Source organism: Lepidochelys kempii, chromosome 6 (assembly GCF_965140285.1).
Source record: "Lepidochelys kempii isolate rLepKem1 chromosome 6, rLepKem1.hap1, whole genome shotgun sequence".
NCBI lineage: Eukaryota > Metazoa > Chordata > Testudines > Cheloniidae > Lepidochelys > Lepidochelys kempii.
Window position 1 is genome coordinate 37,545,111 of NC_136385.1, and position 576,716 is coordinate 38,121,826.

A 576,716-nucleotide genomic window follows, 5' to 3' on the forward strand; every position below is an offset into this window, starting at 1 on the left:
TCATGTCTGTATGTATGCTGATCTTTTAATCAATATACTCTCTCTTTTTAAATAAATTTTAGTTAATAAGAAATGGCTGTAAGCATGTATTTGGGTAAGATCTGAAATATTCATTAACCTTGGAGGTAATGTGTCTGATCTTTTGGGATTGGTAGAACTTTTTAATATGATGAATAAGATTTTCAGTAATCCTCATCATATTTGACTTGGATGCCAGGGTGGAGGCCTAAGGCTGGGTTACTTTAAGGGAACTGTGTTGTTGGCTTCTGGGTAACCAATAAAGTGTTATTAGAAGCTGTTTTGTGCTGGTTTGGTAAATCTAAGTATTGGAATATCCATCAGCTTTGGGGATTGTCTGCCCCATTCTTTGCAGTTCACCCTAATTGAGTGACCTCAGTGAGGCTCCCTGGGACTCCGGTCACATTTACCAGGAACATCCCACTGGGCGGAGGCCCCGAGGCCGACCCAGGACACGCTGGAGGGATTATATCTCCCACCTGGCCTGGGAACACTGAGTAATATCCCAGGAGGAGCTGGAACCTGTTGTGGAGGAAAGGGAGGCCTGGTTCTCCTAACTCTCCATGTGGCCACCAGGACCCTCAACCAGAGAAGCAGCATAAAGGAGAAAAGATGTTGTACCTATATGTGTGCCTGTATTTACCATCTCCTAGTCACTACAGAAGCCAAGTCTTCAGACTCACTCCTGCATCCTGTCCACTGCCCCTCACCAATTCAGTACTCAAGCAGCAGTGTGAAGCTTTTATACATAAGTGGAAGGACTCGGAAAACTCCTACACATTTACATTTTACTTTTCTGAGCTCAGCCTCTGTCATGTTACATATTTAATTACACTTTACTGCTCTGCCTCCAAAACATCAGGTGCAAATTAAGCAAAAAGGAATCAAATTACATCTGTACTTGCAACAGTGCCCCGAGCAACTAGCTGCCTATGTATGGTTACAAACAATGAGTAGTCAGTTATGTCATTACAGCAGCACGACTGAGAAGGATCAACTATTTCTCATATTTGGAGGGGATGGGGAACTAGCACAAATAGATTATCAGTTTGTTTAACTCTTAAATTAAGAAATATACTCCCCTCCTCATTCTAGGCTTATATCTCTTATTCTCTGATCTGTGTGTTTTCCCTTTTTCTGCAGATATAGTGGTTTTTCTTCCCCCCCCTCCCCGTCCGCCCCCAACCTGCAGTAATCTCCTGCTACTGTGGTAACAGATGCTTAGTCCTGCATATAGTAAGGTTAAATACTACTATGCTGAGATGACCCAAGCTGTGACAAATTTTAAAAAATGTAATATTAACACAAAGGGATACTTATGGATTTTAGATTAATATTTGTATCAAGTTAGGGAAAATATTTTAAAGGTCTCATTAAGCCAAAATTCATTGAAGTCAATGGGAGTCTTTCCACTAACTTAAGTGAGCTTTAGCTCAGTCCCTAAGGCAATAGTTCTTACATTGCTGTGAGTGGAGCTCCTAGGTGAAATACTGTGTCTGTCCAATTTCATGCAGAGATGTTTCCTGGTAGTTCAAGCCCAGATCTGGGCTTTCGTAGAATTTACCTTCATAATTTTAATCTGCCAATTGAAACAACCAATAAAAACCTAACAAATATCCCTACATACTGTGTGATTGAATCATGTCTTATTGGATGTAAATTCAACTGTGATAAAATTTGTAGACTGCTCCAAAACTGGAGTGTGTAGTAAACAAAAATGAAGACCAAACCAAACTGCAAAGTGATCTGGAGCTGCATATTGCAGGCCACAAACTGAGATTTAGTTTTAAGTAATTAATAAAAATCAAGCCCTACACTCAAGAAGAAGAAATAAATAAGCAAGAAGCCTCACCTGTCTGTGTTGTTCCCCTGGTGTTATCTGAACTGGTGATCTGCTAGGTCATGCCAGTCCTTGACTCTGGGAGCCAGCCTTACCCAGCTCTGCTGTGAGAATGCCCGCTCCCGTGCTGATCACGCACAGCCTCTAGCATGTAAGCTGCTCCCAGCTACATGAGTGAGCACTTTTGGCCAGCTGCTGCTCGGATTATGACACTAGCCAACATCTCCAGTCCCAGACACAACCCTAGGAATCTCCGTCTTGCATTGTCCAGTTATGTCCACTGTATGCTGCAAGTTTAGATGAGCTCATCAATTTAACAAAGAAATTGATATGTGCCAGGCTTGTTATCCCAAGGGGAATCTCTGACACACTTCAAACCAAATGCACTGCTTCAGGTAGAATAAACAAACAAATTGATTAACTACAAAAGATAGTTTTAAAGCACAACAAGTCAGATTTGGTCAAATGAAATATAAGCAAAACACATTCTAAGCTGATCTTAACACTTTCAGTGCCCTTAAAAACTTAGATACTTCTCACCACAGGCTGGCTGGTTACCTTTCAACCAGGCTCTCCCCTTTGATCAGCGCTTCAGTCACTCGGTGGTGGTATCTGTAGATGTAGGTGGAAGAGAGAGAGAGCATGGCAAACTTCTCTCCCTTTTATCATGTCCTTTCTTCCCTCTTGGCTTTGCCTTCAGAGTCTAGTGAGCATTACCTCATTGTAGTACCAAACTGACCAAGGGAAGGGGGCTGACTCACTCGAGAGTCCAACAGATCCTTTGTTGCTGCCTAGGCCAGTGTCCTTTGTTCCTGTAAGGCTGGGCTGGGTTTGTCCCATACATGCCCTGATGAGGTGTGAACTGTCACTCTCCTCCTGGAGAGTTTTGCCTGGGCCTCTGCTCCTGGCGAGTTTTTGGCTGGGCTTGTTTTAAGCCATGAGGACACATTTTCAGCCTCATAACAATATATATGAAATTACAACCTATAACATTACTATAACAACAATGCTCAGTGCATCATGAACCTTCCGAAGACACCCAACATGACAAACTTTGCATTGGATACCACACAATCATATTATAAGGATGAACACTGGGGTGCAGGGTGTTCCCCTGAGGTACCGAGCATCACACTATCATATTAAGCAAGTTTATTTTCATTAGGTCTCCTTAATACTGTCTGGGATGGTGGCAACGTTCACATGGCTTTCCCTGTTAAGTACGCTCTAATCTTGTATATGAACTAATGCAACTGCTTTGGAGACTGAAGATCATTCATCAACATCCAGGTCAAAATAGTAACATTTCCAAGAAAGGCTCTTTTCAAAGCCACACTAACTGACTAATAGGACCGTTGATCTGTCTATGACAACTTAATGTTGAGGGCCTTCCTCATTTGAAGCTGATATCATCATAAGGCTGCTGATGGGCAACATCATCATATCCTGGTGCTGCAAGAAACCACCTTTCAGAAGAAGACTCAGCATGCATCAATATGCCAGGATTCATCTTCTCTCTAACCAAAACATGGAATGATCACTTACACCAGGCCAAAAGACATAGCCAAAGCACTGTCAGCAATGGATGATGATTTTGTGATTGGTATCCAAGTTGGTGAGCTGATAGCATATGTGTATGAGCCAACCAATCAGCAGTGGCTGTACCAGCCCTACCAAAATCACAACACTCATCTGGCAATTTTAACAGCCACCATACAGTATGGGGCTCGTCAACAAACAATGTTGCAGGTGAACAGCTCGCTGAGTGGGTGTCAGCAAAGGATCAGTACTTGATGTTCACTGCAAAACATAAGGATACCTTCTGCTCAGCCCAATGGAAGAAAGAATACATACCTGACTTCTGTTGGAATCTGCAGAGACAAAACCATATATCACCACTCATTGCATCTCAAACTATCCTGGACCCTCTTCCTGCACAACCCAGTGGTGGTACACATTGGCCTCAAACTTCCGGTTATTATCAGCATACAGGTTCTATGCTGGAACCTGAGATGGGTGGATTGGCTGGGTTTCTCTGATGCTGTTAAAAAACCAAACCAAACTATGAACAGCATATTACAAAAGCCCCAAAACACTGACAGCTTCACAAAGCTTATTATTAAAGTTGCAAAGAACAATATCTCCCATGATTTATAGGAACTTCATTATGCCATGCTGGAGCCCAGAGAGCAAAATGCTCCTTAGGAAGCTACAGGTGACCCAATCTTAGCCACTGCTCTCCTGGAATCATTGGAGTCTACAAGATGACAATAGATGGAGACAGTGGAGGCTACAGACTTCACATAGGCTGTAAAGCATGAGCCGTTCTGTGGCATCTAGGTGGAGTGGCACCCTCATACACACAAACACCAGAAGTCACTGCTAACAGCATTTCCAGCCTCCTCCTAAGAAATTGAAATGAAAAGAGAGGTGAAAACAGTACTTAAGGAATCTTGTGTATGAAGTGCCCCTTTGCCAAGTCTCTGTCAATCCTTCACCAGAGTCTTGATAGACTCTGCCTTCTCTGCTTCCAAAGCAGGAAAATCAACTGCCATTGATGGCATCCTTCCAGACTTCCTTAAATATCTCCAGCTGAGAGGGTGCGGCTGGATTACAGCACTATTCACAGAAGGCATCTCTAGCAAACTCCCAGCAGCTTGGAGACTCTCAAAAGTTTGCCATTTTAAAACCTGGAAGGTTGCCCAATGATGCAAAAGCTACCACCGCATCTCTCTCCTCTGTACAATTTACAAATTACTAGAGTGGGAAGTCCGGATGAGGCTGACCCCTATCCTGGAGACTGCAGTCCTCTTGGAACAGGCAGTTTTTCAGGACAGGGTAAAGCTACTGTGACCAAGTGCTTGCACTGACTACACTTATATTGAGGCTGGCTTCCAGTAGAAGCTTAAAACAGCCGCAGCTTTTATCAACTTGTCATCATCCTATGATACGGTCTGGCACAAGGGCCTACAGCTAAAACTATCCAACCCACTTCAATACAACCAGACCTTTAGACTCATTAGGTCAGTTCTTTCAGACAGGACATTGGGTCCATCTCAGAAGTCAGGTTAGCAAAAAGTGGAATCCACATAATGGCCTCCCATGGGGATCAGTACTAGCGCCATCCCTTTAACTTGTATACAAGTGATGTGTCTGAAATGACATACTGCAAGCTCATTGTGCGGATGACCTGGCATTAACAATACAGGCTGCAACACTCCAGGAAATGGAAGACACCCTTAATGCGGATCTGAAGGGAATAGGAAATTACTGTCAGTACTGGTGGCTGAAACCCAATCCATCAAAAATGGTGGTGAAGGATGCTGAATGTAAACATCAGTGTGGAAAGGCAATTGCCCATGATTCTAACTTCCGTTACCAAGGAGTCACTCTTGATTGCAGCCTTATCTGTCATTATCAACAACTCCCAAAGCATGTGAGCTATAAAATGAAGTCCCATCAGTATCATCCAAAAGCTTGACAGTTCTAGCTGGGGTTGTGATGCTCAAGTGCTCTGAATGGCAATGCTGGCTTCAGTTCAGTTCATTCCGCATCCAAGTACTGCACACCTTCTTTGGGGAAGAATTTTGTACATGGATCTTGTCAAAATCTAACTAAATGTGGCTATGAGACTTTCAACTGGCAGCCTGAAGTCCACACTGCTGCCTTGGCTTCCAGTCCTCTCAAACGTCCCTCTGGCAAGAGATTGCACCAGTACAAGAAAACTCTCATCAACCAAAAGCTCCTGCTCCATGACAACCTTGTTCACCCCCAAACCCATGTCCAGGAGTGTGTGGGCCTGTATTACATCTCCCAGCAGGTACTATTGCAACCTATGGTCTGGGATGGTGTCTACATCACCTCCATACCTCTTGTGGTGGAATAGCAGGGTGTCGAGGAACAAGATAACATTCACAACAAATTCAAGTTCAGATGAAATTTATTCTGAAAACACAACACAGCCCTTAGCAGGTGAGAAGGCAGGTAGCCATTGCATTGAGCAGACACTGACTGGCACTCTTTAAGTTCTTGTATAGTTGCATGGGTGGCTTCTGGTGGGCAATGACCAATAGGGGGTAAACTATACTAATTCAATTACAAATCCTACATGGGCAGCATGATTTCCTTTCATTTACCCTCTCCTAAAGGGTGCCTTCCAGGCACCTGAGGTCTGGGCTTGGCAGGGTAGACTTGGTGAAAATACCTAATCTTATTAGGTGTGTGGATGTGACTGGCCTGCTTTCACAACTGGTCAGTTGGCCCATAAACCTCCTGGTTCACAAGGTACCTCCGTTTGCTGCAGACTAGCTTAGAGTCAAGGATCCATCATACAAGAAATCCTTGATACCCCTGGATGATAGTTGGCAGAGGTGGAGTCTTCACTCATCCGGGAAAGAGATTATCCATATATAGCTTTAACAGCAAAATGTGGAAGACCAGATGCACTCTCATGGAACTGAGCAGGAGCAGTTTGACCATGATTGGGTTCATTTGCAGGGTAATTTTAAATGGACCCAGCTACTGATCTAGTTTGTGAAGGTGAGGTTCTGTGATAACTGTAAATTGCCAGCAACAAAACAAGGGGCATCCTATCGGTGTTGATCCATACAATATTGTAGGCACTTTTGACTGAGGGGAGGAGTTTGCTCAGTTCCTTTTGGAAATGGTACAAATGCTGACCTGAGTTGGTGGCTGTAGTGACATGAGACACCTTCAGTAAGGATTGATGGAACTGCAGATGGAATCCATAGTTGGCTTAAAAGTGTCTGTGATGGGTTGAGACCTGGTCAGAGGTGTAGGCAAATTCAGTGAAAGGAAAGAGTGAGACCTAATTGTTCTGATGAAACAACTAAGGTATTGTTCAAGGATTTGGTTTAACCCATTTGGTCTGCTCATCACTCTGACGAATGGTAGGCAGAGAGAGAGTGTAGCTCAGTGTTCAGCAACTGACGTTCTTGCCACAAATGAGAAATGAATTATGGGCCCAGGTCATTGATGAGGCTAGATGGTAGCCCATGGAGTTTGAAGACGTGAGTGAAAAACAACTAGGCTGTCTCCTTAGCTGTGGGGACTCTGGGACATGGGATAAAAGGAACATTTTTGTAAGGTGATTGATGATGACTAAGATGGTTGTGTTGCCCTCCAAGCTGGGTAAGTCAACAATAAAAATCCAGGGTGACCAGGGCTGTGAGTTGATAGAGGCATGAGACCCTGAAGGGTTTCAAATGGTGTTCAAGAGCATATATCACAGTAGTCAACATATGACTTGATGAAGGGCTACATCTTCAGCCACCAAAAAATTTGAGAAACTAGTTTACTTGTTTTAAGGTGGCCAAAGTGTCCAGCCAGAGGAGACTCATGACAAAGCTTAAGTATTACAAGATCTGGGTTGACCTTGTGGAACATAAATATGGCCCTTAAAATAAAGGATCCCATCTCTGATCAGGAAGTCAGGGTTAGGAGGCTGGTCATGGATGGCACTCTGAGACAATATGACTTCCTCAGCAAATAGATCACTAAATAACAAGGACCTGATGAGGAGCAGCAAATCCCTATGTACTATAGCAATGGCAAAATTACAAGGACTGCAGAATTATCCTTAAGCTTTTTTTCCTACATATTTTCCCCCTTATGAGAGTGTGCATGAGACTTGCTGTTCTGGATGCCCGGATGGTAATCAAAACAATGTTAAAGCTGAAGAAGAATGAAGACCATGGGATTTGACATTGGTTTAGGGATTTTGCGGCACACAGATATTCTACATTTTTGTGATCTCTAAATACCTGGATTGGAAATCAGGCAGCTATGAGGTTGGGCCATTCTTCAAAGGCAGCTAGGGGCAAGTAGTTCTTTATTGCAGATGTTATAACTCTGGTCTGTGGGTGTGAGTTTACATAAGTAGAATACACATGGATGGGGAGCAGATTCCAGGATCCATGCCATTGTGATAGTTCAGCTCTGATTGCCACATTGGATGCATCTGCCTCATCTAGAAAAGATTTCACCAGATCTAGGTGTATCACAATAGGCACTGACATAAAATTCCTCCTTTAAGTGGTCAAAGATAGATTGAGCTTCTTGTGTTCAGGAAAATTGGGCATTCTTCCAGAGCAATGCAGTTATAGGGGACATCAGTCCTGAAAAATCCTTTGTAAAGCATTGGTAAAAAATTGCAAATCCAAGGCAACTTTGAACTTCGCATGTATTTCTTTGGGTTGCTCAAGTTCTGATCCCAGATATTTTTCTAGGGTCCATGCTGGTGCCACTGGGGAAGACTATATAATCTAGAAATTCCATGGATGACTCAATAAATTTGCAATTTTATAGTTTTGCATATAACCCACGCTCATGAAGATGTTCCAGTACTAGGCAAACATGCTAGTCACAGAGGAGTTGGTTTTCCCAAGAGAATAAGAATATTATCATTCAAGTAGATCACCATGAATTGATCTAAAGTGTCCGTAAAAATACATTAATGAAATGCTGAAAAGTGGCCGGGACATCTGAAAGGCAGTACCCGAAACTCAGAATGGCCTTACTGAGTCTGGAATACTGTCTTCCATTTATCATGTTCACAAATCTGAACCATATTATAAGCACTGCAAATGTCAAGCTTGGTGAACACGCTCATGGAGTGCAGTCTGTCAAATACTCTTTGCCCTTAATCAGCAAGTTGTCAGTTTTAATGGTGGTTCTATTCAAGGTTCAGTAATTGACACACAGAGGTAGCAAGCCATCTTTCTTTCTGACAAATAGGATGGGGTCACTAGCTAGGGTGGTTGACTGACAGATGACATTTTTTGCAAGATTTTCTTGGAGGTATTCATGAACATCATTGACCTCTGGTTCCAATAAGGCATAGAGATTCACCCAAATGGGATCTTGGCTCCTGGTTGGAGATCAATGTGACAATCAAAGTCAATGAGGGGATAGAATGTGAGTGTTCCTTTTATCGAATATGCCCTCTAGATCTCGTATTTTACTGGGACAAGTAGGATTGCATTGGGATTTTCAGGCTTCACTATTCTCATGACACAGACTGAATGGGCATTGGTTTGGAGTACCTTAGTTGTTATCATAATTATGCACATCAGAGGTGTCTGAAGCATCAGATCAGCGTTGGCTAGCAGAGGCTGGGAACAATGTGCAATAGACCTATCTGCATCACCTTCTGGGTTTTTGTACTCGGTCCCAAGAGGCATGACTGTTGACACTAAATTGACTTTAAATATGCACCACTTGCACCCCTAACAAAGTGTGGGATTTATGCAGCAACACCGAGAACAATCGGAAAATGCAGCAATTTGACTAATGAGCGACTTGACTAACTTGAGAATATCATGGTGATCTTGAATAATGATTTCAAGAAGGGCAGTCCCATGGGTAACTGGGCCCAAGGAAAGCAGGGTGCCATCAATGGACTCAAAGTACTCCTGATTATGTTATGTTGAATTGAGACCCTAAGCGTCTTCGCAAACTTTGAAATTACTGGAAGCACTGGAATCAACAAGTGTACCATCCAGAGGGCTAGTATCAGGCATAGTGGGGTGGGGAAGGCAAAGTGAAACTTGAAGGTGCAGATGGTTTTACCTCAAGGTAGGAAGACTACCTTGTGCCACTAGATGGGTGCTAGGTGTTTGAATTATGGTCAGTTGCTGTATCTCGCCCTGACTCTTTAATGGGATTGGATGTTCGAGTTTCTCAAGTTTATTTTAGGTTTGAATTTCAAAGAACAGGTAGTCACAATGTAGTCAGACCCACCACAACATAAACAAAGATAATTTACAACTGCTATCCTAAAATTTTATCTGACAACAGGACCTGAGGGTCCTGGAGGTTGAGAGGCTTGTGCCTCTCAGTATTCTGAGTATTCAGAGAGCAGTATTCTGTACCTGTAGGTGTGCCACTTGGTCCTGGAAACTTTGTATCAGGTTCAACTTATCAGTCACACATAGGCTATCATTTTCCATTCCTTGGTAGAAATCCTGAAGGTGTTTGATGCATTAGTCGGTGATCTGGTCAAACCGTCATGGAAAAAGAATACTCACAACAGACTCAAGTTCAGCTGAAGAAGAATCGTTCTGTTCCAAGAACACAACACAACACAGTGAGTGAGGATCCAGGCAGCTGTTGCGTTGAGCACATACTGACTGGCACTCACTGAGTTCTTATGTGGCCAGAATGGGTGGTTTCTGCTGGGCAATGACCAATAGGGGGTAAGCTATACTAATTCAGTTAAAGCCTTGCACAGGCTGCGTGAGTGCCCTAGACCGGGCCACTAGAGCCAGATAATTATGGGACATCCTCACCCATTTGCACTGCTGCCCTGGGCTGCACACTAGGAGGTGTAAGTGCCTCCCTGTACAGCCCGCACTCCGCAACTGCACATAAGTTGGAGCATAGTTGGTATGGCGGAACAACGCCCCACAGTGAGCAATGAAGATAAAACAAAACCTTGAACAGCTGCTCATTACAGGGGCACTCTTCATTCTATGCACTGAATGAAGCAGGGGATCCTTTGGAAAAAATAGTATGTGATCATGTAATTAAAGACTATCCTAATACATGCACACATACAAGGGGGGGTGTGAATTAATATTGCACAGATATTACTGGTGTTCTTAGGTGCTGCAATAATACAAATAATAATAAGGTGAAAAGAAAAGGAGGACTTGTGGCACCTTAAAGTGAGCTGTAGCTCACGAAAGCTCATGCTCAAATAAATTGGTTAGTCTCTAAGGTGCCACAAGTACTCCTTTTTTTTTTGCGAATACAGACTAACACGGCTGTTACTCTGAAACCAATAATAAGGTGGACACTATTATCTGGGACAGGAGGTTGGCCATACTTCTGATGTATTGATTTGGGTTGCTCAATTCCCTACAAGCAAATATATCTAATGGGTTTTTTCTATTTTGTTTGACTGCTTGAAAAGGTGAGCAGGGATGTTTTATTTTAATTCCCTGGAGCCAGAAATAAAAGCACAGCTTTGAATAGGGACTTGGATCATAGGACCTTTAGACAGATTGACCCAGTCCTTGTTGCTGCCATTGGACCCTGGTAGAAGAGTTACATATACATAATAGAGCAAGACAGGATGTAATTTTGTGCATCAAAGGGAAAAGAAGATTATAACCTGTGTGCAGTGAGTGACCTTAAAGTCATTATTTACAGTTACAACACAGAGAACCATTATCTCCCTCCTCAAAGGATGTAACTTTTCATATTTGCCCTGAATTTTAGTACATATTCGTATCTCACAATGAGCCTGGGCCAAAGTGAAACGATTGGCTTTGGTGGGCTTTGGATCAGTCCCTGGATGAGCAGCTATGCTAATGTCTCCAATTCCTCGAAGAAATACATTGATCATCTCCAACTGGAAAATCCATCCTCCGTGTTGTTCACTTTGAGCACGTTCTCTGCATTTTACCCCAACATGCAGTACCATTTGACATTATACAAACTGCTTGCAAAGTAGCCAAATTGGCATGGTAAAATATAAGAAGGGCCATTGTTCCCGTGGGAAGTAGTCAAGTGATGGCCTTGTTTGAGAATGAATCCCCAGATTCTTTTCTGTGAATTCTTGAAGCATTTTCTCGAGGCGTCGTTTGCAAGTCTTTATCTTTCTAATTCCAGTTGAAACAACTAACAGCATTTTAGCTCTCTCAAGCACATGGTTTTTGTTATGACAGTAAGTACAAGCTGTTAGCTCCATAAACATAGCTGTTGCTAAGTGGGCAGCAACCGAGTGCATGGTGTTCTTCACTGAATCTGGAAGTAATATTTCCTGAGACTGAGTCACATTTCTGTTGGAGACGATGTAGTTTCTAAAGCACCTCAAGATGGATGGAATACTCTCCTCCTTTCTATCTGTGATCTCTTTTGGTATGCATCGTATCCAAAAGACAATAGATCAGCAGGTCCCCTGCAGAAGTTTGTAGGTAGCTTAGGGATGTGGAACGGTGTTGAGTTGCTTAATCTTTGCTATCATTTGGGTCATTATTTTCTAGTAAAGAGTATCTCCAGCTAAGCTGACTTTCAGTTATTGCAATATTATGGTACACCATAATTGGGAACCTGCTTGTGTCTAAGTTGTTTCTATGGCTTTGAAGCTCTGCCTTGGGTCACATGGCAGCATGCACTCAGCAAAGGCAGAAGGTGTCACAGTGCAGCGAGATTCTTTAAGAATCTAAACCTAGAAGTGTAACATGGTGGGGAGAGGAGAAAGGGTACACGTTCACACGATAAAATAATTCTGATTTAGTACTGTTTTAGATGTGATTTGCTGAGGAGATTTTTAGAATCATGCTACGGTGCAAATAGTTTAAAATGAGACTGGCAGAAGTACATACAGAAGATACTATCAGTGAAGAAACATGAGCTACCAACAGCAATGCTGCATGTGTTTAGCTTACACAAAACTGCTCTAGCCTCACAGCATCAATTCAATGACTAGACTAAATAACAATTTTGCACCTTGTGCAGACTGCCCTGATGCTTCCTATCCTAATGACATCAGAAACTGGTTTGGTAAAACAATAGAGAAAATGATAAAAATTATGCACAGATTCTTACAACATATGAGGGCAGATAAAGTGTTGCCCTACAATAACCATATCTATGGGATGGTAACTATCTATTTTGGAAAAGGTTGCCCAGTTTTGATGGGTATTGTTCAGTCTCTGTTTTAAAAGCAAGTTTAAATTCTGATCTCAGAAACCTTTACTCAAAATCTATAGTTCAATGTCTTCATAAGTACAGTATTCTTCATACTAGATTTAGACTGGAAACCAGCTCAAGCCACAAAATGTGACTCTAGATCCAGTTCAGATCACCCTCAAACACTGGTGTGTTCAAAATCCCTGATACGAATTCTGCAGCTTGAGCTCATCTCTAGTCTTTATACAGTACTGGTATGAAGAATAGCTGCCCCACACAGCAGTTAAGTTTTATCATTGCTTAGATATACATTTTCTTGTATATCAATGAATTTGCCATGTCCTGCAAACCAAAATCAATGCATCACTTTATACATTGCCCCTAATGACCACACATTTTTCCTGTTGGGTAACGTTAGACAGCTGTAACTGTTCATTTGTCTCAGGACAGTATCCATCTTTACATGTGAAGTGTCTTCCATTTCTTTTCTCTGGATCAGCAGCCTGTGCATTGTACAAATTGCTGTGAATGCTCCCCTCACCGCCAGGCAATTCTCATTTCTGAGGCTAATTTTCCCAAGGAGCTGGGATGCAGCCATTGATAAATGGGATCGAGAGGGCCAACTAGCCTCTCCTTTTCACTCTACCCACCCCTCCCAATTCAAGGACAAGAGGACACTCAATCCAGTTAAAAGCTTGCAATGGACAAAAAGAAATACTTGTGGAAACAACTTATAATTAACCTGTGGAACTCACTGGCACAAGATTTTATTGAGGCAAATTGTTTAATAAAATTTAGAAAAGGATTTGACACATGATAAGAATAGAATCTGCAAAGACATTAAGATAAAAATGATAGGGACTGTCACTCTTCTTGCACTCATTGAGTTGGCTCAGGAAGAAATCATTCCACTCCCATAGGATAGTATTGCACAATTGTTCAGGTGCCTCGTGAAGGGGTTTTGCCTTCCTCTGAAACATCTGGTATTGTCTGCTATTGGAGACAAAATATTGGCATATGTGATCTATTGACTTGTATCAATGTGGTGGCTTGTATGTTATGAATGTGACCTTATCACTTCCCTTCTCACAGGTGCAGCAATTCCAGACTTCAGGCAGCTCAGCCACAGTCTTCTGCAATCGGCACAAGAAAGGTTGCAGATTAATAGCTGACTAAGTCCTGGTCTACACTAGGACTTTAGGTCGAATTTAGCAGCGTTAAATCGATGTAAACCTGCACCCGTCCACACAATGAAGCCCTTTATTTCGACTTAAAGGGCTCTTAAAATCGATTTCCTTACTCCACCCCTGACAAGTGGATTAGCGCTTAAATCGACCTTGCCGGCTCGAATTTGGGGTACTGTGGACACAATTCGATGGTATTGGCCTCCGGGAACTATCCCAGAGTGCTCCATTGTGACCGCTCTGGACAGCACTCTCAACTCAGATGCACTGGCCAGGTAGACAGGAAAAGAACCGTGAACTTTTGAATCTCATTTCCTGTTTGGCCAGCGTGGCAAGCTGCAGGTGACCATGCAGAGCTCATCAGCACAGGTGACCATGATGGAGTCCCAGAATCGCAAAAGAGCTCCAGCATGGACCGAACGGGAGGTACGGGATCTGATCGCTGTTTGGGGAGAGGAATCCGTGCTATCAGAACTCCGTTCCAGTTTTCGAAATGCCAAAACCTTTGTCAAAATCTCCCAGGGCATGAAGGACAGAGGCTATAACAGGGACCCGAAGCAGTGCCACGTGAAACTGAAGGAGCTGAGGCAAGCCTACCAGAAAACCAGAGAGGCGAACGGCCGCTCCGGGTCAGAGCCCCAAACATGCTGCTTCTATGATGAGCTGCATGCCATTTTAGGGGGTTCAGCCACCACTACCCCAGCCGTGTTGTTTGACTCCTTCAATGGAGATGGAGGCAATACGGAAGCAGGTTTTGGGGACGAAGAAGATGATGAGGAGGAGGAGGTTGTAGATAGCTCACAGCAAGCAAGCGGAGAAACCGGTTTTCCCGACAGCCAGGAACTTTTTCTCACCCTGGACCTGGAGCCAGTACCCCCCGAACCCACCCAAGGCTGCCTCCTGGACCCAGCAGGCGGAGAAGGGACCTCTGGTGAGTGTACCTTTTAAAATACTATACATGGTTTAAAAGCAAGCATGTGAAAGGATTACTTTGCCCTGGCATTCGCGGTTCTCCTAGATGTACTCCTAAAGCCTTTGCAAAAGGTTTCTGGGGAGGGCAGCCTTATTGTGTCCTTCATGGTAGGACACTTTACCACTCCAGGCCAGTAACACGTACTTGGGAATCATTGTAGAACAAAGCATTGCAGTGTATGTTTGCTGGCATTCAAACAACATCCATTCTTTATCTCTCTGTGTTATCCTCAGGAGAGTGAGATATAATTCATGGTCACCTGGTTGAAATAGGGTGCTTTTCTTCAGGGGACACTCAGAGGAGCCCATTCCTGCTGGGCTGTTTGCCTGTGGCTAAACAGAAATGTTCCCCGCTGTTAGCCACAGGGAGGGGAGAAGGTTGAGGGGGTAGCCACGCGGTGGGGGGAGGCAAAATGCGACCTTCTAACGAAAGCACATGTGCTATGTATGTAATGTTAACAGCAAGGATTACCCTGAAAGAGTGTAGCCACTGTTTTATAAAATGTGTCTTTTTAAATACCGCTGTCCCTTTTTTTTTCTCCACCAGCTGCATGTGTTTCAATGATCACAGGATCTTCTCCTTCCCAGAGGCTAGTGAAGCTTAGAAAGAAAAAAAACGCACTCGCGATGAAATGTTCTCCGAACTCATGCTGTCCTCCCACACTGACAGAGCACAGACGAATGCGTGGAGGCAAATAATATCAGAGTGCAGGAAAGCACAAAATGACCGGGAGGAGAGGTGGAGGGCTGAAGAGAGTAAGTGGCGGGCTGAAGACAGGGCTGAAGCTCAAATGTGGTGGCAGCGTGATGAGAGGAGGCAGGATTCAATGCTGATGCTGCTGCAGGACCAAACCAGTATGCTCCAGTGTATGGTTGAGCTGCAGCAAAGGCAGCTGGAGCACAGACTGCCACTGCAGCCCCTCTGTAACCAACTGCCCTCCTCCCCAAGTTCCATAGCCTCCACACCCAGATGCCCAAGAACGCGGTGGGGGGGCCTCCGGCCAACCAGCCACTCCACCACAGAGGATTGCCCAAAAAAAGAAGGCTGTCATTCAATAAATTTTAAAGTTGTAAACTTTTAAAGTGCTGTGCTTAAAGTGCTGTGTGGCATTTTCCTTCCCTCCTCCACCACCCCTCCTGGGCTACCTTGGTAGTCATCCCCCTATTTGTGTGATGAATGAATAAAGAATGCATGAATGTGAAGCAACAATTACTTTATTGCCTCTGCAAGCGGTGATTGAAGGGAGGAGGGGCGGGTGGTTAGCTTACAGGGAAGTAGAGTGAACCAAGGGGCGGGGGGTTTCATCAAGGAGAAACAAACAGAACTTTCACACCGTAGCCTGGCCAGTCATGAAACTGGTTTTCAAAGCTTCTCTGATGCGTACCACGCCCTCCTGTGCTCTTCTAACCGCCCTGGTGTCTGGCTGCACGTAACCAGCAGCCAGGCGATTTGCCTCAACCTCCCACCCCACCATAAACGTCTACCCCTTACTCTTACAGATATTGTGGAGCACACAGCAAGCAGTAATAACAGTGGGAATATTGGTTTTGCTGAGGTCTAAGCGAGTCAGTAAACTGCGCCAGCGCGCCTTTAAACGGCCAAATGCACATTCTACCACCATTCTGCACTTGCTCAGCATGTAGTTGAACAGCTCCTGACTACTGTCCAGGCTGCCTGTGTACGGCTTAATGAGCCATGGCATTAAGGGGTAGGCTGGGTCCCCAAGGATACATATAGGCATTTCAACATCCCCAACAGTTATTTTCTGGTCTGGGAATAAAGTCCCTTCCTGCAGCTTTTGAAACAGACCAGAGTTCCTGAAGATGCGAGCGTCATGCACCTTTCCCGGCCATCCCACGTTGATGTTGCTGAAACGACCCTTGTGATCCACCAGAGCTTGCAGCACTATCGAAAAGTACCCCTTGCGGTTTATGTACTCGGCGGCTTGGTGCTCCAGTGCCAAGATAGGGATATGGGTTCCGTGTATGGCCCCACCACAGTTAGGGAATTGCATTGCAGCAAAGCCATCCACTATGACCTGCACATTTCCCAGGGTCATTACCCCTGATATCAGCAGATCTTTGATTGAGTGGGCTACTTGCATCACAGCAGCCCCCACAGTAGATTTGCCCACTCCAAATTGATTCCCAACTGACTGGTAGCTGTCTGGCGTTGCAAGCTTCCACAGGGCTATCGCCACTCGCTTCTCAACTGTGAGGGCTGCTCTCATCTTGGTATTCATGCACCTCAGGGCAGGGGGAAGCAAGTCACAAAGTTCCATGAAAGTGCCCTTACGCATGCAAAAGTTTCGCAGCCACTGGGAATCATAGAATCATAGAATATCAGGGTTGGAAGGGACCCCTGAAGGTCATCTAGTCCAACCACCTGCTCGAAGCAGGACCAATTCCCCAGTTAAATCATCCCAGCCAGGGCTTTGTCAAGCCTGACCTTAAAAACCTCTAAGGAAGGAGATTCTACCACCTCCCTAGGTAACGCATTCCAGTGTTTCACCACCCTCTTAGTGAAAAAGTTTTTCCTAATATCCAATCTAAACCTCCCCCACTGCAACTTGAGACCATTACTCCTCGTTCTGTCATCTGCTACCATTGAGAACAGTCTAGAGCCATCCTCTTTGGAACCCCCTTTCAGGTAGTTGAAAGCAGCTATCAAATCCCCCCTCATTCTTCTCTTCTGCAGGCTAAACAATCCCAGCTCCCTCAGCCTCTCCTCATAAGTCATGTGTTCCAGACCCCTAATAATTTTTGTTGCCCTTCGCTGGACTCTCTCCAATTTATCCACATCCTTCTTGTAGTGTGGGGCCCAAAACTGGACACAGTACTCCTCGATCTGCTCGCTATGCCCCTACTTATACATCCCAAAATGCCATTGGCCTTCTTGGCAACAAGGGCACACTGCTGACTCATATCCAGCTTCTCATCCACTGTCACCCCTAGGTCCTTTTCCGCAGAACTGCTGCCTAGCCATTCGGTCCCTAGTCTGTAGTGGTGCATTGGATTCTTCCATCCTAAGTGCAGGACCCTGCACTTATCCTTATTGAACCTCATCAGATTTCTTTTGGCCCAATCCTCCAATTTGTCTAGGTCCCTCTGTATCCTATCCCTCCCCTCCAGCGTATCTACCACTCCTCCCAGTTTAGTATCACCCGCAAATTTGCTGAGAGTGCAATCCACACCATCCTCCAGATCATTTATGAAGATATTGAACAAAACCGGCCCCAGGACCGACCCTTGGGGCACTCCACTTGATACCGGCTGCCAACTAGACATGGAGCCATTGATCACTACCCGTTGAGCCCGACAATCTAGCCAGCTTTCTACACACCTTATAGTGCATTCATCCAGCCCATACTTCCTTAACTTGCTGACAAGAATACTGTGGGAGACCGTGTCAAAAGCTTTGCTAAAGTCAAGAAACAATACATCCACTGCTTTCCCTTCATCCACAGAACCAGTAATCTCATCATAAAACGCGATTAGATTAGTCAGGCATGACCTTCCCTTGGTGAATCCATGCTGGCTGTTCCTGATCACTTTCCTCTCATGCAAGTGCATCAGGATTGATTCTTTGAGGACCTGCTCCATGATTTTTCCAGGGACTGAGGTGAGGCTGACTGGCCTGTAGTTCCCAGGATCCTCCTTCTTCTCTTTTTTAAAGATTGGCACTACATTAGCCTTTTTCCAGTCATCCGGGACTTCCCCGGTTTGCCACGAGTTTTCAAAGATAATGGCCAATGGCTCTGCAATCACAGCCGCCAATTCCTTCAGCACTCTCGGATGCAACTCGTCCGGCCCCATGGACTTGTGCACGTCCAGCTTTTCTAAATAGTCCCTAACCACCTCTATCTCCACAGAGGGCTGGCCATCTCTTCCCCATTTTGTGATGCCCAGCGCAGCAGTCTGGGTGCTGACCTTGTTAGTGAAGACAGAAGCAAAAAAAGCATTGAGTACATTAGCTTTTCCCACATCCTCTGTCACTAGGTTGCCTCCCTCATTCAGTAAGGGGCCCACACTTTCCTTGGCTTTCTTCTTGTTGCCAACATACCTGAAGAAACCCTTCTTGTTACTCTTGACATCTCTCGCTAGCTGCAGCTCCAGGTGCGATTTGGCCCTCCTGATATCATTCCTACATGCCCGAGCAATATTTTTATACTCTTCCCTGGTCATATGTCCAACCTTACACTTCTTGTAAGCTTCTTTTTTATGTTTAAGATCCGCTAGGATTTCACCATTAAGCCAAGCTGGTCGCCTGCCATATTTACTATTCTTTCGACTCATTGGGATGGTTTGTCCCTGTAACCTCAACAGGGATTCCTTGAAATACAGCCAGCTCTCCTGGACTCCTTTCCCCTTCAAGTTAGTCCCCCAGGGGATCCTGGCCATCTGTTCCCTGAGGGAGTCGAAGTCTGCTTTCCTGAAGTCCAGGGTCCGTATCCTGCTGCTTACCTTTCTTCCCTGCATCAGGATCCTGAACTCAACCAACTCATGGTCACTGCCTCCCAGATTCCCATCCACTTTTGCTTCCCCCACTAATTCTACCCGGTTTGTGAGCAGCAGGTCAAGAAAAGCGCCCCCCCCCCAGTTGGCTCCTCTAGCACTTGCGCCAGGAAATTGTCCCCTACGCTTTCCAAAAACTTCCTGGATTGTCTATGCACCGCTGTATTGCTCTCCCAGCAGATATCAGGAAAATTAAAGTCACCCATGAGAATCAGGGCATGCGATCTAGTAGCTTCCGTGAGCTGCCGGAAGAAAGCCTCATCTACCTCATCCCCCTGATCCGGTGGTCTATAGCAGACTCCCACCACTACATCACTCTTGTTGACCAATCACCCCAGACCTGCAACACTATGCGGTCCCACCAGTCTGTGCTTGTTTCCCGAGCCCAGAATCGGCGTTCCACAGCATGAACCTGCCCCATTAGCACCATGATGCATGCATTGGCAGGGCCCGTGCTTTCAGAGAAATCTGTGTCCATGTCCTGATCACACACGTGACCGCGCTGACGTCGCCTCCTCGCCCGGTATCGCTTTGCCAGGTTCCAGTGCTGCATATACTGCTGGATAATGCGTGTGGTGTTTAATGTGCTCCTAATTGCCAAAGTGAGCTGAGTGGCCTCCATGCTTGCCTTGGTATGGCATCCGCACAGAAAAAAGGCGCGGAACGATTGTCTGCCGTTGCTCTGACGGAGGGAGGGGCGACTGACAACACGGCTTACAGGGTTGGCTTCAGGGAGCTAAAATCAACAAAGGGGGTGTCTTTACATCAAGGAGTATTTCAGGCAGGACTTCACGGAGGGTTCCAATAAGAAATGGTGCACCTAAGTTATTGATCTTATTGGAACAAGGAGGTTAGCCTGGCCTCTGATTGATACATGGCTAGATTTACCTCGCTGCACCTTCTCTGTGAGTGACTGCAGTGTGACCTAGAGGAATGAGTCCCCTAGACAGGGGAGGGGGGGAAGCAAATGAGTACAAAACAAATCTGGTCTATTTCTTGTTTTGATCCACTCCATCTATCTTTTACATCTTTGGCTGGCAGCAGACGGTGCAGAAGGACTGCATGCCATCCACATCTCATGTCTGCTCGGCAGAAGATGGTACAGTACGACTGCTAGCCATCCTCATCTCTTGCCTGCCCGGCAGAAGATGGTACAGTACGACTGCTAGCAATCCGTATTGCCTGCCTGCTCACCATAAGATGGTTCAATAGGACTGACTGCAGGACTAAAGAGAATGACCTGGTCAAGTCACTCTAAATTAAGTCCCTGCGCCCATGTCTGTCCAGGCGCTCTCAGCCGACGTGGCCAGGAGCACCTCGGACATGACGATGACGGCTACCAGTCATACTGTACCGTCTGCTGCCACAAGGCAAGGGGTTGCTGCTACTGTGTAGCAAAGCCGTACCGCGTCTGCCAGCACCCAGGAGACATAGGGTGACGGTTACCTGAGCGGGCTCCATGCTTGCCGTGGTATGGCGTCTGCACAGGTAACTCAGGAAAAAAGGCGCGAAACGATTGTCTGACCTTGCTTTCACAGAGGGAGGGAGGGAACGGGGGCCTGACGATATGTACCCAGAACCACCCGCGACAATGTTTTAGCTCCATCAGGCATTGGGATCTCAACCCAGAATTCCAATGGGCAGCGGAGACCGTGGGAACTGTGGGATAGCTATCCACAGTGCAACGCTCCGGAAGTCGACTCTAGCCTCGGTACTGTGGAAGCACTCCGCCGAGTTAATGCACTTAATGCACTTAGAGCATTTTCTGTGGGGACACACTCACTCGAATATATAAAACCGATTTCTAAAAAACCGACTTCTATAAATTCGACCTTATTCCGTAGTGTAGACATACCCTAAGAGTCTACTGGGAAAATGGAGGCATACACCCAAATATTTTCAGGACTGTAGGTCTGAAAGGGCTTGCTTAACCAACTTTGTCTTTTTGACTAACACCATATCGCTCCTGTAACTTTTATACTGAACTAGGAGGGCCAACTAGTCCAGAAAGATTTAATGCTTCACAGCTAGCAAACTAATACCTATTCTAAGCAAATATTTATAGTTTATAAACCAAGTAGATTGTCTAGCGGAAAATAGCAGTTATTCTTTCTGTCATAGTACTGGAGTCACCAGCACTGTAGTCAAATGTAGGTCAGAAGTAACTTTTCTGATTTATTACTCTCCCAAGTAATTGCTTTCTGTATCAAAATGCCTGCAGGCTACAGTCAAAATGTTTTCTTAAATAAACATAGGTATTTCATGTCAGGTCCTGGAAAGCTTTCATTAGAGACTGTGCATTTTTGAGCTAACAGCAGCTCAGTGAAAGGAAGCTCGGAAAAGGGTTGAGGGCAGCCTAGAAGGTAGCATTATGATCCACTGTGATAAGTGGGAGGACCAACATTCAGAGATCAGAGTTTCAGTCTATCGCTGTGAGCTGGTTCACATAAGTTTGAAGTCCATAGCAGTGGCAGGCAAAATTCCTGGGAAGGGATGGCTCTGCAATGGTTAGCTGACCAGTTGCAGCATTTATTGAACTCTGAAGAGGACTCAATCCAGGCACGACTGAAGGAGAGTCATAACAATGTGGTTTTACATGGTCATCACAGTGAAAATCTTTACATTTTCTCTCTGCATGTAATTAATTTTATCTGTGCTATGACTGTTCTGTAGCACTTTGGGGTAGAGGAAATCAAACCAAACAAAATAGTTTAAAGTGATTATCAATAGTCTTCTCCCGGTTCCTGGTTCTGAATCCCTATTAGGATTATAAGCGCTACACTTTGATTGACGATTCTGACAGGACTGTCATCTATAAGAGGGAAATGCACACGTTTTAAATTCTGACAGTATCGCAAAGCTGCCAACTCCAGTAATGTAGGGGGTTACACCTTGTCAATATTGCAACATTGCTGGACAGCCCTTGTACTCCAAGGCAATGAAGTCCATGTCTGTGATGCTGTAGGTCCTTTGTAATTACATAACTTGCTAGCTTTTCTCCTTTATCATTTATACATTTTTAAAGGGGAGGGAGAGAGATCTTCCTTATAAAATGAGTGAAAATTAAGACCCCGTCCCTGCTCACTATTGACCTGGGCTGACTCTTCCAACAGCTGCATTCTGGTGGGGATAGGGTGACCAGATGTCCCGATTTTATAGGGACAGTCCCGATATTTGGGTTTTTTTCTTATATAGGCTCCTATTACCCCCCACCCCTTGTCCCGATTTTTCATACTTGTTGTCTGGTCACCCTAGGTGGGAAACAGAGTACACTTAGATGCTTCCTGTCCTAATACCTGGCCAAGGCCTGGCACATTTTGTGTTTATCATAGGTCTTGTAACCTAGTTGGGTATGTTACCGGGTACCCCTCTGGGCTGATCCACAAAGGATATGAGTTGTTGCAGTTCTGAGCTTTAGCGCAAGGTGTAGCAGCTCATACTTTTAGATCTGGAAGTCCCCAGTTCCATCCCTGGAGTGTCAGCTATGAGGTGGCCATCACATAATCACTGAAAAACAATTAGGGTAGGAATGACTTCCCTTACAAATTCCCTAGGAGGCTAACAGGATATTTCAATTCCCAAGGCATCTGCCTGACACTCAGAACTTTGGTCTGTGTTATGCACGAGGTCACTATACATGATCACAACAGTCCCTTTTGGCCTTAAAACTTAGGTTCTATAAGATTGTGCCATTTCCTCAATACATTTGATGTATTTGGACCTTGTGTTAAATAATGACAGAGACACCTATCCAAAGCTCAAGACTCTAGGTGCCCTAACTCAGTGGTTCTCAACCAGGAGTATATGTACCCCTGGGGGTATGCAGAGGTCTTCCAGGGGGTTCAGCAACTCATCTAGATATTTGCCTAGGCTTTACAACAGGCTACATAAAAAGCACTAGCGAAGTCAGTACAAACTAAAATTTCATACAAACAATGACTTGTTTATACTGCTCTGTATACGATACACTGAAATGTAAGTACAATATTTATATTCCAATTGATTTATTTTATAATTATATGGTAAATGAGAACGTAAGCAATTTTTGTATTTTTATGTCTGATTTTGTAAGCAAGTAGTTTTTAAATGAGGTGAAACTTGGGGGTATGCAAGACAAATCAGACTCCTGAAAGGGGTTCAGTAGTCTGGAATGGTTGATAGCCACTGCCCTAACATATCATTAGCAATACAATTGCCATATGTGGGGCCAGGATGAAATTTTTCCTCAGGTTAGATTGGCAGTGACCGTGTGGCTTTTTTCACCTTCCTCCACAATATGGGTGCAGGTCACTCAGCAGGATCATCTGAGTATATCTTAATCAATTCCCTATCACTGCAGGGGCCTTGGGCATTGGTTCACCTCAGTCCCTCCCATTCTCTGCCTGTGGCACATAATAGTTTAGTGTCCTGTGGGCTGTAATACTTTGGTGGTCTCATTTCAGTTGTTGGGTTCAGTGTGTGGGTGCTGTTTGATGTTGGTGGCCTGTGGTATACAGGAGGTCAGGCTAGAGGATGTGGTGGTCTCTTCTGCCCTTAAACTCGTTTCAGTAACATTAAAATAATCAATCAAATAGGACTTCAGCCAACCAGCCACCTACAAAGACGTTCCACCCCATCATTGTCCAGGAAGCATACATAAGTATGCAGCTTAACTTATCTGCTTGGTGTGTATGAAAAATTGCCTGGCACATTAGATCAAGTGGTCTGTGATAGCCATAGTTTGCCCATATAGAGGAAATGCTGGTTCCCAAGTAAATGTGAAGCTGCCTGTGAATTGTATCGTTGTGGGGTTTGAGGGTTTTTGTTGTTTGGTTTAGGGTTTTTGTTTTTAAACAAAGGTCTGGCAGGAGAAATACCCAAGAGGGTGGTGTTTGATTTTATCTGTATCTGAAATTTAGTTAGAAAAACAATCCTCTGTGTACTTCCCTACTGGATAGTCTTCCTACTTGTTATACTGCAAATTTGGCAAGGGAGGGATGAAAGATGAAAAGGGTAAGGGGGAAAAAAGTAACTGGCATGACAGATCAAAGTGCATCGATTCAGAAAGCAAGCAAGCAGGAGATTTCTGAAGTGCTGAGCATCTAGCTAGAACCCTTGGGAAGTCCTAGCTGCTATGAATGTCCTTTAACATGTCAGATGATAATTCCAGATGGCAATGAGCCTGTCTCATAAGAAGGAAGAGATGAAATAATCATGCTAAAAGTTAGCTGAAATTAATTATGTATCTTAAAGGATAGGGCTTTTTTTTTTCTTTTTTCAAACAGCTGCACAAACATACCAGTTGTGGTCATAATCCAACCCTCTGTGTATTCGTTCCTGCTTTTCCCACTTATAGAATAACAAGACAGTGATTTAGTACAAGATCTTCTTCAGAACCCATAAGGGTTTTTTCCCCCTTGGGGGTGGGGAAGGGGAAATCTTTCAAATCTTTACAGTTATCAGGCAGCTGCCAATGTTTGGGGACCTTACGCACCAGTGCTCCTGTGTGCTGGAAACTGAAATTGATTTTCCTTATTTAATGTACATATCTAGTCCTCGTCTCTTACTTCATCCTCTGAGAGTGAGCAGAGGCAACAGAGCAAGGCACGGGTAGCAAGTGCAGGCAGCAGACTTGGTGGTGGTGTACTGTACATGAATGAGCTACAGACACAGCCTGTCTTTGTACTCTACATATTAGAGGCCTTTTCTTTAAAGGTGCTAAAATCAGCCATGTGTAGCCTGTGGTAAGAATTACATTGCATAGTTACCTTATTTAAAACATGGAATTTCCTCTTCCTACTCTGAATACCCAAATAGCATAGCAGAGCAGAACAGTCCTGTGTTTCCTCAAAACAGAAGAAGGGAGGAATCTGTAGTTATGAGACTGATGTCTTTTATTTATTCACACGACACCATTTAAATTTTTAGCTCCCTCCCTGGGTGCAGTGCACAGCAGCAGTTTATTCTCAGGCTTGCTTCTAGTCTGATTTGCATTCTCTCTCTCACTCTCACACACTACTCCTCTACTCATGGAGATGTTACCTCTTTCACTTTCTCTGACCGTGTTTTACAATTCCATCCTTGTCACCAGGATGCTTACGTTTTATATGCACAAAAAGCAACACAGCCTTTCAGTATAAATGATGAAGCAACAAACAAGATAGAGCATGAGTAAAGACTCCATCGGAGAGCTGTGTGTGTGTGCCTCACTGTTATAGCAAAAAGCCTGAGAACAAAATGGGAGAGAGCTAGAAATTTGAAGGGGCCATAGACAAAAAATAAAACCTCACAGTTTTATAGTGAAGATATATGGGCACCCTAGAACTCCCTTTTTATTTTTCAAGAGGTGCCCATAGAAAGAAGAGAAGGGTTTCCAGTGTTAGCACTTTAAAATATTGTTGCAGCTCCTAAAATGGCTCTGAATTTTTTCAAGTTTATGGGTAAATTTTCAAAAGCACCAAGTCCCATTTTCAATAGCAATTTAAGTTGTGGAATAGATATAGACCCTCATGCTTCAGAGCAAGCCTGCTCCTTACTGAACAGAATGAGGAAGGCCTTCGTCCTGTGGACAGGTTATTCCATCACTGCCAGGGGAGGGTGTCTTGCACCTTTCCCTCAAGCAGCTGCTAGTATCCACTATCAGAGACAGGATGGTCTTTGACATGTGGCATTTCTCTCGGCATTTCACTTTGAAAATGGGACTTGGGTGTTAGTCTCTTGATGCCCAATTTTCAAAGTCACTTGTGAAAATTTTATTCTATATCAAGAAAGATCCATTGTACCAGAAGCCTTGTGAAATGCACTATTGGCCAATTCCAAAACTGGAAAAAGACTAGGCAAATGGTACAGATTCCAAACCTATTAGCAGTTCATAGATTTTTAACTGGTGTTGGGACAGGATTTCTCTTGCATTGACCCAAAACAATGTATTTTTCCCTTCAAGTTTACAACATTCGTTTTAGGTACAAGTAACACCTTGGATAATAGCTCTCCAGTATGATGAGTTTTCTGATAAAATTCCTAGACAATTCGAAATGACGTTCAGAATGCTTTGTCTTCTTGCTTCCTTGAGCCAAAGCATAGGGTGGTTGGTTTGGGTGGGGTTGTTTTTTGCTTTGTTTGTTTGTTTAAGTCAAGTTACAGATTTATATGAGGCTTTTGCAGGGCATCAGGAAAAAATAATAAATCTGCAGTACAACTGAAGAGCAAATGTAAATCACACTTCTATGGTGTTAGAGGGTTTTTTCTTATGTGAACATTCTGCAGATTCTCTGTTTCAAACACATCCCGATTTAAGAGTCTGAATGGCTCAGTGGTGATCCCTTCTGTACGTGGAATGGATGGTAAATTCCTAGCGTTAATATGCCCTTTGAGAGTCTTCCCTTGTGTCATTCCCTACCCAGATGGATATTTTTTCATCTTGAACTCTGATCTCGGAAGATGTTGCTACACCAGTGCACAAAGACATCAAAAGAGGAAAACTTGTTTAGCCTATTAGCAATCAATGCTAAAAGCCAACTAAAACAAAATTCTCTAGTGAAGTTTCCTAAATGTCTGTAGGGAGACCTAACTTAAGGATTACGTAGTCTTCACTAATAGATGGGAGTGCTGGCGGAGCCATCTTAGCATAGATAAATAAGACTCTTCCAGTAAGATGCAGGCTTTTTCAATAATATATTCTTCCAGGAATAGTGCATTATCCTCTTAAGGATGAAAAAGCACAATCAAAAATGCAATTATCATCTAAAAGCTTTGTAATAGTTATATTTTCCAGGCTTTGTGACTGTCAGCCAGGAACAGACGCAAGATTCCTTTCCCCATCTTCCTGAGTCTGTTTTAGGACAGATAGTGCAGGCAACCATACTCAGTCAGAGTGCTGACTTCAACGTGGGCAGAACTGCAGAGGGGGGAAGAGCACCAAGGAGATGTTCTGACTCTCTCCAGTGGCTGGGCTACCTTGCATTTTAAAGATGCCCTTTCCCAGTGGAACCCAGGTAGAGTGGCATTATGACCACTGCTAGACCTCAGCAAGGGGTGAATATCCCCTGAAGAATAACTGTCCAAATTACACTTCAGCCTGCTTGAGCTGGTGGAGGTAAATCAGGCCCCTTGCTTGTAAATTACAGTCCTTGGGTTGAAGGTGCTATATAAGCACCGATAAGTTACTGATCCCATTTTGCAGAAGTGGGAACAGGTAGAGACAGGATACAGGACATACTGAATCAGTGGACGTGCTTCTTCAACTATGATAAAAGTCGATATGATCATGTTTGCATCTGAGGAAACATTATCCCAGAGAAGATCTAAAGGAGAAACGGCTAGGCACGGACAAGGACTGGGTAATGTGCTTTGGACTCTTGACAACATTCCTCCTAAAAGTCCCTTGCTGAGGGCTCACCCTCTCCCAGAGAATTTCCTGTGCTCCCATATGCCCACTTCACTCTGGCTCTAGTGGACAGTGACCAACAGGCAACTGTGAATTGGGCCTATTTAATTCAAGAACCTACTACCATTATCTTCAATGGAAACAGGAGCCAAACCCATAGTTTAACATTACTTGAGAAGACCATGGAGAAGTGAATAGTGCTATGCAGTGCAAGCAGAAGAGGGATGCAGGAACCTTTTAGTTGGTTTGAAATCTGAAATAGCCTATCTTATTTCCTTTAGCAATTCCTTCTGAATTGATCATTGCTCCTACCAAAATAAAAAAAAAAAAATAAAAAGCCTGGTGGGAGGATCGTAGTTTATCATACTCACTCTGGGGATATCGATTCTTAGCTTTCTTTTAGCAACAACAAACTTGTCTAAATTGGATCCAACAGCAAAGATTGCTGTTACAGTGTCATGATCCTTCAGACTCTTCAAATCAGAACTGGATTGGATACCTTTTCTGGAAGATATGCTTTAGCCAAACACAAATTGAGCTTAGTACAGTGGTAACTAAATGTAACGGTCTGTGATATTCAGGAGGTCAGACTAGATAATCCAATTTTCCCTTCTGACCTTAAACTCTATGATTCCGTGAATAATCCCTTCATGCTCAGAGTCAGTTTCCCAGATCAGCATCAGTTGCCAAGGGACAGTTGTACTTCAACTGCCAAAGTGTCATTTGACGTTCCCTCTTTTTTGGTCAAGTCACTGTTCAGCCAAGTCCAGTCATTTTTAATAAAATGTTTACAGAGCTGTGCAAAAACTGGAATTTCCATTTTGTGTGAAGTTCTGCTATTTGCAGAAAAAGAAACAGTCTGAATTGCAACAAAATTTTGACATTTTTGAGATTTCCCACAATTAATTTTTTGAAAAAATGGAGTATTGGATCAATTGAAACTTTTTTTTATTTTGACATGTTTAATTTAACTTTCTATAATAAAGACATTTTAAACCAAAAATGTCATTTCCAAACAAAAATGGAAACTTTGCATTTTGGAAGTATTTTTTCTCAATATTCTTCTTAATGAAATTTGGTTAAAATCAACATATTCCCACAGGAATTTTCAGTTTTGACAAAATAGATTTTTTTTTCAGATGGAAAAGTTTCAGCCTGCTCTCTTTATTATTCAAAGGAATAATTTTTTGGAAAAGTGAATATTGTAGATTTTATGGATATACCCGCCCACAATAACTCTGTTCACACTTATTCTTCAGACTCTATACAATAGGTTAACTACTTTGTGGAAAGGCGACAATTTCTGCTTAAGACCCCTTCAAGTTGTTATTTAAAATACTAACTTTGCAACTGGAGTTACACAGACTTATCACTGAAAGCAGAAAAAAATTGCTTGCCCCATGCGTTCCTTTAAAGCTGAACCCCGCTGGCTGTTTTCAGAACATTTTCAGACAAAGAAGGCTACCCCTCTTCACAGTTAATTTAAATGAGAAATTCCCATGCCACCAGCACTAGCAACCAATCCATTCTACAGTGCTCCTTATTTAATGGAGAATAGGACAGAAACAGCTTTCTAGTCTATTGAATACGAGGTCATGCACATCTTTCTCTCATATTGGATCAGAGAGCATTTGAGATCTGATCAGACAATGCATTAAAAACAACACTAACAAAATTGAGACAATTAAATGAGCTTGAAGAAATGATTGAGTTAGTCCCTGATCAAATCAATTGAAAGATTTCCATTGGCTTCAATGAGAGTTTAATCAAACCCTTAAATACTAAAAGAAAACTGGATTCCTGCAATATTCTCAATGTACTGAATAAGAACATGGAGAAGAAACTTTGGTAGAAAAGTGATTTTTCTATTAGGATCTCTGCAGGAGAGTTTAGCAACTACCTGAGACTGGTCCTCATTATCAATGTGTCTCCATATACCTTTGTAAAATCAGGGTTCTATATAGTTTGTACTATTGGTTAGCAAACTACAGATGAAAGATGTTCTATAAAGTGCAAGAACCATATATCTATAATACAGAGACAAGTACAGCATGAAGATATTGGTCTTTTGTCCCTTAAAAAAATCCTAACATTAAAAAATTTATATATTTAACAACCTTAATCTTTTTCTAAAAAAATTGTTTTTAAATAAAATCCTACTTCCTTCACCGTAAAAGCATCTTGTGACAAAAAGTAATGTTTGGAATGAATCTCCTTTTATAAGGGCCCTTTTGTATTTGGGGCTTCAGATTTTCCATAGAGAACTGTATAAACAATATTACATTTCTCTAGGCAGAAAGGTATTTTCTGACAGTCCTGAGGATGCAGGGCCAAGTCCTGTGCTGGTGACCAGAACACATGGGATAAAGTTAGGTTTACATTTGTGCTTGGAGCAATTCCCCATTTGGTCTGTACCTACTTTGTATTTCTACCTGTAAATGAGCCACTAGTGTTTGTCTAAAACAGAACTTGTTTTGGAATTTGTGTCAAAGGAAGACAACACAGTACCCTCATAAACACATTATTTATAACTTGAACTAACAAAGATTCAGGGAAGAAGGATATTTCTGAGATTGAGGCATGGGAGTGGGTGTCTGATCTGACTCTTATATTCCTCTCTTTTTGGGAGACTTCATGAGTAACCCTGGGCAATTACTTTCCCAGTCAGTGCCTCATTCTTACACCACCACCACCACCACCCTGCATCTGTAATACAGAGAATTCGCTGCCTTGCAGAGGTATCTTGGTGATCAGTTCATTGTTATTGGTAAAACACTTTGAGATCTTCTAATACAGGGATTCTCAAACTGGGGGTTGGGACCCCTCAGGGGGTCGCGAGGTTATTACATGGGGGGTCGCGAGCTATCAGCCTCCACCCAAATCCCGCTTTGCATCCAGCATTTATAATGGTGTTAAATATATTACAAAGTGTTGTTAATTTATAAGAGGGGTCACACTCAGAGGCTTGTTATTTGAAAGGGTTAACCAGTACAAAAGTTTGAGAACCACTGTTCTAATAGAAAGGTGCTGCAGAAATACTAGGCTAGATCCTCAAGTGGGTTAAATCACTGTAGCTCCTTGGATTAGAGTGGAGCTGCTTTGGTTTTCACCCACTGAGGACCTGGCACTCAAAGTAGTATTGTTAATATGCTCAGTATGCTTTTTCCAGAATAATGGGAGTACAGGTCCTTTGCCTTTACACACTACTTGCGAAGTAGAAAGCACACCTCTTTTGGACTCAAAACACCACACAGGGCCTGATCTTCGGGGTGCTGAGAACCAACAGCCCCCATCAACAGCAGTTGGAGATTTGTAACTTAGCCCCTCTGAAGATCAGGCCTATCCTAACTATTCATGGGGTACCTCCATTTTCTAAACACCAAGCTGGATGATCTTCTCTCCCCTCTGCCATGGAGACAACACACGGAGCACAGAAACACCTGGAAGCACTAGCCAAAGTAAACTAAGGCCTGGTCTATACTGGGGGGGGGGGGTCAATCTAAGTTACGCAACTTCAGCTACGTGAATAACATAGCTAAAGTCGACGTACTTAGACCTACTCACCATGGTGTCGTCATTGCAGTGAGTTGACAGCTGCCACTCCCCCGTCGACTCCACCTGCGCCTCTCATGGTGCTGGAGTACAGGAATCGACGGGAGAGCGCTCAGGGGTCGATTTATCATGTCTAGACTAGACGTGATAAATTGACCCTTGCTGGATAGATTGCTGCCCTCCGAGCCGGCAGGTAGTATAGACATACCCTAAGAAACATGAAAGGAGGGGCATAGTGTTTACTCTGCATATTCCCCGTCAGCCTCTGAGGGGCAACTACATGTTCAGACATTTGTGGGTGTGTGAGAAGGCAGATGCGGAATCAAGCTCTTCTGAACCAAAAACTCATTGCAACATTCTCCCACAGCAAGTGCCTACATATTTTATTCTGTTCCTTGCTGCTGCATGGAACATCCTATTGCCCAGACTGCTGTTGGCATCAGAGACACTAGCGCTGAAGGAAGAGGGCACAAACACTCTACATGCATCCTTCCAAGCTGCGTGGGAAGCCATGGTTTTGAAGCCATGGCCCCTGCCCAGTCTGCATCATTGCTACTAATCCTCCCTCCCAAGGGTATAATGTAACTCATTTTCCATGCAGTCGTTCCAGCAAATTTGTTTACTTTTCTTTCCCACTCCTCAGAAGAGAAGAGCTTTTCCCACATTTGTTTTCCTTTCTGGAAACCTACGTGACTTTCAGGGGATACAATGGGGGAGGGAGGGAAATAATCTTGCAAATTCCAGAAACATGATTTAGAATGAATTGTGCCTAGAGTTTTGTAAGGATTCTTTTAATGCTATTCTGCCTTTAAGTCATCCACCAATACAATATACATTTCAGTCTTCCTCTTGGAATAAACTACAACCATGACTATACAGGTCAAAAAAATACCAATAGAAAGCTGATACCTTCCTGGGCTACAGCATAGTATGTCTCATTTCCATCTTCATGAGTGATTGTCTGCCTGTCTATGTACTTCCATCACTGTAATTTCTGAGCATTCATCCCCAAGTGCTACCTGTGTGTTTGTTGTTAACACCAAAGGTAAATAAAATCCTATCTTTCAAACTTGGCCTGCTCATATCTTAATAATTTTGGGAATGAAGCATGCAAGAGATTCATCAACTTTCACTTAAGAACAGCAGTAAAGAGTAGAGGATGCCATTTGTTTATTAAAACAGTAAATTGAAGGAGAATAGGCTATTTGTTTTGTGCCATGTCTCAGATGAAAATAATTGGCTCATTAATCACAGTTTCAGCTTGGTCATTTTTGGAAGGTCAACCTCAAGAATGAGTCAAAATAGGGCACATCATTTTAAAATGTAAATCCTGGCACTAGGACTGTGGGTGTCTGAAAGTTTCTATGAAGTACTTAGTTTCTGTGGGTTATGTACCAAAAAACTTAAGAGGAATTTACTCTGTGCCATTTTTTTTCAAGCTCAATTCCACATTTTTAAACAGCATAAAAATAACAGATGTCAGGATAGGCTTCTACTGGCACAACATTCTGAAGATTCAGAGCAGGCTGCGCAGCAGGAACAGAAGGATAGTGAAGAAATTTGGCAGCATGTGACCTCCAGAAGAAGAAAGGGGAGTGTCCATGTACCAGCAATGCAGATACAGGTAAACAACCATTTTCATGTTCTCTCCACAGGTACTAATGCGGAGAGTGGACTAGATGATACATCTGAGGGAAGGGAGCAGAAGGAGACTCTGCCGATTGGAAGGCATGAGATGCACTGTCTTAGGGAAGGGAGTTCCAAGACCACCACTCCCAAGAGAAGGAGGCAGGTGGTGGTGGTCAGGGACTACCTCCTCAGGGGGACTGAGTCATCTATCTGCCGCCCTGACCTGGAAAACCGAGAAGTCTGCTGCTTGCCAGGAGCTAGGATTCACGATGTGACAGAGAGACTGCCGAGACTCATCAAGCCCTCGGATCGCTACCCCTTCCTACTTCTCCATGTGGGCATCAATGATATTGCCAAGAATGACCTTGAGCGAATCACTGCAGACTATGTGGCTCTGGGAAGAAGGATAAAGGAGTTTGAGGCGCAAGTGGAGTTCTCATCCATCCTCCCTGTGGAAGGGAAAGGCCCGGGTAGAAACCATTGAATCATGGAAGTCAACGAATGGCTACACAGGTGGTGTCGGAGAGAAGACTTTGGATTCTTTGACCATGGGATGGTGTTCCAAGAAGGAGGAGTGCTAGGCAGAGATGGGCTCCATCTAACGAAGAGAGGGAAGAGCATCTTCGCAAGCAGGCTGGCTAATCTAGTGAGGAGGGCTTTAAACTAGGTTCACTGGGGGAAGGAGACCAAAGCCCTGAGGGAAGTGGGGAAGTGGGATACCGAGAGGAAGCATGAGCAGGAGAGTGCAAGAGGGGAGGGCTCCTGCCTCATACTGAGAAAGCCGGACGATCAGCAAGTTATCTTAAGTGCCCATACACAAATGCAAGAAGCCTGGGAAACAAGCAGGGAGAACTGGAAGTCCTGGCACAGTCAAGGAATTATGATGTGATTGGAATAACAGAGACTTGGTGGGATAACTCACGTGACTGGAGTACTGTCATGGATGGAAGGACAGGCAGGGCAGAAAAGGTGGGGGAGTTGCATTGTATGTAAGAGAGCAGTATGACTGCTCAGAGCTCCGACATGAAACTGCAGAAAAACCTGAGAGTCTCTAGATTAAGTTTAGAAGTGTGAGCAACAAGGGTGATGTCATGGTGGGAGTCTGCTATAGACCACCAGACCAGGGGGATGAGGTGGATGAGGCTTTCTTCCAGCAACTAACAGAAGTTACTAGATCGCAGGCCCTGGTTCTCATGGGAGATTTCAATCACCCTGATATCTGCTGGGAGAGCAATACAGCGGTGCATAGACAATCCAAGAAGTTTTTGGAAAGTGTAGGGGACAATTTCCTGGTACAAGTGCTGGAGGAACCATCTAGGGGCAGAGCTCTTCTTGACCTGCTGCTCACAAACCAGGAAGAATTAGTAGGGGAAGCAAAAGTGGATGGGAACCTGGGTGGCAGTGACCATGAGATGGTCGAGTTCAGGATCCTGACACAAGGAAGAAAGAAGAGCAGCAGAATACGGACCCTGGATTTCAGAAAAGCAGACTTTGACTCCCTCAGGGAACTGATAGGCAGGATCCCCTAGGAGAATAACATGAGGGGAAAAGGAGTCCAGGAGAACTGGCTGTATTTTAAAGAATCCTTATGAAGGTTACAGGAACAAACCATCCCGATGTGTAGAAAGAATAGTAAATATGGCAGGCGACCAGCTTGGCTTAACAGTGAAATCCTTGCTGATCTTAAACACAAAAAAGAAGCTGACAAGAAGTGGAAGACTGGACAAATGACCAGGGAGGAGTATAAAGATATTGCTCAGGCATGCAGGAGTGAAATCAGGAAGGCCAAATCACACTTGGCGTTGCAGCTAGCAAGAGATGTTAAGAGTAACAAGAAGGGTTTCTTCAGGTATGTTAGCAACAAGAAGAAAGTCAAGGAAAGTGTGGGCCCCTTACTGAATGAGGGAGGAAACCTAGTGACAGAGGATGTGGAAAAAGCTAATGTACTCAATGCTTTTTTTGACTCTGTCTTCACGAACAAGGTCAGTTCCCAGACTACTGCACTGGGCAGTACAGCATGGGGAGGAGGCGACCAGCCCTCTGTGGAGAAAGAAGTGGTTCAGGACTATTTAGAAAAGCTGGATGAGCACAAGTCCATGGGGCCAGATGCGCTGCATCCGAGGGTGCTAAACAAGTTGGTGGATGTGATTGCAGAGCCATTGGCCATTATCTTTGAAAACTCATGGTGATCGGTGGAGAGCCCAGATGACTGGAAAAAGGCTAATGTAGTGCTCATCTTTAAAAAAGGGAAGAAGGAGGATTCAGGGAACTACAGGCCAGTCAGCCTCACCTCAGTCCCTGGAAAAATCATGGAGCAGGTCCTCAAGGAATCAATTCTGAAGCACTTAGAGGAGAGGAAAGTGATCAGGAACAGTCAACATGGATTCACCAAGGGCAAGTCATGCCTGACTAATCTAATTGCCTTCTGTGATGAGATAACTGGCTCTGTGGATGAGGGGAAAGCAGTGGACTTGTTATTCCTTGACTTCAGCAAAGCTTTTGATATGGTTTCCCACAATATTCTTGCCAGCAAGTTAAAGAAGTATGGGCTGGATGAATGGACTATAAGGTGGACAGAAAGCTGGCTAGATCATCGGGCTCAACAGGTAATGATCAATGGCTCCATGTCTAGTTGGCAGTCGGTATCAAGAGGAGTGCCCCAAGGGTCGGTCCTGGGGGTGGTTTTGTTCAATATCTTCATTAATGATCCAGAAGATGGCATTGACTGCACCCTCAGCAAGTTTGCAGATGACACTAAACTGGGAGGAGTGGTAGATACGCTGGAGGGTAGGAATAGAATCATAGAATCATAGAATATCAGGGTTGGAAGCGACCTCAGGAGGTCATCTAGTCCAACCCCCTGCTCAAAGCAGGACCGATCCCCAATTAAATCATCCCAGCCAGGGCTTTGTCAAGCCTGACCTTAAAAACTTATAAGGAAGGAGATTCCCTCCCTAGGTAACGCATTCCAGTGTTTCACCACCCTCTTAGTGAAAAAGTTTTTCCTAATATCCAACCTAAATCTCCCCTACTGCAACTTGAGACCATTACTTCTTGTTCTGTCATCAGCTACCACTGAGAACAGTCTAGATCCATCCTTTTTGGAACCCCTTTTCAGGTAGTTGAAAGCAGCTATCAAATCCCCCCTCATTCTTCTCTTCCGTAGACTAAACATCCCCAGTTCCCTCAGCCTCTCCTCATAACTCATGTGTTCCAGTCCCCTAATCATTTTTGTTGCCCTCCACTGGACACTTTCCAATTTTTCCACATCCTTCTTATAGTGTGGGGCCCAAAACTGGACACAGTACTCCAGATGAGGCCTCACCAGTGTCAAATAGAGGGAAACGATCACGTCCCTCGATCTGCTGGCAATGCCTCTACTTATACGTCCCAAAATGCTATTGGCCTTCTTGGCAACAAGAGCACACTGTTGACTCATATCCAGCTTCTCGTCCACTGTCACCCCTAGGTCCTTTTCTGCAGAACTGCTGCCTAGCCATTCGGTCCCTAGTCTGTAGCGGTGCATGGGATTCTTCCGTCCTAAGTGCAGGACTCTGCACTTGTCCTTGCTGAACCTCATCAGATTTCTTTTGGCCCAATCCTCCAATTTGTCTAGGTCCCTCTGTATCCTATCCCTACCCTCCAGCGTATCTACCTCTCCTCCCAGTTTAGTGTCATCTGCAAACTTGCTGAGGGTATAATCCACACCATCCTCCAGCGTTCCTCAGACGTTCTTGTCAACTGCTGGAAATGGCCCACCTTGATTATCACTACAAAAGGCTCCCTCCCCCCGGCTCTTCTGCTGGTAATAGCTCACCTTCCCTGATCACTCTCCTTACAGTGTGTATGGTAACATCCATTGTTTCATGTTCTCTGTGTATATAAATCTCCCCACTGTATTTTTCACTGAATGCATCCGTTGAGGTGAGCTGTAGCTCACAAAAGCTTATGCTCAAATAAATTTGTTAGTCTCTAAGGTGCCACAAGTACTCCTTTTCTTTTTGCAGATACAGACTAACACGGCTGCTACTCTGAAACCTGTCATTATAGTACACGTTAGTTTTACGTACGAGGGATATTTTGCAAAATTTCAGGGTTATGAATGTTTTAAGCACAGTGTTAATTAGAACTTCTCAAACCAGGTTAGAAGACATGGAAATTAGGACTGGGATTTGGGTGCCTAACTTCCTTCGGTCCTTTTGAAAATCCCAGCCTAAAATGCTGTTTACTGGTCCCAAGTGTTGCTGGCAATAGCAAAGCACTAGCAATGGCAGGAAATGTGTGCAAATTTCCCTAGCATAGGCAAAGCTATGGACAGATATTTAAATATCGTCTCAATCACTGTGTGTTCTTCTGAGTGTAAATGATGGGGCCAGATCCTGCTCCCCTTTACATGGGTGTAATTTTCTGAAGTAACCAACTCTCATCCGTTTATTCCTAGTATAACTCCATTAAACTAGCATAATTGCAATAGCTCCCAAGTGAAAGGGCAATACTACAGCCTCAAGTCTAATTATGTTTTGGAAACAGACTCTTGGCATTAGAATATTTTAAGAGCTCAATTGTTAAAATGGGGCCTAATTCCAGAGGGTTATATTTTTCTGGATGCTCACCTTTGGGCACCTTACTTTTCAGGGGCGTTCCATTCCAGGGCCTTCAGCACTGAAAAGTTAGGTGCAGCAGATAGAGGCCCATAGAGACATCTTTGATTCATTCATTCATCTTTGATTCATTTTATTCATGGGGGCCAAACCCAGCAGTTGTTATGTGGAGGCAAAACTCCATTGTAGTAAGATTCTGAGTGTGAACCTGAAATGACAACATCATTGTCTAATGACTTTTTTCATTGCGCTTTGAACGGACATTGTCATGATGTGGTATTTAGAAACAAATGGGCTCAACCAATCACAGGCAAGTTTTGATCTCAGTTTTCCATATGATTCTCTGAATGACTTCAGTGGGAGTTGTGCATGAGAAAGCAAAGGCAGAATCTAGCCCTCTGAATACCCCTTGGGACTTCACGCCTGAGGAATAGAACACCAGAAACAAAATGTGACTGGTTAATATGAAGTCTTTGTTTTGCCATTAGAGTGCATGGACTTGATTTCTTTTACCAAAGCAGTAACTGAAAGTTGTGTCTAAAGTATATTTGGTAATGTGAGTTGATTCCAGACGTATTCATTTTTCCGAGCTTCTCATGGGTTTATTAGTCTATATTCCAGCTAGACACAAAAAAATTATATGATAGAGGGAATTTAAAGTAAATTGCAACATTTATCATTTGCATGTCTTATGGCTAATCCTCTGAAAGGAATTCTTTAGTCTAGATTTACAGTATGGTGGTGAAGTGGAGGATAAAATAAAAGCTTGTTGTCCCAGCATGGAGCAATTTGTCAAATATGATACACTCCCAGGAGACCAGTAGAGGGAGCTGTCAAAAGTCCCTGAACTTTAGCAACGTGTGCTGCATACCTCAACTTGCCCAACTAAGACTTTAAAGTGAAAGACAAAAAAAAGTTCCTGGATGTACCTTAGCTGCCTGTTATTATTTCTACTGCGGTAGCACCTTGAGCTCCCAGGCTGGGGACCAGGGCTTCATTGTGCTAGGTGCGCTACATAGATATAGTAATAAGACAGTCCCTCCTAATGTGCATCTGCACATATGATGAGAAAGCAGGAGGTGGATAGAATTAAAAAACTGGGGAGTGAGGACAAGGTGAGACTGTTCTGATGAGTGAATAAACCGATGTGCCAGCCTGGCTACTGGGCCCTTTTAACACATATTGCTAAAGCTGTGGTGACATTGGCAATTTCCGTTGCAAGTTCAGCTTGAGTAGGTGTGGAAGTACCAAGAGTCACTGTTCACCTCTGTCAAGGTTCCTCCCCCACTCTGAACTCTAGGGTACAGATGTGGGGACCTGCATGAAAAACCTCCTAAGCTTATCTTTACCAGCTTAGGTCAAAACTTCCCCAAGGTACAAAATATTCCACCCTTTGTCATTGGATTGGCCGCTACCACCACCAAACTTAATACTGGTTACTGGGGAAGAGCTGTTTGGACACGTCTTTCCCCCCAAAATACTTTCCAAAACCTTGCACCCCACTTCCTGGACAAGGTTTGGTAAAAAGCCTCACCAATTTGCCTAGGTGACTACAGACCCAGACCCTTGGATCTTAAGAACAATGAACAATCCTCCCAACACTTGCACCCCCCCTTTCCTGGGAAATGTTGGATAAAAAGCCTCACCAATTTGCATAGGTGACCACAGACCCAAACCCTTGGATCTGTGAACAATGAAAAAGCATTCAGTTTTCTTACAAGAAGGCTTTTAATAAAAAATAGAAGTAAATAGAAATAAAGAAATCCCCCCTGTAAAATCAGGATGGTAGATACCTTACAGGGTAATTAGATTCAAAACATAGAGAACCCCTCTAGGCAAAACCTTAAGTTACAAAAAAGATACACAGACAGAAATAGTTATTCTATTCAGCACAGTTCTTTTCTCAGCCATTTAAAGAAATCTTAATCTAACACGTACCTAGCTAGATTACTTACTAAAAGTTCTAAGACTCCATTCCTGGTCTATCCCCGGCAAAGACAGAATATAAACAGACACACAGACCCTTTGTTTCTCTCCCTCCTCCCAGCTTTTGAAAGTATCTTGTCTCCTCATTGGTCATTTTGGTCAGGTGCCAGCGAGGTTACCTTTAGCTTCTTAACCCTTTACAGGTGAGAGGAGCTTTCCCCTGGCCAGGAGGGATTTCAAAGGGGTTTACCCTTCCCTTTATATTTATGACAACCTCGCATCGGTGGTGCCCTGGGTAACAAAGGCTGGCGGCATATCCATGCGTGATTATTTTCACAATGCTAGCCAGCCTCTGCAATGAGCACTGGAGTGATTATTCTCTCCTGGCAAGAGGCACGAGCAGAGTATGTGGCAGCACCGTACCCCCTGGTTTCACAGCACAAGAGCAAGCACGCTGTAGGCTGCCTGGGGGAGGGGGCAGAAGAAGGGAGGCAGTGTCAACTAGTGTAAACCAGCCAGAACAAGAAATATTCATGGTGGGTGGCAGAGCCAGCACAAGGCTCAGGCATCCCTTAAATTCCGCTTATTCTCAGAGGGCTCAGTGGGAGGAGTCAGGTGCTCAGCACTCTAGAAAATCATGCCACTTACTTAGGTGCCAAAATACGGATTAAGGGGCCTAACTTCAGGCCCTATTTTTGAAGCTCTTGGTTGCTGTTCTTATAGCGAAAGCTACATTATACCTGACCTTGGCTTGAGATGTTTATTTCAAGGCATGTTTAACCCCCATGGAGGAAAGATGAAAAGGAGCGAGAGAAAGAAAAGGTAAAAGAAAAATGAAAGAATGAAAAATGAAGGAAGGAAAGAGTAAGTAAGAAAGAAAAGATAATCCTTGTATATATGGAACTAAGGGGGAAAGAAGTATCATTCGCTGAATCACTCTTATGTACATTCAAGCGCATTTGTTCTGCACTGTATTGTCTTGTTAATAGGGGCAGTAGACTTGCATTCTGACATACTGATTCTTGACCATTAGAGCGCACAGTGAAATTAGATCAGAGCTACTAGAATATTATAAATAGATGTTGCCATTTTAAGTAGAATCGCTTAAAACAACCACTTAATATTCTGTAGCTATGACTATCTACCGCAGCAGTGAATCTAGCCCACTGTGTTTAAAATTACCTAATAGCAGGAGTAATTGGTTGGAAAAGTAGAGGGAAAAAAAATCCCACAAGTCTTCAACTTGCAAGTAGAGCGCCTACTGGAACTGAAATATTGTTAATCTTTCTTTTCCGAGATAGTTCACAGTGAGTGTCTCCATCTGCAGCTGCTTGAAAACCTAGAGTTCCTGTAACTGCACTCTCACTCTGGAAAAAAAAATGTACGTGTATACAGTAGAAACCTGGGTTCATTATTGAAGCTGGTTTCAATGACTGTGGCTTAAAACTAGAAGTGTCAGTGTCAGATTTATTGAAATCGTCTTTGATTCAAAAACTAATATTGCTGAAAGAAGCTAGTTTTAGGGAACAGGATGGTGGATCTGAATCCTCAACAACCCTTTTCTAAGGAATCTGAATGCTAGAGAAAAGTGATACATATCAAAACAAAGTATCCATGTGTGACAGAGCTCATGCAGTAAGATTTGTCCTGCGTTTAGCACCTTCAAAACATTATCAGGAAATATAAGGATGCCAGACCATGGTTAAATAAACATTTCCTCCGCTTAATTAATCCAGAACAGAACCATTCATCACAGACTCTGCAAGGTCCCTTCCACCTTGTCCAGGAATCTTTTTGCACTTTGATAGCAAAAACTTTGATACTGTTGTTTGCAATCCCCAGTCTCAGCTCTCTGTTTGACTCCATGGCCTCTCTTGATTCACCTATAAATCACAGTCTAAAACCTACCTTCTATCCTTTAGAAAACACAGCTCCCCTCTAGAGCTGTTTGAAGCTTCATAATACAGAGCTATTGATTCACATACAGATATCCCCCAGGCTTGAGCACTGTACCTTTCTCTAGATCAGTCTTCCTTTAGCTTTTGTCTTGTGATTACAGCATCTTCAAAATACAACTGCTGGACTAATCACATAGTCAGAATGGATGGACTACTCACATATGAAGGTTTCACACCACTTTCTTGCTATGCAGTCTTCTATTTTGAGATTCCCCAGCTGGTGTAAATTGGCATAGCTCCATGACCTGACCCCTAGTTTTCAGGGTTAGATTCTGATATCCTAAATCCCACAGATCAACACCTTAATCCAGGGGTCCCGAACGCGGCGGTGGCATTTCAGTGGCGGGGTGTCCGGCGCCCACCACTGTCTTCTGGGGAATAACAATATGCTATTCCCCACAAGAAACCTTGGGGACCACTGCCTTAATCCATAAATGGTCCCGTTGATTTCAAATAAGGAGTAACATACAATTCCACATGGTAAGAGTATCAGAATCTGCTCTTAATGTTTTCTCTTGGGTTTTGAGGTGAAGGAGGAGAGTTCCACTGTGCTAAATTAATGTGATTTATTTTTTTAAACGACTTGATCTAGGGAGATAGTGTTGTGTAGCTCTTGCCATATAACATTCATGAAGTCTATTAATTTGAATTAGAATGTTCTGACCCATGAGTACTCAGGTTTGGCTAGGTGGATCTTTAGGAATACAGCACCTCCTTTCCAGGAACTGAATGGATAGTCTCTTCATGCTTTTGAAATCTTGATTCTTCTCCAGTGTGGATCCTCTAGATCATTAGCCATTTCAAACAATACTTACGATTTCTAATCAAGTACAAAACTGTGAGTTTATTTTTCAATATGTATAGATAGCAATATGTGTAACATTTAGATGCATCTCATTGAATTTTACACTATATATTTATGGTACAAAATGGACATGATCAATAAATGTTACTCTTAAAGCACTGTGTGTGTTTTTGAGTAAAGTCTTTTATGCAGGAGAGATTGTGATTTAAATGGAGTTGCCTTTTGTAGTTCAAAAAGAAAAACTGAGACTTGAACTGAACACTTACCAGAATTGCAATGAAGTTATTTAGTAGCAAACAAAACACCTAGCATTGTTTGCATTTACAGACTCAACAATGAGTGGCTTTCAGATGAAGCCTTCTAAAAACAATTGGTATACCAGGACTGCAATTCTTTTACTCGATGCTCTTGTTACTACTGTTGCTGGAGAAATCCAAGGGAAAGCCCCCGCCTCAACATCCTCGAATGCTGTGGCAATACCCCGAGAAAATGTTGGTGGTGGGCACAACTATCCGTACAGAAACTGAGTTTCATTATTTCAAAACTATCATACAAGTAGATGCCCTTCTACCATGTATTGAAGAATTGATAAATACTCTGACTCTGCTAAAGCCGGTACTTTTCTTTGCTCAGGCCTCAGGATTATCTCATCTTTCTCCACAGCACCTGTATGGTGAAATCTTGGCCCCAAAGTCAATGGCAAAATTCCTGTTGACTTCAGTACAGTTTCACCCTTAGTTTCCCACTGTATTAGACAACAAATCCTGCAGGTTGGCAGGGGGTTAGACTAGATGACCATAGTGGTCCCTTCTAATCCTATGGTTCTATGAGTCTATGAAAAGTAAGGTTCCTAGTGCTGTTGAAAAGCCTTTCATAGTGTCTGATCCCTCCTTCAATAGAAAAGGCTTCTCTGGACTTCCCTGGTCTTTGGGGCTCTCTTCCCTCTAAAATAGACAAGTCTTATTAATACAGTTGAAATATATATTTTTCAACTGTGCCTGGCTGTAGTCATCCTCCATGAGTAGTTGTCACCATTTGGATATGTGTCAAATCTGACCAACGCTATGAAACTTATTATTCTTTAGAAAAACTCTCATCTAACTGAAAAAATGTGTTTCCATAAAAGGAGTAGAAGGGTGTGGACCTGCTAGAGATGCAAGAACATGTTTGTGCAAAACAGAAAGGGGTAGCAATGAGACGTGAAGGAGGGCCAGGAAATAGGGCTGTGCAGGTGTCTCTGCCCCTTCCTGCACCCAAACCCCTAATCCCTGACCCCATCCCAGATCCCGTACCCCTGTCCCACACCCCACCCCCCTGCCTCAACCCAGAGCCCCCTCCAACACTCCGAACCCCTTGGCCCCACCCCCCAGCCTGTACCCCAAACCCCTCATCATGGCCCCACCCCAGAGCCCACACCCCCAGCCGGACCGGTCACCCTCTCTAAGCCTCTGACCCAGCCCAGTGAAAATGATCAAGTGAGGGACAGAGGGAGGGAGAATAGCATGAGCAGGGGGTGGGGCGTTATGGAAGGGGCAGGGCCGGGGGCCCGTCGGGGTGTTCGGTTTTCTGCAATTAGAAAGTTGGCAACTGCACCAGGAAACCTATGTGATTCTGAAAGTAGTAGCAGGAGCAGCTGCTCCATTTGTCAAAAAGGAATAGTGTAGATACAGGTTTGTGTAGGAAGACAAAGAGAGATGAGATCCAGAAAAGGAGAGAGAAATGAACAGCACTGCCAATGCCAGCATTCAAAAAAAAAAAGAAGTTTTGCCAAAAAAAGTCATGAGGTTGTTTTATAAATATTTCATTATTTTAACTCAATAAATGTCGGCTTTTTAAAGATTTGTATTCTGGTTTCATAGTCTTTAGGGTTCATCCAGTTCACATATTCAAGCATTCCTTTGCAATCACAATGTCCAACAACCTAAACTTTTTTCCACATAAAACCTGAGATTCTCATGCCATCTTATGATTCCAGCTGCTGGGCATTTAAGAAACCTACCAGTATTGTAAGACTTAAGAAAATGAAGAGACTTGGCAAAAGTGGATGAGATGCATTGGGGTGGGGGTGGGGGCGGGAAGAAGAGAAGGGCCCTGAGATCTCCCTCTCATTTCTCACAACTTTATTGGGAGTATCTTGTGTCCTCAGAGTGGAAAATAGAGCCCATTAACAGCTGGAGAGAACACACTGACAAACAAACCTAAAGAAAGGGGCAGGACTCAAAGAGCATTTACCCTGTCAGAGGCTGAGAATGTTTTAATTTTCGTTATCATAGAATCATAGAATATCAGGGTTGGAAGGGACCTCAGGAGGTCAACTAGTCCAACCCCCAGCTCAAAGCAGGACCAATCCCAAGCTAAATCATCCCAGCCAGGACTTTGTCAAGCCTGACCTTAAAAACCTCAAAGGAAGGAGATTCCACCACCTCCCTAGGTAACACATTCCAGTGCTTCATCACCCTCCTAGTGAAAAAGTTTTTCCTAATATCCAACCTAAACCTCCTTCACTGCAACTTGAGACCATTACTCCTTGTTCTGTCATCTACTACCACTGAGAACAGTCTAGATCCATCCTTTTGGAACCCCCTTTCAGGTAGTTGAAAGCAGCTATCAAATCCCCCCTCATTCTTCTCTTCCGTAGACTAAACATCGCCAGTTCCCTCAGCCTCTCCTCATAACTCATGTGTTCCAGTCCCCTAATCATTTTTGTTGCCCTCCGCTGGACGCTTTCCAATTTTTCCACATCCTTCTTGTAGTGTGGGGCCCAAAACTGGGCACAATACTCCAGATGAGGCCTCACCAATGTTTGTCTAGGTCCCCCTGTATCCTGTATCCCAGTTTTGTTCAATACCTTCATAAATGACCAATGTTCCTCTCCTCACTGTATTTTCCACTGAATGCATCCGATGAAGTGATCTGTAGCTCACGAAAGCTTATGCTCAAATAAATTTGTTAGTCTTTAAGGTGCCACAAGTCCTCCTTTTCTTTTTGTGTACTATAATGTTTTTCCCAGAGCAGCACAATTATTCATTTGTAAAGAGGTTTGTTTGAATTTAGGATTTAACGTCAATTACCCTTGCATTTTTCTACTTTGGATAACTTTGCTAACAAGAAAAGTCATAAATTGTTGTGCCAAAATCTCATTCTTGGTGGAGAGAAGTTTGTTATTTCATGCTGCTGAGCTGTAATCTATATAGTGGCACTGTAAATGTTTTTCAAAGGGGGAAAAAATCTGGTTATCTTCCTTCATAAATAAAATAGTCTTCCTGGAGCTGTTTATTGCTGGTGAGTTCATCATATGTTTGTGTCCTTCCAAAATCTTCCATATGTGAAACTTCACTTTAAAAAAACCAATCACTAGTATTTATGTTTAAGACAGCATAGGAAGGGGAAAAAATGCCAGAGAAGCTTTCATTCCCAGTTGATGGCCATAAACAGAAAAACTAGTTTTTGAACAGCAGTTTCCTGTAGTTGCTTCAGAAATGGAAATGAAGGGTTTTATTAGTTGGTTACCATTGGGATGCCTGGCTCTAAGACTTAAATCCTTTAACTCCATTTTCTCAGCTACAAAAATTCCAATGAATGCCCATGAACTCTGAAATTCGCATGTGGAGTTCTGCAGCAATTTTATCTCATTAGCACTTAGAAATGTAAGGTGAAGGGGAAAAAATAGGGCTGTCAATCACAGTTAACTCAAGCAATTAACTCAAAACAAATTAACTTGATTAATTGCAGTCTTAATCGCACTGTTAAATAATAGAATACCAATTTAAATGTATTATAAATATTTTTGGATTTTTTTCTACATTTTCAAATATACTGATTTCAGTTACAACACAGAATACAAAGTGTACAGTGCTCACTTTATATTATTATTTTTAATACAAATATTTGCACTGTAAAAAAAAAGAAATACTATTTTTCAACTCACCTCATACAAGGACTGTAGTACAACCTCTTTATTGTGAAAGTGCAACTTGCAAATGTTGTTTTGTTTTTGTTACATAACTGCACTCAAAAACAAAACAATTGAAAAGTTTAGAGCTTACAAGTCTACTCAGTCCTACTTCTTGTTCAGCCAATCGCTAAGAGAAACAAGGTTGGTTACAATTTGCAGGCGATAATGCTGCCTGCTTCTTGTTGACAATGTCAATTGAAGTGAGAACAGATGTTCGCTTGGCACTTTTATAGCCAGCATTGGAAGATATTTACGTGCCAGATGTGCTAAATATTCGTATGCCCCTTCATGCTTCACCAGCATTCCAGAGGACATTCTTCCATGCTGATGATGCGCATTTAAAAATAATGCATTAATTACATTTGTGACTGAACTCCTTGAGAGAGAATTGTATGTCCCCGGCTCTGTGGTTTTACCCACATTCTGCCATATATTTCATGTTATAGCAGTCTCGGATGATGACCCCGCACATGTTGTTCAATTTAAGAACACTTTCACTGCAGATTTTACAAAACGCAAAGAAGGTACCAATGTGAGGTTTCTAAAAATAGCTACAGCACTCAACCCAAGTTTAAGAATCTGAAGTGCCTTCCAAAATCTGAGAGGGACGAGGTGTGGAACATGCTGTCAGAAACCTTAAAAGAGCAACACTCTGATGCAGAAACTACAGAATCTGAAGTACAAAAAAAGAAAATCAATCTTCTGTTGGTGGCATCAGACTCAGATGATGAAAATGAATGTGTGTCAGTATGCTCTGTTTCGGATCATTATTGAGCAACACCTGACTGTGACGGGTTCACTCATAGAGACTCCCTTGGAGTCACCTGACGTGCTGGAATTACCTCTCAGCCCGTTTTTCCTGTCAGCTTGGGACTTCAGAACCTTGCCTTGTTGAGCCAGACATGGTAGCTTGCTTCAACACAGACCCAGGTCTGATCCATGCCCCAAATCTGCAGACTTTAACCAAAAACTGCTCAGCAAGTCACTTATCTCCAGCACCCAGACACCCAGTTCCCAGTGGGCTCTCTGTGACTGAACCCATCACAGTGGCATAGTCGAGCAGGATCCGTGCACAGCTGTTTGCTTTGAGACACTAGTAGTGATTTTAAGTGAATTTTAAGTGTGGTGGTCAGGGAACAGACAAAGTGTTTACTGGTTTGTTATTTTCTGTTTGTTTATTTCAGGTGAGGAAAATAAGCACAAGAAAGCAGGAAAATGACTACAAAACTAGAGCTGGCCAGACTGGAAGCAGAAGAGAAGGCAAAGGACCGCTAGTTTCAAATGAGGCAGGCAGAAATGAGGCTCAAAGAAGCAGCTGCGGCCAGGGAAACCATGGAGGCCCAGAAACAGGCTCAAATTGAAGCACAAAAAGCTGCCCACCAGCAAGCCCTGGAGTTAAAAGGCAAACAAAATGAGGCCCAGAAAGCTGCCCAGGAGGAGAAGGAAAGCGAGAGGCACTAGCCCTGGAGTTAAGAGACAAAGAAACTGAGGCCCAGATTGCAGCCCTGAAGCATGAACTGGCTGTAATGGAGTGGAAGAGAAAAAACCCTTCAGCAGCTGGCTCCACTTCCCCAAAAATCCACAAATGGGAAAGGTTATACCCGCAGTATGATGAATCCAGTGATATTGCCAAATATTTCATCACCTTTGAGAGACTGTGCACTCTCCGTGCAATTACTGAAGATCAAAAAATGACTGCTTTGGTTGCAAAATTGACTAGGAGAGCTCTGGACATATTCAATAAGATGCCTTTTGATGATGCTTCAAACTATGGTAAATTTAAGGACTTGGCTTTGAAACCGTGTCCAATAACACCTGAAACCTACAGGGTTAAATTCAGGAGCCTTAAAAGGGGATCTGGATTGAGTAATGTGGCTTATGTAAATGAAATGAGGGATCTGTTAGATAAGTGGATGAGGGGAAAGGGCATTACGAGCTTTGAAGAACTGTGTGATTTGGTTACTCAGGAACAGTTCCTGAATATGTGCAGTGATGATGTAAAATAGTATTTGTGGGACAAAGAGGTGGATGCAGTGGGTGAATTAGCTGGGTTTGCAGACTCTTATGAGCAATCACAGGCTGCAATTAAACATAAACCCTTGGCAGTGGGGTACAGGGTGGGGGGAAAGCAGAATCACGGTCTTACCCCTGGGGAAAAGGAGTCTGGGTGTTCACCTCCCCATTCCCCTGTTACTCGTCCCAAGTCTCCTGTACAAGTGGAGGAGCCCAGAAGGTGCTCTCATTGCAAGTCCACCAAGCACCTGAGGAATAAATGTCCTTAGCTGAGTGGAAAGAAGCAGCAGGTAACACATGAAGCTGCTGCTTGTCAGAGCACAGGGGTGTCCTAGGCAACTGCCTCTTACCACACAGGATTTGTAAAGGTTGCTTCTGCACAACCAAGCAGTGAGCATGTGCATGCTGCTCGGCTTAATGGCACAGTGCTCCAAGGCTGGAGGGATACTGGTGCAGAGATCTCTGTGGTCAGGAGGGACCTGATCCAGGAGAAGGATTTGTTACCAGGAAAAATGGCAGAATTAGAATTGGTGGGAGGTTACAAAGTCCTTGCACTTTTAGCTAAGGTACACATGGAAACTGGTGACTTGCAGGTTGAACTGACTGCTGCAGCAGTGCCACACAATTTTGCACCGTTTCTACTGGGGATTTGTTTTTTTGACGTGCCAGAATCCGTCCCAGGGTTTCTCAGCAGCAAGAAGGAACCTTGTGCTGAAAACCCCAGAGGGGAGGGTAAAGTCACATGTGCTGCTGGGGAAATAGGAGAATGTCTGTCATAAATATAAAGGGAAGGGTAAACCCCTTTGAAATCCCTCCTGGCCAGGGGAAAGCTCCTCTCACCTGTAAAGGGTTAAGAAGCTAAAGGTAACCTCGCTGGCACCTGACCAAAATGACCAATGAGGAGACAAGATACTTTCAAAAGCTGGGAGGAGGGAGAGAAACAAAAGGTCTGTGTGTCTGTCTATATGCTGGTCTTTACCGGGGATAGACCAGGGATGGAGTCTTAGAACTTTTAGTAAGTAATCTAGCTAGGCATGTGTTAGATTATGATTTCTTTAAATGGCTGAGAAAAGAACTGTGCTGAATAGAATAACTATTTCTGTCTGTGTATCTTTTTTGTAACTTAAGGTTTTGCCTAGAGGGGTTCTCTATGTTTTTGAAGCTAATTACCCTGTAAGATATCTACCATCCTGATTTTACAGGGGGGATTTCTTTATTTCTATTTACTTCTATTTTTATTAAAAGTCTTCTTGTAAGAAAACTGAATGCTTTTTCATTGTTCTCAGATCCAAGGGTTTGGGTCTGTGGTCACCTATGCAAATTGGTGAGGCTTTTTATCCAACATTTCCCAGGAAAGGGGGGGTGCAAGTGTTGGGAGGATTGTTCATTGTTCTTAAGATCCAAGGATCTGGGTCTGTAGTCACCTAGGCAAATTGGTGAGGCTTTTTACCAAACCTTGTCCAGGAAGTGGGGTGCAAGGTTTTAGGAAGTATTTTGGGGGGAAGGACGCGTCCAAACAGCTCTTCCCCAGTAACCAGTATTAGTTTGGTGGTGGTAGCGGCCAGTCCAAGGACAACGGGTGGAATATTTTGTACCTTGGGGAAGTTTTGACCTAAGCTGGTAAAGATAAGCTTAGGAGGTTTTTCATGCAGGTCCCCACATCTGTACCCTAGAGTTCAGAGTGGGGGAGGAACCTTGACAATGTCTCTTTAATTCCTTGGTAGCAGTGGAAAATGGGCCATGTAGCCCTGGGGCTCAAGGCAGGTACCTGCAGGAAGGGCTGGATAGAGCCAGCTCCTGTCCTGTGATCATCTCCCTGGGGGAGGGGGATGTTCCACCTTGTAACAGGGAGGCCTTCCCAGCTGCTAACTGCCAGGACGTTGCGGGTCAGCAGGGGACAGGTCCTGCCCTGGGGTGCACAGAGACATGTATCCTGAAGATGGAAGTTGGGGTCCTGACAACCAAGGACTCTGTAACTGGAAACAAGCCTGAGAGAAAGCAGGGGAGGGGTGATTTTGGTGGCCAGTGAAGGGTCTGTCATAGCTGGTACCTGTGAGCCCACAGCTGGATCAGGGTCACCTTCCCTTTTGAGGGACACAGGAATGTTTGACAGGAAGGTCTGCCCACCTGTTGTAGAAAGACTTTTTCCCAGGAGGAGGGTGAAGGATCTGCATCTGAAATGCCAGACCCTTCACCTGTGGATCAGGTTTTAAGGGAAGACCGGGGGTCAGATCTCCTGGAAGGGCGAGTCCACCTAGCTGAGCTTTTGGGAACAAAGAGTGGGATGACCGAGGGGATCTTACCAATCCAAAGCACACCATTAAAAGATGTTGTTCCTGCCATGCTTGTAAGAGATACAACTGTCTCTTCAAGGCAGAAGGAAGAAAAACTTTGCATTTGGGAAACTTCACAAGCGGGTGGGGTCCAGCACAAAGAGATTCCAGAGAGAGGGGCCAAGGGCAGGCATGGTTGCAGTGCATCCTTTCCTTGCTGAAACCTCAAACACATGCCTGAATTGAGAGCCTTCTCCAAAGAGGCAAGAGAATCTGTGTCTGAGCGCCTACCATGGTACACAAACGGATTAGGAAATGCAGTGGACACTGGGCAAGCCAGGTTATGTGAACAAAGTCTGTCCACCATAAATTGACTGTTAATCTTGTGTCTTTTCCTACTCCACCTATGGGTCAAAACAGGGGAGTTAATACTAATGGTAAACCCTTTGAAGATGTGGGACATACCCGATTTTTGGAAAAAACTTTTGTACATTCTAGGGATGGTGACAAGACAGTCCCACAAGAAGATTGCTTTTTAGCTTATACCTGTAAACAGGCTGGAAGCTTGGCACAGCAGCAAAAGCATAACAGGCCTACACTGGTGTGTGGAAGGAGAAACTGAGGCACACTGCCTCATGGCATTGGTGGCTAAATGCCAAGACACCTACACTTTAACAGATATTGCTAGACACATTCTGTTAGCAATACTACACCCCAACATGTTTCCAGGCACCCGCGGACCAAGAACCCCAAACTTTGCTAGAACACCTATGAATGACATCATAGGGTTTAGAGGTACTGGGAGGGTGTGTAACCATAGACAAACAGGGATTTTACATGTACTGCCTCCATCATGGACTCTGGCAGTAAGTTCAGGAGGAGGGTGTGACTTTGCACTCCATATGTTTTATAGAAATATGCTAATGAGTGTGACTTTAATGTAACTGGAATATGCTTCATGCAAAAGGTCTCTTGTGAGGTATCATTACAAAGTTATCATCTACTGAGTGTGTTCATCCTATTTGTATGTATGTATCATTCTTGTATCGAAAGCTAGAAATATAAAGTATAACTCTGAGGTACTATTGTAATTATGCAAAGTGTGGGCCACTGATGATGGTTTAGAATCTTGATGACTCCCATTGAGTAGGACAATTGGTTGTAAATGTCTCTGTTTACTTGCAGGCCTTCCTGTGTTTGTGAAAGCCAGCTCAGGGAGAATGGAGGCTGGGGATCTCACAGGACATGTGACCATGTCACATGATGCTGAAATCCATCTTAAATCTGGTACTTTTCCATTTAGAAGGAGGGGTGGCGACCCAGAGAGACAAAAGATTCCCGCTATAAAAGGGGGTGGAACAGAACAAAGGGGGCGGCCAGTCATGAGAAATCACATAGTTACCACCTGAGCTAGAACTAACAAGGACTGTACCAGGGAAAGGATTGGGCCCAGACTAGGAAGGAGAGTAGTCTGTGAAAGAAGTTTATTAAACCATCTCTGAAGGTGAGATTTACCTGTATTCAGTTTCTTAATGTATTAGGCTTAGACATATGTGTTTTGCTTTATTTTGCTTGGTAACTTACTTTGTTCTGTCTGTTATTACTTGAAACCACTTAAATCCTACTTTTTATACTCAATAAAATCACTTTTGTTAATTATTAAACCCAGAGTAAGTGATTAATACCTTGGGGAGCAAAGAGCTGTGCATATCTATCAATGTTATAGAGGGTGGACAATTTATGAGTTTATCTTGTATAAGCTTTGTACAGAGTAAAATGGATTTATTTGGGGTTTGGATCCCATTGGGAGCTGGGTATCTGGGTGCTGGAGATAGGTGACCTGCTGAGCAGTTTTTGGTTGAAGTCTGCAGCTTTCGGGGCGTGGACCAGACCTGGGTCTGTGTTGCAGCAGACTAGCATGTCTGGCTCAACAAGGCAAAGTTCTGGAGTCCCAAGCTGGCAGGGAAAATGGGCTCAGAGGTAATTCCAGCATGTCGGGTGACAGTCCCAAGGGGGACCAGACCCATCACACTGTCATCAGCATGGAAGCATGTCCTCTGGAATGGTGGCTGTAGCATGAAGGGGCACACAAATGTTTAGCATATCTGGCATGTAAATATCTGGTAACGCCGGCTACAACAGTGCCATGCGAATACCTGTTCTCACTTTCAGGTGACATTGTAAACCAGAAGCGGGCAGCATTATCTCCTGCAAATGTCAACAAACTTGTTTCTCTTGGTGACTGGCTGAACAAGAAGTAGGACTGAATAGATTTGTACTGGAGTGTTGGATCATTTTTTATGATGCGGGTGCTGACAGCCATTGAACCAAACTGAAAACCCTGTATATAATGGGATCTACCTCAAGCCGGGGAGGAGGTAGCACCCTTAGTCCCAGCACCTTTGGACTTGTAGGCTCTAAAGTTTTACATTGTTTTATTTTTAAGTGCAGTTATGTAAAAACATAATAATTCTACATTTGTAAGTTGTACTTTCACAATAAAGAGATTGCAAGACAGTACTGGTATGAGGTAAATTGGAAAATACTGTTTCTTTAATTTATCTTTTTGACAGTGTAAATATTTTGTAATCAGAAATAATATAAAGTGAGCACTGTACACTTCGTATTCTGTGTTGTAATTGAAATCAATATATTTGAAAATGTAGAAAAACATCAAAATATTTAAAGAAATGGTATTCTGTTATTGTTTAACAGCTTGATTAAAACTGATTAATTGTGATTAACTTTTTAAAATAATTTGACAGCCCTAAAAAAATCAAAATATGAATCATAAGACAAAAAAATTAAAAAAAAAAAAACGACCCTGCAATTTGAACTATTTGCTCCTGGCTGATACAAATGGAGGCAAACTGTAAGAAGAAAGACCATACTGAAGGCCCAGACCTTCAACCTTTACATGAATAGGCCTATTGACTTTGATACTTATCTAGGGATACCAGGATTGAGCTCTAAATGAACAGATTTTTATCACACTTAAATCTATTGAAGTTATTGAGTAATTCTGTGCCTAAGCTAAAGCCCATTGAAATCAATAAAAGACTTTCCATTGACATCAATAAGATTCAGATTAGGCCTTTAGGCCTATCGAGTTCTTACTCTTTTCTCTCGTGACAGGTATTTAGATACCAAAGTGATATGCCCGTTAAGCGTATTGGGCCAGACCCCCCAGCTGGTGTAAATCCATGTATCTTTACTTGCTTCAAAGGAGCTGGTCGATTTACACCAGCTGAGGTTCTGGCATGATTTCAGATCACATTATATTACAAATAGGCTTTTCAGTGAGATGGCAGATGACGTTTATAAAACATACCATTAGTCATAAATAATTAACTAAAGAGGCTGAGGGGCAGCTGGTGTAAATCAGCATAGTTCTATTGGTATCTATGGGGCTTCAGAGATTTACACCAGGTGATAATTTGGCCCAGATATTTTTGTACACATTTAGATAAGTGTGTTACTAGAACTTATGATTATGTAGAAGTTTACATGTTCATTAGGGTACAGGGTTACTTGTGCCTACAAAACAACATTTCTGATATTGTGGGTAGGAACTTGTGTATAAGGTAAATTGTAGGTGTAAGAAAATAGTTTGTATATTAATAATTTTCATATGTTTCTTCTTAGTATGAGTTTCTTCACATGTTCTTAGAGTTTCCATGTTTAATGTAACCTAATCTTATAAGTAATGGTAAAGATACGATTACAAAACCCAGCTAATTCTGTCAGCCAGTTCCTCAACTTGTCTAAAAATTATCGTAGATCCATGGAAGTCAATGGAGCTGTGACAATTACACCAGTTAAGGATCTGGCCCTTTTACTGCTTTGTGTCTTGAGCTTTCCTTGGAAACAATTCTGCCGTGCAGCACAAGTGTCGTATTTTACATTCCTTTTTATCTTATTGTTAGAAATAGACCCAGACCAGAACATTGGTTCTGGGCACCTCCTGGAATTTTGGATCTGTCCAATTTTCAAATCTCACAGCTGGCCTCTCCAGTATCTCTATAATGGGCATGTCCCAAATAACCCTAAACATTCACCAAGTTTGGATCCAGGTCCATATTTGAACTTTGTAGCTTGAGTAAAGCATCTCTACAAACCTCGCTCATGTGAGCATCACTACTCATATGGGTATTGTTCTTGACTTCAGTAGACCTACTCAAGTAATTAAAGGCTGCTCATACAAAAAAGGATTGGCAGAATCAGGCCCTTAGTGTATTATTCCTTACATTATTTAGTCTCTACCGTATGTGTAATGTGGCAGAGTTGACATTTTAGAAGTAACTTTAATAATTCTTGGAGTTTTCTGACTTCTGAGTGCTTATTTCTCAACCTTACTGTTGCTAGTGTTTGCATGAAATTTTAAATAAGACTTTTTTTTGACCTTGGCTTACACCCTGAAAGGATCTGTTTGCAACAGTTTCCTGTATGTTAACCAGACAGGCCAATATATCTCTTTGAGACCCCTTAGGATTTATTCTTAGACTTCAATATTTCTGTTTGCAAAGGAATATTCAGGTACAGAAAAGCTGTCTCTGTTCCTGGTGCAATAGATTTTCCCAGCATGTTGCACTGCAGTTCAGGGATGTTCCTCTATGCCCCTTTTCAGTCAGGGGATCTGGACATTTAACACAGCCATCCTGACATGGTCTCTGCAGATATAGTAGGTCAGTCCTCCTTTTTTCTCATCTGTTGTGAGGTCCAGTCCAGCAGCTATTACTTAAGCAAAACTTCCATTGACTTTGGTGGGGGTTTTATTTTTGCCTGAGTAACCACTGGAAGAATGGCTTCAGGTGGTTTTAATTCAGCACATTCTGCTTCTGTTCTACCTCCCTTCTCTCAGCAATTCATGTCAGTCTCACAGAGCTATATAAGAAGTGCCCGATTCCTGGATCTGTCTGAGCTATGTACCTACATGAACTCCTACCTTGGAACACCTTCTATGCCAAAGGGAGGGAGAAGACCAGGTGGTGTGGCACCTGCCTCAATGTCATCTTACCTGGGGATTTCCCTTCATCAGGGGAATCCTTAGCTGTGCCTTTCTGGCAGGTTTCCAGCTGCTTTGATCTATCTAAGCAGAACAAAGAAACACAACAAAGGCCTTAAAGTCATGATTTTCCTTTGTACCTTTGTTCCATGAATGATTCATCTCTCCCTGCTGGCTGACCTTTGACAAGACTAGTTTTCCAGTTCTTTTTATCAGCAAAACATAGTGAATCACTGGAAATATTTATTATTATGTACTGTATTATTTAACATTTGTATTGCAGTTGTGCCTAGAGGCCTCTACTAGGTCAGGGCTCCCTGTGTTAAGCAATGTAAAATTAGTTAGTAAATTCTAGTCCTTGCCCTGAAGAGCTTACAATGTAAATGGCAAGACATTTACAGGTGGATGAGACAATTTGGCAGGGATGGGAGATAGGGCAAAGAAATCATAGGCTGTTTTAGTCTTAAAATTTCACTTTTTTTTTTTTTTGCTGTTTTAGTGGTATTTTACAATGATGAAGTCATGATGAAATTTCACCCCCTCACCCAACAGCCTTCATCAGTCATTTGTCCACATTCAGAGAGCTACCAGGTCTAGAGTAACTTGATGCACTGGAGACATTAAAAGGATATGGACACATATTTTAAAAAATCACACTTCGATCTGAAAATATCCCACCTAGCAGATGGGCAAGTTACATTTATGATTTCTATAACTGAATGGCTGTAGAGAAAAAATACTTTGTGCATTTGACAATGCTTTTCTGTACAGGCAGTGTTTCCCCTTTATAGTCAGATATTTAATCAGTTTCCCCTCTTGTTTGTGTGGTTCTTTTACATAGCAACATGGAACACAGAAACTATCTTTTAAAGTAGGAAATATGAATGTAAAATTACAGAAACTGACAGGGAAACTCATGGTCAGGTGCAGTACCCAAAACTACTTCTAACTCTCTCTCTCTCTCTCTCTCTCTCTTCCTTTTTAAATGACTAGATTTCAAGTTGGCAGTATGTTCTTTTCCCTGATGGTAAACAGTAGTTTGAACTATGGTGGGCTGATGCAAAATCTCATCAAAAGCAGTTAGCACCTGTCCCATACCATGCATGCAATTTATAAATACACTCTCCTTTGGAGGATTTTAGTGTTTTATAGGTTTACTGTTGTATTCACATTATTGACATTTGTATTAATAGTTAAGAATACAGTCAGTTAAAAAAAGCAAGGCCGTCATAGTTCAGCTCTGCTAACCAGAGTTCTTTAGAATAAAAACCTTGGCTACCTTGTGACTATAGGGAGCTTGTTAAGCTTCCATGTGTATACCGCAGCTCACTGTGGAAAAGTTGTAGTTCAATGATCAATAGCTCTAATTATGAATGAGATTCCCATTTCCCACCATGAAAGAAGACAGCCAGAGTAAATAAATTCTCTGTAAAAATGTACTTGTAAATCCCAGATAGCCCAGCTTTGAACAGACTGAGTCAGCCTGATGACTGCTGATAACCGTAATTATTTTAAGAATTTAGATTTTGCAGATAGAGAGAATAAATTGCAATTTTGCGGATGAAAAGGATTCTTAGAAGAAGTGGTGATAACCTGGAGATTATGCTACTAGGGAACGGAGTACTCAGCAGACAATAAAGAGCTAATTCCATAGGGGAGATTGCCATCAGCCCAAAACAATTAAAGAGAATAAAAAATGAAAGCATTTAATTGATACTGTATGTATTCACTATCCATATACTCTATCCCTACCCATCCCCAGACTTCTCTCACATCTGTACCCTTAAAGGCAGTAGACCATGTTAGAAGCAAAAGAGCTGCATGTTGTGGTGTTGTATAGGCTTTGGGAATGAGTAGAATATGAGTTTGTTACACCATCTAGCTAAAGGCCGTGGTCCTAACTCAAGCTGTTGAGGCTCATGCTTTTAGCTCTGGAGGGCCCCAGTTTAATCCCTACAGGTAACCAAGCTGGTAATCATTTCACAAACTCTTTAGAAATATTAATGAATACATTTGTGCAGCAGGGTAGCGAGGTATTTTCATCTCAGTTTAACAGACATGGAAACTGAGGCACAGAAAGGTGAAGTAACTCAACCCATGTCTCCTCTAGTATTTAGTTTATCATTCCTATGACTAAAAAAGCCTGCTTGTCATTCTAACCAGATGGAGGAAAGCACCATTGTGGGAGGTTTTTCAGACAAAAACTTAAACAGACTGGGAGTGAAGCTCTTCGGCCTACATGAGACCAAGCTGGGAAATGGTGGGGGGTGGAAAGAGATCAAGAAAAGACACCATCCAAAGCCTGAGGGCTTGTCAGACTGCAAACAAAAGAGAATCTGAAGCCCATAGCCATATCTGTATGTGCTCCTAATGTGAAATTCCTATCCTGTAGCTGTTGTCTGGCAGTGCAAAACAGCATAATAAATGTGGATGTGCAGTGTTTGTAGATTCTGCCTCTTTGCCTTCCTGCGACAGGCAATAGCAGAGAACATGAAAAATAAAGACCAGAAACCTATTTCATCGCATAATTTCTAATTTTTAGTGTTGGGATCCAAGTTTAGATTTAGGTGCACAAAACGGGGTCACGGCACAGCGCTCTGACTGTGTTCTGTACAAGCAGTGCTCTTTGAAACATAAATGAAACAGAAACCCCACACAAACAGTAATAGTATTGATCATACAACCTCTCCTATGTTGTAAAGATGGGGGCGGGGTGCGCGCATGTGTGTGTGTATTACAGAAAAATCTAACTAAATAGTCTGTTATTGCCTCAGATATGAGGTATAGGATCATACTTTATACCCTCTGTTTAATAAAAGCTCTGATTTCCTGGTTCTAAACGGTAACCATCATGGGATGGTTGCAGAAAAGGTTCACGTTAACTTGAACAAATCTAACAAGGAGTTCTTGTGGCACCTTAGAGACTAACAAATATATTTGGGCATAAGCTTTTGTGGGCTAAAACCAGCCTTCATCAAATGCCTGGACTGGAAAATACAGTAGGCAGGTATAAATATACAGCACACAAAAAGATGGGAGTTGCCTTACCAAGTATGGGGGGAGGGGGTCAGTGTTAACGACCCGATTCAATTAGGGTGGATGTGGCCCATTCCCAACAGTGGACAATAAGGGGTGAATATCAACAGAGGGAAAATTACTTTCTGTAGTGCTAACAAGCCCAATTCAATGAAAGTGGATGTGGCCCATTCCCAGCCGTTGACAAGAATGTGTATCAACAGAGGGAAAATTATTTTTTGTCGTGACCCAGCCACTGAGTCACTGATGAAGTGGATTATATCCCACGAAAGCTTATGCCCAAATACATTCATTAGTCTCTCAGGTGCCACAAGGACTCCTCGTTTTTACTGATACAGACTAACATGGCTACCCCTCTGAAATCTAGAACAAATCTAATTTCCTGGAACACAGATGTGACAAGTGAAATGCTACTGTTATTATTGCTTAATTAGAACCTCCCGTACCACTCTGTGACATGCTGATCTTGGTTTATTATTTAGGATGTTCATGCAACATTAAGGTAGTACAGTTAAGAGTACAAACAGTTATGGTTATGGTTGCAACAGCAATAATAACTCAGCCATGTTGCATATCTAGGATATTTAATGACATAACCCTTTTTTCAGAAACAGTGATGTATTAAGATACATTTAGGGGCTATTACACCAACTCAGAATCATCAGAGCATGTGTTACTCTGACCATGCCTTCTTTTTCCCCTCCCACTATGTTTTCTATGCCAGACGTGGTATGCAGCCAGCATGCCAGCCAGGTATCTCCCCCTGCTGGGGGAATACTGAGTTATCCATGTATGGTTTCTGGCCCTTTGAGCTATTAGAATGGCACAAATGGGCTGTAGCATGGATCAGCTTTGGCGCTAAATCTTTTATTATAGCCTTTTCCTCTTTGCATGTCTGAGCCCTTTTTTAGGATGATCCTAAACCCATGACAGTCTCTCCCTGCTTCAGAACATCAACCAACCTCTTCTTCTTCTTCTTCTTCATGCCTCAAACTTGCTTCTTTCTGAGTTTTAGTTCCCTAATCATCCACCTGTGTCCTTATACCTTATTCATTTCATCCTCATTCATAACAATTTTACATTCAACAACAGATGCTTTGCCCAATCCATGGGAACAACCACGGGTACTAGGATGGCTCCCCAATGTGCCAACCTTTTCATGGACTATCTTGCAGAAGAATATCTGGACAAATGCACCACAAAACCAATGATTTAACTCTCCCTAGAACATTCCTGCACCAGCATCAACTTCCTGGACACAAAAATAAGCTTCAGCAATGGAACCCTACAAAAAACTATATACAAGAAACCCATAGTTACTTTGATATATACTATAGCCATTCCAAATACACCAAAAAAATCTGTTGTCTACAGCCACATCCTGAGATACCACAAAATATGCTCCAAGGAGAAAGTCTGAGATACACACCTTAACACATTTAAAACCACCTTCACCAAACAAGGACATTACACCAGAGTAGTAGATCACATCACGTAACAGGTCATCCAAATATCTCAAACAGAATCTGCTCCAATACAGAAAAAATCCCTCCTCCGACTGCACACGTAGTTGTCACCTACCACCCCACCCTGAAACCCATACGGGATATCATTAAATTGTTACAATCAATACTTAATGGGGACCACATCTTGAAAGAAATCTTTTCCAAGCCCCCTCTTCTGGCCTTCAAACAACCCCCAACCTCACCAAGCTCATCATCAGAAGCAAACTCCCCACAGATCCAGACCAACCAGCTCAAAGAGACACCAGACCATACCAGAATAACAGATGCAAAACCAGAATAACAGATGCTGACATATCTCCACTGCTACACAGATGATTGTCCCCATGTCCCCAACACACCTTTCAAGATCCATGGGTCCCACGCACGTCTATTACAATGTGTGGTGTACCAATGAACTACATGCCCCAATAACAACTATTTGAGTGAAACCAGACAGTCACTACACTCTTGAATGAACTAGGACAAAAAAATGATGAAAGACAAAAACACCATATCCAAGTGTGAGCAGACTTTTTTTTTTTTTTTTCACAAAATGCTCACTCCCAGTCCCCATCCTCAATGGAAACCTTCAAAAGATGAGCCTGGGAGTTTAAATTCATAACTTTGGTAGACACTAAAAATCATGGTTTTAATAAAGACACTGGATTTATGGCTTATTACAGCAATCTGTAACCCACTAACTCCCCATTTGTTCCTATGATTGCAGGGGTGTTAAAGAGCTGCTTCATCTTGCATAGTGCCTTAGAACAGTGGTTCTCAGCCAGGGGTACATAGAGGTCTTCCAAGGGGTATATCAACTCATCTAGATATTTGTCTAGTTTTACATGGGTTACATAAAAAGCACTAGCAAAGTAAGTACAAACTAAAATTTTATACAGACAATGACTTGTTTATACTGCTCTATTTACTATACACTGAAATGTAATTACAATATTGCTATTCCAATTGATTTATAATTATACTGCAAAAATGAGACAATAAGCAATGTTTCAGTAATGGTGTGCTGTGACACTTTTGTATTTTTATGTCTGATTTTGTAAGCAAGTCGTTTTTAAGTGAGGTGAAGCTTGGGGGCTACACAAGACAAATCAGACTCCTGAAAGGATTACAGTAGTCTGGAAATGTTGAGAACCACTGCCTTATAGTATATGTTAACTACTTATGCTAAACAATATGTTCGACCTTGTATTGAACTGTGGCACTCTGAGTTCCTTTCCCAGCCCTGAAGAAGAGCTCTGTGTAAGCTCAAAAGCTTGTCTCTCTCACCAACAGAAGTTGGTCCAATAAAATATGACAGGTTTCAGAGTAACAGCCGTGTTAGTCTGTATTCGCAAAAAGAAAAGGCGTACTTGTGGCACCTTAGAGACTAACCAATTTATTTGAGCATGAGCTTTCGTGAGCTACAGCTCACTTCATCGGATGCATACCGTGGAAACTGCAGCAGATTTTATATACACACAGAGATCATGAAACAATACCTCCTCCCACCCCACTGTCCTGCTGGTAATAGCTTATCTAAAGTGATCATCAAGTTGGGCCATTTCCAGCACAAATCCAGGTTTTTTCACCCTCCACCCCCCCACAAATCCAGGTTTTCTCACCCTCCACCCCCCCACACACACACAAATTCACTCTCCTGCTGGTAACAGCCCATCCAAAGTGACAACTCTGTACACAATGTGCATGATAATCAAGGTGGGCCATTTCCAGCACAAATCCAGGTTTTCTCACCCCCCCCCACCCCCATACACACACAAACTCACTCTCCTGCTGGTAATAGCTCATCCAAAACCTGGATTTGTGCTGGAAATGGCCCAACTTGATGATCACTTTAGATAAGTTATTACCAGCAGGACAGTGGGGTGGGAGGAGGTATTGTTTCATGATCTCTGTGTGTATATAAAGTCTGCTGCAGTTTCCACGGTATGCATCCGATGAAGTGAGCTGTAGCTCACGAAAGCTCATGCTCAAATAAATTGGTTAGTCTCTAAGGTGCCACAAGTACTCCTTTTCTTTTTGCCAATAAAATATATTACTTCACCCACCTTGTCTTCTTATGCCTTAGATGTTTGCCAGTGTAGGTGCTCCATCACTTTGCTTTTACCTTGCAGCTCTTTCTCCCCAACCTATCCTTTGTATTTGGTCACTTTATTTGGTACACTCTGGTGTAGGAGCCTTAGGCCAGATCTTTAACTGGCATAAATCACTACAGCTGTACTGGCATTCACCCAGCTACATCATTTTAGCTCAGATGAGGATCTGGAACCTTGTCATCTTCTCTGGAAAACATCATGTGACCAGTATAAATCTTATAAATAGCAAAAAGAATGTTTGAATTAGTAATAAAGTTTCTTTCCTTTCCCACCTAGCTCTCTTTTCCCCAATGCCCTGTTCCTGCTCTGCCCTCTAGATTTAGGAGAATTTTAATTATAGTTAATCTAACTTCTCTCTTTTTCTTCATACTTGTCATCCTATTTCATCAAGCGTATATTCTATTTTCATCAAAGGGTTTGCCCTGAGCAAAATTGCCCTTGATCATGCAGATAGTCTCTAAGCCACACAGCCTATTTTAATGCTAGGTCGGGCTCTGAATTTGAATCCAGTCTCTGAAGGTGAAGGCTCATGTGCTAACGCTTCTAAATTCTCGTGTTTGATTGGTTGACTGGTATTATTAGCTATTACTGTACTAGTCCTACATGAAATCAAGTTGGTTGATCCTGCAGTTTTGGTAAGTGTATCTTAACTATTGTGCCTAATTGATTTTCCATAACTGTCACCCTTGCTGTCTTCCAAACTCATGGAATGTCCTTCCAAAGCTGATATATCAATCTACAAGACTGTCACCAACGAAATCCATCTACTCACTTAACACCTATAAGAAATGAGGCAATAACTGTGTAGCAGGGCAAATTGGGATCGTCACACCCATACACACAAAGTGGAACTACCTGTGCCAACCATCACCCTTCGCTTTGCGTGCATGTTGTATTCCTTTCTTTCATCATTCACGTTGCAAAGCCTTTAGAGCTGGAGTGGTCACCTAACACCTTGTGCGAGCTATCGCAATACTATTTATTATTTATAATTATCTCTCCATTGCATCTAGCTCCCTCAAAGTAGGAAGTAAAATGGGTCACACCCCGTTGCTATCAACTGAAGGTACCGGAGCTTTCTGATGTACTGGATTTCTTAGTACTATGCCTACCAGTGCTTTCACTTTGATCCCCATCAAAGCGGGATGTGGAACCAATTACATTCAGTTACCATGAGTCAAAATAGCACTAGTTTGTAATGCAGTTATCATAAATATAAAGGGAAGGGTAAACACCTTTAAATCCCTCCTGGCCAAAGGAAAAACCCTTTCACCTGTAAAGGGTTAAGAAGCTAAGATAACTTCGCTGGCACCTGACCAAAATGACCAATGAGGAGACAAGATACTTTCAAAGCTGGAGTGGGGGGGAAACAAAGGCTTCTCTCTGGCTGTGTGATGCTTTTGCCGGGACCAGAGCAGGAATGCAGGTCAGAACTCCTGTAAAAAGTCAGTAAGCAATCTAGTTAGATATGCATTAGATTCTGTTCTGTTTAAATGGCTGATAAAATAAGTTGTGCTCAATGGAATGTATATTCCTGTTTTTGTGTCTTTTTGTAACTTAAGGTTTTGCCTAGAGGGATTCTCTATGTTTTGAATATGATTACCCTCTAAGGTATTTACCATCCTGATTTTACAGAAGTGATTCTTTTACTTTTTCTTCTATTAAAATTCTTCTTTTAAGAACCTGATTGCTTTTCATTGTTCTTAAGATCCAAGCGTTTGGGTCTGTGTTCACCTATGCAAATTGGTGAGGATTTTTATCAAGCCTTCCCCAGGAAAGGGGATGTAGTGCTTGGGGGAGATATTTTGGGTGGGAGACATTTCCAAGTGGGCACTTCCCCTGTTCTTTGTGTAACACTTTGGTGGTGGCAGTGTTTAATCTAAGCTGGTAAGAATAAGCTTAGGGGGTCTTTCATGCAGGTCCCCACATCTGTACCTTAGAGTTCAGAGTGGGGAAGGAACCTTGACATCAGTGAATGTCCTAGATGAAGATCAGGCAGACTTCTGGCTGGCTACAATAAAAATCCAGGCCAAATTCCTACACTGTCCTTATGCAGTCATCATAATTGCTTTAATCTACAGTACTACTTGTTCTCGGATAGGAAAAGTCTAAAGTGCTGTACAAGAAATAGCCCACGACATAACTTTGTGATTTTTCCCCCTATAATTTTTACTCTAAAATTGCAGCTGCCTCCTGATGTGACAAGGATGAGAAATCAGCTGCTGCTTTTTTTCCCAAGTGCTTTTCCCCCCATTTTTAATGTCACTTGCACATTTACGATACTCTGTAGATCTTCCATATTTGTCAATTCTCAAAGAGGAAAATACCAAACTTTACTGCGGTGTCTTGGTCAGTCATACCCCCAGCAGCGAACAACACAAATGTGATATAGTGTAAGTGCAATCGCAGATAACAGCTGCTTTCTTAATGAAATCTCAGGAGACTGGCGTGTCTTATACTTTTACCTGTTTGCTTACAAAGAGTTTTCTATATACTGTATATAAAGGGTATGTACAGTTGAGTATTCAGATGTCACATTTGTCACTCATCCATTCATTTTACAACTAAGAGTGAGCCTGTGGCTTTCCTCACGTAGATTAATCTCAACGCCAAACAGTTGTTTGGGAATGTTAAGGAATTAGAGCATGACCTTGCAAGTCACTCAGCCAGGGGCTCCCAATTTTTTTAAATCCAGGATCAGCTGTTAACTTGCTGAGTAGTTTGAACTAGTCACTTAACTTCTGTGGGTCTCATTTTACCCATCTGTAAGATGGAAATAAAGTAGTTTCTTGCCTGCTTCTCTGAAGTATTGTAAGGGTTAATAAATTATTCGTGCAGCACTTTGAAGCACTATATGGAGAAAGTGCTAATCATTATTGGCAGAGATAGTGAAAGGCACAAATAGCAGCTAGGTGCCTAGCACTGCTATGAGTTTGAACATCTTCCCTGTGGTTATTATGGACTCTGCCACTGAGGGTGGGATCCACAAAGGTACTCAGGTGGCTAAACTCCAGACCAAGGGCAGGCCTACACTGAAAGCATAGGGTGACTCAGCTACATCGTTCAGCAGTGTGAAAAACCCACACACCCCGAGAAGAGTAGTTAAACCGACCTAACCCCTAGTGTAGACAGCTCTGGGTTGATGGAAGAATCCTTCCATGGACCTAGCTATTTCTTCTCAGGGTGGTAGATTACCTATACCAAAAGGCGAACCCCTCCCACATAGGTAGTGTCTACATTGAAGCGCAATAGCAGCACCGCTGTAGAGTTTCAAGTGTAGACAAGCCCTTAGGTGCATAGGTCTCAGATTTTGTGTGGAGCAAGACAGAAGCCTAACTCATTCCCACAAGAAATGGCTTAGGCACCTAAGCCACCTGACACCAGGTGGCAGGTTCCCATGCATGGATCACTAAGCAGAGCTAGGCACCTCCCTGTGATCAGACTTAGGTGCCTATCTCCATGTGAGGCGTTGAGCTTAAGATACATCTTTCTCACTGGCATCTCCTATTGTTTAGCTTAGGCAGCTCCCTTCCTAGCATGTTGGATTCTGTGGATCGCCTTCTTAGGCCTCTATCTTTCTCCATTCACTGTTTAGGGACCCTAGGTCCCTAACTCAGTTTGGCGGATGAAGTGTATTCCTGTGATCTTTCTAAGTGCCCAACAGGTGCCATGAGGTGTTGCAATGCTGTGCATAAGTCCCTTCATGGATCCCACCCTGACTCACTATTACATGGAGACCTAGGGAAAATCACTTAACTTTTCTCTGCGTCAGTCTGTCTATCTGCCAAATGGGTATAGTAAGATTATATAGCTCAAAAGAGGTTTAATTAATCTGTGAGAACCTTGGGCTACATAAATACAACATACTGTTTTGAGTCAATGGAGAATTCTCAACAATGTTTCACTGTACTCTCTCAGCAACATAGGTGCAGTACAGATCCCCTCTATGCCATAAATCTATTTGTTATTCATTTAATGGCATGTCCCAGGATGTGCTCTGACATGGTTTTACCAAAGCTCAGTGGTATCATGGAAGATCTGAGCTAGACATGCCAGTCTCAGATAGACTGTTGATGATTTGTTGTTCATCACAGTCTCTCTTGTGTGATGTATAGGAAGGAAGTGATGAGGTAAAGCATTCAGCTATTGATGTGCTAGGAATCCTGGAAGGTGAAATCTTGATGGAGATGATGTAATGACTTAATAATCTAGAGTCATTTGTTCATTATCTGTACATCCAAAGATAGACATCCAAAATGTTGACTATGCTCATGAAAATGACAATAGCCAATAATTTTGTTTGACAAAAATTTGGAATTTTCACAAAACTGGTAAATATTTTATGAAATTGAAAGCCGTTCTTCAAAAGCGGAGAAAAATTCATTAAAATGCTCAGAAGTCCCATAAAGGTATCACAGAGATCAGAATTTGGCCAAATGTTTCCCCTGGGCCAAAATTATATTTTGTGAAAGGAAAATATGAGAACTTGACACAATTCTGGAACAGTACTCCATTTGCTGGCTCAGTAGTAGCATTTAATTAGCAACATTATTCACAGAATAGCAATAGTGTTGGTGAACGGATGTTTTGATGTGATAACAGTGATGTGCTGCAAATACTCCAAAAAGTAGCTCTTATGAAATACTCTCCCCTTAGCCTGTGATAAAACTCTGTACCTGAGACGTGTGGGCTTGCAGAGAGCTTTTCAGAAGTTCCCAGAAGCCTAACTCCCATTGATTTGAATGGGTATTAGGTACCTAGGTGCTTATGAAAATCCCACTAGGCACCTATCTTCATCTTTAGGCCCTAAAATAGCCCTAAAAATCTGGCCTAAAATGCTAATTTAGCTTGCATAATCTTTATTGTTTTGGGTGCATGAGAACCCCATCTTAGCCAGCGAAACCACCTACAAGCTTCTTCCAGTTTGGTGGTAGCATTTTAACAAGTGGCTCCAGGGATCCTGAGAAAGCCCACCCAGCACATCAGTGAATAAAACTATAGTCTTCTTGATCCTGCATTACTTGCTCTGGACAAACTCCAGCTGAGGTAAACAATTGCTTGAACAGGGTAAGGAGTGCAGACTCAGGCCCCATATAAGTTGAGGTTGTCGATGAATTAAACAAAAACCCTCTAGGGTGCTGCTTCATTTAAAACACAGAAAGAACAACATTAGTTCCCAACAGAAAATGCCCAATTTAGTTGCTATCCTGCATATTTAATCTTCATCTAAGAAGAGTGATGATCGAGCTAGTCAGGAAATTTCTTGTTTTTGTCAAAATGTCTCACAAGAACAAAAATTTTCATCAATAAGTTTCTTCAAAAGTTTCCAGGTTTCCCTCAAAAGTCTGAAAACTTTAAGCCCAAACCTGACATTTTTAATTACCAAAAACTGAAAAAAAAGTTGGTATTCAGTTTTCAATGAGAACCTGAAAAATGGAGTTGAAAATGGACACTTACTGTTGACATTGACATTTTGATGGGGAAAGGCATTTTAATTGCAAAAAAATGTTTCAAACAATAGCATTTCAACTAGCTTTATATGACAAGCCCTGAAGACACAATCAAAACACTGGCTTTAAAACAGATTCTGTCTGAAACTTAAACTGGGAGGTCTGCTTAGACAAACTCTTCCAAAGGTCTTCAGAAACCATATATGATACTTGCTCTATATCAGCTGAGGCTCAACTTTGGCACTTTTTTTCTTCTGGCTAATTACTTCCATAAAATCATTTCACCTGCAGGTAGAAATCCATTGCTGTGTGGCCTCTTCTTTATTCTGTGGTGAATGTAAACCCTTCAATAAAATGCCATCAAAATTACATTCACCATTTCTCTGGAATTTACAACTTTATCAAAACTAATAGGCAATTAAAAGACATCAGTGATGATATAGAATTTATTGTGAATAGCTATAGCACTCAATTAAAGACCTTTAGCATGATGTACCTGTATTAGGGACCAAATCCTCAAGTCCAGTGGATTATCATGTGTGTATAAGGCAAGCAGAGTTTAGCCTTTTTTTGGTTAATACATTGCTCTAATTCAACAATGAATGAAATGTGTTCACATTGGTTGAATTGATCCTAATGCTTCACTTCAGATAAATAGTTGAAAGCAAATAATGTTAAATATTTTGTAATCACAGCTGACAGGAAAGCATCTGTAAAGTGCACTTGATTCAGAGAGTTTTGGTATAATTAATCTAGCAAGTCATTGGGAGTTTTGCCTGAGTAAGGACTGAGTATAAACAGAGTAAGGAATTCATTATCGGGCCACTAGTGCCCAATACTTAGGCTGCTGGTGGAAAAGAAGGGTCTGTTGAGTCATATAATGCGTACACATTGGATTAATTATATTAATCATTCATTGCATCAAGTGCACTTTACAAATGCTGAACTGTGATTACTAACAGAATTAGATATCTCTCTCTTCAGACGGCTCTCTGGAGTAATTCATTAGGGTCATTTCCACCAGTGAACATCTCATTTCATTCTCTAGGCATCCGATGCTGAATTGGAGCATCATGTTTGCCAAAGATGCTATAAAGGAAAATAAGAAATGAATCCGGCTGCCTTCTCGTCACAAGGAGTCACAATGCAGTCAGTGACACTGCCTGTGTGCATAAGGAGCTCAAGGTTGGCCCTAAATGAATAAACTGTCAGAATGGTTTTCTGTGCTGTGTATGATGCTACTCATTATTAGTAACAGATGTGAAAGTCAGAGCCATGCTGTGTGTAACTAGTGGCTAGGGTCCATCTAATAGATAAGCGGGAAAATGTGAAAGCCCTTCTGAGTGGGGTGTGAGAAAGCAGAACAGACGGAAGCAGCAGACTGGACAAGCAGCATTTTCTAATCTATTAGAGCTAACGTACTTCCTGCCAAGTGGGTAGCCTTAGGAGCACAATTCCTAAATCCTTGCATTTGGGACCCTGCAAGGATTAATAATATCCAGCCAGGCATGTGCTAGCCAGTATTCCCAGAGACTAGCTTTGGGCAAACATGTTATGTTTTTACAACACTTTGCAGAATCACCTCCGCTGAACATAAGCCAGTTCCAAACACAGCACTGTAAAGAGCATTTTGTAGATGTCTCAAACCATATATATATAGCCACTGCCTGCGTGTAATGCCAGTCACCGCAACACCGCAGCTGGTTGAAATTTTACAACCTTAGTTATTCTAGAGGTCAGACTGGATGGTCTAATGGCCTGTTCTGGCTTTAAAAATCTATGAAACCCAATGTGCACCAAGCGGCCATGCCATGTCCCCATTGCAGGGGGTTCCACTTCAGGGGGCAGAGTCTCTACTCCATTCAATTCCCTTTGCATCACTCAGGCATAAAAGGAGTGTGGGCTGGCCACAAATCATTTGCTGGGGGTTCCTTGTTGAGTCACCAATAGGCACAAAGTAGCATAGCTTGCTCCTTCTCAAACTTCCTGGCATGGGAGGTTGTCGGATGGAGAAGATGTGTGACCAGAGCACAATATGCTCTGACTACCCCTAGCTGGTGGATAGCCTCTCATGGACCATTGCCAACTGGAGCACAACAGAGCAGCCCTTAAGTTACTGTAACCGATGCCTGGGGGGCAGGGACCAGCTTCTTACAATCTGCAGTGCCTAGAATCTGACATGAGGATCCATATAGCCACCTATTTCTACTTCAAACTTTGCCACGAGCAGTTACAATTGACTCGGTTCTGAGCTTGGATCATGTTGCGCGAACATATTCAGCCTTTTTAGCTGTATGACCGAGGGTATATCACCTCCCAGGGCCACATCACTGCAGCCTGAGATTGAAACATGCCATTGTCAGGACAGAAGTGTAACGACTGTTTCAAACCAAATCAGCTGCTGTAGAAACAGAGGCTGTTAGAAAACAAAAACGAATTGCAAACAACGACCCTTGAAATGAAAATACCTAAATCATCTGTTTGTTCGGATCTTGTGAGCTGGGAGACCATTTCTGAGCTCAGCGATAGACCATTGAAACTATGTGTGAGAAGAACAGACTCAAGGTACCTATTACATGGAAGGGAGGGTTGTTTTGTTTTTTATTTTGATTGGGGGGGTTGTTTTGGTTGGTTGATTTTTGCTACCAAGTTGACCTCTATTATTTTTATCTTGGTAGCTTTTGAATTCCATGCTTTGAACAGTTCCTCTGTGTTTCTCGGTGTGTGGGAGACGGGGAATCATAGCATCCAAGCTTAAGTACTAATTAGGACTGTTAGTGTTCTGAACTGAGACAGGCATCTGCCTTAAACTTTTTGTATAGATTTAAAATATATGGTCAGGAGTCACAGTTGAAGAACGTTGCGCTTTTATGAAGCAAACCTTTACTTAACCAAACATAAACGAAGACTTTAGTACTCTGTGGACAAGACAGACTTGTGTATCATAACAAAAATACTTACAAGCTGTTGTTAGGGCAACTATTGCAGTCTCTTTATCTGCATCTCTGCTGTGCTTTTATTGTCAAATAAATAAATAAAATAGATTTTTGCTAGGCCTTATGGAAATATGCTTATGAATGTATATATATGACATAACCGGAAAATGCGCCATGTAACATATCTCTGTAGAGGTTATGATCTACTGAATCTATTAATCCTATTTGTATGCATGTATCATTTTTGTATTCGAAGTCATGAATATTGGCTGTATACTCATCTGATTTTAAATAACCTGAGTAAGCCATTTGGTCAGCTTCTTTAGAAAGGAATTTGCAAAGTTAAGTGCCCAGTCAAGAAGCATATAATGAACAATGGATGTTGGAAGGCTCCAATCCACATAAGAAGTCTTCCTGGAGACATTCACGATACCATGTGGGCAATGGCTGCTGCCTATAAAAAGCTGGGTCATGCATGGACATGTGACTTGCCCAGGTGACTTCAAAACTCCATCAGGGAGCTGGACTTTGCATAGGAAAGAGGAGGGGGTCTCCACCCACAAGAAAGTCTATTTAAACCCCTGGGAGACCCCATCCATTTTTTCTTCAGCTGGCTAAAGAGAGAGCCTCTCCACCCTCCAGGATACCTGGAAGAAAGTGGAACAAAGGACAGTAACTACAGGGAAGGTGAGTGATTGCTGGACCCAGACTAGAAGAAGACTAGTCTGTAAAAGGAAGTTTACTGGGTGAGGATTTTATCTGTATTCAGTTTTATTACTGTACTAGACTTAGACTTGAGTGTTTTATTTTATTTTGCTTGGTAATTGACTTTGTGCTGTCTGTCACTACTTGGAACCACTTAAATCCTACTTTCTGTATTTAATAAAATCACTTTTTACTTATTAATTAACCCAGAGTATGTATTGATACCTAGTGGGGGGGGGGGCAAACAGCTGTGCATCTCTCTCTGTCAGTGATATAAAAGGTGAACAATTTATGAGTTTACCATATATAAGCTTTATACAGGGTAAAACAGATTGATTTGGGGTTTGGACCCCATTGGGAGTTGGGCATGTGAGTGTTAAAGACAGGAAAACTTTTGTAAGCTGCTCTCAGTTAAGCTTGCAGTTTGTGGGACGTGGTTCAGACCTGGGTCTGGGTTTGTGGCCGGCAAGCACGTCTGGCACAGCCGGGCAGGGTTCTGGAGTCCCAGGCTAGCAAGGAGGGCAGGGGCAGAAGTAGTCTTGGCACATCAGTTGGCAACCCTCAGGGGGTTTCTGTGATTCAACCCATCTCAGAGGTTTAGTTCTTGTAACGAAGAACCAGAGGTGTAATCCCATGCCCGCTGAAGGAAGTGGGAGCCATTCAGGCACTGGGTTAGGCTCTGGATGCCAAAATTAGAAACCATGGTCTGTTCTATCTGTGGAGATAGAAACTAAGACATTAAATCTGGTACGTTCCTCACAGCTGATTAACAGTCTTTGTTCTTGTTACAGGTTCATGTAGGTAGATTAAACAAGTATCATAATCTCAATCCAAAGAGACGGTAATGGAGATGAAGCTGCACTGCAGTTAAAGTATCTGTGAAATAAAGCATTAAATGAAACATCAACATGCCTAATTAATAAGAGCAAAATGTATTTGAACCTACTTATGTGTTTTTGGATCACGTGCTGTAACTATGGTTGGTGTCACTGGTAGAGTAGCTGTTAATGTACAACTAAAATGTTTGTTCATTTAAAAACCTTGGTCTTCATCTGAGCCCCTCTCTTGATCTCTTTAAACAAATCTCCCATAGTGAGAGCATTTTATAGTACAGTACAGAGGGAAGCAATGAAGGCTACCCACACAAAATTGAAAGCCATTCTTAAGAAACCTCCTACTTGGTTAAAGAAACCACTTCTTCTGGTTCAGTACATCCTTCTGATCCAGCTCAGTTTGCCTCTAATGGGAATTGCAGCTTCACACCTGTGGCAGGAAATCAGAACGAGAACAAAAACAAAAACAAAAAAATTAAGCTGATGATGTATAAGGGACGGTGAAGATTGCATGTGTGTTCAGTGTAATCACATACAGGTATGCATGCAGGATCAGAGCACTATTTTCCAAACCCTCAGTGCCCACCAAGTCAAACTGAAAGTGAATGTATACCTAGTCATGTACGAACTGAGTTATATACCGGCCCCAAAAGCCAGGAGTGCAGCAGAAAGGATATTTGCACAAGGATAGACATGTAGCAAACAGCTTGGTTCTCACCCCAAGAGTAGCAACAATTTAAGACACATGAACACCAGCACTGGATTAATTAGCTAATGACAACAATGAGGCATGAAGGCATCTTAAGTAGTGGCTGACTGGCTGATTCCAGTAGTGTCTCCAGTTATTGTCTTGAAGGTGTTTGTGGCTAGAAATCTCAGGCAATAATGAGCTTGTGCACTGCTAGAATTGCATGACTCTGCTTTGTTGGACTCCCCAAGTCAGTCAGTCAGTCAATCCAATTTATTTATACTGTGTTCATCATTACAATATCTGTCCCTCAGAGGTTCACTTTCCAAACCTATCTCTTTGAATCACTTTCTCTCCTATCCACTGATTCATACCTAGCAAACTTATGGTGTCTGTCCAGGCTTCTCTTCTGTTTCACTTCTCTCATTGCTCATTTGCCTTTGTGCAAATAAGTTGGCCATTTCTCTCTGCAGGTTGGGATACTAGCCTCTTGTTTCCTAAATGCATCTGATGCCTCTCAGGGTAGCTCCTAACAGTCTTTTGAAGTGGGACTGCACACAATTGGCATCTGACCTCATTGCTATTTGCCCATAAATGTCACAGCTAGGAAATGGCCTGTAAGCTGGTCACTAGGCATGAGTGCTGCTCTGAAGCTCCATGGAACATGCCAAATGAAGGCTCTGTTTGCATGACATACAGTTGGTTTTTGTGTACACATCCTTATGGAGATCTGGCACTAAATGAATGAGTCGGATTATGGAGAAGACAACACTGGGGACATTGCAAAGCCACGCTGCATAAGGAGGAACTTTGAGAATCACTATAAGTCAGGTGGACATAGCACCTCCTGGAGGTCCCACACACAAAGGCATGGCATGTCTTCAATATCACCATCCTTTATAGAGTGCAGCGTGCTCTTCCCTCATGTTCAGTGAGCACAACTGGTCAATTTATATGGGGGAGGAGCAGGTGCATAGCTCTGCCTTCTTCATGTCCCCCTTTGTGGTGGCTAGTACCACAGGGATCTCGACAGGGAATAGTTTGCTCTCAGAAGAACACTAGGGCTTCTGTTGTGGTCCTTGTATCCTCTCAATACCCTTGCACAGCTGCAATGTGGCCATCCATCTTTTATTTAAAGTTATGGTTAATTCTACAGTTGATTGAAAGACCAGGAGGATGGGGCTGTGCATAAACAAGGACATTCTCTCTCTCTCTCTCTCATTAGGTCTTTGTTTTTTGTCTTCTACACTATGGGAATGGTGCTGAGTGCTGCTGCACAAAAATTTAGTCCACCCCAGTCAATCATTTTCATGCAGTTTCTTTGATTTCCCAACATCCAACTCAAAACTTTAAAAAGGTCTGGGCAGGTGTTTGGTGCCCAAGGAGTTGCATAAAAGTGAATTTTGGACATGGAAAAAAACATTATTTCTTAAGCCCCTAAGCTCCCATAGCGGGAAAAAATAGTAAAGGGAAGTGATGAGGAGAAGAAATATAGCACAGCCAGCTTAACTATACTGTCGACCTTCTAAGGACTGTGCCTGTGGGTATTTACCTGTGAGTGGCAACTGCAGGGACCTAAGTCGGTCAGATATGAATGGTCAATGAGATTAAAAAGAATTAAGAGGGGGGAGGGATAGCTCAGTGGTTTGAGCATTGGCCTGCTAAACCCAGGGTTGTGAGTTCAATCCTTGAGGGGGCCATTTAGGGATCTGGGGCAAAAATTGGGGATTGGTCCTGCTTTGAACAGGGGGTTGGACTAGATGACCTCCTGAGGTCCCTTCCAACCCTGATATTCTATGACAAAGACCCTGGTGATGAGGCTCTGCAAACTTTATTTGTGATGGTATTGCTGTATGGGGAAAAAGGAGATTCCCAGGTCACGCTTTATAGGAAAGATACATTTACATAACGTTTCTGAAGTGTTAATATATTATTTATAGATGTTACAAGCATGTTACAGACATGGGTAGTGCATGTCATAGATGGTTATAAGAATGTCACTAAAAAGTGTTATCAGGGTTATAAACAACCTGCTGAATTCTGTAAAAATTGACAAACCATTTATTAAAGCTTCTATTAACCTTTATCTATGTATTAACCCTTTATAAACTACTTATAAATGTATCCTTTATATGAAAGTGTGACTCCATTGGGATTTAGCAGATAAGTGAAGGGAGGAGTATGAAAGTGGAGATGTAGAATTAATGTTGTAATATATGAGACACGTATTTTGCATTCAAATGGAAATATATTGGAACTGTAGATGTACCAAAAGCTCTTAAGATCTACCTAAGGTCTACTTCTGGGTCTGCCAAAGAGCTTATACCACATTAAACATGGTTTATTTCAAATATATTTCTTTATATTACACAAACCTTTGCAATTGGCTCTTAAATAATTTGGGATCCAAACACCCTTTCGTTTCTCCCACCAGATCCACTTTAAATATCCATCATTTTTTGTGGCTCTTCTCATCCAAAATTTGAAAACCTGCAGTGTGGGTTTCTGTAAAGGGCCCTGATGTTAATGTTGGTTGATGTAGCCAAAACTCTGTGTCTTTTTATTTGCAAAAGAATATAGCATTTATCCTTTACTGAGAGACTAGATTTGTGAGGCTTCAAGACAGACATCCAGGAATAATCACACTACTGCTTGTTTATAACTAAGATAGGCATTCTCAGAAGCTATGCTGATATTCACTCTGTGTATTCTTTCTTGAAGGATGTGTGTTACACCTACTCTTTGAAGGATGTGTGTTACACTCTACAAAAATTAGGTTTGTGTGTTTATGCCTGCTTGTAATTTATACACCGTTTCATAACTGTGGTACGTAACCTGTCATTTAAATCAGCTTCTGTACCAGATGACTGGATGATAGATAATGTGACACCAATTTTTTTTAAAAAGCTCCAGAGGCGATCCTGTCAATTACAGGCCAGTAAACCTAACTTCAGTACCTGGCAAACTGGTTGAAACTATAGTAAAGAACAGAATTATCTGACACAGAGATGAACACAATTTGTTGGGGGAAAGTCAACACAGCTTTTGTAAAGGGAATTAGTGCCTCACCAATCTATTAGAATTCTTTGTGGGAGCAAGAAATGTGGACAAGGTTGATCCAGGGGTATAATGTACTTGGACTTTCAGAAAACCTTTGACAAGGTCCCTCACCGAAGGCTTATTAGCACAGTAGGTAGTCATGGGCAGGGCCGGCTCTAGGCACCAGCAAACCAAGCATGTGCTTCAGGCGGCCCTTTTCAATGCGCGGCAATCTAGACCTTTTTTTTTTTTTTTTTTTGCTTCGGCGGCACTCCAGCCCTTTTTTTTGTTCTTGCTTCAGCGGCATTCTGCTTGGGGTGGCAAAAAAACCTAGAGCTGGCCCTGGTCATGGGTAAGAGGGAAGGTCCTCTCATGGATCAGTAAAAGACAAGAAATGAAGGGTAGAAATAAAAGGTCAGTTTTCAGAATGGAGAGAGGTAAATAGTCATGTGCTGCAGGGATCTATACTGGGACCAGTGCTGTTCAACATATTTGTACATGATCTGGAAAAAGGGGTAAACAGTGAGGTGGCAAAATTTGCAGATGATACAAAATTACTCAAGATAGTTAAGTCCAAAGCAGACTGTGAAGGGTTACAAAAGAGATCTCACAGAACTGGGTGACTGGGCAGCAAATTGGCAGATGAAATTCAAGGTTGATAGGTGTAAAGTAGAGCACATTGAAAATGTAATCCCAATTCTACATACAAAATGATGGGATCTAAATTAGCTGTTATCACTCAAGAAAGAGAACCGGGAGTCATTGTGGATAGTTCTCTCAAAACATCCACTCAATATGCTGTAGCAGTTTTAAAAAAAAGAAAAGAAAAAAAAAGTTAACCGAATGTTAGGGACCATTAGGAAAGGGATAGATAATAAGACAGAAAATATCATAATGCCTCTATATAAATCCATGGTTTGTCTACACCTTGAATACAGCATGTAGTTGTGGTCATCCCATCTCAAAAAGATATATTAGAATTGGAAAAGGGACAGAGAAAGGCAACAAAAATGATAAAGGGTAAGGAGAGGTTTTTCTGTATGAATTTCTGTATGAGGAGAGGTTAAAAAGACTGGGACTTTTCAGTTTGGAAAAAGGATTAAGAGGGGATATGATAAGAGGGCTATAAAATCGTGAATGCTGTGGAGAAAGTGAACAAGAAAGAGTTATTTACTCCTTTACATAACACAAAATCAGGGGTCACCCAATGAAATTAATAGGCAGCAAGTTTAAAACAAACAAAAGGAAGTACTTCCTCACACAATGCACAGTCAGCCTGTGGAACTCATTGCCAGGGGATGTTGTGAAGGCCAACAAGGGGTTCAAAAAAGAATTAAATAAGTTAATGGAGGACAGGTCTGGTTGTCCCTAGCCCCTGACTGCCGGAAGCTGCGTCTGGATGATAGGGAATGGGTCACTTTATGATTGCCTGTTCTATTGGTATTGAAACACCTGGTATTGGCTACTGTTGGAAGACAGGATACAGAGCTAGATGGACCATTGGTCTGACCCAGTATGGCCATTCTTATGTTGCTTGTTTGGCTTCAAGTTTGAGCCAAACCATTCCCTTCCTGTAGTTATTTTTAGTTTTACTTGATTGTTTTTATGGTTGTCTTTTGGTCTATATTAGTTTTTTTAGTATATGGTCAGCACATTGATAGGTGGGAAAGGAGCTCTATAAATCAATAAAGAATACTATTGCTGTGTCACACGGGACTGCTAGCACACACAGTGCCTGAGGGATTTCTACTCAGGTTTAAAAGCCAGCATAACACAAACACTGTTTCTGAGTTAAACACTTGACAGTTGTAAGATTAAATGTGTTGGGGCAGCCCATGAGAACATCCACATTGCAACAAATTCCTAGTTCCATTGTCAGGTGTTCATAGTTGGGTGACTGGAAGGCAGAAAGTCAAATTATCTGATTATGAATATTGAACAGGTCAATGAATATATTGCATCGGAATTTGTGCTGCCATTAAGTCAGACAATAGCCCAGCTTAGAGAAGTGGAGGTTGACTGGCTCCTTTTCCTCTTGCTGGCTTACTGCTTCTTCTCTGTCCAGTTTTGCAGTCTTATGTCTAACCTTCTGATCGGGTTTTCTCTCTCTATTTAGTACTGGTCCCCCTGAACAGGTGGTAGGGCAAATCCTGAGACATTCCAAGCTTACACCTTGCCTCTTCCTCTTCATCTGTGGTCTCTCTTTTCTGACACCAGAAATTGTGTCAGCAGAAGAACGTATTTCTTTGCCCGCTATGACTCTGAAGACTTGTCTCTGCATAGCTATAAAAGTGGTGGACACATATTCAGAGATGAATCCAGAGGTGTGTTATCACTCCTCATAAAGATGGTAGAAATAATGACTATTGCGGTTTATTTTCTCTCTTTCCACATCCCACAAGCCAGCTAGTCTTTTCTGTCTTTTTGATCAGGCAAGTAGCTCTTCTGTATAATGTCTACATTTATAAGATCCAGGGGTTTTGAGAGTTAAGGACCAGTTTCTGCTGTCAGTAGCTTATGCAATCCAACTAAAGCCAAGGGGGTTACCTGGATGTAATGGAGGGGAACAAATTGGCTCTGTATATTTGATCGTAATCTGTGACCACAATTTCCTTTTCCCTTCATAGTGTATTACCATTTCCTTTCTTTGCTTTTTAGGCCCAGCCATGGCTAAATAAGTAGAACACTCAGATAACATCAAGGAAACCAGAGATGTCCTAATACTGATCATATGTTGGAGATGTGTATATTCACTTCTCTGGCATAGTGAAAAAGTCGGACAGTGTGTAGAACAGTTGTCACTGTTGTGAAAGAAAATGGAGGCATAGGTTAGCTTCCATTGTAGAAGGTGGGGCTCTGGACTGCAGGGGACTGATCAAGCTGTGGCAGGCTGTAATTTCAAACAGGCTGTGATCTGTGTTGTGTAATGCGTGAATAAAAATAATATAATTGTTAAATACAAGCTGGTGTTGCTCTGATGGAAGGAACACCACAGACAGTGTGAGACAGACGTTTGACTGATGCCAGTATGACAGCTGCGTAAATTCTCTGGAAAGGATAACAGGGTAAGGGAATTGGAAAACAGAGAATTCAGTGGCACTTGATGTTGTGTGATCCAAATGGGGATCCAAACAGCAGCTTTAGTTGCATCTGGGATTCTGTAAGAATCCCTCCAGTGAAGTCTGCCTGAGGAATGATCTGAATTAGTAACATGTCCCAGGGCCCCTATTGTGGCTCTGTTGCCACCTTAGCCAGTGCCACCCACTTCTGGAGCACCAGTACCTGGCTTCAGGCCCGCAGGCACAAGGGAAGGTTGCAGGCAGCTTTTCCTGCTGCAGCTGCATCCCTGAGAGACCCAGCAGCCAACACAATCCAAAGGTGAATCAGGACCTGGATATCTGATAGAGTTATTGTAAGTGGAAGGAGAGACTTATCAAAGAATCAGTTACTTTTGATGGGCCACACAGTAATAATACAAATTAGCAGTTGTTTTTACATTGTTCATAATTATGCCAGGCTCTTTTTACAGAGCAAATAGAAAGGCATGGGCCCCATCCCAAGATTATATGATTGGATTAATTATTAAGGGCCCAATTTTGATGTCCTTGCTTTGCTTGTGTAGCACCTTACTCTGCAATTAATCCTATTGAAATCAACATGCATTACTCAATCTGGACCTAGTTAATTAATGAATTAATACCTACCTAGTGTTTTTCATACAAGGGTGTTAAAACACTTTTCCAAACAGCGACTAAGAGCTTCTGCACCCCCATCCAAAGCCTGAATGAATAAATCAGGCAGACTCTGAAACCAGATCTGCAAACCTTCTTGACTTCCATGAGTTTATATGCAGCCAGAAGGCCACAGATCTTTTCGGATGAATAAAGCTCTGTGATTTAATATCATCCAGGAAACTTCAGTCAAGGGTTTAATACCTAAAAGCAACACTCTTAAGAACAAAAAGAAAAGGAGTACTTGTGGTCATTTAAGTCTGCCATGCTAGATGCTATTTACTGATTGTGAGACCATGTAGATGGAGTCATACCGAAGAGCAGTACAGGGTTTAAATATAAACTAATTAAATCCGGAGGCATCATCTGGAGTGTCCCTATCAAAAACTGCTGTATATTTATGCTAATGAAGAAATGACTAGGGATCTGATAATGTTTCATTTTCCTTCCCCGCAGTTTTTGACTTTTTAAAGTACATAGAAATCAAAATAGCACATATGATCACTTCTGCATGAAGTGTACAAATATCCTTATCCAGGAAGAATCAAAGAAGAGAATACATTGCATCAAGCTGCACAAAAGACATGTTGGATAGTTCAAAATAGGATTAAGATCAAAATAGGATTAATCTGAGACTTGTGTCTTTTTGGCGTCTGGAGAGTGAGAGAGCGATAGTAACATCTGTAGCTCACGAAAGCTCATGCTCAAATAAATTGGTTAGTCGCTAAGGTGCCACAAGTCCTCCTGTTCTTTTTGTAAAATCATTACTGATTTTCTGATGTGTAGCCACATGAGAAGTGAGAAGATACAAATGTAGATACCACTCTGAAGAGGGACAGCAACTAGCAGGGGGATTGGCCATGGTTATGTTGGATAGGGAAGACCTTCTGCATCTCCCCAGTCAAACTAGATGTCTTGAAATGGCTATCAGATCTGTTTAGGTACAGTTAGTGAAAGATCTGCTTTGGAAGGTTGTTGTCCCCATGAGAATAATAATCCCATGAACATGTTGTCTTGAGGTTCCATTTCAGTAGGATACATTCTTTCACTGCCAGTTTAGCTAATAGGATCATTTTTTTGCTTAGGTTAACAGTGCATATGTGGGAGCTCAATGTTACTCCGACTCATATAATGGTGTTTATGGAATTCAGGAAAAACATGCACGTTTGGGGGTGGGCTTTGTTTCATTGGTTGGGTTTTTGTTGTTGTTGTTTTTTTAAGGGGCTTAGGCCAGTTCCTCAGCTGCTATAAATTGACATAGCACTGCTGAAGTCAATAGAGCTATGCCAACATGAATTAGCCTAGGATGTGTCCCCTTGCAACTGGTAGCATCTGTTCAGAATATTGAATAGTTTCACAATTCTGTTGCAAATATTTCCAGCCATCTTACAATATGAGTTCACCATAATATATTTGGCTCTGAGTCTGGGAATTCTTAAGCAGTGTTTAGGCTTTGTGGAAAGCTACCTGCAAAGAGTCTGCCATTTGAGCAGCTGGCATTGACTATTCAGGGTACCCCACAGAAGCATACTGGTCTTTTTTGATATTGCCATATTATCTCTTTTAAATTAGAAGCATTTCCAGAGCAGGCAGCAAGTTGTTGAAAGAGAATTGCTTCTTACTATGTGTCCAAATGGTGTATATACACATATATTTAACAATAACAGGTTTCTGGCTTTTCCACAGGCTTCTGGTGTGATTTGACCAAATTAATATCTTCATGCCTAAAAATGTGACTAATGATACTTACCCATCCATCCCAAAGGTGTTGTGAGGTTAATGTTTCTTCATATTATGTAAGCAGCTTTGAGATCCTTGGATTTTATTATTGTCTAATATTTGTGGATGGAATTTTCAAATCTGTCTAAGGGAGTCAAGTGCCCGAATGCCAGTGACATCTGATGGGATTTGGGTACTTGACTCCTTTAAGTACTTTTGAAAATCCCACCTTGTTTTGGAGTAACGCCCAAGGACTCCAATAAGGAGCAACAGAAACAAAAGAAAATATTAACATTGCTCCTGAGAGAAGCTTACTGTCTTTTTTAAAAGGGCTATAAGTGCAACATACAAGCAGACTGATCAGAGTGATGTGATATGAATGCCAGGTATCTACATATTTGTTTATACATTTATATTACAGACAATGTTTTGGGGAAGCACTTGGGGATGAAGTTGGGGAGAAGAAGGGAGTGAGCCAAGAGAGTGGCTGAGGAGGTGGGAGGTAGCAGGAGAAAAGCGAGAAGAGTAACACGCTAGGAAAGTGTGGAGAACATTATGGTATATGTTGTATTGATATTATTTTAGGTATGATGTGGGTGGAAGTAAGATAATGGTTGAAACCCAAGGACTCTGTGAGGGCCCCCTGGGGTGCTAGGTGCCACCCTGGAATGTTATTTCAAAAGTCAGCAGTGGGAGGATCATTGGCGAAGGGAGTGTGGAGACTTGCCACCTGGAGGTGGTTTGGTTCATGGTTACTGAAGAAAGGTCTCTCCAGACTCCAGAGACTGGTCCATCAGGTCTGGGCTGCCAAGGGGGTGCCAGGCAGATCAGATTGGGAGAACAATGGACTCTGCGGCTTATGGAAAGGAAACACACACATTACTTTCTCAACCCATCTAATACATTTCTATAAACCCAATGTGTCACCTACCTAGAGAGGAGAGGTTACCACTCTCAAGTGAGTCTTTACCGATCACCTTCCTCAAATACCCCTTCTCCAGGCAGGTTAGCAATTCTCTATGAATCTTTCAGGATGTTTAATCTCCTACTTTGATCTTCTCAGTATCAGCTTTTCATTAACATCTGAGTTGTTCTCTCGTTCCTCGACAGTTTCTCCTCTGTGCGTTGATAAAGGATCAGTCCGATGGAAAATGCTGGAGTTCACATCGACTGTCAGTTTGTTGGGACTTTATGGGATTACTCATAAATCCCTTTGATTACATCGAAATGTGTTCCCCTGGTCTGTCTGGATTACATAAAACCGTGGATGCAGCTGTTCTTTAATGGTACCTCTCTGACCCCAAGTATTAGAATGTGCCTGGAATCACACCTCTATCACCTGGGTTAACAGATGGGAGATCAGGGGCCCTTTTGTCAAAATAATATTTCTGCTCCCACTTCTGATTTTCTTTCATCTTCCCTATGGTTTCATTGTTAGGAGCTTTCAGCACGTTATCCGTAATTGGCAAATTAGATCTGGTCTTTCTTCCCATTAACAGCTACGCTGGAGAAAAGCCATTCTCCAGGGGTATACTTTGGTAAACCAATAAAGCTTTAAACAAATCACCCCCGCTGTCAAAAGTCTTTTTCAGAAGAGTCTTTACTGACTGTATAGACCTTTCCACATTTGATTGCGGCGGGGGGGTGGGGGTGATAATTTGGACTTGATGTTTTGTCATGAAAATCCCAGTCGAGGGCAAATTGCCTAAAATCTACACTGAACAATTGTGGCCCATTATTGCCAAAGACTTCATCTGGAATCCCATGTCTGGAGAAGATTCCCTTCCTGCTGGCTATCACTGACTTACTCTTACTATTGTGCAGTGTGCACATTTCTGGATACAGAGAATAATATTCTGTGACTATTAAATAGTGCTTTGATCGTCAGGTAAATAAGTCACTGCTGTCCTTTTCATAAGGCTTTTGTGGAACTGGATGAGGTCTCAGTGGCTGTGCTTGCTGGAATGGCTTGTATTTCAAGCAGGAAAAGCAGTCTCCTACCACATTAGCAATGTCGTGATTGATCCACGGCCAATACAGCACCGCTCATGCTCTTTGTTAGCACTTCTCAATTCCTAAATGACCCTCATGGATCTTCTGTGGCATTTCTGTTCAGAGGCTCATTGAAATTACAACCTTTCCACCCTTGAAAATCACCCCATCTATCACAGTAAGTTCATTTCTGTAGCTCCAATAGTCTCTTATACTTGGACAGGCCACTCTTTCATTATTGCTTCTTTAAGGATTCCCAATGATTCGTCTGTCTCCATTTTCTCTCTTATTTGTTGCAGTTTCCTGTTAACTATGGGAATTATCTTTGGAATCAAATCTACCTAGGCTTGCATCTCTCTCTCTAAAGTTTTCCCTAGTTTCATGGAATCCACTATTCTGGAAAGTGCATCTGCAGTTAACATGAGTTTACCGGGCATGTAGGTCACAACCAAATCATTATCGTTCTTTGAATCCTTAAGGTACAGTCATTTAGCAGTTTACTACATAATACCATCAGTAGCTTGTGGTCCATTTCAGCTTCCACTGTCTGTCCATAAATATATTGATTGAATCTGTCACAGGCAAACAATATTCCTAAAAGCTCCTTTTTGATCTGTGCATATCTGGTTTCTGCCTTAGTCGGTGATTTGCATACATATGCCACTGGTTGCCAACAATCCTCATGCTTCTGTAAAATCATTGCGCCTAACCCAGTCTGTGAAGCATCTGCTGAGATTTTAATAAGCTTTCTTGGTGCATAAAACTTCAATACTGGTGATTCTATCAGTTGTTGTTTTAAACCTTCCCATGATTCCCTCTGTTCTGCACCCCAATGCCATTCATTTTTATTCCCTATAAGTTTTCTCAAAGCTGCTGCTTTTGTAGATAGATTAGATATGAATTTTCCAAGATAATTAACCATTCCTAGGAACAATTGGACATCTTTCTTTGACTGGGGACATGAAATCATTTCAACGACTGAAATCTTGCTCTTATCAGGTTTTACACCTTTGTTGGAAATAATGTCCCCAACAAAAGTCATTTCTGTAACTCCTAAAACAAATTTCTCCCTATTTAGTTTGAGGTTTGCAGCTCTAGTTGCATCCAGGTCTATGATCATGCTCCTCTTTCATTGAGCCCCAGATGATCGTGTTGTCCATTGAAGTGTCAACACAATTATATGTTCATAAACCATATGTATGGATTGGTGGTACAGTTCAGGTGCTGAAGCTATGCTGAAGGGTAAGCGTAAGAATCTATTTCTGCTCAATGGGATATTAAATGTGCATAGCTTTGAGCTTTCTTCAGTTAATTTTAGTTGAAACCTGAGGATACATCCAATTTACTGAAATATTGAGTATTTGCAAATTGAGCCATAAATTTCTTCTCTGGTTGGTACTTTGAAATGTTCTCTTTTTATAGCCTTGTTGAGGTCTCTGGGATCTAAGCATATGCATAGGTAGCCATTACTTTTCTCCATGATGACTAGGGAGCTCACCCATTCTGTTGGCTCCTCAATTTTTTGTATGACTTGTATTGCTGCCATCCTTGCAAGCTCAGCCTTGAGTTTATCAGAGTACAAATGGCACTTTTCTACATGGATGGATAACTGGAGAGAACCGCTTGTTTATCCGCATTGTATGGTCACACTGCAAGCAACCCAACCCTTGAAATATTCCCAAAAGAGTGCCTCATAGCCAGGTTCCATATGATCTTGTAGTGAGAGCACCTGCTTTACCAGATTGAGTTTCTCATATGCGGTCAGACCTAAAATTGGTGTCACCGCCTTTGGCACTACAATGAAAGGGAGCATGTACGTGGTATTTTTATGGTTGATGCACCTCCCTTCACTAGTATATTTGTTCCAGAACAACCAGTTACTTTTGTTTTTGTTGATCCCAGTTTTGGTCTTTTCAGTCTCTCATAATCTTCTTCAGACAGAATATTAACCTGAGCTCCTGTGTCCAGTTTCAGTGGAATAACTGTTTCATTCACTGTCATAGGCAGTATCCAGTCCCTCTCATCAGGCTTGCTAGATCCCAGTACGTCTATGAAAAACTCCTCAACTTGATTGTCTTTATCTGAATACACTTGACTTTTCTGCATTTGAAATCTGCAGCATTTTGCAAAATGATTATTTTCCCACCTCTATGACAGAGTTTCCCAAAGGCAACACACTGTTTGGAGCCAGGCTGTGATCAACACTCTCGATGTGACCATCTGTACCCAGTCTTCCCCCTAGCAGTGGTGTTCTTTTATGGCTTATTCTGTCTTGATTTGACCTCTCTTTGATTTGACCTATTCTGGCTATGTTCTTTTGTACTTAGTTCATGGATAACACCTTCTGGTGGATCAGCACTTTGGCTTGTGCTTTCACAGTTTCTGCTGCCCTGCATATTGGGAGAGCTTTTTCTAAAGTTAAGTCTCCCTCACAGAGCAGTCTCTCTCTTAATATTTTGTCTTTAATGCCACAAATGATTCTATCTCTGACCAGAGATTCTCAGCTCACCAAAGTCACAGGTTTTACTGATAGGTTTCAGAGTAGCAGCCGTGTTAGTCTGTATTCGCAAAAAGAAAAGGAGTACTTGTGGCACCTTATAGACTAACAAATTTATTTGAACATAAGCTTTTGTGAGCTACAGCTCACTTCATCAGTTTTACTGAGTTTCCTTAATTCTGTTCCATAATTCTATTGCTCTATGGTGTCATCAGTTTTTTGCATGTATGTAAAAATTTCTCTCTCTCAAAGGTTTCATTCCTTTTTGGCATGCAATGTTCCTCAAATTTAGTCCATATTTTATTTAACTTCATGCTTTCACCTTCTTCAAACTTAAAGTTGTTATAAAAAACAATGCTTCCTTCCCAACCACATGCAAAAGATTGATGATTTCACTTTATTGTTTTTCTCCTCTGCCCCTGTGGCTGCTAAATACAATTCAAATCTCTGTCAGAATTTTTTCCAGTGCTCTGGAACATTGCCTCAAAATTGAAGACTGGATGGAAGTTGCAACACATCCCTTTTTGGCTCCTCTCCCCCCACCCCTTCTTAAACTAGTCAAGCTATTATTGTGCTCACCAAATACTTGCAAAAGCCTCTGTGCCTGGTGCTCCATATGCTTCTCTGCTTTCAGTTGCAAGCCACAGGAGTTAACTTCAAAATCATTGCAGTTTCCTTCTCAATCAGCACTTCGGACACCATGCAAGAATCTTGGGGTTCACCGAATAACAAACCAGTGAATGAGAAAGGAATGAAACTTTAATAAAACAAACTGGAGATCGTCTCTGATGAACTGCTGCACACAGTCATGTGGTGTTCCCAACCCCCGCCTCCAGGGCACATCTCTGAATTCCACACTCACAACACAGTCCTTTATGAGGAAGCGTCTCCAAATCACAATTTTTCATAAATATCTCTCTACAATGACAATTTTAGGTTTGTCACCTTTGTAGGTAGGTATGTCCAACATGTGTCTGTCTTCATTGCACACTCCAGCTCCAAGCGGAAAGCCTCCATTGCCAACGTTGGTACTGTGCCTGTTCTGAGGATTGGAATCGGGACCAGATTTTCATCTTGGTGATACTAATGTAAAAACTCTGCGGATTTGTATGCCTAGACAATGATTATTTGTATTGCAGTGGTGCTCAGTGGCCCCAACCAAGTTTGGGTCCTGTTATGCTGTGTGCTGTACATACCCATAGTGAGAAGCAATACTTGTCCAGCATAGCTTGCAAGCTAAATAGGCTAATCAAGTATTAGCCTCATTCTGCTGATGGGGAACTGGGGCACTGACCGATTGTGACCTTGCTCACAGTGAAGCAGGGCCGGGAATGGAACCATCATATTCTGAGCTCTAGTCAGGTACCTTAACATCATGACCAGCCTTCTCCTCCCAAGCTGGCTGAGGAGCTGGCCTCTGTGTGCTGGGCTGGTAATTTGGCACCCTTCACTGTATGCGTGTGACTTTTCGTCTTAAATTAGGAAGTTCTGTCCTATCATGCTCACTTCAACTGAAAATTATTCAGTGGAAATAAAAACACAAACTACAATGGAAAAACTGTATTCTTATGGCATGAAAAGAGCTCTTCAGAAGCTTTATCATAGTAAATTCTGTGTGAGATCATGCATAATGAGTCTGAATGCAGAAAACATTGCTGTCACTCATAGCTCACAATGTAAAATTAATTTGTCAATAAAAAGAACAGGAGAACTCGGGGCACCTTAGAGACTAACAAATTTATTTGAGCATAAGCTTTCGTGATGCATCCGATGAAGTGAGCTGTAGCTCACGAAAGCTTATGCGCAAATAAATTTGTTAGTCTCTAAGGTGCCACAAGTCCTCCTTTTCTTTTTGTGAATACAGACTAACATGGCTGCTACTCTGCAATTTGTCAATAAATACATTCCTTTGCCATTTCCAAATGGCTGTGAGACACCCTTCCAAGTATCGTTCCACACACTTTTATGTATCTTAGTGACAAAAGGGTGTGTGTGGGGGGGAACCAACGCATGAGACACCATTGAGCAAATCCTGACAAAAAATATTGTAATGCAGCATCTTAGTGCCAGCCTCCTATGCTACAGTTGATTTCTACATAAGCACAAAAGAACGGCCACACTGAGTCAGACCAGTGGTCCATCTAGCCCAGTATCTGGTCTCCAAAAGTGGCCAGTGTCAGGTGTTTCAGAGGGAGAGAACAGAACAGGGCAATTTGAGTGATCCAGCCCCTATCATCCAGGCTGAGCTTCTAGCAAGCAGCAGTTTAGGGACACCCAGAGCATGGGGTTGCATCCCTGACCATGTTGGCTAATGGCCTATCCTCCGTGAACTTACCCAAGTCTTTTTTGACCCTATCTGATGGTCACATGTGGCATGCATTTGGGATGTTATTCTGCCTTTTCCTTGCTGACATCACCATTAAGGCTTTGCATTAGAGTGCAAATTTTAGGCAGATCTGTATTGCTTTTTGGCATCCAGTGGTGTGCATTATTGACAGCATTATAAAAGCGAAAAGGAATTAAGTCTTTCCCTTTTTAACTTTGTATTTCCATGTGTTTAAGGTATTGGCTGGATGAGGTGTATCCTGGTGCAACCTTAACAGTCAGTAAACAAAGCTTCTGTTTGTGTTATATAGAGTCCTAGCACATTCTATTACAAAACACCTTCTGAGATCCTGACATTTCATTTGCTGTATATCTCTGGAGTAGCTGGTTCGAGCCAGTCCAAAATGACATGTGACATCTATTGGGTTTATTATAGCTTGAAACATGTTGCTCTTGATCATTGTGCCAGTTTAGCTGAAGAAGTTCAGATAAAAGGTGATGTGTTGAATGAGAACCCCTTTTCTGCCCAGGCACAGGAGGTATAAAATTGGCACTGGAAATCCAGAACCCTCATGTCAAAGGGTTAATGATGGCTTAAAGATGAATTAGTGGACTGTTGACTTGCCAAAATATGATTTCAGAATTCTTTGCTTCTCCCTTAACAATGGATGGCAACGCTAACACCAGTATTAGGTAGGGCAGAGGTGGGCAAACATTTTGGCCCAAGGGCCACATCTGGGTATGGAAATTATATGGCGGGCCATGAATGCTCACAAAATTGGGGGCTGGGGCGCGGGGGGGGGCAGTGAGGGTGCGGGCTCTGGGGTGAGGCCAGAAATGAGGAGTTCAGTGTGCGGGAGGGGGCTCAGGGATAGGGTAGAGGTTTGGGGTGTGGGTGGGGGGTGAGGGCTCCGGCTCGGGGGTGCGGGCTTTGGGGTGCAGGAGGGTGAGATCTAGGGGTTCAGAGGGTGGGATGGGGATCAGGGGTGGGCCAGGGGGTTGGGGCACTGGAGAGGGTCAGGGTGCAGGTTCTGGGCAGTGCTTACCTCAAGCAGGTCCCGTATGCAGTGGCATGTCCCCCCTCTGGCTCCTACGTGGAGCCAAGCGGCTCTACACGCTGCCCATCTGCAGGCACCACCCCCACAGCTCCCAATGGCCATGGTTTCTGGCCACTGGGAGCTGCGGGGGAAGTGCTTGTGTCGGGGGCAGAATGCAGAGCCCCCCTGGCTGCCCCTACACATAGGAGCTGGAGGAGGGACACGCGCCTGCTTCTGGGAGCCACGCGGAGCCATGGCACACATGGAATTGGGCAAGCCCTGGACCCCACTCCACAGCAGGAGCTTGAGGGCCAAATTAACACATCTGAAGGGCTGGATGTGGCCCCCGGGCCATAGTTTGCCCACTCCTGAGGTCGGGGGATGCATTCTGAGCAACTCAGTCCCAGAAAGAGGATGACAAATAGGAGGGAACTCAGAAGAAACAGTGGGAGTCAGCGGGAATTTGCCAAAGTAAGGATTGAGGACCAGATATCCCTTTGGTGGAGAAAAATCCATGGAAGGCCTAGTTCAGGTCAAATTGTAGAGTTTTGTCCTGGGAGTGATCCCCTCAGGGTACGTGTGTGCACACACACAAGCAGGGAGCTGGCCCTCCAAGCCCATGAATGGTGCCATATTTGTGGTGAAATTCTGCATTTCTTGCGCATCTTTGGAGCGCTAGGCATTTGCACAGAGGATAGGATACTCCATGCTAACTGAATGCAGACCAACTCCAGCTACGCTACCACAGGATCCCCAACAGTGGCCAGTACCAGTCAGCCTTTGCCTAAAGGATGTGAAGAGGTTTCCCTCAAAAAGTCATGCTGACATGGTCAGCATTAATCCCCAGGCCCATTTCCCTGTATATCTGAAGGGGAATGATGATGTAATAACAAATGGCTAATCTCTTGTAGCCACATCCCCAGCACCTAACTTTGTGCAGAGATATCAGGAGTGGCAAGAGAGGTGGAAGTGATGTAACCTAGGCTCAGCAGTTCCTCCACCCCTCAGTGGGCCATTTGCTCAGCTTTTTTACGCTCTCTCTGTCTGTCTCTCACAAAAATGATTTAGCCTTGAAAATGAACTGTAAGTGATGGCCTAATATGTATAAATGGTGGAATGCTAATTGAGGCAAAGCAGGTTGGGGGCTAACATTAGCTGTCTACAAGTTCCTGAAGAGGAATAAACACAAAAGAAGAGCAGGAATTGTTTTGACAACTTATGACTAGGAGCAATGGTTAAAACACAAACAAATAACAACCACCTCAGCAAAAGATAATTTTGGTTAAATTTCCTAAGAGTCAGATGTGTTTTATGAAATGCACTTCCCAGTGGATTGGTGGAAGCACCATCAATTGTGTTATTTGACACTAGACTAGACAAAGCACTCAAAATGCTATGGTGCACAATTCTGCACTGGCAAGGAGTGGAACAAGCTGATCTCACTGGCTTTTTCTATTTTTGATTTCTGTAAATTCATGACTTGGCAGGTAAGCAAAGGATGGATGAATTTTAACTGGTTCACAGACACTTTGTGGTGTGTCAGTTGTTCTCTCATAAATGTAGTCTCTCTCTTTTTTTTTTTTTATAGTTTCTATTCATCTTGATAAAGGCAATTTTAGGGATGCCTGAGTTTACTTAGGCAGACCACTCGGCGATGTTCTGTAACACTGCAATGGGTGTAATTTTTCTTCCATATGTCTTAAATACATGTATTGTTTAGTAGCTATGCGGAAGGAAATGCTTTACCCATCACCAGCCCTCTGTGTAATTAAAAACTAAAAGTATCATAAAGAGATGTCTGTGATTTAGAGTTAATGCCTGTGTCTAGCAGAGGATGTCTATACACTGTAGTTATCCTAATCCGATGAAGTGAGCTGTAGCTCACGAAAGCTTATGCTCAAATAAATTGGTTAGTCTCTAAGGTGCCACAAGTACTCCTTTTCTTTTTGCGAATACAGACTAACACGGCTGTTACTCTGAAACCTAATCCTGTTCTGTGTCTCTCCCAAGAAAATAGGCTCATGGAAGAAAATCTGTTGTTGATCTGATGGCCTAAAGGGCCTGATTCAGCAGAGTACTTAGGAATGTGCTTAACTTAAAGTATATGAGTAGCCCCATTATCTATTTGCTATTTGATGTGGGGTGGGGGGGAGGGTTGGGGTTTTTTTTTTTTTTTTGGTCATTAGTATTTATTTGTATTACTGTAGGGCGTAGGAGCTCTAGTCATGGACTAAAACCTCATTGTGCCCCAAACCACGAAAGCGAAGTACAGGCTTAAGTGTTTTACTGAATCCAGGCCTATTTGTAGAACTTAGCCTGGAGGAAAAATAATTTGTTAGTATCAGGAGTAGGCACAGGTACTGTGTCGTGTATAAAGGTGTGGTTATAAGTCACCTCCATACCATCTTGTTGTAAATTCCGCAGGACAGGGACTGTGTCTGCCTAGGTGTGGCGAGCACTTAGCACAGTGAGGGCCCCAATCTGGATGGGGTTTTGGGTGCTACCATAATACAAGTAAAGACTAATAATGCTGTTGCTCCTTTCCTATAAGCCATTATATTAAAATATGTAAGTGTTTGACAAAAAGTAAAACGTACCCTGTGGGTTGTGTGTAGGCTTTTTGAAAATAAAGCTTAAAAGAGTACGTTAAAAAGTGTAGTTTCAAGCCTAGATTTATGATTTTAAAAAAAGAAATGTTGCACGATCTAAATTTAATCTTGGTATAATCCCATTAACTACTGGGCTCTTGCCCTGGATGGATGAGGTTAGCCTGGTATCTGTTCAATTTTAGAGCTGTTGGGCCAAATTCTGCTCTCAGTCCTACAGATACAAGCCCTCTGGGAATCAATGGGCACTGCAGCCATGCAGATGAGAGCAGAATTAATTTCAGGGGGAGTAGGGGCTGCACAACCAAATTTGGCTTGTTTACTGCTTGGGGGAGAGGAAACACTTGGCTCTGCTAAGTGTTTTCTCTGATCCCTGAACATAGTAGTGGCAGTGTGGTTAGGATTCAGACTAAGGTGTCTTGTGGACTGGTCCAGGTAAAGAAATTGCCCATACTGTGTGGCGAGCCATTTAAACCGGTATGAAATAAAACAGGTTGTTGTTCTTCTCTCTCCTTTCAACTTTTGCCAAGTTCTCACCATCTCTCGCCCTTCACACCATACGAGTGCTCATTAAACTCCCACAAAGTAGCTATTGTGAGGGACAATTACATCTGTGAGTGTAAGAGAAAAGCAAAATCTGTTTTGCCCTTTACAGTTGCATCCCCAGTGAATGGACTGTACCGTATGGCATGCTTAGCATTTCTGCCAGGCTGGAGACGCCTATTTTGTGTTATATGACTGTGTTCCAGTTAAGCATCATTCTCCCACTGAACATGAACAGTTTCTTCAACATCTGTCTGGCCTCCAGGAGGTTTCATTAATTTGTACATGACCAACAAGAGACAGGTGAGTCAGCTGCTGTTGATGATGATGTATTCTTTCAGAAACCTAAATCTTGCCCCCCTGGGGCAAGTTCAGAAAATGCTGACAAACCTGCAGTGAGTCCCTGACTCAATTCAGGGCCTCTCTCTTCCATACACACATTGATACACAGGTGTGATGTTTACTCAGCTTGTTCCAGTGCCATACAGTGTGGAGTTCAAGCTGCTTTCTGTTGACATGGAGTGTTAATAACTTAAGCACCTTGGAAAATAAGGATGTCTTCTCCCAAATCATAGCTCTATGTAGCGGATGTTGCAGGCTTCCCTATTCTCCTGTTTCACAGGAAATCATTATCCATATTCCCCTAACCTCCTAGCAAATACACATACCACGTTAAGGCTTATTTTCACTCTATTGGGCTGAATCTATCCTCAACAGCAGGTATAATTTAGGATTTTGGGACAAAGGAAGTTGGGGGAGAAGGTTGCTAGCTGAAGCCAGGGCATTTAGTCAAACGTGTGTTGCAGGAGGTCCGTTTGCAGGAGGAGATTTGCTTGAACAGGCAAATGTTTCTAAACACACTGACTTCCACAGCTTTTCCTTTAAGGATGCAGCATTTTGCATTAAAATATGGTGTTAGGAATTCAGGGACGAGGGGCTAAACCCTTCTGCAGTTGCCCTTAATTGTGTGAAACTTGTAGCTATTCCACAAGGAATTTTGCTTGATTCATGCCCACAGGATAATATTAAGCCAAATAATAATAATAATTAAGCCATGTAAAGGGAAAAGAAGCTTCATTCAAGGGCAGATACTTTCTTATGTCTTGTGTCAGGCTTCACTCAGGCAAATATCCATTGACTTAAATGGAGGTTTTGACCCAATAAAGACTAAGGACCTCAGAACTTGGCCCACAGAATATAGGGGGTATAGTCAACCTTCACCAATTGTTATCATAGGTATCAGCGGTACCTTCACCTGTCCCTGTACTTAGAAGAAAGTTTCTGCAGCTTGCCTAGCCACCACTCTGTGGTAACTATGTATAGCAGAGGGATACGCTCACATAATTAAACTGCTGAGACTTATTAAACAGCTATTAAGAAGAATGATACTAGAATAGTGTGGCCCTGAACGTGAAGTCAGTCTGTAGGAGGCAGTTTAGCACATTATAGTCTCCAGGAGAGGTTTTGGTTGCCACTTAAAGTAGCAAACACTATAATAAAAAGGGAGCAAATAGAATAATAAAGGAGAGGTAATTCACCTCTATAGAAAACCAAAAGCAAACAAAAAGATTAGTAATCACTCAGTGAGTTCCCAACTAATGCCAACAAATAGCCCCTTCCTCTGCTTCCCCCACACAACATGGATGTGAATGCCCAATTGCTACAGGCGGAAGGACACTTCACACCTCACTTAGGTGAATGCAGTAAGAAAAAGGCAAATTCACACTTTCTGTGGGGGGGAGACATTTTCTGGAAAGACAGGTTAGCGAGAGAGCAGCACGTTTATCAAAAAGCAATTGATAAGGGCAGCAGTTATTGGGAAGGTAGAAAGCAACTGGCATTTTTTGTAAGGTCACTCCCTTCTCTTCATGTGTAATAACGCCTGCATCTGTAATTTTCACTCCATGCATCTGAAGAAGTGGGTTTTTTACCCACGAAAGCTTATGCCCCAATAAATCTGTTAGTCTTTAAGGTGCCACCGGACTCCTCCTTGTTTTTGTGGCTACAGAGTAACACGGCTACCCCCTGATACTTGCCATTTTTGGGTGTATTACGCTGTGTGTCAGTTAGCGATATTCTTCCAATTCCTTATTATTTGATTTTTGTTGTTTCTCCCTCCACCCAGGCCCAAAGGCTATTTGCCATTTTTGAATTCAGCAGTTTTCCTGTTGTTGGTGAGAAACGTGTCTTAATGCTGCAAAAGTGTATATTTTTCATGCTGATAACAGAAAAGGGGTTGCAGGTACTTCCTCACACCTCCTTTCCATCAACTGGAAAAAAATTAACATCTGAGCTGAGACAAAAGAATCAGTGAAAGAAGCAGATTTTTTAAAAAAGAAAACGATGCGCATTTTAAAAAAAGGTTATCCTGAAACTATTGGTGTTACAGTGAACTGTAGTGGCTGCTTCCAAGTGACTGGCTGTGATATTATTTTGTGGCTATATTGGACAACATCTCAGTGCTGCAGAGGATGCTGCTGGCCACAGAAAGATGCCTCACATTGGACTAAGGAGATATACTCAGGACTGTGCTTTAGTGGCCATTTAGAAGAGTATTAGCATGCCCCACAGGGGAAGGAGCTGCCCAATGGTGGTACCGGTTAGTATGTTGCTATAGTCTTACTTCTGCCGTGTCTCTAAAGAAACCAGCGTGGGGGCAATGTGGGTACCTCTGGCACAGCAGAGGCTGCAGGGGGCAGTAGTGGTGCTAGAGATTCTCTTCAGCGCTCCACACAGGTAACCTGCAAAAACAGCAGCAGCAGCATAAATGGAAATCTTGGCTGCTAGAGTCTTGCCATTGACAACGGTGGCCAAATTTTGCTTCCATGACTTTCCAAATTCACGGAGTCATTGACAGCATTACGAAGAGTGCCCTGGCATCTGGTCCCATGTCTAAACGCTGGTCTACTCTGCCCACGTGTCAAGGAGGGGTAAGGCGAGGTAGGAAGTAAAACCAAACTACACTCTAAGGGGAAAACAGTGTAAAAAGACAAACTCTATATTAAAAGAGTTCTTATTTCCCACTGCTGCTGCTACTTTGCCATTACCCAAAATCATCACCCCCATGTGGTCTGAATAACTTGTCTTAGGGGAGGGAGAAGTGGGAGAGGAAAATCCATCCCATTGGCTAGAGTGCAGCTGCTATGGCAGTCTCAGTGCTGAAGAGGACTCCATGGGCCATAGACACTGTCTATGTCTGGGACGGAACAAAGGATCCAGGTTGCTGACCCTCCAGCACTGTCCCTTCCGCTCCCCTGGTGCATCCTTCCTTCCCCAACCTTTCCCTGTGTAACTCCTGCAGGGAGCTTCCAACCAGTGGCATTTCACAGGGTTTTCAAGAGTGGTCAGTGCAGGCCTGCATCTGCTCCCATTGAATCTGACGGGGAAACTCCCACGGGAAGCGGAGTTAGGTCAATGCTGAATGCTTTGAAAATTCCATCCTCCCTCTCCAGCCTTCCCAACTCCTTTTGCACTGTAGAATTGCACCAGTTTGCATGCGCTCTCAGATGAGGAGGCCACATTATCTCTGCATTATTTTGAACCATGTTAACAAGACGGGAACATGAATTGATCCCTGTTGTGACTCTGCCTTCTCTTGCAGCACTTTAAGTCTTTCTTCTAGTGCTTTGCCCCACCATCCTTCCTAAGAAAAAACAGAGCCTCCCTGAAGGAGCAAGAAAATTACAGATGTCACAAGCAGCAGCTTAGCTTTAAATGTACTGTTTGACTCGCAGTCCAGTTTATAGTAATCCCATAAGTCTCCAGCCATTACTTCATTTACCCAGAGAAACCCTAAGGCATAATCATTAATGTTTATGACACTGGTGCCACCTTAGTAGTGATGTACATTTTGAATAGAGAACAACATGTCTCCTTCCCTGCCACCCTGTTGCAGTGCAAAAGTATCATCTGACTTTTAAATTAAAATGAACACTTTGATGCAAGGCTGCTTTTCGTTTTTATAAAGTCGATTTCATAAGAATGCAGGGAAGCAAATATTACCGATTACTATAGAATGGGTGTAACCCAGCTTCACTTGCTTCAGAACCACTGGATGGTGCCTGACTGCATTCACCTGTGACCTTGACAGGATCTGATTCAGTGTGACACTGAGAATCCTTCACTCTCAAGAAGTCATTAGGGGTGAAATCCCAGCCCCATTGGCAAAGCACCCATTGACTTCAGTGGGGCCAGGATTTCATCCTTGGAGTTGAGGGTGCTCAGCCTCTTGCCAGGATGAGGCCCTAACCAATGAAAACCTTCAGACTGACTTGTTTTCAAACCGATCCCCAAAAGAGACAGAGGCAGTGGAATTGGTTTTTTTTTAAATCAATAAAATTTTATTGTCAGAGTTATAAATATTCTCCATTTGTTCCCTATTTACATTTGCAAAATATTTTAGGATAACCTACCATCACCCGTCATTCAGCATCTCTAGAAACGCCATGAAAATGTCATTATGAAAAAAGTCTGTATCTTCAGCCCACAAACCTGATTTCCACACACTCGCAAAAAAGAATCAAAGGGGGGAAAGAAAAGATACAGTACAGCAGGCAACATTGCAACATTTGCTACACAGTAGCAAAAGGACTGTGTTAAGAGTTTCTTAGAATCAGTTATGATGACAAGCTTTTCAGGACATTTGTTATAGACCAGCGTTGGCCAGTGCATTTCTGAAGGACCAGCTGAAATCCAAATTCGTTGTCACTGTTTTCCTGTAACTCCAGGCAACGCTTGGATTTTCTGTTCTGGATTGGACCTCCCTGTTTAAAAATAAATAAATAAATAAATAAAACCAGTTTTGATTAATGCCAAGTCTTTAATGTGTGATATTTCATGTTAGACTAGCAACCAAGAGTCCATCTTTGAATGATTATTTACTGTGGAAGAGGCCAGACTGAGGTGCACTGTAGTCTTAGATTGGGGAGAGAAGGTGGCTTTAAATCACCTTTACGGATCCTTCATCCTGGGGCGAGCCAGGGGCTAGTTCAGCCCTTGAAGCAATTCAGGGCACGTCTTCACTAGCAACGTTAAAGCGCTTTAACGTGGCTGCGTAGTCGCGGCATAGCATGGGGAGAGAGCAAGGGGCGCGGCTCCCAGTGCTGGGGCACTAGCTACACTGATGCTTTACAGCGCTGAAACTTGCAGCACTCAGGGGGGTGTTTTTTCACTCCCCTGAGCAAGAAAGTTGCAACGCTGTAAAGTGCCAGCGTGGACAAGCCCTTAGAGCAGCCCCAAGCTGTTCCAGGAGGTGGGGAGGGAGTACAGCTGCATTCTGGCCATTCCCCATAAACTGGATGCTGGAGAGCCAGCAAGATGGATCTGTACTACTCAGCCCCGCCCCGTTCAGGCTTCATCGCTCTTTTGTGTTACTGGAGCAGCAGGTAGCTGCTCTAACACAGCCAAGGATCTGACCCAGCACGTCCTGCATTTGCCAGATCTCAAGGCCTAGAATGTTGTTTATAAATGATGGCTAGGCTATCTAGTGATGTCATAATTAATCACATGTAGTTTACATGCAGTGTCAATTCTGTATTCAGTTTGCAGCCTGTATATGCCAAATTAAAGGCCTAATTCTGCTCTCTTTGACTTCACTGGGAGCAGGATCAGACCCTAAATTGCTAGGGTTAGAGTTACCAGGGGATTAATTGTTGATAGATGACAAATTACTAGTTTTCCTTCAATTCAGGGTGCAATTTGTTCTTCTCCTTGGTTTAACAATGATAATTGCTATGTATCAATGCCATTCTTCCAAGGTTTACAAGGTAATTAGCACAGTGACCTGGAGAAAAAGTTTCTCTCATACACGCCCACGAGCTACCAGTGGTGGTGTCTTAAAATCAAAGATTGGAGTGTAAGCCATTAGCCCCAGATTAATGCAGCTAAGGTACAGAAACTGCTCCTAGACATGTCAGTTATTTGTTTACAATAGAGGGCAAAAATCTAGTGAGATTTTTTTTTTTTAAAACCCTCACATTTAGTTTTCTCTCATTAATTTTGCTGAAAGCCTGTGTTGGGCTTCACATTATAAAGTTGCAGTATCACAGATGTGCGCCATAATAACCTCCAGGATTTTAACTTAAATGTGATAGAAATGCTGAGATGTGTTACCCAGGAAGGGCTCTTCAGCAATAACATATGCCATTTGGAACATGACTCTACACCATTCAGGCAGGTGCCGGGATGTATCCGTATAACCGCTGCTCACTCCAGTCATACATAATAAGCACTTTTTTTTTTCTGAGAAATGAACATCAGTTAAAACCCTTTTCTTGGTACATAATTAGGTTTGACAACCCTGAGGTTTAAATATGGTTAGGCTTGAATAAGGGAGACCATTTTTAGTATAATCTACTAAATTCAAATCAGGAGCTCCCACAAATCCTTTCTGAAAGGCTTAGATGGGAAGTTCAGATTCAATTTTCACCGATTGCTGTGCTTGGCATTCAGCCTTAATATGCCTCCACTGCTGCGCAAGGGAGATTTCCATTAATAGGAATAATGGAAGTTCCAGGTGGCTGTCCCCTGAGAGATCAGAGCTCCCTTAGCACTACAACTGTTTGAAAGTCGTCATGGTTGTTGTACGAAATGGCACATGCAACTGGTCCATGTTTAATTTTGTGCCATTTGCGCCTCTCTCCCACCCCAATTGTCACTTTGGCCCCAATCCAAAGCTGAATGAAATCGACAAGAGTCTTTGTATTGAATGTAATGGGGTTTGGATCAGGCCCTTCACGAAGGGCTTCAATTAAATGGCCATTTTCACATTAAAAAAGTGGGCCTATTCTGACACGGGGAAGCTCACTATCTTCAACGTCTAAGATAAGGAGCGGACGTTACAATACAAATAAAAAGGATGTATGGAATGACTTAGTCCTGAGGGGCCCAATCCTGCAGGGCACCGAAGCTCAGATTTTCCATGGGATTTGGCTGCCTAAATACCTTTGAGAATCCGGGCCTGAGTGCCTCCGAATGCAGTGGTTCCCAACCAGGGGTACCTGTTTCCCAACCACGGGTATGCAGAGGTTTTCTGGGGGTACATCAAATAATCTAGCTAGTTGTCTAGTTTTACAACAGGCTACATAAAAAGCACTAGCGAAGTCAGTACCAACTAAAAGTTCATACAGACAATGACTTATTGGTCTACGTACTACACACTGAGATATAAGTACAATATTTATATCCCAATTGATTTATTTTATAATTATATGGTAAGAATGAGAAAGTAAGCAATTTTCCAGTAATAGTGTGCTGTGACAGTGTTGTATTTTTATGTCTGATTTTTGTAAGCAATTAATTTTTAAGTGAGGTGAAATGTGGAGATATGCAAGACAAATCAGAATCCTCAAAGGGGTACAGTAATCTGGAAAGGTTGAGAGCTACTGTATTACAGGGTGTCCACTATGTATGTTAAATGAGTATGGAACTCAGGTTTGTGCATAGAAAACCCACATGAACAGTTTCTAAAAGGACAGATTTCACAGGGACAGCTGTGCTTTAATGCCATGTCACCAGTGTGTGGATTACAGATGAAAATCATTAAGAAGTTAGTGCCATTGGAGAGAAGTTAGTGTCTGCTCCCCACTCAAAAGATGCTCTGCACCTTACTGGAGCATCAGGCCTCAACCCCACCATTTTCAGTATGTTTTTATTCATACAGTGAAGGCTAGATTTATTGATTCCCCAACTATTTCTATTCCCTTTTCAACTACTTCTTGCCCTCAAATTATCTTTATTCCAATTCTAGGTATTTGGACAGCAAGTCTGTCATCTTCCTCTGCAGTAACTCTCCCCAGCCTCGAGCAACGTAGCGTCTTTTTCACATGTGAAACTAAGGAACTATTAGCTTCGGTGCTGGAGTTTTTGCCTCTGAATTGGCGAGATTGGAGGAGCAGTTGCAGGCTGAAATGTACATTGAATTTAGGCGACAATTTGCCCTCCTTCAGCTGGAGACTGTAATGCAACCTTTTGTGGAGCCATGACTGTTTCATAGCCTTTTTGTTGTCGTTGTAAACGTCCTATGGATATAATAAAATGGCACCTTTGCTTGCATTTGGCTTTAGTGTTCCAAACAGTAATGGAGATGACAGCTTGCAAAAGTCATTCATTAGTGATATGACTTGGAAATACATTTGCTACTAGGACCTGGGTTTGGCTTCCTTCTCTCATTGGTTTTCAGCATGTCCTCACAGGAGTTATTTAGTTCATCTGTTTTTATTAATTATACAGCTCCGTCTATTCCAGGCCTTGCACCATATGGTATGTGCATTGTCACTACCATTAAGACAATACACTGACCACTCCTTTAGACACATACAAAAATCAATTAGATTATTTCACTAGGGCACTTTAGTTAAGACAAAGCCTGCTCTTGCCCCTATTGTGCTTCAGAGTCATTTTCTTCCATATTCCTGCTCAATAGGGCCAGACCTGTGTGGTTGCTGTCCCTCTGAGATTAAGCCATTGTCCTCTGCCTACGTGCCCTAGGGCTCAGAAGCAGAGCTGTTTTGTTTCTAACAAGACTTGAACCCTCATGTTTCTATTTTGTAGAAAAACTCATCTCGCTAAAAGCATCTGTGCTGTCTGGAACAGCTCAATTCCCTCATATTAACCACCACTTCAGTGTGGTTTTTTTTTTTTTAATGTTTCAGCCAGCAAGCTCCAGTACTACCCATAAGGGGGATATTTACTAGTAACTGCAGCATGCTGTGCAACCTATCAAGCAGAGCTCCCTAGCCTTTTTCTCTCCAATGGCACTTAAATGGAGGTCAAATTTTACATCAGAGCAAATTGGGAAAAGAGAATGTTTCTAAAAAGAATGTATTACTCTGTTTTTGTTCATCATCAATGCCTATATTAAAGCAGTTATTGTGTAAGTATTGCTGTAGCCTTTGGGTACCTTTTACATGGTTTAGATCTCACATAAATATATTTCTGCCAAGTTCTGTCCGCATCCTCCCCTCCCATCACAATCTTCATCAGGAGCTGAGCACACCCCAGCACCACCTGTTAGAACAGTGGCTCTCAACCTTTCCAGACTACTGTACCCCCTTCAGGAGTCTGATTTCTCTTGTGTACCCCCAAGTTTCACCTCACTTAAAAATGACTTGCTTACAAAATCAGACATAAAAATACAATAGTGTCACAGCACTAGTTTCAACATATAATTATAAAATAAATCAACTGGAATATAAATATTGTACTTCTATGCCAGGGTATAGTACATAGAGCAGTATAAAAAAGTTACTGTATGAAATTTTAGTTTGTACTGACTTTGCTAGTGCTTTTTATGTAGCCTGGTGTAAAACTAAGCAAACACCTAGATGAGTTAATGTACCCCCTGGAAGACCTCTGTGAACCCCCAGGGGTACATGTACCCCGGGTTGGGAACAACTGCTGTAATATAGTCTTCCTTTAGAGTTTACATTTACTGTATGCCATCTGTACATAATAGGTTTCTCTTTTAGCTTTTCTATAGTGAGAGGCTTGTGTTGTAACATCAGAGAGTCATTTTATATACTCTGCAAACCCCACACGCCAGCGGTGTGGCCTAGGCCTAGGGCGGCAAATTTATAATAGCAGCCAGAGGCTGCTCCCCCCGGCGCTGGTTCGTGCCCTCTGCCACCGGCCACGCCCCAACTCCACCCCTTCCCCGCCCCCTTTCCCTGCTCCTATTGGTCCCCTTCCCCAGGGGAACAGATTATTCCAGATTCTGATTCCTGTTGGTCATGTTCATCTACAGCAACTGACTTTTATCATTGCAGAGATCTGCAGTACCTTCTGTTTCTACATGGACTTTACCTATGTCCCACACATTCATGGGTTCATTCTCATGGAATGTAAATACTAAACCTTTACCAACTTCAAAAGTGGCTACTACCACTGATGCTGATTAGTCAGTGAGACATTTAGAGCTCAATCCTGCTGTCACCGAATTAAACTGCAAAACTCCCATTTATTTTGATAGTGCAGTAAGCACAACCCTCCATTTCTAATGCTATCGCTTTGGAAAAAGCTCTCTGCCTTGTTCAGCTGCAGTTTCTTGCTGTAATGATGTTGTCTGCCTCATTACAGCAACGAACTGCAGCTAAACAAGGCAGCTAGCTTTAGTCTAACACAGAGCTGAATTCAGATCCAGATCTCTAATAACCCAAAGGTGAGGAGAATTTGGACTTAGAATTTTGGTTCGGCTCATTAACAACAAGTTGTCCAGTTGCCAAGTTTGGAGTCACATTTCAAAGGCTGCCAAAATTCTGAGGTATTAGGATCCAGGTTTTTGTTCAAGTCCTTCTTAAGTCTAAATCAACTAACCAGGGTTGCCAATTCTTTGGTCTAGCAGTTAACAGGAGCTCTACTGGCAGTAGAGCAAATGAAGCACAGGGTTTAAATTATTCCTTTGAGAAACAGTCTAGGGTCCTTGGAATCAAACTTTCATAATGAATTGTAATTCATGTGAACAACAAATTTCCTCAATAAAGCATTTGATTAAATTGCCACTCTCCATGAAAGTGCTTAATCTCTCAGTACTGATTTTAGTGGTATTAGTAATCCAGATACATTTCACTCCCATTAGTGCTGCATGTAATATTTCATATGCATGTTCTGTATTTAGCTAGATGAGGGTATGAGAGTGGCACTATACGTGAAAGATTTCAAAAAAATCTTCAACGAATTAAACAGTATCATAGAATCTTATGGATAGAAATTCCATAGCTGAATAATAAGAGTATAGCAGAAGGAATATACTACTGACCAGGATGGTGGGGAATGATTGTGAAATGCTCAGGTAGAATAGAGAGGTCACACACACAGAAAACACAATAATAATGGGGATTTTCAACTATCCTTATATTGCCTGGGAATATGGCATCTCACAATGGGATGCAGAGATAAATTTTCTAGACACCATTAATGATTGCTTCTTGGAGCAGCTAATCCTGGAATCCACAAGGAGAGAGAGAATTCTTGATTTAGTCCTAAGTGGTTCACAGAATCTGGTCCAAGAGGTGCATATAGCTGAACCACTTGGTAACAGCACCCACAATGTAATTAAATTTAACATCCTTGTGTGTGTGTGTGTGTGTGTGTGTGTTGGGGGGGGGAATACCAAAGAAACCCAACACAGTAGTATTTAACTTCAAAAAACAGAACTACACAAAAACGAGAAAGTGAAATACCTCCAAGCATCATGAAAACTAAATAAAAATACCATAATAGAGGCTCAAACTATCTGTTTCTGTTTCCTGTCTTTTACTGATCCATGAGAGGACCTTTCCTCTTACCTATGACTACCTGCTTTGCTTCAGTGAAGGACCTTATCAAAGGTTTTCTGAAAGTCCAAGTACACTATATCCACTGGACCAACCTTGTCCAAGTTTGTTGATCCCACAGAGGATTCTAATAGATTGGTGAGGCATGATTTCCTTTTCCAAAACCATGTTGACTCTTCCCCACCATATCATGTTCATCTACATGTCTGATAATTTTGTTTTTTATTATAATTTCAACCAGTTTGCCGGTACTGAAGTGAGGCTTTACTAGCCTGTAATTGCCAGGAACACCTCTGAAACCTTTTTAAAAAATCAGCACATATTAGCTATCTGCCAGTCATCTGGTACAGAGATGGATTTAAGCGACAGATTACATACTACAGTTAGTAGTTCTGCAATTTTATATCTGAGTTCTTTCAGAACTCTAGGGTGAATATCATCTGGTCCCAGTGACTTAATACTATTTAATTAATAAATTTGTTCCAAAATCTCCTCCACTGCCACCTCAATCTGGGACAGTTCCTCAGATTTGTCACCTGAAAAGAATGGCTCAGGTATGGGAATCTCACTCATGTCCTCTCCAGTGAAGAATGGAGGGAGGGAGGCAAATAGTGGTGTCCCCCAGGGGATCTGTACTGGGACCAGTGCTATTCAACATATTCATAAATGATCTGGAAAAAGGGGTAAACAGTGAGGTGGCAAAAATTGCAGATGATACAAAATTACTCAGGATAGTTAAGTCCAAAGTAAACCACAAAGGAACCTCACAGAACTGGGTGACTGGGCAGCAAATTGGCAGATGAAATTCAAGGTTGATAAATGCAAAGTAATGCACATTGGAAAACATAATCCGAATTCTACATACAAAATGATGGGATCTAAATTATCTGTTACCTCCCAAGAAAGAGATCTTGAAGTCATCATAAATAGTTCTCTGAAAACATCTGCTCAATGTGCAGCAGCAGTCAAAAAGGCTAATCGAATGTTAGGAACCATGAGAAAGATAAGAAGACAGAAAATATCAATTCACTATATAAATCCATGGTTTTCCCACACCTTGAATACTGCATGCAGTTCTTGTCACCCCATCTCAAGAAAGATATATTTAGAATTGGGAAAGTACAGAGAAGGGCAACAAAAATGATTAGGGGTATGGAACAGCTTCCGTATGAGGAGAGATTTAAAAGATTGGGGCTGTTCAGGTTGGAAAAGGGACACTGGGAGGTGTGTATGATAGAGGTTTATAAAATCACGAATGGTGTGTTATTTACTCCTTCACATAACACACAAACTAGAGTCACCACATGAAATTAATAGGCAGCAGTTTTAAAACAACCATAAGGAAGTACTTCGACCCATAATGCACAGTCACGCTGTGGAACTTGTCAGGAGATGCTGTAAAGGCCAAAAGTATAACTAGGTTCAAAAAAGAACTAGATAAGTTCATGAAGAATAGGTTCAGCAAGGGCTAGTAGCTAAGGTGGTCAGGGATGCAACCCCATGTTCTGGGTGTCCCCAATCCTCTGACTGCTAGAAGCTGGGCAACAAGGGTTGCGATCACTTGATAAATTGCCCTGTTCTGCTCACTCCCTCTGAAACCTCTGGCACAGGCCACTGTCGGAAGATAGGATATTGGGCTACATGGGCCAACTGGTCTGGCCCAGTATGGCCATACTTATGTTCTTGGGGTCTAACCAACTACACAAACTTGGTATTTACAGATAGGCAGGTAAATGGGGTCTCTTTATCAGGCTCTGTTTCTGAATGTGAGTGTTAACTATTTTCTGACACTGATCTAAATGAATCGCTGGTATAATGGCACTGACTTCATTAGAGCTACAAAATGGATAAATCTGGCCCACAGTACCTGTTAGAAATGGACTAAACTAAATTTGGGGCTCTACTATGCCAGCCAACCTTCATGATAAGGCAGCCTGTCTTTCATTTGCCCACATAGTCTATGGCCTTGTACAAATGAAACTTCCTCTCCAAATCAAAGTAGATATCATTTCAGCAATTGTTATACTCTTCCTATATCCCATTTTTAAAAAGACACCATTCCATCACTGCAATTTGAATTACTATTTGGAAATATGATTTTTACTGACTTCTCATTATTACACCATCCAGTATGTTTACACTGATGCAGTATCTGTACTATAACAATTGCAATAAGTCAGATGATATAGTTTTATTAGCACATTCAAAAACTGTTTTAAAAACAAATTGGGTGCACACTCATTAACTGTTTTGTTTAATCCAGATATTTTATTTGCATGCAGAATAGTCTAGGTTCTAAACACAGCCATTTAAATTATTTGTGTAATACTTAAAGCTACAGGATCTGGAAATACACAAAACTGTTAATTAAAGTATTTAAATAAAGATAATTAAACCTGGCAGGAGAAATGCAATAGCATACAGAGAACTTAATTAGAATGGAAATCAAATTATATAGAGAAAAGACAAAAACTGAAAACCAAATGTATGACTAACTAACAATAATATCTTGGATTGATGTAGCAAACTTTATCCCAGAGGATTACAAAGCACTGTTATTTAATAGCAGTAATACAGGATATTCCCAACTCACAGTGGAATCAATTCAACCCACCACTGAAAGACACCTTAACTACGGCAAAAACAAAAATGGTAAAGATTCACTAAAGTATTTGGCACCTAATTCCCATTTATTTCAAGTTTATTGATTTTACAGTTAGGTGCCTACATACCTTTGTAAATCTGACCCAGAAGCTCTTTAAGAGCTCACAGAAAAAGGAGCATGTTACTACCAGGAATGGTGAAAAACCACGTAACTGCATTGGAAGTTTAGGATGGGAGAAATTATCCAAATTGGAAATCACCCAGATCATTGAGACTAACACTTCTTTTTCAAAAGACGTCATTTGTCTTCATTAGATCACTAGTGGACAGGAACTCGGTTTGACAAGTTATAAAAAATACCGACAACAGTACACTCCACCCTTAGAATTTGTTCTGTATTGATTCAAAGAGAAGAATGGTTAGTGACTTATCAGCACCACTTCTGATAGCAGCCTGGAGTTTTCATTGCAGATCTTCAACCCAAATATAGACCTGGCATTCACACTCAAACTGAAGATTACAATGTAAGTAACCTTTTCTTTCTGGCAGCCACTTACCTGCTGATTTTCTTAAGTACACCCTCTATAAAAGCTAGGCTCTACCCCCATCCTAGTTGTCTCAATAGCAAGAGACAGTGTCCAAGAGTCAAATCCAGGTCTCCCCTGTGCACTTGGTAATGACTAGCATCTATCTTCTGACCATAGGTGGTGTTCTGAATGACATATTTTAGCCTTTGCTATATGAATGAACCTGTTAGGTACAGTGAATTGTATTGCATTTTTTGACAGCATTACATCCATGTATGTTACAACACAGCAGAGATTTTAGGAGTGAAAATAAGAATGCTCTACAGTATATATGATGACATTTCTCTCAATTTGTTCCTTATTACTGAAGAGGATTGTGACTGTAGTCAACTTCCTACATTCTGCTTAAAAATTCACCTCCTATCATCCTAAATGTAGTAGCGAACAGGAGGTACATGTAGAAATCCTGTTATCAAGTGATGGGATGTGTGTGTATTTTGGCCACACACTGCTTTACAGATGTAACCTGAAATCCCTATACTCTGAAGTCGAATGTAGAAGCCAGGGTATATTTACGGTACGCAATTTTACATGATTTTTGTTAATAGGACACTGGTGCATGCTAAAAGACTGTGCATATGCCTTGGGATTTAGCATAACTGGCCAAAGAACGAGAGTTTCAAGACAGTGCCCCCATACCCAGGTCTCCTACCAGGGCAAATCAGTCTGTTTTGTGAAGAGACATTTTTGGATGTGAAAAATCTGTGTGGAGAGAAAATTCTACCCTCAGGAACCACACTGGCAAATTAGTTGCTAGTGTAGAGAAGCAGGAGTATAATACATACCAAAAGGCTGGGATTGCTTTATGCATTTTGTGAAAAACCCAGAAGAAAATTTTTTTCAATTCTAAAATTATGTATAACTGACTCCTGTAAATAGCTCAGCAGTAAGGTTGGATATAAAATACTGAACCAGGCTAGGGCTGGTCCTAAGATATCACAAAAAGCAGAGAATTGAAAGATGTATAGTACCAGGAGCAGAGAATTAAGAGGTCCAGAGAAGGGCAACAAAGATGATTAGAAGTTTGGTTGGATACACTGATAAGGGATTACAAAAAATTAAGATCTATTAGCCTGGAAATTAAAAGCAGGGGGATCTGACTGAGATCATCAGAACTATGAAGGAATAGTGAAACCTGGCGAGTCTCTCCTCTGTATCCTGTCCTATAACAGTAGAACAAACACACCTGATGAAGTTAAGGGGCTGTAAATTTAGAACAACTACTGTACTTTATGCATTATTTAGTAAACCCATCAAATTCACTGTTATGCAAGGTCACTGAGTCAGTAACTGTGACTGGATTTTAAAAAAACGCTGGATTAATTTTATGAGCACCGATAAAATGTGTAGCTGTGTGCACATTAAGATAATGATATGGGTAATCAGATCTCATGCTTCAAGATATAAGCTGAGCACCTCAAGGTTGAAAAAGGGAATTTCCTCCCATGGGATTACAATGCACAGGTGTTTATTGATGGGCTTCATATCTCCCTGAAACATCAACCATTGCACTGCTAGAGGCAGGATGCCAGACAAGACAAATTATGGATCTGATCTATGGGGTGATGAATCACATGCTCCTAGGCTTCGGGCAGAGTTTGGTTTTATAGTAGATCGTGCATTTATGGGGGTTCCCACCTTGGTCTTTTCCTGCCATCCAAAACTCTTACTGTTGCCAGGGTTGGGTAAGCAGAGAATGCAGGATTGCGGCTTTCATGTAAATCTTTTGCTCTAGCTGTAGGCAAAGAGCAAAAGGCACAGTACTAGCCCGTTTTCAAGATGATCAAAATACTGACATACCAATACACATGAAGAAAACTACTGTAAAGAATCTACAGTGGCATGAAAAGTCTAGAGTTTCCAAAGTGAGATATTTCAACCATCCCACATCTGGTGAGTAACTAATTGGTCTTCACCAGTCTGACAAAAAGCAAGCACTTCTTGTTTTAACACCATTTAAAAAAAAATCCAGCCAAGTTACAAGTCCTTTCTTTTCCTTACAGAACATGCTCATTACTTTATAAAATGGCAAGACCTCTCAAAAATACTCCCAAGATGCAGTTGTTATGGGTAGAAAAAATATTTCTACTTCTTTGTTAGACTTACTAGAAACTACTTTATAGCTCCATTGGAAAACACTGTTATTCAAGATTTGTTTTTCCCTTCTTTGTTAGATTTAATTAGTCTGCATCTTCCAACCTGAATGTTTGATATAAGGTCTGCATAAGTAATATGACTCATTTTAACCCAGAAAACGAACTATTTGGAACGTCATATATGCGGCTAACAAACCAGTTCCTACAGACAAAGATACAAATTGATGCTATCTGAACAAAAAGGACAAGGATTTAGACCAACATCACAAACCAGCTGTGCACTCTAGCATGGGCAATTACACTAACCACTTTAGGATAACTAGATATCATGGTCAAAAATCCCAAACTTTTGTTTCCAGTCACCATAGAAAACTATACACCGACAGGCAATAATGTCAGGAAAGGAATTTTCTCCTAATCTCAGTGTAAACCTAGTACCATTTACTAAATGAATTATGGGAATTTCCACTTTTCTCTGATATGTTATATATTGGCCACTGTCAGAAGCAGGACATGAGACTTGATGGTCCAATTGTCTGGTTCGTTAAGGGAAATCCTGTGTTGCTAAAGTATACATTATCCTTTAATCTCACCTGAACTGTCTGTAGAGTCCAGGATTTAATTTAACCTGTATTCTAAAGTACTGTCAGGTAAAAATGAGGCTGTGACACATTCACTTGCCAAACCGTGGTTATACATTATAGGTCAATCTTGCTTTGACTAAAGTCAATGTCGTAACCTTCACTAACTTTAACAGAAGTATGATTTGGCTCTGATTTTGCTTGTGAGGGCAGAATACTTAATAATAATAATTGCCACTTAAATAGTGCTGTCCATCCACAGATCTTAAAGTGCTTGAAAGAATGGGTAGGCAGTATCTCCATTTTGAAGATAGGGAAATGGAGGCACAAAGGTGACTTGCTCAAGTCACACAGCAAGTCAACAGACACACCAGGAATAGAAAGTAGGCCTTCTGAATCCCAGTCCAATGCCCTCTCCACTGGAATTGGCTACGTGTTATAAATCAGTACGTTAAATAAAGCCATCATATTATGGCTCTTAGATTCTAAGGCCAGAAGAGAACACTGTGATCATCTAGTCTGACCTCCCATATCATACAGGCCAAAGAACTTCCCCAAAATAGTTCCTAGAGCATATTTTTTAGAAAAACATCTAATCTTGATTTTAAAATTATAAATGATGGAGAATCCACCATGACCCTTGGTAAATTGTTCCAATGGTTAATTATTCTTGATGTTCAAAATGTACATCTTATTTCCGGTCTGAATTTGTCTAGATTCAATCTCCAGTCATTGGGTCTTGTTCTACCTTTCTCTGCTAGACTGAAGAGCCCATTATTAAATATTTGTTCCCCATGTAGGTATTTATAGACTGTAATCAAGACATCCCTTGACCGTCTCTTTGTTAAGTGAAATAGATCAAGCTCCTTGAGTCTATCACTATAAGGCATGTTTTCTAATCATTCTCATGGCTCTTCTCTGAACCCACTGCCATTTATCCACATCCTTCTTGAATTGTGGGCTCCAGAACTGGACACAGAATTCCAGCAGTTGTCGCACCAGTGCCAAATAAAGAGGTAAAATAACCTCTCTACTACTACTTTAGATTCCCTTGTTTATGTACCCCAGGACTGCATTAGCTCTTTTGGCCACAGGGTCAAGGGGGAAGCTCATTTCAGCTGATTATCCCTCCCTCCCTTGCAAAATTGGGTTACCAATTTTTGGTTGGACGTATTCCTAGCGGTTTCATTACATGATAATCTTTAATTAAAGATTAATCTTTAATTCCTAGATGGTTGGCAACCTTACCCCTAAATCTTTTTCAGAATCACTTCTTTCCTGTAAGTGTGGCCTACATTCTTTGTTCCCAGCTGTATGCATTTACATTAAGCGGTATTAAAATGCGTATTGTTTGCTTTCATCCAGTTTACCAACTGATCTAGATCGCTCTGAATCAGTGACCTGTCCTCTTTATTATTTACCACTCTCCCAATTTTTGTGTCATCTGCAAACCTTTATCAGTGATAATTTTATGTTTTCTTCCATTGATAAATAGCATAAATAGCTAGGGCAGATAAATAGCCATTGATAAATAGCATAGGGCAGATAACCAAACCCTGCAGGATCCCATTAGAAACAGACCTGCTTAATGACAATTCCGATCTTGTACAGTACACAACACCTTACCCTCATAAAAAAAATTTTCATATGTAATTTCAGAGTGATCCTATCTGGACCTCAGAAAATCAGAGTTAGTCTATCAAAAATTAAGAGCATCGTGAGGTTAGAACACACATTTTCTTTGTAAAACTAAAAGTGGTATAGAAAATTATATGCTAAAATATGCAAACAGAATATCTGCTTTGTAGGAAAAGCAGAGGAATGCACTGAATTCCTTTTAAATTAATTCAACATGAGTATCTTTGGAGCTTAAACACAGTCCTCAGGAGAATAAATGCTGCATAATGTGAAATGCTGGAAAAGACTTGAAATGCACCAACTAAAAGTGCTTTTTACTGCAGCATTTGACCAAGAACTTTCTAGATGGTAAGTTCTGCATGTAATTTGTGAAAATTAAAACTTGTTACTAGAAAATTACTCCAAGTACAAGACTTAAATTATTTAAGATGTCATTTGGTTGCCATCATGAAAAGTTTTTACCAAACAGGGACTGCATAGATTTCAGGCCACTTACCATAAATATTGATTTTTTTCATTAAGCAAAAATATTGTACACATTCATACTTTCATACTGAGATGTGTGACGTGAAGAGTACATGGAATAGAGATTCTGAACACTTGATGATTTACAAATATTTCTAAGTAATTCACTTTAGTACAACTCGTCAAAGAAGCGATCACAGGTACTTAATGAGACATATGCTAAGAAGACTGAAATTGCAAATACTTTAAGCTACCTATTTTAAGGTCAAGTATTCAATGTAAAAGGAATACTGTGTGAGTTGCACACACAATAAGGGGAGGCATACGCTCAGCTAAGACGAGAGTGTCATTAAATACCACTTTCTCATCTGCAAGTAGTACAGTGGGTAAAATTTCTTGCCTCCAACTAGAACAGCTAGTGCAGTGATCCTATTAGTTCCAAGGATAAGTAGGGTCCAGTTGGGTTAGTATTTGGATCAGAGACAGGCAAAGAACTGCTAGGGGCAGCAGAAAGAGGTGGTGATGATTCAGAAGGCAGCACTCTTTCCACCTAAATCAACACGATGTCCGGGGGCACTTGTGGTTCTGGAGGTGCTGTCTTGTGGTTGAGATTTAAAACTAGAGTCCTGGCCATTTGCAGTCATTAAAAAAACAACACCTCAGCCTTTTTGCAGGTATCAGCTGGCCGAATTCCACTTTGGGTAATTATGTTCTGCCTGTCTATACTCCTCCTGCAGTTTCAAATGAATGCAGTATTCTCCTTCCCTTCCTGAACTGAGCAGTTGTTCAGTGTTGCTGAGGGTAGTTGTGTAGCTGCTGTATTTCACATCAGCAGCAGATGATATGATCCCATTCCCTAAATAGATTTTGAGAGTGTGGGATCATTTTGAGCTAAAGGGACAGCACAAATCCAAATTCTTAACAAGTAATAATACAATAATGTATCTAGTGACTTTTATTCTGAAAGATTCCAAAAAGTCCTGCAAGTTGCAGGGCAAATTCTTCCCCCAGATGCATGCTGAACGCAGCTCCACTGAAATCATGTGCAGGCATTCCGGGGCAGGATTTGGACCTACATACAGTACATACTGCACAGGAATTACTCCACCGAGTAGAGGAATGGTTCTCAGATAGAAACAGGCAACTGTTTAGCAGGGCACAGCAACACTTCACAATGGTCTGGGATAAGAATGGTGAAATTCACCCACGTAAGAGTGAGTTTAAGCCCAGTAACAGAGCTCCAAGGGCTGGTGGATGCAGTGGCCTTAACACCTCAGAAAAGTGAAATGCAGGAGTTAAGGTTCCTGTTCCAGCTCACAGGCTGGAGTAGTAACAATGTGGGCTTTAGCCATGTAAGGATCAGTGAATAAGGGTATCTCAGAAGCACTGTTTTACAAAGGAGTAAATCTGTAGCAGCAGTGAGGTATGAATGCTTCCTAATTTTTTTAAGTCTATTCTAGCCATTAAAAGAGACAGGAACTAACCAAACAGAATACTTCTTATTTAAATAAAATATACATATACCTACTACTTCGTATCAACCAAAGAGCATGAGTAATTTCCTCTCCCTTTGCACGCCCCCCCCCCTAAAAAAAAAACTAAATTCCCAGTGTGGTACTTGGGGAATTAAGCATGTGACAGTTGCATTTGTAAGCAGATTGTGTGTTCAGCTTTGCTCCCAAGACAGCACAAAAGATAATTCAATACTTAGTTATTTTCTTTAAAGTCTGGAAAGCTTGCTGTGACAAAGAACTTTGTGCCCACACAGTCATGCCCCAAAGCAGCAATGCTAACCATCAGACAGAGCGTTTCAATAAAGCACAGTGCATATCAAAGCATTCAATCAGGAAATGACAGAATTCTGATGTGCTTATAAAACAGAGGGCTTTCAAAAACGAAACAAAAACAAACAAAAAAAAAACTACCACTGAAGTTAACTTTACAAGTTGTTGCTATTCTCATGTATTTTCTTTAAAAGCTTAATACCAATTGCTCACAAAGCTTCCTTTGCATCTTCTCCTAGGTCAAGGGGGTCATGTTCTTCCTTGATCAGACTCCCATTACATTCTGCTATTTTTTCTTCTTCTACTCAGTGGAAAAGGATTATTTATTCTAAATATTAGTCATATAAAGTCTTAAATGTGAGAGACAATGATCAAAGTGCTGCAGCAGTAGTTTCAGTAAAGTAAGATTACCAACTGCTGAGATTTTAAACATAGGGAATAATCCCAAAATGCTACACCCAGCAAATCCCTTTCCATTCAGATGGACTACACCGTACAGCACAGTAATATTAGTTTTCCTCTAATGAAATCTACTGTAGCTGCAAAATTCAATCTATAGCTGGAGAATGCATAAGCCTTAATCGTTATTTATTAGTATGCACTAGTTTCCATGCTATATCTTCTTTTTGCACCTGAGGAACAAAGCAATTCATTACAATAAACTCCAGCTATGCAAAATATAGCCATGGGAAAGATATAGAATATAAACTCCAACCCTCTGCTTCCTCTAATAACACTATATTTTCATTGTGGTGTTAAAGCAGGGAGAGAACAACAGTATTTCACTCTGGCAGCACTTTCCGAGGGAACAATTATGAGCTATAGAGAAACATGGTGAAAAATGCTAAAATATTTAAGAACGGAACTTCATTTGCCTGCTCACTTAACTGCAGCAGTATTTTACAATGGTTTTAATTTCACATCACTTGCTCTTAACAGTGCTGATGGTAGTGTTTGGACCTCCTCTCACTTCTCCAAAAGAAGTGACAAGCTTCACAGTATTCCCATGATCAGTACAAACACCATAGATGGGTGGGATGGATGCCACACTGTGAGCATGCATGGAACAGTGCTGTGACATTAACTCTAGATACCAGCATCATGGTGCTGTTCTGGGCATGTGCGCTGCTGAGCCCCTCCCCTTGTGATGCTAATATCGAGTGTTGATCTTACCAGGTAGGGACTCTTCCTGCCCTATGGTCTCACCTATGCTGACAGAGCAAAGATAACAATAGAACGTGATGTTTCAACATGGAACACCTTCAAAAATGCTCAACCCTCGGTTGGCAATTCACAGTTATTCTTTGAGTAAAATACTTCCTCCATTTCCCCCAGTGCATTAATCCTTTACCCCTTCCCTCCTGCAAAATACTGTTTCATACTTGCCCCCTCCCAAATCCAGCAACCTTTTCGTCCTCAACCTTGGTCCAAGTACCTCTTGACTCCCCACTAGGCACCTCTAGGTAGCTCCCCTTTCTGGCAACTGTTTCTCACAGCAGTATCTGTGCTGATAGGCAGGTTGCCCTGCCCTTTCTGGCTGGCTGTAGGAGGATTGAGTGGGTTGGAGCAGGTACTTTCCCCAGTGGTGAGCTCAGTAATTATTTGGGGAATGGGTCTTCCTTAGTTCTTGAGGCTGGCAGGTTCCCCGAACTGCTGGAGGTCTTGCTTAGCTGGTCTGTCTCTGGGTTTTGGGGTGGGAGGAGGAGGGCATCTTGCCCTTATTGGTGGGTGAGGGCACAGGGGTCCCACACACTCCCATAAACAGCTTTTTGGATTCTGGGCTGGGTGGATGGACACCATCGGGTATAGGAATACAGGGCTGTGGCTGAGGGACTACTAATAGTGTAACAGCAGCACCACAGTCCCGCTTTCTCTCCTGGTCCTTGGGCACTGCTGGAACAGCTGGCCAGGCAGAAGGAGAGAGAGTTGCAAGGCACCTGTGGTATGTCCTCTATGTGCCTCTGCATAAATGAGATAAATAAATCTGCTGTTTGTTTCCACAGCGCACTTTCTAAGGGTATGTCTACATTACAAACCTAAGTTGACTAATACTAGTAGTAATTACTGCGGTGGTGCATATCCACACTACCCTCCTTGGGTAGGTGGTGAGCGTTCTCACCAGGAGCACTTCCAGTGACCTAAGAGGGTTAGTGTGGGGAGCTGAGAGCCTGCTGGGAACTCCCTGCCACGAGCCTGTCTGCCTCACAAGCTCCTGGGCTCCCCGTGGGCTCCCCCGGCCTTGTGCCATGTTCCCCAGGGGAAGCCGCCCAGGGCTTCTCACCACCGGGAAGCAGGGTCCAGCCGCTCTTCTGGCCACCCCACCCCCGGCTCCCTGCCTGGCTCTCGGCAGGGAGCAGGTGAGGGGCTGCTCAGGCTTCTCACCCTGGGCTCCCAGCTGGGAGTCAGGTCCAAAGCCATCCCAGCTTCTGGCCTGGCTCCCAGTTGGAAGCGAGGTCTGAAGCTCAGCTCCCAGCTGGGAGTGGGGGGGAAGACCCCCGGATTTCTCACCCCAGCTCGGAGCAGGGTCCAGCTGCCCAGCTCTCCAGGGCAGCGGGGGGCTTTGTTATCAATTTCACAGCTCCTGCCGTGAAATTGACAAGACCGCTGATGTAAGCAACACAGTGTCTACAGACACTGCATCGCCCTAACTACACCAATATAAGCCTTACGCCTCTTGTGGAGGTGGAGTTATCATATCGTCATAGTAGGGCACTTATGTCAGTGGGAGGAAGGCTGTAGTGTAGATGCTGATATAATTAGGTTGACAAACTATTTTATGTTGACCTAACTGTGTAGTGTAGACCAGCCCTTAATTTCTTCCAGCCATAAATGGTGGGAGCTTAAGTGATGCATGGAGCCTCTGTGCAGAGGTGACTTTCACCCACAGGAAGGGTGTTCACTTGCCATATAAAACTGTCCCCGGGTGTGTCTGAATGCAAGGAACTTGGGAAGTCTCACTGGAGGTTGAGGAAGTAATGAACAATTTACCATAAGAGCTATTCTGGTGTTTCAAATCTGCATTAAAAAAGAGGGACATACGTGAGAGGGTATGTTCAGCATAATGTATCCAGGAGCTTGTGGGAATGCTCACCTGAACAGTACAAACTTCCATAGTGCTTTTAGAAAGCTTTCAATTTGGAATTAATAGCTATGTGAAATGCTGCTCCTGCACATACTGAATAAATAACGTAGATATAACGTGTGGTGCCACTTCAGAAGGGTAAGTCCTGCTTTCAGCTGTTCCCAGACAGCCCACTGAACTCAACAGGAACCCCACTCCACCCTAAAATTATCTCCCAGGGCCTGATGCAAAGCCCATTGAAGCCAATGGAAAAAATCCCACTGACTTCAGTAAGAGATTGGGTCCTAACAGAACAATTCAGGGAGGTTGAATAAAGGTGAAAATTAAAAGATGGCAGCTTCCACAATCCTGTCACCACTGTATTAGTGCTCCTGGTGCTAACATGGTGTTAGCTGTTCCTCCTCCTAATGACACCCCTTGAGCCTGGCACTGGTCCTGCCTAAAACATTAGATAAGCTGGAGGGGCAGAATTAACAGTATGGCATGGCCTCTTTATGGCCTTTATATATGGAGTGAGGAATTTAATTTCTCTCTTCAGACAAGTTGTTCTTATTTATTGGTTTTATTTATTTTAAATGATGGGAAATGTTTCTCTTTTCAATTCCTGAAGGATTTGGATTTTCATTTTAGTTTCAGAATAAGAAAAGCTGAAACCTACTAATTAAGAAGCTTTTAAAAGGGTCCTTTAAACATATAAACATATATATATATATATACACACACACACACACCCCTTAAATACATCCCTTGTTTATCAGCAGTACTAAGATGTAGTGCTGGCTCTAGTAAGCCACTTCCACAAGACTTTGGGAAAGAATATGCAAAGAGTAGGCTTCATTTCTGCTGCAGAAGGCTGGGGCAAGGTGAAGCTCCCCCAACACTTTTCATGTCAAATGAATCCATTACAGAGGGTATCTCCAAGAATCACCTAATTGACTGTCTACACAGTTGTCAGTCTGACACCATGCACAATGGTGTGATAATCATAGAATCAGAGGACTGGAAGGGATCTCCAGAGATCATCTGGTCCAGTCCCCTACACTCATGGCAGGACTAAGTATTATCTAGACCATCCCTGACAGGTGTTTGCCAAACCTGCTCTTAAAAATCTCCAATGATGGAGATTCCACAACCTCCCTAGGTAATTTATTCCAATGCTTAAGCACCCTGAGAGTTAGGAAGTTTTTCCTAATGTTTTTCCTAACCTTAACCGCCCTCGCTGCAATTTAAACCCATTGCTTCTTGTCCTGTTCTCAGAGGTTAAGAAGAACACTTTTTCTCCCTCCTCCTTGTAACAACCTTTTATGTACTTGAAAACTGTTGTGTCCCCTCTCAGTCTTCTCTTCTCCAAACTAAACAAACCCAATGTTTTCAATCTTCCCTCATCGGTCATGTTTTCTAGACCTTTAATCATTTTTGTTGCTCTTCTCTGGACTTTCCCCAATTTGTCCACATCCTTCCTGAAATGTGGCGCCCAGAACTGGACACAATACTCCAGTTGAGGCCTAATCAGTTTAGAGTAGGGCGTAAGAATTACTTCTCATGTCTTGCTTACTACACTCCTGCTAATACATCCCAGAATAATGTTTGCTTTTTTTGAAATAGTGTTACACTGTTGACTAATATTTAGCTTGTGGTCCACTATGACCCCCAGATCCCTTTCCGCAGTATTCCTTCCTAGGCAGTCATTTCCCATTTTGTATGTGTGCAACTGATTGTTCCTTCCTAAGTGGAGTACTTTGCATTTGTCCTTATTGAATTTCATCCTATTTACTTCAGACCATTTCTCCAGTTTGTCCAGATCATTTTGAATTATAATCCTATCCTCCAAAACACTTGCAACCCCTCCCAGTTTGGTATCCTCCGCAAATGGTGGACAACAATTGGTTATAATGGGGATTAGTCGTCCTTCACTGAAGAAGGTGGTTAGATTTGCATGACTCCTGATCATTGTCTGAGGCTGGTGGTTGCCTCATACAGTGGTCTGAATGGGGCTCTGACCTTGGTTAGGCATTGGAAGGGCTGTGATAATCCAAGCTAAATAGGCCTGGGAAATATTAGAATACTTTGGATTTGAGTGTTGAAAAGGAAGGTCGTCGGTGACAGCTTGATGCTATATAGCTTTCCCCTTTGTTCACTGCTGCCAGGACAGGTTGCTTTTAGTAGATATTTTGTTTAAAATAATGGTTTAATAAAGTTGCTTCCACCTTGCTACATGAGCATTCTTGTCTCTGTCCTCCCACTCCTTACCATTTGCAGTAATAGCTAATTGCTCTTCTAGAGGGCCCTATTTATTTCTGATTAAGTGAAAAGTGACGATACGTATTTAAAAGTCTGACAGCAGCTCACCTCTTTCAGTGAGAGACACAAGGTGGCTGAGTCCAATAAAGGTGTTGATCCAGTAAAAGATATTCCCTCACCCACATCATCTCTCCCATATCTTGGATGCAGCACAGCTACAAAAACTATTTCAGTTCAAGACAGCAGTGCTTTCAGAAAAATATTTGCCTAGAAGAACACCTAACAGACACTCTAAGCAATAAACTTAGTGAACATTACGCACTTGTGTGAGTCTTTTCAGTGCTAATTTACATAATTTGACATAATTGCAGATATAAACACTCGAAGAAGCCTTGGGAGCAAGAGTGTCACTGACGCCTACACTTCATCAGCTCACACTGCATTTAGCTCATTTATAAAGCTGAGGACTAGTATGGAAATCAGCTGAAGGTCAGATCAGCTGGATCATGATTAAATACCCATCATATAAGAGTTTGAATGACTTGAGTGCTCCAGGAACTTTTGTCTTGCAACAAAAACAAAACAAAAAAAGCCCACACCAATTTTCCTAATGTTTATATCCAATCACTTTCACATATAGGACCACATGTTAAAATGATTTTTAGATACAGATTTTCCTATCACGTCACATCAGTTCTATACCAATCTAAGTCAATTCAGTGTAGTGACTTTTGATTTACACTGGGGTGAGACAGACAAGAATCAGGCTCAGCCCCTTACATTTGTGAGGCCCATGCTGTATATTTAAGATACTTAGCATCTATGAAATGATGAGAAGCCAAAAGGTTTTGCCTATATTTAGAGGAAACTTTGAATATTTGGTACACAGGCTCAACCAGAATAAAATCTGGTAGCTGACTTTCTATGGAGAGGCAGAGGGAGCAATTTTGCTATCAGTTACATTCATGTAAAACCAGAATAACTCCACTGACTTCACTAAATCCACTAATTACATCCTTCTAATTGAGATAATAATTTGGTTGATAACAAAGCCATCATAAATTACATTTTAAAAATGGTATATCTTAAAATATTTTACTGTGGACATATCATGGGCCAAGATTTTCAAAACTGACTAGTGATTTGGGGTGTCTTACTTGTTGAGTGCCAAAAACCAGACACTTTAAACAGGTCACAATTCCAGAGGGTGAATGATGCTCATCACTTCCTGAAAATCGGTTTCTTAAATGTGTTGAAAACTGAGGCACCCAAAAATCACTAGGCACTTTTGAAAATCTTAGTCACGTGTTTAAAAATATTAATGCATTATTATGTTAACGATAAAAATCACCTTTGGAGAATTTCTTGACACTGTGAATAATTTGAAACTCTTACGTTCCAACTAAACCTGAAACTTCCCAATACACATATCAATAGAAAATTAATACTGTATAATAAAAATCAAATTACTCCTTATACTACCTACACTTGTGAAAGTTAATACATTTGTATGTGTTACTATAGTTTCTTCTTGACCACTCCTTTTATCCCTTATATTCTTAGAAATTGGACTGCTCATGAAAGAGGCCAGATTGACAGAACTTTCTCGGGGCAGTGCAAGACTGGGAAATCAGCTCCTCCAGGAGCTAAAGAACATCACAAACCTCATCATCTTCCACTCCAAGTGCTTGGCACATTTCTTTGATCTTGCCTTCTCTAACATAAATACATAGCAACTGGTACACTAAAACACAACAAAAAACAAACAGCCCCCTGAAAACCCTACCAAACCAAGACATTCCACTGCATATGCTTCTCTCCATGGGGAGAGAACAATATGACAGATGTCTGGTCACCTTACATAATGAAATACAGGAAAGCGCTCAGATACAACACTGATGTGTGGTATAATAACTTATATGGAACAGAACAGAATAAAATAGCCCTGGAAAATGAAGCCCCCAGTTGTTCACAGGAGAAGTGAGGCATAGCCAATGGCAGTGTAACCTTCCCCAAGCTGTGTCTTCAATGTATCTTAAACCTGACCTGGTAGGACCTCCTCAGAGTGAGAGGGTAGAGCAACTTTTCTGTTGAGATGGCCACAAGACAGCTATCATTTACTAAGCAACAACATCAACTATGCACTAACCTGGGTCTACTTCACACCAGTACTTAGAGGAAGAGATAGGTTCAAGTCACCACATTCAGTTCCACATCTTAACACACTTAATTCAGGACTGTTTGGAGGATCCAGGGTTCTGGTTTAGACCATGATAAAGATAGCAACCATTTGAAAAATGAGGATCTAGAATCAGCTTTGCATCTCAAACCACTCAATGTTTCTGCCTGTGTTTGATTTGGGCCCATTTCTGTTTAGATGTAAATGACTCCATGTCCTAGAACCAATTCCCTGTGTCATCCAGTCCATTGTTTTCTTGATTTCAAATATTATTGAAGTTTGGGATGGAGAGTTAATTTCTGCATCTTCCCTTCTAAATGAACAACTAATCATTGCTGGATTTCCATTTGCCCTGCCTTTACTTCTTTTCACACTCTACAGTACATTAAAATAATGGCAAGGGAAATAAATGAGCTCAATCCCCTTGTTATAAAAGGAAGGAGGTTGCTGGCAGAAAATTTTCCATAAAGGCCCCTTTCCTTTGTAACGATCTGCCCCTCAGGGCTGAAATAGCCCAAATTTGTTGATCTTCCAGGCATATTACAAAGGCCATCTTTTTGAGTGGGATTTTGATGGAATGCTGAGGCAATTGAGGGCAAGATTTCTATCTACTGGAAAAGTGCAACAGGGAGTTTTAAGCCATATTAGTCACATAATTGGAGATCAAATGATGTGTGGTAGGAAGAAATGCTGCTGCTGGGATTGATTTACTTTGCGCTTCCTATGTTCTTGTGTTTCTAAATGGCATGTCAAGGGTTTAAATGACACGTCAAGCATTTTGGATGGGCAACTTTGGGTGGGGAGTTTGCATGAGACAAAAGTTAACTAAATAAAACTTAATTAAACAGATAGGACATTAGTTTGAATTCTACACATTGGCCCTAATCTTGCAAAGACTTACATACATGTTTAACATTAAGCATGTGAGTAGTGCTAGAATGGTCTCACAGGATCAGGTAGGTCACTGTTAGCTGAGTATGAAATTTATCTTTTAATTTTGTTGTATTATTTAAATAATAATAATTATTATTATTAACCACATTTTCCATCATTAAACTAACATAATGAAATCATTCCACTAACTGCAAATGGAGAAAACGGGGAATGCTACCTAACTGGTACTTTTTGCAGTTTTACCCACATGAGTCTATCAATTTTCACAGAAACTTAAAATGTAGCGGTAGGACTGAAGATGCATTTCGATGTCCTTGCTGTACTATGGATCAGGGTTTTGCCTCTGAAAATGTAAGGTGTGTTTTGCAGGAAGTGATATATGTTCCCTCATTTCAATTCCAAGACATAGGCCTGGAACCCCAGACACGTGAATTACTTTGCATGATTCTGGGAAAGCCAGTTCAATCTGTCTGTCCTCCTATCAGTTTGCAAAACCCACTTCCTTCATGAGGCAATTCTTCCCCCTCCCATTTTTTATTACCTGCATTATCAGAGTTCCCTGTGGGGATCATTGCCATGTCTCAGAATCTACAGAAGTGTGAGCACATGCTTGAAGTCATTAGGTGGGGCTATGAAATCTGATGATCAGAAGCCAAAAACTACATTTAAAAAATATATTAATATTTGAACAGCTCCAGGTCTAAAAGTGCTACGTGAACATCAACACCTACAGTCCCTGTGCAGTAGTCCTGATCACTGTGTAACATAAAAAAGTAAAGGCAGGAGCTTTCAAAATGTAGTAAAAGAAACAACAATGCTTTTCAGATTTTTTAAGATAGCTTCTAATGTGTTCGGAGAAGTCTACTCATTTTACCAGATTAAATGTGAGCAACTAGAACACAATGCATCAATTTATTTTGGCAATCCTCGATTACTCTCATTAGTTTTCTCATAGCTTACAGCATGCAAAACCTACTTTGCATCACATTATGTGTGTAGAAACTATAACTCTTTAATCATTCTGGGTACTAACAAAACAATCCTTTCTGAACAGCATGCCTTTAATTATTCCGTTTGCCTCTTAATTCATCATAAAGAGACAAAAAAAGTAGTTCCCACTTCTCTTAAGAGGAAGTTAGGTTGTGGGAATTAACACTGGACTCCTTGGAATATTTATAGCACAGTACTGTGCTTCCCCTACAGAATGGAAATATAGAAGGGAAAAGGCGGCACAAATTCCTAACAAGGTGGTTAAGAGATTTTTGAAGTTTATGTTTTGTTTTGGATTGTTGAGGATGTGGAGAGGAGGGTTAATTAAAACTATTAATTCAGTTAATTCACTTTTTACCCTAACAGCAAACATATGGGCCCACAAAATCAATTCTAACATATATAAATCAATCATGCCAAATTCATCAGTTTTTTGGAGCAGAGGCGATGGATTCTTTGGCACCAAAGGGTCAGGTCATCTGGATCAAGGACCATACAGTTGGATGTTAATCAGTAACATGACTGTTTTTTTAACTAGAGTTTGAATAAATCTGTTACTACAACCCATTAAAAGAATGTCCCAAAACTAAGCAAGCAGAACACTACAATGGAGAGCCTCTTGAAGCTTGGTAGAATGAGGATAATCAATTGGACAATGTAATACCAGGGTACAAAATATATAGGAATGACAGAGTAAGTCATGCTGGTGGGAGAGTGGCAATATATGTTTAAAAAAGCAAAGAGTCAAATAAGGTGAAAATCTTAAAAGAATCAAACTGTACAATAGAATCTCCAAGGACAGAAGTTTCATGCTTGCATAATAAGAGGAAAGCAGTAGGAATATACTACAGACTTCTGCCCAGGATGGTGACAGTGACTGTGAAATGCTAAGAGAGGTTAGAGAGGCTACAAAAATAAAAAAAGGCAATAATAATGGGTGACTTCAACTATCCTCATATTGACTGGGTAAATGTCACCTTATGGCATGATGCAGAGAAAAAATGTCCAGATACCATAAATAACCATTTCTTGGAGCAGCTAGTCCTGGATCCCACAAGGGGAAAGGCACTTGATTTAGTCCTAAGTGGAGCACAAGTTCTGGTCCAATAGGTAACCACAGCTGAACTATTCAGTAATAGGGCCATCATATAATTAAATTTAGCATCCTTATAAGGGGGAAAATACCAAAAACCAAACAAAACCAAAAAAACACCACAGTTACATTTAACTGTAAAAAAAGGGGAACTACACAAGAATGATGATGCGAGGTAGATGGAAATTAACAAGAGCAGTCACAAGGTTAAAATGCCTGAAGCAGCATGGAGGCTACTTAAAAACACTGTAATAGAGGCTAAGACTAAATGTATACCCCCAAAGAAGAAAAGACAGTTAGAAGACCAGAAGAATGCCACTATGGCTAAACAGCAGAGTAATCACAGCATGATAGAACCATACGGTTAGGAGGGACCGCAAGGGTCATCTAGTCTAACCCCCTGCCAACATGCAGGGTTTGTTGTGTCTAGACCATCCAAGAAACATGGCTATCCAGCCTCCTTTTGAAAACCTCCAGTGAAGCAGCTTCCGCAACCTCCCTGGGCAGTCTGTTCCATTGTCCTACTGTTGTTAAAGTTAGGGATTTTTTCCTGAGCTTTAGTCTCAATCTGCTGTGCTGTAGTTTGAACTCACTGCCTCTTGTGCTGCCCTCTGCGGCAAGAAAGAACAACCATTCTCCATCCTTTTTATGGCAGCCTTTCAAGTATTTGAAGACCGCTCTCATGTCCCTCCTCAATCTCCTCTTTTCCAAACTAGACACACCCAGTTCCTTCAGCCTTTGCTCATATGGCTAGCATTCCATCCCTTCGATCATCTTTGTCGCTCGCCTCTGGATCCTTTCCAGTTTCTCTACATCCTTTCTATATATTGGTGACCAAACCTGGACACAGTACTCCAGCTGAGGCCTAACCAGCACCAAGGAGAGCTAACAAGGTCAGCTCCCAGACTGCTGCGCTGGGCATCACAAAATGCGGAAGAGATGGCCAGCCCTCTGTGGAGATAGAGGTGGTTAGGGACTATTTAGAAAAGCTGGACGTGCACAAGTCCATGGGGCCGGACGAGTTGCATCCGAGAGTGCTGAAGGAATTGGCGGCTGTGATTGCAGAGCCACTGGCCATTATCTTTGAAAACTCGTGGCGAACCGGGGAAGTCCCGGATGACTGGAAAAAGGCTAATGTAGTGCCAATCTTTAAAAAAGGGAAGAAGGAAGATCCTGGGAACTACAGGCCAGTCAGCCTCACCTCAGTCCCTGGAAAAATCATGGAGCAGGTCCTCAAAGAATCAATCCTGAAGCACTTGCATGAGAGGAAAGTGATCAGGAACAGCCAGCATGGATTCACCAAGGGAAGGTCATGCCTGACTAATCTAATCGCCTTTTATGATGAGATTACTGGTTCTGTGGATGAAGGGAAAGCAGTGGATGTATTGTTTCTTGACTTTAGCAAAGCTTTTGACACGGTCTCCCATAGTATTCTTGTCAGCAAGTTAAGGAAGTATGGGCTGGATGAATGCACTATAAGGTGGGTAGAAAGCTGGCTAGATTGTCGGGCTCAACGGGTAGTGATCAATGGCTCCATGTCTAGTTGGCAGCCGGTATCAAGTGGAGTGCCCCAAGGGTCGGTCCTGGGGCCGGTTTTATTCAATATCTTCATAAATGATCTGGAGGATGGTGTGGATTGCACTCTCAGCAAATTTGCGGATGATACTAAACTGGGAGGAGTGGTAGATACACTGGAGGGGAGGGATAGGATACAGAAGGACCTAGACCAATTGGAAGATTGGGCCAAAAGGAATCTGATGAGGTTCAATAAGGATAAGTGCAGGGTCCTGCACTCAGGACGGAAGAACCCAATGCACAGCTACAGACTAGGGACCGAATGGCTAGGCAGCAGTTCTGCGGAAAAGGACCTAGGGGTGACAGTGGACGAGAAGCTGGATATGAGTCAGCAGTGTGCCCTTGTTGCCAAGAAGGCCAATGGCATTTTGGGATGTATAAGTAGGGGCATAGCGAGCAGATCGAGGGACGTGATCGTTCCCCTCTATTTGACATTGGTGAGGCCTCATCTGGAGTACTGTGTCCAGTTTTGGGCCCCACACTTCAAGAAGGATGTGGATAAATTGGAGAGAGTCCAGCGAAGGGCAACAAAAATGATTAGGGGACTGGAACACATGAGTTATGAGGAGAGGCTGAGGGAGCTGGGATTGTTTAGCCTGCAGAAGAGAAGAATGAGGGGGGATTTGATAGCTGCTTTCAACTACCTGAAAGGGGGTTCCAAAGAGGATGGCTCTAGACTGTTCTCAATGGTAGCAGATGACAGAACGAGGAGTAATGGTCTCAAGTTGCAGTGGGGGAGGTTTAGATTGGATATTAGGAAAAACTTTTTCACTAAGAGGGTGGTGAAACACTGGAATGCGTTACCTAGGGAGGTGGTAGAATCTCCTTCCTTAGAGGTTTTTAAGGTCAGGCTTGACAAAGCCCTGGCTGGGATGATTTAACTGGGAATTGGTCCTGCTTCGAGCAGGGGGTTGGACTAGATGACCTTCAGGGGTCCCTTCCAACCCTGATATTCTATGATTCTATGATACTATCACCTCCCACAACTTGCATGCCATGCCTCGGTTAATGCAACCCCTAAAATGGCATTTGCTTTTTTTGCAACAGCATAATGGGAGCTTCAGAGGCAAAAAAGGCATTCTTTAAAATAGGGAAGTCAAATCCTACTGAGGAAAAATATGAAGCAGCATAAACTCTGGCAAGTAAAATGTAAAAGTATAATATGACAGGCCAACAAACAATTTGAGAAGCAACTTGATAAAGATGCAAAAACTAACAGTAAAACATTTTTTAAAGTACATCTTGAGCAGGAAGTCTGCCAATCAGGCAGAGAGTCCACCAGACAACAAAGGTGTTAAAAGAGCATTCAAGGAAGACATGGCCATTGCAGAGAAGCTAGATGAATTATTTGCACCATATTCACTGCAGAGAATGTGAGGGAGATACCTGCATCACAGCTATTCATTTGGGCAATAAATTTGAAGTACTGTCTCAAACTGATGTGTCAATAGAAGAGGTTTTAGAACGAATTGATAACAAAAGTAATAAGTCACCAGGACCAGATGGTATTCACCCAAGAGTTCTAAAGGAATTCAAATATGACATTTCAGAACTACTAACTGTAGTACAAAACCTATAACTAAAATCAACCTCTGAACAAGATGCCTGGAAGATAGTTAATATAACACTGATTTTTAAAAAGGGCTCCAGAGAAGATCCTGACAATTACAGGCCAGTGAGCCTAACTTCATTACAAAGCAAATTGTTAAAAACTATAGTAAAGAACAGAATGATCAGACACAGATAAATACAGTTTTTTGAGGAAGAGTCAACATGGCTTTTGTAAAGGTAAGTCATGCCTCACCAATCTATTAGAATTCTCTGAGGGTGTCCAAAAACATGTGGATAAGGGTGATCCAGTTGATAAGGTATACCTGGATTTTCAGAAACCCTTTGACAAGGTACATCACCAAAGGCCCTTAAGCAAACTGAGTAGCCATGGGATAAGAGGGGAGATCCTCTCATGGATCAGTAACTGGTTGAAAGACAGAAAAAGTGTAGGAATAAATGGTCAGTTTTCACAATGGAGAAAGATAAACAGCGGAGTCCCCAAGGATCTGTACTGGGATCTGTGCTGTTCAAAATATTCGTTAGTGAACTGAAAAATTTGCAGATGAGGAGTTACAGAGAGATCTTATAGAACTGGGTGACTAGACAACAAGATGGCAGATGAAATTCAGCATTGGTAAATGTAAAATAATGCACACTGAAAAAAATAATCCCAACTATACATTAGGTTCTAAATTAGTTATTACCACCCAAGAAAGAGATCTTGGAGTCATCATGGATAGTTCTCTGAAAAATTATGCTTAATGCACAACACTGATCAAAAAAGGCTAACAGTATATTAGGAACTATGAGGAAAGGGATAGAAAATAAGACAGAAAATATCATAATGCCATTATTTAAATCCATAATATGCCCACACCGTGAATACTGTGTCCCATTCCAGTTGCCCCATCTCAGAAAAAGATATAGTGGAAGCAGTTCAGAGAAGCTAATCAATGGCTTTCATACTAGGAGAAATTAAAAATATTCGGACTGCTCAGCTGAGTAAAGAGACAACTCAGGGGGATAGAATAGAGGTCTGTAAAATCACAAATGGCACAGAAAAAATGAACAGAGAAATCTTACCCTTTCACAGAATACAAAACCCAGGGGTTACCAGGAAGCAATTAATAGGCAGCAAGTTAAAAACAAACAAGAAGTACTTTTTCACACAACACACAGCTAAACTTTGGAACTCCTTGCCAGGGGATGTTGTGAAGGCCAAAAGTACAACTGGGTTCCAAAAAGAACCAGATAAGTTCATGGAGGATAGATCCTTCAATGGCTGTTAGCCAAGAGGGTCAGAGACACAATTCCATGCTTGGGGTGACTTTAAACCTCTTACTAGAAGCTGGGAGTAGAAGACAGGGGTGGATCATTCCATATTTTCCCTGTTCTGTACACTCCCCCATACACTTTGGTACTGGTCACTAGCGGGGACAGGATACTGGACAAGATGGACCATGGTCTGACCCGGTATGATAGCTCTTATGTTCTTATATTCATATTAAAATATTGTTAAATATTATGTTACAGGCCAAACTTAAATCCACAACAGTAAGGACATTGTAAGTGAAGGCTATGATACCAGTTTCCTGCCAGCCTAGACATTTGAGGACTGCCACTCGAGTACTATCCTTTAAAAACGAACATGGCTTCCTATTAATTATAATAAAAAATTCATTAATATATGTTAGTGACCATAAAGTCCAAATGAGCATTGCACTAATTAGTCACTCCAGTTAATTGCAGGACATTTCTACTGCAGTTATTACTGAAGTTTCAATAGCTGGTTAAATGTAAGATGAAACTAATGAGCGGGCAGCAAAAGTGCTCTGCAAATCCACGTAAAGTGGACTAGAAGAGACCACGAGTCACAGCTGAGGTTATGCACTTAGGGTGAAATTCACCCTGATGCAGAAGGCCAGCTCACAGGTCTATGCACCACTTAAGTTCTCCAAACAAGCCCTTGGTAGGACTTAAGTGATGCACAGGCCTTGAGCTGGCCTCCCTGCACAGGGGTAAATTTCACCCTAGGTTCTGAAGGCCAATACTGATTCTTGTGGAAAGCCTCAGCAAGCTGTTTTTGCAGAGGGCAATTCTCTGCAGAAGATCCTTGATGAGAAGGGAGCCTCAAAATCTCCACTGCACAATGACACACAGAGAGAGCTGCTGAAGAGCACTGCTTCACAGCCCACATTCTACAGCTCCTCTCGTGGTGGATTCTGGAAAGGGGAATCTCCAAATGTGATAGGCTGTTCAAGGAGGGCACCCCACCAATGTCTGGAATTTGACATTCTGCTATTACTTTTTTGACAGGTGAGGATTGCTACCAGTGTTTCACAGGAGTGGGTAGCACACCCATGCTTGAGAGAGCTGCACGGTGCAGTAAATTATGTTTAATAAACTTTGAAGAATATCACCCAAGAGCCTTATAACTCCCAGGATCAGATATAAGTATGGCTCTCTAGCATGCTGTACAGAAACCAAGCATGCACCCAATTCAGTTCTGCTGGAAAACAGAGAATTCATGTTTCAGGTACAGAAACAAAACTGATCCCCATTGAACCTTCTGAAATGTGTTTTAAGGAAGAATTACCTGAGTAAATTGCCAGTAAAGCTTCATCCTCTTTGCTTTGGCATAATTGCATTCAATGAGCCTGGGCCTGCTGTTCACGTCCACCAGGCATCTGTTGTCATCATCATCAATAGTGGGACTCAGAACACCCACATGGATCTGCTGATTACTTGTGTAATAAACATTCTGCAAGAGAAAGCACAAAACAAGACTCATTGCCTGAAGACGGAGGAGCTATTTCTGTCAAAGCTAATAAAGGCAAAAGTTAATATATTGACTAGAACTGACCTATCATCTTGTCCCCTGTTGGCTTGTAAATCATTTTGTATGTAGGAAGTAGCGTAATACATGTAAAGGTAGTTTTAAACTATCTATAATTGTCAGGTACCTGGCGAATTGGGGGTTATGTGAGTATTATAAAGCATTTGCTGATGACATTTTTTCTAGCTTCTCTGGTGGTTCAGATTTGGGCTCAGAAACAGCAAGTTGCTATAAGTGGTAAATTTTCCAGCAGGAAGTGGGGTCAGTTTGGGAACTGCCATCATTTTTTATTAGAATATCTAATCTGAGGATAATACCAAGATGCACATTTGGGAGATGGGGGAGGGAGGGGAACAGGGGAGGAATAATACAATTGAGTTCAGAGGGATCTGGATCTTTTATATGACAAAGACAGTAAATAAAAAATGAAGCTTAGTGCAGATAAATGAAAATCAGTACATTTGGGGCAGCTCCCCAAAATGCAATGTACATGTTCAATGGATATCAGTTAACTCATTCAGCAGCCTGTGAAGGACTGAGTTATGCATATTTCAGGACACCTGGACTCACTTTATTGAATATATACATACAGGGCTGAATCCTTTGCTCTGGATTCACAGCAGAGCACTGGTCTCACAGACCCTAATGATTTTTCTGCTGTCCAAACAGTCAAGAGACTATTTATTATCTAGCCTATTTATTTTGCCCTTTTTGTCCACTAAAAATGAGAGTGGTGTGTTTGTTTCGTTTGTTTCCCCAGAGGAAGGAGGGGAAGTGAAAAATGGATGGCAGAGGTTCTATGGTGTTCCCTCTCAAAGGTATAAAGTTATATAAAATGTTGGCAAGGCAATATAAATCCACAATTTGGGATTGTCCTGTGAAAGCTCCAATTCAGAATTAATTTTAAGGAGACTGGACCTTTCCCTTGACAGCATTATGGAAAAGGATAAAATTGCTCTTACCTTTGGCTCTACTAATTCTTTACATAGTGGGGAAAGTGTTAAAACTGAGAAGTATAATGGCAAGAAAAAGTCTGTAGGGGAGAGGCTCTCTGAGTAGCCATGCCTGGGCAGAAGAGCTAAACTGACATTTGTGTTGTCTTACTGTTGTTAATTAGTAAAGCTAAATCCCAGAAAAGGCGGGAGCTGGACTTTATGTACTGTATGGTTGGAAAACGTGCCTGTTCCCAGGGCTCGATGGTACTATATCCTGGTATCTATTTATTAATGATGTTATATATAATTGATAGCTTGTTTTGTATGTACAGTGTGTACTTTGTTGTAAAAATCAAATATTAATTACAAAAAGAACAGAGTACAAATTAAACAGAACAGCCATGAACCATACAGACGTAGGAAGGGATTTGGGGGCTTATTGTAGAAAGTTCTTTGAATACATTATACCAGTGTATAGAAGGCAGGCAGGATATTGGGATGAATCAACAAAAAGATAAAATACAGACCTTGCGTCTTGTTTGTGTGCAAGGCATACTCTTTGCCCTCACCTAGCTTTTCTGAGTCAGATCCTCAGTTGATGCAAATCAGCATAGTTCCATTGACGTCAATGAAGTTATGTTGATTTACATCAACCAAGGATTTGGCCCTCTGTTTACTTTTGGTTCCTTTTTTTTCCATATCAAGGATAATGGAGAGAAACCTTTGCTGACAGAACCAGTATGATTCCAGGTGTTAAGAATCTTTGCTATAGAGAAAGATTGAAAAGGTCAGTCTCATTTTCACAGGAGAAGAGAAGAGTGAAATGATTTAGCAGATTCATTCAAATGTCTGAACAGGGTGACTGAAACTGAATGACAAACTATAAATACTGCTGAAGGGTCCACAAAAAAGAGAAAGATCCATAAATTAGGAAATTAAGATTGGGCAAAATTAAGATTGCTATAATTAGAACTGATGCATTAGAAGAGCAATAAAAATAAGCTTCCCAGACAGATCAGGAGTTTAAGAAGTAGCCAGGCACTTTTACGGAGAGGATTGAAGGATTCATTGATAAAGCAGGGAGGCAGGACTGAGATAATCTTTAAAAAGGATGGTTAGGCCATATAGCATTTTATGGTCCAGTATTTCTTTATGGCCCTAATGCCTATTCTCCAAACTCATTACAGGCGGAAGGGAGGAAAGCTTCAGTCCTGGTTTGTGATTGCTACTGATAGGAAGCTATTTGTTAATATCATTATTCAGTATGTTGTCACCAATGTCAACAAGACAAAAGAGAAAAAATATGGATAAGCAATTTTTTTAAAAAGCTGCAATAAGTCACTTAAACACATAGGCCTAGATCCTTGGATATAGCTGAGGGCTGCACTGCACAGCTAAAGTGATGTGTGCACGCAAAGGGAACTTTAAACCGTTGTGTGTGCACCCTCATTCCAAAGCCCTCTTTATTGATCAGGTCTCCCAAGCATTACTTAGAACAGCTCGAAGGCTCACAACAATCACACCTTCTCACTACTTGCTGAAGAGGGACAAATTCACAGTGTAACTGCAAAGACCATTTGGAAATTATACCAATAATAAATTAGGCTTTGTATGTCTCTGGATAGGAGTAGAATGGTTGTAGAGTACTCAGTAATTGAACCTGGAACTGGTAAAGCTCCACAGATACAGATTCCAAGGCCAGAGGGACCACTGTGATCACTAATCTGACCTCCTGTATAACACAGGCCATAGATTTCAGAGTAGCAGCCGTGTTAGTCTGTATTCGCAAAAAGAAAAGGAGTACTTGTGGCACCTTAGAGACTAACAAATTTATCTGAGCATAAGCTTTCGTGAGCTACAGCTCACTTCATCGGATGCCATAGAGCTTCCTCAAAGTAATTCCCTTTGAGCTACAGCATATCTTGATTTAAAAATTGTCAATGAGGAAGGCTCTACCACAGCACTTGGTAAATTGATCCAATATTAATTAACCTCACTGTTAAAAATTTACACTTTATTTCCAGGCTGAATTGGCTAGTTCAGCTTCCAGCCATTCAATCTTCTTACACCTTTCTCTGCTAGATCAAAGAGCCTGTTATCAAATATCTGTTCCCGGTGTAGGTATTTATAGACTGTGATCAAGTTACCCCTTAAACTTCTCTTGGTTAAGCTAAATAGACTGAGACTCTTTTGAGTCTATCACTATAAGGCATGTGTTCCAGTCTTTTAATTATTTTCATGGTTCTTTGTTGAACCTTCTCCAATTTATCAGCATCCTTCTTGAACTGTGGACACAGAACTGGACACTGTATTCCAGCAGTGGTTGCACCAGTACGAAATGCAGAGGTAAAAATAACCTCTGTATTTGATAGCATTAGCCTCACAGCATCACACAGGGAGCTCTTGCTCAGTTGATTACCTGCTGTGACCCCCAAATCCACTGTGACCCCCATCTTGTATGTATGCCCTACAGTCTTTGTCCCTAGACACATGGACAAGAAGTATATGTATGTATCTTTAATAAAGATGAGCTAACAGGGTGTTGACACGCAGCCTCAGAGAGCTCCCCCCATATGCTGATATCATTCCACTTTTCAATCCGGTGTAGACCAGTTTAACAAATGGGCACATAAGAATGGTTAAACTTTGCGATCTGAGCTATAGTGGAACTTGGGTTGGAGACTTGGGTTGGACAAAAAACAAGAATTCCATTTTATAAAAAATGTTGAGGTTTCAAGAAAGAAAGGGACCATCACAGAATAATGATTAGGCGAGTAGTTAGCATACTCACCTGGGCTGTGGGAGACCAAGGTTCAGGTCCAAAATTAGGCAGAGAAGGAACCTGAGCCTGGATCTCCCACATCCCAGGTGAGTACCCTAATCACTGAACTATTCTATCCTGGACCTGAGAAACTTCTTGATGACATTTTAATGGAAACCAATTCATTTCTGCAAAAAGTTACTGTTTCCACAGCTTAGCAGCATTTTTTGACCAAAAAAGAAAAAAAAATTGTCAGAAAGTTCCAGACCAGCTGTAGTAGATGCACCTTTCAGCTTCTTAAAATCACTCAGGGTAAGACCCAAGATATGCAGACTGATATGCAGCAGAGATTCCAGTCATATTTGGTCTTTTCTGATGCTGATCTGCTAGCTGCCTACATGACAGTTTCTTTTTGTTTGAGTATTGAACACACCAAGCACCACCTGACAATCTGATTCCAGTGTAACTTCTCCAATGGTGAACCAACAACTGCTTACAGCCTGTATAGCATTTGTTATCAATGGAAAGATACAGAAACTATGGGTTTATGTTGTCCTTGGGCAAGATGTTTTTCTTAATACCTATGTATGAAAACAATACATGCACCTATATTCCACAGTGATGGGTACCCCAGAAAGATGACAGACACTCAGCTGGCTAGATTAAATAGACAGATAAGGTAAATATTGGCACTGCTGACAAATTCCTTCCACTTATCTAACATTCTGGGATTTAAAACTGCTAATAGCTAAATCCTGGTTGCACTTCCATAAACATTCTCGGATAGAAAGAAGATAACGTTTAATTGCTATTATTACCCACTTTAAAGGGGTAATAAACATAAAAGCCATTCATTTAAGTCTGTCTGCCTGGTTTTTTGCTTATTCAAAAATATTGGTTATGAGGACTCTTTAAAAGAGATGGGGAATAAAACCTGATAATTTTAGATTAGGCTTTAAGAGAGGACTGAACTGAATTACCACAACTGTCTCAACTAATTTATATTTTGCTTTTTTGCTTGTTACATTTTTATTTTGTTATTGCTTTACTGCTTGTTTGAAATTAAACTGCAGACAAAACGAAATCTTACAGGTTAAAACAGTGTTCCTATTTTCTCACAAAATATAAAAAAACAAACGAATGTTCATAGCAACACTTATGATACTGGATCGCTTCTCTTCTTCAAGTGGATGCTTTTCACAAGCATCAATAAGCATGACAGCTACAATGCATTCCACATCGGCACAAGACAGACTACTGAGCTGCTTTTTTGAAAGCACTGCAGATCATTCAGTAGAAACACAATTTACTGGCACATATGTTTCTATGATATTACCACACTACATTTTCAGCTTGTAACCTAAAGACAGACTGTAGAATTTTCAAAAGCATCTAAGTGATTTAGGAACCTAGGTCCCACTGTCAAAAGTGACACATGCAGTTAGCAAATTAAATGCCGATTGAAAGTTGGACTTAGGCACTTTTAAAAATTTGACCCATACTTAGGAATCATAGGAAATTAAATGTCCTGGCATTTCCTATGTCATGGCAAATGTCGCAGTAGGCAATGTTGTATAAGCACAATAAGGATAAGGGGCCAGATTCTCAGCTGGTATAAATTGGGAGAGCGCCACTGAACTCACTGGAGTTACTGTACTCTGAATTACACCAACTGAGGATCTAGCACAGAATGTCTTTACTCATCATATCAGAGCATTAGTGAAAAGCAATAATAAAATTCTCACATTACCACCACAGAAATGAATGGGCACCAAAGTGCCACTGAATTTCCGAGGGCATGTGTCTTAGTCTGATGTTGGCACACAAGCAGATGACAAAAAACAACTCCATATTCCATAAGATTGTAACTGAATATGCTTAAGAGATTTTCATTGCTCTAACACACAGCACTGCTGTTTCTCTTAAAATACTAATCATATTGAATGAAATATGAGTACAGCTATGAGCTCTTCAAATTCCATTTGTACTACAGTGAGGGAGTGTCTTTTGTTCAGGAAAACAAAGCAGTTCCATTACACACACCCTGCAGGTGGAATTGCAAGAATCCAGGACTACTGTCAGTTAAATCTACTTTGGAAAATCTTTACTATTTGCACAGGAATAACCAAAGGAAGTGTGCGTGGGGAGGGGTGTCATGGTCTGAGGGCGAGCAGGGCCTGAGACCCCTTTGCAGTCCCTTTTGAGTGCATTCTCAGGCTACCCGCTTTGTTTCCTTCACCTAGGTGGAACCCCGCGGTTCACCCATTCTCAAACTGGAACTTGGGGTTGCAAGCCTGCTGTTTGCAATCATGTAAACACAACAGGCCCAACTGTATTTGGCACCTGCAAGAAACTTCCCTCTGGGAGCCTGTGACCAGGGACTGACTAAAGTGACTCAACACAGCTTCTTCAAAACAAACATATTGTTTGTTCACCTAAAGGTACACAACAATCAGAGAACAGCCTGAGTCATACCTAATGCTTATCATTTCCCTCAAAGGTTGGGCAAACTTAGCTGCCTCAGAGGGTATGTCCACTCTGCAATGAAAAACCCACAACTGGCCCGTTAGCTGACCTGGGCTCAGACTCAGGGGCTATTTGGTTGCAGTGTAGACTTTTGGGCTCAGGCTGGAGCTGGGCTCTAGGACCCTCAGACCAAGCATCAACAGTGCAATTAAACAGCCCCTTAGCCTGAGTACCTGGCTTGGGCCAGCCAAAGGGTTTTAATTGCAGCGTAGACATATCCAGATTCATCCTGTGAGCCTGTGTCTCAGCCTGTCTGCTCTCTGTGAACACCCCTCCCACTCTACAGCGAGAGGCTTTAACTGTCCACTATTCTTTTGATCTAAGCCTTGGCAAACCATCTATTTAATTTCGCCTGGTGCTTTGGACATAGTATCTTCCCAATTAACTGCCATCAAGTTGTTTTCCCAGAGGTGTCTTATTGCTGGCCATTGTTCCCTTTGCTTGTTCTTCCTAACAGCTCCTTTTCATTTAACTCCACCTAGTCAGACAGAACAGTATCAAACAGGTAAACTGAAGTACATATAATTTTCATAAAACATAATACGGATCTCTCCTTAGTTCTTCACTAGGGAGAAAGCTAGTCACTGAATGTTTGGGAGCGCTGGCCCTTTTTCTAAAAGAACCTTAAAATGAACAAAGGCTATGAATGGCTGGGAGGTGGAGAAGGGCACTGCTCAGGTTCCTCGAAAAACTCTTTACAATTCTTTTCCTTGTGGGTGATGACTATTAAACCATGAAGAAAACCTGGTGCACTAGCACTTTCCCACCCTGTATTCCAAATCTCAGGCAAGTTTGTTCCTGGTGATTCTTTCTTCTTTGATCCCCCAAGTTTCACCTTCTTTCAAGATAGAATGTGACGCGGAGGCCATCATGAACATTCAGAATATCATATTACCATTAAAACACAGGGGCAGCCTACTCTATTATTAGTCAGTCTAACTTTTCAAATTCCTCTTGCACAAAGAAGATCCAGAATAAAAGGAGCGGGTTAAAGCTTTAGCATGTAAATGAGTTGAACCAGCTCACGTCCTTCCACACTTCCTTGGGATGCAAGGACTCTCTCCCCACTTAGCATAAGCCCTTGGAGTGAGAGTTCATAGCCAGAGTCCTGGGCTGTTCTATATATTAATTATTAAAATGGTAACAAATGCTTTTTTTGCTGACAGGTTTCAGAGTAGCAGCCGTGTTAGTCTGTATTCGCAAAAAGAAAAGGAGTACTTGTGGCACCTTAGAGACTAACCAATTTATTTGAGCATGAGCTTTCGTGAGCTACAGCTCACTTCATCGGATGCCCGATGAAGTGAGCTGTAGCTCACGAAAGCTCATGCTCAAATAAATTGGTTAGTCTCTAAGGTGCCACAAGTACTCCTTTTCTTTTTGCTGACGTCTACCTATTCTCTGAGTATCCACTAGGGGCCAAGTTCTAGCTTCAGTTATATCCTTGCAAGCCCACTGAATTCCAATTCATCTGACTATGGAGACAGCAATCTACCTATTAAAGAGTTCTTCTTGCGTCAAGTTGCTGGCGTCAAGTTAAATAGCAAGTATATGTATATGTACACAGCATATATATGTGTATATATGTATACGTATATGTATACATATATATGTATACAGTATATATATATGTGTACACAGTATGTGTACACAGCATGTGTGAGTGCAGAGAGCAGAAAGTGGACATAGCTAAGAGGAAGAGCAGCAGATCTTGGAAAGAATTCTGTGCCTTAGCAGGGTGGCTAATCAGGAGAAAATGAGAGTTATTTTACAAGAGATTAGAGTTGGGATAATTTGCTGCTGAGATCCACAGGAACCTAGCAGATTTCCACTCCTACCTTGTGTTTGGATTAATCTGACAAGGTTTAGTTTAATCTTTATTGGCAATAGCTGGGCAGCTGAGCTTAGCGAAGCATGTGATTCTTATATACACCCACCTGAGAATGATGCAGAATTTCTATCCAGGAGAGAACTTCATCCTGAAAGGCCAAGTCAATCTTTATCCCACTAAAGTCAGTGGTGAAATTCCATTGATTTCAATGGGATCAAGATTTATCCCCATGTTAATAATAAACCTTGAAAAGCCATTTGAGCTGATAAAGACTTTGCTGGCTGAAGATGGTTGCCAATCTTTGTAAATAATTCATTGGAGCTGGTTTGTCATGCAGCAAAACGTTACATGTAAGATGTCCAATTTAACACAGGATGATTATCTGAAAGATGAATTACTGGCTCCCCACTGAAAGTTTAAAACAGAATACACCAATGTTTAGGCTGAAAGCTATTCCTAATGCTTATGGCAGCTTTCCCAGACGAAATCTCATTGGAGGCTGGTATATGGCTGTGCATTTTTAATGAATGACCATTATATTCACCAACAATGGTGCATGATTTCTATTCTGCTTGTTTTACAACAACAGAAGAAAGTGAGACAATGGGCATGATTCACCATAGCTTTACTGCAGTTTTACACTGTTTTTGCTTTACTGAAATCTATGACATTAAACTGGCATAAACCTGGAACAACACAGTTATGCAGGTTCATTTGAGAGCACTACTTCACTAGACTATTCTTGAACTGGGATCTAGTAAGTCCAACCTTGGTTAAGTTTTAATAAATTTACTGGCAGAAATTGGTAGCTGGAAATGAATTTTAAGTGGCTAACCAACTCCTGGCTGCTACTCTCCAAAAGGCCATCCAAGCCTGGCTGGAGCCCAGGTGATTTCAACGGGAGATCAACTGAGAGTTAAAGGGCTTGGGTAAAATCTGAGTAAATCGCTCAGGATTTCACCCAAATAGCTTGAATTTAAAGTTTAATATTATTTGAACTGTATTTTTTAAAATGTTAATTCTCCCTAAAACAATAAGAAGTTTGAAATGTAACAGATACTCAACAATTTACCAGATGCATCTTTCTGATTTTTATAGAAGACCTTGGGTTCTGTGGTTTCCCTTATCAGTTGCTTGGTTACTTGTATTAGGCACACTGTTTATTTCAGTGTCCCTTGTCACTTCGGGTGCATTCATGAAGCACCTGAGGTGCCTAAAGTTCTGACATAAGCACCTGAGTCTCTGTACATAGCACCATTGTGATCCACAAACCTCACATATTTATCCACAGTGGAACAGTCCTTGGGCCAGGTTGGGAAAGAGAAGGAATGACACTAGTTCAGTGGTTCAGGCACCCACCTGGGAAGTGGGAGACCAGGTCCAGTCCCCTTACTCCAGTCACTCTCATTATTTATTCATAATGGAACAGCTTCAACAGGAGAGACTGAGTGAGTATCCTATAGCTTGGTGATTAGAGCATTCTGCTGAGAGGTGGGAGACACCTGTTCAAATCCTTTCCCCCCGTCTGGGAGTGAGAGGAGAATTAAACCTGGATCTCCTACATTCTAGATGAATTCTCTATCCACTGCACTAACGTGTATAAAATGGCGACCACCACCACCTCCTCCTCCAGCCATTTTCTGTGGAATGAGGTAGGCACCTAAGCTACCTGACTCCAGGCGGCAGGTTCCCATTTACAAACCACAAGCCAAGGTAGATGCCTAAATCCAAGCTGCAGAAAGGCGCCTACCTCTGTGAGAGGGGCAGGGCTCAGCACACACCCTCTTGTTGGCACCCCCCATTGGTTAGTTAGGCAGCACTGCAGCTGGCATGCTGGCTTTTGTGGACTGCATTCTAGGACACCTATCTCTCTCCTTTTACTGTATAGAGAGCCTAGGCCCCTAACTCAGGCTTTTTGGATCACAGTGTTAATCCTATGATTTTCTAGATGCCCAAGAGTTAGTTGCCACTCAGCTTTGCAATACTTAAGTCCCTTCATGGATCCCACCCTTAATCACATTTGAGTGAGTGAATATACCTGTCCTGTTGAGAAAATTATCTCCAAAGGGATGAAAGAATAGATCATTAGTATAAAAATCAAGTGAAGTTTTCATATGTATACTGATTCATAGATCATAAGGCTAGAAGGAACCATTGTGATGATCTATTCTGTCCTATATAACACAGGTAATAAGACTTCCTGAATTCTTCTGTTTGAACTAGCATATATATTAGGGGGGAAAAAATCCAATCTTGATTTAAGAAGTTCCAGTGATAGAAAAGCCACCACAATCCTTGGTAAGTTCTTCCAAAGGTTAATTATCCTTACTTTGAAAAAAATTGCATCTTATTTCCAGTCTGAGTTTGTCTAGCCAATGGATCTTGTCATACCTTTGTCTGCTAGAGTAAAGAGCCCTCTCTCATCAAATGTCTATTCCCCACGTAGGTACTTATACACTGTGACTATGTCACCCCTTAACTTTCTCTATGTGAAAATAAGCCCATTGAGCTCCTTGATAAGGCATATTTTCCAATCCTTTAATCCTTCTTGTGGTGCTTCTCTGAACCTTCTCCACCCAGTGGTGTTTTCCTTGCTGAAACCTCATATCAACAAATCATTGTGCAAAAGCATCCATCAGGAAGTGCTATTTCTACAAGTCCGATCATTCATACAAAACAGATGTCACGCTGTCTGGAATGGCTCATGACCGTGACCGCCTGCCTCAGGGCAAACTGTCAAAAACAGGGCAGACACCCCAGACTGGGGGTATGTTCTATAATTACATTTCACCAAACCCGTAACAAATGTGAACTCCTGGATCACTGTAACAGTCTTACCAAGGAGTCACAGACAGTCCCCTTAGACTCTTCAGTCTATCTTGCTACCCTGGCAAGCTGGACTGTGTGATAAACAGGACCCTATCAAATTCATGGTCCATTCATGGTCCAATTTCACAGCCATAGGATTTTAAAAATTGTCAGTTTCATGATTTCAGCTATTTAAATCTGAAATTTCAGAGAGTGTTGTAATTGTAGAGGCCCGGACCCAAAAAGGAGTTGTGGGGGGGAGGTCACAAGGTTATTGTAGGGGCAGGGGTTGCGGTATTGCTACCCTTACTTCTGTACTTCTGCTGGTGGTGGCATTGCTTTAATAGCTGGGCAGCTGGAGAATGGCGACTGCTATCTGGGAGCCCAGCTCTGGAGGCAGAACTACCGCCAGCAGCAGCGCAGAAGTAAGGATGGCATGGTATGGTATGCCACTCTCACTTCTGCGCTGCTTCCTGCAGAACTGGACCCTCAGTCAGCAGCCGCCACTCTCCAGCTGCTCAGTTCTGAAGGTGGCAGCACAGAACTAAGGGTGGCATGGTATGGTATTGCCACCCTTACTTCTGCATTGCTGCTGGCGGGGCGCTGCTTTCAGAGCTGAGTGCCTGGCCAACAGACGCCGCTCTCCAGCCACCCAGCTATGCAAGCAGCACAGAAGTAAGGGTGGCAATACTGTGACACCCCCCCCACACACAAATAACCTTGCAATCCCCCTGCAATTCCATTTTGAGCAGGACCCCCAATTTGAGAAACTCTGGTCTCCCCTGTGAAATCCGTATAGTATAGGGTAAAAAGCACACAAAAGACCAAATTTCACAGGGGGAAACCAGATTTCATGGTCCGTGACACATTTTTCATGGTCGTGAATTTGGTAGGACCCTAGTGATAAATGGTCACTTACACCAAAAATCACAACAGATTCAGGTTACACCCAGTCCCAAGAGCCCAGTCACTCACCAAGGTCAATTTGCAGCCTATATTTCACACCAACAACAATGCTGGTAGTCACTTCTATAGTAAACTAACTAAAGGTTTATTGGGTAAGAAGGAGGAATGAGACCTATTGAGAGCTTAAAACGGTTAAAAAAAATATATGTACAGATGAGTCATTGTCTATAATTCCAAATGGTAGCAGAGGTGTAGTAATCTGCCAGTTTCCCCAAAGCCTCTCAGGGTTAGCCAGAGTAACTTTGGGGATCTGTGTGTTCTCGTTTGGTTATTCTGCCCTGTTAGAATCCAAACTGTCCAGAGATGAAGAATTTTTTCTTGTGTTCGTTCTTATAGCTTCTTCTCACCAAAAATAAGCTGACAGGGTCACTATCCATGTGAGCTCTTTCTTTGAGGATGGAGAGAGAGGAATGCATTTAGAGTCGCTTATATCCATTCATCACACTTGCTTTGAAATGCACAAGAATTAGCACTTCCCTGTTAAAGTTCTTCATTTGCATTACACAAGGTTTCTATCTTGTTTGAAGGGTTATTTAGTTACAGGGGTAAATACAATGTAAATATTTGCTATTACATTATAACGAGATACAGGTAAGTGGAAACAATGCATGCAGCATCCCATTAGTTTTCATTAATTTTAAACACCAAACACATTCTTATACATTTAACAATCACTTTGATCTATACTAATACATAAGTGAATTGGCCTGGCTTCCAGCTGTGAGTTTATCAGTTCTCAGCTGACTTGTAGGCCTTGGACAGAACTGGTACTTGGTCTGCCAGGATCACTCTTTTTAGGCACAATTAGTTCACTGTAATCAATGCAAAGATGTGCTGTAACCTCACATACATTGAAATATCATCCTGAGCTAGCCTTGCTCTCCTCCTTACTGGGCGAGTCTAATGGATGCTCTCATTCTTTCCAGTTTATTCTGTTTATTTTCTTGAATACACAATGATCCTCATATTTTAAGCAAACTACTCCACATATGCATATGTAATGCTGCCCTGGTCACAAATGGTCCTAAAATTATCCCTCATGATTTACTCCTAGTGAGACATAAGGCTGGGAACACAGATTAAAAATTATAGGAAGGGTCCGAGATTTCTCCCTTAACCAAAAAACCCACCTTTAGAGGGGTCAAAAATGATTTTTTCTGTGAAAATCCAGTGATAAAAGTTAAACACACTGAGGTCTATACGCACCCGGTGTAAAGTGGCATAGCTGCTACAGTGGTTTACTCATCAGTTGACAAAGCTAGTGGACTAAGGATGACCAGAGAACATCCTAGATCTTCCTGAATTACAAATGCTGTAGGAAAATAGCTGGTAACCAGTTTACCATGACTCCCTAGAGAGGGTTGTTGGTTTTTTGGGGGATTCTATCTGAGCTATAGCACCAGAATGATCAATTATCAATTTTCTTTTGTGGTCTAATTAACCTTTCAGGCTGTGTTCCTGTAAATACAGGTCAAAACCTAGTAAAATATTCACAAAAAACAGTATTTCTAAGGAAAAATAAAAACAGGAAATGAATCCCAGAATGTTGCATCCACCGCTGCCTTATAGTTCCTTTAGCTCCGTTCTTGATTCCCCCTTTAGTTACCACTGCTTTTGCCTACTCTAATATTCTATCTTAGCTTTCAAGAAAGAAAAAAAGATCACTTAGGGCAAATTGCTGCTCTCATTCAGACTGGCTGCATCTGTGTAACTTAAAATAAAGTCAGGCAATCACTGTCTTTGTCTACTTACTTGTGATGCCAATTTCTGTAGCCCTCACTCCGGGGAAATTAGGATCCATAGAATTAACGAATAACTAAAGACATGCGTAAATTAAAGTAAGAAGTGTCTTTATCAAAAGACATGGTGATAGGTCTCTGCGTCAAGAAAATATACCACTTTGAACAGCAGATTAACTGTTTCAATTGAAATTTATTTTCTGATTTAAATTTTTGGTAGATTTGAATAATTTTAGTGTTTATAATTATGAGGGACTGAAACACTGAGGAAAGTTGCAAGCAACTGTCATGCAAGCTTAACATGGACAAGGCAGATAATGGAGAGAGATTGGGATGGATTTTAAGCACCAGGCTTCAACAGTATTAAACTTAACATGGAAGGAGCAGGGGTTACAGGACTCCTACCACATAACCCATAACTCAGGTTAGACTCTCCTATGGTGGATTCAGCTACCCCTAGGACTCAGCTCATGCTTCTGAGTCCTATCACCCCCCAGCCCACAAAGGGAACAGAGGTTATTAAAGCGGGGGGACTCAGCCCATGAAGGCCACAAGGTCTCCCCGCCATCCCCTGAGAACAGCACTCATCAGCAAAATTCCAGGTCTTATTTCTGGAAACCATTCCCTTTAGCCCTTTAACCGCACGGGAAACCAGCCACAAGCTGTGATAAATTAACATCCCTGGCAAGTACTACCACAAAATACTATCTTTCATTCCTAATTAACCTACTGTGCCTCCAAGATACTGTGGGGAAGATGAAAAAACACTAGACCACTATCCTTTTGGCCCCAACAGGAAGAAAAATTCCTTCCTGACGCCCAAGAGGTGGTTAGTCAGACCCACAGCATTTGTAAGACACAGCTCCAAAACTACCATTACAGGGGTGGGGTGGGAGCTGCTGAAATAGAGCAAAATGAGCTTCCACATGGCCCAGGTTGGGTTTAAATTAATGTAAGTGGAGGGCAAAGGACCAAACAGCTTTCTTGCTCCCCTAGTGGGTGGATGGGGCCTCTGGAGAGGAAGACACCCCCCCAGCGAGTGCTTTCCTCTCCCTTTCTACTGGGGCTGTTCCAATCACTCTGGTCTCATCAAGTTTTCCACCCACTGAGGTGAATGAGTGGCCTTCCTTCAGAGCTCTATTAATGCATATCAATCTTGACCTGTTATATTCCTGCTATTCTAGTCCTGTGCATAGTCTGAAGCCTGAACACAAACGGAAAAAAGCCATTTAGAGGCTGACTAAAAGAAGGAAACCGAAGATCCTCTAAGAATTCAGAGCATATGTGGTGAAAAGTTCTTCAAAGCAAATACTAAGCTCTTTAAAAATCAACCCAGCCTTTATTGTAAGCCAATATCACTATCTCAATGAGAGGGTAATGTATCCTTTGCACTTAGAACAGTTTAACAGACAAGCTGCTAAATACTCTGAAGCTAGATGAGGCTCTAAACAGAATATTTAGGGGCAAGTCAGAACGCGTTCAAATAATTGTGTGAATTAAAGTTTCAGCAACAACCTAACAACCACCAACTGCCTAGCATGGCCCATAAACAGGGTGGTTCGATCAGTGGGATGGGAGTTGGGATTTCTGGGTCCTATTCTCAGATCTCCTACTGAATTTCTGTCATGTTGTCTTCCCTAGAAAAAAAGATACGTTTTCGTCATGTGCTAGCTAACACATGATAACTAACATGAGGTAAAATCTTAGTGAAGATAAAGCAGTTGTAGTTTTAAGGGGTGTTAGCAAGTTGAGGTAAACAATAGCCTCCCCCATGATATGTACTCTCTGTGATATGCAACTCAAAGACATAAGGTGTATCTGAAACTAAGTTTATTTCAGTTTCAGTCTGTTGCAGGATAGCTTCAGGTGATGTGCTACTGCAAAGTGCAGGTTTATTGTGTATTTCTTTATAGACAGTTTTCCAGTGCTGTGTTTCCGGGTATATTTGGCTCTGTTACTTGAGCTGCTCATTAAATACATTTTAAGTGTTTTCCCAGTTTAACATAAACTACTATGTGGTAGACATTGTTGAGGGTGAAATCCTGGCTCCATTGCCCCAGGATTTCACCCAGAAATAATTGTACCCTCATTATATATGTTGTGTAACTATAGTTCTATATGCACAAAGATTATGTGTTGTGCTTAACAGCCTGTGATGCCTTTTGCAAATGAACTAAATTATTGCAACCACGCTTTTAGTGTTTTAAAACATTGTCAGTGCTTCCCAGAAGTCAATAAACAATATTCTTCCTGACAACTGATGGCAACACTATGGTTTCCTTAGGGAATTAAGTGATTTACCACAATCAAGCTCCCTTTACAGCAGCATCTCAGGGATTAACAGGAGTCATCTTGAATACAACTGGTAAAATTATACACAGCACGATATGCTAATGATAGAAAAAGGAGGAAGAACTGAGGGTACCCGCACTCTTGTTGTTCATCATGTAGCTGACTTCTCCTTTTGCAGCTGAGTTTGCCTTCAACCATAAAGTCAAATCTCCTTTTACATACAGTGCCTCAAGCACTTAAAATGTTACTTCAGTGAAGTTTTCTTGCTGGCACTGTTCTTGATACTCCTGATGCATATATAAAGGGTGTCTTATATAACTGAGAAGGAGTTCCCTATCCAGTAGAACATAAATCACCACCAAGGTAGCTGCTTCTCTTACATTTCAGTACAGTGCCTTTATTATACATGTGCTCTTTCATGATAAATATCGAGCATAACCTCTTAGAGGTACACAAACTTGCAATATATTAGGGAAACATTGTGTAGGGTATGATCCCCCCCCTCAAAAAAACTAAACAAACACACATTTCAAGTTACTCTATTGGCTTAGCTCTCAATAGGAATCAAGGTTTGGGGAAGTTACTGAGGACAAAGGAAGCCTAATATTAATAATATGATGCAACAGGTTCAAAAATGAAAGCAAAAGAGGAGGAATATTTAGATCAATATGGTGACCAAGTAGAAAATAGTCTATGAAGGATCCAAGTTCAGTCCCAAACCTGCAGGGGCTTGAAACATTGGCGAGATAGGGTACCTCAGGGATGGGCAACCTTTCAGAAGTGGTGTGCTGAGTCTTCATTTATTCACTCTAATTTAAGGTTTCGCGTGCCAGTCATTTTAACATTTTTAGAAGGTCTCTTTCTATAAGCCTTTAATATATAACTAAACTATTTTTGTATGTAAAGTAAATAAGGTTTTTAAAATGTGTAAGAAGCTTCATTTAAAATTAAATTAAAATGCAGAGCCCCCCGGACTGGTGGCCAGGACCCGGGCAGTGTAAGTGTCACTGAAAATCAGCTCACGTGCCGCCTTTGGCACCCGTGCCATAGGTTGCCTACCCCTGGGCTACATCTACCCTATAAGTTGGGAGTGTGATCCCACCTCCCATAGACATACTTGGGTTAGCTCTCATCTGAGATAGCACAAGAACATCTACTCCAGCTGGGAATCACACCCCTAGCTCATAGTGCAGCCATAGTCCTAGAATACTCAGCCTGTTGGGGACAAAGCATCCCATGTTATTGTTGAAGATCAGTTCTGGTCTAGCACTGATGGGCTTCAACTGGAGTTATATCTGGTACTCCTTCACCTCCATTCAGCAAAGCACTTAAGCACATGAAACAAAATCTTGGCCCTGCTGATGTCAGTGGAAAATCTTCCACTGATTTCAATGCGGCCAGGATTTTTCCCATGCTTCACTTTAAGCCCATGTTTAAGTGCTTTAATAAATTAGCGTCTTTGAGTGGGTTGCCCTGTGGATGAGGTGGGGTGGAATGGGGGAGATTGTGGAGAATCAAACCCTCGATAAAGCGGTAAAGCAAGGGGTAATTGCTCAGTTTTCTGTTGCCTGATGGTATTCCTATTCTAGCGCATCTATAGTATTTGCCCATTTGCTCAAACCATGCTAAACCTGTGCAACTAATAGAGGAAGTTCTGATTTTTTTTTCCAATGGAGAACATCAAGTTTATGCTGATCCCCACATACAACATTCCGTAGGGAAAATATGGCACAGCTATAGAAATATTTCAAGAACTACCGTCCATTTTTTTTAAGTGGTTTGTTAAACTTTACTATCAAATTGCTGATAACATGTAGTGACTGCCAGCAGTTCATAAAATTTTACCAGCCCTGGTTGTACCTTTAAAATAAGTTTCTTTACTGCTACAAAAGACAGTTACAGAATCATATGGATTTTAACAAAAATAAATGTATGCTTTTATTACACACACACACACACTCAATTTTTCCACAATGGCACTTTTCCTGCCAACAGAATGCCTTCAAGAAGTAGCTCAAGTGTTCAGAGGGAAACAAGAAGTGACAGTGAGTGAGAAAGATGACAGCATCCAGAATATAAATGAAGTGCCTGTATACTAAGACCTCATGCAACAAATTGTACCATTGATCCTGGCTGTGCTCATGAATGCCAGGTTCGTGAAAGCTCAGCCATATATATATAACATGTCTCAAGCTGGAATATTCACACCCCAAGTGCTCCTCCTTCATTCCATTTCTATTCTCCTTAGAAAAGGACAGAGGGAAACAATGAAAAATGAGCCACTAGCCTTCAAATTTCTGCTCCTTTATGTATTTTTAAGCAGTACAATTTAATCTTTTTTTAAAAAAAATATTGCAACAAAAAGACATCAGAAGAAACCCCACCCACCAAACTATTATGAAATCAATCATTAATTCAGCTATTCTCAGGAGACATTCAAATGGTGTTCTGGAGTGAAAAAAAGCCAACACTATACATGAACTACAAATCATTTTTATGACAACTGAACAGAGGTAGGAGAATGTTGATTCAAATGTCCAAATTGTGTTCAGAGTTTTATTGTGTTTTGTTTAGTGAACTTCATTCCCTCTACCACTGAATAGCAAGTACCTGCCTCACAGTATGCCCCCGTACACACATGCTACGAAACTGTAAATACTGTAATGTGCAAAGCCACACTGATCAGCTGGCTACTAGTGGGGTTGCCAACAGTCCCTTATTACAAGGGACATCACTTATTTTCTCATCTGTGTACAAGAAGGTCAGGAGTTGCTGAGTGCTGCAAAAAGCAGCAAGAAATATCCCTGGCAAATGTAGGTGAGTGCTGCTGTTCATTATCATTAATATCAGGAGAAGGGGTGGGGCCGGGGTGCTAAGAAAAGAGTCCCTTATTTTTGAAATACAATGTTGGCAACCCTAACTGCTAGAATACTAAGATATATCTCCCTCTGCTCTCATTCATTATGGCTTGATTTCTGGGGCTTTCAATCGTCCTGGGAACGAATGAACGAACACACACACACACACACTTAGGCTTTCCAGGCCTCTGTAGGCCAGGTAAGAGAGGATGAAGTTTTTAGAGTAATTGCTCCATGGGGGGCAGGAGACAGCAAAATAAAATCAATAACCCTAGAAGTTGATTGTTTACATGATCTTCCAGTATAACAAATGAACCAGTAAATGATAGCTGAAATGGCTAGGCGATGCTACAAGCTGCTGAGGTATCATACTGGTCTCTGATGATGAGCAGCCTTTATTACAAAAGGCAGATTAGATCACAGATTAAAAATATCCTCAGGTCCTTTCCCCCTTCCTTTTTGGCCTCTATTGATTTTTGCCATCTTCAGGAGATAGAAGAGGTGATCTTATAAAGGCTTTTGCAAGACACAGCTATAAAGAGTGGAATAAGCAAGACTCCTGCCTCACTGCTTAGAATCATGTATATTTGTTGCACGAATCTTATAGATCTTTCAGTACTTTATGGGCCACCGAACACGCACAGCCTGACCACTCCACAGATGCTATTACAGGGCTAGATTGTCTCTAAAATACAGTAAGGGGTGGCATGTAGCTTGATCCACCCAGGAACATCCCAGGGAAAGAACTATGGCTCAGGGATCAATGATTACCTCCATGCTCTCCCTCTTCCTCCAAGAGTTCAATAAATTCCTGTATTAGTGGTGAATTCTAATTCTCTTTCCCTTCGCTAGCTCATCCGTGCTTGCCAGAGTAGAGGATGTGGAGCCTAGGCTCCCTACATTCTTCACCCCCTGCCCACCTACCTGCTCCAGGGAGTAAGTGGGTGAGTGGCCCTGCTTACTCCAAGGCCCGAAGGTTCAGAGAGCCAATGCATATCACAATCTAGCCCACAGTCCAGAAATTGTAAAAGTGACAGCAGCCTGGTGCACACACCCTGTCACCCAGCAGGGCTCAAAGCCAGCCCATTAATGTAGTTCACTGAATCACCAGCTGTGCTCTCCCATAGTCCTCTTGGCATTCCCGTGGCAAAGGTAATTGCAGATACTAGTCCTACAACACAGAGGGTCTTCTGTGTGACTTTTCTCCAGCCTGGGCACCCTCTGCATGAGAACCACAGCAGCTCCATTCTGATGTGAGCCTTTTGTGGTCTCATAGCATATGGGAGCATTTCTCTTACAGCAAACTTCTGCTTATAGTGAGATTTTTATGTGGGGGAAAAATATTTTTCTATGAGCACATTCCTCTGTGCTGTATAAGATGTGTGGGGCTGAATCATGACATAAGTAGATTCATGAATTAAACATAGCAAACAGACAAAAGCATTCACAGAGCTAAATTTAACTTTCAAACCACATTAATAACACTAAACCATCTCTCAGGGTAGATGCAGACTGGAATAAAATGTCAAGAGTTTCATTCAGTCAGCATGGATTCACCAAGGGCAAGTCATGCCTGGCTACCCTAATTACCTTCTATGACGAGATAACTGGCTCTGTGGATGAGGGGAAAGCAGTGGATGTGTTATTACTTGACTTTAGCAAAGCTTTTGACATGGTCTCCCACAGTATTCTTGCCAGCAAGTTAAAGAAGTATGGGGTGGATGAATGGACTACAAGGTGGATAGAAAGTTGGCTAGATTGTCGGGCTCAATGGGTAGTGATCAATGGCTCCACATCTAGTTGGCAGCCGGTATCAAGCGGAGTGACCCAAGGGTCAGTCCTGGGGCTGGTTTTGTTCAATATCTTCATTAATGATCTGGAGGATGGTGCGGATTGTACCCTCAGCAAGTTTCCAGAAGACACTAAAATGGGACGAGTGGTAGATATGCTGGAGGGGAGGGATAAGATACAGAGGGACCTAGACAAATTAGAGGATTGGGTCAACAGAAATCTGATGAGTTTCAACAAGGACAAGTGCAGAGTCCTGCACTTAGGATGGAAGAATCCCATGCACTGCTACAGACTAGGGACCAAATGGCTAGGCAGCAGTTCTGCAGAAAAGGACCTAGGGGTTACAGTGGATGAGAAGCTGGATATGAGTCAACAGTGTGCCCTTGATGCCAAGAAGGCTAACGGCATTTTGGGCTGTATAAGTAGGGGCATTGCCAGCAGATCGAGGGACGTGATCGTTCCCCTCTATTCGACATTGGTGAGGCCTCATCTGGAGTACTGTGTCCAGTTTTGGGCCCCACACTACAAGAAGGATGTGAAAAAATTGGAAAGAGTCCAGCGGAGGGCAACAAAATGATTAGGGGGTGGGAGCACATGACTTATGAGGAGAGGCTGAGGGAACTTGGATTGTTTAGTCTGCAGAAGAGAAGAATGAGGGGGGATTTGATAGCTGCTTTCAACTACCTGAAAGGAGGTTCCAAAGAGGATGGATCTAGACTGTTCTCAGTGGTTTCAGAAGGTAAAACAAGGAGTAATGGTCTCAAGTTGCAGTGGGGGAGGTTTAGGTTGGATGTTAGGAAAAACTTTGTCACTAGGAGGGTGGTGAAGCACTGGAATGGGTTACCTAGGGATGTGGTGGAATCTCCTTCCTTAGAGGTTTTTAAGGTCAGGCTTGACAAAGATCTGGCTGGGATGATTTAGTTGGGGATTGGTCCTGCTTTGAGCAGGCGGTTGGACTAGATGACCTTCTCAGGTCCCTTCCAACCCTGATATTCTATGATTCACCAAGCTGCTTGTTCAGTTCCAATCCTGGGATGAACGTTAAGAACAGAACCGCATTTTTGTTCCCCTTCTAAATTACAGAGTTGGCTTCTCTCTCTCTTTTCCTTTAAAAAAGAACTGTTGCAGTTATCACAAGTAGAACCACGGGTTGTCAGAGACTGACTCTGCTTACTCCGTGTCTTTCACTTATCAGACTCACAATGAAGAGGAAACCTAAAGAGTTAAATATTGTGCCACTGCAATTTCCTGAAAGCTCAGATGATCCCAGGGCCTGACCCAGCACCCAGTGAAGTCATCAGCGTCCTTTCATTGGGAACTGGATCAGTTCCACGTGCAGAAGCCAATGGGATGGCTGAAAACAACTGGTCACTGCAGCAGGAATTCATTCAAAGCTGAATTTGGGAGGTGGATGGGGAAGAAGTAGGTGATAGCTACTGCTTGAATATCTGAGGGATACTGAGACCAACAAACAGGCCCAATCCTGGCATTTTGCCTGTATAAAGAAAGTAGAATTTAGTCCTTTAAGATTTGGTCTTGGAGATTTTGCTTTCATTTCATGCTGGTGGCCACTAAAGGAAAAGTAAGAGAAAGAAAAACCTTGTGAAGGAAGGCAAGCAATAAAACAAGCTGAGCAGTCAGGAAGCATGAGAGCTATGTGTTGTCAGAAGCCGAGGTAAGGACGGTCAGGCCTATTGGTTGGATTAGTGGCAGTTATGCCTCGTGGTCGGAGTGGTGGCAATTGGGCCTGGAGGTTAGAGCCAAGAGTCAGAGCTGGAATCAGGAGTCAAGATGAGAGTTGGAACGAGGCAAGAGTACGGCTGGGAGTTAGTCTGGAGCAGAACTAGGGACAAGACAGGAACAAGAGCAGAACTGGAGCCGGCAGAGGCCTCTGGAGTCTGTCACCACCATCAGGCAGAGAAGAGTTCCAACTCATGAAGCAACATTGAACAGACTGAGTGGCTATGTGTTTTGTGAGGTTTATATACCTGCTCTGAGAGTCAGACGACCAGCTTCTGGCTTGTGGACTGACTGGGGCCTAACAGGTGTGTCATTATACCCCATATTCTTCATAGAAATATGGTTATGATATGAATATGACATAACTAAGATATATTTAATGCAAGTTGGCTCATGTAAGGTGTCATTGGAAAGGTTCTGATTTACTGAATGTGATTATCCAATTTGTATGCATGTATCATTTCTGTATCTGAAGTTAGGAATATTGACTATGTAACAATTACAACTGTGTGTGTACTTGGGAAAACGCCCACCAGACAGTAGGCAATAATCCTCGATGAGCCATTTAAGAAGGACAATAGTACTCTGAAGATACTAATCTCCCACCTTCCTGAGGAGTTTCCTGGGATGCGACATTGACACCACAAGGTCAGGTGATAATGTCACCTAATGCAAAATACCACCTTGGGCACTGCTGGTATTTTTCCTCTGTAGGGGGGATGGGGATCAAACAATGGTTTCCTGCCTTAGGTAAATCCTTTTTAAGGTTGGGGAGGGGGTTAATCTGGACTCTCCTCCGTTACCTACCCAAGAAGAAAGACTGCTGAAAGTACCTGAGGGGAAAGTCAGGGGTGAGTCCAGACTGAGACAGGAGTCCACTCTATAAGAAGAGATAATTGGAACTCTAAGCTACAGAAACTTCAATACTGCCTAATTCAACATTTAGGGTGAGAAATTACATTCTGTAACCTGTTTCTTTAGTGAATCAAGCTTAGTTTGCCTGTTTTGTTTTATTTGCTTAGTAATCTGCTTTGTTCTGTTTGCTATCCCTTATAATCACTCAATAACTGTCTTTTGTGGTGAATAAACTTATTTCTTGTTTATAACATAACCCAATTTGTGCAATCTTTATCTGGGGGGGGGGCAAGAAGCTGTGCATATCTCTCTTCACATTGAGGGAGAGGGTGAATTCTTATGAGCTTGCACTGTGCAGATCTTTCTATACAGTACAAGACAATATACTTTTGGATCTGCACTCCAAGAGAGGTGGGCACCTGAGTGCTGGGGCAAATTCCTTAAAATGAGTCTTCCCAGAGCTGATCTCCTTGCCTGTCTTTCTGCAGCTGGGTGTGGCCCTTCCTGTGTGTGTGCTAGGGGAGGCTTAACAGCTTGGCACAGCAAGACAGGGTAAAGGAGGCCCAGGCTGGCGGAACAGGCAGGCTCAATGATATCCCAGTAAACATACTGTTTAAATATGAATATATAGTATTATAGTAAATGAAACAATGAATCCACACAACTGTGACTCTTTTGGGTAATGTTGATCACTAATCACTAATTTGGCACAAATCACTAATTTGGCTCCTGAACCACTGAGGTCTGAGTATCACTGATCTAAAGCATGGACCAAAATAAGCATATTACACCAGTATTCCAATCACTGCATTTCCTTCCAGTTACCATCTGTATGGATTTGAAGATTGCACTTCTTACAGTTACAGGGTGAGTGGTGCCTTACACTCCTTTGCTGTTCCTCTTGAGTGCAGCCCTCAGGTGACAGCTTGTGCTATCTTTACTATTCTGTACGTGGAACCCCAAGGTTCACCCACTCCTAGATTGGTTTCCTGAGTTGCAGACCCTCTTTTTTCCAACCATGTGAACATGACAGGTTCAGCTATATTTGGCACCTGCAAAAAACTTCCTTCCTGAAGCCTGTGACCAATGGCTGATTAAAGTGACTTAAAACAGCTTCTTCAAAATAAACATGTTATTTATTCACCCAAAGGTACCCTGCAATCTGAGAAAAGAATTAAACAATAAATGCCTATACAGCTCTGATCTTACCTCAACTTTATCGCCCCCCGCCACCATGTTTAAGTAGGATTACACTTCACCCAGTTACACCCCACCGCCTCAGGATACGAGGCACAGACTGGCCTGCTACAGTTTCTGCCTCTCCATCAAAGTCTCCCCTCAAGCATCTGCTGAAAATTCACCCCCTCCGTTTCTCCAAGGGGGGTGTGTGTGTGTGTCTTTTTAACCATGTAGCATCCTTCTGATCTCTAGGCTCCCAGTCTCAACAACAGTTGTGTAGCTTGTGTTGGAGCCTAGAAGTTGAATTCTCACAAGCCAATAGCTCAGCTATTTTCTTTCGAGGTGTTGTTCCTTATCTAGGCTATTGTGCTGACATCTTGCTGGTTTCCCCAACAACCCACCATTAAACTGAACCAATACATCCACGTATGCTAACAACCCAATGCTGCTATGCACTGACTATCTTAATCGATAGTTCCCATATTCCTAAAATTATTACAGATCAATCCCATGCTTTCCACAGCAATGTACGGACCAGATTTGTAACTTACTTCCATCAGAATACATCAATTGACCTCACTGGAGTAACTATGGGGATTTAGGCCCTGGTTCACAGCCTAGTGAAGTCAACAGGAATCTTTCCATTGATTTCAGTGGGCGTTTGATTAAGTCCTTGCACCATTGTCTATAAAACCCCAGTTTGCCAAAGCTCCTCTTTTACTCTCAATCTTTAGGTTCCTTAAGCTTCTCTTTATCTAAATGCAAAGTAGCTGGCTGATCAATCCTAAAAATGAAAGTATTTTGTATGTTATCTCATTTGCTTAATATACACCAAAACTTTGAAATAGGCTGTCCATGGGTAGCAGGAACATTAGTGCCACTAACTCTGCATTTAACCTGAAAAGATGATAACAGTCAGAGTTAGCTTATTTTATTCTGTAAAGCTCTGTGTAGCCCAGCTGCAGCAGGAGGCACTGGGTGGGGGGAGGCACAGGTGGCTTTTTGACAACTGGCTGTGGATTTGTTTAGTCACTGGGCAACTTAAAGCAGCCTCAGCCAAGGAGGTTCTTGTTCATCAGGAGATCACTGGTGTGCAGCCACACTCTAGCCATGCCCCTGACCTCACTATTCTGGGGTTATCAGGTAGGGGGTGGCATAGAGCTGGTTATGCTGGCTCAACACCATTCAAAAATTTCACTATGCAAGGAATCCCCAATTGGCTGTTAGGGTGTATTTCTACCTACTTTGTTCTGTCAGAGCAACATAAAGCAGAGAGAATGAGAGTTATAATCTGGCTAAACAGTCTATTGCATTATACTGCAAAACACTCACCTGCCCAGCAATGTAAAAATGCACACAATGGGGTAGTAAAAAGTCTGGGGAAATGGAAGAAGAAAAAGAGATAGTGTTGGATATGGCTCAGTAGATAAAAATATACATTTATTTTTAGACCAAAAGGTTTGTAGGGAGTCAAGGAAATCAAAGAGAACCAAAGATCAACTCTGCCTCTTGTCTGAATGAAAGACTATCTGCTCTTTTTTTTTTTTTTTTAAACTCTATGGCTGTTACTACACTGTAATCATCCCAGACTATATTTCTCAGATGGGAATTTTCCTTCACATGATTTATGTTCAGTCATAAATGGAGTCTGTAGTGGTCAGACTCAGCTTTATTTGGAAACTGGCTTGTGTATGATCTACAAAAATGCGATTTGGGAGCCTAAAGTGTGCATTCTATGACAAGCAGATAATTAATGGGTGTTCCATGTGGACTTCCCTGAAATTAGGAGTTTAACAACTCCTTCAGTGTCCCGTCCATGTATATCATCCATCTGGCAAAGTGATTCCCATCTCACTTGACAATCCTCTCAGGTTATTTGAATTCGCCTTGAGTGCTCACTGTGGTCACGACTCTCCAAACCTACCCTTCTTCACACAGTAATTCTCTCTCACATGAATAATGCCATTAAATTAAAAACAAACCTAACATAAGCCAATTTGGGAAAAAGCAGATTTAGCTACAAAAGCATCTTCAAAAGCACCACAGGGCCAACGTCAGGATTAGTGATGGAAGAGTGCGTAATTTGATGAATGGTGTAAATGATGCCACTTGAGTGGTGCAAGAAAGGGTGGGAAGCAGCACCACCGGCACTGTGACACAGTAGTGTTTCAGCAGCAATATGAGTTGCAATCTGATCTCTCAAGGGCATTTTTGCTCTGTACACTCTGACACCAACAAAAACACATTTTTGAAGCTGTGTGCCAATGACAAACTGAAAGTGGTCAGTGTCTGCAAAATTACAACATGTCCTGAAAATACATTTCATAGTTTTAATACTATACCAAAGACACATTTTTAATTACACCATGCTGTGCCAACCCTGCTAAGAGTTCCCTAGTGCATACTGATGTTTGAAACAGGACTACAACAACACACCCTAAGGAACTTTTATTGTGTGCCAGCACGGTCCACAAGGCAACATGCAACACGCTGGTGTGCACTAGAATGCACACTCCAGCTGGTGCGCAGAAATGCACCATGCAGACAAGTCCTAAAGGAGCTTTCTTTGCATGTCCCTATGTTCAGGGACTTCTGCCATAACTAAACACAATGCAGCAGGATCCAGATGACATTTCAGCTTTAACTCCGTAAATTGCCTTGGTTTGCTCAGTGTAAGCAAAACCTTTATTCTATTTTAGCAAAGCCTGTGTGTTGATGTGTTTATGACACTGCACTCCATATTTTTATAAAAATATGTTTATAAGTGGATATGATGTTAACTGGAATATGCTTTATGCAAAAGGTCTCTTGTAATGTATCATTACAAAGCTTATAATCTATTGAGTGTGGTCATCCTATTTGTATTAATGTACCATTCTTGTACCTGAAACTAGGAATATGAAATATAACTCTGAGGTCCTATTGTAAATATTCAGAGTGTGGCCATTAATGGTGGTTTGGAATCTTGATGGCTCCCATTATCCAGGACAATTGGTTGTAAATGGCTCTGTTTACTTGTAAGACTTCCTGTATATGTGTGCCAGCAAGTGGGTAATGAAGGACATGTGATCATGTCACCTGAACTGGAATTCATCTTGAACCTGGTGTTTTTCCATCTAGAAGGAGGGGTGGGAACCCAGAGAGAGACAAAGGATTCCCGCCTTGTGCCAAAGCTATTAAAGGGGGTAGAAAAGAACATGTTGAATCCCCTGCTTTTCACCTAAGATGCCTGGTGGAACTAACAAGGTCTGTGCCGGGGAAAGGATTGGGCCGAGACTAGGAAGCAGTCTAGTCTGTGAAAGAGGCTTATTGGAACATCTCTAAGGATGAGATTTACCTGTATTCAGTTTCTTAATGTATTAAGTTAGCCTTGCATATTTTGCTTTATTTTACTTCGTAACTTACTTTGTTCTATTACTTGAAACCACTTAAATCCTACTTTTTATACTTAATAAAATCACTTTTGTTTATTATTAAAGCCAGAGTAAGTGATTAATACCTGGGGGAGCAAACAGCTGCGCATATCTCTCTATCAGTGTTACAGAGGACAGACGATTCATGAGTTTACCCTGTATAAGCTTTATGCAGAGTAAAACGGATTCTTTTGGGGTTTGGATCCCCTTGGGAGCAGGATGTCTTGGTGCTGGAGACAGGAGCACTTCTTAAGCTGTTTTCAGTTAAGTCTGCAGTTTTGGGGATGTGGTTCAGACCCTGGGTCTGTGTTGCAGCAGGCTTGCGTGTCTGGCTCAACAAGGCAGGGTCCTGGAGCCCCAAACTGGCAGGGAAAACAGGCTCAAAGGTAGTCTCAGCACATCAGGTGACAGTCCCAAGGGCGTCTGTGTGACTGAACCCGTCACAATGTTGTTTTTTCTCCCAAATCAGCAGTTGTTAACAAAAAAAGTCATGAAAACCTCACAATTTACTAAGCTAATTGCAGAGTTTGGAAGTGCTAGGAATACATCATGTGAAATACATTGCTGAAGATATAGAGATTTGATTCAGGATGCAACAACATGGCTTGCAATCAGTACTGTTCCCTGCTGAACAAATAGACGGTTAATATTGTAGCAACATCTGCATGACTTAAATGCATTTATCAGCTTTTTCATTGGACTGCTGTAAGCTTCTATGGATAGCCAACTGATACCTGTCATGCAAAACCTATCACAGTGCTGTTTGTTTATTGTAATACTGCAAAGAAGCGGAAATTAGAGTAATTTATAACAGAATAAAAAAAATTGCTACTGGTTTAAATGATGAAGTAAAATAAAAAATCCAAAACATTCTTCTTCCATATTAACAATTTATCTCATTTATATGTACCGTAAATGGAATCAAAATTAGATAAATAAATCCAAAATTATTGTAATTTAGTTAATAGATTAATAGGCCAAAAGGGATCATGGAATCATCAAGTCTGACCTCCCATATGACACTGGCCATAGAATTTTACCCAGTTACTCCTGTGTTGGGTTAATTAACTTGTGTTTGACTAAAGCATATCTTCCAGAAAGGCATCCAGTCCTTATTTGGAGACTTTTATCTTAGGGCTAGTCTCTACTGGCAGCGCTTTAACGTGGCTGTGTAGTCGTGGCGCAGCGCTGGGAGAGAGCTCTTCCAGTGCTTTAAATAAACCACCTCCACGAGGGGCGTATCTACCTAGCACTGCAGCTGGAGGACACAAGCTAAAAAAGAAGAGCTTGTCACAGGAAGGGGCAGCAACTAGGAGGAGAGTGGCTATGCCTCAGAAATAGCTGACTCTTGCCACAGCGCTGCTGAGAAAGAAAGAGTTGACCAGCCTCCACTGCTCACAAGGACTTAACAGACCCAGGACAAGCTGATCATCATGGGGCAGGGATCAAAGATAAATCCTGACCTGGGGCCCTGCTGTGCCATACTCTTATAAAAAACCAGACCTTTATAGGAAACTCAGAGACTGAATGCCTCCTCAAGCAGAAGACCCCCCTACACCTGAAAACATGGAAAGGCTGGAGTTAGGTTCCAAGGAGGGAAAGGACTTTGGAAGGAGAAGAGACACTGAAACTGCCTGGGTGTGATCTCAGAGAAAGGCCCAGCCTATCACACCCCCATTTCTGTGGTATCAGAGTGCCTCACAGTCTTTAATGTATTTGTCCTTACAACACCTCTGTGAAGTAGGGAAGTGCTATAATCCCATTTTACAGATAAGGAACTGAAGCACAGAGAGACTAAGCAACTTCTCCAAAGCCACACAGGAAGTCTGTGATGGAGCAGAGAATTAAACTTGAGTCTCCCAACTCTCAGGCTAGCACCCTGATCACCAGGTTATCTTTCCTTTCTTCAAGAAATGAAGAAGCCATAACTTCCAGCCATTGGTCTTATGGTCCCTTTCTCTACTAGATTAAAGTGCTCTTTTTTTTTCCCCTGCAAAGGTACTGTACGACCAATTGGAGCCATGGACTGAATTCAGCTCTTGCTAAGGGCTATTTGGAATGTGACTTGCAAATAAATTGTCTGACAAATGTAGCTCTTTCTTCAGTTTGCAAATCAGACCTGACTTCCGCAAAGTTAGTAATTAGCATTCAGTGAATAATTCATGTGAAGAAATTTGAACCTCTGGGTTGTTTGTGCTCTAATAAGTTTGGCTATCTGTGGTGCATGATTGGTTACCTAAGTTGTGTGATACTGTTTCTACTCCATGGCTGGATGACTGACGTTTTAGAACTAGGAAAATACTTTTATTTGCATGCACATACAGGTATCTGTATGAGAAAAAAAATAATTCCCCAAACATTCGTGTGAATAAAAACTGCCTTGCAACTAGTGAAAAATAAAGGACAGAAACTAGTTCAAATTGAACTGCTGATCAGAATTTGAATGAATGCTGACAAACTAGCACAGCTCCAACTGACTACAATGGGAGTTGCATTCGTTTTCAATGGGGCTGAATTTGGTCCATGAATTCTAAATGAGCCAGCAGTTGACTTCAATTTAGTAGAAGGACATATTAGAATCAAAAGATTTATTAAGTAGGCCCTTTGCCTCCTGTATTCTATTCAAGCTACAGCACCACTGTCAAAGAGTTTGAGAAACAAAAATCTGACCTCCAGGACTTTAACATTTGATAAAGTAACAAATGAAATAATATCACATCAGTCAACAGAATGTTTAAACTGACAACCAAACCATGGCTACTACAATATCAAACTCCAAGTGCAACATATGCATTCCAATAACTATGTTGGTTGTATGCTAAATTTATACTGTAAGCAACTATTGATCTTGAAAACTGCCAATTAAAATGCCAAATTGGGAAGAGATGAGAGATTTTTAAAATATCACTAACTCTAGTAATTGCTGCATAATATGCAGGCCTACAACTCTGATCTATTTCAAATTAATGCACGTACCAAAAATGTGAAATGCTTTGGATAGTTTTAAATTGCTACATGTGGCACATGCATAGAACTGCTATTTTAGTTCTCTAATGGTTTTTAATTAAAAGTATTTTCACTCTAAGCCAAGGAAAGGCTTGTCTACAACATAACAATCCATCCCTCAGTTTATTCACACAAAATGTTATTTAGATGAAAATCAGCTGGGCCATGAAGCTTATTTTGACCTATTCCATAGGGCATCTTGCAAAGAGAGAGAACCATAGGGAAGTGGAAACTTCATTATAATGCTATAATATATATTTTTTTCATTTTTAAAAGCTCAGTGTTAGATTAGTGCCTTCAGCATTAATGTACAGTAGGTGTGTTGCCTCAGTGTGGGAAGCTATTGGGCCTCTATCACAAACTTTTAGACCCTTTCCAGGCACTCAAGAACTCATGGTAATATGCATGACATAAAAATCAAAAAAATAAAATAGATCATGGTGTCCATCGTGCCTCTATTTTTGTCCTTCTCATAGAACTATGCCTCCTCACCACATCCTGCCCTTTTGTGTGTGGATGTAACTGGCAGCTTAGGGATTGCGAAGATGTTGACAACAATAAAATGTTCAAGTGTAGACAAGGCCTAAGAGGTGTAACCATGCCTCACCAACAAAAAGGTGTCCTTTTGAGCAGAGTAAACCAAACACACATGGAGAAGAAAAAAAAAAAAGTATATTATGCCTAAATTCTGTTTCCAGATCACCAGTGATTATGGATTGTGTAAAGTATAGCTGAATGTAAGCCCACATTGCATATTTTAGGTATTTCTGCTCCAAGTCTATCTATCTATTGAACTTTCACATCACTGTAATATCTGAGTGCCTCTCAATCTTTTCGTGTATTTATCCAGCCCTGTGGGTTAGCAAAGTGCTATTATCTCCATTTTACAGTTGGGGAACCAAGGCACAGAGATGCTAAGTGACTTGTTCCAGGTCACACAGGAAGTCTTCAACCCACGTCCTTTAAGTCCTAGGCTAGAGCCCTAACCACTCAATCATCTACCAAGTCACATCCATCTCTGCATGATAAAACTACAGCTCGCTTCAAGCACCGAGACATAGAATCTTTGTAAACCTGTTAGCATAATGGTTGATAGATATACGTGAAAATCATAAGTTCCTCTTAATGGATGATGGGTGTGTTATCACTTTGCCTCCAAGTATGTTCTGTCCCTTTGTGGCAATGTCCCCCATTACTCCTCAGCATGCTCAATTCACATTGTGAGGAAATGTCACTGGCTGCTCCATGCTGGAGATGATCTGCCAAATGCCTGACTGGCAGCTCTGAGTGGGAGAACTTTGGTTCCCAGATCAGGATTAGACTGCACATCAGCCGAGCTTGCAGAGCCCTACAGAAGCGTTGACATCACAACAGCAGAATTTCTTTAGGTCTACTGAGTACCTGTTGTTACCACGTCACTGGCTATATTTAACAGATTAATGGAACTCTACAAACCTAAACCAAACCCTGTATGTAAGGAAGTGTCACCTTAATCAGCTTAGTGTTCAGTCTGAAAAGCATAGAGTTTGAGTCCAAAATCATGTGTCAGCCTTATCATCTCGGAGCTCAACATATTTTACCTTCCAGGTTTTGAGTATTTCAAAGTTTTAACATGCTGAAATCCTTATTAGGCCAAAAGTACTGACACAATAAGCCATACTCTAAATCAAATGGAAAAGAATGCCTGACAAGCATATATGCATTGTGAACATCCAGATGAGAACAGCATCGAATCGCTGTATAATATCCAGTCAGCACCTCTAAACTCTTCCAAATTAAGCACTGTATAAGAACCCTGAAATGCTCTGGTAATTTTAAATTGATATGCATTGCTCATGCTCAGAAACAGCTTGTTTGTTTTTATTACATTTTTAATTAAACTTTTTTTTAGCATTATTTACTTCTGGGCAAAATATATTTAATGAATATAAATAGGGGATAAAAATCTTGAAGCACACGGCCACCAGAGTTTAGTTACTAAGGATTGAGAGAAGAGAGAAGAAATGATAAGAATAGCAGATGGGCTGGTATTCAGGACCAGTTTTGGGTTATGTACAATATGAAACTAGCCCTAAAAAAGTTCCTCTGACATCCAGTTATCAATCTTTTGGTCTAGCCTGTGTCAGCCTCAGCTGAGTTGACTAGAAGTCTTGAAGAGAACTGTCTCCAGTTAGATGACAAAGGCAGCAAAATTATGAATTTACTGCTCCCCAGCTTATTCAGCTAGGAGCTATTCAAAAGTTTCTATTTTTCTTGAAAAAAAACAAACAAGGAATTTAAATAGAAAAAACCTCAATGTTAAACCAACATTAAGGTTTCACATTTAGGGTGGGAGTTTCCTACGTGCTTGGGGTTGGCCTAATTTTCATCCCACAGAAATTACTGAGAGTTATTCCATTGACTTCAATAGGGTCAAAGCTGATTACGTTTGAAACTCCCATTCCTAAAATGTGCAAAGTAGGAAAATGCAGATATCAGGACTCAACAGCAATTTGAACTTATATATAGGATTCATAACATGAACATTATTCTATACATTTAACAATGCAACAGAAATATGTAAAACTACACAACAAGAAAAAAGAGAAGGGAAAATACTTAATGTATAAGCATGGGCACGTAAATCTTATGTGAATCCTTACTTTTTTAGTTCTTAATGTCTACACATATAGAAAGTCACAAAAGTGATGATGCCACAGTGTCAGTTAGCTAATTTATAGTAGAAAGGAAACCAAATTCAAGATGAAGTTCATGCAATTCTTTACAGAGAAATATCATAATGTGACCAGGCCCACAAAAATTTAAATGGGAATATACTGTACAAAATTTCAAGGAGGAAGAAAAACAAAACATTTTTGAGAAGAACTTCCGTAATGCACAGTAATATCACCTAAGTTTTTAATATTTTTAATGCTCTTCTATTTGGAAAAATGCAGGCCTGCTTGTTATAGAACACTTCACAGACTTTTAAGCTGGACAACGAAAGTGCCATTTGCCCAAAGGATTTTTCCCGAATTGTTTTCACTCACTGGTATTCTCTGTCTATGGTCTCCAAGGTACTTCTTTATTTTCTCAGATAGTTTGCTTCCTTTACCATACTGTTTCCCATTTCAAGTTTCTATTATTTCTAAGAAAAATCTGCTTTAGTAGGCAAAATCTTTCTCACTGAAAATCTTTAAATCAAACAATATATTTTCCTAAGTGCCCTATACTGTTAATTCTGATCAGAATTTGCAATATTTTCCCAATTAGTAAGATCAAGGTTATTTTATTTTTATATATATATTGTGACAAAGTTCCTCCTCTACCTTGGTGGGTCTTGCGCTTATTGGAGGATTTGCTCACCTCGGAGATTCACGGCAGCCCTCAGTTTGGCCGTTTTTGTGAACCCACAGTCCAGGTCAATTCCTCCTGTGTCTGGACCAGGAGTTGGAAGGTTTGGGGGGAACCCGGGCCCGCTCTCTACTCCGGGTTCCAGCCCAGGGCTCTGTGGAATGCAGCTGCCTAGAGTGCCTCCTGGAACAGCTGTGTGACAGCTACAACTCCTTGGGCTACTTCCCCATGGCCTCCTCCCAACACCTTCTTTATCCTCACCATAGGACCTTCCTCCTGGTGTCTGATAATGCTTGTACTCCTCAGTTTTCCAGCAGTATGCATTCTCACTCTCAGCTCCTAGTGCCTCTTGCTCCCACACATGCACCACAAACTGAAGTGAGCTCCTTTTTAAACCCAGGTGCCCTGATTAGCCTGCCTTAATTGAGACTCACAGCTTCTTGATTGGCTGCAGGTGTTCTAATCAGCCTGTGCCTTAATTGTTCCGAGAAAGTTCCTGATTGTTCTGGAACCTTCCCTGTTACCTTACCCAGGGAAAAGGGACCTACTTAACCTGAGGCTAATCTATCTGCATTCTATCACTCTCCTGTAGCCATCTGGTCCGACCCTGCCACTATATATATATATATTCCAGTTTTTCTTCCAATCGCTTCTTAAGACAGATATGACATTACAGCAGTTTCTCATAGTGTAGACAATTAAGTATTGCTACTGGCTTAAACCATCCCCTCGAGCCTTTTCTCCTTACACCTAAGTCTCCCTTCCTTTTAGAAGAAAGGTCGAACTTGTGGGTCTGATACATTATGGGAAGCCACGAAACTAATATTTTGTTCCCGGCTCTTTTTAACAGACATTCTGTGTGACCTTGGCCAAGTCACTTCTTAGCTCTCTGCTCTAGTTTCCATATCTATAAAAAGGGAGGCAATTATTTGCCCATCCATTTAGCGCCTATATGTTCCTGAAGTAGACCTTAAAGCTTCCTAAAATACACTCTTAGTGTATGTCTACACAGCCGACGTTAAAGTGCTGCCATGGCAGCACTTTAATGTGGCTGTTTAGTTGCGGCTCCACCACAGGGAGAGAGCTCTCCTAGCATTGTAAAAAATCCAACTCCACAAGGGGAGTAGCTCCCGGCACTGGGATCGCGGCTCCCAGCGCTAGTGCACTGTCTACACTGCCATTTTATAGCACTGAAACTTGCATCGCTCAGGGTGGTGTTTTATCACACCCCTGAGGAAAGTTTCAGTGCTGTAAGTGGCAGTGGAGACAAGCCCTTATTTGCCTCAAGTTTTCAGCCCTGCATTCAAGTTCCTAATCTGCCTCCTTCTGGTCCTAAACATTGACAGCACTTCTGAGAAAACCAACCTTTGAATTCTTGCTCTTAAGCTTCATGTTAGCTCCTGGAACCTGAACGTCAGGACTCCTAATATAGCCTCTGTCAGGTGATTGGTTGCAGCAAATAGCCTGTGATGGTATTTTCTATCTCCACCACTCTATATCACCTTCAGTAATAATCCAGTATAACAGAAAAGAATACAGATTACTTAGACATATAGGCAAATTTTAAGTGTGTTTTAAAATCCATGATCTATTCACTAAACTAAATCTATTTACTAAACTAAGTGGAAGTTCTGCAGCAGAACTGTCTTCGAAAGGAAATAAATTGGAGTCTGTTGAAATAAATAATACATAAATATTGTGCATCCCCAAATGAGAAAATCAATGTCCCTCTCGAAGAAGAAATTACTGTTTTTCAACAATTTTATCTCACTAGTAACTGAGTTTCCGTTCAAAATGATCAGTTCTTCTGCCGTCACAGGCATGCATAATATCACACCACCACATATTTTCAAACATGGAAAAAACAGTTTCCATTCAATTATTTCAGAACTGAGGGTTGAATAGAGTTCTTCTGATCCAGAATAATACAGTTTTATAGCTTATGTTCTCAGTGGAGCAGAACAGAGAAAATGACCTGCTCTAATATCATGTCAGAAGCTAGGAGAAGGGTTCTTTGTTTATGCTTTTTTGAGTTGAAGTCCCTTTACACTGTGAATTAATAATATCTAACTCCCATGTTTGATACAGTTCCTAAAACAAACTGGAGGCAAGATAACACTTAGCCCTACTACTAGGAAGTCCCAAGTTCCATTCAAAACCCCTAGCTTCTCACTCCCATGTCAATATATGCTGTGGACAATGGATATTATTTTTGGCTCCATCATTTATACCTATGAAGCTAAAAAACCTTTGTTCAAAAAGACCAGCTCCAAAACAACACCAGAGGAAGCACATGCAGCCCCCAGAGAGATGTGCTTCATGTCATTCCCCATCAAATCCTGTGGCTGAGTGAGGAGCAGCACTGACATATTTTTAGGGGCAAATTGCCCAAACAAGGTTGATGTGATTTGGCACCTTGCATTATGAGAGGTGAGCACTGGGTGTGACGGGCTGCCCCCCTTTAAGGTGCCACAGATGTACTGGGATACCACTGAGCCCACCTGTTCCACCAGCATAGCACTCCTTTACCCTGCCTTGCTGAACCAGGCTCTTAAACCTCCTCTAGTGCACATACACAGGTAGGACCACACCCAGCTGCAGAAAGACACAGACAAGGAGGTCAGCTCTGGAAGACTCATCTTAAGGGACTTGCCTCAGCACTCAGGTGCCCACCTCCCTTGGAGTGCAGACCCAAAGGTATATTGTCTTGTGCTTTACAGGAAGATCTGCACAGCACAAGCTCATAAGAATTTGCTCTCTCCCTCAATGTGAAGAGAGATATGCACAGCTTCTTGCCCCCCCAGATAAAGATTGCACAAATTGGGTTATATTATAAACAAGAAATAAGTTTATTCACCACAAAAGACAGTTATTGAGTGATTATCAGGGATAGCAAACAGAACAAAGCAGATTACTAAGCGAATAAAACAAAACATTCACACTACGCTTAAAATCTTAAAGAGACTGGTTTCAAGAATTAATTTCTCACCCTAAATGTTGTTTTAGGCAAGTTGCTGAGTTTATGTGGCTTAGAGTTCCAGTTATTTCTTCTTATAGACAGGACCTCTCTGTCTCACTCTGGATTCACCCCTGCCTTTCCCCTCAGGTACTTTCAGCAGTCTTTCTTCTTGGGTAGGCAATGGAGAAGAGTCCAGATTAACCCCCTCCCCAGCCTTAAAAAGAATTTACCTGAGGCGGGAAACCTTTGTTTGATCCCCATCCCCCTACAGAGGAAAAGTACCAGTGTCCAAGGTGATATTTTGTATCAGGTGATCTTAAAACCTGACCTTGCAGTGCCAAAGCAACTATGAAACCAGGTTTATTTGTAATGTCCACAGGAAGGAACTCCAGGCAGATGGGAGATCCACATCTTCAAAGACTCATTGTCTTTTTCTAATGGCCCATTAAGGCTGATTGCTTACTGTCTGGTTGGCGTTTCCCCAAGTACACACACAGTTGTAATTGTTAGATAGTCAAGATTCCTAACTTCAGATACAGAAATGATACATGCATACAAATTGGATAATCACATTCAGTAAATCAGAACCTTTCCAATGATATCTTATATGAGCCACCTTGCATAAAGTATATCTTAGTTATGCCATATTCATATCATAACCATATTTCTATGAAGAATATGGGATGTAATGTCACACTAGGGGTGAAGTGAAGTTGACACACCCACCAGAGACACACCCAAAAACCGCATGCTGGGTACATTTATTTGAGAACCAGTGGAAATAAACAACAACATTAAATGTCTTGAATCCAGCCAATCCCCTGGGAAGAAATTCCAGAGAGCTCACTTGGCCCAAGTAGGATCAATAATCTTGCAGTCCTCATCTGGCACTGAGGTCTTTGCCTGAGTTACAGTATGGACTTCAGCACAACACTCAATCTGTTTTTGTTATAAAATCAAGTTTAAAGAAGAAAACAGCTTCAAAAAATGTTGCAGCGAAGTTACACACTATGTGAGATCAAACACATGATGATTATAGTCTTTTCCATGTTGATCCACTAAAAGGTCTAGTTCAGATGTCTTTACATCTGAATATATTACCTAGATGCTAATCTTGCCTACTGCATAACACAGGCCAAAGAACTTCCCCCAAAATAATTCCTAGAGCATATATCTTTTAGAAAAATATCCAATCCTGATTTAAAAGTTGTCAGTGATGGAATACCTATCAGGACCCTTGATAAGTAGTTCCAGTGGTTAATTACATGCACTGTTAAATTTTTATGCCTTATTTCCAGTCTAAATTTGTCTAGCTTCAACTTCCAGCCATTGGATCCTGTTATAACTTCCTCTGCTAGATTAAAAAGCCCAATAGTAAATATTTGTTCCCCATGTAGATAATTATAGACTGTAATCAACTCACTCCAAACAGACTGAGCTCTTTGAGCCTATCACTATAAGAAATGTTTTCTAATCCTTTATTTATTCTCATAGCTCTTCTCTGAACCCTCTTCAATTTATCAACATCCTTCTTGAATTGTGGCCACCAGAACTGGACAACATATTCTAGTAGCAGTCGCACCAGTACTGTATACAGAAGTAAAATAACCTCTTGAGATTCCCGTTTATGCATCCCACGATCACATTAGCTCTTTTGGCCACAGTGTTGCACGAGGAGCTCACATTCAGCTGATTATCCATCACAACCCCTAGTTCTTTTTCAAAGTCACTGCTTCCCAGGATGGAATCTCCCATTCTATAAAGTATGGCCTAAGTTCTTTGCTCCCAAATGTATACATTTACATTTGGACATATTAAAAAACACAGTTTGCTTGCACACAGTTTACCAAGCATTCCAGATCTCTCTGAAACAGTGACCTGTCCTCTTCATTATTTACCACTCTCAATTTTTGTGTCATCTGCAACCTTTATCAGTGATGATTTTATGTTTTCTTCTAGGTCATGGATAAGAATGTTAAATAGCATAAGACCAAGAACTGACCCCATTGGAGAGACATTCACTTGATGATGATTCCCCATTTACAATTAAATTCTGTGACCTATCAGTTAGCCAGTTTTTAATCCATCTACTGTGTGCCATGTTAATTTTATACCATTCTACTTTTTTCACCAAAATATCATCTGGTACTAAGTCAAGTACCTTAGAGAAGTCTAACTATATTACATCAGCACTATTACCTTTATCAACCAAACTTGTAATCTCATTTAAATAATATATAATATTAGCTTGTCAGGATTTATTTTCCATAAATCCATGTTGATTTGCCTTTATTTCTTGATTAATTAAGTCTTGTATCAGTCATCCCATTATCTTGCCTAGGATCCACGTAAGGATGACAGGCCTATAATTACTCAGGTCATCTCATTTACCCTTTTAAAAATTGGCATAATATTGGCCTTCTTTCTGTCCTCTGGAACTTCCCCTAGTGCTCCAAAACTTATTGAAAGTAAACAGTAACAGTCCAGCTAGCTCCTTAGCCAGTTCTTTTAAAACTCCTGGATGCAAGTTATCTAGCCATGCTGATTTGAAAATATCTAACTTTAGTTGCTTAACATCCTCCAGAGATACCAGTGGAATGGAAAGATTGTTTTCATCACCACATGCTGAAACTATATCATCTGTTTTACCCACAAATGCAGAACAGAAATATTGATTGAACACTTCTGTCTTTTCTGCATTACTAGTGATAATTTTACTATTTCTATCTAGTAATGGTCCAGTACCATTGTCAGGATTCTTTTTGTTCCTAATACATTTTAAAAACTCCTTATTTTACTTAATTCAGTGGGCCATAAATTTCTCCTTGTGTGTCTCTGCTTCCCTTATGAATATTCTACAATTCCTAACTTCAGATTTATATTCATTACTGTCAACTTCCCTTTCTTTCAATTGTTATATATTTATTATAATAAATCAAAAAGTTATCCAGATATGCCCTCCAAACTACTCCACCCTCCCCCCAACCTGGGAATTTGCTCAGGTAAAATGAATATATAAACAAAGAACTCAAAGTCATAGTAAAAGAGAAACTATATAAATTAACCATAATTACGAAACTGCATGCCCTTCCTCACACTGGATAATTAAGAAATGTTATATGGGATCATAATAAGATACCAAAACCTGATGGCATAATGAATTAATCATATTTTAGCTACTTGCTATTTTAAGGCTCCATTCAGTAAAAGCTTTTGCAGAGATTTTACCTTCTTTTTTTCCCAGCTTGACAGCTACAGTGCAGAGCCTACAGTGATTTAAAATTAATTTCTGCCTACAATGTACACCCACCTGCTCCCTATACTTGGCTCATGCTTCTCTCCTATCAGTGTTCTTTGTCTTTTGTCTACTCCAGAATCTAGGGACTAGATCCTTAGCTGCTGTAAATCTGCATTGGTCCTTTGAAGTCCATGGACCTAAGCTGATTTTTACGAGCTGAGGATTTGGCATCATACCTATTGTTGTTGTTATTTATATTATTGCCTATTTTGTTAGGCACTGTTAAAAAACCCATAGTAAGAAACAGTCCTTGCATCAAAGAACTTGCATGCACTTGGAGCAGCCTCCCAGTCAATGCCTGTGCCAAACTCTCTTCCTGTCCTCTTTAATGAGCTGCTAAAATCCTTTTCATTTCATGAAGCATTCCAACTATAACGGCCATGCAGTAGCCTTTGCTTTCTCTGTATTATAATGTTTTAGTACTCATTGTGCCTTGAGACCAGACGTTCTTTGGAACAGGGACTGGTTAATTTTTTAGTACTGTAAAGCAGTCGGTATATTGAGGGAACTATGTAACTTCATAAATAAAATAAAAATAGTAATAAATCATATTTTCCAACAGCAAACTCAAGAAACTCACTCTCTAGGTTTTGACATCTCTTAAGAGCATGGAGCCAGTCACACACACATTTCAATTTACAATTTGAAACTCATTTTACAGCGATGTAGCACTGACCGTTGTTATAAAGTTGCTCTGTCTTCTGCACATTCTTTTTGGGCAGAATTCTCACAATTAAAAAGTTGGGCTGTGCTTATTTTTTCAAAACAATGTGTAACACCATGTTCAAGAGAGAGGATATTGCATAGGGTCTGTGTGTAATCAATCACTCATATGTGCAAAAGACAAAAATATTTATCATTTTCCTTGAAAACAAGTCAACTCCTTTCATAAACATCAGCTCTTAGTTCACAGGTGACTGACAGCTATGAATCCAGCTGTTGTGCCTTATATAATTCCTTAGAAAATTTTTGTGAGAGGTTTCACTAGGCATGTCTCATCCATAGGGAACTGATACTTCAATACTGAACATTTGAAGGTTAGTCTTTAATACAGATCTGCAGGTTTCCATATGTTCTTCAATCTGGTTTTACTCCCACTGAAATCAGTGGCCAAACAAGTACTAACTTCAGAGGTAGCAGAAGCAGGCCCTCTGTTAGGAAAATTCCTCACATGATGTAGGTTTGTAATGCTTACAGGTTTTGTCTTGAAGCCGAGTGTTGTGTTAGGAACTTGGTCCTATTTGTGAACCAGAAGAGACCTCATGATTTCTAAAAATATACATCAGTGCTGTTTCCCACAGGAGCTCTTTACTGCCCTTGTGCTAAAGAAATTTACAGGCACTCAGTAATTTTTCAGATAGAGGAGAAAGGAATGCATGTTCTTCTAGAAGTCAGTCAGGGATCTAAACCATCAAAGCTATAGGCTTTTCTTAAATATTAATAATTCTCTGCCTCTAAAACTTGCCCTGACAGCAATACCCTAGCATTCTGTGGGCAGCAAAGGAAAGAATCCCAGGGAAAATGAGTTGTGTGTTCAGCTTAGCTTAATATTTCCACGTTTTGATACTAACTGAAAGGTACCATGAAAGGTCTGAACTGAAATGAAGGACACAATTACAATTCATGTATTAGTAATATATAAAATGGTCCCCTCAATCCATGTAAACTGGTATGCAACAACAGGACCTGGAGAGGATGAGCTACTTAAGGATTTATACTGCTTGGAAGTGACAATTTACGGAGATGAGAATATTTTCAACAGTATCCAAAAAGAGCTTGGCAATAGCCATTCTAGAAGATACACTTGGAAAAGAAAACTAACAGATTCATAATTAATTGTTCCTGTATTGTTCCTCTAACTTCATTACAAATGGTTATCCATGAATTGCTTGGTTGATGGAACATTTATTTCCTGCACTCGCTAGATGATATCACGACTCTTGAAAGGATCTGAGTGTTTTAGAGATGAGAAAGAGCCCAAAACAAAGTGCCACATCCAATCATCCACTGGGGGGTCGAGGTAGAAAAAAAGAGCATGATCAAAACAGAAGAACATAAGATCTAGATCCCAATTTTTCAACTGAGCCTCTCTCTAGAACAGGTCAAACCAAAATCCTGGATGCGAAAAGCCAGAAGTTTAAAATTGGGATCTGAATATTGCTGCTAGGGCCCATCTCTAATTCTATCCAGTGGGTCAGCTTATTGATTCTTATGAAGAAGCATGGTCTTACACTTCAGTCTTTCCTCCAAATGGAACCAAACCCAGACTTTTCTTTACGAGCATATATTAGTTCACTTAAAGCAGACCTTTCTCCCAGGTTGTGTAATAGTGCTGGCAGGAACAAGTTGCATACAGAGCTAATAGTGGGTACAATGGAGGTAAGCACTTCATTCTTGATGACTTGGAAGTGACTTAGATTAGAGCAGTTTAAAATATTTAGACCCAAAACATTTTCCATCAAAATATTTAATGAAAACAGATAGGATTTCAATAAAGCTTTAGATTTTTTTTATTTTAAAAAATTCTAACGGAAACAAAATGAAAATGTTCACTGCATTTTTAACTCAAATTTTCATTTTTCAAAAAACCAAAATGTAATTTGAAACAAAATGAATTTTTTTTCATTAAAAATCTAAAACGTCTACAAAATTGTGAGTGAAATCATTTTCATTGTTTGACCAGCTCTAATGTAGTCAGCACAAGTTCCAGGTAGAATGCCTTGCAGAACACCTACATGCAGACGCACAATTCCTGCATAATGACCATTGTTTTATTTTAAATTAACTTCTAACATATGTTAATATTGAAAAGCCCCAATGAGGGGCTAACTGTGAACGTTAAATCAAGATGTGTAAAATCCTTGTCAGCCCTTCCTGTTCTGGTGGGATGGAAGTGGAGGGCAGGGACTATGAAGAAAACAAACCATCCCCTTATTGCTGAGGATTTTCACTCACTATTTTTCTTTTTTCAAAAAGAAAAGGAGTACTTGTGGCACCTTAGAGACTAACCAATTTATTAGAGCATAAGCTTTCGTGAGCTACAGCTCACTTCTTCAGATGCATATCGTGGAAACTGCAGCAGGTCCTCTCTCTGGAAGTGACATCCATCCAATCCTGACACCCCATCATGGTGTAGCGTAGGCAGGATCAAGGAGCAGTGAAGTGATCAAGTTAGTTCTACTTCTTCTATCATAAACTCTTTGGGCTAGAATAGAGCCACACCAATTTACTCCAGCTGAGGATCTGGCCCTTTACTGTGTATCTACACTCTAATTTAAACCCACTGCACTGCATCTCAGAGCTCAGGTCTACAGAGTCGGGCTTGCGGAGCTCATGCCATGGTGCTAAAAAACAGCTGGGTAGATATTGCAACTGGGGCTGGAGCTTGGGCTCTGAAGCCTACCCTCCCCCCCTCCCCCCCCCGGACTTCAGGGCCAGAACGCCAGTCTGAGCTGCAATGTTTTACATTGCTGCTTTTGGAGCCAAAGCACGAGCCCTGCGAGCCCAACTCTGTAGACCCAACCTCTGAAACTCGCTCCTATGGGTTTTAAAATATAGTGTGGCCCCAAACTAGCATCTTTCTCTCTTCTGTTTGACTGGTCAGCTTTCTCTCATTCCTCCTTGCCTCAGTCTCCCTCATCTATGGCTTCTAAATCCTCCTTCCATTCAAGATGCATTGCAGCATACAGTTGTCCCTCTGCTGCATCTTGGTGCCTTTACTTCATCCCACATTCTGGGAACTTATGAAGCCCCATGGTGTAGAAAAAATGAATGTACAGTTGGAGGAGTCCAACTAGGACTATGCCTTTATTAATATTCAAAGGAGCAAATTGGTGGGAACATAAATATTTATAGATACTTGGATAATAGCCACAAAATTATTTTACAAAGCTGAAAAAACTCTTTGCCTCTGGATACATTCCATTGTTAGGAAGAACAAACTGGGTAGGATTTATGCTTCCAAACATAACAGAAAGGAACATTTTCATCTGGAGTCCAATGAATAATTACATTGATTGAAAAGAATGAGAAGTTACTGAGTATTTTGTGTTGTGTAAAGTACACACCAACTCCCATACCCACTCGCAAAGTTTATGACAACTTTAAACATGTGCATTTAAATCACATATGTACGTAAAAAGCCAATTTTCACCTTTCTTCATTGTAACATATCCTGCTCTGCATATGTAAGTGTGCATTTTTTCTCCTTTTCTCCATTGTTTCTATTTTAAAAAACAATTATGAGCCAAATTCTCTGCTGCTGCAAATTAGTGCAGTTCTGTTGAACTTAATGGAGCTATAGCAATTTACACCAACAGAGAATTTGGCCTCAAAATACTAAGCTGAAAATAAAGACAGGAAGCAAAGACTAGGAGTCCTGGTGGGATGGAGAGAGCTAGAGGCTGGGACAAATGACAAATTGGCCAGTTGCAAAGGCTGAACAACAGAAGACAAGATATGGGTCACACGTAGTAGAAATTGGGTGGAGATGGTCATGTTGGCCTGGTAGCTCTTGTTAGTGGACAGAACAGGGGAATAAGAGTCAAGATTCTCTGAATTCTATTCTCCATTCCACCACTGCCTCACTGTGTGACCACAGAAAAACTGTGCCTCAGTTTTCCTATCTGTATAATGGTGACAATAATATACTCACAGGCATATTCATTCATTCATTCATTCACATACTCTGAGATTCTTGTATGGAAGGGCTAATAATACATATTAATTCTTTATAAGTAGTACAGCAATCATGTGAAGGGAGTTGGTGAAAGTTTGGTTAACCTCAAACATTTTAGGCTCACTCATTATTAATTCTAATGCCTCTTAAAAACAGCTGTTGTTTTGTGCAGTGAGACAATCTCTGGTTATTCAATTATGCAGTCTGAGAGCAGTTCTTTGGCACTTTTGAAAGCATTATTAATTACAAAGGGATGTTTGACATACTTGCCACTGGCCACAAAACAGTGCTATGCACTCTTATATTTTAACTTCACAATTCCCTTTTCAAAGAGTGTAATCATCCCATGTGTGTGAATCATGCTAAAAGAAAAGAGTACCCATTTACACATTCCACAGCTATGCAATTTCAAGAGCTGGTGTCAAATAGCTTGACTAAGTGATGAGTAAAAGGGGAACTAGATCAGAGTCTTCAAAGATTTGAAAGGGGTTAGCACAGAGCAAGAAATTATTCATGATGGAAAAAGAGGCTATAGCTAGAAGTAATGAGAAGAAAGGAAAAATTTAGGCTGCATATCAGGGAAAACTTCCTGACAGGCTGTAGAATAGTCCCCCGAGGGAAATAGAGGAAGCTCTTTAGCCTGGAATATTTAAAACTAGAATGGAGAAAATATAGGAACAAATACTAGTAGCTTAGGGAAAAATCCTGAATTGTCAAGCAGATGGGCTAATGACCTAATGGGTCTTTTCCATTTTTAACTTGTTTTTTATGATCATATGAATTCATCCTCCTACATATTTCTAAGGGTTCTATTTAAGTCCACAAACACATCCTTTATTAAAATGCATTCTACCCCTGACTTATTTGCAATTAAATCGATCAAATATATGAATGCTCTATGAAAACCAAAGTACTGAAATGCATGACAAGCCCTGAATTCTTCTCTTGGTCCGGTGCATCTTATGCTATTACCCTATAATGATTTTTCTGGAGTGTGCTTATGCACATTTTATTTATTTATTTATTTTACTGTGACTCTTCTCCTTGTAGGATACAGGCACTGGCCTTGTGGTAATCAGCTATAAGAAGCTCTCTAGTCAGCATATCGGTGCACTTTGAAATGCATAGGGTCCTATAAGGAAAATGAAAGATTATCTCCAGTGAGCACTTTATACTGGTTTAAGAAGGAAGAAACCAATTTCTAAGAGAGGAAAGGATTAAGGAAGTTGTAAAAATTGCATCACGGACCAGGGTAGAACATTGTTTAAACCACACAGTTTCCTGCACATTACCTCCTCTCCCTAATATTAGAATGGTCTTGGAAGAGCCAAAACGCCTGTCAGGCTGCGTCTACACTATGAGCTAGGGGTGTGATTCCCCTGCTTGTGTACCTTGCGTGAGTATAAACAGCAGGGTAAGCTGCAGTAGCACAGGCCATGGCAGCAGAGTCATGGCTTAGCTGCACTGAGTATTCAGCACGCTCAAGCCATGCTTCTGATGCCACTACCCATGCTCGCGGTGTAGACGTAGCTTAAGAAACGAATGAACCTCAGACATGAGGCGTATGGGATTTTTCTAGCCAAGGCCTCATATTGCAACGCCTGTTCACACCAGTAGTCCTGGCCCCTGCTACGAGTCCCACTGACTAGTCTCACTGGGACTGCTCACATGAGTTGGGGATTCAGGACTGGGCCAGTATTCCTCATTAAACAGGGTTACTGCTTTCCAACTATTTTTTTCTTCTTCAACAAACTTAACACTAAGTAAAAAGAAAAGGAGGACTTGTGGCACCTTAGAGACTAACCAATTTATTTGAGCATGAGCTTTCGTGAGCTACAGCTCACTTCATCGGATGCATACTGTGTTAGGTCTATGGCCACAGGTGTGAGCTGCCAGATTACACAAAGGGACCTTGAACCAACCACTCCCTCTGTGCCAGTTGCTGGGAAGAGGCTTGGGTCTATGCCATAAATACGGGGATTCCCTCTACACAGAGGAAATCTTCCAGATGCCTATTCAGTAAAATGTATGGGTCCTTTGTGCTACTGTAGTGGCACACAATTTGGCCAAGTACATGTCCCTGAATGGGGAAACAGCAAGTTCCTCTTTAAAGAGAGATCTCACGCATTTTCTAATCCCAGGCAGAGTCAGACAGTATCATAGCTTTTAAAAAAACCCCTGAAATCATGTTAATGGGTGAGGAGATGCAAACAACACTGTAATTATGAAAGGAGCATGCTCCCATCAAGAGGGTTCTTCTTTCTCTCCCCCATCCCCATATTTTTGTTACCCATATCTCATTTATGCAGAGCTTTGACTGGCATTCAAAAATAGTTTACAGTGAATGCTGAACGGTGCTAACTAAGGGGGCTTTTTTTTTGCCACTTAACTATAATTAAAATTTCCAATTTTAATTTACAACAGTGTATGTAGACTGTTATCAAGATGATATGCCAGAAGAGAATTATTGCACCTTCCCAGAAGGTGAAGAATAATGACTCCAGCAAACTTGTGATTTACATCAGAGGTAGGTAGTTACTTAGCTAACAATGAGGACCAGCTTAAAAAGCTCCTGGAGGCAACACACTAGTTATCAGCATACTTATGTGAAAAATAAGCCGCAGTCTATGCAGTGGATGCATGTGATAAATGGGACTCTCTGATATTTTTCTCTTCATCATTCATAATTTACTCAAGCAGGACCTCTCTAGGGATCAATATTAAAAGCTCTCAGTAAAGGAAATCAGTGCAGAGCTGAAAATGCAGAACACATAACTTTGCAAGGTATTATATAACCAACACCAACAATTTCATCAGGTTTAAGTTTCCAACTAAGTTACCCATAGATGGAAGATCAATGTTACCTTTTCAATGTGCACTTGTTTATGTCTTAGCTAGCTAGTGTTATGATCCTCCTTTGCTGTGTAATCAAATCAAGTAATTGATGGTTCTATGAACAGCACCACATCCCACACATTTATATAAATGAAGAGTATCAAGGTCCTTTTGTACAATGCTTGCATAAAAACAACCAGAGCAAAATTTTCTGCTGATTATTACTAGGCACTAGCAAAGGAAGGGAGTAAATGCTTTCAATCACCCTCATGTATTCTAAAACGCAGGGGTATTTTGCTCTACAACATGTAATCAAAATATGACTATTTTTCTTCTATAGATTTTTGTTTAAGTGATCTTCCAATATCAACTACTTTGCACGGTCTGTCTCTGACAGGCAAGTTCTGGACCACGCAGGTGGTAGTTTAAGTAGCTGCATGAGAATGCTTTTACATGTGTCCAGATCGTTAGTCACTCAAGAAGAGGCTACATGTTCAAACTCTTATTTGTCAGTTATTAAATCCAGCTGTTTCAGTAAATGCAAGGGCTTTGATAATTTGAGTCTGACCCATTCTGAACAAAATGAGCGTGTGTTAGGGAATGTAAAAAGGGCCTGGAATAAAGGGCTTTTGCAGGTATTAATTTATTTTTTGTACATGTCTGTAATGCACTTTGAAGTAGGGTGCTGTACTTTTCAAATTCCCAGAACAAAGACAGTAAATACAGCAGCCCAAAACAGAAAATTTTGCTATAAATACAATTATATCTTCTTTAGAGCTTACTGTTGCATTCATATCAGGGACACAGTTAAAAGAGATAAATAACAAAAGCTTATGCCAACAATTCCTGCTAAATGTAGCACTAATTCATGCCTCTTGTTGCTTATAGTCTTCCAAAATGAATAAATAAGCTTCCTTGTCAAAGCACTAATTAATACACAAGTGATTCTCAACATTATGGCACAAGTAATGTTCCAATTTTCTATAAAATCTCTAACAAACAGCCTAAGGAGGTACTGTAGCAGGAAAAAAACATTGATGGTTACAATATGGTTCCTCCTACACAGCCTACTAAAAGCAGCAGCCATATATGAGATCATTAGTCATACTAACCTGTGGTGTCATTCCATGGCAGATATACATGATTGGAATATTTTCTGTGTCTGGCCCCTGATCAAGGCACAAATCACTTTTCAGGGAATTCTGCAGCTAGAATAGACAGAGAGAAAAAGAAACCAAATGTGTGTTAGAATGGACTATATTTAATCATTTCAATTTCTTTGCAAGAAAATCATATTTACCTGAGAGAAGGAAACATTCATAATAAAGACACTTGTCTGTGTGAGGTTAAGAGTGCATTTGGAGAGAAAACAGCTGGATCAAATTCTTCCCTGAATTAAACATATGCTGTATGCTCTTGTTGTTTGTAGATTAAATCCTGAACTTCTTACTCAGTTTCTATTATATCAATGGGAGTTGAGGGCCCATGAAACTCCCTAAAAGTGCCCAGGACCACTTAGCATCAGTCCCAAATGGACTAAAACATAATGCCAGATTCTGATACCATTACTAATGATGTACCCTGTCCCACAAGCAGTCCCAACAGCATCAGTGGGCCAGATCCTCAGCTGGCGTAGACTGGCATAGCTCCATCGACTCACAATCCACATTGCTACAAAGAATGAAGGATTTATTGAGCAATTTATCTAAGAGCACACCACTCAGTTTCTGAAAGAGCTTTTCCTCCCAATAAAGATGAAAGGCTCTGCAAGGAGTCTCATAAGAAATTTACATTCTGAAGGACTTCTGATCACCTTGAGCCTCTGGGATGGAGAATGAAATAAGTAAGTGAGAATTTAGGTACCACAGGATTATATGTGTAATTTATATGCATGGGACTCAAAGGGGCCCTCCTAGAAGGAGCACATATCTTATGAAACCAAAGTCTCAATATCCTGTATAGACAAACTATTCATCTCAGAACATAGAAAAGCAACGAGGTGAAATATTTATCATTTAGTTTACTTTATACACATTTCCAATGGAGTAATTTTATGTACCTACAGCATTTCCATCTAAATTACTTAACCATAATAAACCTAATATTTCGCTGTTGTTCTGACACATTGGACCAAATTGGGCATATTGCCCAATGCTAGTGTGATGCAGAGTTGCACCAAAACAGGGACAGCTCAGGGGACACTATTAATATTAACATTTCAGCAACGGCCTCAACTGAGATCAGATCCCTATTGTGCTAGTCAGTGCACATACATGTACACGTAATGAGACAGTCTGTACCCTGAAAAGCTCACAGAGATACAGTAAGTGTGGGAGAAAGGAAGTATTATCCACATGTTACAGATAGAAAACTGTAGCATAGAGAGATGAGTGACTTGCCCAGTGTCAGACAGATCGTCTGTGGCTGAGCTGAGAATTACATTCAGATTTCCTGAGTGCCTTAACTATAAAACCATCCTTCCCTTTATTATTATTGACATTAATGACATAGTGCTGCCATTTTATTCCATTGTCACTATGGTTACTTGCACCTTCCTCTCTCGATTCAAGATCATCACTATTCTTGTTATGCTTCTTACGCTGTTTGAATGAGTAAACCTCTGCCATCTTCTTGACGTACTTCACTCTTTCCATGCTCATTTCTGCTATAGGCCTTCTCTCCTTTTTAGTGCCAGCATGGATATGAACTAGATGAATCAGTTCAATGAGTCTACACACTACTGGCCCAAAGTGGACTGGTGGCCTTTTGAATTCTCTCAGAATCCACTGCCTCTGGGAGATGTCAGATAGGTACTCGAGGATATTTCAAATGAGATGGTTTAGAACAACACTAGTGTGGATGCTGGGCAAAAGCACAAGAAAGACTTAATATAGTTAGCGCGCACACCTGACCAACTGCACATAATCCAGTGCTATCACACACTGCTTAGTTTCCAAGTGCACACATAGCCTAAATTACAATCTTACAGTGGAGACTGGCAACATCTGAGTCTCCAGCTGATCAAATAATGAAAAAATGTATTGATTCCAATTTCCTTTTGTAATAATGCAGCATTTTTGTTAATTTTTTTCATTACTGACAACAAAATCTCCATCCCAGAAAATCAGATATCTTTGGTAAGTGCAGAGCAGTGATCCAAGCAGGTAAGCACTTCAATATTTAAAATCTAAATTAGCAGCTGATTTGCATTTCCATGGCACTTCTTCCTTCATTACAAGCTTAGCAAACAAGTGGAAAAGAAGAATTGAAGAACGAACAGAAGAGGGAACCAAACCCTCTATGAAGATCAGGTGACAGTGTGTTTTTATTTCCTAATGCAGTGTCTCTTGCAAGCCTCTGTAACTCTAGAGCTCTAGAGTTCTCTCTAATGCTTTGTCATATGGTCCATTATTTTCAGGCATTTTTCAGAAGTACACAGTTAGTGGAATAAGACTTCCCACTACAGCTCCCAGCTAAATTATGAGGCCATTAATGTACTGACATGCTGCGGTCAATAGATTATATCAGGCCCCGTGTTGTGGCACACTCATAATATATATGTATTGACCAGAGATGCCCTGAGGACTTATATATTGGGCTCTTTGGTTCTGCATCACATAACAGTGTGATGTATGAACACTCACTCTTGCTGTATACCAAGCTTATTTGGTATTGCCAGCATCCTTCTGTGGATGCTGAGACAGGCTCAAGAGAGTCAAAATCTTAGAAGGCCTGTTCCGTGCTTTTCATCTGTACCTGTCAAATAAATGTTGAATTAGTCCAAGAAGGATGTGTCAAGTAACTCAGTTATTCCACCTGTGTGTTTCCTTTTTCACTCATTTCCTATTCATATCTGTGATCAAAAATGCTCCAGGCTTCTATGCCTGGCAGGAGAAATATGAACCCATTTACTAGGAAGTCTAATCTATCCTTAAAAGAATCTGGGCCAAATTCAGTTCTAGTATAACTGAGCACAATTCCAGTGAAGTCAATATCCTCACATCGAGGCCTGTCATATTTGCCTTATAACTTTTTGGATGGGTTCTTCTTGTCTATTTGACTTGCATGAAAAGCCAGCCCTATAATTTCAATTGACCATCCAAAGCAGTCAAATAATTATAAAATACCTCTCAAGTACAGAGCCATTCTATTCGCTAAAATGTGCTACTGCCCTACAGGATCCTACTAGGGTTGCCAACTTTCTAACTGTACAAAACTAGCCCTGCCCCTTTCCCAAGCTGCGCCCCCCCCCCCATTCACTACATTCTCCCTCCCACAATGGTTCGTTCTCCCGCACCCTCACTCACTTTCACTGGGCTGCGGGGGGGGGGGGGGGGAGGACTCTAACTGGGGGTGTGGGCTCCAGGGTGGAGCCAGAAATGAGGAGTTCAAGATGCAGGAGGGGGCTCTGGGCTGGGGCAGGGAGCTGGGGTGCAGGAGGGGGTGAGGGCTCCGGCTGGGGGTGCAAACTCTGGGGTGGGGCCGGGGATGAAGGGTTTGGGGTGCAGGAGGGAGCTCCAGGCCTGGGGGGGTGGGGCCAAGGGATTCAGAGTGCAGGAGGGGGCTTCAGGTTGAGGCAGGGGGTTGGGGTGTGGAAGAGCTCTGGGGTGAAGCTGGGATGCAGGAGGGGGCTCTGGGTTGGGGGGGGCTCAGGGCTGGGGTAGGGGACACAGGCTTACCTCATGTAGCTCCCGGTCAGCAGCGCAGGTACGGCTCCTAGGTGGGGGGAGGGGGCGGGGCCGAAGCCTCTGTGCTCGCCCACAGGCACCACCCTCCCCAGCTCCCATTGGCTGTGGCTCCCAGCCAGTGGGAGTGTGGAGCCAGTGCTCGGGGCGGGGGCAGCATGCAGAGCCCTGTGCTCCCCCCGCCTAGGAGCTGGCTGCTTCCAGGGCGCAGCGTGGTGCCAGGACAGGTAGGGACTAACCTGTCTTAGCCCTACAGCACCATGAACAGGACTTTTAATGGCCTGATCAGCCCGGTTGAAAATCGAGCACCTGGCAAACCTAGATCCAACCGGATCTCCACGGCTGACAAACTGCAGAACTCAGAGAACCCAGTGCAGGATAATGGATGAGGCACTGGACTAGGAGTCAGGATAGGGGTTCTTTTTCTGGTTCTGTCACTAACCTGCTTTGTGCCCAAGGGCAAATCACTTTACCTCTCTGCGCTCATTTCCCCTACTATTCATGGTCTGTTTTTTCCATTTAGGTTGTAAATTCTTTGGGGCAGGTACTGTTTCTTACTATGTTTTAGTACACTGGCCTAGCGTAATCAGGCCCTGATTTCAACTGTGGCCTGTTGGAGCTACTGTAACATAAATAGTATGCAATGATAATAATAATCCTTAGGAGCATACATGTCTGTATGAACCTCTATATACATGATTTGATATTATATTAAGGGGCTTATATGTGAAAAACTAAGTGAATTCACACAAACTACATGTATTCACCACAATTTCCAGCCAACAGCTCTGTAGCTTCTAATAAATTATACCCCAGAAATCTTTCACTTTAACAAAATCTGTGAAAAGAACAGGCAAAAAAGATAATACACAGGAATGTATTGGCATGAAGTATTATAGCACAACAGTCTTTTTCAACTAACCAGTCAGTCCACCAATTTAACTAGTGACTCCCAGTTTGATCTGGCTCTTATCTGGAACTACGCAGTGTCTGCATGAATTACTTCCACTATTATTCTTTTTTCTATGATCAAGGTAAACAGGATCCTTACCACCCCATAGGCGATCGTGTCTGAGTACATTCTCATTTCTGGATACACACTGACAAGATACCACCTAAAGGTCTTGCACTGCAGTTTTTTCCTCAGGGCCTTCCTCTCAGAAATATCACCAATGTCAATTCCAGAATCCTGTGCACATAAAAGGGTCAGAAAAACAGAAAACGTATCAGTGACATAAAAGCAATTCTTGCTCGTATAAAACTGTCTCTCTACTGCCATGCCCACTCCAGCGAGGAACAGTAACACAAGAGTTGATCTCTCCACTGGATCAACAACACTGGTGTAAAGTGATTCTGATGTCAATGGACGTTTCATAAATCCTCTGTTTAAAGAGGATGTGTACCATAGTATTATAAACACAGTTCAGATTCTTAGGGCCTCATTCAAATCCCACTGTGGTCCATGGAAAGAGTCTCGTTGACTTATATGAGTTTTGGATCTGGATTTTAGTGAATGCCACTGTAATTCTCCAGTCCTTTTTGATTTTCAGATCCAGAAATAATTGGCATAAGGTAGTAAGTTGCCCAGGAAACAACCTTATTGTTGACATTCAACTGTGGCCTATTTATTAACGTATTCCTTTTTCTGCCTATTTCTGAAGTCTGGCCTTGTTGTTCCATTGTGAAGATTAGAATTCCTGCTCACCTTTTTGAAATCTCAGCCAATCTATTTTATACTGACATTAAAATTTCAGTTGATGTTTTTGTTAAAAGCATTTGCAGAATATCTCCCTCCCCTCCTTTTATTATCGGTTACTTTTATGGCTAACCCTCGGCTGGTGTGACACAATTTTGTGGAGTCCATGAAACATGAGTTTCATAAAAAGCCTGTAAGTGGAGCTCAATAATTTATCCCTTTAAAATCATGCAACTGAGATTTTTAGAGAGGGATCTAAATGCAAATCCATGGCCACTTTCTGACAGGAAGTAAAATTAGACATTTTACTGTAAATTATGTTCTCACATACAGCTCAATATAACAGAACAAAACTTCTTATAAATAAACTTTAGAGAGAACTCGGACAATCTGTTTGGTTAAACAACAGGTCTTGCTTGAGTCATAAATGCCCGAAGTGTCTTCATTGTCTGCTGACATCAGGATTTTAAAATGATGTTAGGAAATGCTGAATTCTCTTTCATTGGTATATCAAAAGGATAGCTTTATAGGAGCCTGATTTTATAGTCTGAAGCACAGGCTGGTCTTTGCATCACAGAGTGTCTCTGTCAGGGGTCTGCAACCTTTCAGAAGTGGTATGCCGAGTCTTCATTTAGTCACTCTAATTTAAGGTTTCACGTGCCAGTAATACATTTTAACATTTTTAGAAGGTCTCTTTCTGTAAGTCTTTAATATATAACTAAACTATTGTCATATGTAAAGTAAATAAGGTTTTTAAAATGTTTAAGAAGCTTCAATTAAAATTAAATTAAAATGCAGAGCCCCCCCGACTGGCGGCCAGGACCCGGGCAGTGTGAGTGCCACTGAAAATCAGCTCACGTGCCGCCTTTGGCACATTTGCCTACCCCGGTCTATGTAATTAATATTATCCGGAGCAAGAATCTTTTACAATGCAGGCACTTCCTGACTGGCTCTAAAGTAAATTTGGCTTCTATACTGGCAAAGTCTATTAAAAATACCTTGCACCAAATTCAGGCCTGATGCAAATAGGTGCAACTCAAACTATGCCTGGCAGAAATCATTCATCTATCTTCATATAAAACTGCCTCTTAATTAACTAATTGATCTCTCTCCCCTGGTCAGGAATGTGACTGGCTAGAGCCGTGGTTCTCACCTGGTGGGACCCCGGCCCACAAGGCCACCCTTCAGCACACAGCTGAGTTGGGCCGCAGCTGTGTGCTAATTGGGCCGCATGCGGCCTGTGAGCTGCGGGTTGAGAACTGCTGGGCTACAGCATCAGGTGCCCCTGAGGCTTCAGCTCAAGCACTCAATATCTTACAAGTCAGTCTGAATCTTACCAGCAAAAACCTCCTATACACAATAGCTCACTACTACAGCAGGTATACAGAACTTGCATTTGAATGCTTTTCTGAATTTCCAAAACTATCGCTGCTCCTCTCAGCCTGTTCATTTCCTCTTTGTCAGATTACAGCTCTCTCTCTAGGTCACTGGTTCCCTCTTGACAGCTGCCTTTGTGCCTGTGGCCTCCGATGACTCCTTTATCTACCCTGAGCTCTGTAAATTTACAATGTATAGTGATGCTCAGCTGCCCCTCTATTGGGTTCCAGTGCATCCCCATTCCTTTCTCATGCAACACAGTATCCTGCAGTGCTTATTGCTCCTGAGACTGATGAGCACTCTAAGGAGCCAGATCCCTGTAAAGATGCAACCGGATCCTGACATGCAGTTGGAAAGGAAACCAGCTTGCACACAGTACATTGTTTGGGTATAGCAGAGGCCAGCTTGTATGTAATGGGAAGCTGAGAATTGAATGTCACTGGAGGCATGGGAAAAAGCCACGGTCAAGACAGAGCAGATTGATAGAGCAGATTGATAGTTAATCATAATAATACCACCTAGATCTGCTGCAGTGCTTCTCATTAGTAGATTTAGTCTCCTATGCGCTGTAAAACTGCAGTCTCTTTACAGGTGCTGGATGGTGTTGGTGGCCTGTGCTATACAGGAGGTCAGGCTAGGTGATCTAGTGGCTCCTTCTGGCCTTAAATTCTATCATTCTGTGAGACAAAGGGTGGGTTTTTAGTTAAACAGCCTGAGTTAAAACTGACTCAAGGTCTTCTTTCTGATAAACCCAAGAGGCAGGACCCCTGGTCCTTAGGGAAGGGTTGGAAGGTCTTTGGCCCACTGAGGCCCTGTAAGACTGGGGAGCCTGTTCTGAGCTGATGGTGAGATGAACTTGTGAAAACAAGAAAAAAAAACCCATGTGTGGGGTCTGAAGGACTAATCACCAAAATATCAATTTATTTACATATAGTTGTTACCATAACAAGTCATAATTTACCATTGGTTACCACAGCCTGATTCTCAGATCTTCTGTATTTCCCCTCTTTACAGGAAACCCATGACAACACCTTGAATAACTACTGGTAAATGTTGAGATTTACTGGTTACTACTATAAAGAAAAGGAGTACTTGTGGCACCTCAGAGACTAACAAATTACTCATTTTCTTTTTGTGAATACAGACTAACACAGCTGCTACTCTGAAACCTGGTTACTACTATAGAACACATAGGTTGAAATGACTTTCACCGACGACTGACTGGTCACTATGTTAAAAAGTAGCCCGGAGGTGACAATCTCATTCTGTTAGCGATTCTATGAACCCACAAATCCCTAATCTCACAATCCCCTCCTACCTACCCCATTTTAAACATACTTCTGTTTCATTTGCTAGCTCAGAGGATGACTTCTTCTGAGTGATCCCTTCACTTGGCACTTCCCAAGTTTTGTTTCCATTTTAACATGCTTATTGAGTCTATTTAGCTTGGTATTTTACGCTACACTCCTCATCATGGTATCAGAGTGCTTGAGGAAAGCTTTCAGTGCTTCAAATACAAAGATCCCAAGATAGTAGCCACTGCTTCCTGCCACACAGGACAAGCTCCCTCCTTTTAGCCTTTGATGCTCTGAAATCTTTGGACATGTTTGATTGAGGAGTGCTCCCCAGTTCTGGGAATTATTCCATGAAAAAGTAGGTTCTACTGGGTATTTGCTACTTTGGAACAGCATAGAATCATAGAATACTAAGGTTGGAAGAGACCTCAGGAGGTCATCTAGTCCAACCCCCTGCACAAAGCAGGACCAGCACAAACTAAATCATACCAGCCAAGGCTTTGTCAAGCTGGGCCTTAAAAACCTCTAAGGATGGAGATTCCATCACCTCCCTAAGTAACCCATTTCAGGGCTTCACCAACCTCCTAGTGAAGTAGTAGCTCCTAATATCCACCTAGACCACCCCCACTGCAACTTGAGACCACTGCTGCTTGTTCTGTCATCTGCCACCACTGAGAACAGCCTAGTTCCATCCTCCTTGGAGCCCCCCTTCAGGTAGTTGAAGGCTGCTATCAAATCCTCCCTCACTCTTCTCTTCTGCAGACTAAATAACCGCAGTTCCCTCAGCCTCTCCTCGTAAGTCATGTGCCTCAGCCCCCTAATAATTTCCACTGCCCTCCGCTGGACTCTCTCCAATTTGTCCACATCCCTTCTGTAGTGGCGGGACCAAAACTGGACGCAATACTCCAGGTGTGGCCTCACCAGTGCCGAATAGAGGGGAATAATCATTTCCCTTGATCTGCTGGCAATGCTCCTACTAATACAGCCCAATATGCCGTTGGCCGTCTTGGCAAAGAGGGCACACTGCTGACTCATATCCAGCTTCTCATCACTGTAATACATGCATACTGCATGAAAAGCCGTGGCTGATACAGGTGAACAAACAAATCCACTATAAGGGTTCCAATCCCTCTATTTTGCATGAATGTTTAATTTCTGTCCAAACACATAATTAAACATTTATACAAGTGCAACAATAATCAACAATATCTGACCAGCCAATTTGCCTTTTCTTCCACACACCCACTTTGTGCATCTGCATTATCTTCTTTTGTCTCTTTCTGAAACTAGCTATGGCTTGAAGAGTGTCCATAGTTTATATTCCACCCTTAATGAAGTCTTAGGATGAAGAAAGGTGCAATGGAGCTAATGCCACTCAGTAGGATATAGGACTTTGACATAATCAGTCCAATACTTTCCTTGCTCTTCATCCCTTTAGCCCTGTGCCCTACTACACTCCTGGTAATCTGCAGCATGGATGTTCCACGTGCTGTGTCAAAGTTATTTTTTGAATTGCTTCTTAAACCAACTCAAAAACATAGACGTTCTTTCTTTCTCTTCTCTGACACTTTTTCTGTACAAACAGCAGATTGCATAACTTCTGCCCTTTCGAAAGAGAAAAAACCTCCCACACTAATGATGTTGGTTTACTTTTCAGACTGATTTGGTGCGTGCCGATAAGTGGAAGCCTGTAACATATCTTCCACTTCCCCTCACCAACAATACTTGTGAAAGATCAGATGGTGATTTCATTAGCTTCTTTACTCCTACTGGATTAAGCTTCCTGATTCTTGAGGCCAGCCCTGATCCCAGTGAAACATCAAACTGCTGCTAGGTGCTTTAAATTATTCAATTCCCCTAGTGGACTCTAAGCCAGTGCCAGATTGCCACAATGGAGCCAAACTCCACCATGCTCCATGCCTAATCCCAATATGTCCCCTATGCCAGGATTGGGACGTTGGAGGAGCAGGGCCCAGCCTGGCACATCTATACAAGAATATAGTTCCTCACTGTTAGAGGGATTTTCTGTTAGCTCATTGAGGGCCCATATCTCCTCTGACATTTTTCGTATTAACTTTGCAGCTAATACCAAATCACTGCCAGGCTCAGGTTTCATAGATTTTTAACCATATGAAAACTAGAACATCTTCTACCTTGAAGATACCATTTTTATACTACTGTGGCACCTAGAGGCTCCAACTGAGACATGCTAGGTACATAGTAAGAGACAGAGTCCCTGCCCGCAAAGGTAGGAGAAAGAAAGGAGTTTTATCCCCTTTTACATATGGGGAACAGAGGCACAGAGAAATTAAATGGCCTGGCCAAGGTTTTACAGAAAGTTTGTGGCCAAACTGGGATTTGAACTCCAATCAGCTGCCCTGGTCCTGACTCTTAGTCACTACACCACCCTTCCCCTGATGTTCCTCTTGGTCATTTTCACTCTGTGCTGAGGAGAAACCCTTATACATAAAAATGCCTGTCACCTCAAGGAGTCTGTTGTGCTGCCTACAGCAGGCTTCACTTTCTCATTCATCTCCACAGTGGGACATTACACATATGAACCGCTGACACCATAGTCATCTAACATTCTACTGGGTCCGATCCTCTTTGCCCTTTTGTTTGCCACTGAGGAATTACTCAGCACAAGCATTACTAGGCAGTCTTAAGAGAAAGAAGTTTGAAACTTAAGGGATACAATGGAGATGTGGCTGCTGCTTCCATGCCAGTTACTGCCTTCCTCCTCCTCCCACCATCACCCAATTTCCAGAGGAAATTTTGCTTTGGGGTAAAGCATTCTGTACTAGTTTTAGCTAATGTGATTTATTTTCTTCTGGTAGTGGCATTATATCTCCTCTCTCCTTCCTTCCCCAGATCTTCTGCTCATAAGTGCAAGCACATTATCAATAGTAATCAAACCAACCCCCCACCCCCCCTTGACCCAGCCAGATATGTAGGACCTCTAAATTTCTGTGTAGTTCCACAAGAGACGAACTGGAAACAGTCCATTACTGAACTGGGGGAAAAAACGGTCTTTTCCTAGCTAAAATAACTTTTTTTCCTCAGGTGTGGTGAAACTAACTTAGGCAAAGTTCATTGTTTTACTTTTAGCACAAAAAATAGTAACAGGACAAATTATGCCAGTTTCACTGCAGCTGAAAAATTGTTCAGAAAGAGATTTGAGAGAGATCTTTTATTAATTTTAAAAAATTAAATTAAATAAATTGCTTGAGTTCATTTATTTGTTTTGTGCTATATTCTTCAGCAAGAGACAGCTGGAGGGAGTTGCAACTGCAAAGCAAACAGATTCATTTAAAGGACTCAAAACTAAAATGAGAGGCCAAATTCTGCCCTTGGTTATGCTAGGGTAAATTCAGAATAACTTCAATAAATTCTAGGAAGTTATAACCATATTTACATGAGTAGAACTGAGAACAAAATTTGGTCCTAAGATTACTCATCTGAGCAAAGATCACTTAATTGAATAAGTGTTTGTTGGATCTGGCCCCTGATGTATTTCTACAGATCAGTATGGGAGTGTGTCTATAGTCTGTATTTTTAAGGGGATGAACTAATTGACCTAATAATAAATAATATCATATATTCAATTTCTAACATTTTAAAATCTTTTTCTTTATTGTTTATTTAGTAAATATAAACAGCACAGCATGTAGTGAGGACTTTGACACACACATGCATTAAAGGCTATGTAGCATAGCTATAAAATCAAGAGTCTGCTTTTACTAATTTTGGCTTCCCGTGTTGCGGCTGCTGTTTTACTTTAAAAAAAAAAAAAAAAAAAAGCAGTGTTACTCACAGTAACATAAGTGGGAATATGCTATCCATATAGAGACCTAGAGCCATGAAATGCCACTTGTTCTGTAAGGGGATTTCCACCCCTACTAGGTGAGTCCCATTGAGTAACACTGGGTTCTTGGAAAAGAAAAATACACCCCTTCCAGCATGACTGGTAGAAATTTAATACTCCCATATTGCACGACAGGGCTTCACTCTAACACAGGTAAAAAGTATACTAGATAGACACATGAATTTGAAGCTGAAGAGCACCTCCATGTAAGCTTGAAAGCTTGTCTCTCTCTCCAGCAGAAGTTGGATCAATAAAAGATATTACCTCACCCATCTTCTCTCTCTAATAACCTGGCACCAACATGGCTACAAAAACACTGCATGTAAGCTTCATCTCTGGCATTCCTGCAGGTACTAACTTCAAAGAGCCTTGCAGGGTCAACAATGAATAAGAAAAAAGCAACACGGCAAGAAAGTCATTTTTAAATAAACTGCAGACCATTAAACGGCTCACAGAGTAAGGTGCTACTCCATATGAATAAGTGTGGCTAAATGTAGTCCTAAACTAGAGCTCATATTTTGGGCCCAGAGCTAAGGCTATCGAAGCATGCCGGTAATCTTTGCAACCTACCTCTTGGGGTATATTCCATGCCATGTAAACATGGCTTTTAAATTCATCCATCCAGACTTCGGCCACTCTTAGAGCATTCCTTCGGACATGAGCAGTGAGGTCTTCTGTGTACGGCTTATGGGCTCTTTCAATATGGGCAATCCTGGAGCAAGGCAGCACCTCAACACTACCTCCACATTGCCATACCTAGAAAAAATGTACAGTACTAGTTGAAGTCAGTAAACTTAGCCTACTATACAGTAGTGCAGTGTCTTATCACTTTCAACAGATATGTCTAAAACCAAAAGCGTTTCAACGTAATACTGATGTTAAGAGGAAACACAACCAACTCATATTGGGCTGTCCAAAAATTACGTTAGAACAAAGCTGATACTCCTTTAACAATTTTTACAGTATCACCTAAGCAGTTACTTCCAGAGACATCCTCCCTTAGCCAATGTGCCCAGCCTCATGGCAGTGGTGGTAGTAGTAAAAATAAATAAATAAATAAAGCCTACTTATTTAGCATTTATCAGTAGCTCACAAAACACTTTACAATCTTTAACGTATTTATCCTCCCAACACCTATGTAAGGAAGGGCAGTGCTATTATTCCCATTTTACAAATGGGAACTGATGTACAGAAGGGCTAAGTGACTTGCCCAAGGTCACAAAGGATGTCCATAGTGGAGCAGGAAATTATACCCGGGTCTCCTATGCCCTAGCCCAGTGTGCTGACCACTGATCCCAGCAGTATCTGGGTGCATTGTACAAGGCATATAAATAACTGCAAACTTTTCCCTCAGAGAGGTCACATGTAGTCCTTCATACGCACACCCCACTGCTCAGAACTAGGTAACTTTAGAGGTGGGAAAACCAAGCCACTGAACTGCATGTCAGAAGATCCCAGAAAATCCAGATTCCAAGAGGCATGGAAAATAGATGCATCTTACATCTTGCTTTAAACACAGCCCAGATAGCAGTCAGATGTATTTCTTTTGAGACTGAATTCAGAAACCAGGGTTCACTACTGAGAATGACCTATCCACAAGTTTCATACCTTGCAAATGATAGTCAATCCATTTATCACATTAGCTGGATGTTTCTATTAAAGTGTGCGTTGGTGTCGAGTAACACAATAGTGAATGGCTAATGCTTAGAAAGTGGTATTGCTGGTTGAGAATGTTGTCTTGGCTTATGATTTCCTTGCTTTTAAGTGTTTAGTGTGTCTGAGGAAATCCACTTGATCCTTAGTTCTTTGTTTGTTTTGCAGGGGAATGATATCTCTACACCTTATATAATGGGAGCTTTATATTATAACATAATAGAATCAAGGCATCAAATTCAATATAAGAGACATAATGGCATAGTGAATGCTCTTCAGGCAGAAACTCAAATGTGCAGGAACTAGCCCCATTAGAGTCTGCTGAACTGAACCCAAAAGTTTTTGACATCAATTTGGCAGAAGAGGCAGTTACTCACCTTGTGCAGTAACGATGGTTCTTCGAGATGTGTGTCCCTATGGGTGCTCCACTTTAGGTGTCTGGGTGCCCCTGCACCTCTAATCGGAGATTTTTGGTAGCAGTGTCCCATTGAGCCCGCACATGTGCTCTCCCTCCCTCGTGGTCTGCCTCGAGGCTATTTAGCACTGCACAGGTGAACCCCCCTCACTTCCTTCTGTACCACAGAATCCTATAGAGAACTCTGAAGTAGAGGGGAAGAGGGCGGGTTGTGGAGCACCCATAGGGACAAACATCTTGAAGAACCATCATTACTGCACAAGGTGAGTAATTGCCTCTTCTTCGTCAAGTAGTGTCCCTATGGGTGCTCCACTTTAGGTGACTCCGGAGCAGTACCCACCACTGGAGGCTGGCACTTCAGAGAGGAGTCTTACACTACAGAGAGTACTGTGGAGTCGAAGATGGTGTCAGAGACCAAATCTTCAGTTATTGCATAATGTTCTGCGAAAGTATGGACAGAGGCCCCAATCACTGCTCTATAGATTGGGGAGATAGGGGAATCCCCATGGAATGTGACTGAGGTAGGAATTGATCTCATGGAGTGCATACGGACAGAAGCAAGTTGCTAAGTGATTAATGCAACTAGAGACTCATTTGGATAGTCTTTGAGGAGATATCACAGAGCTTTTGGATCTTTCTGTGGACGAAAGGAAGAGTTTAGGGGATTTCCTGAAGTCCTTAGTCCTGTCCAAGTAGAATGCTAATGTCCTTCTAATATCTAGCATATGCACAATTATTTTCCAGTTGTCACAATGTGGTTTTGGGAAAAAAACAGGGAGATAGATCTGTTGATTCATATGGAAAGTACAGAAAAAGTAGGGAGAAACTTGGGATATGGCCCTAGATTTATTATTATTGTTATTATTTTTAAAGACAAAGGCCTTGAATATTGGGTGTGCCATCAGGGCCGCTATTTCTCCTATGTGCCTAGCTGAGGTGAAGGCAATTAGAAATGCTGTCGCCATGGACAGGTGTAAGAGAGAACAAGTTGCCCTGGACTCGGAGGGAGGTCTAGTCCAAGCTCTGATAACTAGAGTCAAGTCCCAGGCTGGAGCGGGTGGTGTCACATGGGGGAAGAGAGTCCCAATGCCCTTAAAGAGTCTACGCAGTAGTGGCTGAGCAAACTCCAAGTGGGAAGCCATTTTCGCCATGAGCTGTACCTTAAGGGAGCTGAGTGAGAGTTTAAAATGTCATGCAAAATCAGAGGGAGGAAAGAAGAGGTTGGGTCTATCCATTTGGAATGGTACAAATTTGGAGTCGTTTCCATTTTGTAGATAGGTATGTGGAGTGGTCAACTTGTGGTTGTGTTGCAACATGTGTTTCAGTTTTTCAGAGCATTCTGCTTCTAAGCCTTGGAACAAAGAAATATCCAAGCCTGGAGGCGGAACAGGAGGGCATATTGCCATCTGCTTCAGGTAAGGGAGCCAGACTTGTCATAGTCGAGAGGGGCAATCACAATAACTCTCGCTTTGTTTCGTTGAATTTTCAACAGAATCTTGGATAGGGTAGGAAACTGGGAAAAGACATACAAGTGGGCCTTGTCCGCTGGGAAGATGAGGGCAACTACCAGTGAATGTTTCCCCAAAGGGTGGCTATATCTTGAAGCACCTCTGAATTCAGTATACACTCATTGTTGTGAGAAAATTTCAACTGAGACTGTTGGTTATCCCATTCTGTATCCCTTGTAGACAGACAGCTGAGATGAGCACATTGTGATGGGTGCATCAATTCCGAAGTTTGAATGCTGTCTTGCAGAGGGAGGGAGATCTGGCAGCTCCTTGGCAGTTTATACAAAACATACAGGTCACACTAAGTCCATCATAACCTTTGTGTGTTGTTTTTGATGAAAGACAGAGTTTGTGCACAGGCACGCCTGACAGCCCTTATCCCCAAAAGAGTGATATTGAAGGTCATTTGTGTGGAAGGGTATTTGTCCTGAACCTTGTTGTTGTGTAGGTGAGCTCCTCAGCCTATTAGGGAGACATGTCCCAGGGTGGTGAATGTGGGTAGTGAGAGGAGCGCTCTCGCTTGTACTGCATCAGGTTGGTGCTGATAAAGTCCAGTCACTGTACAGGGGTTAGTATGCCACTACAATGAAGTGAACCTTGGAGACTACCCTGTGTGGAGCAGTCAGTACCTATAACGATCCTGCCCCAAAGGTAAGCAGCAGGAAATATCCTGTAAAATGGTTGTACCTGAGATATGGAAGTAGGCACCCTGTAGGTTCAGGGCTAGAAATCAATCTCTTTGCTCTACAGCTGGTCCTAACTGCTGTGAAGTAACGTAAGGTAACTTCTGAGTGGCGTGACAGGTGTATAGATGGCAGCTGATGCTGTAAGGTATCATTGTTCAGGCCCCCGACCAGCTTATAAGAGGCAGTTTGAGAGGTCATGGACTGGGGTGCAGACTGTTCTCACTTTTGAGCCCTAGGCCTCTTACACTGTTGCTCATAACAGCACAGAGATGGTGAGTATTGAGAAGATTGTGATCTGTGGTGTGGTTGAGAGGTATATCTTCTCTTCTGTTCCACAGTGTAGATTCCTAAGGAGTGTAGTGCGGTCCAAGAATCCTTCAGGATGTGGAGAGAATATCTGTCTTCTCCGAAGAGTTTGGCCCTTCAAATTGGAAGTCTGTAGCTCTTTGGGCAATCTAGAGAGGTGTAGCGAACAACAACAAAAAAAAACCAAAAACAAAAACCAAACTCACAACCCACCTCAGTACCACTGTCATGGAGACTGGGCGGGCAGCTGTAAGAGCTATATCCAGTGGTGTCTCTAGGACCGGTCTGGCTATTAACTGACCTTCTCTAAGAATGGTCTGAATCTGTTCTTTTTGTGTTTCCAGTAATGTTTCAGAAACATGCTGGGTTTCCCAAGATTAACAAAATTGTTTTGGCCATGACAGTTTGGTAATTTACGACTCTAAACAGTAATGTTGTTGATGAATACGCCATCTTCTGAAGCCTGATCATAAGGAGTTGACGTGGCATTATGTTGCTTGCTTCATGCATTAACCACATCCACTATGATGGAGTTGGGCTGCGGATGTTGAAAACAAAGTCTACCTCTTTGGGTAGAGATGTAGTGTTGTTTTTGTTTTCACTCTGTTGCTGGTTGGTGCGATGGAGGCTGGCTCTGACAGATGATTTTGGTAGGATCTAGAATCAGCTTATTAATTGGGAGGACAGTTCTAGATGAGAAAGTAGTGTGCAGAATTTCCATCAACTTGTGATGTGTATCTGCCACCTCCTGTAAGGGAATTTGCAGCTTGTCTGCCACCCTCTTGGTAAGATCCAGAAAGTTCTTAAATCTTCACCTAGTGATGAGGGGTGGGCAGCACAGTCTCATCTGGGAGAGATGAGGAGAAGTGTGCTGAAGAGGAAGCTTCCTCTTCAGGTGCTTTTTTTTCCCCTTCCCCCTTCTTTCCTGTTCTGAAAAAGCTTTCTCCTGTCCTGGCTCAGGTGCTCTCCTGCTCTGGCTCAGGTGCCAGGCTGTAGCAAACCATCTGGTGGACTCTCCCATAGAGACACCGGAGACAGACACGCCATGTGTGTGTACATACCCGAAGAGTTACAACATGGTCTTGGGAGGGAGAGGCAGGAAGGCAGGCATGGGCAGTTGGCATGAGGGAATTGGGGATAACCCTTGTATTGTGGTGGTGGGCCACCTTGAGGGGCCAGGGAATGATCTCCTCCTGGCCAGTGTCAGATTCGTCAGTGGGTAAGGGTGCAGCTGACTGGGGTATTGGCAGTATACAGCCCAGTGCTAAGAGCGATTCTGGGTGCCGGGATGTGCTCGATACTGGGGTCCTGGTACCAAGTACTGGGGATTGTGGTTCTTCCCCAATCATCAGGTCTCTAGGGTACCACAGAGGAGGGTCCATGGTACATTGTCAGTACCGATAGTTGGGCGGAGCACTCGCTAGATGAGAGTTTTGCCCGGTACAAAAAGTTTGTTGGTGCCACTTTTTTAGAGATGGTACGGTAATTGCCCCCTCTCCTTAGGGGACAGTACCCTTGTCTCAGAGCATGATGGTGGATGCCTCTGGTGTCTCTGTGCGGAAGCAGAGCTCACAACAGGTCTTCTCTGTGTTGCTCTTGTACAGATGGTACGGTGGTAATTGTGCCCTCTCTGTGCAGTAGTTGCCTAGAGTACAGAGCTTACAGAAGCCCCTTGTCAGTGTGGAGAGCAGAGCCCAGAGCAGGAAGCCCCTTCTCAGGTTTCAGCTTCCAGAGCTTCCTGACCCCCAGCGGCAGCTGAGCTCACAGCAGGAGGTTCCTCTGCTGGTATTGTCCTACCAAGATGGCCACACTGGGGAACACCCCTCTGGCTGGCCAGCTGCTCGGGGATCCATACCGAGGTGGCTGCACTGAGAAACACCCCTCTGGCTGGCCAGTTGCTCGGACGAGCCTTTCCAGCGGGAGTCTGCTGGTGGCTTCTTCTTCTTTTTCTCTCTCTCTCTTCACCACTCGACCCCTTTTGATGTGAAAGCTCTGGGGATGATCCAGGGTCAAAAGCACGCAGAGTCCCCTGCAGACAAAGTGTTTTCTCTAAAGGGAGGAATTTTTACTTCAGCTCCCAGCTTCTGTGAGGCTGCAGTTTTAGGTGTGGCAGGTAAAGCACTTCTGTGAGGGTCTCCCAGGCACAGTGAGAGTCTGGCTATTACAGGAACTGGCAGGAGGGGCACTGCTTGGAGCAGAGAGAGCTAGCCAAGCCCCTGGGCAGGGGGGTTTCATCTTCTAGCAGGGAGGAATATGCAGAAGAACATCGTCTTTCCCTTTCTTTTTCAGTTAAAAAAAATTAATAATAATTATGAGTTGTCAAGGTTCCTCCCCCACTCTGAACTCTAGGGTACAGATGTGGGGACCTGCATGAAAAACCTCCTAAGCTTATCTTTACCATCTTAAGTCAAAACTTCCCCAAGGTACAAAATATTCCACCCGTTGTCCTTGGACTGGCCGCTACCACCACCAAACTAATACTGGTTACTGGGGAAGAGCTGTTTGGACGCGTCCTTCCCCCCAAAATACTTCCCAAAACCTTGCACCCCACTTCCTGGACAAGGTTTGGTAAAAAGCCACACCAATTTGCCTAGGTGACTACAGACCCAGACCCTTGGATCTTAAGAACAATGAACAATCCTCCCAACACTTGCACCCCCCCTTTCCTGGGAAATGTTGGATAAAAAGCCTCACCAATTTGCATAGGTGACCACAGACCCAAACCCTTGGATCTGAGAACAATGAAAAAGCATTCAGTTTCTTACAAGAAGACTTTTAATAAAAATAGAAGTAAATAGAAATAAAGAAATCCCCCCTGTAAAATCAGGATGGTAGATATCTTACAGGGTCATTAGATTCAAAAACATAGAGAACCCCTCCAGGCAAAACCTTAAGTTACAAAAAAGATACACAGACAGAAATAGTTATTCTATTCAGCACAATCCTTTTCTCAGCCATTTAAAGAAATCATAATCTAACACATACCTAGCTAGATTACTTACTAAAAGTTCTGAGGCTCCATTCCTGGTCTATCCCCGGCAGAAACCAGCCTATACACAGACAGACAGACCCTTTGTTTCTCTCCCTCCTCCCAGCTTTTGAAAGTATCTTGTCTCCTCATTGGTCATTTTGGTCAGGTGCCAGCGAGGTTACCTTTAGCTTCTTAACCCTTTACAGGTGAGAGGAGCTTTCCCCTGGCCAGGAGGGATTTCAAAGGGGTTTACCCTTCCCTTTATATTTATGACATGAGTCTACTAGATGCGGGGTTGGGGGGGGGGAAGAATGCCCCTAGACAGGGAAGGAAAGTGAAGTTCTTTTCCTTTTTCTCTTTTCTTTTTAAACCAAAGGAATAAAATAAAATAAAAACACTAGCCTGAGTACTTTTAGGGAGAACAAAGGTAACAAAACAAACACTACTTATGCTAACGACACAGATAAGGAAGGGACAACTGCTCCTTCTGTCAGAGGCCAAAGGCGGTAGAGAAGGAAGTGTGTGGGAGGGGGGGGCGGGGGGGGGTGTTCCGCCAGTGCAGTACTAAATAGCCTGGAGGCAGACCACGAGGAAGAGCACATGCGCAGGCTCAACCATGCGGGGGCTCAAAGGGACACTGCTACCAAAAATCTCCAAATAGAGGTGCAGGGGCACACAGACACCTAAAGTGGAGCACCCACAGGGACACTACTCGAAGAAGAACAGAGTTTCATTGGGATGTGCTTGTGCTTGCGTTATGACATGAACACCATCAAGTTGTAACACCACCACTGGAAATCCCTGGCCTTTGGTATCCCCTCCCAATAGGGCAAGAAGAGAGGAAGGATGGCTCCTTCCCAGTGAAGCTAGCCCAGAAGAGTTCACACTCTTGTTTCCCTTCCCTAGGGAGTACGGAAGGTGGGTTGGCAGATCATCAGGTGCTGAAACTGAAAACTGAACCTCTCCAAGTCTGTCCATCCTATATGCATATACTCTACCAGGAAGACACTTAGTTCAGCCATTCATTTTATATATTTAGGCAACTGGATTGAATACAGCATTTCGGCACTTGGCAGCTTCTGAGACTGAAGGAATGTGGCATGGATTCAGAATGTTTACAAAGCCTTTTCTGGACTGGTGCCTAATTACGTTCAGCATATGCTGGGAGGAGAGATACAGCCTCGTTGTTTGAGCTCACTGGATGATGAGCCACCCCATGATCCCATAGTACAGTCAAATGAGAAAGCAGCTTAAAAGACTTGTGCACATCTTTGCCTTAAGGACTTGGAATCCTGTAAGGGGAATAAATATAACCAATCCCAGTGAAAAACTGTGACAATCACCATGAATATTTAACAGGAACCAGGTAATTGTTCTGGCATGAAATAAATAACCTGAAAATAACATTTTTGTTCTCTTATATATTTCTAAACAGAATATAAAGTAGACAATCCAGTTTTAAAAGCTACCAAGAAATATTAGTTTCTGAAAAATACAATTCTAAGTAGTTCACCTGCCTTTTCTAAGATAGATCATAAATGTGAAATATCAGGTTTTGCTCACACTGTGTCTGCCTTCAAACTCAGCCACTTCTCAGTACAGCACTGATACCCAGTTATAAATTGTTTTAAAAAACTGAGTTATTCTGTGTACACTGTTCAAATTAATATAAAAAAGCCACGGAAGATGTAGGATGGCCATAAGTTTCACTAAGACAGGATTCATGCATCACCTTTCTTCCTATGACAACCTTCAGTTGATTTTAATTAAGAATGGGCCTGTTCCAAATCCTACATCTGAACTCTTCCAAAATTTGGGGACGCTCGAAGTCAGATCTAAACTCCAGCTCTGTAATAGGCTAAAAAAAACCTTAATTTCTACAGCAGGCTGAACATCAGAAGAGTTTGAACCTGGATCTGAAATTTTAGGCTCAGTCTCCTCTAATTTTACCACACACACACACACTGATGTAACAAATATTATAATATGGTTTATAAACAACAATTACCCAGTCTCCCAGTAAACTCCAATTAATCAAACCTATAAGCCTTCCCTTTCTTTCCTACACACTGTCAGTCTTTGTTCTGTTTGTGAAGAATAATTAATTACACTGCTGCAAGAAGCATGAATTCACTTAAAATCTTAATGTTAAGTAAGAGCTGTCAATACAGGTGCTGACAAAATGGGATAGTTGTGCAAGGCAGATTCTAAACCAAACTTAATTATTTATAAGGAAAAAAGTCTCCTGGAATACATGAAAATGTGATTAGCATTTGGTTCAGATGTGGCTGACAATGTGCCTTTATAGCATCTATGTATCACGGTGAAACTATGCCACTCAGTTACTAATTCTTGTACTAAAGAAGTGAGAAACAAACATGATTTGAATATCTGGGGCTCATACATCAGGTTATAGAGTCTCTACAGGGCTATTAGCCACAGTCCTGTATTGGGAGCAGCATACAAGCATGCTGTCTGAGCAGGAGGCACAAATTCACAGAGCACCCAGAGGCACAAAGAGTGTGTGCGCTGGCTCCTTCACTCACTAAGGGGATGTAGCACAAACTCCCCCATTCAGCTGGCCAGCTCTTCTGGCAGGTATGGGGGCCAAGTCATGGTCCAATCACTTTCTTACTCTCCACTAGAATGGCCTGTGCCCCAGGGTGCTAGCAGGGAGCAATGAGGGCACTCAGAAGAGCGCACTGAGTTTTAGTGAATGGACACTATTGCAGGAATTATCAAGGTGAGAATAGAGTCCCTGTGCCCGAACCCTTTCATTGCACACACACAGAGGGGGCCTGTCACCAAAACAAAAATGCAAGGTGGCCTCCAAGGCTGTGATTTTCAAAGGAGCCTAAGGGAGTTAGCACTCAGTTCCCATGGAATTTCAATGGAATGTCCGTGTCTAACTCCCTTAAACGTCTTTGAAAATTCAAGCCCAAGAGAATAAGCGTTTTGACTGGGATTAGAGTTTTGCTGGCCAGTAAATTCTAAACAGGCCACAAGTATAAAACCGTCTGACCAGCGGTCTTTGGTTTTCCTGATTCTTCCTTTATTACAGCTGAAATAGGGAACTCACAAGTTGGCCCAGTTCTGCCACCCAGAATTTCTTTGCCCTTTATGTTCGCTTCCCACATTATCCATTTTACTTATGCCCTCCAGAATTTGTTCTAAAACAACCTGGTTATAGAAGTGCAGATCTGTGGCACAAAGCCAACAGACCCATAGGCAAGACGAACTGCACTAACATCTCTGAACTTAGCAGCTTTTGGTCAGAAGAAAGGTAACTTTCTTCTCACAGACCCAGCTCACCGGAAGTTGGGAGGCTATTTGCAAAGGCCAATTCCTGATCCCATTGAAATCCATGGCAAAACCAACAGTGAGTTCAAGGAATCCAGGAGTTGGTCCTAAATATTTATAATGTCCTGTGAGATCCCTGAATGAAAACTGTAAAGGGAACAATCCTACTTCTCCTTGCAATACATGGTAGAACGCCCACGGAAATACAAAGTATTATTATTTGTTATGCTTTACTTATACTGCATCTGAACTTCAGCTCAAAGAGACTCCAAGAAGGGAACAATGAAATTATACATATTATTATACAATTATTTTCAGTTATAAATAGAAGCATGTATACTTTATGCCATGTTCTGTGTAACCCCCTGAAATTACGTGTAATTACACAAGCACAATGAGTGTCTGTCACTCTCCAGTGGCTGGTCTGAATAAGAAGATAAGAGATTACTACAACTATCAGCTAGTGGATTTACTTTTTTAGCTCTTGTGCTTTGGAGTTGCAGGTCCATGGTTCAATCCCCACTAAAAACATAAGATGGTGGGTCATTAGATACACAATAAGGAAAAAAGAAAAAGGAGTACTTGTGGCACCTTAGAGACTAACCAATTTATTTGAGCAAGAGCTTTCGTGAGCTACAGCTCACTTCATCGGATGCATACCGTGGAAACTGCAGCAGACTTTATATATACACAGAGAATATGAAACAATACCTCCTCCCACCCCACTGTCCAGCTGGTAATAGCTTATCTAAAGTGATCATCAGGTGGGCCATTTCCAGCACAAATCCAGGTTTTCTCACCCTCCACCCCCCCACACAAATTCACTCTCCTGCTGGTGATAGCCCATCCAAAGTGACAACTCTTTACACAATGTGCATGATAATAAAGTTGGGCCATTTCCTGCACAAATCCAGGTTCTCTCACCCCCTCACCCCCCTCCCAAAAACCACACACACAAACTCACTATCCTGCTGGTAATAGCTCATCCAAAGTGACCATTCTCCCTACAATGTGCATAATTAAGGTGGGCCATTTCCAGCACAAATCCAGGTTCTCTCACATCCCCCCCACCCCCATACACACACAAACTCACTCTCCTGCTGGTAATAGCTCATCCAAACTGACCACTCTCCAAGTTTAAATCCAAGTTAAACCAGAACATTTGGGGGGGCGGTAGGAAAAAACAAGAGGAAATAGGCTACCTTGCATAATGACTTAGCCACTCCCAGTCTCTATTTAAGCCTAAATTAATAGTATCCAATTTGCAAATGAATTCCAATTCAGCAGTTTCTCGCTGGAGTCTGGATTTGAAGTTTTTTTGTTTTAAGATAGCGACCTTCATGTCTGTGATTGCGTGACCAGAGAGATTGAAGTGTTCTCCGACTGGATTTGTGCTGGAAATGGCCCACCTTAATTATGCACATTGTAGGGAGAATGGTCACTTTGGATGAGCTATTACCAGCAGGATAGTGAGTTTGTGTGTGTGGTTTTTGGGAGGGGGGTGAGGGGGTGAGAGAACCTGGATTTGTGCAGGAAATGGCCCAACTTTATTATCATGCACATTGTGTAAAGAGTTGTCACTTTGGATGGGCTATCACCAGCAGGAGAGTGAATTTGTGTGGGGGGGTGGAGGGTGAGAAAACCTGGATTTGTGCTGGAAATGGCCCACCTGATGATCACTTTAGATAAGCTATTACCAGCTGGACAGTGGGGTGGGAGGAGGTATTGTTTCATATTCTCTGTGTATATATAAAGTCTGCTACAGTTTCCACGGCATGCATCCGATGAAGTGAGTTGTAGCTCACGAAAGCTCATGCTCAAATAAATTGGTTAGTCTCTAAGGTGCCACAAGTACTCCTTTTCTTTTTGCAAATACAGACTAACACGGCTGTTACTCTGAAACCTGACAATAAGGAAAGGCAGAGAGAAAGAACAAACAATTGTTTAATTAAACAGGCTTTGCCATCACATCAAGGGTCTATTTCTGGTTGGAGATAAGCACAGGGAAGAGGCAGATCTTGTGGTTAAGGAAGAGAATTGGGAGATCTTAGTTCTATTCATGGGTCTGCCACAGAAAAACTGTGACCTTAGAGCCACATTTGCCAGACTTATTCATCTTGAGTGGTACCTTAGTTTGTGAGTAGTCCCACAGATCTATAAAGGGCTAAAGTCAATGGCATTGTTTCAGATTAACACCAAAGTAATTGAGAACAGAATTTGTTCCTAAGAGTGGTTAGGACCTCAAGGGTACCTATCATCCAAATATGGACTATGAACAACAGAGGAGATTAAAGGAAAAAAAAATCATCAAAAAGTCAAAACATGAAGATTGCACCCAATTGTGCTGGCAGCCATATTGGTAATTCTCCTGATTTGACCAGCATACCTGACTGGTTGGGCCTATGGGCCAGATCCTCCAATCTGTATGAAAGGTGATCAGTGCAAAATACTGACGGGGTAGGGAGGGCAAAAGTGGCTTAAAGATCTAAGATGTCCTGGACTACTCAGAACTGCTCTCTCTTACACTGGCTGTCAATGGTCCCAAAGGGTGAGTGAGTTCAGCCATCCTCCCTTTTTCCAGAACATGCCCCTTATATTGGCTTCTATAACCCCTATGGGTAGCCCTATAAAAGGGGAAATTCTCAAGTAGCCAGTCAAACCAGCTTTATGGATACACTGCACCACAGGAATGACTGGGAAAGCAGCCAGAGCAGGGCCACAGATGTGGCCCTATACGTTTACATGGCAAGGACAGGTGATCAGCAATGCTCATTTAAAAGCCTTCTTATATAAGTGGAAGGGAAGATACTTGAAGATACTCCAACAACTATGGTTTAAAGGAAGCAGAGCACCTTTTACTGTTGGTGAGGCAGATAATTTATATATGGTGGCAAGAGCTAGAAATTGCTAGTTCTCGGGGGGATCCCTTGCAGAAGGACACGATGTATAATGTGATAAAGGATTCCATATGCAATTTCTACATGTATGTACACACTTTTGAAGCTACCTTGTCTACAGAAGAATACAGACTGCAATCGAGTGATAAACAACAATGCCTAATACTGCAGAACCCCAAAGTTACAAACACCAGTTACGAACTGCCGAGTACACCACACACCTCATTTGGAATTAGTAGTAAGCAATCAGGCAGCAACAGAGACCAAAAAAACCCAAAAACACAGCAACACAACAATATTGGACAGTACGGTTAAACAAACTACTAAAAATAAGTTTTAATAAAATTTGACAATGTAAGGAAACTGTGTTTGTTTAATTTAAATTAAAATGGTTAAAAGCAGCATTTTTCTTCTGCATAGTAAAGTTTCAAAGCTGTATTAAGTCACTGTTCAGTTGTAACCTTTTGAAAGAACCACCATAATGTTTTGTTCAGCTACGAACAAACCTTCATTACCAAGGTGTTTGTAACTCTGAGGTTCTACTGTATTCAGCTTTGCAACAGGTGTCTGCAAAACAATCTCATTGAGACTTTCCCTGTAGGGAATTAGTGAAGGTTTTCGTCTGGACAAGGAGCAGCAGCCTCAGGGAGTATTTTCATGTCTTCAGCAGAATGGAAGGGGATGTTTTTAAAAGGCTTTTGTTGGAGGCCCTATTATTGCTGGGTGTTTCCCCTCTGCTGTTTGCTTTAGAAGAGTTATTTATGAATTCCAATACTGCAGATTCACTGCACAAAGTGTTTTGTTAAAAATCTACCATAGGGGTTATCCTTTAAAAATAACCCAAACCCTCCTTCAGTACAAAGTCTTCTGAATTTTCCTTTGCAAGGAGAACCTTTGAATCAAATGCTTGCTCTTGGCATGGCTCCCTGAGGAGGTTCAAGCAATCAGAATAACCCCAAGAAGTACTTAGAGGATTCCCCCTTTCAAACGGGTTTCTTCACAGCTATGGCGAGGTGGCAGAATGGTCTGTCTTGGAAGAATTTCAAAGCAATGTCAGGCATACCAACAGTGCCTGGGAGATTTCGAATGCCTGTGAAGCAGAAAGCATTGTCTTCAGAGGGCCAAGGTCAGCTGAGGTTGTAACCTAACCAAAGGAAAATACATGGCTGTTCTGGAAGATGCGGCACGAATATCAATTGAAGGAAACTGGTCTACGAAAAAAGGGAGGGTTCAATCTCATTTACAAAATCTGCAGTTTATCAGTAAAGAAACTAATGGCTATGTGGGGACAGAGACACACTCCACGTCGCAGCATTCTCTGGTAATGATTATTACTAACAGTACATTGATAAGGCACCCATCCTCGTAGCCCTACATTTGTGTGCACTCGTGTGCAGACAGGCTAGAATGGTACCACACAACATCTTCTCACACAGGAAACAGGTATTTTGCATCCTGCCACTGCCACCAACTAAGCGAGGCTGAAAGGAAGAGAGATGACCAATCCCAGCCACAACGCTGCACTGGTGAAGAAGATTCCAAAGCCTGCAATAAGCATCTTCTCAAGCATCATCTCAGAAAGATGGTTCTATATGTCACTCTACTATATTCAGATATACACGCAAGTTAGAGAGGTGAGATCCAGCTACTGAGAACCATCTATCCCCAGCTTCCACACCATCCCTGCTCAGCACATGTGTTTGCTCACACTCTGCACTAGCTGAAGCTGCAGACTAGTCTTACAGGATACCCCTACAGAGAGGGAGGCAATAAGAGACAAAGGCATGAACTACCATGGAAATAATATGTGCATCCAAAAGAAATGGGCACTACCTCTTAGTCTGGTGCAGATGAAAGGAGGCACTTTGGACCATTGTTACTGTCTGGGAATCCAAGAGCAGAAATCAATCTAGTAAGGCCCCAAGTTTGAAAACCTCCTGGACAATAGACAGGCAGAAGCCATCAGCTGAAGGAGCAATCAAAGGCTTTGCCTGTTCTTAAAAATGCTTTCACCTGCCTCCCAGCAACAACTCTGGATTAAACTTAAAACACACTGGCTTTCATAGAGGTCACAGACTCCTACAGATATTGGGGAAGTCAGGGAAAGTTTCTGTCTTGGTCAGGTGAACAGGAGACTCACAGATGATTATCAGCTTTCTGATGACACAGTAGCCAAAACATGCCTCCTAGGGGCTTCACACTGAACAAAAAGATCATCCAGATTGGATCCTTTGGGACTCCAAGCCTTAGCCATTCCCAAACACTACACTCTCTGCAAGGAATGAGGAGGCCCATTTTAAAACTCACTTCTTCCTCAAGGCCCACAAACACGAAATCCTGCCAGTAAATATGGTACTGCTAAGTACCGGGCCAGGTTTGGCCTCTGCCCTTATGACTTATGCGATGCTAAGCACACTGTCAGCACTTGAGAACAGATGAGAATATTAAAACAGTTCCATCCACCCTACCAGGGCCAGAGTTAATTCAGCAACACAGGTCATCAAAGGCACAAAAGACTACTACTAAGATCCTAAACCCGTAGTCCGTCCAGCTTTAGGTCCTCATGCTCAAACAGATGCCCTAGCAAATTTCCTTTGCCAATGGCATGTGGAACTCCAGGGAAGAAAGCATGTGTCATGGCTGATGGATGATCAGATCCATGTAAAAATACACATCAGACCCCGCTAACTCCTTAGGAACAGTCAGGAATGGCTCTCCATAGCTCCACATGTGGAGAATTTGAGGAGTTCAGCATCCCAGGGTCTGGGGAAGTAAGGATCAGAGCCCCCAGTTGTACCACACAGTTCCCCATCTGGCTTTTTGTAGTCCAAAGCCTGAATTTGATCCCCACAACGTACCCTTGATCATGAATTAATAAATTAACATTTTCAATTAAACAAAAACACAGCTGCATGGAGTGATTTAATCATGAAACTTTCCAGAGGCTTTACCTCCAATTTGCGTTTAAGATTACAATATATGCTATTGTCTGAGGTTTGTTTCTTGGTTCTAGGGCCACGGGTAAGCTTTACTCACTAATGATTTCACACCACTGTATATAAACCATTAAAAATGTCTAGATATAGGGCTTTCCTCAACAGTAATACAAGCAGGAGTAAAACTTAGAAAACTCACAGGGGAGAGAGAAAAATTGCAGAACCAAAAATCAGCAGCAACCTCCACTCCATCAAGCTGATAAGGTAGCTCAAAATTGGATAGTCCTGGCCATGGAAGGGGCATGGCCATGACAGCTTATGCACTGATACACGGGATCCTCTCAGAATGATCCAGGGGTAGCCTAACCATAATAGATAGCTGCTCTGCACCCCTTTCCTAATCAAAAATGTTAAGAGGACTGAGACAGTAACAACAGATGGAATCTCGCTTTTGATCAGTCTGGCACAAGGAGGGATAATGGATACACCCCCAAGTTGGCTTTGGTGAATCTGGTCCCTATTCTGTTAGATGCAGATGTCATAAGAACAGCTAAGGGGAAGGGATTACAAACAGCACTTTTTAAATATTAAAAAAACCCAGAATTTCCATTTTGAGAGCCAGAAAACCTTCCTCAGATGAAAAAGGTCCACATTTCTACTTACTTTACGTATTTCTAAATCTCTGTCCTTGGATAAATCCCATTCAAGTGCATTTAACTGTGTCTGAATTCACAAACGTTCAATCAAATCAGCTACTGCATTGAAGCTCATCCCCTTTAGAATATTTAATTTATACTTCGACATATGAAGATGCACCACTTGTTCATTAAAAGTGTTCCTTTTTTGTCTCTTTAATCACTGAGTGTTCCTTTCATGTTGCTGAGGCTTAAACTAATCAAAAACAAATTCTGCACGACACTAAGCAGTTCATTAGCATGTACCATAGTTGCTGAATTCATACTCGTCATACAGTCTCTTAGAAAACCGAAATGGCCTTGTTCGTGACAAACATTATATTTGGACTCCAGACAAGGCTCTTTAATAATTAAATAGTTTGTTAGGACCTTTCAAAAAGCTAAAGTATTTTCTAGTCTCTCTGAAGTCTTCAGAAAAGAAAGCATTCTTTGTATTTTAACAAACATCCTGCAGAAAAAAACCCCAGCCAGTGTGATTTCATTATTTTTGTGGGTCCCAACAGATAGTCCCTTATCTTCAACATGAATGTTTGGAACAATTTACCATATAAAATATTTGTAGATTGTGGACATTTATGTTTCACCTAAGGTTTTTTTGTCGTTATTGTTAATAATTTATAAGTCGCCAACAGTGAGCTTGGTATTTTACAGACAAGTATGAAGAAAAGTTCTCTGCCCCTTCCAATGTAAACAGACCACATCCAGATGGGTGAATGGGATGCAACCCAAACGAAAGTGACGGAGCGATGAATTTTTCCATGTGTGATGATGGTAGTTCTGTGATTTCTTGGTTCCATATTTTTTTTCATCTAACAGCTCATTGTGGAAAGTAGTAGGGTTTAAAGGTCTGATACAAAGCGCACTGAAATCAGTATATGTACTTCCATTGATTCCCCAATGGGCTTTGGTTCAGGCACTGACTGCTTTTTGGTTGTAGTGTGTTTTAGGGAAAGATCTCTGTAAACCTATTATTAAACATTTCTCATTGGGTCAAATTGTTATTCAGACAAAACGTCCATTGAAATCACAGTGTTTTAACTGAGGATTTTGCTCATGCCATATTCCATACAAGGTTTGCAGAAAGCCCAAGTCCAGGTTTGCACACCCTGCTGATACATGAAGACAAAACTTTAAACTGGAACTCAATTAGGTTCTTTCAATAACAGCCTCCTTTGGAAGGAATCTGCCCAAAGAGTCGATCTAAACACAATGTCTTGGGCGGTGTGAGGGGAGTTCATTCAGGTGGTGATTCAGGATATATGCGCTATAGGAAAGGCTGGGAATTACAGAGTTAATGTAGGATATGTTCTTAGTTTGTCCGCATGCTTTCATTTGTGCGCAGAGCAGAACTTTACAAAGAATCAAGACCTTAGTATTTATTACAGCAAGCAGAAATTAACAAGAAATTTTGCACTGATGTGAATCTGTCTTTATTCTGTGTTAGTGGCAGCTCGAAGAAGCATTCGTAGAAATTAGATCAGAGAATTTAGAGGTGGAAAAAATCATTTAGATTAGTTAATCCATTCCCTTGCCATCACAGGACTGTCCCTTAGTATGAAATGACCAAAGTGATGTGGTTTCTTGGGAGACTATTCTCATTTCTCTCTGTCCTGGTGCCTTCCCTTTTATTTTGGACCAAGTTTTGAACGTGTTTGTGACGGTAACCATTCTCACACCCAAGCTGAAAATTCTAAGGGTAAGCTGCAATAGGACCAGAAAAAGACAAAAGGGAAAGCTAAAAGATTTTTTTTTTAAAAGAAAAATGAAAAGCTTCAACATAACTAGCGTTGGTCCTCAATTTTTAAAATGTAAATTATTCCTTAAATCTTACTTTTGAAGTCTTCATTAATTGCCTTACAGGCCTCGCTTCACATTAATTATGCCTTTATACAACGTCCTCATGGAAAAAGTAATACATGTAAAGAATCTTTCCATATTAAATTGTCAGTGTTTTCCTCTCCCTTTTAGCTAATTGCTTCATTATGTACTTTTTAAATTGTTTTGTTCTGCACGGATTAATTTTGTACTTATCTTCACAAACCGTAAAACTTTTACAATGTATTGTTAAACTATGTATGTTGGGATGCTGTTTTATAATTACAGTAAACCACTCCAAGGCTTGTGTTACTAGGAGATAACATGGTTCCAGGGTCACTGAAGGCAAAGAGCTTCACTCAGTTGTTTCTCAAATGTATCCATCTCGCTGCTAGGCAAAGTGAAATAATTGATACTTAAGTCACTCTATTGCCAAATTTATGCCATAAATACGAAGCAGAAGAAATCATCTTTTATCCTGAAAGTGGGGTGGGAAACAAAGTGTATAACCAATGCAAATTACCAGAGGTTTAATGTTTGTGTGACAAGCTACTGTGACTGCTCATTTTTCATGCAGTTTTTTTAGACTTCTTTCCAATCCCTGGTGCCCTATGCCAGCGTCAGAAACTCTTGCATTAATGATAGATCTTGCACTACATCAGGGGACCCAGTCAGAACTGCAGTGAAGTGAAGGGTCTGTACAACTACACGAGATACTATATGATACCAGAGGTTACAGTACCACTTTTAGCTGCCCTTAAAGTATTAAACTTTGTGCTATCTTATGATAAGGCACTAATAAATTTGTCTCTCTCCTGTAACCACTGATTTGTGAGTATGTGTGTTGACTTCAGCTGAGTTATTTCTCTCCTTATCATTGCAAGCAGTAATTTCCTTTGTTGGAGCATCAAGATGTTAACATTATTGTCCATTTACAAACACGGGACCACACCGGTGCAGGCAATGCAAAAAGCCTCTAGTGGAAAGCTAAAATACATCTTGCTCTTTAATGTATGTTAAAGGGATGCTACACCACATATCTGCCGGTGTTACATTAATCATCGGCTTTCCTGTGGGAGCTTTGAATAACATGTTCTCTGCCCAGAAATAGTGTAAAAATGATTCACTGGCAAACTGGAAATGTTGTCTGTATGTATAATTATACATGCTGTAGCTGCAGGATACCTGCTGGGGCATTCATGGGCTAAACAGGGGAAAAACAATTATTCCACTGGAAGCTTGACACAAAAATAGAATAAACCATGGAGAGCAAACTGCTGCAGATGTCATGACTGACACAACTGGAGGCATGACAATGTGGAGGCAAGTTCTTTCTTTCTTTCTTTTTCAATAGAATCATTTCTTGTGGTAAAATGATAATCATATAGAAATGACAGCCCTTAAAATAGAGAATACTAGTCTCTGGTACCACTGGGCTTTAGAACATCAACGTAATGAAGTAGTTTCCTAAACCAATAGCATTTTAGAGATGATTTTTGCTTACATCAAGGTCTCAGTATCAATTATATACAAAGCCACTGTAGCCACGTAGATCACTAGTTCTGGCAGCACTCATGCTGCAAAACTAAACAATTTTCATAATTTTTGGCAAAATGTTTGCTTTAAAAAGTATTGAACGCTTTTCACAAGATCCTCAATTTTTGTCAGTTTCTCAACTTTCTCTCACGTGATTTAAAGTTAGTTAACAAAATTGTTTCTTGCTTCATGAAACCATGCTGACAAGAAATGACTGCTTTTCCATTCACAAAACTGGCAAGAAAGTAAAAATGTCATGTTCAGTTAACTTTTAACAGCTGAAATTAAGGAGAAACCAACATATTTAAAAAACAGAATTATATTCTACCTGAAAATCATTTTACCTCACACTGTTAAAAGTAACACTTCAGATTACTATCACAAAGAAATTGGAGAAGAGTAATTTTATCTGTTTTTCCCCCTCCAGTTATTTTGTGCATTTGACAGTGTTGTGTGTATAGTCCGTTTCACTGCAGTCTATGTGGGTCTTTCATGAATTTCTAAAATCAACTAAAAAAATACATGATTGTAAAACTACACCAAGTGACAGTGTCTGAAAGTGTGTGTGTATGACACTGACTTAGGACTCATTCCTACCCATTCTGCTGTGAGCAGGGCACTTCATGGCTGCAGAGAAAAGGGTAAGATTTGCCCATTGCAGACTAATCCTGAGGAGTGTAAGAGGGCTTTGTTCCACATGGAAATGACACAGAGCTGAGAGATAAATTTTCAGTTTGAACCAGCCACGGCTGCTAACACAAGACATGGGAAAAAGTAGCAGACATGGCTTGCCGATTCCCCACTAAACAGGGCTTTGGCTCACCACATACATACAGTACATGGAGACTCTGGTCACAGTACTTGCCCTGGTCTACTCACAGTCCTCCTTCCACAAGGAGCTGCCGAGACCCACCATGGCAATCTTCTCTATGGAATGGGCGGGTGCGAGGGGGGTGGTGGAATGGAGTCTCATTAATGCTGTCTTCTGTGCATCCACATAATCTAGCACCCTGTAACATTGAATTCTCCACATTTATAAGACTTACCAGGGAGAAGATGGCAATTCTGTTCAAGCATTATTGCAGGCAGGTGAGCCTGTAGAGTCATGTAGGCTTGCAGCACACAGGAGACTTCCTAGAGGAAGGAAGGAATGCTGCTTGGCATTCCATCTGTTCACTGTGTGAACACATTACAGCATGCAGAATAGGAACAGGCCACTGTGTATTTACTTTACTCACAACTTCCTGGCTATGGTAAACCATAGAGTAAACTCAGGAAGTTGGCTGGCTAACGAGCTCCGTCATATTGTATGATACGTGGTACACAATACCTCGGAACTTGGAAAGCCAGCTACCGGGTTTACTCAGGCATGCTTGGTAGCTGATTCTCCAAGGCTACATAGTAAAGCGTGCCACATGTCAGGATTAAGCCATATGCTGCTAAAAAGGAAAGTACAGATGAAAGATGAAACAGAGGACGCAATCTGCGCCCTGGTGTAGAGGTTATAATTTTAAAATAAAAATGTTATTTACTGTACTGATACTGTATCTATAAAATGCAAACTGCTGATGTTTCTGCTGAACAATTACAGCCTGCATTTAGTGATTCATTTTAGGCCCTGCAGTTAAAAGCAATCCAGAAAGTCTTGAAATTACTCTCTGGTGCTGCAGAGACAAGAAAATGTAGTTAGCCAGCCGGGAAAGACCATCTGGAGCTAAATCCTTCTCTGACCATAGTTTTCAGCATGCCTCTATCTAAAGAAAATTAAAGGCAGCTTTGTGGAGTAACACTGCAGTCTGTAGAGCTAGGGACTGCAACTAAATTACATGATTTCCCACAATATTCTGACAACAGCATTTTTTGTAGGCACCTGCATTTTGCCACGAGGTAGCACATGGCCTCAGGTCTGTACCGGGAGCAGTGGATTAAGTGAAGAGGCACACTTGCAAAGTCTACCATCTTCAGAAAGAATATTACATTCCTGGCAGCACTAATATTGCATTTTAAATGTATATTAATCCTGGTATTATCTGGGTTATGATAAGCCTAGTGAGGAGAGTCATTAATAAACTGCTCAGCTATCTGTCTATTACAGATGTTTTGATGCAGCTGGGAACTCAGATCAGAGTCAGAATAGAGCTGGACGAAGCAATATATGTTATGCTACCTTGCACATTGTGGCATGTCAAACATGAAAGTGTTTTATTTAGGTCAGGCTTCACTTCCCTGGAGACAGAAGAATAGATATTAAGAAATTAGAGCACTGTCGGGACTTATTCCAGTAATCCAGTATACTCCAAAATTTCAATTATGGTGGGGTGGGGATGTTGTGCATCTGTCTAGTCCTGTCTATCAAAGTGATTTTCAGCCGTTAACATCCACAAGGACTAAACAGACCGGACAGGCTAGTACATTACTTGAGAGCATTGGGGCCATATTCTGTCACACAAATTATCATCAAAGTCTCATAAGTACGACTGATCAAACTCTTTGCCCTCTCATAGAAACAATAACTCATTCAGTTAAAAATCAGTGTCACGAAGTTTAAAACTCAGCAAGCAACGTCGAGCTGAGAAATCTGGCTCTAGGAATGGACTCAGGCTCCCTCTCCTTAAGCGTGCAGAGACTGGCTTTATCAAAGGCAGGATGCTCACATCTCTCCTCTAGCACTCCCTGCCCGTGGGGGGGTAACATATCTTGGCAAGGGCCTTGCCTTCCCTTCTGTTGCAATAATGCTTTCTCTCTAACAAGTGGGAGGAAAAGATTATCAGAAAGTCAGAGGTGGAAAATGAGTGGTTTTGTAATATGTCTCAGTCTGAATGCATTACCTGAAGTTATTTTCTCATTATTTACAGAAATTCATCCTTGTCTTTATGCTAGTGTATATCTTTATTCCAGAGACCAGATAGCCACAAAACACAAACTTCAATATGTTCAGCTAACATTTCAGTAGCAGAGTTTGTAAATCTAATTTTGTAACGCAAATGGAACCTCTTTTTCATTTCTCCAACTATGTAACTCAGAATCGGTCTTTCACTTGTATCAAAAAACTGAGAGAATCTCTTAAATTGAGCAATGTTGCATTTTCAGGATGGTATTTATTCATGAGGAGAGGCAGAATGAGATACACAAATCACACAGAGTATTGCAAATGGTAAATAAATTAACAGTGTATGACGAAAGAGAAAATACGAGGAACTATGCAAACTCAGTACTCTATGAATATCTTAACTCCTCAGTAAAGGCAGAGGGGAGACAGCGGAAACATAGGGCAAATATGCTATCTCCAAAGTGAGCTCCCCAATTTAAATAAACAGATGAATCTAGGAGAACCTTCCCCATTAGATCTTTGAGAATCCTCACCTCCCTATAGCTGAGTGTTATAAGTGGGGCAAGGATGTTTTCTCCAAGCTTCATCATAGCATCTACCACTACCAGCTATGTGAAATGACATCATGTTTGTTTCCTCCCCTCCCCAACTACTGCTTTTCATCCCGTCCCTCCCGTATACAACCCATAGGTGTAGGATTCTATGGCTGGCTTGGTATATTACATAATGGCACAGACGGACAGCAGTTATATAGCTCCTTCACATACTACCTCTACTATCTGTTGTCTGCTTCTTCACCTATGATGTGGGGCAAGTCACATTTTATAAGAACAAACTATCAGGGCTTGTTGTTTGTTACATTTCTTACCCTGATCCCAAGCTCCACGTTCTCTCCTCCATAGACCTCCATGCCTTCATCTAGTAAGCCAATCTCTTGGAAGTACTCCCTGTCTACTATGAAGCATCCAATCAGTGCAGGGCTTCTGTACAACAGAACAACAGAAAACAACAGTCAGAGAGCACATAAGCTACTTCCTTTTTTATTGTCACTCAAACAGATTGTAGTTAGCGTCACTGGGCCATACTGGGTGTAAGACCGTGGACTGCAACGGAGTTACACCCAAGATGGATTTGGCCAATTTTGTCTTATTGTGCTATTTGTTTTTTAAACCAAATTGAAAGGTGCCAGACTGACAATGCTGAAAACTGAAGCCTTCAGTACAGGATGAGCAATAAGAGTGATGCTCCCCTGCAAAGTTTTGCCCATCGTGTCCCAGGTCCGTTTTGGAGAGACCGGCTCTTGTGGGCAGAGGGTTGCAGTGTCTCTATTGCAGCTCTTGGGTTCTCAACGTAGACTGCCAACAAGGGTACCAATTAGTGCAAATTTTGCCCTTGATGAAGGAATGCATTTAACCACATGCTTAAATCCATCCCCTAGTCAGGAAAGCATTTAAGTGTGTGCTGAACTTTAAGCTTAAATTAACTATCTGCTTAAGAGCTCTTAGTGAATATGGATGCTTTCTTGAGTCAGGGCCTTTTTTGGTGGCTTTTGTAATATGGACACAAGAAGTGAGTATGAGACAACTCACTCCTTTCACTGAAATGCTGTAAAATATGAATGTCTATCAGCCACTGCTAATCTGGGACAAATCTGAATCTGTGGCCTAGGGGTGAGAGTCTCCATATCACACTGAGTCACCCAGTCCTACTGATACTAATTTCCTACTACTTCAAAATCCTGAGACACTCAGTCTTACGAATGCTGAACCACGTTTAAAATGGTGAAGATTTGACTATACAGAGTATAATTTTCCCCGCTATGAGGGAAGGCGAATATAGAGTAATTAATTTAGTTTTTACAGTGTTTTTAGCTTACCTTGCATGCTGATAAAAACAAAAATGTCATTTTTGTCATAGTGTGAGCAGAAGGAGCACTGGGAACAACAGGATATTAATGAAAGGACACAGAGCAATGCAAGAGTATAGGGTAAATCATCCTGCATTTATCAGGAAGAGAACAATCAAGCTGTGTTAAATGCAGACATCTGCTTTTCATGTGATTATAGGATCGCTTAATCACAAAACTTAAAATTCTCTCCTTGTACAGATTTATATATTTGTGTGGTGTTATCCTACACTATTACTGTACCACTTCAACATAATGAGAAAATATTTGACGTATTTAGTAATGAGGAAAATATGAGACAACCTTATAGCATCTAAAAAAATAGTGCTGAATTTATCACAGAATAGGAAGGTCTCTGAATGTTTTTTTGAAGGAAAGAATCCCTTTGCCTTTGTTTTAATTCTGTTGTATTTTCACTATGTGCCTGAAGTAATAACGTATTGGTTACTGGGGGAATGGTCTAACTAAAGCTATCTATCCACATGCTGAACTTAATTTATTATTACATGACACTTTTGTACAATGTATCTCAAAAATAAACAATAATCCAGGAAAAGGGCCAGCTCTAACCTCATTTAAGGATTTTGCAAGGAGAAAATCTAAATGCCCATCATTGTAAAGTGAAATCTAATCCCTGTCCATCAGGAATCACGTAATTACTGGGCGAAGTGCAGAACCAGGACCAGTTCTTTGTTCTAAACTGCAATTATTTTATTTCAAAAAGTCAACAAGAAAATATTAAAAATAATATTTTTCACAGCTACAGGACCTTCCAGAGGTTCTCAAGCACTTTACCAACATTAATTAAGCTTTCCAGTATCCGTATGAGATGGATATTATTATCCCCACCTTATATACAAAGTCTGTGGCTGAGCTAGCATTCATATCCAGATCTCCTGACTCCTAGTCCTTTTTAAGGACCTCCTCTCACCTTCGTAAAGAGTGATGGCCAAGGAGATGGAGTGGGCGAATGCAGCCCTGAGCCAACAATTCCATCTGACAGCTCCAAAATAGAGCGGTCATCCAGAGAAGACAGGTCTGTGGGATCAAAGATAGCTCTCAGGTTGACAGGGTGAGAGAATGCAAGAGACACCTGCTGATGCCCCACCCCAGCACTTCCAAAGGTGCAATTTTTGTACTTCAGTTTCATCCACCTCGTCTCTTCCTGCAAAAGCTTTTGGGAAACCAGAAGGGAGGTCACAGTGAGCTCCTTGGGATCTGCATCGAAAGAAGAACTAGGATCTATGGAGAACTGCTTGGAGGTCATCAATCTTATTTACATGAGACAACGCTACCCTTGATACCATAGAGTAGACAGGGGTCCTCTTCTGCACCAGCTTAACAGTTCTCTAGATAGAATAGGCAGGTACAGAGCTAGGTCATACAAAAATAGGGGTTTTCACACATTCCTTGCTCCCACATCTATGGGCCAGATTTGTGTGTGATTATAACACATAATAGTACAACTATGTGATATAACTACAAGTGTAATGATCAGATTTTAATTCATCACTCTGACAGTTGTACCTTTTTGCAATACACTTGCAAACTGCATTGTCTTTCTGGATCATTACCATTAAATTAGCAGACGACATTTATAGACGGCAACACTGAATCAAGCATTCAAGTCTTCTCTTTTACTTTTTTATATTTGCTCTGACTTGTTACATAAAAATGAAGTACATGAGACTGTACAACTTTTTTGTGATTATCTAAGGGAGCAATGGTAAAAGTGGCAGAGAACAGTGAGAACATTTATTCTAATTTAACCATTGGTTTGTTTGATAAGCAGCTCCCTTGGTCCTTGTTAAAATAAAGTGCATGTAGCCAGCCAGCCCTTTGTTATTTGTTACATATAACAGCACTTTCCACAATTCCCAAACCCATGTCACAGGTGCATGTTACCTTATCGGAGCAGTTGAGTTTTCCAGCTTCCACCATGATTTTGGAGGATTCAGATATCGACACCACAGTTCCCAGTCAAACCCCTGCGCAGATAGGGGGTATTCCTCTATTTCAAAATTATCATATTTGATGTTATCAAATGATGGAGAAATTACCCTTTTTCTGTTTTCCTTTATCCTCGTGAGCACTGGTTCAGCCCTAGAGGAACAAATACTGAGATTGTTTCAACAGAAGCAAAACCCTTATGCCAACCATATCCTATATTCTATATTATCTGAAAGGCAAGCTCTGCAGTTGTTACTCACGCAAAACTCCCATTGACTGAAGTGTGGGTTTTCCTGAGTGAGGCTGCAGGATTTGGCCTGAAGTATACAGTGTAACTTTAAATCTAGCATGCCCTGGGTATTCCTTTCTAGTCTGTTGATGGAAGAAATTAGACCTTTCTTATCAGTTACCATTTACATCCGTGCTACCACATAAAGATGATGTCTCCAGGCCATCTCTATGATCAAGGACATCAAGAAGATCAGAGTTAATAACTGAAGTATCCCAGGGACAAAAACTTTTTTCCCTTTAAAGAGACCATCTTTTTATACAGAAGTAACACTGCAACTAAACATAAGTTGGACAACTGCATAATTAAATGCTCATGAGAGGTGCAGTAGTAATAGACCAGTCACTGAAGTTCCTCTCTTCCCCCCATTACCCTCCCTCTCAATAAACCTCATCTCTGACCTGCTGGGCCACCTGTAAATATGAAAAAAATATTCCAGCCCCAAGGATACTCTGCCCTTGATCTCTGGACAGCACCATCCAAGTCGTTCAAAGTCCATCAACAAAGGTATCAGAGCAAGTTGTGATAATAATTCTCTGATGTGGTCACTCTTCACTAGGAATCAGGCTAAAATCACCAACTAATTTCTCAGAGGCCACTGAAAAGCTTCAGATGCTAACAACTTTTGGTCACTATCAACATGGATTGAATTGGAATCAATGATCTCAAAGTGAAAGGCTTGGTATCCCACTCCTAACCCCTGAATCATCCACCCTCCTTTGCCCAGACATGTTTTATGCAATTTAGCTTCTAATTAAAATGATTCATTAAGGAGACCACCGTAACACCAGGAGCACATCTGAGATAGAGCCAAGACATCGTTATGTAATTTTTCTGTATCTTGTAAAGCCAGCCGCTGGCAGTTAAATATAAACAGCACAAGTCTTTCAGAAACTAGTATTGAGCTTGGCAGTCTATGTCATTTGTTATTCCTTTGCTGAAAATGAAAAATGTTTATATATTCAGTGCACATGAACTGGGTTAAACTTTAGATGTTTCCATCTCTCTCCCAGCTCCTGCCAAGCCCCCCTCTCCCACACACATGGCCATCCAAACTGCAGTTGCTCTGCCCTAAGCAATTAATAATGGGGTGATCCCAAAATACTGGTTTAGCCTGGAGGCTTAACTGGCTCAGGGCCCAATTGAGCAAGGTACTTTAGCAGATATGCAGGTGAGTGGCTTCAATGGAACTATTTAAATATGTAAAGTTACACGTACTTAAATATCTTGCTGAATTGGGGCATCTATCTGCTTTTCTTATACTGTTAATTATAATATCGTGCTGACAACAAAACCTTTCCCAGGGTTCTTCTGACATTTATAACTATTGTGAGCTTTTAAAACATTAAGATTTTTTTTTAAAGTTCAGTTAAATGCAATGGTGAAAGAAATACGAAGAATATTCTATGTTCAGATGAACAATACATGGAATTATCCTGGGAAGTACTGAGAAACCACAGGACCTCATCGGATCAGCTCAGCAACCCACAGAATCTGGCCCTAAATAATATAAAAAATTTGCATTACCCCCTTAATTTTGCATACAGAAAGTCAGGACTAAGTTTGCTACACATCTGACCTGTTCTACTGAGCTTCTCCATGCCTAAGTGATTATTTATCATCTGTGCGCTAGCTATTGATAAAAATCAAATGAAAATGGAAGAGAACAATAATATACTGTCCACATATAAATTTGATATGAATTTTAACCAGAGGCAATAAATCTCTAATTTGCTCCACTTGTCTAATTTAGTAACATGCATTTACCGGAATAACCACTACAGCAGACAATAACCCAGTTCTAACAAACGGAATCTTGATTATGACTATGTTGCATATTACAAACCATAAGCTTTTCATAATTATCTCTGTATTTAAATCTGTGTCAAAAGATCTTCATATAACTTCATCCCCCTATATGCTGGATATATATCATGCCATCATTTACAAATAATTGCAAGAAGCAGCAAGATACATACCATCCCACGCTGAATTCCACATGAGCATCAAAGAGCGCAACGACTGGTGCTGTGGCTGCTCTCCATCCGCTAACTCGAGACCGGATCAGCCCCTCTTGCTTGCTGTGTCGGACCACCTTGATGAATCCAGGCTTCCGCATATTCACCTCGTCAACATACTCCTTTAGTTTCTCCTTGAGTTCTTCTGTACACAGGGAAATAATGAAGAGTAAGAACAATAAAAAAATCTATTTATCTACCCATATATGTTAGGAAAAACATCAAGGAGGGCTAAATCTTGTCTTCTGGAGCACAAGAGATAAAGGAGGGTGGTAAGAAACCTCTTCCACAATGGAAACAGCAGACAACAAAACTCTGTTGCACTGAAGTGGTCCAGCTAGTCTGGCCTGAGATTAGAGGACATGATCAAACCCCTGGTGACTAGCATTTATACTGTCTTTCTCCATGATCAAAAGTCAGGGACTCACAAGAAGAGAGGACCAGCACAATGCATTTCCACAGCATGTCACTCCGCCAACTGCCTTGTGGGATCCTGCCCTCACCAGAGTCATTCCTGGAGTACCGGATTCACTATGCAGCCTCTCTGCTCCCCCTGCCTGCACCAGTAGGGGCAAAATTTGGCCACACAGTATATCAAATAAAGATATGAACATGGTGAGAGATTCACCCTTACATGGAGGGCCAGTACAAAGTCTATGCACTAGAGCCCTGTGCCGGACTATTTTTGTATCCTGCTCCCACTATTTTGGCAGTGGGTCCTGCGGGATCCCATTCCCTCTGTAGGGGTCTAAAACAGTCCCAGGCAGGGCTCTACTATGCACCATCTGAGCCTCAAAATATGGCTTAGGTGTTGCATAGGTCTTGTGCACTGGAGTGAGGATCTGTATACTGTGGCATTTTCCTCCAGTTATGGCTCGCCTGCAAATAAGAAAAAGAAATCATAGGTCACACTTTCCTCTTACATTTACAGTTCAGTAAAACATATTTAGGGTTTATTACACTAGAGATATTATTGTTATCTATTAGTGTAGTGCCTAGGAGCCCCAGACAAAAATGTAGGCCTCACTCTGCTACGCACTGTACATACACATAGTGAGACAGCCCCTACCACAAAAGACTTGCAATCTAAGGCAGGGATGGGCAAACTACTATGTCCAGCCCATCAGAACTTTTAACCTGGCCCTTGAGCTCCCGCTAAGGAATGGGGTCAGGGGCTTGCCACGCGGCTCCCGGAAGCAGCGGCATGTCTCCTCTCTGGCTCCTATGCATAGGGGCAGCGAGGGGGCTCTGCACGCTGCCCCTGTCCCAAGCACTGCCACCTGCAGCTCCCATTGGCTGGGAACCGCAGACAATGGGAACTGCAGGGGTGGCACCTGTGGACAGCGCAGCACACAGAGCCACGTGGACGGTGCTGCACCTCTGTGTAGGAGCTGGAGGAGGACATGTTGCTGCTTCTGAGAGCTGCAGGGGTAGCACCTGCGGACAGGGCAGCTTGCAGAACCGCCTGGCTGTGCCTCCGCGTAGGAGCCGGTGAGGGGGACATGCCTCTGCTTCTGGGGGCTGACTGAGGTAAGCGCTGCCCAGAGCCCGCACCCCTGAGCCCTCCCCCACCCCCGCCCCCCTCCTGCCCTCCAAACCCCTTGGCCCCAGCCCAGAGCACCCTTCTGCATCCCAAATCCCTCATCCCCAGCCCCACCCCAGAGCCTGCTCCCCCAGCCGGAGCATGCACCTTCCCCCTCCCCGGCACTGCAACCCCCAATTTCGTGAGCATTCATGGCCTGCCATACAATTTCTATACCCAGATGTGGCCCTCAGGCCAAAAAGTTTGCCCACCCCGATCTAAGGGCTTGTCTACTCGGGAAAGTTACTACACCATAAGCTAAGATGTGAATTTAAATCTCCAGTTATACCAGTGTAACCCCTCCATAGACATTCTTCTGGTATAAGAGGTGTTTTTTTTCTGGTTTAGCTCAAATCGTTTTGGCAGGGGTTTAAGCTAAACTGAAAAAAGCCTCTTCTATACTGGAATAAGAGCATCCATAGGGAGAGCTATACAGGCACAACTATATCTGGAGTGGTATAATTATATCACTGTAGCCGGTAAAACTTGCCTGCGTAGTCAAACTCTAAATAGACAAGACAGACGAAAAGGTAGGAATGTAAACAGAAGCATAAAACACTTAGAGAGGAAGTGTGTGCAACAGTTAAGCGCACGGTATTATCACCAAAACCTCATTTGCCATTGGATATTAATTAATGTGCCATAAAATGAAGCGTGAGCACATAAAACATCATATACAGGGCTATATTCACAATTGCTTGCATAAGCAAGTATTATGTTATTGCAGTAATGAACGAGGTAGTCGTTACACTATGTAAACTTCATATTTTAAAAATATGTCTGGAAAGAAAACCCAATTATTTCCCCATGAACTTTTATTTTTTAAACCAGTGTTTCAAAGAGGAAGGGGAGGAGGACAGAAAAAAAATTAACTATTGTGCTTCCCCCACACCTGCAGCTTTCTCTTTGCTCTGACAACACCTTTCTTTCTCTGCTCAAAAGGTTCTGCAATTTCTCCTCCTTGCTCAGCAAAACAAAGCAAGAATAGTGATCACAACAGAAAAGAATCATTTCCTAATTAAAAGATTATTCCTTTTTAACCAATAAGTACTGCAGCTTTGGCTCAAAGATGAGTGCATGCGACAATGCAATATGTGGAATGAAAACGTACAGCTGAAATGCACTCGTTCTCATTATTATTATTTATATGTGGCAGTGCTCAGAGTTCCCAGTGGTAATCAGGGCCCATTGTCCTAACCAATGTACAAATACAGAAGCATCTGTGGAGTAAAAGGAAAGATAGAAATGATGGTCTTATGGTTAAGGTGCTGGACCGGGACTCAGAAGATCTGCCAAACATTTCCTGTGAGACCCTGGGCAAGTCACTTAACACATCAGTGTCTCAGCTCCACATCTATAAAATGAGAATAATAAATACATCTTTTATCTTTCTAGTCTATTTGGATTGTAAACTCTTTGGGACAGGAACTGTCTTTTACTATGTTTCTGTACAGTGCCTAACACAATGGGATCATGAACTTAGGGCCTCTGGGTCCTATCATAATGATGCCCCTTGACTTGAGTAGTTAGCGAATATTTGGGGCCTTGCGAGGTTGTTTCCTTTAAGGGGAGAAATTCAGAATACAAGTTACTTATTTCTTTGGTACAATGTTGTTTATTGACAAAGAGTATCCATGAAGTTCTGCTTCCCTGAACACAGTAGAAACAAACAGCAGCAGGCAGTTTCTGTGCCCAGAAATCCAAGCCTGCTTTCCAGCCCATCCTGTACCCCAAGGAGCTCTGTCTCTGCTCCTTCTCAGGGCCACACATCACTGGCTTTCTCCTCCCTTTCTCATACTGATATACACAGACACATACAGCTCCACCAATCAGTCCCTGGGAAATCTGAGTTAGTTCTTGTCAGGCCTTCCGTGCTGGACTTAGAGTTGGGGTGACTTCTATTGTTTCAGCAATCACTAAACAAAGGAATATTTAATTGCTCTCTCAGTTAGCATGAATGAATGGTGGCTAACACACCGGTCAGCTTCAGTGACGTCTCTGACTGCCGATAGGTCAAACACACTTGCTGGCAGCCACCAACACCCCGCAGCACAACAGCAATACAAAATAATAAATACATAATCAAAAGAGCTCCCGTCGGTGTCTTGGTTTTTTGCCTCTATTATATTTTCATAAAGATGAAATGATACTGCTTCTAGCAGTAATTCTCTGCACCATCTCTCTTGCATTTAAGTATTATTTTGACTACATATACAATATATGTCTGGATTCCTTTCAGAGAAGTTAACATTAGACTGTGAAACAAGTTTAGTGATGAGGAAATAAAGTTATTTGTCTGTTTAAACGAACTTCCAAAGCAGCTAAAAAACACAACTCCCCAGAAATAAAGCTAAGGAGGAGGCGGGATTTCACACCACACTGTTGGGTAGCAGCGACTTGTCATTTTGCACACACTGGGCACGGCACTCCAAATCAAAAGCAAACCCTTTGAGCATTGTATGAATGAAAATTATTCAAATCTCTGTAATTATTCAAATACATTGATAGCTGGATCACTGTAGAGCACAAGAGAAAGTTCTAGTGGGAAAACATCCGCTCAACGTACAGCTGCAGTCAAAAAATGTTAGGAAGGGGATAGAAAATAAAACAGTAACCATCATAATGCCACTATATAAATCAATGGTACGCCCACATCTTGAATACCACATGCAGTTCTGGTCACCCCGTTTAAAAAAAAAGATGCTTTAGAATTAGAAAAAAGATACAAAGGGCAACAAAAAATATTAAGGGTATGGAACAACTTCCATATTAGGAGAGATTAGAAAGATTGGGACTTTTCAGCTTGGAAAAGAGACAACTAAGAGGGAATATAAGAGAGGTCTATAAAATCATGACTGGTGTTGAGAAAGTAAATAAGAAAGCATTATTTACTCCTTCACATAACTAAAGAATCAGGGTCACCCACTGAAATAATGAATAAGTGGCAGGTGTGACAGGGCCGGGCCAGATGGCTACAGGAGAGTAATAGAAGGCAGATATATTAGCCCCAGGTTAAGTAGGTCCCTCTTCCCTGGTAAGATAACAGGGAAGGTTCCAGAACAATCCAGAACCTTCTGGAGACAATTAAGACAGGCTGATTAGAACACTTGCAGCCAATCAAGAAGCTGCTACAATCAATTAAGGCAGGCTAATCAGGGCACCTGGGTTTTAAAAAGGAACTTCCTTCAGTTTGTGATGTGCATGTGAGGAGCTGGGAGCAAGAGGCGCTAGGAGCTGAGAGTGAGAACGTATACTGTTTGTTGGAGTACAAGCATTATCAGACACCAGGAGGAAGGTCCTATGGTGACGAGAAAGAAGTGTTGGGAGGAAGCCATGGGGAAGTAACCCAAGGAGTTGTAGCTGTCACACAGCTGTTCCAGGAGGCACTCTAGACAGCTGCATTCCACAGGGCCCTGGGCTGGAACCCGGAATAGAGGGTGGGCCCGGGTACCCCCAAACCTCCCAACTACTGGTCAGACACAGGAAGAGTTGACCTGGACTGTGGGTTCACAAAAACGGCCAACCTGAGGGCTGCCGGGAAGCTCGAAGGCGAGCAAATCCGCCAGTAAGCGCAAGACCCACCAAGGTAGAGGAGGAACTTTGTCACACAGGTTTAAAACAGACAAAAGGAAGTACCTCTTCACACAATACACAGTCAGCCTATAGAATTTGTTGTCGGGGAGGTTGTGAACAAAACTGTAATGAGGCTCAAAAAAAAGAACTAGATAAGTTCATGAAGCATAGGTCCATCAGTGGCTATTAGCTGGGAAGGTCAGGGATGCAGCCCCATGCTCTGGGTGGCCACAGCCTCTAACTGCCAAAGCTGGGACTGGACAAGAGGGGCTGGATCACTCAATGATTGCCTGTTCCATTCATTCCCTCTGAGTCATCTGGCTTTGGCCACTGTTGGAAGACAGTATACTGGACTAGATGGACTGGTCTGACCCAATATGGCCGTTTTTATGAGGAAAATAGGTCATTAATACATATTTGCATTTACACTGAGACTCACCAAGAGTGGAAGTGATAGCCTCTCCAGAACTTTCCCGTTCACGATCTCTGAACAGGATACTGGAGACATGAGAGACTGGAGATCAGTTTAGATCATTTGCTAGTTGACTAATTACTGATAAAGGAGATGAGCTCATTATATTCCAGAAATTTACCAGATTAGATAGATTATATCACTCCTAAAATATGACCCCGGACTATATAGCATTGAATCAGGACAACAGATCGTTATGCACATTACATACACAATGCCATTCTGCTTTAAATTAGATCAAATTTTTTATTGCAAACATCTGTACCTAACTTTGCAAAAGCAGGAAGTTATACTTGCTGTAACAATGCGGGGGGGCGATGAGGAGGATCTTCATAGCCTCACTGTAGAGTAGCGGGAGAGCAGATGCTGAGAAACATTGCACACAAAGGCAAAGATTTGAAAATCAATACCGTTGACAGAGTCATTGTTTACTCAGACTCCTTCCTTTTTCAGCCAACAGATAGTTTTGGGTGCTACCTTATATTGCTTCTACTGTTACTATTCTCCGACACCAATTTATCTTACATACTTTGGGGAAAACTGCAGTGAGGTTTGCAGCGGGAGCAGATGGAAAAGGAACAGCAGCAGAGCTATGTCTTTAAGTAGTCCTGCTAATGGAGGGCAAGATGGTTTGCAGAAGCCTGAACGCAACAGGACCCTTACACCACATTATTGCTGCTCCCAAAAGGATCGGTGTGCACTTAGGTTTGCCAGGCGTCTGGTTTTCAACCAGAATACCCAGTTGAAAAGGGACACTGGTGGCTCTGGTCAGCACAGCTGACCTGCCACTAAAAGTCCAGTTGGCCACAGCGGCTGGCTCTGCCTGGCTCCCGGAAGCAGCCAACATATCCCTCCAGTTCCTAGACCCGGGGTGGCCACAGGAGCTCCGCATGCTGCCCTTGCCCACCGCTGCCAATGGGAGCTGTTGAGGTGATGCCTGTTGATGGGGGCAACGCGCAGAGCCCCCTGGCTGCCCCGTGCCTAGGAGTTGGAGAGACATGCCAGTCGCTTCCGGGAGCCTCCTGAGGTAAGCGCCGGCCAGAGCCCGCCGGCCAGAGCCCGCACCCCCTCCCGTGACCCAACCCCCTGCCCCATCCCTGAGCCCCCTCCCACACCCAAACTCCCTCACAGAGTCTACACCCCACACCCCCTCCCACACTCCAACCCCCTGCCCCAGCCCTGAGTCCCCTCCCACACCCCAAACCCCTCATCCCTGGCCCCACACCTGACCCAGAGTCCCCTCTTGCACCCCAAATCCATCATCCCTGGCTGTACCCCAGACCCACACCCACAGCTGGAGCCCTCACCCCCTCCTGCACCCCAACCCCCTGCCCCAACCCCCACCTGGTGAAAATGAGCAAGTGGGGGGGGAGCAACAGAGGGAGGGGGGAGGAAGTGAACAGGAGGCAGGGCAAGGGTGTTCAGTTTTCTGCAATCAGAAAGTTGGCAACCCTATGTACATCCACCTCACAGCTGCTCTTGAATGTGAATGGAGGGAAAGGTGCACAGAGGGAGAGCCCAGTTGTGCCCCACCAACTAGCATATTATATATTCTCCTAATGGAGGAGTTCTTCTTGGATCATTAGCAAGAATTCCAATCTAGAGCCTGATCCTGCACAACTGGGAATTTTGCCATTGGACTTCAATGGGGAGAGATCAGCCCCTAATACTCACGGAAATACTTGGCCCATAGGCAGCCATGCTCCTGCATATCCTGTGCAGCATCCACAAAAGACAAGATCGCATTTTGCCCTTAGGCCTTTTCCTGCCATTGTTGTTTAAATAAAACTTTCAATGGTTTCAGTGGGGGCTTTGCACCCAGAAAGATGGCTGGATGCAATTTTTCCTTGATTAATAGACTAGGATTTGTGCTAAAACTGCTAAGATTCACCTTTCTTTCCCAAAATGAAAATAATTTCTTGTCAGGAATGTAGTACCTCAACTCTGATAAAGGGAACAGCAGCCTAGGACATTTAAACAAAGAAAATCACTTAAATCAACATTTTCTACAGAACATAAATATGCCCTACTGGGATATTCAGTATCCAATTTCTCATGCAGTCCTAACCTGCCTACCACTAAATTTTACAAGACAGCTTTGTTTTCAATTGCCTTTGACATTTTCAGAGCACTGTGCCCAACTGGACTGGAAGAAAGGATTCTACCCCTACAAACAATTATTGTTTCAAACTGATGCTACCAATGACCTTCACCAGCACATTTTTCAACCCATATTTTTTCATATAATGAAAATTACATGAATAATAAATCCAAAACACCCTTCTTCATTAATTATTGTGCTTCAATGCCTTCTGCCCCCATAGGAAAAACAATAAGAACGAACTAATGTGTCATTTTCAATATACAGAAGATTCTGTTTCCGTTTATGGCAACAAATAGCTTATAAAGACAGATGTGCTTGTCTTTCAACATGGAATATCTGAAATAAGAACTTCATTTGGCTAAACTGAATGAGTCTGCATGGTTAGATAGAGCTAACACCACACATATGGACAGGGGACTACTGCAGGTGCAGCACTTGCAAGCCGCATGAATTCTGCGTAGTTAAAGGAGGCAGAGAGGTATGTAGCGTCTATGCAGGACTAGGACATTGCTAGTCAGAGCAGATGTGTAAGGAGTAATTTATATTTTATTCTGAAATGTCTCTATGTACATTTAAAAAAACCAAAACCAAACCCCTAACCCCCAAGGATTATCCCTGCAGGGATCTCTCCATTCCAGCTTTGCAAGGCGCAAGACAGGATCAGGTCATGCACATGTTCTCCCCCTTTTAGGGCTCCATGCGGGGCCCACAGAAGACTGGGCAGGCTGGAGGCTAGGTGTGGGTAGAGCCAGGGGAGGCACACCATCCTTACCTTCAATCCCACAGAGATTAATTGGGATTATATTACAGGTTCAGTGAAGTCCCCTTCACAGCAGGGAATCTTCCCTTAAGGAGGTGGGCCCTACGGCACCTGTGGCTTGGGACGGTTCCTTGGGACAGTTCCTTGTAGTACACCTACATCTACTAGGGCAGAGGTGGGAAAACTATGGGCTGGGGGCTGCATCCGGCCCTTCAGACGTGTTAATCTGGTCCTCGAGCTCCTGCCAGGAAGTGGGGTCCAGGGCTTGCCCAACTCCACATGTGTTCCCTGAAGTAGGAGCTGGAGGGGGGACATGCTGCTAAGTGTAGGGACAGCCAGGGGGCTCCGCATGATGCCCCCAACCCAACCACAGCCAATGGGAGCTGCAGGGGCGGTGCCTGCGGATGGGCATCTGGCCGCACCTCCACGTAGGAGCCAGAGGGGGGACATGCTGTTGCTTCCGAGAGCTGCTTGAGGTAAGCACTGCCCAGTGCCTGCACCCCTGCCCCCTTCCAGAGCCCCAACCCCCTGCCCGAGCTCTGACCCCTCTCCCACTCTCCAAACCCCTACGTCCCACCCTCCTGCACTCCAGAGCCCTCACTCCCCACTCCAACCCCCAGCCCAGAGCCCCCTCTCACACCCTGAACTCCTCATTTCTGGCCTCACCCCAAAGCCCGCACCCCAACTCCCAATTTTGTGAGCATTCATGGCCAGCCATACAATTTCCGTACCCAGATGTGACCGTCGGACCAAAAAGTTTGACCACCCCTGTACTAGGTTGTTGCAGCAGCTCAAATTTTGTGACCGGCCTGCTCTTCAGGTTGGCCTATAAGAGGATCAGAGCTATGAACCTGCCTCCTCTCAGACACACAGGGGGAGCAATCCCTGTGCAATTGTGAAAGGCTCTTGCAGGGCCATGCAAAATAGAGGAGGCTCTTGTGCACTTTCCCCTAACACCCACCCAAAGGGCTTGTCAAAACCTGACTCTGAGGCAGAAAGTAAGTATATCCCCGTTACTGTACATCTAATTGCTGGTAAAATGTAGCCTGAACTCATTCCCTCTCGTATTCCTTTCCATCACCAAGCTGATTTGGAATATATCAGCACATAATACAGAGCGCTTCCATGCAGCAAAGTGCAATTTGGGCAAAAGTGCCCATAAAAATCTGTCTCCTCTCCTTCAACAGTTTTGAACTTGAATTCATTTGAGAATTCAAATCTGCATAAAGATATTTAGAGGGTTGGTTGCTTCTAATAGTCTCCATAAATAGCAAAATATAGTGGAAAGATAACGGGGCCAGACTCTCAGCTGGTGGAAACTGACATAAATAGAGCCAATGTGAATCTACACCAGCTGAGGATATGGCCCTTAGTCTTGAAGTGTAATTTTAAAGCTATTGATAGAGGCAGTGTTGTCATAAATAATGGTTCACATTATAGAGAAATCATTTAAAGAACAAGCAATTAAGCTTAATTTACAATAACTTTAATACTTTAACATATTCCAGTTTCAAGTGCTTAAATGCATTCTTGCATCTCTTAAAACAATTACATTTGTAAAATCTGGCACTTCTGCTTTGCCTAGACATATGCATTTTTTAAACTCTTGCTAAGTTACCTGTAACTGTTTGTAATAATATTAAATTTTACTAAAAAGGGCCGAAAGTCACGTTCCATGACATTGGTACAGTAGAAGCAGAAAAGCTCTTTACCTACTGCTGAACCCTGTGTTCTAACTGGATGAAATTTATATCAGTGCAGGGGGCCTAGGCACTGCTTACATCCTACTTAAAGCTTAGCCCTCTGCACAGAGGTGAATTTCAACCATTGTGAAAGCAAAGAAAGCTATATTCAAAATTGTAATACAATGCCAACAACTGTGGATTAAACAATGTTATATACAATGGGGCAAAACACTGCCATGTGTTATACCCATTATTTATATTCTGATAGTACCTAGAGGCTCTAATTGAGCTCAGGGCCTCAGTGAGCAGGCAATGTGAAAATACATAGTGAGGTAAAGTCCTTGCGCCAAAGAGTCTACAATCTAAACAGACATGACAAATAGTGTGATGAGAGAAACAGGCACAAAAGGAGTGACCAGACACACAGTGAGGCACTGGCAGGGACAGGAGTCTAGAACCAGGTGTCCTGATTCCAAGTACAGTGAGTGCCCTATTCATTGGCCTGGACTGCCTCTCACCCAAAGCAGCCCCACTGGCTTCAATAGCATTTGAAGGCAGAATTAGCACCAACTGATTTATTTTAAATAGGGCAAATCCTGCAGTCCTTCAGACATAACTTCTATTGATGTTATCAAATTACTTGCAGTTCAAGGATTTTGGAGACTATTTGAGGTGGAAGAGGTACATTTTCATTGGCAATTTCATAGACTTTCTTAAGAATCAGAACATGCAAAAGCATCTGCTTCTCTTCTGGTGAATAAAAAAAGCCCAGCTTTTACCCTTTGCTGCAGAAGACATTTCTTTTCCTCAGAGAGTCAGGGATGCAAAGAACCTGACTTGCAACCTGAATTCATGGCAAAAGTGAGGCACACTTTTACCTCGGATTACACCACCTATTTGGTATGCAGCTCAGTGAAAGTCTACTATGCCTGGTATTCTTTCTTCTCCTCCTCTCTCCTACCCCGGCCCCTTATCTTTTTCACCATGCTTCAGTGAACACCTCTCATCTCTGGACCAAGAGCAGATAATTCCAAATGAGAAAATTTTATAAAATGGGATAGGTGTGCAATTTATAATGTACATGTGTATTAAAATTGTTCGTAAAAGAGGGCCACAATACATAAACTGATAAAGTAGACCTGTTGTGCTTGCATATTTAATAACCTGGTATTATCTGGTAATAGATAAGATACTCATGGGAAATTACCAACATGATGCAAAAAATTAAGCTTTGGATAGGCCTCAAATACTAAATAGCAACACAGTCCTTTCCCTCCATTACTACAAGACAACTAACTTGTATTGGTAACAGACTACAATGAGTCACAGAATCTAGCCTCAGAATTCCATGCTGTCATGCAGAATATGCACTTTACCTACTGGTACTGCTGCATCTTTTGCTCTAATAGGATAAAATTTACACTAGTGCAGAAAGCCTACGCATCACTTACGTCCCACTAACATCTTAGCCCTCTGCACGGAGGTGAATTTCACCCATTGTTAACGCAAAGGAACTAGACAGTACAATAAACCTTTACAGTCAGCTTGTGTGTGCAATAGTTCAGATTCCCAGGTGGTATAAAAAGGCATAGCTCTACTGAAATAAATGGAACTAATGCCATTTTACACAAGCTGAGGATCTCACCCACAGTAAAGGACTTCACTAGTTTAGTGCTGAGAGCAACACTAACCTCCCCAAATGGAGGAATAAGAAATGGCCACACACCCCTCCTTCAAACTGCCCAACAGAGTTGAGTCAGACTATCGGGAAGTACATGTTGCTCCTTTCAAAGGGTGAAGTGGGCTGCTTTTGCCCTCACGCATTCCCAGGGACATTGTACCTGAGGCGGTGTTTGTTCCACTTGACTCATGAGTAGGTTTTGCTGGCATTGTACTGAATCCTCTTTAGCTGCCTGGAGCTGCCTTCCATATCTCCACAAATCACAGAAGCAAAGGGTGTTCTGAGATCACCTGTGATTTTGACATGAGAAGAACAAAGGCCTGCCTCCCCCAACAAATAACCCAATTTCAAAACAGTGGTCCCCTTTAAGATAACATGTATGTATCACAGCTCTTCATAAATTGAAGACAATCTCCTTTTATAGGCTTTCTAGACCTCACTAATTCCAGTGGCTGTTGTGTGGGACTGTATTAGTGATCTGGTAGGCAGACATACCTTGGGCAATTTAAATGATACATGGTTCCTGACACAGATGTGGAAGTAAAATACCATGGGAAAAGGTAATCTTACATTTCAGATTTCAAAAGAGGTTATTTTCAAAATTCAGGGTTCAGCACAGATAATCAAATCCTTACTGAAAATACTGCTGCATTCTGTACAAATAGCCCCGCACACTATCACAAACTATAGTCTAGGGTCCACTACTCCTGAATACTATGATTTTTTTTTAAATAGAAGAGGAGGAGGATATACACAGCATCTGCCAGTTTTTGTTATTACTACCTTTGTAACTGTACACTTTTTAGAAAAGGCATTAAAAAAAGAGGTGAAAGTAAGCACCAACAAAAACAACAAAAAAGTATAAAAAACCTGACCCAGTGAACACACACTGGTGGAAGAACTACTGTCAAAAATCTGACTTTAGAGTCTATAATTCCTTCACTTGATGTTACTGGATTGGTTTGTGAAGCAACCTTTAAATGTAAAAGAGAAAGTAGAGAGCTTGAGAAATGCAATCTAGCGCCAGCTGATTCCAGTAATCTATTTTTAAAAACAGTATTTAGTTCTAATCTATCGTAGGGTTTACACAGAGCAACTCCACAGAAAATCTCTATTCAAAGGGAACTAAAGGCTTGAACAGTCTATATACATTTAGAAAAATATAGTATAAAGAGCACATGACAGATTCTCTCTACTTCTGTAACCATGAGGACCTCACAAGGTGCTTTCGATACAGTGAACTTGATCATATCTTCTGGGTGCCAAAAACATTTAGGCAATCCATATTACAGTAATGGATTCCTAAAGAAAAAGGAAGCTGCCAATAAAATAGGGTGACCAGATAGCAAGTGTGAAAAATTGGGACGGGGTTAGGGGTAATAAGGCCTATATAAGAAAAAGCCCCAAACATCGGTACTGTCCCTATAAAATTGGGACATCTGGTCACCCTACAATAAAACTGCCAAATACTCTAGTCCAAATAAGGCTATTTATTTATTGGCATTGTGACGTTGCACTCTATATGTTTATGGAAATATGCGTATAAGTTTCAGAGTAGCAGCCGTGCATCCGATGAAGTGAGCTGTAGCTCACGAAAGCTTATGCTCAAATAAATTGGTTAGTCTCTAAAGTGCCACAAGTGCGCCTTTTCTTTTTGTTCTCTCTATTACTTGAAACCTACTTAAATCCTACTTTTTATACTTAATAAAATCACTTTTGTTTATTAATTAACCCAGAGTAACTAATACCTGGGGGAGCAAACAGCTGTGTGTCTCTCTCTATCAGTGTTATAGAGGGTGGACAATTTATGAGTCTACTCTGTATAAGCTTTATGCAGAGTAAAACGGATTCTTTTGGGGTTTGGATCCCATTGGGAGCTGGGTGTCTGGGTCCTGGAGACAGGAGCACTTCTTAAGCTGTTTTCAGTTAAGTCTGCAGCTTTGGGGGCGTGGTTCAGACCCTCCGTCAGTGTTGCAGCAGGCTTCCGTGTCTGGCTCAACAAGGCAGGGTTCTGGAGCCCCAAACTGTCAGAGAAAATGGGCTCAGAAGTAGTCTCAGCACATCAGGTCACAGTCCTAAGGGGGTCTCTGTGATCGAACCTGTCACAGGCGTTGCTATGACATTAGTTGTGGAAAGTGGTGCAAACAAACATGGTCCTAGAAGTATGTGGTTCAGAGACAATCATGTATATATGCTATCTGGAGCTGATCCAAAGCCCACAAAGGTCAACAGAAAGAATCCCATTGATTACAATAGAGTTTGCATAGTGTTAGCATAAAAATTATGCTAGAGAAAACAAGGAATAGCCAGGTATCAGGACATGCACTCACTATTAAAGAATCATCAATGATTTTATAGATAGTTTTTTATTTTAGTGTTTTTAAATGGGGCTTAGATTCTTTTGAAAATGTGAAATTATATGGGCAACCACAACTCAAACTTACGAACATTGCACATGTGACAACTTCATCATAAATCTGAAAGTCAACTCTCCTTTAGGAAAAAGAATGTTTGATTTGGACCACAGTGGCCCACAGCATGCCTGATAATATTGTGAGAAGGTCTCCGAGGACAAGGGCAGCAATACGGCATTCCATCCTGTTGGGACCTCAGTCTGGATCCAAGTGACAAATTTATCAGACTACGGTGCATTCTGAAGTCATTCAAAATTAGGGTTGTCAAATGTCCTGCTTTTGAATGTGCCATCTTGCATCAGTCAAATCTTACATATGGGATCCAAAATGTTCCATCTCCATCTGAGGCATTTATATCCAAAGCCATTATTTAAGTGGGTGTATCCCAAACTTTGTCACAGATATTCTATATGGGTCATGGTGAGCACATGGTGCATGATATTCTGCTCTCTTGTCCTTTAAAAGGCATAGCTGCATTTCAGCCCATAGAAGCAGGGCCAGATTTAGGGGCACGTGACTGCCTGAGGTGCCAGGCTCAGAGGACACCGGGCTTGGGGTGCTGTTTTTGTTGCTAACAACAAAAGGAAAAGGCGAAAAAAGCAATCTTTTGAACTAAAGGACTAGGATTAACATTCTAAGGCTGTCACCTACAGTAACACTAATACTGGTCTACCCAATGTTGGTGCACAGTTCAATTTCTTGAAGTTAGTACATTTCATTTATTCTTAAAATTTAAAAAGGTTCCTATAAGCTTAGAGGAAACCAATTTTTTTTTTAAATTTGCTTACATATGGCATGAATAAATACAGATTTACAGATCCTAACATGCAAATGAATCGTCTTATATGGCAGGGATAAATCAGACATGCCAATTGTGCAAAGTCATGAAACGGGCTACATATGAAATAAAAAATAAGATATTCAAAAGTTTCACAAATAGAGGAGGGGGCGCCGAAGACGCTCCTCGCCTGGGGCGCCATTTGGTCTAGGGCTAGCCCTGTGTAGAGAGTTTGATCTCTGTACCCATGTTATCATAGGTTACAGCAACAGCAACGGAAAAAACCACACAGGCCTTGTTCACACTAGAAAAATAAAATAATTCCCCTAACTGACATAGCTATGCTGGCAAATCGTCCAAGCAGTGAAGCCGGTAATACTGGCAAAATCTTACACAAACTTCCCTCAAATGAAATAAGATGTACTAACAAAAGGTCAATATAACTTTATCAATTGGCGATTTTGTCAACGTACCTGTGACGCCACTGTTACTGATCCCAGGCGACCAGGACAGGCCAGGCTACAGTCTGGCTCCAAGAAAAAAAACTAAAATGTTTCTCCAGATCTAATTAAAACTGTCATTAAATTAAATTGTGTATTGTGCTATCACTGTGATATCTAGATTACATTAAATAAATTTAATACATTAAACCAAACTGTTGCAAACAAACAGTTTCTACACCCTCCATCCACTGATGAGAGGCACTTCTTACTATAGGCCCATATTTGTTTAAAAAGCCAGGAAAGCCAAATCCTGTCCATGTTCCCTGCAGGTGTGAAAGGTCCTAAATGAAGCATTTTTCAGAGTAACAGCCGTGTTAGTCTGTATCCGCAAAAAGAAAAGGAGGACTTGTGGCACCTTAGAGACTAACCAATTTATTTGAGCATAAGCTTTCGTGAGCTACAGCTCACTTCATCGAATGCATACCGTGGAAACTGCAGCAGACTTTATATACACACAGAGACCATGAAACAATACCTCCTCCCACCCCACTGAAGCAGAACTGCTGTGGCTCCACTATACAGGCATGGGGCAGGCCCCCGACAGAGAGCATGGCCACATTTTGAGCCGGAAGTGCAGCTCCTAGCTCGAGGAGACGTACATGTACTAGCTGTGATCAAGTTAGTATGCTAAAAATAGAGCATAGCTATGGCAGCACAAAGCAGAGGGAAGGGCTGGCCACTCCAAGCACAAACCTGTCAGACGCTAGAAAAGCATTCAGTCCAGCAAGCCCATCCTGTCACTTGCATCACTGAGGGTACACTCTGATTTTAGTGCACTAGCTGAGTCAGAGTGAGTGTGGGTATGTCTTGTCAAGCTGGGAAGTACAACCCCAACTCAAAGTATACGTAAGGGGACTGTTGCCCTATTACTAACATTCAGTGGGGGTGTTTTGGTTGGCTAGCTCCTAGTACTAAAAAGGGAAGGGTCTTTGGGAAATCAAGACCTTGAGACTGACAGTCCCCAGGAACAATGGGGAGAGGCCAATGCTCCAGGTCAGCCTGAATGACAGGGCGGGCAGGCTAATCAGGGAGTCAGGAGGCCAGGGAGGTCCCGTCCTCGTCCTCCGTGTGAGCTGGAATTGCCTGGGTCAGACAGAGTGGGGCCGAGCTAAGGAGAAAGCAGGGGCCTGAGCTGACCTGGGGAGCAGAACTGGGCCAGATCCAGAGAGAGCAGACCCTGTCCTGGGAACAGAGCTGCAGCTCCAAAGCCAGAGGCACAGCCCAGAGAGAGCAGACTTGCCCTGGGAGCAGAGCTGCAGGAACCAGAGCCAGAGGGGCCAGAAAAGCAGCCCAGGAAGCAGGTCAGTGCTGGGAGCAGAGTGACAGAAGCAGCCTGCAGAGCAGACCTGTCCTGGGAGCAGAGCTGTAGCAACCAGAGCCAGAGGGGCCAGAGAAGCAGCCCAGGAAGCAGGTCAGTGCTGGGAGCAGAGTGACAGAAGCAGCCTGCAGAGCAGACCTGTCCTGGAAGCAGAGCTGCAGCAACCAGAGCCAGAGGGGCCAGAGAAGCAGCCCAGGGAGCTGGAGGCAGAGCAGCAGCAGCAGTGCAAAGACCGAGTGGTGCAGCTGGGGCTGGAGCGGTCCAGAGCTGGGTGCGGTGAGCAGCTGGGAAGAGCGAGGGGGACCCTGGGCAGCGGGCCCAGCACAGGGAGACGCCTCAGCCAAGAGGCTCTGCAGGCCAGACTTGGATCATAACCCTGACAGAGCGGGGGCGACACTGGGAAGAAGGGTCCTACCACTTAGACCCTGACAGCGTATGGCCACCACCAGAGCAAGTGTCCAACCCACAGCATCCCTACAGCACAGCCAGGGCCTGAGAAGAAGGCCTGGGACTTACAAGGAACAGACTGTGAACTGCCAGGACATTCCAGAGACACTGTTTGTGATGTTCCCTGCCACAGAGCGGGGTGATGTGTTTCCTTTAACCTTTCCCATTTCCCCTTATTCTTTTTAAAATTAATTGTTGATTAAATAACTTGCATTTCCTTTAACTTGTATGTAATAGTCAGTGGGTCAGAGAAGTGCCCAGTGCAGAGAGAGTATCCCGGCATGGGGACACCCTAGCCCCTGTCCTGGGTGACCACAGCAGGGTTGGGGGTTGAGCCCCCCAGGAATCCTGGGCCTAGCCTTGTTGGGGTTACGAGGACTCTGCAGCTGGGAGAGTGGAAGGGGAGTCCTCAAGGGCAGGGAGGCCACTGGGTAAAGGAAGTGGGAGCGAGGACTCGGATCCTTTCGTTAGCCCACTTCACCGGGGTAGTGCAGAAGTCAGGAAAGTTCCCCACAATAGCGGGACTATTCCTCCGCTTACATATAGCCATACCCGGCGTGGGACTTCCCTGAGCATCACACAGTAGTGAGAGTGGTATTCTGCAGGTGCTTTCCTAGGAAATACAGGGAGCAGGATATTGGGGGCAGGCCAAAGGATAGCGGATGCATGTAGCATTACTATCTAAAATATCTTGCATAGCGGAGGGGGCAGGATTTAGCTGCTACAACGGTGTGTTTCATGCTCGGAGAGGTAATAATTCCACCATCTTATACTTCCATGGATATTCCCCTACAGAGGACTCAATTGCTCAAGCTTTATGTAGGTGCCCCAAGATGTGGGCTGAACTCAATGTACCTCATACCACATTCTAAAATTGCTAAACTCAGGATCTTAAGAGAATTACAAAACACACACGCACACCTCTTTGAGGCCAGATAACTTGAGATGAAAGGAACAAATCAGTTTGCTCAGAACAAGTAATTTTGCTCAGAATAAATTATTCCAAGTCCCTAATTCAGATATATTGGAAACTTTCTCAACAAGTACTAACCACCATTACCCAACATTGTTACAAACAGATCAATTCCTTTGCTTCTTTTTAGATGGTCATTTTACAATAGTTTTTCATGTTCCACAGTCATGGTTCAATTTTGATTTTATATATGAAATATGTCTGGGACTGCAGCAATATGTATCAGTGTCCATAGAACGGAGAACCATTCTTAATACATTGGTTGATTTAATATTAAAATAAATTCAACCCAAGTATGTTACTAGAGCTTGGATGCATGAAGCCAACCAGAAATTGAAATACACTGCTAGACACTAATCTGAAGCTAGAATCCATCATACCTTTTTGATTATGATTAAAGCAGCAGCATTGCTATTAACATCCCACTGCAATCTGGGAAAGATCTGCTTAAATCGTGCTTAATTTTGGGTATTATTTATTTTAAAACTAAGTATGCTAATCTATCTATTCATATTACCCTCAGAGTAGTGAATGCCTGCTGCTCACTTGCATAATGCACAAGAAGGCCCTGTTGGAAATGTTTTCCTAAGGCTACTGAGGGCTGATTCTCCTTTCACTTGCACTGATGTTAGCCTATGGAATTCCACTGACTTCAGTAGTTACTTCTGATTTACACTGATGTAAATTATATAAATGAGAGAAGAATCAGGCTGTCAGTTCTTTACAAAAGCTACTATACTGAAGCCGTGAGTGAGATATGCTCTCTCCTCATATCTCACAAAAGAGGTCAGTTTTACTAGTTCAGGTTATGCTCTTGTCCGCAGCAATAAGACTCGTCAGTGCTAGATGGGAGACCTATAAGGAAAAACACACGGCACTTCACAAAGGGCTGTTTGAGATTCAGAAGGAGACAGTCTTTTCTCTGAATCAATCAGAGAAACACCAGTAGCTGGACATGTTACTAGAAACACTGTGCTGGTGGAGGAGCTGCCTTTTGCATCAGAGGCTACATGCATAAAATGGACTTAAAATAAAACTGCAGGCCACGTCTTGCAGTCACTAATATTCCAAGAAACCACACTGTGGAGTTGCATGGGTGCATAGGCATCAACAAGGCCTGAATTTGGCCCTGTACACTTAGTTTTTGCCCAAAATTCTATTAGGAAAACGCAAACTATCACAAAGCCAGCAGGATCTTTTTAAAGTGTGTTTTTTCTTGGTTAACATTTCGATGATACATTACATTTTATGATATTTTTGCCCCAGGAAGAGATGTTCCAGTAAAGCTTTTAAGCTAAGTATTTCTAAAACCATCATCTCTTGTTTCTTTTACTTTTCCTGCAGTTTTTTTTTCTTAAATTTGATTACTTTCTGAACAAATTCAGTAAAGTTTTAATTAGGGCTGTCAAATGATTAAAAAAATTCATCACAATTAATTGCGCTGTTAAACAATAAAATACCATTTATTTTAAATATTTTTGGATGTTTACTACATTTTCAAATATATTAATTTCAATTGCAACACAGAATACAAAGTGTACAGTGCTCACTTTATATTTATTTTTTATTATAAATATTTGCACTATAAAAAACAAAAAAAAATATTTTTCAATTCACCTCATACAAGTACTATAGTGCAATCTCTTTACCATGAAAGTTGAACTAACAACTATAGATATACAAAAAAACCTGCATTCAAAATTAAAACAAAATAAAATTTTAGCACCTACAAATCCACTCAGTCCTACTTCCTGGTCAGCCAATCACTCAGACAAACAAGGTTGGTTACAATTTGCAGGAGATAATGCTGCCTGCTTCTTGTTGACAATGTCACCTGAAAGTGAGACCAGGCATTCACATGACACTGCTGCAGCTGGCGTTGCAAGATATTTACGTGCCAGATGTGCTAAAGATCCATATGTCCCTTCATGCTTCAACCACCATTCCACAGGACATGCTTCCATGCTGATGATGGTTTCTGCTTGATAACGATCCAAAGCAGTGCAGACTGATGCATATTCATTTTCATCATCTGAGTCAGATGCCACCAGCAAAAGATTGATTTTCTTTTTTGGTGGTTCGGGTTCTGTAGTTTCCACATCGGAGTCTTGCTCTTTTAAGACTTCTAAAAGCATGTTCCACACCTCATCCCTCTCAGATTTTGGACAGCACTTCAAAGTCTTAAACATTGGGTCAAGTGCTGTAGATATTTTTAGGAATCTCACATTGGTACCTTCTCTGCATTTTGTCAAATCTGCAGTGAAAGTGTTCTTAAAATGAACAAGTGCTGGGTCATCATCCGAGACTGCTATAACATGAAATATATGGCAGAATGCAGGTAAAACAGAGCAGGAGATACACAGTTCTGCCCCCAAGGAGTACAGTCACAAATTTAATTGAACCATTATTTTTTTTAATGAGCATCATCAGCATGGAAGAAAGTACCTTGCAACGCAGGCTACAACAGTGCCATGCAAACGCTTGTTCTCACTTACAGGTGACATTGTAAATAGGAAGCAGGCAGCAGTATCTCCTGTCGAAGTAAACAAACTTGTTTGTCTTAGTGATTGGCAGAATAAGAAGTAGGACTGAGTGGACTTGGAGGCTCTAAAGTTTTAGGCTGTTTTGTTTTTGAGTGCAGTTATTAACCAAAAAAAAAATCTGCATTTGTAAATTACACTTTCACAATAAAGAAATTGCACTTCAGTACTTGTATGAGGTGAACTGAAAAATACTATTTATTTTGTTTACAAATATATGCATTGCAAAAATGATCAAAAATAATAATACAAAGCGAGCGCTGTGCACTTTGTATTCTGTGTTGTAACTGAAATCAATATTGAAAATGTAGAAAAACATCCAAAAATATTTAATACATTTCAATTGGTATTCTACTGTTATAAGTGCGATTAATTTTTTTTACTTAATTGCCTTGAGTTAACTGTGATTAATTGACAACCCAAGTTTTACTTCCATCATTATGTAGACTTCTGGAATCTTTTCCAACAGAAATTGATCTCTCTCACAAAACTGATGCTTTGGAGCAAGAAGTTCTGTTCCAAAGATCTTTTTAAGGCAGACCCTTACAACTAAATCTTGCCAGTGCATGCTCTTATATAATCTGTAACACTGCAAAATTTATCAAAATCCACTTCTTACAGAGATCTGAGAGCTTCCCACCAATTCTCCCAGCATAACATTTGACCTTTTACTGTGAATAATGACTTTTGCACAGATACAGGCTTGAGCTGGATTTCTTTGGATTGGATTTTGATTTGCAATGAATATACATCCACATTTTTCATGACTGTATTATTGTCAGGCTTGTTGAATAGAAGTCTTTTAGTACCTCCAAAAGAGTCTCCTGAATTGTGAGATTTCATGATGAAATTTCACGATTAAATTCTATACTGACCTAAGGCATTAACTTTCCACCTTCCTTGTATATTGCCATTTTCTATGCTTCGTGACAACCCTTTGATATAAAACTTCAGACCAGGTAATCTGCTATTTTCCAACGTGCCATTCATCTTAATTAACGGTAGTTAGTTCTTTTCTTTTTCCAAATGAATGCATTTTCTCAATAACTACAAAACAAATGTTGGAGGTGTTAATTGGCAGCATTTGTGTGAAGCAATTACAATTGAGATGCTGCAATCATCTGCAAAAAAGGGGTTTTTGTATAGAATATTAATAAAAACATGTTTTTCTTGTTAATATCCTGTTGAATCCATCAAGTAGGTAAAACACACGCAGGTAAACCATTAATGAGGCCCATATGAACCATGAGTGAGGATCTATAACCAAAATTTAAAACGTGTTTGTACAGTTAGAGTCCTAAATCCATATTTAGGCACCTCTATGCAAGTTACCTCCCAACAGCCTCATATACATGTTACAAAAAAAGGGCTGACAAGCGTTGGGGTTTCCCAGAGACCTCTTCTTTAGGCAACTGCAGATTGGTAAAATTTAGTAACTCTGATACATAAATAAATTGAATATTTTATACAATATTTTAATAGGTTTTAATTTTAAAGTATTTTGATTTGTTTTTACTTTAGGACAATTTATTTTTCTTTCTTAGTTTGGGTTTTTTTAGTAATATTTATTTTAAGTTCTAGTTAACTAGAACTTTTGGATATGATTTTAGTGGTTTAATGTTTTGTTATACGTTTGAATTGCTATTGCACCTCTTAATTTATAATTAATAACTTGTTGAAAGAAAACAAACTGGATGGCATTTTTAATAGAATTTTGGTGGTTGGGCTTTACTTTTTATATTTACTGATTTTTATTTTATTTTCTTGGTGGTGAGTCGGTTTTTGCTTTTAAAGCCAGCTAAAAAAAAAACCCAACAAAAAACCCACCACAATTTACTGTGGCTTCTTTTCGGAGCCCTTCTAGGATTTTAGTTAATTAGCATGTTTTATTCGCTTTTTTAAAAAACCCTTTTTTACTGTATACGCTGCATGTTTAATAGAAATGCATGTTTTTATAATGTAATCTTTATTTTTATATTATATTAGCAGTATTAATTTCATACATACATTAAAAAGCAGCTAAAAAGAAAAATGTTATCACTGAAAAGGGATTTAGGGTTGTTTTTTTTTAATACTATTTTGGTATTAGCTGCTTTATTTATTAGCCTTTATTTTTATTTATCAACATTTGTGACTTTTTTTTTAAAAAATTCAACTCTGTAAAAGCACCGACACCTCTGAAGGCTTAACTAGCAGAGTTAAGGACGCCAGGAGACGTTGGCTGCTGCCGTGTCAGCTTTGCAACACAATGAAAGAGTCGGATGGATTTTTAGTAGAATTTTTTAAAAGCCAATTTATTTTACATATATATTTTACATTTTTTAAAATAGGTGCTTTTAAAATGTTGTGGTCCTTTACTGTATTGTGAACAGCTTATTATGAAAAACCAAATAAATACTTTAAACTAGCTTGGCTTAGCCCTGCCAGTGAGACTTTGAACTTTCTTTTTTCCTGAAAAGGTTTTACACTCCTGAAGTTTTCCTTTTGTAAACTGGAAAATTATGAACAGATGACATATTTCAGTTTTTTACATTTTTAAACTGAAATTTTTATTTTTATATTTAAAGCTTTAAATAACTTTTTTTAAATTGACAAGATAATTTTTTTGGCCTGGGCTTTGATAATTGCTGTATTTTACCAATGTTTTATTCTACCACTATTTTTACTTTATTTACTTATTTGTATTTTAGCTATTTGAGACTTTAGTAAGATTACTGTTACACTTAACTTGTTTTGACAGGCAGTTTTAGTGCTGTTTTGTTTTTTGTTTCTTTAACTTAACACTTCAATTTATTACCTTCCTTTTTTGTTCCCCGGTTACATTTTTAGTAGTGCATTTGCCACAGAAATTCCTATTTCCTTTAGTGATTTTAACTAATTTGTTGATAGTTAAACCATTTAAATCAGCTGGTCTTTGTATCTGCAGCAGCCAGCATAATTGATTATTTACAGACATTTACTGGAAAGGACCCATTTCCTTCAGAAGGACTGTAAAGGTGACAACGGTAGTCACCACCTGACCTTCCCTTTGCATAATTTGTTTGATTACTAAGGCTATGGCTACATGAGAGAACTTAGAGCAGCCCTGATGCAGCTGTGCCGCTGTAAGCTCTCTAAAGTAGCCGCTCTAAGCCAAAGGGAGAAAGCTCTCCGTGATGTTCCCCTCTAGTGTTATCTGGACCCATGATCTGCTAGGTCACTCCAACCCTGGACTCTGGGAGCCAGCCTTCCCCTGCTCTGCTGTGAGAACCCCCATTCCTGGGCTGTTAACGCACAGCCTTTGGCATGTAAGCTGCTCCTTGGATTGTGCAACCAAATGACCCAAATCAATATCTCCAGTCCCAGACACAACCCTAGGAATCTCTGTCTTGCGGTGTCCAGTTATGCCTGCTGGACGCTGCAAGAGTATACGAGTTTGTCAATTTAACAAAGAAATTGATATGTACCAGCCTTGTTATCCCAAATCATCAGCAATTGCACCCTAGTATGTTGCTTATGCAGCCTTCCCTTCCCCACGCCCTCTGCCTCTTGAGAATTCCAGGGATTGCCCCTTCCTTTTGTACGTAAAGTAGAATTTCACTACAACACACTATGAGACTATCTATTTGAATTCCCAAAATGTCCATACTATAGTATGTATCAGTGCAGATGTGACCCAGGAATTCTCAGTGTCAACTGGCAAGGACTCTCAGGAATGTCCTGATTCCGGTATGTACATTTTGGTTCAACAAAGAAGGTCATGTGAGGTCTGAGGAAAAAGTTGGTGATCATGCTGGTTATTCACATCGTTGTGAAATGTATGTATGTAAGTGTGTGTATACACACACGCACGCGCACACACACACAGAAAATATGTTTTGAAATCTGTATCAAGGCAGAGTTGACAAACAGGTTTTCTGTCAGATGAGGTTTATTCACCTGTCTCTGCGTTGAAACATAGTTTAAGTATTTTCTCATTCACAATGGGTCTCTCATCATCTGTCTAAACTCCGTGCAGATGAAGGATTATACAATTTCAGAAAGGATCTAACAGCTATAGGGACATAGCAGGAGATACACTTCAAAGGTTTGCTGGACTATGTCTGGGGAACAAAGAAGGTACCTTGTCATCCTGAACCTAGGAAGTAAATGGACATTGCGTTTACATTAATGGACACGGCATCACAACCAGCCTTAGCTGAAACACTGTCAAGGACTTTGTGGGGGTGAGGTAAACTTCTTCAGATGGGAGGTTAGCCTGTTAGTCTCCAGAAAGCGTGTTATGATTTTGTTTTATATAAAACCTTTCGTTTCCATTAGCCTTACTCGCTATTTCTTGAATCTTTGGTAATAAATTTATTGTTGTTTTCACTATCAATCAGCGTTGTGATATGAAGCAAGGTGCTGATCCTGAGTTGAACCATACAAACTGGTGTGTACACCATTTCCCCCAGGGACAGCAGACCTGGTATTTTTGAGAATGTTTAGTGGATAAGGGCCTGGACACTACAGGGAAATGCTTCAAAGGGGTTGGGGACTCGGGCACACTTATTGTTAACCTGCAAAGCAAAGTAAAGGCTGGCATAGTCCAGGGGAAAGTGCTTGGTTGCCTAACAGGGCACTGATGTCTAGTTAAGCACAAATAAGTCTCTCTCATGCTTCAGGCAGGGGGGTAATAAGGTGACTCTCGGTCCTGGGTTACCCTAAGAACTGTCACAACGGATTAATGGAATTTACAAATTAGCAAGTATGAGGCCCAAGCCTACAAAGTGCTCAACAACTCCTGCAAGGTGCTACTGCCTTTAGCTTCCAATGAAGTCAAGAATAGCTGATGGCCTTCAGAACCTGGGGCCCTAAATGTGACTCTCTGGATGTCATTTATCCACTTATTTGGCAAGTGCAGTCTATTTTTAATTATTTATGGTAATATTTCATAATTCACTAATCAATGTTCTCTTATATATTCTGTGAGACCTTACTCTGGGGTTGATCCCACTGCCATTGACTTAGAGGGGGGCTAAAGGGTTGGCCCTCTAATATGCCATCCTTCCTAAGAACTGGGATGGCAGCACTAAGTTTCTCTGGGAACTACTGGGTTTCTGAATTAGCAAAAGTGCACATTAATGAGGCTCAACTGGACACATTTTAACTGCTTTGAGGATGTGGCTACATGCAAGCATATTTTACTCAAGATTTTACTTTTTTATTTTATTTTATTTTGCACTGATCTAAAACTTTCGCCAATACATTAAACTTCCAGTCACTTTCAATCACTCGTATTGATGTTACAAAATTTGACATCTGCTTTGGAGATAATGGATTAATTTCTTTTAATACATGCCTATCTCATGATAAAATCAACAAGCAGCCCACAGAACAACTAACAACATGAACCAGATGGTAGAAGTACAATGAAAGAATTGGGATGCATATCATTTACCCCTTGAATATTTCTGTGTGCCAGCCCGGTCCAACTGCAATGTGTCACCAAAAAACAGAATTTCAATAATCATATACTTAAATAATCACAGACAAAATGGAGTTTCGTCCCGGGAGCTAATTCACTTTTTGTGAGGCAGTGAGCTGTGATGTAGTTCAAGGTCAAGATTTTTACATCTGATGCCAAAACTATGCTCCTAATCTATATTTAGGCACCTAAATAGAAGTGGTTTGATTTTCACAGGTTCTAAATACCTCGAAGATGGGTTTGCTCATAACCTTTGAAAGTCAGATGACTTCTATTTAGGAGTCTAAATACGGTTCTAGATGGCTAGCCCTAGGCACCCAGGTTTTAAAATCTTCGGCCTAAGATTTAGGTTTTTATTTTCAAAGGGTCCTAAGGTCGTTAGGCACCCAAATCACATAAGCCCTTTTGAAGTTCTCAGTATCAATCAGCATTTAGGGCCCTCTTTACTAGATGTCAGAGCAACTGATAATTTGAGGTCATTCATACATTAAAAATACCTTCTTGCTCAGTGAAAGAGTATTGTGTTTAAGGCTAGTTTCTTATGTACAAGTTACTATTGAATGTTTAACAAATGCCTACATAATCATTGAACAAAAACTACCAGCACCTAGATTCTGGTTAAGTAAAACAGATACCTTTAGTAGGAAAAGTAAAATGGGACACACTGAGTATGAAAAGTCCTAGTGCATATTCTGTCAGTCTGAACTGAAAAGCATAAAGAACAAACTGTTTCCAAGGGAACACATTTTGCCCATAGATAAGCATTCAAAATGTCCATTGAAGTCAATGGGCGTTGCATGTGCTTGTCTGAAGGCAAAATTTGGCCTAAAGAAGTCAAACCACACAGCACATATTAGAATGAATGATTTTGCTGGTGTGATGTCCTCAGCCATCTGCAAAAAGATATAAATTCTGTGCGAGTGTACACACATACAGCACGGGCTAGCATATTCTTTTCACCAATATTTTCAAAAAATTGATTTTCCAAATGCTGTTTTTTCAGTGTAGAAAATAAAAACTGGCTTTCTGTATGGTAAACAGATCCGACTGCAATATGTCCCCAAAAAAACAGGGCTTCAATAATCAGATATTTAGGATTCTCTTATGAGGAAAGAGTTCTCTCTTTATGCCATTTTGCTGAGAAAACTGTGTTCCCTACTAAAATAGGCTCTGTTTCAGCAAAGCATTTAAGCATGGTGCCTAACTTAAAGCACATGAGCAGTCCCATTGATTTAACTGGGCCTACTCACATGTTTAAAATGAGGAATGTGCTTAAGTACTTGGCTGAATTTAAAAAAAAAAATTAGATACCTAAGTCCTGATCCTGCACCATTAATGTCAATAGGAATTCTATTTTTGACTTCAGTGAGTGCAGGGTTAAGCCCTGAAAGCTCATGTCCTTAGTCCAGTGACTCTTATGATACAACTATTGCTCCTATATGATACATATACATTAAAATAATAACTGAACTGCTCAAATGTCTCTATCTCTACAACTCTAGAGACCATAATGGAAAGCCACAGTTATGTCTGTGGCCAATACAGATAAGATGTCAGCACACAAAATGGGGATTTCTAATCAAAACACCCATAGGCACTGGGCCCCACCATGCTTTCATTTCCTCTCCTCTTCATCTCCCTTCAGAAAAGTTCTTAACCCTTACCAAACTGCTTCAGTTAAGGGTAAGCAATGACAAAACAAAATGTTTGCTCTGATTCTATTTTAAATATTTTAAATTGTAGCAAATGAATATCTTCATGACTATCTCTATGTTGTATGCCATGGAAATCCATAACTTTACTAACAGTGGGTAAAGTATTTATATCCTCCAGCTCCCAAAGTACACATCCCTAACATTTGAGCTAAAGAATAAACTCCTTTAGCTGCTAGCAGCATACAGCCTATGACACAGCTCAAATGTTCTTATTCCATCCAGTAGGGGGCAGTGTCCCCATCAGTTCCTTGCAACATTACACTTATTTTACAATTACCCCGACATTTTGCAGTTTGCTGTCACTCTGTTCTAACACCTTGCAAGGCAAGCCTGCAGCGAAAGACTGGATCGTTCAGCTGAATGCCCAGCTTTGTCAACAGTGACACTTTGAAGTACACAAGCATTTTCCTGTATTAGGAATGTGTCCATATTTCACTAACGTTTATTCAGTGCAGTATGTCAGGGACCAAATAAAGTTATAAGCTATTTTCAGCTTTCCACTGTTAACCTACTGTGCATCAGTTAATAAATATCAATCAAGCTGAATCTGTTCCGTTCAACAGCAACAGCCAGATAACTGACTTTGGGAACGATCAGTGTGCAGGCTCTGAATGATAAAAGAAGAAAACAGGAATACAGTGGCCTCGGATTCTTTTAAAACAGAGCAATACAGACCCAGCGATCATATTCTATAAGTCAAAGATAGCTGCGGACTTTAAGTTCTTATGGATTGCCTTAGTTTTTAAAAGGTCAATAATTTATCAACAGTTACCACACCACAGAATCCGAGATGCCGTAGTTTTTTCTAATTCTGTCTGTTCAGCACATCACAAGCATTAGCCCCCATTATCTGCAGGTCTTATGGTAAGGTGGGGAAAGAAGCTGCTCTAGGTTTGGATAAGCATCCAAACTGCTCGATGCTTATCCAATTCCCAAATCTTCTGAGGCCTTGGCATTACTGACATTAAAATAAATAAATTCACCAGAATGCATATAAAACATTTTCCTGGCTGGTACACTAGTGGACTAAGACCCCCATCTGACTGGAAGAATTGTCACTGGAAAATTTTTGTAAATCTCAGCAACTATCAAAACAAGAAAGCCACTCACTGAAAATCTGCATGCTGACTGGTTAATCATATTGTTTCAATGACTTCTATACACAGCACTTTATTGCTCTTTCATCCAAGGATTACATGGAGTTTTACAAACATTGATTAATTAAAGCGCACATCCGCTCTGTGAAGTATTATTACATCATCTTCACAGGTGGAAAAAATGAGGCACACAGAAGTTAAGGCCAAAATGTTCATACTTAACTTTAAACAGAAGTGGAGTTTGTTCAGCACCTCTGAAAATCAGGATACTTCAATTTAGAGGCCAAAATTTAGGGTGTGTCTCACTGCAATCAGAGGTGTTATTGCAGCTCACTAGCTTTAATCTAGCTAGCATGGCTGATGATAGCAGTGAAGCTGCAGCTGCATGGACTTCAGCATGGACCGGGGACCCTGAGTTGCTAGCCAGTGCCACCATCTTCACTGCTATTTTTAGCTGTGTTAGCTAGATTAAAGCTAGCGTGCGTATGCATACCCACACCACAATCACACCACTGACTGCAGTGTAGGTACATTGATACACACTTGCATTTGAAAATTTGAAGTTAAGTGACTTGCCCAAGGCTAGTCAGTTGTCAGGGCCTCAAGCAGAAGCTGTAATTCCTTCACTAGTCAACCTCTAGACACAACACTGCTACAAAAGTTCAGTACAAGTTCCATGGCTCTTGATTCAGAGAGAACACTTTCTGTTGGTAAATCTCAAGCCCACCGGGATTTCACCACCACCTACTTAATTTATATTCATAAATGCAAATGTAATTCAGAAAAGAAAATTAATTGCAGCAAACAAACATTTGGGGTTGGCACTTCATTATCCTCCTTAGATACAGAAGAACTGAATGACAGATTGCATTCTCTCTCATTGCCAAGCTAGAATATAGGGTTTTGAATAGAAGTCCACTGACAAATGTTGCCTCCTCCAAAGGGCAACACTGAGTAGTCATACCAGCAGCCTGCAGGGGGGTGATAGCTTTAGCAACCTGGCAAGACCGATAGCGCGCATTCAGTGCTCGACGCCCATCAGTAACATTTAAAACCAGCTTTTCATGAAGAACGTAGAAAATTGTCCAGTTTTGCTGACTGCCAAATCTATTTGTACAAAAAGCGAGATACTAGTTACAGAGGAAAAGCATTGGCCTGCTAAGCCCAGGGATGTGAGTTCAATCCTTGAGGGGGCCATCTAGGGAACTGGGGCAAAAATTGGGGTTTCGTCCTGCTTTGAGCAGGGGGTTGGACTAAATGACCTCCTGAGGTCCCTTCCAACCCTGATATTCTATGATTCTATGAAAACATTTTGTACAGTAAAAATGGCAGGAGGAGTAGAAAAAGGGGGATTAAATTAACAATTAACAAAATAATTAATCCCAACAGAGAGGGGAAATCTCTTACATCTCAAAACTAAATGACATGTAAAAGAAAAAAAATTAAATATGTCAAATCCAGCAATGTACACAGCTAATTCAGGGAAAGCTACACTTTATAGGCAATGGAAATTAAAATCTGCTGGAATCAGCTAACTAAGTATGAAGCCTACTGACTATAGCAGTCTTACAAAATTCTATTCACATTACTTATTTGAAGTGATTTTTTCCCCATTTCATATGCAAAATTATTACGCTGTTTTCATTATCCTCAATCATCATGACAAAGGGGCTAAAGTGAGCAGATTTTGTGGTTGGGCTAGTAAATTTGCAAGGAGGGTTTTTATAGTACTTGAATGAAAAATGAGTCCAGAGAACATTTTTCCTGCATATGTACACTATGGATCAAATTTGTAGTCAATGTTTGCTCTGCGTATTCACCAAAGGCCAGATTCTAATGCCCTTATTCATACCAAAAACTATCTCATTTAAACAAATGGGACAAAGGATTTGTCTACACGAACAAGAGTGCTCTTTGATCTAGAAACTAGAGAATTGTTAGTGCATGGCAGCAGGGTCCACACAGATACGTAGTGAGCAGCAAGTTAGTCTGGGGTAGATTTACACCCCATGAACTAAGCGTTGGCGTAGACAAGCCGTAAATGAAGGGTAATGTAAGGCCATCAGGATTTTGCCCATATTTTGCTCACACAATGTCATATTCTTCTGTTGAGAAGGACCTTCCCCCTGAGTAACCCAGTCCCATTAATTTCAGTGGAACTAGTCACAGAAGAACATGTGGCAGAATCTGGTCCACAATCATTCAGAAATGGGCACAGATTATGTAACATTTGGGGCCAGATTCTGCAGCTAAGTAATACATTAGTCAGGGAGTATTTCCCTTGAGCATCCTCCCACTGTTCACGTAGCAAGTATCATGACTGGGCGTTGGGTCATCAAACCTGGTGGTCACAGAAGGAATCGGAGTCAAGAATCAAGCCAAGGGTCAGAGCCAAGAGCCAGAGCCAGACCTGCTAGTCGAGCCAAGGATCAGAGCTCAGGAACAAGGCAGGAGAGTAGGATCCAGGGACAAGTCAGGAAAGCCAGGCTCAGGAGTCAGGCAAGAAAGCAGAGAAAACTGAGTCCAATGTAGCAGCCACCCAGCAATTTAGCCAGTTGCCCGGCCTTCTTGTCTTCTGTTTGTGTTTAAATACAAAGACCTGAAGCCAATCAGAGGTTCCAGTGTTCCTTCAATCAGGGCCACAGGGAAGTCTCACTGATGTAGCTTCAGGTTTCATGGTCTCTCCACCTAGTTGGTTGGTAGTGAGCCACTGTCTGAGACCAGAAGGCACCTTCTGACTGGGAACCACACGGATCCAGGTTCAAAACTTGTGGGGTCGTGACAGTAAGATATTACTCAATATGAGTAATGAAGGCAGAATCTGGCCCTTTATTTAAGCAGCTGTTTGCATTTTAAGAGAGTAGACCTTTTGGGCTTCCTTTCTGTGAACAGTGAAGTAGTAAATGAGCTTATTAGCAAAAGTGCGGCCAAATCAACAAGGATGGATTCTGACCTGAGGCACAGTCCTGAGCAAATAATAGTGCATAGCTACACCATCTCAGGAGCAGTTCTGATACCCTGGGATGCATTGTAACTAGTGACGCACTCTGAGTCACAATTCCTCCCTCGTTTCCTCCTTCTTCCCAGGGAGGAAGGTAGTAATTTGCTGCTAGTACATTAACATGAACTAGGTACCTTTTAGTTCACGCTAGCAGAGTCTACACAAGGCAGTTACAGCACAATGCTTTATTATGCACTGCAACTCACAACCCCATAGTGCTCTACGCTATGGGGCATGTAGACAAGCTGTGGGTTTAACTGTGGGTTTTCTCATTAACCCATAATGTTGAATCCTTTTTTGAATCTTAATAAACTCTTGAAGTGAAATCCCAGCCCACTGAAGTCAATGGGAGTTTTGCTATGGGTTTTAATGGAAACAGAATTTCACCCTTGACATATCATAGCAGTGAGTTCCACAGGTTAAATGCCTAACCTTTAAATATCATGTGTTTTTAAAAAAAATCTTTGTAAATTATAAAAGTTTTTCTTCCCTGTTTCTCTTGGTAAAGGTGTTTTCAGCAAAGGAAAGATGGAGTAGGTAATTGACGATACGGAGAAAACTTTGAGGAAAGTTTTGTCAAAGGTAATTAAAATACAAAACAAAACAAAAAAGAGAAAAAGTTCTCTTTTTTGTCGGAGCACTTTCAGTTATACTGATCTTACGTGTCACTTGTATCTAGGTACACATTTTTCAGATAGGAATAGGATTTTCAATTTGACACAACCCCCCACCCTTTTTTTAAAATTATAACAGAACCAAATGAACTGCCCGGTACAGAGATACCAGGGGCCAAGCTCCCTACTGCTGTAATTCCACTGATATCAGTGAACTTAAGCCAGCAGCAATTCTGGCACAAGATTGCCCCGTAACTGTCTATTATAATAGTTTTCCCACTTTTATGCATCCGATGAAGTGAACTGTGGCTCACTAAAGCTTATGCTCAAATAAATTGGTTAGTCTCTTAGGTGCCACAAGTCCTCCTTTTCTTTTTGCGAATACAGACTAACACGGCTGCTACTCTGAATCCTATTATAATGAAGAGACTTTGCAGTGTGACTTGGAACTTACTTGATTCAAAACCCATCTCCCATGTGCAGTTTTCCAGAACCGTTTGCTCATCTATTTCAGATTGCAGACACACAAGAAATCTCTTATCTTTAGACGAAATGAATCATACCCACTAAAAGTATAATTCCAGAGGGGGTAAGTCAGCCAGGATAGCAGAGGTTTTTGAGAAGACCGAACTTCCTGAGAGCCTTAGATCCAGAAAGAAAATGTTCTGTATTGACTTTCTCCCCATGGGTGAATAATACTCCTGATGTTTAAACCCCCTGAAGGAAAGATCAGCAGGAAAAGAAGGCAAGGACTGTGCAGTTTATCCTCACAATGCTCACTCATCAACTCTCCTTTTCAAAAGTTCAGTGACTAGAAAGAGGCATGTACAGTGCATTTCTACAGAAGATACTGATGATCTCCAGCTCTCTGATCCCTATCAAGCCCTTTTGTATGGAATCAAAGAGATACAAGAAACCTGTGCTCCATGCTCAGAGAAATTCAGCACTAAAAATGCTTGGCACCTTTTTGTTTCCATTTCATGAGTGACCTCTGCAAGTGATATTGACCCAACCTCCATGAACTTGTGCATGTGAAGTTAATCTTGAAGTTAAACATTGAAGATCATCTCCTCAGTGTTTTACATATCCTAACTATGTGGCCTTTTATTCTTCAGTTCTCCATTTCTCTCTTGCTCTAGGCAGTTTCTCTATCAGTCCCTAAAGTTACCTGTTGTGTTGGAGCTAAAGCAGTTTGATTGTAGACTTGTCTCAGCCTTCTAAAGGCTTCCATCCTTTAAAGAAAATTAACCTTTGCACTCCCAGTTAAGCCAGTTATACAGTCTCAGGACCAAACCACACCCTCACTTACATGTGTACAACTCCCAGTCACTTCAAAATCTTAGAGCAGAATCTGGTACAATAGATTGGTTTCACATCTCCCTCGCCCAATCATCTGAATGTGCTGCAGCTTGACACATGCTGGACAAACGTGGTTGGATGCTGCTTGGCAAACTGGGCTATTGCTTCACATTTATTCCCACTGTTTAATCACGGTCATCTTGTACGAGACCAAGGAACCAAGCCTGGGCTTGTGATGATGCAAGCAGGATCAAGTGAGGCTTCTAAAGGACTTTGAAAAGCATTCTAGATAGAAAACAATCTGCTCATCTTACCTGTATATCTCATCCATTATTCACTTCCCTCATTCTTGATTACTAAGGATGTTTGCCATGAAATGGGACTATGATTCCTCACTGATTTGCCTTTCTCTGAAGCATGGGGCACAGGAGTCATTTGCTATGACCACCAGGTGGGTATAGCTCACCAAACCAATTTCCTGCCATTGCGGGAGCCTCAGGCGTCGGTGTGCCATGGGCCCTCCTGTTCTTTGCCTGTGGGACATAGTTTTGAGGGCTGCAGTACTTTAGTCTAATTCTGATGGTTGGGTTTGGTGCAGGGGTGGCATTTAGTGGCCTGTGATATAATCACAGTCACAGAGTTTAAAGGTCAGAAGGCGGTCAGATCTGGTGGCGCCTTCTGACCTTAAACTCTGTGACTTTGACTTATCAGCTGTTGTTACTCATTCTCCATGCGGAAGCCATAATACTTGTTATAACATCACAAGTACATGCTAAGCTACAAGCTTCAAACTTCAGTCACTTTAGAGTTATGTGCGTAATAAAAACTGGCAGGTTTTTTTTTTTTTAAGACAGATAACACTGGTCTTTTTCACCTTTGTAGAAGATCGTTGAGAGAGAGAGAGAGAGACAGAACAGCTCTGTGTAAGCTCAGAAGCTTGTCTCTCTCTCTCTCTCTCTCTCACCAACAGAAGTGGGTCCAATAAAAGATAGTGCCTCATCTACCTTGTAGCCACCCTAATCCCAGGATATTAACAACAACACTGCATGAACCATGAACAAACAGTGAAAAGCTTCCAGCCCCAGATGGCCAAAACTGAAAAATTTCCATCCCAAAACTGTCAAAAAATTCTGGCTGAACACCGAAAAAAATTCCCATTTGAGTCCAAAAATGTTCAGTTTTCTGACCACAATTTGAAAATTTTCATGGAAAACAAGACACTTTATGTGAAAAATGTCAGTCAACACCCCATTTTCAACTGAAAAAAATTCTCTCAGAAAAATATTGATCAGCCCTATTAAAAAAGCTGAAGTGATTTTGCTCAAATTCTCCAACTATTTAGACTTTTCGCAAAAAGAACCAAACATGGAAATTTCCAGCCCTAGACAGGATTGTGATGGGGCGCACTCATCCCGCACCGGACGGGAAGGGGTTAACGCCACACTGTGGGCTGAAGAAGCCATGCCCCCGCCCCCTACTGGACATGCTCCAGATGTATCAATATAAAAGAGCAGCCCAGCTCAGCCAGGGAGACATGTGCCGGGAGCTCCTGCTGAGGATAGCCTCCAGCCTGCGCCCCAGGTGAGTGGAGATGTGAACCACAGCCTCAGACCCTAGCAGTCCACGGAGCCCCAGCGAGAGGCCAGTACTTGGGAACTAAGAGATCCCAATGCCTCCTCGACTACAATACCTAGGACTGCGGTAAGAAGTGACCTGGGGCGTGTCAGAGTGGTATCTCCCACCAAGGTAAGCTCGGCGGAACTCCCTGCTGAGCTGGTAGCTGGTCGTTCCACTGCTACAAGGGCCCGGGGTCGGGGCCTGGAGGAGTCAGGTGGGCCCAGACCCCCCTACCTGGTCTGCCAGCCCTCCTGCCGGCAGCCCCTGTGAACTTTGGCCATTGGGCCCCACCACCCTGACAGTAGGGGTGTGTTTCATGGCCTCTAGATACTAGGCCGTACTACCCTGAATGAGTGGGGCGTTATCATAGACCCTGGCCATTAGGCCGCACTGCCCTGGTAGTAGGGGTGTGTTTCATGGACTCTGGCCGCTTGGCAGCACTACCCCCAGAATGGGGAAGAATGGAGTAGTGAGCACTGTCGGAGGACAGTGTCCTGAAGAGGACACTGCAGTCCAGAGAGTGATGCGTGTACTGGGGGTGGAGACAATACTGCCAAGCAGACAATGGGCAAGACACCACCTGCAGAGGGCGCTCCATAGCTGAATGAGCTAATTCCCGGAGCAACCAGCAGGAGGCGCCACGGTAGTGAGCACAACCCATTACAAGGATTTTTTTCAGACAGTTATTAGCATGTGAAAAGAGGGGATTTCTCACAAAAATTGTTCTTCAGACTTAACTCTGTGTTCTTAAGCAACATTATACCATGAGCAGGATTATTTCTAACCAGAATGTTATTCAAGGTTTCCCAGCAAGTCTTTAATGTATATTATATATAAAGGACTAAAAGTTTGATATGCTGTAGTTCTAGAAATAAGGTTCAATTCCATCTCATATCAGTATGAATTAGCTGTAACGCTATTGAAATCAATGGAATGACAATGGTGTAATAATAGTGTAAGTAAGACACTCAGACAAATTAAGTTGTTAATTAAGACAAATTAAGTTGCCATGGGATAAGAGGGAAGATCCTTTCATGGACTGAGAACTGATTAAGACAGGGAACAAAGGGTAGGAATAAATGGTAAATTTTCAGAATGGAGAGGGGTAACTAGTGGTGTTCCCCAAGGGTCAGTCCTAGGACCAATCCTATTCAATTTATTCATAAATGATCTGGAGAAAGGGGCGAACAGTGAGACGGCAAAGTTGGCAGATGATACTAAACTGCTCAAGATAGTTAAGACCAAAGCAGACTGTGAAGAACTTCAAAAAGACCTCACAAAACTAAGTGATTGGGCAACAAAATGGCAAATGAAATTTAATGTGGATAAATGTAAAGTAATGCACATTGGAAAAAATAACCCTAACTATACATACAATATGATGGGGGCTAATTTAGATACAACTAATCAGGAGAAAGATCTTGGCATCATCTTGGATAGTTCTCTAAAGACATCCACACAGTGGGCAGCAGCAGTCAAAAAAACAAATGGGATGTTAGGAATCATTAAAAAAGGGATAGAGAATAAGACGGAGAATATTTTATTGCCCTTATATAAATCCATGGTACGCCCACATCTTGAATACTGCATACAGATGTGGTCCCCTCATCTCAAATAAGATATAGTGGCATTAGAAAAGGTTCAGAAAAGGGCAACTAAAATGATTAGGGGTTTGGAACAGGTCCCATATGAGGAGAGATTAAAGAGGCTAGGACTTTTCAGCTTGGAAAAGAGGAGACTAAGGAGGGATATGATAGAGGTGGGTAAAATCATGAGTGGTGTGGAGAAAGTGAATAAGGAAAAGTTATTTACTTGTACTCATAATATAAGAACTAGGGGCCACCAAATGAAATTAATGGGTAGCAGGTTTAAAACAAATAAAAGGAAGTTCTTCTTCACTCAGCACACAGTCAACCTGTGGAACTCCTTGCCTGAGGAGGTTGTGAAGGCTAGAACTATAACAGGGTTTAAAAGAGAACTGGATAAATTCATAGAGGTTAAGTCCATTAATGGCTAATAGCCAGGATGGGTAAGGAATGGTGTCCCTAGCTTCTGTTTGTCAGAGGGTGGAGATGGATGGCAGGAGAGAGATCACTTGATCATTACCTGTTAGGTTCACTCCCTCGGGGGCACCTGGCATTGGCCACTGTTGGCAGAGAGGATACCGGGTTGGATGGATCTTTGGTCTGACCCAGTATGGCCGTTCTTACGTAAGAGAAGAATTAGCTCTATGTGATAATTTTTGATATATTCAGCAATTTGGGAAAAAATTACAATTCTTTACAGTGAAGTTTTTTCCTAGCCACAGACAAGCGACAGCTCTCACTTACTGATGTCAGACAGGACTGTGAAAGTAAATTAACATGAATATATAGTCCAGTTTGCTCTAAAATAAACAGGCACAAAAATATAGTAATTAATTGTAGCGATAGGCTGACGTACTCCACAATGCACAACTGGGTAAAATAGAACATTCCCAAGCTTCTCTTTCTCTGGAAAGATTTTTTTGGTGATATAATTGCAGACTGGCTCTTTCAGGAAGCAAATAATCATTTAAAGTAGCACGTACTCTACATTAGGATTCTCTCTCTGTGTCTTCTCTGGAGGCCATTTGATCCTGGGAGGTGTTTTTAATCAGGGATTTGATCATCAAACAGACTATTCCAATGTTCATACTCATTCTTCTCTAGGTCCCCCAGGCCTCTTTACAACATTATGCTGTGATTTTAGGTTTATGTAATTTGGTACTTAATGCACCTTACTACTAGCCCAGGACAATTTAAATAACTCACTGATATATAAATCACACAGCAGAACTGTTCCCTTCAGCTTCAAAACTCTCTCCTTCAGTAGATAAAAAAGGTTCTTTTTTTATCCCTCCCCCACCCCCACCCCTTTTGTTGTTGAGAAAATGGTCACTTCGTGATCTCTAGTACCTTTACTGTTACTATGGCTAGTTTACAACTTTGAGAAAACTGCCCCAACAAGAATCATCGCTGTATCTCTCCATTTACAGAATATCCCCCCCAGTTCAACAAGGTGCTTAAGCATGTGTCTAACTTGGAACTGTTTACATACTCAAGGCTGATCATGCGCTTAAGGACCTTGCTGAGCCAGGGCCCAACGCATTAGAGCTATTCTTTGGCACAAGCTACAAAAATAACCAATTAAGTCCCCAGGGTTTTGGCTGGTGGGGTGTAGTGAGGGGTGTGTGTGAGATCTGCACTGACTCAGCAAGAGATGAACCAGCCTGATCTTGCCACAAATCATCTAGGCTGGTGATTCATCAACAGACAAAATTGGGATTGGAACAGGGAGGTTACTCAGGTCTCTTTATCCAGCAGCGAAGCCAGAAGGGGAAGAAATTCATAGATTCCACAGCCAGAAGGGACCACTGTGATCCATCTAGTCTGACCTCCCGCGTAACACAGGCCACAGAACTTCTCTGAAACAAATCCTTTTGAACAGAACATTTAAAAAAAAAATCCAATTCTAATTTTAAAATGGCCAATTCTAGAGAATCCACACAATCCTTGGTGTACAAAATTGCAAACTCTCAGCATCTCTCTCTGTTTGTGTCTTTTTGTTTGTGTTTCCTTATCTTTAATTTGTATCACTTGAAATCTGACTTCTTCCCTTTCTGTGAAAAGCCTCTTCTTTTGCTATCAAACTGCACTCTTCCTCCGTGCTCTCTCTGAGAATCTATGGCTCCACAATCCATTTCTTCTTGATCAGTTTGAAGATCAGTTCCCCTTCTAAGGCCACCAATGGACCTCTATCCCTTCTCCAATTACACAGCCATAGATCTGCTAAAGAGAAGTGCCTCTTGCCACCCATAACACCTCCTCAGTGCTGGTCCATGAATCAGATTGAGACTATTCAGTGCTCTCTTTCACCTCAGCAGGGAATGGACACCACTTCCTCTACTAGTTTAAAACAGCTGATTCACCTCAGAGGTTGGGAGGTCCTGCTTCTCCTCAGAGCCGGAAGTAAGTGAGGGTTTCCTTGAGTAAGGTAGGTGTTGAGGATTGCTGGCCTCTTTCAAAGGAATCATGGCCCAGCCTACCCATGAGGAGCATATTTTAAGGGAATGAGCTCATGTTGGCAGTTAATTGACCAACAAGCACCTGGCCTTGATAAAGACCACCAGGACTCAGTTGCAGAGCGGAACTCTCAGAGATGATGACAACAGCAGCGACAACACTGCTTTTGCCTGCTAACATCTCTAAGCTCAGAGGTAAAAGGACTGAATAGAAAGGGGCCAGCTGGGGGAGACTGAGTCAACATTTCTACAAACACACACACAATCCTTTCTTTTTCTTTCCTTCTCACAAATCATATTGGTTTCTAGAGCTCATGGGACAATAACACCATTTTCCCCCTCCAATAAACTGGTCAAAAATATGTTTTGGAAAACTTTGACCTTCTCTAGTTTCCGCTCTCTGTCAGATTTGGTGGGTTGAACCTCCCCTACCAAACTATCACTGATGAAGATGGAAGAGGAATACCCAGCACAAAAAATTCACCACTGCACTCACCAGCGTTTAGCCACAGAAACACACACACTGAGCCAATGGGAGTTTATTAGAGAGAAGGCAGAATACATGTAGGGTAAAGATCTGGCCCGATACCAAGAACTATCCTGTCACTGAATTCTAAATCAGTCTTGTACATTATTCTGAGAAAGCCATGCTCATGATTTTTACTACTCTTTGGATTGTTCTTATTCTATTATTAGTTATAACGTGCCTGTAATATGCTATGCTCAAGGAAACTTCCTCCCAACCTCAGGGGATAGTTCTGATATTTGCAAATTAACTTCTGGAGTTTTCCTGGTACATTGTATTCTCTTGTGCCGTCTTCTGAGCAAAAATAGCCCCAGCAGATAACATCTCAAATTCTTATTCTTCCACTGGAATATTTGTTTTCTTTGGCACTTTAGTAGCCAGTTTACCAAAAGCAAAAAGAAAAGAAAATATTCTCATTAATACCAACTGTAAACGCTTTTCAAATGTTACCCATATAGCATAATAAGGTTCTAAACACTCAGTAACAGGATAAATGGGTTGTGTGGGATCCTATTGACCTGTGGTAGCAGGGGCTGGATTAATGGGTGATTTTTAAATCAAGACTGCATGTATTTTGCCTAGAAGATCTGCTCTAGGAATTATTTTGAGGACGTTCTATGGCCTGTGTTATACAGGAGGCCAGACTAGATGATCACAATGGTCTCTTCTGGCTCGGGAATCTGTGAATCTTTTCCATCTCTAACTTCTATAATCCTATTTTTCTAGCAATTACAGTCATTAGTTGAGATGGTTAAAATATCTCATGAAGGTCTTCCATTAGACACCGCTACAAACCTTGAAAAGTGTTGCATGGCAGAAAATAGTCTATTCCATTTCACTTTGGTACCAAATCAGCCTGTCTCTCTCAGGGTTTTCTATGGCACCCATCACCACAGGAAGATTAACTAAAAACTACCTTCATAGATTAACTCTGCCCAGTAAAGTGCTTAGCAGACACTGACTGCTCAGTTCTTCTGCTGTTCCAGGAAGGTCTACTCTGGGTGTGTTTGTTGTTGTTTTTCAGAGGAGGAAAAAAAAAAACCTTCCCAGTTAGAGTGAAAAGGTTTTATCAAAAAGGAGGGCGTTGCAGCCAGTACTAATGGTGGCTTTTCTTTAAGTCTAATCTCTTCTAGAAGCTCATTTCACATCCAGACCCCTCTTCAACCTTGCTTAATTTCTGATCAACCTAACCTTGGATGATTTTGTTCCTTAAGTATCATCATTCTCAGCACTTAACTCATTACCTCATCAAAGCCTTGCACAAACATTAAGAAATATCAGTACTTTCCCCCCTATTTGTTATCTTAAATGTCTGATTAATTTAATTTGGTTGCCAACATGGCTAGACAAAAATGAATTCTCCCCTGTGAACTGTAAAAGTAAGTCTCTCTCTGTAGAAAGGGATATATATTTAAACAGACATTTTCTGCTAGTTCCCTGGAATCTAGAGCAATGCAATGCTTTCAGGCTTCTCCTATGCCTTATGTTCCTGCGGCCAAAGCATTCAATTCACTCTTTATCACACACAGGGCTAGATCCAAAAAAGAGGACTTAGGCTTCTTCCCAGTGAAATTCACAGCCAACAAGTTAGGCATCCAGGCTCCCTATACAATGCCAGGGTAGAGGTAGGTACCTAACAACGGGATTCATAGAAGCCGGCATGATGAATGGGGAGCTGCCTAGGCTAGCCAGTAAGAAATGCCAGGGAGGGAGATAGGGCCTGAGGGGCCACCCCTCAAAGAGAGTTAGACACCTAACTCTGGGCTGCTGGGAGACAGCTCCCTAAACTCGGAATTCACAGTCAGGGACCCTCTCCCGGGGTTAGGTACTGAAGCCAGAGAAGGGGAGGCATCAGTGCCCCCTTATACTCTAGTGGTTAGAGCACTCATCCAGGATCTGAGCTCTGATTCAGAGCAGGGACTTGAGTCCAGATAAGTGCCCTAACCACTGGCTATAGGGTATTCTGGGGTGGGTCTCTCGGTCGCCCTGTTCAAGCTGTTTCAATTTGCATAAACACATGAATAAATATTAACTGGACCTGAGAAAGTGAAGCGGACTCGATAGCCCAGGAGGTTAGCATACTTGCCTGGTGTGTGGGAGAGTCGGCTTGAAGTTCCTGCTCCAGGTATTTTTGTTCTACACCTACTGTAATAATGTATGGCTCTCAATCACAGTTAAGTCACGCAATTAACTCCAAAAAAATTAATTGCAATTAAAAAAATTAATCTTGATTAATCATGCTTGTAACAATAGAATACCAATTGAAATGCATTAAATATTTGCGGATGTTTTCCTACATTTTCAATATTGATTTCAATTACACCACAGACTACAAAGTGCACAGGGCTCACTTTATATTTTTTATTACAAATATATGCACTGTAAAAATGATAAACAAAAGAGACAGTATTTTTCAAATCACAGAATCATAGAATATCAGGGTTGGAAGGGACCCCAGAAGGTCATCTAGTCCAACCCCCTGCTCGAAGCAGGACCAATCCCCAATTAAATCATCCCAGCCAGGGCTTTGTCAAACCTGACCTTAAAAATGTCTAAGGAAGCAGATTCCACCACCTCCCTAGGTAACCCATTCCAGTGCTTCACCAGCCTCCTAGTGAAAAAGTTTTTCCTAATATCCAACCTAAACCTCCCCCACTGCAACTTGAGACCATTACTCCTTGTTCTGTCATCAGCTACCACTCAGAACAGTCTAGATCCATCCTCTTTGGAACCCCCTTTCAGGTAGTTGAAAGCAGCTATCAAATCCCCCCTCATTCTTCTCTTCTGCACACTAAATAATCCCAGTTCCCTCAGCCTTTCCTCATAAGTCATGAGGTCCAGCCCCCTAATCATTTTGGTTGTTCCAGCATTTTATTTCACACGCTACAGGCAAGATTCTAGCTTCCTGACGCATAAAGACGGGAGGGAGGCATGGGAGGCTTCCTGCTTCTGTACAAGGGTTAGCACAAGCCAGAGTATGTGCTCCTTGAGAACAACTGGTGGGAATCCTAGTGACACTGGTGCTGCTGCCACTTCAAGGGGGTGAACCTTAGATACTTATATGGTCCTGTAATGGCATGGCACCCACCTCTTGCAAGCACCCCTTCTGCTTGGGTGCTTCTGCGGTCTTTACATAGTCCTGGTCCTGGTATTGGACCACACCCCCAGGGCTTCCTCCTGGTTTCGCTTTCTTGGTCCATTCATGCTCCAGCTCTCCAGCTGGGCTACTAAGTAGTTCAGTTCCCCTTCTGGGGGTTTACTGCTGTCTGATTGTAGACCAGTTCTCCAGTGGCCTACTCCAAGTCCCAGCCCAGGGACCCTAAGAATAGCAACCACATGCTGCCATGTCCCTTTAACTACACTACTTTCAGTTCCCTGGGCCACTTCCCTGCAGTCCCGGCCTTCGGCAAAGCTTCAACCTTACCTCAGGGCTCATCTAAGTTCAGGCCCAGCAGCCAACCAAGAGTTCTTCCTCCCTTCCCCAGTCCCTACCCGCACTGAGCTGTCGGTGGTGCTGTAGTTCCCTTTGGCCAGCCAGGAGCACCACCTGCACTCCTCTGGCTCCAGCAATGAGCCAACTGTGTTTCTGCATCTCCTTTTATCTGACCTTCCTGAGCCCTGACTGACTGCTCCCTACAGCCACTTTAGGCTGCTTGGAGTACTTTTCTTCTGTTCCTTTTCTGGGACGGGTGTGGCAGGACACTGAGGCCTCTGGGCTTAGTCCACTCCATCACAAGTCCCTACTATTGTAGTATCTGAGCACTACGCAATCTTTTATGTGTTTATTCTTACAACACCCCTGTGAAGCAAGGATGCACTATGATCCCCTTTTTAGAGATGAGAAACCCAGAGGCTAAGCAATTCACCCAAGGTCAGACAGGAAGTCTGAAATGGAAAAGAAACATGAACCCAGATCTCCCAAGTACAAGGTTACTGCCCTAACCCCTGAACCATCCTTCCCCTGTACACTAGGACTATGCTACACCTTTAAAGGATATAGCAATTGCAGCTCCCACATTTGCTCTTCCAGTCAGACAGACTTATTGTGTCTCACTCAGCACCCTGCAAGCAGAATGACTGGGAACTTTGGCTAGCATAGCAAGCCTTTGAATACGCACATGCACTCCATGGTAATACCCACTAAAATCACAATAGTCCTAAATCTGATTAGTTAGGCAAAACTTCAATAGAATCTAAACAGGATTTTTAGAATCTAAACAGGACCTAGGGCTTGTCTACACAGTATCAGCAAAGTGCACTAGAAGGGTGATGTTCTTAGAGCACTCTAATGTGCTGCCCTCTAACAACCCCATGTAGACTCTGCTGGCACTCTCTGGGACTGACTACATCTACACACAAGCTCTGAGTGTGATTCTCCTGATCGTGTACACATGCTCCCACTACCTCCTGTCAAGCTACCATGAGTATAACACTGTAGCCAAGGTAGCACAGGCATGGACAGCAGAGGCACGGCTGAGCCATGCCAAGTACAAACCCACCTGAAACTGGTGCATATGTACTTGGCATGGCTAACCCGTGCCTCTGCTGACACTATCCAGGATACTGCAACTACACTGCTCTAGCTTGATGAGCAAGCGTGAATATGTGTACATGATCAGTAGAATCACACCCCTAGGATCCAGTGTAGACCTAGTGTAAAAGATACCTAGTTCACATTGATGTAGTCACATTTCAAACTCTACTATGTTAATGCAAAGTGGGCATCTTTTAGAGCACGCCAGCATGGTCTACGCAGGGCAGTTGAAGTGCAGCACATTAGTGCACTTTACAAATCACATTCCTCTGACCTGTGCTGCTGGCGCTGTGCGGACAAATCTTTAGAGCCAGATTATGTTCTCACCTCAGTGCAACTCCATTTATTTCACTGGCATTACTCCAGATTTACAGTGGTGTAAGCGAAGCCCCCAAAATTTAACATTACTAAATGCAGTAAAATCCACATCTTTACGTTATAACACAACATACCATGACAGGGTCGGGCCAGATGGCTAAAGGAGAGTAATAGAGGGCAGATATATTAGCCCCAGGCTAAGTAGGTCCCTTTTTCCTGGGTAAGGTAACAGGGAAGGTTCCAGAACAAACAGGGACTTTCTCGGAACAATTAAGGCAGACAGGCACAACTATATCTGGAGTGGTATAATTATATCACTGTAGCTGGTAAAACTTGCCTGCGTAGTCAAACTCTAAATAGACAAGACAGACAAAAAGGTAGGAATGTAAACAGAAGCATAAAACACTTAGAGAGGAAGTGTGTGCAACAGTTAAGCGCACGGTATTATCACCAAAACCTCATTTGCCATTGGATATTAATTAATGTGCCATAAAATGAAGCATGAGCACATAAAACATCATATAAAGGGCTATATTCACAATTGCTTGCATAAGTAAGTATTATATTATTGCAGTAATGAACGAAGTAGTCGTTACACTATGTAAACTTCATATTTTAAAAATATGTCTGGAAAGAAAACCCAATTATTTCCCCACGAACTTTTATTTTTTAAACCAGTGTTTCAAAGAGGAAGGGGAGGAGGACAGAAAAAAAATTAACTATTGTGCTTCCCCCACACCTGCAGCTTTCTCTTTGCTCTGACAACACCTTTCTTTCTCTGCTCAAAAGGTTCTGCAATTTCTCCTCCTTGCTCAGCAAAACAAAGCAAGAATAAAGAAAAGGAGTACTTGTGGCACCTTAGAGACTAACCAATTTATTTGAGCATGAGCTTTCGTGAGCTACAGCTCAGAGCTGTAGCTCACGAAAGCTCATGCTCAAATAAATTGGTTAGTCTCTAAGGTACCACAAGTACTCCTTTTCTTTTTGCGAATACAGACTAACACGGCTGTTCCTCTGAAAGCAAGAATAGTGATCACAACAGAAAAGAATCATTTCCTAATTAAAAGATTATTCCTTTTTAACCAATAAGTACTGCAGCTTTGGCTCAAAGATGAGTGCATGCGACAATGCAATACGTGGAATGAAAACGTACAGCTGAAATGCACTCATTCTCATTATTATTATTATTATTTATATGTGGCAGTGCTCAGAGTTCCCAGTGGTAATCAGGGCCCATTGTCCTAACCAATGTACAAATACAGAAGCATCTGTGGAGTAAAAGGAAAGATAGAAATGATGGTCTTATGGTTCAGGTGCTGGACCGGGACTCAGAAGATCTGCCAAACATTTCCTGTGAGACCCTGGGCAAGTCACTTAACACATCAGTGTCTCAGCTCCACATCTATAAAATGAGAATAATAAATACATCTTTTATCTTTCTAGTCTATTTGGATTGTAAACTCTTTGGGACAGGAACTGTCTTTTACTATGTTTCTGTACAGTGCCTAACACAATGGGATCATGAACTTAGGGCCTCTGGGTCCTATCATAATGATGCCCCTTGACTTGAGTAGTTAGCGAATATTTGGGGCCTTGCGAGGTTGTTTCCTTTAGGGGGAGAAATTCAGAATACAAGTTACTTATTTCTTTGGTACAATGTTGTTTATTGACAAAGAGTATCCATGAAGTTCTGCTTCCCTGAACACAGTAGAAACAAACAGCAGCAGGCAGTTTCTGTGCCCAGAAATCCAAGCCTGCTTTCCAGCCCATCCTGTACCCCAAGGAGCTCTGTCTCTGCTCCTTCTCAGGGCCACACATCACTGGCTTTCTCCTCCCTTTCTCATACTGATATACACAGACACATACAGCTCCACCAATCAGTCCCTGGGAAATCTGAGTTAGTTCTTGTCAGGCCTTCCGTGCTGGACTTAGAGTTCGGGTGGCTACTATTGTTTCAGCAATCACTAAACAAAGGAATATTTAATTGCTCTCTCAGTTAGCATGAATGAATGGTGGCTAACACACCGGTCAGCTTCAGTGACGTCTCTGACTGCCGATAGGTCAAACACACTTGCTGGCAGCCACCAACACCCCGCAGCACAACAGCAATACAAAATAATAAATACATAATCAAAAGAGCTCCCGTCGGTGTCTTGTTTTTTTGCCTCTATTATATTTTCATAAAGATGAAATGATACTGCTTCTAGCAGTAATTCTCTGCACCATCTCTCTTGCATTTAAGTATTATTTTGACTACATATACAATATATGTCTGGATTCCTTTCAGAGAAGTTAACATTAGACTGTGAAACAAGTTTAGTGATGAGGAAATAAAGTTATTTGTCTGTTTAAACGAACTGCCAAAGCAGCTAAAAAACACAACTCCCCAGAAATAAAGCTAAGGAGGCGGCGGGATTTCACACCACACTGTTGGGTAGCAGCGACTTGTCATTTTGCACACACTGGGCACGACACTCCAAATCAAAAGCAAACCCTTTGAGCATTGTATGAATGAAAATTATTCAAATCTCTGTAATTATTCAAATACATTGATAGCTGGATCACTGTAGAGCACAAGAGAAAGTTCTAGTGGGAAAACATCCGCTCAACGTACAGCTGCAGTCAAAAAATGTTAGGAAAGGGATAGAAAATAAGACAGTAACCATCATAATGCCACTATATAAATCAATGGTACGCCCACATCTTGAATACCACATGCAGTTCTGGTCACCCCGTTTAAAAAAAAAGATGCTTTAGAATTAGAAAAAAGATACAAAAGGCAACAAAAAATATTAAGGGTATGGAACAACTTCCATATTAGGAGAGATTAGAAAGATTGGGACTTTTCAGCTTGGAAAAGAGACAACTAAGAGGGAATATAAGAGAGGTCTATAAAATCATGACTGGTGTTGAGAAAGTAAATAAGAAAGCATTATTTACTCCTTCACATAACTAAAGAATCAGGGTCACCCACTGAAATAATGAATAAGTGGCAGGTGTGACAGGGCCGGGCCAGATGGCTACAGGAGAGTAATAGACCTGGGGCTAATATATCTGCCTTCAAGTAGGTCCCTCTTCCCTGGTAAGATAACAGGGAAGGTTCCAGAACAATCCAGAACCTTCTGGAGAAAATTAAGACAGGCTGATTAGAACACCTGCAGCCAATCAAGAAGCTGCTACAATCAATTAAGGCAGGCTAATCAGGGCACCTGGGTTTTAACAAAAGAACTCCCTTCAGTTTGTGGTGTGCACGTGACGAGCTGGGAGCAAGAGGCGCTAAGAGCTGAGAGTGAGAACGTATACTGTTGGAGGACTGAGGAGTACAAGCATTATCAGACACCAGGAGGGAGGTCCTATGGTGAGGATAAAGAAGGTGTTGGGAGGAGGCCATGGGGAAGCAGCCCAGGGAGTTGTAGCTGTCACACAGCTGTTCCAGGAGGCACTCTAGACAGCTGCATTCCACAGGGCACTGGGCTGAAACCCGCAGTCGAGAGCGACCCCGGGTTCCCCCCAAATCCTCCCAACTCCTGGTCAGACACAGGAGTCGTCGACCTGGACTGTGGGTTCACAAAAACAGCCAACGTGAGGGCTGCTGTGAAGCTCCAAGGCGAGCAAATCCACCAATAAGTGAAAGACCCACCAAGGTAGCACAGGAACTTTGTCACAATACATTGGGGAAAACCGAGACCTTATGTTTCAGTACTGCTCTAAGCAACCCAATTCTTAAACCAAAATGTTCCACACACTGAACATTTTTATAGTCAAATGAACTACTGAATCCTTCCTGTAATTCCACTGAATAATTCCTTCACCTTTTTTCATCTTGACCAACATTCTAAGTGTGATTGAGCTATTGTGCAGTAATCGGCAGCTGATTAAGCTCGGTTAGATACGTTCTGATGAAACGGGCATATTATTCCAGAGTACTTTCCATTAAAAAGAAAGCCTTTCACTGATTAGGTCATCTTTCCTTTTTACTGTAACTAAATCATATCTCCAGTTGTTCTCTCAGCCTGCTTCCTTTATGATATGAAATGACGTTTAGCTTAACAAACCATTTTGTTAATTTATCCTCCCTGAGGTTTATTTTCATATATTTCGAAATACCACTGGGCCTGATTCTGAAAGGTGCACGGCACTCTTGACTCTCACTGGGCTAGAGCCTGGAATGTAGCTAATCTGCACACAATATATAATCAGTTTTGCACTTCCTTGACCCTGCTACAGCCCCTGTGGACTCCTATTCTAGATTAGAGCAGCCTGAAAGTAGCCCAAAGGGCTGAAACTTCAGCCAAGAATTGGCTTTGGGCAGAAGTGCCAGTCACAGACTCCTCTGCTAGCCCCGATTAGGAGTAATTTTCAACTATTTAACACTGGGATTTGCTTATGTGACAACTTATACAGTAGATCCTCAGAGTTAAACACCTCGGGAATGGAGGTTGTTTGTAACTCTAAAATGTTCATAACTCAGAACAAATTTTATGTTTTTTTTAAAAGTTACAACTGAACATGGACTTAATACAGCTTTGAAACTTTACTATACAGAAGAAAAATGCTGCTCTCTTTTTTTTTAAGTAGTTTACGTTTTAACACAATACTGTATTTTTGGGGGGAGGGGAGGTCTCTGCTGCTGCCTGATTGTGTACTTCCAGTTCCAAGTGATTGACTGGTCAGCTCATAACTCTGGTGTTCATAACTCTGAAGTTCTACTGTATCTCAAGTTTCAGCCCAATGTGATTTTTAGAAAAGCCAACATACTAAACCTTGAATCTCTAAATTGCTGTTCATGTCACAATGAATATTAGCATACACCAATGTGAATTAGGCACCTAGCTGCCATCTGGCCTTTGAAAATTTCCCCCACTATCTCATTGGTTTTAATGCAACTATTTCCATAAAAGGTTGCAGGATCAACTCCTGTAGTTCTTCATGAGACTGACATCAGTACACCAGACTTATTTTTTTTAGTGAGTATTAAAAATCATTTTTTACCATCTTAAAACTATTTACTGGCAGAAGATTTCGTCAATTTGTTTTTAATTTTAGATGATCTGTTTCTTTCCACTTGCACAGTATTGTGCATATTTGTCCGGCAAGAGAGCAGGACAAGAAGGTGGGAACTATAATCACTCTACAGTATGTGAAACTGACAGACCATGTGCTTTGCTGTATAAACGTCTTTAAGCTTCCTAAGTCTTTGTTGTAATTCGATTAGGTATATGGTATTTTTTCAGCTTCATAAAGCACAATACTGTTTGCACATCATTTTCTTCTGCTTTTCTATTTTTCCAATTATTCCAACTGCATGCAAATCGGTTGGTATTTTTTATTGCCTGAAAAGACTGCCTCAAATGTAAGATTGCATCTTTCTAAGCATTAAACAATGATTAGGTAGGCACTGGGCCAAAGGACTGTGCTGTTTAAGAGCAAAGGAACAACACAACAGCTGGCAGTAAGCAATCTTGAGAGACTTGACAATACTTTGTAATCCCATCAAGATATTCTCTACATACAGATGAAAACAATTATTCATGTTGCCTTATTATTTGGCACTCATCAGAATTCTGCAGAAGTTCATATCAATAATTGGAATATATAACTTTGAATTGCAGACAAATCTCCCATGATCTGAGGGAAAGTGAATTACCCTTCAACTGGTCTCACAAACATTTGAGGCTTTGGAGCAACATTTATTCTTCTTTGCTGCAGTATGAATGGCATCAAATATGTAAGGTCATTTGTTTTAAACAAATTCCAAATTTCAGGAGCATCTCATCATGGTATGCCACAGTGACCACCTCACAGTGTGGGTTTATGAGAAATAAGTCTCCAAAGCACCCTCCACTCAGAATTCCTTCCCTATCATTTCATCAGGGGTGCAAGACTTGCCTCCCAACTCCCCGGAATAGGTTACAGGACCCACTCCAAAGCATGAGTTACCTAGGGATCTGTGGAAATCATGGTATATCAACAGGAGGCCAGAGCCATTAGTATGCAGAAACCTGTACCTTCACACTAGCTCTAGTCCTTGGTGGTCCCCTGCTTAGACTCCAGAAGCAGGGTTCCCTTGAGCTGTGCGACCAAGGACTGCCCTTGTCATGGCCAGCCTCATAAATCCTTTGAGGAGGTTTTATGACAAGACAATATTTTTTCCACTTAAGCTCAGTGAGGCTGGAGGGGAACAATGTTGCCGTCCCCAAAGCCAAGCCTCCAACTCTTTAGCTTTTACTGTTTTAATTTCAAACTCATGAATATATATTCTAATGTGCCCATCTAAGTTTTATATCAGTGACACAAGGTTTTAGACATATATTTATATATATATATATATATATATGCATTATTGTATTCATAGTATCACACTGTTCATTCTTCATGAATATTCAGTTACCAGTAGGAATTCACGAAAACGTCTGCCTAACCTGAAAGTTGCCCAAACTTCTGCTGGAAGTGTGCTATTCAGTATTTGTTAGGACATTTCTTTTAACTAATCCGGGAGCAGAAACATTATTATATGATCAATGACACACTGCAAATAATGAATAGGGAACAACTGAAATCAACAGTTTGTAAACAATTCACAAAACAACCCATAACCCAAAGTTCATTCTTCTGAAATATTTGGTGAAAGCTTTCAAATATTAAATTCCAAATAGACCTGCAGGTACCAAACCTGGTTCATGAATTATTAGTGAACCTTGTGCTCCTCCCTAAGATAAGGGTGTCCAGATGAGTCCTAAAGTTAAATTATTTGAATTTTTAGCAGTTTTATCACAGATGGGAACTGAAAACTCGGAATTAATTCTCTGAAATTCATCTTTCTTCTTCCTCCTCTTTTGAAGATAAATGTACTTAGAAAAGGATGAGAAGATAAAGGAAAATTAATTTAGGTTTCATCTGATGTATTCCTCACTTGCTATAAAGAGGAGCCCATTAAATCTTATGTGTCTTTCTAATACTAAAGATTTCTTTTTCCTCAGACAAACTCTTGCATATATCACATTTCTTGAATGAAAAAGAGAAAAATAATTTTCCATTGCTTTTTAAATAGGCCATTCATCCTTGCAACAATTCACATTATTGGAATCTTTTAACACAAGTCCCACCAGTTGTGAAATTTCTACATATGTCTCTTCACTGATTAAAAAAAATTAAAAAGAAATCAGCTGTATAGAAACAGTTTCTTGGTTCCATAGGGTAACAAACTTAGAAAAAAAAGACAGGGCCACCTCACTGTCCTGAACAGATTTTGGTGCTCTAGATGCCTTGAGGGACATGAGTTGCACCCTAACTCATCAGTGCTAGTGAAATTCAGGGCACATAGCTTTGGCAGCACTAGTGGATGACTTCCTCGTGGCTGTGGACAGAGATCATATTGATCTGTTCATTCTTCTGAATCTAACAGCAAGGTTTCAAAATTGCTGTCCTCAAAGTGCTCCCAAATCACATAATACGACCTGGTAGGGGGTTGCAAAGGAGTTCTAAACTGGCCACAATCATTCTTTCCAAAAGATCCCAGAATAGTGATGAGCAATTGCTCATTATCCTGCAGAGACTTCATGTGTATTGTCCTTGGGCTCCAATGTCATTAGTACACGGATGACAACCAGCCTTCAATCCTTTTCTCAGCTGTCATGGCAAACATCCTCATCCAGATGTGTTGTCAGCGCCCCAGAGAAAGAAACACTCGGATGAAAAAACAGCTACCAGCACAAGGCAAGACAGGAAGCAGCATTACCTCAGAGTCCTATTTGACTTGTTCATGAGCGGGGCTAGTGTTTTCCAGAAATTGCCATGGTTTTTCATGAAATGGCTCTTCACTCAGGAATCACTAAGCAGAGAGTGGGCGGGGTCATCAGATTTCTGCCAGGAGACACCTGACTCCTCCCCAGGGCACAGGAAAGAGGCTGAATGCTGCGAGACTCACCACCAGCTTCTCCCCTTCTCACACAGGTTTCGGCTTGGCTTAACCTCTCAGCAGCAACCACAGCACCTCTCCCCCTCCCTGTCCAAAGCTGGCTCCTGACCCCTCCCCCAGCACACAGTTGGCTCTAGCCCACAGTGCCGAGCATCCATCCCTCTTCCCTGCACACAGCTGGCTCTACACCCTCCATCGGCTGTTAGTTCATTACAGGGGCGCAGTGCAAGGTCCTGTTTTCCTTTAAAGATTGTTCACACTGTCCATTCCACCAGCAGTTTAGACCATCAAAAGGGATAGCCATGGTGTGGAAGGGCTTTCAGCTTCTACCCAGTCTATCTGCTACAGGGAGTCCTTAATACAGTCCCATACTTTTGCCATGGGCTGGGAGTGGGGAAGGTGGGGGGGTGGGTTATCTCTCCTACTCACCACCAGAGCTCTCACAACTTGAACCAATAACTTGTTTGAAAACTACAAACTGCCTCGTAATCACTAAGATTTTACCTCAAGTTAGCTAACATGAGTTAATAATGCACCTTTTATTCCCCAGTGAAGACAAGGCTGAAAACTACGGAAGTAGATTTCACCCACAGTGAATAAGCTGACTTGCTGTCACTAGGTCTTTTGAACAGCTAGAGAAGAGCCTCTTCACTACTTCAATCTCAGACTCTTCGGTAGCTGAGTGCGTGCTGATAATCAATCTAGGATACAACAGTTCCTAATCCACAAATTATCAGTAAACACAGTGCTCATATAGCCTCCCAAAAGCGATGGTATGCTTCAGTTTTTTTTCTCAATTAGACATTTTTTTTCCTTTTACAACCGTCAGGCTGAGAAGTAGCCACCCGCACATCCCCCTCCCCCTCAAATGTTAGAGCTGGGTAAACACTCTCTGTATTTAATCACTATGAAACCACTCACTGCATTGGGTCAAAAAACCAAACTGTGGACCTGACCGGTCAATAGCGTGCACTTTGCACAGACACGCACACCAGTGCTCAGAGAGTGCAAAGTGGGTGTAAACCACAGCCACTCTGATTTGGTAATGTTTAAATCCACTCTGCATACACTAGACCAGTGGTTCTCAAACTTATTTGACCGTGCCCCCCCCTTCTTTGTGTCTGCAGTAGTTTATGCCCCTACCTCTCCTGTGGTGGCATCGCTTCACTCGAATCAGTTCTGCCTTCTTTTTTTCCTGTTTCACGAAAAAGCCAACCACCCATTGTAACAAGAGCAAAAGCAAAACTGCGACTGTGATCCATGCTTACAATTAAATGTGCTCATTGCATTGAAGCAAACGGATTAACGGACAGTTGGCAACGACTTTGTATAATGCAAGTTAACAGAAATCCGTCAAAATGCACAGCGCCCTCTAGAGACAAATGCTCATCACTAGAGGACCTGACACGTCTGGAGGTATCAGCTTTGCTAGTTATTCATTGCTGTGGGTAAAATGTGCGCAGTAAGGTTTCCCCCCCCCCAAAGCTTCTCCCCCCCCCAAGCTTCTCCCCCCCCCCCCCCGAATACATTCCGTGCCACACCAGAAGGGCCCTCCCCCAGTCTGAGTACCTCTGCACTACACAAATGGTGTACATGACTAAGAGGGGTGCAGTAAAATGACGGGTTGGGCCTGTTTTGCACAGCCTTGGTAGCACAAATTGGCAAATTTGTATTCACTCTAATGCAAAATCATGGGGAAGAATTATTACCTAGATTGCTTTCACTTTCATTCAGGAAAAAGGGGGAGATATTGGTAAATTGTAAAACGGAGGCTGAAATTACACTCCTAAATTCCTGTTTTCCACTCTTACCTCTGTATTAGTAAAGTACACAGACTCAAGCTGCTATGCTTATCTACCGTCCCTTAGTATTAAGTTCAGCATTAAGATATTGCTGGGGTGACACTGAAATGAGTTCCTCCACACTTAAATCAGATATACTGTTAATGCAATCTCCTTAAATCAGAGTTTAATGGCAATGGCCCTGTCTTATTATAAAGCAAACAAAACTAAAAGCACTGTGTGGTGATAAGATTTATAGTTACAAAAAATAACTCCCAACTGCACTCTGCCTACATTTAGGCTGAAATGATGGAAAACTCCGATACTGGAAAAGACTACTCATCTGGATTCTATCTGTACTGAATTCCACATCTGCAAAAGGGTGTTTATTGGTCTGCAGCAGCATTATAAAATGCCGTGGGCCTTGTGGGGAACTTTAATTTATAGAACTGTTTCCTTCTGGGAATAGGTAACATACACAAGCAAGGTAACTTGATAACAAGGTAAAAATACTGTAACAGCATGAAGTGTCTGATGGTTTAATCCATTATCCATTTTAAGACTGATCATCATATCTTTTTGGATGATCACATAATAATATTAGTCTCAGAGAGATCTAAGACATAGGTTCTCAGCTTGGGTGTCACACCCCAACAGGGTTTGCAATCACCCTCCACTTCTTTATGGCTAGATGTGAAGGAGTTCCAAAGAATTCTTCTGTTGTAACATGGGGTGATGGTATGAAAAAGGTTGAGAGCCACTGATCTACGTACTGGGGTGTGTGTAGATGAAGGAATGGCTAGTAAAACAAAGGGTAGGAAAATGGAAGACAAGGCTAAGGAGAAAGACAGAGCAATTGTGGGGGGAACAGAAAAGAGATGGAAGAAAAGAAAGAAAAAGGAAGACTATATGACAGTAAGAAGGGAAGGCAAACGTGTGTGAGGGGAAACAAAGGTTGAAGGAAGTGAGGAGGTGGCTGAGGAAGGGACGAGTGGGTAACAGGGGTAGAGGAAAGGAGTGTAGGTCTGAGACAATGGGGGAAGGGAGAATGAGTGAAGGCTTGTCATGTAAGAGTGGGATAGAGGAGGGGAGAAGGGAGAATGTAGGGATGGGTGAGGGAGATGGGAAGTGAAATTAACTAATGAGGGTAAAGGCTGGGAGGAGCTGGATGATGACAGGAGAAAAACATGCAGGAGGAGGGATGGATGAGTGGGTAGAGTGGAGCAAAGGAAAGGGAGAAGGTAGATAAGGTAGAAAAATGAGAAAAAATAGAATGGGTGAATAAGGTGGCCAAAATTGAAGGGAGAAGGTACTGAGAGCAGGCGGAAGAAGGGGAGGTGCAGACAATGGGAGGCTGGGACCATGGGGAATGGAGTGCATGTCTCAGGGAGACAGACAGAAGTGAAGAGTTAATAAGGGAGTCGTACATGGGATGAAGACAGGGGCATGAAAAAGGGAAGTAGGTAGACTGGGGAAACGGAACAAGGAGAGGAAAATAAATGGATGAATTAAAAGATAAGGTACAGGAAACATGAATGGATGAGTAAGGAAGGAAGGAAAAAGGTGAGAGAAACAAAGGTGTGGATGGAGAAGAATGATGGCTGAAAAGAAGCAAAGGAGGAAGGATGGATAGGGGATGGTAGGACAGATAACCACATTCCTCAACAGCCTGCCTCTTTTCTGCTGTAACGTTTACCTCTTCTTGTTACCTGTTTTCACTCTCTTTCTCGCCTTATCTTCAGACATGGAAGCAGAGTTTCACTCACCCATTATTCTAGGCTGCCATAGCCGTCCCTGCTGGTAATCTCAATCCTCTTCCTTTGCAGCAGAAACTTCACACGATACCCTACCAACCAGCCAGAAAGAGGACTGAGCAGACATTTCCACAGCTTTCTGCCGCATGGCCATGAACAAAAGCTTGGACACTTGAGCTCCTCTCTCCACAGAATAATAGGCCTCATCCTGAGTCAACATGCTGATGGGCTAGATTTCCCAGGTTGTTTGAGAGTGATCCTCTGCTGCCATGCTCTCTGCCAAGTTATCTGGCCAGCTTTTTCGTCTGACCCTGTTTGCTGAAGCAGATGGTCACTGGTTTAGGGTTTGTTTCTGTTTTTTTGTCTGTTGTGTGTTTGAAGAGGCATCTGCAGTGGTCAGCACATGTGCCAGGATGCACTTCACTTTAAGCATCACACAGGACACACATCTGGCCATGGATGAGAAAACACTTTCTGCAGTGTGGCCTTAGTTTATTCACTTGTTTGTCTTACTGCAAAATGCTAATATTTAAGCAAAACCACAGTTTTCCACAGAAAATATTTATTTAAACGTGAAAAAATAATTTGGCTGTATAAAAGCAGCAAAAGGAAAAACAATAAGTTTTTTAACATTGAAAGATCTGATACCTATACAGTGCATCTAACCACAGTCTGCACAGAAGGTGCCCCTCAAAGGAGGAAAAGGGTTAATTTGACATTCCCACATCACTTAAAGCACTGGTGCCTGACCGTATTACACAGAAGGGCCACATGAACATCAGCACAACCTTGTGTGGAGCAAACAGATTCTACATATTTTAATAAGTCACCTGTACTGATTTATATTTTACGTTCAGCTTGTTTCATATGTATTTAGAGGGAAACAACCTATGTACACACTTGTGAAAACTAAAATGATGTAAACACGAAGACAAAATGTTAATGAATCGGCCAGTAATATATTATGTTGAAGCAGGCCACAGACCTTATGAAATGCTTTGGTGGGCCATGTACAGCAAGTGGGCTGTAGGCTGGGCACCCTGATCTAAAGGAATTATCTAAAAATACAAATGACTGAGCCCACTACTTCTTTTAATACCTTTAAACCAAATTCTGACTAAGGTCCTTACTCCATACTTATTCATGCAAATCTCTACTGACTTCATTAATAGTTTGCCCATGTCAGGGGTAAGTAAAACTTGAGTCAGAATCAAGACCTTTGTGTAGAGGGGGAGTGAACGCAGGATGATGAAGTAAGAAGCTACTTTTACCAAATACAAACCATTACCCAAAATTGAAAATGGAACAGGTTTGAAAATACTTGTAGTTTGATTTTTCCTCAATTTTTACATGCCTCTACACATATGACATCCATGCAGCACTAAAGTAGAGAAAACAGTTGTTACTCTTTCTCTAGCAAGAAGACAGACTGTAATAGCAATGATGAGACAAATCCTAAAGGTGCTTATTCAGTTTTACTCAGTTTGGGTGAAAGTTTCTGCTATGTGCATAAAACTTACAGCCTCGGGGAAGTATGTGTGTTTGGGAGGGTGGCTATTGCAGTTTTAAAGCAACTTTTGTGCCCTCCTATTCCCAGCTGCTGTCAGGGCCAAAATGGACTCAGGCACAATTTAGACAGCTCAGAGAGATGCTCTAAATTACTGCATCCTATCTAGGCCACGTCCGAGGAACCGCACAAATAAGAGCTGCTCAGAGTCCTTCATGGTACTGAATGCTAAGGCCCCCACCCCCACTCCCTCCTGCCCTCAGCCCCATGCCTAACATGCACTGGAGATTGCAAGGGATACTGCATTAGATGGCATAGGCGTTCTTACACAATGCCTGCACCAGAGGAATGCTACTCTGGCTGGCTCACTAGCTTTTATGGACCCTGCACAATGCTATAGCAACATTCAGGGGGGCATAGTATTTAAGGCAATGGGAGATTTATCCAAGTAAGGAATAGGTGAATTCTAATTTGAATATAGATAGCAATGGATGAACTTCAAAAGTCCCATTTGCATTGTTTCACTGTATTAACTAGAGTTCTTCAGAAAATTTTTCTTCCCTGGAGAAAATTTCAACTTTTCAGCCAAATATCAAAAAGCCAAAACTTTTGGCCAAAACCCAAGCTTTCAAATGAAAATTTCAAAATAAAAAATTTGATTTGGAAATGCTGCCATGGTACCTTGGTGGGATTTTAAGTTTGGCTGTCTCCTGGCCTCATTTTCTACTCTGGGCCAAGCTCCATAATGCCCCACGGTCTCCCCTGCTGCTGAGCTGTTATGGTGCATGACGGGAGATATAGTCCAGATGGGGAACTGGGCCCACAGAGGAAAATGGTGGCAGGAGACACCCAAACTTCAAATTCCATGAGGAAACATGGCATTTTCAAATTGAATTTTGTTGCTTTTTGGCCAATCTGAAAACTGCAATTTTTTTAATGAAAAATCAAATTTTTCCATAAAAAGCATGCACTTTTCATGAATAACTGTGTTTAGTTTAAAATCCAATTTTCTATTGAAAAAGTAAACAGAAAATTTTCAATCAGCCCTAGTACTAACCTAGAACCTGGTTGAAAACAACATATTAACACTTTTCAAACACAGTTTGCCTGGCCAATGTAGATCAAATATAACCATTTTACAAACAGTTTCTCTCAACTCAAATTTTGTAAACGAATCTATCAAACAGTTTTGTCTGATCTGCACTGGGCAGAAAAACGGTCTTTAGATCATGTTAACATGTTTAAAATAGGTGAACGTCAAAAGTCTGATCTACACCTATCAGTGGTGTTCAGATAATAATTCACCCAATTTTCTCTTTCCATGCATCTCTTACAGATAAACAACCCTAAGAGAGAAGTGCAGGTTTCTAATGGAACTGTAGGCAGCTAAATGATTTCCAAAAAACCCTTTATTCAGCATTCTGAGGACTATGTCAGAGATCTCTCAAAGGAGATATAGTTGCATACGATCCACTTTCTTCTATTCTGTACTAATTCTCTTTGACAACTCAAGTCATAAAATTAGCATACCATGATACCAAATATTATTATTGCAATTCAATAGCCGTGTTCACAGAATTCTCAGAGCAAAGACTATGAATTGTTAAATTGCACACGTTAGGACATTTTATTCGTAAGTGATGATTCAAAAAAAAAAGAGAGAGACCTTATGAAATGTGAGCCTGCTGCAATGTTCATTACAAACTGCAATATGAAAAGTAGCCATACGGCAGGATAATTATTGCTTTAATGTAAAATTTTGCTCTACAAATTTTAGACGTGTGAAAGCACCCACTCACCTTCATCAAACAGAAGGGCACAATCTGGCCAACAATGAGCTTCTTATGTACAGCGCACATAAGATGAAAAATATTAGTGTTACACACAGTGGGTCAGACCCTGGCCCTGCTGTGCTGCAAGGGGCTGGAAAGCTTGCTTAAATAGCTAGTAGGGATTCTATTGGCATAGAAGATCTTTATCCCACCACAACCACCAAAACAGGAGAGGAATGGCTAAGGGTGTGAGCAAAGCACTTGCATGCCAGCAAGCCCCAGTTGTAGAATGGCTGCTCTAAAACTGTATTTGAGCAGCAGCAGTCCCAGAGACTGAGGAAGCATAAAGATGTTTTAAGACCACCTTTTCTCCCCCCCCACTCTCCAGCTGCACTGCACAGACCTTTGGTGCAGCTGGAGAACTGGGTCAGTTTTCAAGTCAAAACTGTGTAAATTATATATTTTTTATTATATTATAATTTTTGCCAAATTCTAATCTACAAATTACCTCTGAAATGCAAACAGCATACTTTAGAGAAAACGGAATAGATTTTGATCTCACTACCACCACTGTAAATCCACTGAGATCAATGGAATTACTCCACATTTAGACTAATGTAACTGAGGTCAGAATCTGGCACAATTTCTTTGTAATCAGCAGCACCGGCTTAGTTTATAATAAGCACACGTCAAAAAACAATGTACATGCACAATGGTTGGAATGCTTTCTGTGGGTTTAATTAAACTTTAATTTTAACAAAGAATTACCTTATAGAACAGTGAATGAAACATTTCACATTTCAATATTATGTTTATGAAATTTCCACAAGGAAGAGTTGACACAAAGTGTTTTATGTAAACACTGCAAACTGCTTTATTAAACCAGAGTTTTGGGATCCGTTACATGTATTTTTCTTCTTTTAAATGACACTGTGGCATTTTAGAAATACAAGGTGGGTGAGGTAATATTTGTTATTAGACTAACTTCTGCTGTTGAGAGAAACAAGGATTCGAGCCACACAGAGCTCTTCTTCAGATCTATATTACATACACTGTGGCATTTTCACAGATTGCTAACTTCAAACATTTGCTTAAAAGAGGCGAAGTTGTCACAAAAAGATAAACTGAGGTCAACTTAAGCTTAATGGGGAACTTGAAGAACTGCAATGAGGTTTAGCAAAAGTCAGACAATTTGCTTGATGTACCCCAAAGTGCATGAAAAAACTACCATAGCGTATGTTGCTAAACATAAAGAAACTGGACATAGACATTAACATAATCACACATTGTGTTTCCCAAATCAGCCTAACAGAATAAAAAATAGACCAGTTCCTCTGCTGCTTTTTCTTTACAGTTAACAAGGCTATTACCTGAAAGTCATAGCAGTCCAAATTCTGGGAAATAAATGAGTTTTTGCTATCAACTTATATGCGGGCAGCATTTGGCCCATTGTAAAAGACCGATCAGAATTCCATCTCGGATTTAAAAAAACAGGAAAATACCATGGGCCCAGTCCTGAGCCAGTATAAATTGACATAGCTGCATTGATTTAAATCCTTTACTGCAGATGAATCCAGGCAGTGAAGGACATTCAATAATGTATGAATTAATTTATTTGCAGCCTGTCTGGTCTCTCTATACTTTCTCTATGTTAGTCAAATATCAACTCTACTGCTGTGACATCTCCAGCCCTGGCTCCTGTGACGTCACTGGAAGACCTGACATTCCGGAGTCAGTTCTGGGCACATGTGTGGTGCCTATGTTTAGGGAAAGTCTTCAGACCACAATTGCAGGTTCTTGTCTCCCCAGGAAACTTTGCAGCGGAATCCAGAATAACTCCAGGGTCCAGATGCCCCAGGAATAGAACAGGGGGATCAGAAACCCAAAGAATAAACAATTGAATCAGTTGATTGCATACATTATTATTATACTATAAAAGTGTATCAAGGAAGGGCTTATGAAAGCTGATGACCCTCTTCTGGTCATTAATATTACTGGGTGATGTATGTACGGTTAGTAGGTAAAGAATTATGTATGTGTGTTGGAAATATGTTTCTCAAATGTGTTCAGACCAAAACAAGCACCTAAGTAGAACAAATAAACAAGTTAGTCATAGACTAGTTTGTCAGAGACACAGCAAAGTTGTTTTTCCTGTTTACATGCGTATCCGATGTAAATTGAGCAAGGTGAGGCCAGAGACAGAGACAATGGAAGTAGAGTAAAACCTGCCTGAGAGACCACCTGTCACAAGTGACTACTTGCAGACGTCACGGAACATCATCGCTCTCTGGTGTGCAAACCTTTGAAGAGAGACCATCTCTTACAAGTGACCACTTTTGCTCCCATGAGTGGTCACAACTGGCAGGTTTTACTGTACATTTGGATCTAAGGAAAACAAAGCAACCAAGTCAATCAAGAAAGCAAGTTAACCAGAGGATGAAAAAGGGGGTTGGCACTGGTACTCCGAAGAACGAGCAGCAGTGGAGAGAAACTTGGTCTGGGTTTATTTTTCAAAGAGTACATTTCTTCCATTTTATAGTTCAGAAAACTTTTGAAAGTGAACCCTGTTAGTTATCCATCAGTTAGGGAACAAAGGGGACAGCACCCTCTGATTCTATAAACGTTGGCTCCTCCTACCAGGAAGGGCTGGAGATGCTGTTAGCTTGATGTAAGTGAGAACACTGTTCAGGAAAAGACATAGCTTACTAGAATTATGTTTTAGGCATTAAAAATTGTTATTTTTGTTTTGTTTGTAACTGTATTGTTTCTTTTCCTCTTACTTAGTATCACTTAAATCTCTGCTCTTTAACAGTAAAACGTTTTTCTTAGTTTTACTATAAACCATTTCAGTGTTGTTACATTAAAGTAAAGAGGTCACGAGCTGTCAGCCCTGGGCCTGGTGGGACTGACAGCCTCAGCTCTGCCAGGTGCAGGGCTGACAGCCTGAGCCCCGTTAAATTAACCCCCACCCCCGTTTTTAATCTATAAGAAAGGGGGTCATGTTCAGAGGGTTACTGTGTGAACGGGGTTACCACTACAAAAAGTTTGAGAACCACTGGTAAAGAATGAGTCCTCAGCTAACCTCTCAGGATGGTGTGTGAATGGTCTCTTTGGAGGAAGCGAACGTAACTTCTACTGAGTGTCCAGTGAGAGGGACTGGATACTGCAGAGTGCAGTCTCTGTGGAACTCAAATTGGGGTTCACTGATTGTTACTTGCAAGGACGGTTGATACTGGCAGAGTCTTGAGGAGTTCGCTGGTGAGGTACACAGATTGGTGTGGCAGGGAGCCAACACAGTTTATGCCTCAGCACAGCTCTCCCTTGCGGAGGTAAAATGGTAACATGTTGGCTTATCATTCTGGGAGTCCTGGGAAGAGTATCACAGTGGAACACGGAGTTTGGAACAAGAGCCCAATCAGAAGCCACTGGGGCAGATTTTCTTTAGGAGTCACTGCTGCAAATTAGCCTGTTTTATAGGGTTCCCCTTCGCTCTACAGAGACATACCGACAGTGCTCCCAAACAGATGTAATCCGCATGGGATTTATCAAAGTCTGACAAATGACTGTCCATATTTTATTACCTTTGTTTCCAGCACCATAGAAACTTGAATAGAAGAGTCAAATATTTCTCTTTTACTGGCAACAATGGTGGAGTGGTACCAAAACCACTGCTATTATTATGTACTAGAGGGCCACAGCACTGGGCAAATCTATACAGCTGAGTTTCTTGAATCCAAAAATCTCCAAATTGGGAATGTTCTGAGTCTGATCTGGATTCAGATTTGCAGGTCGGGGCCACCTCCAACATATATTAAGGAAATATGATCCCTGTCCTTAGGACTGTTTATAAACTAATAAAGACACAAACCAAACATAACATAGTACATAATCAGTGCTAAAACGGACTGAGTGAATGGGGTCTTCCTAGAAGACTTAGTGCTTAAGGGGTCCAGTGATTTCCTAGGGGATAATCTTCTTCTCATTTAATCAAAACTACCTCCCTCTAGGCAACCCCATATAATAGACAGCAATAGGAAGGGCCTGATATTAGTCCCAATTTGATGTCCATAGGAGCTTTGTAATCGACTTCAACAGGATTGGGATCAAGTCCTAATTAGCCTCCTAAACCCAAATGCTTAACTTCCTCCACGACCTGCCTTTGGTCTTCCAGGCTTTGGAACGGATGATCCCAGAGTACTTTTGAATCCAGACCTCCTGTGTTACAGCACCACCACCAAACCCACAAATTCTCCCATGTACTTTGGGCATCATATTATTAAGCCTTACAGAAAAGATGCAGTGCGGAATTTCTATAACGATGTTTCATAATTCAAGTCTACTGACATAAGCTGCATTCAACATTATTGCTTATCCTCAATTCAGACCCACCCTTCCCCCCACCCCCCGCAAACAAATGGCCAACAACAGCAGGAAGTAAAAAGAAAAAAAAAGTTACAGACTGGTGGAAATGTCTCAATACAGCCACGTGACAGGCAACATCCAAGCTCCACATAATGAAATTCATAAACAAGCCAAAAAGCATATACCAGTTCACGAGTGGTTTCTGGATCACTAAACTTTTATTTAGTTCTCTCATAGTTTGCTTTTTCATTATATGTGATTTTTGATCACTCCATTGCACTGCTGCATCCCACATCATGCCCTAAACCAAGAACACCATCGCATAAATTCTGCATACATCTCGCCCACTCTGATCCATGAGTAGGTGTTTTAAGAAAAGCTAGGTCAGGCGTGGTTTACCCTAAATGCAGCGTTATTCACAGGGGCTGGAATCAGACTTAAAAACACTCTTGTACAGCCCTGGTGCTAACAGCATAAATCCAGTTGTTTTATGTGCATGTCTTTTTGGAGCTGGGATTTGAGTTTTTTCTTGACAGACAGAATAAAAGGAAGAGAAAAAGAAGGAGAGTTTCAGCCTTGGGAGAGGAGCTTATTTACTTTGCCTGCTACTGTGTCTTTGTTCTATACAAATCCAAAGCACATCAGCGATTCAGTAGTGGGTCCCAATGTGCAGGAACAGGGAGTCATGTAACAGCTGTAATTAGGCTCGGAATGGAACAGAAGCCCTTCATTTGGCATTCCCCTTCAGCAGGATGCATTTTGATCCCACTTAAATTTTCTGAGTTTGAAATTAACTCCCAGCAGAGCCCAACCTTTCAGAAAGTTAAATGTCCCACGGGCTGCTCATTTAAAATTTCATCTGCGATGGTTCCAGAGGATGAAAACGTGTAAGTAACGCCCAGCATGGCCCCACTGAAAATCATCTGAGGAAAGCACTAAGCATGTCGGAAATTAACTGGCCTGCTCCTCAGCCTGAAGGTTGGAAAGTCCACGTGCAGACATGAACCAGGTGAGCAGCAAACAATGAAATTGGGACTGGTAGTGAGAGACTATGCGCAGTCATGAGGAACAAAGAGTTAGCAACCTGGTGGAGAGCAGCCAAGGAACAGAGACAGAGGCATAGGAAGAAAAAGATAGGCTTTACACAAAAGAGACAGAGTATGCAACTGAAAACTAGAGAGGCACAGGGAGCGAAAAGAGAGCAGGCTTCTGGGCCCAGAGACTAAGAGGATGCCTGGGAGCAGAGCAGAGTGCAACGAAACATTCAAATCCTTTCCAATGTCTCCCATCCCTATTGTTCTAGCTAACAGGGATCTACTGAGCACATTAAACTTAGGGAATGATGTTCTGTTCTCCGCCTCTGTTCTCACTGACTTCAGTGTCAAGTAGTTGTGCACATCTGAAGGCAAAACTTGTCCCAGGAGAAGGGTCTACGGCTGGGGGGGTGGGGGGGGGGGGAAAGAGGTGGAAATAGAGAAATACTCCGGCATTTCTCAAACACACCATCTGAAATTCTAACAGGACGTCTGTGATACAAAATTTAAGGGAAATTTTTTTTGTTTATAGTCATACACAATCCAGTCTGTATGAAAAAACTGTGTTTCAAAGAGAGCCCTTACCATTATTACTGTTATCATCCACTAAGATAATTTCTTTGAGCAGGTGATGAGGAGTCCGGTCAATAGCAGAATGAATGGAGCGCAGAATCACTGAGAGGGCTTCGTTAACAAATATGAAAACAATGCTGACCTCAGGAAGGCTGTTGGGAAATGTGAGGTTTCTGCACCTGAAAATAAAATACAATAAATGTAAACTGCTGTAAGTTTCTGAGATCATTATAGCTGCGTCTATATTGTGATCGCTGGTGGGAGATTTCCCAAAACTGCCTGTGACCTAAACTTCAGATGATTCTCTCGACCTCTTGAAACTAAATCTGGCTGGAAATCATAGAAGAACAGAGATTCTCTTGGTATTTTAATATTTCTCCCCTCGCCCCATGACAAAAAGAAATCTCACAGGCAGGCAAAAATGAAAAATATGTTTTTATAAAACTAACTAAAAATATTTCCAGGTCCAGAAGAGGCTCAGTTTTAATTTTAAGCAAATTGGTTCACCCATCTCTAATAGTCACACCAAAAACAAGTTCACACAGCATCCACCACCATTAGTTCTTATGCATCAGTACAAGAAAGTAGCAGTTACGGTGGTATTTAGATTGACTGATCTCTCCTTGCAGTGTGATCCTTTGGCTACAGATCAAATCCTACTTTCCATAAGCCATTTCCTATTTCTGCTGATGTGTCTGCCCCTTCATTCTACTCATAACAGGACTTTCAGTTGCAAGGATCAAATTGAAATGTATTCTTTTATTTTCTTTGATATTTCCAAAAGGCCTGAAAGAATGTCACACCTTTTTGAGCATCACTGCACTGCAGATAAAAAAAAAAAACAAAACACAAATGTGGAGTGCCACTTATAATCAATTACGGTACCACTTGACTAACTACCTCGTCACTGAATGCTTGGTAGTTGCTCTATTCTCCAAAGCTTAATAATTTGCTTCCATGAGCTTCTGATTTGGGAAGAGGAGTGTTTTATGATGCTATATACCATGATCTTTCTGAGGAAATGACTCCGACAATTTTAGTCACACTGATCCTTACAACAGAATTTCACTGTACTTTGAAAATCACTGGTCACCTTTTTAGCAAGGGATCAGCTCAACATCTTATTACATGCCTGATCCTTTCAGGTGCCAAGTACCTGTAATTACCATTGGTTTCAGCTGGTATTACGTACGCCACCTCATAAGCACTCAGCTCCTTGCAGGATGGATCTCTAAGTATATGTAACTCCGCACACACGCGCGCGCATACACAATTGAATGTGCAATTCTATACAAGCGATTAAGAGTGTATACAAATAACAGACTCCACAGAACTACATGCTCAAAATTGCATAGACATATTTAGAGGCTACTGAGCAGCAATGTTCCCTGTAAACTGTGTGGCTGCAGAGCAATCTTGAGCATATGCACAGGTCAGAAACCAGGTTATTCACTTCTCCTCTGTGATGCCCCAGCAGGGCCATCATGTGGTCCTTTAAGAACCTGCTGTGCTCACTGCTCGGCCAAGGTCAGGGCATGTGTGACTCCAACCTCCTTGCTGTGAGGGGAACGAAAGCGCTTCCGGTCTCAGAGACATGCTCACCCAGTCCTGATGGGGCCAAAGTACTGTGCACCCCCACCCCAGTGACTCAGCGGTCGCTGCTGCGGCGAGGCAGCCAGGGAGGGAACTGTGGCCTACGCCCTTTCTGGGAACAGCTGGCGGGGGCCTGAAACTCCCAGCCAAGGGGACTCCTGGCAGGGCTCCCAGTGCTGATGCTGCAGAGCAAATGGTGGGAACAGGGACTAGTGTGTGATATTGGGGAGGAGACACACCTACAAAGCCCTCACTACATACACCCCCCACCACCACCCAGACACGTGTAAGCTTACTCTAGGACAAAAATGTATTGCTCACTGGAGTTTGCAGCCCGCTCAGTAACAACAACAAAAAAAAAAGAAAAAGAAAAAGAAATCAGACGGAAATTTGCTGACCAGATTCTGATCTCAGTTTCACCAATGTATACCCGGAGTGCATCTATTTCATTGATGCAACAGAGTGGAAATTGGTCTGTTTGAAAATTAGGCTCCAAATGAAGTACACTGTAAACAGTCCAACACACACTAAAATAATTATCAGCATCAGCCGAGGAAGATGCTTTTGTTTTATCTACTATGTCAGTGTCTCCAACATATAGACAGAGATGTACAAACACATCATCATGGCATAACAAGCCAAAAGCGACAGTGATTCTTTCTTTCTGCTGTGTAGCTGTGGGAGTCGATTACCAGCGATACTGTAGCACAGAGAGAGAAATGAAGAAGAAACATCACCAACAAAATATAGCAAAAGACTTTGCTTAACAGACAAAAAAAGAACAGTTTGATTTGGTGAAGAATATTTTCAAAGCCAATGAACAAGTGCTGAAAACAACAAGTTTAAAAATAAAGCCTTAATCAGACTCAATAGTGACTTTCTCTCTCCAATGCCAGTTGGATGAAGACTTATTGCCGTTTTGTGAAACTCACTGAAAATACAGCTTTGCTGAAGACTACAGTTAGTTCATCCGTTAAACCAGCAAAACTTAAAAAAAAAAAAAAAAAAAAGTTGCAGCCCTTTCATAAACTCATACAGACCAGAATCTCCAAACTGAATTCCTGCTTCCCCCTTTTCTCTCTCTCCCGTAAGAGATAGAGAGTTGGGACTTATTTTTTCCTGGCTATATTTGTTTACACTTTTTCAAATTAATCTCACTGGGGCTGATCCTCCATTGCCTAGCACCTTGGACAGTCATTTATATCAATGTAAAGTACATGCAAACTGACTGCCATAGTGACTCAGTAGCATTTTACATTCATTTTGTGCTGGTGTAAGTGACTAGAGAGCATGCAGGGAACGGAGAATCTGGCCACAATTGTTTCCAGTCCCTTTTGCATTAATTCTTTTCCCATCACTGATGTATTCTGGCATCTTAAAAGGAGTTCATGATTTTTTTTTCCATTCAGGCCCATGAGTGGTTTTCACTTCCAGAAGGAATCCACTTCCCTTTTTTAATGTTCAAGGCCCCTAAGAAAATACGTTTCCCTTCTATATTGTTTACATTGGGCATTCATGTCCGAGAGAAAGCGAGAGAAAGAATGACCTATTTATTTCACTTACAAACTGGATTTGGACCTAAATATCCAGGAAACAAGGCATTTATACACTTGCACATCTATCACTATCCTATTCTTTGGGGAATTTTATTCAGTAAGAAACACAGCATAATTCAAGCTATGAACCACCAAGTAAAAGGCGTGGGGATGGTTAAAATGTACACTGAGGAGCATATGTATGGGAGGGTATGACATGCTCAAAACCTTGGGACCAATAAGCTCTAAGAACAGAGTGATCACAACACAGCAAGTAAGAACTTCTGAATTCTAATGCTAATTCTGTCTGTGACTTACGTGGCCTTGGGCAAGATACTTAACATGCCTATGGCCCACATTCCCTATTTGGAAAGTGGAGCTAACACCAGTAACCCTTCTCACAGGGGCAATGTCTACACTGCAGTTAGACACTTCCAGCTCGCCTGTGCCACCAGATTCGGGCTCGCGTGGATTGGGCTGAGGGGCTGATTAATTGCAGTGTAGACTTCCGAACTTGGGCTGCAGCCTGAGCTCTGGGACCCTCCACATCATAGGGTCCCCGAGCCCAGGTGTCTACATTTACAATTAAACAACCTTGCAGCCCAAGCCCCACAAGTCCGAGTCAGCTGACACAAGCCAGCTGCGGGTTTTTAATTGCACTATAGACAAACCCTTAGTAGTTACTGTAAAGCTAATGTAACTGTTGCCATGGTTATCAGAAATTTACCGAAATTTCTAACATTCTATTTCCAGCACAACTCTTGTAAGCAGGGGAGAGGATACATGATGATTCTTCTTAAGAATCTTTGCACATAAAGAAAATCTATCCAGCCAGGCACGTACAATAGTGGTAATAAAGTTCACTCAGCCACAGTAAAATCAGTATCAGAGGGTTTCGGAGTAGCAGCCGTGTTAGTCTGTATTCGCAAAAAGAAAAGGAGGACTAAACTGCTTAGTCTCTAAGGTACCACTAGTACTCCTTTTCTTAGTATCAGAGGGGCAGCCGTGTTAGTCTGTATTCACAAACAACAAGGAGCCCGGAGGCACCTTAAAGTCTAACAGATTTATTTGGGCATAAGCTTTCGTGGGTTAAAAAAAGCTTATGCCCAAATAAATCTGTTAGTCTTTAAGGTGCCACCGGACTCCTTGTTGTTAGTAAAAATCAGTGTCCCTGTTCTGTGTTCTAGCCACTGGATCGCACTGCCTTAGCAACAGTACTTTTCTACAGGATGATAAATGGCATATTATTAGTACTGAGAAAAAATTCAGCATGGGTGCAGACACCGGGGTGGAGAGGGAGAGAGAGCCAAAGGGTGTGGATGGTTTTAGGCCTCCCAAAAATGTAGGGATTACATTCATAAATAAAGGAAACACTACATATGGACCAGAAGTTCATTTATCTCACTGGATTAAAAGAGGACAAACATAGTTATGGCACAAAACTATACCTGGAAGCAACATTAAACAGCTATTATTTTATTACTTTTTAACTCTAGCCTTCCCAAATAAAAAAAAAAAGTCGTCTATATGCCCTTGTTCAGAAGTGATGAATCTCTATGATGACCAAATGGAAGGGTGAATGATTTCTGATAAAATAAGAACTGATGCAAATCACAGACTGAACCAGAACTGTTTTCATATCTTGGGAAAGATTCAAATTGGTTATCATCCAGAACTGCAAAGCTAAGTCAGAATTACTGACAAATAGCCTGTTCTCGTGGGCTATCTGGGGAAGTACAAAAAATCTTGGTCATATGCGAATAACTCTGCTAGCACATGGTTTAGAGAACTTGATGTCCGGTCCTAATTTTTGACAGTGAATAAACAAAGATGGGTATACAATTACTTGTGTGACTAATTTGTATACACAGTTACCATAACTGTATAATTAAATAAGGCCAACACTTGTGATATCACAGTTTAGAAAAGCAGGGCTTAAAATAATTTTAAAATAAGAAAAGATAAGCAGTCAGAGAAACTGTGGCTGATAATTAGATACAAATTCAGGGGAGAACAAAAATAATTAGTTTTTGGACATTTGAACTTCTAATGCTATAGATTTAATTGTAACTGACCGATTCTTATTCTTTTAAATAAAAGCTGCTCTTGCACACAACACTAAGCCATAACATTCCTTCCTCTCATCCACCCCCCATGTAAAAGTCAAACCTTTCTCACAAAAGATAAAAACAGACCCTTCTGTTAGTGAAACAATGGCAGTAGCTAATAAGATGGGAGTTGATGGTCTCAAACTTTTATTGATCTACATGAACACGTATAGAACTCATGCAAAAATTGTTAACCTCATTTTATTATGCACCAGGGACTATTCTTGGTACTTCATAACATAAATGCATGCCAAGCAAAAGAATCATAACATTGTCATAGAGACCAGATGTATTAAGAAAAGCAAATTGTCTGCTGTTGTTGAAGTAAAAATTCGCCTTTCAGTCAAAGGAGATGATGGGCAAGATCAAGAATCAAAATGCACCTGAATAAACTCAACCTGCAGTACAATCCATTACTCACCTTGAATATACAACACCTTGAAGACTGCAGCTCTGTGCTGCCAGTCAAACACATTTTTTGGAGCCACTATTTCTACAGGGAATGGGGTAGGCAGATAGGAAAAACTAAAGCAAAAACAGGAATGATATAAAGGTGGTCACTGAACCAGTGCAAACCGCCGACTGCTGAAACCAACAGAGTCTGCATGCAGGCGACACTGAGCCAGTCAGTGAGACAACAAGGGGGAAAAAATGAATGAAGGATAGTTGCAGGAGTGGAGTAAAGACGACCAAGGAAATACTCAAGCAAAAAAATAAACACTAAATATTTGACCAGACAGAGGAATTCTAAGGCAGAAATTCTATGACTAAATACTGTTTAAACAACTCATTCGTCATTGAGGGCCAGACTGAGATACTCTTACTCGCACTGAGAAGCGCTTTACACTGGAAATTGTCCCAATGACTTGACCCGGACTACATGTGAAATAAAGTGCTTCTCCGTTTGAGTAAGAGTACCCGATAATAAAATATTGGGACAGATTTATCGAACAGAGTGGATTCTTGGCCAGATTTAGACCTGGTTTAAGCTAAGAAACTGGCCTGGCATAAGCATGCAGATTTGGGCCTGGTGTAAGCAAAATGACAGCACCAGAAGTCTGCAGGCCAGACTAAGCTGTGATGTGAATGTTGGTGTAAGGACCATGTCGGATGTAAGGTGTTCAGAAAAATTGGAGTAAGTGGGAGTGCAGCAGTCACTGTTGAAACACATTTCCAACCGTTAGAACCACTGCAGTTATTCCTTAGGTTCGCAACAGGAAATAACTCTGGTATTTTGGGGCCCACACTCCAGTTAGTTGCTTTTCCTGCTGCCCTCACTCCATTTTAAGCCTCCAAATGAGTAAGATACATCCATTTTGCAAACTCATTGCCTACCAGTTTGGGGCAAGTTGTATTACGATACCACTTATACTTATTTTCCGGAAATCTTTCACCAAGAATCTCTTGCCACCATTTATATTACCAATGAATTTGGCTTTCAACTACAATATATTTTCAGTTTTCTCCTGAACTTATACAACAGCTGGGACACTGGCAGCTCTCTCTGGATACATGATACCTTGCCAAGATTGTAGAATCCAGAAAAGCAATTGATGTATCTTGACAAATAATATATACCTTACACAGTTTGCCATGTTGTCATTATGTTTGCACTACCTTTCATCTCTTGCCTTCTGGCATTCTACCACAGATCCCTACCAAACTCAGAAGTGTGGTTATACTGTAGGTAAAAGACTAGGGACAAATTCATTCACTGATGGTGCAAGTGGGTGAAGTGTCATAGAAAATTTGATGTAAGGTAAAAGTTTCTGAAAGTGTCATTTGTCAGCTAAGACGCTTGACTAGCTCTAGCGCCATACAAATAATGACACAGCTGCTTTGAGAACAGAATTTGATAGAGATATTGAAAAAGGAGCATCCAGTCATGGCAGAAGATGTATATTCAAAATACTCTTTGTAATAAGCACAGAACAAGAAAGCACACTAACCTCTCCTCTAGTGAGTTTACTCTGCATATTTAACACTATATGTTCATAAGGAGACTTTGAAATCTGTTCCTGACTGAAAGTATCTAACAGGTATACAGGCAAAAACAAAAAAGCTTTCCAAGCTTCTTCTAAAGAGTGTAGCACTTCAAGGACGTCTGAGGGTCAAATATTGTTCCCAGGCACGTCCTCAGCTAAAATGTCTACTGGAGAATGTAACATATAGAAAAATCCTTCAAAACAGAACACATTAAGCTATGATGATGACAATCCATGTAATGACTAATTCATTAACAGAGGAGCAACTTCGATTAATTTTTAATATTTATTACTATCACAGAGTACTCCTTCCCTCTGATGTTTATAAAAATCAGAAGTTTTAAACTGAAAATTTATTTCTTTACTAGTTTGCCTTCCAATAACACCACAGAATGGCTTCTTACAGGTGCTCGGAAGTTACATTTGTTTATTTTTTTAAAAAAAACATTGAACCATTCTAAAAAATATAGTAATGGACTTTGCAAACACAGCTCAGAGCACAAACGGAAGGTTTATCTATCGTCCTTGGCAGAGAATCACTGTACACCACATAAGCAGCAGATGAAGTGAGGAAAGTGGTGGAAAGTCCTATGAGCTGGCGTCTCACCTTCTAGAATTCTGTAAATTACATAAAACTCAGTTGCCTCTCCTGAAGCTTTCACTCGGTCTTTTACCTTTGCTACAATTCCTTAGATCTCTTCTTCAATCACCCCCAGCCACATTTTTTCCCCTCCCTCCAGTTGTCCTGCCGATGATTTTCATGCAAATACAGTGTTTCTCAATGCAGAAAGCGCTTCACTGACTGCAGTCACCCATTGGCCTATTCTTTCATTCCACATATGCCTCATAAAAGAAATTCTGCAGAACATTTCCTCCACTGGGGATCTACTGTGCACCTTTTACCTCTGTTCCCCACACCTCACCCCTCCATAAGCAAAGAAGAAAAAGGACTGAATGTTATCTTTGTTTAACAGATGTGCTTCAGGGATCAGGCAACAACAACAACAAAATGTTCCCAACCAGCATAGTGGAAGCATAATTCGGCAGCTGGTCAAAAGAAGACTTGGTGCACAGCTATGCGATTCCTTAATAACCTAACTTTCAACAATATCTTTCTTGTTCAATGTTTTACATGCAGCAAGCTTCATATGCGCTGCCTGCCCTACTTAAAACAATAAGCACAGCAGAGCTGCAGCTAACCCAATGTGTTATCCCATTCCTGCCTAGAGTAAGGCTGGCACTGCTTTCTTCAAAATGGTTCCAAGCTCACTAGAGCTAGTAGTTAGTTGTTGCCAGTGGTATTTTCTGCCAAATATAGACGCAGTGCTGACTGACAGATGGGGACTGGGGGTGGAAGGCAGAGAAGTAAACAGCTAATCACTGATATTCCAGCAGCAGAAAATAACTATCGGGACGTACTGGGAGAGAAAGATGTGACAGAATCCCCACAGTATTGCTTATGCAGTGTGGTAAGTACTGTAGATAAGGAGATACACAGCAGGGAACTACTCCAATATGTTATCATTTCAGGAGGTTTGAATACTCCATAGACATTAGCACAATATCGTCATTTGTATTACAACAGCGCCTACAGTTCTCAACTAGGCTTGGGGTCCCATCGTGCTACCACTTTAGAAATACATAGTAAGAGATGCATACCCCAAAGGAAAGTGAGCAGTTTCAACAGGTGAAATTCACTCCTATACAGAGGCTGAGCACATGGCTAGGTTCAATATAAGTCGCACTTAAAACCTACTTTGAGATATGGCAATTGCTACATCCTCTACTTTATTTGTACAATGATTCTTTCCCATTAAAATTGATCAGTTTACCCTAAAGAAATAAGGACCCCAGGACTGGCCCATTTTTTCCATGTTTAAACATCTTTGGTTCACAAAATCCGGCCTCGGTTTTGTGAGCACAACTAATTGCAGCCCAAATCATTGCAACTTAGACCTCTAACTGCCATACGTGGTTTTACATTTAAATGTAGGCAAAAACTGAGCCTATAAAACATAAGACTGCTTCTCAAAATCATGTATATTGTATGTGCCTAACATGTTCAACAGAGTTGCTGACTCTCTGACCCTAAATATGGATGTAGAGCTCCTCTCTTAAGACATCCTACATACAACTGTTCAAACCCTACACGAAAGGGCAGAGAGTCATACTAGTATGCTATAAAAGGAGTTGAAGTACTTGATTAAATTAGGGTCTGGTACAGAGAGGACTTGTAAGAACATAAGAAGAGCATAGTTTGAGGAGAAAACCTAGACAGCAGTTTATGTCTGCTGTTATTTCGGTTACCAGCGAAGCCAAAACACAGATGGAGGCAAGCTTGGACTACATAAAGTGGATTTATATTTTCTCTCCAGAGAAGAGTAATTATTTTTACTGTTTCAAAAATGTATAAGGCTTTGGGTCTTTCTTGCCACTGACATTTTTCACATGTGTATGGTATTTGATCTACTGTATGCTAGATACTGTCAGGCAGCTACAGGGGATGCCATTAAAAAAATTCAACCTTGCCACATATGGTAATTAAATTTACAGCATTATTTCTAGTATTTTTCATTCTCAGTATCTGGAATAAATACTGGCCTAAAGGTAAATACCACTGCATAATATGTATTAATTTATTTAATGGTGCTAACTATGCAGGAACATACTAATAGAATGGAACAGACCAGTGCTCCATCTTGTCTCTGATAATGGCCAATATCATCTCCTTTAGAGGAAGGTGCAAAAAATGCTGCAGTGGGTGATTATGAGTAACACATTTTCAGGGACAGATCCCTCCGAACCTACAATAGTTAAGGGTTGGTTTATGCCAGGCAAGTACCTGTCAAGAATTGTCTAGTTATTACTTAGTCCTGCCTTGAGAGCAGGGGATTGGACTAGATGACCTCTCGAGGTCCCTTCCAGTCCTACACTTCTATGAGCCTTTCTATTCCTTCCAGAAGTCTCTTATAAATATTGGCTATTATAACTCTGGAAATTCTTGTTATCTATATAAAGTGTCCAATTCTGTTTTGGAATCCTGTTACGTTCTTGGCCTCAATTATATCTTGTGGCAATAAGTTCCACAAACTACTTGTACATTGCCTGAAAACATATTTCATTTCACCAGTATTGAATTTCCCACACTTAATTGAATATTCCGTTGTTCTTGTATTGGGAGAAAGATCAGAAACATCTATGCATCCTGTCTTCTTTAGACCATTCATTATTTTGTAGTCATGGATCCAGAAGCATATTTTAAATTTTGACTGTGCAGAGTTAACTAAGGATCAAAACTGCCATGGAAATTACAAACACAATTCCCTGTAACCGGGATTTCTTTAAAAACCCCCACAGTAATAATTTTCTCTCAGACATAGTAACATTCATGCTCTCTGATTTTTTAATTTTTTATATTTAGAGTTTTAAAAAATTAAATTGAAATCCTTGAGGAGCATCATTTCATAAGAAAAAAAAAAGCACAAACGTGCTTCTATTCTGGCAAGAACATCTTGTTAGTCCTAGAAGATTTATTTTTTTCTAAATTAATTTACAATTAAAAAGGAACAGATTGTGCATAAAGATACTGCTAATGGATAAAACTAGAAGGCACATATAATTGCACAGGGCTTGATATCTTTTATGTTGCCACCGTATCAGATCTCAGATAGAGACATTTGTAATATCTAGATTCTGGATTGGTGCTGTGATCAAACCTTTTAATTGATTCTGGGTCATTTTTTTAAAATTTATTACTTTATCTAGTATATGGTACAATTTCTGTTTGCTTGTTTTACTTGTTGCAACATGTGGTTTAAAGACCTGAATAAGAAGCCAACTGGATCGCTTAATGAGTTGGTAATGAGACAAAGCCGTTCATGTCTAGATCACTGGTGCAAACCTAATCCTGGTTTGTATCAGCCAGTAGCGATTACTGTAATATCTGTTTGGGTGGATTGTGAGAAATCTATTTCTCTCCATCCAGTTTCCAGTAGACAAGTGTTCACATCAGAAACTTGGCACTTTTGTTTCTAGTGTAAGACGACCTGCCAAGGACTGAGTGGATAAGGAGACTTGACTCTACCACCTCTATAGGTGGTCCCACCAGAATAGGACCAAGATGCATTACCAGAGCAGTAATGTTTGTGCAGCCACTGGGCCCCATGCACCCTGACAGGGGGTGAGGAAACAACTGATTACTTAGCATGGGAGCAGCTTAGTCAACTAGCATGGTACCTCCCCCAGAGAACAGCCATTCTGAACTCCACCTGGGGTTCCACAGGAATTCTGCCAAGAGAGGCTACCCAAGAGATGCAATAAATCAGTAGTACATAGCCTGTGTGCACCACCTGAGCTGGCCAGCCTTGTCTGCTTTCTGATCTGTACCAGCCAGCTCTGGACTCCCCAGCTTTGAGTGGACCATTCCAACATGCACTCTGCACAATTCCAGGTGTACTTGCACTGTTGGGCTATCACTGCCTGGGTTCTACTAACTTCCAGTAACTGTAATTCTGATTCATTCAACTGTACCGACCACAGCTTCTGAATGGACTGCGGGTTAACACAAAAAAATTAAGCAGATTCTTCTCTGATAGATTGGGCTAAACAACAGAGCTCACTGACCAGGCTGTGCAGCATAAGTTACAGCTAGGATTTTCAAGGGGATTTAAGGGAGTTAGGCACTGACTGTCAATGGGAGTTTGGCACCTAACTTCCTTTGAAAATCTCAGCCTACACTTATTTCATAAAGCTCCTTCAATTCAGCCTGGGTAACCCATGCACCAGCACAGTAATGATATAATGTTTCATAACATTTCCAATTAAAAAGTGTGGGCTTGCTGTAGAACTTGGGAATTCTCCTAACCATTGGCATTTCGGGTATAGTTAATAGTAAGTTCAATTGAAAGCACTTACCCATTGGGCCTCAGGTCAGGTAGTGGCCTATCCAATGGTAGGCGATCACTCAAGTAAGCATTGTAGCCATAATACTGGAATTGTTTAAGGGCAATGCGTCTGTTTTCAGGACTGAGGTCCTGGCCCCAGTGAGCAAAGAGGGATGAGTCAGTGAAAGCTTCTGCAGGATTTTCTTCCAGCTTTGGTGGAGCTTCTATAAAACAAAACAAAAAAGAAAAAGATTTTTAGATCTTTAATTCAAAACAAGCAACTAGTCATTTTTAGAGCAGTACGAGAGGCATTATCTTAGGAATGCAACTTTCTTTGCTCAGAAAACAAAACTCTGCATAAAGCATATGGTTTCAGTTTACTGCAGCTTACAACTTTCTTCAGCCACTCAACCTTTGCATTCCAGGGCATTCATCAAGTAATATTTTTGTCACCATATAATATTTTCGTCCTGTGTGGCAGCATCTGTGCACCTAAAAACTATTCCAGTAAGAGAGATTCAGAAATGGGGGGGGAAGGGGGGAGGGAAGGAGCCCACAACATTTTATTCGTGATATGCTTGGCATCTAAAAAGAACTGTATCATAAATAAAAACACAGCATTTTCTCCCAAGATCTAACTGCCTATACAGTCTGTTAAACAGAACTTGTAAGACTATCTGTAATAGACCATCTGGTAACTCCAGTCAGTGTTACTCCTCTATTCTCAGGGGCCATACACAGCTAAAATTCTAACCTGACAACCATGCTTAAATATTTTCCTATTCTATTAAACACAGTATGAATGAAGGACGCAGTACCTCACCAGCCCTTAATTTGTCACAGTTAATTGTTGATTCACAAAAGAAAAGGGCACCGAAAAAGATCTTCATTTTTCTGAAAGTCCATATAGTTTATGAACAGCCTCCCTGGAGACATTAACAAGTACCCAGCTAAATAACAATATCTCATTTTTTAATACAGCTGCATTCGCAAATCATAGCACTTCATTAATGCAAGTCAGAATGTGTCTTTCCAGAAGATTTTAATGGAGTTTTCTGATGTCTCTGTTGTGCAGTAGATTCATCAGCGCTGTCTCCAGAGATGGTACAGTGTCACGCTCGACTCCTACACAATCACCTAGAGATCCAAAAGGCAACTTCAACCAGCAAGATGGAAACGTACAAAGAGAAACAGCTTGAGTAAAATGACATTTTCCATCACCTGGGATCATAACTCCCGACATGTGTCAGGAAGCCCATCCTTTTATCTTTTTTAACATAAATTGAGAAGATTAAGCTGTTAGCTTCCTGTGAGAAGCTCTTCTTTTTTCCCCTGACAACTCTGACAAGACACTAATGAAGGTCTGGTTACTTGCATTAGCTTCCAATCTCTGTAAATATGTAGCGTTTCTTAATCTGTCATGGCACTTTGTTACTGTTTGAGTGCTGAGATCAGCTCCATTTCACTTCAAGGATGAAAGACATGCTAAGCCCTCAATCAAACGAGAAAAGAGCTCTGACAGGCCTGCTACCCAACACATCAAGGTGATATCAGAACAGGATACAGAAAGCATGATCGAATATGACTTTGCAATGGCATTTCATTAGGAAAGATCAACTAATTCAGCTTAACAAAGAGCGTCACCTGAACAAGCTGCAAATTTGAGATGGACTGGTAGTTAAAAATTAACCTGCCTAAGAATCATAGCAACAGACAGTTGTTTCTTGACCATAACTCCCTGATCCCCCACAAGTAGTTTTTATGTATACAAATAATCGCATTAACCATAAAAGGACTACTTGCATGAGGATACCTCACATAGTAAGGCCTGCTGAGCCCACAGAATTCTTCTCACAGGTCAATGGGAACTGATGGTGCTCAGCACTTCTCAGGACCGTGCACATACACCTTGATTCAGGAAAATACTTCAGTACATGATTAACTTTAAGCACATGCTTAAATTATTTGGTGAATCAGGGTCTTAACTAGCAAATGAAAGAGGAGATCTACACCAGAATTTATGGCAGTTTATTTAGTGTCCATGAACGTGAGAGTTTCCTAAAGAGATTTGCTGTTTTCTTATTCATGTGGCAAAGTTATTTCCCTAGTGCTTGGAGTCTCCTTAGCCATGGATATAAACACAAAGGTTTTCAATACTCTCTCAGCTAAATAGACAAAATGTTATGGCTTTGCATACACAGAATGCCCATTACATTTTAATGTGCAGAACTAAGAGATAGCAGAGCTGCAGGGCTATGACAGCAAAAAAGACATGAATGAAAAATCACGAAAGAAGTAGGAAGACAGTTAAGAAGAGTACGGTAAACAGGAATCTGCTTTTAAAAATTCTAATAGCAACTTGAAAAGACCTATTTTAAGGGCCAGATCCTGCACTCAGATAAATGCTAAGCGGACAGTTAAGGGCAGAAATTGGCATGATGTAAATTTTGCATTGGGGAAAGGCATTAGATACATAGCTCTGTAGGCTAAAATATTCTATTTAGCCAAAGGTCACGTACGGGACAAGCAATATCAAGTCAAGCGTTTCCTTACTGTCTTGTTCATATGCCTCCACCTTGACCAGAAGGATCATCTCTAATACTGAGAGAGTACTTCACTTTCCAAACTCCTACCTCTACTGCAGACAATTATTACCGGTCACTTTGGGGGTAGATTATTGTGACCTGGACATCTTCCTAGGTATTGGAATTGGACTGAATTTAACAGGTCATTCACAAACATACAGCAAAACAGTATTCACATAGTAAGAAATTTGCCTCACTATTGGTCACAGGCCAGCCTTAAAACTTTGTGAAGAGATGAAATGTTGTGCATCCCATTACCTGGATTCTCCTATTTAGAGGCAGGACATTATGTAGCCTTCTCCATGCCTACTGCTCCTGTCCTCTTCCACATCCCTCCTCCCCCTAAACAGACTAATATGAAGATCAGCAATGGAGGTCTGCCTCCAAGTTGGGAAACTCTGCAAATATTTTGACAATTGTTTTTTATCTGTTACAAAACAAACATCCTGACCTAAAGGAGTATCACATTCTTCTAATCTTTGTAACAGACACCTTAATCAACACATTCAAGACAGAAAATTCCACTGAGAACACAATGGATTAGTCTTCAAAAGGTGAAAAGCAAATATGAGCAATTCACACTGTAAGAAGTTGACATTTCTGAAGTTATACATCAAGACTGGCTTCCCTCCTCCTCCCTTCCCTCCTACTCCCCATCCTGACATTTAAAGAAAAAGGTTGCGCTAATCTGGATTTCTCCAACTCGGACATGTTGTCTCTGAAGGTTTCAAAGTTTATATTCATTTATTATACTTCCGGCGTATGGCTGACTGATATATGATCTAGTCTAAACATCTCTTGCAAGCCAAAAAAGTAGCCCCCAATAAAGAAGTTGTAATTAAAAGGATGAGATTTGGGGTAATAGACAAATGCACCTGCATAGACTTGTAGCTACCAGAAAGTTCCTTTTCTATACAGCTTCATCCCAAGTAATCAAATACTGTCCTCACATTCACACTCAGCATTCACTGAATTTCAGCAAACATTGCCGAAAAAGTATTTCCTTAAGAGACTCACTAACCTCTTGCTATTTCTTAATTCAAGCAGCATTTGGCAATCAAAAAGTTAGGACCAAGACTCTTGCGCTACTGGATAGCTCTGATGATAACAACAGTTTTCAAAAAGAAAAGGAGTACTTGTGGCACCTTAGAGACTAACCAATTTATTTGAGCATACAGCTCACTGTAGCTCACGAAAGCTTATGCTCAAATAAATTGGTTAGTCTCTAAGGTGCCACAAGTCCTCCTTTTCTTTTTGCGAATACAGACTAACACGGCTGTTACTCTGGAACAGTTTTCAAAACTCTCACAAATCACTTGACCGTTTTTCATACACTGAGCAACCACTTCATTTCACTGTGAGTATAAGAGGAAAAAATAATAATGCTAGTAAAAAAATTATTGGTTATTGAATTCAAATGGATTTGAGCATGAATTTCTAATGGCAGAATGTGTCTCCCTTTATTTAGCTGAAAGTACTCAGGTAATAGAATCATAGGACTGCAAGGGACCTCGAGAGGTCAGCTAGTCCAGTACTCTGCACTTGTAGCAGGACTAAGTATTATCTAGACCATCCCTGACAGGTGTTTGTCTAGCCTACTCTTAAAAATCCCCAATGATGGAGATTCCATAACCTCCCTTGACAATTTATTCCAGTACTTAACTACCCTGACAATTAGGAAGTTTTCCCTAATGTCCAACCTAAACCTCCCTTGCTGCAATTTAAGCCCATTGCTTCTTGTCCTATCCTCAGAGGTTAAGAAGAACAATTTTTCTCCCTCTTCCTTGTAACAACCTTTTAACTACTTGAGGAGACACGATAACATTTTTCTTTTCCAGACTAAACAAACCCAATGTTTTCAATCTTCCCTCATGGGTCATGTTTTCTAGACCTTTAATCATTTTTACTGCTCTTCTCTGGACTTTCTCCAATTTGTCCACATCGTTCCTGAAATGTGGCACCCAGAACTGGACACAATACTCCAGTTGAGGCCTAATCAGTGCAGAGTAGAGTGGAAGAATTACTTCTTGTGTCTTGCTTACAGCACTCCTGCTAATACATCCCTGAATGATGTTTGCTTTTTCTCTTCTTTTACAACATCATTACACTGTTGACTCACGTTTACCTTACTATGTTTTTATCCTGTGCTGCTTTCTGGGCCATGGTTATTAGATCTGTAGCTAACTTCCATACTGAATTTCACTACTATTACTACTTCTAACCTCCCTAACTGCAGCTCCAAAGACAGAAATTCAGCCTCCTAGCTGTATTGTTCATTATGCTGTAGCTGGCAATATTCTCCCCATCTCCTCTCAGTCTGACTTTAGCTGGCTGCATGGTACATTACAGGGACGCTTGAGGTCAGAAGATATCAGCGAGAGCCGGCATGTACCTAACATCAAGATGTTTCCCTCTTCTTCATACTACAAAAATGAAACAAAAACAAAAACACCCAACATTTCTTAATCGCTTTGTTGTCAAATAAAGCCAAATCTTATTAAAAGGTATAGAAACCACTTGATTCAACGAAACTCCCATACCGTCCTCAATAAATATCCTCTGTCGCGGTTTTATTTGGGCTTTAAACACAAAACAAAACAAAAAAAACAAAGATACAAAAAAACATACGGCTTGCTGTTATCCCGGTAAGGTTAAATGTTCTTTTAGTAGCTTTCAATTCCGCATAACTAATTTGTAGTTATTTTTAGTAAACTGGGCCCCAGGTTGTAGTTATGACCCTGTGAGCTGGAATTCTCAACAAACAGGACGGGATTCCTCTCTCAATTTGCCGCACAGTTCCCAGGTTTTAATGGACCAGGTGATTCAAGGGGTTTCTCTCTATTCCAGCACGGAGAGGAAATTGGAGAAAATTGGAGGATTGGGCCAAAAGGAATCTGATGAGGTTCAATAAGGATAAGTGCAGGGTCCTGCACTTAGGACGGAAGAACCCAATGCACAGCTACAGACTAGGGACCGAATGGCTAGGCAGCAGTTCTGCGGAAAAGGACCTAGGGGCGACAGTGGACGAGAAGCTGGATATGAGTCAGCAGTGTGCCCTTGTTGCCAAGAAGGCCAATGGCATTTTGGGATGTATAAGTAGGGGCATAGCGAGCAGATCGAGGGATGTGATCGTTCCCCTCTATTTGACATTGGTGAGGCCTCATCTGGAGTACTGTGTCCAGTTTTGGGCCCCACACTACAAGAAGGATGTGGATAAATTGGAGAGAGTCCAGTGAAGGGCAACAAAAATGATTAGGGGACTGGAACACATGAGTTATGAGGAGAGGCTGAGGGAGCTGGGATTGTTTAGCCTGCAGAAGAGAAGAATGAGGGGGGATTTGATAGCTGCTTTCAACTACCTGAAAGGGGGTTCCAAAGAGGATGGCTCTAGACTGTTCTCAATGGTAGCAGATGACAGAACGAGGAGTAATGGTCTCAAGTTGCAGTGGGGGAGGTTTAGATTGGATATTAGGAAAAACTTTTTCACTAAGAGGGTGGTGAAACACTGGAATGCGTTACCTAGGGAGGTGGTAGAATCTCCTTCCTTAGAGGTTTTTAAGGTCAGGCTTGACAAAGCCCTGGCTGGGATGATTTAACTGGGAATTGGTCCTGCTTTGAGCAGGGGGTTGGACTAGATGACCTTCTGGGGTCCCTTCCAACCCTGATATTCTATGATTCTATGAAATATTGCATTGATGTGGCAGGAATGTGAGTATGAGTGCAGGTAGCTTTTCCCTGAAGTTACAGACAAATACATCACAGTGTAAAGCCAGAATAAATGGGCTTTGCACAGATGTACGCTACAGTGATCGAGATGATGGAATTCCCATCTACACCTTTGTTCTGGAAGAAGCTGCTGTGTTTCCTCTCTCTACACCTTTCCACACAGAAATTAGCCAGCGTGTCTGCATAGTCATCGATCCACTAGCCACCTCTCTACTCCCAAAAACCTGTGTCACTGCTGAGAGTTACCACAAAGAATTTCTCTGACATACAGGGTTGTGTGTAGTCTCTTCACACTCTTCTGTACTGTGCCAGCCCTCCCTCCCCGCTCCTCACTCACACAGAATCTGGGAGGGTGCTTCCCCCAGTGCAGACACACAGACAAGCACGAGCTCTGCTCAAACTAGCATGCAAAAAAATAGTACTGTGTCCATGGAAGCTCAGTTCTAGCCACTAGAGTACATACCCAGTGAATTGGGCTGAACTGTACTCAGGTGGCTTGCCCATGTCACCCTGTGGCTACACCACCATTTTTAGCATACTAGCTTGAGCAGGGCTAGCATATCTCTCTACCCACACTGGGAAGCATCCTCCCACAACTGCACAGATGTGCACTCACTCTCTAAGCCATTCTGCGGTTAGGGGTGTGGATGAAACAGTATTTTGACCAAATGACATATGGACCACCTAAAAACTCCATTGATCACAACAGTCCATTGATCACAATAGACACTATTTTATTTACTGTTTAAGCAGACTTTTAGCTCATATCTGATAACTTCATGGATTACTTTTCAAGTGATATATGGCAATAATTACAGAATTCTTATACCCACCTACTCCACACTTATATGGACTAAAAGATGTTTTTCTTGGAAGTTATAATGACCCTGCATTTATGAAGGTCCTTTAACCCAACCTTCTTCACAGACATCACTAATCTCCCAAAAACAAACTTCCCACATGAAGCCTTTGAACAAGAGGAGAAACAAAAGCAAAATTAGTTCTATTCTTAGTTAGATTTATGACAGTAGCACTTAAGAGCCTTAGCTATGGACCAGGACCTCATTGTGTTAGGTGTTGGACAAACAGAACAGAAAGAGTACGCCTGCTCCACCAGCAAGAGGTGTGTTTGTCTTACTGAGCCGAGTAGCTGTGCGATCCTATTATAGTCTCCATTTCCCTTCTTTTCTCTTCCCCCATTTTTGGGTCTGTTTATTACCTTATTCTGCCCTCTCAATTTTAGCTCTTCCAGGTAGGGACCTTGTCTCTACTTGTGCCTCTGAGGCACCTAGCACAACTGGGTGCTCAAAAAACATACAACTGTAAGGTTTTCAGAATAGGGACATAGTGGGTGAAATTTCACCCACTGACTTATTTGTCTGGAAAGATCTGTGCATGTTTACGGTATCATTTAATAGTTAATAACTGATCTTACAAACTATATTTAGGAGTGGCTTTGCCCACTACTGAAATCTAACCACCTCTGGGAAGGAACAGGGAAATCAGTTAACACCACACAACAACATTAGGGACTGTTTAAGAAGGAAGTGAAGAATATTGTACCCGATTGCAATTAGAGTAAGTATTTAGGGACAATAAGCAAAATGCAATTATGTAAGTTGAAACATGCCCAAAACTGTGCCAGGGGATTTTTCTAACCCACTAGAGCAGACTTCACTTTTACACCTCATCTGAAAGATGCTAACCTCAGCAACACACTGCCATCTAATATGGAAGGCAGTAGTTTACGACCGACTAAGAAAGGTAGAAAGCCTCTGCTTAGTCCCTAGTATAATTTTGTGGTGCAGCTACACATTCCTTGTTTATTTCCCATGCAAGCACTGATCCACTCCAACCAGGCTTCGTTTCTATTTTCTAAGAATTGTCACAACTTCAGCTACTGCTTAAAGTTTGGCCCTCGTTGGTGGGAAATATGTTAGTGGCCTCAATTTGCTAATGGATGACTGTAATCACTGACAACCGGCACAATTATAGGCAGCCTTAGCAGACTGAATGAGTATGGGAACTGACCTACCTTCTCACTTTTATGGAGGAAGCACCACTGAAGGGGTTGATGCATATTGGCAGTAATGCAGATGCAAGGTAACATTTTCAGAAGCACCTCAGTGACTTAGGCCTGGTCTACACCAGGAAATCCACACCCCTAAGCAACGGAGTTAAACCAACCTAACTCCTGGTGTAGACAGCACTAAGCCGATGGGAGAATTCTCCCACTGACCTAGGTACTGCCTCTTGGCATAGGTAGTGTCTTCACTGAAGCGCTAGAGTAGCGCAACTGTACCGCTGCAGTGTTAAGTGTAGACAAGCCCTTAAAAGCCTAAGTCCCATTTATTTTCATTAGGACAAAGGCACTTTTGAAAGTTTTACTTGGAATCTTGCATTGCAGTTGTCTGTGTTGTACCCTGATCTGTCCACAGAAGGCTTTAACCTTCCAGGATTTTAAAACAAATTAAAAGAAAATGGTCTCTCATTCAATATGCAGTTACGGTTGACAATTGCCTGGCTGGTAGAAGAATTGTTGAGACAGCCTTGAAAAAGAACAAGAATAACTGAGCTCATAACGTCACAAGTAGGAATACTGCATGTGCTCCATTGTCTTCTGTGCTGCATCATCTGGAATAATAATGTTGCCACCACTAGTCATTCTTTTCTGTAAATTATTTATTTGCTTAAGCTGTACAATGTATCACTTTCCCCCAGTTTATTATTTATGCTAAATTGGTTCTCTCTGTTAACATGTTTTTCATTATTTCTCCATAAGAAATACTATTTCACTTTGAATTTTCATCATACAGAAGCTGGGGTTTTTTAATTATTACAAATGCTGTTCTAAGAATAGCACAATAAGTTCTCGAAGTTAAGCACCAACAGAGGAAATGTGTGTGAAATTTGCAGCAGAAAGGTCACTAATAAAGAGTTGGGATTATGGTGTGACGTTGCAAAGCTACAGTAATTAATTAGAAGCAAAGGTAATATCACTGTATGATGGGCTAGTGAGACTAGCAAGGCCACATATACAACTCGAAGTACACGGTTTCAAAATTCCATCTCCTGTCAGGCTGCTGCTGAGAAGAATGAAAGTAAAACACAATTAAATACAGAAGTATACATAGGATACAGAAGGACCTAGACCAATTGGAAGATTGGGCCAAAAGGAATCTGATGAGGTTCAATAAGGATAAGTGCAGGGTCCTGCACTTAGGACGGAAGAACCCAATGCACAGCTACAGACTAGGGACCGAATGGCTAGGCAGCAGTTCTGCGGAAAAGGACCTAGGGGTGACAGTGGACGAGAAGCTGGATATGAGTCAGCAGTGTGCCCTTGTTGCCAAGAAGGCCAATGGCATTTTGGGATGTATAAGTAGGGGCATAGCGAGCAGATCGAGGGACGTGATCGTTCCCCTCTATTCGACATTGGTGAGGCCTCATCTGGAGTACTGTGTCCAGTTTTGGGCCCCACACTACAAGAAGGATGTGGATAAATTGGAGAGAGTCCAGTGAAGGGCAACAAAAATGATTAGGGGACTGGAACACATGAGTTATGAGGAGAGGCTGAGGGAGCTGGGATTGTTTAGCCTGCAGAAGAGAAGAATGAGGGGGGATTTGATAGCTGCTTTCAACTACCTGAAAGGGGGTTCCAAAGAGGATGGCTCTAGACTGTTCTCAATGGTAGCAGATGACAGAACGAGGAGTAATGGTCTCAAGTTGCAGTGGGGGAGGTTTAGATTGGATATTAGGAAAAACTTTTTCACTAAGAGGGTGGTGAAACACTGGAATGCGTTACCTAGGGAGGTGGTAGAATCTCCTTCCTTAGAGGTTTTTAAGGTCAGGCTTGACAAAGCCCTGGCTGGGATGATTTAACTGGGAATTGGTCCTGCTTTGAGCAGGGGGTTGGACTAGATGACCTTCTGGGGTCCCTTCCAACCCTGATATTCTATGATTCTATGATTCTAAGTAGACGGGGGTCATTTTGCTCTTCTCCCCAAATGAGTTCTTCTAGGCACATGATGGTTAAGGCTATGATTTAGTCACAGAGGTCACGGATTCTGTGACTTTACCGGACCTCCGTGACTTCTTCAGTTATCAGCAGCTGAAGCTGTGGCTGGAGCCGTGGCTGGGGCTGGAACCAGGGCTATGCTCCCCACATAGCCCTATGGTGGGGGGGTCTTTGCCAGGGCCATGCGCCCCTGCCCCGCGGCTTCTGCGGTGGGGGGCTGCAACTGGGGCTGTGCGCCTCTTGTCGCCTCTGCCGTGGCTTGTACCGTTATTTTTAGTAAAAGTCACGGCGACAAACTGAAATTCACAGTGCCATGACCTTTACTAAAAATAACCGTGACACAATCTTAGCTTTAATGATGGTGTATTGAGAAGCATCCATTTTTGCCCAGCCTCATGTAAGCTGACCCTTGCTCCAGAAGGATTGCCATAAACTGGATTGCCAATCAAATAGGAAGATCAAGAGGGGAGAAGACAGCATCCCCAGGATAAAGAGATGAAGTAATAAGGCTGAGAAGGCATCTAAACCAGAGAATTAAACAAGACATTGCCCCCTAAAAACTAACAAATGAGGGATATAATGAAGAACAACAATAATACGTGGTGCAGCAAAAACGTCAGCTAGTGTGGAAATGCCTTCCATGGTGTTAGAGCCGCTTTCCAAGTCATGCTCTGTATCATTACACTGCTGATTTTAGTAAGTGTCAGTAACAAGAAAGGAAAGACCGTAAGCCAGATAAAACTCTAGATCTACAAGAAGATCTGCATTTCAGCTAAAGACAGGTAGGCAGGAGTTCTCAAAACTTCACTGGGCCACAACCCCCTTCTGACAACAAAAATTACTACATGATTACTACATTCGGGGTGGGGGGGAAACGCACAAAGCCAAAGCCCAAGGAACCAACTAGGGGTGGAGCTCTTCTTGACCTGCTGCTCACAAACCAGGAAGAATTAGTAAGGGAAGCAAAAGTGGATGGGAACCTGGGAGGCAGCGACCATGAGATGGTCAAGTTCAGGATCCTGACACAAGGAAGAAAGGCAAGCAGCAGAATACAGACCCTGGACTTCAGAAAAGCAGACTTTGACTCCCTCAGGGAACTGATGGTCAAGATCCCCTGGGAGAATAACATGAGGGGGAAAGGAATCCAGGAGAGCTGGCTGTATTTTGAAGAATCCTTATTGAGGTTACAGGGACAAACGATCCCGATGTGTACAAAGAATAGTAAATATGGCAGGCGACCAGCTTGGCTTAACAGTGAAATCCTTGCTGATCTTAAAACACAAAAAAGAGGCTTACAAGAAGTGGAAGATTGGACAAATGACCAGGGATAAGTATATAAATATTGCTCGGGCATGTAGGAATGAAATCAGGAAGGCTAAATCACACCTGGAGTTGCAGCTAGCGAGGGATGTTAAGAGTAACAAGAAAGGTTTCTTCAGGTATGTTGGCAAGAAGAAGAAAGCCAAGGAAAGTATGGGCCCCTTACTAAATGAGGGAGGCAACCTAGTGACAGAGGATGTGGAAAAACTAATGTACTCAATGTACTCCTAATGTACTCAATGCTTTCTTTGCCTCTGTCTTCACGAACAAGGTCAGCTCCCAGACTACTGCACTGGGCAGCACAGCATGGGGAGGAGGTGGCCAGCCCTCTGTGAAGGAAGAAGTGGTTCGGGACTATTTAGAAAAACTGGACGTACACAAGTCCACGGGGCTGGATGCGTTGCATCCGAGAGTGCTAAAGGAATTGGCGGATGTGATTGCAGAGCCATTGGCTATTATCTTTGAAAACTCATGGCGATCGGGGGAAGCCCCAGAAGATTGGAAAAAGGCTAATGTAGTGCCCATCTTTAAAAAAAGGGAAGAAGGATGATCCTGGGAACTACAGGCTGGTCAGCCTCACCTCAGTCCCCGGAAAAATCATGGAGCATGTCCTCAAGGAATCAATTCTGAAGCACTTAGACGAGAGGAAAGTGATCAGGAACAATCAGCATGGATTCACCAAGGGAAAGTCATGCCTGACTAATCTAATTGCCTTCTATGATGAGATAAATGGTTCTGTGGATGAAGGGAAAGCAGTGGACGTGTTATTCCTTGACTTCAGCAAAGCTTTTGACACGGTCTCCCACAGTATTTTTGTCAGCAAGTTAAAGAAGTATGGGCTGGAGGGATGCACTACAAGGTGGGAAGAAAGTTGGCTAGATTGTCAGGCTCAGCAGGTAATGATCAATGGCTCCATGTCTAGTTGGCAGCCGGTATCTAGCGGAGTGCCCCAAGGGTCGGTCCTGGGGCCAGTTTTGTTCAATATCTTCACAAATGATCTGGAGGATGGTGTGGATTGCACCCTCAGCAAGTTTGCGGATGACACTAAACTGGGAGAAGTGGTAGATACGCTGGAGGGTAGGGATAGGATACAGAGGGACCTAGACAAATTGGAGGATTGGGCCAAAAGGAATCTGATGAGGTTCAACAAGGACAAGTGCAGAGTCCTGCACTTAGAATGGAAGAATCCAATGCACCGCTACAGACTATGGACCGAATGGCTAGGCAGCAGTTCTGCAGAGAAGGACCTAGGGGTGGACGAGAAGCTGGATATGAGTCAACAGTGTGCCCTTGTTGCCAAGAAGGCCAATGGCATTTTGGGGTATATAAGTAGGGGCATTGCTAGCAGATCGAGGGATGTGATCGTTCCCCTCTATTCGACATTGGTGAGGCCTCGTCTGGAGTACTGTGTCCAGTTTTGGGCCCCACACTACAAGAAGGATGTGGAGAAATTGGAGAGAGTCCAGCGAAGGGTAACAAAAGTGATTAGGGGACTGGAACACATGAGTTATGAGGAGAGGCTGAGGGAACTGGGATTGTTTAGTCTACGGAAGAGAAGGGGGGAGCTGAGAATGAGGGGGGATTTGATAGCTGCTTTTAACTACCTGATCCAAAGAGGATGGATCTAGACTATTCTCAGTGATAGCAGGTGACAGGACAAGGAGTAATGGTCTCAAGTTGCAGTGGGGGAGGTTTAGGTTGGATATTAGGAAAAACTTTTTCACTAGGAGGGTGGTGAAACACTGGAATGAGTTACCTAGGGAGGTGGTGGAATCCCCTTCCTTAGAAGTTTTTAAGGTCAGGCTTGACAAAGCCCTGGCTGGGATGATTTAGTTGGGATTGGTCCTGCTCTGGGCAGGGGGTTGGACTAGATGGCCTCCAGAGGTCCCTTCCAACTCTGTTATTCTATGATTCTATGATTCCAGCCCCAGGCCAGGGAGCCTGTAACCTGAGCCCCACCGCCCAGGGCTGAAGCCACCGGACTTCAGCTTTGGCCCCAGGCAGTGGGGCTCGGGCTTCGGTTTTGGCCCCGGACCCCAGCAAGTCTAAGCCAGCCTTGGTGACCCCATTAAAATGGGGTCCCGACCCACTTTGGGGTCCTGACCCACAGTTTGGGATCCTCAGCTATAGAGGAATGCCAGCTATTTAACAAATCTAAGCAAATCCATGTGTAGTATGTTCTTTGCGAATGAAACATGTTGGAACAGGTGCCTGTATTTGACCAAGAAGCCTTTGATCACATGTTCTTTTCCCTCCTCCATTTGTATTTTCAGTCTAGAATTGAAAACAAGGAATATATGGTGATTAAAACTACAGTCTATGAATCAGGTACTTGCCCAAGCTCAGTGGAATGAGGATGTAAATCTAAGTGGACTGCCATCAAAGACAAATAAAACTTCAGCCCTTTTTGTCAGAGATTTTATAATTGTGTTATTTGTCAGTGATTTTTTGATCTTTAGCAACCAGAGATTTGGAAAGTGAAGATAAACTCTTGTTTCCAGGGTTTTTGTACCTGTGTTGGTCTCAGGATATTAGAGAGAGAAGGGGAGTTATTTTTTATTAGACCAACTTCTACTCGTGAAGGACCTTTTGAGTGTACAGAGTTCTTCTTCGGGTCTAGGAAAAGTATTCCCAGTCTTACAGCTAAACACGAGGTGGAAGAAACTGTTTAGCATAAGGCATAAATACATCTTGAAAGAGATCATTTAAGGCGAAGTGGGCAGTTAACTCCTCTGTAGCTTTAAGACAGAGGAGGGGTAGTGGGTTACAGGTAATGAGCCATAAATCCAGTGCTTTTATTGAGTGCAAGATTTTTAGTGTCTACAGAGTTATTAATTTAAGCTCCTAGGTTCATCTTTTGAATGTGTTGTGCAGATTTCCTTTCACGATGAGGACTGAGAGGTCAGATATGGAATGATCATTTTATGAGGAGTGTTCGCCCATAGGCCAGTCCTTGCTTACAGACAGCCCCCCAACGTGAAGCAAATACTCACCAGCAAACACACACCACACAACAGAACCACTAACCCAGGAACCTATCCTTGCAACAAAGCCCGTTGCCAACTCTGTCCACATATCTATTCAGGGGACACCATCATAGGGCCCAATCACATCAGCCACACTATCAGAGGCTCGTTCACCTGCACATCTACCAAATGTGATATATGCCATCATGTGCCAGCAATGCCCCTCTGGCATGTACATTGGTCAAACTGGACAGTCTCTACGTAAAAGAATAAATGGACACAAATCAGATGTCAAGAATTATAACATTCATAAGCCAGTCGGAGAACACTTCAATCTCTTTGGTCACTCGATTACAGACCTAAAAGTTGCAATTCTTCAACAAAAAAACTTCAAAAACAGACTCCAACGAGAGACTGCTGAATTGGAATTAATTAGCAAACTAGATACAATTAACTTAGGCTTGAATAGAGACTGGGAGTGGATGGGTCATTACACAAAGTAAACTATTTCCCCATGTTTATTCCCCTCTACACACACACAGTTCCTCAGACGTTCTTGTCAACTGCTGGAAATGTCCCACCTTGATTATCACTACAAAAGGTCCCGTCCCGTCCCCCCCGCTCTCCTGCTGGTAATAGCTCACCTTAAGTGATCACTCTCGTTACATTGTATATTGTAACACCCATTGTTTCATGTTCTCTATGTATATAAATCTCCCCACTGTATTTTTCACTGAATGCATCCGATGAAGTGAGCTGTAGCTCACAAAAGCTTATGCTCAAATAAATTGGTTAGTCTCTAAGGTCCCACAAGTACTCCTTTTCTTTTTATGGTGTTTTTGTTTATCATTTTTCTGTGCGAGTTAGAGAGCATAGTGATTGTCTCGTTTCACCCACAAAGTTATTATTGGGCAGTTAAGTACACTGGATGAATGCAGCTCATTGGCATAGGCCTGTGTAGGACCAATGGATCTTGAAAGGCGTGTTGTGCGGGACATTAATCAGTGTAGCAGTGGAGATATATCTGCAGATTTTGCATCTGCTATTATTGCAGGGTCTGGTGCTACTTTGAATTAGCATGTCCTGGTCTGTGGAAAGCTTGTTTCAGATGACAAACTTGGCAGGTTGTTTCAAGGCAAGAAGAGGGGGTTCAGGAAAGATTTGTTTTAAGGATGTTTCCCCACTAAGTATGGGTTGTAACTGTTTCATGATAACCCATGTGTATTCCAGTGTGGGATGGTAGGTGACAAGTAGAGGTAAGCAGTCATAGGAGTCTTTTTATTCCATATTGAAGCAGGTTCTCTTGGGGTATTTGGGTGGCCCATTAAATGATGTAGTCTACTTCTCTGGTGGAGTGTCCTTGTTTGGTGAAGGTGGTTTTAAGCGTGTTAAGGTATGCGTCCTGGACTTTCTCCTCAGAGCATGTTCTGTTGTATGTGACTGCCTGGCTACAGATTACAGAATTCTTCATATGTATGGAGTAGTTACTGGATCTGTGAAGGTAAGTGTGGTGATCCTTTGGTTTGTGTACATAGTTTGCTGTAGAGTTCCATTGCTGAAGCTGACTGAGGCATGAGAGAACATGATCTATTAGCTCTAAAAGCTTAAAGGACATGGTGACCAGAAACAATCACTTTCAGTTCACTACCTACAGATAATACTTCCTTTGTCCAATAAATCAGCTAGTTTTAAATGCAAAACATGTTTTGTTAATTTTTTTTCCCTTATGTACCCAGCACATGTAAGGTAGTTTTATTTAACTAATAAACAGTTTTAAAATGCTATTTTTATGCATTAATTGAATTCCAATTTCCATCCAAATGCAACTTAACAAAAAATTAATCTAGTAAATAAGAAATGCACTCACCATATTCTATCAAAATAAAAATGTAAAACTTAATATGAAAGTGTAAGCTTAAATAAATATGTATAGATGTAGTTTATCCTCTAGTTAGCAAAAATAAGTACCAAATTTGTGTAAAGGCTATATTACATTGCAAATCTACATGTTTTAATGATTACCAACAAATGAGAAACTTTTCTTTACGAAACTAACTAAAATATATAAATGCAAAACAATTAAAATTGATTTAAATCAAGATTTTCTGCTTGCTAATTTAAATCTTGATTAAAATTGGTATTTTACACATCACTGGTTTAAAATCAATCCACCGTGTTCTGAAAGCTCATTCTACACAGAACTCATAATGAAGCCACCACCAGCTGAAACAAGGCTTCTGAAACTTGGGAACAACCTCCATGTTTTTATTGTATCAAAATGCTAAAAGGCAGTGGTTCCAGGTAGCTTACAAACATGGGCGGCAGGTGAAGCTTTCCCATGGGAAGGCTAGCCCCCTGTCCCACCACTTCTGGCCAAGGTCACACTTCCCACTCTCAGTCCACCATGGCCCACAACTCCACCCCCGTTCCACTCCCACGCCACTCCACTCCCTGCTTACTCATTTCTGACTCCCCACAAGCTGTGGCCCCCAAGACCTGAAAAGCTCTGTGCCACTGTGGCAGGGAGTGATGGCCCCTCGAGCCCTGGGACTTGGAAAGGGGAGATTTTTCCAGGGGCCCAAATTGGCTGGGTCCCCTGGGCATGGGCCCCGTGGGCTCATGTGGTAATCTGCCACTGCCCACCCCCCAAAAGTGCGAGGTTTGGGGAGGCTAAGACTCCCCCAGACTCCATTATGTGTCACTCACACTTAGAAGGGTGTTAATACAGTGTAAACCATGGGGAAGAGGGTTAGGAAAGGCACAAAAATGGAGTGGGAACAACTGCAGTGGTAGTGCTTCCAACAGAGGGGTTGCTTTACTTCTAAATCCTTCCCCAACAAAAGTCACTATGCCACTGACAGGGGATTTATATTAATTTAGTTTTTCTTCTGCTAACTAGATTTTTTCACTTTTTTATTTGATATAATAAATAATAATAATAATATTGAACCAATCAGTTCCTGAGGCCAAAGCCCAAACTTGCTCCCAGTAAAGCTGACCTCAAAAGGGAGTTTACCTGAGTAAGAACTATGTATAAACTCTGGACCAGATTCTGCTACCCTTGCTCATGAGTAGGCTCTTCCCTCTGCAGATAGTGCCAATGAAAACAGTGGGACTATGCATGGAGAAGCATTATGCAAATAAGGGTATCAGAATCTGACCTAATATTTTAAATAATTAATAGGTAGCTCACTACACTCTAGAGGCTCAATCTATATTCATTTTTTGCACATCCAGAAGACCCACTGAAGTCAGTGGGAAAATTGGGTATGCAAGGAATGCAGGATCAGGTTCTTCTTTTACTAAAAGCAGACTGTCAAGGAGCTGTACTATTATCATTAGTAATAGCATTCGTTTAATATTAGCCCCAGTTCAAGAGGGAAACACCAAAATCTCCTTCATAAAATCATGCCATTGTTCCCAGTGTGGTGCTAATCAATCCCACTGTTCAACAACTCTCTGCAAGGCTCCCTCCTTGTAAAAAAAAAAAAAAAACCAAACATATAAACCTGAAATGAGTCTGATTTTGATGATACAAAGATCCAGTAGCTCTTTGAATTCACATGGTGAGGTTCATATTATCAGGTTCCCTCAACTGTGAAATAATGGGATGAATTAATACATCGCAAGAGGCTGAAAAGGGAATATCAGCATACGCCCAACAGCAATCTAATTTCTTGGGTAGTAAAAGCATAGCCTGGGTGTGTTGGGTTTTCATTTTTAACTAATAAATGTGGGGTGTTGCTAAAAAGAAGGCAGCTCCTGTAAAGATCCAACTACCCTCCTTGGGTAAGTCTTTGCAAAGAACAAGCTTCTTACAATCGTGGGAGCAAATCCTGGCTCACTTTGCGGCTCCTCTGCACTACCACTGCAATGCAATGGAGCCATAAAGCTGAGGATTTCATGGTCTGGGGAATCCATGGGTGGAGAGCCAGCGTAGCCAGGGGCAAGTCCAGCTTCACCCAGCACTCCCCCTAGACACAGATATGGCCAATGGGCAGGTTGGGGGATGTGGCTGGACTATCCTGCACAGCAGCAATCCCTACGCAGTGCAATGGTGCCTGGAGGGCCCTCAGAAGTTGGCATAATTTAGAGCAGTCCTAAACCTGAAGCAATCCCCAACTGATCCCAAGGGAACACAAAGGTGCTACACAGCCACCTTTGCCTGCACTCCCATTCAGGACCTGGGCCCACACCAACTGGAGTTCAACCAGACTTAAGAACCATGAAGGAGAGCGAACAAGATGATCTGCCAGAGTAACCGAAGTACAGTTCTAGAAATAGCCCAATGGGATCTGGGCTAATTGTTCTTCAATTGCAGTGAGGCAGCATCACTGCATCACAGTTTTCCTTCCCCCATGCTTTGGTCCTTAAACCAGTTCAGCTCTCACTCCTGTGACACAGCTGAAAAAGTTTAATGGATGTTCACATCTGCACCCCAGCAGCACAAAATATACTGGCTTGTGTTAAATTAAATGGTGATCCCTTCAGTGCCAGGGCTGAGATTCAAACCCTCCTCTGTTTTTCCTAGTTAACAGGGACTAATAAAGCCACCCCTTCCGGGTGTGCTTAAAGAACACGCCTTCAGAGAGAGCCCCAATGATCAGATCCATTGAAACATAGTATTACTTAAAAGCACAAGCCTCAAAGGGGAAAATGTGAAAATATACAGAAAACATATGAGGGAGAACTAAATAAGAGGCTACAGTAATGCTGGTAGAAAGCTGACTCAGAAAGGACAAGCAGAGTTTTACCCAGGGAGGGGCAGATCATGTCTCACCCTCAGTGGGTGTGCAGGAGTGGGTGCGCAGGAGTGGGTGCGTGGTGTAAGGAGCCTTCCTCCACATATTTATAGGACAGGTGGAATTGCAGATCTTGCCCTCAGGGGAACAGAGTTATTGCTTCATCCCTACTGCCACTGGGATGCAATCTTGCCCCAGGATTCTGCTTCCTTTCTGCACTGGGGCAGGACTTGCTAGCAGGGAGGAGCAGGATGCCACTCCCACAGTCCCCAGGCAGCTGAAGATGTTCCACCTCAAGGGAGGCAGACTACCTCCTGATGGCTCGGGACACTTGCTCTGGTCTATGCTCAGTAGATATGATCCAACCCTAAACACACAGTTCAGTCTCTTTGAGATATCACCTAGACACGTGTTTCTCCAGAGACCAGCTCTTCTTTCTACTTGGAAAGAGAGAGAGAGAGAGAGAGAGCGCGCACGCTCATTGCATAGTCTGGTTAATTTGTATCTTCGCACCACTTCTTTCTCTCTGGGGGTATGCCTACACGGCAGTTGGGAGCGTGGCTTCCCAGCATGGGCAGAGTAACACACATTAGCTCTGCTGGAGTTAGTGTGCTAAAAATTGCAATGCGGCTTTGGCAGTACAGGCCGCGGCTCAGACAAGCCATCTGAGTATGTACCCAAGGGTATGGGCGGGTTTGTACTTGGCTAGCCCGAGCCTTTACAGCCACACTGCTATATAGACATACCCTGGGAGGCTCCAAACAAGTCTGGTGATCCTCTGTCAGCCTTTCCCAGTTCGTTAATTTTAAACTTTCCTCACTCACTATGACATCTGCCTTTCGATAAAGTGTGAATCCAATGGACCTTACTGGACTAAAGGCCTTCACATTCTTGCTAGTGGCACTTTTTTTTTTTTAAATAGCAAATTTAGGGCCAAATCATGACCCAGTTTAAGTGGCCACACAGAAATGTGAGGGATCATAATGGCTCCATGGGACTGATAAATACCCTGGCATTTATGGGTGGGAGTGGGCAGGGAACATGTAGAGCCCTTGGCTCTACCTCACAATGCATCGGCCAGCATAGCTCCGCCAGGAGGATATATGATGCACCAGAAACATCTGGAGTAAGGGAGAAAACCAGGAGTCAGGTTGAGATTCTTGGAGTCACAATCTGCATCACTGGCTGCCCCTTATTCAGGGTTCATGCCAAAGCCACAATTCAGAACTTAATTGTTCCTCAGTAAGTTTCTGGACTTGTGTTCATGAAAAAGAGTCCTACCATCTCACGAAACGAAGCTTTGACGAAGCTGACATTTGTCTCAAGAAAACTGCAATGCAAATCATCACAATAATTACATCCTGCTGCAGTGACGGGGGGGGGGGGGGGGAGAGGAGAGTAGAAAGCAGGCCATCTTGTTTCCTGTGAAGACTTTCAAAACCTTAACAGTCTTAGAATGTACGGTAGTTGGGTTTCTTGGGGAGGGAAGCGAGGAGGCGTGAACATAATACACAAAATATGTTGACCACTAGAGGTCACTGCAACAAGAAAATTAAATTAAACTTTCAGTAAAAAAAATATGTTTTAAGACATGTCTAAATGACGACTGGCAAACATGCCTGCAAAGAGTACCTATTTAAAAAAAATCATAACACCAGAGAAATCTCATTATTAGGTTATTTATTATGACCATAAATGCGGTTTCCCTCTTCAGAGTCCCATCTGCATCTCAAAATATTTAACTGGGAAAAGTTTAGATTAAAAAAAATAAAAACCAGACAAGTGATCTATATAAAATGCTGTTTGATCCCTTTAATATTCTGTCCAAGGAGATCCATAGTGTTATGTGCACTATGTTGGGGTTCCCCCAAGACCTCTTCCACCTGTTCCCCAAGAATTCAGTCTAACTCCAGTTCCTTTATTTGGCAATACAACAAAGCTACGCTGAGTTGATCAGATTCAAAAATAGAGGGGTGGGCATAGCGCATATCACATACATCCACAGTTACACAGAAACTCTTCCTTTATATACATTTACACATCACACTGCATTTATTACACACTGCACCACACATTTTGGGATTGGCTGAGTAACTTTGTAAGAACCAATCCACGTACAGCATGCTCTGTCCACATACAACGTATTCTCTACTCATCTTTACGTTTCTGACTTACCTTGTCCTTTGTAAATGGTTCCTGGGATGTTCCCAAGTCCCTAGTTCAGACACATTGTGTGTCTTAGTTTACGGAGCTATTTACCTATCTATTTACTTCCCTAATCCAGACTCCCAAGAAATAAGGCCTCCCCTTAAGTCCAATTTCCCATGTCAAGCCAGGCTTATTAAACTGTGTTTCCTAATACAGTAGTGCATCACAGTGAAGATTTATACAATCTTTTACCATAGTTAACACTAAATTTCTAGAGCTAGGATATGAGAAAATATTACCAAGATAAGCAGTGGCCGTGGACAGTCATATTTTAAACTCTTTTTAGTTGAATTTTCTTTCCTTCTGTGCAGTTGTTCATTCAATTGGTGGACCAGGCAGCTTAAATTTTTTCTTCTGGTATTTGCATTGTCTTAACCTTCTGCATTCATCAGAAGACAACCACCCTCAAGTGAAGTGACCTCCTGCCCAATCACAGACCTTAGTTTTAGCATGGACATGGTGTTGTATGTTGCTGTTAGGGGAATGAGTTTGGCCATCCTTTGTTTTTACACAAAGGAAATTATCTGCTCCCTCAAATGTACAAACCAATGATTGATGCTGATTTTTAATCACATTTTTAAACCAAAATTTAATTACTGATGGACTCTTAATTATAATATTGGAGACTAAGAGACCCCATCACGAAGTCTGCAGAAAAATTTCATTGAAACTCATGCAAAAATGTAAGGGTCTGCTGAAATGCCATAACTTTTTATGCCCTACACCAGCCATATAAAATATTAAAATTAATTTTAGAAAGCAGGAAACATATGTATGTTATGAATAAGAATGTATGTATGCAGTCACTTACTGGTTTAAGACCTTTATACTTAAACTTCTGCCAATGAGATATAATGAACTTCACTTCAACCACCTAGACATAAAACACAGTATTTCCATGGATCAGTTTGCTGAAGCAACCTGGATAAAAATACAATTGATATTAGTGTATTTTTCTCCCCAAACAACATCCTGCATTTTCTCCCTCATTCCAAATGCACTCAATATTACCTACGCAAAGTTGCACCAGGAGTTGTCTTTTCCTGGATTTATAACTGGCATAGCATTTTAAAGTTAAATCTGCACAAAGGATCTTCTACTACACCACGTCTTCAACAACTACTTGAAAGAGTAACCATCTGGATCTGGTTTGAGACGAGGTTTGGTTTTTAGATTCAGGTCAAATCAGAGATTGAGTCTGGATTAATTTTCAGTGGTACTGAGACCTTCAAACAACATCATAGTCCAAAAAATCAGGGGTTGAAGTTTCCTTTGAATGGCTTCAGGTGCATCTGAATCAAAAAATAAGCCTACTCCAAGCTTTGGATCATAGACAGAACCAGGAAGCCCTAGTCCGTTACACCACCTCTTTTCCACAACGCACCCTTATTGTCTCATGTATGGTCTATGTTTTATGTCCCCAGGGCTAGCAATATAATTTTGTTTCTCTTTTAGTTAAATAATGCCTTTACTGTGTAACAGATTCTTCTTCAGAGACTGCTATTCACGTATCCTGTGCCAGGAAGGAATCCAGAACCTTTAGGAAGGTGGCAGGCGGTGTGTGGAAAGTGTTTCAATTTAAATAGAAAGTATTGTCTGTGCATCCCTCACACACACACACTTTCCTGTATCTCAGAAATGACTGAAACATTCAATAAAAAAAAATAATTATCTCTGTACTAAGCATGGAAGGCTTATCTCAAAATTACAGAGCTTGAGAAAGCTATGAGCTTGTGTAACAGAGTTACGGTAGATATCTGAAGGTGATCTGACCTATAGATTTTGCTTTTGTCATTCTATAATTATTAGAACTGAATAAATTACTTAAAAGAGAAAAACCAATGAACTGTACAAAGACATTTGTGACAAGAAAAATCCCTGCTATTCATGCTAAATAATCTAGTTTGTATCTTTTAATCTGTGCTGAAAGAAAACCAGTAAAACATACGGTATCTTGGGGCCAAATCCTGTAGCATGTTACACACGTTCAGCACTCAGCACCTCACAAGAAGAGGCCCTTATTGAGGTCCATATATTTCTCTAGTATACATTGGCATTAGCCTGCTCTCTGATCTGAACACACTATCTATCCAGACAGCTGTTGGTTCTACAAGATATCTTTACATTACTATTCATCAAATGCCTTTCCAGCCATAAATCTACCTGGTGCATGTGCGAGCAGATGTATCAGATCAGCCGTAAGTCCTTATGTCCTACTGGCAAATTTACCATACATGTTCTATAAGCTTGGGAGGCCTCGAAATGGTATGGAGGCTCTGAACTTGTACAAGAGAGACTATCAAAGAAAATATGCATTTTTAAAATACAGTCAGTTTCCTCAGCAAGATTAATATTATACAAGAGATTCATAAAGCTTTATTAAGTATTATTAATGCATTCAATATCCATTGGTTTGTGCCTTCAATGTTTTTAAAGGAAACAAATCACTTCTCTCCAACTGGTAAATACAGGGTTACCACACGTCCGTATTTTCCCCGAATAAAACAGCCACAAGTGACATAAGGGGTAAACTTCAAAGTGGTGATTAAGCAGAATGACCTTTTAAAGACAGAAAATGCATTGCAGAGAAACCGTGCTCCAAAAACAAAGCTGATATGTTTCTTGGAAGCTAAGCATCATGACCTAGGCCCAACTCAGGAAAGCACTTAAGTATAAATTTAATTCCATCCCTCTTGAAGAAAGCACTTAAGCAGGTCCCATTGACTTCAACAGGCACGTGCTTATCATAGAATATCAGGGTTGGAAGGGACCCCAGAAGGTCATCTAGTCCAACCCCCTGCTCAAAGCAGGACCAATTCCCAGTTAAATCATCCCAGCCAGGGCTTTGTCAAGCCTGACCTTAAAAACCTCTAAGGAAGGAGATTCTACCACCTCCCTAGGTAACGCATTCCAGTGTTTCACCACCCTCTTAGTGAAAAAGTTTTTCCTACTATCCAATCTAAACCTCCCCCACTGCAACTTGAGACCATTACTCCTCGTTCTGTCATCTGCTACCATTGAGAACAGTCTAGAGCCATCCTCTTTGGAACCCCCTTTCAGGTAGTTGAAAGCAGCTATCAAATCCCCCCTCATTCTTCTCTTCTGCAGGCTAAACAATCCCAGCTCCCTCAGCCTCTCCTCATAACTCATGTGTTCCAGTCCCCTAATCATTTTTGTTGCCCTTCACTGGACTCTCTCCAATTTATCCACATCCTTCTTGAAGTGTGGGGCCCAAAACTGGACACAGTACTCCAGATGAGGCCTCACCAATGTCGAATAGTTAAGTACATGCTCTTGTACATGTTAAGTACAAGACTCTGCTTTTGTCTCAGAGTTAAGTACATGCTTTCAGTGATTACCTGACCCTATTTTCCATTCAACAAACAGCAGGCCAAATTTTCTCCTGGGGTCAACAGGAGCTGTATTTGTGGAACTGAGAGGACTTCAATGTACAGTGTGCCAGAAAAACAAGAGCCATAGCACCTGGAGGATGCATCCAGGTCATGACAACTTTCATCTAGCATTAAAATATGCATGTTTGTTTTTGTTTGTTTGTTTTAAAAAAACATTAGATTCTAGATATTGGCTATAATAATATATACATTTTTTAGCTTATGCAGAACTGGCAAGTAATATGGTCAATATATTGATTAAATGGAATTAGCCTGATACCCCAGGGGTCAAACTGGGGGATGGAAACAGGTAATGGTACTCTTCCAAGCTCCACCCACTTGAGATGCCACAATGAGACACCACTCTTAGTAAATTATGCAGAACATGAACATGCATGCTTTTTAGGTTCTCAGGATTAGTTCCCCTTCAGCAGGATTCAAACAAACTTGTGGGCTCCTTAGTGAGGCTTGTATGTTCCTTGACACTTGTGATTCCTTCTTGATTAAGGTGGAAAGACAAGTAATGGGATCTCCCAAGCCCACCCACTCACATTGCTAAAAATGAACACTCACGGAACTTTTCCTTCCATTCTTCCAGATTTTGATGAGCCCTGAAACAGATCATAATGCTGACATTCAAATATCAATACTGACAGCTCAGAAGATGGATGAGGCAACTTGTACCTCTCAGACTATCTGCAAACTCAGGCACACATGCTCTGGCTGTCCTAAGACTGTAATTACAAGAAGCTGGGAGGGGCCGACAGTGGTGAATCGCTCAATAATTGTCCTGTTCTGTTCATTCCTTCTGAAGCATCTGACAGCATTGGCAATTGTCAGAAAACAGGATACTGGGCAAGAGAGACCATTGGTCTAACCCAGTATGCATGGCCCTTCTTATGTACAACTGCATGAACTTGGTTCACGGTTTCAAGTTTTTTTTCATAACCGCTATAGCTGGAAACGTACTTTAAAAAAAATTAAATCTGAGATTCTGGAGGACATTAAGAAAGCTTGGGAGAGGCCCTGGTATTCTATACAGCCATATTCCATCCCAATTTGAGTCCTGCTGATACCATATTTAAAACACTGAACATACCCAAATACTATAGCTGAGAGCAAAGCATAATTTAAGGAGATGAAAACTATTGTATAATAAAAATTGAGACGCAAGCATAACAAAACTCATCTCTTCTGCTACGAAAAACACAACGATACACTGAAAGAATGCTTCCTTCCTTCCCCTCCCGGCCCCAAGCTGAGAAGGGAATTGGGTCATACAAGATCTATGCTTAATGTTAATAGCACAAAAGAATTAGAAATGAGACCGGCAAAGATAACAATGAACTAGTTTTGAAAATAACAAAAGGAAAAAGAAATGTCAGAAAGGCTTTTAGTTTTATAGCCTGACAATATTTAGTATAAAACAAAACATGAACTTGGACTGTGAAGAAGACAAAACATCAGTGGAAATCTGCACAAGCTATAGCTGATTCCCAGTCAACAAATAGGAACTCACCCTATTCTGTCCTTAGCAATGCACAGCCATCCCCTATTGACTTCAGTGGGAGTTTCAGGGGTAAAGAGAGGGGGAAATTAAGCTATCAACGACTGGCGCTTAACTGATAAAGATAGAAAGTAGGGCGTGACATCGACAGACCAGGTGCCTGCTCATGCCAAAGACCCAGGCCTCACTGAACACCGAGAAATGTATAACTGGAAGCGAGGCAAATTCACCTGTGTATTAGTATAGATCAAAAATGATTGTTAAATGTATCTGGTGTTTAAACTTTATTAAAGCTATCAGGATCTTGCATTTTCATTTGTCCGTATCCTGTTATAATGTAACAAACATTTATATTACATTTACCCCTGTAACTAAATAACCCTTCAAACAAGATAGAAGCCTTGTGTAATGCCAATGAACTTTTAACAGGAAAGTGCTAATTTTTGCACATTTCAAAGCCAATGGTCATTGTGTGTGGTGATCAGAGATCAAAGACTCTAAATGCATTCCTCTCTCTCCATCCAAGAAAGAGAGTGACCCTGTCAACTTGTTTTCTGTGAGAAGAAGCTATAAGAACAGACACAAGAAAAAATTCCTCATCTCTGGACTGTTTGGATTCTAACAAGGCAGAACAACAAAACGAGAAGACAGAGATCCCCAGAGTTAGTATAGCTAACCCTGAGAGGCTTTGGGGAAACTGGCAGATTACTACACCTCTGCTACCATTTGGAATTATAGACGACTCATCTGTACATATTTTTTTTTACCCGCTTTAAGCTCTCAATACCTCTCATTCTTTTTTTCTTAGCCAATAACCCTTCAGATCATTTACTATAGAACTGTCTACCCAGCACTGTCTTTGGTGTGAGATCTAGGATGCAAATTGACCTGGGTGAGTGACTGGTCTCTTGGAACTGGGAGTAACCTGAATCTATTGCGATTTTTTTATGTAATTGACCATCTATCACACAGTCCAGTTTGCCTGGGTGGCAAAATAGACACTCCAGTCTAAGGGGACCGTGACTCCATTATGAGATTACTTCAGTACTTTAGGAGTTCGCATTTGTTACTGTATTGGTGAAATCGAATTAAGTTATAGAACATACCACCAGCTTGGGGTGTGTGCCTTGCTTTTGACAGTCTGTCCTGAGTAGGCACTCACAGTCCTAATAAGAACTTAGGAGAACCGGGCTATAGACAACAAAATGAAATTCAACAAAGACAAATTTAGGGTGCTACACTTCAGAAAGAAAAAGCAAATGCACAAATACAGAATGAGGGATAATTGGCTTGGCAGCAGCAATGCTGAGAAGGATCTGGGAGTTGTGGTGGGTCACAACCTCAACATGAGACAACAATGTGATGCTGTTGCAAAAATAAACAAATGGAATTTTCAGTTGCATTTACAGAGGCATAGCATGCAAGTCACGGGAGGTGATAGTACCTGGTTAGGCCACAAGTGGAGTACTGTGTCTAATTTTTTTCACCAACGTATAGAAAGGATGTAGAGAAACTGGAAAGGATCAAGAGGCAAGTGACAAAGATGTTCAATGGAATGGAATGCAAACCATATGAGCAAAGGCTGAAGGATCTGGGTTTGCTTAGTTGGGAAAAGAGGCGATTGGGGGAGGGGGGAAGACATGATAGCTGTCTTAAAATACTTGAAAGGCTGCCATAAAAAAGATGGAGGAAAATTATTCTTGCCACAGAGGGCAGGACAAGGGGCAATGGGTTCAAGCTACAGCATGGCCGATTTAGATTAAGCCTCAGGAAAACCTTCCTAACTGTAAGAACAGTAGAACAATGGAGCAGACTGCCTAGGGAGATTGTGGAAGCTCCTTCGCTGGAGGTTTTCAAGAAGACGATGGATAGCTATCTGTCTTGGATGGTTTAGGCACAACAAATCCTGCCTCCTGGCAGGACGTTAGACTAGATGACCCTTGTGGTCCCTTCTTACCCTATGGTCCCATGATGGAAAAGATAATGCCCTGCAAACCAAAATTTGGCTGTAAGTTTTTGAGTGACCAGCTGGTGACGCCTTAATACTCATAAGTAAGGCTACAATTTTGTCATGGATCCTTTTAGTAAAAAGTCATGAACAGGTCACAGGCAATAAACAAAAATTCATGGAAGCTGGAACCTGTCCCTGACTTTTACTAAAAACATTGTGACAAAATGGGGAGGGAGGAAGATCCAGCACCCTGCCCCACTGCATGCAGCGGCAGGGAGCTGTGGTCCCCCGCCCCTGACCATGGGGCTAGGTGTGACCCCATGCTACCCAGCAGGGCTGGGAACTGCGGGGAGGGGTTTCCAGCCACCAGCAGCAGCAGCTAGGAATTGTAGGGGGGGGATGTCCCCCACCACCCTGCAGGGCTAGGGAGTTGTGGGAGGGTAGTGGGAGTTGCCACCCGCGGCACCTGGGAGCTGCGAGGGGCTACCTGCTGCCGTGGCAGCAGGACTGCTGCAGGGCCCCCAAAGTCATGAAGGTTGCTGAAAGTCATGGAATCCATGACTTCCGTGACATACTTGTAGCCTTACTCATAATCAGTGGTCACTTTTGAAAATGGGGGTAATAAAACTTCACATGGGTGTTGTGAGGATCAATTATTTCATGTTTGTAAAGCAGTTTGAAGATGTAAAAGTTCAGTATATCATGGTGGGAGTAACAATGACAAGATCATTATCTTTGAAAAGAGATTTGTAACTCTAGCACATATTGAATTAGAAACCCCATGGTTAGGTGCTGCTGCAATATGAAAGACATGCAAATGCTGTTATCAATGGTACTAAAAAATTAAAGACATGCAAAGGCTTTAAAAAACCAACAGCCGCCGAATGGCGTAATCGCATCAAAAAAATTATTAAAGTACACAGCTAGATTAGGGCAGAAGTCAAATTTATCATTAGAGATTTTGTTTTGAACTGAAGAAAAAGCAAGAGAAAGGACAAGGAAGAAGCCAAGAAAAATTAAAACTGCTGCCAAGGAAGGAAAATAAACCAAAAAAAAAATGAGGGGAAGGTCAATTTATTACACAAGATACAATGGACAGTTTGAATGGGAATACAAGTTTACCTGCATTTCTCACTCATTGCAGGATTATAGATTCCCCAAAGAATGTGCTATGATTTCACTGCTAAGAGCAGTTTTCACTGAAAAAAACAGAAACTTGTACACCAGGCCACAGACAAAAGTAGTAAAAACATCTATTATTTTGCCTCTAACTTGAAACACAAATTTATAATAATCTGCCCAAAGGTTCAGCTCTGTTCTTTCCCTCATCTGTGGGGACTTGTGTAAAGCAAATACTAATACTGGGACTTGTGTAAAGCAAAAGCAGCATATAATAGATTGATGCAAACAGAACCATCACCAATACATGCGTAACAGGCAGTTTCCCACTCTTCCCATTCTTGATGATTTTTTTTAAATAATTTGCACCATTCATCCCAAAGGAATTTACAAACAGATATAAAAACTATATACAAGGCTCATTTCATCCACGATTAAATGGCACATCTACGGTTTTTAAGAGCGCACACCATCACACTACAGACAAGAAGTGAAAAAGAATAATGCAGTACACAGCAGAATACAATGATGAAGGTACGCAGAACGTAATTATTCACATTGACATGGGATGTTTAAAGACAAGTAATCAAGACTTGATTTTATGTCCTATGAAAAAACATCACCTCCAGCAGCCTGGGATGCTGGGACACTGAGAAAGAGTACCACTTTTCCTTAGAGATCTACCAGCCACAGGGCTGGTCCAATCCTCTTTCATTTGTGAAAGCTGACAAAAATCACAGCTTGATAATACTGTGGAAGGCTACCTCCATTAATTTAAGTGCAACTCAAATTAATCAACTTTGCCAGGATGTTTAACAGAAAAATAGAAAGCACCTGGCACTGAATGGACTTTAGCATTCATGTGGTTGTTACAGGAATGTCTTTTGGGCATTATGATAAATGTAACTATATTTCTACTCTTCTTTCGTATTTTTCCAGCAAAATGTAATAGCACAAAGTAGCCTAGTTCTACCTCTTTCTGTAAGGCACTTCTAAACCTCTGAGACCACGACCATTACCCCCTAGCTCTCTGACTAATCCTTCTCAATGTGCTGCATCTAGGTAGTCGTGAATTTAAAAACTGGTAATTAAAAAAATTCTATGATTAGATAGATAAAAATGATTACATGGATAAAAATATACAGCAACAAGTCACCCTGAGCCAGATCCTCAGCAAGTGTAAATTGGGGGAGTTCATTCATACCAGTTGAGGACATGGCACAGAATATTTAACTGAGCTATTGTAAGGACAAAAGCTGCTTTCAATTATACTACTGTAGTATGATCAGGAGCAGAATTTGACTTATCTAGTTTAGAAGGTACTGTCAAGAATACAAATAGCCTGATGCACCTGTCACTTATGCTACTTTTATTTCACTCTCTCTTGACTTCAGTAGAATTATACTGGAATAAAAAAAAAAAAGTCAGCAGTGAGAACAGAATCAGTCCCAAGCCCTATCACATGTATTAAATGCACTGGTGTGAAGAGTTGGTATCTCAAATACCATGATCCTGGCTATTCTAAACAGAAACAGAATTATGGAGCAGTGCTACTAAATATCATTCTAATGACTGAGAATTTTTAACAGTCTGCCAAAAACAGACATTTGTTAGTTTTATGGAATACTTATAACAATAAAAAGCAATTTTCTTTTAACCAGCAAAGTCATGGCACTACTGATTGCAAAAGAGAGCTAGGGTTAACATGCTGATAAAATATAAAAAGAAGAATTTGAATACTGTTTCATTTTGAATTTACACAATGGCTTTAACAATAACCACAACAAAAAGAAAAAAAGAAAGAATGTATGAAAACTGTATTCTGTGGATCCTAGCCTTACCTTCCCTGAAGTTTGCTAGCTGGCTGAATGTTGTAACAAGGTTGCAGGGTTCTTCATTTGCTCCACCTTGTCAGCAGGTGTTGGAAGTCTGTTAGGAGCTGCAATTTAATTACTGCTGAATCACTGGGTACTAGGAACAGCTAATATAACTCTATTTGAAACAGAGAAGGAGGACATCTCATAGAGGAAGTTACAGTTTAGAAAGGAGAAGATCTGAGAGAAGGTATTTAGAAGCAATTCTAGAAGCAACTAAGCCTGAGGAGAAATTTTAGGGTTCATGTAGTGTTATTTTGGAATGACCTTTTTGTTAATAAAACAGAGACCTTTTGATTGTAAGTGTATGGCTTTTGCTTAGAGCTGAGTGGGGACTCCAACAATTTATGTTTCCAATTAGTTATGCTCTTCTGGGGCAAAAGCTGGTCTTTATATTTTATTACTTCCAGGCTTAAATACAACTCTGAATAAATAACAAAATAATTTGGGCTTCAGAAACAAATCCCAGCTCATGGGGATGCTAGAAGGTTAATTTTCTACTTGAAAATGGAATCTAGGGTATTTCGATCCACCAGTGTTTCTCACTGGAGTGGGTGGGATTTTTTTTTTTTTTTAATATCAGTTGTAGGCTTTGTGAAGGAGTAATTATGAGGTAAATGGCAACCAGCTGAAAGTGGGTGGCAGTTTCCTTGGTGGCTGAGCTAAAGCGGATTACTCTGATCCTAATTATCTTCTCTAGAAAAAGCCTCAGGCAAAGAAACCTCCCAGGGAAACCCAACACTGCATTTCCTTATATGCCCTCAGGAAGACGGATTTGTAGGCCTGCTGAGCAGGCAGGGGCAGGCTGTATGATATTCCAACTGAGCAGAGCCAAAACTCCACATGCGATCTTGTCGTCAATCCCCCTCCCCTCTCATTGAATTTTCGAGCTCCTGTTGCTCTGTACTGTTAACCGAGGGCCTGTTGTTCTGGCCAGTAGCATCTGTCAGTAACTGATGGTTCTCTGCTCACATGCTACATTTCTCCATCCAATACTCCTCCCCACAGGGGCAAAGAACAGCGTGTTGCAGTAACCAGAATTGTAGAGTGGTTGTATTTGGAATTGACTGTACAGTGTTTATGCACTTCTCTTTACAGGATCCGTGGGATCACAATGCCATGTTGGTTCCACTTTCTTCCCTCCTGCAATTCTGGAGTCATTCCAAAGATCTATTTCTTTTCTTTTCATCCCCTTAGCATAGTGGTGGGCAAACTTTTTGGCCCAAGGGCCACATCTGGGTGGGGAAATTGTATGCAGGGCCATGAATGTACGGCTGGGGCAGGAGCGATGTGGGGTGCAGGAAGGGGCTCAGGGCAAGGGGTTGGGGTGCAGGAGGGGTGCGGCAGAGGACTCAGGGCAGAGGGTTGGGGTGCGAGGTGCAGGAGTGGTTTGGGGTGCAGGCTCCAGCCTGGCACCACTTATGTCAAGTGGCTCCGGGGTGGCAGTGGCGCACAGCAGGGCTAAGGCAGGCTTCCTGCCTGCCCTTGCCCTGCGCTGCTCCCAGAATTGGCCAACATGTCCGGCAGTGGCTCCTGGGGGTGAGGTGGAGCAGGCAGCTCCACCACGCACTGCCCTCACCTGCAGGTACCAGTCCCAAAGCTCCCATTGGCCGTGGTTCCCTGTTCCTGGCCAATGGGAGCTGTAGGGGGCAGTGCCTGAAAGCAAGGACCATGCACGGAGCCAACAGGGACATGGTGCCAGCCGCTTCTGGGAACAGCACAGGGCCAGGGCAGGCAGGGAGCCTGCCTTAGCCCCAGTGCACCACAGGGCCCGCAATCCCATGGGGTGGACTAAAAGCACACAACAGCAGAGGGCCTAGCAAAGTGCCTTAGTTTGTAAAACTCTGCCCTGCTTGTCAGGTACTATTAAGACCTGGGTGATGCTTAGACAGAAATAACGACTCAAAGAGGGTTCTATCTTCGTCATCTTCAGATTTCAGAAACAAAACAGGCCTGCTAAGGCTCAGTTTATAGAACACTTGTAGCCTCACTCCTCATTATGATTGTCCATCTGGCAGCAGCATTAATTTAAAAATACATAGGTCTAGTATGGCGGGGTAGGGAAATAAACTAATGGGCTACAGGCGTCTTTTCCTTCCAGCCTCCTCCATACACCAAGCAGCGTTTTGCCAGACCCGCAGCTCAGGGCATTTGAGTGCAACCTCACACAGTTTCCACTCCTCTGTGCACATTATTCCCCCCAAAGAGTAGCGTGAGGCACAGTATTGCTTTCTGTCCTCTCCTGAGCGTCTCTATTTGTTCTTAACTGCTGCTGCATGAGAAGCAAGTTCATCTGCCATAGGGCTGTCCAATCCACCAAGGGCTTTAGGTTACAGAATCACAAACATACGATTTCCATCTATTCAGCCATAATCTCTGCTGCCAATGCAAGCCAATCACTGCCATATATTCCCCTTGCAGTCTGCACAGTCTAATTTTAAATGGCATGTGGAATGGTACTTTTCACTTTGTCCAGATTTCTAAATGCCCGGAGCTCCCATTTTGTTATACTATCCTTACAGGCACTTGCACCTCCCAATTTACTTCTATTTAAGAAAGACGGTAACTGAAGTGTTGTCTAATGAGCAAGTTTTGGGGCAGGATGGCCCTATGATTCAGGGCTGCAAGGCAGGAGAACAGGGTTAAACCCTGGCTGTGCCATGTAAATTTGGGTAAGTCACTTAAGTCATTTTTGAAAATCTGATCTTAATGTTTAGGTGCCCAGCTTTAGACACACAGGGCTACGTTCAGCTTCTAATCAGCCCCTCTGCACTGCAGCATTGCTCAGCACAGCTGAGGGGAAGGAAGCAAAGGTTGATTTAAGTCATCTTTACACTCACTAGGAATCTGAGAGTTTTTCCATGGGCCAAACCGGCTTCAGCCACAAGTCAGAGAATCCTAAGAGCACCTGTGACTTGTGCTGCCTCATAATGGCTCTAGAGACCAATATACGGGTGAGAATAGCCCCTTCTGTCCCTGACAGTCATTTACAGCAGGGGAGAGAGAAGCAGGAGGGGAGGAACTTTATGCCCACTTAGGACATAGTGTAATCCTCAATTCCCATTTATGGCAGTTTTGCACCACTCAGAACCACTGAAAATCCAGACTTCTCTCTTCATGTCCCTTCATTTGCCATCTGTCACATGAGGCTAACCATACTTCCGACTTCCCAAGGGTATTAAAATGAGGTCTCTGAGCTGCTCACATACTATGGTGACAAGCACCATAGTAATTCCCCTAAAACCAATAAAAATCCTATCTTTAATTCAATATATACATTTCTCACAAATTCCTTTCTTTGGGCACAATCATTTAGCGTCACCAACTATCTTCACTAATTTGCTGTCCCCTTCCACCTCAAAGTCAATAGTAAATATTTAGAAATATTGGTTCTAATACTGAACCAGGAACACCCCACTTCTAACTACTCAATATCCTGAGGAGCAGATGTTTACTGCAACTCTTTGTTTTCCATCACTTAACTAATGAGTAGTTTTGTATTTATTTTGTTTATACAGAGATTAAACAGATTTCCAAACATCATTAGAGCATGGGTTCCCAGGGATATTTTAATCCTCAAATAGAATTACTGTATGCCTACTTGCACAAAAGAGTGGAAATAACATGTTTGGGTCTATTTTTCCACCTCACCGCACCTTGTGTAGCCATTTAAGCTTGGGCAGAGTAGGTGTAAAAGGCTACCAGACCAGAACAGTCATATCTCAGTCTTATTTTGCAAAGGTGGGCCTGCCTGACTACCCCAAGTGCAAGGGAGTGGAGAATGAACCCCTTAATTATTGATTTGCACATTAGTGTTCCAATCCAGTCATGTTGTTTCATGCAAGGATTTTCACATTTTAAAAGGATGCTCTTTTACCCCTAATGAATTTACTTTTCTAGTTAGCCATGTAGGTTTCTTCCCCCCCACTTTTGTTGTTTTCTTGTTCAGAGATACGGAAACCATCTGTGCCTCTACAATGTCTAACAACTGTCTGTAACTCTATTTCTCTTAAAGAGACGTCATCAAGGCTGGAAAGCCAAATATGCCAGTTGTTTTGCTGGAACACATGCAGATACATTGCAATTTCTCCCTCCTCTGCTTCCCTCGCCTGGTGTAATAAGCAATGGACAAGTCTCTAGGTTCTGTTAAATCATGCACCAGTACAAAGTTCAGCACGAGACCTGTAGGGACCAAGGTAACACTTACACTGTCTTTGCCCCTCCCCTATGCTGGGGATTTTTCCTCTTGTGGTGCTTTATACTATGCCAGTGTAAAAGAGATGTGGCGCATTCATGAATTGGGTACCTACTGACTTATTTTTGCCATCTGTAACAAGAGGTTCATATAGTGCACATCCACCTTCATAAAGGACTTGGAAGTTATGGATGATGGGTGGGATTTTTCAAAAGCAAAGTGATTTAGGATTAATTACGTGAATTTCAATGGAATCTGTGTTCTGAAGTCACATTGGCACTTCTGAAAATCCCACTGTCTAAAGCTTTACATGAGTGGAACTGAAGACACAGCACAGATCAAAAAGTCGGTTTGTTTACAGCCAGATCATGACACACTCCCATGCACTGGAGTAATGTGGTGTAAGAAACAAAAGAAATTACATAGGCAATCGTATGCAGAGTATGTGACTAGGATGAGATTCACAATGAGATATAGTATCTCTTAAGTGGTGCTGTGATGCACCAACAGAAAACAATACTGATGTGAACTATGATACAAACAGTGTTTCAGAAAAAAAGTCATGTTTCAACTCTGACTGACTAATCCAAAGCACTGTCCTACTGATGCTGAGCTTGATGGCCAACGTCTAGCTAATATGATCAGCTGTTCGTCTTCTAGTCTTTCCTGACAAATAAAACTAATCACTTTAGATTGACGTTGGCTTCCTCAGAGAATTTCCATTTATAAATGGAAATTTCAACTTTCCTATTTAATATTTGTCATAAGAAAGAGGCAGGAGAATAACAAAATGAGATCTTGTCTTATTTTTCATATAATTCTATTTCATGTCACTTCTCTTTCAATGATTTCTCCCTGCATAATATAATAGCTCATTATCATATTACAGCCACTGAATCTCAAATAGCTGGTAATCATCATATTTCAGAGGCCTGTTAGCATCCATTTTCTACAACACTATTCTTCCAACCTTCCATCAGCCATTTACTTCTAGGTGCTGAGTGGAAACATGCAATTAATCTCATTAAAACAGCAGGATGGAAAACGAATACTACATCTCTCAGCATTCTGCGTGTTCAGATATCTGTTTCCAACTGTCCTAAATAGGATTTTGTGCTACTTTAGGTAATAATTAATGTTAAAATCTAAGAGCATTATTTAAAACCAAACAAACACTTTTCCTTTTAATCTTTTCAAATATTGAGATTATTTGAATATTAATTAGTATTCCCTTGAGAGGGAATTAGGTATCTGGAGCTAATATTAATATTCTTATTTACATTTCAGACACTGCTCTAAATATGCCTGGCACTTGTAGATTCTCATAGTGCTTTTCATAGTTAACTCAGTGTAGTCACTATCCAAAATAAAGAACACAAGGACATCTAGTTGGCTGTAAAGATATGTATGCTATGGAGGTTCCGCAGCTTCTGGGTATCATCTGCCTGTGAGTCAGAGTTTCCTGACACAGTCTCAGTTTTCATCTGTTTTCCCTCTCAGATGTTGAATAAAGTAGTAATATTTCTTGAACTCTCCTGCACAGTGTAAATTACTCCAGGAGCCTCTGAACTGTCAGCCATGACAGTCCTGGACAACTGCTGTTTCTGTAGGATGTAGTCAAACAGCGATAACAAGGTAAACTCATCATTTCTGCCAAGGTGACGGGAGGCCAATATTTGGCCACATCAGAATTATTAAAGTAGAACAGTATTCTTCCCACTATCAACACCTAAATCAAAACACAAACTCCCAAACACATGGAGAATCTCCCTCAGACATGGAAAGCATGTATACAGAGGTCTACTGATTCCATGTCTGATAAAACTGATATTCTCATGTTACTCTGTCACTGACCTTCCACTCTCACATAAGAGAAAAAGTTGTAGATTTGACGTTTAACCTCCAGTTTTGGTGTATCACTCAAAGACAAATCTTCCCTTAATACTCCAATTCAGGCTTTTCACAATTTAAAAGTTGCAGTATACAGAAGGGACTGTCTTACTTTATACTCACTATTTGCCTTGAAAGGAAACCTGACCTTGACTGTGGTGTATTCTTTGGACCAGGTACTGAAGTAATACAGAATAGTTTTCTTTTATAAAGGAAGTAACTTCACAAAAGTACAACTAAACCTACTGTACAGTTATCATATATAAACATGGCTGCCAAATTGCTCTGTGCCACATTCTACATATTGTTATAAATGACTGTATGGCTGCCATTTCATGACTTGGTGATGTATATTTTCCTTCAGTCCAAAACTTCACTGAGGTTGAAGTACAACCATAGGGTCTAGAGAGAATAGTTTTCAGCTGAGCCAAGCCAGATACAGTCAAAAGTGATTAGAGCCGCTAGATGGGATTCCATGATCTCACTCTATCAATGCATTACATTAAGTGACAGGTTATGCAGTGGTGTCAAATCTAAAATGCATTATTATCTACAGAGCCTAGGAAAGTACAGCATGTTCTCTTGTGCTAGCCAGCACAGATCCCAAACAAACAACATAAAACGAGCAAAGAAATTTACTGAAATGTTTTCTGTCCTGATTTTATATCCTGTCTTTGGTTTTTTTGAGATCTTTTTAGTACTATTCCTTTAATCAACATATTACATTTAAATAGCATCATTCATCCTAAGGAGCTCAAACTGCTTCTGAAAAGAGATATTTTTAGAAAGACTGGGGCAAAACTCCAGTCTTATGAAACCTGCAAGGAGTCTACACTGCAATCCAAGCTGTGACTGAAATTCTGGTAAACGTACCCACACCAGTATGGCAAAAAAAAAAAAAATAGCAGTGTAGAGGCTTCCAAGTGGACTGTACAAGAACACCTGGGACTCTAGATACCTACTCATGTTGCTAGTCCACATTGAAACTGGCACCGCGGCATCTTCACTGCTAGTTTTTGCCATGCGATTTCTGGTAAAGCTAGCACAGGTTTGTGTACATGAGCTGCAACCACACCTCAGACTGCAGTATAGACGTACGCTGAATTGAATACTGGAACTCCTCACTTAAAGTCGTCCCAGTTAACACTGTTTCGTTGTTACGTTGCTGATCAATTAGGGAACATGCTCGTTTAAAGTTGTGCAATGCTCCCTTCTAACCGTCGTTTGGCAGCCGCCTGCTTTGTCCACTGCTTGCAGGAAGAGCAGCCTGTTGCAGCTAGCTGGTGGGTGGTTGGAACCAGGGTGGACGGGCAGCCCCCCAGCAGCTCCCCGCTCCCTTAACTTCCCTGTGCAGCTTGCGTCAGTTCAGCTGTCCCTCCCCCCACTACCATGTGCTGCTCCTGCCCTCTGTCTTTGAGCTGCTCCCCGAGACTCCTGCTTGCTGTGTCGGGGCGAGGGGAAGAAGAGGGGGGCTAATGTCAGGGTGTCCCCCTCCCCACTGCTCCTACACCCCTTTTACCCTACCTTCCATAGAGCAGGGGGGACACACAGAGGGAGGGAGCTGCGATCTGGTTTCAGCTTGCTGATCTAATTAACAAGGCAGTGTACTTCTGACCCCACTCTCCATACTTAAAGGGGAAATGCGCATTTCTCTCTCTCTCAAACACACACAGGGTGTGACTCTGTCTGCCCTCCCTCCTTTCCTGCTGTCTTGTAGAGTGAGAGAGTTAACCCTTGAGGGCTCAGCCACTTGCTAGTGCATAGTTTAGCAGTAAGGCATTCCCTGGGAACTATCCCACCCTCTGACTCCTCCACCTCAACCAAGCTTCACAGTCATCATCACTGTGTACCAGTATTAAATTGTTTGTATAAAACTTTTACTGTGTGTGTATATACATATATATGTCTTTTGTCTGGTAAAAAAAATTTCCCTGGAACGTAAGCCCCTCATTTACACTAAGTCTTATGGGGAAATTGGATTCGCTTAACATCGTTTCGCTTAAAGTCGCATTTTTCAGGAACATAACTACAACGTTAAGTGAGGAGTTCCCATACATATTCATTTGCAGTGTTTCAGAAGAACACAGGGCTAATTTTACTCGTGTTGGCATTTGAATACATGGTTTCAGGAAACTTAGATTTTTTTTTTAACTGGATTGTAAGGCTTTAGGCCATCCCTTTGTGTCTTTAATGAAAGTTTTGATACTAGATTAAAAAAAAAAAAACAGAAAACCACAATCCTCAGTAACAAAGGATAGAAACAACTGGAGCTATTTATGGAGCTTGTCTGAAGGAAAATGCCTTTCTGATGCAGATATAAACTAAATACATATTAATGTACTGTATGTGGGTGGGGCTTTTCTTTGAATGAAACTTTAAAAACTGAAGTCTTCACTCTCTGTCTAAACATTAAATATCACATAATACTCTTCATAAAGGGAAAGACTTCAAGAGAAAATAATGGAAAATTATCGACTAAGACTTCAGGTTATGATTTAGTACTCTGTTCAATTTAAGAAAGTATTTTGCATTCCTAATAGTCAACGGGATTATTAAACTCATTCCTTATCCAGACAATCTAGCTAATAAAACCAATCAGAGGAAACAGCTTTTAAGTCAAGATCACTCTCTGCTGGCATACTACTTATGATTTTCTACATCAATTGCTAAGAGACACTAGATCACTGGGGAAAAGCAGGATATTTATTTGCAAGGTCAGCAAATCTTTTTTTCCCTAGATTTACACAGACTAACTTAGAATATAAAAGGAAACCTGAGATACTCTGAGAAGTTACTGAGCAGAAACTTCTATTCTGTATCTTGCAAAACTAAGAGTGATCTATAAAAGGAATGAAATATGTTTTCTACGAGTTTGATGGTGTAATGTGTTTCTTTTTAAGAGCCCATAAAGCAACTTGTGAAACTATGGGCTCAGACACTAAAAAGCCTGGTGATGGTGCTGACATGTCAACTTATTAATTAGAATTTCTTATGCAATATCATAGAATCATAGAATATCAGGGTTGGAAGGGACCCCAGAAGGTCATCTAGTCCAACCCCCTGCTCAAAGCAGGACCAATTCCCAGTTAAATCATCCCAGCCAGGGCTTTGTCAAGCCTGACCTTAAAAACCTCTAAGGAAGGAGATTCTACCGCCTCCCTAGGTAACGCATTCCAGTGTTTCACCACCCTCTTAGTGAAAAAGTTTTTCCTAATATCCAATCTAAACCTCCCCCACTGCAACTTGAGACCATTACTCCTCGTTCTGTCATCTGCTACCATTGAGAACAGTCTAGAGCCATCCTCTTTGGAACCCCCTTTCAGGTAGTTGAAAGCAGCTATCAAATCCCCCCTCATTCTTCTCTTCTGCAGGCTAAACAATCCCAGCTCCCTCAGCCTCTCCTCATAACTCATGTGTTCCAGTCACTTAATCATTTTTGTTGCCCTTCGCTGGACTCTCTCCAATTTATCCACATCCTTCTTGAAGTGTGGGGCCCAAAACTGGACACAGTACTCCAGATGAGGCCTCACCAATGTCGAATAGAGGGGAACGATCACGTCCCTCGATCTGCTCGCTATGCCCCTACTTATACATCCCAAAATGCCATTGGCCTTCTTGGCAACAAGGGCACACTGCTGACTCATATCCAGCTTCTCGTCCACTGTCACCCCTAGGTCCTTTTCCGCAGAACTGCTGCCTAGCCATTCGGTCCCTAGTCTGTAGCTGTGCATTGGGTTCTTCCGTCCTAAGTGCAGGACCCTGCACTTATCCTTATTGAACCTCATCAGATTCCTTTTGGCCCAATCTTCCAATTGGTCTAGGTCCTTCTGTATCCTATCCCTCCCCTCCAGCGTATCTACCACTCCTCCCAGTTTAGTATCATCCGCAAATTTGCTGAGAGTGCAATCCACACCATCCTCCAGATCATTTATGAAGATATTGAATAAAACCGGCCCCAGGACCGACCCTTGGGGCACTCCACTTGATACCGGCTGCCAACTAGACATGGAGCCATTGATCACTACCCGTTGAGCCCGACAATCTAGCCAGCTTTCTACCCACCTTATAGTGCATTCATCCAGCCCATACTTCCTTAACTTGCTGACAAGAATATTATGGGAGACCGTGTCAAAAGCTTTGCTAAAGTCAAGAAACAATACATCCACTGCTTTCCCTTCATCCACAGAACCAGTAATCTCATCATAAAAGGCGATTAGATTAGTCAGGCATGACCTTCCCTTGGTGAATCCATGCTGGCTGTTCCTGATCACTTTCCTCTCATGCAAGTGCTTCAGGATTGATTCTTTGAGGACCTGCTCCATGATTTTTCCAGGGACTGAGGTGAGGCTGACTGGCCTGTAGTTCCCAGGATCTTCCTTCTTCCCTTTTTTAAAGATTGGCACTACATTAGCCTTTTTCCAGTCATCCGGGACTTCCCCGGTTTGCCACGAGTTTTCAAAGATAATGGCCAATGGCTCTGCAATCACAGCCGCCAAGTCCTTCAGCACTCTCGGATGCAACTCGTCCGGCCCCATGGACTTGTGCACGTCCAGCTTTTCTAAATAGTACCTAACCGCCTCTATCTCCACAGAGGGCTGGCCATCTCTTCCGCATTTTGTGATGCCCAGCGCAGCAGTCTGGGAGCTGACCTTGTTAGTGAAAACAGAGGCAAAAAAAGCATTGAGTACATTAGCTTTTTCCACATCCTCTGTCACTAGGTTGCCTCCCTCATTCAGTAAGGGGCCCACACATTCTTTGGCTTTCTTCTTGTTGCCAACATACCTGAAGAAACCCTTCTTGTTACTCTTGACATCTCTGGCTAGCTGCAGCTCCAGGTGCGATTGGGCCTCCTGATAACATTCCTACATGCCCGAGCAATATTTTTATACTCTTCCCTGGTCATATGTCCAACCTTCCACTTCTTGTAAGCTTCTTTTTAATAGTATTTTTTATTTTTGTGCAATGAAAATAGCTGAAGAACTGTAAGTGAGGGGGTTTTTGGTCCCTTTGTTTCTTCCATACATCTGTTATTGGAAGTCTATCAGAATGCTGGGACCTGCCTTCTCGCCCGTATTGAGAAGTATGATTGTGCTGGTTCCTCTTTCATTTCAGATTCCAGTCCCATCCGTGTTTTTAAAACTTTCTGTGCACCTACTCCAGCTTACCTCACTCATTTTGGCCCTCACTGTCCACTACATTGTCACTGTTTGTGCAATAATCTTCTCTGCAACATTTGCCATCTAGGCTAGCCTTCTTATATTTCTCAATTTTCTTTGATTTTTCATTGTATTTCAAATCTCCATGAGAAACATGTTGGTTCTCCTATATTTCTTAGTTTCTCTTTCTTTCTGCTAATATTTATCTCTGCAACTTTAATTATTAATTCTGTAAAATATGCTGGCATACTATTTCTACGAAGCATGACATAAAAGTTACAGGCTGGGGTTTCAAAGGAGTCTAAGAGAATTTTAATTGGATTGGGTGCCTAATTCAAGCCCATTCACAGCTTTGGGGTTGTTGTTTTTTAAAGTCCCACCCATAATACTTGCATCTTCTTTGGGTTTATTTAAAAAAATAATTTTTAAAAGTGTTTTATACATATGAACATTTTTAGGATTGACTCCTAGCGGCTAATTTCTCTTTGCAAAGCTTGCATATCTTGCCGACTTATACAGGCATTCCTGACTCTCAAAAAAAAAAAAAAAAAAAAAAACGACTTTCAATAACCCAATGCACTGGAAGCCAGAGAAATGATTTGATGTTCTCAAAAAGCATCAACCCTAAGAGAATTTACAGCTCACTTCATCGGATGCATACCGTGGATACTGCAGCAGACTTTATATACACACAGAGACCATGAAACAATACCTCCTCCCACCCCACTGTCCTGCTGGTAATAGCTTATCTAAAGTGATATCAAGTTGGGCCATTTCCAGCACAAATCCAGGTTTTCTCACCCTCCACCCCCCCACACACAAACTCACTGTCCTGCTGGTAATAGCCCATCCAAAGTGACAACTCTCTACACAATGTGCATGATAATCAAGGTGGGCCATTTCCAGCACAAATCCAGGTTCTCTCACCCCCCCCCCCACCCCCATACACACACAAACTCACTCTCCTGCTGGCAATAGCTCATCCAAACTGACCACTCTCCAAGTTTAACCAGAACGTCTGGGGTGGGAGGGGTGTAGGAAAAAACAAGGGGAAATAGGCTACCTTGCATAATGACTTAGCCACTCCCAGTCTCTATTTAAGCCTAAATTAATAGTATCCAATTTGCAAATGAATTCCAATTCAGCAGTTTCTCGCTGGAGTCTGGATTTGAAGTTTTTTTGTTTTAAGATAGCGACCTTCATGTCTGTGATTGCGTGACCAGAGAGATTGAAGTGTTCTCCGACTGGTTTATGAATGTTATAATTCTTGACATGACATAACCTTTGTGCTGAGGGCTGCAGAGACAGAGGGGCTTAGAGACAAGCTATTCTGGCTCTGGCTGTGCCCCTGCTGTGGACTCCCCAGCTGGAGGCAACTCCAGCTTTGGCATTCAATATCAGTCTCCACTCCTGAGTGGCACAAAGTGAGTAGAGTGGGCACACAGACTAGAGAACCGCCTGTTTCAGAAGAGTTACCTTTCTTCCAAGGAAAAATACAGCAACTGTTTCCTTGGATCTCTAACTTGTTCTTTACAAAAAGAAAAGGAGTACTAGTGGCACCTAAGCCCTGGTCTACACTAGGACTTTAGGTCGAATTTAGCAGCGTTAAATCAATGTAAACCTGCACCTGTCCACACAATGAAGCCCTTTATTTTGACTTAAAGGGCTCTTAAAATCGATTTCCTTACTCCACCCCTGACAAGTGGATTAGCGCTTAAATCGACCTTGCCGGCTCGAATTTGGGGTACTGTGGACACAATTCGACGGTATTGGCCTCCGGGAGCTATCCCAGAGTGCTCCATTGTGACCGCTCTGGACAGCACTCTCAACTCAGATGCACTGGCCAGGTAGACAGGAAAAGAACCGCGAACTTTTGAATCTCATTTCCTGTTTGGCCAGCGTGGCAAGCTGCAGGTGACCATGCAGAGCTCATCAGCACAGGTGACCATGATGGAGTCCCAGAATCGCAAAAGAGCTCCAGCATGGACCGAACGGGAGGTACGGGATCTGATCGCTGTTTGGGGAGAGGAATCCGTGCTATCAGAACTCCGTTCCAGTTTTCGAAATGCCAAAACCTTTGTCAAAATCTCCCAGGGCATGAAGGACAGAGGCCATAACAGGGACCCGAAGCAGTGCCGCGTGAAACTGAAGGAGCTGAGGCAAGCCTACCAGAAAACCAGAGAGGCGAACGGCCGCTCCAGGTCAGAGCCCCAAACATGCCGCTTCTATGATGAGCTGCATGCCATTTTAGGGGGTTCAGCCACCACTACCCCAGCCGTGTTGTTTGACTCCTTCAATGGAGATGGAGGCAATACGGAAGCAGGTTTTGGGGACGAAGAAGAAGATAAGGAGGAGGAGGTTGTAGATAGCTCACAGCAAGCAAGCGGAGAAACCGGTTTTCCCGACAGCCAGGAACTGTTTCTCACCCTGGACCTGGAGCCAGTACCCCCCGAACCCACCCAAGGCTGCCTCCTGGACTCAGCAGGCGGAGAAGGGACCTCTGGTGAGTGTACCTTTTAAAATACTATACATGGTTTAAAAGCAAGCATGTGAAAGGATTACTTTGCCCTGGCATTCGCGGTTCTCCTAAATGTACTCCTAAAGTCTTTGCAAAAGGTTTCTGGGGAGGGCAGCCTTATTGCGTCCTTCATGGTAGGACACTTTACCACTCCAGGCCAGTAACACGTACTCGGGAATCATTGTACAAGAAAGCATTGCAGTGTATGTTTGCTGGCATTCAAACAACATCCGTTCTTTATCTCTCTGTGTTATCCTCAGGAGAGTGAGATATCATTCATGGTCACCTGGTTGAAATAGAGTGTTTTTCTTCAGGGGACACTCAGAGGAGCCCATTCCTGCTGGGCTGTTTGCCTGTGGCTAAACAGAAATGTTCCCTGCTGTTAGCCACAGGGAGGGGGGAAGGTTGAGGGGGTAGCCACGCGGTGGGGGGAAGCAAAATGCGACCTTGTAACGAAAGCACGTGTGCTATGTATGTAATGTTAACAGCAAGGATTACCCTGAAAGAGTGTAGCCACTGTTTTATAAAATGTGTCTTTTTAAATACCGCTGTCCCTTTTTTTTTCTCCACCAGCTGCATGTGTTTCAATGATCACAGGATCTTCTCCTTCTCAGAGGCTAGTGAAGCTTAGAAAGAAAAAAAAACGCACTCGCGCTAAAATATTCTCCGAGCTCATGCTGTCCTCCCACACTGACAGAGCACAGACGAATGCGTGGAGGCAAATAATGTCAGAGTGCAGGAAAGCACAAAATGACCGGGAGGAGAGATGGCGGGCTGAAGAAGGGGCTGAAACTCAAATGTGGCGGCAGCGTGATGAGAGGAGGCAGGATTCAATGCTGAGGCTGCTGCAGGACCAAACCAGTATGCTCCAGTGTATGGCTGAGCTGCAGCAAAGGCAGCTGGAGCACAGATTGCCACTACAGCCCCTGTGTAACCAACCACCCTCCTCCCCAAGTTCCATAGCCTCCACACCCAGATGCCCAAGAACGTGGTGGGGGGGCCTCCAGCCAACCAGCCACTCCACCACATAGGATTGCCCAAAAAAAAGAAGGCTGTCATTCAATAAATTTCAAAGTTGTAAACTTTTAAAGTGCTGTGCTTAAAGTGCTGTGTGGCATTTTCCTTCCCTCCTCCATCACCCCTCCTGGGCTACCTTGATAGTCATACCCCTATTTGTGTGATGAATGAATAAAGAATGCATGAATGTGAAGCAACAATGACTTTATTGCCTCTGCAAGCGGTGATTGAAGGGAGGAGGGGTGGATGGTTAGCTTACAGGGAAGTAGAGTGAACCAAGGGGCGGGGGGTTTCATCAAGGAGAAACAAACAGAACTTTCACACCATAGCTTTGCCAGTCATGAAACTGGTTTTCAAACCTTCTCTGATGCGTACCGCGCCCTCCTGTGCTCTTCTAACCGCCCTGGTGTCTGGCTGCGCATAACCAGCAGCCAGGCGATTTGCCTCAACCTCCCACCCCGCCATAAACGTCTCCCCCTTACTCTCACAGATATTGTGGAGCACACAGCAAGCAGTAATAACAGTGGGAATATTGGTTTCGCTGAGGTCTAAGCGAGTCAGTAAACTGCGCCAGCGCGCCTTTAAACGTCCAAATGCACATTCTACCACCATTCTGCACTTGCTCAGTCTGTAGTTGAACAGCTCCTGACTACTGTCCAGGCTGCCTGTGTATGGCTTCATGAGCCATGGCATTAAGGGGTAGGCTGGGTCCCCAAGGATACATATAGGCATTTCAACATCCCCAACACTTATTTTCTGGTCTGGGAATAAAGTCCCTTCCTGCAGCTTTTGAAACAGACCAGAGTTCCTGAAGATGCGAGCATCATGCACCTTTCCCGACCATCCCACGTTGATGTTGGTGAAACGTCCCTTGTGATCCACCAGAGCTTGCAGCACTATCGAAAAGTACCCCTTGCGGTTTATGTACTCGGCGGCTTGGTGCTCCGGTGCCAAGATAGGGATATGGGTTCCGTCTATGGCCCCACCACAGTTAGGGAATCCCATTGCAGCAAAGCCATCCACTATGACCTGCACATTTCCCAGGGTCACTACCCTTGATATCAGCAGATCTTTGATTGCGTGGGCTACTTGCATCACAGCAGCCCCCACAGTAGATTTGCCCACTCCAAATTGATTCCCAACTGACCGGTAGCTGTCTGGCGTTGCAAGCTTCCACAGGGCTATCGCCACTCGCTTCTCAACTGTGAGGGCTGCTCTCATCTTGGTATTCATGCACCTCAGGGCAGGGGAAAGCAAGTCACAAAGTTCCATGAAAGTGCCCTTACGCATGCGAAAGTTTCGCAGCCACTGGGAATCGTCCCAGACCTGCAACACTATGCGATCCCACCAGTCTGTGCTTGTTTCCCGAGCCCAGAATCGGCGTTCCACAGCATGAACCTGCCCCATTAGCACCATGATGCATGCATTGGCAGGGCCCATGCTTTGAGAGAAATCTGTGTCCATGTCCTGATCACTCACGTGACCGCGCTGACATCGCCTCCTCGCCCGGTATCGCTTTGCCAGGTTCCGGTGCTGCATATACTGCTGGATAATTCGTGTGGTGTTTAATGTGCTCCTAATTGCCAAAGTGTGCTGAGTGGCCTCCATGCTTGCCTTGGTATCGCGTCCGCACAGAAAAAAGGCGCGGAACGATTTTCTGCCGTTGCTCTGACGGAGGGACGGGCGACTGACGACACGGCTTACAGGGTTGGCTTCAGGGAGCTAAAATCAACAAAGGGGGTGTCTTTACATCAAGGAGTATTTCAGGCAGGACTTCACGGAGGGTTCCAATAAGAAATGGTGCACCTAAGTTATGGATCTTATTGGAACAAGGAGGTTAGCCTGGCCTCTGATTGATACATGGCTAGATTTACCTCGCTGCACCTTCTCTGTGAGTGACTGCAGTGTGACCTAGAGGAATGAGTCCCCTAGACAGGGGAGGGGGGGAAGCAAATGAGTACAAAACAAATCTGGTCTATTTCTTGTTTTGATCCACTCCATCTATCTTTTACATCTTTGGCTGGCAGCAGACGGTGCAGAAGAACTGCATGCCATCCACATCTCATGTCTGCTCGGCAGAAGATGGTACAGTACGACTGCTAGCAATCCGTATCGCCTGCCTGCTCACCATAAGACGGTTCAATAGGACTGACTGCAGGACTAAAGAGAATGACCTGGTCAAGTCACTCCAAATTTAGTCCCTGCCCTCATGTCTGCCCAGGCGCTCCCAGCCGACGTGGCCAGGAGCACCTCAGACATGACGATGACGGCTACCAGTCGTACTGTACCATCTGCTGCCACAAGGCAAGGGGTTGCTGCTACTGTGTAGCAAAGCCATACCACGTCTGCCAGCACCCAAGAGACATAGGGTGAGCGGGCTCCATGCTTGCCGTGGTATGGCGTCTGCACAGGTAACTCAGGAAAAAAGGCGCGAAAAGATTGTCTGCCCTTGCTTTCACGGAGGGAGGGAGGGAACGGGGGCCTGACAATATGTACCCAGAACCACCCGCGACACTGTTTTAGCCCCATTAGGCATTGGGATCTCAACCCAGAATTCCAATGGGCAGCGGAGGCTGCGGGAACTGTGGGATAGCTACCCACAGTGCAACACTCAGGAAGTCGACTCTAGCCTCGGTACTGTGGAAGCGCTCCACCGAGTTAATGCACTTAGAGCATTTTCTGCGGGGACGCACACACTCGAATATATAAAACCGATTTCTAAAAAACCGACTTCTATAAATTCAACCTTATTCCGTAGTGTAGACATACCCTTAGAGACTAACCAATTTATTTGAGTATAAGCTTTCGTGAGCTACATCGGATGCATCCGATTAAGTGAGCTGTAGCTCACGAAAGCTTATGCTCAAATAAATTGGTTAGTCTCTAAGGCGACGGCTGCTACTCTGAAACTTGTTCTTTACAGGGTCCTTTCCTACTCAACTCTGGTTGCAATAGTAATAATCACTTTTTGAACATGAATGGAAGAAGAAAGAAGGTTCTGTATACACTACCTAAGCACCAAGGTATAACCTATAGAGTGGGGGACAGATTCCAGCCCCTGGTCTGGTCCTATACATTATTCTGAAGACATAGTGCCTGTAAAGGGGCTGAAGGGTGCCAGAGGAGAATTCCCACAACCCTGCAGTAGTGTCGGCTGTAATAAGTGTTCCCACTCTCACAAGCCCTTGCATATAGGCATGACATGGGAGGGGGGAATAGTTGTAGCACTTAGTGCTGTGAAGATTTTGGGCTGAAGCCAATAGGAAGCCTCAGGGGCTGCTCTAACTTACACCGGAACCCATTTTGGCCCCCCAGCAGCCTGGAATCTGGGTGGCACAATGGCAATGTCAAGCCACTTTTGCTTGTCCTCCTCTCGGACTATGTCTTCTGTGTTGCGTCTGTCAGGTGACGCACCACACAAACCAGCCCTGAGTCTTTACCATGCTTGTGCATACCCAAGCATCAGCCAGCCATTGGCACATCCTCCTTCCCTGGGTGAAGCTGTCACAATTGTGAGGATGTCACATATGGAAGAGCTGGCCTAATTCGATTAGAATACCAAACCTGGTCAACCTGCCAGAACATCTTGTCACCACACATTAACAAAGCTTTCAGGGTACTGCTCTCAAAACTCAGCACTGCTTATTAAAACATTCTGTCAAACCCCATTAGACATCCTATACAAGAGGTAGTACTGAATAAGTAGTAGTCATAGCATGTCGGGGCACCGTGTAGAGAACCCTGTATTGATTGATCTTAGTTAAAAGAAAAAGTTTAACATTTATTACTACTAGTGACTAAGGTGATGCCAAATGGCTCATATTTTATCATCTGCTTAGGTTTCTGCACAGCAACTACTGTTAGGAACATTACCAGCTATAAACTAGTGAACAAATCGTGTTATCAAATGATTTCCAAGGAAATAGTGGCCAAGGAGATAAGTTCAGCAAAAAGATAAGACAACAGAGCTTACTTGGGAACAAGAAAATAAAATTATTTTCCTTTTCCTATGTATAAATACTGGCTAAACGGTGCACAGAAAATGTCACTATATGTCATGACAGAACACACAAAAAGAAACAGGTGAAGCTTTTCAAAACAGTCTAATAGGGTTAGGCACCGAATTCCCTGGTAATTTCAATGGGAGTCGGGCACCTAACTCCAATATGCTCCTTTGAAATTTCCAGTCGTAAGCAAGTGACTGTTATGCACATTCAGATACATATAGCTCCCCTTCTGTGTAAGATTATGGGAGCCATGGATTTTGCATGATAAGAGTGTGAATTGAGTCTATCATTAACTTCAAAGGAACTCGAAGTCTGAGTACAGTCCTTGGAATAAGGGAACCCTTATGCTTGCTTCTCCTCCCATTTAAAATCAATGACAAGATTCCCACTGATTTCAGTGTGACTCGGGTCAGGCCTCTCACAGACCCAGATGGTCCCTGAGATCTGTGCATGGAGGTCTCTTTCACATGGATCTCACATCTCTTCTACAGCACTGTTCCCCCTGCCTGGACCTCAAGCTGCACCCTTCAGGGAAGGGAACAACAGGGCCAGGACCACTCATGTCATCCCCCACAGATTATAGTATCCTTTCAGCAAAGTTCTCCCTTGTGGTCCACTGTGGCCAGAAAATAGAAAAAGCGGAAGTAGCCAGCCTGAATGGAAATGGATCCTCTGGGATCAGCAAGGTGTGAAGATGGGCCCAGTGCCCCTTTCTGGTCAAAGGGAAACCTCCTTTCCCCTCACTACTTTAAGAGGAGATCTTCTGAAGAGATTTTCCCCCCAGACACCTCTCTTGCAAGTTTTACCACGAGAGGATGGTCTGGCCCCAACCGAGGAAGCACAGCAATTATGAAGGTTAGTATTAGCCATGGTAACTATTGGATCCTGCAGCACTACTCAGCAAACAGTCCCTATTTATGAGAGCAGCCCCATGACCTTGCAAAGAAATAACCTGCTTATCCCCACAATGATTTAGTGTCCCGCAGCAATTGACATAAAATTCATGAGTAGCATGCTACCACAGAGTGATCTTGACTTTAAAAAGCCATTTCCTCCGCTTGTGGGAAGCAGGGCTGAAGGACTGGGCCTACGCTTGTTCTCTAATATCTGTATTTATTTTTAAAAAAAAAAAAAAGGATTAGTGCTATACCAAAGCATTTCCACCCATGCCTACTAAATTAATACTATCAATACCCCACAGTTTAATGTCTTGTCTCGGACCACATCTTATGGGATGCCCACAGTAGCAGCAGAGTCCCACTCTCTCTCGGTATCACATATGAGGAAAGCCTGTCTTAGTCTCTCCTCAACCATACCAGCTAGCTAACTCGATACAGTTCATCTGCATTTGTGTTCCCAATGATGTCCACGGGAGCAAGGAAAGCACAATGTTGATCCAAGATTTCCTACAGCAGAGAGACCTAGACATTGATTCAACAGTTCAAACAGCAGCAGAAGGTAACTTCAGTTTACTGCCCATTTTCATCTCTAAACATGCCAGCAGTTATGTTTTGCTTGATCTAGAAATTCAGTGGTTCATAATTGTTAAATACTAACCATATTTTTTCCTTCAATGAAAAGCTTAATCTTTCTCTAATATTTTTCACAGCCCCTTGTCCTCTAGTGGTAAAATGATACCCATTGAGCATGTGGAAAAAGAAAATGTGTGATCACCACAGGACTTACTTGTTAAAGAAGCTTTAAAAAAGCCTGTACTGTACATGATCTATATATGTTATATGATCAATGCACAGTATGTGTCTCAGTCTATTCAAGTATTTCTATGTAAAACCAGGAATGGGCAGGGGAACCAATCTAAAATTGTTTAAGACACAGAAATGTCTTTACATTTAAATAAAAAAAATGTAGGAATTACTCTAGCCTACAGCTGCTGCTAAACTGATTAATATTTAGCACTTGGTACTGGAATTGATAAGGTAGTATGGAATGAAAGCTGAGGTTATTTTAAATAAATAATGCCTTTAATATTCTGTAGAAGAGGGCTTTTTTTCTTTTTCTTTTTTTAAAGTGTTTCTTGTTCCTGGTATTTATGCTGTAAAACTAAATTTAGAAACAAAACGAGTGAAAAATTCAATGATACAGAAACTGAAATGGAAAAGGATCCAGCACAATTCAATGTAAAAATCTCACTCCATAACAATCAGCTGGATTTTGCAAAGCTGTCAAGAGTCATACTCCAGCAGCTTTATGCAGGATCCAGAAGTTCACTGAGTGCTAGGAAACAAGTCTTCAGAAAAATACCATAATATCTCATATTTACATTTTGCCAATCCTCGGTTTTTAAGCATTGTCTCCGAAGTTTTATGAAGATCAAGTATTCAAAAACTCAAAAGACTACATGCTTCCCGCAACTCAGAAAGTTTCCAAAAAAGAAAATGATCTGGTAGTGTAGAGGGATCTATAAATTAAATAGTATTTTTCCAATTTTATGAATTGAAGAACAACTTGAAATGGATTTTTAGGCCTGCCAGAAACACACTCTGGGTATGTCTATACTTCAATTAGATACCCATGTGTAGACATTCGGGCTCAGCCAGAGCTGTGGGACCCTCCCATCTCAGAGGGCTCCAGCCCAAGCAAGAATGTCTACGCTGCAGTTAAATACCTCCGCGAGCCCAAGCCCCACAAGCCCAAGTCAGCTGGCACGGGCCAGCCGCACGGTTTTAATTGCAGCATAAACATGCCCTCTGGGGCTCAGCTACTTGACAGTCACAGATGGTAATGGGGAGCAACAACCTGGCAAGGTTCTCTACAATGGATTCTTTTAATGATGTCCATCACCCAGCCATGGCATCTGATAGCTCCATCCTCCATCCCAATTTCCCCTGCTTCCAAAAGCAAATGCTTCAGTGGGTTGATGATCCTGGAACACAACACATCCCTAGATAGGGTCAACACACAGTGGCACTAAAGGCCATGCTGTGATTTATACTACAATGAGGTGTATGTTCTGGGATTCAGCTCCCACTCATTTTGCCACACCACCTGTCTTGCTTCCAAGAACACTTTTTAGCTCGTATATCGAAATCTTTAACATTTAGATGAAGAAAGCTTAACCCTTTCATAGGGCAAAAGAGCCTCCCACTCCCAAGTCAGATCCTGTCCCACACTATAGCGCCTTTCCACCACTCTGGTGGCTCAAAAGGGCAGCTAAGTATTTCCCGTCCCCTGCCTTTAGGTGTGCTGTGGTGGGCATGGCCTGGGCACTGCTTGGAAGCCCTTGGAGGCCATTATCAGCTGAAGTTAGAGAAACCCTCAGACAAGGTGAGTGTGCTGAGTAAAGTCTGCAGGATCTAGCCCCGTATTCTGTCCACTTGAGCTTTAAGGAAGGACTCTGAAGTAATCTCTCCCTTGTTTAAAAAAAAAAAAAAGGTGATGTGTTAGATTTGAGATAGGATGGGATTTCAGACCAATCACAAACTGGTAAGTCATCAAAATACACCAGCTCTGTACTGTAGTGAAGACTCAGATGCGTTGCTGCAGCTTCTGTAAGTCAAGTACCTCAGAAAATGTTTCCTGCCCTCCCCCCCCATTTTAAAAAAAAAAATAATTCATAGCGCCAGAGAGGTTGACAACTTATTGAAAGTGGTTCCTCATCTGGAAAGTGCTTATTACCTACTGTGTACCATCTTTATTACATTGATACTGACATTTAACACTCAATAAATCGGCAGTCCCGCTGTGGTGCTTGGCCTGACAGTTAAACTGAGCCCCTTCCTTTTCTTTTAATACCTGTTGAGGTTTTTCAGAAGAGAGGAATATATTCCTTATCTGGCTCCTCATTATGATGCAAACTGTTTTCACACATTCTTTCCCACTGGCAAGATGAATCAAGATAAAAACACCTTCCCTGAGTGTCTTTCATAAAGTTTTGCAGTTTCTTCTTCCTTAATAACATATGAAGTTAAATTATGTGTGACTCCATTCCACTCCCTATGTTACATAACTTTCCCAGTTTCCCTCATTGCTCAGTTATTACTGTATGTGACAGCAGCCGTAGGGAGCTAGATCTTCTGGTTGGGCCAAGCTGAGCTTATCACCATGGGGAGGATCGACTTGTGCATCTTCATGCTCTCCTGCTTCTGGCCAAGCCGGTCCCTGAAGTAAACGGGACAACCTGAAAGTTCTTCTAATGAATGCCCAACTAGTTGTTCATAGTCTTAAGAGGTTGATTCAGACCTAACTCCCTTTGGCTCTCTGAAAATGCCAGCAATTGAGCTATAAAGGAGGCCACTTTTTTAAAGAAAATGAAAGCTTGAAAATTGTAGGAAAATAAAGCATCAGCAAATAGCTATTTTAAGGAATTTTACACCCCTTTCATCTTTCCACAGTCTGCTACGAAACAGAAAAAATTTCAAATTACAGCACCTTACTAGAGTCTATTTTGGAAGGCCCAAAATATCAAAGGCTAGATCTTCAGCTGCTGTAGACTGACATAGTCAACCACTTAGACCAGCTGGCCTGAAATTGTATGGAGCACATGTAACCTACACACCTCCTGGGTGTGGTGTTCTGTCCCATGTAGTGGCACTTAGCCCTGGTCTACACTGGGGGTGGGGATCGATCTAAGATACGCAACTTCAGCTACAAGAATAGCGTAGCTGAAGTCGACGTATCTTAGATCGACTTAGAATCACTTACTTCGTGTGCCCTCGCAGCGTGGGATCGACAACCGCCGCTCCCCCGTCGACTCCGCTTCCGCCTCTTGCAGTGGTGGGGTTCCGGAGTCGACGGCAGAGCGATTGGGGGTCGATTTATCGCGTCTACACTAGACAAGATAAATCGATCCCCAATAAATCGATCACTACCTGCCGATCCTGCGGGTAGTGTAGACATGACCTTAGAGATTAAGGAGTCTGCTCTACAGCCTTAGCTAACAGCCACATGGCTTTTAACTCATGCAGTAGAGGCTCATGCATTTAGCTCCAGAGATCCCAGGTTTGATCCCGCCCGCCGACAACTGGGGTCTGTCGGTGGTACATATGCTTGTGTCTCAACAGTGAAATGTGGGGGTTTACGAATTCCTTGAGGTTGAGGTCCTCTAGCAGCGTAACAATTTGAACCATTCCCAGTGTTACCAACACTCACACTTTTATTGCAACTATCACAACATTAGATGTGTCTCTTAAAGCCCCAGCTTCTGAATTCTTGAGATCCAGTTTCATTTCTAAAACAAGTTTCTAGACCCCCAGTTGCAGAGAAAATCTGGAAGACATGAACCAGGTGTAAATTAAAGGCTCAAAAATCAGATGGTAAGGAAAAAGAATCAAACATTTATTTATTTTAAAAGCACAAGGTTTTTTTACACAATTTTAGGGGGTTGTAGGTGTCTGACATGATTTTTTTTTTAATGTTTTGTGTTACCAATACCTATCTGTTAGAACATCTAATACTCAACCTTGCTACATCTGAACCCCAAACTCGGGTTTTTCTATGCACTAGGGTTTCCTTCCATTTTCCATTCCTTTCTTTGTTCTTTACTTTGTTTCTTTACTCAGACCCTTTCTCCACCATGACAGTTGCTCACTCTCACAGTTCCCTCTGACTTTCAGTTCCCACTCTACTTCTCTCAGCTCTCCCCCAGGTCCTTCTTCTCAGATGCCTCTCAACCTCTGTTCCCCGCTCACGTTTGCTCCCTCTTTTCTCCTGGTGGTAACTCTTCTCTGCTCCCTCCATCCACCCTCCCACAAATACCCTATGCTGGGTGAGAAGAAAAAGGAGAGTACAGGATTTAGGAACTAAGAAGAGGCACTACCGGAGATTGGTTCAGTGGCTCTCAGCACCCCTACTATACAAACTGTTCCAGCACCCCTGAACCTAACTGTAAACCCTTTATATATAATGGAAACTCCTTCAAACCGGGGAGCGCAGCAGCATTCCTCCCACACACCTAGTTCCAGCACCCACAGGTGCTGGCTTCCAACTTTCCCCAGCGGTGCTCAACCCCAGGCCCCGCCCCCACTCCATCCCTTCTCCCAAGCCCCCATCCCCACCCCGCCTCAGGCCCCGCCACCACTCCACCCTTTCCCCCAAGGCCCCACCCCCATCCCACCTTTTCCAACCCAGTTCTCCCCCCTTCCCAGAGCACGCCCTGTCCCTGCTCCTCCCCCACCCTCTCAGTGCCTCCTGCACACCGTGGAACAGATGATCCACAGCAGGCAGGAGATACTGGGGGGACGGGGGAGAGTTTGGCTGCTGGCGGGGACTAAGCACCCACTAATTTTTTTTTGTAGGTGCTCCAGCCATATAATAGTCATTTACATCAATGGATACAAAATGGAGCATTTTACTTTCATAACATTTTACCCCCAAGTTACAGTGGTATAAACAACTCCATGCACTGTAGGGCAACAGAGAATCAAGTCTAATAACAAAAACTGGTCCTGCTAAAAGGAAATCCATCAGCAGAATGTACTAGGTCTAAAGACAGAACACCGATTCATGGTTTATACAAACATCCCAACAAGTGAAACCATAACAGGAGACCAGATTCTGATCTCATTTTACACCAGCCTTACAGCAGTGTAACTCCATTATGCCTGATTCTCCAGGGCTTTGCATTTTTTTAAGCATTTGTTAACAATTGTGTAAAGCGATGTAACATTACCACCAGTGTGCAAGAGTGGAGAATTCTGACCTGAAGCCTTTCAAACACACTTTGCATGTAAATAAATGTATACAGAAGGTGCAAGATAATCAGCTATGTAAACCTGTTAAGGGTAATAATATACTATTTGTTTTTTATAGCGATCTTAAAGATATTCTACTAGGGATCAGAGATCTGAAGACAGTACAACATGCCATTTTGTAATTTTGTTACTCACATTCACATATTCATTCAATATATTTAACTTAAGGATTTTCCCCCACCCCCAAAAGAGTCTCTCCACTTCAAATAAATAGATTTTGGAATTAGTAATTAGCAATATACAGAATCATTGACAATATATAACTTCAATGGGGTAATACAGGATGCAATAAAATCCCAGTATATCATTAATTTTCAGAGATGGAACTGAACCTAAAACACAAGGTATGGTACTGAATTAAAATCATTATGACATGTTACTAATGATGATGATGATAATTAACATTACCTCTTGTTCTGAGGAAAAATAGTCATCCCATTTTATTTTTAAAAATTCTGAAAAAAATAATCTGTGGAACTAACACAAGGGTCATTTTTAATCAGAAATCTTACATGGCAAGGGAAGAAATCTCCTCTGGTCTAACACAAAAATGGAAGTTGTAGAACCAACTAGATTTCAATTGGTGTATCCTCGCTCCTAGATAACTGCACTGCTTATTCCATTGATCTCTGTCATGATAGATCTTTATTATACTAAAGTTCAACATTTTCTCAGGAGAGCAGGATATTGGATAAGTTAAACAAATTGAAAGGCATCTCTATAACAATCTACTGTCAGAGCTTCAGCAACGTATCTAAGCAGTCCAGATATCACTTTAACTCCATTTATATGCCATCTACAGAAGTATATTCAATTGTTGGACTTCATGGTGCATACACAATCCCAAAGGTAGACCCTCTATGGAAATCTAATTTAATTAGCAAAGCTAGAAAAACTGCAAGAATTCTAAAGACTTTATAGATTGGATTGATTTTCTGGAATGAACATCTCCTCCCAGAACTAAATAAAAACAAAAGTAAACCTTCTTCAGTCCACGTTTCTCGTCTTAAAAAAATATTTATAGCCTTTTGTGCCTTTAATTCTAGTGACTGTGCATGAGTTAGGGCTGGATCCAAAACGAATGGCCGACCACTAAAATGTTGTTTCTCCAACTCAGCATAGATCACTCCCAGAATCATTCCATTCGTTTTCCCCCCCGTCCTAAATATCACCTTCCCACATGTTAGATGACATTTAAACGTTTTAGAAGATGTCTCCATGCAACCACTTTGTTATTTTAAAGCTTTCTGAGCTTAAATTTATTTCATTAACTCTTAATCAACATTGCTTTAAGGTTAATTTACACCTAGATCCTGTGGTAAAGAGATAAAAATTCCTCTGAGTAAGAAATCAAAATTAATATCTAGAAACAGTTATAATTGCTTGTAACAGAAGGAACTGATTAACCTGCTGAGGGAATCATAGAAGAAAAATGATGCTATAACTGTCTTCATTTTGCATGTTGTGGGCCTGATCCCACATTTCTTTTACACCCCCCAACTCCCACAGAATTTGGGGAGCCCTAGATATACATGCAGGATCTGGTCCCAGCACTTACGACATTACATTAGATTATGTATTAGTTCTGGAAATGATGGTGCACTTCAAAAGCTTTGAAAACACTACTAACAGATACAGAGTAGCAGGATAAATCCACTTATGAGGCATGTTAAATAGCAAGCATCTTCCTTCTACGTTGTAGTTATATCACTGCTCTGCACCTGTATACCATCTCAGAAACTGACTTGCCTACATTAGATTTTCAAAAGGTGCTGTTCCTCAAAGGAAGGCATCTTACTCATAAACTGAATGAAACCTCTCTGCTTTTCATGATAGCAACCAAATGCTGAAGAAATAAAAACAACAATGTGCACAAAATGCAAAGACTCCCAGGGACTCGGATAGCATACATTCCTCCAGTTACCAAGAAAACTGGAATTCCACCTCCTCCTGAGCTTTTATGATTTAATTTGCACTGATTCCAGGCCACCAGCAGAAAGGCCTGCAAACTGCAATTTCCAGCTTACTACTGAGTGTCAGGCTAGATAGCCAACTGGTTTTTAGTATCAAATCCTACACATGCAATACAGAATGTATTAACTGTTGTGTTTGAAAATACATTTCCCAGCTTAAACAGTTTAGAAAACTGATACAGGTGTGTGCTACTCTATATACAGAATTACTCAGTACATTTCCATGACTGGCTTTGTTTCTAAATTTCCATTTTAGTTTAGCTTTGTCTCTGAAAAGTAACAGTCTAGGAAGCCTTGCCAATTGTTCTGGTTCTTTCAATAAGACACAGATCCCTGAGGCTTTACAGTAGTAGAGCTTCATTCCATATATCCGAGATGTTACAAACAGGGCCGTTGCACTGAATGTTTCCTTAGCGTTTGTCACTGATCTGCCCACTGACCTGGTGCAGACTAAGAGGTTCTAGCAGCTGTTCCCTCTTATGGGCGGGAAGCAGTCTCTCGTAACATCCCCTTGTCATGTTTAAGACAGTATGCCTAAGTAACAAAATGTGGTTGTGTAATAAAACTTCATAATACAGCAAATACTAGAATAGTACTTAACAGAATTTATGCAACAATTGACTTGTTTTGGGAGGATCAGTGATTTACCATTCATTCAGTATAAAGTCTCTGTATCTGGAGGACGGTTTGATGGCACTTCATGCACAAGTACTCTTCATGGTGCCATGAAAGGCTACAGTGTTTGGCTTGGCTTGTTCTTGGGTTTGCTTGTCTCTTCATGTTGGGGTGGCACATTTACTAGTTCCACCTCTGTTGAGCGTTAAGCAATGAATTCATTGTATTCTATTTATCACTGTTAAGAGGATCCCACAGTTCCTCCTTGCCCTGCATTGGGTTCCATTGTCTGTAGGACATTGTACTGGACAGATGAATTTACAGTTCTGGCGACATGTATGTCCATCAACTGCAACAGTATAGGAGCGGGGGTTTGTCTGCTCCACGCATCTTGCCCTTTTCCGTGAGCAGGATCTACCTTAAGGAAATAGTCACACTCTTAAGCTATGTGTACGCTACCACTTATGTCGGCAAAACTTACGTCGCTCGGGGTGTGAAAAAAAAACAACACACCCCTGAGCAACATAAATTTTGGCGGCGTCAGTGGTAGGGTGCACAGTACTATGTCGGTGGGAGAGCTTCTCTCACCAACATAGCTACTGCCACTCATGGAAGTAGTTTTATTATGTCAATGAGAGAGCTCTCTCCTATCGGCATAGAGCAGCTACATGAGTTATCTTACAGAGGTGCAGCTGCATCAGTACACTGGGGTTCTGTAAGCTCGCTAATATAGACATGGCCTCTGTGGTTCTCCAGGTTGTATCTCTGGAAGATCTATGGCCTGTCTGTCATAGTAGGTTTTAGCTTTGTTGAATTTCTTTAATTGCTCACTGACTCCATCCACTGTTTCAGGTTTTAACTGTACTTTTGCTGTAGGTACCAAGTGCAAGTACATCTGGACATTAAACGCTGCACAGGGCAGTCTTGCCTTCATTGGGGGTATTTCTCCATTCTAGGATGGCTTGTCACTTGTTTTACTTATTCTTTAAGGTTTTCTTTAAGAAAGTTTTTGAAAGGTTGATGGTGGATTCAGTTTTGCCATTGGACTGACTGTTGTAGGGGAAAGCTGTGATATGGTTACATTCCCAATCTTTGGCGAAGCATGCAAATTCATTGTTGGTGACCTGTGGTCCATTATCTGAGATGACAATCTGGTATGCCATGTGTACTGAGGCATTCTATTGCTTTGTCTATTATCGTTGAAGAAAACGGTTGATGCCCACAACCCAATGAAGCTGGGGATGAGGGGTTTGCGGTGTGGAAGGGACTCAGGGCTGGGGCAGAGGGTTGAGGTGAGGTCTGCAGGGTGGGGCCCGAAATGAGGGGTTCAGGGTGTGGGAGGGGCCTCTGGGCTGGGGCAGGGGTGCGGGAGTGGTTCAGGGCTCGGGGATGGGGGTACAGGCTCTGGCATTGGGATGAGGGGTTTGCAGTGCAGGAAGGGGCTCCGGGTTTGGGGTGGGGAGCTCAAGGCTGAGGCAGGGGATTGGAGCACGGGCTTACCTCTGGCGGCTCCCAGCCAGTGGTGCAGCGGGGGTGCAGAGGCAGGCTTCCTGCACATCCTGGCACCGCAGACTGCGCTGCACCCCGGAATCGGCCAGCAGCAGGTCTGGCTCCTAGGCGGAGGTGCACAAGCGGCTCTGCACGGCTCTTGCCCACAGGCCGGTGCTTCAGGCAGAGCCCTGTGGCCCCCCCAGCCCAGGAGCAGGACCTGCTGCTGGCCGGTTCCGGAGTGCAATGCGGTGTTGGAACAGGTAGGGACTAGTCTGCCTTACCCAGGCAGCACCACTGACGGGACTTTTCACGGCCCAGTCGGCGGTGATGACCAGAGCCGCTGTGACCCAGTGCCTTCCATTCCACGACCCAGTTCTGGGTTGCGACCCACAGTTTGAAAACCAATGCTGTTGCATATGCTCACAGACCTTCTATAGTCCTTGCTGGGAAACAGGAATACAGCTCGCTTGATTAATACTTTCTATTTCTTTTTGTGTTTCTTTTATTTGAATTAGGTTAAGGATTTTGTAGTCTTGTTCATTTGTATCAAATCTTTGTGGTAGAGCTGCTCTGGATTGGAATTCTGCTATATATATTTCTGTTCTTTTTTATAGCATACATCTATGCTATGTTGTAACACTAAAGTCTTAACATACATTGAAGGCGTTTTGGAGCTGACAGCAATGGTTTCTTAAATGACTTCAAGTGACTTATGATCACTTTCAATATGTATGGATTTTTGACCTCCTATGTACTGAGGAAATTTTTCACAGGCAAGTACAATTGCTAGACACTCTTTCAACTTGACCATATTGTCCTTCTGTCAGAAGTAAGAACCTTGATGCGAAGACTACCAGTTTTGCTCCAAGTCCTGTTTCACTGATATCGCAATTATGGAAACTGCTAGCACAGGGTGTGTGGTGACCAAGTCTTTAATGAGGTTGAGAGCTATGCCCTGCTAGGGTAGCCAGATCAATGTTGCACTTGTCTCTATCGCCTTAAGTTGCTTGAGTCTATGCACATACAAAGTTTTCTTGGTTTCTCTATGGCCACCATGTTGCTGATCTATTGTGTAGTTTTGGCAGTAATGCCACCCTTTTCCATTTGCTTTATTGCTTTCAGTATTATTTCTTTTAACGCTATGCTCTCTGCATGGTAGGCATTGCACTGGCAGGATGGTTTTGTCTGTTTTTAAGTGTAGCATGCCTGGAAGGCACCCTAGCCCTTCAAAAACATCACGGTAGTCCCTCAGGATTCAGAGATGCCACCTGGTTGTATTTGTCTGTATGCATCGTTTTCTTCTGATTGTGAGTTTATTGTATGATGTAGCCGAAAGGTTTAATGTCACAAGAGTCGTGTTCGCTTGAACTGGCTGATAGAAGTGGTTTCTGTCTGCAAAATCTGAAACTCAAGCTGGTATACATTCCCTTGACGTAATACACATTGCCCTAGGGGTGTGAGGATGGTGACATCACAGAGTTCTAATTTAGCATTGCTTGGCTGCAGTTTTGCTGTTCCATCTTGCATGATGCTGAGGAAGTGCTTGTAGCCCATAACATTTACAGATGTGCCACTATCTATTTGGCAGTCTATTTCTTGCTTGTTCCAGTGCTTCAATGTTACTTTGCAAGGTGCTAGTATAAGCTTAATAAATCATTTTCTTTTCTTCGTATGTACTTAGGGTTACCACCTGGCCAGTATTTGACCAGCCTGGCAAGTCTTGTATGGATTTTCCAGTTGTCAGAAAAATAATTTGATCTGCCTGGGGTTTGGTGGGTTTTTTTTATGTGGATCTAAAGATTTGCATTATTATACAGTATTATACAATACACTAGGATATCTAATGTTAAAAGTTTGTATCCTGCTAAAGATGCTGCACTGTTCCTACTTCTGCAGTTTAAGCGATAAAAGATCAAAACTGTTGAAAATACAGCAGCTGTCTGCCCACCAACACGCAAGCGCAGCCCGTGTGTGTGTGTGTGTGTGTGTGTGTGTGAGAGAGAGAGGGTTTGAGTCATGTCGCAGTGAGATGTGCGATGTTATCAATCTTATCTATATGTGTTCTCTCTCTAGATACTATAAGTGGATGTTGAAGGGCAGTAGTTTGCCCCATGCTTTGTGACTGGAGGTTGAGGCTTGCCTTGTGAGGGGTTTCTTGGGGTTGTTTGTTTGGGGTTTTTTGCATTTCAAAGGTGAGATCCTTTTAGATAAAAGGATCTCACTGTCTGGGTTGCTGCTCAGCTCACCATTGTTCACCTCTACTATATGGTATGTTGCTTTCTTTGTCTGCATACATACAGATTCCTCTTTCCGCCGTTTCTACACATAGTGCCATAAACTGGGCATTTGCCTGCTTCATGTCTTGTACTGCAATCAGTTTTCATTGTGGTTGCCTCATCATTGTATTTATGCAGTGGAGGAGTGGGGCATATTTTACTTCTGATGCCATGTTCTGGTTCTGGCAATAAGACACAGAAATCCCTGAGTCTTTACAAAAAGAAAAAGGAGTACTTGTGGCACCTTAGAGACTAACAAATTTATTTGAGCATAAGCTTGTCAACTGCTGGAAATGGCCCACCTTGATTATCACTACAAAAGGCTCCCCTCCACCACCACCACCCACCCCCCCACCCCTCTCTCCTGCTGGTAATAGCTCACCTTAAGTGATAAAAAAAAAAGGAGGACTTGTGGCACCTTAGAGACTAACCAATTTATTTGAGCATGAGCTTTCGTGAGCTACAGCTCACTTCATCGGATGCATGCCGTGGAAACTGCAGCAGACTTTATTTATACACAGAGAATATGAAAAAATACCTCCTCCCATATTTTTTTCCCATATTCCTTTTCATATTCTCTGTGTATAAATAAAGTCTGCTGCAGTTTCCATGGCATGCATCCGATGAAGTGAGCTGTAGCTCACGAAAGCTCATACTCAAATAAATTGGTTAGCCTCTAAGGTGCCACAAGTACTCCTTTTCTTTTTGCGAATACAGACTAACACGGCTGTTACTCTGAAACCTTAAGTGATCACTCTCTTTACAGTGTGTACGGTAACACCCATTGTTTCATGTTCTCTATGCATATAAATCTCCCCACTGTATTTTCCACTGAATGCATCTGATGAAGGGAGCTGTAGCTCACAAAAGCTCATGCTCAAATAAATTGGTTAGTGTCCAAGGTGCCACAAGTCCCCCTTTTCTTTTTGCGAATACAGACTAACACGGCTGCTACTCTGAAATGAGTCTTTACAGTAACAGATCGTCCCCCATATATCCGAGATGTGACAAACAGGGTTGCCACACTGAATGTTCCCTTAGCTTTTGTCACTGATCTGCCCTCTGACCTGGTGCTGACTATTCTACCTCCTATTGTACAAGATGTTGCACAGTTCAGGACCTTGGCAGTTCTAGCTGCTGCTCCCTCTTGTGGGTGGAGAGCTGTCTCTGGTTAACACCAAAGACTTACCCATCACAGCATCCAATCAAAGAGGATGATTTAAGGCCTGATCCAAAGCCCACCAGTGTTAATAGAAAAAGATTCACAGAAATTTGAGTACTCACCACTCCCACCGACAGGAATGGCAGCTGTGGGTGTGTGGGAGCTCAGCAGTTCCAAGGATCATGCCCACAAAGGCGCAGCAGCTAAAGTTCAGTAGTTCTTCCTGTACTTTGCGTTTGGCACCCTGCGGACCTCTCACAAAGATGAGCTATAGACCCAATTTCATAGTCATGACGAGCAAATTCAGCTTCTTCATACAAACTAAGTTTTAGTTGCAACTTCACAGTTCATCTGGAAAAATGACTTCCTTGTAATCTAGCACCTCATTCATTCATTCTTCACTTTATTTCAGGTTAGAAATGCATTCCAATGCAAGTAACACCTCTATTGCTTTTAACTAGGCAGAACTGTAGTGACTGCTTTGATAGCATTTCCTCATCCATTTTATCAATTTACACACTCATTTTCTCATAGCATTTTCACAGTGGTATGATCAAAGAAATGAATCTAGACCATGCTACCATTATTCAAAGCCACTGCAGGTACAGTTTTCTTGATAGTAGGGCAATATTTCAATCTTGCAGCCACATCCATGATCACCTGGGAGTCTCTCATCTGATATAGAGTTCTACCAAAGGAAAATTCAATTCATATGGTTACATACCAAATGTGTGCTCTGCAGTTTGATATATCTCTCTAAACAGAACCAAAACTGAATCTTCTAGGGAGCAGCATCTGGGAAAGAATTAATGGAATTTCACTATTATTTGTAGAAACTTGGTCAGACTGTCGCCATATCACATGAACAAGGTTGAGCCTAAATCTTAGTTTGCCAGGAAAAAAAGGGAAAAAACTTGTAATCAAGCTGAAGGATGCTGCTGTACAAGGGGCTTTAGAGAAAACCAAGTTAAAACAAACAGGTTTGCTAGGTTACCTGATCTCCACATACAATGGCAGCTAAAGCAGACTGATAACCAAAAAGTAGTCTGATCACTCTATATTCTTCAATTTATGCAGTATATATTGCAGAGAAATAAAAAATGCTCTTTACACAAAAGTTTCCTTTGCAGAATCAGAACCTGCTGTCTCTATTCACTGCCTATTCAGGTAAAACCTGATTAGCTTCCATCAGTGAGAAGTGAAGTAGACCTTGGCTTTTAAATCTTTTAAAATGGAACAGAAAAATCAGTCTCTCTCTCTTCATCAGTATAAACACTATAAATGATAGATACTGTACAGATATATGCATGTTTTACATGTTTGTACAGATAAAATTGAAAGGGCAACAAGTGGAAAGTTTTTCAAAAATCTGATAAAATAGCTTTTCACTAGAAATGAAACACTTTCATAGATTTTTTTCCTTTGCTTTTGTCAATTTCTTTAGTTTTTCTATTAGAAATAGAATGAAACAAACAAAATTTCTGTTTTGGGGAGTTCCACCCACTTTCTCTCACTTTTTCACTTCTTGCTGCAGAAAAAGTAAGAGAGAAGTGTTTTAAATATTTTAAAGTAGGAGAAAAAGTAACACTTTCTCCATTGAAAAAGTGTAAAAAATATTTTTTAAAGTGAAAGTTAAAAAGTGAGGAGGGAGAGTCACTTTTTTTAAGCCCCCTTCTCCTCCCCCTTTTTTTTAAATGTTTATCGTCACTTGGGTCTACAGACTACTGGGGCCATTGTCTGCAGGCGGCACCTTACGCTCTTTGGACATGTTGCAAGGATGCCACAAGGCGTTCCAGCGAACGCCATTCTCCGGGTGGCTTGTAACATCCAGTATAAAATTCCACCAACCAAGGGGTGGAGGCGACCCAGAAGAAGACCCCCTATTACATGGGTTTATCAAGTCTGTTCCAATGTTGGACTGTCAGGCTGCCAAGCCTTTGTGGATGCACAGGAACGGATCAAATGGCGAATGATCGCTATGGCTGAAAATGGCTAAGCCCGGCTAATTTTGGTTTCTCCACCTATAAATGAAGGGCCAGATCCTTACCTGCTGTGAATTAGCAGAGCTATATTTACACCAGTTAAGAATCTAGACCAGAGCATGGAAACACCTGTTTTTCACAGGCAACACTTAAACAAGTTACACACTCATTTGTGTGCGTTTACATACATTTATGAAAATCAGAACCTTAGTACCTGATTTATTGGATCCAAAGAGACTAAATAATAAGGAATATGTTCTAACAGCGGATTTCATTGCATTTCTGGACCTCAGACCCTTCAATATTATTTAGAAGTTTGATTTCTGTTGTTGTGTTTTTATGTGGGACAGGCACTATTAAGCATCCGTAACAGCATAGTATTCAAAGTGAGAGAGGCTTGGGAATGTGTGCCAGGTAGGCAAGAGCCTATCACAAGATCTCATTCCAGGGCTGAAACAAGGATTGCTTTAGAATCTCAGTGGTTTATTTTCTTAAAGTGTTCCTTGAACAGACTGTGTGCCAAATGGCTAACACATTAAAAAGAAGGTAATTAAAATGGTTCTTGGTGGTATTTTACATTCTTTAGAAGGGAAAATACAGGAGCCTTTTTATAAAAGGTCATCCTTAATCAGAAAGCAAAGAACTGATCTGCTGTATGTGTTGTTGTGTTTCAGATCAACACAGATTACATTAATCTGTTTGACCTGCCTAGCTTGCAATGACTTCTACCATGTGACACAGAACACAGCAATCACTTGTCGTCACAAGATATCTAAAAGTTCACACAATTTAATGTTTTTATAACTCATAGCAAGGAGGGAACAAAGCATTCAGCACAACTCATCACCTCATAAAAAGTGAAACTGACAGCCTAAATAAGATAGATTTCCAAGCAAAGTACATCTTACTGAATTTATGTGTCACTTGGGCATGCTTGCATACTAACATAAGCCAACAGTGACATACTTTTATGTCCTTCTGTGTACAAATGTTCCTTGGCTCCAAAGGCAGGTTTAGCAACAACCTTTTAAACATGCAGACATAGAAGCTTCCTGTTTTCAAACGGAAATTTTCTTCTCCTCATTGGAGAGAGCCTTGGTGAAGGATCTTTATGAATACATTTGTTGTGAAATACTCTCCCAAGGCCATTTCTGAACGAACAGTAAGCACCTTTCAGAGGTACTGCATTAGTAAACTATTCCTTGTTTCTATGAATGGAAAGAGAAGTGCACAGCCAAAGCTGGAAGGGTGGGGAATGATATGTATAAAATGTTATTCAATATGCATAAACAGCTGCCATCTTGAAGTGCTGTTAAGCAGAAATGAAAAGTAACTATGTACCTAGGGAAAATCCAGACATGTGCTTCTCCTTGAAGTTTGTGGATCACCTGGCACTTGATTTGTACCCAAAAGATTCAGTTCCACATAGTCAAATCAGAAATAGAATTATTTTCCTTACTTTTGCCCCAGAGACCTGTTTTACCAAACCCTGTATAACCTTGGGCACAGTACGAAGACAGCAGTGTATTTATGTTCCATAATATGGGATTATGGACACCCCATGCTCCCACAGACCTTACTTTGAAATGGAGCCAACCTATGAAGTCATGATCCACGCCAAAATATCCTTAAAATTCGAGAGGATTCAAATCCAGTGCTCTGGTTTGGATCTGTCTTACAAAGGTGGTCCAGCTGAATGATATGTGCATCCAGGCTAGAATATTTCCAACCTATAAAGTGAGGGAAGCCTGCAATCCCCACCCTTCCTAATGTGCTGGAAACCTCCACTCTGGCCCAACATTCCATGACTCACTTTCAGAGCTCATCTCTATCTCCCCTGCAGAAGGGGAAATGGAAGATTTTAGTGTGTAACACATTAGTGAATTCTCTTCTCCAGGAAAGAGAATAAAAATGGGAATACAGAAGATGTGAACGGATTGCGATGGCAACTTCAAAAAGGCACATGAATCCTGTCTTGCCCTGATAAAGACTATTTGGGGCAAATGACTCTGATGATTTTTCTTTAGAATTCCCTAGATTTCTTGAAAAGGCTTTGATGAGCAGTGTGCAGTAAAACTACAAGAAGATTAATGTGAATTTTCTCTGTGGTTTATGATGGGCAGCTGGCTTGCCTGCTACCACCCATGAGAGGGAATTTTTCAGCTGATACCAAAACAGCTCAATTATGTAATGGTTAAATGTGTGTGGCAAATTTGTCTGACAGACAACTTTTAAAAGCACACAAGAGCTTTGAGTCCACTTGAACTAGCTAAAAATGAGTTCATACTTGTTTCTACCATAAAGAGCTGTGAGGCTGGTTATGCGGTGGTTCAGGGCAAGAAATGTTCAGGGGGCTTGACCTCTCTTGATAACATAGCAAAGTACCATTGTAGAAAGGGGGAAAATTCCATTACTTAAAACTTTTCCTCTTTCTGTTAAACCAACATGTTCCACCGTTAAAACAGAATTCCATTAGTGTGCTTAAAATGATGTAATTTACTGCAGGGCCTTACGAGACCTAAAAATTAAACAGTAAGCACATTCACATTTTGCTTAGTTGGTAGGATTGTGTACCACACACAGGTTAAGTTTTAAATATTTTGGTAGTCAAGTTAAGTGAGGTGGCCTTGCAATCCAGGAGAGCAAGGATCAACTTTGCTTTAGATCCCAAATGAAACAGATTTTGCAGTTTTGATCTATATTGGGGCCAAACTTACTAGCATGCTGAGCCGCATATGACAATCTTGAGACATTTGAGAGCTGGGGCTTGGGGCGTTAGCCCCACTCCTGCTGAAGAGCTGAGCCCCAGCAGGTACACCCCGCAGCGCTGAAGCCCCAAGACCCCCTCCGCCCCACCGGACAGAAACCGCTACCCCACCATCCTACTTCAAGGCAGAAGTCCTGAGCTCTTGGGAGGCAGAGAATGGGGAGGCTGGAGCCTCACAAGCCACACTTTGGCCACCCCTGATCTATATCATATTGTTTATTTGCAGATATCATAAAACTACCACACAATCTAAGACAATTAGATGCAATTGACCCTCCCACACGCGCACAAGCGCACACAGTTTATGGGGCATGTCAGAGGTATGATCAGAACGTGTTGTACTTCTGCAATGCCTATTAGCATAACAGCCACTGCTTCCTGTCCCTCCTCCAGCAGAGAGAGCAAGAACCAACATGGTGCCATATACTACACTCTGGCAGTCCCTGTTAGCATAATGGCCTAGAGGACTTTAAACAAGCTGGAGGAAGTTAGAGCAGCCCTAAATTGATCCAATTACTAGCCCCTGGTTTGAAAGGGAGCACTGGTAGACAGCCACCTCCACCCCATCACCTGCACCAAGCACTGCTCCCTCATCCAAGGATTCAGACATGCGTTCATCTCCTATACATTTTTCCTTAGAAAGAACACTTGAGCCCACAGCGTCTGGAATCCCATTATGTTATAATGAAGTAAAAAACACACAGTGTTGAACTGCTCTTCCAACAGGACTGTTCTGTAAACTTAAATCCCCAAGGGAAAAAGAAAGGAAATCCAGACCAATACTTCATCTGGGAGATTGTCCAGCTTCCAGTCAGAAAGATTCCTACCCATTTTCTCTTCCTGCTAAAGTCAGAATTGATATACAGAATTGATATACAGACGAAAAGCCAGACACAGCCACTTTGTTACTGAGTAGTTTGGTCATGTACTTGCTCTTGAAAGTCATCTGACTCAGATTAATCATATAAATGCCAATGCATAGAGCCAGAGCATCAACATAGTTTGTTCAAGCAAAATCACGGACTTTTCAAAGAAATGCATCAATGCACATACTCAACTCAAGACAAAATCCAACTCTGTTAGCCAAAAGGACGATATGAAAAACATAATGCAGTGAGGTGATCTGAGCAACAGGCTGGATAGTTACCTCACATACGAACAAATACACAATGGAAAATCAAAGAGCGGCTCTTTCCAGGGAGCCCATAAAAACTCAATCATCAATTGCTTTAGAGTCTTTTAAACCTTCAAATATCCTGCAAGTTGTTGCCAGCCCTCTAATGTCAGGCTGGAATAGATTAAAGGCATCATACTATTTCCCACTAACACTGAACATTCTGAACTAAGCTGTCTAAGTTACCTGCCATTTCTCAATTGCCTCTTCCAAGGAACCTAATATAGGGCTGATCCTGGGAAGAGCTGAGCACCAGTGAGAACTAAAGAAGCTCAACTCCTCCGAGGGAGTTCTCAGCACCTTTCTACAGTCGAGCCAAAAGGAAGTATAAAAGAGTTTACATCATGTAAACTCTGCTTCTGCTCTAGGAAGATTGCCCAGGTTGTAAGACAAATGTTTTTTTGTTCCAAAATATTTCTTCTGAAAATGCTTATGGAGAAAATAATTTGGTGGGTCTTTCTCCCAAAATGTTTCTTTCTATAATAAAATAACTGAAAATATATTTCCAGAGATTTAGAGAATTGAGTCTGTACTATTAGTATGGAATTGTTTTGAAGTAGCACCTGCCTTTTTGTAGCATAAAATGAGTGAAGTTGTTCTGAAGCTGTTGCTAATCAGTAAGTAAAAATACATCCCATGAGAACTATCCTGCTTTAAAACAAAGAACACTTAATTAAAAACTCCCCAAAATATTTAACTTTGTTGAATACCAGCCTGGAAAATGTCAAGAGGGGGATATTTCTCCTTGTGAACTCGATCTACAAAGAGCAAGCCAGGAACAAAGGCATGCAAAAGATTCCAGATCAGGAGCTGAACTTGTCTGCAGCCCTGTATGGGATAAGAAAATTAGTTGCATGTCTAACATACAGAGGGCATCTTAGGTCTCTCTGTTCATTTAGCAACTCATTTAATATTCCAGAGACTATATTTATTATTTAGAGGATTTTAAAAGAAAAGATGTGAAAATGTACATTTATAACAGCTTATCTTTATTATGCAAGTGTGCTTGGAGACAAGGCCTGCAGGGCAATTGTGTTCAATCACCAGGAAAGTGTCATTCTTTTTGAGCAACATTTCTTTAAAGAGAACTGTTGCTTTTAAAATATATGGACCTGATCCTTAGCTGGATCTATACTGATTTACACCAATTGAGAACCTAGCCCGCCAGGTGTAGAGAGAATGAACACATTATGGTATGGTGTGGATTTAGGGTTTTATTCAGATTCATTTGGAATGACTTGTGTCATTTACTCTTGACTTCAGGAGTGCTGAGTAATCTACCCATCCCAAATACAAGCCAGTAACACCTGTAAACTCACCCTCATGTACTATGTACACATACAAATCTGGGTAAGGAGACTGACGCACATTGGATAAACTGATTAGCATCCTCACTAGGTGCAAAGATTCATCCTTTTAACCAGTTATTAATATGTAATGATTCTATCCGTTCAAATAAATTGGCGTTCTTGTGAGATACAGCAATGCCTCTCCCAGTACCTTCTGAAGGAATCCTATGTATAATTCAGGTCTCTTCATAATGAAGGTACATAATGCAATACAGTCCATTATATCCAAGAGATAATCCTGAGAATATGCAGTCAGGAAGCTGAACTTTTATTTAGAACAACACTTGCCAAGAAGCTGATATCTTTTTTCCACCCAAGCTAATTTCTTCACCTTAAGTACATTTTAAAAAAAAAATCTTGTAGCCAAGAATAAGTAGTGTTTATCTAACTAACTTTTAGAGGAAATGATGTGTGAATGAGAAAATTGGAATGCTGCCGTGGATCACTATTGACCATTTGAATTAAGATTTTATTTAGTTAAGTACTTGCACAATTATTAATTGATTTTACAGGATTTCCAGGTTTCTTAAGTTTTCTGTCTTCATAACAGATGTGTTTGTATTTTATTATTTCCATTATTTTCTCCACTGAACATACTGCATCAACGTGCAATGGTAAATTCTGCTGCTGAGCTCCTGGACAAAAAGTGAGCATATTATGTGGAGTTTGTTTTTCTTTTGATTAGAGCTATTTGTATGTCAAGAGGTTCTTAAATTTAAAAAAAAATCATAATGAACCTGGATTATTCATATACTGTCACTTTTAATAAGCCAAAAATTCTACTTAGTGAAGATAGGTCAGACTCCATCCAAATAAACAGATTCAGAATGTATTGTACAGGAACATCACCACTGAGAAAATCTAAGTAATTATAGACAAGGGAACCTAATAATTTCCTACTGTGAACTTGCTGTAACTCCTTCCTTCACCTGTTGATGCCCTCCTTCCTGGGTTAACTGAAAACACATGCTGAGTGAGTGTAATACCATACAAGCACTTTATAATGCCTGATCCTCTCCCTTTTTGAGATAACTGATGTGTTTCTTCATTGCTCACACTGACAGAAATAGCTGCATATGTTTTCGGTCTCCATGATCTGAATAAGAAATTTCCAATATTTTTAAAACTTCTATTGATCTCCCATTTCTCCCCACAATAGTTTTTAATTTTAGTTGTTTCTAAGTTGCCTATTTACCTTGAAGTGTCTTCAAAATGAAAAGATCTCATTTCTGGCCTGAGGGGACAAAGCATCTGTTTAAATGCAATGTTGTTTTCAGCATGGATATAACAGAAGCATGGATATAACAGAAGCATCCAATCCTTACCTAGCAGAGTCTGTTTGACACCTTGTCAGGAGCCCCAGCAACAATCATCTTTAATACAGAAGTATGGCCTGAAATGACTATGGGTCCCAGAATGCAATGCTTCATCTTGAACTGAGTGGCTGATTGCTCAGTTCAAAACTGAGCATTATGGTGGGCCCCATAGTTCCCATGGATCAAAGATGGAGGAGGTAAAGGGATGAACTGTCAAATGTCACAGGCTGCATTAAAGCAATAAGGAGTTTGACGAGAGGTAGAATCAGAACATTCCTTTAAAAAAATACTTTTTTTTATTGTGGTAGCAATACATAATTTGCCAAGATATATACATGAAAAATATCCCTGAATCACCTCAGAGATTACAAGCACCCTCATGCTGATGTGAGATCAAGTGAACCCAGTAAGCATTCTGGACATCTGTCCATCAGCACAGAGAAGAGCTCTCTAGTGGAGGAAAGGCAGATAGCCACTTGGGCCTTCTCTAGATCCAGATTTTAAAAAGTGTGATGTTCGATGGAGTTACCCCAGTTCAGCGGTTCCCAAACTGGGGCTCATGAACCCCTGGGGGTTCACAAAATGTTACAGAAGGTTCTCGGGAAAAAATTCCTTAATGGCAGACAGAGCTGTCCCTACAGACCCTGGGCAGCACAGGGCCAGCAGCCCAGAGCCCCTGGACTTCCAAGAGCCAAGCAGACCAAGGCAAGCATATCTATCACACTGAGGAGATTTAAACTTCAAGACTCTTTATAAGAAATGAAAAGGGAGGTGGATATGTTTTGCTGTTTTTAAAATTAAATAGGCAGCTAGTATTGTTTTTAAAATTATTATGAAGAACAAGTTTCAGAGTAACAGCCGTGTTAGTCTGTATTTGCAAAAAGAAAAGACGTACTTGTGGCACCTTAGAGACTAACCAATTTATTTGAACATAAGCTTTCATGAGCTACGTGCATCCGATGAAGTGAGCTGTAGCTCACGAAAGCTCATGCTCAAATAAATTGGTTACTCTCTAAGGTGCCACAAGTACGCCTTTTCTTTTTATGAAGAACAAGTTTAAGCTTTGTTGTAATGTGCGTTGTTTGCCTGGACTGTTCAAGACCTGAATGCTTGTGTAGGAGGAACTCTTTGAGTTGGCTTCTTAAATACCTTCATGCTGTTTCACATCTGATACTCCTTGATGAAACATAGGAGCCTTGTCTTACCACAGGCTTATTCAAAGTGATGCAAGCTATAAAAGTGAGATCTTGGAAGAGTGTTGCTGTTTTCATAATCTAATAAAAATACTATAATGATAAATAATTCATAATAAATAGTGTGTAATAAGCATGTCATAAAAACAAATTTTATATTTCCAAGATCACTGCTTTTATAATTTATACTCAGGTAAAGGAGAAAATCCCTGGAAATATTCAGTTTTAGGAGGGGGTTCACAAGACTTGACATTTTAGTGAAAGGGGTTCAAAGGTTGTTAAAGTTTGGGAACCACTGCCTGGTTCAATCTGATTAACACCCTCCTAACAAACTAGTAAAGACAACGCAATTGTACTTTAGAACACACTAAAGTGGCCAATTTAAGAAGATGTTAGATCCATTTTTTCAAGCTTGATCTCTTTAACCTCACAACATTAAATCCTAGTCTAGACTTGGCTTTGGTTTTACAACATTTACTGGTGGGTCACCTTAAAAGGAACAAACTCATTGGGCCTGTTGGTTGGTTTCAAGATACGTCCGCTGCAAAAACTAAGAAAGGGTTCAATTCCACACATTTTTAACTCCTGGGCATATTGCTAACAATCCTTTACTTCAATGGAATTACACCTAATAATAAGCCCAGCAATAAATCTTTGCAATGTGAACCACCAAGTGAGATATTTTGTACTCCCTTTGCTTATTAGGATCTAATGCTTTATCTGTAAAGCAATGTGTTGTAGTTATTTTTTTATTTTTTACCATCTAAGAGCAGCTCCGAAGCTCAAATGTCACATCTTTGTTTATTCTCTATTACTAGCATGTATATTTTAAATAACTCATTCGTTACTGCTGCCAACGTGCTGACGCTGCACATCATTTTGTGCATGAAAAACAATATTTTGTCTCTTGTGTATATGCAATTAAGCAGGTTTTTTGTTCAGCAGAGTTTTTGTTGCTTCCTACTCCTCATACAAATCTACTGTAAACATACTCAGCACAGCAACTCTACTGTAATTGATGGTACTGAATTAGGGATCATCTTGGGTAAACTATGCCAGGACTTGAGTAGAGGATGAGGAATGGAACAGGTAACACAGGCACGAGTTTTCACTGCACCTTCACTACCTTAACAACTGAATATATTTTTTTTAATGTTTTCACATGTCAAGAGAGCTATCTATGGAGAGGCAGATCTGACCACTCAAGATTTTTTTTAAAATACTATCTTCACTGGACAGGAGAAGCATTACTAACACAGCCATCAGCAACGCTTATGTTCTCATTTGTTAGTCAACTATTTTTGTAAGATGTTTGTTAAATACCTCTTCTCATTTCTCTCATCGCTTAGATTGTGAGCAGTTTGGGCCCCTTTGGGTCCCCTAAACACTACTATAAAACAAGTAAAAATAATAATCAATAGCTCTTGTAACAGTCCACTGCAGAAGATATAGTGCATAATCCCAACTGGCATTGACTATGGAGTTGTAATAAGAAAATTCTCTGCTACTGAGTGCACATCAGAGTATAAGGCAAACTGCTGAGTTAATCAGCAGGTATTCTCAGTTAATCAGCTTCGCCTTGCCCAGAAAATGGTAAACAAACAGCAAAACTTTGCCCACATTGTACTGAGGTCTAGGGCATTGCCGGGGTGATATATTTGTTTTACAGCACCGGTAATACAAATCTGACATAGGCAGAAAAACAAAAGGCCAGAGATCTAAAATTCACACAAAAAATGTTCATTCCCATGGCATTTTGGTTAATCAATAATACAAGAAAATATCAAATATGAATTAAGACCTGCTGCAATTAAGAGTGTGATATATTTAGAGAGAGACTAGTAATTATGCTATTCTAGCTAAGCCCAGATAGACTTGTTGGCTGTACCCTACAAAGCTGAATTAGGTAGTTAATCAAAGGAGGGGGATTAAAACTGCCCAGCATGGTTGCAACTGATGTAGTAGATGTCTTCCACAGTTAGCTGCAATTATCCAGATTTTAGAATGACATACTGTAGATCTAGATCTTGATTTCCAAAAGCTCACTAGTTTACTTCACTCCATGTTTTATGATGTGTGCATACTCTATGCTTGAGAGTTGGGATGTCTTAAGAAAAGCTATTCCTGCAGTGTATTGGCTGCAGTGAGCTGGCTCCTTCCCGCTGAAGGCAGATGGTATCATCAAAGCAGCACAGCTGTACTGTAAGTAAATCTTACACTCAGTAAATTACTGCCTCCGCTAATGGGAGTCATTCTGCATCAGAAATGAAAACAGAATGCAAAGGAACGTAAAAGCAATAGGGTGACAGTGGGGAGGACCACCTCACATCCTCTCTTGTGCATCTGATAAATATGGCAAATGACAAGTGCGAAAAGACTCATCACCAGCTGGAGCTAGACAATTTGTTCAGTCACTATGTACGTGTACCAATGGATGGCAGATCTTGAGCGATTCAGTGTTCATCGGTTCTCTAGGAATGAGACTCCAGCAGCAGAAAAGGCAGCAGCAGTCGTAACAATAGTTATTCACTATGTAAAGAACAGAGCAGATTTCTTCTTTGAGAACCAAAAGGGAGTACACTGAAGGGCTGTCAATAGTCAACTGGGTCTCTGACATGCTAAAATGACTCCAAAATTGCACTGTTTGCATGGGGTGAAACAGATTTTTTTTTAAAACTGTACCAGTATCCCTGCTCTTCAACCTTCAGCGTCACCTGGAAGTGTACAGTATCCATTGTAGCTCTGAATTGCTCATCTGAGTCTTATACAAATAACGTGTCCGAGTCATTTCGCAACAGCACATGTTTTTGAGCTCTGTGTGTGTTTCCATTGTGTAAACCATGGTTATAGCTGCCTCCCTAGAAGAAGCATTGATGAAGATCTGGAAGATTTTGCGCAGGAGGCAGCAGGACTTGCAAGGGGGTTGTGGTCCAATAAGATGAAGCGCTGCACGGAGTGATAGTCTCAAGCCCATCCTGTGTGGTAGGGATGACCTGGTTTAACACTGTACAGTGTCACCATGTGCCGAGTGCCTCAGACAGAGATGGGAACAGGGATCCTCTTCCAAAGACTTTATAGCCTAAGTTGTTACTTTGCCATGAGCCCCAAGACAGGACTGGGATTCAGATTGCTCTGAGGGGGAAACACCCTGTACCAGATCTAGTCCGATGATACACACTTCCCCCAGCTTGCCAGCGTATTTATAGAGATTCCTCCCCTCTTCCTGTTGCTACCCAAACGAGGGAGGGAGCATTACACCCTTTTACTCCCTTGCATAGCTATGCACATCAGGCCACAATTTGGCCCTAAGTAGACAGTACACGAACAAAGCTGTGGGGAAGAAAGGGACAACAAAAGCCAGCTAGAATGAACGGTAAAGTTGTTAGCTCTCCCATGGGGCTTGTAAGTCCTATTTGACTCTCATCCTTTTTCAGTACATTAAGGGTGGCAGAATGCGCCCAGCTCGGGTTTATACGTTTGAAAATGCCTGTTATGGGAAGGGATTTTTCAAGGAGGTAAGTGTGGAAGTGTCAGACCAGGCCAGGAAGTGGGGTTCACAGTATGCCGCATTAAGCAAACTGAAGTCAAGCCTGGCTAAGTGCATGTTGCTAGTCAAAATAAACACGAGCCCTTTCCTTTGATGGCCTTTCACTTTATTTTACTGTCTTCTGAAAAATAAATATAGTGAAGTAATTCTGTATGTTGCAGAAGTGGGAATTCTGTACCTCATAGGTTTTTTAGTCTCGCTACAGTTTCAAGATCAGGAATCTTAACAGCGCCTTTGGATTGCTTTATCCTTAGCACAAAGTAATTGGGTTTACTGGTGTACACAGGTTGCAAATAGTCATTTTTAATAGGTTGTCTAACACTTTTTAACTTGCAGTTTTAAACAGGACTTTGCACCTAGTGTAGACAGAACAAGTCACGTTAAATGGGTAATGGGTTTCCATTTGTTTACATTTTCACAGCTATCTCTGCAAAGAAAAGAGCTGGAAATTTGCTTTTCCAAAGAGAAAGCTGAGATTCTCCAAACTGGCTTTACTTTTCATGTTAGAGATACGAATCTTTGTCTTCCCCCAAGGAAGACTGAAATCTGGCTGCCGTGCCAACTAGCTCATGTCTTCAGATTAATGTCTTTGTGACAAGGTGAGGATGGATCTGAAACTAACACGGAACACATTCCATCTGATCATGAGTCTTACGCATTAACCCGCTGTTATCATGAAAGGTACCTGAAAATATCAAGCCGCCAGAACAGAAGTAGGAGAACTAGTTCTTGAGAACTTTCCTTTCAAAGCCTACTGAGAGGTCACAAAAATCCAAGTTTGGGAAAACAAAGACAAAAAGGAGGGAAAATGGAACAGCAACTGCTTTTAAATCCACCATCTCACAAGCACTTCCATGCTTCATTACTCCTGTCATAGAAGGGGACTGGGATTCAGAATAAAGATGTAATCATGTCACATTACAATCTGGCTCCCTAACACTAGTATTTATCCAAAGTAACTGTTGATGTCACTTGAATTACTCCAGATTTTCCACCAGTGTAACTGAGATCAGAATCTACCCCTCAGTGGTAAGGAAGAGAAGCCAGTGTTCAGTAATGTAGTGGTGCCAAAAAATATATTCAAGTTGGCCCTTGCCTTTGTTCTTGCTGCTTGTCTCACACACGGTGGTGGGTAATTCATCAGTCTAGACTGGTAGACTTGATTTAGAAGCAGATTTTCTAGCAAAGTCAAGGACATTCCTGAAAAATCAGAGACAAGAGAAAAAGATATGACGTACCTCACTTCCTGTTATCAACTATGGCTGTGAATCAGACGACAAACACTGACTCTGTCTTCTGAGAGAGAAGGACTGCTTCGCAAGCGCTCAGTGAGATAGCAAGAATGGGGGAGGAGCAGAAGAGAGTACGTTTCCCAAGGACAACTGCTGTACTTTCCAGTAACTATCCTGGAAATCTTGCCTAAAGTATGTGTTCATGGGGATTTCCATCCCACTTCAGCAAAAATATATTAAACACTGACACTAAAGCAATGAGCACTGTGTACTGCTCTTCCAAAGTGCTTAACATTTAAACAAGACAAGCACTAAATCACAGTCATGTTTTTCTGAAAGGGTCTGATCCAGGATTCTCTGAAAAAGACTCTGCCAAACTCAGATTGGTTTGGAGACTTAAGAGCCCAGTTCTCTAAAGCACTGGAGATGAAGACAGTACCATGCATGATCAGTGCCTGATTCTGCATTTCTCACACACCCAAAACTCCTGCTGACCTCTCACTGGGAGGTACAGGTGTTGCAAGGAATGCAGGACGGGGCTGTGCCCATAGTTGTACCATTGAAACAATAGTTCTCATAACCAGGGAAGGTGTTTGCATTGTGGGGGAGAAGGGGAGTAAATCTGAGGGGGAAACCTAACAAGATGATACAGGAAGTGAGAGCGGACATGGAAAGGTGCACAGGTGCAATGAAGACAGGTTACTCATAAACCAGTTTATGGGATTACTCTCTTTGTTCCAAAATAAAGAGACGCTAAGGAGGTGGCTCACTTTGTGAGGCTCTCAGGATAGTTACAGCCCTGGAGCAGGAACTACTTTGGCGATTTTCCCTGAAGCTGACAACTGATTTATTTGTTTATATATATATATATATATATATTAAAGTGCCAATTCCTGGTTTTAGGCATTTTTGGCAGCAATTAAATATGCAATTACAAAGATAAAAACCCTAAGATACAAAAATGCATCCTGGAATCCTCTATGATCAGTGCTAAGGGAAGCTGGGGAGCCTGAAGGAGGTTGTGGTAAGTGAAGGTGGGCATAATGGCAATGCTTTCTCTCCACAGAGCTGCTGTGACTTCCACCAATATTGCTGTGAGCCCTCCGGACAATGTGCCTGAATGGAAAGGAAAGCCGCACGGCTGCAAGAGACACAATCACTGAAGGAAACACATAGTGTCAGTGGCATCCAGAAACTTGAATTGGAAGATTTTATCCTTTTCTATTTTAAATGCATCTTGGTTTCAAATGGACTTGGATGGTTTGAATCCAGGATAGGTCAATTCCACTTGAATTCCTGAAGTCTATGGCGTAAATTGAATAAACACTTTGACATCTCATTGAACTGGGCACGGGTTTAATTACCCATTTGTCCAACAGAGGAGAAACAGTGGACTTGATTCTGCTTCTCTTTGGGGATGGGGATGGTATCTTTCTGGGGAATACAGACAAGCTTGTGAGACTCCATATAGTATCAGTTGTGAGGTGATGGAGGCCAATACTTTTATAAAGAACAGAAACTATCCCCAGCCAGAAAGCGTCTCAAGAACCATGTCAGCTTTTTTGTGATGCCTTTTTCTTTTAAGCTATGGGTAAGTAGCATAACATTTATTTCTGAGCCTCCAAAAAACAAGGTGTAGGAACAAAGAGCACACTGAGTTTTTGGGAGGGAAAGTCTAGGTACAAGGGAATATTTATTTGAATGTTGGCTGGCATGTATTTAAGCCTTGGTCCAGGGCCTCGTGATGGGGTGTTCACCCCCCACACCAGAAAGGAGGGGGTTAATAGAGGCCTCCTAGGCCTTTCACGCCCTGTTCCAGAAAGGAGCAGTGGAGGTGAGTCCTCCAAGCAACCTAGGGTTGGTGCACAGGAACCAGTCAGTTGGAGGGAGGCTGCACAGAGCAGCCAATCAGGGCCCAGTGGGCTCACATAAAAGGACCTGCAGGGCCAGAGACAGTGAAGCCTGGTCTACACTTGCGAGATTACAGCAGCCCAGTGTATCAATACAACTGCGCCACTGTAAGATCGCTCATGTACCTGCTCTATGCCAACAGGAGAGCGCTCTCTCGTCGACATAATAAAACCACCTCCACGAGAGGCGGTAGCTATGTCAGTGAGAGACGCTCTCCAGCTGACACAGCACTGTGCACACCACCACTTATTCTGGTGAAACTTATGTCACTCAAGGGTGCGTTTTTTTCCCCACACCCCTGAACGATAAAAATTTTGCCAACGTAAGTGGTAGCGTAGACATGGCCTTAGTTGCTACAGGGAGCCCGAGCAGTGAGGACTGTGTTCCTAGCGGGCTGCGGGAGTAGTAGTACCTTGGACAGAGCAGTTGCTGGCAGGGACTGGGGAGCAAGAGGGAGATCCTGGCTGGCTGAATGCTCTGAGTAGAGGGTAAAAAAGGTGCTGGGGCCATGGGAACTGAAGCAAAATTGGGGGAGACGTTAAAGAGTCACAGCAAGAGGCTGCTATCTACAGGGTTCCTTGGTCAAGACCCAGAGTAGTTGGCGAGCCTAGGTCCACTCCCACTCACCACTGGGGAAGTGGCTGGACAATTGACAGATACCAAACCCCAGAAGCGGGGAAATACAGATAGTGACACATCCAGAGGGCACAGTCATGAAGAGGATGCAGCGGTACTTGGACTGAGGCAGGTCTGTAGGTAGAGATGATGACAGGAGACGCACCACCAGGAGAGGGTGCACCAGCTGGCAGAGCTAATCCCCATGATGTACAGCAAGAGGCACTGCTGTAATAAGTGGACCCTGTGACACCTCTCCAAATTGTTTTGACACCTTTAACAGGAGAGCAGTGAAATAAACACAAACTGCTTTAGAATAGGAAAGAGAACTGGAGGAAAAGGGACATTACAGAGCAGTTGCATGAGCTGATTAAAAAAAATTAAGTCATGGTGTTGTCTGAGGAACAGGAGAGGAGTAGAAACCCCCACATTTCTGAATGGAGTTACTGAAGGTGAAGGAACAGTACAGAATTTACAGGGACTATTTCCTAAACCTTTACAGTCACTTCGAGTTCACCAGATGTCTTTCTTAAATTAATGTTTATAGAACCTCCATGCCCAGGGAGTCTGATAAATATTTTACATAAATGGGTTGTGGTAAAAGTCACTGAGTCAGATCTGCAGCGGATGTAAACTGGCATAGCTCCACTGGCATCAACACTTTGATATCAATGGAACGAAGCTAATGGACACCAGCTGACAGTCATTGGGCTAGTTAATTCTCGATATTTAACGCTCTACTTTTTTAATGTAGTTATTACCAATGGCAAGTGGAAGGTCTATGTTATAAAATTAAGCCAGCAGTTCCTGAACATACTCCAGTGCTGTGGCTTGACTGGTGTCTTTGTGAAAAAACAAAGAGCTAAAACTTGCCATTCTGTATAGTGTTACATTCCATCTCCCCAGCCATCATTTCTCAAGCCCTCTGCAATGGAGCAAGAAGAAGATGGTTATAGAGAGTGCTACTTTCCTCTGTTCTGTAGTGAGAGATAACTGAATTAGAATACAAAACAGACTGAGGTTCTCTACAACCTTGGGTAAAGGCTAAGGTTGTACTTTGTCTAAAAATCCATCATTTATAGGAACACCTCCTCAAAAAAGCAGCTTAAATGGATACAAGACAATTTAGTAGTCCCCGAAAAGAATCTGCTCCATGGCTTGTTGCATATTGATTGCCCTTCTGTGCAGCCAAGGTGGCAGACTGATCTGGAGTACCCAAGCATACCGTTCCATTTCCTTTGTCGGATGGAGATGTAAATGGAAACCAGCAGAAGTTCGGAGGGTGTGTGTGTCAGAAAGGACAGGCAGCACAGTTTATGGTCACTAGCAAGCCATTACAGACACTTCATGAAGTTTCTGGCTGCCAAATGTGCTCTGAACAAAGACCAGTTTGACCATGTACAGCTTATGTAGCGAATCTCCACAGATCAATACATGCTCTGTATGGGAAGAAACATCAGCACAAAGAGCACAGTTGTCTAGCTGGAGAGAAGCAGAACTGAACTGACATCACTTGTCCAGAGATGCTCCAATGGAGGCGCGCAGGAGGTGTATGTGGGAAATGCTGCAACAAAGTTAACACACTGGACTTTAAGTATGATATTACATACCTGGCCTAAGAGCAGAAATCATGATGGTTTCAAATAAACCTGGGTGATGAATTGAGAGGCGTGCAGCAGGATGCCAAAGAAAGCCATGGTTTCATTTAGTTTCCAGACACCAAGCGTCTGATTCAATGCTCTTTGAAATCTTGAAAAGCAGGGACAGCCTAGAAATAAGAATGGCTAAGCTGCTTAACTGTGTGACTTACAGCTTGATGATCTACTTCTGTTGCCTCTACCTCTGCATCTCATGGGAAGCTGATTTCTCAGATGGCAGACATCTGGCTATCCAAATTTTACAGATGGTGAAATTTGCAGGGGAGGGGGGTGTTTGAAAAGATTTGTACAAGGTCACTCAGTAAACCTGTGGCAGAACTGGCCCCGCTCTCATCTCTAGACAATGCTGCCTCTATCTGCCATTCTCATTTTTACTTTAAGTTCCATCTCTTGCATATATCGCAAAAGGGATACATTCATCTGTTTCTAAGTAAAATGATCTGGAAGATCATACTTCAGATGTGCTGTCAACAGCTGCTGCTGCTCTGACTGGATGAACACTCATTTTTGAATTCTCAGATCCCTGACAATAATATTATCACAGAATAATTAACATCCTTTCCAGCCCAGCTTAATTTTGCTCAATAAAGAAAAAACAAAGATGTGCAGCTGGATGCAATGACTTGCACCTCAATAACCATATCTTCTGTAATGTGCTGAAAGGGCTTCTTTTTTATAAACTATTGGCTTTTAAAGAATATAGACAGACAGCTGCAGCAGCACAGGAGCTAGCAAACAGAGCTGTAAACAGGGGAGTTTGAGTGGGAGTTCTGTTGGAGGAGAAGGTATTTGTGTTTGTTTGGCTTTGTATTGGTAGTATTTGTATGTGTAGAGGCTTGTAGGGGCTTTGTGCTGGAAGAGAAGCTGAGCCCTGATTAGGGGGCGGGGCTTCACTGACTAGGGGTCCTATAAAGGTAGCAGCCAGTCAGGCAGCAGCACAGACAGCTGCAGCAGCACAGGAGCTAGCAAACAGAGCTGTAAACAGGGGAGTTTGAGTGGGAGTTCTGTTGGAGGAGAAGGTATTTGTGTTTGTTTGGCTTTGTATTGGTAGTATTTGTATGTGTAGAGGCTTGTAGGGGCTTTGTGCTGGAAGAGAAGCTGAGCCCTGATTAGGGGGCGGGGCTTCACTGACTAGGGGTCCTATAAAGGTAGCAGCCAGTCAGGCAGCAGCACAGACAGCTGCAGCAGCACAGGAGCTAGCAAACAGAGCTGTAAACAGGGGAGTTTGAGTGGGAGTTTGAAAGCGGAGTTTGTCTTGTGGTGCTTGTGTGGGGTTTGGTTTTGCTGTGGGTGGTGGTGTTTTGGTGTGGTTTGTGTTTCCCAGATTAACAGGATTTAGGTGGGAAGGCTATGACAGATTCAGAGGTGGCAGTGGGAGTGACCCATGTAGCAGATGACACAATGAAGATGACTGGATGTGGAAGCTGTGGTATGTACATGATCCTGGAGGGGGCACCTGGTAAGAGTTTTGTCTGCATGAAATGCCGTCTGATAGAGCTGATGGAGGAAAAGATCAGAGGTTTGGAGATGCAGGTGGAAAGTCTGGTAGAGTTTAGGAAGGGGTTTGAGCAGATTATGGAGCAAAGACATGAGGTATCTGAAGGGAAAAGCTCAGACTTGCAGATGGAAGCAGGACTAGGGAATTTTGAGGGGAGACTGGGTGAGGAAAGTGGTCAGTGGAAGCATGTGACTAAAAGAACTAGGCAGAGGAAAAGACGGGCTAGTGAAGGAGAAATAGAGCTTCAGAATAGGTTTGCAGAGTTGGAAAATGAAGAAGGGGCTCAGCAGGTAGTCACTGAAGGTGACAGGGCAAGGAAGAAGAGAAGAGCGGTTAGTCCTATAGGAAAAGGGGAAGAGTTAATGGAGATTACACCAAATATGAGCCCCAGGAGGATACAGGATGGGTTAAAAAGGATTACAAGGGAGAATGGGAATGGAAAAAACTTGCAGCCAGAGGGAACAGGGGATAGACTGGAGAATAGCACTGTCACTAGGAAAAGGCAGGTCTATGTGATTGGGGACTCTTTATTGAGAAGAATAGATCGGCCTGTAATCAGAGCTGATCCAGAAAATAGGAGGGTGTGCTGTCTTCCAGGGGCTAAGATACGGGATGTAGACCTGAGGTTAAAAAGGATTCTAAAGGGAGCGGGAAAGAATCCCCTAATTATCCTTCATGTGGGAACAAATGATACGGCTAGATTCTCACTGGACAGTATTAAGGGAGACTATGTTAGGCTGGGGAGGACGCTTAAGGAAATTGAGGCTCAGGTGATCTTTAGTGGGATTTTGCCTGTTCCTAGAGAAGGGCAACAAAGGTGTGACAAGATTATGACTATCAATAGATGGCTTAGGCAGTGGTGCTATAAGGAGGGCTTTGGGATGTATGGCCATTGGGAGGCATTCATGGATAGAGGACAGTTCTCTCGGGATGGACTTCATCTGAGTAGGGAAGGAAATAGACTTCTAGGATGGAGGCTGGCACAACTGATTAAGAGAGCTTTAAACTAGGAATTTGGGGGAGATGGTTGGGAGATGTCCAGGTAATCTCCACGCCAGAATTTAGCATAGAGTGGAAAGAAAATGAAGTAAGAGTGGATACAGCTGTAGGTAGGAGGAAGGGCAGTGTAGATACAAGTCTAATAGGTTATACTGGTAGTAAAATAACCGTGCCTAATAGGGTACAGAATGTGAGTGAGGCCAAACAGCAAAAATTAAGATGTTTGTACACTAATGCAAGGAGCCTAGGTAACAAAATGGAGGAACTAGAGTTACTGGTGCAGGAAGTGAAACCAGATATTATAGGTATAACAGAGACCTGGTGGAATAGTAGTCATGACTGGGCTACAGGTATTGAAGGGTATGTGCTGTTTAGGAAAGACCGAAATAAAGGTAAAGGTGGTGGAGTAGCACTGTATATCAATGATGAGATAGAATGTAAAGAAATAAGAAGCGATGAAATGGATATGACTGAGTCTGTCTGGGCAATAATTAAATTGGGGAAGAAAACTATTAGAGCCTCCCCTAGGATAGTGCTTGGGGTGTGCTATAGACCACCGGGATCTAATTTGGATATGGATAGAGCCCTTTTTAATGTTTTTAATAAAGTAAATACTAATGGAAACTGTGTGATCATGGGAGACTTTAACTTCCCAGATATAGACTGGAGGATGAGTGCTAGTAATAATAATAGGGCTCAGATTTTCCTAGATGCGATAGCTGATGGATTCCTTCAACAAGTAGTTGCTGAACCGACTAGAGGGGATGCCATTTTAGATCTGGTCTTGGCGAGTAATGAGGATCTCATAGAGGAAATGGTTGTAGGGGATAATCTTGGCTCAAGTGATCATGAGCTAATTCAGTTCAAACTGAATGGAAGGATTAACAAAAATAAATCTGCAACTAGGGTTTTTGATTTCAAAAGGGCTGACTTTCAAAAATTAAGGAAATTAGTTAGGGAAGTGGATTGGAATGAAGAATTTATGGGTTTAAAGGTAGAGGAGGCCTGGGATTATTTTAAATTAAAGCTGCAGAAGCTATCGGAAGCCTGCATCCCAAGAAAGGGGAAAAAATTCATAGGCAGGAGTTGTAGACCAAGCTGGATGAGCAAGCATCTTAGAGAGGTAATTAAGAAAAAGCAGAAAGCATATAGGGAGTGGAAGAAGGGAGGGATCAGTAAGGAAAGCTACCTTATTGAGGTCAGAATATGTAGGGATAAAGTGAGACAGGCTAAAAGTCAAGTAGAGTTGGACCTTGCAAAGGGAATTAAAACCAATAGTAAAAGGTTCTATAGTCATATAAATAGGAAAAAAACAAAGAAAGAAGAAGTGGGACCGCTAAAAACTGAGGATGGAGTGGAGGTCAAGGATAATCTAGGCATGGCCCAATATCTAAACAAATACTTTGCCTCAGTCTTTAATAAGACTAAAGAGGATCTTAGGGATAATGGTAGCATGATAAATGGGAATGAGGATATGGAGGTAGACATCACCATATCTGAGGTAGAAGCGAAACTCAAACAGCTTAATGGGGCTAAATCGGGGGGCCCAGATAATCTTCATCCAAGAATATTAAAAGAATTGGCACACGAAATTGCAAGCCCATTAGCAAGAATTTTTAATGAATCTGTAAATTCAGGGGTTGTACCATATGATTGGAGAATTGCTAACATAGTTCCTATTTTTAAGAAAGGGAAAAAAAGTGATCCAAGTAATTATAGGCCTGTTAGTTTGACATCTGTAGTATGCAAGGTCTTGGAAAAAATTTTGAAGGAGAAGGTAGTTAAGGACATTGAAGTCAATGGTAAATGGGACAAAATACAACATGGTTTTACAAAAGGTAGATCGTGCCAAACCAACCTGATTTCCTTCTTTGAGAGAGTAACAGATTTTTTAGATAAAGGAAACGCAGTGGATCTAATTTATTTAGATTTTAGTAAGGCGTTTGATACTGTGCCACATGGGGAATTATTAGTTAAATTGGATAAGATGGGCATCAATAGGAAAATTGAAAGGTGGATAGGGAATTGGTTAAAGGGGAGACTACAACGGGTCCTACTGAAAGGTGAACTGTCAAGTTGGAGGGAGGTTACCAGTGGAGTTCCTCAAGGATCAGTTTTGGGACCAATCTTATTTAATCTTTTTATTACTGACCTGGGCACAAAAAGTGGGAGTGTGCTAATAAAGTTTGCAGATGATACAAAGCTGGGAGGTATTGCTAATTTAGAGAAGGACAGGGATACCCTACAGGAGGATCTGGATGACCTTGTAAACTGGAGTAATAGGAATAGGATGAAATTTAATAGTGAGAAGTGTAAGGTCATGCATTTAGGGATTAATAACAAAAATTTTAGTTATAAGCTAGGGACGCATCAACTAGAAGTAACGGAGGAGGAAAAGGACCTTGGAGTATTGGTTGATCATAGGTTGACTATGAGCTGCCAATGTGATATGGCTGTGAAAAAAGCTAATGTCGTCTTGGGATGCATCAGGAGAGGTATTTCCAGTAGGGATAAGGAGGTTTTAGTACCGTTATATAAGGCACTGGTGAGACCTCACCTGGAATACTGTGTGCAGTTCTGGTCTCCCATGTTTAAGAAGGATGAATTCAAACTGGAACAGGTACAGAGAAGGGCTACTAGGATGATCCGAGGAATGGAAAACTTGTCTTATGAAAGGAGACTCAGGGAGCTTGGCTTGTTTAGCCTAACTAAAAGAAGGTTGAGGGGAGATATGATTGCTCTCTATAAATATATCAGAGGGATAAATACCAGAGAGGGAGAGGAATTATTTAAACTCAATACCAATGTGGACACAAGAACAAATGGATATAAACTGGCCACTAGGAAATTTAGATTAGAAATTAGACGAAGGTTTCTAACCATCAGAGGAGTGAAGTTTTGGAATAGCCTTCCGAGGGAAGTAGTGGGGGCAAAAGATCTATCTTGCTTTAAGATTAAACTCGATAAGTTTATGGAGGAGATGGTATGATGGGATAACATGGTTTTGGTAATTAAATATTCATGGTAAATAGGCCCAATGGCCTGTGATGGGTTTTTAGATGGGGTAAGATCCAAGTTACCCGGGAAAGAATTTTCTGCAGTATCTGGCTGATGAATCTTGCCCATATGCTCAGGGTTTAGCTGATCGCCATATTTGGGGTCGGGAAGGAATTTTCCTCCAGGGCAGATTGGAAGGCCCTGGAGGTTTTTCGCCTTCCTCTGTAGCATGGGGCACGGGTCACTTGCTGGAGGATTCTCTGCTCCTTGAGGTCTTCAAACTACAATTTGAGGACTTCAATAGCACAGATATAGGTGTGAGGTCTTTTTTAGGAGTGGTGGGTGAAATTCTGTGGCCTGCATTGTGCAGGAGGTCAGACTAGATGATCATAATGGTCCCTTCTGACCTAAATATCTATGAATCTATGAATATTCTGACCTAAAGGAGTAACAACTCTAGAACCACTCTGGTGACTAAGCAGATTTTAAATTCACCACATGTAGCAATTCGTCTAGTTTCCTTATTGTACGAGAAAAACAAAAGCAATGTCTTTAATCTATTAAACTGTTTTAACATTAACACCTAAAGTCATGTTCTATTTCATTCTATCCACCCAAGGGCCTCAACTTTGCATACAATTACACTGCATGCATAAAGTTAAGAACAAGTCGCCCCATTGACCTGAACGGGTCAACCCATGCATGTAAAGTTAAGCCCACAGAACCATAGATTTAGCGATCATGAGTCTGACCTCCTGCATAACACACCCAGAATCTACACCAGTAATTTCTAAATCAAGTTCATAACTTCTGTTTGAGCTATAGCAGATCTTTTAGAGAGATATCCAGTCTTGACTTAATGGCTGGAAGTGATAGAGAATCCTTACATTCATATTGTTCCCCAGCCCCTTGTTCCAGTGTGCACCTTATTCTTGAGTCTCTCACTAAAAGGCAAGTTTTCCAGAACAAGTGTGTTTTCAGGACTGGGGCCTATGATATACGTAACACTAAAAAAGCACATTACAAAATTGGACAAAGTTAGTCCTTATATTGTAGTTCTACTTAGAAGGGTGATGATGTGGAAGTGGTACCCTCTTAATTCAACAGACTTGTTCTGTGTCTATTCAGACTCTCATCACCTTTTACTCCTGCTAGCAATTCAAAACCAATGCAAGCACTGGAGAGGGAGCTGAGCTGCTTTCTATTCTGGCTGAGGCATCATCAAAACTGTTACACTATAATCAGAATTTAGTTATTTACTATAGGTGATGTGTAAGCCAAAAAGAACCCAGACTGATAGATCCCTGGAAGTCTGCAGCACTGACCATTACAATAAAATCTATGTTTGTCCTTCTAAACTAGACATATTTGATCTGGAGGTCACTGAGACACAAGATATAGGGAACGCCATAATGCCATTTTTATAAGGTCACTTTTCTCAGCATAACCCACACCATACATTTCCTCCCTATGTCTTAAGTAAACACGCTACATTATCTTTATTTATGGATTCACAAAGGGGCCCTGGTCCATGACTAAGATTCCTAGGTGCTATGGTAATACAAATATATAATAATGAACGGGAAGACTAACACAGACAGGTTCTGTGACTTCCCCAAGATCACAGAAGAAAATCAGTGTATCAGAGGCGAAGAGTCAGGAGCAACACAGACTACACAAATGTCTGGTTCTTAGGCCTGTGCTTAGACCACACCTGCGTATGGTGACTTTCAGCTGAAGTGTTGTATGTGTGCTTTCTGTTTAAAAAGGGAGTGAAGAGGTTATTTAAAACATGGAGTTACCACTTTATAGTGCTTTACTAATTCTGCTAGAGTATGCATACATTATAGATATTCTAGAAAATTTGAGTCCTGCAAGGAAAGAGCTGAAGTTTAGAACAAGTTACCCAGTCCACAGTTACTGAAAAACCTACAAATTCATCCTTTCTTCTCCATATTTCAAAGGCCAAATGCAGCTCTTCATTATCTTTACAGTGTTAGAAGTGATCATTGCAGACTGTTGCAGCAGTTAAAACATTTGCAGATGACAAGGCTTAACTGAGTATGGAACATGGTACTATCAGTGATCCCCCAGTCTGAGGGTACAAAATTGTTCATACAAGACTGAAGGCAACCACAGACCTGCGTCACTACCACAAATGATTCTGCCCTTAAGGTGCTCTTGCAGAAAACATGGCATAAGTCATCTTTGTTCATTATGTTCATTTTTTATTGTTAGTGAAAAATACTTAGGGTAGAGTGACACGAACTGCTTGCAACTCTAACCATAAATGGTTACATCTTCCAAAGCCTATTTCTGTGTTTGGCAGTTTCACAAGAACTCCTCATTATTCTGATTATCTTGGATAAAATTTTCCTGTAACTATGTCTTTGCTCTACAAAAAAGGATTATATATAAAATACAACATACCCAGAAAAAGATTTCCTGCATTTTTCATTGTGTGTGTCTAAAGCATACAGCAAAAGTATGTTTTACAAACGTCTCTGATAAGAATGGTATACAATAGTAACAGAACAATGAATAAGGATTGATCCTCAAAGGGAGAAGGATCAGACAAAAGTAATCGAAGTAGAAAAGAAACAACGTAGTAGCTACTGACCATCTTATCCACTATACTCTTCTCCCGTTCCATGGCATGCTAATGAGAATCAAGTAGCCTCTTTGTTCTGGATTTTTGCTCAGTGGCATAGACACAACCATAAAGAAAAAACAAACTATTATCTCCCAGTTTAAAAAGATTTCAGAAACCAGTTGCTGAGTCTCTTTGTTATCAGAGGAGCTTTCTATCAGTCAATTGTTAATCCTGACTCCTGCCACTATAGCTCATAAATGATGCCTTTCCCTGCCTGTGAGAAGGAATTAAAGCTTCTTAAGGCACATCGGCAAAGATATTAGTACTTCCTTTAGAGTAACCGCTGGAATAGTTCTGCAACAGCAACGGTTCCTAAAAGTTGGGTATAATTCCTGGTTGTTATAGTTTGCAAAACTGCACATAGCAGAGATGCCTTAATATTGTATTGAGTGAACTCTTGGTCCAGTTTGGTCCAGTTCATACACCCAGGAGGCTACCTGATCTAACCTCCTGAGCGTGCCAAACTGGGCTGGAAATCTCACAAGCACAGTTTTATTGTGAGACTGGACCTATGTACACCCACCTCCTCTCCCCTGCCATACACACACACACACACACACCTCACACAGCCCATGAGAACAAGCAATAGTTACTCCCTACGTAATACATAACATACCACTGTAATTGCCATACTTCCCACTCTAAGTACAAGGGATTCAAAGTAAAGTAAAATTACAGGGTGAAAAACATAAGAAAGGCCATACTGGGTCAGACCAAGGGTCCATCCAGCCCAGTATCCTGTCTACTGACAGTGGCCAATGCCAAGTGCCCCAGAGTGAACCTAACAGGTAATGATCAAGTGATCTCTCTCCTGCCATCCATCTCCACCCTCTGACAAACAGAGGCTAGGGACACCATTCCTTACCCATCCTAGCTAATAGCCATTAATGGACTTAACCTCCATGAATTTATCCAGTTCTCTTTTAAACCCTGTTATAGTCCTAGCCTTCACAACCTCCTCAGCCAAGGAGTTCCACAGGTTGACTGTGTGCTGAGTGAAGAAGAACTTTTTATTTGTTTTAAACCTGCTGCCCATTAATTTCATTTGGTGACCCTAGTTCTTATATTATGGGAACAAGTAAATAACTTTTCCTTATTCCTTATTATTTCTCCACATCACTCATGATTTTACATACTTCTATCATATCCCCCCTCAGTCTCCTCTTTTCCAAGCTGAAAAGTCCTAGCCTCTTTAATCTCTCCTCATATGGGAGCGGTTCCAAACCCCTAATCATTTTAGTTGCCCTTCTCTGAACCTTTTCTAATGTTATTTAAAAAGGGTTATTTTTTTAAATGATACCCAATGAAGAAACACTCTCACTAATTCATAATATTTCTCCACTGGCATACTTCTCTCCTTGTTTTGTTAGCAGACAAATAGTGACAGCGATATCTTCTCCAAATTCCTGAAGTTTCCTACATGCTGTGTTTACAAATGTAACTGCAGATACAAATTACACGACACCTGCCCCTTAAAATACAAGGCTGCCCTTTAAATGTTGATTTTACCCAAAGTTCCTCTGTGCTGTGGAAGGAAATGAGCTTCCCTGAAACTTCTTGATAGCTTTTCCTTTTCCATAGATAGTGTCTGGGGAACTTGCATAGCAATCAATCACATGTAACAGGGTGTCTCAAAAATAAAGTGAGATTCTTCTCAGCAGCTACGTACAAGTTTGGGATGTTATATGGATGGGCTAACAGATGTAGTAGGAAGAGAGCCTGAAACATATGCCCTGGATCCGAGGCCTGGTATGAGGCCTGGGCTAAAGTAATGGTCAAAGCTTTGCTGATATAAAGCCAAGTCAGGCTGTAAGCTAGAGGCAGGGCCTGCTCACAGAATCTGGCAAGAACAGGGCTGATAGTGCAAAAACAAACACACATGGTACCAAAACACCTCAATACCGAAGATAACAGGAACATGCTGACACATCTTAAAGATAAGATCAGGATGACAGCATGATGGATAGAGATGTTTTGATCGAACATATACAAGGTAATGGGCGGCACCTAAACATGTCAGAGGGGCAATTCATAATTTCTTTGTATTGGTGTATAAAGAGGTATCTCAGAGGGGGTGTCTTTGTCTGGCCTAGTGGGGACCGGAAAGTCCCACCATGCACTGAGCTGGTCCATTGTTACAGGCATATATGTGTTAGTGGTCCTGTAGAGTCTATGGGATACTAGGACCGTGATTCGTCGGCAATTAACATGGCCGGATGCCTCTGTACCTTAACAGATCTTGTGGTCATTGGGCTGTTTGCTCAAGGTCTTTTGTACCAACTACCTATGCAAAGCTGGGATGGCAGACAGAGGGAACACATGCAGCCGAACATCTGATGACAGAGATGCCTTTTGCTTCCCATATCCAAAATGCTAGTGAGTCTGGGGAACATTCAAAGGGGCTCTCTTTTTCCCTTCGATGTGCCTACACAAAGTAGCTCCGATTAATAATAATATGAGTTCAATACACAGTGAAGACAAAAGACAGACTTCAGCTATGGTCTGCCAAGCATGGAAACACAGCTTCTGGTTTTACGTAGTTTGATCATCGAAAAAGCACTCACCATTGACTAAACTCTGCTCCCACTGAAATCTCACCCCCACTCTGATCAACAGCAAAAAGGATTAGCAGGGTTCCTTATCAATCAGTGCCTAAAATAAATCACAAAAGACAGCGTATATAATGGAAACCTCATGGCTTCTTCTAGATAGTGGTCCTGATAACTTCAGGAGTTATTTTAATATTTGATGCCTAATGTCATAAAACACCAGTGCACATTTTTAATCTGTAAATCCTATAAGTAGTCATTCGCATAAATGAGGATACTAACTAATGTTTACTATTTAATTTTGGAAGGTGCTCAAATACCATAGTCATAAATGTGGGCTGGATAGTTGGATATGGCTATCCATAGAGAGCTTAGACTGTATTATTGGTCCTTCCATGTGTTGTGTTTTGTGAACTAACAATTAATGTCAATAAAAATCTACTAAAGCCTTTGGTGTTTTTATCATCCAAATTGCTTTCAAGGTAGAAAAATCAATTGATCGCTTCCATTTTTATTGTTTCCTCCCTGCATGCACCCAAGCTCACTTCACATTAATGGAATGAGTCACAGCCTGATGTCATTCCATTTAAGGGGAGATAGCCAACGTTATTACTCCTTAAAATTCAATGTACCTTGCCCATTTGATGGTATTTGCCTTAAGGATTCTACTCAGCGTGTGTATGATGATGCAAGTGAGAGAAGGATTTAACTCTTGTTGTGGTACTTGATTTCAACCAAAATATCTGAATTCCATGAGATTTACTAAATAGACCAGTTTCTATGTCAGTTACAAAAGGAAAACCACAAGCACCATCGACCAAATTCTGATCTTGTATAAGAAGTTGAAAACTCCATTTAGATCAGCTGAGTTGCACATATATCAATTCTGAATTTAACACAAAGGGACAAATTCTGCCACCATTTTCTGTGCAACCATGTTAATTTTAGTGGTGTTGCATGAGAATACATAATGCCAGAATTTCAGTCTATAGTTAGAACCCTCAAGGTACATTTCATCATACAGACAGCAATTAATGGAGGTTCATTTTAAAGAACCACCACTACCTAGGCAGGTTTCAGAGTAACAGCCGTGTTAGTCTGTATTCGCAAAAAGAAAAGGAGTACTTGTGGCACCTTAGAGACTAACCAATTTATTTGAGCATGAGCTTTCGTGAGCTACAGCTCACTTCATCGGATGCAATTCACCTAGGCAATGTCCCTTTAACAGGAGCAAAATTAGGTTGTGTCCTTTGACCTTCTCCTCCATCACAGCACTGACAGACCCCTTTCCTGTACTGTGCTGTTGATAGGGGTTCCAATTCAGCAAAGTACTTAAGCATATACCTAACTTTAAGCATGTAAGAAACCACATTGGCTTCAGGAAACTTAAAGTTAGGCATGTGCTTACATGCTTTCCTGAATATGAGCATATGTAAGCAACAGATGTTTAAGAAAACAAAGAAGAGAAGGACAGAAGCAAAGAAAAGCATTAGCAGTTTGACACAATTTTTTAAATAAAAACAGAATGAGTATCATTTAGGAATCACCATAAAACCGTTAAGACTGGACCATGTGTGGGCTAGACAGACCACACAGCATGAAGTGATAATGATTACAATGCTTCCACTCATACTCATGTCTTGCTGTTTTACAGCGTAAGCCAAGCTTTCTAAAAGAGCTTTAATACAGTTTTGCAGAGCCAGAGGAGTCAATCATCTAAGATTTGCGGGGGGGAGGGGGGGGGAAGAATAAGAAGAGTCCATTACTGGTGAGACCATGCCTGGAATTCTGTGCTTAGACCTGGGCACCTCAATACTAGACAAACGTCCGTATGTTGGTGAGGAATACAAAGAAATGTAACAAAATGATTACAGGGTTTGACTTGGTGCATGAAAAGAAGCAGATATATTCATCTTGTCTAAAAAAGGTTTGAGTAAGGATAGGGTGACCACATAGAAAAGTGTGAAAAATCAGGATGGGGGTGGGGGATAATATGAGCCTATATAAGAAAAAGACCCAAAAATCAGGACTGTCCCTATAAAATCGAGACATCTGGTCACCCTAAGTAAGGAGGAGATAAAAGCATCATATGTATCATTCATTAACTAAATCATTGTCTTAACTGCAGCATCAAGAGATGCTAGATCTCAAATGGAGGTCAATGGAAGTTGTCTTTTTGAAAGTCAGGCCACTTATTTAGACGCCTAAATATGTATTTAGGAGATGAATGGTAGGCAATCTGTTTTGGAAAATCTTGGCCTTGCCTTCAAAAAAATAAATCAAAGACCAATGCAGCAGAACACTTTGCAAATAGTAAATGTGTGGAGAGACCTTAAGACTGCGTTAAGATGTGGAAATTCAACCAGTGTTTCCAGTGGCCCTATTAACGGCACCTTAGAGCTTTAAAAAGGAAGACATTTGTCTCTTTATTAAACAAAATGTAAATTAGGGCCTAATCAATCTGACAGCATCACTTCAAATGAGCTGGTTCTGTGACCCCAACCACTTCTATTAAAAGTTAGTTTACAAAGAGAGAGAGACACACACACACACAGACATGCCCTGGAGAGGAATTGCCAGCCTGCACCATTCTCTCTTTCTGTCCTTAAGACCTGGGTAAGCAGCTGAGGCTCTACAATCCCCACCTAGGCAGAGCCACATGAATCACCCAGCTATCTCCAAGTGCAGACAGAGCCTTAGTTTAATTTGCTTTTCAAAGTGAATTAAACTAAACTAAGTTAAGGCCACTTGAATTCTGAATAGGAGAGTGCCAGGGGCTTAATGCAGTTTAACTAATCCACTTGAAATTCACATCTTTAGGTAATTTGGATTAATTCTGGAGTGTCCCTGCGTACACAAGCCCAAAACCAGCCTTCTTGTTTCGTTCAAAGAACTGCAAGTAAAACACTAGGATGGGCCACAAAACTAAAGAGAACTCACTACAAGGACTGAGATTCATTCAGTTCCCTCTCCATCTAATGTCTCGGAGGCAAATATATTTACAAGAAACTAAAACTTGACTATTGGAACTCATCAACTCAGAAAGCTGGTCAAGCATTCTTTGGAGGAAGGAAAATGTACTACCAAAAATGGAGAGACAGGTAAGGAAATGAAAGATGGGAAAGAGTCTATCTTTCTACAAGATGAGATAAAATACTGTTTTATAGCCTATCAAATAATGCTCGCAATAATTACAGCAATATCTTCTTCTACAGCTTTCGACTTAATGAAAACAGGCAAGATTGTCAGCCTCTCTGCAGCTTTGACATATAAATCAAGTCAAAGGGATTAAAAGTCTTTGTCCTCTGCTTACATTTAAACAGATCACAGCAGCCACTCTGGAAACAGGAAACTTTCATGTACGTGGTGATTAGATTTAGAGAAATGGCATTCAAGACGAGAGCTAAAAGGTCAAACAAAATGGCTTTTCTTTCCTCTCTAACCCCTTGCAGCTGTGCCAATATCATTCTAACACGTCACTGGTGCATATAACTTACTGCAAGAGAGACACAAGGTTATAAGTCCAAGCTAAGAATGGTAACTCAAAAGTTGAAAACCCAGGTGTGTCATTTTCAGTTAACCTGCTGAAAATAATGAATCACACTGCAGAGATGTTTGATTTGTGTTCAAGCATCTTCAGTTTTTATCAGTAACAAGTTGTCATTAGGTTGCTGGCTCCCATTCCCAGCCTGCTGGCTACTGGGGACACATGCACCAAATGTCAGTAAAAAACAGCTCCAAGCCATTTTTAGCCTCCCCTTCAGAGAGGGTGTAGGCCATCTGATGTTCCATCCCTTGCACTCTCTCATAATCTAGCACCAAGGAAACTCAAAAAGAGAAATGTGATGTGCAGTCAGAAATATTAAACTCAATTATCCAGAGAGAGAGAGAGAGAGCGCGCGAGTAAAGCAAACAATGAAAGCCTTATGATATCAGCCTTCTGTATCTGAACAAAGCTAGAAAATGTGTTCAGGTGCCAAGTAATGGGCACGTTACGACTATTATATATATAGCCTTAGCCACAATACTATTATTTGTATAAGGGTAGTGCCGAGGGGTCCCCAGTCATAAGTCAAGGCTCATTGCACTACGTGCTGTACTAAGAGAACAAAAAGACTTTCCTTGTCCCAAGGAGTTTATAGGTCCTACTGTTTCAAATCCTTCACTGCACCACTTGTGAAAACTGGCCATACCACTGCCATAACTATTGCAAGGAGGGTAATCTCACTGTAAGGGTAAGCCTCTCATCGGGGAGACACAGAATGGCAGCTCTTTTGCCAGTCAGCATTCCTGGGGCTGGCGCAGCACAGCAAAGGGTTGTGGCCAGGATTCCTACTTGCACCACACCAATCCTCCACTGCGGGTTTGGCACACTGAAGTGTAGGTGAGAGCCGCCTGAGGCCAGTTCTAACTCAATGCACAGGGGAAACCAACCCTTTCCTGTGCCAGCACCAAGATCAGTGAGCGCAAAGGTGAAGTTTAATCCAACTTTGTACACGTACACCCCTGGCCTATGCTGTGTACAGGTCAGCAGCACCCTAGAGTAAGGCCTTTTGTTGTAGTTAACACGACAGTGACAAACAGTTAGGAGAAAAGCACTCTTTGTGAAAGATTCAAACAGCCCACTTCTGTCAACTGAAGATCAAGACATGGCCCGCTCAGTTTTCTAGTGCTCCAAGGAGTCTTCCCAACAAGAACAGGGAAGAAAAGGGTTCCTGGCATTTCCAATATAAAACACAATCAGAAAATGTTCAAGCACACACAAAATGAAGGGGAATAAAAGGAAGACCCATTTTTCTTCCTTTTGCAAGTCACTTTTAAAGTGAGTAGAGGAGAAGAAATAGCGTATCATGGTCACTCTGGCAACAACAGTTTCTAAATCTATATTTGTAACTTTTCTGGGAGATTTAACAAGCTGTAAACGGTATTTCATACAAGCAGTATCACCAGGAGTCATGCTAATGAGCCACGCTCAGTAATTTGCTCTAATAAGCCGGTGTTTTCCCTTATTTACTCACTCTACCTACTTGTGGTAAATAACATCCCCTTCTTAAATGTACCTTAAAATGAAATTAGCATCAAGCACACCATTTCTCCAGGTCAACCCAGAGCTCTCACAGCCAACAAGAGGGAGTTCACTCCCCGCCCCCCACCACTAAGAAAAGCTTTCTCCTTTCCATTACGCATATTATTTACACAAAGTCTTTGCAGTATTCAGAGGTCATTAAGGTCCTGCGCAGCCAGAAGTGTGACCTTGAGTTAGCATAGCTGATCAAAGTCAATGTTTTCACACAGTTTTGGAGAGCCTGACCAGACATCTCCTCTTGTTAGGCATTACCCGCCCTCATAGTGTTCATTCTTATTGTGCATGGCTATTTAGAGAGACAAATGATTGCCACTGCACTTAACACAGATTGACCTCATATGTCAGACCAAGAATGACAAATAACCCAGCTGAGCTTCATGTAGCATGCAAAGAATGGCAGAAGTCACATTCCAGGGGCCCACACTAGAAACAATGTCTTTTTAAAAAACAGGGCAATACCCTATTGGCCCTCAGTAATTGTAATTTTGTTTTTCTTTTGCCTGAGCTTATGGTTCATCTATTTCTTAGTTTATTTCACTCACTTTAACATCAATCTTAATACAAGCCATAATGTAGGCCAGCAGTTTGCAACCTTTTTTCATTTGCAGACCCTTAAAAAAATTTCAAATGGAGGTGCAGAGCCCTTTGGAAATCTTAGGCACAGTCTGTGGACACCCAGAGGTCCTCAGATCACTGATGTAAGCAATTGCAGTGTAGGATAGAGTCCTGAAGCATTTCACAGTGACATGCCCTTTACCATTCAAAACTGCTGAATGCATACGGGTTATTCTGCTAATAACTATCCAGAGGCCATTGGACCTAACTGCCCAACATGCTGCCTAATCCAATGAACGGGTTTCTGATAACTTTCTACATATCAAAACAAGCTGAGCTTAAACTATAAAAGGGTAACACTGTTTAAACATGATACTGCCCAGCAGGACACATGCTATTTTGCATACTGCCTGAGGGCAGTAGTACAGAAAGCCATCCCTCAGCTATCCCCTGGCAGCCACAAGCTTGGTCGTTATGTTGCTCATTAGGCCAGATCTCAGGGACATGATGAGCAGCAAGCCAGCAGAACTGGAAGAAAAAGTCAGGCCACAAAGTCTTAAGGAATTCTTGCCTCCTTGGTCTGGGAATGATGTCTGGGACTTCTTCCCATGGGCTAACTGAAAGAAACTATAGTATCTCTGCTGCACCAGCCTATCTGCAAGAGTTTCCTCTCATTCATCCTGGGGTCTTCTCTCTGATGAAACACAACAGAAAGATCAACTTACCGATGACCTTACCATCCTTTTGCCACTTGTCCCATAGCCAGTTTCCTGCAATCTTGACTCACATCCACTTGGGAGCTCAGCTTGTCCAGTTTCTCTACAGAAGCCATTTTCCAAATCTCCTTTGGAAAACAGAGCCACACAGAGAAATTTAGGGACAAAAAGTGCAGGTCAATTAAATACTGCATCATACAGCTACCCATCCTCCCTGCCCTGCCAGCCTCCTTCCTATTCCAGCAGGAGGCAAAGGCAGAAACCTAAAAGTCCATATTGCGTCCAGCTCTTCTGCAACTGCACCTGGGGGATATGATGCAAGGAGCCTAAGCCTGAGATATCTGCAGTTCCTGTGATCAGTGAAGAAGAGGGACATCTCCCTTCGTGGGTTCCCAGGGTGAAGAGCACCCCAAAAGTCAGTACACCCTCTTTACTCCCCAGCCACACCAGGGATCACAATCCTTCTCCGGGCCTCCTCACAAACAGGGCTATGCTCCAAAGACAGTGTAGCGCTAAACAAAAAGACTTTGAGACAGTGCTTCTTTGTTAATTTCACAACTGGATCAGACTCTAATTATTTTAATGGACTGCTAAATCTTTCACACTTTTTTGCACACACTTAACTAAAAATCCGTAGTTTTTGACTGCATGGCATGTGTCATAAATATAAAGGGAAGGGTAAACCCCTTTGAAATCCCTCCTGGCCAGGGGAAAGCTCCTCTCACCTGTAAAGGGTTAAGAAGCTAAACGTAACCTCGCTGGCACCTGACCAAAATGACCAATGAGGAGACAAGATACTTTCAAAAGCTGGGAGGAGGGAGAGAAACAAAGGGTCTGTGTCTGTCTGTAGTCGTCTTGGCCGGGGACAGAACAGGAATGGAGTCTTAGAACTTTTAGTAAGTAATCTAGCTAGGTATGTGTTAGATTATGATTTCTTTAAATGGCTGAGAAAAGAATTGTGTTGAATAGAATAACTATTTCTGTCTGTGTATCTTTTTTGTAACTTAAGGTTTTGCCTAGAGGGGTTCTCTATGTTTTTGAATCTAATTACCCTGTAAGATATATACCATCCTGATTTTACAGGGGGGATTTCTTTATTTCTATTTACTTCTATTTTTTTATTAAAAGTCTTCTTGTAAAACACTGAATGCTTTTTCATTGTTCTCAGATCCAAGGGTTTGGGTTTGTGGTCACCTATTCAAATTGGTGAGGCTTTTTATCCAACATTTCCCAGGAAAGGGGGGGTGCAAGTGTTGGGAGGATTGTTCATTGTTCTTAAGATCCAAGGGTCTGGGTCTGTAGTCACCTAGACAAATTGGTGAGGCTTTTTACCAAACCTTGTCCAGGAAGTGGGGTGCAAGGTTTTGGGAAGTATTTTGGGGGGAAGGACGCGTCCAAACAGCTCTTCCCCAGTAACCAGTATTAGTTTGGTGGTGGTAGCGGCCTGTCCAAGGTGTAATATTTTGTACCTTGGGGAAGTTTTGACCTAAGCTGGTAAAGATAAGCTTAGGAGGTTTTTCATGCAGGTCCCCACATCTGTACCCTAGAGTTCAGAGTGGGGGAGGAACCTTGACAGCATGAAATCTCACTACCCAGATTGACCTAAAAACTATGAGAGGCACTGAGCAGCTGCAGCTCCTGCTGCCCAATGGGATTTATTTGCAGGTGGGAATTAAGGTTCCATGTCGTGGACCCAACTGAGATTTCCAATTTAGTTGGACCATAATTTGGCCGAGAGGGGCTCAACAGCTCAAGATCTGGCCCATAGTCAGGGTTTTCCTCAATGCTAGAAATGTGCATACTGTTTGCAGCAGCTGTTTTAATGTATTATAATACAACTTTAAGCCACAATCCTGCAATTTACAGTATGCAGGTGGCCTTCTGTACCCACCTGGAGTCCCTGTTGTAAACTGCAGAATCAGTTTCTCATTTTGTGTCTTGCATGCAAACTGCACACTCAAAACCCTGGAGTTCAAAGAGCATTTACAACATGAAACCATAAAACTAGTAAAGTCAGAGAGAGATTTAAGTGCATGTACACACCTAGAAGTAGAGTCGTGTTTGCTGCTAAGATCTGAGCAGCAATGGAGATGCAGGAAAGCATTCCAGATATCAGGAGCTGCACAGAAGGCAGCTATCACATTGCCAAGTGAGATGGCCATAGAACCAAAGCTGGTATTAGAGTAACAGGAAAGAGAAAGAGAGAAGGTGCATGAATGAAGTAGGATAGAGAAAAATTTTAAAACAAGAAGAGAGTGTTTTTATTGGATCCTAAAATGAATGGGGAAACAGAGGTGAGGAAGAAATCATGGTTGTGCTTTGTTATATGGGCTGTGCACCAAGACGGGCATCTATATTAACTCTGTGGATCTACTTCACAAGAATCTGAAGGTACATTCAGCTCAGGGTATGTTCGGACAAAGGTTCATTACTGTGTCAAGGCTGCAAACCAAAATGGTCAACACACCATCAAGTGTACAGCAGGTTTCCTTTATCAGGCCCTTTCTTCATTGGTCTGACTTTCCATCATTACCATAGTAATTAAGTGCCTCCTTTGTCAAATAAACTAGGCCCTACCCTCTGCAGAGCATTGCAATCAAAGAGCCTTCTCTTTCTGGCATTCAGCAATTGTCAAGGTATGTCCAGAGTGGAACTTGTTCCTCTCATATGGGAGCTGTAAATAGATATCTACAGCCCAGGGCCACCTTTCTCTCAAAGCAGAACTGTATGTGTCACCCATCAGTTCACAACTGCCATCAGACACAACAAAGGACTCAGAGCACAACTTGAGTCAAATGACCATAGAGTAACCAGGATAAGCAGCATGAGTACTAATGAGTAACAGTGCTCATTTGTGCAATGAAAGAAGAATTCCTGAGTTACGCAACTAATAATGCAGGTACATTATTCTGAATGAAGGGTTTGGTTCAAACTAGTAGGTGCAGAGGAGTGGTGCACTTTACATTCACAGTGACAGCTGTGCCCAACCAGAGTTTCACCCCAAGGGCCCCGGAGAGAGCAGGTAGAAGTACCACAGCTCTTCAGCCAGGGAAAACAGCTTTAAACTCCAGCAGGTAATGCTCAGAAGCCTGTCACTGCAGGTAGGTCAGAAGACATGCTGAATTAAACTCCTTGCGGAGCATGGGTTGTAGAAATTCTGTTCCTAGGGTGCTTCACAAGCAGAAGCCATCCTAACCAAGCAGCTAGGCATCTCTGCTCCATTTTGTTCTGTAAACTTACTCCTTTTACACCATCGAAAGATATTAACTATGGCAAATTACTACCACTTAATTGATTCCGCTAACATTAAAACCCCAGGAATTAGGTCTATTTTTAACAGGAATCCATCTGCATGCTGTTCAGCACAGTTAGATTCCTCAGACACAAATAGCTCCAATATTTGCAGTGCATTTTCCCCTCTCTCTTTTTAGAGCAGGACTCAAAAGGGAATCAGGCTGCTAATGAAAGAGACTGGCTGGGTACAAAGGACTCCTGTTCACTCAAATCAAGATTATATTTTTGCTGATCATCGGCTATGTGTTCCCATTTTTGTTTTTCCTCCCTTCTCTCCAATATCTGCTAGTTTTTAATCGTGGTAGCAGGTAGCAAAGTCCATAAGAACAGCCATACTGGGTCAGACCAAAGGTCCATCTAGCCCAGTATCCTGTCTTCTGACAGCGGCCAATGCCAGGTGCCGTTCTCAATGTGTTATATTGTCCCTTAAAAACCAATGCCAGCAACCTAGCATTTGTTATGGCCTTGTCTCTAGTCTTCTTTTTTTAGGATACCCAGATGACAACTTACTATTATGACAGAAGCTAATGTGGCTGATATTTAAGAGACATATTACTAGGCCCATCAGTTTTCTCAAGCATTTTGCATACGTTGAGTTAGGGGCAGCTGTGTGTAACTTATTAGAGGGAGTGGCAGTCATCTGGTTTTGACTTTGGTTTTTAAGAGACACGCTGCATATGCCCAATACAGCAAATGTGCAATATGTTACCAGTTTAAAAATAATCAACTCTACAGTAAGAAATCAACACAGAAAAGAAATGGACAATGTTCAGACAGTGTCCCATTTATTTTATAGACCCAGTCCCCCAACACATTTTCCCATCCTCTACTGATCTCGTCTCAAACCACGCAAAGCAGACATTCCTGGATATGTGAAGCCAAAAAGGTCACCATTTGTTTCCACCAGCCAGAGCCTATAAGGGTGAGTCAGTAAGTGCACACAAGTTGCCTTGTGTATCATCATAATGCCTTCATTTGAACATCCCCGTCGTGCTGTTACAATTGTGGTAGCAATTCCGAATGTGGATATCAAGTGTTATGCCATCACTAGATCAACAGTTGATACCAAAATCGAACTCCTATTCTGCTTTTTCTTTGCTCCGCTCCACAGTGTAATTTCAGTGCTACTTTTTATGACTTCACTGCCAAATTTAATAGGAAACACACTTTAATGTTAGTGTTCATTAATAATGGATAAATTACAGCTGAACACATCCAGAAGCATGTGTGACATCCAAGAAAACAGCAGATGAACTCCTAGTGTCTAGGGCATCATGCTGCATACAAACATAATGCATAATGACAGGACATTTACATTCAAAATGTTCCCATTTGAGATTCTATTGGGCTGCTGTTACTCACAGGCTGGAAAGAGGATTCTCTACCTGCCTGCAATAGCTTCAGTTTATAGGACAGCATCAACTTCATTCTGATCAGTACTGCTGGGGCAAATACAGATGCCCACAGTCAATGTTTTCGAGCAACAGCAATCCACTTACAAGCTTTCAAATTATTAGGAGCTGGTCACCTGAAGCAAGCATGGGGCCATCCTGAGTAATGACTGGATTTTCTACAGTTATCAGGGATGCTGGATGTTGGAGGTAGGTAAACTCTGATGACAGTTAGTTTTACCTTTGATGCTTTGTTCCTTAACCACCTCCAAATCCTCTCTCATGGTAGCTCCATACATCTCATTTGGGTCTTGTCTGTGTTGGATTGAAACTGTTTGCACAAGGGACCTCACCTTAGGTATTTGCTTTACAACACACCCAGGTGCCCTAAACAGAACCTGGGCCCCTTTGTATTAATACACTGTCATTTCTTTGGGAAGATGCTATGTACATTTACAGCACTATATCATTAACACCGGAGAATAGCCTGCCACCAACTCAATTGGTTTTTGCCTGATTTGCTACTTTAACAAAACATGAAGTGAAGAAACAGGCCACCAGGGCCGGCGATCGAGGGTAGCAAGCCGAGCAGTTGCCTGGGGCCCGATGCCATAGGGGGCTCTACGAAGCTAAGTTACATCATATCTACAAAGTCACTGGGGATAAATGTACTGTGAGCATTTCAGTAATTTAATCTCTAAAAGTGGAAATAAACCACACTGAAGCAGAAGTTTTCAAACTGTGGGGCCTGCCCCTACTCCCCTCAGGGGGCACGGAACAGCATTCGGGGGAGGGTGAGCAGCAATGCCAGGCAGCTTGGGCTTCAGCCCCAGGTGGTGGCACTCAGGCTTCAGCAGGGTGGGGGACCACTCCTTAGTTTCTGCAGGGCCGCAGTGAGTCTAATGGTGGCCCGGCAGATCACTGGCCTTTCTAGAACAGTATCCTGATTCTGGCAGCAGTCAATGCTTGATGCTTCAGAAAAAAGAGCAAGGAAAATAACTACATATAATGCAGCTACTAATTGGACATTACTGCTCATTACAGGGAAAATCCCTTCCTGATCACAGCACATGAGCCACTTACTTCTTGGTGTTTAAGATTAGTTTAATGATGGTCTTAGTGTAGATACAATAAACTGTGAATGATAATAGAGGCCTTCCGTTGCTTGGTTTCCTTTATTACTGCTTTTTTAAAAAAAAAAAAAAAAAAAAGAGTATAAAGATAAAGTGTCCCACTCTTGCCTGGATACATTTTCAAAAGTGATTACTGATTTTGGGTGTCTCGGTTTGGACGCCCCGGGTAAGTCTGATTTTCCCGGAAGTGCTGAGCACCATTCTCTGAAACTCAGGCTCTCTTAATGCGTCTCAAGTTGGGCACTCCATTGAGATGCACGCGAGTGTGTCAAGGCTCCTAAGTCACTTGTCACTTTACCAAATATTATTGCTGTTGTCATAGTATCTATACTAAAGCACTGTACCAAGACACACAGACAGTGTTTGACCCAGAGAACTCACATTCTAGAATGAAAATTTAGCAAGCTTAGGCCAGTTTTCCTGTCTTTAAAACATAACATACCTGTACACTATCAAAAACATATACCGTTCCCTTCAAAGGTAGTGTTTTTCAGGGTTCTATATTATAAAGATGCAATTATTTTCAAAGGAACCACAATTTCTTTCAGTGTTGTTCTAAAGAAAACTAGTGAACTACAGCATTTAAATGGACTATCTGAATGAAATACAGTGGCATTAGGTATGCCACACTGTGCAGTCTCAGTACATACAAAGAAATCAAATGTACTCATTTTATTCAAATATGGTAGTGAATTTTTAAGTGGTGGACACTCCCAACAGCAGCAGGAGACAATCACAGGGAAACAAACACTGAACAATATTTCCATAAACAGCATTGATGCACAATGACAGTTGTACTCAGGGAACCATCACAGCCCTTCTTGAATGCTGATATTCACCATAAACTGCAGGCAATAACCCTAATCCACTATACAACCACTTTCACATAGCCATATTATATATCAGTCCTACCTACCTACATTCAGTGTAAGAGAAAAGTATACAGAAAAGACAATAACCAACTTCTCAGCAATTAGAAAGTTGGCCAGAGCATCAGGTCTGCCTTGTGCTTCATACAGGCTGCTGTCTCTTTCCAGAGCCAACACAAATGTTCCCTTGTGCCAAGAAATGTAAAGGGCTTGCTAGGAGTCAAATAAAATCCAGATCAATTTTTTAAATGACAGAAGAAAAAAGTGCACAGATGGGAGAGGAAGTGGTATTATTTATTCCAATGTTATAACTGGTGTTCTTGAATCTGAGATCTGGTTTTAAAAAATTACATGTAAGTGAACCGCTTTGTTCTGTTTCTTTTAAATGTGTGGTAATGCTATGCATGCACCTGAGGTCCGAATTTGGCCATGGGTAACAGGAAGACACACACCTACAAGAGAGGGGAGAGAGATTAAAATATGCTATAAATATACACAGAACTCACAACAGTAGCACACATCCAGCAAGTCAGCCCACAGCACCTCCTCAGCTTCACTAGCCAGCAAACAGAAAGATTTCAGAGTAACAGCCGTGTTAGTCTGTATTTGCAAAAAGAAAAGGAGTACTTGTGGCACCTTAGAGACTAACCAATTTATTTGAGCATGAGCTTTCGTGAGCTACAGCTCACTTCACCGGATGCATACCGTGGAAACTGCAGAAGACATTATATATACAGAGAGACCATGAAACAATACCTCCTCCCACCCCACTCTCCTGCTGGTAATAGCTTATCTAAAGTGATCATCAAGTTGGGCTATTTCCAACACAAATCCAGGTTCTCTCACCCTCCGCACCCCACCCCCCCCACAAACTCACTCTCCTGCTGGTAATAGCCCATCCAAAGTGACCACTCTCTTTAAAATGTGTATGATAATCAAGGTGGGCCATTTCCAGCACAAATACAGGTTTTCTCACCCCCCCCCCCACCCCATACACACACACACAAACTCACTCTCCTGCTGGCAATAGCTCATCCAAACTGACCACTCTCCTTACAATGTGCATGATAATCAAGGTGGGCCATTTCCAGCATAAATCCAAGTTTAACCAGAACGTCGGGGGGGAGGGGTGGTTAGAAAAAAACAAGGGGAAATAGGCTACCTTGCATAATGACTTAGCCACTCCCAGTCTCTATTTAAGCCTAAATTAATAGTATCCAATTTGCAAATGAATTCCAATTCAGCAGTTTCTCACTGGAGTCTGGATTTGAAGTTTTTTTGTTTTAAGATAGCGACCTTCATGTCTGTGATTGCGTGACCAGAGAGATTGAAGTGTTCTCCGACTGGTTTATGAATGTTATAATTCTTGACATCCGATTTGTGTCCATTTATTCTTTTACGTAGAGACTGTCCAGTTTGACCAATGTACATGGCAGAGGGGCATTGCTGGCACATGATGGCATACATCACATTGGTGGATGTGCAGGTGAACGAGCCTCTGATAGTGTGGCTGATGTTATTAGGCCCTTTGATGGTGTCCCCTGAATAGATATGTGGGCACAGTTGGCAACGGGCTTTGTTGCAAGGACAGGCTATTACCAGGAGGAGAGTGAGTTTGGGGGGGGGGGGGCAGAGGATGAGAAAACCTGGATTTGTGCTGGTAATGGCCCAACTTGATGATCACTTTAGATAAGCTATTACCAGCAGAAGAGTGGGGTGGGAGGAGGTATTGTTTCATGGTCTCTGTGTATATATAATGTCTTCTGCAGTTTCCACAGTATGCATCCGATGAAGTGAGCTGTAGCTCATGAAAGCTCATGCTCAAATAAATTGGTTAGTCTCTAAGGTGCCACAAATACTCCTTTTCTTTTTGCAAACAGAAAGAGTGGAACGAGGGCAAAGGTGGGCAAACTTTTTGGCCTGAGGACCACATCAGGGAATAGAAATTGTATGGCAGGCCATGAATGCTCACAAAACTGAAGTTGGGGTGTGGGAGGGGGTGAGGGCTCTGGCTGGGGGTGTGGGCTCTAGGGTGGAGCTGGGAATGAGGAGTTTGGAGTGTATGAGGGTGCTCTGGGCTGGGACCGAGGGATTCGGAGGGCGGGAGGGGGATCAGAACTGGGGCAGGGATATGGGAAGGGGGCAGGCTCTGGGGTGGGGCTGGGGATGAGAGGTTTGGGGTGCAGGAGGGTGCTCCGTGCTGGGATCGAGGGGTTTGGAGAGCAGGAGGGGGATCAGGACTGTGACAGAGGCATGGGGAGAGGCTCGGGGCATAGGCTCCAAGCGGCGCTTACCTCAAGCAGCTCCTGGAAGCAGTGGCATGTCCCTTCTCCGGCTCCTACACGTGGAGCAGCCCCTGACCCTGCTAGAGCACCAGAGCGGGGCCACGCAGCTGCTTCCAGGAGCTGCATGGTGCAGCCCCCGACCCTGCGCCCTAGAGCGGGGCCATGCCACAGCTTCCGGGAGCCGTGTGGTACGGCCCCCGACCCAGCGCCCAGACTGGAGCACCGGAGCAGGGCCGAGCCACGTGATGCAGCCCCTGACCCGGCACCCAAGCTAGAGTGGGGCAAGCCCCAGACTCCGCTCCCCACCAGGAGCTCGCAGGCCGGCTTAAAACGGCTCGCAGGCCATAGTTTGCCCACCCCTGAACCAGGGGCATCGTTTGCTATGGAGCAAGGGGTGGGTAGTTGACCCCACAGACTTTGGTTTGCCCCCTCACAAGACTGGTCATAGGTTTATATACTCCATTGTCTTCCACTTTTGGCACCGTCCCCGAACTTGTCCGCATATAGACCATTATATATGATTATATTATATCCTGCTAACTCCCCCACCACACCCATTTTTTTCTGAAGTGAAGCCCCTGTGTGCAGCCAAGGCCCCTTCTATTCCCCATCGCTCCCCACCCTGGTGCTCTGGAGAGGGAGTTAGCAGGTACTATGTGTTCCCATATTCCTCCACACCCATGCAAGCTCTGAGTAGCCCAAGTAGGGGTATAAAGGAGGTTCTCACTCCCCCTTGCTATGCCATGTGGTTGTTGTAATCCAGGCTACAATCTAGCCCTCTGTTTCTATCGTATTTTAGTATGTTAAGTGGTACTGTTCAAATAAAAATGCTGGTGTCCCCACTCAATCCCTCTTGGGCACAAGTCCTATTGACTTAGTGAGGGCTTGATCCTGCAAGATGCTCAACACCCTCAATTTCCGTTTAATGGAAATTGAGAGCACTGAGCACCTTGCACCCCACAAGTGCTCAACTCTTCTAGTATATCCTTGGTAACATCTCTGTACGCCTCGGCCCACTTTTTATCAGTATGGGGAAACTGGGATTTTTTTTTTTTTTTTTTTTTTTTTAAAGCAAGTACTTCCTCTACTAAGCTGCCTTTGTTTAGAGCAGTGCTTCTCAACCTATTTACCATTGTGGACCATACATGCTGCTGTGTGCGTGTTATGTAGACTGCATCCATACAATACACACACACACACTACCTGTATGGCCCTGAGGATGTCACATGGGTTGCAGCTGTGTGCTAACTGGGTCGCAAGCGGCCCACAGGTTGAGAACCACTGGTTTAGTGGAATCATTATTTTTGGCTCACTTGTCACTTACTAAAATACTATGGCTGCCCCTCACTGACAATGGAAATAGAAGGAAGGGGTCTGGGTAACAAGGAGGAAGTTTCTCTGATCTGTTTTAGCAGTGCAACAAGCCAGAGAAGTGAAAAGAAAGGAAGCTGTTTTGAGCTAACTATGTCGACCCACACACGCTGTTGAAATGTGACATGGGGAAACCTAGTTGCCCCAAAGGACCCAAGATGATAAATTTTGGGGTAACTGTCTGAAATATAATTATCCATCAGGCTTGATTCAGCTCTTGAAGTAGACGGACATCACCATCACGATGTTTCATTCAAATTAAGATGCTTTAGCACCATGCTGCCATTCCTGATGAATTCTTACATGAAGATATCACCTTGTGGGCATGGTAAAGGGATAATGGCCACATAAAAACAGCAAACTCTACCCTACCTCTCTTCCTAATAACACTTGAGCTGATTCTAACTGGAATCAAGTCTAACTCACTTCTCACAATCCATGAAGCTAGTTAAGTTTTTCATTACTTGCACCTTGCAGTATTAAAAACAGAGCAGCCTTTTTTCCTGTCTTCCCTCAGTTTCACATTCTGCTCCTCACTGAACAAGCACAAGTACTGTCACATCTGTGTTCGCTGCACTGAAAAGATGTTTTTAAAATCTAGACATTAAAATACTATAAATGGACATTTTTAATTTAAAAGCCATTTTTATTTTTATAATTATTATAATTTATTTTATTTTTATTTTATAATACTACTAAACCTAGCTGACATGGTGGCCAAACTTTGAAGAGGTCATGCGCTAAGTTGCAGTGTTTTTTTACTACATGCTTAATATGCCCATGCAAATGCACACGCACACGCACACACCCCCCCCTTTATTTGTAAGCACAAACACTTGTACGCAATCACAGCTTATTTTGCCGACAGGCAAAAATTAAATGCATAATTTAGTATATGCATTTATGAATATTTGGCCTCTATCCCTCTCAGCTAAGTTTCCCCAGATCAGGTACACAATTAGCACTGCAAATCATCTTCATTTTGAACCCACATCCCTGCAACCTCCATTAAGATTACTCTTCCCAAGGCAGGAACAATGTCTGAGATGTGCAATAGTTGGGTTAGGAAGCTTCAAAAGGTTTGAGAGCTAAGAGCATGCTGTACATCAGTGCTCTGCAGCCCCATTCCAACATGATGTTCTTGTTTCCCCTCTGCCGACACAGAAGAATGCTCCGCACCTTACACATAAACTCAGAACTTTATGCATGTGAATAGTCAGGATTGGGGCCTAAATGTGCACATGTAAGCCATAATAATTCCTTTAAAAGAAACATTTAAGCTATGAACATAAATCAGACCATCTTGTTTGATCAAGTATGAGGCTTTTTGCATCCGAAGGGCGGCAGAACTGCAAGTCTTAAAAATGCACAAGGCAACAATTCTTGCATAAGGAACAGTTACATACCTCCACTATCATAAGAAACCTACAATGAATTAAATGCTTTCCTAGAGAATTATACTATTCCGCTTACAGCAGTGGCTCTCAGCCTTTCCAGACTACTAAACCCCTTTCGGGAGTCTGATTGGTCATGTGTACCCCAAGTTTCACCCAACTTAAAGACTACTTGCTTACAAAATCAGACGTAAAAACACAAAAATGTCGCAGCACACTATTACTGAAACATTGCTTATTTGCTCATTTACCATATAATTATAAAATAAATCAATTGGAAAATAAATATTGTACTTACATTTCAGTGTATATTATATAGAGCAGTATAAACAAGGCATTGTCTGCATGAAATTTTAGTTTGTACTGACTTCGCTAGTGCTTTTTATGTAGCCTGTTGTAAAACTAGGCAACTAGCTAGATGAGTTGATGTACATACCCCATGGAAGACCTCTGTACCTCTGGTTGAGAACCACAGGCTTATAGTACTTCTTAGCCCCATGCACACTCTGTTCTCAGGACCAAATTCATTAGAAAGGAAGATCACAGATTTCAAGGAAGCAAAATTATAATTATGTAGTATTAATACAGCCCAAATTTTCTAAAGTGATCACTGATATTGATGTCAATTTAATTAGGTGTGCATGGCTCTTTAAAGATTTATACAAGGATAACACCTGTGCCCCAGAGAGTTTACTGTATAAATAAAAGTCAGGAAGCAGTGGTGCTTAGCAACATTCCTGCTGTTTGCAATCACTCTCTTAGGCCCCATTCCAGAAAAGCACTTATGCACATTAGCATGCGAGTAGTCCTGTTGACTTCAGTAGGACTACTTGTTCTTAAAGTTAAGCATGGGCTTAAGTGCTTTGTTAAATTAGGGTCTAAATTAGTTCTTTACTCCTCAAACATACGTTATTTCAACCATCTATAATTATTTTCCACAATTTTCCACAGGTTAAGCAGAGAAAAGGGACTTACCATAGTAGGAAGAAATTAAGGTTTTCATTGGGGAGCTGACGCTTACTCTGCAGTGCTCAAAATGTATCTTACATGACTATAACCAATATCACCATATTCAGTTTTTCATTTACCTCATTTGGGATCCTAGGGATCATTATGTCCTGGCAAGGTCTGTTTTTCTAAGGATGGAAACAGCTCTTTGAAACTGATTCCCACCCTCCTCAAGCTCAGATACCTACAGAATAAGAGTTAGCCTTGTCTCCTCTCACCATCTCCTTGTACTTAATAAAAACCAACTTCCCAGTACCTGGGATCAGAGGAAAACAAAGCACCACCACACTGAATCCAATAAGACAGAATCTCTGAATTCCAAACCCTGCAACCTATCAGCCCCAAAATTAAACATTCAGTGCAATGAAGCTTTCACATTTCCTTCTGGAAGGTATGACAGTGCATGTTATTAACAGCCCACAGCAAACTAAAGAATGTCACCAGCACTTTCCTCCAGACACCATTCCCTTCTCAATCACACGGCTTCTGAATTTAGTTTACACTTTTATGAAATATGTAAAAGTGCATTGAGCAAACAAATCTCAGTCAAATTCTGTGTGCATGCCTATGTAAGAGCTCGTGGTCTCCCAAGGGAAATTTTTTTTAGACGTATACAAGGTTATCTCCTCACCTGCAGTGAAATCTCATTCCAGCGAAACTCACAAGGGAAGTAAAGAGCCTGTTAGGGTTTATAACTTGGCTTCTTTCTGGCAGATGTAGTTTCATTATTTCTTCCAGAAAGAGACTGATATGAAAAGAATTGAATAAATAAAATATGTAGAAACAGCAGAAAGAAAAATGTCTATTAGAATATCTTTTCTAATGCATTCTGTATAGCCACTGGCTACATTGGTACTGCTTATCTTCATTCTTGACTCCTATAACTCTTTATAGAACATTTCAGGCATTGGTGTGTGGGGGGGGGGAAATCCAGAAAGCCTAGTGATGTGTATTCAGCAGCCAATAAGCCAATACTGGGAGACAGTGTTTATTTAACATCAATGAAGATCAAGAAAGCCACACTGAGATGAGTCACCTTGTTTGCATGCTGTCCTCAGCTGTCACTGCTGGCAATAGCTGCAGGATGAAAGATCTAATATTAAAAAGTACATTCCAATCAAGAGTGTCTCTGGAAACAAGACATGGAAAAGTAAAGGTCAGATCTGTAGAAGAGGGGGTTGGAGTTACTGTGAGGCAAGGCCCTTTGAGCTGAAGAACTGAACAAAATGACAACTGGTGGATCAGACAGTTCACCTGTTATTGGGGTCAAAAGAATTAAGTGATGTGTATTTTTTATTGTCCATTATCCACGCTATTGAATCTGAATAAAATGCTGATCACTTTGATTAAAAAGTCTTGCAGAGGAAATTTTACACTCTAAGTTTAAGAGATTACCAGAGGTACTGAGATACCATAGTGACAAGTGTGTTATAAACTAGAGAAATGCTACAAGCAGTACCATCATACTCCATGAGGTGTGATTTCAGTTGGAGTCCACTGAATTTTTCTAGGTTTCAGAGTAACAGCAGTGTTAGTCTGTATTCGCAAAAAGAAAAGGAGTACTTGTGGCACCTTAGAGACTAACCAATTTATTTGAGCATGAGCTTTCGTGAGCTACAGCTCACTTCATCGGATGCATACCGTGGAAACTGCAGAAGACATTATATACACAGAGACCATGAAACAATACCTCCTCCCACCCCACTCTCCTGCTGGTAATAGCTTATCTAAAGTGATCATCAAGTGGGGCCATTTCCTGCACAAATCCAGGTTCTCTCACCCTCCGCCCCCCCACAAACTCACTCTCCTGCTGGTAATAGCCCATCCAAAGTGACCACTCTCTTTAAAATGTGTATGATAATCAAGGTGGGCCATTTCCAGCACAACTCCAGGTTTTCTCAGCCCCCCCACCCCCCTCCAAAAACCACACACACAAACTCACTCTCCTGCTGGTAATAGCTTATCCAAAGTGACTACTCTCCTCACAATGTGTATGAAAATCAAGGTGGGCCATTTCCAGCACAAATACAGGTTCTCTCACCCCCCCACCCCCTTTTTAAAAAAAAAAACAAAAAACACACACACACAAAAACTCGCTCTCCTGCTGGTAATAGCTTATCCAAAGCGACCACTCTCCCTACAATGTGCATGATAATCAAGGTGGGCCATTTCCCGCACAGAAAAGTCTGTGACAGAGCAGGGAATTGAACCCACAATCCTTGGGTCCCAGTTCAGTGACTTAACAGAAAGCCATCTTCCTCCCTGTGCACATTTGATGCCAAAGCTGAAAGAGTGAGAGTAAGTGTTTTTTCCCCCTGGGGCATGCCTTCGATTGGAATACCCCCAAATCTTCCTGTGCATTTGTGAAAGAATACACCCCTGTATTCACACCCCACCCACTATTGTAATAGTCTTTGTACAAAATATGTCTTATAAGGTTGTAACGATGCTGGTTCTGGTAGGACCCAACTGAGAGTGACAATTCAGGACAAATTGCTTAAAGCAGGGCAGTTACAGCCCAAGGCTGGGGTTCCTTTGCATATCAAGGCAAACCAAACCAGCCAGCCAGAGAGGACTTAGGTTTTACCCCACTGGCTAACCACAAGTCACAAGCAATTCCCTTAGACACCCCAGTTTCCTAGTAGCACCACCCGTGCCACTCGTTATGTGGAAAAAAGGTTATGAAAACTAATACCCCAATACAAGAAAAAAGGTTCTCTCAATCCCAAAGGGCCACGCCTCAGACCCAGATCAACAAACAAGTTAGATCTTAAACACAAATCACACTGTTGCCAATCCTTTAGAATCTAAAATCTAAAGGTTTATTTATAAAAGGAAAAAGATATAAATGAGAGCTAGAATTGGTTAATTGGAATCTATTACATACAGTAATGGCAAAGTTCTTGGTTTAGCCTTGTAGCAATGATGGAATAAGCTGCAAGTTCAAATCAAGTCTCTGGAGTACATCCTCAGCTGGGATGCATCATCAGTCCTTTGTTTAGAGCTTCCGTTTGTAGCGAAGTCCCTCCAGAAGTATGAAGCAGGATTGAGGACAAGATGGAGATGGGGCATCAGCCTTTTATAGTCTTTTCCAGGTGTAAGAACACCTCTTTGTTCTTACTGTGGAAAATTACAGCAAAATGGAGTTTGGAGTCACATGGGCAAGTTCCTGCATACTTTGCTCAGTTACAAGGTGTATCTGCCTTCTCTCAATGGGTCAAGTGTATAGCTGATGGTCCTTAATGGACCATCAAACAGGCTAGGCAAAGCTGACACCAACTTGTCTGGGGTGTCACCCAGAAGCATACCATACATTTCAAATACAGACAGTATAGAGCCAATATTCATAACTTCAACTACAAAAATGATACACACATATAGATAGCATAATCATAACCAGCAAACCATAACCTCTCTATAGGCCCCTTACATGACAACCTGTATACAATATTCACTGCAAATATATAACAGTGGTCACAACAGTGATCTATACAGTTACAGATGATGTCAATAACGTCACAAAGGTATCATTTGAAGACTAGTAATTTGCTGGTCCATATTATCAAGATAAAATGCAGGGCAACACTGTATGTGAAGTTATAACATTCCCCTATATGATGTTAACACCACATGTTCCAAACCCCACTGACCTACCCAGGCAGAAGTCAGATCTGTCCTAAACAAAAGAAGGAATATTTGCTTGCCTTAATTTGCATTTAAGATTTAAACAGAGTCATCAAGCAGGGAGGGAAAACAAGGGAAGTTCAAAACAGGTTATAATAATAAAAAAAACCAGCAGAGAATATCCTTCCACATCAACTCTTTGTCTCCTGGGTCTCAGCTGAAAATGTTTTTCAAAAGTGGGACTGAAACTATAAAAAGGAGGGACAAACACCCCAAGGCAACCCCCTCTCTCAATCTCCCTGCCCATCACATTCACTGCACCTGAACAGACAAAGGAAGCAGTCCTTGGCCTCTGGGGGGAGCAGTCCTCACCTAAATAGTTTGGTCAGTAAAACTGCTGAGAGCATGTGGTGAGAAAACTTTGCATTGAATCTAATATAGTTTGTTAAATTAGGCACCAGTAAGCGTTTTAGCTTTAATTTTCTTGCAATTATTTCTGACTTTTATCCCTCATTACTTGTACTCACTTAAAATCTCTCTTTGTAGTTAATAAACTTGTGTTATCTAATCCAGTGTGTTCAAGTTGAAGAGGCTGGGTAACTCCATTTGGGATAACAAGTTGTGTGCACATTAGTCCCTTAAAGCACGGGTTCTCAACCTTCATTGCACCACAACCCCCTTCTGCCAACAAAAACTACTACATGACCTCAAAAGTGGGGATGGAAGCCTGAGCCTGCCCGAGACCTGCCGCCCCGGGTGGAGGGACCAAAGCCAAATCCCACCACCCCTTGGGGGGCCAAAGCCCAAGGGCTTTAGCCCCAGGCAGGTGACCTGTAACCTGAGCCCTGCCACTCAGGGCCGAAGACCTCAGGCTTTGGCTTTGGCCTTGGGTGGTGGGGCTCAGGCTTCAGCCCTAGGCCCCAGCAAGTCTAAGCCAGTCTTGGCAACCCCATTAAAATGGGGTCCCGAGCTACAGTTTGAGAACCCCTGCCTTAAAGGAATAATGGACTCAATGTACTTGTAGGTCCAGGAGAGGGCTCTGTCTCTCACTGTAAATCATTCTGCATCAGGCTGTACTCATCCTGATCCACAAAGGGGAAAGGTCACAAAAGGCTAACTCCTCTTGGATCCTGTGCAAAAGCTGGATACAGTTGCATGCCAAAGACAAGACCTGCTCTCTGCTAGCACTCCCTCCACGGTGCCAACCACTACAGTGGGGCAGGGGGGCAAAAAAAGTACCCCGAGGAGCTGTAGAATGCTCCTGCACACCTGTGAAGGTCAGATCGCCATTGTGCCTCCCAAAGGTCTACCTTTCTTGGGGCTGTACCTCCCAGGCCCAGTGGAGCCCTTTGTGTGACTCTTCAGATGAAGAAAATTCTTTAATAAAAATGTAGTGTATTGTTTGCTTTAATACAAACATTCAAATCCTGGAATCCTATAGTATTTCTGGAATAAAACCATCCCTCACCTATTTTAAAATGTCACCCATGATCTAAGTAGGTGAGCAAAGCAAAATTTGTACAGGGCGCTTCTCCCCACCCAGTTTCCATCTGCATATGGGGAGACAACTCTGCTTTCAAGGCTGCAAAATTGGTGGCTGAAAAGTACTTCAGAAGCCTTCAGCAAAATTCTCAAGGGCGCATACATGATGGTGGTGGAAGCTTGAGATGAATGCCCAAAGTGAACAGAGCCTGCCAGGACTGGTGAACAGCTACAAAATTTGCACCTTCATGTCTACTGAGCAGTAACTTGCCTAAAACGTCTGGGGAAGTTTAGCTGACAGTACAGCTTGTCTTGTCTGCCTAGGGGAAAAACACAATAGGCACCATCTGTCCACTGTCTAATTCAGTAGTGCAGGCATCCGAGCAATGAAGGATCCAGTCAGTGTACCAGAAAACCACTGCAGCAGGGAGCTGAAGCCATACTGATTAGCAAAGTACATTGTTCACCACATTTAGGCCTTCAACGACTAAATTTTTTCTCAGGTTAGTCCTATTTTGGACCCATGATTTCCACTTTCCCTGTGCTCTACTGGGCAGATTGCAACAGGCTTTATCCAAATGATACACAATGGAACATCTAATAACTAAGTTGTATTCTCCCTGTAATGTGCACAGCAGCTCTTGCTACACAGATAGTTTCTCTGTGTTCACAGCATTCCAGTGTCAAACTATGGACAAAAATATACCCAGAGTAATAATAAGATAAGATACCTGGCACTTAATGACAGGTTTCAGAGTAACAGCCGTGTTAGTCTGTCTTCGCAAAAAGAAAAGGAGTACTTGTGGCACCTTAGAGACTAACCAATTTATTTGAGCATGAGCTTTCATGAGCTACAGCTCACTTCATCGGATGCATACCGTGGAAACTGCAGAAGACAACCATGCACATTGTAGGGAGAGTGGTCACTTTGGATGAGCTATTACCAGCAGGAGAGTGAGTTTGTGTGTGTATGGGGGTTGGGGGGTGAGAAAACCTGGATTTGTGCAGGAAATGGCCCACCTTGATTATCATACACATTGTGAAGAGAGTGGTCACTTTGGATGGGCTATTACCAGCAGGAGAGTGAGTTTGGGGGGGGGGGTGAGAAAACCTGGATTTGTGCTGGAAATGGCCCAACTTGATGATCACTTTAGATAAGTTATTACCAGCAGGACAGTGGGGTGGGAGGAGGTATTGTTTCATTGTCTGTGTGTGTATATAAAGTCTGCTGCAGTTTCCACGGTATGCATCCGATGAAGTGAGCTGTAGCTCACGAAAGCTCATGCTCAAATAAATTGGTTAGTCTCTAAGGTGCCACAAGTCCTCCTTTTCTTCTGGCACTTAATGTAGATTTCTTTTGAAGTAGCACAACTTTACACACATTTTAATTAGTTATATTCCTGTGAGAGACAATAGGGATTATACCCATTTTGCAGCTTCACTGATTAAGTGTCCTATTGGGAATCACAGGCCAAATCAGTGGCAGAATTAGAAACAGAACGCATAAATTCTAATTCTTATTCCATGCTCTAAGCACTGGGGAGTACCTGCCTAAGCCCCAAGACTCAAGCCCCAAAATGAGAGCCAGAAGCAAAACGTTAACTATATGACGGAAGTATAGCTAACAGTGTCAACAACTTCAGTTTCAAAATTCAGAATTTTTAGCTCGAAGGAAGGTAAATTTGAGACTTGGCTGATGTCCACACAGTCTGCCCTTAAGCAGACACTTTTGTTATTTCAAAATATTGACTGCAGGGAGGGGAGGGGAGGGGAGAGGAGAAACAGACCATACCACTTTCCTTACCTCTCCATTTGCTTTGAGATTTTGTACATATACATTATAGCTTCTCCCAACCAGAAGATGGAGACAGAACACTAAGTCTCTACATAATGTCAGACCTGCTCATAAGGGTCTAGCCATCTCAACCTTCCCAGATTCCCAGGCCAGAAAAGACCACTGTAATCCTATAGTCAGAGCTCCTGTACTATGCAGGCCATAGAATTTCCCCAAAATAATTCCGAGAGAAGATCTTTTAGATAAATCCAGTCTTGATTTAAAAGTGGTCATTAGTGGAGAATCCACTACAGCACTTGGTAAATTGTTCAATGGTTAATTATTCTCTCTGTTATAAATTTACACCTTAGTTCCCAGTCTAAATTTATCTATCTTCAACTTCCAGCCATTGCATCATGTTCTACTTTTCTCTGCTAAACTGAAGAGTCCATTGTTAAATATTTGTTCCTCATAAAGGTGCTTCTAGATGGTGATCAAGCCACCTTACAACCTTCTCTTTTTTAAAAGATTGAGTTATTTGAGTCTATCACTGTAAGACATGTTTTCTAATCTTCTAATCATTCTTGTGACTCTTTTTGGAGCCCTCTCCAATTTACTGACATCCTCCTTCAGTTATGGACATCAGAAATGGACCCAGTATTCAGCAGCAGTACCAAACAGACTGGTAAAATAACCTCTCTACTCTTACTCAAGATTCCTCTGTTCCCCCTTGCAAAGATGGCATTAACCCTCTTAGCCACAGCGTTGCACTGGGAGCTCATGTTCATCCGATTATCCACCTTGAGCCCCAAAGCTGTTTCACAGTCACTGCTTCTCAGGATAGAGTCCCCCATTCTAGAAGTATGGCCTACATTCTTTGTTCCGAGATGTATATATTTACATTTAGCTATATTATCAGCTTAACAAACCATTCAGATTGCTCTGTATCAGTGACCTGTTCTTTTCACTATCACTCCCCCAATTTTTGGGTCATCTGCAAATTTTACCAGTGAGGTTTTGTTTCCTTTCAGATCATTAATAAAAAAATTAAATAGCATAGCGGCGAGAACCAATCCCTGGGGAATGCCACTAACTCACACCCATTTAACAATGGTTCCCTGTACTCACAGGGGCTTTCCTCCTCCCCCATCATCTGCACACCATGCTCCTCCAACGGTGCAAATCACGATACAAGATGACACTTGTCAGATCCAAGGTAGAGAGAAAACACATATTAATTCCAATGACAGAGACAAAGAAAAGTTCAGGAACATTTTTGCATTATCACATTAGATCAGTAGTGTGAACAACTGCAAAGTGATTTCCACATCCAAGCTTCTCTACCCTCAGAGTCAGGACAATGGGGAGAGACTATCAAGTTTATATAGTTCAGTAGCAGGCTTATATTATAATTCAAACATGTTGCTGTCAGTGTCCAATGACACTGAATCAACAATTGACCAGGCTGTCAATGACTGACTAGGTTTTAACCACGGACTGGATAGTCACTGTGAAGTTCTTGGAGTTATGCACACACCACCCTTTTCATAGCTCAAAATCCAAGGTAGTTGTTTTAGCATGGAACGGAAGAGAATAATGCTAGAGGAAACTTCTTAATGGAACATTACGTGTCGTGACAAAGAATATTTGTCTTTCATTATAGATTAGTACTATGAATTCCTAAATATTCTGCTAACACCATAATTTGACAACACTAAAAAAGTCAGCATCTGCAAACCATAACTAAACAGTAACCTGTTCAAGGTGCCCAGGGGATTTTTTATCATCTCCGTTTCTAAAGGTGATATCTTGACACTGGTTCTTGCATGGAACTCCCAACATGAGTTTTGCTCAAAAAGAAAGAAAAAAAATTGATGTGACCCTATGATTCTCCTAGATGTTTTTAATCATAAACCATCACGTGGCACGGTATGTACATTACAGACACGGATCTTAAAAAAAAAAAAAAAAAAAAAATCTACAAGCTCCCACTTGTGACATGTATAAAGATTCTCATCACAAACTGTAAAAGGGAAAAAAACAACTTGACATTTCCAGTTAACCTTTTCTACCCTCAATAACTGAAAAACAACAAATACAGCTAAATATGAGTTCATTACCAGTTTGCAAAGACAGAGTATGAACATTAAAAAAGCCACTGATATAGTTTTACTGAGTTTTACCAGTTCTATTCGGTAAATTTAATAGCAGTTTTTATTACACCCACTCAGTTGTGACTACAGATACCTTAGACATTTCACAGCTCTCATTACTATGGATGGACGTTGTTATTACAAGATATTCTGTATAAATTGGGTATAATGGACCTAGAACTGAAGCTTGAAGTCAGTACTCAGGCAAAACAATGGTTAACTTCAAGATTAAGCCTGAGGTTTGCACTACTGACTTAGTAGAGCTGCCCAAAATTTCTCATTTTGTCTAAAACTAAATTTTTATAGCAAAATATCACCTTTTATTAAACTTCCCCACCCCCCTCTCCATGGGAAATTTTGAAAATAAATTAATTTGTTTCTTTTCATTCTGAAGTTTTCATTTTCTTTGTTTTTTTTAAAACAAAAAGTTTGAAATATCAAAATTTTGGATTTTTATTTCTATCCCCTTTGTTCATTTTGGCCACTGAGAGCAATACAATAACGTCTAGGGTTCGGGAGAGGTTACCACTTTCTCATTTTCCCTTTCTTCAATCTAATTTTTCAAAAGTTGAGTAAATTTCAAAAACAGATAGTGGGGAAAAAAAACAAACAGGCCATTTATTGCACTCGTTGCCAAAATGGAGGAAAAGAAAGTAGAGGGAAAAGAAAATTTCAAAAATTCAAGCTTTTAAAATATTATGTAAAAAATAAAATGAAAAATGGTTCCATTTTGAAACCTGGGAAACAAGTAACTTCACATTTTCCATTTTTTTTCCGTGAAACTGTTTTTCCATCTTTCATCCAACTAACAAATCCACACATTCACGGATACAAGTCCAGTGCATCAAGTGCAACTATGTTTTCGCTCACCTGGAGATGTATGTAGTAGCTGGACTGTTTTGAGAAAACAAAGTAAGTACTCTTCCCTAGCCACTACTGTTATGTATCTGACTCAGTTTGCAACTGACCTCATCAGCACTCAAATAATTGGGGCTGCCTGAAAACATGGTATTAAACTGGCACTTTTGGAACAGAAGCAGGGCTTCCCATGAACTGAAAAACAGCTCTGAGAATGGAGTTGTCAGGAGCTACTTGGCCTGAGGCCTGCATTCAAGGAAGTCTCAGAGTTCCATAAGTCATAAAAATTAACAACAACATTATTTCCTTTTATCTCTTAAGTTTGCTGACTTTACCTGATCACTTGTCCCCTTACTCTTGTACAATGGAAAGGGGCAAAACAAACAAAAGCATCCAAATTGCTCTCTTAAACCATCCTACTGCTTTACGGTTCATCACTGATGCTTTCCAAATACCAGTGCAATTCAGTAGACATATAAACTTGGACTTGGTCCAGCAGCAGACATGGGCACGTCCCTGTTCCCCTCCCTCCACGCTTCCATCCTGAGAGTTAGATATTTTATCCACCACTTCCCCAAATGTCTATACCTGTGCCTCTCTTTTAAAAGGCAATATTTTGTAACTGTCCATATCGCCTAGCTAAAGAAATTCTGATTCAATTCCCAATCTTTCCTTAGTTTCATTTCACACTTCTCAGTTCTTGTGTTTGGCACTAGCTTAAATTGCCTTGCAAATCTCTGCCCTCTTTTCCCTTTAGAATAAAGGATCTCTCAGTGAGGTCCCATTTTCATCTTTTTTTTTTTTAATGAAAGGAGCAAAGAGCCTAGTTGCTTTCAACTTTGAAAAAAAATTAAAAGTTTTGTTCTCCTTTGCCATCCTCTATTACAATAAGGCAACCAATCCTGAGCATAATGGTCCAATCACAGCCTCATTTGTTCCTATGGCAATGTCTACCCTTCAAGCTGGCAGTGTGATTCCAAGCTAAAGCTAGCATGCTAAAAAACAGAGTGTGTAGCTGCTGTGGTGCAAGTGGCCAGCCTCTCCAAATGTGTGTCTAGCATCTCAGACAGGTACGTACACAGGGCGGCTAGCTGCTCAAACTGCCCCAGCTACTCTCTAGTTTTAGTGCATTAGTTGGATGAGAACTCGCACAAGTATGTCTCCTTGAGCTCAGACTCCCAACTCAAAGTGTGGACATACCTTACATGGTACTGAGATAATTGCCCATGTTCTGCTGTTTGAAGCACTGAGCTAAGGGTGTTGGATATTTAACATTTCCTACATCATGTCCTTCTCGGTGGGTTTCAGGAAGAACTGGCACTTTAGAACACAATAAAGGCCTGATTCAAAGCTTTTCAAATTCAGTACAAGTCTTTCCATTGACTTCAATGGCCTTGTGTATACACACACACACACCCCTTTTCTATCTACTCCTTGCTACATACATTTCTCTGCTTTAACTGGATTAGTCATCGGTCATTCTCTCTGGACCCCATTTTGGTAGGGCTAGGTTTTCCCTCCCTTACTTGTGCTGAGTAATACCTTACTCCACAAGTAATCCCACTGATTTTAGTGGGAATATCTGAAGTATACGGTATTATTCAAACTGAGTCAGGGTGCTACAATCTCCCCTTCATACATTAGTGATGCTGTATGATCCTTCTTCTGTGCCAGTGATATATAAAATGAGCTAGATCAGTTTTAGCACGGATTTGTTTAGTTCACCACTAGACACCTCATTCCATCCCTAACTGTAAATACTTCAACAGGACAAGGTAGATATGATTACGTCCTTTTACCCTTCTCTCTCAGTAAACACTGCTATGTGGAAATGGTACTGAACAATTCTAAAGCAGGGGTGGAACTGAACTGGTAAAAGTGGTTAAAAAAACTAGAGCTGTCAAGCGACTAAAAATATTAATTGCTATTAATCATGCTGTTAAACAATAGAACAGAATTTACATAAATATTTTGGATGTTTTTCCACATTTTCAAATATACTGATTTCAATTACAACACAGAATACAAAGTGTACAGTGCTCAATTTATTTTTTTATTACAAATATTTGTACTGTAAAAATAAAGGAAATAGTAGTGCAATCTCTTCATCGTGAAAAGTTGAACTTACAAATGTACAACTATGTACAAAAAATAACTGCACTCAAAAACAAAACAATGTAAAACTTTGGCGCCTACAAGTCCACTCAGTCCTACTTCTTGTTCAGCTAATCACTGAGACAAACAATTTTGTTTATATTTGCAGGAGATAATGCTGCCCGCTTCTTGATTACAATGTCACCTGAAAGTGAGAACAGGTGTTTGTATGGCACTGTTGTGTCCGGCATTGCAAGGTATTTACATGCTAGATGCACTAAAGATTCATAAGCCCCTTCATGCTTCAACCACCATTCCGGAGGACATGCGCCCATGCTGATCATGCGCTCTGCTCGATAAAAATCCAAAGCAGCGTGGACCAACACATGTTCATTTTCATCATCTGAGTCAGATGCCACCAACAGAAGGTTGATATTTTTTTTTTGGTGGTTTGGATTCTGTCGTTTCCACATCGGAGTGTTGCTCTTTTAAGACTTCTGAAAGCATGCTCCACACCTCATCCTCTCAGATTTTGGAAGGCACTTCAGATTCTTAAACCTGGGGTTGAGTGCTGTAGCTATCTTTAGAAATCTCACATTGGTACCTTCTTTGCATTTTATCAAATCTGCTGTGAAAGTGGCCTTAAAATGAAAAAACATTCTGGGTCATCATCCAAGACTGCTATAACATGAAATATATGGCAGAATGTGGATAAAACACCAAGCAGGAGACATACAATTCTCCCCCAAGGAGTTCAGTCACAAATTTAATTAACACATTTTTTTAATGAGCATCATCAGCATGGAAGCATGTCCTCTGGAATGGTGGCGAAAGCATGAAGGGGAATATGAATGTTTAGCATATCTGGCATGTAAATATCTTGCAATGCTGGCTACAAAAGTGCCATGTAAATGTCTGTTCTCACTTTCAGGTGACATTGTAAATAAGAAGTATTATCTCCCATAAATGTAAACAGACTTGTTTCTCTTAGCGATTGGCTGAACAAGAAGCAGGACTGAGTGGACTTGTAGATTCTAAAGTTTTACATCATTTTGTTTTTGAGTGCAGTTATGTAACAAAACAAAAAAAAATCTACATTTGTAAGTTGCACTTTAACGATAAAGAGATTACACTATGGTACGCGTATGAGGAGAATTGAAAAGTATTATTTCTTTTGTTTATCATTTTTACAGTGCAAAAATTTGTAATAAAAATATAAAGTAAGCACTGTACACTTTGTATTCTATTTTGTAATTGATATCAATATATTTTTAAATTTAGAAAAACATCCAAAATATTTAATACATTTTAATTGGTATTCTATTGTTTAACTGTGTGATTAAACCCGTGATTAATTGAGATTAATTTTTAATCACTATTAATTTTTTCAGTTAATCGTGTGAGTTAACTGCAATTAATCAACAGCCCTAAAAAACCAGATTCAGTCATACCAAGTATTGCAGGATGTAGCAAAGTTCAGAAGGAATCAATGCTGGGTAATATACAAATCAGCCTGTGAAGGCTGGGATTTGGGATAGAGTTCCATAAACCAGAACACAAAGAGGATGACAGCTTCCTCTCTTGGTTCAGTTAGCACAGTTACAAGAGACACTTTGTCGATACTCTGAAAAGATTTATTTTCTGCCTGTATGACCATAGCTCCTGGCATTAGTAAACAACTAAGACAATAGAGGCCAACCATGCCCACATTGCGGGTACAGGTCCCCAAAAAGGCACAGAAGTGCAGTGAAGTTTGGCTTCATGCCGACATACCAAGAATTAAAAAGAAGCTATTGCACTAACTTCACAGTGAAAATTGCCCCTTAATTTTCAGATTTGTCCTGGGGCAGTTCATCTTCACTGTTGCCTGGAACGGTATGGTTATGAAATGGGACTCGGAAGAGTTTTTAGTTTCAGTTGCTATCAAAGATTAAGCAACTGACCATTTACCTTAAACTCAAATAATGGGTTTTTAATCAGGCTAATTACCAAAAAAAAAAAAAAGCACTAACAAAAGAGAAACAGTGGTATTTTGACACTGAAAGGCCAGGTGCCAGCTCATGCCAACATCACTGGGCTTCACTCGTCACTGACAAATGCATAGCTGGAAGTCAGTCCGGCTTGCTTGTGTGTTATATTGTTAAAATAGATATTAGAGTTATAAGAAAGTGTTTAGACTTTATGAAATGCTTGTTGGATGCTGCATGTATTATCCTTACTTATTATATCCATATCCCATGTTATAAGGTAAATATTCAAGTGTTTACTCTGTTAACTAGAAAAATGTTTGCTAAGATTGTAAACCCCCTAAGTCAGGGGAGAAGCATTACCAAGTGTGAAATACTAGTTTATCACAAGCAGTGTTGTCTCCTCCCCAAAAAAAGAAGGAGCATAGACACCAGTCAGTCAAACTACAGCAGAACATCAGTGAACAAAAGACTGTTGATTGAAAAGGATACATACACAAGCCCTCATCCCGTCACAGCTTGAATGCTCAAGGAAGGGAAGAAAATTTCCTGTTAAAGAGAAATTGCTATCACTATGCTGCTTGGGATTCAGAGAGAGAGCAATATTTCTAAGCATAAGCAAGGGATCCCCAAGCTGTTTAGCTTGGATTAGCCCTAAGGACATATAGAACTTGCTTATTATAGCAGCTTCTATTATCTTTTGAAAACTAAGATTAACTCATTTGTGTGTTTACCTGGCTTTAACCTTGCAAATAACTTTCTTGTTTCTTTTTCTTATTTCATGAATCTTTAGTTTTTTTGAGGATTGGTTGCAGGCATTGTCTTTGGTGAGAGATCTGGGAGTGCAACTGACCTGAGATAAGTGACTGGTTCTTTGGGACTGGGAGGAACCTGAATATTGTTGTGATTTCCTGGTGTAAGGGACTATCTATCACAAAGGCAAGTTTGCCTGGGTGGCAAGACAGACCAGAGTGCCCAAGGGACAGTCTGTGACTGCATGGTAAAGCTGTTACAGTGCTTGTGGAGTTCATATTGGTTGGCAAAATCTAATTATAGAACATAGAACAAGCTTGGGGTTTGTGCCCTGCTTCTTGACAGTCTGCCCATAGGTTGGCATCCATGTTTGAGAGTCACTCCAGACAGGCTGATAGGTGTTTTCAGCTTTAAGCCATTTGACGTGCAACTAAACGAATGTGACCCTTAACACCCACAGTTCAGTATGATCTGACAGCCTCCATTCTCCCTGACCTACAGATACAGTAGAGACTAACTTTTGTAATGAATCTCACAAAGATCTGCCCCTCCCTGAATAAAGATAAGCTGATCCAAACAAGGTCAAGTTCGCTAGTGTTTAAAATACAAACCTAGGTCTTGACTGAGTGTTGGTGGTTATCTTCAACCTCTGGAACCCCCTTGCAGGAAAACCAAGCAACACAGCAACTCTGCCTCAGTCTCCCTCCTTCTTTGATGGACCAATCACCATCTAGTCAGCTTGTTGATTCCTTGTTACAATCTTACTCCTCTGGCCAAATCATTAGTAGTCCTTTCCCTTCTCAGGATGTTAACAGTCCAGTACCTCAGGAGGCCAGTCACCTTACATGAGGGCCATACAGTATAAAGCCTCTTCAAGTATGGCTCACTTGTTCAAGGCCTCAATAACACCCCTGTCGACTTTGGTAGGAAAACCCAGGCCCACGACCCTGCATGAAGTGGCTGACATCAATACCTCCCAACCCCTTATTCTTTCCCTGGCCTGCTTCCTACCATGTCTCTCTTACAGGGTTTTTCCTTAGAGCTACACCCTGTGGTCCTCTCTTTCATGGGATCTGGTTGAGTGGTTTCTCACCACTTTGTGGCTGGTGGCTCCTATTCTCAGTAGCTCCTCAACCTCCCTAGCAACCACCCTACCCTTCTGAGCTGCAGTCCTTTTATCCTTGCCGCAGTTGTGAGACTACCAATCAGCCCTAGCTGAGCGGCTAGCCAGTTTCCCTATTAACCATTTACTGTCCAAGACAGCAGGACACAGATATGGCGGCTGTCCTCTAATCAAAGCTCTGTGTGTTCCATGGTAAAGGGACCTAAATTCTGCCACAGGATCCAGGAACCTGGTGCAGATCTGGCTGCCCGAATAGGAAATTCTGCTGCAGTTTGAGTTAAAATTTCTAAAATGGGGGAGCAGAGGTCAATTAATTAAATAGCAAATTAAATTATACAAACCAGCACAGCGGCTTCTGTGTAATAACTGATTTTAAAGTCAATTATGTTGTCCCCACATATTCACTTGAAAGCCCACTGAGATCAAAGGACCAGCAGACACCTCACAGTGCTCCCTGGAAACACCATCGTATCTCTTGCATTTGGTTCACACTTTCAAAGGGTTTCTTCAAGCCACAAGGCCTAGAATTTATTTTTTTTTAATGAAAAATAATATTCTGGAGCACAATTCTTTAGTAAGAAGTGGGTTCTGTGGCAACATCTGTAGCTGCAGAATCAGAACATTGGTTATAGTGGGCTAAACTAAAACATCCCCAAGCTTCGGGTCATTTGAAATCTATATTTAAGCTCAGAGGCTGCATCACATCCCTATTAACAAGCAGTATTTTCATAAGCTAGAGATAGAGGAATACGTGTAGACAATCTACAGATAAAGCAGATAATAAACAACAGACAGTCCTGGTCAGAACACAGAAATTCTCACAGCAACTGCCTTTTCTTTTAAGTTTCTGTTGAGTTTGAATAGCTGACAGGGACTCAAAGCTCCTGGTGTGCCCCTTATTTTAAGCCCTGAATGTACTCTGGGAATGCATTTCATCACAAATGTGCTAATGCATTTTGTGAGAGTAAGCTCTGGAGAATTCTGGTACTCTACGTAAGAGACGCTTCCCAATTCTCACACTTGATACTTTTATAATTATAAATGGATCACCACTCTTGCTCGTCATTACTGGCCATAGCATAAGCTGTTAATAACTACAAAGATTCACCTGTCACATGCTAGCTAAATCAATTTTCTATTTAGTCACTACACCCCACATCATTATTTTTGTCTAGGAAACATAAGACTTCTCATAAGGTAGAGGACATGGGGGCTCAAGTAAGAAAGTTATTAAAACCATTCGCTCAAAGCGGAGCACTTGCAAATAAGGCAAATGAGATTGTTACAAAAGGAGAGAATACAAAGCAAAAAAGAAGCAATAAGGTTACTATAAGACAGTGATAGACCCAAACATATGCCTAAATCTCTGCACAAACACACGCTAATCACGTCACACCACCTGTGTGAATTCAGTTGGTAATATTGTCCTCTTTTGGGGAATGAGGGAAACTGAGTTACACAACGGTTCAGTGATTTGCCCCGCATCATACTGTCACATGCACGATTAGAAATCCGGAGTTTCTTGCACTCAGTCCCAAGATGAATCTTGGACTCTGCCTTGAGAGAGCCAAGGCAGTCTTCTGCTGCGTTAGGGCTTCCAGGGTCAGAAAGGCATAATCTGCTCCAGAAGATGCAGCTGACAGCAGAGAGGGCACTATTTGAGTGCATCAGCATTTCAGGAGCCACCAGATATCTATCTTAGGTACTTCTGTGACCCCCCCACTACCACAGTATCCAAGCACTTTACAGTCTTTGGGGTATTTAACCTCACAACACCCCTGTGAGTTGGGGAATTGCTATTAATTTACAGCTAGGGAGCTGAGGCAAAGAGAAACCAAGGGACTTGTCCAAAGTCACCTAAGAAATCCATAGCACAGCAGAGAATTGAACCTAAATTTCCCCACTCCCAGTCTAGCACCCTATCCACTGGACCATCCTTCTTGGTTGATCTGTTGGATCCACATGGATCTTCAGAAAACAAGGAGAGAGAGGGGATTGGCTCTGTGTTTCAGCAGGCAACCCCACCCCTGTCAGGAGTGCTAGGGGAATATTAGTAGGTCATGAAATGAAGCGAGAGTAAGGGGAGGTAGGAGGCCCCCTGTCAAAGCTTTTTTGAATCTTAAAAAGCTTTGGATTCAGTTCAGTGAAAGGCCTGAAGTTCAAGATGAGTAATGGAAGAAGATTGTTATGCTAAAGTACATCAAAGCTTTGGTCTATACAGTGACTCAGTGCAAAGACAAGCCAAGTCTTGGTGGTCTTTTATAAGGGGATCAAATTTTGCTTAATCTGCAAAGCAAGCAAGATCATCACCTGACATTGTGTCCACCCCAGAAACATTGTCCCTGTCTTTGGAAACTGCAGTTTAAAGCACGCGCACTGGCTTAAAATAGGTAGGTGAAGATCGTACCAACACGAAAAAATAATGTGCTCAAAGCACTATGAATAAAATTACCCTCCATGAAGAATATAGTTCTGGGTTTCCATTTTAAATAGGTCTGTACTTATTTTCAACTGATCCAAAAAAAATTCCCCAAACACTATAATTCCAGGCAGACACAATTTCATTACTGGTAAAGGTCACAAATGATCAGAAGCAAATCCATCATCTTTCATCTCCTTTATCCAACGCCGAGGTTGGACAGGGCAAAGTTATGAGCATGTCTGTTTAGAGCCACCATTTCAACCATTTGGGAGTTGCCTGGATGGTTTTATATACTGTGTTATATCACTGTCTCCTTGTATGTTAATGGCCTGTCTCATGCACTCTTTCACAGATAACTTTAGGCAGTCTATATGGGGTCATTCAGCATCATGGCCACACCATTGCAGCTGTTGCCTTTGGTTACTGTAGGTCACGCACTGCACTTTCAGTTTTCTACAGATGTCATCATTTCTTAGTCTATCTAACCTTGCAACACCTAGGCTATGATGCAGGCACCTCATTACAAGTTTGATAGCTTCTGGTGCAAAAGCTGCATTGTCAGTACACCTGTTTTGTAACCATAAAGCAATGTGGGTACAATAAGCATTGTACACAATCTGGCTTTAGGGGTCATGGACCCTGATTTAAAAGGTATCTAAAACATATTTATTAAGGCAAGCTTCTTCTGCTGCTAAACAAATCAAAGCAGACCCTTCAAGACACTTACCTATCTCCCAATCACTATGGGGCAAGGAGAACTAGGGAAATAAATTTTCCCTCCAGCCTAGAAGAATCTGATTCTTCTTACCTAAGTCTAACTTCAGCAACTCTGGGAAGGCCCAGTCCTCTGAGATACTGAGCTCCTTTGTAATGTGAATGGAAAGAACCTTGACTTCTAACAGGATCTCAAGGTCTCCGTGGCAGAAGCTTTCCTGAACAAATGCTAGATGACCACCAAAGTGAGGACTAACTATAACTCAAAGGAGCCCCCAGTAGGTGCTTCTTAGTTGTTAACAGCATGATCCCATAAACTGAACCTACTGCTACTTTCCCAGAGGCTGTGTTTTCGCTTGTGATAATGCAGCCTTGAATGAACATGCTATTTTAATTTACTCATAGAATATTTAGCCCAAGGGTTTGTTGATGTCATAGCTATTTAAACTGGAATTCAGCGTTTCACACTGGTAATGGCCCAACAGCATAAACATCCGCCAGTTAAACTGACAGCTCTTCAAAGATGCCCCTGGATTCCAATCCCCAAGAGGGCTAAGAGCAGCTGACTTGACCTGGACCTCACACACCAGTCACATGAAGAATCTGTACAGACTGTTGCCTTCCCCAATCTCAGTTTGACTCCCAGCAAGATCAGGCAACCCAAATCCTACCTAGAACTGTATCTAGTAGTTAGTGCAGAGTTACTGACCTGCATGAACAGCACAACGAGCATCTAGAAATCACGTCCTCAACAATGCTTGCGTCCCGGTTTATCAATCATTTCGATAGACAAATGCTAACCAAACATACTTGAAACAAAATGTGAGCAGTACAGATGCAAGGGGCAACTACCATGGCTTTCACAGGCCAAACAGCACCAAATTTATCCCTGGTGTCACTCGACTGATGTCAAAGGAGTGATACTAAGGATGCATGTCACACATACTCAATTCCATATACATTTCAAACACACGGGCCTTGTGCAACAATAAAGTGTGGAAAACAAAATTTAAAAAAACACCGCCAATTTTATTAAACAGGGGCCCAATCCTGCAAGGCACTGTGCACACCACTGCAAGGTGCTAAGAACCCTCTGTTCCCATTCAGCCAGTTGAGCCTCATTTCTTCTGACACCCATAAAAAGGCAAATCAATATATAAATATTACATCTAGCAATTTTTCCACTTACCACACCATGGACACCCTCTGGCACGGTTGTTGTAACCCCATCCTTCCTCACTCTAATCCGTCGCTAATGTTTGTTAGTCGCAAACATTGAATTCCATGCAAAACCAGACCCCAACCCTTCAATCCGATCCCTGTAGGCAGTCCCTTATACCTGCTCAGTGTCCAGTTGAAGTCAATGAGGCTTCATACTGAAGAGAGGGTCTGCCTCTGTGGTTCAGGTTGCAGGGTAGGGGCCTTAGACTGCCAACTCTTCAGGGCATGTCTTTCTATTTGTACTCCAAACTACCTAGCACACTCTCACGGCACTGCGAAAAAACAAACAAAACAATGATAGAGAGTGACTTGCGTTGAATGAGGGTGACTTGCGTTGAATGGGAGCAGAGGCCACTTAGCATCTAAGGGTGAGTCTATGCTGCAGTCAGAAACCTGGGGCTGGCCTGTGCCACCGGACTCAGGGCGACAGGGCTCAGGCTAAGGGGCTATTTAACTGCTGTGTAGATGTTCAGGCTGGAGCTGCAGTCTGGACTCTAGAACCCTGCGAGGTGGGAAGGTCCCAGAGCTCAGGCTGCAGCCCAAGCCGGAACAGCCACACTGCAGTTAAACAGCCCCTTAACCCAAGCCCCACAAGTCCGAGTCAGCTGACATGGGCCAGCTGTAGGTTTCTAATTGCAGCATAGCGATAGAGTCTGCTGTATAGATCTTAAAACACGGGTACATAACAGATCAGAAAAAAGGCTGGATGGTAGTGAAATTTTTTTTATATATTTTAAGATCTGTTTAATATTTTAGAAGACAGGGTTAATCTGATCATTAATGAATGACAGTTTAGCACACCTAACCAGATGCCTATACGTGCCAATATCACTGTGCTATTGCTATAGATGCTTTCCACAGCTCAGTCACAGAAGTCAAACGACTGCCCTGTTAAGACATGACATTAAACAGATCCAAAACACATTTACCAATGCCAGGACTAATATACAATAGGTTGCTATGGAAATATTTACACCATATGGAGGCAGTTCAGCTTGTCCAAGCAGAAGACTGGTCATTCAGTTATTAATCTGCTTCACTTTCAGGTTGTTTTCTCACTCACTGAGTCACATTATAGGATGGTAACAGACCAGCGTACTGGATCAGTGGAGATTCACTGCCACATATTGCAAATAAAGAACTAAATTATTAATTAGAAAACCAAAGTGAGAAGTGACCTATGTTGCACCATAGAAAATTGTTTTTTAATCATTTGCAGAAGTTCCACAACATCGTAGTTCAGAAGAACTCGCACAGTTCAATTCACTGGAGACCACTTCTCAGCCCAGCTGGAAATATGTGCTTCACAGAAATTGTTGCACATTAGTATATCTTTAGAACGTTTGGGAGAAGTTGGGCATTTGAAGAAAAACCACTTCTATTGTCTTTCCTTCAAGATGTTCCAGTTTTAATAATTTCCTGGGATTGTGTGAAATGATACTACTTCAGCAGTGCTCAGAAAAAGGCAGAGTGCTTTCCAAAATGGAAAGAAAGGCACGCTTCAGTACGATGGTAAAACCACCAGCAGAGCAAGCAGCTCAAAAGAAGGAAGAACGGTTCACTGATTAGGGTTCTAGCCTCAAAATCAGAAAGCCTGGCTTCAATTCCCAGCTCTAGCATAAGACTTCCTATGTGACCCTGGGCAAGTTACTTCATTTGTGTTACTTCCATCAGTAAATAGGGCTAATAGCACATCCCTTTTCAGAGGGAAGTTGTAAAAATAAATATATTAAATACTGTAAGGCAGTTGGATATTGTGGTAATGGGACCACAGAAGTCCCAAAAACAGGTCAAAGGGCAGGTGTCTTACCTGAACTTTACTTATAAGTTGACTAGATTTATAGTTGACAGTGCCCCTCTAAGAGAGAGCACAATTCCACATTATCGGAGTTTTCAACATCACTTTTACGAAGCTGGGTGTTTATTCATTTAATAGTTTCCATGCACAGAGCTCATTCGCATTTTCTACTATTCTGCCACATGACATAATGCAGCTGGCTTTGCTGCTGCCAAAAGCCAAAGCGTCTTTGCCACCCCAGATGTGAAACAGGTTACCCAAGCTTTCCAAGTAGTCCCTTCAGTCAATCTGGGATTACATATTCAATACCTGGGTCTTTTAGGAGTCACTTAGCAAGAATAAAGGACAGAAACACCTCTGTCAGGCCTACAGACAGCCCCGCAACCTGAAGCAAATACTCACCAACAACCACATACCACACAACAGAACCACTAACCCAGGAACTTATCCTTGCAACAAAGCCCGTTGCCAATTGTGCCCACATATCTATTCAGGGGACACCATCACAGGGCCTAATAACATCAGCCACACTATCAGAGGCTCGTTCACCTGCACATCCACCAATGTGATATATGCCATCATGTGCCAGCAATGCCCCTCTGCCATGTACATTGGTCAAACTGGACAGTCTCTACGTAAAAGAATAAATGGACACAAATCAGATGTCAAGAATTATAACATTCATAAACCAGTCGGAGAACACTTCAATCTCTCTGGTCACGCGATCACAGACATGAAGGTCGCTATCTTAAAACAAAAAAACTTCAAATCCAGACTCCAGCGAGAAACTGCTGAATTGGAATTCATTTGCAAATTGGATACTATTAATTTAGGCTTAAATAGAGACTTGGAGTGGCTAAGTCATTATGCAAGGTAGCCTGTTTCCTCTTGTTTTTTCCTATCCCCCCCCCCCCCCCCCAGATGTTCTGGTTTAACTTGGATTTTAACTGGAAGAGTGGTCAGTTTGGATGAGCTATTACCAGCAGGAGAGTGAGTTTGTGTGTATATGGGGGTGGGGGGGATGTGAGAAAACCTGGATTTGTGCAGGAAATAGCCCAACTTGATTGTCATGCACATTGTGTAAAGAGTTGTCACTTTGGATGGGCTATCACCAGCAGGAGAGTGAATTTGTGTGGGGGGGTGGAGGGTGAGAAAACCTGGATTTGTGCTGGAAATGGCCCACCTGATGATCACTTTAGATAAGCTATTACCAGCAGGACAGTGGGGTGGGAATAGGTATTGTTTCATATTCTCTGTGTATATATAAAGCCTGCTGCAGTTTCCACGATATGCATCTGAGGAAGTGAGCTGTAGCTCACGAAAGCTTATGCTCTAATAAATTGGTTAGTCTCTAAGGTGCCACAAGTACTCCTTTTCTTTTTGCGAATACAGACTAACACGGCTGTTACTCTGAAACCTCTGTCAGGGTTTTTCCTGTGACCATTCAAGCAAACCTTGTTTGAGGGGGCTTTTCTTTCCTAAATTTATTGACATTGTCTGGAGTGTTTTTTTGTGGATGTGTAGTTTTGGTGTAATGGAAAGCTGCCAAGACTTTAAAAAAGTGTCTGCACTGATCCTTCACATGAAATGTCTGAACCTTACAGACACATCTGTTTATACCCAGTAACTGAGAAACTTGTGGTATTTAACCTTTCTCCCAGATACTACTGTTTAATAAAAAAATTGAAAACTTACAGTAAGAGAAATTGTGCTGAATTTACACAAACCCTGTACGCAGATGGGGAAACATTTTAAAGATGATGCTTGCCTCATCTGTCATCTTCATTAAAGATTCAGAAATCTAAAATACTGATAAATCAAATGTAAGAAGCTAACACCTTTTGTCTTGAAAGATCAAAAAAATATACAAACTCACTCTCATGTCTTAATGATATACAGCAATCACCTCATTCATCATGGAAATCTAGCCATTTTTGCAACTAAAAATGTAATTATCCCAGTAAGAATTCAGCCAGAAAGTTGGGGTTGACACCTTAATTCTTACAATGTGTTTCATGGGTCCTTTACGGACTAACTGTCTCCCCTTACCACATGCTAGTGAGCACTTTCTTAAGCAAGTAATCAGAACACTTCAATAAGACTATCTGCCAGGGCAAATGCTCAACATCATAAATGGTGGGTTTGTATCTGATCTGAAAGATGTCCATCTCATCTGAAAAACTGCCTCTCCACCCGGGCGGACAGCATGCACCTAAATCTGATCTGTGGGTAAACAATAACATTAAACCATGGGCCGCAGTTTAAGCACTTTCACCAAAGAAAGGAAAATGGTTTATTTCAGTTTACCAAGTAACAGATGAAGAGTTACTCTTAGCGGCAAAATCTACCTATTGTGGGCCTGATCCAAATGAACTCAAGGGAAAGACTCGCATTTCATTAAGTGGGCTTCAAAGAGGTGATTTGGATGGGACACTATAATGACCCTACACACACAAGCGACTGCTAGATACAAACTCACTACCAGAAACAGCACAAATGGTGAAGATAAATCAATGAGTCCAGACTAGGCTCATGGTCTGATCTATAGCACACAGTGGAATTGGTTGCCCCAACTGGAAAGATGGAGGAAAAACCAAACTGGAAGAATTAGGAGAGATCAGGAAACTAGCAGAGGAGCCTCCAAATCAGCATGACTTGAACTGTCAAGAGTGCTGGCATATAAACACATCCTACATTTTCTATGCACTGCGCATATCTGCCTGCCTCCTTTCAGATAGCCCTGCTGTGGCTGGAGAGCAGAGATTGTACGCTACCCTTACTTGTTGCTGGTCTTGAAATACCTCTTTCAAAAAGACACCAACTGCTCAACACATATTCAGCAGAGATCAAACTAAAATGAAGGCAGCAAGCTGACCTCACTGTCTTCACAGGTGCAGCCCCGCAGTGAACTGAAGTGTTTTTCCAGGTGGAGACAGAAATAGATTTGCAAGAAAGGTCCAAGTGGCTGGCTCTCATATGTTAATCTTGCTTTTATCTCCCTCTGCTGACAGTATGGAAGGGTAAACTGTAAACAGATCTCAGAGTAACAGCCGTGTTAGTCTGTATTCGCAAAAAGAAAAGGAGTACTTGTGGCACCTTAGAGACTAACCGATTTATTTGAGCATGAGCTTTCGTGAGCTACAGCTCACTTCATCGGATGCATGCAGTGGAAACTGCAGCAGACTTTATATATACACATAAAAGTCTGCTGCAGTTTCCACGGCATGCATCCGATGAAGTGAGCTGTAGCTCACGAAAGCTCATGCTCAAATAAATTGGTTAGTCTCTAAGGTGCCACAAGTACTCCTTTTCTTTTTGTAAACAGATCGGCACTCCAACAGGAAAGCTTCAGGTTAAAAATCTAACAGGCTCTTCTTATACTAATGAGCTCAGTGTTTCAGTTTATTTTGGAGAACTATGTTATGATTCACTTCTGCATAAATGAATCATAAATTACTTAGAACCAAGCGTGATTTAATCTCCTACTTTCATTAATATTACAATCACTACCTTATTTAACAAGTGGAATTTATATAATTTTTCTTTACTTTCAATTACTTGGGCTCTTCACAGGCTGCACAATGGTTGTTGATTCTTACACTGTTCTTCCCTTAGATTTCATTAAGTTTCTACTTACAATATTATTTTATTGTTTTATTAATGCAGCTTTTAATATTTAATTTCAAGAGCGGCTATCTTTTTTTAATACTGAAGGTTTTATTTCCCAGTCATCCCCATGAGTGCAGTGACTGAGAGTCAAGAAAATGTTTCATAAAGATTGAAATTCATATCAGAGTCCAAAAAAATAATAAAAGAGGATTGGGAGAGTACAGAGATCATGGATCAGAGCAGCCAGCACTCAGCAGTTCAGGACCAAGGTTCTCTCATTAGTCCATAAATGTGCTCAATTGGAAGTATCAGAAATTTTGCTAATTTAACAGGCACTTTTCTAACAAACTGTGCCCTTCCAAGGGAATTGAAGATGGTACTCTACAACATTTCACCAAACGATACTAACAACTTTTTTTTTTTAAAACCATTCGAATCTGTGACACCAACGGGTAATTATATGCAAGCCCATTAAGTCTTTCCAATTTTTGCACACTTTAGCGCATACAATTCATAACTAAATGAGTACATGGCAAGATGTCATCTCCTCTGATCCAATCATACAACATTTTAAAGTTTTACTCCAGACCTCTGTTATTGTCTGAGAGTTCTTTGTATATAACCTTTTCATCCCTCTGTCAGCAAGAACTACAGATTGTCAGCGAGATCTCAGTGGAATGAAGAGATTTGGGAGCCAGGATCTCATGAGTAGAACTGGTGAGGAATTTTCTGACACTCCAGTTTGTCAAATCAAGGTGTTTCACAGACACATTTCAGATTCAACAAAATTTCCATGCAGACTGCCCCAGGGCCTGGACAACAGATCTTCCAAGGTCTGTGGATGTGAGGCAGCCCTGCCTTAGGGCTCAGAGTCCAAGCTCCAGCCCAAGCCACAGCTTCAAAGCACTGTCTACACAGCTACACACAGCCAGAGAGCCCTGGCTTCCAGGGTCTGTAGCTCGCAAGCAACCTTCCCACGCTAGGGCTTCCAGTGTTTCCAGACTCCCTGTTGTGTAACCAAGAGCCTGCCAGTCCTGAAAGCCCCAACTCTTAACTGGGGGTCAGCTCCTGGCTCTGCCCCAGAGACACAGACCCTGGAAGCCCAAAGTATCCTGCCCTGAGACAGTCCAGATGGCAGTCCTGCCTAAAAGCCACTGACCCAAAGAACCAGGTATCCCCAGCCCTGTGACAAACCATATGTCAGGGCTCTCCAGCAGCCCAGAGGCAGAGAACCAGAAGCCTTGGGTCTGTTGGAAATTTGCCTGTGGTTCGACAAATGTACATCAAAGCCGACATGCTTTCACGAGAGATTTCATGGATTGACGAACTGGCATTTTCCGATGAAACTCTTCTTTGTTGGGAAAAATTTCCCACCAGCTGAATTTCCAAGGTCCACAACTCCAGGACAAGCCTACCATGGGGATTTTGGTCAGCAGCTGCCCAGCTCTCAGGGAGCATATTTGGCTTTGGAAACATCATGTGCTGGTGTTTCCAAAATAAAAGTTTTGGAATTTTGGTTTTGTTCCAAATCAGAACTAAACCAGAACTTTAAGTGACAAAATTTCCTGTAAATAAGAAATTCCTAGTATCAACCAGCCATACTCAGGAGCTCTTCTCTGGCTCTGACAATGACTACTTCCATGATCTTGAGCTGGTTTCCTAACCACTTTTAGAAATGGAATCAATACCACTACCTATGTGGTTCACAGGAGTGTAAGGATTACCCCTGGGGGAATTCTGCACCACTGCGCGGGCACAAAATTCATATCGTCCAGAGATTTCTTTGCTCCCCCGCTGAAAAATGGGGAATCAAAGAAATCTACAGGGAATACGCAACCCTGCCCCAGCAGATCAGGTGCATTTGTTCGAGCGCCCGGTGCAGCCAGTGGAGATGTAAATCACCCCGGAGGGTGGGGGCTAGGCGTATAGGGAAGATGTTAATCATCACCAGGGGTGGGGCTGACATGGAGGGGTGGGGTTTTCGGAGTTTGGAGATAGGCCTGAGGCAGGCTCTGTCCCCTGAGGCAGAGCAGAAGTGTAGCAGCTTGCCTGCATAGTTGTAATGTTCCTTTTGTTAGTTAATTGTTCCAACATTCTTAGTCAATTCTGCCATGAGTAATAATTTTATTAAGATGTTAAAATAAAAAGAAAACTGTACAGAGCTTAAGCGTAGAAGTTTCTGGTTATCACGGAATAACGTATAGATTATCAAGGGGTGGGAAGTTCTGTTTAGGATCGGGTGATGTAAGGAATACATAACCTGCAATATCCCCGATTGGGGGTAAAAGTTTAACGGGTCAAAGTACAGACATTGAGATATGAGGGTATGTTGTTCATATAATGGCTATGTTCAAGTGTGGAGTACAATGAGTGGATACGCATGTAAAGTTTTAAGGCTCCCTTACATTGCCAGAGTGGTGTAAAGGAGCCTTGTACAGTAAGGGAATCCTCAGGTAGAAAGATCTATGTGATTTCTTGCTTTTTCCCTAGGCCACGGGGTTAGATTACAGCTGACAACTCTTTCCTCCATAGTGAAGACTTGTTAGCTTTATGGGGTGTAGTTTCAGTGCAGTGAGTGTATGCAATAAAACACCCCCAGCTGGCTGGGCTCACACTGTGGGACTATAAAATTTAGAGTTGCCACCCCTCCCGGTTTCGCTGGGAGTCTCCCAGAATCGGGCTCTATCTCCTGGAGGCTGCTTAACCTGAAGAGTTGGCGCCAAGAGCCACAGGGAGCAATGGGGAGCCTGCTTTAGGCCCACTGTGCTACCAACCAGGAGCTGACCGAGGTAAGTGCTGACCAGCTGGAACCTGCACCCTTCACCCCCTCCTGTACCCCAACCCCCTGCCCCAGCCCTGAGTCCCCTCCTGTACCCAAACTCTCTCCCAGAGCTCCCCACCCTCTACCCTAGCCCTGAATCCCCTCTTGCACCTAAACTCCCTCCCAGAGCCTGCACCCCTCACCCCCCTGAACCCTAACCCCCTCCACATCCCTGAGCCCCATCCCACAGCCCACACCCCCTCCAGCACCCAAACTTTCTCCCAGAGCTTGCACCACCTCCTGCACCTCAACCCCCTGCCCGCTGAAAGCGAGCAAGGGTGGGGGAGAGCAAGCGATGAGGGGAGAGGGGGGGGAGTGAGTGGGGCAGGACCTCAGGGAAGGGGCGGGACAGGGGAAGGGTGTTTGGGTTTGTGTGATTAGACAGTTGGCAACCCTAATAAAATTGCCGTGCAGACGTTCAAACTTGGATTGGAGCCTGAGCTCCAAAACCTTCTCCCCATTGCAGAGTCCAGGCTCCTGCCGGAGCCCGCATGTCTACACTGTATTTTTAGCCCCATGAGCCCAAGACCCTAGCCAGTCACAGGTGTTTTACTGCAGTGTCGACGTACCCTAAATTGGAAGTAAGGGCCCAACCCTGTTCCCATTAAACTCAGTGGAAAGATTCCCCCTGATTTGAACGGGAGCTGGATTAGTCTTAAAGGGCTCCGTCATGCCTTTGCCTGAAGCCCCAGCAAGGGGCAGAGTGTTGTTGCACTGCCCCAGAGGGAAGTTCCCTGCACCAGCCCCTATATCCTGTACAGCATACTTGCTCCCCTCTCCCTAATCTGCTGGTATAGTTATGCCAGCCAGCATCTTTTAGGGAGGGGCAAGGCTCAGTCCCCTTATGGACTGGTCTCATCCACTCGTACTGGGGGGGACAGAGCAGTCCTGTGGAAGTTGATCTCGTCCCTGAGATCTACATAGCTGATGCCAGAAAATGAGGGCACCTTAACCTCCTGTGTGGCCATGCCAGCCAGGCCACAATCTGATCCTAATTCTTGCAACTCCAAAATTAGGTCAGTGGGAGTCACAAAGCTAACCTTCTCCTCTCCCCACCCCCCCAGCTCAGATTTTCAATTTTGTTAATTGAAAAAGGATTTGCCTAACCTAGGGCCCAGTCCTGTCTGGCATGTAATTCTCGTGAAGTCTATCCCTACCAAGAATGGTTATGCACTCTGCTCTTAAATAATGCAATGAAACACATTTTGCAGATGCTCTGCAACCAAGGTACTGCAGCAGTGCGTTAGTTCATGAGAACCAGAAAGGGAACACAGATTTTAAAAATTACTAGAAAGAGAAATTGACTCAGCCTCCCCCGCCACCCATTGTCCAATCTGAACAAACTGCAACAGCAAGAATGGTGATTTTTACAGTGTTGATATGAACAAAGGCAAGAAACTTGCGGAGGAGGGGTTGTTGTTTTTTTAAACTAGATGACAGGATACTGTCAATCCAATTACACAATGTTATTTTTTTTTTTTAATTTGAAGTGGAGTTAAGGACTCTTTTCTATAGACATGCGAGTCTGAAAAAGCTAGCAGCATTCTGATCATTCCTGGGTTTCACACAAGTACAGTATCAGGCTTGGCGTTGAAGACCTGGCTGTGAAAAGTATTTTTATCTATATTATTTCATTTTTTCCTGGTTTTCTTTCCCTTTTCCTGCAGAATCTGGCACATTTCCTCCTGCTGGAATGGCAGAAACAGTTTCGGAGGCTGATGGCAACACCACTCATCTGATTAATTTTCTCCTCAAACTTCAGGATGCAGAAGTTCAGAAACAGACTGTTAGAACTAACACCTCCCCCCAGTGGGTCCCCACCCCCAATTAAATTTGCTGAGACAATGGCAGCATTGGCAGCTGTAGCCAGCATTTATTAAAAGTATAATAAAAGTCTGATGCAATGTTTTAGAGACTGTAACTTGAAGAGCTGCTTTTGTCCTTGTGGAAAGTTACAAGGTTTAGCATTCTGACTTTCCTTCCACCCACATAATCTCAAACCAGGAATGCCTCAAAAAGGATTTAAAGCGTTCAGCACCAAACAGTACAAATGCTGCACAGCATAGACTACACAGTTTTACTTGTTTCAGTGGTCACTGTATTTTACCATATGTTTCTCAGATTTAACAAGGTCATTCCCTATACATTTTGTTAAAGTCTTTCAGACTGTAGAGGGGGGATATGTACAAATAATGCACATCATGAGATGGTCAGAGGTTGGGAGATTTAAAAAGGGGACTCTGAGATGGAGATGGATGCACTGGGGTGGGAGGTTCAGGAGTAGAGAGAATCAGCTACAGAGACCCTCAGGGGAAGTTCTGCTGTACGCCTCTCTTTAATTATCTCCAATAATTAGCCACAGATGCCAAGTAAGGTAGTGTAACTCCAATGAGTTATATAGGAGCGGGAAGGATTCTCTGCTTTACACAACCAAATCACAGCTAGCAATGCTCATTCTCAACATACCATAAACAGAAAATAATCACACTGAGCACTTCTGAAATGCCACCCATTTGCAGATCTCAAAGTACTTCGCTAACAAATAAAAATGAGCCTCACGTGCAAGGAAAAGCAAAAGGAGATGAAGCCCACTGCTTTCAAGATGGAGATGCTGAAACAAAGATGCAGACAATAGCCCCACACTGCAGACAGCCTAGACAAAGAACGAGCAGAAGCTAAAGGACATGCTGCAGAACATGAACAAAAAAAGAGTTCAAGGGCCTGGCAAGAACAGACAGACCACTGATAAAAGGAAAAAGCTTCAGAACTGGAGAAACTTTAACAGGGTTCTAGATTAGCAAAGGCCAGGCAAACTGGCATTCTAGGAACCCCTAGAACTGGCATTCTAGGAAGGCAGTGCTGCTGTTTGAGGAACAAAACAGTGAGTAGAAGGTACAGCTGAGGCACCTCTGTTGTATGGCACTCTCCTGTGCGGTACTTTCGACAGTCCTGAACGTAGGGAACCAGCGAGACGTGCAGCACACTGGGAGACAGAACTACAGTACACTAATTACTGATTGGTAGGTGCAGCAGAGTTACACTGTACTTGAATGACTGCAAATTCCCCGTCTGTGTGCTTGCAACTGAGTCTCTGATAAGGAAGGTGAGAGAGTCTAATGCTCCCAAGTGACAGATGCATACTAGGTTCAGTAGATAGTTTTGGGGTTTTTTCCCCCCTTAAAAAAAAAAAAGGTTATAAACTCCCTGCTTCTGTTACAAGCAATTTGCTTAAGTAGCTAGACTCTGCTGTCCACCACTTTTCACTGTGCTTCAGCATTATCTGTTCACTAGTCTTACTATAAAATGCTAGATTACCAGGAATAGATCTGCACAGACCATACTTTTCCCTGTGCCTTATGGTCTATTGTTCACTGGTCAGTTTGGAATCCCTTACAGCAGTGGGTAAGGGAAGTGGATAAGAAGTAGGATGCTTTCCCCCTCCAAGCCACTAAACTGACTTGGCCTGCTGCTGAATGAAAGCTCTGGTCCAATTTCTACACTTGTTCTGTGAATTCAAAAAACTTTCCTACTTACACTATAATTCTTTACATTTCTACAGAGTTTGCCATCTGAGGACCTTCACAAACATGAACAAATTAAGCTTCAGACCAACCTTCTCACATAGGTAACTATTATGGTCTCCATTTTATAAATGGCAAACAAACAAATTTAAGTCACTCACCCCAGGTCACAGAACAAACCCATTGCAGAGAAATACAGAACACAGATTTTGTAACTTCCAGTCCTGTCCACTAGCCAGACGACCAAACCAATGCCTTACAAGGTATTTTTTTCCTTAGTTCCCACAGGTTTCAGAGTAGCAGTTAGTCTGTATTTGCAAAAAGAAAAGGAGGACTTGTGGCACCTTAGAGACTAACACATTTATTTGAGCATTAGCTTTCGTGAGCTACAGCTCACTTCATCGGCATCCAATGAAGTGAGCTGTAGCTCACAAAAGCTAATGCGCAAATAAATGTGTTAGTCTCTAAGGTGCCACAAGTCCTCCTTTTCTTAGTTCCCACAGTAACTGATATAGTCTTATTCTCCCCACAGAAATGTTTCCTGGCACATCACAGGAGCACTTTCTTGTTAGTATTATTCTGATTATTGGTATTATGATAGTGCTTAGCAGCCCCAATCAGGATTTGGGCCCTGCTGTGTTAGGTCCTCTACAAAGAATAAAAAAAGATAATCCCAAACTCAGCAGGAAGAACTCACAGCAGAAAGTCACTGAAGTTTTATCTTTTCTCAAACAGCATCAGCATTATTGATTTTTGATATAACGTGTACAAGCTGCTTTGCACTCAGGTTTTCTTTCGGTTTCAACTGATCTATACAAGAGGAATGAAAGACAAGTTCTTTGACCTAAGATCTTACAAAGAACCCAATCCTGCAATTTGCACAGGTGCAAAACTCCTACTAAAGCCATTAGCAGTTCCCTACTCAGAGAATTCACAAGATCAGGCTTTTAACGGACAATGTTCAAAAGAAGAAAGGGGGAGAGGATTCAGTGGACAGCAGCTTGATATTTCCATTACAAAGCCATCTTAGTAGTTATTGGATAGTAGCCTACAGTTTATATATTAAACCTAGACACTACTGTGCCTGGACACTACAGTGATTGGCTCTCTATAAATACCTAAGATAGACAGTCTGGCAGGATTTATTTTATCATGAGCATGATTGAAATCCCAAGTTTTATTTCTGTGCAGATACATTCTTAGCTTTCAGAGGGATAGTGCTAACACGCTAATAAGGCCAGGGGTGACATTTTGCAAACAATCTGAATGAAAACAAAATGTAATTACCCTTTTACTTACCCTGACTTTATTAATAATTAATACCATAAAAATATTAACACCTTCATTACACCAGCCCTGGATCGATTTCCTCTGAGAAGCAGCTTCCTGCCAGGGCCCATTCTGTTTGGGCTGGATTTTGACTTTTCAGTCCGTCAAAGCTGAAATATGAAAATAAAGCACTTCTCCTCAGGGACTCACCTCCTGTGGACGAATGCCGGCTGTTTAATTAAGTCAGGTGTCTGGAAATGGCAGGTGCTACAGGTTAATATTGTACAATTACCGAAGCCAAATACTGCAATGGTGAGGTGACTGTCAATACCCAGAAATCAGGAGGACAGGAAATAAAGGGAGCCAATGGCACACACAGCTGTTTCTCTCCGTTATCCATAAGTGGCATTCATTATACTTTCTGACAGGTTTCAGAGTAGCAACGTGTTCGTCTGTATCCGCAAAAAGAAAAGGAGTACTTGTGGCAGCTTAGAGACTAACAAATTTATTTGAGCACAAGCTTTCGTGAGCTACAGAAGTGAGCTGTAGCTCACGAAAGCTTATGCTTAGATAAATTTGTTAGTCTCTAAGGTGCCACAGGTATTCCTTTTCATTATACTTTCTGTAGACTTGAGACCCATAACTTACAGTTGCTTGGGCCTCACTATTTATGAATAGCTTTGTGCACTTGCTGTTAGGAAGTGAGACTGAAGTGGATGCTGAGGGATGAGAGGAGGAGGAGGAGGGAAAAAACGACAAGGTGGAGACATTAATCTACTGAAAAATCTCCTGAGACAAGGTCAGTACTGTCTGTCTGAGGAGAGAGATTCAAAAAGGTCAGAGTGGAATGCTTTTCGTAAGTCTTCCAATGAATCTTTGTATGGTCTTTCATTTTAGTTAGCAACTTTAATGACCTGCACTAGTAAAACTCTTTGTCACAGCAAACTCCTGGAAAGCCCTATGCACCTGCAAATTGCCTGCTGGGAAATAAACAGTGGTTGTTTGTGGTCTTAAATTTCAGAGCATCAAAGCATGGCAGTGCTGTGGGATTTACACAGGAAAGCACCAACTGAGGGTGGAAAACTGATCTCCTTCCATAAATTATTTATATCACAACCGTGCCCAGAGGCCCCAGTCATGCTTGGCGCAGATTGTGCAAAGTGACATACAAATACATAGGTAAATGCAGTTTCTACTTTTATGAGTGTATGGTCTTAGACACACTTAGGAAAGAGAATAGGCCATTTCCTCCCTGAACATCTATTAAGGCCTTTCTTCCACATGGAGCTGCTCAGGAAAGTCTGCATTCCTTCTGCCCAATCAGGCCAAAGAATTTTCTTTAAAACAGGTCCATTTGACCATTCCTTTTGAACAACAGAATTGGTCTTCAAAAGAACCTATTAAATCTCCTGTGTTTCAGGCCAAGCAGCCCAAACCACGCTACAGTGGGTACTGGATAGGTAAGTTTTGGCTCTAGGCATCATGTTTCAGTCTAACTGGATTAGGATCCCCAACTGGTGTAAATTAGCAAAGCTCCATTGTGTCCCATTGAGTCAGTGTATCTGTAAATAAGCCACAGTTCATTATTCTGATGCAACTTAGGTTCCTTTTCAAATTGAACAAATCCATGTGGTTAGTTATAATTCAAGAGCCTCTGGAAGACAAACAGATCACACTTGCTCCACAAGTCAGGTTAGTGATTTGTTTTAATATCCTCCACTTTCCCATCCATGAAGATCACCAAGTAAATTCTTCAAGATAAATATGATACAAGGTATGAATTTAAATATGATGTTTGTGGCAAAAGAAACTTTTAGCACTAGTTCTGCGTGGAAAGGGCCTTAGGTAGCAACTTCAGAGCTTACGAATCATGTCAAGTACTGCATGCTCACAAGGCCTTTAGCTTCATTTTGGCAAACTCTGGTCAATTAGTTGTGTCTGGGCCAAATATAATACTTACAAAGGACTTTGAATTCAGTGGATTTCACTTTGTTTAGTCCACAATATCCAAAAATATTTTAAAAATTCGTTTATGAATTAGCACAATTTTCAGTTTCGCTCACAGTTCAGCCATTTCTGGTTAGTATCTTGCACCTAACAAATAGAAGAGAAGCCCATAGCTTGTACTTTTTAGAAGATATACTAAACATTGATATTCAAAGTCTCCATTCTATATCCATGCTATTGCAGTGTATGCACATATTTAAGCTGGGGTTTGCTTGGACACACAGGCCCTGATCCTTCAAAGGTTTATGCACTGTGAGTTGCCCCCTTGAAGTCAACGGGACTACTCTCAGGTGTGTAAAGGTAAGTATATGCATAAGCCTTTGCCGGTCCAGGGCCATAGTTTAGTGCATGCAACCCACCAGCCCCAACTTGCTCAGATGCTTCCAAGTACGTGCACACCTAACCCAGGACTGTGCAAGAGTGTGGCTTGTTTCACCCTTTGCCCCTGAAGCTTGCCAATTACTAAGATAAGTAGTCTGAAAAAATTTTGAATCAAAGTTAGCTGAAATTTTAAAAGTGGAAGTGGAGGAGCTTTAGGGGTGGGGGGTGAAGAAATGTAAGATATAAACTATTTATAAAATATAACAAACATGTAAGGCACATAGGGTGTGTCTACACTACAATGGCATAGGTACAGTATCTGAGCACCTCACTCTTAAGTGTATTTATCCCCACACTACAATTGTGAGGCAGGGCAGTGTTATTATTCCCACTTTACAGAAGGGGAAAATGAAGCACAGAAAGTCTTGCCAAGTAAATGGCAAAGTAGGAAACCAAACCCACCTCTCCTGAGTCCTAAGCAAGCACCCTAACTACTGGGACTGTCCTTCCTCTTGTCTCTCAGACTGTAAATTCCTTGAAGGCAAGACTGTCATTTACTATATGTCTGTCCAGTCCCTAGCACAATGGGGCCGTGACCAGTTTGAGGCCCTTATGAGGTATCGTAATCATGAGTGCAATATAAAAACACAGATTAGGCAGGCCGATGGACAGTCCTACTTATGTAGGATTCCTATGTACCTACTCCAGCATAAGGTATTTCCAACAGTATAGATGAAAACTCATTTTTTACTTTATCTCAAGAGAGTGCTGCAGGAAAAGGAATTTTAAAATATTTTACTGGGCACATATTGCCTATTTTTAGCTGGTCTTTCAAGCACATTAACCTTTTCATCGGTTTTCCCCACTTTAAAAAAAGAAAATATCAGCATACAGTATTGGCTCAAAAAGCTTTTGCCCTTTTGATTCCCAAAGAGTAATGCTGATATTTAAATAAATGGAACAAGAACTGTGCTGAGTAGTATAATTATCTGACATTGGCTGAGTCTCTGCAGAAACACTTCATACTTCAAGCTCTTTGTCCCAGATATTGTCTTAACACATGTTTTGGAAATTACGATAAAGCCTTCAAGATCCTTAAATCCCCTAATCTTTGCATTACAGGTTCCTCCTGACCAGCAACAATTGAATGTTTTTTCTTTCACTTTTTAAAAGTAATTAGTGCTTGTGAAAGGCACCAGATTGGCAGCCCTGAAGACTGAAGCTCAATGAAATTGTTTTCAGATTGTACAGCTTTCTTGTTCTCCATCCAGGATAGAACACGACCAAAGGCAACCACTCAAATTGCATCATGGTGCCTCTAATGACCAAACCCTTCTCGTCTTACTCACCTGAACATTCCCACTGAAGTCAAGGAACCTGATTCCACAATGCCTTGTACTTTGTGTGGTCACTTGTGCGGGTGCAGGAGGCTACTATTCTGTGTACTCATAGACTTTAAGGTCAGAAGAGACCATTATGAGCGTCTAGTCTGACCTCCTGCACAATGCAGGACACAGAATCTCACACACCCACTCCCGTAACAAACCCCTGACCTATGTCTGAGCTACTTAAGTCCTCAACCCGTGGTTTAAAGACTTCAAGAGAATCCTCCAGCAAGTGACCTGTGCCCCACGCTGCAGAGGAAGGCAAAAAAAACCCCACAGCCTCTTCCAATCTGCCCTGGAGGAAAATTCCTTCCCGACCCCAAATATGGCGATCAGCTAAACCCTGAGCATGTGGGCAAGACTCACAAACCAGACACCCAGGAAAGAATTCTCTGTAGTAATTCTGCACAGGTGTAAATGACTACATAAGGTGCAAGGTAATGGGGAAATCAGGCTAAATGGAATTACGAGCATAATGAGGCAAGTAGGATTGGGCCCGAACTGCAGCAAACCACAGACTGCACAATATGGGCTCGAGCAACTTACAATGCTGCTCTCCACTTTGTATCTGAACTGTGCATAAATGAAGAACTTCAATCTCCTCGACTGGTCAACTCAGCACCTGTCACATGCTCTGCATTTACTTTCAAAAATAGGAAGCCTCCTAGTCATTTATTAATTCCCTTCAGCATTAATTGCTCTTTCTGAAGTAGACCAGTAACTTAACCCCAGGCTTGTATCTCTGTAGCACTACACTGTGACCCTAACCCTTTATTACGATACGTCCGATATTCTGCCACCAAGCTGCTTTCAATCTTCCCTCTAGCATGAGGTTGTGGAAAGTCAAGATGTTATTGCTTCACGTGAAAACTGTTTAGATTGCAAAGCACAATCCCCAGAGCAAAAAACATCACACTCAAATATCTAAATTCCACATACCCAGCATTACCAAGACGCTTTCCGGATTCAAATAAAAATGCAGGACCCAGCAAGCACCAATGGTATGTATAGTGTGCATCATGTCTGTGAGACTGCATTGAAATCTGCACAAAATAAATGAAGCCAATTTAATATTCCAATACCCGATGGAGCCAGCAGCCTGAAGGAAAGGCTAGGACTGAAGCATTAGTATAAATTGCTTTTTTGTGCTCATCATGGCTTGTTGCTCAACATTCCCAAATGGCAAAAAAATAATTTGCTTTAGTTCTATAGACTTATAAAATACAAGTTAATAACTCCAATTGTTATGGAAGCATTTTGCTTCTTTACTTGAATCACACTGTCTTACGTATTATTGTCCTGTCCCAAATCTGTGAATTACAAATGTGCACAAAACATCATAAATCTAATGTTTAAGAAGGGTTTATTTAAGCAGTCTAGGTATCTCAAGTCCCAAGCTCATTACAATGGTATAATTAATTACTGGTAAAAAAATAGTGGATTACAGGAGATGTAACTAAAGCACTAGAGTCATTGTGTTAATGTATTTTTTTATTCTGTAAAGACCATATATCAAAATGTATCTCCTGCAAGTTACTATTTCAAGCAAGGATAAATGTGTGACATTCTAAAGAGGTTTCCCCCTAGAATTTCAATAAGGTATAAGATTTTCCCTGTGTTTCCAGCAGATAGCCGTACATGAACTTTTGTTTATTACATGTATAGAGATCAGTTATTTGGTATAATTGATAGAATTAATTTATTAAGAAACTCAGTAAGTAATTACATTCCTACCTAATATGTAATATAGAGTCTGGTCCTGAAGTCTTGACCAATACATAATTTACAGCCTGAACCTGAAGTCAGTGAAGCCTTTGCCATTGGCTGAGATTTTGAAGTTCAGTGGAATTGCTTGCCTAACTCCCTTAGGCCTTTTTCATAATTAAAGTCAAGGACTGGGATTGAGGGCAAGATCGGCTTTATTCATGTAAACTGTCCCTATTGACTACAATGGATTAGGCCCTGTATACATTTATTGTCCATAGCACTCACATGGAAGGAATGAAGCAGAAAATGGATGTAACTTATGCTGCGTAGGACTTACAGGCAAAATATGTGAACAGATGTGCATTCTTTTCCCTTCCAGATGCTACGCTGAATAGAGAACTGGCATTCCCATTGTCTCTGAGCAGGAAGGAAGGAAAGTAGAGCAGTCAGTTGAGTATTAGTGCTCACTTGAAACACTCATTCCATCTTTGGAAGTCTAGCTTAAAAAGTACCTACCTCAAACATTGTTCTGCTGGTTTCAGTCTTACAAAAGAAAGACTGGTCATGCCTAGGGAGAATTCCTCCAAAGCGTTACTTTTAGAATCAAAACAATGCCAACGTGACTGTGCAGGAAGGTCAGTTATTTTAAACTAAAGCAGAATAGCTAAAAGATTCGCAAGACCCAAACTAATTGTAACCAGTGGACAAAACATGTTAGAGCAGTCGTTAGCATATGACGTTTTAGTATGCATATCCTTTAAAAATTAAGCTTCTAAAAAAAGTGGACATGCATTTGTTAGGAGAATCTACCTTTCACTGGAGTATTCATCGTTTTCCTTATCTTTTATATCCCCTTGCCTTCAAGGGAGGACCCACAAATCAAACTATATAGTTTACTCACTTTTGAAGACATTCACCCCTATGCAAAGGGCCAGCAAAAGACTTGTGCATCACATAATTCCAACTGAAGTCTTATATTAAGACATGACTGGTGACTCTCTGCACAGGAGTGAATTTTACCCCCATGGATACTTTCTGCACATTAACCAAGACTTTTTAGGAAAACTAATGTCCTGCACAGAATCTCACTCACTCTACAAGGCAATATGACAGGGGACACATCCCTTGCCCTGACTGGCGATCTTAGTCAACACCTGCCTCAGACAACAAGTCATAATGAAACTAGAACAGGAAAGCTATGAAACGAGAAACTGTATGTGTGTCATCTTGCCCAGAAAACTACTTGATCATACATCTCCCACGCTGAGAACAACTCGACCAATTCTCAGCTTTCCATCAAAACAGGGAAACTTTTTACTGAAAGTAAACTGTAGCTTGAGAGCACATTATAATACGCGCTGTGGCCTTTGGAGTATGGTGACAGACTTACAAACAAACAAAAAAAAAAGACAACTTCCCAGTTATTGCCTGAAGAGAGTTGGGTGTTTTTACTGTGAAGAAGGCAAGCTTCCAGGATCAAAAAGCAGCACTGTGCTTTTCTGCATGGTGTACAAATAAATGATGTTCCCTCATTGGTTCCCCCTTCCCCTCCCTTCCCCCTCCTTGGAAGGGATGGGGAGGGGGAGGTTCTGCATAAGCAAATACACCAACAAAATAAAAAAATATTTGGTCTTAATACACTTTTTCGTAGCAGTTTCACCAAAAAAAAAAAAAGTTTTTAGAATTTACCTTAGAAGTTTTGATGAGGGAATTAATGCAGTTTTCTAAAAATGAGTTATTAGAATATACCTTCAGTTTTATATTGACTTGAAACCAAGCAAAGGGGAGGGAAACATTGTTGATACATTGACACATGCAAGTAAAGCTACCTAATTCTCTCATTCTTGAAAAACAAAATAATGAAGAAAATTTTAAACAAGATTAAAAGCCCAAAGGCCAGACCAAGAAAAATAGTCAAGGAAAGAACTATGGATTGATATGGAAGAGAACTATAGCAATCCAATCTTTATCTTCTCAGGGCAGCATTAAAAGCAGAAAAGAGCTTAAGCAAGGTTGCTTTGTAATCTATTCCTGTGGGAGATCTTAAGTAGGACTAAACACAGCCAGGAAGAAGGAATTTCTATTAAAATAAATAAAGGGCCAGATTTTGCTACTCTTATTTGTGTTGCATTGTACCTTACTGAGCAAGCAGCTCTACTGATTTCATTGGGATTACTTGCAGAATAAGGTACTATATAGTGTGAGAAAGGGTAACAGAATCTGATCCATCTTGAATAGCTATATTTTCTTTGACCCTCTCTACTGGGAAAGGGCAAACACTTCTGATAAGCTCAGAAATAGATAGGAGACCTAAGAAGGAGGCTTTCTAAATCAGCAGTCCTTCAGTGATGCTCCAAAACCAGTTCATACTCAGGAAGGCTACAGCAAGTAGGCTGCCCTACCACGTTTGGAGATTTCATGAAAAAAGGGAAAGGAATGCAGCTGTTGAATTTGAACACAGAAGCTTCTAATTTCTCTTTAAAAGTTATAGAACCCTTCCCAAACTGAGAATGCAAATCCCCTCTCTCTGGACTTTAAAGCCCTCTACCTGTAGAGGTGTTCTCTGATGAGAATTGATTTCTCCTGCACAGAGCAAATCATAGTGCATGAGAAATTAATAGTGCACAGAGCCTGGAAACACAATCAGATCAGCTCCCAAGGGCAGCATACCTTCCTTTATTTGGCATAAGATCTGAAACGTACACCACACACTTAATTGGGTGGAAACAAAGCCGTAGTAGCCTCTATGGCTGAAAACAATTATCTGGAATGGCGACTAAAGTACTTGGCAGCCATGAAATCACCAGTGTGTGACATTTTGTCTCTCATATGCAGAGGGTTCACTTAGAGTACAGTAAAGCAGATGTTGCTGCCCTGCTGCCACATCAGGAGATGAGCACAGAATGTTTTTGGCATGCGTGCAGAGATGACCAGAGGAAAGAATGTATTTTTTTCCCCCATGCCTCCATGCCACTTGTTTTTCCTCATGGTTATGACAGCAAAACTCTGCCTAAAGATTTCACCAGAATCCATTTACAACATTTGTTGACTCGAGTTCTCAGGCTATTGCTCCAGAGGGCCTTCATTCCAGGCCACACCGTCTTTTTGCTGCTTCCAAAGTTGTTATAAGTGAAGCTGCAATAGTTCATTTATCATTTTCATTTTCTGTAAGGAATTGAGAACGACAGGAGGTTAATCTAGTGAAGCATACATTTCCTAGGTTAGGAAATCAAATACACAGATGCTGGCTGTCTATACTTGAGTATCCAGAAGTGAGAGAGACTGTGTGGAGAGGGATAAATGAGTGTACAGGATGAGCAGTACTACTAATTAATTTCCTTTCCAGTGATGCCCATTCATTAATTCCCTGAGTGCCCAAACACAGTGGAACGCAGGGGCTAGACTGCTTTCATTTGGTGCACTTGTTCTGAACAGTACAGAAGCATTTCTGGTGTAATCTGTAGAACAAAGAAGCTGAGACCATTGAATTTGGCTTGTTGGCACACAATAATGTGAGCAACAAAGTCACTAGCTTGAATCATCCATTTAGAAGGAAAATGTGCTCCAGGAACTTAGTCCATTAAGCACGTGCCTACACGCTTTGCTGAAGCAAGACATTAATGGAGTAAATGGGGACATTGCTCTGCTACCAGATATACATGCAACCCTCAGTAAGCTGTTTCAGTGGCTAGCTGATCACAATAAAGGACTCTTGTTCACACCCCTTGATAAAATACTCTTAACTACAAAAATAATTGCCTGTCTTGCTCCCCAAGGTTAGATGGTTTTGAGTGATCTATTTTTAAAGCGTATGAGTCATTTCAAAGGGAAAAGGTTGCCTTTCAGCTGACAATCTGGAAGCAACTCTCAGCAAAGTGGACTTCAATGTAATAAATGGCAACTTACCCTAAAGAACAACAATTCTTCCCCAATTACAATGCTCCTAGAATACTTAATTAACATCAGTGTTGTCTTTACAATGATGTTGCAGCTTTTGTGTGAGCAAATACGGATAACAGTTTAACTTACCCACTGCACAGAGCTAAAACACCGCAAACATTATCAAAATCACATACAATTATATATTTTTCAAAACAACATAGCTGTCAAAGTAGCAATCACATTTGTAATGGCTGGTAGTTGTCAATAAAGCTGACCAACTCCAGAAATAGCATACTGGGCTTGTCATCTGAGATCATGCAGATGCAATGCAAAGCTGTTGAATTTTCAATACATGCAGTAGTGAGATTGTCAGGATTTCCTCGCTGACAATGTCATACTTTCCACATTTCTTTCTAAATTGGACATGTTTCAGAGTAACAGCCGTGTTAGTCTGTATTCGCAAAAAGAAAAGGAGTACTTGTGGCACCTTAGAGACTAACCAATTTATTTGAGCATAAGCTTTCGTGAGCTACAGCTCACTTCATCGGATGCATACTGTGGAAAGTGTAGAAGATCTTTTTATACACACAAAGCATGAAAAAATACCTCCCCCCACCCCACTCTCCTGTTGGTAATAGCTTATCTAAAGTGACCACTCTCCTTATAATGTGTATGATAATCAAGATGGGCCATTTCCAGCACAAATCCAGGGTTTAACAAGAACGTCGGGGGGAGGGGGGGAAGGAGAGGAAAAAACAAGAGGAAATAGGTTACCTTGCATAATGACTTAGCCACTCCCAGTCTCTATTCAAGCCTAAGTTAATTGTATCCAATTTGCAAATGAATTCCAATTCAACAGTCTCTCACTGGAGTCTGGATTTGAAGGTTTTTTGTTGTAAGGCAGCAACCTTCATGTCTGTAATCGCGTGACCAGAGAGATTGAAGTGTTCTCCGACTGGTTTATGAATGTTATAATTCTTGACATCTGATTTGTGTCCATTTATTTGTGTCCATTTACATAGAGACTGTCCAGTTTGACCAATGTACATGGCAGAGAGGCATTGCTGGCACATGATGGCATATATCACATTGGTGGATGTGCAGGTGAACGAGCCTCTGATAGTGTGGCTGATGTTATTAGGCCCTGTGATGGTGTCCCCTGAATAGATATGTGGGCACAGTTGGCAACGGGCTTTGTTACAAGGATAGGTTCCTGGGTTAGTGGTTCTGTTGTGTGGTATGTGGTTGCTGGTGAGTATTCGCTTCAAGTTGGGGGGCTGTCTGTAGGCAAGGACTGGCCTGTCTCCCAAGATTTGTGAGAGTGTTGGGTCATCCTTCAGGATAGGTTGTAGATCCTTGTGTGTATAAAAAGATCTTCTACACTTTCCACAGTATGCATCCGATGAAGTGAGCTGTAGCTCACGAAAGCTTATGCTCAAATAAATTGGTTAGTCCCTAAGGTGCCACAAATACTCCTTTTCTTTTTGTAAATTGGACATGCTGGCAATAGCTCCAGATCAGCCATGGCAGGACAAGCAAGCAGAAGTAACACGCACATCCAAGAGACCGGAATAAAAACTACTTCAGTATCACTAGGTTCATCTTAAAAAGAAAGATTTTTGTGCCGTAATGCCATTAGCAGCAGCAGATTATCACAGCATACCACCTTACCAGCAAATCCTGACTTCTTATTTACTGTTTAAATAGTGTAAGGAAGTACTTCCCACTCCTGTGGTGAAAAGAAATTGCTAAGGGACCAACTCTGATATCCACTCTCACTATCCATACGTAGGGAAGTCCCTGATTTCAATAAGCATTTTGCCTGAATAAGGACTTCATGTTTTGTTACAAAATGAGAAGGACATAAATCTGGACTAGTGAGATCAACGCTCCTAATGAAAAACAACAGTTTCCATTATCACAGCAAAGACAAAACAAAAGACAACAAAACACGACTTTAAAAACCATGAGAAGCACCTTTCCCCCCGGCTGATGCTGTTCCAGCAATTCCACAACCCTGTTTATATTTAATGCTCTGTGTAAAAGCTTCCCAAACACAATGGAGTTCCTTTGCTTTGTTTCACACACACATTCTGTTTGGAATATGCATATTCTGATTACAGAGTATACAAATACGATGTACTATATAAATTTAATGGACTAATTGGATGTGGCAGGCCTCTTTCTAGAACAGTACACACTGAAGTATTTGCTTAGGGCTGTTAATGAGCTCTGTAAGCCAAAATGTGTCACCTGGGCCAGCACAAAAGGGGGGGTGGGAGTCGGAGTCACTCCTATCCGCTGTTAGGACCATTCCATGATTATCTAATGGTGAGAGTAACTAGTCATTGGAACAGTTTACCAAGGGTTGTGATGGATTCTCCATTACTGACAACTTTAAAATCAAGATTCAATTTTTTTTTTCTAAAAGATCTGCTCTAGGAATTATTTTGGGGAAGTTCTATGGCCTGTGTTATACAGGAGGTCAGACTAAATGATCACAATGGGCCCCTTCTGGCCTTTGAATGTATGGAATCTGTAATGGAGGCGGTTAACCATGTATCTCTAATACTGTATATGAAAGGTAGCAGATCTCAGCTACTTGAAAACACTATGTGACAGACACTCACCTTTCCTAGAATCAAAAGATCTGCTATCAGTAACATTCCTGTTCTAAATGCCACTGAGATTCAGTCTGAAATCTGGAAAATCTTTTTTGACTAGGCAGAGCTATAAACCCAGGTGAAATGTAAGGTACATCTATCAATATATTTCTACATCCTATAAAATTGGCCTTAAAGTTAAGAATCGTCATACTCTAATGAAAATACAAGGTTGTGGCTGCCCAAGTGATGTAATGGTAATACACTGTCTTGGCTTGTAGAAGGTCCAGTGTAATTCCCAAGCATGTTCTTTTGTCTCACAGTCCAGGAGAAGTTGGGAACATTACAGAAGAGACTCTCTCTCAGTTCTGAGGAAGGAAGGTGTGAACTATTATGGAGGACTCTGCTGGCTGACTTAGGAATTCTGTCCTCAGCTGGAAAACGTTGCCATGCAGCAGAATGGGACGTGCTCATACAATAGGAAATATCCTCAGAGGGATGTAAGGGAGGAAAGAGGTGACCGTTCATGATCACATATGCTAAAGCTTTTATCTATCATGACCGTCTTGGATCCTAAGCTTCACCAGGACCTCAACTTGGTCTGTGCACCACAGAGAGACATTCATGAAGGATGGGAATAAATTGTTCTTCCCTTTCAAAAGAAGGCATAACAGGCCCTGACATTTCTAGGGCAAAGCAACTCACTTTATAAAATACTATGTAGGCCACTGAACAACTCACCAGGAGATTTCACCAAAGATCTATTTCTACTGAGGTTCTCACATCCACTGCATCATGAATTTTGTCTGAAGCATGGACAACCATTCACATGTTTTTTCTTGGAGTTTCCACATACATCTTATTAATGTGCCTTTTCATGCTTCGTTTTTTAGCTACCATACCAAAGACTCAGCAGTTCACCCCACACCCCCAAACAAATACACATACACACACCTGGAGGAGCACTAAATATTTCAAGCCCACTTCCTCTACACCAATTTGATTCCAGCGTGATTCCACTGGAGCCCCTGACGTCACACCAGCATAAGACTGGGGTAACATGTCAGAGAACCAAGATCTTCAGTTTTAAGGCAATAATTGCATTTGAGCAAAGAGAGACTTTTTGGACCTCTGCTGCTAATTCCTCACTAACCTCCTTCCTCACGCTGAGTCCAGTCCTGCTCCCATAGCCGTTCCAACAGGAATGCGGACATTGATTTCAATGACAGCACATCAACACAGTGGAGTTTGAAGACAAGAACAACAGAGGGAGAGAACATCAAAAAGGAAAGGAAGTTGGATACCATATTTTCCTTTTTTCCTTCTATTACAAGAGCCTCGGGAATAGAATTATTAACTGGGAAACAGGTTGTGGTGCATATTTTTTCCACAAGCTCCATCATTTGCTTCATGTTGTTCAAAAATGCATGTTCTACCCGATTAGGAAGGTGCATCATCATTAGGTAACACTGGTCAGAAATTTTCCCATCAAAAGTGATTTTTCAACAGAAAATGTACTTTAAAATTTTTTTGACTGTCCACTGGAGAAACAGAATTGAGATCTTTTGATTTGTTGAACTGACCCAAAACTTTTGTTTCAAGTCAGTTGGATACTGCTGAACTGTCAGTTGAACTGAACATTGCCCTATTGTAGCACATTGCCTCACAGAAGCTGTAGTTCAAGAGTCTCATGCCCCCATTCTCTCCTATGGGCCAGATTCTCTGACCAGACTACACCTCCCATGATGCAGTCTGTCTTTAACCTGAACCAACTTGGACCATACAGAGACACATGACTACAGGTGGGTAATGGGTGATGTAGTTCAGATGCCTAATACCCCTATTCTTCCCTATGGGCCAGACTACTTCACCTGTGATCTGTCTGTAGTGGTGTGCTCCCCACGGTGCACTGTACAGGTCAGCTTAGAAGGAGACTACATCATGAGAGGTGTAGTCCGGCCAGCGGCCGGGAGCCCCGCCCACAGGGAAGAATACAGGCATGAGGCACCTGAACTAAAACTCTCATGAGGCAACATGGCACCACACAGATGCCATTTACTCTTGCGCTGACTCAAAATGGAATGTTTTGCGTCAGTTCAACACACCCAAATCCAATATTTCAGACAGAAAGTATCAGAATATTTCTTTTGGATCGAGAGTGCCAGAACTAAATTCCAATTTTCACTTAGCTCTAATTTGAACCTGTTGTTCACTCCTGAATCCAGAGACTGCAGATAAAGCAGCACACCGGTGTGTGCAGTTTATTCTCCAAAATCCTTAGACCCAGATATTCTCCCCCTGCTTCCAGCAGAAAGATAATCTGGTTGTGTACAGTTAATTCTGATAAGGCACATCCAACTGACAGTTATTAGGCCAGATACCCAGCCAGAAGCAAATCCTTCTCCAGTGCTTGCTGTTTTCAGAGGGTGTGGAGTGCGGACGCAGCATGCAGCAGAATAATAGTGCTTAGCCCCATGTCTCCTCAGATACTTCCATTCTCCGTCTGTCCCTCATCTCATTTTTACACCCCATCCTTGCAAATAAAACAGCAGGCATTTCAGACTGATTTATGGTGCTGGAGGACTATGCTTAATGTTTAATTCTTCCACTGATGCTGGAGCAAACAACCGCTACATCCCGTAATGTTATCTGTGATTAGGGTCTTGACTAGGACGGTGAGATCTCAGTAGCAGTTCCTCTTGAATATTTTGGTATTGCTTTTTTATAGATTTATCACAGAAGTTTAATTTTTCTTTGGTTTCCTCCATTACTGGTGCCTGTCTTTTGAGTAATGGATTAATGTTAATGGGAAACCATATTTTCATGGAGGACCTTAAAAGAGAAGAGAGTGGATGACCAGGAACAATTGCCCTTCTATACAGAATTTGGAGGCAGGTTAAAAAGAAAGACACACATTTGGGCCTATTCATAAAAAATAATTCTACTAACTCTGATGTGTCTCATTTTGGGGGCCACCTGTTGTCAGAATTCAGTTCAACTGCACTGCAGCACTTTTTTGCCTGCATACCAAATGCCTGGTGTTCTAGTCTTATTAGGAAAATTCATCTGGTCTCCCTTCCAGACAGGAATCCTTTCTGAGAGACTCATTCAGTGAAAGGTCTTTGGGGCATGATTAAGTAAAACAAAACACGAGTAAGTGTCTTGCCCTAAACAGAGCAAGTTCTACTAAGAATTATTTGCTCTTCCTAAACACTGCATTATAATTACAGAGCAGCAGCAGCTACTTGTTACAAATATTGTTCTACAGGATTTTTTGTGAAGTACACTAGCGTCTCAAAAATTCACAGGAATCTGCATCAGACTTTTTTCATACTGGTAAGTGCAACTACTTCTAAGTAACTGAGTAGTAAACAATGCCATTCCTGGATAATCACAAAAAAGCAGAAATGTTATGGGCCATTACAGAACTAACTCAGTATAGCAGAGTGTATCAGGGCCAGATCCTGACTCCACCGATTTCATCAGAGCCACACTAATTTACACTAGCTGAGGATCTGGCGTTTGTGTACAGTACTTTCAATTCTGGGACAAACATTACATCTAGATTCAAGAGCAATCACGGTTTGGTGGTTTCCACACTATGGGCTAAATGCAGACCAAGTCCAACTCCACTGAAACCAACGGCAATTCCATTGAAGTGTGACATTCTGCTGGCACCAGGTCTGAAGAGCAACAAGTTATATTTAACATCACTATCAGTCTCTGCTCCAGAGGAGAACGGCACTGAGCTGCCACAGAGACTGACTCACAGCTTAGGTAGCTGCTGAGGCAGAGTGAAGCAGCACACAGTAGGACTGCACAGATACTAACTGTACTATGGATAACCTGCAACTCTATAGACCAAAATATCCATCTTGTGCAATCGGGACATTTTTCCTGGTCTATCAGAATGATACTTTCTACTACCAAGCAGCCCAAGCCAAGGCAAACCAACTGTCCTTGTGCAAACCACAGTTAGGATGCTAGTCCCTGTTGTGCTGACTAGTTGGAGAACTCTGAACCCTAACAAGACTCCATGATTCTATAGTCACTTGGGAGAAGCACCTATATGATTAAATCTGCTATTTTGTTTACTGTTCCTTTATTCATTCTAGAATTAAAATGATCTTTAGAAGAATGGGACAGTTTTAAAGATAGAAGGTGGCAGTGAATGGTGTAAAACTTTGGTATCTATCCTGTTTGAATGGGAATGTCAGCAGTACATTAAGAGTAACATTTTCAAACATGCCTACGTGATTTAGGCTCCTAAGTCATACTTTCAAACATGACTTACGCTACGTCTACACTACAGACCTTACAGCAGCATCTCCTGCGTAGCCACTCTTTGCGGGTTGGACAGACCTCTCCCGCCTGCATAATTAAACCACCCCCAACAAGCAGCGGTAGCTATGTCAGTAGGAGTTGCTCTCCCGCCGACACAGCGCTGTCTTGGGGGGGGGGGGGGGCGGCGGTGTTTTTTCACATCCTTGACCAAGTTTTATCAACAAAAGTGCTAGTCTTGACAAAGCCTGAGACAGTAGACTCCTTAGGTATCCAAGTCACTTAGGAGCTTTGAAATGTTTACCCCCCAAAGCCTGATTCTCTGTTCCCTTGACTTTTTGTAGTTATTTATATCTGTACAATGTGAGTACACAATACTATTGTTGATCTGGTTGATCTTATTCTTACTGTAAAGGGCAAAACTTTAAAGCAACCTATGTTAAGCAGTATACACTGAAAAAGTGCTGATAACAATGGTGTAAGTTATGGGCCAGATCATCAGGCAGTGTAAATGGACATAGCTACATTGCAGTCCACTGAGCTAAACTGATTTATACCAGCTGATGACCTGGCCTCATGAAATCAGTTTGAGTCATCAGGCCAGATTCTGATCTCAAGTTACCCTGGCATAAATGTGCAATAACTTTTCTGAAGTTAGTGAGCTACTCCAAATTTATGTGGACAAAAGTGAGACTAACATCTGGCCCTGTATACGCAGAAGCTGTTGGCTCTGATACCACCAGTAGTGCAAGTGTTTTGGGGTTTAAACTGCATAGCCTCTCTCCCCTTTTCCCCCACATGAGAAATTGTTTAGTGAACATGCCTGCTGAGTCAAGTAGCTGCTTCCATGAACAGTGATTGTTTTGGGGCTAAGATCCAGACTGTGCAGTATGACATACAGGTAGCAACTTTTGTCTTTTAAGACAGCAACAGGAGTACCAACAGGACTAGAACGTATGGAAGCAGTATTCATCCCTGTGCTATTAGGATTCAACCTGTCCTTGTCCGCTACTCCCAAAGGAGGGTGTCTGCTGATGAATAACGTGTGAAGGATGTAAAGCAGCAATGAGCACGAGCTCACAAGAAGGAAAATCCTTCACCACATTTGTCTATTTAATATTCCTTATAGTAATAGTTTTTACAAGATACAGTATAACGGAAGAAACAGCATGTCCTCATACACACAAGATAATGGAGGCAAAGACATTACAGAAAGCACGTATCAACAAACGGATTACAAGGCAAAGGCAAATACTCTGCAGCATGCCTCTGCCCGCCACCTGTGTCTGAAACCTGTGTGAACATGATGGATGCCACAGTGACACAATAATGAGCCAGGACCTAGCAATTCAGCTGCACTACGTTTAAACTCATAAAATGAGCACCTTTTGTAGAACAGGTTTCATTTCTGACACGCCTGTCCTACTCTATATTCAACATTCCTGCTCCAGAATTTATGAGTGTGACTTGTAATTTGTAATTTGCCACTCTGCCATTTGATGAGAACAGATGTTATTTTCTCCTAACTCCCAGACACCTGGAACAGGCAAAATTCCCCAAGCTCACTCAATTAATCTCCAACAGGCAGGGCTCATTCAAGCAATTTATCTACAAGGACCAATTCAGCCCAAGGTGGAAGAAGCAAAGATCAATTTCATCAAGTCTGAAATAAACTGTAGTCAAATTTGACCCAATACATGAGAGTGACTTGGGTTTTAAAAAAAGCAAGTTTATGAAGTCAATAATCCCATGACCCTTCTCAGAATGAATACTGATCTTTCAGAAAAAAAGGAAGCGTATAGGGTCTAATGGATTTCTCAAGTCTCAGATTTAAAAGCATTGGACCACAGCCTTTTGTTTCTTGCTGAGGAAGGAAAGTAAACAGGAACTCCCCCACTAATGGGGTCTGAGTCTTCTCTCACCCCACTTTCACTTCTGTGTAAATCCAATGGCTTCAACGGAGTTATTCCTGATTTACACCAGAGAAGAATACAGCCCAAAGAATGAGAGGGGAATTAGGCCCATAGTGTTAACTGACGGGGCATTCAACAAATTCCACATAAAACCAAACAGCTAATTTGCACAACAAACAGCTACAGCACCATCAACCCCTATATGCACTCAGAAATAACACTTAAGGGTTATCTACATGTTCAGCGCTTCAGCTGCACTGGCCGCTGTAGCACTTTAGCAAAGACACGACTGCACAGACGGAAAAGCTTCTCCCATTGGAGTAGTTAATCCACCTCTGCGAGAGGCAGAAGCTCTCTCATGACTTAACCTCTGGTGTAGACAGCACTCGGTCAGTTTAACTACATCACTTATGGGTGTGGATTTTTCACACCCCTGAGTGACGTAGTTATACCAATCTACGTTTGTTTGGCCTTAGTGTGTTTCATACACTGTAAGTAAAAATGGTCAAACGAAAAATCTGGATTAAAAAAAGATTAGATTAGATTAACCCTTAACTCTGGAGAAGGTAATGCAGTGAACCAAAATGTCAGAGCCAACTTCCTGGAAGTTTGGATCAAAACTGGGATCTCTAGGGCCCCATCTTTAGTTTTGTGCTGTAGGACATCTCTTAGGGCCTACTGTGGACCCTCTGTGCCTGATGTCCTTTTCTGGAATCCAGATGCAGGAGGTAGGCCATTTGCTACAATTTGTCCAGGGGTCTCTCAGACCAAAACGTTGGAGAAGCTGCAGACAGAGGCCTGATGGAAACAATGCAAGGTGGAGTTTATAACTCAGTGCCTCGTTTACTTCATTCCTTACATCTTCAAGCTTTTCAGGCCCTAGTTGAGCACAGCACTTAAGCACATGTTTAATTCCCACTGAAGTTAAGCACATGCTTAAGGGCTGAGTTCAACTGGGGCCTCAGACCACAAGGACTTCCACTGTTTACACATCAGAATATATTAGGGAAGTTTCCTCTTCTACTGTGACTACCCAGAGTGCCTACTGTGCCTTGATACTCAACACAGCCACACAGAGGGCAGTCAGCATAGAGGAGTGAGGGCATTTTCTGACTCTCTTAAGAGGTAACATCCTTAAGAGGGATAACACTTTAAAACTGTGTAATCTCACTGAGCCAAATCTTGAGATGTAAACACGGGCAAAACCCAGGGGCTTCAGCAGGGGGTTGGAGGTGCTTATTACATCTCAGAACCTGGCTTTTAGCAAAGAAGATTCAAGAAATTAATGGCCTGATCTTGAAAGCTGTGAAGCACCTCCTGCCACGTGCTGAGTGCCCCCAACAAAGCACCTCACAAGAGGCACACAGCATCTGACAGGTTCAGACCCTAAACCAGTAATTAATTATTGATGTCTTGATGAAGCTGCTGACTTTTAACAGAATGGATTTCAGTTCATGTGAAAAGGGGGTGTACATTTTCCCTCATTTCAGGGTATTTTAATAATATGGGGTCTGTGTAAATCTGTGTGTTCTATTGCTCCTTCTGAAATAAATATATTTAACTGAAACCCATTCTGTACTCTGTTGATATAAAGGCCAAGAAGAGCTCTGTATAAGCTCAAAAGCTTGTCTTTCACTAAGAGAAGTTGGCCCAATAAAATACATTGCCTCACCTACCTTGTCTCTGTAAAACTTCAAGGCAAACAGGTGGGCAGATCAGACAGAGCAGCCCTTCTGTGGCATGTTCCCTCTGCTCTCCCACACATAGGGTATATCTATACTGCAATTAGACACCCAAGGCTGCCCCAAGCCAGCTGACTCCTGTTCTTGGGGCTCCAGCTGGTTGCAGGGCTGTTTAATTGCCGTGTAGAGTTCCAACCTCAGACTGCAGCCCAAGCTCTGGGACCCTCACAGGGTCCTAGAGCCTAGGCTCCAGCCCAAGCCCAGAGGTTCACACTGCAATTAAACAGCCCCACAGCCTGATCCCCGTGAGCCCAAGTCAGTTGGCAGGGGCACCCATGGGTTTTTAATTGCAGTATAGACAGACACAAAGAAAATAAAGGCCATGCATAGCACATATACCTTTGAAGGCAGGTTATTCAGCACTCTACCCATCTTTCTGTGCTCAGGCAGAACTGGAGCACAGTGCTCGAAGAAGCACTTTTGGCTCAACTGGAGAGCTATACCAACACTCAGGGAGCAAGGGGATGTTTTGCCATCACATAAACTGCTCATTTAGGGCTGTAACAGATTCTCTACTCACCACTAAGGCATCTCCTTGTGGCTGCATCTGGAGAATAGCTCTGCCCGGTCTGATGCCCTCTTCTTGCTCTTGTTCACACTGAAGCCCCTCTCATGCTCCAGGAGTCACACTGCTTCCTCTCTGTGACTGGGAGCTCCCTCTTCGTGGCTTGGCCCTCCATCCAGATAGTTTTCCCCTTCCAGGCTAACAAAAAGTCTCATCTGACAATCGGTCTCACGCAGTCTTTCATTCTACTGATCAGACTGTGCCACTTCCCCCAGGGCTGGTAGGAGAACCGGGGCCTGTTTGCTACTTCATGTTCCAGGCCAGGGACTCTACAATCAGCAGCCAAGTTCTGTACTGTCCCAAACCTTGCTGCCATTTTCCTGAGTCTTTTCCTACTCCATTTCTATCAGGCTTTCGCTCCACCACCCCTCTGGGTGAAGCCTTCCTTCAGGGCTACAGTCCCAGGACTCCTGCTCTCCCTGGGCTTCCTCCTTTCCCTCTCTAAGCCCAGAGAGAGACTACTGGCTTCCATACAGCATCTCTTCTCTTCTCTGCCCTCTCTTCCTGCCCTTACACCAGCCCCATCTGCTCTTGCTCAACTGGGCTCCATCCTCAATTAGGATTGCCTATCAAGCCTAACCCTCGGTAAACATCTGATGAAGTGAGCTGTAGCTCACGAAAGCTCATGCTCAAATAAATTGGTTAGTCTCTAAGGTGCCACAAGTCCTCCTTTTCTTTTTGCGAATACAGACTAACACGGCTGTTCCTCTGAAACCTCTCTCAGGTGTGGCTTATCAGGCTACTCAGCACCACCACCCTCCCCAGCTACATTAACCCTTTCCAGGCTAGTGCTGGGCAAACACCCCATCACAAGGGCCATACACTTCAGATAATCAGCAGAAACACTCTGACTGACATCAACTGGAGCTGCACGGTGCATGAATCAAAAGCAATACACTTTTCGGTTCCCTTTCACACACAGGGCCTGATTCTCCATGCCATGCATGTTGTGGACTCATTGACACCTGTGCAAAGAGAGTTTACAGTGCATGTAAAAAACACTACTGCCAGTCCGAGCAAAGGAGTGTGATACAACAGCATTTCACATCCACTTTGCACAGGTGTAAATGACTCCACAAGGTGCTAGGCTGTGGAAAATCACTTTTCACTCAGAGAAGAAGAAAGAAAAAATATCAGAAGGAAATCACGCCTTCGGCAGTCTCGGACCATGAGAAGTACAAAGTGCATCTGAACAGCTCCTGGTGCTCTCGGGCCCACCTACACAGCCAGAAAGCTCCAAATCCAATAGACTTAGATAGCCATCTACATTCTAGAACAGCAAACACTACACTATTCACAGGCATAATTTTTATTTGATTGATTGACAGTTCCATCTTGTTTACTCGAGGCTAAATCCAAGTCCTAGTTTACGTGGTGATAAGAGTATGACAGCTCCCTGTGCCTGAACTGGCTGAGTGCCCGGCCAACAGATTCTGACATCTGTTCCGCTGATGGCAAGTGCAAGGTTGTTGGGGGGCAGACACCGGGGAGCTGATTCATGCCTGCCTGTGCAACTCTATACATATCTTCTCTCCTTTCTCCCTTCCTCACCACGCTACAGCTGTGCCAACTACTCAGCATTGGAGCTATAGTAACCTTATGGGGCCCCAATGAGGGAAAGAGATGGGAAGAAGCGTTCCGAGCCTAACTCAGCCAATATAAATTTACACCAGGTAAGGACCTGATCCCGGATCCCTATGTTATGCTGGAGTTTTAATCCCTTTTAATTTCTATAGGGCTTTCCCATAAGGGTAAATCTTAAAATAAGACAAGGTTTTATTGGTCCTTCATGTAGCAAGCACTTCTTAATTGGATATCGATCAGCAGTACCTGTCAACTTCATACCAGAAGGGCCTGATTCTCATGTACATTAAGACCCCTTACATCACTGTTGTAGCATAAAAGGGCCTTAAAGTGCGTGTAACTATGTAGTAATTGCAGTATAACTGAGAATTTAGGTCTGGGTGTTTAATGTTTGCTAAAACTGGACAGTCAAAGTCATATTCCCATTGGTCAGAGACTGTTAAGGAAGTCTAGAATTACCTTCCATTAACTCAGGGTACACCACTCATGGCTGCTATCTCACTCACTGTAGTGACATCTAGCACTCACTGCAGCTACTCTACCCCCTAGACAGCCGAACAACTATATGGCATAATGTTAGCAGACAGAACCATATGCACAACTAATGCTGAATGCACGAGCTCTAATGCATCTCCCTTTCCAGGTGCCAATTCTGCAAAATCTTCCATTAGCACTCCTTACTTGTGTAAATATTCTCACTGACTTCAGTGTAACGACTCTCATATGTAAGTACTACTCATGTGTGCAAAGGCTAATAGTATCAGGTCTTAGATCAAGTCAGTTTTATGCATCCTGCCTTCGTTAGTTAATACAGCCTCAGAGGACAGGGATGCTTCATAGCCTCACTTAAGTCCACACAGCTAGGATTTTGATGAATGTGTGTTTCACTGCTGGCAGCCATACAAAGAGCACTCTGGCTGAATGTCTGACCAACTGTCAATTCCTGTGTAACTAATACAAACGGTAAACGTCTGGCAAAGTGTGATAGAGTTTGCAATGAAGCTCCTACAGTGTGTCCTCTATTACCTGCCTGTTTTTCCCTTAGTCATTCTTTTCTAGGTGACAGAGGCAATACTGCTATGTTACACGTTACTGAGAGTCCCCAGTTCCAGCTTTTGCAGGAATGAGTCAGAAGCTTTTGTTCCCCTTTTCATCTTTGAACGCAAATAGGAACAATCTTTGGTATATATTTAGACTCAAATTTGGGGGTTTTTTAAATGTTAACTGCTAGAAATGCTGCCAATCTGTTTTTAGCAGATGGTTTGTGATTTAATGACTCTGGGTGAGGCAGAAAAGCTTTAATCAATACAATGAAGAAAAATGTTGAGAAATTATATGCAATTTTACAAAAATCAAAAGCATTTCCTACGTATTGTCAAGCAGACAAAAACATATTGACACATCGTTATTGCAAGGAGCCAGGGAATTGTTTGATGCATTAACTTTCCTTTTATGTCTTTTTCAGGCATCATGGTAACAAGCAAGATTTTTGCTCTTTCACGGGTTTAATGATTCTCGTCCTCAAACAGTAACTTCTTTAATTATGACAAGAGGGCCAGTGCTGGACGATAAGCACTTTACTATTAAGACCTCTACGACAAAAAGCTTTATATCCCTGATTAATTCTAAGAATCAAACACGGAAAATGTGACCTTCCCACTCCCTGGTCTGGTATGTTTCTTACTTTCACGACAGCCATTCACTATGAATCAGGTTTCCACATGTTGCAGATGAAAGCAGGCAGGGACCACTCTAGCCTTCAGCGAGTTACTCAAATCACTACAGATGGCACTAACAATTCTCCCAGCTGTCTGAAGACCTGATTCTATGACAGTCTAAGCAACTTGTTATCATCTGCATTCCCAGGCTATAAGCTTCCTTTCTCTACCATTGTGGGCTACCATATAAATATGCGCCAAAACTCTTTGAACCAGTCCCTGCTTAGATGTTGTTGTTAACAGCTCTTAACGCAATTTGAAAACCAAAGTGTAGCCGTTTGATTGCAACAGACAAACTAACATTGGATCTACATAAATGCAATCCGATGTCTCTCCTTTCGCCCTCCCACACCTGCCTGTGTGCGGCCAACATAAAAACCCTTTAATGAAGAGAGTACACATGCACCCCCTGCATGGCCATTTCACACACCTTTCCCTGCCCACCCTCAGCACAGCCCTTAGGTGGCACTGGGAGGGGCTTGTGAGGAAGGGTGTGTATGTAAGGGCTTGTCTACAGGCACAAAAGTCACACCACTTTAACTATCCTGCAATAGTGAGAGAACTACAACCTTCCTAGTATGGATGCAGTTACAGTGGTACAGTATAAAGGTGCTTTTTGCCAGTACAGGGGGTCTCCGATATAGGTCTCCCTCTTATCCATGGTTTCTCATATCCATCACTCAACAATAGGGGAACGTGTTCTGATTCATGTCGGTCCACATATCCATCATTTGGAACTTACACTACACTTACAGCAACTTACACTCCAGCCGTGGAGCAGGGTCGGGGGCTTGCCCCGCTCCGCTTGCCCAGCCCTCCTGCCGGGAAACAGGGTTGAGATGCAGGGGGCCTCTGGCGCCCGCTACCAATACACCCATAGAACTTCACAGACTACCTCCGAGGTTGGCCCTTTGCATTTAACAGTTTCAAACTTTGTTCTAAAATTACCTAGCTTCCAGGCCATGAGAAAATAATATCTTTTTAAACACAAGCTTAAAAGCTCTCTGACTCATTCTATTACCTCTCCATTTACTGACCTCATAATGCTTTACTGCTGACATCATGTTATAAACTCACAAATGACTTTAATGATATTGCCTGTTCCACAACCAAAAGGAGCTGGGAAGATGACAGGATGATAGCAGCTGGAGAGGCCAGAGTGGGAGACAGCTTTGGTGCGAATACACATATCTATTTAATAATTTCTGACTGTACACACATTGAATATTTATGATTTCATTAGAGGCTATACACATGTTTCAGATTAGATAGTCTGTTTTGATATCCTTCCTGCTCTGTTCTTTAAAAGATGTGTATATTAAACTAGATCAACTGGGTTTGAGTCTTGCATGCTTGATAGATGTTATTCTAATTAAATATTTTGCAAGTAAATATTTTGTCAAATGCATTAAAAATATTACACAGCTTTTGAAAGCATCAGCAAAAGAAAGGCTTCCAGAATGGAAATCAGATGCAGTTTATTGCCTCTTTTCATTCCTTAGTGGTGATAACAATAGTTTCATATTCATTAAAAGGATGTAAAATATTCATATAGCATATTATTTTCATGGAGCCTTCAGATTCTTTCTATTTCCCCGCCACCCACTCCCTGCTTTCTTCCCCATAGTTGCTTTAGTGGTCACATTTTCAAATCAGAAATGCCATATGAATTACAGTGTAATAATAGGTTTAGCTATCCATACCTCACATGAACAGCTGAAAATATGACTGTTAGCATAAGAAGAGGAAGAAATTGTTTTTTCCTCTGTGTGATCTTATGAAGCCCAGATAGTAAAATTAAAAGAATCCCTACAAAAAAAAACAGGTAGAACAAAGGGAATTTGGTGGCTATACTGGGCTCTCATCTGTGAGACCTGTTATTTCTGAGTACAGATCATCCTGAAAAGGGTAGTTCTCGGAACCTGAATTTTACAGCCATGTCACTCCATAACATATGGTTACCGACTCACTGAGTCTGCGGTGCTGGAGGAGCTTATCTGACACAGTTTTTCATGCAGGGTGTGCCAAGCATTCTCTCAAAGCCTATGGCAAGTCATAACTCGGTGCAGGGATCAAAAGCTTCAAAGGAATGTGAATCTACCATGAAGCCGGGCTCAGGTAATGCACTCTTTAGTCTGATGATTCATAAAGCAGGTCTCTAGCTGGAATCTGATTACAGTATAGTAGAATGGTACTGTAGCTCTGCTCTCAGAACAAAAACTACACTTACCTCCCAGGATGTCAAACTTACAATGATTGTTAATCTATCAATGATCAGGATGCTATAGAAAATAATTGCAAAGCCTGCCCATCTCGCTTCTCCTTTCTTTCCTTTTGTAATCACCAGTGACAGCTTTTGTAAGAGGAAAACCCAAGGGATGCAAAAAATGCATCCATGCAGAAAATGGTTTGGGGTTTGTTTGGGGTTGATTTTTGGGGGGGGGGGGGGGAGGAGATGTACAGGAGTGTAATTGCACTGATGGTACAGATGCATTTAGGGTAAAATATAAACAAATGGCAAAAAAAAAAAAGAGCGAGGCACTTCCCCCACCCAATATCTTGTCCTACTTATTCCCAGTGGCTGCACCTCTAGAACCTAAAAGGTAAGACTTTTCTCACACACTTGCGGAAGGTTTTCTTTCAAAGAGACAGGCAGCATGGTCCAGTGGCAAGGACACTGGAGACACATAAATAACTGTGTCCGCTCAGGAAAGGGACCTGGGTGTCACCATAGACAGCTCAGTGAAGACTTCTACTCATTGCACAGCACTAGTCAAAAAGCAAACAAGATGTGAGATGTGTACACTCCATGACAGCAGCGCCCTAACACGAGTCAGGAAAGAATTAATGGACTGCTGGGGCCCAATCAGCCCTGTCCCACGACTCCTGAAAACAGGTATCCAGCTTTGAGAAAGGAGAGCTCAGCTCAGCTGGTGCCTGATAGAGAGGAAAAGAAGATCTTCAGCCCTCACTACAGGCAAGAGGCCCTACAGGACTGCTCCCAGCCAGCAATCTGTGGCAGGACCTGGGGAGTGCTGTCAGAGACCAGAAGTAATAGGATTCAGAAAGGCCCCTGGGAGGGAGCAGAACTCCTGCTGAAATCGAGAGATTACTCCAGAGTGGGGGCCTCACACAGGGGATCCAGTGCCAAGAGACTCAAAGAGAATATGACTGAGCCCAGGCTGATGGTTGGCCCTCTACACCTCCCCAAAGAAATGAAGAGCCTGCCGAGGATTCCACCCTGGAAGGGTGGAATAATTTACATTTCTTTGTATTTATTTTCAACTTTGGGTCCTCCAGAAGGGATGGAATTTTTATATGGCTTAATCAGCAGGTTAAGTCTCCTCAACCCAGAAGGCGTTGGAGGCTAGGTAGAATGGTAGACAACCAGGAGGGAAATAGCTAACCATCATGCCATGCCATACCATAATCCTAGAATACTCAAGGAGCTGACTGGGGAGATATCTGTGCCATTAGCAATTATCTTCAAAAACTCATGGAAGCTGAGAGAGATTCCAGAGGACTGCAAGAGGACAAATACAGTGCCAATCTATAGAAAGGGGAATAAGGACAACCCAGGGATTACAGACCAGTCAGTTTAACTTGAGTACCCAGAAACATAATGGAGCAAATAATCAAACAATCAATTTGAGAACACCTACAAGATAATAAGGTGATAAATAACCTCATGGATTTGTCAAAACAAAATCGTGTCAAACAAACTTAATAGCCTCCTCTGACAGGGTAACAAGCCTGGTGGATGGGGGGAAGCAGCAGATGGGGGAAATGCATCCTAAATGGAGTTACTATAAAGTGGGTGCATAACTGGTCGAAAACCATTCCCAGAGAGTAGTTATCAGTGGTTCATAGGCAAGCAGGAAGGGCATATTGAGTGGGGCCCCACAGGGATCAGTCCTGGATCCAGTTCTGTTCAATATCTTCATAAATGATTTAGGTAATGGCATAGAGAGTACACTTGGAATGTTTGCAGACAACACCAAGCTCGGAGGAATTGCAAGTTTTTGGAGGATAGGATTAAAATTCAAAATGATCTGGACAAACTGGAAAAATGGTCTGAAGTAAACAGGATCAAATTCAGTAAAGACAATTGCAAGGTACTCCAATTAGGAAAGAACAAATCAGTTGCACACATACAAAATGGGAAATGACTGCCAAGGAAGAAGTACTGCAGAAAGAGATCGGGGGTCATAGTGGATTGCAAACTAAATATGAGTCAACAGTGTAACACTGTTGCAAATAAAAGCAAACATCATTCTGGGATGTATTAGCAGGAGTGCTGTAAGCAAGACAAGAAGTAATTCTTCCACTCTACTGTGCACTGATAAGGCCTCAACTGGAGTATTGTGTCCAATTCTGGACACCACATTTCAGGAAAGATGTGGACAAATTGGAGAAAGTCCAGAAGAAACCAACAAAAAATTATTAAAAGTCTAGAAAACATGACCTATACAAAAAGTTTAAAAAATTGGGTTTGTTTAGTCAGGAGAAGAGAAGCCTGAGGGGGGAACATGATAACAGTTTTCAAGTACAATAAAAGGTTGTTACAAGGAGGAGTGAGAAAAATTGTACTCATTGACCCGTAGGACAAGAAGCAACGGGCTTAAATTGCAGCAAGGGCAGACAAGGTTGGATATTAAAAAAAAACTTCTTAACTGTCAGGGTAGTTTAGCACAAATTGCCCAGGGAGGTTGTAGAATCTCCATCAAAGGAGGTTGTTAGACAAACAGATGTCAGGAATACACTAGTTATTATGTAGTCCTGCCTTGAATGCAGGGGACTGGACTAGATGACCTCTCGAGGTCTCTTCCAATCCTACAGGTCAATGATTCTATATGGGGAAGCACAAGAAGGCATGAGACCACAGATGCATAAAGAATGGAATAGAGAATAGTATGGAAAATATTACACTAACCACTGAGATAATGTTCATCAGCATGATTGGCATTTTCTTGAATTCTCCCATCTGTTGTCTCTGGTCTCCTAATTAGATTGTAAGCCTCTGGGAGCAGGATCTGTCTTTTTGTTCTGTGTTTGTACAGCACCCAGCACAATGGGGTCCTGGTCTACAACTAGAGCTCCTATGTGCTAAAGAAATACGAGTTATAATCGAATATAATTAAATGATTCGGTCTCATCTAAACTAGTGTTCAGTTCTGATCACCCCATGTCAGAAAGTGTATTGCAGAATTAGAGGGGATCAGAGAAGGGCTACAAGGATGAGCCTGGAAAAGCTCATATATGAAGAGATTGAAGAGACTGGTATGGTTTATTTTAGAAAAGAGATTAATAAGAGGGGACAAGACAAAAGTATATAAAATAATGAACGGTCTAGAGAAGGTAGATTGGATGCTTCTGTTCTCCCTGCTTCATAACAAAGGGACAGTGAATAAAATTAAAAGGTGGCAAATTCAAAATGAAAGGAGGTCATTTTTCACACAATGCGAAATTAGACAGTGAACCTCAATGCCACAGGATGTCACTGAGACCAAAAATGTTAGTAAGATTTAAAAAGGAATCAGACATTTAAATGGCTAGCAAGCATATCCAGAGTTATTAATGATTAACATTTTGAAGGGATAATAAACCTCATGCTCCAGGGTTTAAGCCAGTCTCCAAGTACTAAAGATCAGGATGAGACCTAATGTGGGGGGCAGATTATCCCACATCTACCTACTGTAGAGTTCTTACACCCTCCTCTGAAGCATCTTGGATGAAAAGCTTGAAAGGAACATGAATCCACCATAGAACTAGGTCCAGGTTATTCACTGCATTCTATCCACTACTATACTGCAATTCATTGGTGCTGGCCACTGTCAGAGACAGTATACTGGACTAGGTGGACCTCAGCTCTGATCCAGTTTGACAAGTCCTATATCCCTTAGCTCTGCCACTGACCTCTATGACTCTGTTTCCCCTCCAGCCCTCTGTCTCTTGTTTTCGTTTTGACGGTAAGTCCTTCAGGGCAGGGCCTGTCTCTTGTTATGTATTTGTACAATGCCTACAAAAATGGGGGCCTGATCTCATTTGGGGCCCATAGCTGCCACTCTTAATAAAATAACAAACAACAAAAACAAAGCTGCAGTAGAGAAAGGGGAAGAGCCACTGTTTTGGGAATTTTTATTTGGGTTTAAAAGAGATGCTCCCAAATGGCAAAGTGGAGCTCCCATCTCCCTATCAAAACTAGTGTAAGTTTTTCCCTATTTCACTCATCTTCAAACTTTAACCAGAGGTGGTGCTGGAGAACTGCAATGGCCACAATCAGCTTCTAGCTTGGCCTCAGAAAACCCAAAACATGACAAAAAAAGCATGTCAGCTCACTAATTGTAACAGAATGCCAGGTCAGGAGAGGAAATCTACTAGGAAAATGAAAATGAGATGTTATTACACTAGGAATGCCAAGCAGAGCACAGACAAAATGGCAAACTCCTCCTTAGACCAGTCAGACGAGTATACCACTGATCTCAGTACAAACCACTACGTGCTTTATCTAAAGAGCTGAAAGGAGGCTGGATGAGGATTTCAATACAAGTAGGTGAAGGAGAGATGAACTTTAAGCTAGGTAATTTGAGAGGCAAATGAGGGAGATAGTGACTAGGGTTAGTGTGTTACAGGATGCAGAAATACACACATAAAACTTCCAGAAAGTCATGGTACTTTGGATAGGTCAAGACATCAGTGTAGAGATCAGTTGGAGATTTTAAAAAGCAAATTAAAGAATTAGGTCTGATGTACGAGTTCAGTGAAATAGTTCACCTATTAACAACATCTCCAGAGCTTCTATTCCAGAACTGAAGCAAAATCCCAAGCTCTAGCTACACATAACGCAGGCGTAAATTACTTTTATGCAACCATTCCTCAATCTCTGGACTCGTTTTAAGGCACAATTTAACACAGCCTCAAGGCTACCCTAAATTGCACCAGCTACTAATAGCAGCTCCCTGGCTAAGCCCTTTTTCTCTCAACCACAGCCACTGCCCCAAAGGCTGGTAAAAGACACTCCACTGGCCCAATGTCAACCATGACGGGAGAATATTTGGGGAGCCAATTAAGTTGTCTTTGTGACTGCCACATCAGGGTAAGGATCTGGCTCATGATTTTTTATTTATCACCATGTTTTCTTTATCACCACGTTTCTCACTGGCATTCATAAGAACAGCCATATTGAGTCAGACCAATAGTTCATCTAGCCCGGTATCGTGTCTTCCAACAGTGACCAATGCCATATGCTTCAGAGGGAACAACAAAAACAGGGCATTTATCAAGCAATCCCTCCCATCAGCTAGTCCCAACTTCTGACAGCAAGAGGTTTAAGCCTACCCAGAGCTTGAGATTGCACCCCTGACCATCTTGGCTAAAAGCCATTGATGGACCTAGCCTCCATGAATGTATCCAATTCTTATCTGAATCCTGTTATAGTTTGGGCCTTCTCAACACCCCTGACAATGAGTTCCACAGGCTGATTATGCATTGTATGAAAAAGTACTTCCTTATGTTTGTTTTAAACCGGATGCCTATTAATTTCATTGGGTGACCCCTGGTTCTTGTGTTACATGGAGGGGTAAACAACGCTTTCTTATTCACTTCTCCACAACATTCATAATTTTATAGACCTCTATTATATCCTCCCTTAGTCATCACTTTTCTAAGGTGAACAGTCCCAGTCTTTTTAATCTCTCCTCGTATGGAAGCTGCTACATACCCTGAATCATTTTTGTTGCCTTTCTCTGTACTTTTTCCAATTCTAATACATCTTTTTTGAGATGGGGCAACCAGAACTGCCTGCAGTATTCAAGGGGTAGGAGTACCATGAATTTATGTAATGGCATGATGATATTTTCTGTCTTATTATCTACCCCTTTCCTTATATTGTTATCTTTTTTGACTGCCGCTGCACACTGAGCGGATGTTTTCAAAGAACTAAACCCAATGACTCCAAGATCTCTTTCTTGAGTGGTAACAGCTAATTAAGACCCCATCATTTTGTATGTATAGTTGGCATTATGGTTTTCTAATGTGCATTGCTTTGCACTTATCAACACTGAAATTCGTCTCCCATTTTGTTTTCCAATCACCCAGTTTTGTGAGATCTCCTTGTAACTCTTTGCAGTCTGCTTTGGACTTAAATATCTTGAGGTATTTTGTATCGTCTGCAAACTTTGCCATCTCATTGTTTACCCCCTCTCTCATTTATGAATATGTTGAGCAGCACTGGTCCCAGGTCTTTGGAGCAGTGGTTCTCAACCAGGGTACCTGTACCCTGGGGGTACACAGAGGTCTTCCAGGGGTACATAAATTCATCTACATATTTGCCTAGTTTTACAAAAGACCATATAAAAAGCACCAGCGAAGTCAGTACATACTAAAATTTGACTTGTTTATATTGCGCTATATACTATACACTGAAATGCAAGTAACAATATTCATATTCCAATAGATTTATTTTAGAATTATATGATAAACATTGGAAAGTAGGTAATTTTGCAGTAACAGCATGCTGTCACACTTTTGTCTTTTTATGTCTGATTTTGTGATCAAGTAGTTTTTGAGTGAGGTGCAACTTGGACTATGCAAGACAAATCAGACTCCTGAAAGGGGTACAGTAGTCTGCCTCAGGGGACTCTGCTATTTACCTCTCAGCACTGTTGTGGGCAATGCTCCATTATCCTACCATGATGCAGTTTATGTAACTTTTCTTAGTATAATCTTGATGACAGACCCTTCTGCTGAGCAAGTGTCCACAGCAGAAAACGTACCCCTCCTCTTAGCAGTCACAGCAGAGAGGCTAAGGGTGCAAAGGGTAGGCCACAAAGTTATCCTCTCAGCCCTAAAGGGGCTCCCTCCAACATGGGAAAGCTTGCCCTGCTCCTGTCCATGCTGGACTAGACCTGCAGATACACAGTGGCCTTCAGTCTCTATACTTCTGGTGTAGCAAAATGCGTTGTGCTGTGGGAATAAGTGCGTGTAGGTTCAAATCCTGTCATCGATTGCAGAGGAGGTGAATATTCTTAACTTCCGTGAATGCTAAACTCATGTAAAAGAGAGAATAAACTCCTTCAGCCCTGGCTAACTATGACACCGAATGTTCCTTTGGGGTGTTCTCACTCCCCCAACACTACTACTGCAAAAATAAATGTCATCATCAAGCTTAGCCTGCAGGAACCCTCTTCTCTACGGTAGATTACCTGCTCTGTAGAGTTTGCAATAATGCTGTGATGTTGGTTTAGGAATGACTGAATGCGTACTGGGTATATTGTTTTAATACTCCTTTTTATCTGTGTTATAGTGACATAAAATTACTCCACTAACTCTGGAATTGGAACGATGGCCCCATAGTTAGGGCAAAAGCCTGGGACTTGTGAGATCTGGGTTCAATTCCCTACACTGCCACAGACTGACTGTGTGGCCTCAGGCCAAAGACTGAGGGCAAAATTTTCAAAATTGACCGAGGTACTTTAGGCACCTAAATACCTCTGAAATTTGGCCCAAAGATGCAAACACACATCTAGTGAGATTTACAAATCTGAATTAGACACTTACCTACCATGGACTTTCAACGGGAGTGGTGTCTAACCTCCCTAGGTGCTTTGTAAATCCCACTGAAGGTATGTTGGTCAACACAGCAAGTGGCAGTGAGTCTCAGGGCTCAGGCAGGCAGCCTCAGGCTACGGAGCTAAAAATAGCTGTGTTAATGTTACAGCTCTGAAGCCCACCCCATCCCTAGGCTTCAGAGCCCTAGGTCTAGCCCGAGTTGTAGAAGCTACATAGCTATTTTTAAGCATAGTAGTGCAAGCCCTGTGAGCCTGAGTCTGTTGAGTGGGGTTCTGAGACCCGCTGCCATGGGCTGTGTATTCATACCATGAGAGTATCTCACTGCATCTTTAGGCACCTAAATACGTTTGTGAATCTAGCCCTTAGAAGCCAAGTCTGAGTGATGAGTCAATGGGATTTAAGAGCCTAATTACCTAAATCGTTCTGAAAATTTTACCCTTAGTGTCTCTGTGCCTCAGCTACCCACTCCCCAGGGTGTTATAAACATAAATATATTAAGCAGCGTGAGATACCTCAGTGTTGGAGGCTTGCCTGTCACATCTCTGTTTTTCTGCCTGTTATGTCATCCCACCTTTTTTGTTTTCAGATTACTGAAGAAATGGCATTTTCTCATTTCTGTCCCGTGCATATGTCAGGGATGCTCATAAGTATTCTAGTCTCTTTGTAATGATACTTTGCACTTCCATGGCACCTTTTATTCAAGCATTTCAGACGATTTCCTAAGGGAGGGGTATGCATGTTGTTTCCCATTTCACAAACAGGGAAACTGAGGCACAGAGACAAATACAGAAACTTGGCCAAGACAAATACAGTGAGACAGAGGCAGAGTCAAGAATAGAACCCCAGTTCTCCTGGCTCATTATCTTCCACCCTAACCATAGGGCCACACACCAGTGAAGTTTCTTTCTGCTGTTTCCAAATAACTCAAACTACTGTTCATACATCAAGATAACCAGTCATTACCACCCAGGCTGAGTGTACGTTGAGAGCTTGTGAACACCTACTGTCAGGCTGCCTTTGGTTTTTGATTGGAGGAATTTTCAAGAGTGAATCAGGTTTCTCTTTGCAGAGTGATGTAACACTTTAGAGAACAGCAGTAATCACGCCACCATCCTCTGCTTCCCTAACTAAAAAAAAAATTCCTGAAGTTGTCCAGTACTCAGCTCCAACTGGGTGCAACAACATAAATATCACCAGGAAAAAAAGGAGTAGTATTCTGAGATGGTAGAAGTTTTCCAGCCTCATTACAAAGTGTGCCTTCCAAAGCACTCACCCTAAGGAGTTAAATAAGTTTTTTTTAAATTAACTCTAATTTTAGTTTTTTCTAATCTGGTCCATGAACAGTGATAGGTTAGTTTGATTGAGAGAATCCTAATCTGATTTCAAAATTTCTTGTTTAACTATTATCACAAACTTTCTGGACCATTCTTGGACTCCAGTCTAAACATACAGCAGGCCTCATCCAACCATCATGTGCTTACTGTGCGCGCACAAACACACACTTTGGAAAAAAGCTCGAGCAAAAACAAAATGTAGTCTGGTTTCTCCCAAACACTTGATGCATCCAGGAAGACCATTAAATACTCCTTTTAAAGACTATTATTGATTTCATTTTGTAAAGGAACATATTTAATAATCTTTATTACAGGCAACTGAAAAGCAGTTAGCAAAATATTTAATAATGCTGTTGTGTTTAACCATGTTTTCCTCCAGAGTAATACACTTATGGTTATTACCATCATAAGTTCTTTTTATGTTTATTTTGGTGTCTTTCCAACATCACTTGCTGTCAGATCCATTCAAAAACCATGCACTTTCTATCACAATCCAATAACCTGTGCAATACAAACCAGTGAAATCTCAGGATTTGAACATGTGGCCTGTAAGGCAAAAGAATGAGACAAATACTGCAACTCACCCTAACAGCTATAAATAAAGTTACTGAAGGAAAAACTCACAGCAAATTCTTTGTCTATTTCATTTCCCCATCAACAAACAGCAGTGGCCTTTCCAGCTACTAAAAGGATGCTCTATACAAATCACATCTTTCCACACAACTAGCTAAAGAAGTTTTTACCATCAAAACTTTTAGAAAATTCACTAATTTAAACTAGAAAAAAGAATTCCTGCTCTACTAGCATTGTCATTTCCATTACAAATTCCTTAGAAGTGAACTGGCCTACTTCAAATAATCAGAGAACCAGATTCTGTCAAAAGCAAATCTATCGAGTAATAATAATACAAAAGGAAATGCCCTATCTGCAGTCATAAGATTGGATCCAAGATAGTTACTTTAATAAAGCTAAACCAGAAAATGTCCAGTTTGGGTCATTGTATTCCAGCCACTGCAAAATAAATCCATGGCAGAAGAATCAGCTGGAGAGTGAATTTTCTTATTCTTAACTCTTCTGCTTATTGTCCCTTGAATGTATTGGGCTTACAGTGATGTTGGTGAGCACAGATATAGTGAGCTGCACTCCTCTAGCTCAAGCCACTTGAATAGGTTCTTGGTTTCTTTTTATACCACCCACTTTTTCGCTGCAAAGCATGGGAAGATATGAGAGTTGAACTCACACAAATCTCCACTGATATGCACTACCATAGAATGAGCCAGGCAGTCATAGCCTAAGGGGGAAAAAATAAATGAGAAAACTAATGGGACTTATCCTGCAAAGCCTTAACACACCAGAGTAGCTCTTCCTCACACAATTAGTCCCTTGACTTCAATAAGCTACTTTCCTGGAATAAAGACTACACATGTAGCAGGGCCTTTTGTAACGGAACATGTACTTGTCCCAGATTTATCCTTGACTGGACTTTCAGTGGAATAAATTACATTATAATTTAGTGATAAATACAGTTAGTTGCTTTTGTGCTTGAGGAAATGAACTAAGAGGGATTTGGTGATGGTGCTGAGAATTATTTCAGATCCTGTGGTCCTGGTTTTATGGAATGGTATAGAGGTTTCCATTCAGCTAAAATGTATTGCAAAGAATACTTAGCTGCACCAGAGTTTAGGTACAGCACACTTCCCAAAGAAGAAGCTGACTCACATCTTCTATTTAAAATAAAAAAATTAAAAAGAGGGGTGGGGGAGGGAAAGGTAGACATGGAGAATGGAGTAATACATTCCAGAAAGCAGGTCAGAAACCACCATATCCACTTTGTCCTCAACATATTGCTGGCAGAGTTACGTCTACAACAGTGACTGCTGCTTCATAACATGGTATCTCCAGAAGAGATGGGGAAGCTGGAAACAATGTCAGATGCAGCAGCATTCAAGCACCAGGGATTGAACTCCTAGTATCATGTAGGTCATTGAGTAATTACCAGCTGGTAAATAGATTTTAAACCAGAATCATATTCCACAGATGCCACTGTCCACTTTCTTTTTTAACTGTCACTGCACACTCGTGCATTATTTAAATTTGCATATATGTGTCGTGTAGGCAGAGCAACCAGAAGTGAGTTGATTTCATACACCCCTACATTCCAGGATCTCTTCATTTGACACAGAAATGCAGCCACCTCTGGGACAGACGTTGGGAAGCTTTCAACAGCACAAAATGCCACTGCATAAACAGGTCAGCGCAGAAAGCAAAAAAACGCGAGAGTTTTGGGTGAGATCTGTGTGGCTGTAGAATAGTTTTCCAAAGGAAATATTAGTCTCTCCATCACCTAAGACATTTAAAAGTAGGCTGGAGAAAACACTAAATTGCTTGCTTATTATTGTTGGTTCTGTTTGTCTTGTCATCGCAGCCCGTCTGATATTTATATTGTAACAATAGATCAGCTCAGAAGATTTTCTTAGTTTGCATGCAACTTAGGCGAGTTCTTTTTTAGTGCCAGAGTAAATGGATGAGGCATTATTAAGATGAGCGATGTGCTGTGAAGTACTCTGGTACTGCGTTTAGTAAAAATGAGATTTTTTTTTTTTTTTGGTTAGTAGTATGTTTCTTGTAGACTTGGGAGAATGAACTGTCTTCATGAAAACTGAGACATTTGATTTCAATTGCAAACTCCAGACTGGAACCACTAACATTACAATACTCATTAACCTTAACCCTTTAAAGTATATTGTCCAGTAATAAGGCTCAAGGCACAAAAAAAAAAAAATACATTTGCCACATTCATTTCTTAACCATAAAAAAAGATTGATTATGCATAAAACTATCCATCTGGTCGCTTCCTCATTTTCACATACACGCAAATCTTCTAAAAAAAACCAATATGCTATTTTGTTTGCTAACTTGTAAAGGAAGTGGAAATTACACTTCTTATTGTGGATAGCCTAGTGTGCAATATAGGCCTTCTACTACAGAAATAATGGCAATAATAATACTTAGCACTTTACATTTTTCAAAATGCTACACAATCACTAACTACTTAATCCTTATGACCTACTGCTGTAGATAAAGTAGGTGAGTACATCCCATTTTACAGAGACAACAGAAAGGTGAAGTGACTTGCCCAAGGACAGTCAACAAGCCAGTGGCAGAACTGGGAATACAGCTCTGGGGTTCATGGCCTGCAGCCTCAAGCTCAAATCCCTACATCATGCTGCCTCTCACCAAAGTGCCATTTCTGTCTCTCCAGCTAAGCCACAGATGACCAATCCTCCATCAGGCTGCCCACTATGGAAACAGGAGCAAAAAGGCTTTGCACATCACAGGCAGCACAGGTGCAGAAATGGCAGCATGCATCTGTACAACTTTCCAAGTAGAAGCAGGTTGGCCATGAGCTTGCTGTGTACTCCAAATTTGCATCATTGCATACACGGCAAAAATGTGCATGTGGGCAGAGCGGATATAACTCAGGGTAAACATCCTTATGCTACCTCCTAGAGCCCAAACAAAAAAGTGCATAACCACCATTTTGATGACAAGCAGTTACTCCTGAACACTTGCTGGAGAACTGTAGGTACACAGCTGTGTTGGCTGATGGTGAACAAGTCCACAACATCGTAAGTGAATACCTGTGTCTTCCGCATTTGACCCATTCATTCAATTTTTGACCAGTGCAGGATCTCGCCCATATTTACCTTCTCACACTATTCAATCTAACTTCCCCCACCCCCGTCTCTCTCTCATTGAAACAAAAATGTCTCCAGACTAATGATTTGCTTATTATGCTACCTTTATTTCAAAGACATATTATTTTTCTTTGAAAGCACCCACCCTCTTGTTTCCAATATACTTGGTAAAATATTACAAGGCTGCAATTTATATTCCCAAGGAATTCCCAGGCTCCATCTAATTAAATCATTCAATCAGGAAACAAATTAAAATAAAATATCAGGGCAACTCCCTTGTGGAAAATATATTTCCATTATCGGTTTCCTGGCAACTGGAGACGACCCTAAAGAATGGGATTCTATTGCCCCTGCTAATTCCATGTCTTGTCAACATCTGTCAAAACAGCTGAGGCACTCAGAGCTTCCATAAGAATATTCTCCAATAGACTAAAGTAGTGAAAAGGGCTCAATGGCAAACTACAGATAACTTTAAGAACTCAGTCCACAGACATTATGGAGGATGATCTATCCTATATAAAGAAATAAATTCCAAATTTATCATTTGTTGACGCTGATCAAAAGGCTGATCCAAAGCCCAATGAAGTCAATGGGAAAAAATTGTAACCCCAACTGTCACAGAGCTGAAGATACAAAATAAATCTTTTTTTGCTCAGTAGCAGCCACCTTTGTGAACCTAATCACTATGGTTTGGACTTGAACTCCCACTTAAGGATAGTGATGTTCTATTGATTTTTTTAAGTGAACAACTGGTTTAATTAAGAAGAGTAATACAAACCTCTATAAATTTGATTTTAGCTGTCTTTTTAATAAATGTTAGTATTTGTCAAACCGTAGACCTGATTACTTTTAAAAGAGAAGCAGATTTCTGTTTTCTTAAAATAGTGTTTAAGGAAATAAAAAACCAAAAATGCTTATGAAAGAAAGTAACATCATTAGATCATATACAATTCCTCTCATACTCTCCCTTTAAAAAGATCGTTTTATTGTACCTTTCACTATTATAGACAAAAAACAAGTTACCAAGCTAGCAAGCAGATACAGATTTAAAATACTAATGTTTCCTTACAAATTCTTTGAAGAAAACTACCTCTACAGATAATTAGGCATTTAGGCTAGTATTTTCAAAGAAGTCCAAGGGAATTAGGCATCCAACTCACATGACATTCAGGCACCTAACTCTCATAGGTGCTTTTTGAAAAAACCTGCCTTAGTATTGAAAGCTCCGGTAGCACAGTCCATTGCCACTCAGACAAGAATATATTTCTCCTCAAACCGGAGGACTGCATGAAAGTCAGAGCTGGCAGGAACTGACCTCACTCATCCTTCTCAGAGGAAACTGTGTTTTACTAAATTATCCAGGTTCCAGACAATGCTGCTGAGAAAAGAAGGCACGTGCAAACTGAATAGTTTAAAAAAAATACTGTTCTCTTCCAAAATGTTCTAGCACGTGTACACCCAGAAGTCAGCCCGAAATAGCAGGGCTTTAAAGTATCCCGGTCGAACTCGAGTTCATCATGTGTCGAGGGATTCTCAGGCACCCATGTGGTTAATCATCTTTCCTAACTCTTATGATGTTTGTTTACTTTTCCAGCATACAAAATCTGCAGGTCAAAACTACTTGGAAGCAAAGTGGATTTGTGCACCGGTGGGGGAAAAAGCAGCAGAGCTCATTTGCCAGGTGATTTGCTCTGTGCATGTGTAGCCAGGCAAGAATAAGGAGGCTAATGTCGGGACCTGAAGCCTCAGTGCTGCCGCTACAGAAATGCAAAAGGGCTCCCCTCCAGTACCTTGCAAGAGATCTTATTTACCCTCCCCGCCAGATATTTAAACAGATACACAAGTCATAAGGGGGGGGGGGCACAGCTGTTTGTTCCCACACGGATGAGGAGAATAACGAGGGAGCCGTTACGTACAGATAGCACACAAAAACAAAGTAAGGCAAGATCCCAAGCACTGCCTGGTAATTTACCCATGACCCCATGTCACCCCCCACCCCAGCGCCCTGGCCCGGAGATCGAATCAAAGAGACAGGAGCGAGAGAACGGCTCCCGCGGCCGCCGCCCGGGGAACCTGCGAGCCCAGACACAGGCGCAGCCCCCGGCAACCTTCCCTTCGGAGCAGCCCCGCGGGGGAAAGACGGACAACAAATCCATGCTAAGGGTTGAGCACAGACTGCAAGAGCCGCCTCGCTCCTTCCCGGCCGAGACCGCCCTGGCGAGTCCCTGCAGACACACCCGGATCGGAGATCGGGTTTATTATTGCAAGACGCACACCCAGCCTACCCCGTTGGGAGATGTCGCCGCTGGCTCAGCAGATGCTAAAGGGGCCGCAAAGCTCGCCCCATCCCGAAACCCATTCATCCTCCTGCTCGGCTCATTCCCGCTGTGCCACGGCGAGAGCGCCAGGCTAAGGAAGCCATGGCAGGAGCCTTTCCCCCAGGCTCAAGGGCAGCCGGCAACAATGTCAGCAGCTCGATCAGCAGCTTCGCCAACAAACCGGCCCCCAGGAGCCCCTTCGCTCACCCAGACTCGTCAGCCCAGCCAGGAGTCATCCCCCGGGTGGGGGTCTCCACTCAGCAACCTTCGTGGCCGGCGGCCGGGGCTGCAAAGCGCTGCAACCAGCAAGCCCTAATCCCAGCCACGCCGCCGCCTGCTCCAGCTAGCCCCCTGCGCTCCCCGGCACTCACCAGGCAGCCGAGAGGAGGCTGCTGGCAACTTCTGCCTGCACAAGAGTCTGAACAAAGCCTCCGCTTCTTCTGGGCTGCTGCAGGCTTCTCTCCCCCCGATGGCAGCCGGAATCTGCCACACGCACAACACATCCATGCAATAGGAGGGGATGGGGAAGGCTGCAAGGGAAGGACCCGGAGAGCAGCCGGGTGGAAGTGAGGGAAAGCAAGAGGGGAGGAAGGTGGTACCTTGTATGTGCTGCTTGATGACATTTTCCAAGTGATCCAGCCTTTCTATAATCCTTAAAGTGTCCCCTTTGTCTTCCTCTAACTTTTTCTCTGAGATCGGCTCTTGCACTTTCACATAGACACTGGCAATGTAGTTGGTGACCCAGCCCACGTAGAGCAGGCAGATGATGTTAGTCATTCCACTCAAGATCACACAAGTGGACACTAAAGTTTTGGTTTTCCTGTTGCAAACCATCCTGAGATCCCTCCATATAGCTTCAAAAATCCTGTGATCCAGAGAAACAAAATTGAAGTGCGATGAAAAAAAAATCCTTCCCTTCCCCTTAGCCCAAAACGGAGACCACTCAAGTCAGTAAATTTCCATGCAGGAAGTTTGCTAGTCCACAGAATAAAAATCTCTCTCGCCTACCTAGAAGGGGGAGCGGGTTGGGGGAGCTGCTTATTTAGGATCCTGGATTTTAATGCATTAAAATAGCTGAAAGTTTGCAACAGCAGCAAGTCATCAGTAGTGTCAGTTACCCGGCTGGCTGCTCTGTTTAGCAATCGGTCGTTCCCATGGGCATGAAGGAGACCAGTAGTCAAGTGCCCAAGTGTTGCAAACTTTGTTCTCCCCAACGCTGCTTCCCATTGCAATCAGCCACAGCTCCAGAATCAGATCTTGCAAAAAGCTTACAGGAGAGGCGGGCTTGCAAAGCCTCAGATTGACAGATCTTTCCTCCAGTAAAGAACCGGCTATGGAGGACCATTTGTTAATATCACCCTATCACCAACTGAGACCTAGCAGGGGCGGAGTTATATCAGGGGCCCACCTGCTTCTCTTACACACACACAGTCATACACAGGGGTGTCTCAAGGGGCACCCACGGTGCTACAGACTTTTGGGCGAGAAAGAGGCAATTTCTCCTTCACACTGTCTCCCTGTTTGTTAGTCTAGGGACGAGTGCAGGGCTTGTTAGTAGTTTTTTCATCCCTGACATAAGATGAGCACACTAAGTCCCAGTTTGCAACTTAGCAGAACTTTCTGATTTTTCTCAGGAGTGAGCTGCATTTTTCTCAGGAGTGAGCTGCATTTTTTTCTGCACATGTCCCGAGGCCAATAAGCTGTCTGAGATAAAAACAAGCCTGGGATTCCTCTGTACCCTCAACATATCTGCCCATCTAGGGGGAACTCGTTGATTTGTTTTCTGGGCTGAAGCCAGAGAAATTCCCTTTGTACCTGTAAACTATTGGTTCCCTAGATCCAGATCGTCAATTTTCCACCCTGAGAATATACTTCCCCTTTTTCTCTTCTGGTGTTTTTTTGTTTTTTTTTTGTGAGCTGCGTTATCATTTGCTAACTACTGGCGTAGATGCTGCAACTGGATTCATGCCAGCAGACCCCTGCATCCATGTAGAGCACCACTGAAAGAAATGGGACTGCATGCAGGGATAAGGATTTCAGGATTGGGACCTATATACAAAACTCACTGTTTAGCTCAATCCACAATGTCAAGTTCTTTGTGTGACTTCCCTTCTTTCTTCCCCATCTCAAACCACAAATGGATCAGAAATACATAACAGGCCAAATTCACCGAGCATAATTCCATTGGTTTCAATGGGAGTTACATCAGGAATGAATTTGCCCCATTAGTGTTAAATAAGGACATTTGTACTAAAAAGAGCTGCCTTTTGCTGGGTCATTTTCTTTGATACTCAAGTGAAAAATTAAAGCTTAGTATGACTCAGGTTCGGAATAGCGAGGCAGTTTTTAAGGTGCTAAAAAGATTTCAATACCATTAAGGTTGTCAACCAACAAAAGCAAGAAGTTACAGATGTTCTGTATCATACTGTAATCTCAAGTATGCAGTAAGTAGTATACATAAAATAAATCTGTTGTTGTGCTTTTTATTCATGCACCACACATCTGAGAATAGAGTTATCCTGTTTGCACTTGAAATTGCAGAAAGCACTGTACGTAACAGCAGTCACTACTCAAACCCATGTGGGTGAGCTTTGAACCCTGAAAGATCTGGCTTCGGTGAGTGTGTGTTCCAATTCTGCAACACAGTTAAATGTGGATAGTTTTATCTTAACTGCTTTTTTTTTAAGCTATGAGAATTTTATGGTGCTTATAAAAGTGGGAGGGAGGCAACAGCTAGTTCAACCAAACATAAGTATCTCTTCTCCTATTAGTAGGTATGCCTAATGCTCAGTAGGGCTCAGTAGCAGCTAAGCATACTTATCAGAGACAACAAAGTAACAGTGTGAATAGGTGTTGTGCTAAATTCTGCCAATCCAGCTCAATACTGAAAAGAAAAAGGAGTACTTGTGACACCTTAGAGACTAACAAATTTATTTGAGCATGAGCTTTCGTGAGGTAAGCTCACTTCTGAATGCAGCCGATGAAGTGAGCTGTAGCTCACGAAAGCTTATGCTCAAATAAATTTGTTAGTCCCTAAGGTGTCATAAGTACTCCTTTTCTTTTTGCGAATACAAGTACTTGTGGCACCTTAGAGACTAACCAATTTATTTGAGCATAAGCTTTCGTGAGCTACAGCTCACTTCATCGGATGCATTCAGAAGTGAGCTGTAGCTCACAAAAGCTTATGCTCAAATAAATTGGTTAGTCTCTAAGGTGCCACAAGTACTCCTTTTCTTTTTGTGAATACAGACTAACACGGCTGCTACTTTGCATACTGAAAAGAATTACCCTGGTTGATTCCAAGTTTCTCAAGCAAAGCCTGCCTGCCATTTGGGGTAAAACTATAAAAATTTGCTTCTGTGGTGTTGTGAGGTAAATGAAAATCCATCAGTCACTAGAAATGTGACCACCAAACTCATTGGGAAATAAAATAGGATTTGAACCCAGGTATCTAGAGGTGAAAACTATAGTGTATAAAATCTTCTGGTTAAGAAAGAAATCTCATCACAGTAATTCATGAAAGTTTGCAAAACAGACCAACCTATCTAGTCAATACACATTTTCAACCTTTATAAAATGCAGATCATTAACCCAAAAGATTGTTGTGGCTTCTATCATGTAAATCTACTGCATTATGTGGTCCATGATATAGATTCTGCCTACATCAGCATTTTTCTTCAGATTGCCCACTATTTCAGCTACTGGTATAGTAACAATTCTGAGAGCACCAGTGCAGATAGGCCACTGAAGTTTTAACTGCCATGTCATCTAGACTCTCTCTGATCTTTGCATGCATGTACACATGCATGAGCGCACACAAGCACCCCGACCTGCATTCCATGCATTTTAGGTGAACCCCACAACCTGGCCTCTTGACTTCTAAGTTCAAATAACTCAATAAATCAAAGTAAAACTCATCTGAAACCGTCCCATGAAGGGGAGGAGTGACATGTATAAAGAAATAATTAAATTAAAGTTCTACTTATAAAGCATTAGTAAATGAGCAATAGACTTTACAAGCATATTACAGACATGAGTAATATTTGTTATTGATAGTTATGAGCACATAGAAAGTGTTATAGGTGGTTATAAACCATGGCTATAAGCAACCTATTGACATGCTGGACTCTATAACAAGTGTTTAACCATTTAGTAAAACATCCATTAATAATTTTTTAACCCTTTATAATCTACTTATAAAGGGAACTTTAGTATAAACTGTGACCAACAAACCTGTGGGAACACTCTCTTGCGGCCAAAGCTGAACTTCTCAGCTGCAAACAACCACTTCCTGCCCAGTCCTGCTCTTGTCAAAGTCAGTGCAAAAACTCCCAGTATCTTTGATGGTACAGGAGTGGGTCATACATGTGCTCCTCACTGTAATGCACAAAGATGTTCAGAAAAACCACCTGCATTCATGTCTATGGTAATATTTTGGTGTGGTTTTTTTAAAAAAAAGTCCCTTGCCCAATGCATCTTTATTTTTTTGTTGATATGATAGAAAGCCACGGGTTTCAAAGTGTACAACATTTTGCAGTGATTATTACTGTTATTCTTTATTTATAGTACAATAGCACCAAGTTTGGGACCCCATTTTGCCCAGCACTGTACAAAGCATGTAATAAGGCCCAGTCTACACTAAACATTTTAATTGATGTAACTATGCTGACCTAAACTCTGGTGTAGATGCAGCTAGACTAGTGGAAGAATGCTTCCATCAACCTAGTTACTGTTGCTTGGGGAAGCAGAGTTCCTGCATCAATGGAAAACCCCCTCCTGCTGTGGTAAATCGCGTCTACTCTACAGGCCTTAGAGTGCCACAGCTCTAGTGCTGCTGTTGCCCTTGTAGTGTAGACAAGCCCTAAATCCTTGCCCCAAAGAGCTTAACACCTATATGGAGAAAACTAAAAAAGTGGAAGAAAGAAAATATTATCATCCTCGTTTCACAGCTAGGGAAGAGAGGCCCAGAGAGATTAAGTGATAAGATTAAAGGGGGAGTGTGTTAAAAAGCACCGTAGTCATTTACAAGCACAAGTCCATTGACTTTCAAAGGGATTTGTGTGCCTAGGTCACGTAGGTGCTTGTGAAAATCCCACCCTGTGATTAAAGTAAGTGTAAAGGCAGCATGACCTGTAAACTAGGACTCAAGAGATCTGGTTTCTATTTCCATCTCTGCCACTGACCTGCTGTGTGACCTTGGGAAAGTCTCTTCATCTTTCTGTGCCTCTATTTTATTTCTCTTGTCATAAGATCTTTGTGACAGGGACTCTCTCTTACTATGTGTTTGTATAACGGGCACTGATATCAATTGGGGGTCTCTAGGTGTTTTTGTCATATTAATAATAAGACATACACATCCTTGCTGCTGAAATATGCTCTCATGTCCTAGCAAATATATTCACCACTTATGTAGCATTTTCTCTCTCAAAGTATTCTGAACATAAGAAGGCCATACTGGGTCAGACCAAAGGTCCATCTAGCCCAGTATCCTGTCTTCCGACAGTGGCCAATGTCAGGTGCCCCAGAGAGAATGAACAGAACAGGTAATCATCAAATGATCCATCCCCGTCACCCCTCCCCATCTTCTGCCAAAACCGAGGCTAGGGGCACCATCCCTGCCCATCCTGGCGAATAGTCATTGACGGACCTATCCTCCATGAATTTATCTAGTTTTTTTTTAAACCCTATTATAGTCTTGGCCTTCACAACATCCTCTGGCAAGGAGTTCCACAGGTTGACTATGTGTTGTAAAGGAAAGGAAGTCCATTAACATCTGACATCCATCACCAGAAATTCAAGACTGAGGTGATGGGGGAGAGTGTAAACAGAGGACAGGATCTGAGAAGTGTTTCCATGAGCCTGGTGGGTTTTATTGTTGTTCTTTTGGTGTTTTTTTTAAATGGTGCACTTTGATGAATGATAAATCTTATTAGTGGCATTACAGACCTTCAAGCAACCAGTACTGAAAAGTGTGTTGGTCAATGACATCTCCACCCATTCTGCAAAAATGCGTTTGTTTCTAACTAGGTTTCAGTGAAAAACTTAATAATTTTATCATCATTACTTCTATTCCATTCAGGATCTTAGATAGAACCCCACCAATTTTACAAATGTACAGCTTTCGACTTTATCAAGTTTGAATAGATTTTTTTTCCCATTTTTCCCCCCAGAACCACCATCAGTCCCTTTGTTTGAAAAAGATTACACAAATTTCCAAAGGCACTCAGTAAGAAATACTGTATTTTATATTCTGGAGAGATAGGACCAAACAGAGATAGAAAATGAGTGAGAAAAGCTGTAGAGTGAGACACTATCTTCCATTTATCATAGCCTAAACTCAGTGAAATGGGATTATGAGATACTCCCTGAATAACTGAAGATTTTGATATTGTGATGTCCTGGTTTGTATACACATGCACCAATTGTTGTCTACTTTCCAGAATGTGACATACCTGGTCTTGATTCGCAAAAAGAAAAGGAGTACTTGTGGCACCTTAGAGACTAACCAATTTATTTGAGCATAAGCTTTTGTGAGCTACAGCTCACTTCATCGGATGCATTCAGAAGTGAGCTGTAGCTCACGAAAGCTTATGCTCAAATAAATGTGTTAGTCTCTAAGGTGCCACAAGTACTCCTTTTCTTTTTGCAAATACAGACTAATGAGGCTGCTACTCTGAAACCTGTTCTTGATTATATCACTTCCTCCCCATGGCTGCTTTTTCAAGTGCCTTGTTTCTCCTCCTTCCTTCCTTGTTCCTCTTCCCTCTATCATCTGACCCCCAACTTCAACTTTAACTTTTTAAAAAGGTATGTTTACATTCAATGCTACACTGCTGAGTTTCTGTAACCTCCAGTTTACCCTAATCTGGACTGTGCTTCTTATCTATTGACAGGAAGCCCTAATTTCAGTTTTGACTATTCAGCAGAGCAGATGACCAACACAGTAAAATTGGATCTTACAGCTCCATGCTGGGATTTTCAAAGGAGCCAAAGAGAGTTAGGCACCTAAATCCCATAGGCAGTCAATGGATTTGGGTGCTTAGTGCTCATAGGATCCATTGAAAATCTCATCCTGAGAGTTTAAAAAATGAAGGTACCAAACTTTCAGTGAAAATCAGGATCATGCACAGAACTTCATGAAGTGTAGCAAGTATAAAATGTGGAGGATAGCAAGCCAAACTGGAACATCTTTTTGCCTCCTAGATTTAATTCTCAGTGCCATGTTCAATCTTAATTTTTAAAACAAACAACACATTACACGCAAAGAAGGGAGCTGAGCTAGCAGGGAGTGGCTTTAAAATTTGTAATGGAATCTTATCTGCAAAAGTAGTGTACAACAAATAATGGTACATGCATGTATGCCTTCCTCTCAGTCACTTCCAGATCAAGACTTTGTAAGGCATTAGACACCTTTTATACAGTTGCTATAAATTCTGTAGTAGTATTTTGTCATTCCATATGTTATTTTCCATCTGAGTGTTTGCCAATCTTATGCATCTATTTCAAGACTATTTTTATCTTGCCCATATGTCCTTCCAGAAACTTGTTCTGTCTTAAATCTTTTGATCTTTCAAATGATCTCTTCTATGTTATGTTATTCGTTGCTTATATGTATGGACCTAGTTTCTATTTTCGGGCTGCAGTATATTCCACACTGTGCACATGGGTGAGCAGTTACTCTTACAACTAGTCCAATTTAAGTTAATCTTGAGTGAATAGCTACTCTTCAATGTGAGTAAAAGTTTCGAAGTCTGGTTCTTTGTAAGCAACACAATTGTCATTATTCAAAGGACATGTTAATGGTCTTTGTTCCACTCTCTTTTTCTAATCATAACAGCCTGTAGTGATTCCAAGTGCCTCCATTTTTGGGTACCCAACCTGAGATGTCTTCAATGGACCTGATTTTCAGAGGGCACCTGCCCTCTAAGTAAGAGGCCCTCTAAAAAAGGTCTCAAGTTGAAAAGCCAAAATCTGAGGAACCCAAAAATAGTTACTTTTGAAAATCTTGGCTCACTCTTGGTGCATCCGATGAAGTGAGCTGTAGCCCACAAAAGCTTATGCTCAAATAAATTTGTTAGTCCCTAAGGTGCCACAAGTATTCCTGTTCTTTTTGCAGATACAGACTAACACGGCTGCTACTCTGAAACCTCTCTTGACCCAGATTTCAATGTGATTTCCTCCACCTATTGATCTTAAGAAGAATTTTCTTTGGTATCTTATGGTGTCTTTATGGTTTCCTTCCTCTTTGTCTAGGTTCTTAAGCAGTGTTCCTGACACTGCAACCTTAATGCCTCACAACATTATAAAGCGTTCACCTACAGATCTCTATCTGTCTTGGCCTCGCTTTCTGTTCCTTCCTACCAGTTTGCAGGGACTGGATTTAGGATGTTTAGACTTCACGGATTCATGTTGTGTATTTTATTTTGTTGGTAACATTGCAGGAGGACTACATTGGGTAAATGAGTTTTGCATTTTGCTCTGAAGGTGCTGAGATTCATGGTCATTCCGCTGTCTTCCCGATGTGAGTTCCAGGGTCATAGGCCAGTTACTGAGCAAGCTCTGTCTCCTCCAGGCACAGCTTTCACTCTGGAGGTTGACAGCTCCCTGATCATCAATGGCACCATTACAATGTATAATTCCACTGAACTGTGCAGTTTACATTGTTTGAGTTGTTGATGAGAGGTTTCTAAAATACTACATGATTGCAGCAGATATGTTGACCATCACTTAAATAAACAAAGCAGTAATTTTAATGAAAAAACAAATAAGAAAATATACAACAATCAGTTCGGATTAAAAGTCAACTGATGAAAAAGATAATAATTTTAGGTTGGTCAAACCCTAAAATCTGTCTCAGGTAAATGGAAACTTAACTGATTTGTTTATAAATGGTGTCAAATTGCCTCCAGGATGAGGGAAAGTATAGTTAAGATGTTTTATTCCAACTTGATTTTAAAACAACCCTTGTATCCGTAGGTATGAAGAAGAAATGGCAATTCCACCTTCCAGTGTTGGAGAAGCCAAAGGCTGGTCTGGCATAGGAAGCTTTGCTCTGCCAACACTTCCAGCAAAAAGCAAGCAAGATGCAAATATTAACTCTGTATTTTGATAACAAAATAAGAGACAGAATGGAAGGAATCAAAGTGAGGTAATGGCAGTCCCAAAGAGAAGTAATGAATTGGAGCCAACAAGCTGTTTGAACAGCAACTACAGCAATGGAAACACAAAGACTGGATTGAGGTTGTTGGTATTTCCTCCAAGACCTCTTCCCACTTGGCTTCTCTGGTACTCAGACTCCAGATTTTGTCATTGAGGTATCTTTATTTGGCATACAGCAAGTCCTACACTGAGTTGATCAGACTCAAACGCAGGGGGTGGATGCAGGGTACATCAAACATCCAAAATAACACCACAGATCCTCTTCCTTTATATTCATTTACTTATCACATTTCATCACATTTTTGGGGATCAGCTTGGTCACTTTGGAGGAATCAATCTCTGTACAGCATGCTCTGTCCATGTACAACTTACTCTTTACCTGATCTTTACATACATGGCTTCTCTCATCCATGTTACCCTGTTCTTTATAAATGGTTCCCTGGGTTTTCCTCCTCCTATCTTAGCTCAGACTTCTGTCTCTCAGCTTACTGCCCCATTTACCTATCTTAGTTAGCACAGACAGTGTGTTTTAGGCCTGCTGATCTATTTACCTCCCTAATCCTGTCTCTCAAGAAATGAGGTCTCCCCTTATGTCCAATACTCAGGTCACACCGGGGCTATAGAGGTGAAGGATGAGTCTTGCTCATTCAGTGCATAACAGAGAGGAATTTTTGAAAAGGCTTTGCTTTCTGCTAATTTCAGAATTAGATCAGAATATATAATGAGATAAAGGACTTCTGGCAAAACAACACTCACTTTTGGGCATCTAGCAAATGACAGGACCCTGAAACCAAGATTAAGGATCCTACTTTCAGTTTCAACAAGGCTCTCTCTCTCTATTAAATAGACTATTTCAACTGGTACAGACCTGAGTCAGAATTCTTATATACACTCTGACATATACCAATCATAGACCCTAAATGGCTCACTTAATACAATGGAGTTCGCATTCCATATGTCACTGAATTTAACCTCAGCGACATTTTCCCTTCAAGTGAGCGGAGGCACATCGTAAACCAGGTTTTTAAGTAGTTTTGAGAGGCAGTTCAGTCCATTTGCAAGACAGTTCCTAGCATGCAGCTCGGGTAGGTGTTATATTCTTTGCATATTCCAACAACGGGTCAATGAGGGGAAATGGGCCAATGTGATTTGATTCTAGAGCTGTGCAAATAAACTGATTTTTTGGGGTGCTGGCAATTAAAAACAAATTGGGTCAACTTGAAACCAAATTGTAAGTAAATTGAAGAGTGAGAAGAAAATTCACCTCATCTTGAACTGAAATGAAACATTGTTTAGATTTGGGGCATTTTTAACCTTTTCAAAAATGAAAGCAAAGGAAATTTAGAAACAAAGGGCTCGTTTCACAATGGGACTTAAGTGCCAGTCACAAAACTGAGGAGGAGCCACCTTCCTTTTACCCACTAACTGAGGGGTTAGGGAACTCACAATGTGGGAAAGCCAGGTTTGAATCCCTGCTTCAGAGCAGAGATGAACTCAGGTCTCCCACATCAGTGCTTTAGGGTAGGGTTCAGAATGAGACTCTCTGCTGGTGAAGGTGTTCCATTTTGTATAGATAACTAAATATTCATTGAGCAAGAAAGTGAAAGTGAGTGACTCTCTAGCTCAGTGGTTAGGGCACTCACTTGCCAAGGGGGGTGGGAGAGACCTGGGTTTGAGTCTGTGCTCTGAAGCAGGAATTCAAAGCTGGGTCTCCTACATCTCTAGTGAGTGCCCTAACCAATAGACTATTAGATATAAAGGAGGTAGCAGCACCTCCTCCTCAGTGTTGTGAATGGCACCTAAATCCCCTTGTGAACCTAGCCCCAAAACCAAACATTTCAGAAATGAACCAGTCTGACATGTCTGGGGCGGGGGGATCCCCAAGCAATTAACCTAAATTGACATTAATTCACAAAATATTTCAGTTGACCTAAATTTGCAGTTTTTGGTGAAAGAGAATGTCAGCAAAATTTTTTTACCCAACTCTATTTGGTACTAAATACAATATGCCAAATTAATTGCTGTTATAACTTCATTGACTTCAGAGTTGCACCATAAATTTGGCCCAATGATTAATGTTAAAATAAAAACAAAACATAATTCATATTTCCATAGAATCTCTCTGAGCACTGAGAGAGAATCTGAAAGCACTTTGCCAATATTAAACCTCACAGCAAGATAGGTAAGGACTAACTAGCAAATACTTCTCCCAACACTGGAATGCAGCCACCTCCAAGCCAAAGCATGTAAGCTGTTTAACAACTCATAGCAATAACTAAACAGGAGTTTAAGATAGGAAAAACTAATAAATAAAAAAAAATTAACTGATATTCTAGAGAGGGATTTAGAAAAGCAAAATAATTACCTGGGCCGAAACATGTTTACTTTCACTAAAGCATCATGGGATATACAAGTAGCCAGGACTTCAGCTTTACAGCTCATCTGAAAAATAGTACATGAGCAAGACAGTTCCCACAGCATTATGTTGGAGGAGTATTGGTCTCGTCGAGACTCAAAGGGAAAGGTGTTAGCTACCGAAGGACTTCCTGTAGCTCTAGATGTTTTTTGGAGGTCTCCCATCTAATTATTATTCAGCCTAACCATACTTAGCTTTTGAGATATGAATGTATCAGAGCACAAGACTAAATGTAGAAAGAGCACAAACGGAGAATATGTATGTTCTGATCAAACCTCTGAACAGTCAAAACAGGTTCTAAGACACTGGAAAGAACAAAATGAGTCTGGCACTCAGGACAGGATTTTAAACAAGCACCTAAAGTGAGTTGGAAGCACAAGTTCCTATTAACTTTAATAGAGTCCTATGGTATATCCTTGATCTTAGAGGCACATGAATTAGCAAAACAGGGCAGAGTAAGACAATTTGGCACTCTCAGTGGAGAGAAAATGGAGAATCAAGAGTTATGAGCCAGCACATTAGGGGGTTGTACTGATGAAGAAGGATGTGTATGGAAATGAAGGTGAGCAAGATGAGGATTTTAGGAACGGAAATTAGCATGTTGTTTGCATTATTACCATAGTACTGAAGGAGATCTGGCTGGCGGGTTTAGATGCTTATGAATTATTGGTTCAGGGGAACAGTGTTTCTATGCCAGGCATTTTTGAATTGATCGGACTATAGATAGAAATAATATGCACGTATGTTTTTAGGAAGACCAGGCACAATTGATTTCCAGTCTGGAAGTTGGCTTCAGACCGAGTTGCAACACCACTCATTCCAGTTTGGCCTAGTCACATCTGAGTTAGGGGGCGGGGTCAAACCTGAGCAATGCTGCGGCCTCCCCCTACACAAAGGCCAAGTTGCAACACACAGAGCAAGGAGCCAAGTCTAACCAGCCTGCCCAGGGCAGGAGCTGTTGGGTGGGTAGGGTGAGGATCACTCTGCAACTCTCCCTCACAGGCCTCCCATCCTCTTAGAACAGTGGTTTAGACAAATTCTACATTTTTCCCATAGAAAGCATCCACTTTCTGAAAAAAAATTGTTTAGTCAAAAAACTCAGTTTTCTATTTAAAAAATACTGTTGATGGTTTCCTTAATGTTCTTCTGCACCATGTAGAGGTAGAATAATAGACCAAATTCTGCTCTCAGTCACTTGGCTGCAGCTCCGCTGGTCTTTAGGAAGAACAGGGTTGAGCCCAATATCTTTTCAGTGCATTATAAACCATTTGCAAGTTCATTCTCAGCCAAAATCCTTCGCTCAGCAGTCCATATTTTGCTACATCAGTCATCTCTCTGTCAACTGTATTGGAAGAATATTAATGCATAGTTCATTGCTCATTAAGTGGTACTTTTAATGCTTAGAGGCATACAGTACTGCTTCTAAACTGCTTTACATTCTCAACATGAAATATAAAGAAAGTTGTATCGGTTTATTAGGAACAAAGATTTGTCCTTCAACTGTAAGGCATCTGGGGAATATTTTACTCTGGAACTGATCCAGCAATGGTTGCTTAATACAAGACTTTTTGAAGCTTCAGCACCCCTACTAGCCATATTGCAAATTTTTTGAATTGTGCTACTTTTAAGGAATTTAAACTTCTAGAGAGCAACTGAGAGCATTCATTTTTTCAATTTTTAAATCATCTTGGATGACTACTCTACATCCTGATACAGAATGCTGCATGATTCATATTCATCTTTGTACACTGAGAAGGGAACATCTTCCACCTCAGACAAGTTAGAGTCCACAAAAATATTGTATAAAGTATGTGCACGGGAGAACATATCAGACCTTAGTACATTTCTTTATTTAACTTTAGTGAACTCCAGCTATATGAAGTTTATTTTCTTCAATTGCTTTGCTGGAGCCAAATTTTGTCCTCATATTAACTGATACAGACTCAGTCAGTGTCAGTTAAAGACAATGGGGGCGGTCACAGAGTGGTCTGGCCCTTTAAGGGGAGTTGGGCTCAGTCCCACCTTGGTCTAGTTATCCACCTCCCAAGTATGGATTTGGGCTGGTAGTTGGATTAGGTGATCAGGTGTAACCCACGCCCACACAGCATAGTCCTTTGTCCCCCTTTAGTGGTGGCTCAGCCACAGATAGAGTATGATAAGCCAGCTACAGCGTTGACTACCAGGCAAGAGGTCTTTTAGCTCAGGTAGCACAGGCTAATGGGCCGAGCTTGAGAAGACCATACACAACTCAACAGCATTTCTGTCTGTAACACAGTCTCTTTTGAACACCGCCTCTGATCAATTCCGAAGTTTCAGGAAATGTTTGAGACATCAATGGCCAGAAATCTTTTGATTTGTGGAAAAACTGGAAAACCAAAAGGGGGAAAATAAGGGATAAAAATAGCCCCTCCCATCTGTTTAGCACAGCCATGACTGCAATTGTCTATAGATGGAAGGCATGCCTGGGTGCCATCAAAGCATAACAAATACCCAGTCTCATTTCCACCCATACTCCCAACGCAGATTAACATGCTGACACCCTGAATCACTTATGATCCAGCCAGAAAGTAGAATACTACTTAGGGAGGGGGGCAGAACAGGAAATGGGGGCATGCAGACAGCGCCTGACAAAAGGGATGTTGGGAGAGTTACAGGGCATCTCTGAAACAGAGGAGGGGGGGAGATGGCACACAGGGAGCTTGTGGAGGGAATCGGGAGCAATGGAAGGATGCAAGTAGCTCCTGGTGCGTGCAATATCCTATACTGGCCAGGGCAGGTGGAGGGTCCAGGGCTCCCCACAGATGCCTGGGCAGCTCTTACTATTGCCCAGCTCCAGTTTCTGGCCTGGCAGCGGCCTTAGAGGGGAGAGGAGGAGCAGGGAGAGGGCCTCATGACAAGGGCGGGGGGACTAAGGCCCACCTCAGCTCCCTCACCCCCCCCCACACACACGGAAGAGGCTGGCACCGCCCCTATGCCTCCAGGTAGGTGCAGAACAACGCCACAGGGAATCTGGAATCAATGCTGTCCCAGAGTCATTCAGCCTGGGGCCAGTACTTGAACTCTGCATTTCAGGACTCTCTCGCCCAATTTGGGATGGATGGTCACCCATCTGGTTGAACCTATAGATAGAGGCCAGGAATTCCTAGTGTTGAGATAACATAAAATATCAGTTTAAGAAGCCAGACCCTAGAATGGGAGAGTAAAACAAAAGCACTAGTTCTGGTAGTTTGAGGGTCTGATGCCAGATGAGATACACCCATATCACCTCTAAGAGGATCTTAAGTCAATATTTAGCCCAGACTTGTGTATTCAGAACAGTGGACCATAGTCCATAAACCCAGGACTATAACCAGGGTGGGGTGAGTGGGGCAGCCACTCAGGGCACAAAGCATGAGGGCGGGAAAATGGGGCAAGAGGCGACACATGGGGATGTACCTTGGGTTACGTGTCCAGCCCCCAATTTTTCAGTTGCACCCCCACAACCCACACAGGCTGGGTGGCCTGCTGAGGTGAGCCAGGGCATGCCGTTGCCAGCCCGACCGAACCTGGAACGCTCCTCTGAACCCCCCTAGGGGGGCCTGCCCCACAAGTTTGGGAACCTCTTTTGGTCAGTCACGTGTCGTCCCCCCCATAGCTATGTGTCACCTCTGAATGAGGCAGAAAAATGACAAAAAACAGTAGGGGGTACAAATATAGTTGCTCGCTCCCGGTGCTAAAATACCTAGTTACAGCTCTGCATATGCCTCATTGAGCTAGTCAGAAAACGAGGACAAAACAGGACTATTCCAGCTCAACATCACTGACTGAGACATAGAACAAAATCCTGACAAGAACCTACCTGATTCTGGTGACATGAATGCACATGAAAGAAAGCTTTGGGCTTTGGACCCATGACGTAAGGGATGCAACTAACACGGAACTTCCAGACATATCTGGTAGATGTACCCCCAAAGTTTCAATAGACAGACGTTTTTCCAAAGCGTATTAAGAGGAAAGCCCTATCTACGCTATGATTAAAAAAAAAAAAAAAGTCATGCTTCCAACATCAGTATTTAAACATAGCTAGAAAGATTCTAACCTAATTTCCCTGACCAGTGGGGTCAAGGATATTTTTCTCAGAACTAGAACTGTGCTGAGGACTATAGCATGGCAAGTCAGAAGAACCCAGCTAGAAACTTGCTAGCTGTGAGCCATATTGCTATTAGCATATGTGCATATTGTGGAGGTAGTCAAAGTGTCTAAAACACATTCTTCTATCATCAATGAAGTAAGTTACAGGAAGGGGATATCGGATTAAAGATAGAGAGAGTAAGGTGTAAATGACCATAGCTTCATTAATCTCTGTGGAGGTCACACTGATCTGCACCAGCTAAGCATCTATCCCAGAAAATGTAAGCTATTTGTTACTGTTGGCGGGCAATCATTTATTATATAAAGATGGAAAAAGAAGACACCTCCGATGGCAGAGAGGGTATGACATAGGGAGACCATATTTCTTAGAGTAAAAACAGGATAGTTTGGGCTTGCCCGAGCTGCCCCTGCCCTCCTCTGAGCCTCCTGGGACTGACCCGCTGAGCCTCGCTCTGCCTGGAATTCCTAGTGCTGCCTGCCCGTAGCAAATTTCTCCACTACTGGCAGGCAATACTATCTTCAGCTGACCCCAAGGCAGCAGCTGCTGCTCTCAGCTTTGCCTTGCAGCTGGGACAAATGCCCAGTTTTGGTGAAAAAGTAGGGACTGCTGGGACAGAGCTGAAAAAGGAGACTGTCCAGGCCAAAACGGGACATATGGTCACCCTAGGCTGCAGAATAAGAGCATACCCAATTTACACAGCATATCTTTGGTGCACCAGAATAATTGAAACCACACCTTAAAAGTACATCACCAAAACAAACAAAAAAAAGAATGGTCAGATAATGATTCTGGCTTTAAATTTAACGTGGTGGTCATACGGTTTTCCTTTGCATAATGTTTGAGAATATCAATGCACGTGATAAATGATGGACTAGTCAAGTTAAAATAGAGGAAAAAAAAGGTCTTGGATCATACCCAGAGTCTTACAGTAATGATATATGGAGCTTAACATATTCTACACTATTAAAATTAAATGTTACATCCACTCAGTGTGCAGCAGCAGTCAACAAAGTAAACAGAATGTTGGAAATCATTAAGAAAGGGATTGAGAATATACAGAAAATATCATATTGCTGCTATATAAATCCATGGTATGCCCACATCTTGAATACTGTGTACAGATGTGGTCACCCCATCTCAAAAAAGATATACTGGCATTAGAAAAGGTTCCAAAAAGAGCAACAAAAATTATTAGGGGTATGCAATGGTTTCCATATGAGGAGAGATTAAATATGACTGGGACTTTTCAGCCTGGAAAAGAGACGACTAAGGGGGGGGGGGAAATATGATAGAGGTCTATAAAATCATGACTGGTATGGAGAAAGTAAATAACAAAGTGTTATTTACTCCTTCTCATAACTCAAGAACCAGGGATCACCTAATGAAATCAATAGGCAGCAGGTTTAACAACAAACAAAAGGAAGTATTTCTTCACACAACGCACAGTCTACCTGTGGAACTCCTTGCCAGAGGATGTTGTGAAGGCCAAGGCTATAACAGGGTTCAAAAAAGAACTAGATAAATTCATGGAGGATAGGTCCATCAATGGCTATTAGCCAGGATGGGCAGGGATGGTGTCCCTAGCCTCTGTTTGCCAGAAGCTGGGAATGGGCAACAGGGGATGGATCACTTGATGATTACCTGTTCTGTTCATTCCCTCAGGGGCACCTGGCATTGGCCACTGTTGGAAGACAGGATATTGGACTAGATGGACCTTTGGTCTGACCCAGTATGGCTATTCTTATATGCTGTAATCAAGTGAATTGTGTCAGGATGGAACATGTGCCTATGGAGACATCTCTTAATAAAACTTACAGTTGGCACACACACAAAAAGGGGAGATCTACTTTTCTCCTTTGAACCTTGTCGTAGCCCTTCAAAAGCAGAGGATTTCTCTTATTATCCTTGCTTTTAAAAAAAAAAATCAAGAAGTATTAGCAATTCTATAAGCAGCTGTAATGAGTCCCTGGAAGGGAAGCTGTATTTATCGGAGTACTAGTTGAGCATCTAATCAGATAACACCTACCTAGCAATTACCATGCCACAGTGAAAAAAACACCACTGGATTAGTCATGCTACTTTTACTAGTCAAATATGGGAACCATTAAAGTCTTCGTGAATTCTTCCCTCTGAATCATAAAGTAGCATCAATAGCAGGTAAAGTCCACAGGTCCCGCTGAAACCATGTGCACTGTCATTGCCAAGCAGAGCCTCTTTTTCTTCTTGCTAGAGAAATAGCCGGTACAGCTCCAAAAAACACACAGATGGAGGCTAAAGGAGGCTTAACACTACTAATTCATGTATCTCTGCCTTTGGGCTTTCCGCTGGGCTAACCCAATGAATTTTGCATCAGAGACCAATAATTTCATTAAGCGCTTGAAGCTGGTTGGCTTGGAAAGTGAAAGAGGACTGTGGCAAGGCTGTCAATTAGTGGGTGTATATTTATACAGTTTTTCTAATGCTAGCTCAAGCAGGAGTCTTTTATGGGCAGAAATTTATTGGATGGTCACTTTTACTAAATCTACTAAAATACTAGTATTTCTCTAAATATCTAAACATTAAAAGAATTTTAGTGAGTAGCAAATATACATTAGAACAAACAGTATTCAAGAATTCATATAGTCACTGTAATGGGGGCCCTCGCTCTTGGAGCACCCCAGACCGTGCATCATTACCATTGTGTCCCCTGCACAGTTTCCCAAATAAGGGTTTTAATAAGTCCAACAAGGCTTCTATAGAGAATGGCACTCCTTCAGGGGTCTAATTTATTCAGCCCCTAAGGCAGAATATCACACAAATAGGCCTCCCCCTCAGCATCTCTAGCAGGAGCGAGGAGGGACTGAGGCAACCTTAACTCATCAAACCCACTTATGTCCAGGTCCTTTACCAGTGACCCAAACCTTCTTCTGGAGCCAGAACCTTTTGTAATCAGCCGGGGAAGGGTCTCTCCTCTCAGGTCAAGGGCCCTACAGAGGTCCAACTACAACAACCCTTCCGCAGAAAAGCATATAATTCCACTGACCTGAAGTTTCCACTACTACCTAGTGAAGTCCTTCCATTGGGACTAGGTTCTGCTGAGACTTGGCCTTCATAGCTCCTTCCTTTCAGAGACTCTGCCACCTAGGATCATTCTTCCTTGGTTTCCTTTCCAGATAAGCCCCCTCACCAGGTTCCTCTGAGAAGCCCTCTCCTTGAGACCTTTCTCTTCCTAGATCCTGGGGGTCTATCCCTCTCCCCAGCAGCCTCTGTTCTCTACCCTACTCCCCCAGGGGATCTAGCTTCCTTCTATCACACCCAGGTTGCCTTCTTACTTAACTCCCAGTTTCTCAGCGAGTTAATTAGGCCCGGGTGAAACTGAGTTGCCTCATTGCCTCTTCTGGAGCCTGTCAGAGGTAGGCTGAGCCCCTGCCCCTTTCAGTCACATGTTTGCCCTTTGCTGGTTACAAGAAAAAAATCTGAAACTTACATTGCTATCTTTCCTGTAAGTCAGTTTCCACTAACAGCCTATAAAAAAATGTTCACTGCATGTAACTATTGCTTCTTTTCTATCCCTTTCATAGCTAGAAATACTACACTTCCTTTTTTCAGACTAATAGGATTGTCTGACAATTATAGAGTGTAATATGATTAAACGTGAGATTCTGCAAGAGAACCATGATGCTATTTTAATAGAATGCCCTCTTTCCGAACAAGTGTGTAGTGTTATAAATTGAAACCACCGCTCGTTTTCCTTCTTACAATATCACAAAAGGAAACAATATAGTGTGCGCCTCCTGTGGTTATTGCCCCCTCCTGAGAAACATAACTGTGGATTCACAAAACATGGCAGGAAGCAAAGGAACAGGATAGTAACAAAAGAGTACAGCAAAATTATTGATAAAATTAAAAGCAGCTTGCAACATGTTTTTATTTGATTCTCTCTGCATCCAGGCAAAAATGTAGGTCATGTTTTGGCAGCTATTTCTTCTTCTCCTTAACCTGAAAAATATTTGAGTTTCAACTATCAGTGCACAATGTGCAAGTTCCCAGGATAGCAAGCCTACAGTGTTCCAAGGACATGCGTTCTTAGCTTTTGTGTATTAAACTTATTCACACGATGGGCCTGAACTTTAGCTGATGCAAATCAGAATAGCTCCACTGAGCTATGCTGATTTACAGGAGCCAAGGATCTGGCTCTTCTACTCATGTTAAAACAAAAAGCAGAATTCCTATGTTTTTGCCATTCAGCCAAATTTTGCTTAGCACCAAATTTTTCTCACAACCCACAATTCTGGCTTGACAGACAGACCGGGGTAACAACTTGAACAGAAAACATCTTAATCTCAAGTTCACTATGGAGCAGTTCATGCTCCTCTTCTCCCCTATAGTGAAATTGTTGTGATATGAACGCTAAAGCTTGTTTCATTAGAGGAGCAATATGGAAGAGGTCTTCATTGAGCAGAAAGAAAAAGTGACAGATTTCAGTCATTTGATGACGACTCTGGTCATTGATACATTACTGTGGAGACAAGTTTCCACAATGTGGACTCCGTCAAGAGTCCAACCATTCTGCCTTATAGTGGCTCCTCCAGTTCTGTGTGGGTTGTATATACACTGTAATGCAGAGTTCTGTACAAGGAAAAGATCAGACAAAACAACTTAGTGAATCACTTGATCAAATTCACACACTGAAAGGCACAATTGGAGTGGGACTGGACAATCTGAGCATCAGGCAGAAACATTTAGCTAGTACATAAAGTTGAATTCCAGCTATTTGGCAATGAAGTTTTTAATGATTAAAATATCTGCCATAAGAAGCTATTTAAAATCAGTGGCTCTTATTGTATTTTGAAATCCTGCCAAGGAAAACCTGTCAGATATCATCTATCTACTTTCTGTGCTTATTTTAAAATTATGGCATAAGCTTTCCAAACCAAAAGACTTTCATTCAAGTGACCACGGTTTGGTTTTGTTTGGGGTTGGGGGGGGGTATATTTCTTTCATATTGATGAAGTCTTAGTTTAGACTCCTGGTCTTAATATATATTACGTTTTTGAACAGCATATGTAGTTTAACCAGAATTAATAGTAAGTTTCTCAGTAGCAATGCTAAATGAGTTCAAACAGGGTCTGGTTATGGTCTGGAACATTTATTCATTGTCAGCTGAGCCCTCATTAAAAACAAGTTCTAAGGATTTCTTTGCCTGGTTTGTGATCTGAACCCATTTTAAGGGTTTAGGAAAGAATTGACATTTGTTCCGTAATTGTTTTTTGAATAGAAAAGGCCTTTGAAATACTTTCTTTACCCATAACAGATTAAAAAGTGAGATCTTTTTGATAGATGGCTTTGATTTTGGATCTGCAACAACAGTCAAAATTTTCATAAGTATAATGATTTGGGGTATGTCCATTTTTGAGGTGCCCTATGAGAGACCTGTAAAGGGACTTATTTTTCAGCAAGTACTGAGCATCCACCCTCTGAAAAATAGACTCACTTAAAGTGTATCAAGTTGGGCACTCAAAATTATTGGTCACTTTTGAAAATCTTGCCCTGTCATAACAGAGATTACTCATATACGAGTGTGTTGGGGTTAGGAGAAGTAATTTTTAAAAATCTGTTTTCTTAATCCCAAAGTCAACAGGAGGCAAAGTGCTCAGCTCTGGGAAGAATTAGGCCCTCAGTGACCATCTAATCAAGTTTATGGAATGTTAAAATGGCCATAATACTATATTAGAGTGATATAATTCAGACAAACTAATTTAACATTGAAATTCTAATGCTCCACTCTTAGTGCAAGTAAAGAACATTTGCACCTTACTGTCAAAGACTGTATAACTTTCCTATTGCTTTAAGAGGCCTCATGTGACCTTCTCTTATATCCTAGGAGAGGGAGAAGTCTGTTTCTCCATGCTACTATCTTCTTTATTATGTTTCTCATGATCCACTGCTGCCGTGCAAAGCTGCTGATGTCACAGTAAAAGACAATTTCAGCCAAATTTGGATCCTCTCAGCAAATTAATTGCATCTGGCTTCCCTAACTGGATGGCATGTTTTTTTTCCTTACAAAAAATTCAGCTGAAAGATTAATCCTTGGCAACAAAAATGATCCTTAAGGACTGAACTCCACATATGTGTATTTGTGTGTGTGTGACAGGCTCATCTTTAATCCACAATGAAGTTTGTTATTTATTGTGTTTGTTTATGCTTCTCAAGATAAACACAGTAAAGCAGTTCTGCTTCCTTCAGGCTTGGCATAGCATGCTGGGGAAGTCTCATGTGGACCAAGGCAAAATCCCTTTATGTTTGTAATTGTCACAAAGTCTTCACTCAGCTGCAGATAACTGAAAGGCATAATTGCATTTTTAAAAAAGCAAAATGATGGCCTCTCGCTCTGCTGCTTGAAACAAACAAACAAAAAAACTCAGAACAGCAATTTCAGCATTTTCCTTCACTACCGCCATATTGTTAACATGATAGATGCCCTCTCCTCACTGGAAGGTTCTCAGTTAATGTCTCCCAAGAGCTACATCCTCTATCACCTGCATGATTTAATTCATCTGGTCCTTGCCCAGACACTGACAAGAAGGAGAGGGAATTTGAGAGAAGGGTGCCTAATCTGCTTTATAGAGGGCCCCTCCTCTGAATACTACTGTGGTAGATCACTCTCTTAGGCCTCAATTCTGCAAGGTGCCACTGAAGCATCCTTCTTCATTGTTAGAACTTCTACACTGCCTTTCCTAGCACCTGACACAGGTATGTACTGCTTGTGCTGCCATGGCAACACTTTTTCAAATGCTAGCTCAATCAAAGCTAGTGCAAGAATGTCTCCTTGAGCTGGAAACGGCACCCCCAGTTTGAAGTGTAGATATATGTTAAATCTGGGGGCATCCCAACCCAATTTAGTGGAAAGTGCCTTAATTCCAAGTGTCACTTGAAAATTTTCTTTCAGTTGTGATATTAACACATCAATTTTCATATGATTTATTTTCTTTCATTGTGATAGATATGGAGATTCTCTCCTGGCTCTCAAATCATTCATCTTTTCCAATCACTTGACCTAGTGAGTGCTCCTAGCCCTGCATGTGTATTTTCTTTCCAGGTCTTCTTTAATTAAAGTATTTCCCAGTAAATCCCTGAAAATACTCTCTTCCATTTTCTTTGTTAGTTATTAGTTACCCCATTCCCATATGATCATCTTCCTATTCCTCGGTATGCTGGAATTATTGGCTGGAGCACATATGCTTTAGCCTCTTTGGTGCTTGGCAGTAGCCAGTTGGAGTTAAAGAATTCCCAACCAGTATTTAAAAGTGACAAGTGAAAGTATTCAGCAATATGCACCACGACCACCCCTTACAAATGCTACAACCATTGCATCAAGGATCAACAGATTTTGAATTGAGGACATTCTTTCCACCTTCACTGGCAGGAGGAGAGTGACGCTAACTCTGCTGCCCACTGGTTTGGAAGTAATATGTAGAAACCTGATCCTGAAAAGCCTCACTCACATAAAAGTAGCCCCATGTCTGAGTAAGGATCACTCCTGTAATTAAGAGTTTACAGGACATTGCTCTGGACTTTTAGCCATTTTAGGTATTTGTATTGTGCCACTTGAAATAATACAATTAGAAAACCTAATGTTGTAACAATACAGATAAAAATTCCCCACAGTAACAAAACATATTAATAGGTAAGTGATGAAAGGTTTCTCATGTTCTGGGGTGCAATTCAGACCAGGGGGTTGTGTCACTGCCTGCCCTGTAATACTGGGTGCCTCACAATGCTTTGCTGCTGTAGGTCCTAACCAAGCCCTCTCACAACAAGCCTATCATGCAGGTCACTCCATGAGCATCTGTGTACTAGACAGTCCTGTTATAGCACTTCTGACCCCAGCAGCCTGTCTACTGCCCCACTCTGGCTTCCACCAGCCTGGGTTACTACTCGCAGGATGACCCCAACATACTCCCCGTCCTGAATTTTCCCCCAAAACACACGCTCGGCAATATTCAGCCCTCTTCTGGACAGTTCAAAGAAACAGTATTGTTCATTTGTTCCTCTAGAGACACAAAAATACATCACAGCTTATTAATTTAACAGGAGGTAAATGCATCCTTCCCTTAAGCACAGCATTGGTTTACAGTAAAAATGAAATAAATTTAACAAATTGTACATAGGATTAAGTGAGTTCAAGTTTAAGGAAAAAAGATAGAATTACCAGTAAAACAAAATACAAGCTTCTTTAAAAAAAAACAAAACAACCTGAATCTAGCAAGATACAGGCTTTGTTCAAGATATTTTCTCTCACCAGTCATTCCTCTTCCCAGCCATGGCTGACTTTTCCTCAGTCAGGACCTTCCACAAAAGGAGAAGGTGTTGGCTCCCCTTGTCGTCTTAAGTGAAAGATCTTTGCCTAAGCAGGTGCAGTCTCACTTCCAGAGACTTCAACCTCCCCACTTTAGTGGCAGGGCCCATCTTTCTCAGCTTGCAAGGGCTCTGTTCCCTTGTGTCTGTCTAGTGATGGACACCAAAGATGGCTTCTGTCCTTGTTTATATCTCCCAAGTTCACTAACCTTGCTTCAGGAGGCAGGAAGCCCTTCTCTGTGCTCAGCTTGCTGTGTCCACCAATCTGACCTTATGCTGTTTTTCCCTTCTGTGGGCTTCCCTTCCCCCGTATGTAAATGGGATTTCCATTTCCATGTTTAATATATACAGAAGAAAGATAGATAGCTGTGACGTTCCCTCTTGTCTGAGCAGTCTGTACAGCCTAGTATCAGTGAGTATCCATAATTCCTTACATAGTGTTAATACACACATTGCACAATGATATTGATCACCACTGTGTCATTAGCTTTCAGAAAAGAACTCACTGTAAACACTTTTATAATCAGTTGATTCCATTGCTTACCATCTGAGGTTCAGCCACCTGTTTTTATAGACCAGTAAACCTTTGAAATGGATTCTTCTGAGGGTACACCTCAAAGTAAAGGTTATTCAAGCTGTGTGGAAGATGACATGAAGTCTGGCGGTGATGGAACTCTATGCTCTTTCTTCCCCCACTTGTTAGCTTAATAGCTTTTGTTTACCTAAGATGTAAAAATGGACCATTATTGTCTTTGCCTGAAGATTGGGCTGGTCAGAGAATCAATTACAAATTCCTTTGTCTAAGCAGGCCTGTTTACCGACTCCCCCTGACATACCTGTCTTGTACAAATTTTAGTTATCATTCCAGTATATGTCCATAACTCTTAATACCCCCCACTCACATACACGATGCAAGATTATTAACGATCAGTGAGTTATTAGTTTTGAAATGATACCTCACAAAGCATATTTTGTACAATAGAATAGAGGGTGTGAAGACAGGGGTGCTTAGTGTCACAATGCTATATGAAATTACCTATTGAAGCCATATAATTAATCTTTGGAGCCACATTCCATAAAGGTAGAAATCAATCATAACACAGACAGAAGATGGGAGAGAAGATACTTAAGTAACAGTGAGGAACATAAGCTTAATTATTTTGGATGAAAATGCAATACTTAAAGTTACCCCAAAATCCAAGTCATTGGAAAGTTCAAACCCAGAATTAACATACACAGAAATCATCATATGTCGTAACATAACTCCAAGAAATACCTACTCTGAAAATATTCTTAGGCCAAGATTTTAAAATATGACTACCTAAAGTTAGGCTGTTAAATCCATTGTTAGGTGCCTAAATAAGTAGCTTGATGAGCAACCAGCTGCTCCCACTGAAATCATTTTTAAAAATAAGGCCACTTATTTCAGAACCTAATTTTAAGAAGCCATTTTTAAAAAAAATCTTGGTTGTCGTCTACATACGTGTGAGAAGTTACTAAAAGATATCATGGTAATAAAAGTCTTAGAAGACTGAGAAAAGATGCTCTCTCAAAATTAGCTGTCACCAGCAAAGTGGAGCTCCACTGTGCAATATATGATCCTATAGACAGTTTTATTGCTCTGAAAAAAAAATCTCCTATCAAGTTAAAGTACTCAGACTACTAGAACCTCCCAGACGATCTAACTCTATACTTAGCGTCAAACAAATCTGTAGTAGTAACAGCACTTAGCAACACACTTCTATTGTAGGGTCACAAAGTACACTGCAAACAAGCTAATCAGCACTCCTGCAAGGTACTATCCTTACTTTACAGATGTGCCCAAGGTCACATAGGAAGCTTTTAGAAGAGCTGGGAATAGAACCTAGGACCTTAATCCAAAACCCATTTAAATCAATGGATCAGACCCCAAATATCCTTTCCACTGCTCTAAGCATTATGTAATGTTTCCTTCTACAAGCTGACCTTCAGTCTGATGGCACTCTAAAGCTACCAACTTACACTACTGTATTACCATCTACCTTGTCCCATTTACTCACTAGGCAATTGTTGTTTCATGACTTTTAAAGATGTCCTGCTAAATTGAAAAATGGGATTTAAGTTTTTTTGGCTGGTTTATGATGTACAAAGAAAACCTGAAAGAGGTTTGAGTCACTCATACTTCCTTTTTGTATTAAAAAAATCAGGTCTTGTCTATCTTCATTTTTGTGGGGGATTCAACAGAGAACTAGTAGGTTTATGATACCAAAGCAGTGAAATCTTATTAATTGGGAAGGGAAATAACTTTTATTCAAAATATTTCAAACTCTGTGGGTCAGTCCCTGCTGCAAAACAGGAGAGAGACACAAGTGGCTCAGACCATTCCTCTCCTTTTAGGTCAACTTCAAGCACAAAAATGTAACTGTTTGACAATGTCTCTAAATTGCCGATCTGACATAATGAACTCATCCCTAGTGAAGTTCATTGGCTGTGCTTCAAGAATAATATTTATAATTATCAGGGGGAAAAGTTGTATATACTCCTCAACATTTCATCATTCCTCACTCTGTTATGCTGTCTACCATTATATTGATCAGTTTTGCTTCACTGAATTCACACTAGGGGAAATTTAAAAAGATCCAGTAATGAGTCACAATTTTTATTGTAAATACACATTGCAGTCAGTAGAATCACTGGATTTTCAGATCTGTGGCAACTGTGTTATATTAAACACCAACAAAAAAGCAGAGACCTCAGTCAAACACAAATGCTGAGGTGTGAGAATGTCTTGCTCTTGGTATGGAACAAATAAGTGGTAGCAGATGCTACAATCTTTAGGGAATTGGGCTAAAGGCAAGAACATTTGGCTCTATAAATAAAGCATAAGCACAAGAGTGCCCCATTTTCTGTGTGTCAGGATTGCTATATTTTTCACATACTTTATCTCAGTTTCTCTCAATTTGTTTCCCTGGATTGTACTGCTCCTATCCCCCTGGTGGTAAAATGTTGGCTCTTTAGTTCATGCCAGCCAAGATGTTCACTAAGAAAGAGTATTGAGATGCCCCTGACATGGTACGCACTGAGAAGAAAGAGTTCTCACTTCCATTAGAGCTATGAGAAAAATATTTACCACCAAAGAGTTAAAATGTCATGTTTTCGTCATTTTCACGAAAAGCAAAATCCTAGTGCTATTTAGATTCAAATGGTGTGTTCAACGGAAATAAAACATGCAACATTTTGTCAGGAAAAAGGAACAAAACCCCCTGCCTCTAATCTTAGCAAATCCCCCATTTACATTCCAGGAGACAAGACATACCACTGGAATCTGCAGCACTGGAAGCAGGCTCCTCCATCCACCATAGTTTTCAGACCCCCACATTACTCAGATTAGCCCTGAAAGCTGGATTTCTAATCCTTATAACCCTTCTCTGGGGCAGGTACAGGAAGTAGTACTATTGCCCATTTTTCAGATGGGGACACTGAAGAAAAGAAATTGTGACTCTCTCAAGTCTACAGAGGGAGTCAGCGTCAGAGCCAGTGTTAGAATTTAGCTGGACTTGTGCCAGGGCTGCTAGGCTGCCATTACTATCTGAAGCAGAAAAAATAAGAGATCCTGTGTAATGGCAATGTAAGTAGGTTGCTGGATGGTGCCCACTTGTGGCCCTTTGGGGCACAATTCACCGAGCTGCAGGATTCCACTGGTATGCCTCTGTCCCAACAAGGTCCAGTATAGTGGTGCTCTGGCCCACCAGTGCTGCTCCTTTTGGGGCGTTTAAGTTTCACAGGTAATAAACATAACTCAAAACATAGGTCATCCCACAAACCTTTGGTTGCTCCCCACTCTTCTACTCAGGCTTGTCTGCCAGCCTGTGCTTCCACCGACCCCCTTTCCAGGATCTGATCCTCTCTTCCCAGAGAGTGATCTGGCAGGCAAGAGAGTGCTATCTCAGGGCTGCAACCAGGCTGGTCTCCTATCAAGAGAAGCAAAGCTCTGTCCACTTTCCTGGTAAGCCCTGAATGGGGCAAGGCCCTCTCCTCTTCTCTCCCCGCTCCACACTTGAGGTTGGCTGCAGGTGTAGTGGAACAGGGCCAGCTGGGTCCACAGGCTTTCCCTAATCCTTTTATTGCCAGGCGAAAGCCTGTCCGCCTCCTTCACCTTCTCCCTGCCAGTATGGGGCCTCTCTGCCCTATCACAGGCGTGTTATGGTTGATTTTCATTTACTATCATTTGAAGAAAACCAAGCCAGTTCCAAATTAGCTAGCAGGCAGTCTACTGTTTAGAGAGGCCAGTAAAAAGTTGATATTCATTTTGAACTGCTAAGGTTTCCAACCCCAGTAACTTGTATAATTTTAATATTCTCAGCATTGTTTTGGGGCTGATTGCAATTTTCCTTGTCAAGGAGTTCCTCTACACCCCTTGGCAGAAAGACCCTGAGGTTATGCTAATGCCCTTTTGTATATCATGTATTTCCTCTCTGTGGTTATCTTGCCTGCTTTTTCCACAGCGACCAATGTGGTTGCAAACATTTTCTGCATCCAATGATAGTTGTTATTAACAACAAACATGGCTTCAAGCTTTGCCTTGTTATTAGACTCTCTGGTTAAAAAAAAAGTGTGTGGCTTTGTATAAGTTATTGTAATATTTCTGAATTTGATCTGGCCCATCAATCACACACATTTCTGTGCTAATCCAATCTATACAGGTGTCCGTGACAACAGGAACAATGGCTTTCTCTTCTGCTTACTAATGGGCTACATTCCTGCTGGGTCATTCTATCCATACAGTTTTCTCCTGCTTGGATGGTAAAGTATTTGTTTGCAAATAAGGGAGGAAATGAGGAGGAAAGCCATGCTACTGTGCTGCAATAAAAGCCTCTCTGCACAGCCAGGGTTGGGCTGATCCTGTGGGGTACGCTCAGCACCACTCACAAAGTACTCTCTGCCCACAACTCCTAGAGACATCAGTGGAAGTTGAGAATACTCAGCCCTACAAACCTTTCATTGACTATGAGCACTTATGCTCCAGAATGCCAGCTCCTTTCAAAACTGTTTCAGCATGGGCACAATCTGCAAAACTCACCTTGCTGGGGTGTGTAATTTAGCAGGTTTAGGCAGGCTGCTCCTCTCATTTAATGTTTCTCTCTTTATGTCTCAACATTTGCTGCTCCTTTTTCTTCAGAGAGATAGAGAAATTAATGGCACTTTTGAACTAATGTCCACCTTTGCATTCAGGTTTCATTTAACAAGCGATTTCCTCACATTTACAATTCTCTTGGACTCTAGGGCGGAACAAGCAGACTCCTCCAAATCCATTCTTTTGCACTGTAATACTTTGTCTCATTCATCACCAGCACCACCACCACACCTCACCGATCACACTGATCACCAACAGACAGTGCATTGCACATAAATTAAGGCATATGGAAGCCTTCAGAGAACCATGAAAGCTAGCACTGGAAAAGACCCATTGAGTCATTTGGTCCACCCCGCTCCCCCACCAACAAATGAAGGTTGGTTTCCTACCGTACATCTACTAGTGCACTGTACTGTCTAGTTTTAAATGTCCCAATGATAGACCCTCTCTCTCTTTCCTCTCGGAGACTAGTATACCAGATACCACTGCTGGGAATTTTTTTCCTGATCTACAACCTAGTACCTTAACTTCACCATATTGTTCCTGGTTTTACCCTCTTGTACCATCCTAAATGCAGCAGTCTTCACTTAGTCAGGCTACCAATATATGGGATTTAAAACTTTTTAAGTTAAGCAAGTGCTTTGCTGAATCAGGGCCTTAATTATTTTCCTTGTACAGAAATCTTTCTAGTCCACTTATAAAGTATTTACTCTTTTCTGTAAATAACCTTCTTGCAATGGGACATCCAGAAATGTAATATTCTAGGTATAGTTTTACCAGGGATCCAATCAGTCAAAGTGCTGAGCATTCACAGCACCCACTGACCTCAATGGAAGTTAAGGGTGCTCAGCACTGCTCAGGAGGCACTCAGCACCTTGCAAGATTGAGGTCCAGAGGATTTGGAGAGGGTATATTACCATCCTTCTCTATTCTCTGCATCAAATGTCCTGCAGATAAGTGGATGGGTTTGTGACTAAGGCTCTGGGACTCAGGAGGAGAGCTATGCTCTCTTCCTCAATCTGCCACAGACTGAATATGTGATCCTGAATAAGTCACTTCATCTCCCAGTATCATTGTCCCTATTTGGAAAATGGGACCAATGTTAACAGTCCCCTACCTCAGTGGGTGTTGTGAAACACCCAGATACTTCAGGAATGAGGGTCACCGAAAAGCCTATAAATAAAATTGAATTTGTTTTTTTTTTTTTGCCTCAGTTCCACATTGCACAGTCCTTCAAACTGAAGTGAGCTGAACAGGTACTATTACCAATTCAATTGCAAACAAACATATGGCAGCAGACAAGAAATTCTTTTAATCTTTTTCTGAACCAATTCAGAAATGAGCTCACAACTTGTCACATTTCCATAAGATTGTTCAGAACAGGAGACAAATGCTCAGGCTGTGGGAGAGATTTTTCACCCAGCTCTATAGCAAACCAGTGATTATTCCACTGGAGAGCACTGGAAACCACTACTACATCTTAATAGATTTCTGAAACTGGAAATGAGGATCTTACTTGAAATGTAATATATTACTTGTACCATAATTAGACATTCTTCCAGGAGCTCATCATTTGCCTAGAGGCAGCTCATTGTATATACTTTATATACCAGTGTTTGTCTAGGATACCTTAAGACTTATTTGTCACTTGCTTTTTTGCTATTAATAGCATACACATGTAACATATCTAGTGTTTATTAATATACTGGCTATAGCACAAATCCTTCTTATACTCTCAGGCCCAAATTTTGCTCTCAGTTAGACCAGTGCCATTCCAAAGCAATGTGCATTTTTATCAGTGTGAGTGGGAATAGGATTAGGCTTTTTGCCACATCAACAGGGAGTAAAAAAGCATTTACTCTGCAGAATTTCTTGAATTCATCTCCCCTTTACCCCCATGTAATAAAATGGTAGGAAAGACTTTCTATAGTTTAAAGTATATGTCACTGTCACGGTGCGGGACTCACTCCTGCAGCATCTCCTACTGGTCTCTCAGGGAATTAGCTCTTCCAGCCTCCGGAGCACCCTCTGCAGGCTGGTGTCTTGCTGCTGCTGGCCCCCATGTCCCTCCCAGACCCCGGTGCCCCTTTCCCTGGGGTGCTTCCCCCTGGCAGTACCCCCACAGATCTGGGTCTCCCTCCTTCCAGGGGAACCCCCACCCACTATCCCCACCTCACCTCAGTCTTTGGCTACTGCCAGTCACCATTAAGTCCCTGCACATTGGGGCAGACTGCAGTGTATAAGCCAATCATCACAGGCAAGGGGGGTTTGGACCTGCTGCCTCTGCCTACCCGTGGGCTGCCCTGTTACAACCCCAGTACCCTGTCTTAGGCTGTCTGCCAGACCTGCAGCCCGGGGCTTTTTCCAGTCTGGAGCCTCCCAGCTCCTCTGGCCTATCCCTAGACCTTCTTCACCTCAGGTACCCTGGTATGCTCTCCAGCAGCCAGGCCCATCTCCCTCTACAGCTGGAGAAGATTCTACTCCTGGCCCACTGCCCTCTTATAAGGGCCAGCTAAGCCCTGATTGGGGCGTGGCCACAGCTGAGCCTGCTTCCCCCAGTCAGCCTGGGAACTGCTTGCTTCCAGCCACAGCCCTCTCCTGGGCTGTTTTAAGGCCTTTAAGGCCGAAGCAGGTGACAACCCCGCTACAGTCACCCAAAAGACATGGACAGAAATTATATGGATCTGAACCAAATTAAACTAGGTATGGTGCCAAACAAAATCCCTCATCCAAAAACACTGATGCTAAGCACAGGCTAAAACTCAAGTAGAGTTGGACCATGCAAAGGGAATTAAAACCAATAGTAAAGGTTCTATAGTCATATAAATAAGACGAAAACAAAGAAAGAAGAAGTGGGACTGCTAAACACTGAGGATGGAGTGGAGGTGAAGGATAATCTAGGCATGGCCCAATATCTAAACAAATACTTTGCCTCAGTCTTTAATAAGGCTAAAGAGGATCTTAGGGATAATGGTAGCATGACAAATGGGGATGAGGATATGGAGGTAGATATTACCATATCTGAGGTAGAAGTGAAACTCAAACAGCTTAATGGGACTAAATCAGGGGGACCAGATAATCTTCATCCAAGAATATTAAAGGAATTGGCACACGAAATTGCAAGCCCATTAGCAAGAATTTTTAATGAATCTGTAAATTCTGGGTTGTACCGTATGATTGGAAAATTGCTAACATAGTTCCTATTTTTAAGAAAGGGAAAAAAAGTGATCCAGGTAACTACAGGCCTGTTAGTTTGACATCTGTAGCAGGCAAGGTCTTGGAAAAAATTTTGAAGGAGAAAGTAGTTAAGGACATTGAGGCCATTGGTAAATGGGACAAAATACAACATGGTTTTACAAAAGGTAGATCGTGCCAAACCAACCTGATCTTCTTTGAGAAAGTAACAGATTTTTTTAGACAAAGGAAACACAGTGGATCTAGTTTACCTAGATTTCAGTAAGGCATTTGATACTCTGCCACATGGGGAATTATTAGTTAAATTGGAAAAGAAGGGGATTCAATATGAAAATTGATAAGGAATTGGTTAACAGGGAGACTACAGCGAGTCCTACTGAAAGGTGAACTGTCAGGCTGGAGGGAGGTTACCAGTGGAGTTCCTCAGGGATTGGTTTTGGGACCAATCTTATTTAATCTTTTTATTACTGACCTCGGCACAAAAAGTGGAAATGTGCTAATAAAGTTTGCGGATGATACAAAGCTGGGAGGTATTGCCAATTTAGAGAGAGACCGGGATATAATACAGGAAGATTTGGATGACCTTGTAAACTGGAGTAATAGTAATAGGATGAAATTTAATAGTGAGAAGTGTAAAGTTATGCATTTAGGGATTAATAACAAGAATTTTAGTTATAAGCTGGGGACACATCAATTAGAAGTAACGGAGGAGGAGAAGGACCTTGGAGTATTGGTTGATCATAGGATGACTATGAGCCGCCAATGTGATATGGCCGTGAAAAAAGCTAATGCGGTCTTGGGATGCATCAGGTGAGGTGTTTCCAGTAGAGATAAGGAGGTTTTAGTACCGTTATACAAGGCACTGGTGAGACCTCACCTGGAATACTGTGTGCAGTTCTGGTCTCCCATGTTTAAGAAGGATGAATTCAAACTGGAACAGGTACAGAGAAGGGCTACTAGGATGATCCGAGGAATGGAAAACCTGGCTTATGAAAGGAGACCCAAGAAGCTTGGCTTGTTTAGCCTAACCAAAAGAAGGTTGAGGGGAGATATGATTGCTCTCTATAAATATATCAGAGGGATAAATACCGGAGAGGGAGAGGAATTATTTAAGCTCAGTACCAATGTGGACACCAGAACAAATGGATATAAACTGGTCAATGGGAAGTTTAGACTTGAAATTAGACGAAGGTTTCTAACCATCAGAGGAGTGAAGTTTTGGAATAGCCTTCCCAGGGAAGCAGTGAGGGCAAAAGACCTATCTGGCTTTAAGATTAGACTCGATAAGTTTATGGAGGAGATGGCATGATGGGATAACATGATTTTGGCAATTAATTGATCTTTAAATATTCATGGTAAACAGGCACAATGGCCTGTGATGGGATGTTAGATGGGGTGGGATCTGAGTTACTACAGAAAATTCTTTCCTGGGTATCTGGCTGGTGAATCTTGCCCATATGCTCAGGGTTTAGCCGATTGCCGTATTTGGGGTCGGGAAGGAATTTTCCTCCAGGGCAGACTGGAAGAGACCCCGGAGGTTTTTCGCTTTCTTCTGTAGCATGGTGCATGAGTCACTTACTGGAGGATTCTCTGCTCCTTGAAGTCTTTAAACCATGATTTGAGGACTTCAATAGCTCAGACATAGGTGAGAGGTTTTTCGCAGGAGTGGGTGGGTGAGATTCTGTGGCCTGCGTTGTGAGGGAGGTTGGACTAGATGATCATAATGGTCCCTTCTGAACTTAATATCTATGAATCTATGATGCTTTGTGATATTTGAAATCTCAGCTCAGGTATTACAGCACAGCCCATTTCTGACCAGAGGAACAGGATAACCAATTCACAGGCAAGAAAATGGATTGACTTTCTAACACATGGCCAATGAAGGAAATAATCAGGAAAATCTGGGGAAAGGCCCTGACAACAGAAGACTGTTAGACTAGTCATATTCAGGACATGCTCTCCATTGTTCTTCCTGTGGAAAGTGAGCTTTGCCAAGCTATAATACATTTTAGAAATATACCTATCAACCAAGCACTGCACACTTTCAAACCAAAAAACACAAAAACCCCACCCTGTCCATCTTTGATTTAATCTTTTTTTAAAAAAAATATTCTGAGCAGTGTAAGAGTTTGAGAAAAAAGTACTCTTTCTGTAAGTAAAGACATTCAGGGCCTTGTAAGTTACCAAATAGAGATTACCATGCCTGATCCCTTCTTTCTTCCCTTTCACAATAATAAAATGTGCACTATTTAAAACAATTTCTTAAGTTTGTGCGTGTGTTGGGGAAAGAGGAGGAGTGAGGAGGGGCAGAAAATGGATATGAAATATTTTCTCAAGTCTGAAGTGTAGGTGACTCCAAAACACCCAGGCAAATAATCAAATAGGCCACAGGGACAAAAGGACACACCGTAATAGAACATACATCTGACTCAAGGGCTGGTTTTCTTGCACTGTCATTTGCTGCTAAGCGCCCTCTGGTGGCTTTTAACCAGATTTCCTCATAGCTAAATGAGTTCACACACTGAATCTGATGTTGTGTGACCTGTTACATTTTGCACAGTGGGCCTAATCCTGCAAGGCATGGTGGGTGCTCAGGACCTCATAGAAGGTGCTCAGCTACTTGCAGGATTGGCCCAATATGCTGCCTAATAGAAGCTATGGTTAAGAATAGTGCCAAATCCTGCAAGGTGTCAAGCACCCTCCATGCTAATTCTGCAAAGTGCAGCACACTCAGCTGTGCTGCTGTAATGTAGATATGCTCTATGGCTGATCTAAGCTGCACTGGGGCTGAACTGGCCTTGGCTAGCACCAGAAGTGGAGAATAAAAAAGTGACGCAAAACCTTCATTGCCCCCTCCTTTGGGTGCAGCTGAGCTGGATGTAAGATTGATCCCAGACAGTGCAAAGTGTGGGAACAGACGATTATGACAGCAAAGTCAGCGTTACCAGTGTTTGCACAAATAGACCTTGTGGCCATTCCTTGCTACCTTCAAGATCTGATACAGGATTATTCCACCCTCCATCCGGAGCCTCCTTGCCGTTCTAGGCATACGGCAGGCCCCACACATTATTTTGACATGGGTTTCCTTTTTTGTATTTTTACGTAGACACAGATGACATCATAGTCAATAAGTCTAATGGTGCAGCTATTTCAGTAGAAAGTCAGCAAGGCTAACATTAAAGTCAGGTCACCATTTCCATTATAAACACCTGTTTCCAGAAGCTTATAATTTCAGCATCAAAATTCACTCCAGGCTAACGTTAGGCTCAAAGGAAAAGCAATTTTTAAAAAATGCAAACAAAGGACCATATCCTCAGCAGGTGTACGTAAGTACTTCTCCTTGGACTTCAGTGGAGCCATGCTAATTTACACCAGCTGGGAATCCAGGCCTTTAAAAAACCTTTAACCTGTTTCTTCTGAGTGCAAAGCAAGCAGATGTTAGAATTTGACACTGGAGGCCCTATCACTAAAACTGATGGTTGCAAATAAATTTGTGCCAGTCATTGTTCCATAATGGGGACAAGACAGCTTGCCTTATTTGAGGGCGGTGGGGAGGGAAATACTAATGAAGGTTTCTTTTAAAACAAATGAGCTGTATTTGAATGTCCCAAATATGAAATCCTCACTTAATGACAGAAGGTGTCATACGTCCTTCCAACACCCACACACCATGGTACCGCTGTAATGAGCTGCTTAATTTGCTCTCTAATGCCTGCAAGTAGTTGATGGACATATGGTGTCATGTCACCCTCAGCTGGGAATTGCCTTGACTTTATCATTTTCTGTCACAGCCTGAACATTCTTTCAGTGCTATAGTGATTGTGAAGGAATAATAAAGAACAATTACTTAGTAACTTTCTGAAAGGAAAAAAATACACCAGGGAACTTGAAGCAATAGTAAACCTCAGGCCTGTAGTGCAGCACAAAAGATCTCCTACGAAGTTCAGAAAGCTTTTTAAATTATGAAGAATAATCACAGTGAGGGGTGTGTTGCTGAAATATATTCAAGAAGGATTTGGAAGGATAAGTAGCTGCACAGCATTTTGCTTTAAATGTTTCATCATCATAGATTGATTTCGTATTCATTATAGGAACACAGATTATGTTGAGTTTCAGAGTAGCAGCCGTGTTAGTCTGTATGTGCAAAAAGAACAGGAGGACTTGTGGCACCTTAGAGACTAACAAATTTATTTGAGCATAAGCTTTCGTGAGCTACAGCTCACTTCATCTGATGCATGCAGTGGAAAATAAAGTGGGGAGATTTTATATACACAGAGAACATGAAATCATGGGTGTTACCATACACACTGTAACGAGAGTGATCAGGTAAGGTGAGCTATTACCAGCAGGAGAGGGGGAAAAAACAAAAAACCCTACCGATGTGATAAATGCCATCATGTGCCAGCAATGCCCCTCTGGCATGTACATTGGCCAAATCGGACAGTCTCTATGTAAAAGAATAAATGGACACAAATCAGACATCAAGAATTGTAACATTCAAAAACCAGTTGGAGAACACTTCAATCTCTCCGGTCACTCGATTACAGACCTAAAAGTAGCAATTCTTCAACAAAAAAACTTCAAAAACGGACTCCAACGAGAGACTGCTGAATTGGAATTAATTTGCAAACTGGACACCATTACATTAGGCTTGAATAAACACTGGGAGTGGATGTGTCGTTACACAAAGTAAAACTATTTCCCCATGTTTATTTCGCCCCCCCACCCGTACTATTCCTCAGACGTTCTTGTCAACTGCTGGAAATGGCCCACCTTGATTATCACTACAAAAGGGTTTTGTTTTTTGTTTCTCCCCCCCACTCCTCCTGCTGGTAATAGCTCACCTTACCTGATCACCCTCTTACAGTAACACCCATGGGTTCATTTTCTCTGTGTATATAAAATCTGCCCCCCCCCGTATTTTCTACTGCATGCATCCGATGAAGGGAGATGTAGCTCACGAAGCTTATGCTCAAATAAATTTGTTAGTCTCTAAGGTGCCACAAGTCCTCCTTTTCTTTTCGCAGATTATGTTGAGTTCCTGTTGCTACTATTATGGTGATACCACACATGCGTTTTCACAAGTCTTCCATTCCAAGTTAATAGTGGTTAGTTAACATTTTAAGTTAAATGTCATTGGTAAATATATTTGTTCATGTAAACATGTTAGAATTGTAATAGAATCAACATGGCCAGTGGAAGGTCCAAAAGCAGACTGGAAGAACACAATTACATAATCAACTCTGGGCTGATCCTACAAGGTGCTGAGTATCCTCACTACTCACTGGCTTCAACCAAAACCTTGCAGGAGGCATTCAACACCTTACAGAACTGGGTTCTGGTATAGAGTTTAGTGAAGGACTTGAAATTCACATGAACTAGAAAGCATAATTATCATTCTGATAGAAGAAATTAATTACCACAAACAAAAGGTATCAAATGATGCTTGGGCTGAGGTTAGAATCCCACACAGCTACACTGTTGTATACTATTACAATTAGGGCTTCCAGTTTTAGGCTGAAATTTATTCCTTCTGGAAAATACCTGCTGAGCCAAAGCACTTACCAGTAAGTATCAGTTTAGTCCAGTGGTTCTCAATCTGTAGTCCATAGACCCCTGGGGATCCACAGACTATATATAAGATTTCCAAATGGGTTCATACCTCCACTTGAAATTTCTTAGGGGGTCTACAAATGAAAAAAAGATTGAAAGCCACTGATTTAAATTTTATAACAGCTAAGATTGTGGTCACTGAATCTCTAGGCCTCCATTTCATGCTGCTCCTTCATCGTGTCATAGAATCATAGAATATTAGCGTTGGAAGAGAGCTCAGGAGTCATCCAGTCCAACCCCCTGCTCAAAGCAGGACCAATCCCCAACTAAATCATCCCAGCCAGGGCTTTGTCAAGCCGGGCCTTAAAAACCTCTAAGGATGGAGATTCCACCACCTTCCTACGTAATCCATTCTAGTGCTTCACCACCCTCCTAGTGAAATTGTGTTTCCTAATATCCAACTTAGACCTCTCCCACTGCAACTTGAGACCACTGCTTCTTGTTCTGTTATCTGCCGCCGCTTGGGAACAGCCGAGCTCCATCCTCTTGGGAACTCCCCTTCAGGTAGTTGAAGGCTGCTATCAAATCCCTCCTCACTCTTCTCTTCTGCAGACTAAATAACCTCAGTTCCCTCAACCTCTCCTCCTAAGTCATGTGCCCCAGCCCCCTAATAATTTTCGTTGCCCTCCACTGGACTCTCTCCAATTTGTCCATCTCCCTTCTCTAGTGGGGCACAGGGCTGGCTCTAGGATTTTTGTCACTACAAGCAAAAAAAATTTTGGATGCCTCCGCTTTTTTCTAGTGCTCCCCCCGCCCCCGGCTCTGCCCCAACTCCAACCCTTCCGAACCCCTTCCCCAAATCAGCTGTTTTGCACGTGGCAAGCCTGGGAGGGAGGGGGGAGAAGCAGAGCGGCAGCGGCGTGCTCAGGGGAGCAGGTGGAGGCGGAGTGGAGGCGAGCTGGGGGCGCATTTCTAGGGGCGGCATGGCCTGCGACGGAATGCTGCCCCTAGAAATGTGCCACCCCAAGCACCTGCTTGTTTTGCTGGTGCCTAGAACTGGTCCTGGTGTGGGGACCAAAACTGGATGCAATATTCCAGGTTTGGCCACACCAGTGCCGAATAGAGGGGCATAATGACTTCCCCCGATCTGCTGGCAATGCTCCTACTAATACAGCCCAATATGCCGTTGGCCTTCTTGGCAACAAGGGCACACTGCTGACTCATATCCAGCTTCTCGTCCACTGTAATCCCCAAGTCCTTTTCTGCAGAACTGCCGCTTAGCCAGTCGATCCCCAGCCTGTAGCGGTGCATTAGATTCTTCCTTCCTAAGTGCAGGACTCTGCTTAGTAGGACTTTGCTAAGTGTCACGCTAGTGAAGGGGATGGGGCCAATACACAGGATTGTGTTCATCAGGACTTTACAGCTAAAGGCTAAAATCAGTGAAACCAGACCTCAGAGCTTTTCATTTTATTTTCCCCAAATATTTCAATGCCCCAAATCCAAAGCTTTCATTATAAATGACAAATATCTAATTCACCATAGTCTCCTATGTACAGATTACACTGGTTTAGTGATCTTTAATTATAAAGAAATACAAAATTCTCCAAATGCTGCAGATCCATTCCATGGCCTGCATTCACAAATTCTTTTCTCCTCTACTTATAACAGTTATTTGCCGGAGGAACAAAAGGGAAAATATCAGCATTAAATGAGAACTGAACAAAATGCTGATGACTGCCAATGGGGCCTTATCAAAAGTCAACTGATGTCATCAAAGAGACTCCCACTGACTCTCATGGGCTTTAGATCTGGCCCAATGGTAAGGCAAATAGACCTATCCAGCTAACTTTCTAATATTTAACTTTAAGACCCCAATCCCGCAAAATGATCCAGTCTCAATGGGCACAGTGATCTGCCCACTCAGATCTAGTCAGAGGACCTTGACCATCCCACAACACACACACAAAAATAGATTTCAATAATTGCAAACAATATACATTAAACTGTTTTTGTTATTAATTTTTCCACAAAATAATAAATGGAGAAAATGTGTGCCATTTTTCAAGATGAAGCAATCTATACATATTTTACAAACATGAGAAAAGATATGGATTCATGCATTCATCCGCTTAATTAATTCAAAGACAATGTGTCTTCATAACTAATAACTACCACCTAAGACAAGACTAAATGCCCCATTACTCTTAGACATATCATCCTGAGAGTTCTCCTTATGTTGGACAGAATGATGAATATCATAAGAGACACAATTGCACACAAAGAATATACAGGAACTTTTTACATAAACATACCCACACTTATGTTCAAAAGAAAGATTTACACATGGACATTCTAAAAGGAAGGATAGATGTAGTTTTTATCTAGATGAGAGAAGACAAGAAAAGATTACTAAACTAGAAGCTAATCTTTTTAAACACATCATATCCATCGATTATGCACCAAAAAGAAAAAAATGACAAGAATGTTAAGGTTGTGAAGACAAACACACAAAAGTTAGAATTAAGGGTATATATGCAACCTTAATTCAGCCCTCCCATGCGTATGCATGATATAGTCTTTAATTACATTACCACATTGTGACAGAATGTACCCCTGTGTCCACACCCTGTATGGACTGTTTATGCACTGTTGTAATAATCTTTGTACCTAGTATTCCTTGTGAGATATCATTTGAAAATTCATAATTAGCTGGCCATTATTGTCCTGATACAATGTGTGTGGAAACATCATATGTGAAGTTATAAGATTTCACTGTATAGTGTTATTAGCACATGTTCCAAACTGAGGTTGACAAACAAATCTGTCTCAAACAAAGGAAGCTGTGCTCTACATAATTTGCATTTAAGTGGTAGATAAAGTCATCAAGAAGGAAGGGAATCAAAGGAAGCTCAAACAGGGGAGGAAAAAGCAGCAGGGAACATCCTTCCCCGTAGACATTTTGTCTCCTGGTACCCAGCTGGAAATATTTTTCAAGAGGGGAAATGAAACTATAAAAAGGAGGGGCAAACACCCAAAGGCATTTGCCGCCCCATCCATCACATCCCCGGCACCTGAAGAGATAAAGGAAGCATTCATTGGATTCTGGAAGAAGGGGCCCTGACTTAGAGTGTTTGGTTAGTAAGACTGCTAAAAGCATACGGTAAGAAACATGGCTTGAATCTGACAGAGTTTAAGTTAGGCACCAGTAGCATTTTAACTTTATTTTCTTGGACCATTTCTGACTTTTATGCCTTATAACTTGTACTCACTTAAAATCTCTCTCTATGGTTAATAAACTTGTTTTAATGTTTTATCTAATTTAGTGTGTTTAAATTGAAATGATTGGAAAACTCTGTTGGGGTGGCAAATTATATGAATATTATTTCTACTAAAGAAATATCAGACTTTATATAAACTTGTATTGTCCAAGAGAGGGCTGGACAGTACAGCAGATGCATTTCTGGGGGGAAATCTAAGACTGGGAGTGTGTTGGAGTCACCCTGCAGTATAACCAAGGCTGGTAAGAGCCAAGGTATGGCTGGCTAGCTGGCTGCAGTACACAGACATAGCTAAGGATGCCTAGAATACTGGAGGCTGTTTGTGGCTGTCCAGGCTGGAGACCACTGCAGCAAAGTATTGTAAAGGGCGCTCTAGCTAGAGGGCAGGGGTGACACAGCTACTCATTAATCTGGATTGTACCCTAGTATGTCACATCCATACTGTATTTTTCTACAGGATCCACAGGCTCATTCAGTGCACAAGATTTTGTATTCAGTATTGTATTGTATTCAGTATTTCATTTGTTTTTTTCCTGATTGCTCATTGTGTGGACCTGGGCCTTATTTACAGCATATTATTCAACCTGTACAGAAGAAGACAGAATTATTAATTTCCAGTGGGATTTTTTATGGTGCTTATCACCGTAGTGTTTGAGAGCTTTACAAATTTTAATTGATTTATTTTCACAACTTCCTTGGGAGGTGAAAGGGTATTATCCCCATTTTACAGATGAAAAACTGAGGCATAGAGAAATTAAGGTAAAGGTATACATTAATTGTAGGTCTCTCAAATTGGTACCTAGGGCCTGATTTTTCAGAATACTTAGTGTTATGTAACACTTTATATGTTCAAAGCACAGCTCCCATTGATTGCAGCTGCGTCAAGTGCTTACTGATACAACTGAAGCCATTTGAAGATGTGCTTCAAAACAGAAAGTGTTATCAAATGCTAAGTACTCTTAAAAAAATCAGATCCAAGGTGTCTTATAGTAGGCACCCAGAAAATGAGGTGTATGCACACGGCTGTGAAAAGTTTGGTTTAAGTGACTTGCCCAGCATCATATAGGAACACTGTGGCAGAGATAAGGAAAGAATTAAATTTCAGGGCAGCATTTAACTGCCTGAACCATGAGATCATCCTTTCTCTTCCTGCAATCCTCTGCCTCATTTACTACCAACCACCATAGAGCCATTATTACAGGCATGTGCCTTGTGTGGTACACAAACTCCCCTCCCCTGCCACCCATCCTCTCCTAGGTGAGAAGGAGATCCTGGAGCACATCTACATAGAGTGCTTCAGGTTGCAGCCCCTCTTCAGCATCTTCCAAAGTCTCTTATTACAAAGTTCTGGCTGTATTTCTCCCCACAGCTCCTTGATTTACACACACCCCATCTGTGGCCCCACAAAGTTGCAATAAAGCCTCCTTGTCAACCTCTCCCTGGTGCTGGCCAAGATGGCCATCCATTACTCCAGGAGGAGGAAGCTGGACAGCAGGGGTGCTCTGAGACTGTGGGGCTTATCTCCAATTCCTTGTTAAGTTGCACCTCCAAGTGGAGTTCCTCTAACTCTTTAGATGCCTTTGAGGAGCAATGGGGACCTGTTGAGGGTTCTCTGCTCAATGTTCCCTTCTGTCTCCCTGATTTTTTACCTATGACCTTCGCTCCTGTCCCTGTTTTCTTCATTTGTTGTCCCCAGTATTTACCTGTGGTCTGGATTCAATGGCCCCTCCCCCTACGTTGAGGGCCTTTAGCTTTGGGCTTGGGCCTACCATCTCCCAGCAACCATGATAGGTTTATACCTTACAATTTCTGCAACAAATGAGGGAGGGGTCCTACAGAAAACTGCCTCCTTCACTACAAAATCCTGATTCACACCCAGAACGTGGCTCCTGGCCCCTCCATATTTCAGTCAGGTGGCTTCCTTCTCCACCTCTCTGCTGCCTGGATGCCGGCAGGGAAAACAATGAGAGCACAGGAGAGACAGTGCCCCCTGCTCTCAGTTCCCGTGCCTGGCAGCTGGGAGCAGCAACTGCAGGGGAAGTTCTGCTCAGCTCCTGCAGCCTAAGGCTGCAATATGCTAGATGCAGATGGATGCTTCAGATAATTTAGCTGCCAAAAACTAACAAGTCTCTACTGAGCATGCACAGACTTTTAAAAGGCTTATAACAGCCAATTTTGGGTGGTTTTTCCACAGGAACATGCCTTTTGCTATCTCTGACACCAGAGCAAACCCCAGTCCTAAAATTTCAAGCCCTGCAGTGCCTGGGGGTAACTACAACTTCAACAAAATGATTGGAAGAATATTTTTAACCTGGGTAAAAACAATGCATTTTCCCCTGATCTCATTTTCTAAACAGTTTGTTCAGCTGAACCATTTTTGCTGAAATTTTCCCCAAAAGGGTCTGTATGATGCAGGAACCCAGAGTAGAAAATTTCAGTTGCAATGCTTAAAGTCTAGCAAAGTCATAAACAACTGAAAGCAGGGTCTTATAGTGGGAAGTGTCAGGCAATCCTACGTGTAGGTGACGCTACTAGCATAATGCTCTTTTGGTGTCCTCTAATGGAAAGAGGAAGTTGGTTTGGTGTTTCCCCCTCACTCTGATTGAGTAGATCAGAATATGGGCCAAATATGTAAAGATTTTAAGCTCAGTGAGGCATAGACATTAGCTGGGCCACTCAGTCATATGTGACAGATGTCTGCATTATTTTTTTACATATGCAATATTTATGTGCATGCATATAGTCAAAGATTTTACAAGTTTGTTTTTGCAAAAACTAAGGTTATCTGATAGTCACATAGCATAGAGAATGCTGCAGTAAGATTAAAGACATTTGTAAAGATTTAAATGGGGACCAGTCTACGTGTATTACACGCTCCATAAGTAGGTCTACAAAAATCATTTTGATTAATAATATATTGTCCACAAACATGTATTCTTTGAAGTGAAAGACATTTATTCAAACAAATCTCAGAAATTACTAACAGAGCTCAAGGTCAGCCTATGGCATCCAGAAGATCCTGTTTACAAATTCATTCAGTGTCTCACAGGTTTTCTAGAAGGGTACAATAGCATTTTAACTTATTTGTATTCTAGTATGGAAGAGAGCTTATTGGATTTTTCTCACTCATCAGTCATGCCCTGAGGGTTTTTAGATCATTACTGATCAATAGATCAGTTTAGATAAGAATGGTAATTCAGACAACTGAAAAACACATAAGCTTCCCTGATGGGTCTAGGGCACTCGCAGCAAATTAATTCATTGTTTCTTTCTGCCCTGGGAAATATTTTTTCTTAATGACACAATATGCTATTTAAAGAGTATTTCTTAGAATACCAGAGAGCTTAGCTTTGATGTTTCCATGGTAAAGCTACAAATTAATGTTCTGGTTTGTCTGTCCAAAAGCGTATAAAATTTGCTTTTTTAACCTATGTATTTTATTGAAATCTATAGCCAAGATCTTTAGACCTTTTGACCGCCTTGTGTGTTTAGTTAAGAAAGCAGACCATCACATATGTAGTAATAGTGTCCCTACAGCAGACTGCTTCAAGTTGTGATGGATTCCTTGTGAATTTACAACAGGAACAATGCTAAGCTTTAGGGCACAGATCTCCATTGCTCCAAATGCATAGGCAATCTTGTTCTCTGCATTGTGTCTGCCATCACCTTTGCCTATCTCCCAAACCTCTTCCATGAAATGACAGCAGGAATGGATTTAAGAGGAAGGGTCCAGTGTGGAACAGTGGGGGCCCAGGTTGGGGTTTGGGAATGGGTGAGCTGAGGCAGTAGGGGCAGCTTAGTGGAAAGAGTGCAAATACTGCAGCTGAAGAGGGAGAAACACTCGTGTATGTTGGAAAACAGTCCTTCCTGTCTTATATACTTCCCCACCCACCGCCCACCGCGGTCTACCTCGCTATCCCTCCCTCTAACTCCTCGCCACTCACACACATTTCGTAGCACAAGAACTACCTTCCCCTCTGCCTGCCAATATCCTCACTTTGGTTCCCAAATTCAACTCTCAGAATTATTTATGGAGTAAGGATAAGAACAAAACCAAGTCTCCAGAGTCAGCACAGTATGTGTGTGTGTGTCTCTGTCTAACAGAAGTCACCGTAAACTGCCTCATGATACTGAGGGGGAAGGGACTGGGGAATCTAAAAATTGTTTTCCCATTTCAGCACTTTTTCTGTCCATAACCAATGCAGGAAACCACTCCACTTGGAACAAGAACACTGAGCAAACTATTTGGAAGTGTTCATACTTTGTCCCTGAAAAATATACGGAGTCTAATTTGAAGAGGTTGGGCAGACACTGCGGTGGGGGGTTCTCCAGGGTTCTAACACAAGAAGTTGGATTTTTTTTAAACACCTGATGTTTGGGATAATTGTGTGCATCCAAAAGGCTCTTCAGAAGTATTTTTATTAGGCCCAAGCATACCATCTCTGGCAGGGACAATTTAGGGTTAAGGGGGAAGCTCAGTCTTCATGAGTCAGTCACAGTCTGCTGAGATGGCAAACAATTGTGATGAAGCTTTTTGGGAAGGTCTTAAGGAGAGTAATGAAACTAACCAGCAAGTTCCTGTCACACGGTTCAGACAACTATCAAACAATGCACCAGTCACTTGTCAGTGAACCTCAGCTTACAGGGAGTTGTCCCTGATCCAACACAGTTGTAGAAAAGGCAGCTCAGCAGAATCAGGCCTGCTGACAGCAATTCCAGGCCCCAGGGCAGATCAATGGGCCCCCAAGCATGCACAAGCCGCGCTTGCATAGACGCAGTCCGCCTGACATTTGGGCGGGTGGGGGGCAAGGGGCAGCTGCGCCTGCACTGGCTGGTGCCTAGCGAGCTGCTGGCTGCACTTCTGTGCACACAAACTGGAGTAAACAATCCAGAAATGGTTCCTTGTAAGGAGAACAGCAGACTTGCTCTGAGCTCACCACTCAAATGCAGACAGAGTTTGGAATGGGAACACAGTTAAGAATGGAGTTATGAAGGCCACCCTCAACAGGCAGGGACAGGAGCCTTACAAAGATAGATTTACCACAATAGTAACAACTTTCAGTCAATATCAATTCAACTCAGCAACCTAGAGATGATAGGGGCTCTAGCCCCATCACCAATCCACCTAGAGAATTCAATTTTTAGTACACTCTTCCATCTAGTGACTGATCATATTGTGTGCCATTGCACTCTAATGTGGGAGGAGATGATTAGGCATACGTGACCCTGGGGCATATTATGAGCAGAGGGTGAGACTGTACAACTTTCAAATGGCCAGCTATGCCATTCACTAAACAGTGTAGAGATAGACATGAGCCTGAACAGGGAGTAATATAGCAGTAGAGAGTTGAGACAGAATAGATGGATGCTTGAAAACTTTCTGAACATCATAAGGATGTGTTTTAATGTAGCAAAAGAAGACATGCATTGGGAATTCAGAATACTTGAGCATTTTCAGTGGAAGACAAAAACTGGTCAGAGCTAGCTACCTCAAGTTAGACAAATTCACAAGTGATTTTCAGAGATGCTGAACAAGTATACCTCTCATTGGAGTCCAGGGGAGTTTTGCCCAAAAAGGAATGCAAGATTGGGCCCTGAATATGAAAGCTTAGCAAGGTTGATATACAGTTACATTAGAACAGAGCAGTTTGTTGAGTTATGCCTTGGGATATATTTTCCCCGTCTTCTGCCGTCTTCTCACTCACCAAACAAAGCATGCATAGGAATAAAAATTGGGGGCTTTTGGAGGGGCACTTTCTGTGCCCTGATGAGGCCCCGTGCCTCCTCTCCCACCCCACCTCCCTGGCCACCATGTCCCCAGTGGAGCGGACTCTCCCTCCCTCCCCCTGTGGCCCCAGGGCTGGAGGATCTGTCATCTCCCACCTCAGCCCGGGGCCAGTGGAGCTTGCTCTTCCCGCCCCAGCCCCAGAGGAGGTCTGTGCCCTCACTGATGGGGGATTATGCGCCCCTGCTTGCCCCTCTCAGAGTCCTTTGTTGAGAAGTCAAATAGTTCTCAGCAAGAAGTTGAATTGTTTACAATGGATTCTAGTTTCTTATTAGAAAGAACTAAGCAACATCATCCATTTAGAATAAGTATTCTGAATGGCTGTCTGCAGGAAGGAAACTGCAAATCACTCAGGACACGATTCTAAAAGTTCTGTTGTATTGTGCCGTGGGGCCACACAGGAGAAAAACTCCTGCTTGTTCTCTACCAGATTCTACCTGCACTGCTGGAAGTGACACTTACTGCAGAGGGCAAGTTTGTCTAATACAGTACAGCACATTGAGGGCAGCTGCAGAGGCAAACAGTAGATGGAAAGTGACTCATATGTCAAACGAAAAGGAAGGATCAAAGTGAACTGACAGCTTAGGTTCTCCCGGCAATCACAGGTAACTGATCCTGTGGGTTATGCCCAGCTGACTCCTGCTCAGTGCAGCAAAGAAAAACAAAAAGTTTCTGCCCATTTGTATTAAATCCTATGCAGGTGTAAGAGAATTAATCCTGGTGAGTTTCAGAGTAACAGCCGGGTTAGTCTGTATTCGCAAAAAGAAAAGGAGTACTTGTGGCACGTTAGAGACTAACCAATTTATTTGAGCATAAGCTTTCGTGAGCTACAGCTCACTTCATTGGATGCATACTGTGGAAAGTACAGAAGATCTTTTTATACACACAAACCATGAAAAAATGGGTGTTTACCACTACAAAAGGTTTTCTCTCCCCCCACCCCACTCTCCTGCTGGTAATAGCTTATCTAAAGTGATCACTCTCCTTACAATGTGTATGATAATCAAGGTGGGCCATCTCCAGCACAGGTAGCTCATAAATGGGGTGAGGTATCTCATCCCATTTATGTCCAAAATACGGTCATTGTCTGGATAATTCCCTGGCTTTTATTTTTTTACATTATCTATTTTCAAGCTGCTGGGTCTGATTCTCCTGTCAGCTACACCAATGTAAATCAGGGGTAACTCGACTGAAGTTGGTAGAATTACACTGGTGTAAGGGTGGGGTGAATAAATAACCATTGCCTGGTCTTCATAAAACCAACAGAAAACTTACACATAAGAGATCAGAATAATAAAATAGAAGAACTTCTGTTAAAGTTATCTAAGCCCCTCAGGAGAGGGCTATTAAAAATTAAAACAGACAACCAGGAAAAATGAATGTCATGTTAGCATTTAGTGGGCGAGTTTTCCTTGCCAACACAACCACATGAACAAAAAGACATCTGTCTTTGTTAGTCTAACTCTCAAGAGGAGATTTTGTTTTTTGTAGTCTGTTTTACAATTATGGTAAATTCTCTCAGTGTCTTTGGACACACAGATTTCTTAATGTAGATCATCATCGTTGGTGATATATGGAAAAGCAATTTACAACTGAGAATTTAATAGGAAAGTGCTTGACCCCAAGGTAGCCTCTCTGCTGTATCTAGGCTGATAGAATACAATTGTTCCTATGCAATTCTTGGTTGTGGTTTGTAGGCCTCCCACACAGAGGGGTGGACCCAGCTAACATTAGTTCATTCAGAATGCCTGGCTACTTCTTGCCAGCAAGAATTCCCTCATCTGGTACTTAACTCATGGACTAGAGAGCAATGTCACTGTTTCTGCAACTGGAGCACCACATCAGCCAGGAAATCTAAAAGATACTAATTAAAAGAATCAGTTTGCCACTCCTTGTCTAGAATTCAGCATCCAAATCAAAGGACGGGCATGAGAGACTCAGAGTGGAACCCAAGGATGCCTTAGCAACTATGGTAAATATACTCTGGAAGTCTTCGAAATATGAAGAAATATCATTTGAGATTTTTCTTTAACTGTTGGTACGTAAGAGTTACATACATCTAAACAGATCTGGTTCCGAAAATGTCCTTTATCTCCAACTGATGTACTCCTATTTTGTTAAGAAGCAAAAGACGCTAACTACTGGAGTAACAGATGACATCTTTTCAAAAATATTCTCATTAAAGTTACTTAGAGCAGTATTTTTTTTATTTTTTTTATTTATTTATTTTTTAAAGAAGACCAGCCTTCAATTGGTCTTACAACTTTTCTGAGACTATGCAAGAATCATTGAGAGGGGAGGCAGTTGCTTAGCGAAGCAGACAATAAGTAATTGATGTAGCATTTTTTAAAAAAGCAATAAGTCTAGGGTGGGAGGGGAAAGAGTTCCCCACAGCCTCAGCATGAATTACAAGAAAAATGACAGAACAATGGGCAAGGCAATCTGACAGACTGTATAACCCAGTGTGCAGTATGCATTCCTTTCTATGATCAATCCATGGAGAATGTGTCTCTGCTATAGCTCCCTGCTATGGGACACAGTCCTTTTGCTCAAGATATAGAGACTCATTATTTCAGCTTTGGATGTCCCTGGTTCAATCCCCTGTGACAACTAAGATGGCTGTCATTATAGTCGCTCAGTTTAAACTGGAGGAGAAAGCACATGAAAAGGAGCTGTAAAGGGTGCTACAATGCATCAGGGAAAGAAAGAAAGCCATTGGCTAGAGGAGCTGGGGAGGCCAAACAGTCATTTAGCCAAAACAAGATCCTTGCACTAGCTGAAGAACCTAGATGATTTCTTGGTACTTCTCCAGTCTTTGGAACTCAGGGGACTGCCCATGTAAAAAGAGTAGCTAGCGGTTTGTGAGATGTCAAGTGCTGTTAATATGTTAGCTCCTCCACACTTCCCAAAGACTCAAGCAGCATTAACTGCCTGGCATCCTCTTCCCCTCCAACGTAGAACTCTTCCACACTCCCTTGTATTCCTGTCTCACCCCATTTTGCAAGTTCCTGCTTGTTACCTGTATGTCCTGTCTTCTCTCCTTCCTTCTTCACATCCCTGGGGCTGTGACAGGAGACAATATCCCAAATGGCTGTTCTGTGCTGGGGAGTAGAGAAGCTGGGATCCAATGGACAAAGAAAAGATGTCAGCCCATAGCAGCAGCAGAAGGTTGCCCAGTGCACATAAGGCTGGGTCTGGGGAGGGAAGGAAAAGGTACATCTAAGTTGTAACTGCGGTTTCCAAGGCCAAATTTCTGATCCCCTTATTCACACAGAACAGTATTTTATTTCATTATTAGAATTTGGTCCTAGTTCTGTGAACAGCAAAAGCTATTTCCATGTAAAACCTGGAATCTATCTCCAGAGTATAAAGTGTATGAGGTCTTCATTCTTAAGGCTTGTGTACTCAGTTGTTCAGACTACAAAAGCATTGTAGCACACAAAGTACTGTGTTATAAATCCCCTGTGTGGATGTTGCAAGAGGACTACATTAATGCAAACTAGGTACCTTTCAGTAGGCACTAGCAGAGTCCACACAGAGCAGTTAGAGCCCAGCACTTTGGGGAGCAATGTAATTCACACTGCTGTAGTCTGAACCACTAGGTTGTGTATACAAGCCCTTAGTGTTATCAAAGCTGGGTAGGAAATGGTTTTACCAACTGTGACAAAGTTCTGTCCTTGCCTCCATGGGTCTCACGTTTCCTGGTGGATTTTGCTAGCCTCAGAGGTTCACAGTGACTCTCCACATAACCCTTCTTTCTCTAGGGAGAAGGATCACAGTCTTCTGAGCCATTTTCATCATAAGCCAGCAAGGGAGGTGAGGAGAAGTTATCCTTCCTTGCACAGTCTCTGTTGTCTCCCAGTCTCAGTGATTAATCAGGGGGCAAAGGTGGGGGGGGAGCCTGGGCCCACCCTCTACTCTGGGCTCCAGCCCAGGGACCCTAATAGTATCAGCTATGGTAGCTGACCTTTTAGAAACATGACATGTACAATTCCCTGGGGTACTTCCCCCACAGCAGCCCTCACTTCCTCAAGCTCTACTTCACTCTTACCTCAGGGCCTCCTTCCTTGTGCCTGATATGGTGTGTACTACTCAGCCTCTCCAACAGCGCAATTTCCTTCCACAGCTCCTGACATGCACACCCACCTGTCTGACGGGGAGGCTTTTAACTAGTTTCAGCCAGCCCCTGATTGGCTTCAGGTGTCCCAACCAACCTAGCATTCTCCCTGCCTTCTGGAAAGTTTTTAATTGGCCCCAGGCATCTTAATTGACCTGGAGCAGCTTCCATTTCACTTAACCTGGTACCAGGGATTTGTTTAGCCTGGAGCTAATATACCTATCTCCCACTACTTTTCTATAGCCATCTGGCCTTGCCCCCATCACACAATCCATGAACATTTGAGATTTCAAAAAACTTTCCCAAATCAAATTTGTACCACTCTCCCCCTCCCAAAAAAATCAATCTCCTAAAAATTCCTATGCACTGAGGATCTCGGGGGAAAATAAATCTGTTTGGGTCAATCAAAACATGTGATTTTGATCATTTCAAAGCCTTTTATTTCCATTTCAACTTTTTCCCCCTTTTCCTTATAATTAAAACTCTAAACAAACTTCTATCTATTTCAAAGAATAGAACTGAATTTTTTTTCTTTTGAAATTGTTTTATTTCAACATCTTCAAACTATTTGTGTCAAAAATTTCAAATTGAAAGACGTGTCAAAAAACAAAACAAACAAGCTTTCACAAAAAGCTTCAGTTATGATCAAGCACTATTTTTGTATGAAAAACATTTCACCGAAGAATTCACAAACAGTTCTAAGTGTTATAGCAAGAATACCTGACTTGCATCCCACCTCTCACTGAATACTGACAAATGCAGCAAGGAAAAGGCCAAATATTCAGAAAAGCTTGGGGGCGGGGTCCTCCAGTCAGAAGCTGAAATCTCCTGCACACCTTCTCTCTCCTCCCATAGAAGAGTAGGTGGTATGAGCAGGTCAGCTACGTGCTCCAAGACCTTATTCCCAGAACAGGGGCAGTGAAAAGAGACCAGTCACATGGAAGAGGCCTCATAAAATTGGCCTGAAAAAAAGAAAAAAGCAGTGATCCTGTGGCGGAGATAACACTCAGAAACACATCACAGCAGAGCCTTTTGCTCCTTTGCTCTGTCTCTTGCTGTGAAGCAACAGCAGCTTAACAGAGCACAGCAGAGAACAAGAAGAGCAGGGGGAAATTAGTTTTACTCTGCCAGTATATCACATCTGAGAGCTTGTTTAAATTCTTTGGCATCTTTTGAGACTCATCCCTAATTAGCTTTTCCATGCAGTAGGAGAGGAAAGCAGAAGTCACACCTTGATAGCTTTTACTAACCTCATTGGAGACTTCATGACGTCTTAGTACAGAGGTGGGCAAACTATGGTCCGTGGGACCATCCTGTCCGGCCCCTGAGCTCCCGGGCGGGAAGGCTAGCTCCGGCGCCACACCGCCATGTAGACATCGCAGCTTGCGCCCGCCCACCTCCCAGGCTTTCCAATAAGCCTGTCCTGCCACTCTGAGTGGCATAGTAAGGGGGCAGCGGCGGGGTGTGTGTGTGTGGATAAGGGGCAGGAGGTCCCTGGGGGCAGCCAGGGGACAAGGGGAGATTGGATGGGGTGGAGGTTGTGGGGGGGGGGTTGCCATCAGGGGACAGGGGAATTGAATGGGGGTGGTGTCAGGGACCAGGAGAAGGGAGGGTTGGATGGGTCAGGGGTCCCGGGGGGCCTGTCAGGGGGCACGGGTGTGAATAGGGGTCAGGGCAGTCAGGGGCAGGGGATCCTGGGTGGGGGCCCTCAGGGGGATAAGAAGCGGGGGGGGGGTTGGATAGGTCAGAGGATCTGAGGGGGGCAGTCAGGGTGCAGGGGCCAGGCTGTTTGGGGACGCACAGCCTTCCCTACCTGGCCCCTCCATACCGTTTCGCAACCCCAATGTGGCCCTCAGGCCAAAAAGTTTGCCCACCCCTGTCTTAATACAATATCCTTCCATTAAGAAGTCACGTCTTTCCTGCTTTGTCCCCCTCCACCACAGCTTCTAGACATGGTGTTTTGTTTGTTTGTTTTTACCCTGTCCCTAACTAGATCCCCAAGGTCAGTCTCCATTAAAAGACCAAACACAGTGCTCTGCTCAGTAGGAAGGTGCTTGGTTTTCCTTTTCTCTTCCAGAAACACACCTTTCAAGAGATTTCCAGACACCCCCTTACAGCCAAGGAAGACAGCGGTCTTTTGTATTTAGTAACAGCAATACACAGCTATTTTAGAGATTGCAGAAATGGCATTGACACACAAGCTCCAATATTCTCTTTGGCACTCTGCATCATGTGTGTGACAGTGTGTAAAATACACAGACACACAACAAATACTAATACACACATGCTTTAGAAAAAGGAAAAGCTGAACTCCACAATGTGATAGAAGGTTGATTGGTTTCGTATTTTCCCTCCTCTCTCTTTATTTTGGAATCAGATTTGTAGCCTCAGCCTTTCCCTTCGAGGGGGGGGGGAAGAGGAGAGGAAAGGGAATGAAATAAGGCTAAAAATTAAATCTGATGCAGTAAAGAGGAATGTAATCAATTTCAATATGAAAACTATATCCCATGAAATTCAACTTGTTTACTTGCTTTAGCCTTCTAAAGAATTCTAGCAGCCTGAAAGAGCAAATACAATTTACCAGGCAAACAGAGACCAGAAAAATGTCATGCTTGTCCTAACTTTAACAGTGTCATATTCTGCATAAGCCTGATGCCTCAACTATTGCTGGAACGGAAGGCGAGTGTGTTATTTGGAGCCATTATTTCAAGGTCACCAATAGCATCTTCTCTCTCATGATTAATTTATCAGGTTTGACCTTTTAGTAGGGAGGCACATTTTAAAATAAAAAACTAACTAACTAACTGATTTGGAGGGAAAGAGAAACTTCATTTGTTCTTGAATCATTGCTACTGTAAATGTAGCAGTTCTTTTTAAAAAAAAAAGAAAAAAAATCTGTTACCCTCCATCACCACATGTATTGAATAGGCCATAAAATTTTTAGAATCAAATTGCAGCTGAAAACACAAACTTATTGGACCAAGTCAATAAATAACTCTGTTTCATATAGTCAATAAATAACCAACTTAGGTGCCTTCCAAATCCATTTACAACTCATCGTGCAGACATTATGCTGCCATACAACCGTTACCTAATGGCTACATAATGTTTCATTTATTAGAGTTAATAATTCCTGTTATGCTAGTAAATGGACTAGCATGGTTTATCATCATCCCTAATAGTTTCTTTATGAACTAAAAAGGCGGCTGTCAGGAGTGATTGGTACACCACATGAATAAGTCTTTTTTAAAAATGCACTGTTTCTCATTTCTGGAGAATGCTGTTCAAACACAGCTGTCATGGGCCTATCATGTTATGTTATGACAGACATTCATTCTCCCTGGTTTTGTTTGCAGAGTCCAGTGACTGCAATAAGCTGGAGAGTGAAGAAAGCCAAGAAACTAAACAAGGGGCCCACATGAAAACATATTGTAGATACTGGAGATTATTAAAACACCTACCTACCAATTATTCTTTATACAGCACCACACATGCTCATCTTTTACTTTGGGATTTCCAGTGCCTCCATCCCCCACCCACCCACGCACTATCCCTCAAGAAAGTTCACCTTGCAGTGCTGTTAAAATCAGCAGGCTGTTTTTCATTAGATCAATAATCTGTCAGCAGGTTGCTGGGGTAAATGCTCAGGAGCATACATATTCTATTCCCCCCCCCACACACAATCAGGTACAGCAAAGAACAGCAAATACAACACTCTTGTATCCTTTAATCAAAAGTAGGGGCGTGTCCCCAAAGGCAGCCTACATTTTGAAACAGGTCCACAAATTTGTGTGCCTCAGTGTTTGGGTGCCTCAGCTGAGACACTTCAAACTGTCTATAATAAGTGGCTATGGCTAAACTGTGCCCTATAATCTGTGCAGCAGAGGACATAGAAGGGAAAATCTCTTCATAACACTGAAAGCAGTCACAGAATGCCACCTAATGGGTGGTGGGCTCACCAGATCTTCAAAGACAACCTGTGTCCTAAAAGGAGTCTAGTGAATCTTCCTCCTTCCGTAGCTACATAGGAATTTAATTCTGGATCAGACCAGCGGACCATCTAGTCTAATACCTCATCTCTGGCAGTGACCAGCACCAGGTGCTTCAAAGGAAGGTGTCAGAAATCCTGCAGTAAACAGTTATGGGATAATTTGCCTCAAGGGAAAGTCTCCTCCAAACCCCCAAACAGTTGCGGGTTGGCTTATGCCCTGAAGCATGAGGGATTATAGCCCTTCACAAACCACCTTCCCCACCCTTAAAAAGCAAAACACCTTTTATATGACTGTAAATGATGTTTATATGGATATCAAACTAGTTCTTCCATTGTCACTGAACATTCCCAAGCTCAGTAGCATATACATACCACACTCAGCAATAACTGACTGCAGGTACATGGGACATTGTGCTCCTGCTTCAAAGAAGCAGTAAAATATTCTTCCCATTTTGTTCCTATCCTCTCCCAGCTCTGCCTGAGGAACCATGATGGTCAGGAGTCCTATAGCAAAGAAACACACCAGATTGATGTGCAGAAGCAGTGCTGTGTGCTGGCCAGGGCAGGATTTGCCTCGATACATTTAAAGCTTACACCTCCTGTACAAGGCAATCTTTTTCTTCAGGCAGACTAGGCTAGAGGCCAACTTGCTTGTTTGTAAACACAGGGTTACAAACTATAATGGGGGAGGATGGGGTGGCAAACTGAGAATGTTCTAAGGACATGCTGAGTATGCCAACAAAGTCACGTAGACATAGGAGGCAACATTCATCCCTAAATGTCAAAACCCTCTGAAGTCAGGAGAGTTGCATCAGAAATGAATCTGGCCCATTGTCTCTGGATTCACTCTGCACCTCAGATATGCAGGTGTACATCACTACATCTCTAGTTTTGAAAAGTTCTTTGATTTACGCAAACTATTGACCCTGATCTCATTGGTGCTGCATGGAAATGCCAAATGAATTACACCAAACCTTTCCCACAACCACAGAGAACAAGTCGCCCGCATTTAAATAGTTGTGTAAATTCTGTGATTTAGAGAGAAATTTACAGAAAAAAGAAGCAGGGAGCTAGAGAGGAGACAATAAGTTGTCCATGTTTACACTCCATTCCACACATTCACACAAATGACAGAAAAATAATTGTCTGTACTTTGAATCAGTGAACAAGCACAACACCGGATTCCTTAAAATACAAACATACATGACTGCTACCCAACGTTCAAATTAAGCCCTTTAAAAGATGTTAGCTCATCAGTTATGTAATTGAACCATTATTTGTAGCCCTTTTGTAGATGCTCCCGCTGTTTCTACATAACTAACTGTCCCAGCTCCATTTGTAACAATATCAGTATCTATAAATATCAAGAAAATATCTATGAAAGGTGACCTGAGAAGGGAAATAAGTTTGGATTTTTTCCTCTTTTGTGATAAAGGGCTGAAAGTTTTGTTGTTTCTAAAATGTTTAAGAAGAAACATCATGAGGATAATGGCTTGTACTTCATGTATTTGCTGGAGGTCTCTGGAGGACCAGAGCTTGAGTTCAGGCTTCTCCAGCCTTACTTGAAGAAGCCGGGGTGTGGAGTGACTGTTTAAAGAAAAAGTCTTTCCTTTCACATGTTTGTCAGGCATTGGAGTTACAGTTAACAGAAACAAATGAACTCTGTTCTTATGTTTGGGATAGGAATGGGGCAAGGGGACAAAAGTTTCTAATCTACCTTTGCACTCCCCAAGTTCTGGAGCAGCCTGGTTCACAGCCCCTATTGTAAGTTAGGACAACCCTAATGTATGCTTTCCTTCTCGCAATCCCCTATGGGCCTAGGAATCAGAGACCAGCTGCAGCACAATATACTTCAGCCATGTTCCCGTCTCACCCTGCACCACCCATAGCCTGCACCCCAATATGCTCCCTATACTGGGGCTGGGAGAAGGGCAGGCATAGAGCCATTACACCACATCTTTGATGGTCAGGAAGGACCCATGTGCAGGGGATATCTTGGGGACCAGTTCCCTATGTTAAGGCCTCTTTATGCTCCCAGAACTGTGCAAAGAGGCCTTAGCACAGGGGTTCTCAATCTGGGGGTCAGGACCCCTCAGGGGGTCACAGGGTTATTACCTGAGGGGTCACAAGCAGTCCGCCTCCACCCCAAACCCCGCTTTGCCTCCAGCATTTAGAATGGTGTTAAATATATAAAAGCATGTTTTTAATTTATAAAGGGGCGGGGAGTCACACTCAGAGGCTTGCTATGTGAAAGGGGTCACCAGTAAAAAAGTGTGAGAACCACTGCCTTAGCATAACAGAATCAGGCTCTTGATTATAAATCTCTTCTCCTTTCATTTACTCAGGTTTCACTTCCTTGATACTGGTCATAATCCTGCTTGTTCTCCATGTGTTCATTGAAACGGCCAGGAAAAAAAACAAGATTTAAGACCTGAATCTCTCTTTTAAAACAGTAAATTCAGAAAAATACCTTGCAAAAGCGCCACCTTCAGGACAGTCTTTACATATCATAAGCAGCAAAAAAGAGCACAAACAATTTTCTTATTTGGAAATCAGGGACGTTTCTGACCTAGATGTAATATAACCAGTATACTGAATGTAATAGATTTAGGCTGTAATAATATCAATTTTGTCTGCTCTCCTCCATTATCTATATTATCCATGTGAACACTGAGGAGAACATGTAGCCACAGCTCCCCATGTCATGCGTGCAATACCAGCAATATCCTGATTTTACACTTATTTAGCCGCAAGAACCCTCTGAGGTGTTTAGGCTGGAAGCGGGAGAACGGCAGGACAGGGAGTCAATGCCATTGTAGATATACCTCAGGTGCGTGTGAAAGGAATGCTCATATTCTTAATGACAACAGACATTGAATAGATGGGGAAAGAAAAACTGCATCATGGTATCAACAGCAAAAGAGAGGATTTACTGTTTAATCTGCCATTAGCCTGGGGTGGGGAATGTCACAAAAAGCTCACTGTACTTGCAGACAACTCAGTGAGAGGATGGGGTCATTTACCATTACATACCATTATCCTATGGCTCAGGAAAAGTTATATTACCATTTAAAGAAGTGACCGTACAAGATATAAACCTCTACCCACTCTACAACTTAGACTGTCCATTGTATCCGAGCCTGCTGTCGGTATATTTGAATGCTCTTCACTGGGACAGCTTTTCCTGAGTACAAGTGCTACACTGATATTCCCCACATCCTATCATAACTTGATCTTTATTCTTTTCATCATTACCTGGCAATTTCTGAATTAAATTAATAGCAATAATAATGAGGCCAGAACATGGAATTTAGGCCTATTGATTACCTGACAATGCATCTCCAGTATGGGTCACACCAGTATTGCGTTGTGCGAGGAGTCCCACCACCCCACAGGGAGCTTCCAAGCGGGATTATGTCTGTGACTCACATACATGCTTCACCACCCAGTGGGATGGTATAGCCTGCTCTCCACAGCCAATTCCACCAACTAGAATGTGGGAAAGCTAGGGTTCGCCCTAGCTGCTCCTCACTCCCTTTTTGGGGGTGATTTAGGCCCCAAATTGTAACAACTTTGGGGACCTAAAGGGAAGCACTTCTGCTGTCATACTTGGCCCCTTCTCCAGGAACATACTGAATGGGCATAAGTGTCTCGAACCTCTCTCTCCTTTCCCATCCCTGGAATAGGGCTACAGACAATATCCTAAATGGCATTTTTTCTCACCGTATCTTGTTTAATTAGCAATTTTTGCCGCTCACTGTCATTACACTAGATCAGTCCCCAATAAAGGAGCCATCCTAGGACAAGCATGATTTTTGCAATCCTTACTCAGGCAAAACTCACTGATTTTGAGCTGAACAACTAATTGAAATCACAACACTGAACTGATTTCAATGGGAGTTCAGCCTGAGAGAAATGCAGGGCCAGGCTAAAATGGAGCGAGCTATTCTTTTATAAATAGATAGGCCGTATTAAGATACAAGAGACTTAAAAAGAAAAAAAAAACACTAGACTAGAATATATTCACAGTCATCACACACAAAACATCATGGGGGAGGTGAGAAAGGGAAAAAACAGAATTTGGTCTTTGAATTCTTACATTGGCTCATGACCATTTTGAAGCAATCAAACATTGCTGGTGATCGCAGTGTGTTTACTTGAACACTTGCCAACCCAGCAGCAGAGACACAGAGAGAGGAGAGGGAAGTGGGACAGAAGAGCAAAAGGAGAGATGACAGCAATGGCACCAGGATTCTTAGGAAGAGGCCATCCGCTGACCTATTGCAAGTGGGGGCTGGAAACTGCTCATTTATTCTTTCTACAGCTGTCGTCCGTGTGAGACTCTATTGCCCTGCACACAAATCCTGACCCTAAGGTCAGTCTGAAAGGAAATCATAGCATCATTTCCTAAAACTGGTTATTTAATGAATAACCTCTCACTGGTAGCACAATCCCTGCACAACTACCCATCCAAATAATTGGTCCAGGAGATGGCTTAATTGGAGTAGAGGAAGGGGCTTCTCGGCTGCTGGCAATGTAAAGGAAAGGCATTAAAGCATGCGCATCACAAAACTTCATCCCTAAGCCTACCCCAGGATGTCCCTCACTGCCTTTATTCGTGCATGGCCTACGGAGCGTGAACGATATGGTTTTTGAATAGTATAGCTGTTGAGCCCCCCTGATTTCATTCCTGGCCTCAGATTTTCAGAGGTACACATTACACTGAGCCAGGATTTGCTCCATTACATGCATCTAAAATGAGAAGAGAGCTCTGTATAGAACACAGTGGCCAGCATGTTGAGTTCAGGTTAAAAACTGTCTGTACAAAGCACTATGCAGTGTTGTTGTAGCTATGTCAGTCCTAGGATATTAGAGATGAGGTGGGTGAGGTAATATATTTTACTAGACCAACTTCTGTTGGTGAGGGAGACAAACTTTCGGGCTACCAAGCTTCCTCAGCTCTGGGAAAGGTATTAAGAATCTCAGCTAAATACAAGGTCAAATAGATAGCACATATGCTAAACTAAGGAACCATTCAAGGTAGATGAATGGTCTGTTAACCCCTCTGCAGTCATAGGAAAGGGAGGGGTAGTGGGTTACAGAGTCTTGTAATAAGCCATAAATCCAGTGTCTGTTAAGTTAATGATATTTAATGACAAGCAGAGGTATGAATTTAAGCTCCCAGACTCCTCTTTTGAGAGTGTTGTGCAGATTTCCTTGGAGCATGAGAACTGATAGGTCAGCTATAGAAGCATCACTTTGTGAAAAGCATTCACCTACAGATGATGTGGTGTTTATGTCTTATTTTCTTAAGTGAGGTCATTCAAGAGTGTAATGATTGTCTGGTTTCATCTACATATAGTTATGGGGCATTTAGTACACTGGAAGAAGTATACCACATGTTGTAATAGACATATTTAGGAGTCATGGATCTTGAAACGTGTGGTGATCATTGTAGCAGTGGAGATGTGGCTGCAGGTTTTGCATCCATTGTTCTGGCAGGGTCTGGGGCTGCTTTGAGTTGATGGGTTCTGGTCTGTGGGGAGCTTGCAACCTCAGATGAGTTTGGAGAGGTCTCTGTAACAAGTACTAGTAAATGTAGGGAACAAGCCTGTAGGGTTAGAGCCTAGGAGTGGAATCCCTGAAGCAACTCAGGCTTGCTCTACCAGAAGCTGCCTTGCATCAACCTGGCTGGATATGTGTCTGTTATTACATTGGTCTCCTACCTATTTAAAATGTCCAATTACAGCAAATGGGTGAGATAAGGTAGGTGAGGTAATATCTTTTATTGGACCAACTCTGCTGGTGAGAGACAAGCTGTGAAGCTTACACACAACTCTGAATATTACCTCACCCACCTTGCCCCTCTAATATCCTGGGACCAAACACAAACACTGCATACAACCCTTACGGCACCACAGTAATACCACTTCCCCAAGTGGCACTGAGCCACAGATGATGCAGCATGAATGTAGATACTGCATGACCTGTGTTAACCCTAACCGTCCTCCAGCAGCTGCCTCACAGTGCCTGACACTGACCATTCTGGTCACAATTGTGAACTCCACTGCCCAGTCGCCAGAGAGACCAGAAGCCTTCCCCTTGTAGGGGAAAAACTTTGGTACTTATCATAGGTGTGCCATCTTGAAATGCCCAAACAACAACTAGGAACCCATCTGCAGCTGCTGTGTGAATGCCCCCCACAACAACCCTGAATTGTTTTTTTGCTATATCCCACAGCAATCTGTCCTCCACGAAATTCTCATCAGCAGGGAACATGACTTTCTTCTTCCAACTCTGCAAATACCAGAGGATTGTATGTCCTGTGCTTGGCAAGGCTCATAACAATGAAGAGATGTGCCATCTCTGACAGAAGCCTTGAATCTGCAGACAGTGAAGAAGGCAGTACAGGTTTGTTGTCTTTTTTTTGTTTGTTTTTAAAAGCACAAAAATTATGGGATATGCATGATAGTAAGGGAATGGAGAAAGCTGCATATGCTGAGAAATTGACTACTTATTCCTAGTCACACCTGAGATACTCGTTTCTGCCCCCACCATGCGTTGCCAAAAACTTCCCACAAGTCATAGTGCTGAACAGTGGTGAGTTCCACACTGGGATATCTTACACAGGGTGCACCGCATCATTCATTGACACAAGCATTCCTGGTGACTGCACAGTGCCAACCCCAAAGAGCCAATGTAATTTGTGCCAGCCAAAGTTTGTAGCATAGGCGTGGCCTTAGGCGCTTAACTTCCACTCAAATCAGTGGAGCCTAAATAGACATTAGGAGGCCAAATTGCTTCAGGGATTCCACCTAAAATGACCAACGAGGTCCTCTTCATCTCTCTTTTCTGTAATTTGATGCCACCGTGCTTGTTAGTTACATGAGACTTTTAAAAACACAAATACCTTTGCTTTTTGCTGTAAAGAATAATTCCATGTGGAAGATTATTTCAGTGTCCCCAGCAAGTCTCATAAGTTGAATTAATTTTTGCTGAATTTAACAAATAGTCGTCGGTCACACAAAACACCACCTCTGAAGGATCAAGCAGCCAGGGAAAACTTAACATAGCTCTAAAATGTATGTGCTTAAAATATGCATTAAGTAATTCAAACCAATTTCAGGGTGTTTCAGACTATAAAGTTTCTCGACAGTGATTGTACATCATTGGCTCTGCTTTACAAGAAACATTTATAAAAATGTATGAAACACTCAGCTATAAAAAATGTGTTCCAGGCAAACGCTGGGCATTAAAAGGTCTCAACCAAGGAGTAATTTTTATGACATTTCCCACCCCCCAAAGTTTGTTTAGCCATTTGAGATTAAAGGAGTTCCAAAAATTCCCCCCCTCCCCTCCCCTCCCAAGATTTTACTGGTAACAGGTATTGTTTTACATTCCTAGGCTGCAGCGAAAATAGCTTGGGTTTTTAAATACCAATTTTTGGAACATGAACTATTGTATGGTCAAGGCTTTTGGGAGACATTTTAAAAAGGTAACACTTCTGAAAATGTATCACCTGGAATGTTGTATTGATTGTGAGCAGTTATTTCTTTTAGGAATATAACAATGCATATATTAATGGTACATTAGGATAGATCTATAATACAGGTCAATAGGATACCAAATATCCAGCTATTATGTAAGCAGCTGTGTGGAAAAAACCCAACTAGAAACTTTTTGGAACATAACTATTTTTTTCCACGCTGTTGTCTCTGGTACTGCTGACTCAAATTATCCCAAACGTCTGTCACTAACACTATTCAGCATTTCCACAAAGCATAGCAAATATTAAGAAAAAAATCTGTGCAGGCATGCGGATTTTAGAGCAATATGAAGTGTTGTCCTTTAGTCAGGAAAGAGAGGGATGATGGAGAGAAAGTGGTCCTCTACATATCCATCTGAAGCATGGGAGGCGCTGAAAGATATGAAGTGGCCCATTCAATTTCAGGGAATGTTTTCAGCTGACTGAGAACATGGAAATGAATACAACCTGAAACAATAGTTGAGATGTGTGAACTGCACCATTCATCTCAGTGTGTGTTCCCATCATGCTCCTAAGCGCTTTAGAGCCATGATATGCATGAAGTATACCAGTTCTCAGCTTCCCACCCAAAGGGGCAGGACTTCCCAAGATCCTGGCTCATGAGGGAGCAAGAGGGAACCTCACACTGCCCTGAAAGAGAAGCGCCCTAGAATCCAGCTCACATGAGAGAGATGGTCCAACTGCGGTAGATTGGCATGGGACCCCTAGATCCAGGTGCACGCATGTGTGGGTGCGCACACACACACGCGACAGCAGGCAGCTCAAACACATCCAGAGGGGCAAGGCCCCCCAGTATCCCAGCTCATATGAGGGGGACTAGGAGGTGGGTTCAGAGCCCCCCAAATGTGGGCACAAACATGCATAGGAGGGAGAATGTGTGACTGACTAGAAGCAAAGACAACCTTTCTCCCCCAAACCTCCAGCTATTTACCCCCATGTTCCTCTTCCCATACAGTTGCCAACTTCAACTGCTGAAAACCAAACATCCTTGCCCTGCCCAATCCCTTCCCCCAAGGCCCTGCCTCTTTCTCCAAGGCTGAGGCCCCACGCCCCACTCACACCTCACTCCCCCTCTTCCAGTACTTACCTGCTGCCTGCAGAGCCAAGCTGGGAGAAGCTGATGCGGCGCCTTCCTAATCAGGGCACAGTGGGGGTTGGTCCCTGTAGCAAGGGGCCAGGGCCATCAGGGCACATCAGGGGGTGGGAGGTCAGGGAGGAGAGGGTTCAGTCCCTGTAGTGAGGGGCAGGGCTGGGGCAATCGGCACAGTGGGAGGGTTGGGCAGAATTCTCCCTCCCTGGGCAGCGGCACCTACCTCTTGGAGCCTCGTCCAGAAGCCACCCACTGCTCTGCCAGGCGTCAGCCGCTAACCAGAGAACAGCTCCTGTTTGTCCCCAGCCGCAGCGGCTGCTGCTTTTCCCACCCCCCAGTGGCTAGTTATTGTGGCCAACTGGACTTTTAGCATCTGGTCGGCTGTGCTGATTGGACACTGCCTGGTTCCCTTTTTGACTGGACGTTCCGGTCAAAAACTGGACACCTGGCAACCATACCTTCCGACTGTACCACCTCTCTACATCCCTAACCCTCAACCTCTCCCTCCACCGTCCGCTTTTATCCCCCTCCCTTCTCTGTAGCCCCTCTTCTCCTACTTCTCTTCCCCATAAACCCTCTTCCCAGGAAGCACCCATATCTAATTTCCCCCCGTCAAGATTTTGGGGATGCAGGGACGGTAGGGTGCACTGCCAGAGCTAGGCAATTCCATGCCTCCCTCACCTGAGCCCCCAAGATCGCACCCCCTCCCCCATCCACCTCCCCATAACTCCCCTTTCCTCACAGCAGCCTTCCCATTTCTATTCCTCAGCCCCCTTAGTATGCAGTAAGTATTCACATGCAACTTTTTCTCTCCCAAATACTCTGATTACTTTCTCCTAAAACTAGAATTGCCACTGAGGACTCGAATTGTAGCTCGGTTCAAAACTCCTTTTGTCTTTCTTATGTGGGGGCTTGTGATTAACTGAGCTTTGAGTGCTGTGAGGTCACCCTTTAACACCACATCTAAGAGGTCTGTGATTCATCCAGAGACAAGTGAGTAAGGTAATATCTTTTATTGGACCATGTAATAGATTGTGCTCACCACTGTGCTGCCTCCTGCTGGTTGCTCCAGGAATTAGCTCTGTCCATCAGCAGGGAGCCATCCTCTTGTGGTGTCTCACTCTCCATCACTGCTTCTCCACCATCCCCGCTGTCTGTGGGGACCCACGTTGCCTCTTCAGGGCACAGCCCTCTGGCTGTGCTCCAACTCCGTTGTCTCCCTGCTTCCAGGGGAACCGGCAGTCCTTCGCCCAGCCTCTCCCTGCAGTAGCGAACTGCGGCCCCCAGTCCAGCCCCTCATTCAGGGGCAAACTGAGTCCTTTGGCTGGCCACTTCCTCTGGCAGCTAGTGGGGCAAAGGTGGGGCCCAGGCCCACCTGCTACTCTGTGCCCCGACCCAGGGACCCTATAGCTGACAGCCCCTCACTGCCTCTCCTTCCCCTCTGCCACTACCTGCTCTCCCTGGGCCACTTCCCTATAGCCCCAGCACCTACTCTGCCCCTGTATCAAGGCCTCAGTCTGGGAGCCAGCCAGGCTGGAGCTCCGCCTGCTCCCCTGCCCCTGCCCAACACTGCTCTGTCCCAGGCACTTCTCTCTACAGGCAACGAGTCCTTCTCCCTCAAGCTTCAGGGAGACACTACGTTCCTCTCTGCCCTGCAGCCCTTCTTATAGGCCCAGCCTGGCTTGGTTCTGTGCAGCTGCTCGAAGGGCTGCTATTAACCCTTTGCCAGCCATGAGGGGCAGCTGCCCGATCACAGACCAACTTCTGTTGGTCAGAGAGACAAGCTTTTGAGTAGCCCCAGACCTGAAGAAGAGCTCTGGGTATCTCAAAAGTTTGCCTCGTTCACCAGCAGAAGTTGGTCTAATAAAAAGATTCTCACCCCACCTTGTCTCTAACATCCTGAGATCAACACGGCTACACCACCACATACAACAGTGCTGATTCATTCAGGCATTAGTACCTCTCAAACTAACAGTACAAGGCAGCAGAAGCAAACCATTTTGGGGGGTGGCTCTGTAACTTGGGAACCCCTTTTGTCAAATGACCCAAAATTTGGGTCATTAACACTACCCAGCATACCCATGAGGCACACTGAATTTCAAAGCTATCCAATTAACCACTTGCATTTTAGAGCACACACAAAACAGTAGGAATGGAAACTCTACCTGTTCTTCTGTATGGGCGCATATACAGTGTAACAATGTACATTTTCTTAAATACCCATCTCAATTTAGGGTCCATACACTACCTTGTGAGTGCCTTACACTAGCTTACATAAAACTCATATTGACCCATATTTCATCAATAGTTTGATCTTTAGCTCTGAGCAAAAAAACAAACAACCTAGAAATCTTTTTTTTAAAGGCTGTTTTTTTCCTGGGGCTCAAATGACTGACTTGAAATTTGGGTCATTAAACCTACCCTACAATGTATAGAGGAACACAAAGTTCAAAAAAAAAAAAAATCCAATTAAGTATGTCTATCAAAGAGGACTTTGAAAGGTCTGTCAACAGTTATGACTCAACCTTAACTCTAGTGGTGCTCCCACACTACTATAATTCAGTCAGTCATACAATTTTGGCTTAAATATAATATCAGATGATAGACAAACTCCAATCCACCCTAAACCAATGTCAATATGAATTCTTCTCACAAACATTCCCTTCACTTAAGCTTGTGCCCCCTAGAGCGATGAAGATTTCACAAAGGTCTAGCCTCGTACCTGTTTGGGGGTTTCTATTTTCAGTATGTTGCAGGAGTGGGTGGGTGAGATGCTGTGGCCTGCGTTGTGCAGGAGGTCAGACTAGATGATCATAATGGTCCCTTCTGATTTAGTATCTATGAATCTCTGAATGTATGTATGAAAATATGTAGAATAGGGGCCTTCTCCATTTTAATAATCAGAGTTTTCTAAAGCAACCATGGTATTATCCATCTTTTGTCTGTATATATGTGGTGTAAAGAGATGCTGTGTTGGGGCAATAATGCATGAAGGACCACCGTTATGATTTCAAAAGATACAGTGATGCATACCTTACTGGATATTCAAGAGCAGGACTGAGCCTGAGGGATTCAATTTTCACATGGGTAAACAAGTTCAACGATCTGAGGGCAAAACCTGGCCCTGTGTATTTATGAAGCATAGGGACGGTGTTAAATGTTAGTCAGCCATGTTAAAAAGGCAGGCTGGGATTTTCAAAAGCTCTCAGCATCAGCCTAACTCCATTCCCATTGAAATAATTTATTATGACTGTAATGGAAGCCTGCACACAGCTCTTTTGAAAGTCCCCTAGGGTACGAGTACACAGAAAATAAAGACCGAAGGCAGCAAAGTTGCAAGTCTGTTGATCCTGAGCTGTGGAGCTAAAAATAGCAGTGTAGACATTTCAACTCGGGCTGGAGCCCAGGCTCCGAAACTCTTCCCAGGTTTCAGAGCCCAGGCTCCAGTCCAAACCCAAACATCTCCACAATGTTATTTTCAGCCCCTCTGCGTGAGCCCAAGTCAGTTACTCCGAGCCTCATTACTGCGCGTCTTTCTTTTGCTCTGTAGACATACCCAGAGAGTCCATTATTCTGATAGCGGATAGTGTAGGCAGATAAGAACAGACTGCCCTTTCATTGAACACTCAGATATGCAATACATGAGTAAAGTGGGAACTGTGGTTCAAGTGACCTCTATTAAAAACACTGCCTTTGGGGCAAATTCTGTTAGTCTTGTTCACGTGAGAAATTCCACAGATTTCAGTGGGGCTGCTCATGCCAAGTATAGAGAGCAGGACATGGCCCTGTAAGTGCAATTAAATCAGAAAGAGATCCAGGTATACAAAGTTTGAAACATTCTTGTTTGTACTGTTCATAGTCTGTTCCCTCTGTACAATGTTTCAGCCACTCTGTTATTAAATATTTTGCTGCTCATTGAGCAGGACATGATTTTAATCACTGGTGTAAAGTTAGTTAGGCTGAAACATCTCATTCTCCATGTGGAAGAAAAGCATAAAAATGACAAAGGGCGTTTTACACAACTGCCACTCCCCTAACGAATGAACTAAAATGATTGAGTCACCCATTCTGAAAGTCAACTCCTTCTGCTAAATGTGATTTCTGAATCTAATAGGGAATGTAATACAAGCTTTTACTCCATTTTGCACTAGCGTGCATGCTTGTTTCTCAGATGACCAAAAATTAACAGAACAGGAATGACTCATAGAAAAGACTCAGACGCCAATGGGAGTCTGCTAATGCTGTACCTAAATTTGGAAATGCATGATTTGTATCTCTTCTACTGATGCCAAGGAAACTGCTGTATATCAATGGCTCATGGCAGTTTTGACCTTTAAAAGTACAGAACTCCTTGGGAGGTACAGATGGCAAAACCCACTGAAAAGTGCGTCATAGGCACGATACGCATCTGATTTTCAGACTCATCTATCTACTGTGATATAATGAAATAGTCTGATGGATGCAGCAATATATTAACACATGAAAAAGTCTGAATAATAAATATCCCTTTCTGCTGTATCTAACTCACTGAAGTTTGGGGTTTATTTTTGTGTCTTCAGAATCGTATGAAGAACATAAAACAGTCACCAATATTTTATTACCATAAAATAAAATGCAGTGTTATTTGTTGTAGAAGCTGTTTTGTTAGATCTACCAGTTGCTCAAATATATTTCAAATATTAATTAATGTGCCATAAATGAAGCTTGTGATAAAGTCTACTGTCACTAATAGATTTGTTTAGGCAGGGAAGTATAAAAGAAAGAAAACAAATGGCTGGAAATGCACTAAAACCTTCAGTTCATCTGTCTGTAATGCTAAAGACAGCATTACAGTCTTTATCTGTCCCAGAGTCATAAAGTTCTTCTGTAACAATAGCATTTTCTTTTGCCTCTCCCCTAACTATTACATAGTTTCTTCCATCCTAGAGATGGTCAGTGTGGCCCTAAAGGCCAAATTCTGAAAACCGTGACCACCGTATGCAACCATTTATATTGGATTCATGAGTGACAATATCAGAGCATCTCTCCATGCAAGTAGCCTCTTTGTAATATTGTAAATGGGGCTACTTGGACCAACAAGGACTAAATTAAAAACTCATCTTACCTTGCATTTTTGTACAACACTCATCACCATAGAATTTAAATGCTGACTGTCTATGTACATGGTACAGAATGAGCTCTTTGGAAGTCAGTAAATCCAGAACATAGTGCATATCCCCGTCATGGATATGCAGTAACTATTTATTGACAGTTTATGTATTATATAAAAGACCTGTATTAGAGCACTGTGAAGCATATCAAGCAAAACTTAGCCATGGCCTACTCCATTAGAAGTATTCTATGTCCTTCCTTTACCTGTTTTCATGGGTTGTCCTCTTGATCAACTGGGAGAAGGCAGCTGAGCTCCCAAACATCCAGCAATTAACCACTAAACCCAGAATGCTCCTCTAGCTCTCATTATTTCACAGACCCATAGTCTGACTGAGCTTCAAGATCCAACAGAAAAATCTGCATTAAAATTTGTTATGCACAGAACACAAAAACAATTTATTTTATTCAAAATGAAAGCTTCCAATTTAAGAAAATTCCTAAAACTGGTCCATAGCTCAAAACTACAGCCTTAAGTCTTTCTAGCGCCACAGTATATCACTATGTTTTACTTACAAGAAGTTTCACAGCATCAGAGCTCAGTCATTAAAGTGTGCTTCCAGTTAAAACTTGCATATAAAGAAAATTTTAAACCCTAAGTGGTTAAAAACTTACACACATGCACACAGCCAGTTTTTAAGAGAGTCATTTATAATTTCACACTTTGGGAAAAAGAGGACATTTGGCTACATTCAGCTTTAGTGCACTATAACTGAAAATAATGGCATCTACTTACACCAGGTCTGAATTCGGCCCAATGCATTCTGGGCATTCATTTGCTACCGGTGAAGTAACAGTGCTTAAAAGGTCAAAACCGTCTGAATGCCCTGTATCTCTGGGCCTGATCCAAAGCTTACTGAAATCTTTGGAAAGGGTCTCACTGATGTTGACAAGTTTTGGGTCAGACCCGATGAGTGACAGTGCTAATATCAAAACTTATTTCCATTAGGACTTAAAATTAATTTGGCACATAGGCCTTTGGAGGTAAAGGCTTATATCAAAATCAGTTACACCTCTTGGGGGTAGGGAGAGGTGCAGAGTGTCATTTTCATTTAAGACATTTTTCAAATAATTGATGAAGTATAGAAAACGATAGTCTAATTCATCTAGATAACTCTACAATGGTATACATCTATCTGTAAATTTCCATACCAAGGCAATTGTGGTCAATTTAGGTCACCGCATAAAATCCAGATTTAAAAAAATATTTTTTGAGAGACATGATCTAAATATCTCAGCTACCGGTGCTGGATTTGCCTTTAAATCCTGATTCAGGGAAAGAAAGGAAAAAAAAACAAACCACACCACATTTATGCATGTGCTTAACTTTAAGCACCCAAGCAGTCTCATTTAAGTCACTGGGAAACACTTGTGTGCTAAGAGTTAAACAATTTGCTTAATCAGAACTTTGGATTTGTGCCCCCTACATTCTATCATCTATAGTTATAAATGTGAGATGCATGTTCACAAGACACTAAACCCTTCTGTAGTACGTAACAAAATAAGACCCAGATTAGCCAGATTTCTCCCTCACATACTCCAATATCACTCCACTGATATCACCATCTATGTCAATGCCATTGATACACACAACTAAGAGCTGGTCTCAATGTTATGTGCCTGAAGATTTCTAGGCATTGTGTAATTAACCTACACTATTCTCAAAGTCTTGCAATAACATCCTATTATCTCAGCACAAATGTTCAAAGTGGGCTGAGAGAATTAGATTCAGCAAAAGATAGGTGTAAAAATAGAACTGCAGTCTTGGTTTATGAAAAATCTGTAAACACTGCTAAAACACATTTTAAAGATATATTTAACGGGTGGGCAATTAACAGAACATCTGCCAGCGAGCAGACATAACGCATAGCTCTTCTCGGATGTAATTTCCTGATGCAGCAACTCCAGCAGGTGGGATCTTTTTTGGTAGCACAGGATGGTCTTGCAGCATCGATCTTTTGTATCGATAAGGGAAATAACTGTTTCAGAAACGCAGGGCATGACCTTGGATACCTAGCAAAACTAGGAGTTCACAGCTAACTATTAATGTGGATCTGAATTATATGAAATATGTGAAGATAGATTTCTATTGTGTGGAGGCAGTAATTTTTAAGTTTTGCAATTGTTTTGTGAATTAGTCTGTGCTCTTTATAACAGTGATGTCCTGTAAAGGGCCATTATATTGTTTTGTGCACAAATGTTTTATTACAATTTGGTGAAAAATAATCTTGGAAGTTATCAGTCCATGTATCAATGCTAATAGGTATAGTCATACTGTAAGCAGAGTCAGGATGAGCTCCACCCTGACATCTGGTGGTGAGGTGTGGCAAGTTGTGGAAGAGAACTTCGGGGGCTGATCTCATTTGCATAGGCACACCCACCCCGCCTAGAATGAGGCCATAACTGTCCAAATGGTCACTTTGGCTGTTGTGGGATCCCCAGTGTCTGTTATTGGGGCGGGAAGAATAAATTGTTGTTATCCTGATTATGGGAACTGTGCTAGGAACTGTACTTGGCCTTTTGTTATGACGGAGGGACTCACCATCAACGAAGTAGCACTCGCTAGGCAAGGGACATGGGTTCCAAAACTCTGAATTGAGAGAGGCTTGAGACAGGTATTAATACCTGGTGGTATGGGCCCCTTTGTGAGGGCCTGAAACACCAATTGCACCTCTGTCTCTCTCCACTGTGGAATGTCAGAGCTAATTTTGGGTCTATTAAGAGTCTTGCTACAGGTACTGTGCTGAATTCACTTGGGCCTTATGGTGCACCAGTGCTAAGGCTCCCACTACTTTGAGCTGAAATCACTGAGCACTGTGTCAAGTAGTGGAGAGCTGGAAGATCTAGAGTGCTGTTCGTGGCTAGGCTGGCAGAGCTTTCGTGAGACGGTGAGGCGAGCTGTGCAGAGCGGAGCCGTTCGTGAGACGGTGAGCTGTGCAGAGCGGAGCTGCGCATGGTGGAGCGGAGCTGTTTGTGAGACAGCAGAGAGGAGCCCTGTGGAGCAGTCAGCTTCAGGACACGTAAGGTACCCCTTACCTCTTTCCCCCACACACAGGCACTCCCAGTCTGGCTAAAATGTAGTACTCTGCAGATGAGCTTTTGAACTCTGGGGCTGGACTTTTTGAACTTTGGGTGATTTGTGGATTGCTGGACTCACGAGACCTTTGGGTTCTGGGACTCAAGAATTCGAGGGAAAGGATGTGGCCCAATTTGCTGGGGTGGGTCTTTGCTCATGGTTTGGTTAATGAACACTAGTTGTGCTGTTTTCCCCGTTTAATGCTGATGTCGTTTCCCTCATGTTATTAAAGATTCTCTGCTACACCAAGACTCTGTGCTTGCGAGAGGGGAAGTATGCCTCTTTGAGGCACCCAGGGGGTATGTAAGATTTTCCCAGGTCACTGGGTGGGGGCTCGAGCCAGTTTTGCATTTGCTTTGATGAGAGGGAACCCCTGTGTACTGAACCCGGCCCTTGCTGCTATCAACTTGGCCTGGCAGAAGGGTTACATTACAATACATTTAAATTTGATATGATCCCATTCAATTTTGTTAGATTTAGGCTATGTGCCTGAATCTAAGGAGAGTGAGCCCTTCCTTTTATTCCTATGCCTGAGCTATCCAGTCCTTGGAATGGGGCCAGACGCACAAGGGTAAGGGGCAGGTGTACACAAACTTTTAGTTTTTGGCAAGCCAGGGCCACACTCCAAACTCACTGTCCCTGTGGCTCCTGTTGGCAGACATTGACAGTTCGATAGTGAGCTTTGCTCTAACCCACTTTGAAATGGAACTAGATCAAAGTGCAATACAAAACCTTCAGTGTGTGTTAGCAAGAGCCACATGGACAGTTGGTGAGGGGTAGAGTCACACCCTGGCTTGCTGTGAACTAAGTGTTCACGTAGACATGCTGTAAATGGACAAGGTACACCCCCTACTTTCTCTTCTTTGGCAGGTGGGTAAAGAGGGGTAGAATACAGGGGATCCCAAGCTCTGCTTCTATGCCCCACCCACACATTTGCTAACATAGCTGAGCAGGCCAATAAAAGCGGGTAGTAATTTGGCCTACATCAGCAAAATACTACCCCAGTCCCACCCAAGCAGAGGATGAATTGGCCCTCGAAGAGGGACGGGCAAAGGGTAGATAAAATATTTTGAAAAAGAAGGGGGTAACAGCTTTGCTAGGAAGCCAGAGAAAACCAAACCCGAAAGGCATTAAGGGACTCTAGCAGAACACATGATCGCTCTTGTGGGAGAATGATGGGGAGAGGGGAAGTTCAGCAGAGAGTTTGAGGATGGATCAAAAACCTGCTGTATTGTTTGAGGGGCTGGACTCAAAGGGGAAGGGTGTGAATTCTTCTGTGGCTGAGGGGCTATTATTTTACTTCAATAGGAGAAGTTTGACAGATTCTCAAAGGAGAGCTGTGGCCAGGGAAAGACACTGGGTGGAGATCTCAGACTATCACTTTGTTTATTTTGAACTTTGGCTGCTCTAGAAAGGGTAGAATTTGGGGCTTATTTTACCCAGCCTGAGAAAGGGAAACTGAGGCAGAGGTTTCACTCAAGTTCAATCCATCCATCCATCCCAAAGGCTTCTGTTCCATTTGTACTGGTTGTAGAACAACATGGAGGACACCGTACCACAAAAGCACAAAGAGGGCTAGGACCAATAAGAGTAAAAGAAACTGACTAGATAGTCAATTCCATGAAAAGAGTAAATTCGGGATTGCAAAAAAAGCTAACCTCCCCGCCCCAAACACACACACACAAAAACCCAATATGCTGCTTCTCTGGAAGGCTGTGCAATTGTTTTAAGACTGAGTATTGTGCACTGAATGTTCAACCTGATATAGATCATTAGAGAAAAGTTCCAGACCATTTGAAGCCTACTCTACAGGCAAGCTGATCTGGAAACTATTAAATAAAAATAATCCCCAAGGTAAAGCACAAATGCACATAATTTCATCAAATTTCAGCCATATATTTTTGATGAAAATATGCTCTCTTTACTACCTGAGGTTTTTTTGGGAAAAAAACAGAATAGGTTCTAGAAAAATAACAAGATTCCTAACACAGTAGGACAGCAAAATATTATTGCCCACAAAAATCAACAGAAAGAAGAGAAAGATTTAGAGATGGCAAGAGCCTGACAAAGCAGTTTAGTTTTCTAACTACTAAGAGATATAATTATCACATACGCAATCATCAATGTTAGATAATCAGCATGACAATGGAGATAAATCCCTTGGGTTTCTGAAAAGCAGCTTAAAATGTGTCTTACAGCACTGGCATAGAAATGGAAATCCACATCATACTGAAAAAAATTAGAGAACCATCCAGAAACAGAATAAAGTTGGTCCCAGAATAGAACTCTGAAAGATTTCAGTCAATAGTAATAGAAACAGAACACAATCTGCATTGCTGACACACAAGACATGGTCTTTAATATGTAAGACCCAGCGTAAAAATGCAATTCTCATTATCAACACCGGTTTCAGTACCAAGGTGTTTTAAAGGTGCTTTGCAATATTTTTTTTAAAAGGAGGAGTTAAATCATCCTACAAAATCGTTAGTGAAAGTTAAAAACAACCCCTCCCTCCTCTCCCCCAGTTTAGACTCAGACAAGAGTTGCCATCATGCCAATCCTCTCCGTACATAAAGGAAGAGTTAACAATGTTAATAGAATCAGTTTGAACATTGGAACTTAAGACTTATGTAACCCTTCTGCCAGGCCAAGTTGATAGCAGCAAGGGCTGGGTTCAGTACACAGGGGTTCCCTCTCATCAAAGCAAATGCAAAACTGGCTCGAGCCCCCACCCAGTGACCTGGGAAAATCTTACACACCCCCTGGGCGCCTCAAAGAGGCATACTTCCCCTCTTGCAAGCACAGAGTCCCAGTGTAGCAGAGAATCTTTAACATGAGGTAAACGACATCAGCATTAAATGGGGAAAACACCACAACTAGTGTTCATTAACCAAACCATGAGCAAAGACCCACCCCAGCAAATTGGGCCACATCCTTTCCCTCGAATTCTTGAGTCCCAGAACCCAAAGGTCTCGTGAGTCCAGCAATCCACAAATCACCCAAAGTTCAAAAAGTCCAGCCCCAGAGTTCAAAAGTTCATCTGCAGAGTGTTGCTCCCCAGTCTGGCTAAAATGTGCCTGTGTGTGGGGGGAAAGAGGTAAGAGGAACCTTACGTGTCCTGAAGCTGACTGCCCACAGGGCTCTGCTCTGCTGTCTCAAACGGCTTCGCTCCACCATGACCGGCTCCGCTCTGCACAGCTTGCAGTCTCACGAACAGCTCAGCTCGCCGTCTCATGAACGGCTCCGCCCTGCATAGCTCGCCTTGCCATCTCACAAACACTCCGCTAGCCTATCCACAAACAGCACCACTGCACTCTAGTTCTTCTGGCTCCCCACTACTTAACACAGTGCTCAGTGATTCCAGCTCTCAGTGATTTCAGCTCATAGTAGTGGGAGCCTTAGTGCTCGTGCACCATAAGGCCAAAGTGAATTCAGCACAGTACCTGTAGCAAGACTCTTAATAGACCCAAAATTAGCTCTGACATTCCACAGTGGAGAGAGACAGAGGTGCAATTGGTGTTTCAGGCCCTCACAAAGGGACCCACACCACCAGATATTAATGCCTCTCTCAATTCACAGAGTTTTGGAACCCATGTCCCTTGCCTAGCGAGGGCTACTTCATTGATGGTGAGTCCCTCCATCATAACAAAAGGCCAAGTACAGTTCCAAGCACAGTTCCCATAATCAGGGTAATAACAATTTATTCTTCCCACCCCAATAACAGAGACACTGGGGATCCCACAACAGCCAAAGTGACCATTTGGGCAGTTATGGCCTCATTCTAGGCGGGGTGGGTGTGCCTATGCAAATGAGATCAGCCCCTGAAGTTCTTTTCCACAACTTGCCACACCTCACCACCAGATGTCAGAGTGGAGCTCATCCTGACTCTGCTTACACTTACCTTATTGGATCAGACCAGAGGTCTATCTAGTTCAGTCACCTGACAGTAGCCAAAAGCAGAAGTGCCAACTTCAAAGTAGTAAGAACCCCACAATAAGCAGATGTGGGATAACTGGCACCTCACATTAGGTCTCATGGGGATCTTTAGTAGTGAGAGACTGACTTGAACCCTGAGGCATGAGTTTAGTATCCCTTCCAATATTATTATAAATAATGAGGATAAGTCTAGATAGTCACAAACATCCAACCCCTTGCAGAGTATTGCTAAGTTTCACAGCATTTTGTGTTTCTGCCTGTAGAGCAAGTTCTTTCACCATTCCCTTTTTTATAGGCTCTAAATTCAGGGTTCCACATTCTGCAGCTGAGATTTGGGCAAGACTCCTTTGCAGTCTGTGGGAAAAGTCAACTCACCAAAGCACCCTTTTGTGGTTGGGCACGGCGTAGTAGTTTTCTCCTGAGGAGTGAACTCTGCCATAGGTCACTCTGGTACCACAGTGATCTGCCTCTTTTGGTGACTTGGCCCTCTAGTCACGTCACAATTTATTTCCACAACTAACAAAAATACAGCTTAAGTCCAAAGGCATACCAATGCAGAATGTTCTCTCTGTTGGGCTTCTATGCCCCTTCCTCAAGGCTTGCACAGGAACTTAGTCCCACCCTCTGCTCTGGTTTCCAGCCACGTATTAAACAGCTACACCTGCTCCTTCAGGTGTGCTGCTGTTTTCCTGAGCCACTTCCTATCTGAGCCCCTCATACTGTTTCCCTGCAACCTGCACTTAACATGGCTGCTTTTCTGGTTTCTCTCTAGGTCCTGCCAGCTCTCTCTTTCTCTGCTAGAATTCCAGTCCTTCAGGACTGCCACTCTGCACCCTGCCCCTTTCCCAGACCTGGCACAGGAATTAATTCCAGTCTGTGACCTTCTCCAGTCAGTCTTTCCCAGAAAGAGAGGGAACTCCTTACCTCTTCTAGAGCTTTCACTTCCTTCTTTCACGAACACCCAGCTCCTCCACAGCTGGGCCTAATAAAAAAAATAAAACTTGACACCCTGGAGGTGCAGCAAAGAGAGCTCAATTAGCTCACCAACTTCTGTTAACCTTTTGTTCACCTGTGCAAGGCGGACCCCATCAGAGTCCATCAGCATTGCTTCTTCATCAGCCACAGGGGTCTCAGTATACAGGTAGGAGGCACTCCTGTGGGTGAACTCACTGCCCTCTTATCCCCACCTGCCCCATGCAGGGCAACAGACAGGAAAAAGAACCTAACTAGCTGGCAGTGCTGCAAATTTACCATACTGGTGCCCAGTGTAAGGAGCACATTAAGCAGCTCAAGACTGAATACAGGAATACTGGAGACCACAACCACACCTCAGGAAATGTGCTGACTCTGTACCTTTTATATGAGGAGTTTGACCAGGTGCTGGGCACCGCACAGAGTCAACAGTGATGCATGATTACCAGGTCAGCTGGGATGACGCCCTGCTGGTCCCAGAATGCAGCATGGGGACTTGAGGGGAACCAGCAGTAGGTACCTATTGAGGACAATGAAATGACGCTGTTGCTGAAACCAGTCCCAGAGGAGGCTTTGCCAGAGAAGCAGCAGTAGCACATCCTGGTCCCATACTCAGAAAAGCATACTGAGGCCCCTCACTGCTCCCAAGGAATTGCATGCCAATGGCTCAGCTCCCCTACCCCCACAACAAGACATTCAAAATGGCTACTGGGAAATACAAACAGTAAAAATGCCTTGAAAGTGAAGTTTTACTGGAAAGGCTCAGATTTTTGCTACAGCATTCCTGTTTCTTAAAAACAACCATCTCAGTGCCATGCCTGTCAGCACGCTGCTCTGTAACCACTCAGGGGTGTAACACGCCACATGGAAACTGACTTGGAGGGTGGAGGGGCTGGAAGACCGTTCCATTTACAAATCTAGTCCATTTTAGTTAAATGTACTCCATCGGTGACAGTCATTTGTGCCAAATGCAACTAGCATTTGAAATGTTGTCCAGAAATGTGCCGGGGGGGGGGGGTAGGTAAAGGAGGCTGGCAATGGAGTTCTGGGTGTTGACTGCATGCAGTCATAATGGGCTAAATCATGTGGAAGCTAACACGGCATTCCGTTGGTTCCCCCAAGAATGCTGCAGATAGATGCAAACTTTTTCTGAAGCAGGAACTTCAAATAGGTAGTTACATTTTGGGGATGTATTTTCTGGGGCCAGGCCACTCCACTCAGATGTGCTGCTCAGTTACTATATGTTTGAATGCTGCAGGTTTCCCCATCAGCAGCTTGTAAAAATCTCTCTTTGCCAGTCAAGCATCTCAAGTACCAGTATGTCCTCCAAAATGAGGAAGGCTTGAAGTGATAGAAACAGCTTTTGCAGGACAGCCACTAACGGCCCCCCTCCCCAAGTAGTTCTGCATTTGGGGGGGGGAGGGGGGAAGCAGCTTTGAATTTTTAAACTTACCCTTGTCTGCACTTTTTGCTACCATTAACCAGGCTGTATCCAGGGAGGGTCTCTGGGCTGAAGCATCCCTCTCACAATATAGTAAGTTCAATTTGGAAAAAAGTAACATTTTAGTCCTTGAAATTCCACAAGGATTTTTTGAGCTCCTGCCCTGAGCTATTTGAGACAATAAACTTCATGTCTTGTCCTAGTCCAGATCCCTGGACCTCAACAGGCTGCAGCATAGGTACTGACTGGAGCACCCACGGGGGAAAAAATAGCACTCACTGGCAGCCCCACGGGTCAGTGCCTCCCCCTTCCTCCCCAGTACCTTCTGCCCACTGACAGGGCCCGATCAGTGCCTCCTGCCGGCTGATTCAGCATTGTGCAGGAGGCACTAAGGGGAGAGGAGGAGGAGCGAGGGCAGGAAGGGGGTGGAGTGGGGGGCAGGGCCTGGGGCCCTGAGGAAGTTGGTGCCTATGGGCTGCACAGTACCTCCACAGCTTGCACACACATCATCTAGTGGAAGTGAGTTGTCTGCTGACTTTAAGGCATTATAATATATAGATACATACACAATACAAGCAATCCTCTGGGCATATAGTTTGCACTCTTACACACAGTACTTGTCAGTGTATTTTGTAATGCACAAAGCTCAAATAATCTAATTTTATGTTTGCTGTAGCATAAGTGTGCTACCATTCACACTGAATGCCCATTGGCTCTACATTCAGAAGCATTTCACCCTTCTACAGAAGTCAGCTTTGGAACATTTACCTTTATATTTCTGAAACATAACAATGGGCCTTCCTATTGGCTGTCAGTCTACAGCTACATTCTGCCCCCAGGAATGACCAGGTAGGATGGAGCAAGTGTGGTATTTAAGAACGTTTACTAATGCCATTGGGGTGATAAATACAAAAATCCTAATCCAACTAGGAAAATGAGATGGGCTTTTCCCCATCTGAGCAGAAGGCTTTCCGCTGCCTCTTTGTGAAATAGCTCAATGATGGGAAGACAGACATTTCAGAGTCTTTATAATCAATAGCTTCTCTTTTCCCCACACAAGGCGCTCTGTATCCCAGACAGGACAGCATGTGGCATGTCTGTTCTCAGTTTAAGAGGTGGGTTCTAGTTGAGTAACTTTTCCAAAATACTGGAGTTAAAAAAATAAGGTAAATGTTCAACACCACAATGCAAAACCGGCTCCAGCCCCACCCAGTGACCCTGGACAATTACATACCACCGCCCCGGGCACCTCTAAGAGGCGATACTTCCCTTCTCACAAGCGCAGAGTCTGAGTGTAGCAAAAGCCTTTTAATAAAGGAGGGAAACAATGCGGCATTACGTGAAGAACCACCACAAACAGGATTCATAACAAATCATGAGCAAAAGACCCACCCCCAAGTAAGTCTGGCAGTGTTCTTTTCCCCTCAGGGTCTTAAGTCCAGCAACCCAAACCCACAGTTTCTGCCCTTGGTCAGGGCGGCCCCAGAGTTCCGAAGTTCATCTGCAGAGTTTACATCCCAGCCTGAGTGGAAGGGGGGTGGTATGGGGGGGGCATCTTACATGCTCTGCTGCTCGGGTCAACGGCCGATTGCCACACCTCTCCATAGGGTTCTGCTGCAGCCTTCACCGCCAGCTGCACCTCTCCACCAGCCATCCTGCTAGCTGCTCACCAACATGTCTTAAGTCTAGGGGGACTTAACACAGCTCTCAGTGATTTCAGGTCTTAGTAACTTCAGCTCCTTAGTGATTTCAGCTGTTAGTAGGGGAGCCTCAGCACTGGCACACTCAGAACCACTAGCCCAAAGTGGGTCTAATGCTTAGAACTAGAAGTCAGTGATTCAGCTCTGCAGCACATAACAAGACTCCTAACGGAGTCACAATTAGCCCTGTTATTACACTGTGGAGAGGGGTCATAGTGGTGTTTGGGGCCCACACTACTCAGTGCACATACCCACCCCCAGCCTCTCTCAATTCACTGAGCTTTGGAACCCATGTCCCTTGCCTAGCAAGTGCCACTTAGTTCAGGGCGAGTCCCTCTGTCATAAAATGCTAAGTACAGTTCTACAGGCCTTGATTCACATAAAGTGGTGTTATCCTGGTTATTACTCCTGCCCCAACAACAGAGACTGGAGAGCCCACAGCAGCCAAAGTGACCATTTGAGCAAGCAGTCCCATCAAGCTAGGCAGAGTGGCTCTGCCCATGCAAATGAGATCAGCCCCTGCAGTCCTTTTCCACAGCTCACCACCAGATGTCAGGGTAGAGCTCCAGATGTCAGGGTATGACTCCAGAGGCATAAGGGAAAGCTCCAACAAAGGAACGCCTTAAAAAAACAAAGCAAAACAAAAACATTTGCTTTTTATACACCATAACAAAAAAGTGATATAATTGCTAATTGACTTAGCTGAACCAGTTTTATATTGTATTCTGCTTTCTTCAAGGTTGTCCCCCCCATCTCACTTTGTTCTATTTTTCCCTACCTACTGGACTAAGCGCTTCTAACCAGTTAGTTGCTGTACCTGGTGCCTAATTAACCATGCCTTCTTTATTTCTATTGCTTAGCCCAACCTTAAATAAGATAAACACTGGTATTTCCACGGTCACTACAAATTAAACACAAACAATCCTTTTTCAAGAGTTTATTCTTTTTGATCACATGCTTTGGGTCTATTACTTATACAAAAATCCAAACCAAATTTAAAACCATAGTTCATTCAAATTTAACAGGGGCCTATATTCCTACAGTCAGAATAAGGAATCATCCATCAATCAAGTTAAATTATTCAAATGATCTTTATGGCTCTTAATGTACTAGAAAGGCTCTTCTCCTTCTTGCCTTTTGCTCTGTTACTCAGACAGACCCTGTGGGTATATCCACTCCCATTATTAAATTATTCTTATATTAAAGAGCATGCCCACATTTGTCTCACACATGTGAAATGTACTGACTTCAGTGGAATAATTCTTCATTTACACCATGATGAAAGAAGAATCAGGCCCATGGTGTTTGGAAAAAGGAAAATCTGCTTCCTAAATGTCCATATTTGGAGAACCCAAACACTTCAGGCTGGAATAGCAGTATTTAGTGATTTATACAAAGTTAACATCAGTGCTTCTGACTCTGATTTTGCAATAAAATGTGCATAAGGAACTTAGACCTGAGTGACTTGGCTGGCCAAATGTATAACAAAAGTTAGCATTGCTAAGAGATGCTTAAAACAGCTTTTTGTGTGTAGGCAAAAGGTTATCAGGATACAACAGCTATACACTTGTCCTAGCCACTATCTCACTTTTTAGGCTATTTTTCCACTGTCATTATTTCCTCATTGTCATAGAACGTGTGGAAGTGACAGAATATATAACCTTTAAATACAAATTCATGATTTATTCATCAAGACATTCAAGTCTGGAGCTAAAGCAGAAGCTGGCCTAACAAGTCCTTGTCACATGACAGCAGGAAATATCTGTTTGCTATTAGTAATAAGATCAGATTGCAACATGTACTCCCTAGCCTGGAACTTTCACTATAACAACTCCAAGATCAAGATGTTTAGTCATTGATGCCCAGTGACCTAATCAAACATGCTGGAATCCCTAACTGGACAAGAGTATCCCTGGGGGCAGAATAGAGGAATCACTGATTCCCCACAAAAGATCCTAATCATGTGGAGAAAGCTATACCATGTACCAACAGGATACCTGAAGTGTATCCTGCTTCATTCCCTGGACTGCCCACCCAGAAAAAGGAGTAGTGCAGAGTGCTGACACAGACTAAGTCAAGCCTAAGGAGTAACCAAGATAAAGGTAAATGTCAGACTTGGGTTCTAGCTCGTCAGGCCTGGGGGTTGGAGCCAGCCACAGAATCAGGACCAGACCAAAGGCAGTGCGGGGGACAGTTTGTGGGTTAGAACTGGCTCAGAATTTGTAGGCAAGCCAAATTGGGATCAAAGTCAATGTTAGAAGCAGGCTGAAGGTCAAAGCCAAGCTGGAGTCAGTCCAAAGGATTGGGGGACAGGAGTCAGATGCAGTGCTGGAGCAGGGTTGGAGTAGGGCACGATGAAGGCTCTGGCAAGAACAGGAACTGGATCAAGAACAGGCTGTAAGCCTAAGGAGTCTAACACTGAGGCAGCAGAAAGGTTCCTGGCTGGGTAGTGCTGTTGCACAGACTGACTTGCAGCTCTGGTAGAGTCAGTGAAACACCTGTGCTTGGGGGGTTTGATGGACCCCTGGGGTACAACCTGGAACTGTGGGATTGCTGTGTCCCCTTAACAATCCAGCCTGAGCTGTTTCTGATGTTGCTTTGCTAGTGACAAGCAGCAAACCCCTTCAGGTGCTGTGATCACTCAGACAACATGCAGGGACACACCCTGCTAAATTGCATGAATGCTCTAAGCCATTCATGAATTATAGAGAGGGAGACACTAGCAAATCCCTCCAGCCTTGCACCCACCGAAATGTCCTATCTTACACTGCTCAAGACCTTCCTTTGAACAATGCAAGATCATTAATTAGTTCACTACTTCATCAAAGGATAGTAAACATACACCAGCCTTTGTAATCTGAGCAGATTCCACAAGCACTTTAGACAAACTCACTGGTAAGGATAAAACATTAAAATAATGTTATTAACTACAGAAAGATAGTTAGATTTTAAGTGATATGTATCTGACTGTTATGCCTAAGAAATAAAAGTAAAAACATTTTAAATCCTAAACTTTATCAGATTCAGTAAGATTCAAATCAAACAGCTTTTCCTACCCCCTGGAGGTTGCAGGAAGCTTACAGTTCTTCACAGTTCTATAAAGCCTTAAGGGAAAAAAAAGTTTTAAGCTTACTCAGCATAATTTGATCACTAATTGTGGTAATTGGCAAGCTATATAAATCAAACCATTGATTTATTGCTTGATATTATAGTTAGAATACAATTTGACTGTTCTAATATATTTCTTGTAAATACAGTCAGTAAAACTAAGTTCACCTAGAAACAAATGTCCCTTAAACTTGTTTTATAACTGCCTGATTAATCTTAATAAATTTATAAGAGACACACCAAACTGGTTTGTTTCCCTAATCTTCATAGAATATCAGAGTTGGAAGGGACCTCAGCAGGTCATCTAGTCCAACCCCCTGCTCAGAGCAGGGCCAATCCCCAACTACATCATCCCAGCCAGGGCTTTGTCAAGCCTGACCTTAAAAACTTCAAAAGGAAGGAGATTCCACCACCCTCCTAGTGAAAAAAATTTTCCTAATATCCAACCTAAACCTCCCACACTGCAACTTGAGACCATTACTCCTCGTTCTGTCATCTTCTACTGCTGTCTACTGAGAACAGTCTCGATCCATCCTCTTTGGAACCCCTTTTCAGGTAGTTGAAAGCAGCTATCAAATCCCCCCTCATTCTTCTCTTCTGCAGACTAAACAATCCCAGTTCCCTCAGCCTCTCCTCATAAATCAAGTATTCCAGTCCCCTAATCATTTTTGTTGCCCTCCGCTGGACGCTTTCCAATTTTTTCACATCTTTCTTGTAGTGTGGGGCCCAAAACTGGACACAGTACTCCAGATGAGGCCTCACCAATGTTGAATAGATGGGAACGATCACGTCCCTCGATCTGCTGGCAATGCCCCTACTTATACATCCCAAAATGCCATTGGCCTTCTTGGCAAGAAGGGCACACTGTTGACTCATGCCCAGTTTCTTGTCCACTGTAACCCCTCGGTCCTTTTCTGCAGAACTGCTGCCTAGCCATTTGGTCCCTAGTCTGTAGCAGCGCATGGGATTCTTCCATCCTAAATGCAGGACTCTGCACTTGTCCTTGTTGAACCTCATCAGATCTCTTTTGGCCCAATCCTCTAGTTTGTCTAGGTCCCTCTGTACCCTATCCCTACCCTCCAGCATATCTACCTCTCCTCCCAGTTTAGTGTCATCTGCAAACTTGCTGAGGGTGCAATCTACACCATCCTCCAGATCATTGATGAAGATATTGAACAAAACCGGCCCCAGGACCGACCCTTGGGGCACTCCGCTTGATACCGGCTGCCAACTAGACGTGGAGCCATTGATCACTACCCATTGAGCCCGACAATCTAGCCAGATTTCTATCCATCTTTTAGTCCATTCATCCAGCCCATACTTCTTTAACTTGCTGGAAGAATACTGTGGGAGACCATATCAAAAGCTTTGCTAAAGTCAAGGAACAACATGTCCACTGCTTTCCCTCATCCACAGAGCCAGTTATCTCGTCATAGAAGGCAATTAGATTAGTCAAGCATGACTTGCCCTTGGTGAATCCATGCTGAGTGTTCCTGATCACTTTCTTCTCCTTTAAGTGTTTCAGAATTGATTCCTGGAGGACCTGCTCCATGATTTTTCCAAGGACTGAGGTGAGGTTGACTGTTTCACACAAATTATCCTATGTGGGTGAAAAAAGGTAAAATCTTCAGTCATTCCTGACCCCAACATAGAGTGTAAGATACAGGCCATTCCACAGACTCTCTGCTTTTCCATTGCCTTACACAGTCATTCATACCTGTGCTATCACCAGGGTGAAGGAGTGGAAAAATTCTGATTTGGTACTTTTTTAAATCCGCATTCCCCAGGGCGGACTCCGCAAGATAAAAGGCACTGTTGAATTATGGCCAGCAAGTCTACAGAAGAGTACCGAATTCCAAAACCATGCATCTAACACAGTGATTGTTTTGTTTTAAATACAAGTCTGCTTATGATGAGAAATTCAAGCCTAGGCACTACTCTGTTAAGTCTGTGGCCCTCCCATAACTGACAAAGGCATTTTGTATTGCTAATATGGTGCTGTGCTTGGCAAAATGCACAAACAGAAAAACTACTGAAAGAGAAGGAGTAGCTGATATGATCTATCTGAATATTTCAGGCTTGAACAGATACATGACTGACATATTTGCTCACTCAATTCACAAAACAACATTTCTGTTTGGAAAGTAAAGTACGTTACTGTGGCCAGTTGACAATTAGAGATTTGGTATTCTACTCAGATTCACTTGCAAATTACTGGTCTCCTATCAGAATGCTTTTGCTAGTCTACAGTGTTAAGCCTTCTGTTTTCCCATTGCTACAGAGACTTTGAATGCGGTGGAACTAGTGAACTTCCACATTTCAGACAGAGAAGCAGGACCTGTGGAGCTCATGCACGAGTCCACACCTTGTGCTCCACAGTATCCCCACTATGCAGTGTTTTTTTGTGTGAGCAGATCAGAAGTGGACCAGGGAGGAGGATCTACATAGAGCCACCTGTCAAACCTTCTTACAGAGAAGAAGCAGTAAGACCAGAAACCCTGGGACAAACTCATCTCTGGAGGTCAATGAAGTAATACCAAGGATAAGAGAATCTCTTAGTTCAAGGGAGTTTGTGAAAATCTTTTATACTGGTGGATTCACATCCCTTGAGTTTACTTAGGGTATGAACAAAATATACACTGTGAAACTCAGCTACCATAACTTCAGATAGAAGCCATCCACTTACCACTTCCAAACACACATTAGGCCAGGCACCTTCTAGAGTTGCTACAGGCTTACTTCTATCATCCTAAAGTTTGGAGTTGGCAAGAATTTTGTCATGGAAGTGAAACACAGACCTAGTAACTGTCCTGTAGCATGTTTGCCATTTACAGAGCACTCCCTCATGACAAGTCACTTCGCAGGCACTCTGCCCGTTAGCACCCTCTTACAGGCCCCTTAAGAGCTCTGCAGAGAGTCTTTCACATGGCTAACAGCACCCGCACCCAGGTCTGGTTTAATAACAGAAATAGGTAAAACGATCATCAAGGTCCCAAAATAAAGTCCAGAGCAATTAACACAAAAGTTCATACCCCACTTCGCTTCTGCCACATACAGAGCTCTGCTTTCCCTGTCTGCTCTATCAAACCCACCAGCCTGCTCAAGCTCACACCCTTCACCTGGCAGCCACAGCCTGTTCCATCCTGCTGCTCTTTACAAGGAATCCCTTGATCCAGCCCGTGTGTGCCTCCTTCATATTCAGGGTTGGCTAGCTTAGGCTCACCAGCCCTTAAGGGCAAGCCACCCTGTGGCATGCCCTAAAGCAGATGTCTTTTTACCAGTGCAATGATTTCTAGGTAGTTGGATAGAAGTTTTATGATGAGACATACTACGGGACTTTGCAGACTGAGGTATTAAAAACCCACTGACAGAAGAAGAGGAGTAGAAGAAAAGTCCTTTTTCAAATAAACTTAGTAACAAAAAATAAGGGAACTGGTGGGGGAAAAAAACCAAGTCAAAGTAGAATGGTTTATAGGTCAAAGATTTCCAGGCAGCCTCAGCAGCTCTGTATAATTACTGCCTGCCAGTGGGGATTTATCCTTGTGTATGGATGGATCCATTATTTAACATTTATGCTAGTTTATGTGCCTTGTGTGTGTTGGAATGTCTCTTACTGCCTGATTGACTGGCATACCCCTTCCCTGATATCAACTAGGGAGATTATTATTTAAATGAAAAACAACCACAGCTTTCAAATTACTTATATCTAAAGGGGCTTTATTTCATTATCATATCGTCTGCAATTCTGACTCAGTTATAACTCACACTTAAGTTTTAATGTAAACATGTATGCATTCCTGAGAATTTTTTTATAATATTTTACATATTTTAGTCTGAGAGCATACAGATTTTCACTAAGAAGACAACTGGAAATAAAGGCAGCACTCTGAATAAAATACCTCAGAGTCTCAGTGCAATGCCTCTTTGCACAAAATGGTGGGGCAGACACAATTAAAGTGCCGCTCTACTTGGACAAATGGCTTATGTAAAATGGTACCTTCTCACTCAACAAATCTGCTCCTTGTCTGTATTCAGAGTCCTGTCTGAATACAGAGTTTGTAGAGCCAATACAGTTATGGGAGAAGGAACTGAATTCTGTTGCAGCTCATGCATCATAATCGTAATTGAGATAACAGTTCTAACTGCAGATCAAATTATGTCCTCAGGTGGGTTGTACTTCACTGAAAACAGTTTCCCAGATTTGTCTGAGGAGTTCAATGGAGCCAAGAGACCAGAGCAACTGAGGAGGAACAGGGCAGCCTCATGGATGATCCTAGGTTTCCCTACAGATTCCCCCCAAATTCAGGAGGTTCAGATGTCCCCATGGTTTGCTCCTTGGTGTGACGAACAGGAATGGTGGAACTTTATTTCCTGACCCCTGTTATCTCAATCTGTAACCTACCCTTCATCAAGTTTTTTTTACTATTTGTACTGTTAATGCATTTAACAAGGCATAGCAGGGGCTTGATATTGAGTGCCTGAACTGATACGTCAAAGATAATTACATAAATAAGTTACAATTCACAAGTGGGCTTTTTTTTTTTTTAAAAAAAACCTGCTTACTATGGTGAGCAGATGGCAAAGTGCCATCATCTTGCTTCTTGGTGAATTGTGCAGGCTCTCCTTTAAAAAAAAAAAATTGAGACCGTCATAACTCAAACACTTAACTGTTAAAGCAAACCTGTGTCCTTGAGACATTCTTATGTAGCTCATGACCTGTAGTCCATTAATACAAAGTAATCTTCCATATTTAATTCAAATCAGTCTATGCTAATATAGAGTCAAAAAAACCAAAACCAAAACAAAACCACCAACACAAATATCTCAAGGGATCCTGACTTAACATTGCTAGAATATCACTACACACCTACAAACTGCTTTTTTAGGTTCACCAGTTCAGAGACTGATATTTTGGTGTCAGCATCTAACAAGCTTCTTGAGCTAAAGACAATCTAATCCTCAAAGTAGTTACAAAAAGGAGTTCTATGCCAAGAAACTAGAACAGAAGAATTATTGAACCAAGAATGCCAGTCTTACCTTTATTGCAAGTACGACAGAATGTCAGGATCTAAACAGAATGTGGCTGGCAGCTTGCCAAGGTAACAACTATACCTTGTGTACCACTCCAAGCTCATGTATCATAACCATCCATGAGGGGCAGTCTGACAAGAGCAACAGATTTTTTTTTCTTAATATGCATAATATACTTTTGAAAAAAATTATGGGATGAATAATTCTATTTTTCTAACTGCCCCATCTCCTCCTGGGACTAACAGACACACTAATGTATATAGTATGCAGTTCACCAGATGCATAAGTAGGGGCTGATCTTCTTCCCACTAATGTTAATGGAAGCCTTGCCGTTGACTTCAATGGGGAATATGTCTCTAGAGCATAGTATCCAATTGTTAAACACACTAATATTTGCTTCACCTTTAAAAGTTTAAATTTACAGGCAGCTCTATTTGCTCCTCTTAAAGGGGTTTCAGAATGCATAACATTAATTTGTGTATAATACCTCATGTGGAAAATTAAATGACATGAGGCATGAAAAGCAGTGAGGGATATTGATACTGTCTCCCACTGATATATCAATTCATATTTTGTATTAGAGGAGTTCCCCCCAAACAAGTAGACTCTTGTTCCCATCCATACTGATTTGTATCAGGGTGTCCTCCTCCCAGACTGCGTGATCAGAAAGTATTCCAAGGAAGATTTACACACAGCACCCTCAACATTGTAACAGCCTTGCTCCATATAGCTTTCACATTTATGCCCAAATCACCTCCTTGGTATTCAATCCTACTGCAGTACAACTGTAAGTATGTGAGATATAGGCTACACTTTATCCAAAAGTTATGTATAGCACCAGTACTTTCATTTTGCATAATATAGCACGTTATAAAAATAGTTAGTGAGGAATATGGATTATATTGTGACTAAAATAGACTCCAACTTTTGTTGTATTGTATTGATAGTTGTAGCAAAAAGTGTCATCTCTTTAGTGTATCTGAGCCTGGTTAAGAGGAGTCCATCAATGGAAGTCCCAGCTCCTTTCAGGGCTTGTCTCATAATAAATTCTGCATACATGTTGAAAAGGGTTGGGGACAGAATACAACCCTGTCTCACATCCTGCCCAGTGGAAAACCTCACCATTGCCCACTGCTGTTTGCATTGTGGCCCGCTGTTGATAGTAGAGACTTGGGAGGAGTTCAGGGACATGCTTCAGAATCCCCATATCTGCCCAAAGATGGTCATATCACATGATACTGAATGCTTTTGAGCAGTCAATGAAACAATCTATGGATGACTGAAAAATGCAGGGAGTACAATCCTGTGATGGGTGTTCACTATTTGATCATGTGTGCCTCGTCCCAGTCTGAAGCCAGCTTGTTGTGGTGATACTTCTGCTTCTATCACTCTTTCTTGTGATCCTGGATCACGTAGAGCAGAATTTTGCTTGTGTGCAATATCAAGTGTTACTACACCCTGTTAAGTCTCCTTTCTTTGGTAAAGGCCGAAAGATTCCCTTCACCCAGTCACCCAGCCAATTTCTAGTCATCCATATATTGTAGCAAATTTTCCACGAGACCAATACTGTGGTCACCAGTGGTGAACAGTTCTGCTGGTTTATTTTATCCAAACCTAGTGCTTTCCCCAGCTTCATTTTCAGCAGAGTGCACACCATTTCTCCTTGCAGGATTGATGGCTCCAGCTCCCTATTCGCTTTTCTGTCATCCTGTATTGTGAGTGGCTCTAATGAGATTTACCAATTGGCGCAGTAGTCTCTCTACCAGCATTTGAAATCGTCGCCTTCAGGGAGGATTGTGCAATCTTGGTCTGTTATTATGTTCTATCACAGGAAGACCTTTTTGCTAAGAAGTTTAGCCACTGTGAACATACAAAAAGGCAATAATCATTTAATGGTTTTCAAGTTATGTGCATTTTGCCTTTATGCTACGATAATAGAAATGATAAATAATAATAATAATTCTGAGAGTAGAGCCTGTCACCTACCACCAGCCTTTGGGACACTGAACATCTCTTGTTAAGTAGGGCAGGAACAGTCCCAGTACCCTCCAGAGCACAGACGCTGCAATTCTTCCAGGCTTTTACAGAAATGATGCCAGAGGTGAGGGAGGTTCCTTAGGTCCACGCCCCATCTTCACTCCCTGCCCATGCACCTTTGTAGGTGCCAGGCAGAATTTAGCCCTAACATGCTATCACTCTAGGTTTGTTTGCTACATTGCTTCCTCTGTTAATTGGTCTTTCCTCTTTGGCAGTTCACCATGCAGTTCTCCCATGCAATCTAAGTAGCCCTCAATACCACATTTTTGTTTCCGAGTGATAGCCGTGTTAGTCTGTATCAGCAAAAAGAACGAGGAGTACTTATGGCACCTTAGAGACTAACAAGTTTATTTAAGCATAAGCTAAAGCCCACTTCAGATGCATGCAGTGGAAAATACAGTAGAAAGATTGTACATAAATAAAAAAAGAGAGGGGGAGAGAGAGAGACAGAGCACACATATTATATCCATCTATCCATCCACACACACCTATCCCATGAAAAAATGGGGGTTGCCATACCAACTCTTAATGAGACCAATCGATTAAGGTGGGCTATTATCAGTAGGAGGAAAAAGCTTTTGTAGTGATAATCAGGATGGCCTATTTCAAAACAGTTGAAAAGAAGGTGTGAGTAACAGTAGGGAGGGAAATTAGCATGGGGAAGTAGTTTTTAGTGTAATGACTCATCCACTCCCAGTGTAATATAATGACTCATCCACTTTATTCAAGTCTAATTTAATGGTGTCCAGTTTGCAGATTAATTCAATTCCAGTTCTGCTGTTTCTCGTTGGAGTCTGTTTTTGAAGGTTTTCTGTTGAATAATTGTGACTTTTAGGTCTGTAGTTGAGTGTCCAGGGAGATTGGTTTTTGAATGTTATAATTCTTGATGTCTGATTTGTGTCCATTTATTCTTTTGCATAGAGACTGTCCAGTCTGGCCAATGTACATGGCAGAGGGACATTGCTGGCACATATCACATTGGTAGATGTGCAGGTGAATGAGCCTCTGATAGTGTGGCTGATGTGATTTGGTCCTATGATGGTGTCCCTTGAATAGATATATTGACACAGTTGACGATGGGCTTTGTTGCAAAGATAGGTTCCTGGGTTAGTGGTTCTGTTGCGTGGTGTGTGGTTGCTGGTGAGTATTTGCTTCAGGTTGGGGGGCTGTCTGTAAACGAGGACTGACCTGTCTCCCAAGATCTGTGAGAGTGATGGGTCATCCTTCAGGATAGGTTGTAGATCTTTGATGGTGCACTGGAGAGGTTTTAGTTGGGGGCTGAAGGTGACGGCTAGTGGCGTTCTGTTACTTTCTTTGTTGGGCCTGTCCTGTAGTAGGTAACTTCTGGGTACTCTTCTGGCTCTGTCAATCTGTTTCTTCACTTCAGCAGGTGGGTATTGTAGAACCCCGACCAGGGTATTCTCTCTCTTACCCAAGATACATAAACATGGAAATCTTGGATGCCCCATCATCTCAGGCATTGGCTCCCTGACAGCAGAATTGTCTGGCTATGTAGACTCTCCTCGGGCCCTACGCTACCAGCACTCCTAGCCATCTTCGAGACACCACTGACTTCCTGAGGAAACTACAATCATTGGTGATCTTCCAGAAACCACCATCCTGAACACTATGGATGTAGAAGCCCTCTACACCAACATTCCACACACAGATGAACTACAAGCCGTCAGGAACAGTATCCCTGATAATGTCCTGGCAAACCTGGTTGCTGAACTAATGCCAAGCTATTCAACTACACGATAATCAGGGGGGTCAAACACTGTCGTTTCTTCCTGCTCATTTCATTCTGCACCCCCTGAATCTGGACACTGATCATTTTAGATATTAAGGATTATCATTGTTATTTATATTCCCAAAGAGCCCAAAGGCTTCCATCAGAATTGCAGCTTCATTGTGTTAGGCATGGTACAAAGACACATAATACAAGTCAGTCTCTGCCCCAAAGATTTTGCAACCTAAACAGCCAAGATAGACTTCCTGA

General features: G+C 42.1%; 1 protein-coding gene across 3 annotated transcripts; it reads right to left on the minus strand.

Moving 5' to 3' along the window:
* Window positions 1-96,376: 96,376 nt before the first annotated feature.
* Window positions 96,377-485,791, minus strand: GALNT18 (polypeptide N-acetylgalactosaminyltransferase 18). 3 transcript variants are annotated; one of them, XM_073347598.1, is made up of 11 exons: window positions 485,156-485,791; window positions 297,797-297,989; window positions 285,674-285,840; window positions 219,883-220,066; window positions 217,570-217,767; window positions 214,627-214,741; window positions 190,781-190,966; window positions 183,029-183,166; window positions 178,405-178,500; window positions 129,253-129,417; window positions 96,377-96,789 (listed from the first exon to the last, which is right to left on the minus strand). In XM_073347598.1, exons 1-11 carry the CDS (start codon window positions 485,388-485,390, stop codon window positions 96,643-96,645), a joined length of 1,824 nt encoding a protein of 607 aa, XP_073203699.1. In that variant the 5' UTR covers window positions 485,391-485,791; the 3' UTR covers window positions 96,377-96,642. The 3 variants fall into 3 exon arrangements, with proteins under 3 accessions (XP_073203699.1, XP_073203698.2, XP_073203700.1); XM_073347597.2 differs by having other exon boundaries at window positions 484,928-485,791; XM_073347599.2 differs by lacking the exon at window positions 485,156-485,791 and adding an exon at window positions 336,783-336,831.
* Between the last annotated feature and the right edge of the window lie 90,925 nt (window positions 485,792-576,716).

Excerpts from the sequence above, each read along its gene's own strand:
- GALNT18 (XM_073347597.2), bottom strand. The coding sequence starts at position 485,390 with ATGGTTTGCAACAGGAAAACCAAAACTTTAGTGTCCACTTGTGTGATC. Across the intron at positions 190,967-214,626 it reads ACGTGGAGCTTGGGATCAGG|GTATGGCAATGTGGAGGTAG; the intron begins GTAAGAAATGTA and ends CATTTTTTCTAG. Across the intron at positions 178,501-183,028 it reads ACACGATCGCCTATGGGGTG|CTGCAGAATTCCCTGAAAAG; the intron begins GTAAGGATCCTG and ends TGTCTATTCTAG.